Source organism: Protopterus annectens, chromosome 5.part0 (genome assembly GCF_019279795.1).
Source record: "Protopterus annectens isolate FY-2018-M chromosome 5.part0, PAN1.0, whole genome shotgun sequence".
NCBI classification, from domain to species: Eukaryota; Metazoa; Chordata; order Ceratodontiformes; family Protopteridae; genus Protopterus; species Protopterus annectens.
In genome coordinates, this window is record NC_056735.1 from 4,493,163 (window position 1) to 5,069,878 (window position 576,716).

Here is a 576,716-nt window from a genome sequence, read left to right on the forward strand (position 1 = left end):
TCCTCAAGTCTTGGTGAATACCTTCACAAGGTGGACCCTGTTTTTTCACAAAATCTCACCAAGACAACACTGATATGTAGACTATATTTATATAGCATATATCATGGACAGAAGTAGGTCAAACATTAAAAAAGATAGCTGGGTGCACAAGACTCACGATAAAAAAGTGCCCAATCCTGGTAGGTGCACTGGTGTCAGGACTGGAAAAAAATGACAGTGTACAGTCCTCAAAATACGGAAACATTCCTACAATGGGGCCAGGCCAAGCCCAGGGGGAGGATGGCCCCCTGTTGTAGAAGGAAGTAGCAGTCCAAAAAAATCACAAAAATGTATAGGCCATAGAAGAGCCATAAATATGATAGAGTGGACTATTAAGGATAAAAAGAAATTATGTATTGTTTCTATTATTCAAAAAGCCCAAGATATACAAAAGATTAAGAGAGAAAATAGAGGAAAGAAAAATACTTCCACAAGAAAAACTGTCCGAAGCTTCAAATAAAAATGTGTGTTCATTATTACAACAGATTTGTGAAAAACAGTATATAGGTCAAGAAACTTTGATCTTTTGGAAAAAGAAGCATCTGAGGAAGTGCAAAAATATAAACGAAAAAACCTAGAGATTTTTTAAAAGTATAAAAAAGAAATATGGACATTGGAAGGAAAGAGAGACTTGATATGGTGCAATATTTATGCAAATATGAAAGACAAATTAATCAACTGAAAGGAGGCAGCCCCAAAGATATTTGAAGAGAAATACACACAAAGGCATCCGGATATAGAAAATTTCACAATTAAAAAAATATCACAAAGAGGAACTGTAGAAAAGACTAATTAATAAAGTAGAATTTTAAAATAAAATAGACATTGAAGTTATGGAGTTCCTGTGAAGTGAAGGATGTGGTATAGAAGGTCTAACACAGGTTATATTACAGCGTGATAAAACAAGTTCCCAAAGTAAGTAGAAACATGAAGATAAGGAGACATCTGAAGGAGAAATATGGATATGGGAAAGAAAAAGAGACTTAATATGGTGTAATATATGTGCAAAGGTGAAAGCAAAACTAATCAATGCAAAAGAGCAGCAGGCAAAGGAATCCAGACATGGAAACCTTTACAATACAAAAATAAGAAGACAGAGGAAAAGTAGAAAAGGAGATTAGTAATGGAGAAGTTAATGGAATAAAAACTGAGGTTATGGAATACCTGCAAAGTGAAGAATTTCATGTAGAAAATATTATTCAGAAAGCACCACAACAGGATATAGCAATCAACATCCAAATTAAGGGGAAACCAGTGGAATGGGAAGCAATTGGTCAGGTGTCATATGAAGATATTTTGGAGCCTTCCACAAGAAACCAGTATAAACATTCACTTGAAGCTGGACAGCAAGGGAAGGAACAGGAAGCTGTGGAAACTCTGAAGCAGTCAGTGTTGAGGAGTGATAGGCCAGTGAGTTCCCATATGACAGAGCAATGGATGGCACAGGATGAAATTGAAGAGAATGTGCCATAGGACGAAGCTATAGAACCTTCTGTAGAATGCCTGCAGGAAATGAAGAACAAAAAATGTGCCCTCATTTATGAGAAAATGAGCTAAGGGTAGAGTAGCTTGATTTAATAGAGACAGACATATTAAGATCAATGAAAGCAATAGATTGCAAAAGGTTAATAAAACCCCAAAAGTCTGAAGTTTGATAAAACAAATGTACACAGTAATTAGGACTATCCATAGAGATCCATGCGATATAACAGAAGTAAACATGATATATTATTGTGCGGCTAAATTAATAACAGATAAAATTCTACCACAAGAACATAGGGTAGTAAGGGAAAAGAAGGGGAGAAATTGAATACCATCAGGGAAGTATCGAATAGAGAAAACTATAAAGCAGTTAAGACAAAAAGTGTTACTGTTAGAGGAGTACAGAAGAGGGAAGAGATCAGCAAAAATACTCAGAAAGGTAGACCTGATAAAAGCAGTGTGCAGTATTATAACGGATCAGGATCTATCATGCACTATTGCAAACAATAAACTAAAAATATCAGCACAGGCAGAAAAACGTAGAAGATGCACAGGTAAACATAAAGAAAAAGTACAAAATAAGCAATTTGATGATGGCAGTAAAAAGTTTTATAGAGAATTGCGAAACAAGATAAAAGGAATTGAAAGACCACCCAAAAAAGAAGAAATAGTTACATTTTGGAGAAGTATTTATGAAGATCCTCTGGAACATAACAAAGAAGCTAAATGGAGAGAAGAAGTAAAAGAAAGTATAAGAAGTTCAAAGGTACAGGATATGAAATGGGATGAAGTAACAGCTAGAGAGATTGAAACAAAGTTAAGAAAAGCCACTAGTTGGAAAACTCCAGGCCCATATGCAGTAACTTAACTTCTGTTTAAAATTATTAATATCTCTGCATGAAGATTTAACTATGACTAAGAACCATTTATATGCACACCCTGAACAGACACCAACCTGGCTATCAACAGAGAAAACAGTACTCCTACTTAAGAGTGAACCTGCAAGCTACCCAAAAAATTGTAGACCAATAACTTGCCTTCCAAGGACATATAAACTATGCACCGGAATTGAAGTTGACAGTTTATAGTTATTTAGAAGAAAACTCAATCATGGCAATAGAACAAAAGGGCAGTACAAGAAAGTCATATGGAACAAAGGATTATTTGTTGCTAAATAAAGTTGTAATGGAGAACTGTAAAAAGGGGAAGAACCTAAGTATGGCATGGATTGAATACAAAAAGCATTTGATAGTATCCCACATTCAAGGATAAAAGAGTACTTAAAAATGTATGACATACATTTTTTACTTGGCTAACCAACTGACTCATACTAAACCAGGCCAACTAACTGACTTTGTCCCTATCTAATTACTGTGAGCAGGTCTACATTGCAAGCTCGAAAGCCCTAATAACCGAATACAAAAACACCTACACATATTCCGCAAACCGCCAAAACACTGAATGCCCTAAACCGTGAAATTCAAAACCTCGAACCGTCATACTTGTCCCACACCACCACCTGTTACATACTACCTACCCAAACAAACTAAACAAACACATACATATACCTTCCAAAACCCTACTTCTAACCCTACACTACATCTTGCATATACCATCATCTATGCACTTACCTTAACCTGCACCCTAATCCTAAGGCCCGTAACTATCACACATTTACCTTAACAAGTTATACCCAAACAAAATAAATAATCCACACACATACACGTAACAAAACCCTACATCTAACCCTACACTAAATCTCACATATATTACCATCTATGCACTTACCTTAACCCGCACCCTAACCCTGTGGTCCGTAACTATCACACACTTACCTTACGGAGCTATATTACGGAAGGGCCAACCATGACGATTCGACATTTCAGATTTCACGCTTCAGGACGATTGATGTTTACATGGTTCGATGGAGACGTGTCGGTGTTTATGTATTAGGGTAAGTGCGTCTTCGAGAATGTAATAGGGAATCACTGTGAGCTCACTCTGTGGCAGATTAACTAACTGACTTCTATCGCTAACAATCTGCTAACTCTTACTACACTCTCAATAACCAGTTTCCATAGCATATCTTTCAGTCCAAACCTGTAAATATTGTATATAGAGCTATACGAACAATCTGTATGTCTTGGAAATTCCAATTTCAATAATTGTTTATTAATTTATTTTAATCTCGTAATAATTTGTAATTTTAAGAAATGCTTTGTATACTCTGTATGTCTTGGAGCTTTTCTGCATGGGCCTCTGCTGAAAATGGAGTTGTTGTCCAGTCAGACTTTCCCGGTAAACAAATGTAAAATAAAAATAATACATCCTACACTGATCAGCTACATTACAGTGACCATGAAACAGTGGCAGACCACTTTGCAATTAAGCCATGATAAAGGGCAAACTATTATTCCAGGGATAAAAATCCAAAGGGGGATATTCCAAGGTGACTCCCTATCACCTCTGCTTTTCTGTCTTGCCCTTAACCCATTAAGCTGTCTGCTTAACAGATTAGGCCATGACTATACTTTGGTTCCCAGAAAACAACAAAATGTAAAGACTACTCATCTTCTCTTTTTTGATGATTTCAAACTGTATAGCTCATCAGACGAGGAGCTGAAAGCACAACTGCAAGTTGTCAAAACTTTTTAAGATGGTAATGGCATTTGGTCTTGATACGTGTGTAAAAGCAACCTTTAAAGTAGGAAAACTCCAGCACCAAGAAAACATCAGTTTGGGACAAGAATGTGGCATAAAAGAACTTAAAAGAGGGAATGCATAAATATTTGGGAATTGATGAAGGATCAACAATAAATCATGAACAAATGCAAATAAAACTTAGTAAGGAATATTTTAGAAGGCTTAAATTAATCCTGAAAACAGCATTGACATCTAGGAACAAAATTCAAGCTATAAACCAATTTGCTCTTCCTGTTCTAACTTACAGTTTTGGAGTGATTGACTGGCCCTGAAACATGTTGAATAGATTAGATAGGAAAACAAGAAGGATGCTTCATGCTCACCAAATGATTTATAAAAATCAGTGCATACCAAGATTATATATTCCCCATTCTGAATGAGGTATGGGCCTCCTTGAAATTGATTACATCTACAGATCGGCAATTGTGCGACTGCACACGTATCTGTTGACCTCACAAGACCCAAACATAGTGAAAGTTTTGAAACATGAGGAGAATAAATTTAAGATGATGACTTCCCTGCTTAGTCTAGCAGAAGCATATCAACATCAAGCAGGAATGGAAATCAAACCAGAAGTAGATAACAGTCAGGTGGCAACTGAATGTGCCAAAATACAAAAAAGAAGAATATAAGGTAAAGGATCAGATGAGAAGGCAGGAAATGTGGAAAATGCATAAATATAGTTGCAAGTATAGAAAACTTCTGGAAGAACCTCATTTTGATCAGGATTGAACTCAGGAATGGTTAAGAAGAGGTGAATTCAAACCAAAAGATAAAAGGTTAATATTAGTGGCCCAAGATAGTGGACTAAGCACACATTTGTTTACAAAGTCCATTGAACATGTGGGAGAAATAGCTAAATGTAGTTTTTGTAAAACAGAATTGAAACAGTCGCACATCTCATTGCTGGTTGTGACATACTAATGGCAGAAGGACTGTATACTGAAAGGCATAATAATGTGACAAGACTGTTGCACTGGGGATTATATAAACATTATGGTATTGAAGTAGATGAAAACTCTGGAAACACGAGCCACAAGGCATCAGAAAATGATGAAGTCTACATCATATGGGATCACCCATTACCAACAGTTCTAAAGATAAATGCGAGAAAACAAGATATAGTGGTCAATAAAAAGAAGACAAAAGTAGCATTGATCATTGAAATTGCTACACTCAGTGACTACATTGTCTTGCATACACAGAGAGACACAAATTCATAAAATATCAGTGTAGATCAGAGCATGTGTATGTACCTTTAAGAAGCATTTCCAGATGTAACCACGTGCATATAAATAGTGAGCACGTGCAGCCAGCAGTGCCATTTTGAGAGAACAGCCATCTTGTAACATGTATGAGTGTGGTAGTCAGTCTGTTTGTAAGTTTATTTGTTTGTTACAAAGCTGCATTTCTGATGTGTTTGTGTGTAATAAAGCTGCTTGAACTGAACCCACAAATGTTCTTCTGTATTATCCTGACCAGACGAGTGACATGGTGTCAGAACTGGGGTTAAGAGAACAACTTCTTCAAGCCATGACATGTAGAGTTGAAGGTGAAGGCAGATCAAGCTGGTTAAGTTAAATGGAGCTCAGACAAATGAAAAAGGCCAGAAATGAACTTAAGGTAACGAAAAACTACACAAATTATTTATCTGGCAAAGAAAATGAAACAGAGCATTTGTTAGGTGCAAAACACATTATTAATCAAACGAGTAGCACAAAACATATTATTAATCAAAAGAAAGGCACAAACCACATTATTAATGAAATGAAATGTTCGAAACTATGATATTTGATAAAACCAGCAGAGATATTCATATGGGGCTCAGAATTACATTTGGCTTGCATAACAAGCATGTTTAAAGTAAAATGGGCACAAGAAAAGTATAATGAGCATGATAAGAGATTAAAAAGGTATAACAAGTGCAATAAAAGGGCAAATTAAGCTTAAAGAGCTAGGTGACTGCATGTTTTTTAGTAAAAGACTATGTTTGGGCACAAACTACTATTTTGCATTGTCCAAAGCCATTCAAAGCATAACTAGACTTGTTCGAAGTATCTCAGAGTGTGCAAAGTGTTTGCAGGGTGTGTGCTTTATTAAGCTAGAATTATTTCAAAGAGTTTGCTGGGTGCAAAATACAGTTATATTGCAAAGTGCAGTCAAAAGTACAGCCATTTTGAAAATGTTTCTTGTGCTGTGTGCATTTATTTGCAGAGTGCTGCCATTTCAAAGTGTTTCTTGCACAGTACAGAGTTATTTCACAAAGTACAGCCATTTTGAAAGGTTTTTGTGCTGTGTACAGTTTATTTGCAAAGTGCATTCATTTCAAAGTGTTTCTTATTCTGAGCTTATTCTATTGTGTACACTTTATTCGCAAAGTACAGTCATTTTGAAGTATTTCTTACACTGATAAGGAGTGGTTTCACAAAGTATAGTGATTTTAATGTGTTCTTGTGCTACAGAGATTTATTTGGCAAAGTGCAGTTATTTCAAGGAGTTTGTTGCGCTATTGGGCATAATTGCAAGTACTGGCATAAAATTCTGGCATATATATATATATATATATATATATATATATAAAATATATATATATATATATATATATATCTATATATAAAATGTGCCTGTTCATACATAATTTCAAGCAGCTTCACTACTGTGTGTTGATATAGCAGAGGCATTTCACAGACCCAGTCCACTTGAGTTTGATCGTAATTTAGCAGAATTGGAGAGTATTTAGCAAGAATACAATATTTTCATACAAGCAGCTTTTTCTGACAAAGGTGCACATACAGGGGCATTTATTTTGCTTAAATTAGCTGGGTCAGAGACTATTCAAAGAGAGCGTTCATTTGTGTATGCACCAGATGTATATGCAGGAGAGGGGGGAAACTGCCATATTGTGGTACCAGATGAATCAAAGGAGGACCCTGAGTGCTTGAAACATAAATTTAGAGAAATGTACAACCCCCAGACAAATGTTACATTAGGGAGGCACTTATTTTGTACAAGAGACCAAAAGCCGGGTGAAACTTTTGCAGCTTGTCACTGACTTGAGAAACAAAGTCAAAATGTACAGATTTAGTGACTTAAAAGATGAGTTGATAAAGGACAGGCTTGTGAGTGGTGTTAATAGTGCTGCAGTGAGAAATATTTTGCTTCGTGACAGTGATTTAACATTAAGCAAAGCCACAGAGATTTGTCAAATCCAGGAGCTCACAGAAAGGCAGACATGTATGCTTGCAAGTAATAAGAGCATGGTTTCAGTAGCCTCTAGGGCAAACATAGACAGCAAGCAACACATGGCAGCAGCAACCCCTGTGGATTTGTGAGGGAGGTCACATAGCTTTCTAGCAAGTTCCAAGGCTAGGTCAGTAAAAGGGGCATTTTCAGTGCAGTATAAGAGTGAGTCAGCAAAACCCAAGTCAAGTCTTATTGTTAACTGTCCTAACTGTGGATTAGCATTTGGTCAGCAATGCCACAAGTGTAAAAAAATTGAATAATTTTCAAAAGTTTTATTAATCAAGCAAGCTTCATTCAGTTATTGGGAAAGGTCAGCTCAAAAAAGCAAGATGGTCATGTAGAGAGCTGCAACCCTACTTTCTATGTAGATGGTGTATCAAAAGGTTAATGTAGTAGATTTGTTGGCAAATAATGAAGTATTTTGTACTGTCCTGATCAATGGTAAACCCACAAAGCTCAAAGTAGATACTGGTAATGTGTAATGTAATGTCAGCAGAAACATTTGCTAAAGTGAGGGCTGGTGAGCAACTTAATTTGGCCAATTGTGTGAAGCATGTTGCTTATGGAGGTGAAGATATTCAAACCAAAGGCTGAGTAGTGCTTTCATGCTATTTGGCTGGGAATATTTACAGCTTGCAATTTTATGTAGTCAAACGACCTGGCCAGTCATTATTAGGTCTCAGAGACAGTTTGGGAATGATACTGCTTTCTTTTACGAAAGAAGTACATCATGTAAGCACATGTCCCAGTTCCACGTTTACTGATGCTATTTCCTCAGAATATGCTGATGTGTTTGACGACAAACTAGGCAAGCATCCAGTTGTGTACTCCATGAAAGTAGACCCAGAAGTCAGTCCAGTGGTCAGACCAGCAAGAAGAGTTCTAATAGCTATGCAGGGCAAAGTCAAGGTCCAGTTAGACAAAATGGTGTAGAAAGGTGTGATTTGTCCAGTCACAGAACCAACTGAGTGAGTGTTTTCCATGGAAGTTGCTTATAAGAAACATTCAGATGAAATCAGAATATGCATTGATCCAAGAGATTTGAACAAGGCATTAAAAAGACCTCATCATCCTGTGCGTACAGTCAAGGAGATTGCAACCCTCATGCTGAATACCACTATTTTTTTCTATTTTAGATGCAGAGAGTTCATTTTGGCAAGTAATGCTTGATTGCAAATGTTTGTTACTGACTACATTCAATACCCCATTTGGTAGTTACAGATTCCTCATGAAACCTTTTGGAATAAATTCTGCCAGTGAAGTCTTTCATTGTGCAATAGAGCAAATTTTTTCAGGTTGTTCGTGTGCTATTATAGTTGATGATTTACTAGTTTGAGGTAAGGGTGAAGCAGAGCATAACAGAAACCTCAGGAAAGCTCTGGACAGAGCACATGAAGTGAATTTAAAGCTCAGTCTTCTGAAATGCAAATTCAGACTACCAGAAATTACTTATGTAGGTCATTTATTTACCACTACAGGCTTATGACCAGACCCTTCCAAGCAAGCAGCCAATATTGACATGCCAGCTCCAGACAATGTTCAAACCCTACAGCATTTTCTTGGTATGGTTAATTATTTGGGCAAATGTATCCCTGAATTTAGTGAGTTGTCATGGCTTTAAGAGAGTTGACACACAAACATTTTGCCTGGTCATGGTTAGAACAACACCAGAGAGCATTTGATAACCTCAAACAGCAAATTGTTAACCTGTCTACATTAAGATACTATGATGTCCACAAACTAGTAGTTCTTTCCTACGGTCTTGGTGCAATTATTCTTCAAGAGGGCAGACTTGGTGCCTATGCATCTAGAAATCTTACACAAACTGAGGTGCAGTATGTTCAAATTGAGAAGGAATTTTTGGCAATTGTGTTTGCATGTTCGAAGTTCCATGATTATATTTATGGCCGAGCTATCCAAATAGAAACTGACCATCAACCTCTAGTCACTATTTTAAAGAAGCCTATGCATTCAGCTCCAGCAAGACTACAAAGAATGATGCTCAAATTACAAAAGTACAATTTCAAAATGGTCTATACAAAAGGTAAACTTCTTTATCCAGCTGATACCTTATCCAGATTGCCTAGAAATATCATGGAACAGCTTGATGCAGAGAATTTTGACTTTGATGTCCTGGAAGTGCATAATTTTTCTACCACGAGACTTGATGAACTAAGAGATTATACAAAGACTGGTCTAATTTTGCAAAAGCTCAACCACTTCATCAATGTAGGATGGCCGTCAAAGCAACCCTGTGTACTGCTAGAAGTACAACCATATTTTCCATACAGAGATGAGATGCTGATGGAAGATGGTATTATTTTCAAAGGTCCAAAAGTTATTGTTCCTACTTCTTACAACATGAATACATTCAGATTTTGCATTGAAGCCACCCAGGTTCCGATTCTACTAAAAGAAGGGCGAGAGGACTAATATTTTGGCCTTCTCTATCGAAAGGCATTGATAAAGTGCTTTCTTCTTCTTCAGTGTGCAGCAGTACTAAGCCGCATTTGCAAAAAGAGCCACTTCAGCGAAGCCAAATTCCTGAGCTACCTTGGTCAACAGTAGCAACTGACATATTTGAGTGGAACAATCAAGATTACTTAGTGTTGGTAGACTCTTATTCAAAGTGATTTGAGAATGCTTTGCTGCCTAACCTAATGCCCAGTGCTGTCATTTCTCAGTCCATGGTAGTCCACACAAAATTATTTCTGACAACAGTTCTCAGTTTACCAGTCAATTGTTTCAGAGATTTGCAGAAGAGTGGGACTTTATCCATGTTACTAGTAGTTATGAATACCCACAGTCAAACGGCCTTGCTGAACATGCAGTACAGAGTGCAAAGCAATTACTGGAGATGTCAAAATGTGACAATACCGATGTCTTCTTGAATTTACTTAATCTCAGAAATATACCCAGTGACAACCTACTTGGCTTGCCTGCTCAGAGACTTCTATCTAGGCAAACCAGAACAACCTTGCTTATCAGTTCTAGTTTGTTGATGCCTAATGCTAAAAATAACAGAGCAATCAAATCCCACCTTTTTAAGAAGTGTTCTTTTCAGAAGTCAATCTGTGATAAAACAAGCAGATTTTTTCGTCCCTTAAAAGGAGAGACAGCGGGGATGCAAACAGCTAAAGGCTTTGATTGAATTGGTCAAGTGAGAGGTATATTTACCAAGTCATGGTCCTACTTAGTTGAATATGAGAATATAGAATACAAGAGAAACCACAGACATCTTCCTGTATCAGAAATGATATCGCAGCATAGTACTTGTGATACAGACCCTAGATCTCAGCACAACCCTGACAATATTCATACCGAAGAACATGTCTCAGTATCCATACCCATTCCTGATGATGTCCCAGTTGTCCCCAAAGTTGAACATTCCTTGAAGACAACCCCCGTTGCTAGATCCAATTCTGACTTTTATGTTACACAATCCGGTCGTATTTCCAGACTTAGCATTTCAAAATGGGGATCGCTTCTGCCTATCAGATGAAGCACTTCCATATATTTAAAGTAATCACGTATCTTACAGAACTAGCCACTCAGCAAGGTAAACATTGGCTTGAAAGGTGATTTGGTCACATTGACTAATTTTAACCTGGTAACCTGACCCTTGTCAAAATGGGAAAAGAGAGGTAAAATACATAGCAAACTGGACATGATTGTTTTATATGTGTCTAATTTTGTATGACTGCACATCAAATAATTAGTTCTGTCTAACTGCATGTCAAAAGTTCATTCTTGTAAATTGCATATCATTGAATACTGTCATTTTGTATAGGGACTGTTCTTCAAAGAGGGAGGATGTAGATCAGAGCACGTGTATGTACCTTTAAGAAGCATTTCCAGATGTAAGCATGTGCATAGAAATACTGAGCATGTGCAGGCAGCAGTGTTATTTTGGGAGAACAGCCAGAGTGTTAACATGTATGATTGTGGTAGTCTGTGAGTTTATTTAAGTTTAAGTTAAAAAGCCTCACTTCTGATGTGTTTGTGTGTCGTAAAGCTGCTTGAACTGAACCCATGAATGTTTGTCTGTTTTATCCTGACCAGATGAGTGACAGTCAGAATTTGTAGGCAGAAATGACAGCAATGTGGAGGACAGATACCCAGACAGTTCCAATAGTAGTAGGCACAACGGGTCTTATAAATAAGAACCTACAGTCGTATTTAGATATGTTACCAATACATGTAACTCCATATAAATTGCAGAAGGAGTCATTACTGGGCACATTACAGGTGCTGTGAAGGGCAGTTCTGGCTGACAAAGATTGAAACAGTGCTAATTTCATGATCTTTAATTGTACTTTGACTTGGGAATGGAGTCCATTCCTATCATGGTAATAGAAACCCAAAAAACTTGGAGAAATTAAAAAATGCATAAACCATGTAATCCGCTGTTGTTATTGTCATCAACCTCTCTTTTCCCATTTTGACAAGGGTCAGGTTACCAGGTTAAAATTAGTCAATGTGACCAAATCACCTTTCAAGCCAATGTTTACCTTGCTGAGTGGCTAGTTCTGTAAGATACGTGATTACTTTAAATATATGCAAGTGCTTCATCTGATAGGCAGAAGTGATCCCCATTTTGAAATGCTAAATTATGTCCACTTTCAAAAATTAATCTTGAACTCATTGCAATTTACATGACTTTGTTTAAATATTGTGTATTCTGTAGCATTTATGTGCAAATCAGACTATTTTATAGATAAAATGCTTTCATGTGATACTACTGGAGCAGCCCTCTACATTACTGAGTTATGCTATTACATATCTTCAAAGTACAGAAATAATTCTGCAAAGTACATCATTTTTAGGCATTGTATATTGTGTTTACGGTTTCATTTTTACGAAACATAATATGAGACTTGTTTCTGCTTTAAATATTATACATTTAGTTATCATATTTATGTTTAATATATTTTTTGCTTGTTTACCCTGTTCTGAAGTTCTGATAGCCATTATCCTACACATGCATGTTTGGTGTTACATGTAATATTGTAGCTTAGTGACTGCTGAGCCAGGGAAATGCACAGCTGATGTCAGAAGAAGGTGTGCCAGAACGTCTGAAGCAGGCACACGACCATTTGAGTAGCAATTAATAGGCAACAGCTGCCTTTAGAAGGCCTATACCCCTTGAAAAAGGAGATTTCCTCATTTCTAAGTCTAGAGAGGATTAGTTGGAGTACCAATGAAGTTTTGTGTAAAGGAATATTGCCGAGAGTTGCCAGACAGAAAAAGGCCCAAGACTGGAAAATTCTGAAGTGGAAGAGATGTTTTCACAGATCTACTTTATTAACTGAAACAACAACTGCTTGAGTTACACTTGCTTGCTGTTAGTTGCTCAATTCATGCTATATTTGTGATCAGCAGTAAGTTGTTTTTTTTTTAAGTGGGGGGGGCAAATCCACAGCAACTCCAGTGAATAGGATGAATAGGCTGTGCCCCATACCCACCATCTTTAAATATACTACCCAAGATGTTGCACAAACTCAAAGTAAATTTACAAAAATAGTCTGAATAATCAAGTCACTCACTATGTTTTACACAATTTAACAGTCATATTTGAGCAGATATGGTGTGATCAGCTGAATTTATGAAAGATAACCAATCCTCATTATGCAACAGTTTTGAAGTGAAGAAGAGTTCCCCAGTGTGATTGAGTAATTGAAATATGCAAAATGTTTCTGGGACTTACAGTATAGGGACAGATAGTGAGAGAGAAAATGTTATCAACCCATATATCCTTGTGAACTACCTAATGAATAGCATATTATTTTGAATTACCATCTGTTTTCTCCTTGAGCTAAAGACTTAAGCCAAGGTTTGCCTTATTTCAGTGTGACCAGTGTTGTTCTTCAAACTGTATTTTGTGTTGGCTGAATGAATCACACTTTTTTAGTTCATTTTATTCAGCAAACATAAATGCATATGCATTGATGCAACCAGAAGCCCGAGTCTCATGCTCATAAGATACTTTGTTGAGCTAATCCTTCTTGAAATGCTATATTGGTGGAGTGTAGCTCCCAGACCTACTTTTTTTTTTCAAATAAACTAGCTTTTCAAGATACTTGTTCTGCCCAAACCCCCAGCCCCCAGAAAGGCAATACTCCAGAGTGAATGTTGCCTCTTAATGGGGTAAGGAATCTGTAGTGAAATGCATGAGAAGCTTCCTGGGTGCTGACTTGATAAAACTGGGGAACTGTTAAACCCTTGTGCTCATACAGAGATTTGTTGTTTGTGACAGTAAAAGGGATTATTTTGAGGAACTGTTAAAAACTCTTGTTTTTGAAAAGGAACACATATCAGTAAGAAGTGTTGCCTTAAAAACACATAGCTGTTTTTCTGTTGGTTAACATTTTCTTTTATTTGTGCTAATCTATAAATGTTGAGTTCTGTGTAAAATGGAAAAAAATCAATGGTACCTTAATGAACTCTAATAAAGCTTTAGTGAGCTTGGCTATGGCTCTTCAGGTGAGATGTTCAGCAACTGACCAACACATGCTTAGTCTCCTACAATAGCTATCTATAATAGTGAACCAACCATCCACTCCACTAGGAATCCCAAAATGCAGTGCATCCCGAGGAAAACTCAGAGCAGAAGATGATGTGGACTTTTTTTCAGTGGCTTTTGAGAGGTATTCAAATAAAGAAAACTAGTCCCAAGACAGATGGGCCAGTTTTCAAATATAACCAGGTACTCACTGAAAGCTTAAGTGGATTTTAAGGATTCTGATGCACACAACTACCAGAAACTGAAACTAAAGATGTTGGCTAGGGCTGGAACATTGTGTGTGACACAGTCCCTTAAATTTCACAAATGGACATTTATTATAGGCAAACTCTAAGGTCACACATGGCTGATTTAATGTATGCACATTGTAACTGGCTAGAACCTTAAGTAAATAGTGTAAGTACAGTTTCAGAAATCTTAGCTCTGTATACATTTAAAAGGGCATTTCTATCATCTTAAGAAAATGGGTATTCTGGAGTGATCCTAAGTCTTCTGAACAACAGAATATTTGTTAACTGAACTTGCAAACCCTAAATCAGACTTGCTTGAACCAGGGATTAATAATAAGTCTTAATGCAAGTATGGTATTTTGCCAGCAACCAAAAAAGTTCCCATCAGACTTGGTTTGTTTTAAATGTTCCAGAAAATGGCACAGAATGATAAAACTAATGCAGTTAATGACAGCAGTACTATACCTGTAAAACAGTTAATACTAGACAACAAACTCTACTTGAAAGCATAGCTATGGAATGCAATAATACTGAGCCTTTAACTACTAGAAGTGGAGAATCTGCCTGTTGTCACTCTGCTGTAACTAAACTTATTAAATGTAATAATGTGATAGAGTTAAAATAAATGCAATGGTTGGATTCAGGGAGTATGATTACATTAGCTAGATCACTGTATGTATGTATGTATGTAAATATAAACCAACCATACCTCTCAACCTATTAGCACAAGAAATCTGGACAAAGCCTAAAATAATGGGGGGGGGGGGCAAAATAGGGACAAATTTTAATTATTGAATAGTTGTTGTGTTAGCATGCATTTTCTGAAGGATATGAAGTCTGAAATTCAAATGTATGTCATTATTTAGTGACTTCATTCCTCAGTGATTTGCCACAAAACCACACATTTTAGGAGGAACAGACCAATTATATGAGGTAAAAATCTGTACATTTTGCAAAAATCTGTATGAAACCAATTAGTAAACAGAAAACTGATGTAGTGTGTGTACATAAAAACAAAAGGGAGTACAGAATAACACTGTTGGAAATACAGACTCTTAGGCAAAGTGTTAGAACCAGGATCTCTAGTGAATAACATACCATGTAATGTGATAATTGGCTAATACTTTTCCCAGTTCAAGGAGCTACAGAAGATAAGGGGAGAACATTTTCAACCAGATATATTGCTAGAAAGCCAAAGCCCAAGTAAAGAAAAAAGGTGTAACACTACAATACAGAAAATGAATTAAGATTTGTCATTGAGTGGAAGGGCTAAGGTATTATTAAGAAACTCCAGTAGGTAAAGTAAGAAAAGAAGTCCATATAGAAACTGACAGAAAGTGAGTCTTACCCAATGATTCCAGCAGTTACGCTAATAAAATAAGTCCATGTGGAGAATGTGGAAACTGACAAAGAAGGGCTTATATTAAATAATACAATAAGGTAAGTAGATATAGAACCCAAGAAAGAGATACATGAATCTCATACTGAAAAAAAGGAAAGGGTAACTTGAATATAGTGTTCTGCTTTTCCTGCTATACCAAAGCAAAATTAGGACTCAAAAACTAAAATAATTGCTGAAGATGAGAAAAAAAAAACTACCAGTATCCCAGGTAGAATAAAATTATTTTTGAGTTGCCTTTCTTAGAGAATTAACAAGTTTAAGGGTATGTATAGAAAGAGAGGCTGTGGCCTTCCCTTCATGTCAGAATGCTGATGAAAGTAATGATGACTAGGCTGATCTCCAAGTAAGCTATGCCAGTTTCTAGAAGGTTCAGTGGGAAGTCAGTGCACTGAGCAGGGATAAAGGAACAGCACAGCCCCACTTCATACTCATACTTTGAGCTAAGAAACAGCCTACTGAGGGGGACTTCCAGGACGGCTGCAACAGATTGTTTTGAAACTGAGAAACAACAATCAGTGTTATTGGCAGCTTGAATAAAATTCCAGTACTGGCTATGGCAATCTTTCTAAACTCTGGCATATTATCAAGACACTCTCCTTATTTTCTCTTTAGCACTTTGCATTTGCACCTCATCTTGTTCTGTGAAATTCCCCTTATTCTGCAGTAATTTAATCTTTGTCAGCCCCTCTAAAAATTCCTGTTCCTTCTTAATCATATTTATTTTTTATTTATTTCCACTCTATTTTTCTCCAACTTTATTTTATCCAACTAACTAGCTATAGCTTATGAAGAAATTTCTGTCTTCCTTAATAACTCTCGAATAACAGGTTGGTGGCACAGCACGAAGCATCAGAGACTATCCATGTGCAACTAATAGTGGGTAAAACTGCCTTCCAGTTTATAGGCTGCTACAGACCACCCTCCCAAACCCAGGAACCCCACTCGGCCTTCCTGAGAACACTGGAAAATATGAAGGTCTCTCCAAACACCATTATATTGGGCGACTTCAACTACCCAAACATAGACTGGGAGCATTACTCTAGCTCCAACACCCTAGCCCAAAGGTTCCTAGAATTTATAAACTCAAATGCTATGGAACAACTTGTTACCACTCCCACAAGAGGGGAAAACATACTGGACCTGATCATCACCAACATGGGGACTCTATGCTCCAGACCAGAAGTGTATCCCTCACTGGTAAGATCAGACCATAAACTAATCTCACTGGATATTCACATCCTGACCCCACCCCCTGCCCAGAAAAACTACAGTGAAAAACTTCTCTAAAGCAAATTTCACACTCCTCAAAACCGAGGTGGAATCCTTCAAAGCCCCCGGGCCTGTGGATAATATGGCCCAGACCGCAGAATCCTTTATAAACGCATTCTATGAACACCTTCAGGAATGCATGGATCATGCAATCCCAAATAAAACCAAGACCCAATCCTCCAAAGGCAGATGTCCTGTCTGGTGGACCCCAGCCATAAACAAACTATACAATAGAAGGAAGAAGCTACTACATGATAGAGCAAAATCCCAAAAAGGGAAGGCATCTCTGATCAGTATTAGCAAAAAACTACGGGCAATCATAAGATCGTCTAAGGCTTTCTTTAGTTATGTCAGGAACCTGGGTGGGAATTCCCAGATATGCTCAGAATTAGTCCAAAATGACAAAAAATACACTGAACCCACAGACATTGCCAACATCCTAGCTGACAGGTTCAGCGCAAACTCCCCCCCCCTCCCCACCAAAAGGGCAAATATCTATCACAGCAGTGTGCTGCCCCCCTGACATCTCAGATGCTCAGGTAAGAGCCGCCCTCTCCAAAGCAAAAAACACAGCATCAGTGGGACCAGACGGTGTCCTGGGCTGCGTCCTACATGAACTCCAAGAAGAGCTAAACCCAAACATAAAACTACTGTTCAATCTCAGCCTTACTACAGGATATGTACCCAAAGAGTGGCGTATAGCAATAGTGGTCCCTCTCCACAAAGGTGGTGCCTCAACAGATCCTGGAAACTATCGCCCCATAAGCCTGACTAGCTTGGTCTGCAAAGCTATGGAAAGGATCATCATGGACCTCATAAATAAAGATATTGGGGACCTACAGACACTGGATCCTACCCAGTTCGGCTTTGTTAAGGGCAGATCCTGCTTCTTAAACCTGGTTGATTTCTTTGAAACAGTCACCAAGGCCATTGATGAGGGGAAGGTGGTCCCCACAGCCTACCTGGACCTTGCAAAAGCCTTTGATACAATACCCCACTTGGGCATTATAGATAAGCTCACCAACTTAAATATAAACCCCTATGTCACTAGATGGGTTGCAAACTGGCTCAAAGACAGAATCCACATGGTTAGAATTGCTGGAGCCTTGTCAGACTCCAAACCAGTTACAAGTGGTGTCCCACAAGACTCAGTCCTGGGACCTCTCTTGCTCAGTATATATTTCTCGGAGGTACAGGCCAACACGAAAGGACTGTGGCTAACCAAGTTCGCAGATGACTCACCAGCTGACACAAGCATCCTCCAAAAGGGCCTAATAGAAACAGACAACTGGTGCCAGAGCCATGGCCTCAAGCTAAATGCCAAAAAGTGTATAGTCATCCCCTTTGGCAAAAACAAAGTGCCCACAAATTACCACATAGGTGGTAATCCATTAAGTATGGAAGAAGTAATTAGGGACCTGGGGACCCAAGTTGATAGCAATCTCCCATTTGACAACCCCGTGGCCAAAGTGGTTAGAAAAACATTTTATATAGCCCACCTAATCATGAAGGGATTCACATCTAGATCAGGGGAGGTCATCGTGCCTCTTTACTCATCCATCATCAGGCCCATAATTGAGTACAATGCCCCTTTTGGGATGTACCTTACCAGACACCTGCAGCAACTGGAAAGACCCCAAAAGTTCCTCACCAAGAGGATCAAAGGGCTCAAACAGATGCCATATGCTGCCCGGCTAAAGAAACTCCAGCTCTACTCAGTGGCATACCGCCTGCTCAGAGGCGATCTGTGCCTGATGTATAAAGCCATGTCCAACCCGGAATTAATGGACATGCTGCACCTCAGAAAATCCAAATCCCATCGAGCTATGTGCTCGAGAGACTTGAACCTCAGAACTGAAATAAATAGGACATGCTGGAGGGACAGATTCATAACCCAGAGGCTCCCTTCACTCTGGAATAAAATCCTAGTCCAGGTTAGGCAGAATCCCTCATTGACCCTCTGCAAGAGGAATCTTGATGAGTGGATGGGAGATCGTAGGTTTACCCCGGGTATCACTTTTGTGTCACTGTTAGACAGAGGCACAGTATACTAACCTCAAAAAAGGGCATAGCAAAATTAATTTAAAATGGGTGGCAAAAGCCAAACACACTCTGGCTAGGCTTATAAATTCCCTAGGGCAGATAGCCTAGTATGAACCTATGAACCTATAATTTCCACTACCCTGCATTTTTATCTTGGTTTTTATTGATGCATGATCTGAAATTATTATTAGATGTGTGTCAAAATTTTAAATTAAATGCACATATTCCTATGAAATATAATTTCTGTGTAGTCTAGCCCAGTTATTGTACCTTGGGGAATAATATGTACATTCTTCTCACAGAGTTCCTACTAATGAATTCATGTATTCCATACCTAATATATCATAAATTTTTTTCAGAAATCTACCATATTTTGTTAAATTGTCCCTTCTAGGTCCCCAGATACATTCTTGTAGTTGCAAATCAAGTTATAGTCCCCACCTGTAAATAATATTCCCTGCTGAAAGCAAAATTTCTTAAGCTCTATTATATGAGTTTTAAGTGGAATATAAATACATGCCAGCAGAATCCTTCTTTCTTGCCAGTAGTCCCTTACTGTCACAAATGTACCACTGTTATCTTTTTTCCTCTTATTTCACTATTGGAGCTCTCCTAGTAACTAGTATAATTACTCTCCTTTTCCTTTGTTTCTCATATTCTGCTGAATATCCCTCCTAAAAGCCTTTCTTTATCAAAGTTACATGCTCATTTCTTTCCAAGTGTGTCTCCTACAGCATTGTCATTTTCACTTTGCATTTCTTAATATAATTCAGTGCACTTCCCTGCCTGTGAGGCCATTTACATTCCAAAATAATATGGATAGTGTAGCCATTTTTATAATAAGTTATCATTCCCACCTATTATACACAACTTTTTTAAATGTCTATTTCTAATTTTTGTGTTACAGCATCCAGTAATGTCTGGCAGGTTAATCTTTGTACTGTTTTTTCTTGTCTCCTTTTGAACCTATGTCACATTTTTCAAGATATTTTGTTTAAATGAAAACCCTCAAAAAACACACCTAGAATACCCCCATAACCTAATAACTTAAAACAAACACACATTTTGTACATCTTCAAATAATGAAGTTTAACTCCCCTGATAGGAGTAACTGATCAACAACTGTACCCACAGGCATTACCTAACCTAAAATTAAGGTCATCAGTGCTAAAGCGCATGTTGCACTCTGTGCTCCCACATACACTAATTGCTGTCCATTCTTTTCTTATCTCTGTTCCCTTTCCAGATATGAAAATCATCTTCTATGCTTTCAGAAGACATTAACATTTAGCTTTAACTCATTACAGGTGAGTGACGTTTTCAGGTTTTTCTATAGTTACATCCTACTGATGCCTCTAGGTGTCAAATATTGCTTGTTCATATTTGCATTAATAATTCCAAAACCATGTCAAATACAAAGGACTAAAATAGTTCATCTTAAAACTGTTATACAATGGCAAACACAACTATATTGATATTTGACCTTTGTGTAGTGCAGGTAAAAAGATATTGTTGTTCATATAAAATGTATTTATATTGTCATAAATTGTCATAAATTGCATATTTTTCTAAATATTAATGACATGAAGTGGGGTATATGCTTTTCAGTCCACTCATAAGTTTAACAAAGTCAACAAAAGTCCAATGTTTTTCACTCACTTTTTCTCATAAAGCCATGTTTCACAAATGTGATTGATGCTATATAACTTCACATTTATTGACTAGTGTCAATGTTGCTGGACTTCTTCCTATTCATCTCAGTCTCCCAACACTGGACTCTAGTTCAAGTCCAAACTAATCCTGATTCTCCAATTCATCTCCTCTTTTTTTTTTTTCTTTTATTTCTCACAAGCTTTTTTCTTTAGGACATTGGAAATGGTTTCACTAGCAAAGTCTATCAATGAGTTTGACCAACAAAAGAATGAGAAGGAGAGTCCCCACTCCCCTTCTGTCTGATGACTCACTTTTTGTTGAACAAAGTTTTGTATTTCCTCCGTAGCCTGTTCTGCATCAAAAATGTCTTTGATAAATCTGGAAAAATATTCTGAACACAGCTGGATACAGTAACTTGAATCTCACACTGGCCTCTCAACATTCCCTGTTTGCTGGGATAAATTTGCTTTTCTGCCTGGTGTATAGTGGACAATAATTTTCCACAAACAGTCTACTGTCTCCAATGTTTAGTACTTTGCTCTTCTGCCACAGTTCTGTCAGGATCAACTCTTTCTGCTGGTATTATCACAGCTTTAGTAATACAGATCTTGGCTGCTTTCTAATGGCCAGGTTTGGAGCATATAATTGATGTGCCCTTTTAATTAACAAATTCTGCTGTGGAATACCAGTCCAGTTTCTTATTTGTGCTTTCATAAAATTAATACAGTCTACTCCTTCCAGTTTCTCTGGTATAGCAGAAAATCTTATGTTTTCTTTGTGTGGTCTGTCTTTTAACTCTACCAACTTTTAAACAGCTCTGCTTGAGAAGTATCATACTCAGCAAGCCTTTTCTTCATTTCGACCTCTGATTTTTGCAGTTTTATCTGCTCATCTGAATAGCTGCTTAAAACCTTTTCTGTTTTCCCAGGCTTTTGTTACTTGAGTTTATATACTCCTTTATTTCATTTATTTTAATTAGCTCTGAGTATATTTGATTTATTTTTTCCTCTGAATGACTAGAAGCCATCTCTTGTATGAAAGCTGGAGTTTAAACTGTGTTTTGCTGAACAGATGCAGTGTTCTTCTATTCAGTGTTTTCTTACCTTTTCTACTTGTTTTTCTTTCAGACTGTCTTAAGTTTCTTCTTATATCTTTTATTTGATATATCAAACTGAAGTATTGGCAAGGTGCTTGATAGCTGATTTACAGGCATACAGGAGCTCTGGTCTTAATGGAATGGTGCCTTTCAAACCTATATTGAAAAGCAGGAAACTCAGGTAGTGACTTGACTTGATTAGATTAGCAACAGTATATAAAATGGGAGGTGTTTTAGTGTGTGAACAGCATCTGAAGAAGCTTAGCTGAAAGCACTCATCTTGTTGTTTGAAGGATTTTATCTGTACTTTATTAAATTGTGCTAGTTTTATTTTGATTTTATCTACTGAACACTCATTCTATTCTCTCTTCGTGGTGATATTGCAGTGCTTGTGTTTAATTTTCAGTCATTGTTTTAACACTGCAGTCTTCAGTGGTTAGTGTTTTTTGTTTGTTTATAATCTGAAAATAGGTATGTAACTCCAAAGCAGGTGCATTAGAAAAGTCTGATGCAACCATGGTTCCTAGGTTTGTAGATATGTACTAGGCTAACAAGCACTAGGGCCTTTTTTAAGACTAGCCATGCATCCCAAATTTCTGACAAGTTATGGTACCCTTGATAAGTGTAAGCAGAGGCTTGGGAGATGAAACATTTCCAGACAGGGGCCTGGGAGATGAAAACTTCCTGTGTTCATTAGAGACATAGGTGCCAAACCAGAGGAATTTCCTGTTCCCCATACAGTTGTCCACATTACACTTGAACTGAATTAGGGAGGAACTTTGCTTCACATAGATGAGGAGCCTGTTCCAGAGAAGGGGTAGTCTCTGAGACAAATACAAGTCTCTCTAGTAGGTTCTATTTATATCACAGGCAAGGTTTAAGACTTTAAAATGGGTAATTCTGGTGCTGTTTGATTTGCAGATGTGCAGGAGATCCATTATGGTGGGGACCGGCAATTTTTTTTATGCCAGGCATAGATCTCCCCTCAACAGCCTGTAGGAGACAGAGTACAGGGATAGGACTCTGAGGCAGTCTGCACAGCATGTTTCAGTTGTTGGATGTGCCTAGTTAGGTTTATACCAAAGGGGCATTGTACTCAGTGATAGCTCTGATGAATGCTGAATACCGTGGAACAATGACCTCCTTGGACCTAGATGCCATACCTTTCTTTATAAGTTGCACAGCATAGAATGATTTTCCCAGTACTGTAGACACATGATGGTCAAAGGCTAGATTACTGCCTGTGTCCCCAAGTTCCTGGCTTCTTCATCAACTCTTAGATGTGTGTTGTCAATATGATAGTAACCAGGGGTGGATGACTTCCCAAAGATGCTATTACACATTTCTTGGCATTCAGGTTCAGTCCATGACTCTGACACAAGTTATTTGTCTGTGTCAGCCCTTGCAGGAAAATATTAGTGCCAGTGTGTGATTCTATGACTGCGCCTAATTTATAGTCTTCTGCAAATCTGGTTAGCCAGAGATCCTTGACTTTGGCCTTGACTTCAGAGAAGTAAATGTTAAAAAAGGAGCAGTCCCAGGACCAGTACCTGAGGGACTCTGCTTGTGGCTGTCCTCTTTGCAGAGGTGGACTCCATAGTTTTAACTTGCTGGGTCCTGTCTGTGAGCCAACTAGCTAACCAGCAGGTGACATAAAGAAAGGTACCTAATCTCTTGAATTTGTCAGCAATGCCTGAGTGGGGTATTGTGTCAAGTGCCTTAGCCAGGTCAAGGTAGGCAGTGTAAACCATTTTGCCCTCATCCATTGCTTTGGTGACCTTCTCAAAGAAGTTTTTCAGGCTTGGTAGGCATGACCTCCCCTTGACAAAACCAAATTGGGTTGGATTCAGTGTATGGAGGTTTCCTGTAACATTATTGGTTATTTCCATGGGAATTCTTTCCATGGCTTTGCATATGAGACTTGTGAGACTTATGGGTCTGTAGTTTTCAGGGTCTGCAGATTGTACACCTTTCTGCAGAGGGAAGGCTGTTACTGTTCTCCATTCATTGTGTGACGCCTGTTTGGAGGCTATGGTTAAACAGCAATTCCACAGGGTCTGATAGGTCATGTTTCATGCTATTTAGAAAGCATTCTGGGATATCATCAGGACGAATCGATGCAGTGTTCTCGGCCTTAGAAAGAGCATTGAGGACCTGTTCCCTAGTGATAGCAGGGAGAGTTATATTTGATGGTATTTCCTGAGGGGATAGTGGGGTAAAGTTAGAGATGAATTTGTCTGCTAGTAGGTTTGCCATATCTTCTAGTTCAGTATGGGTGGCTCCAATAACAATGAGCTCGACACACAGTTGTGGATTGCCTTTGAGGTTGGGGACATAGCTAAAGAATGCCTTATGGTTGTCCTTGGCCTGGGAGACCAAATTTGTCTCAAATTTGGCTTTGCTAGACTTTATTTGTACTCTGAGTTATTTTTTTAGTTTGATGAGAGTGCTTTTCTGCTAGGTACTATTCTAATTTTTGCCATGATGTTCTTCCTTCTTTTATAGTCTATTAATGCTGTGATTCCACCAGGGTGTTTTTTTTTTCACTGTGTTCTTTATTTATTCCTGGTGGGTACAGTTGCCTCTATGCAGCGATTAACATGCATGTATAGGGTTTCTGTGAACAGGTCTGTGTAGGCAGCAGTGTTCTCAGGGTTTATGAGGGCTTGTAATTTTGCCAGATTATCCCTTAATAGTAGGAAGTGTGAAGGCTGCCAGCCCAGCTAGCTAGAATTTTGTAAATAATTCTTTGTCATTTGTGAATATGTAATATGATTTGTATGCTTGTCCTACAAATGTAAAAAAAAAAAACTGTACGTTATATGCTGAGCTTCAATAATGTAACTACAGTGTACCCTACTGGAAAAGAACAGTTTACCATGATAGGGAGGCTCTTGTGCTGAGTATTTGCAGTGGATTGCAGGAGGAGTCTGAGGGAGATCTGGTGACTGATCTTCTCAGTGAGGCTTGGACTTGACACCTCAGTGGAAGGGGTAGCAATGTCCCAGCAGCTGTCTCCTACCCAGGTTTGAGAAATCCAAGCAGTGTTACAGGAGTTTGGGGACGTGTTCACTGGGAAACCAGGGTGCACCCACCTGGTGCAGCACCATGGGGATACAGGACCCCAAAGGCCTGTTAAGCAGGGCCCCTTATGGGGTGCCTGAGAGAGTCAAAGAAACTCTGAGGGAGGAGATACAGGAAATGTTGGAACTAGGGGTAATTCATGAGTCCAGCAGTCCCTGGGCCTCCCCATTGGTGCTGGTAAGAAAGAAAGATGGCAGCACCAGGTTCTGTGTGGACTACAGGAAATTAAATAGTCACACAGAGCCAGATGCTTACCCCATGCCTAGGACAGATGAAGCCCTAGAGCAGCTGGGTGGGGCTAAGTATTCAGGCATGGCCTGCACCTGTTACCAAAACGCAGGTGAGGGCATTTTTAGGGACAGCAGGATACTACAGAAAGTTTTTCCCCAATTATAGTACCATAGCTGCTCCCCTCACAGACCTGACAAGAAAAACAAGCCAGGTAAGGAAATTCTTTCTGTTGCCTGTAATTGGAAGTTGTAAAACAGTTACATACTTTTACCTTTGAAACCTGTAATTATTTCTGTTTCCAGACAATAGAAAGAATATCTTGCTACAGACATTCTGTCTTCTGGTTGTGGTAAACACAATCGTAAAACTCTTTACTTGTCAACTTATTTTTTTAGAGTTTTGCAAGTTAACTTTGTTCTTTTCCAGTAGGGTACACTGTGGTTACATTCTTGAAGCTCAGCACATAACATACATTTTTCTTACATTTGTAGGGCAAGCATACAAATCATATTACTATTCACAAATGACATAGAATTATTTACAAAACTCTAGCTAGCTGGGCTGGCAGCCTTCACAGGGAGTTAGCCTTATAGTAGTTTCTCAACATTCCAGGGTTAGTTGGGTTCCAGGTTTTATTTGTACTTTAAAGGAGACTGCGTTGTGGTCTGACCTTACCAGAGAGAATATTACAGAAGGGATTGTACAGCACTCTCCCATATTAGTGAGGACTGGATCCAGTATATTTGCACCCCTGGTTGGCATATTGACATCTGGTCCAGGGAGTTTATGTTTACAAAATCCAGGAATCTCTGAGCTTGCACATTTGATGTTGTATATGGTTCCCAGTTAATAGTGGGGTAATTAAAGTTGTCCATGAATATGGTACTGGGTTGGATGGTGAGTGTTTCCAGTTAGCTTAACTACATGTTATGGGTTTTCTGGGTCATACAGAGGGATCTATAGACGGCAAGAAAGTGGTATTGGATTTTGCCTATGGTGATTTGAACATGGAGAGTCTCAAGTGCATAATCCTGTCTGACCAGCCCTGAGGTTTATTTATTTATTTTTGTAAATCAAGACACCAACAGCTTTAGTCCATGTCTGTGAAGTAGCTGGTCTAAATGTGTGGAAGGCATTATAGCCTTGCACTCCTGGTTTGCTCTTTGTGGCTTTAAACCATGTTCAGTGATGGCATAGACATCTGCATTTTCTAGGAAGAGGAGAACTTGCAGGGAGTGGAATTTCTTGTTTAGACTGATAGCATTATGCAGTAACATCTTCAGATTTCCTTGGTTTTGATTTGTTATGTCAGAAGTACTTTGTTTGTCATTGTATAAAAAAAATCACTATGGGTGAAGACAGTGTTGGTGTTTACACATGTAAATATAGAACTATAGAGACTGTGTGAGGAAGATCCAGAGGGGTTCTTTGTAACGAATGCATCTGGAACTTAGAACACTTTTGTCCTGAGAATCAGTTGTGATTCAGGAATCGTTTCACAGTCATTGATGTCTCAATCAGTACTTCTGATATCTCAGATCTGAAACACACTTCCATATAATACTCGAAACTAGAATGTATCAGCAAACACTTCTGAAATCAGATATATCCTGTGGAATTAAAAACATCCGACATCTTACTTTTTCCTTCACTTGTCCAGTATCATCTTGCTGAAATATGTGTTACATGCTGATAATATAGCCAGCTAATATGTCAACCATCTCTACTCTAACTTTCATCAACTTATTAATTAACCCTCCCAGGGTAATACAATTTACTTTTATAACCACTCTGTTCTTTAATTGCTATATTATACAGTTAAATCTCTCTTTCTCTCTCTCTCTCTCTCTCTCTCTCTCTCTGTTGCTCTTTCTCTTTCAATCTGTCTCCATCTATAAACCCCAAAATTTTCTCGGAAGCTGCCAATTCTACACTATAGCAAAAAATTTGAACTCCATACCTATACCCATGAGGTCCATCCCAAACCTATATGCCTTCAAACATTTTCTATAGGAATTTTTAAATAAGTTTTGGCTCTCATTTTGTTCTATTTCTAGCTTAACTCTCACTTACCTCAGTTTTCTTCCCTTTTACTTTCCATATTTAGCTCTACTTCCACTTCCAGTCTACATTCTCATAAATTCATTTGTTCTTCATTTTCTAGTTTTACACTATATTTACAAACCCTGTATGTATTAATTTCTTATCAAAATTATACTCCTGTGTTCCTTCGAACTTTGCATTTGCTTTCAACCTGCAGCTTCATTGTATCTGCATTCCACGTTGTATGTATAAATATCATCACCCTAACTTAATGCACTTCCATTATACCAAGCATGCATTTGTTATTACTGCCCTTTTTAAATTATATTGCATTTTTAAATATGCAGAAAATTTTAAATATGTTGTATTTTAATGCAAGTGGAGCTCTTCTCCCAGGGCCACTGCTGAAAATAAGTTCTTATTGCCAGTCGGGCTTCCCAGGTAGACAAGTAAGAAATCAGTAATACATGTTCTGTTATGTAAGAAAAGTCATTTAATATTGAACTACTGAACACTAAACCCAGTGGATTCAAATACTTTAGTGAACTGGAAGCATTTTCTTAATTAATTATTTTTATTTAGTAAGTTGATTTTTAACTTAATTTTAGCATTTCATGTAATTCTCTTTCTATGCAGTTATACTCTTTGAAGGCTGTTGCCAAAGTGCTGGGAGTTTTGTATATTTGAATAAGGTGCTGCTGGCGGATACATTTGTTGTTTATATTTTTACAGTTGAATATCATGATGGTAACAATAGTCGTTAAAACTTTCTGTCACAATTAGCTGTTTATGTTATGCACCACGGCATGTGGTGCCCCCAGTCATCCTGCATTTTACTTCAATCAATGCCTATTTTCTGGCACAAAGTTTAAAATTTGAAGCTTCATGAAGTACTGATTTACCCATCATGGTATCACTGAAAAGTTAATTAAACCTTGCCCCCTTGCTAATATCAGTGAAGGGGTACAGATGTGTCCCCATCCACAAAAGCCTATAGGCACACCACATGCTGTTCCTGAAGTGATATCAGTGTGGGCTAGATTAGGACTGTGTGACTGGTTTCTTAATAAAAATGTTTACAAAGCTTTTTATTAAGAAAACAGTGACATCATTTTGTTTAGATTGGGTGGGTGGAAACTACATTGGGGCACATAAGTTACAAAGTGCAAAAATGTATATATATATATATATATATATATATATATATATATATATATATATATATATATATATATATATATATATATATATAAACCATGATAAAACACTTTAAAATTCCTTTTTGAAATTGTTTCATACAATGAATAAATTCTACGATGAGCAATAAAGGGTTGAAGACTGAGGCCCATGGTACTCTGTAACATACAGTGTAACTCCTTGAAGAACTCACACTGGAGATAACTCACTGTGTCGGTGAGAAGACTATGAAAGTAAGACCTTGGTGGAATTACAAGTGCTCAAGCAGGAAACTGTGGCCCATGGTATCACATACAGATGACCAGTCAGGGAGAACCAAGACTCAGCAAGTCACTGATTCTTCTCCATTAGGAAGTTATCAACATTTAGGAGGGTGGATTCGGTACTATATCTTGATCTAAAACAAGACTGACATTGCTCTAAAAGATTGGTTGAGGATAAGTATGACATCATCGGAACTTAAACTGCTTTCCTCAGTTACCCTAATGATAAAAGGAAGGTTGCAGACAAACCAGATGATAACTTAACTGACAGAGGATATTGGATATTATATCATGACCCCCCCAAAATGTGCACGCTGATTGGCCAGCGTGCCCGTTTTAAATCGAGTTATACTAATGGAAAAAGGTCCGGTCACCCGGACTTTTTTCCATTAGTATAACTCGTTTTTTTAAAACACTGTCCCGCTATGTTAAATGGGTTTAACATAGCGAGACAGCTTTAAAATAAGCAACGGAGATCTCCGTTTTTATTTTAAAGTTGTCTCGCTATGTTAAACCCATTTAACATAGCGAGACAGTGTTTTAAAAAAAAGCAACAGAGAAAGCAAGATCTCCGTTGCTTTTTTTAGTGTCTCGCTATGTTAAATGAGTTTAACATAGTGAGACAGTTTTAAAATAAGCAACGGAGATGTCCGTTGCTTATTTTAAAACTGTCTCGCTATGTTAAACTCATTTAACATAGCGAGACACTAAAAAAAAGCAACGGAGGTCTTGCTTTCTCCGTTTTTGCTCACAACTCTGATGTACTGCGCAGGCGCGCAGTACATCAGAACTGCCGCGGATGCCAGACATCTGCGGAAGGGCAGCAAACAGGCATTATACTATGCCATTATTTAAGAAAAGTAATAGTTTCTTTTCTTAAATAATGTCATGGTATAATAGCAATAACCCACTTCTGGGTGTGGGTAATGCTAAATTTACCCACGGTTGGCTTTGTTTCCCAAACCACGCCAACCGTGGGTAAATTTAGCATTACCCACACCCAGGCGTGGGTTATTGCTATAATAAAAAACAATGGCAACAGCCAAGTGAGCACAAAGCTTCTCATTGAGTCAGGTTACTCTAATGAATGCCAGCGTGACCTCTGCAGCAGGCTGTGAAACTAGGTCAGGTCTGAAGCATGTCACCTGCCATTTATCACTGATCAGTAGTGCAGTTCTGTTCACATGCACCAGAAGATGATGCCTTAACTCACTTAGCACAGATGGAAAAAAAATCTCTAGAAATGATCCACATTTTCTTGAGAAGAGCTGTGTTGCGGGACTCCCAAGCAAGGTATTTTCAAACAAGAAGGTCTTGGTCCAGCCCACACTAGGTAGAATGAACTGCTGAAAACACTCAGCAAGTCCCTTTGTAGTTAATGTATCTAATCTTAAACCAGCAACAATCCAGGGGTATCTCACTGAGCCCAAAATCATGTTCAAATGATACAGATGAGAAAATTCTTATAATATAGCCAACTAAATCTGCAAAAAAAATGTAAGTCGCTTCACATTCTGAAAATAGCAAAGCCTTCCAGGTCATAACACAGGCCAGACTATATAGTCTGTCTGCAATCTAGGCTAGCTGTGCAAAATGGCGTGATGTATCAGAGATCTCAGAAGACAGAAATTTAGCCTTCTTTTACATTTTCTGTGATTGTCAGACTGTATAGTCATGCAGCAGCTGTTAACCTGAAGGGATGTGTTCCATGTGTGTTCTAACCTTCAACCCTGCCACTGGATCCAGTGAAGCTTTTAATTATACTAGTATTATTAAGGCATGGTTGGCTCAAACAATACAAAAAGTGTCCTGACCTGCTGTAGGGCACAAAACATGGCCCGATCATAGACTCACATATGTAGCTCTTTCTTCAGACAAGAGTAATTCCAAAAAAGGATTGAGGTCATGGCTGGAAAAATTCCTTAAGTGCTAAACTGTGTCAGTTCATCGCCAAAGACACCTTATTGGAGGTGGCCCTGGAATGAAATAGACTAAATATTAATCAGCACAAACAAACCAATGATTAGGTCAAATGTTCCAAAAGGAAGACCAAAGAAACAGAAAAGAAACATTCCACAAGAACTGCTTAAAAAATTAAAGATTTAGCACTTTTGTTCCTATTACAAGAACTTCATCAGAATAAAAGAATGATGTAAGACCATAGATAACATGGTCAAAAATTCCGGTCCTGGGGTTATTGGGTAATAATTTTCTCAAGATGGGTGCATGATGATCCACTCTACTTGACTGGATGCAGTCAATAACTCCATCTAATAAAATGATGTGTAGGCATGATCAAGAAACATATTTTTAAGTAAAATGCATTCCTTAATAAAATTTTTATTCTCAGATATAAAATCTGGAAAAATGGATGAATCATCCCTTCACAATACCCTTTTTTGTTTGAAAAAATGAACACTATGAAAATGTAAGTAGTTGTTCGAAAAAGTGCCCTTTCTATATGTGGTAGAGTCATAATATCTGTTAGCCAAGTTCTTGTATAAATATACATTATGGAGAGAAATACCCACATGTTGAATGTTAAAAGAGAATTCCAGAAAGGAAGTAGTAGAACCAAAGTGTTGAAAAAATTATTAGAGTGCATCCAACATGCCACTCCAAACAAATCATCCAAGAATCGAATGTATAATCGAATGAAAGGCTAAAACTCAGTTCTCATTAGAAATAAGTGCTTCCAGTGGCATAGAACTAGATTAGCAAAAGTTGGAGTGCAGACTGCCCATGTTGCCACCCCAGAGTATTGATATTCTAACTATTCATTCTCAGATGTAAAAAAGTTGTTAGAACCAAGTCCATTGTAATACAAATAACGTTGATGTTCTGTAGAGACATTGGCATGTTGGTTAAAACAATGTCACAAAACCATTCAGGTCCAGATGATTGTGGAATAATCATGAACAAGTCATTGACATCCGCCATGACCAAAATATCACTTGTTTCATATTGTGAATCCCTGATTTTACTAAGGCAGTCCCAGGAGTCTTTTAGGCTAGTGGAAATATATGTTGTGAAGGGTTTTAGTCTTTGGTCAACAAAAATAGCTAGTGGTTCTGTTTTGGAACCACCAGCAGATATAATGGATCTCTGTGGAGGATTAACTCTGTCCTTATGAATCTTGGGTATACCAAAAGTTATAGGAATACGTGATTTCTTCTTGGTCAGAAAAATTGCATTCCTCCATTGAGATGTCACCATCCAAGAATAAATCATAAAGGAACATACTTGATAAAAATTGTCATTCAGAATGAGATTTTGCATCCTCCCAATGTAATCAGTTTTATCTATTAAAACAATCTCTCCCACCCTGCTGTTAGGTTTCATGATCCTGATTTCAGGGTTAAGTGACAATTCACAGAAAGCTTGCTGTTATGTTAAATTGTGATATTTATGTTACAGTGGGCTGGATTCCAGTGCTCGAATATAATTTATACAAAATCTTTCCAGAGCAGCCAAAGGTAGTTATAAAGGTGGGTTCCACTGAGATAGGTTTTATTTATTTATTGTACATTTGTTTACCGGGTAGTGTCAGACTGGGCCATGAGCCCATTTTCAACAGAGACCCAGGGAGAAAAGCTCCAAAAATACATTACGAATGATTTACAAGATGAAAAACAAAAGTATTACATTGGAAGTTAAGGATACACACTAAGTATTATAAAGGATGTTACATAATGATTTACAAAGACTTGATGAAAAAACTAAGCATTACTTACATAGTTTAAGATACACTCTAAGCAATACTCATATTGCAGAAGATAAATCAGTATATAGTAATCAAATTTCGGGTTTAACAATTATAAATTTCTTGTTATAAGAAAGTTATGGGCAGAATAGAGGTCAGTAATCTAATAGGATAGAGTTTATGTTAGTTATTTAGTATGAAAGGTAGCCTATTGAGAGAAGAGAAGAGGTGAGTGTAGAGAGAAGTAAGATTAGCCTGGAGATGTACAGGAACATAGGCATTGTTTAGAGAAATATTCTTTTAGTAGTTGTTTGAAATTGTGAATATCGGGATTAGTTAGAAAATGCTGTGGAAGGGAGTTTCAGGTTTTGGCTGTTTTAAAGGAATATAAGGAGTCTCCATGATAGTTGAGAGATTTGGTTACATTGAGCATTCATTTGTCAGATGATCCGAGGGACCTAAGGTTTGTGTATGGTTGTACAAGGTCAGAGAGAGAGTGGGGCAGTTGTCAGGTTTGTGTACAACTATATGAGTGATAATTAGCTGGTTGAGAGCTAGTAAGTTGGGTAGTTTGATCCACTTAAGATGGTGTAGAGTGAAGCAGTGGTGTGAATTATGAGGTAAGTCTGAGGCGAATCTGGCTGTTTTTTATTGTAGCAAGTTTGGGGTTGTGCAAATCTGATTTATGTAGGTTGGTAAAGATTTGGGATCTGGCTGTTGATATTCTGGCATAGTTATTTAGTTAGGTTTCTGCCCTGTAGAGTGTACCAAGTTTTATGTGAACTTTTTTGATTATTAGTGCTATATGTTTATTGAATCTGAGACAGTTGTCCATTGTGACACCTAGAAGTTTAGTTTGCTCAGCTGGCTCGATTTTTGTTCCATTAGAGGAATAGATGGCGAGAGGGGATGGAGTGTTTTTTGCAGTATTGCAATTTAAGAATATAGGCTTAGTTTTGTTGGGGTTTAATATGAGTTGATGATCAGATAGGTAGTTTTCTATATCTTGGAGGCCATTTTGAGTTTTATGTTGTAGTTCCTTAATGGAGGGTGCAGAGCAGATGAGAGTGGCATCATCAGAATATTGAATGATAGTACCTCCATTAAACTGGCTTCTAAGGTTATTGGTAAATATGATAAAAAGAAGTGGCCGAGGATTGGAGCCTTGGGAACTCCAACAGTAACAGATATAAGGAGAGAGAGTTTGTTCTCCCATTTGGTGGCTTGTTGACAGAGAGATAGCTATGAAACCAGATTAAGGTTGTTATGCTGAGATTATAAGAGGTGAGCTTATTAAGGAGCATTTGATGAGACACAGTGTTGAAAGCTTTGGACATATCAAGAAAGGTAGCAGAGACAAGTTGGCCATTATTTTTGAGGAGAGTAACAGTGTTTGTGAAGCTTATAAAAGCAGTATTAGTACTATGTTGAGATTTGAAACCATGCTGAGTAATAGATAAAAGGTTGTTCTTAAGGAAATGATCAAGGATTTGTTGATGAATGCATTTTTCTAAGATTATGGATAATGGAGAAAGAATAACGATTGGTCGATAATTAAAAAGGTCAGGGGAAGGGCCGCCTTTATGGAGGAATATGATATGGGATATTTTCCAGAGGAGAGGTACATACTGTTCAGAGACAGAGCAGTTAATTAGAGTAGATATGGGGTAGGAGATAGTTGCAGTAGCAAGTTTCAGAAATTTGTTGGTCAGCTGCAAGAGAGCAGGGTTTTAATTTACTTAGGAGATTTCTTATGTTACTAGTTTGGATTAGCGTAAGAGTGAAAGAGTTAGGATTATGTTCAGAGGGGTTGGGAATAGATAGGGGAGAGTTTGCACTGTTATTTAGCAAGGAAGTTATAGAGTTGATAAAGTGAGTATTAAATTGAGTAGCTATACACTCAGTTGTGCTGCTGGTTGATGATGCCAGGGTAATATGTTTTCCTTGGTTTAGAGATGGTTAATGGCTTGCCAAAATTTCTGAGGGTTGTTTTGATGTTTTTGCTGACGTGTTTGGAAGTATGTTTTTTTTTTGTCTTTTTTGATTTTTCTTTTTTTGGCTTGATTTCTTAGTTGTTGGTAGGAGGTTAGGTTGTCATTGTTTCTGTTGTTGTGGTAAAGAGTCCAGGCTGCATCCCTTTGTTTGAGGTGTAGTTTAGTCTCTTTAGATAACCATGGTAGTTGTTTGGACTTAGCACAATTTTTTCTAATGGGAGCTAAGCTATTAAGTATATCAACGAATGCCTTATTAAAATACTGTACAGCAAGCTCTAACTGAAGGAAGTGTAATGGAGACCAGTCATATTGCTGTAGTTGTATATTGAAAATAGTGGAGGAGAAGGTTTTTTTTGGCGCATGTGTTTGTAAGTGATGTTGTTAGTTGAATGTAACTGTTTACTAAGAAGAAACCTTGGGGAGTGATTGTTCAGGATATCTGGAAGGCAGCCAGCTTCATAACCTATATTGGGGTTATTTATCAAAATCCAGTCTAGTATAGATTGCTTATTGGAATGTTTATATATGTGTGTGGGATAGTTAATGGTTTGACAGAAGTTGTATAAGTTTGTAAAGCTGGTGAGATTATTGGAAGAGCAGGTAAGCCAGTCTAGGTTGAAGTCTCCGAAAATTATTGTTTCTTGAGAAAAATTTGTGATGGCCCAGCAGAGAATATTTTCTATGGTAGGGAGGGTGCTAGTGGGGAAAGGTAGATAGCAATGAGAATTATAGACTTATGGGAGTTGATTTCTAGTGATGTAGTTTAATATTTAACAGTTGGGGAGGTCTGGAGGGGTGGAGTTTAATTGCATAAGTTTGAGCGAGACTTTAAACATGATGGTAATACCACCGCCCCATTTGGCTAACCTGTCCAATCTGATTATGCTGTACCCACTGGGAAGTATTTCCTCATTTTTTATATGGGGCCTTAGCCAGGTTTTAGTTATCATGACTATGTCAGTGGAGTACAGGGCAAGGATAGCATGAAATTCATGAACTGTTTTATTATGCATCTAAGGTTGAAATTGGTTATGAGTAGATGAGAATGGCGTCTTTTTGGAGGTGGATAATGGAGCAAGGAATAGGAAGGGGGTTAGATTAGTCAGGTGAGGTGTGGAAGAGGGGGAGGCTTGGATGGGTGGGGGTGTGGTAAGTGTGGGGCCTGGGTTAGAGTGAATGCCATCTTGGAGTTTTTTTCTGGGTGAGGGAGTGGAGGAGAAGGAGCCTTAGTTTAGATAGCAGTTTGTTATATTTGTGTAGGCTGCAAACTGAGGTGTGGGTGTGGGTGTGAAAATGCCTAAATGCTAAGAGTAGTGCTTTGGAAGTATTTAAGAGCTGAGGGGAGATGTGGAAAGTTAAGTTACACTGATCAAGTTTAAGCGTGTAAGATGGAGTTGGAGAAGAGAAGTTTGTAATCTGGTATGAATGATAGGAGGAGGTATGGTAAGATAGAGAAAGAAAACATAGAAAAGGGATTATCATTCTGATAGCTTTTATGTACAACATATTAAGGTAATTATGCTTGGTGTTATAGACAGTATGTGAAGGAGCTGGTGGGAAGAGTAGACTTTGTATTGAGAAGCAGTAGGTAGTTGAATAGAAGAGAAAGAGATAGGGTAGGTCAGTTTAAGAGGCTGGAGTGTTAAGAGGTAAAGAATTGTGATTGACAGAAGGAGAGAGGTGAGGCGAGCAAAGGGTGTGGTTAGGGTAGCTGTAAATGTAAGGAGGGTGGGGTGGGTGGGAATGAGGGTAGCGTAGGGGAGTGGAGTGAGCCTTTGCACAGTGAGGGTGAACAGAACGGGGTGAACAGAGCGGGCTGAACAATCAGTTGAGGTAAGGAAGGCAGGGCAGTACAAAAGAAAGCTCCAGGAGAGTTTCTCTGGAAGAAGCTTAGAAATGAGAAGAACTTTTAGCAGGGAAGATTAGAGGGTACCAAGGGTAGAGAAGACTGTGGAAGCTGGACTAAAAAGAGGCAATACAGTCTAATTTTCCGTCCAATTCCGAAAGCAGGGGGGTAAGGAATGTTCAGCTTTGGTTTAAAACAGAGGTTGCACTAATTTAAAAAGTGGTTACAGTGAATGTATCAGTACTAGGATAGAGGTGAACAGTCACTAAAGGGGGGAGGTGAAGGGGGACCCAGTAGTGTGCATTGTGTGAGATCTAGTTGGAATCTAGTTGTGCATAAAATAACAGTTGTAGACCTACATTAATCACTTTTCATTAACAAAAACTGATGCCCATTCAGGTTGAACTGAATTAATAGTATCATCCATTAACAAAGCAATATAAAGTCTGCGCACAAAGAATTTCAGTTCAATTATAGTATCAGCCACATTAAGGCACCATGCAGGAATGAAAGTAAAACTTTTTTTTGAATAACTATTCATGAACCCACCCTAGTAGTGGTAATACTACTGAAGTTAAATATATGGAAGTCCGAATTTAAATCTAGGTTGTGAAAATGCAAAAGAACATTAGCAGGTGATGTGCAGAAAAAAATTGCTAATTCCTGGGACACCTTTTCCTGCATGCTTGTCTCATATTCTGTTTCAAGAGTTGCTGTTTCAGTGGGCCATACTGCCCCTCCTGCTGGCAAGCCTCTCTGAACGCCTTAGAGGTGGGTCCACTAAAAAACATAAAGGTCGTAAGAAACCTGATAGCACTAGTTTCATAGGGATCTTTTGTAAATATTAATCAGACCATAAGAGAGGTTCCAACAACCTATGAGGGGTCCCGTTCAAAGGATCGAAATTTCACAACATTGAATCACTGATCTGTGAAGGCCAGATTATTGAAGTTGTGAAATATTGAACCTTGTGAATGGAGATCAGCATACAGTGCGGAACAGGATATATACCATTCTCTTCACTGTAGTGTGATCTCTGAGTTGGTATATTTAAGTAGCAGGGGGTGTGGGGGCTGCAGGGGGGCTTGCCTCCCTACAAAAACCATGAAATAAGGAGTTTTCACGTTTCAGATTTTTTTTTTAGGTTCAATATTTCACAACTTCGATCCTCTGGTCTTCGATGATCAGAGGTTCAATGTTGTGAAATTTTGATCTTTTGAAGGGGACCCCTATGAGATGTAATCACACCAGGTTGGAAGACCAAGTTGTCCTTAAAGTGGGCTGCAGGTGAAATAACATAAGCAAAGTTAAGAGATTCCATTATTTGGAAGAACTGAGTGGTGAGTTCAATCTCTTCCCAATCAAGTCATACAATGAAGTCACTCAAATCAAGTCAATTTTGATGATAGAAAATAACAGAATGACAGTAAAACCATTGAATTCTTGCAAGAATGTTCTCAAATTACTGGTGATGATAAGTAGGAAGATGCTGGTAGTTCTGGTCCTATAACATAAAGTTTTTCAAAGAAAATGATAATTGCATTCAGAATCTGACACTCTAAACCCCATTCTAAAACAGACGGTCAAACCTTCAGTGATAATACCTGGCCTATGATACTGAATAATAGAAACAGAATGGCAACAGTAAAGTGAGAACAAAACTTCTCATCTAGCCAAGCAAACTCACCCTAATAAATGGCAGCTTTACCTCTGCAGCTGGCTGTGAAACTACGTCCAACCTGTAGTGTCACCTAGCATTTATCAGCTGTACCATGTGCTGGGCTATCAGAACGAGTTGTGCCCAGCAGATAGTGATGGAAATGTGACTTTTTTTATACTTCAGCGAGAACTTCATTTCATGATGAATTTCACTGCACACTAATGACTTGTAAGCCTTACTTGGATTTGTTGGCCTAGATCTGAGCAGCTCACAATTTGCCCCATCAGCCCATCTGTGCTTCCTCTGGATATCTAACTGTCTGCAGAAAAAAACAACTGAAGAGAGGGATCCCAAGATCAATAAATGGATGGTAGGTAATAAAGAGATCACGGTCATACAATGGGCCCATATCAGAGAAAGACAGTAATAACATATCAAGTCCACTGAAGTCAGTTTGTTAAATGAAAAATGGTCATATAATGAACTATAGTAGTCTAGCTGTATGAGTAAGATGGTAGCCAGAAAATTACACTAAAACAGAATATCATGGAAAACAAATAGAACAACAAAGGCAATAATAAAACAAATATTAACTAAACAGTGTGAAATTATCAATGTATACTAACTTCCAAGGCAGAGAAATATCAAATAAGGTACACACTAAATAAACGGAGGCCATCACCCAAGGGCTAATTCAAACAAATAGGTATTTTGTCCTTTCTTAAAACAAGCCAAGGTAGGAGAATCTTACAATCAGCCTGGAAGCAGACAGCAAATATAAGATTATTGATGACTAAAAGATTAATAACCAGAATATTCTAAATTATAGCATGAGACCAATAAGTGACCTTATGATGCAGACCATAACGATCAGGCAGGCCTGTACCAAGACAGAAAGTTTTCAAGATAAGGTGGACCTAGACCAGAAGGGACTAAATAAACCAAGACAAGGACCTATTAAATTATCTACTGCTTGACTGGTGGCAAGTGCAGACTCTGCAATATTGAAGAAATATGATGGACTTTAGAAACACTAGCTAACAACTGGGCTGTGGAATTTTGAGCTAGCTATAATAAGGGAAATTCTGAGTCTGCCAGCCCTTGATATAAGACATTTCAATAGTCAAAACAAGATTGTACCACATTGGGAAGATCTTTTTTTCTCTTATGTTTCCATAGAGACAAGCTGGAAGATTTATTGCTAAAGGAAAACCTTTCATTATATTTGGTGTTCTCATGTGTACTTGCTTCATCTTACATTTATTAGTACATTAAGCCAAGGGCCTTAATCCAGATATTCACCTATGCAAAAGTAAGAAAAAAACGGTATCAGCTCTACATATTTTAAGACTGGTGTACTTTTGCACTCCATCCCCCAACCTCTACAACTCAAAGAGTCCAGCCTATTAACTTAAACATGCTTTTGTTTAGCTTTTCTTCTCTTTTTGCTCTGTAACGCCTACATATCATAACACCAAAAAAGAATTAAAACTGGGCCTGTTTACTTTAGTAACACACAAGAATAACTATAAATACTTTACTATAAAATATGCAATTTATATTGTGAATAGTTTCATAAGAACAGATATAATTTTACTTACATTTACCTTTTTCTTTCTTCCTCTGCTTCATCATCTTCCACTTACACTTTGAATTAGTTTTCTGCTTGTGTTATGTACCCGAGCCTTAACTATATAGCTCTAAAATATACCTTCAAATCAGGTAATTCTAACCCGCCTTGTACTATTGGAAGGATCACCCTATCCCACTTGAGGTTTATCCATTTCCCTCCCAAATTAAATCCTTCAACTCTTTATTAATTACTGTCCACAGCTTTTGTGGTTGATAAAAATATGCCTGACCTGTATATAAAACTAAAGGGACTAAAAACATTTTCACTGCATGTAGCTTGCTACCCATATCCATAAACAACAGCTTCCAGTTTCTCATTTTTTTCATTATTTTTTGTTTAGTCTTTTCCCACGTATCTTTAGCCGCTGTAACATAATTCTTTTTAATCCACACTCCAAAATGCTTCATTTTGTTGTGTCCCCATAAATATGGATATTGAAGGACCACTTCATATGTGGTACATAGTTTACAGCTATAACCTTTGTTTTCTCTTCATTACTTTTATATCCTAAAAAGATTTGAAACTTTATCAAGATGCTCCACAACACTCTGATGCGCTTTACTAGTTTTGTCATGTATAAAAAATGTCGTCTGCAAATAAATTCACCTCTTCTTGATTACCGTACCAATTATATCCTTGAATTTCTGAGTTCCTTATTTTCTTTCTCATTGTCTCTAAATATAAAGCAAGTAACAAAGGGGAAAGAGGACAATCCTGCCTGGGTTCCTGTGTTCAGACAAAAGTTGTCAGAAAGGAACCCTCTCACTTAAATGTTTGCCTCTAATCTATCACATATCTCCCTATTATCCTTATTATTGTACAAGGAAGTGCAATTGCTTCCATTGTCCTACTCATAAAATCCCAGCTTTCTCTATTGTAAGCTTTCTCGGCATCAAGACCCACCATCAAGGGGCGGCTCATGGCATCGGACTGCCGGACTGCAGCCCCCTCAGCTAAAAAGAATAAAGTGTGAGAAAATGTAAAAAAAAAAAAAAAACCTTTTTTTTTGTTTAAAACAAAATTCGAGTCTGCGACTCGGAAGTACGCGCATGCGCACTTTAACCACCTCGGGCAGCGGCGGTTTTAAACAGCTTTTTTTTTTGTTTTGATTGCAGCCCGGAGGAGTAATGAAGGCATCATTGTGATGCCCAGAAGTCTATGCGGTTCCAAACCGCATAGAATTGGAAGGGGCTCGGATTGCGACATCCGCAGGCACGTCATGACGTGCTTGCTGGGCTAAATGCTGCTGATTGGTTGTCGCTCTCTTCCCGGGCTTTATGTGCTGGGAAAAGAGCGAGAATCAATCAGTCAGTTGTCGGCTTCCCTTGTGGATTGTTTCGTGACCTTTTTTAAAATTTTTATTAATAATTTTTATTTGTTTTGGCATTGGAATCGGATTTTACTTTTTTTTTTTATTTGGGTGGATTTTTGTCAGCTGTGCTGCAGCCTGTGCTAGAGAAGGAAGAACAGAAGAACAAGAAGAAAGAAAAGAAGAAAAGAACAGAGTGAAGGTGCAGAATTAAAGTAAGTATTGTAATTTATAGCTCATGATTCACTTTTCCAGCTGCAATACTACCTTCTCAGCTGATAATTTACATTGTTTACAAACTATGTCCCACTGAATACGCAGCAGGATGGAAACACAAGACTATTTAGATAGGCAAGCTCTTTGTAGCCTTTAAATTCATGGTGTAACATAGCTCAGGACTGATGCAGCCCAATTCACACGGCAAGTGCAGGTCTCACAGTACATCTACAGTACCTAAAACCAAGGGTTCAAGTGGGGGATGGAGGGATGTCATTCTATCATAGTGTAGTGGTTTCAGCCAAAATGTTGTTTCAAAATGGTGTAAAATAATTTAAGCATTGTGTTAGTAGTGCAAATATAACTGTTAACTTTAAAACTGAAGAAAAATGAATGCATAAAACTATCCATAGGACTGTTGTTTTAAATTGATCACTTCTTGAGTCAGGAAGAGAGGATTTCTGCGTAGACTAGTTGTTATAGCTAATTATGTCATTAAATGTTGTATAAAAAAGAGGGTTATAGCTCTATGAAACCAAAGAAGCTCGTCCCTCATACTCAGAGTGGAAATGGCTGCCAGTAACATTGGTTCTAGGCATTACAGTGCAGTAAGGAAGAATTGTCGTTAACTTTTCGGTGGTGACTTAGGCATCTTCCTTTTAAATGGATTAAAGTGGGCAGACTCTACAAGATATCAGCTGAATGTTACGGACTTTGATTCTTTATTTTTGCCAATGCAGGAATGAATTATTGAATTTTTTTGGAAGTAACTGTTGCCTAGTTTATGGAAAAAAGGTAATGTATATCTCCTTTTTATCCAGAAAGCTATTTTGGTGTGCTATATTGAGTATGGGAGTCTATGCCACTGCCTTTTGTATCATCGAAAAAAAATGAAAATTGTTAGGAATCCTTGGACTTTGATGTGTTATGGGTACAGTACATTTTTGTCAAAGTTACCAATCCTCAAAGAATTTTCCAGTGTCAGAACTGATCAAGTACATTTTGTCATGTATAGGAGAAGTGAAAGTGGGCCACATCAAATATTAAGTGTGACTGGGTAATAATGCTAAAATGTTTGCTTGTAGTAAACATTTCATGACTGGGTTGAGTATGTGCTTTTACTAATGGTTTCTGTTTAAAGTAAGAGCTAGAGAAAGAGTGTGTGTGTGTGAAATTCCCCAGTTGCTATATACTGGTGGCTAGAGAGAACATGTACCTTGAACCTTTGTTGTAGTTGGCAAGGGCCTGAATTCCCAACCCACCACCATTTTTTAAAGCTTTCAGATTTTTGCCTCATATTTGTTCTGTTTGGTTCCTCATAAAATCTGTGGTTTCTGTATTATTGCTTCCTTATATAGTCAGTAGTGCAGTGGTGCACTGCTAGCATTGTTGCTTGACAGCTACAGGTTCTCTGGTTTGATTCTTGGCTGGGGTGCTTTCTGTGTGGAGTCTGCATGTCCTCCCATCTTACTAAAGCATGTGTCTGGAGTGTTTCTGTCTGGGCCTCTGTTTGGCTTTTGTTCCAAGTCAGACTTTCCTGGTTAACAATTGTTAAATAAATAAAAATAACAGGCATTTGAATTTCAGACTTCAGAAAGTACATGGTAACACAAAACCTTTTTATTCTAGCAATTTTCTAAGTTTATAACATGAATATTTTTAAATTTGTCCCTATTTTTGGGACTGTATTCCCCCATTATTGGCTTCATCCAGGTTTTTTGTGCTAAGATTGAGAGCTGTGGTGAGAACTGAATTCACTGAATATGTTTGGGGGCTGTATTCCCCCATTACTGGCTTTGTTCATGTGTTTTTTGCTAACAGGTTGAGAGCTATGGTGAGAACTGAATTCACTGAATATGTTTGGGGGCTGTATTTCCCCCATTATTGGCTTTGCTCAGGTGTTTTTTGCTAAGAGGTTGACAGCTATGGTGAGAGCTGAATTCACTAAATGCTAGCCATTTAAGTTTAATTTTATTCTAACAACTTTCCAACATTATACAAACAATGTTTAAAATGCGTCCCTGGTTTTTGGGCTTTTGCCCCCCCCCCCCCCAGTAAATCTTGGCTTTTTCCAGATTTCTTGTGCTGCAAAGTTCAGAGATACAGCTGAGTGTCGAGTGAATTTTACAAGGAGCTGAGAGCTGCAGGGGAACAAAAGTTTAGTGCTGCTTATGCTCATTCTACTTGCATTGTTAATAGCACAACAGGTAATGTACTTGCTTTTGATGTAGAAGGCTGTGGGTTCTACTCCCACAGGAGGTAGATGTATTACTGATGCTGTACTGTGTTGTAAAAGGGGGGGGTGGATGCTGCAGTCCTTTTTGGTGAAGATACCTAGTAACTATGAACCTGTTATCAGTTTGCCATCCATTCCCTATTGCAATATTACTAGCTTATCATTTTTTTAATGCAACATAGGCAATTTATTCCTCAAGGGCAACAGGCACTGTATTTGTAGATGAAACAATGAAATATAAAGTTGTTTGCTAGCAGCAACCTCTTCATTAGTTACAGATTTCTTTAATGTTGAATTATTTAGATGACATTTACCTCTTCAGTGATTGTGCATATTTACTGATACTGGTGGACTGTAGAAGTTTGAGTAGACTTTTATGATGGAAATGTTCTGAATTGGGCAGTTTTGTCATTATTGGTGCATGCATTTTGTTTCATTGTTTACTGGAAAATTTTTCAAAACAATAAATTTAAAACACCCTTTAACAACTGTACTATATTGTACAAGGAATACAATTTAATACAATCCGGAAGGCGAATACATGTATGTTTCGTGTGCAAGGGGCCTATGATTTGAAAACAGCCCAAAGTCAATCTTTATCTGCTACCAGCAAAATGTATTTTCTTTGAGTGTGGGTTTTAGTGCTTTTTCAACGAATGTGAGTTTCAAGGACAGAGACGTTTTAATGCTAAGTCTATTTTCATTGTGAGACTGCATTGCTTTGTTCAGAAGATATCTATTAGTATTTGTGCTGTAAAATGCAAAATAAAACTTTTAAATGCAATCAAAATCATCGCAGAAGTAAAGCAGTATGCACATTACAGTGTTTATGGTAAATGGGGCGAAATAACCAAGGAATGGGACATTGGAATGACTGCAGGGGGGAGGCTCCATTTGACCATGATTTTGTGAGGGGAGGGGGAGGGCAGCTCCCCAGCTGAACTATACCTCTCAACTGTCCAGATTTTTGCAGAATTAATAGATTTTTGCTTCTTATTTTTGGTTGGTTCCTCATAAAATTTGTGGTTTTCTGGCAAATCATTTAGGGATGAAGTGACTAAATAATGACAGACATTGAGTTTCAGACGTCATAACCTTCAGAAAAATGCATGCTAAAGCAAGACCTGTTATTCTATCAACTGTCTTAAGTTTATACAAGAGCAATTTTTAATACTGTTTGTATGTTCCCCTAATATATTTGGCCTTGCCCAGATTTCCTGTATTACGAGGTTGAGAGGTACATGCGAATAAATCACTTTATAGAATTAGGAATATCCAAACCTCTCAACTGTCCTCAATTTTGGCTCAAAATGTTGCTCTCCCCCTAATAATCCCTCCACAAAATGGCAATTTTGAAAGAAAACATGCAGGGTTTACAATTATAAATAACTGTAATGATTAGAGTCATAGATTACTTTTATTTCATAAATGTATGTAGATTCTCTTATTTTGTCAGCTGCTCAAGTTAACAGTACTAATATTAAAAAGGTGTCCCTTCTTTGACAGGTTCCCAGCTGCATTGTGTGGCAATTTTATATTTTTGCATCACATTTTTGGTCCATTTTCCATAAAACTGTGGTTTTCTGGCAAGTTAGTGGCTAATCATTAAAGATTGAAGTTAGAAAATAATGGCAGACATTTGAGTTTCAGATTTCATACCCTTCAAAAAATTCATACTAATGCAAGACCTACTACTATTCTATTATCTTTCTAATTTTATAAGAGAAATATTTAAAAACTGTCCTTATTTTTGGGCCTGCGTCCCACTTCTTTGTATGACTTTGCCCATATTTCTGGCTTTGAGGTTGAGAGGTATGAGTGTCAGAGCCATCACCATCAGCCAGAGACATTTCAAATTGTGACATACTTGTTGCACCCTACTCCCCCATGTAGTGACTCTGGATGTGTCCAAGCAAGGCAAGGAGCAGTTATGCAGTGTAAGTGTGCAGAGTATTCCCCCATACAAGGTAGACACAAGTACGACAGTGGCTTTTCATCTCTCCTTGATTCTGCAGAATGTTCTGGTTTTCTGTCATATTTTTATATTGCTGTTTTATGCTTCTTATTATTCAGAAAATACATGCTGTCGCAGTGCCCTTTTGCTCTGTGTTTAAGTAGCAATGCTTTAATGACCATCAGGTAAGCTTGTCTGAGATTGTAAGATGCAAGTAAGCTTTAATAAGAATACTTTTAAAGAATTACCAACATTGAAAGCCTTTTTGTTGTTGCCATGCAGAGAATATTTACATAACTAGATAGCGTATAAGCCTTGGGTACTGAATTGCATATGACAGTATTTGTAATAAAGGACAGGATTACAGTATTTTCAGAAGCTCATTACATTTGTTGGAGACTTGCAATCATCTTGCAGGCTGTACCCATAAACTAAACAATGCCAGTCTATCATGTGTGGTCCATAACTTGTGCAGGAATCCTTTAAGCAATTTATCTTGTGCTTGTTTCTTGTTTGCTGTTCATTTTTTACTTTGATCATGTCTTCCCCATGAAACAAGTAGATAGTTGTGTCAGGCAGCAGGTCTTTTTTGGATAAACATTTTTACAAGTGGGGGTATCGCAGAGATTGCTACTTTCAGCATGTTACTTGGTACTTTAATAAAGCTGAATATAAATTATAATTAGAACTGCAGTGCAAGGAGAAGTGGTTTGAGTTGAGTGCTGGTTTGAGTTGAGTGCTGCTTGTTTTTTTTTATACTTGATTTTGACTGGCATTCCAGTAATGTATTTAAAAAGTAATTTATTTTTTTCATGCCTCACAACCTTTGTGTTTCCATCTAGATATTAAGTAAGCTGTTATGTAGCCAATGCATTAAAATACTTTTTTCTTCTCCACTTCATTTTGTTTTGATTGGACTCTCAGCCCCCCCTTTAATTTGAAGTCACCAGCCGCCACTGCGCATCAACAGTGGTATTTTCTTATACTGTGCTTCTCTCTGGATCATAATTGTTCTATTAATGTTGTCAAATGTTTGCCTCCCATTCACAAAACCATACTGATTCATATCTATCAATTTTGGCAACATCTTTGCCATTCATTTAGCTATTATAGGCATAAACACTTTATAATCATAGTTTAGAATTGAAATGGGCCTAAATGTAGCTGGGTCTGATAGGTCTTTTCCATCTTTAGGGATTACAGCCACCACAGCTTTCTTCCAGGTTGCTGGTACTTCCCTTCCTTTTCTAACACTGTTAAATCCTTCCAAGATCGTTATCATATCCTTTCCTCCTAACTTCCAACATTTCACAGGAATGCCTTCTGTTCCTGGAGACTTTGTTTCGGATTGATTATATTCCACTGTTTTTTATCTCATCTCCTCCTTTCTTAACTGTTAATTGTTGAGCCTCATCTACCTCTAACCTTGTCATATTTAATTCCTCCATAAGCATTTCCATTTGTACCTTTTCTTGATTTCCATATTTCTCTGCTTTATACAGAGATCTGAAATATTTATAGTAACTCTACAGAATCTCTAGTTATAGGATCATAGGAGATTACTAGGCTAATGGCTGTGGGGCCCTTACAAGCCTAACCAACAGTTTATCCCCAAAAGAGAAACTTCAGTCAGCACCTGTCACCCCTGTCAATGCAGTACACAGGTGGAACTCCTGGGACAAATTTGTGGTTGCCCAACCAGTCATCATGGTTGTGCTTGAAGAGGGTTAGTGAAATACTTTGTTTGACATGTATGGGGAGTCTATTCCAGAGATGGGGTAGCCCTTGGGAGACAAACCTGTCCCTCCAGCAGGTTTTGTTAATGTCACATATTAGATTTAAGCCTTTCAATCGGGTACTACTCGAGGAGTTAGACTTATAGATCTGGAACGTCTCTAGTAGAGCAGGGTCTGAGATTGCCTTGTTGGCGAGACACAGATCACCTCTGAGCAATCTGAATGATACAGAGTAGAGTGATAGTGATTTGAGCTTGTCCACATAGGACAGGTATTGGAGGCTGTGGATTCTCTTTGTAAGGTATTTCTGTGGCCTTTCCATATGGTGCAGGTGTTTGGAGAGGTACATACCAAATGGGGCACTGTACTCAATTACTGGCCTAATGATGGAGGAGTACAGAGAGGTAATAACCTCCTTTTTTCTGGATACAATCCCTTTACTTATGAGATGAACCAAGTAAAAAGCTTTTCTGACCACTGTCGCTAAATGATAGTCAAATGTGAGATTGTTGCCAACTTGTGTACCCATGTCTCTCACCACAGGTTGTGTGCTTAGGGGGTTGCCACTAATGTGGTAATCAATAGGGGTGGTGTTTTTGCCGAATGGTATGATAATACATTATTTTGCATTTAACTTAAGGCCATGACTTTGGCACCAGTCAGACTTTACCTTGATGACAGTCTCAAAAAAGTCAACCAGGTTCAACAGGCAAGACCTGCATTTGACAAATCAAAACTGGGTGGTGTCAACTGCTTGGAAATTGCCTATGTCTTTGTTTATGAGGTCCATAATAATATGCTCCATGGCCTTACAGATCAGACTTGTCAAGCTAATGGGGCAATAGTTTCCTGGGTCAGTAGTGGCACCACTTTTGTGCAAAAGGATGACAATAGCAGTTCTCCACTCTGCTAGAATGAAGCCTGCACTTAGGCTATGGTTGAATAGGGTGCTCAATGGCAAGGCTAGTTCTTGCTGGAGATGTTGCAGAATACAGCCTGGGATACTATCAGGTCCCATGGAAGCTGTGTTCTTTGCCTTGGATAGGGCCTTTAACACTTGATCTATGGAGATGTGAGGTGCGGGGCAAGTATCAGGGATGTCAAATGGGCCTGTGGGGGGACGGGGGGGGGGGTGAGGTTTGCACTGAACCTGTCTGCTAGCAGGTTGGCTAAGTCAACAGGATCAGTGTAAGTGGTACCATTAAGAACTAATTCAGAACAAACCTGGGCTTTGTCATGGAGGTTTCTGATGTAACTGAAAAAGGCTTTGTGGTTAGCCTTTGTTTCGGAGGCTAGTTTTGATTCATAATTGGCTTTGGAGGTTTTCACTAGTGATCTAATTTGCTTGTTGAGGCTAAGGAGGGAATTTTTCCAATTAGGAATTTGTGCCTTTTTTCCCTTGGACAACAGTTTCTTCCTTTTGTTGTAGAGCCTGTTGATAGAGGATGTCCACCACATAGGTTTGTGTTTCCTTGAGGAGCTGGTTTTAGTTATGTTGGGTATGACTGAGTCCATGCAGTTGTATAGGTGCTTGTATACTGCACTGGCATACTATTCAGCATATTTGTCTGCATCCTCTGAGGGGGGTGGTGGTGTGAAGCTACTGATACCTTCACTTAGAAGGTCGTAGTCAGTTTTTGGGAAGTTCTTTTGCCTGGTTATGGCTGGGGGGTGGTTTGGATGGGATAGACAATTCGAATGAGACAGACTGATGGTCTGATTTCACCAGGGAAGAACTTACTATGGGGGTGGTGCAGTGGTCACCCATGTTGGTGAGAACCAAGTCTAGAATTCTATCTCCACTTGTGGGGGATGAGACAAGCTGGTCTAGTGCGTTAGAACTGATAAAGTCAAGGAATCATTGGGTGAGTGCATTAGAGCAGGGATAGCTCACCCAGTTTATAGTGGAGTAGTTGAAGTCACCAAGGATCAGGGTGTTAGGGGTACCTTGATGGACTCAAGTAAGTCTAGGTTGGGTGTACTGAGTCATGGAGGGGGGCCTATAGCTGGCTATGACTTGGAAGGGTGTCTTGCCAATTGTCAGTTGCACCTGGAGAAGTTCTAGTGCATCATGCTGGCAAATCAGTCTGGAGGTGTGCTTGTGTTTAATGAAAATAGAAACTCCACCACCTTTAGTCTTCCTGACCTCATTTTGGGGTTGGAATGTGTGGAGTGAGGTATAGCCTGGTAAAGCAGACGTGCTCTCTGCAGCCTTGAACCAAGTTTCCATGACTGCACAGATGTCAGCATCTTCTAGTGCTAGGACAGCCTCCAGTGAGTGTATTTCAGGTTAAGGCTGCTAGCGTTAAGCAGCATGACCCTCAAGTTGCTTTTTGACAGATCTTTTATGTTGAAGATTTGTCTGTGGGACATTGCCTAAAAAGGCACAATGAGGGAGGTAAGAGCCTTGGCCAGAATCCTGCATCCCAAGGGTGACAAGTGGAGGCCATCTCTGGCAAAGCATCAAAGCCTGTCAGCCATGTCATCCCAGGCTAACAGATACTGGATCCCCTTGGAATGACACCAGAAACTAAGTCAATTGTTGAAGTTAATTATTTTTGGATGGTATTATGGTATCATTCTTGGTGAAGGTAGGATGCTGCTTAGGGCTAGGGTCATACCTGCCTGGGACACATACTTTGGCAGCTCAATCATGTCTCTCTTCATATAGTTCAGGAAGGTATGTCTCAATTCATTCACACCAACATGAACAATGACAGAGTCATACTTGTACGTGTTGTGGAGAGACTTAAGTGCATGCATAATGTGGCGGGTTCTTCCACCTGACGGACAACTGACTGTGATCTTCTCCTTGTCAGGCATGGTGAGGGGGACATCAGTGTGTCTCACAATTGAGTTGTCAGTGGCTAGTATGTTTGGTTTAATGTTGTGCCTTATGGGCTGTATGAGTTTATTGTGATGTCTTATGGGCCGTGTTTGTGAGTCACTGGTGTGTTGTCTGCTGTCTGTGATGTGTTTGGTGTTGTGTGTGGAATGTCTGTGAGTGTGTTTTGGAGGTCTCTGCTGTTTAGGTAAGTTTTTATTGAGGACCTTTGTATATGTGCGTGTGTGCTGTGCTTTACTATGTGATGTGGGTGGTGTGGTTTTTCTGCTGGCAATATCCTCTTTGTCAGGGGTATTGACTGAGGCCATTTTACTGATAGAGATGCATTTCTCGCAAGTAGAAGATTTATGTGCTATGAGAAGAGGGTTGTCCGTGAACATGAGGCAGTTGCTACACTGTCTCAGTATGCCCATGTCAACCAGACTGGCAGGAGCAGCTGATGGGAATTGTCCAGACATAGTGTTTTGAAACTTGGATGGACTTGGGGAGAGAGGGTTTTGATAAGGATTTGTCCACAACAGTGTAGACCATGAAAACATTCTTAAATGTAAAATAACTGGCCTGAAGCCCAAGTGCTAAAACCAAGACTAAAAGGGTTAGAATAACAGACAAATTTAGTCAGGCTACTAACAATCAGTAATAAATACAGCAGAATAAAACCACTTCAACACTTAAGAGTAAGGAGGAAGAATAAAATAAATAAATGAAAAAGTGTACATTTTTTTGTTGTTGTTTTGGTTTTATGGAGAGGGAAGGAACAGAAGATAATTCAAGATTAAGATACTAAGTGGGTTGGCCTTCCCAAATACGCTGTCTGTGTACACAGTAGACTGAGCTGATGAGATGGGACTGGGAGGAGTGTCCAAAATCAAAGAAGCAAGGATGTAGTCATACCCAACTGATCACCCTGTACTCAGTACAGTAGAAAATGAGATGGACTGTGAGGACTGTCCAAAATCAAATTAACAGCAGGGGTGGGCAATTCCACAGCCACCAGATTTAATAAGAACAGAACAACAGTAGAGTGGGAGGGTGGGAAAAACAAAATGCAGACACAGAGAAAAGCAATCTCAAGCAAATCAATTAATGCACCACAATTTTGTTGACTATCACTGATAATAGATTAAGTGCCAAAAATATACTTATAGGCTTTCTGTATCAAAATGGCTATTGAATCAGTCACAGCTAGGCCAGAAGGAGCAGCTAAGATACTGATACTGTTTCACAGAATTGTAACTCATCTTCCCTGTTATTCGCTCCCTAAGCTTTGTAACAACCCTTTCTGCATTATCTTGCCTGAGTCGTTGTGCTAACGGTTTTTGTGCTCTGTAGTTATTATCAAAAAACAGTTGCTTAATGGCAGTCTTTCTAAACTAATGCATATTATTGAGGCAATCCCTTATTTTCTGTTTAGCATTCTGCAATTGCTCCTTTTCTTGTTCTATGAGATTTCCCCCTATTCTGCAATACTTTAACCTTTGTTAGTCCCTCTAAATAATTCTTATTACTTCTTAACCATATAACTGTCTCTTTTGTTTCCACCCTATTTTTAACTCCTCTTTAAGTTTTATCCCACTCCCTTGTTATATTTTCAGAAGAAATTTCTATCTTCCCTAATAATTCCTAAATAATTTCCACTACCCACTCCTTAAATTCCTCTCTTTTTAACAGATAGGTGGGAAAGCACAAGTATCTCATTTTATTACAACACCCTGCATGTTTTAGTTTAGCTATTATTGGCTCATGATCAGAATTAGTTATTGGCTATATGTCAAAACGTTCAATTAATTTTCATAAAATGTTCAAAATATCTTTAATATCTCTACAGGATTTCTAGTTATATATCTATTTGTCTTGTATATCTACTTCAATTTGTATTGTGTAAAAACTTTCTTGACTTTCATAGTTAAGCTGATGTTATGTAAAAATTTGACTATATGGAGCTTTTCTCCCTGGGCCTCCTCTGAAAATGGGTCATTGGCACAGTGGCCTTTCCTGATTAACAAATGTCAATAAATAAATAATAAATAAATAAATATATATTGTTCTGGACTCCCTTTCCACTTTCTGTTACCTAAGTAATTGTGCTAAAAGTTGTTGTGCTCTGACGTTATTATCAAAAAACAGTTGCTTAACAACAGTCTTTCTAAACTCATGTATATTATCCAGATACTCCCTAATTTTCTCTTTAGTACTCTGCAGTTGTGCATCTTGTTCTGTGAGACTCTCCTCATTCTGCAATAATTTAACCTTTGTCATCCCTCTAAATAATTAATGTTATTACTTAATATTTCTTTTTTTATGTCTGCTGTCTCTTAAACTCCACTTTCATGTAATCCCACTTGCTAGCTATAACCTTTGAAGAAATGTCTGTCTTCCCTAATAACTCCCGAATAATTTCCACTACTCATTCCTTAAATACCTGTCTTTTTAATAGGTAAATGGGGAAGCACTAGTGTCTCATTTTTACTTCATTACTCTGCATTTTTGTCTTAGCTGGTGCATGACCTGATATAGTTATTGGATGTGTGTTGAAGCTTTCTATTAAATGCATGTGTTTTTTTTCACTGTGAAATGAAATTTCCATCTAGTCTAGACCAGTTATTGTACCTTGGGAAATAATATGCAAAATTTTCTCTCCCAGTTCCTACTACTGCATTCACATCTTCCTTACCAAATATTTTTCATAAATTTCTTCAGAAACCTACCCTCTTTTGTTATATTTTCCCTTTTAGGTTTCCCAGATCCATACTCACTGTTGCAAGTCAAATTCCAGTCCCCACCTATAAATAATATATCCTGCTGAAAGCTGATTATGCCTTCTAAAATTTTCTTAAACTCCATAATAGCAGTTTTAGGTGGAATATAAATACATGCTAGCATAAACATATTCCCTTACCAGTAGCCCTTTACTACCATAAATCTACCGTTATTATCTTTTTTTACTCTTCTATCACTATTGGAGCTCCTCTAGCAATTAGTATAAGTACTACCCCTTTTCTTTCTCTCAGTACTCTGCTGACTATCCCTCCCGAAGTCCTTTCTTTATCAAATTCACACGCTCATTTCTTTGCAAGTGTGTCTCCTATAGTATTGCTATTTACACACTAGATTTCTTAATATAATTCAGTATTCTTACCTTTTGGCCTATTCCTGTGAGGCAATTTACATTCCAAAATAATATGGATATTGTAGTCATTATGATAAGAAGTTATTATTCCCATCCATTATACATGAAAACTTCTTTAAATGTGTATTTCCAACTTTTGTATTGCATGCACCCACTAATGTTTCATAGGTTGATCACTTATACAGTCTTCTTTTCATCTGTCACATTTTACAAGACTTTTTGTTTTAAAGAAAACCCTCAAACAAAATACCAAGCACCTGCCCAGGACCCCCCCCCCATTGTCTATTAACTTAAAACAAACACACAAAAATATGTACATCTTCAAATAATGAAGTTTAACCCTGCTGATGAGAACAATTGTCCCAAATTGACAGCTTTACACACAGATATAAATTATAGCCTGTGCTCTTGCTTACACTAGTTGGTGTCTGATCTTGTCTTATCTTTATTTCCTTCCAAGATATGAAAAACATCTTGTATGTTTTCAGAAAACATTAACATTTACCTTCTGGCTTTTATTGCATACCAGTCAGCCTGTCTCCCAAGAATAAAATGTATATATGTCCTCAGCTACAGACTTCTCAAACTGAAAATTTATTCGTTAAAAGAAAACTTTTAATTACATTCAGTGTTCTCTTACTTACTTGCTTATCCAAAAAATGTTAATAGATTAAGCTAAGGATCTTCATCCAGACATTCACCTTTGCATAGATAAGAGAAAACATATCAACTCTACATATTTTGTAATCACTGCACTTTTTCAGATTTTTTTCAGAGCTTTACTGGAAAGGCTCACCCAGATTCTGCCACAGCTTGCTGTGAGGGAAAGGTTAGTTTGTTTTTTATTTCTTGTATTTTGTATTACTTTATTCCTTTTTTTCTGTTTTCTATACTGTGATTTGTTTCTTTACATTGTGTTTTTGCTTGTATTCTGTTTTTAAATGCATATTAAAACTTGAAAAAAGACCACAGCGCTGTCTCTTGTGAGTCTGACAGAATTTTTCTCAGCCTCCCACCCTGTTAGTGTTGTGTTATTAAATACCACTGTCTTTCTAGTTGCCTGCCCCTTATGTTAATTTGACCATATATCTTGTTCCCTCTCTTCTTTCACTGGCTGGTGTGAGTGAGCACAAAATTATCATTTTGTGAAATCACTTCCCAAATTTATTGGCCATCCTACTGTATTCCATAGTACCAGAAAATAAAAGCACCCACCCCCTTTCAATCTGTCTGGCTCTTTTAAAAATAGTGGCTCTCCACTAAAACTTAACTTTATAGACAGCTAAAACTTAAGTTACCCACTTTCATATCTAACTCTTTAGTACAGACTGCAGTGTTTAGGATAAACCTTTTTTCCCATATTACGTTTAAGCATCTATTGCAAGATCACCAGTTACTGCAGAGTCCACATTCTGCCTCTCAGTAGTCATCTTGGGATTAATGATTTTGTTTTCTCCTGGTGAGAGAAGGAGTAAAGGGATTTTTTTTCCTGGAGACTGCTGATCACCAGAAAGCCTAATAACTGCTTTATAGGTGACTGCTTGGAATCTGTGCTTATATTCTGATCCTGCTGAGAGAAGGAGCAGAGTGAATTGATTCCTGACTGTTTCTGGTTGGACAGTGCATATCTGTACTTAACGTACCTGACTGGTCTGGTTGCATTTTTAGGCATCTACCAGAAAAAGGCTACAAGTCTACAGACCCTTGCATCATCCAGGACAAGAATGTGGATCACCAAACAGGCTGTGGCCTGCTTCTCTTCTTGGGATTGGTGCTAACATTTTGCTTCTGGTGAGATAAGAAACAAAAGAACATTGTATCCCAACAGAGTGAAGCTGTGGTGAGACGAGCATTAGTAGTAGCCAAGCAGTAGTCATTCATGCAACTCCTCTCTTTTCATCATTGACAAGGTAATTCTTTGTTTTCAGTAATTACTGCTTGATTTGTTTCTAACTTCAGAATATCTATCTAAATACTTCATTCTTAATTTTTCTGGGTCTACGTATTAGTTTCCCCTTGAGTGTTTGGCATTGCTCTGCACAGACTCAGACACCTTGAGTGACATTTTTCCCGTAAAAGCACAACTGAAATTTCTCTAATACCTGGTTGCACACAGGACAACTAGTTTGCAGTGACAAGCACTGTCCACATAGTTGCAAACCGGTTACTCAGAGCAGTGATTGACATTCTCACTCCAACTGTCTAATCAATAAAAAAGGGTCTGTTGCCATGGATATGAACTTTCCTACTGTCTCTGTTACTGGCTTGGTGGATATGGGCATCCTGAGGCAATGTAGAAATCACCTCATATTTACTGGCAACCAGTTAATTTTCAAACAAACTGATATGGTATGTGAGAGATGTATTTACACAATGTCACTGGAGGCAAAACTCTTAAATAAAAGTACTCCTAATGTCAATAAAGTTGTCAGTAGTATACATGCTGCACCCATCATGCACAATTCAAAGCAGACATATAGACCCACATAGGCTGAGGCACTTACATGTAACCTTCCTAATCCACACAGAACTCCCAGATGAAGTACACATAGCAAATGCCCTCAGCAGCCCCAAATGCGTTTTTTCAAAACAACACCCACGTCAACACATAGAGCTACATCTCATGAAGCCTCTACCTCTAAGCCCATAAGGCAAGTCACCACAAAATCCAACATTCTAGTTATTGGAGACTCCATCATGAGACACACCGATGTCCCTCTCACCAGGCTGAGTAAAGAGAAAGTTACAGTCATTTGCTTATCAGGGGCTAGGATCTGCCATTTTACACATGCACTCAGGTCATTAGACCACTATTACCACTATTACCAATATGACTCAGTCATAGTCCATGTGGGAGTAAATGGCCTGAGACATGACATCAGAATCTGTGTCTTAGGCTGGTATGAGCCTAGCATTGAGCAGCATTTTACCTTCTCCAAGGATGATGCCACGATATGAAAAAAAATGTTTGACTTTAATAATTGGCTTAGTTTCTGGTGTCATTCTAAGGGGGTGGAATATTTGTCAGCATGGAAAGAGATGGTCAACAGTCCACACTGCTTTGCCAGGGATGGTCTGCCCCTCTCCCCTCTAGGCTTTTGAATATTAGCTAAAACATTGTTTTCCGCCATAGTGCCTTTTTTAGGCAACGCCAAACTGAAAGTACTTCCAACATAGCAAATCAAAACCAAGAAGATCTAAAGGTATTACTGCTCAATGCTAGGAGTCTAAACAAAAAACTCCACTCCTTGGGAGCTCTGTTTACCCTAGAGAATGCTGATGTCTGTGCAGTCAACGAGACATGGTTTAAAGCTGCGGAGAGCACACCAACAGTGCAAGGTTATAATGCCTTCCACACATTTAGGCCAGCTACTACACAGGCAGGGACTAAAGGTGGAGGTATCTCTGTTTACATCAAAATATACTTCAACGCTGGTCAAACAGGACAATGCACTTGAGCTGCTCCATGTTCAAATCACCATAGGTAAAATCCAATAGCACTTCCTTGCAAAGCTATAGGTCCCCCTCTATGACCCAGGAAACCCATACCATGTATTTAAACTTATTAGAAATACTAACCATCCAGCCCAACACCATGTTCATGGGTGACTGTAATTACCCCACTATTAACTGGGAATCCTATCACCTAATTTACATGCACAGAGATTCCTGGATTTTGTAAACACAAACTCCCTGGGCTAGATAGTCAATACACCAACCAGGGGTGTAACCATACTGGATCTGGTCCTCATTAATATGGGAGACTGCTGCAAATCCCCTATTGTAATGCCTTCCTGGTAAGGTCAGATCACAAAATGGTTTCCTTTGAAGTAAAAATGAAACCTGGACCCCCAGCTAAACCTGGAATATTCAGGAACTATTCTAAGGCTAGCCTCCTGCTATTAAGTGAGAACATGGCAAAATTTCAAGTTCCCCATAAACCCTGACAACACTTCTGCATATGCAGAACTGTTCACAGAAACACTGTACAAGCATGTTAATAGCTGCATAGAGGCAGCTGTACCCACCAGGAAGAAGTACAGAACTAACTCAAAAAACAAGCCACCTTGGTGGAATCACAAAATTAATCGTCTGTATAACAGGAGGAAGAGAATCATGGCAAAAATTAGGAGGTGCAGCACCCAGCAGGATAAAAGCACTCTCATCAAACTAAACAAACAACTCAGAGGACAAATACAGTCTACCAAAGCCACATTTGAGGTAAGTTTGGCGTCTCAGGCCAAGTACAACCACTAAGCATTCTTTAGCCATGTCCGCAACCTCAAAGGCAATATACAATTGTGTGCAGAGCTCATTGTACATGAAGTCACCTATACTGAGCCAGAAGATATAGCAATCCTCCTGGCTGATAAATTCAGCTCCAGCTTTACTCCTCTCTCCCCCTCAACCTTCCCTCAGGAAATATCATTAAATATAACTCCCCCACACTATCACTAGGGAACAGATCCTTAATGGTCTCTGTAAGACCAAGAACACTGCATCAATGGGCCCAGACAATATCCTAGCATGCCTTCTAAATAGCATGAAACATGACGTATCAGGTCCTCTGGAATTACTATTTAACTGTAGCCTCCAAACAGGTTTCATGCCTCATGAATGGAGAAAGGCAACAGTCATTCCTCTGCATAAAGGTGGCCCATCTACAGACCCTGGAAACTACAGACCCATAAGTCTCACCAGTCTTATATGTAAAGCCATGGAAAGAATTATCATGGAGATGATCAATAGAGATATAGTAAACCTCCAGACACTGGACCCACCCCAGGTTGGTTTTGTCAAGGGCAGATCAGCAATACTCAACCTGGTGGACTTCTTTGAGAAGGTCACCAAAGCAATGGATGAGGGCAAAATCGTTCACACAGCCTACCTTGACCTGGCCAAGGCATTTGACACAATACCCCACTCGGGAATTGTTGACAAACTCAAGAGGTTAGACACAGACCCGTACGTCACCCAGTGGATAGCCAACTGGCTCACAGACAGGACCCAGGAAGTTAGAATTGAGGAGTCCACCTCTACAAAGAGGCCAGTCACAAGTGGAGTCCCTCAGGGATCAGTCCTTGGACTGCTCCTTTTTGGCATTTTCTTCTCAGAAATCAAGGCCAATGTCAGTGGTCTCTGGCTGTCTAAATTTGCAGATGATTGCAAATTAGGAGTTGTGATTGCATCTCACACTGACACAAATGTTCTACAGGAGGGGCTGTCACAGACAAACAACTGATGTCAGCGCCATGGACTAAAACTTAATGCCAAGAAATGCATAATAGTATCCTTTGGGATGTCATCTATCCCTGGTAACTATCATATTGACAACACACCCAGACTTGACCCAGTAGTTAGGGACTTAGGAACACAGATAGTAATATTGCCTTTGATCATCGGTTGTCTACAGTGGTGAGGAAATCATTCTATGTTGTGCAACTTATAAACAAAGGTATGGCATTTAAGTCCAAGGAAGTCATTGTTCCACTGTTTTCGACATTCATCAGACATATCATTGAGTACAGTGCCCCCTTTGGTATGTACCTAACCAGGCATATCCAACAATTAGAACTTCCACAGAGGTTCCTCACTAAAAGAATACAGGGCATAAGTAATATGTCCTGTGCAGACCGCCTCAAGGCCCTATCCCTGTATTATGTCTCCTACAGGCTTTTGAGGGGAGATCTATGCCTGGCATACAGGGCATTGTCAGACCCCACTCTGAGGAACCTTCTGCATATCCACAAAACAAACAGCACTAGAATTACCCATTCTAAAGATGTAAACCTTGCCTGTGATATAAATAGGACCTGCTGGAAAGATAGGTATGTATACCAGAGACTACCCCGTCTATGGAACAGGCTCCCCATCCATATGAAGCAGAGTTCATCCCTAACCCAGTTCAAGTGCAACTTGGACAATTGGATGGGAAAACGGAAATTCATCCCTGGTTTGGCACCTTTGTCTCTAATGGGTACAGGTAACCTGTACATGGTTCATCTCCCAGGCCCATGCTTACACTTATCAAGGGTAGCAGGACTTGTCAGAGATTTGGGATGAATGGTTAGGCTTAAAAAGGCCCTTGTGGTCATTAGCCTAGTAAACCCCTAGAAACCTATTTACACCCCATCCCCCACCTCAACAATCCAAGATTACAGCATATTAAGTTAAACATGCATTTGTACAAAATTTCTTCTCTTTGTACATTGTAATACTTATATTTCTAAAAACTAAAAAAAGAAAAAAAGCACTTGCTTACTTTACTATTTTTATCATATATAGTAATAACTGAAAATGCTTTACTGTATAACTTGCAAATTATATTGTGATATCTTATACAAATGCTGTTAAGAACAAAAACTGTTTTACATACAGTAACTTCTGCACAGCTCGAACAGAGTATAGCACACGTATAGCCAACTCTAGTGTTCCACCCAAATTTCAGGCTAAATCCACTCATAATGATAAAAACAAATCTTTTATTGAAAATAAGGTTTAGCGCTTTCATCTGTTAAAAATCAGACTTCCTCAGAGCCAAAATGGAGTACTTCCAGTTCACATTTAAATAACCTTTTTGGCGCCAAAAATTCAAAAGGAAATGGAGCTCTTAAAGAGACATAGTCATAAAAACTCCATATACACATAATACTATGCTAAAAACAGCTAAACATTTCAACAGATCCAGTGTGCTGATATAAAAATAAAATGACAATATAAATAATAATTGTGGTAAATAAAATACACTCTGCACATACTAATTTCATCTTAAAACATACTCTAAATATATGTAATAGTGAAATAATAAAACTTGCATGACTAATGCTCATAAATTATAAGTCAACAAGAATCAAAATACAATGGCAACATCCATAATATATCTATGCCATGATTAAAAATGGTTTAATACTTATATTTTCATTTATGCCAGGTGACCGAATGGCATCTGTCAAAATTTGCCACTTACTTTCTTTCATGGCTAAAAGTGCTTTCCAATTTCCCCCATAAGTAAATACTTCTACGTGATCTATAATGGCAAATTTAAAACCATGTGATTCACCATGTATGGATATGTGTTTATAAAGTGCATTGTTATTGTCTTTAATCTTTATCTTATAGATATGTTCATATACTCGTTTCCCAAGGGCTCTCTCTGTTTTGCCTATATAGAATGCGCTGCAGGCATAACATGTAGCAATATATATGACTTGTTTGGTGCTACAATTTCCTGCTTTGCATTTGATGTTAGCCTTGTTGATATCTCCTAACTTATTATATCACGTAGAAGTATTTACTTATGGGGAAAATTGGAAAGCACTTTTAGCCATGAAAGAAAGTAAGTGTCAAATTTTGACAGATGCCATTAGGTCACCTGGCATAAAAGAAAATATAAGTATTAAACCATTTTTAATCATGGCATAGATATATCATGGATGTTGCCATTGTATTTTGATTCTTGTTGACTTGTTATAATTTATGAGCATTAGTCATGCAAGTTTTATTATTTCACTATTACATATATTTAGAGTATGTTTTAAGATGAAATTAGTATGTGCAGAGTGTATTTTATTTACCACAATTATTATTTATATTGTCATTTTATTTTTATATCAGCACACTGGATCTGTTGAAATGTTTAGCTGTTTTTAGCATAGTAGTATGTGTATATGGAGTTATTATGACTATGTCTCTTTAAGAGCTCCATTTCCTTTTGAATTTTTGGTGCCAAAAAGGTTATTTAAATGTGAACTGGAAGCACTCCATTTTGGTTCTGAGGAAGTCTTATTTTTAACAGATGAAAGCGCTAAACCTTATTTTCAATAAAAGATTAGTTTTTATCATTACGAGTGAATTTAGCCTGAAATTTGGGTGGAACACTAGAGTTGGCTATACGTGTGTTATACTCTGTTTGAGCTGTGCAGAAGTTACTATATTTTCCCAGCTAGCATTTTTCCTTCTACAGTCGGTTTTTGGCATTGTTTGGTTTTGTTTTACATACAGTTAACATTTTTCTTTTCTTCTTAGTGTCCTTCTAAACATTAATGACATGAAGTGGGTATGCCCTTTTCAGTCCACCAGTGGTTTAACAAAGTCAACAAAAATACAATATTTCCACTTTTTCTTCCAAAGCCATATTTCACAAATGCAGTTAATGCTTTATAATCTCACATTTATTCACTAATTTCATTGTTGCTGGTCTTCCTGTTCATTTCCATCTCCCAACCCCAGACTCTGGTTCAGTTCCAAAGAACTCCTGATTATTCTAGAAAACTCCTGTGCTTTTTCTCTCTCTCAAGCATTTTCCTTTGGAACATTGTAAGAGGTTTCACTGGTTAAGTCTTTCTATGAGCTTTATTATCAGAATGAGAAACAGCTTCCCATTCTTGCTGGCTCATTTTTTGCTGGATAAACATTTCTATTTCCTCCTTAGCCTGTTCTACATCAAAAACTGACACTGATCCTGTAGAAAGGAAATGTTCTGAAGACAGATGGATATAACAGCTTGAATCACACACCTGCCTCTTGACATTCCCCGATTGCTGGGATAAATTTGCTTCTCTTCTGCTTGGTATACAGTGAATAATCATTTTTACAAATATATTGTTTGCAGTTTTTAATACTTGCCCTTCTGCCACAGTTTTGTCAACATCATCTCTTTCTGCTGCTATGATTACATCACTGCTAAAACAGGTCTTGGCTGATTTCTTTTGGCCAGGTTTGGAGCATACACATGATGTGCCCATTCAGTTAACAAATCCTGCTGTGGAGTACCAGTTCAGTTGCTTATTTCTACTTTCATAAAATTAATACAGTCTGCTCTTTTCAATTTCTCTGGTACAGCAGAAAATCTCAGGATGTCCCTGTGTGCTGTGTCCTCTAACTCTACAATTTTTTTAAACAGCTCTTCTTGAGTTGTTTCATAATCAGCAAGCCTTTATTTCATTTTGATTTCTGATTTTTTTTCAGGCTTATCAGTTCATCTAAATAGCTGTTTAAAGTTTCTTCCATTTCCAGCCTTTTCCTATTTGAGTTGATATATTCCTTCAATGTTTTTTTTTTATTTTAATCATCTCTGACCACATTTGATTTATTTTTCCTCTGGGTTACTGGAAGCCATGTCTTGCATCAAAGCCGGAGCTTGAACTGCTTTTTGCTGAACAGTTGCAGGATTCTTCCCAGTCAGTGTTTCTAGCTGATTTTCTTTCAGGCTCTCTAAGTTTTTTTATTCTTTGCTGGCATCCAGATAGTATACTTACAAGCCAGTAAATGAATTTACTAAATCTGGGAGAGTTACTAGCTCCTATCTCTAGGTTTCTTTTTTCATAGTAGGAGACTTGAAATTAAGTTGTTGATCAATGTGCAGTCATGTAGGAAGTCCCTTGGATGCAGGTCCTTAAGGAAAATAACAACAGTCATACAGCACATTATATTTACAAAGTAGCAAAAAGTATTTTAAGAGGTAACCAATACAAAAATGGAGAAAGGAGAATAACAACAGCTATACAGCACATTATATTTACAAAGTAGCAAAAAATATTTTAAGAGGTAACACAAAAATGGAGAAAGGAGAATAACAACAGCCATACAGCACATTATATTTACAAAGTAGCAAAAAGTATTTTAAGAGGTAAGTAACACAAGAAATGGAGAAAGGAGAGTTTACTGATAGGGATTACTGTAATTAGGGAATAGGTAAGAGAGGACTGAAATTTACTGGAGAAAAACTGGCAAAGAAACCAAGAATTAGGTGCAAATAACTAGATAGAGGGAATGGTAATAGTATGGGATAAGGCCAAGAAGTCATTTGGACTGCAGGCTAGAGACTGCCTTCCCTATCAGGAATTGATATCAGAGTATAGCTAAAGAGAAAGGGACAGAGAATCTTAAGGGGAAAGTCCTGCTCTGGTAGAGTTTTTAGTTGAATCTAGAACAGAAACTGCTGTTAAAAAGGGATAATTAGTAGGGAATATAAAATATTGCAAGATAACTATAGGAACCAATCAGAGGAGGTTAGACGTCCAAATGGAGAGATGATAAATTAGCAAGCAAAGGAGAGTAGTATTGCTGAAATTGAATTCATACTCAAGTCTTGGTGAGTACATTAATGAGGTGGACCCTGTTTTTCACAAAATCATACCAAGATGACACTGATATATAGACTGTATTTATATAGCATATATATCATGGACAGAAGTAGGTCAAAATATACAAATGATAGCTTGGGTGCACAACAACCAGAATAAAAAAGTGCCCAATCCTGGTAGGCGCACTGGTGCCAGGACTGAAAAAAAATGACAGTGTAGAATCCTCAAAATATGGAAACATTCCTACAGTGGGGCCAGGCCCAGGGGGAAGATGTAGAAGGAAGTAGTATTCCACAAAAATTACGAAAACTGAAAGGCTAAAGAAGAGCCATAAAAACAATAGCGTGAACTGTTGAGGATAAGAAAGAAATTATGTATTGTTACTATTATGCAAAAAGCACAGAATGTCTAGACACAAGATATACAAAAAGATTGAGAGGTAAATTGGAGGAAAGAAAAATACTTCCACAAGAAAAACTGTCCGGAGCCTCAAATAAAAATTTGTGTTCATTAATACAACAGATCTGTGAAAAATAGTATATAGACCAATAAACTTTGATCTATTTGGAAAAAGAAGCATCTGAGGAAGTGCAAAAATATAAATGACAAAACCTAGAGATTTTTGAAAAGTATAAAAAAGAAATATGGACATGGGAAAGAAAGAGAGATTTGATATGGTACAATATTTATGCAAAGGCAAAAGCCGAATTAATCAATATAAAGAAGGCAGCCCCACAGATATCTGAAGAGAAATACAGGCAAAGGCATCCAGATATGGAAAATTTTTGCAATAATAAAAATAATATCCACAAAGAGAGAATGTAGAAAAGAAGATTAGTAAAGTAGAAGTTAAAAAAATAGAAGTTGAAGTTATGGAGTGCCTGCCAAGTGAAGGATTTGGTGTAGGTCTAATACAGGTTACATCACAGCATGATGGAACGAGTCCCCAAAGTAAGGAAAAACAGGAAGATCAGGAGACATCTGAAGAAGAAATATAGACATGGGAAAGAAAAAGAGATTTAATATGATGTAATATTTATGCAAAGGATAAACCAAAACTAATCAATACAAAAAGAGCAGCACTGAAGATATTTGAAGAGAAATACAGACAAAGGAATCCAGACATAGAAAACTTTACAATGCAAAAAATAAGAAGACAAAGAGGAAAAGGCGATTAGTAATGGTGAAGTTAAAGAAATAGAAAGTGAGGTTATGGAGTACCTGCAAAGTGAAGGGTTTAGTGTAGAAAATCTAATTCAGAAAGCACCACAACAGGATAGAGCAATTGACAGCCAAATTAATGGGAAATCAGTGGAATGGGAAGCAAATGGTCAGGTGCCATATGAAGATATTTTGGAGCCTTCCACAGGAAACCAGTATGAACATTCACTTGAAGCTGGACAGCAAGAGAAGGAACAGGAAACTGTGGGAACTAACACAGTCAATGTTGAGGAGTGATAGGCCTGTGAGTTCCCATATGACAGAGCAGCGGATGGCACAGGATGAAACTGAAGAGAATGTGCCGCAGAAAGATGCTGTAGAACTTTCTATAGAATACCTGCAAGAAATAGGTTCATAGGTTGGTACTGGGCTATCTGCCCGAAGGCATATATTAGCCCAGCCACGTTGTGCGGTATTCACCGCCCCTTTAGTAGTTCCCTAGACCCTTGTACTAGCAGCTAGTACCCTTGGCCCCTATCTAGTAGTGTTGTAGGTGTGATCCCTGGTGTGAACTTTCTGTTACCCATCCACTCATCAAGGTTCCTCTTGAAGAGTGATAGTGAGGGGCTCTGTCTTATGTAGATCGGGACCCTGTTCCATAGTAAGGGAAGTCTCTGAAGGAATCTATCCCTCCAGCATGTTCTATTCATTGTTGTGTTGAGGTTTATATCCCTAGAGCATGTAGCTCGAGTAGATTTGGTTTTGCTAAGATGGAGCATGTTCAACAATTCTGGGTTGGACATGGCTCTGTACATTAGACAGAGATCACCTCTGAGAAAGCGGTATGCAACAGAGAACAGTCTTAGCTTTTTCAATCGTGCTGCATAGGGCAACTGTTTGAGGCCAGTAATCCTCTTGGTTAGGTACCTTTGTGGTCTCTCCAGCTGCTGGAGATGTCTAGCCAGGTACATTCCAATTGGTGCATTGTACTCAATAATGGGTCTGATGAGGGAAGAGTAGGGGCACCATTACATCCTTAGATCTTGATGCGAACCCTTTCGTGATCAGATGGGTCACATAGAAGGATTTTCTAACCACTTTGGCAACATGGTTATCAAAGGAAAGCTGACTATCTACTTGGGTCCCTAGATCCCTTATTTCTTCTTCAGATTTCAGGGGATTACCTCCTATGTTGTAGTTTGCAGGTACTCTGTTTTTTCCAAAGGGGATTACTACGCATTTTTTTGCATTTAGCTTGAGACCATGGTTTTGACACCATGCATCAGTCTCATTTAGGCCCTTCTGGAGGATCTCCATGCCGGCCGGAGACTCTATTATAGCACTCAGTTTGCAGTCGTCTGCAAACTTAGTCAGCCACATCCCTTCCGTGCTTGCCTGTACTTCTGAGAAGTATATGCTAAACAGGAGGGGCCCCAGGACAGAGCCCTGAGGCACCACTCGTTACTGGCCTGGATTCAGACATAGATCCCGCTACTCTTACTTTATGGGATCTGTCTGAGAGCCACTTTGCGATCCATCTTGTGACATAAGGGTTTATGCCCAGGCTGGTGAGCTTTTCAATAATACCTGAATGGGGAATGGTGTCAAATGCTTTAGCAAGGTCAAGGTAAGCCGTGTGTACCTCCTTTCCCTTATCTATAGCCTGAGTAACTGTCTCAAAGAAATCCACCAGGTTCAGGAGGCATGATCTGCCCTTGACAAAGCCGAACTGTGTGGGGTCCAGCGACTGGAGGTTCCCAATCTCTCCATTTATGAGTTCCATAATGATTCGCTCCATAGCCTTACAGATCAGACTGGTCAGGCTTATTGGTCAGTAGTTCCCAGGGTCAGTTGTGGCCCCACCCTTGTGTAGTGGGACCACCATTGCCGTGCGCCATTCTATGGGCACATATCCTGTGGAGAGGCTGAGACTGAACAGGGTATTAAGATGCGGGGTTAATTCCTTTTGGAGCTCGCGTATGACACAGCCTTGGACACCATCTGGTCCCATGGAGGCAGTCTTTTTAGCTTTAGATAGAGCCTTGTTAACCAACGTACCAGTAATAATTGGACTGACACAATCCCCTAGAATGGTAATAGGCCCTGTAGGTGGTGAGGGGGGGTGGATTTGCACTGAACCTGTCAGCTAAGATGTTGGCAATGTCAGAAGGGTCAGTGTATTTTGTTCCATTTTGTACTAACTCAGAACAGACCTGAGCATTGCCATTTAGGTTTCTGACGTAGCCATAGAAGGCCTTATGGTTATCCTTGGCATCCTTGGCAACTTTTTTTCAAAATTAGCTTTAGTTAACTTGATGAGGGCCCTTAATTTCTTACTAATGCTGATCAGGGATGATTTTTCTACTTGAGATTTGGCCTTTTTTTTGTATAAGTCTCCTCCTTTTATTGTAAAGTTTGCTTATGGCCGGGGTTCACCAGACTGGTTTCTTCTTGCTTGAGGAAGGAGTCTTGGTTTTATTTGGGATAGCATGGTCCATGCAATCCTGAAGATGCATATAGAGTGCCTTGGTGTAGGATTCCACATCCTGGATATCATTATCCTTCTGCAAGGGAATAGTGAAGCTTTCCACTTTGGATGCAAGTAGTTTGAAGTTTGCCTTGGAAAGGGTTTTGACTATGGTTTCTTTGATTGGGGGAGGTGGAGGAGTGAGGATGTCCAGGGTTATCAGTTTGTGGTCGGATCTGACCAAGGAGGGGGTGATAACGGGTGTGGTACAATGGGCACCCATATTTGTGATGATTAAATCCAATATGTTGTCCCCTGTAGTGGGGGAACATACTAGTTGTTCAAGGGCATTTGAATTTATAAATTCTATGAATCTCTGAGCATAGGAGTTAGAACATTGGTAGTTCGCCCAGTCTATACCAGGGTAGTTGAAATCACCCAAGATTATGGTGTTGGGTAGGACCTTTATATTTTCCAATGTCTCAAGGAATGCAGAGTGAGCATCTTGGGACATGGTGGGCGATCTATAACCGGCTACGACTTGAAATGTGGTTTTGCCTGCTGATAGTTGCGCATGGATGATCTCTGGGGCATCATACTGCACTACTAACCTGGAGATATTGGTATCCTTGATGAATATGAAATAGAAAACAAAAAAATGTGCCCTCAGTTTAGAAGAAAATGAGGTAAGAGAAGTTGCTTGATTTAATACAGATAGATAGACATATTAAGATCAATGAAAGACATAGACTGCAGAAGGTTAATAAAACCCCAAAAGTCAGAAGTTTGATAAAACAAATGAATGCAGTAATTAGGACTATCCATAGAGATCCATGCTATATAACGGAGGTAAACAGGATATATTACTGTGCAGCTAAATTAATAGATAAAATTCTACCACAAAAACACAGGGTAGTAAGGGAAAGGAAGGGGAGAAATCGAATACCATCACGGAAGTATCGAATAGAGAAAACTATAAAGTAGTTAAGACGAGAAGTGTCACTGTTAGAGGAGTATAGAAGAGAGATCAGATCAACAAAAATACTCAGAAAGACAGATGGGATAAAAGCAACGTGCAATATTATAACGGATTAGGATCTATCATGTACTATGGCAAATAATAAACTGTAAATATCAGCACAGGCAGAAATGTATTTATTTATTTATTTATTTATTTTATTTTATTTTACATTTGTTAACCGGGCTAGTCCAACTGGATGAATATCCATTTTCAGTAGAGGCCCGGGGAGATAAGCTCCAATTTGTACAATTTGTTAATACTAACTTAAACATCTAAGCATAACATTGACAAAAAATAAGAGAAATCTTTTTTAACATTTTTCAAAACTTGAATAGGTAGAAAGCAAGGAAAAGAAAAAGAAAGAGAAAAAAAAAGCAGAACTAGGAGTAGTAGAATTATAAAAAAGACCCTTGTTCATATATTGTGAGGAAAAAAAATATCAGCGAGAGTAGACTTTGTGAAATCTAATTATCTACTAAAATTCGAAAGACTGAGTTTATTAAGGATTTCACTGACATAGAGTCTGAAGTTGAAGGATAAAAGAAAAAAGTGGGTATAACATAAATTGCTTAAGGCAGAAGTTAGTCAGGATTACAACTAGGGCAAAGCCAGTGTTTTTTAGGTATATTTTAAGTTTTGGTTTGAAATTAGTTAGAGAGGAATTAGAGGTAAGATCAGGAGGAAGAAGGTTCCATTTTTTCCCAACTACATTAGAGAAGAGAGCATCGCCTGCTCTGTTGTTGGATTTGCTGGAGGAGATAAGTAGTTTATTTGAGGAGCACAGGGAGTTAAGATTCAGGTAGGGAGTAATATGGGTAGATAGACTTGGGGTCTTCTTTGGTTGGTAAAGTATTTTGTGGGCCAATGTAATTTGGTTAAACTCAAGTAGATTTTGAAATTCAAGCCAGCCTAGTTGAGATAGATTATGGCAATGGTGTGTTCTAAATGGTCGTCCAGTGGCAAATCTAGCAATGCTATTATAAGATTTAACCAGTTTAGAGAGATTGCTTTTTGAAAGGTGAGTATAGATAGTAGAAGCATATAGAAGTGAGGAGATAAGGTGGGAGTGGGCGATACTTGTTTTAGCTAAAGGAGTGAGGAATGGCTTAATTCTGTATAGGGCACCCATTTTTTTGTTGACTATGTTTACAGTATTGTTGATATGCTCATTGAAAGTAAGGTGGTTATCAATAGTAACCCCTAATAGTTTTGTTGTTAAGTCAGGTTGTATGCGAGTACCATTTTTTGATAGGACAGTGAAATCAGTAAGGGTGTGCTTTTGGGTTGGTGAAAATAGTAGGAGCTTTGTTTTTTGGGGCTAAGTAGAAGACAGCGTTGAAGAAACCAAGACTCGACTTTATTAAATGCTTCTTGTGTTTTTAGTAAAAGATCAGATGAGGTCTTAGCTGAGCATAAAATTGTCGAGTCATCAGCATATTGTAAACATGTAGTTTGCGGAATAGCTAAGTATAAGTCATTAATGAAAATTGAGAAGAGGAGTGGACCTAAAATAGAGCCCTGAGGGACTCCTAGGGTGACAGGCAGTAGGGAGGATAGTTGATTATCCCATAGGACTGCTTGCTGTCGATTAGTAAGATAGGCTCTGAACCAGTTTATAGCCTGAGTATCGAATGAGAGGTGTGTAAGAATGTTTATTAATAGCTGGTGATTAACCATATCGAAAGCTTTAGACAGGTCTATAAAGAGAGCTGATGTGAGGATGTTGTTATTTCTGTTTTGGTTAATGGAGTTGCAGAAAGACAGTAGGGCGGTTGTAGTACTGTGGTGTGGCCTGAAGCCATGCTGGCAATCAGATAGCAAATTGTATTGAGTTAGACGGTTAAGTAATTGGTTTTGAATGCATTTTTCCATTATTTTTGCCAATGGGGATAATAGAGCTATCGGGCGATAGTTAGAGTGGTCATTAGAGTTCCCTCCTTTATGGAGTGGAATGATGTGAGAGATTTTCCAGATGGTAGGGATTTCTCCCTCGGCAATAGTTCTGTTAATGAGGATGGAAATTCGGTAGGCTATAGCTTTGGCAGCTGTCTGCAAGTATTCTGCTGGTAACTGGTCTGCTGATGGAGTGCAAGGTTTAAGTTTTTGGATAAGTCTACAGATATCTTGAGTGGGGACAGGTTGTAATTGAAATATAGGGGCTAAGGTCTTGTTTGTGTTTGGAGGGAATGTAATATTAGGTGAAAGTTGGTTAGCTAGTGCTTGTATAGTTTCTGTGAAGTAGGTATTAAAGGCATTTGCTGTTTGTCTAGGATTTTCTCTTTGACTGCCTGTAGGGTTTGGAGTTTTGGTTTGACCTGGGTGAAGTAGTCTATTGATACTTGCCCAAAATTTTTGTGGGTTATTTTGGTATTTGGTTTGAGTGTTCATGTAAAATTGTTTCTTGTCTAAGAGAATAGCTAGTTTTGTTTTATTTCTCAACTGTTTATAGGTGAGGTGATCTGAAATACATTTAGTAGTTCTCCATTTGGCCCAAGCTTTGTTTCTGAGTAGCATGTTTTGTCTGGTGTTTTTGGACAGCCAAGGGGCGGGTTTGGCTCTAATTCTTATGTTCCACTTTGGAGCGTGGTGGTCAAGGATTGCTAGAAATTTGGAGTTAAAGTAGTTAACTGCCTCAGTGAGAAATACTTAGAAGATACACAGATAAATATAAAGGAAAAGTACAAAATAAACAATTTATTGATGACCCCCAAATGTTTTATAGAGAATTGGGAAACAAGGTAAAAGGAATTGGAAAAAACACCCAAAAAGAAGAAATAGATACATTTTGGAGAAGTATTTTTAACGATCCTGTGGAACATAACAAAGATGCTAAATGGATAGAAGAAGTAAAAAAAAGTATAAGAAGTTCAAAGATACAGGATATGAAACGGAATGAATTAACAGCCAGAGAAATTGAAACAAAGTTGAGAAAAGCCTCTAATTGTAAAATGCCAGGCCCAGATGCAGTACCTAACTTCTAGTTAAAAGTATTAACATGTTTGCATGAAGATTTAGCTATGAGTAAGAACTATTTATATGTGCACCCTGAACAGACACCAACCTGACTAACAACAGGGAAAACAATGCTCCTACTTAAGAGTGAACCTGCAAGCTACCCTAAAAATTATAGACCAATAACTTGCCTTCCAACTATGTATAAACAATACACTGGAATTGATGCCGACAGAGTTTATAGTCATTTAGAAGAAAACTCAATCATGGCAATAGAATAAGAGGGAAATAAAGGAAAGTCATATGGAACAAAGGAACATATGTTGCTAAATAAAGTCTTAATGGAGAACTGTAAAAAGGGGAAGAATCTAAGTATGGCATGGATTGACTACAATAAAGCATTTCATACTATCCCACATTCATGGATAAAAGAGTGTTTAAAAATGTATAAAATACATCCTACACTGCTCAACTACATTACAGTGACCATGAAACAGTGGTAGACCACTATACAATTAAGGCATGATAAAGGACAAATTATTATTCCAGGGATAAAAATCCAAAGGGGGAGGGTTTTCCAGGGTGGCTCCCTGTCACCTCTGTTATTCTGTCTTGCCCTTAACCTGGTAAGCTGCCTACTTAACAGATTAAGCCATGGCTATAATTTGGCTCCTAGAAAACAACAAAGTGTAAAGACTTCTCATCTTATGTTTGTTGATTTAAACCTGTATAGCTCATCAGATGAAGAACTAAAAGCACAACTCCAAGTAGTCGAAACTTTTTTCAGATGATATAAGAATGTCATTTGGTCTTGATAAGTGTGCAAAAGCAACATTTAAAGGAGGAAAACTGCAACACCAAGAAAACATCAGTTTGGGACAAGAATGTGATATAAAAGAACTTGAGCAAGAGGGAGTGTATAAATATTTGGGAATTGATGAATGGATCAACAATAAAACATGAACGAATATGAATAAAACTTAGTAAGGAATATTTTAGAAGACTTAAATTAATCCTGAAAACAGTGTTGACATCTAGGAACAAAATTCAAGCTATAAAGCAATTTGCTGTTCCTGTCTTAACTTACAGTTTTGGAGAGATTGACTGGCCCCCAAAACATGTTGGATAGATTAGCTACGAAAACAAGAAGGATGCTTCATGCCCACCAAATGATTTATAAAAATCAGTGCATAGCAAGATTATATAGTCTTCGTTCTGAAGGAGGTATGGGCCTCCTTGAAATTGATTACATGTATAGATCTGCAATTGTGGGACTGCACACATATATGCTGACCTCACAAGACCCAAACATAGTGAAAGTTTTGAAACATGAGGAGAATAAATCTAAGATGATTTCCCTGCTTAGTCTAGCAGAAGCATATCTACGTCAAGTAGGAATGGAAATCAAACAGAAGTAGATAAAAATCAGGTGGAAACTGAATGAGCCAAAAAACAAAAGAAAGAATATAAGTTGAAGGATCAGATGAGAAGGCAAAAAATATAGAAAATGCATAAATATAGTTGCAAGTTTAGAAAACTTCTGGAAAAACCTCATGTTGATCAGAAATGAATGCAGGAATGGTTAAGGAGAGGCAAATTCAAACCAAAGGATTGGCGGCCCAAGATAGTGGGCTACGCGCACATTGGTTTACAAAGTCCATTGAACATGTGGGAGAAAAAGACAAATGCAGTTTTTATAAAACAGAACTGGAAACAGTCATACACCTTGTTGCTGGGTGTGACATACTAATGGCAGAAGGACTGTATACTGAAAGGCATAGTAATATGGCAAGACTGTTGCACTGGGGATTGTGCAAACATTATGATACTGAAGTAGCTGAAAAACTCTAGAAACATGATCCACAAAGCATGATAGAAAATGATGAAGTCTACTTCACATGGGATCACCCATTATCAACAGTTCAAAAGATAGATGCTAGAAAAATGGATATAGTGGTCCATGAAAAGAAGACAAAAGCAGAATTGATCATTGAAATCGCCACATCCAGTGACTACAGTGTCTTGCGTACAGAGAGACACAAAGTCATAAAATATCAGGATTTGCAGGCAGAAATGAGAGCAATGTGGAAGAAAGATACCCAGACAGTTCTAATAGTAGTAGGAGCAATGGATCTTTTAAAAAGAATCTACAATTATATTTAGATATGTTACCAGTACATGTAACTCCATACAAATTGCAGAAGGAGTCATTACTGGGCACATTGCGGGTGCTGCGAAGAGCACTTCTGGCTGACATCAAAGACTGAAACAATACTACTTTCATGAACTTTAATCGTTCTTTGACTTAGGAATGGGGTCCATTCCTGTCATGGTAATAGAAACCCAAAAGACTTGGAGAAATTACAAAAGGAGGTTAGAAAAGACTGGGAAAAGAGACTGGCTAAGCAATTCACTAAGAAACAATGAAGGCATATGTAGTCTCTTAAATATGCAACAAAATCTAAAAGATTTAGCATTTTTTTCTTGGAACTGCTTGCATGGAGTATTTTTATACCTCTAAGCAGACTCCAAATAATTTTTCCTCAGGTAGATGACAAATGTTGGCGGTATAATGAGGAAGAAAGAAATAACTGGGAACATATGTTTTGGGAGTGTAAAGAGTTGCAGACTAAAAATTCCCTACAGGGTACTCTGTCAGAAATATTGGGTGACTAAATGGGTGTAACTAATGAAATTATTTTTTTGAGCTGGGATACAGGATCTGAATTGCCTAGACTTGTAATGTTTAATTTGTTGTTTACCAAAAAAGCATTTACTGGAAAACGGAAATCAAAGTCTAAACCGAATGTATTTAACATACTCAATATTATGACATTAGTGGTTAATTTCCTGGAGGTTAAATACGCCATTCTGGGAGTTCGTTCATTTAAATTTTTGGTGATGTCATCTTACTGTTATGGGACTTGATGTTACGGTAATTCATTGTTTTGACATAGATCCATAAGGGGATACTTCCACAGATGTGTACAAGCCAAAATTGAATGCGCTGAAGCTATTGAAAGGCTATATGAAATGGCTGAAAATTGTGGGTTTAATGAAAAAAAGATAAGAAAATCAGAGAAAGAATTGCGATTGGGCTGGCTGATGTTAAAGTGGAACCAAAGTTACAGCTTGAATTAAATTTAACTTTAGAAAAGGCAATACAAATTTGTCAGGTGTAATGAGTAAATAAAATGCTAACTTACATATGACAAATGACGTGTATGAGGTAAAATGTAGAGAAAATGGCAAGTTTCAAAATTCATATAGTACTAGTTAAAGTAAATGTGTGCATGAGAAACAAGTGTGACTGAGTGAATGTAAGTTATGCAAATGCATGAGAAGTAACTGTTATTGTGTTGTGCAGCATTCAACTGAAGCTGTAATAGATGTAAAAGGTTGATAAATGTTGTTGCTATTTGTAAGATAAAGCTAATGAAGAGGTTGCTTCTGAAAATAAACATGAAACGAATGTTAAAAAAGCATTTTTCTTGGGTTCAGTAACTGCTAAGCATAATGCTGAATCAGAATGGCAAGTGGAACTCCCTAATCCAAACCTCAAGTGAGTTTCGAGATTGATACCGACAGTGCTGTTAACTGTGATATCATGTGCTGCTTATAGAAATATACTGAAGTATTTACAATTGCATGAAGCAGAGACTGAGATTTCTATCCCTGCAGGCAAACCCAAGTACACTGGTAGATTTCTAGCCATGTCTGAGTAGAAGGAGCATAAGCTTGAGTTCTTGTTTTATGTGCTGGATTGTCTGTATATAAATAATATGCTCGACAGAGCTGCAGCATACAAAATGGGGCTGACGCCAATTAAATTCAATGTAGATGTGCTTGTTAAAGCTAGTCTGCTTAATTGTAAATCAGTAAAGATTAAATTAAAATTAAATGCTGTTCCACATGCATTGAGCACACCCAGAAGAGTGCCTTTCCTAGCGCTCTCGAAAGAAGAGACAGAACTCAAAAGAATTGAAATACTTGGCTAACAGAAAATGTAAATTAATTGAATGAGTGGTGTGCACCATTTATTCCAGTTATAAAGAAAATGGCAGTGTACAAATATGTATTAATTTAAATATGTTTAATGATGCAGTTGTGCAAGAAAAGTTCATTCTACCTATGCTAGAAGACAGAGCACCTAAGGTGTTTACCATTTTCAATGTTTCCAGTGGGTTTTGGCAGCTACCTCCTAGATGAAGATAGCCAAAAGCTGGCAATATTCATTACTTCAACGGGAAGGTTATTTTTCAATAGGCTTCCATTTGGTATAGTGTCAGAACCTGAGATCTTTCAACATTAAGTGACTGTCTTGCAAAAAGAAATTAAGGTGTTGTTCTTGTTATGGAAGATGTGCTGGTGTTTGGCCCACACGATTTGAGGTTGGTGGCAATGCTTCAGACCATCAAAGATTTCAGGAGTCCAAGACAAATGCTGCTTTAGAAACAGTAGGAATTAGTATTTCTGGTCAGCATAAGTAAGTGTAATCAGACCAGCTGGAAGCAAGGTCAGAGCAATAGCCAAGTTATAGAATCCATGCCCATCTTGTGTGGATTGAGTTAAGACAAGGCCTTGCAATGATTCATTTCTTGGACAAGTTTGTGACATGTCTGCCTACTATGCTATACCCACTGGAATACTTGCTAAAGAAAGATGTACCCTGGTCATGGGGAGATGCTCAAGCACAAGCTTTCAGGAGAGTAAAAGAAACACTAACAGCAGCTCCAGTGAATGCAGATTCTGGTAGCTATGACCCAGGTGCAGCATTACTCCAAACAGATGAGCAGGTGTTATGTCCTCTTGCCTGTTGTACCAGAATGCTAAATGATGCTTAGAGATATCAACAGATTGAGAAAGTGTACTGTGCAAATGGGTGGGCATGTGAGAGATACCTACTAAGGTCAGAGAGTTTCCATCTCTAGACTGACCTCAAGCCACGGGTTCCACTAATCAATCCCTATGACTTAAAGTACCACCTAGATGTAAAATAAATACTCATGAGACTAAGATGGTCCAATACCAGACCAATCCATAGACCTGAAAAACAGTTGAATGTGGCTGACATACTGCCCAGAAATCCTATATGTGAAAATTGCAGTCAGATACCAAAGAAGGTGTTGACACCTATGTGCACAGCATAATGGCAACAAGACCAGTGAGTACCAAGTGACCAGAAAAGTTAAAAGAATCTACCAAAGGTGACCATAAATTACAAACTGTTATTCAATATGTCTGAGATGACTGAATCATAGGACATAGACAACACATATTATATATAGGCACTAAACAGTCAGAGCTCATCTGTCAGAACATGATGATTTACTGCTCTACCAAGGTAGAATATTAAGTATTTGCATCACAATGTGCTAAAATGCTAAAACTAATACACGAAGAACACCAAGGTATTATGAAATATCATGAAAGAGCCAAAATGTCCATATGCTGGCCAAACATTAATCCAGATATTGCAAAGCTTGTGTTAAATCTCTATTGTGCGTAAATCATCTCAAAAAAGAGAGCCATTAATACTACGACTTTCCTAGTAAACAAATGTCAATAAATAAATAAAATGCCAATATCCTTTCCACAAGGTCTTTGGCAAAAGATGTGTGAGTTTGAAGGCAAAGGCTACTGTACAGTAATGTTCTATTATTCTCATGATATTGCCATATTACATGCACTGAGTATGACTAGTTAACAAATAATAGCAAGGTTCAAGACCAGTTTCAGAAGATATGGAGCACCCAATGAACTGGTTACAGACAATGGTAAATAGTTTGTTAAATTCCAACAGTTTGCTGATAATTATGTTTTTACTTGTTCTATTTCAAGTCCTCACTATCCTCAGTTGGACAGAGCTGCAGAATGAGCTGTCCAAACAGCCAAAAAGATCTTAGTCCTCACAGAGGTCTCTTTTTGAGCTAGTCTATGCAGTGGAATGCTTGCAAGACAAAGAAGGACAAACATGTTAATGTTAGAAGCTAAACTGGAGCCAAAATATAGCCATATAAACCACATTTTTAGTTGAAGTGGTGTGTGACTCTGCTGTCATCTCACTGTATTCTTTTTAATTATTTTTGTTTTATATTGTAATTTGTTTTAATTTTAATTTTGTTTTTCCTCAAAGTTTTTTTCTTCTTGGAGTTTTAAAAGTTCTTGGCTAGGGTTAGTTAAAAAAGAATTCCTTTTCCATTCATTGATTGAAAAAGAATCCAGTCCAGTAATTAGCGGGAGGAACTGAGAAGTAGGATTTCTTATTTAGCTGCAAGTATTTAACCTTACTATTATTTAGGTGAAGTCCGCGGCAGTGGTGCTGCGGTAGGGTTGTTGCCTCACAGCAAGACGATGTCCCGTTCGATTCTCAGCTAGAGCGTCTTCTGTGTGGAGGCATACGTGAATGGGCGTGCCTTCGTTGAAGGTTGTGCGTCAGGGCTGGTAACTCGGCACGTAAAAATCCACTACCAAACATTAGTGGACCGGAGTTCCGCTGTGGCGACCCATAACCGGGATAAGCCGAAAGACACAACAACATTATTTAGGTGAAGTGCTGTGTGACTCTTCTGCTGTCTGACTGCATTTAATTTTTCCTTCCCACTTGTCCTATCCCTTTTGTGCTTTTAAACTTCCTGGGGTCCAGAGGTGCACGGTTTGATTCTGTCAGCCTCTATTGCCTAACTGTGTGATCTCAGCAAGTCACTTAGCCAGACACCTGTCCTGGGCTGAGTTTGAAAAAGGCCTATGGAGATCAGTGCTCTACCTGGGAAAACAAATACAAAATACAATAAATAAAATGAACTTGGTCTCTACTTTGGACAACACTTCCAGTCTCATTTCATCTGCTTATTCTACTTGACACTGAGAAATCAACTGGGAAGGTTCTATCCTTAGACTGTTAAAGTTTGAATTATCTTCTTTTTTTTTTAATTACACACCTTGATTGAATTAACACTTGTGATGTAGGCAAATTTACATTTATATAAAAATACTCAAACTGCATTAACAAGTTCACATTTACAAACATTATACTTCAAATGTATTGCTATATATCATATAACCTAAGCAACATTACATAAATTATTTTAGTCCTGCCCCTTTTTAAACAAAAAAAATCTTTATTACACTATCACTTATGACACAGGCAATCATACATTTATATAAATGAAAACAAACCACTCCAACACAATCCTAGTTGCAAGCATTTTACATCAGAAACCACTTTGACACACTCCCAGCTGAAAACATTATACATCACTTATAATCTACCCAATCATTTTCAGTCAAACATTACATAGCTCATTTAAGTTCTGCCTTCTTTTAAACTTCATTCCTCCCCTGTGTATATTATTCCCACAATTCACATTTTTTTCCTGTGTAGTTTTCTCCTACCGTTTTGTAAAGATCTCAGTTCCAGTTGTTTTATCTCTGTTACTATATTCACTATTTCTAGTATAGTTGGTTTACATTTTGTTTTCCATTTTCTATTAATTGCTTTTTTGGCAGCCACCATAATTAGACACAGCGAGGCCTTACCATGTCTAGGCAATTCCAATTCTGCACCACAGCTCAGAGAAATCATCTCCCTCATCACACAAATTTGCCCATCCAGCATCTCCGACAGTGCATCCCACAGGGAATCCTTAAAGTCCACCAACTCACCACACTCCCAAAAGTATGTTCCCAATTACCTCTTTCTTCCCCTTCACACCTCCAACATTTGCTGTCTACCTGAGGAAACATTCACTGGAGTACTTGAGGTATAAAAATATCTATGTAAACACTTCCGAGCATGAATCCTAAATCTTCTAGAATTTGTTGCATATTTGGGAGACATACATATATCCTCCCATTGATTCTTTGTGAATTGCTTATCCAATCTCTCTTCCCAAGCCTTTCTAACATCCTCTGATTGATTCTTATAGTTATCATGCAATATTTTATTATATGCTCTACTAATTATTCCTTTTTTAATGTCAGCTTCTGTTCTAGATTCTACTAAAAACTCTACCAGTGCTGGCCTTTCATTTAGGGACCCTCCCCCTATTTCTTTCTCTTTGCCTATGCTCTTATATCAGTCCTTGACAGGGAAGGCAATCTCTAACCTGCAGTCCAAATAAATACTTAGCATCTTCCCATTTATCATATTTCCCTTTCTATTTATTTGCTCCCAATACTTTGATTCATTTGCCAGTTTTCTCCAGTAAATTCCAGCCCCCTCTTGCCTATTCTCTATATCCCTAATTGCAGTCATCCCTATTGGCAAAATCTCCTTTCTCCATTCTTCTTACTTTTTTCTTCATTCATACTTTCTGCTGCTTTATAGATATAATATTCTGTATGATTATTGCTATATCCCTATATTGTCTATATCGCTCATTGCAGTCATCCATATCGGCAGAATCTCTTTTCTCCATTTCCATGTTGGCTTAGTTCTTAGATACTTTCTGCTGCTTTATAGATATAATATTCTGTATGATTATTGCTATATCCCTATATTGTCTATATCGCTCATTGCAGTCATCCGTATCGGCAGAATCTCTTTTCTCCATTTCCATGTTGGCTTAGTTCTTAGATACTTTCTGCTGCTTTATAGATATAATATTCTGTATGATTATTGCTATATCCCTATATTGTCTATATCGCTCATTGCAGTCATCCGTATCGGCAGAATCTCCTTTCTCTATTTCCATGTTGGCTTAGTTCTTAGATACTTTCTGCTGCTTTATAGATATAATATTCTGTATGATTATTGCTATATCCCTATATTGTCTATATCACTCATTGCAGTCATCCGTATCGGCAGAATCTCTTTTCTCCATTTCCATGTTGGCTTAGTTCTTAGATACTTTCTGCTGCTTTATAGATATAATATTCTGTATGATTATTGCTATATCCCTATATTGTCTATATCGCTCATTGCAGTCATCCATATCGGCAGAATCTCCTTTCTCCATTTCCATGCTGGCTTAGTTCTTAGATACTTTCTGCTGCTTTATAGATATAATATTCTGTATGATTATTGCTATATCCCTATATTGTCTATATCGCTCATTGCAGTCATCCATATCAGCAGAATCTCCTTTCTCCATTTCCATGTTGGCTTAGTTCTTAGATACTTTCTGCTGCTTTATAGATATAATATTCTGTATGATTATTGCTATATCCCTATATTGTCTATATCGCTCATTGCAGTCATCCTTATCGGCAGAATCTCCTTTCTCCATTTCCATGTTGGCTTAGTTCTTAGATACTTTCTGCTGCTTTATAGATATAATATTCTGTATGATTATTGCTATATCCCTATATTGTCTATATCACTCATTGCAGTCATCCGTATCGGCAGAATCTCCTTTCTCCATTTCCATGTTGGCTTAGTTCTTAGATACTTTCTGCTGCTTTACAGATATAATAATCTGTATGATTATTGCTATATCCCTATATTGTCTATATCGCTCATTGCAGTCATCCGTATCGGCAGAATCTCCTTTCTCCATTTCCATGTTGGCTTAGTTCTTAGATACTTTCTGCTGCTTTATAGATATAATATTCTGTATGATTATTGCTATACCCCTATATTGTCTATATCGCTCATTGCAGTCATCCGTATCGGCAGAATCTCCTTTCTCCATTTCCATGTTGGCTTAGTTCTTAGATACTTTCTGCTGCTTTATAGATATAATATTCTGTATGATTATTGCTATATCTCTATATTGTCTATATCGCTCATTGCAGTCATCCGTATCGGCAGAATCTCCTTTCTCCATTTCCATGTTGGCTTAGTTCTTAGATACTTTCTGCTGCTTTATAGATATAATATTCTGTATGATTATTGCTATATCCCTATATTGTCTATATCGCTCATTGCAGTCATCCGTATCGGCAGAATCTCCTTTCTCCATTTCCATGTTGGCTTAGTTCTTAGATACTTTCTGCTGCTTTATAGATATAATATTCTGTATGATTATTGCTATATCCCTATATTGTCTATATCGCTCATTGCAGTCATCCGTATCGGCAGAATCTCCTTTCTCCATTTCCATTTTGGCTTAGTTCTTAGATACTTTCTGCTGCTTTATAGATATAATATTCTGTATGATTATTGCTATATCCCTATATTGTCTATATCGCTCATTGCAGTCATCCGTATCGGCAGAATCTCCTTTCTCCATTTCCATGTTGGCTTAGTTCTTAGATACTTTCTGCTGCTTTATAGATATAATATTCTGTATGATTATTGCTATATCCCTATATTGTCTATATCGCTCATTGCAGTCATCCGTATCGGCAGAATCTCCCTTCTCCATTTCCATGTTGGCTTAGTTCTTAGATACTTTCTGCTGCTTTATAGATATAATATTCGGTATGATTATTGCTATATGCCTATATTGTCTATATCCGTAATTGCAGTCATCCCTATCGGCAGAATCTCCTTTCTCCATTCCCATGTTGGCTTAGTTCTTAGATACTTTCTGCTGCTTTATAGATATAATATTCGGTATGATTATTGCTATTTTCTTTAATAGGCCTGCATCTAAAACCTCAGTCTCTCCTTGTTTCATGAGCTTCCCCCATTTCATCATCATCCCTTTCCACTTTGAATTATAGTTTTCTGCTTGTAATATGTATAAGAGCCTTAACTGTGTAGCTCTGAAATACTCCTCCAAATCGGGTAATCCCAATCCGCCCTGTTCCACTGGAAGAATACGCTTATCCCATTTGACTATTGCAGTCTTCCCCTACCAGATAAAGTCCTTCAGCTCTTTATTTACTTCTATCCACAACTTCTTCTCTGATTGATAAAAATATGCCTGACCTGTGTAAAAGACTAATTGGACTAAAAACATTTTAACCTGTATTTTACTATATAGCAAAGTTTCCATTTTTTCAGTTTTTGTATTATCTTTTGTTTAGTCTCTTCCCACATATCCTTAGCTGCCACACTGGTATCATTTTTAATCCATACTCCTAAATACTTCATTTTATCATGTCCCCATAAATATGGATATTTCTGAACCAATTTGTATGTGGGTAGGTACATCATTTACCGCTATTGCTTTTGTTTTGGCTTCATTAATTTTGTATCCCGCAAAAGTCTGAAACTGTCTCAGTATGTTCCACAGCACTGTAATATCCCTTTCTGGTTTTGTCAAATACAAAATAATGTCATCTGCAAATAGATCTAGCTTTTCTTGACTACCATATCAATTATATCATTGAATTTTAGAGTCCCTTATTTTCTTTTCTAGTGGTTCTAAATATAATGCAAATAACAAAGAGGAGAAATGGACACCCTTCTGTATTTTGTTCGTTTTTTTTTTTTTTTTTGTACTTTCTCATATTTATCTTATATATTTCCTTACAGTCCCTCCATAAATGCCGTTTGTTTATATTTTACATTTCATTTCACATTTTTTTGCTTCATGCCCCATTTTACCACAAATAAAGCATTTTTTTGTCAGCATTACTAATTAAATGATCATTCTTGCCCCAAAAGAAGTTGCTCCCAATATTTCACAGTACCTATATTTCCTTCTACAGTTATCATACTCTGAATATGTATAATTTTTCCATTCTCTATTTACAGTATAATACCACATTCCCAACCAAAGGTCTGTAAACCACCATTATCATGCATAATCATATCATATCATGTACACTTATTTTTCAACTTCAGTTTGAAACTGCACATAAATATTTTTTTTTCTCTCTCGCTCTCTATTAAATGCTTGTATAACATAATATGAGTTTCATGGACTGCAATTTCTCTTTGCTTCATACTGTTCTAAAAATTTCTCCATGTACTGGTCTGAGTCAAAAAGAATGTCACAAAATGTATCTTTATTAATCTGTATAAATGTTCTTACCCCCTTAGGTGATATGCCCAAAGGTGAAATTATATTATTGCAGATGTCAAACCTCCTAAGTTCTTTGTCTTCCTTACTGCTTATTCTAACTAAAAATTTCTTCCTTCCTAAATCTCTCTTCTCTTCTCGTCTCATCTCTTCTCTTCTTTTTCCTTCTTTCACTATCTGTGCATCTACCTTCTTCTATATTCTAGCCATGATCTCCGCCATGATATGGCTTTTTCACTTTCTGGTTCGCTTTGATTTATTAAGTCATTAAAAATACATACCACAACCCTCCCGATGGGAGGGTTGTAATAATACATCCTGACTACGACTCTCTTTCTTCTTTGAATAACTCCTCCTGAAACAAGATCTATGAATCTTGTAAAGGCTCAACCCCTTTTAGCATTATCTTCATTTATTTCACTGTTCTCAAACTGTCTCTCTGCTCCTTCACACACCTCTGTGGCTGCTACAAGCTACAATGTCTTTCTGAGAAGGATCAACTTCCTTTGCATTCGCACATAATTCTGCCATTTCTTGCTGGACTAGTTTTCCAGCCACCTCCTCCACACTCTCAACACTTACAATACTCCTTCTCACTTCTCTGAGCCACCTCCACACCCAGACCAGAAGCAGGAAGTCCAACAACAAACAAAATCCCCACTGGCAAAAGTGTAGGGGAAGTTCCTCAATGCCCTGACCAAAATTCCCCTAGTAGTATAAATACCACCTCGGGTCTCACCTAAAAAGAAGTTACTAACCTAATGGGACTAACCCGGTCAACAAAGTATAAATAAATAAATAAACAATAGTGGTGTTTCCTACAGTCTGTTTCCCAGTGGATAATGATTGCTCTGTTAAGGTTGTCAAATGTTTGCCTTCCCTCCACAAAACAACATTGATCCATATCTATCACCTTTGGCAATGTCTTAGTGATTCTTTTCCCTACTACAGACATAAACATCTTACAATCATTGTTAAACATTTAATTTGATTTATATACAGCTGAGTCTGAAAGGGTCTTAGTATAGCCACTGCATTTTTCTTCCATGATGATGGCACTGACCCTCTTTTTTAAGTATTTTTAAACAAAACCTTCCAGATCTTTATCACTTTCTTCACAACTAACTTCCATACTTCCACAGGAATGCCATTTGCTTCTGGAGACTTCCCTGCTGACTGATTATACATCGTCTACATACCTAAATGATTACCTTTCCTAGTACTACACACCCACATGATTAATGAGGCACCACAACAAAGAAATACAATATTACAAACTGAAAAGTAGAAACAAGAAGCTGCAAAGTAACATTGCTGTTCTTACCTGTGCATTGGCTGATTATTTTCCCTATAAAGGTTGCCCACAAATCTCTGTGCATAATGTTTGTAAAGCAAACATTTGTTGCATTATTTGGTATTAAACACGTACTGTGTTGTACTTTTGTGGATGCTCTGTGTAGTGCTCTAAACACTGAATGTTACCACACTGCTTTTAGCAGTTACGTCAGTGCTGGTAGGATAAATCTACCTAGCCATTTCTTACTACCGGTGGATAAACTGGCTATGGATGTTATTTGTGTCACCATTTCAGTTTTCAGTGAAAGCATATTAAATAAGCCTGATTCACTGAATATTACAAGAATTTTAATTTACTACAAGGTTGTACTATCTTGGATTATATTGCATTAGTTAAGAGGTAGAAGAATTGAGGGGGGGCATGAGGAGTGAGGGGGGACCTTGTTACCCATTTCACATTTGGTTCTATTTTTGAAGCTGTTTGATGTAACATGGTGGCTCAGTTAGCCTTCACTTCTAGTGTACAAATTTGCAGGCTTGGAACTGAGCTGATCAGCACTGCTTTTTCCCAACTTGTATTCGGTAACAACCTGAATCTTTGTGTTCACACTTCTAAATGACTGTATCTAGTAGGATGCAATATATACTTACAAGTCCAGGTAGCCAACCTTCTTCATTCATACTTCATCGTTTTACCATAGTCTTTATACATTCCTCCAAGCTGACATTACAGCATTTGAAAAGGAATGCCTGTGCATAAAACTGACCACCATTCATTTTCCTCTTGGATTTACACTGGTAGCATTATTAACAGCCATGATATAAAATTAGCTGCTAATATGATTGGAGAATTGCTCCCCAGAACTTTGCATGCCTTGTTTACTTGATTCTTCACAGCCTACCCAGCAGGGCAGTTTGCATTATTCCTGCACCACCTAAACTTGACTATGAATTTTCAGCTGGTTGCTTAAAGTGAAGTATCACTGTGCAGGTACCACTTTTTGTTGAACACTCCAAGCAAATACAAAAAAAAGAAAAGTAGCTGACATTTGGAAATTACTTTGATTTTTTTGCTGGCATGCACATAAGCAGATACAACTTTAGTAACTGAAAGTTTTATTAATAGGGTTTATTTTATGAGACATGGTGCTTTAAAAGTGTGTTGCTTTGAAATAATGTTTAGAAAATTTTTGTCAGTTCATTTGACTTGCTTTAGACAATATATTCATTTATATAACAAAATGTGTGAACTCTGCTGTACTCACTACCCCACTGGTATGTAGCAGCTCATGGCATAATTAATATAATTTCTTTCTTTCCTAGATAACACAACAACTCTTACAATATTTTCTTACTATACTTACAATGGCCAGAGGCACTGCTCTTAGTATTTAGTTATAGTTACTACAATTAAAAGCACAATGATGTTGTACAGTCTATGCTCACCTTCTGTGTGCCATTATTTACATTCACATATTTCATATTACAGCTGTATCACTTTTGCCCACTCATTTTTTGTATCACCAAAACAGCATGCTATTAGCTAGCTTATGTGCATCACAGAGAGAATAAATATTCCCTCTTTGTTTCACATTTCAGCACTTTACATGGTTCAACAAGTAGCCTATATGTATTTCACAAAGTGATTACTGTTGTTTCGGCACAATATTTTGCTTTCTAATGGCACTGTCGGTATTTCCATGCAATGATGCCATATATGCTCTCATATATATCTGTTTCACATTCCTATGCAGATACTTACCTAAAAGACTCAATCACTCCTTCATGTGTATATTTCAGGTCACTTCTGCACAGCTCTCAATTGTTCTTTATTTTCACAGTAGTAATCTGTTCTCCTTGACAACCTCTACAATTGGAGCTGTTATGGCCTCCACACTGATGTCCTCATTTCTTTGTCTGTCTCACATTATGCATCCTACTACCCATTTTAAGTACTTCATCTCCATTACCTTAAGTTTCCTCAGTTGCTGTGCCTTCAGTGCTCAGGTTTCTATGCCATACACAAGTACAAGGCTCGCACCACTGTTTTGTACACCTTACACTCATACTGTGAACCCCTCTCTGAGTCTGAACTCTATTCATACTTGAGTCATCGGGTCCTTATATGTAGTCTGCATTAATTCTACTAATGTTTCTGGGACATTGAACAAGCACAAAACTGCCCAAATCAGTTTTCTTGTGACCTTATCATATGCTTTCTACAAGTCTAGGACTGTTCAGTTGGATTACTTCCTCATTTACAACGTTTTCAGTACTATCTGTCTGTCTGTCTTATTGTAAACATGTAGTCAGTTGTACTGCGTCGTGATCTGAATCTAAACTGCTCATCTCTCTCATTACTTTCCATGACTCTTAGTCATTTATCAATCACCCTCTCCAGCACTTGCATGCAGTATGATGGAAGTTTGAAGTCTCTGTGCTGTCTGTGGTTGTAAATATTCCCTGTGATCTTGGAAACTGGCACTAGGATACTTTTGCTCTGATTATCCAAGATATGCGTCTCTCCATGGTATGTGGAAAATATTGAATAATAAATGCTGGTTAATAAAACTTGTAATCTGCTGGTGAGTTGTACCTGATCTTATCCCTATTTAATTCACTCACACACCTATTTCCCTTCTTATCACACACCTACTTCCCCTCCCACCTCTTTTCTCTCCCTCATGAGGCTACATTCCATCCCTCATATTCACGTTCCCATTGTAAAATATGTACCTAGCACTGCATAAACATTATGTCTAGCTGGCATATATCTGTATACAGTTGCTATCCATAGTGACCACATACTCAACGTTCTTTCGACTTGAAATTTTAATAAAATTCTAGTGTGTTGCACTCTTTTTTTTTCTTTGCTATGATGTGACATGTCGCTGTACAGTCTATATTCTGTTGTAATTTACTGTCAGATAATTTTGCTTTTAATTGGTGATATTTATACAGTGTATAATGACTATTGTCTTTGTCAGTTTTGCTGTTTTCTAACCCAAGTTAACATAAATAGCTACTCTGGTTGTTATGACACTAATTTATGGAGCACTTTTTATGGGGATGGAAAGAAAGAGAGAGAGTAAAGTACAGTACTGTAATAATTATGCTACACTGTACACTACTGTTAGACAAGTAAAGATTATAACGCATTTACTGTAGGTCTAACTGCTTCTTTTTGGGAAAAGTCATGATGTAAGTTATATGAATGCCATATGAATACTATTTATCCTGCCCGTGTGCATCAGGGAACTAAAGTCTAACCTCAGGGACATACCATTGTCTTATCAATACCGATCTTATTAACATCAATTTAAAAGATCTAATAGGTTGATACTGCATGTCAGCAGATCAGTGAGCACCAGTGATACAGTGGAGTGGAAGGGATTCAAGTGCAGGGTAGCTAAGTACTTGCAGCTTCTGTGAGCAGTGTCTTCTGGGCTAGTGACCACTGGAGTAGGGCTTAAACAGAAATGATAAAAACTTGCTCCTGGTCAGGCAGAAGAAGGGAGGAACTTTGTACATATTGCTGATGAGAGGGATTAATTGCAGCTTGACATGTGGCATTTTATGTATTGGTTCTGAATCAGGACCGTAGGGTTTTACTCTCTATTTATACAGCAGTCTTCATCACTGTCCCCCCTGTCCCCCCACCCTATGCTGCTTCTGGGAACTAGTGCTGATGTTAGGATCTACTGCAGTGAAATTGGAATTTGTTATGACCTGGGTGTGCATCAGGACCGTACTCCTTCATTCTTTATTTAGATAGCAGCTTGTATCCCCTCTAGCCGTGCCTTACTCCTAAGACTGATTTGGTGCTGATGATAACAGCCAGTGATACGTGACCTGGACCTTTCAGCAGATGGTTGTGATTCAGGACAACAAATCTTTAGTCCCTAGTCAGATTGTGAGCCATGTCCATTGTATTCCTAGACTGTTTCTGAAGACTGATCTGCTGGGTAATATAGGTTTATAGGTTCATAGGTGGTTACTGGGCTATTGACCTGAAGATCTTTATAAGCTGAGCCATGTATACAAAATACAATACTAGAGAAACCCAATATAAAGGATCTTGCCTAAACTCGAGATCTTAGCAACGACTTTCCACATCTAGGAGGATTATAGGTGAAACCCCCGACAAAAATGTATGGTTTCCTATCCAGTCATCCAGGCTACGCTTAAACAGGGTCATAGAGGGCTTTGTTTGATGTGAACTGGTAGCCTATTTGAGAGGAGTGGCAACCTCTGAGAGATATATCTGTTTCTCCAGCAGGTCCTATTTATGTCTCAGGCCAGGTAAGGTTCCTGGAGTGGGTGACCCTTGTCTCATTTGACTTGCAAATATGCAGCATTCCCATTAGGTTTGGATCTGAGATTGCTCAGCAGGCCAGGCACAAGTGTCTGCTAAGTAGACTGCATGCTACTGAGTACAGTGACAGTGACATCATTCTGTTAATGTAGGACATGTGCTGGAGACCCTGAATTTTCTTGTTTAGAAATCTCTGTAGTCTCTCAACTTGCTGCAGCTGCATGCTAAGGTACATACCAAAGGGAGCATTGTACTCAATTACTGGCCTGTTGAGGGTCAAGTACAGGGTTTTATGACCTCTTTCAATCTTGAGACAATAAGCAATGCCTTTGCTAATGAGGTGTAAGACGTAGAATATCTTACTTACCACAGTGGACACATGGTGGCCAAAGTTTAGGCTACAGTCAACTTGCATTCCCAAGTCTCTCACTACTGAGTTGTTACTTAGGGTATTATTATTTATATGATAATATGCAGGGATATCATTTTTACTGAAGGAGATAATAATGCATTTTTTAGCATTGAGTTTGAGTCTATGCCTTTGGCACCAGTCATTGGTTTGTGTAAGTCCCTCTTGAAGTATATTGACATAATTTGGGGATTCAATAATTGCACCTAATTTGTAGTCATCAGCAAACTTAATCAGCCACAGCCCCTCTGTTTTGGCCTGAACTTCTGTGAAGTATATTCCAAACAATAGGGGGCCCAGCACTGACCCCTGTGGAACTTCACTGGTGACAGGTCTGCTGGTTGAAGTAAAATTCCCAACTTTGACTGAGTGTGATCTGTCAGTGAGCCAGTTAGCAACCCACCTGATGACATAAGGGTTGATATTCAGTCTTGTTAATTTCTCCAAATCTTTTGGGATTCTAATACCATGATGGGAATGGACCCCATTCCTAAGTCAAAATACAATTAAAGTTCATGAAATTAGTATTGTTTCAATCTTTGATGTCAGCCAAAAGTGCCTTTCGCAGCACCCACAATGTGCCCAGTAATGACTCCTTCTGCAATTCGTACAGAGTTACATGTATTGGTAACATATCTAAATATGATTGTAGATTCTTTTTTATAAGACCTGTTGCTCCTACTACTACTGGAACTGTCTGGGTATTTTTCTTCCACATTGTTCTCATTTCTGCCTGCAGATCCTGATATTTTATGACTTTGCATCTCTCTCTACACAACACACTATAGTCACTGGGTGTGGTGATATCAATGATCAATGCACTTTTGTCTTCTTTTCATAGACCACTATATCTGGTTTTCTAGCATCTATCATTTGAACTGTTGGTAATGGGTGATCCCATGTGATATAAACTTCATTTTTCTATGATGCTTTGTGGCTCATATTTCCAGTGTTTTTCAGCCACTTCAATACCATAATGTTTTCACAATCCCCAGTGCAACAGTCTTGCCACATTATTATGCCTTTCAGTATACAGCCCTTCTGTCATTAGTATGTCATTACCAGCAGCAAGGTGTGCGACTGTTTCCAATTTTTTACAAAACCTACATTTGTTTCTCCCACATGTTCAGTGGACTTTGTAAACCAGTGTGTACATAGCCCACTATCTTGGGCTGCCAATATTAACCTTTCATCTCTTGGTTTGAATTTGCCTCCCCTTAACCATTCCTACATTCATTCCTGATTAACACGACACGAGGTTCTTCCAGACGTTTTCTATACTTGCAACTATATTTATGCATTTTCCACATTTCTTGCCTTCTCATCTGGTCCTTCACCTTATATTATTTCTTTTGGGGTTTTTTTTGGCACATTCAGTTGCTGCCTGATTTTTTTATCTACTTCTGGTTTGATTTCCATTCCTGCTTGATGCTGATTAGATTTATTCTCCTCATGTCTTTCACTACATTGGGTCTTGTGAGGTCAGCAGATATGTGTGGAGTCCCACGATTGCAGAGCTATAGATGTAATCAATTTCAAGGAGGCCCATCCCTCCTTTAGATAATCTTGCTATACACTGATTTTTATAAATCATTTGGTGAATGAAGCATCCTTCTTGTTTTCCTATCTAATCTATCCAACACGTTTTGGGGGGAGTCAGTCACTCCAAAGCTGTTAAGTTAGGACAGAAAGAGCAAATTTGTTTATAGCTTAGATTTTGTTCCTAGATGTCAGCGCTGTTTTCAAGATTAATTTGTCTTCTAAAATATTCCTTACTAAGTTTTATTCACATTTGTTTATGTTTTTTTTGTTGATCCTTCATCAATTCCCAAATATTTATACACTCCCTTTTGCTCAAGTTCTTTTATATCACATTCTTGTCCCAAACTGATGTTTTCCTGGTGCTGCAGTTTTCCTGGTTTAAAGGTTGCTTTTGCACATTTATCAAGACCAAATTACATTTTTATATCATCTGAAAAAAGTTTTGGCAACCTGTAGTTGCGCTTTCAGTTCCTCATCTGATGAGCTATACAGTTTTAAATCATTGACAAAGAGAAGATGAGAACTTTTTACACTTTGTTGTTTTCTAGGACCCAAATTATAGTCGTGGCCTAAGCTGGTAAGTAAACAGATGAATGGGTTAAGGGCAGGGCAAAATAGCAACGGTGACAAAGAGTTCCTGGAATATCGTCCTTTGAATTTTTATCCATGGGATAATAATTTGTCCTTTACCATAGCTTAATTGCAAAGTGGTCTGCCACTGTGTCATGGTCACTGTAATCTAGTCGATTAGTACAGGGTGTATCTTATACATTTTTAAGCACTCTTTTATCCATGAATGTGGGATAATATCAAGTGCTTTTGATATTCAACTGAGAGAGTTTATCAATGATGCCTGAATGTGGGATTGTGTTGAAGACTTTGGCTAAATCAATGTAAGCTCTATACACAGATTTGTCTTCATCTATGGTTCTGGTGATGTTTTTCGAAGAAGTCCACCAGGTTTAACAGGCATGACCTACCTTTGACAAAAACAAACTGTGCTGGATCCAGGGTTTGGAGATTACTTATATCCCTATTTATAAGGTCCATGATGATTTGTTCCATGGGCTTACAGATAGGGCTGGTTAAGCTTATGGGTCTATAGTTCCAAAGGTCTGTTGCTGTACCCCCTTTATGAAGGGGGATGATGGTTGCTGTTTTCCATTCAGCAAGGATAAAACCAGTACTCAAGCTGTGGCTGAAGAGAGTACCTAATATGGAGTTGCTAGCACATGTTTTAGACTATTTAAAATGCAACCTAGGATGCCACCTGGTTCCATAGAGGCTGTGTTTTTGGCCTTGGAGAGAGCATTAATGACTTGCTCTTTGGAGATGGAAGGTGGCGGAGATGTACAGGGAAAACTTTGTGGAATGTTTGGAGGGGACAGGGGGGTGAAAATTTCACCAAACTTGCCGGCTAATAGGTTTGTTATTTTTGCAGGATCAGTGTGTGTGATGCCATCCACAGCTAGTTCAGCACACATCTGGGTCCTACCTTTTAGGTTACAGATATAACAGAACAATGCCTTATGGTTATCCTTAGCTATAGTTGCTAAATTTTTTTGAAGTTGTCTTATTTGTTTGTTCAAGCAGAGGAGGGTGTTCTTCCAGCAGTGAGACCTCTCTTTTCTATTCTTAGACAGCAACTTCTTCCTCTTGTTGTATAACTTACTAATGTCAGATGTCCACCAGGGGGGCTTGTTTTTCTTGAGGATCTTGTTTTGATCCTATCAGGTACAGCCGTGTCAATACATTTGTGTAAGTCTTTCTACAGGGCATTTGTATATATCTTAGTATAGTTGTCAATGCCATCTGTGGGAACAGGACCTTGGAAATTATCTATGCCGTCCCTTAGGAGGGTATAATTAGCTTTGACAAATTTTTTTTACCCTGAATTCACCTAAGAGGGGTTCAGGTGTTATAGCTACTTCAAATGTGACTGATTTGTGATCAGATTTAACCAGTGAGAGTCCTATACCTGCGATGGTGCAATGGTCACCCATGTTGGTGAGGATCAGGTTGAGAATATTTGAGCCCCTTGTGGGGTTACATACTGTTTGTTCCAGGGCATTAGTTTTAACAAAGTTCAGGAACCTTTATACAAGTATATTGGTACTCGTATAAGTTTCCCAGTCAATGGAGGGATAGTTAAAATCGCCCATGACTAGAGTGTTTGGTTGTAATTTGATTGACTCAAGTAGGTCCAAATAAGCAGCGTGGGTATCTTGGTTCATTGAAGGGGGCTTATAGGCAATGATGACTTGAAGGGGGGTCTTACTCACAGTTAGCTGAACTTGGAGTAACTCCATGGAGTTTGTCTGTCTAACCAGTCTAGAGGTGTATTTATCTTTGATGAGGATAGATACTCCTCCTGCTTTGGTTCTCACATGTTCATTTTGCCATCTGAAAGTGTGGAAGGCACTGCAGCTTTTTAAGGCTGAGGTACTCTCTGCAGCCATGAACCAAGTTTCTGTGACTCAACAGATGTCAACATGCTCCAGGGAGAGGACTGCTTCCAGAGAGTGCAGTTTCTGATTTAAACTCCTAACATTTAGCAGCATAGCCTTTAATTTATTTGTGAGTGATATTTTCACTTTGGAAATTTTGTTCTTGAGACCTTGCCTAAAAAAGGCACTATGGGGGAGGCAAGCACCTTAGCCAGTAACCGAAGGCCTAGAGGTGACAGGTGAAAACTATCTCTGGCAAAGCAGCGTGATCTATCACCCTTGTCATCCCAGGCTGTCAGGAACTGGATCCCCTTAGAATGACGTCAGAAACCAAGCCAATTGTTGAAGTCAATCTTTTTTTGTTTACATTGTGGTGTCATCCAAGGTGAGGGTAGAATGCTGGTCAAGGCTAAGGACATACCTACCTGGGACATATAGTCATAGTGCTCAATCATGTCTCTCTTCATACACTCCAGTGAAGTACGTCTCAAGTCATTCACACCACCATGAACTGTGACGGAGTCATAATGGTACTTGTTATTGAGAGACCTGAGTGCGTGCGTGATCTGATGGGTTCTGACACCCGATAGACTCTGAATGTAACCTACTACTTGTCCAACCTGGAAAGCGGGACATTTGTTTGTCTCACAATGGAGTCACCTATGACTAAAATATTTGGTTTAGATGTGCTTTGCCTTAGGGGCTTATTAGGTGAGACACTGGTGCTTGTGTATTGAGTGCATAGGTGCAGTATTAAGTGCAGCATATTTGTGTTTGGAAGGTCTCTGGTGTTTAGGTAGGTTTCTGGTGAGTACCTCTGTGTATGATGGTTTATGTTTTGAGTGCCTGGTTTGCATAGGAGGTGTAGTATGTGTGACAACCTATTCAGTGCATGAGAGAGCAAGGATTTCAGATTCTTAGTGTAGCTGCATCTCTCACAAATTGTACTTAGGTGATTTAGGAGTATAGGGTTGTCAGTGTACGTGAGACAGTTGCTACACTGCCTCAGGATACCCATGTCAATTAGGCTGTTAGGAAAAATGGAGGGAAACAGACCATCTATAAAGCTAGGTTAAATCCTGTTTTCACAGTGGGGAGAGAAAATGGAAGGTGTGGTGTAACTGGGTGCTGTAAACAGGGTATATACTAATGGGGTGCTCTATAAATGGTCTATACTAGCAGGGGTTCTCTAAATGGTATGAGACTGTTGTAGATTTGGTGGTTATTTGGACTGTTTAAGGGGCAAAAACACAGCTGAGGTGCTCTCTAACCAGCTAAGCACAATTTTAGGACTTCTCAGCTGGATCACAGGTAGCTACTAAGGGAAATTTATCTAGTGAAGTTTTTGAGTCTATAATCACTAGTGGTTGCCCCCAGTACGTGGTACTGCACGATGGTGCACAGAGGTGCGCGATGCATAAACAGATGAATACAGCAGAGTAGTGGCTAGTCGCCTTACTCTGTGGAGCTAAGTTAAAACAAGCACAAACCCATGCAAATGCAGGGCTTATATAGCAATAGTGAGCAAACTGAATTAAACTATTGAACCAATAAAAAAAGCTCAAAACTGAGCCCTGTTTCAGCAACCTTTAATCGGATGAGTCCTAACTGCACTCTCCTGCTACAAGGTTGCAGGGGTGGCCCTCTTCAACAAAAGATAGCTTGGTTTACTGCTCAATTTAACAAACAGAACCAGATTCAGCAGGTCTGAATCCATGAAAGTCCATGCTGCAGCAGACAAAAAGTGCAACAAATCAGCAAGAACAGTTTTAAAAAATCATCAATATACAATTAAGAAAGGAACTGCATATCACTCCACTGTCCAGATTTTCACAGAATGTCCAGAGTCTCGTATTTTTGTGTTGTTCCACATAAAATTTGAGGTTTTCCAATGAACTGTTGAGGAATGAAGTCACTAAATAATGGCATACATTTGAGTTTCAATCTTCATACCCTTCAGAAAATGCATTTTAATGTAAAACTTGTTACTCTAGCAATTTTCTAAGTTTGAAAAAGTTTTAATTTTCTAAGTTTATAAGAATAAAAATTAAAATATATCACTATTTTTGGGCCTTTGCTACCCCACCCCCATTATTTCTGGCTTTGTCTAGATTTCTCATGCTAATTGGTTGAGTAGTATGAGGAACAGCACTCGTTCTGTCAAGGGCTTAATAGAATGATTATACATACATCAGTTACAATGATTACATTTTTCATGCTATGAATACATATTTATTATACAGCATTTATCATTTTGTTGTGCTGTCAATAATTACAATTGTTTTGCCTAAGTCTATACTTTTATAAGATAACATATATTTAAAAAAGGTTGAAGATTTCGATTTCTGGTTAGACATCCTTAGGATACCTCTATGTGCTGTCATATTTTAAATGTCAGATGTATCCCACAGATTTAGTAAGCATGCATATGTGTCTAAAACTTTCATGAGGAAGAAGACAGTTGAGTATAGCTGTAAGGGTTATGTTGAAGTAATGATGGTTATGAGATTTAGTAGTGTTCCATCAGCTCTGTGGCTAGAAAGCTCATATACTTTAAGTATAAATTACTTGTAGTTTCTGGCTTGAGTATCACTTGGAATGTGGGACAGTGTGCTAGATTTCTGTGTGTCATATATTGGCATGTGGTCAGTAATATAGCCTGACATGGTACCAACCAACAACTATTGAATAACTGCTTACAAATGTTAGGCTCTAATGTTAGGTAGAGTTTCTATCTATGGCTGTAGCAGTCAGTACAATGATTTGAACAAGACCATACAGAGTTCCATATTAAGAGTCTAAATTATTCTGTGGGACTTCCAGGATGATTGCATACTGAGTAACAGCTTAATTTCATCTCTCCCAGTGTGAAAACATAAACTCAGACAAGAGAGCCAGTGAACTTGTATTTCTGGGTAGATTTTAGTAACTGGCTAGAAAGTGCACTGGCTGGATGTCAGCAAAAAAATAAATTCAGAGAACCTGAAAGAAAATTAATCAGAAAAGTTGGGGAGAAATCACTGATTGGGAAGAATTCTGCAGCTGTTTGGCAAAAAGCAGTGCAAACTCCAGCTTTGTTGTAAGACATGATTTCCAGTAACCTTCATGAAAAAGTAATTCAAATGTGTTCAGAGCTGATTAAAATAAATGAAACACTGATGATCTCAACTCAAATAATAAAAGGCTAGATAAAATGGACAAAGCTTTAAAACAGATATCAAGACAAGGTGATACAACTGCAAATGTCAGAGGGTGAAATGAAGAAAAAAGATGAGAATGCTCAAGAAGAGATGTTTCAAAAAAACAATAGAATTAGAGGACAGAGCAGGTTGGGAAAACCTTAGATTTTCTGCTGTACCAGAGAAGTTGGAAGAACAGAGTGGATTAATTTTATGACAGCACACATAAGTAACTGGACTGGTATTCCACAGCAGGAGTTGTTAATTGAAAGGGCACATCATATGTATGCTCCAAACCTAGCCATGAGAAAGCAACCTAGACCTTTAGTAGTAAAGATGTAATCCTACAAGCAGAAAGAGTTAATTCTGACAAAACTGTGGCAGAAAGACAAAGTAATAAAAGTAGGAGACTATAGAGTGTTTGCACACCAGGTAGAAGAGAGTAAATTTATTCCACTAATCAGAGCACATTGAGAAGTAGACATGAGATTCAAGCTGCTGTATCCATCTATTTTCAGAATATTCTTTCCTGGAAGGTCAAAATAATTGTTTGATGCAGAACATGCTAAGGAGGAAATACAAAAGTTTTTCCAATAAAAAGTGAGCTGTCAAACTGCTTCTTGTTCCTCTGGTAATATTGCCCATAGAGAGACTATACCAGTGAAACATTTTCCAGTGTTTGAAAGGGAAAATGTTTGAGAGACAGAAAAAAGCACAATACTTGACTAGAAAAAAAAAACAGGAGTGCATTGGAAATGAAACAGAAATTGAATTTGGGAGATGGAGATCAACAGGAAGAAAACCAGCAACTCAGAAATTGGCAAATAAATGTGGGATTACAAAGCATTAATTATATTTGTGAAACAGGACAAAACAAGAAAACTTGGAAATACTAGACTTTTTTGACTTTATTAAACTTGTAGGGGACTCCAGAACAAATGCCCTGTTTCATGCATTAATGCTTAAAGGAAAATTTAGGAGAGGGGAAGAGGAAGTAAAGAGTAACTGTAAGTGAAACAAAAATTTGTAATTAACAGTAGTATTTTTATAATGTATGACATAACGTGCATGCTATAAAGTAAAGCTTTCTCAGTTATTTTTGAGTGTAATAGGGATAATAAAGTAAACAGGTACCCCTGCTTTTTTATCCTTGTTCAGTTTTCAGAAACATAGGCACTGCAACGTAAAAAAAGAAGAAAAGTCTGGTCAAAATAGCATGATACAAGAAATATTGATGAGCTTTTTCTTAATCTTGCATAGGGGAATGTCTGTATTAAGGCCCTTGGCTTGATCTAGTAACAAATTTTAAGGAGAAGCAAAAAAAAAAAAAAAAAATCCACTGAATATAATAACAAGTTTTCCTCTAGCAAATAAATGAGTGCATGAAGAAGCAACTGTGTAACTGTTTCTCATATCTCTATTGAGAAAATCTGATAAGGACAATAAAAACAGAATACTTCTTTTTTCAATGGCTAGGAAATAATGTTTCCTGAAAACATTCAATTTTTTTTCTAATGTGGGAGGGGAATAAGGATAAGACAGAAACAGACCGCACTTAGTAGAAGCACAAGTTGTAACATGCATCTTAGCATGGTTAACCTTCCTTACAGGTTAATCAAAGACTATGAGTGTGGCTATCAGTCTGGGACAGTTGTTCCTTTTAGGAGGGTTAAACTCCAATATTTGAAGATATACATTGTCTTATGTGCAAGTATTAATAGGTTTTAGGGGGTTCTGAGGGTGTGTGGTTTTTTTAGTTTGTTTGAGGGTTTTCACTAAAACAAAAAGTTTTGTAAGCTGTGACACAGTTTCAAATAGATATGACAAGAAATAACTGTATAAAAGATCAACCTGCCAAACATTAGGGTACACATAACACAAAAGCTGGAACTAGATGTTAAAAAAAAGCTGCTACACATTACAGGAGGCAATACAAACTTAACATAATGACAATAATTTCTATATTATCTTTAAATGTAAATGGTTTCACAGATATATATAAAAAAAGAGTAGTGAACTGTATTAAAAATGTAGAGTGCAAAGAGAGATACTACAGGAGACACATTTGGAAAGAATTTAGCATGTGAATTTGATAAAGAAAGGATTTCCGGATGATTATTCAGCAAAATATCAGCAAAATATTTGGGACAAAGGAAAAGGTGTGCACTTATATTAATTGCAAGAGGAGCTTCAACAGTGATAGAAGAGGGAAAAAGTTAATATGGTAGATTTGTAGTACTAAGGGGTAAGGGGCTACTGGCAAGGGATAAGTATTACACTGGCATGTATTTATATTCCATCTAAAACTGCTCTAACAGAGCTTAAGAAAATTCTTGGAGAAATAATCAACTTTCAGGAAATATTACTTATAGGTGGGGGTTAAAATTTGATTTGCAGCAGGGAGGATGTATCTGGGGCACCCAGAAGGAAAATATAACAAAAAAGGTATATTTTTGAAGTAGTAGGAGTTCGGTGAATTTATATATTATTCTCCAAGGTACAAAAAATGGGATAGGCTAGATAGAACTTATATTTCACAGGAACATGTGCATTTAATTGAACATTTTGATATGTATCCAATAAATATTTCAGATCATGCACTAATAAAAGCTAAAATAAAAAATGCAGAATCATGAAATAAAAATGAGACACTGGTGCTTTTTCACCTGTCTGTTAAAAAGAAAGGAATTTAAAGAATGGGTAATGGAATTTTTTTGAGAGTTATTAGGGAAGATAGAAATTTCTTCTGAAAATATAGCTAAGGAGTAGGATAAAATTGAAGTGGAGTTTAAAAATAGGGTAGAAATTAAAGAAAGAGAGATATGGTTAAGAAGTAACAAGAATCATTTAGAAGGACTGACAATGGTTAAAATACTGCAGAATAGGGGGAATCTCACAGAATAAGAAGAGGTGCAATTACATAATGCTAAACAGAAAATAAGGGTTTACCTCGATAATATGCATGAGTTTAGAAAGACTGCTGTTAAGCAACTCTTTTTTTGATAATAACTCCAGAGCACAAAAACTTTTAGCACAATGACTCAGGCAACAGAAAGTAGAAAGAGTTGTTGTCAAGCTTAGGGAGCATATAACAAGGAAGATAACCAGAGATCATTCAGAGGTACTAGAAATATTTTGGAAATTTTACGAAAATCTGTATAAAGCAGAAAACTACGGAAATCAAAAAAGGTACAAATGGAAATTTTTATGAAAGAAATATGCCAATGTTAGGGGTAGATGTGGCTCAATTTCTAACACTTAGGACAGGAGGAGATGAGATAAAAATGGTGAGGTATAACCAATCTACAGGAAAGTCCCCAGGAATAGATGGTATTCCAATATAAGTTTGGAAGCTAGGAGAGGAAAAATTATAAAGATCTGGAAGGAGGTTTTGTTTAACAGTATTTTAAAAGGAGGAGAAGCAACAGCATCCTGGAAGAAAGTGGTGGTGGCTGTAATACCTAAATATGGTAAAGACCCATCAGATTCAGCTTCATATAGGCTCATTTCAATTCTAAACCATGATTATAAAGTGCTTATGTCTATAATGTCTAAAAGAATGGCAAAGGTGATGCCAAAACTGATAGATATGGATTAATGTGATTTTGTGGAGGGTGGCAAACATATGACAACATTAAATGAACAATGGTGATCCAGAAGGAAGCAGAATGTAAGAAAATAGCAGTGTTGTTGATGGGTGTTGATGCAGAGAAAGCATTTAACAGAGTAAACTGGGATTTTATGATCAGAGTGATGGAAGCATTTGTGTTTCCTGATAAAAATGATATGTTCGATTGACTGTGTCATAAGTGATAATTTAATAAAGATGTTTCTTGTTTAAAAAAATAATCTGAGTTGTTTGCCTAATCAATATTAATATTACAAAAAATAAATAAAATAAAAAATAAGCAATTCAAGAAAAAAATTAGAAAACAGTCACTATAGTTTTTTTTCTACTTGAGAAGGTGTACATTTTGGAGAAAGATAAAGGTGTGTACTGTTGGATGATACTGTTTTACAGACATTATTATTTGTTTTTATTTATTCATTTCAATTTGTTATAATTATCTTCTAGCAAAGGCCACTGAAGGGTGTGCATATTATAGTTCAGGCTGACTTTACAAAATATTTCTGTTCTACTCGCCCATTTATGAGGCCTTTCCTAATGGAAAATGGTATAGTCTCCTGAGGTAATTTCTTGATTTATAGTATGTAGTTTCAGCCAAGCTTATTTTAGAGCTAAGATGTTTATATCTATCTATCTATCTATCTATCTATCTATCTATCTATCTATCTAACTATCTATCTATATTATTTCATTTATTAAACAAGGTTCTTAGGTAAGAACTAGGCTATCTGCCCTTGTGGGACATTTTAAACCTCTCCAATTTTCCTTTTGGTGCTTGAATGAACCTACCCCATTTGTTGTTAGTCTGGCCTTACCCATCCCATGGTTGATTATTCTAAATAAATATTAACCCTATTAAGAATAACTGGGATCATACCATAGATGATCTGAGGGAACCCATGCATGAGATAAAACATTTAGGTGCTGCCTCTGTCCATTATTGCTACAGGGATCAGTCCTGGGGTACATTTTGTGTTTCCCATCCACAGATCCATGCTGCACTTGAATAAGGACAGGTATGAGCTTTGTTCTACATAGATGGGGGAGTTTGTTCCAGAGTAGAGGTATCCTGTGTGAGATATACCTCTCCCTCCAAACTGTTCTGCTGATGTTGCAGAAGAGGTCTAGATTTCTAGACTGAGTATTTTTGATGCCATCTGACTTGCTGATGTGCAATAAATCCATCAGTAGTGGGTTGGAAGGTGCCTTGTATGCCAGACACGGGTCACGTCTTAGCAGTGTGCAGGATACTGAGTATAGTGACTAGGCTTTGATTTGGTCCATGTAGGACATATAGATAGTGCACTGATCCATGAAGGACCCATTTTAGACACAACCTGGGAGACAACAAAGAACAAAAGAAAAACTAAAACTTCAAGCCACAACCTGGGAGACAACAAAGAACAAAAGAAAAACTAAAACTTCAAGCCACAACCTGGGAGACAGCAAAGAACAAAAGAAAAACTAAAACTTCAAGCCACAACCTGGGAGACAACAAAGAACAAAAGAAAAACTAAAACTTCAAGCCAGATATACAGTCAACAGATTTCAGAAAGGTCGTAGACCTGAAGTAATTACAAGCAACAGATTAACTGAAAAGTATATACAATGTGGATATGCAAATGGTTAAACAGTGGCATCCAGTATGACACAGTATGTACATTTCTGGTATTAATGCATTCCTTATAAAACAAAGCAGTCATTAGGCAGGTTGCAGGAGGCACAAAACAAGAAATAGTGTAAAGTTGGAGAAGTAACTTTTGATGAAGTTCAGAAAATACTGAACAAAAGCACTAAACTAAAATATTAAATCACTTTTTGCTGTTTCATCTTGTGTGCCTCAAGCATTTTTTTGAGGTTTGAAGTAACAGGTTTAACTGTTTATTATAGATGGGTAGTTGAGGCAGATGTAAGTAGCACTTCTTGTCAAGCAGTCTAACACTTTTTTCTCTAAACTTGATGACTGCAAAGATTCTGCAGATTTAATTTGGCAAGAAGCCCTTGGGGGAGTCCAGGGACTGTGAATCCATGGTTGACAGCAAATGATTTGAACTGGATTCAGTTTTTTTCTTGGCCCAAACCCTCTGCTGACCATCTAGCTGATCCCACCCATTCATTCTCTAGATGAAAGTACTAAGGCCCATTTCTTCTTTGGGTGAGAGTCAGGTAAATCAGGATTGAGAGCTGTCATCCACATGGTAGAAATCAGATTTTTTTGTATATGCCCTACTGTCCACAGACAGGCTCGTAGCTTCTAAAGGGTAGCACACAATAGGCTTATCAAGGTCTCCACAAGTGTCATAACCAAAGCCCTGCCCCCATATTGAAAGCAACTCTGCATGACCCAGGCCACCACCAGTAGTTCTACCTCAGAGTATGTACCCACACATGCTATCCCAACCCTCTCCGCTGAGGAAAGATAAGCAGGCCTTCCCTTTTCATTCCTCTCCTCCCTCATGGCAGCTGCAATAGACATCTATGGTGCCAGACTAACTCAGGTCATCTGGGTAATAGTGAGGGTTTTATCCCTCTGTGCCAAGGGTGCGGGTCTAGAACGGGATTCAGATGTACAGTTCAGTTATCATACTGAGTATGCTTTGGCAGTTAAAGTCAGCTAATTTTAGGGAAGATATGCCAAACCATGATGTTGAGGTAGATTAGGTAACAGGGGTTCACTTGGCTAGGGACTGGGTGTATGTTACACATTCCACATTTTGCTGATGGTGGTGTGCTTGATGACAAATGAGGATGTGAGATAATTTCTTCTTTAGTTTATAGAGGTGAGCTACATTTGGCTAACAGTGCACGTATGGAGTTTGTGACATGGGTATCTCTAAAGTAGCAGTGCAATTTTGGGAGGGCAGATGATGGTCGGTAATGTAATCTATGAGGGTATAGTTATAAGTGTTAGTCATGTGTATAGTTTCTAGGTAGCATATCATATTGTGAAAAAACAGTGGGATGATTAACTAGGAAACAGGACAGTAATGGTCAACAGCTGTGCGAGAGGGATCTGTGGCAGTGACCTCTATTGTGATTGACTGGAGATGTTTAGGGGTAATAGTTTAATATTTTGGGGTGGTGCCAGGTTGTTGAAAGATGTAGACATTACAGTTTTGGTTAAATTATTTTACTTTTGACTGTTTTTTTTTTTGCTATTTTGCTGTCATTAGTTTATGGTTTGTATGGGGTATGATCTCGGGTGGGTTGTCATTTAGGATGGCAGGGTGAAAATTTGTACTACACAAGAAATTCTTCCCTGTGAGGATTTTTCATTTTTTTGGTCTCACAGAGGCCACACAGTGAATAATAGGGTCATAGGAGCAATGGAAAGATACTGTGCTACAAGTTGTTCCAGGTTACTGCAGAATGTCTAGCAGTTAACAGAGAAGGTTAAATCTGTGAGCTATTAATGAGATTCATCTTTCAGTTCAGGGTTTGATTCCCCTCGACTCCATTTGCCTACTGTATTACTCTGAGCAAGACTCTTAACCAGGCAGTGCTGTTCTGCTGTGTATGGAAAAAACTGAGTAGTGATCAGTGTTCTACCCAGGCGAACAAATGCTAATAGTAACAGTACTAACTGGTCTGGCACAAGTAAACAATTTAATATTACTTTTTTCAATAAAATGCAGCATAACTACTGACCTAAAATGTCAAAATGGCATTATTTTTTAAAATGTTAGTATCACACATGGATCTAAATGAAATGGCTGCCCCATTCACCTTGAAATTTAACCAGCACATAAAAAGTCAGTATCAGTCCACCCTACATATAATGGTAAATTCAGTAATAAACTTCTCTGGTGGAACCCATGTATTAATGAAGTATAAAATAAAAGAAGGAAAATAATGCAAAGTTGTGAGACATCTCCATCCCCTTCTCACATGACACACTGAAACATGCCAGCAAGGAACTTACAGCACAGTTTGATAATATGAGGTGGACTGTTAGCGGAAGGTCACTACATACACCCAAGGAAACTGCATGTCAGATTCAGTTGTGCCAGGAAGTTAAGGAGTAATGAACACCAATTCAAGGAACTTACAGCACTGTCTGATAATATGAGGTGGACTGTTAGCGGAAGGTCACTACATACACCCAAGGAAACTGCATGTCAGTATTCAGTTGTGCCAGGAAGTTAAGGAGTAATGAACACCAATTCAAGGAACTTACAGCACTGTCTGATAATATGAGGTGGACTGTTAGCGGAAGGTCACTACATACACCCAAGGAAACTGCATGTCAGTATTCAGTTGTGCCAGGAAGTTAAGGAGTAATGAACACTAGTGCACTCAGCTCATCCCTGATATCACAGTTTCCAATCGTATATATTAGCAGACAAATGAGGTGCTGATCTTACTACATTTACTCACATTGTTGCCCCCGTATCAATGAAAATTAAGAACAAGTCTTAGAATCCATGTGAAAGGTCAAAATAGTACTTCCATGGGGCCCGACAATGTATCAGACTACATTCTCATCAGTGCCATGTATGCACTATCCAAGCCTCTACATAAACTGTTCAACTTCAGTCAGTCTACAAGGTTTGTGCCTGATGCCTGTAGGACAGTCACTGTGATTCCCCTACATAAGGGTGGCCCCACTACAGACTTGGGTAACTATGGGCCCATTAGCCTTGACAGCTATATATGCAAAGCCATGGAACATATCATTGCAGAACTTATTTCTACAGACATAGGCAACTTTAACTTATCTAGGCCCAAATCAGTTAGATTCTGTTAAGGGGAGGCCCTTTGAAAAGGTTACAGAGGCTATGGATAGTGATCACTCAGTGCAAGATGCATAAACTGTCAATGTGGCCAAGCCTTTTGACACTAGTTCTCTTCTTCTTCTTCTTTCAGCTTTTCCCAGTTAGGGATCACCACAGCAGATTGCCTTGTCCGCTCATGATTGGCAGTTGAATTTTACAGTGTCGAGTTGCCAGCTCGGTACCCAACCTTCCACAGAAGGCACACACACTCACGCATAGGGCCAATTTAGAGTGTCCAATCCACCTACATCTTTGGGATGTGGGAGGAAACCGGAGCACCTGGAGGAAACCGACGGGACCACAGGGAGGACATGCAGACTCCACACAGAAGGCACCCCAGCCTAGGATCGAACCGGAGAACCTCTTACTGTAAGGCGGCAATGCTAACCACTGCACCACGGCGGCCGCCCTCTTTTGACACTAGTTCTCTATGGTGGTGGTACTGAAAAAAATAGATAAACTTAATGTAAACCGTTATATTGTCCACTGGATTGCAAACTGGATATCTGACAGATCCCAGGTTGTGAAAGTTGTTGGTACCCTTTCTGAATGTAAAATTGTTACTAGTGGGGTATCACAGGGATTGGTGTTGGGATCTTTCTTATTTAACATTTATTTTGCAGACATCCAAACCAATATTCGAAAAGTGTGGCTAATCAAGTTTGCTGATGACTGCAAGGTGGGCACTGTTATAAGCTCATTCATTGCAACAACTGGGATATGAACTTAGGTTCATAGACATGTATTAGGCTAGCTGTCCCTCTGGGCCATTTTAAGCCTAGCCAATGCAAACCCTGTACCTTATATCTGTGATGTAAACACCTTAACCATATACTGGTCCCAATCCCCACAAACGTGATGTATCAAAAAAGGTATCAAACTAAATGCAAAAGGAACAGCCCAGTAGCATTTGGCAAAAAAAAAAAAATGCTCCCACCTCATATGTCGTAAATAGATTCATAGGTTCATAGCAGGTTACTAGGCTAATGGCCCCAGGGTCATTACAAGCCTAGCCAAGTTCAACTTTTGTTCCCTTAAGGGTCTAAAGATATGATCTATGTTATAAGCAGAGCTAAATCAGCACTGACTGCACCTATCCAAGAGGGACACAGGTGAAATCCCTGGGGTGAATTTGCGGTTTCCCATCCAATCATCCAAGTTGCACTTAAAAAGGGTTAATGAGGGGCTCTGTTTAACCTGTATTGGAAGTTTATTCCAGAGGAGAGGCAACTGCTGGGAGACATATCTGTCTCTCCAGCAAGTCCTGTTGATGCCACGAGCTAGGTTAAGGTCCCTAGAGTGAGTAAATTGTGTACCATTTGACTTACGCATGTGCAGCATTTCCATTACGGCAGGATCAGAGGTTGCTCTGTATGAAAGGCACAGGTCACCTCTGAATAGTCTATACAATACAGAGTATAGTGACAGTGATTTCAGTCTGTCCATGTAAAATATGTGCTGTAGACCATGAATTTTCTTTGTGAGGAACCTTTGAGGTCTCCCCATTTGCTGCAGGTGCCGTTTTAGGTACATACCAAAGAGAGCATTATACTCTATTATTAGCCTGATGAGGGAAGAGTACAGGGAGGTTATAACCTCCTTTGTTCTGGAAGCTGTGCCCTTGCTTATGAGGTGAGCAATGTAGAAGGCCTTCCTTAGCACTGTAGAGACATGGTGATCAAAAGTAAGGTTGCTGTCAACCCGTGTGCCCAAATCTCTCACCATTGATTTAGAGCTTAGGGAGTTGTTATCGATATGGTAATCTGCAGGTACATCACCTTTGACAAAGGGGACAATAATGCATTTTTGCACTGAGTTTAAGACCATGAATTTGGTACCAGTCATTAGTTAGTCTTTCAGAATGTTGACATCATTTGGGGACTCAGTGACTTCTCCCAGTTTGCAGTCATCAACAAACTTTGTCAGCCACAGACCTTTTGGTATTCCTCTTTAGACAGATCCAGCCGTAAGAGTCCTAGGTACTATCAAGTTGGAAAATCCTTCTGTCTGGCTCAGTTCACTTCCAAGGAAATATATTCAAGATCCAAAGAAGTTATCCTACCACTGTACTCTTCCCCTATTAGACCCATCTTTGAATACAATGTCCCTTTTTCATATGTGTAAATCCACGCATTTAACTCAACTGGAAAGGTCCCAAAGATTTCTAACCAAGAAAAGCAAAAAAGTTGCAGAAAGTATTCTATGAACTAAGCGAACATGAGACTGGATAAAGGAGATTTTGCCAATAGGGATGACTGCAAGTAGGGGAACAGAAAATAGACAAGAGCAGGCTGGAATTTACTGGAGAAAACTGGCAGAGGAACCAATTATTGGGTGTAAATAACTAGAGAGGGAAATGTAATAGAGTGGGATGAGGCCAAGAAAACATTTGGACTGCAGGCTAGACTGCCTTCCCTGCTGGGGATTGATTTCAGAGTATAGGCACATAGATAGAAATATGGGAATCTTAATTGATAGACTTGCTCTGGCGGACATTTTAGCTGACTCCAGATCAGAAGCTGTTGATAAAAAGGGATAATTAGTAGGGTGTATAAAATACTGCATGATAATTATAAGAATCAGTCAGAGGAAGTTAGAAAAAATTGGGAAGAGAGACTGTAAAAGCAATTTACAAGAGAACAATGGGAGGACGTATGTATGGCTCAAGTATGCAACAAAGTCCAGAAAATTTAGAATGTTTGCTTGGAAGTGTTTACATAGATATTTTTATATCCCGAGTAAACTTCAAAGATTTTTTTTCCTCAGGTAGATAGAAAATATTGGAGGTGTGACAGGGAAGAAATGCTAACTGGGACCATATGTTTTGGTAATGTAATGAGCTAGCAGATTTTAAAAAGTCTCTACTCTATCAGAAATAATGGGTGAGCAAATGGCTGTAACTAAAGAAATGATTCTTTTGAGCTAGAATATAGGATCGGAATTGCCTAGACATAGTAAAGCCTTATAATTCTGTTGGCTGCAAAAATAAACAATTACTAGAAAATGGAAATTGGTCTAAATCAACTGTATTTGAAATATTGAATATTATAAAAGAGATAAAAGAACTGGAAGAGGGTTTTAGAAAATGGAAGGAGCAAATGACATAGAAATAAATAGAAACTGGAATCAATACGTGCAGAATAATGTTCAGGAGGAGGAGGAGGAATGAGGTTTAAGGGAAAGCAGTAATTCAGCATTTTATATAATATTGGACTGGTGATAGTTACAAAGAAAAGAAAATATATGTGATATATAATGTATGTAAATGGGAAAAAAGTTAATATGTTGTCTTTTCTGTTAATGTATGGCTATCTGTATCTTAAGTGATAATTTAATAAAGGTGTTTGAAAAAAAAAAGAAAATTAAAGACCTTAATTCCTTTAAGTATGCCAACAGATTATCATGACTCTTTACAATGAATAGTCTGCAGGCTGTTCTAAGGTGACCTATGTCTCACTTTTCGAGCCATGAAAGACAAAGTACTGCTTTGTCTACCTTTAAGGCTAGTCTTGATGACTGGGTAGATAGACACAATTTTACACCGGGGTTATAATAAACAGCCCCGCTTGATTTGGAGGTTGAGCACTATTAAGTACTTGTAAAGGATGGCAAGAAGTTTAAGTGTGCCTGCTTAAAGGTGCACATGGGTAGACATCTTATGCATTGTTCATTTATATACGCCTCCTTATCTCTTGCCATTATTCTCTGAGACTTTGCATTCAGTGTTAACAGTTTCCTTATTTACATTGTCTTTTGTTCTCCTTCTTTCCTTAGTCGTTTTTAAAGCTCCCACAGACACTCATTTTGCCTCCTTAATCCTATGTGTATTTAGAATATCTTTATTTTCATCTCTTGGACAAGGTCATGAAAGTCTATCCACAGTTCGGCAGGCACTCTGTCCGTCCATCAGGTCTAATCTCTCGAATATGTTTTCATGTCCACTACATATTCAAGTAGGATATCGTTGAACTTGTATCTTTGATCATCTTATATTGCATGTAAATCCAATGCTTTAGTATATCCGATGAGATGTTCAGTTGTGGAGCTTTTCTACCCGGGCCTCAGCTGAAAATGGGTTTTGAACCCAGTTGGATTTTCCCAGTTACTAAATGTTAAATACATAAAATAAATAAAATCTTGTTGTCCTGGAGGCTTTCCCTCTTTCTTTAATTTGCTTCTGAAGTTAGCAATAAGAAGTTGATGGCCTAAGTCACAGTCAGCTCCAAGTATACAGTAAGTTTGATTTCATCATTGACCATGTGATGATATTTAAGTTTAACACCATCCCTTAGGCTGTTAAAAGAAAGTGTTTGCTATGACCAATTAATTATTTTTTATTTTGGTCTCCAAAGGGACCTCACCTGATGGCTTTGTTATCTATACTCAAACAGCCCTTTCATTCTTGGGGGGCTAGGTGGGAGCCCTACAACCCATTCATTCCTGCCCATTTAGTCCCATCCTCCCATCAAATCTCTAGTGACAGAAGATGGCTGCTAGGGAGGAGCCAGCTTGCTGGCCCTATAGAGCAGCTTTTCGAACCTCAGTGGAGCCTGCCCCCTACAGTAGCTGTCTGAGCTCCACTGCCTGCTGCAAGGAGTGTGCTACTACACCCTGAATCCCCATCTTATGTGCATGTGCACTGTGGCAATGCATGTTCACAAAATTATCCCTCATGGGTACAATGTTCAATATCTACTTCATCTGATTCACTTTCTCAGAGAGGGAGAGCCTGAACTTGCAAGTAACAGCTCTAAGGAAGAAAACCGTTTATGGACTGGATGCCAGTTCATCACACTGCATATGCACATTCACATACACACAGCACAGATATCAATAGTTGTACCATAAAGTGTTATCACTGTAATGTTGAATATTTTGCAATAGATTCTGACTGAGATCATTCTGTCATTTTTTGGGCTGTAACTGAGCTCTGATGCACTGATTTGGGCACTATTTTTATCAACTATAAGGGTATTCCATTTCTTCTGTAAGATTATTGTCCACAATAGATGATCTAATGTAAAATGACTATTCCAGTCCATTTTAGTTTACTAATTCCCAATATGCTGATGTTTATTCTTGCCACGTCACCTTTAATCACAATAAGTTTACCTTACTTCATAGTTCTTACATTACAAGTTTTCATGTTATGTAGTTCATGTAGCACTAGATGTTCCTTTGATTCTGAACATCTCAGCAAGTGGACATCCTCTTGACTTTCATCTATCTATGTCATAAATTCTAACAGTATTCTTACCCAGTGGTATGCTGAACACCTTAAGATGTGAGCATCTCATCTGTTAGTGTCATTTTGACATGTCTTTGTTTTTTTTTTTTTTTTTTTTTTGTCACAGAGGTTTCTTAGCAGAAATACTGGACTGGATTTCCATTAACTTCTCCAGTGTGTATTTCCTTAAACTATGAATTACTTTCTGGAGGTCAGAATTAATTTGACTTTTACAGGTAACGTTTTTCTAGGTGCTTTTTGCCCCTACACCTACAAACCACTAGGCCTTCCTCAAGAGGACTCTACCCATTCTTTCCTGTGTACTGGGAAATTACTGCAGTATAAAGTATGAGGTGAGCGAGCCATGCAGAAGAATTGCTATACAGGCAGCCATGACACTTGTAGGTGCCCTCGCCTACCTCTTAGCAATTAGGATAACCCCCACCCCCAGGTTGGGAACAAGCTGCATGCGCCACTGTGGGTACCCACAATGTTTTCCCCCGAAAATCCAAGCTCATGTATAGTAGTTAATGAAAGCTACCCCTTGGTGGTGGCTTAATGAGCAGACATCCCAGAACTCACACTTAACAAAATCCCTCCTCTGAGGGACTGTCTGTAGGTGTCCTGCTCCATTCTCACCTCCATTCAGGATGGGCATGCTCATCACCCCTTTCCCATTCTGTCAAGCGCCCATGCCACTACTCAAACATTAGTTGTTTGGGCCATAGTCAGGGCTTTATCCCTCTACATCTCTGGAGCTGGTGATTTTTGCAGGGAACTTTTCCACTTGCAACTCCCATGCATTATAAAACAAACTTCTGGGGTTTCTGAATTTTTTTTTTTTTGCTGACGGGAATTTCAAATGCATGTTTGAGTCCCATATATTGTGTGTGTGTGTGTGTGTGTGTGTGTGTGTGTGTGTGTGTGTGTGTGTGTGTGTGTGTGTAAATAAATATTTATATTTTAATTATATAGGTGTGAGTGTGTGTATATGTATATGTCAACATGCACACATTCATATATATATATATATATATATATATATATATATATATATATATATATATATATATATATATGGGTTCACCACATATGACCGAAGGTTCATATGACCGAAGCCCATTTGGCTGAGACCAAATGACCAAAAGTTCATTTGACTGAAAACCCATATGACCGAGAACTCATATGACCGAAAAACAGCACTGGCAGGTATATGTCTTATTCCCCACTGTAGTGCGACCCTGGAGTGAGAATCCAAAGTTAGGGAGGGTATGGGGGGTGTGGGGGGTGTAGCCCCCCACATTTTGCAACCATTTTTTACTGATGTATGTTTTAATGCATTTTTAATGGATACACATGTATATAATAGTGCATAAACTGCAATTATGTCAGGGGGCTACGCCTCCCACACCCCACCCCCCCCTGACAATATATTCTAACTCCAGGGTCGCACTACAGTGGGGAACAGGGCATATACCTGCCAGTGTTGTTTTTTTGGTCGAATGAGTTCTCGATCATATGGATTTTTGGTCAAATGAACGTTCGGTCATTTGGTCTCAGTCAAATGGGCTTCGGTCATATGAACTTTCGGTCATATGTAGTGAACCCATATATATATATATATATATATATATATATATATATATATATATATATGTGCACCCATAATGATTACTTTTTTTAAGATAACAAAGGTGTTCGTTTATTATTTAAGATCCAGACGTGATCTATAGTTTTTTTTTTTTCACTTTCTCAGCTCCACTGTTCATTTGCTATGTTCAGTATCCACTTTATCACTTTATACAATTCACAATATTAGAAAGACAAGCAACATCTCTAAGGAAAGGTAGAAGACTCGTTCTGGATTGGATGCCAGCCCATCACAGTGCTCATGTGCATTCTCATATGCACAACACAGATACCAAGAGGCAGTCTGGAAAATTGTCAGCCTACTCATTCCCCAGAGAAAACTCGCACAGATGGGGGGAAATAGAGAAAGCATATCAGCTGGGAAATGAACTAAAGAGTCAGGAAATGTATAGAAATAGTGCTTCCCTCTGCAGCATTCTGCTGCACACCTTATATATCATGTTTCATTTGTCCTAACCCTACAAATGAAAGATCTTGCAAGTGTTTTAATTAAAACATCTTAGAAATGGTGCAATTTTAGATGTTCATGAGTAATTACTCTTGTGTTCTGAGTTATTTCTAGCTATAAGGCCTTAGATTCTGTCATTTAATAGTTGTCCTCTGCATCTCAATTGCAAAGCATTTCAAATTTCATCTTTGTTTTTGATATTTTTCTGCAGCTAGAAATGTTATCAATACTGGTACTGAGGCTGACTAACTCTGGACATGCTGTTAACACTGAAATTCGAGTCCTTTCTGAAGTCAGGTTAATTCTAACACCTTCTGCTGTTTCAATTCTGTACAGTAGCTGATCTTTAAATTCCTCTGTTACAGGACAAGACCGACAGTGTGGCCTTGGCTTTGCAATATCTGTACTGCATTGCCTCCAGCATTTCCCAGATTCCTGCAGCCTACACTTGGCAACTGTGTCTAGTATTGTAAAACAAATCTGCATTTCAATGCAAAGCCCTTCACTGAAACGATATGTTATTATTAAACCTTGGACAGCATAATGTCCTCAGTGCTCACACATAGCATTGCTATCTAAATCTTTGTTCCATTTGCGTAGGAATGCTTTTTGTAGAGGTTATGTTTTCTTTGCTGGAGACATGTAAATATATACTTAAGCTTCATGTCAAAGATGTACAGTATCACAGCTAAGTATTTTCTAGTTGCATCACACTGATTAAAATATTTATTGATATTGTTTACAAAGACGCTTTCAAAACCTTAGACCTCATACTGCTTCCAGGTTTTAGAAAATATAATTTCTGTTCCATTTTGTGTGGTGGTGGTGCTGCGGTAGCGTTGTCACCTCACAGTTAGACGTTGCCCGTTCGATTCTCAGAGCGTCTTCTGTGTGGTAACATGCGTGAACGGGCGTTCCTTCGTTGAAGGTTGTGCATTAGGCCTGGCAAGCCAGCACGTAAAACTCTACTGCCAATCATTAGCGGACCAGAGTTCCACTGTGGCGACCCCTAACCGGGAAAAGCCTAAAGACACAAATGTATAGTTGTAGTATGTAGTTTAATTCAGATCTCCTTTTCAAATGAAACAAATACCGATTACTGGTGTTACCATAAAAATGTGCTTATTCACATTCTTTGATTAGTATTGCATCTTTCTTGTATATTAAAACATTGCAGACTCGAAACCATCATTTGATTTGCTATGTGAGCACAACTAATTTCACTGCAAATGGTTGCATTATTTGTGGTGTTCCTGGTGTTTAAAAGGAATACAGTACAGAAGTACTTGAAGGATTAAGATGCAAAGAGTTGGAGGAAATCTGGGTCACAAGCTAGAAATGAACACATACATGCACACGCATCTATATATATATATATATATATATATATATATATATATATATGTGTGTGTGTGTGTGTGTGTGTGTGTGTTTGTATAAAAATGGATATTTCTTCAGCTGTTCAGTCATTGAACACAGATGAAATGTAGGACAGATATCTTGTCTCCAGCGTGTGTACTTTTTTATTTACGTAATATGTATGGTTTATTTATTTGCATTTATTAATTGAAAACTCTGTTTGGGCACAAATCCCCTTCTCAGTAGATGCCCTGCTCCACATCCGCTTAAACACTAAGACACTACATATTCAAAAAATAATTATTAAAAATGACAGCATATGTTTTACAAAGATTGGTTAATACAAAGAGAACAAATTCAGGATATTAATGGCAAATTCTAAGCAATTGTGTACATGAAACCAGTTAGGTGATTGAGAAAAGGATAAAAAATAGAAGAGTGTAAGGAATGACAACAGACTGAATAAAATCAATCCTTCGGATGAAATGTTAAACCAAGGCCACATCTGAATTGCAGGTAGCTCAGATTGATGAAAAGATCCCATGGCACTTATTGAAAAGAGTAGGGGTTCTTTATTTAACGACAACAACAGCACAAAAAAAAACATTATGCACAGTACTATTTACAAACGTAAATATTTACAGATCTATACAGTGTAGAGATTTTCATTCCTTTCCATTATTGTCATGCAATCATAGATATCTTACTTTTCATTATTATGTTAAACTTCTATCTTCATTATCTTATTTGACTCCCTCTCCATTTTCCATGACTACCATCTATTTTTTCTTAAAATTACTGCTAGTCTCCATTTACCATTAAACATGATTTCATTTAGCCTTTTATTCCAAATGGTCCACACAACACAAAAATATTTTCTCTTTTTTGGTAACATATGCCATATTTTTATGGCTATAATGTCCATACATAATCATACACATATTTATTTCATGTACCTCCTTTATGTTTTCAAAGAAATTTTCTTCACACAATTTTCCCCACAATTTTGCAACCTTTATACATTTTAAGAAAACATTTTCTGTATTATTTCTTTAATGTAAATATGCAGATTATTTCACTGATTTTTTTTATATGGCATATTTCCCTTTACTGGTAATTTATTAATCATTAATCTCCATAAAAAATCTTGACATTCTACTTGCTTGTTACACCATACTTTTCATATGTTTATAGCTTTAACTTTTTCATTCACTAACTCAGACCAAAGATTAACATAATAATATTGTATCATGATATTTTTATACAACACATTCCTCTTATTTTCTATTTCCATTTTTATTTTCTATAAAATATTTTTTCTTGATAATATCTCATTACTTTGTTTAAACATACTATTAACACATACACATATACATATTAATCATAAACCTCCATCTTCCTTATTCATGTATAAGACTCCCCTCTTCACTGAATTCAATACTGAACCCCATATATAAAAACTACTTGCAGTATTTCTTCTTCATAGGTTATTGGCAACATATAGACACTAGCTAAATATGCAGTATTTCCCAGTATAAATGAATTAATCAAATAAACCTTTTTATTAAATGATAGTTTGCATGTTTTCCAAAAACAACAAAGCTCCTTTATGTCATCTAGTATCCTATTTAATTGTTCCTCACTTAAATATTTACCCTCAGTCTTATTCTTAACACATACATTTATTTCACTGAGAAAGATACCTCTCCTATCTTTACTTTATCACCCAGTCCTTTACTTTTTCTTAATTTAAAGTCATATCTATTATATTTAAACACTGATGTATATAACATACAACTTCTTTCATCTAGACTTTGTTTATTCATAATCAATATATCATCTGCATAAGTAAACATGACTGGATTTTTTATCCCTTTGTTAATAATATAAGTAACACCTCTCATGTGCAAATTTACATCTCTAATACATTTATAATAATGTGAATAATATACTATTCATAGGACATACCTGATATAAGCTATTCTTTATATATATTTCTTTGCTTAACCATCAATTGACTGCAATTCTTACTTTATTTTTATTATATACAGAGCAACATAGATTCTTAATATTCTTACTAATGTTATACCCTTTCATAATTGTCCACAAAAGTTCACGTTGTACTGTATCAGAAGCTTTATTCATATCTCCTATCATGATCTGGGTCTCATCAGTCCTGTTTATAATCTCAATCACAATTTCCCTTACTTGTTGTTGTTGTTGTCTTTTGACTTTTCCCAGTTAGGGATCACCACAGCGGAACTCCGGTCCGCTAATGATTGGCAGTAGATTTTTACGAACATCGAGGTGCCAGCTCAACGTTCAACCTTCCACGAAGGCACACCCATTTACGCATGTCTTTCGAACGCCCATCCAACCACGGGGAGGACATGCAGACTCCACACAGAAGGCACTCCCCGCACTCCAGCCAAGAATCGAACAGGAGAACCTCTTGCTGTGAGGCAACAATGCTACTGCTGCACCACCGCGGCTGCTCACAATTTCCCTTACTACAAATAATAATTCCTGACATCCTTTTCCCTTTAAACTATGTATGTTTCCTTCAATAATAATTTTCATTTTACTTTCCATTCTCTTCTGAATTATTTTCATAAAAATATAATTTATATTGTTCAGTACTATAGGTCCACAATTTTCAATTTTATTTTTATCTCACTTTTTTCCATATGAATTTAAGTATATCACTGCATAACTCTTTATACATAAAACCTCCATTACTGACTCATTCATAACTTTTAGGAAGTATTTTTCTGCCAATCTGTAAAATTCTTATAAAATTGGTATCCTATTCCATCTGATCCTAAGATTGACTGTAAATTAACTTGTCTAAGTACATTATCTAATTCATATAAAGAAATGAAATCTTATTTTCCAATTCCTTATTTTCTTGTTCTATCAATTTTTAATATGCCATTCTTTGTGTTATACTTTGTATCTTGAAACATTTTCTTTACATAATTTATTATGATATTCATAATTTGTTTGTGAGATCTCTCCTCGATTATCTTTCATTTCTCTCATTATACTATTTTCTTTAACTATGCAACTCAAATAAACTGATGTCTCTTATTTTTACCTTGTAAATAATATATTTGCTTAAATAATAATTCTTTAATTTTGTCCTGATTCTTTTCACAAATTCTCCAGTCTATTACATATTATTCTCTATCATTATTTTCCACATCCTTTAAGGCATCCATACACATTGCTTTATATTTTTTCCACTTTTCTTACATCTGACTGCCATTCTAAAAGCATTTTTATATTTTGCTTTCAAGCCTAGCCAATACTCAGGCCAGTTTTATAATACACTCTAGTGGAAATATAATCTTTCCATGAATGCATACTTATTTTCCCCCCATTTTCATCCCATAATTTCTCATGTATTTTTTTATTCCTTTTCCCAATCTGATATACTCCATATTTTTGTATTTCTACCTATATGGTTGAGTGATCTGAAAACCTGTTATAAGTGTCTGTCCCTTAGCTAAATTTAAATCTTGTGATCTAACAAAATAATCCATTTCTGACTTATATATACCTTGACTATATGTCCACAAATTATTATTACAAATCTTTAAATTGCCATCTTTTATAACTTCAAAAATTTTCTTAACATCATTTCGTCTCTTCTTCTTTCTTCTCAAATCACAATTGAACCCCCCAATTAATATTATATTCATAATTAGTACATAATCTAAAATTGTATGAAATAAATTTTCCATTTCTTTATGTGTAACATAGGCATACAATGCTATAATTCTATATACCTGAGTATGCCATCTGTCATCTACAATAGTTAGTCTTTACATCATTGTCAATGTTATATTCAATATTTTCACTGACTTTCTACAAAGTACAACTATGCCTGAACATAGTTCCTTTCCTAGGCTCCATATTGTATCTCCTTCCCAAAGTTTCTTTGAAGCATCTCTTCTTTTGTCAAAAATCTTACATCTTTCAATATTATTACATCACTATCACACTTACTACACTAATTCAAGATGCCTATTTTTCTGCTTATATTTTTGATACTGTTTACATTTACTGAAAGCACTCTAAAGTTGTCATTATGTATATCTTGTAGCTTACCAGAAATTGTGTATATTTGAAGTATATATTTCATTTGCATTATCCAATTCCTTTTTTTTTCTTTTTTACACTTATCCCTTTAAAATTCATGTTTCTGTCTCTTACTCTTTTGCCACTAGAATTATTTATTTATTTTACATTTGTTGACCGGTAGAGTCCAACTGGATTACAAGTCCATTTTCAGTGGAGGCCCGGGGAGAAAAGCTCCAAGAGAACAATTTTTTTTTACAAAACATAGTTTTAAGGACAGACTTTTGACATACAATTTCCATAGAAGAGACTTTGACATACATATTAACTAACAGATAGGATACATTTGTTCTCTACAATATAATATTACATTTTAGAAGATATTCCTAAGTTTAGGATTTCTGTGATAGATTTACTATCAGAGTAAAAGCAGAGAGACTTAGAATACGGCTCCAAGAGAGCAGAAGATGCTCGCTATAGTTGAGAAGGATAACAAATTGATTCACTATATGTCTTTACCTGATTTTAGTTGAGAAGGATAACAAATTGATTTACAATATGTCTTCTCCTGGTTTTAGTTGCTTATGGAGAGCTCAACATTGCTGGGGTAGTTTTCCCTAACTCCTGGAGAGATGGGATGAGCAGTAGATTAACAGTCCTAAGTGGGTACAGTACTATGATTGGTTGGCTTTGCAGAGTTACTTAGCTTAGGTGAAGTGTTCTAATGAGACATTAGCCAGGGGGGATACAGGAGCACAGCTGATTATTCAAAAAGTGAGTTTTAACAAGTTTCTTGAACTGTGATGGGGATTTGTTGTCAGTTATGTAGGCAGGAAGGGAGTTCCAGGTTTTGTTGTACAGTGGCTGTAGACAGACTTACCAGCTTCATTGTTATATTTGATTACTTTGAGGAGGTTTTATGTGCTAGACCTCAAGGGCCTGGTGGTTGTATAGGGTTGCAAAAGATTTTGTAGGGCTGGGGTGTTTTCAGAGTTATGTATTACTATGTGGGCTAGTGATAGTTGATTGAGTTGAAGTAGTAGTGGTAGTTCTAGCCAATTGAGAATTTTTAGGCATTCACAGTAATGTGTTCTGATGGGAGAGGTTATAGTGAATTTGGCTATCTTATTATAACAACTATCAAGTTTGTTTAGGTTGAATTTGCAGAGATTTGTAAGCACTGGGGAGTCATAAAAGTAGGATGGATAGTAGGTGAGTCCTCGCTGTTGTAGTTTTGGAGTGGTCAGTGAGGAAATTTTTATTGCTATACAGTAGGCCAAGTTTTTTATGTACTTTTTTATGGTTATAGAAATATGTAGGTCAAATCTAAGGTGATTATCTATTTCAACCCCTAAGAGTTTGGTATGATTTGTCGGGGTGATTATGGTCTTATTAAAGGAAGAGATGAAAAAAGAATCAGTGGGGGGTGTGGCTCTGCCGGAGCTAATGGCTGCTCACAATTTCCCTTACTACAAATAATAATTCCTGACATCCTTTTCCCTTTAAACTATGTATGTTTCCTTCAATAATAATTTTCATTTTACTTTCCATTCTCTTCTGAATTATTTTCATAAAAATATAATTTATATTGTTCAGTACTATAGGTCCACAATTTTCAATTTTATTTTTATCTCACTTTTTTCCATATGAATTTAAGTATATCACTGCATAACTCTTTATACATAAAACCTCCATTACTGACTCATTCATAACTTTTAGGAAGTATTTTTCTGCCAATCTGTAAAATTCTTATAAAATTGGTATCCTATTCCATCTGATCCTAAGATTGACTGTAAATTAACTTGTCTAAGTACATTATCTAATTCATATAAAGAAATGAAATCTTATTTTCCAATTCCTTATTTTCTTGTTCTATCAATTTTTAATATGCCATTCTTTGTGTTATACTTTGTATCTTGAAACATTTTCTTTACATAATTTATTATGATATTCATAATTTGTTTGTGAGATCTCTCCTCGATTATCTTTCATTTCTCTCATTATACTATTTTCTTTAACTATGCAACTCAAATAAACTGATGTCTCTTATTTTTACCTTGTAAATAATATATTTGCTTAAATAATAATTCTTTAATTTTGTCCTGATTCTTTTCACAAATTCTCCAGTCTATTACATATTATTCTCTATCATTATTTTCCACATCCTTTAAGGCATCCATACACATTGCTTTATATTTTTTCCACTTTTCTTACATCTGACTGCCATTCTAAAAAGCATTTTTATATTTTGCTTTCAAGCCTAGCCAATACTCAGGCCAGTTTTATAATACACTCTAGTGGAAATATAATCTTTCCATGAATGCATACTTATTTTCCCCCCATTTTCATCCCATAATTTCTCATGTATTTTTTTATTCCTTTTCCCAATCTGATATACTCCATATTTTTGTATTTCTACCTATATGGTTGAGTGATCTGAAAACCTGTTATAAGTGTCTGTCCCTTAGCTAAATTTAAATCTTGTGATCTAACAAAATAATCCATTTCTGACTTATATATACCTTGACTATATGTCCACAAATTATTATTACAAATCTTTAAATTGCCATCTTTTATAACTTCAAAAATTTTCTTAACATCATTTCGTCTCTTCTTCTTTCTTCTCAAATCACAATTGAACCCCCCAATTAATATTATATTCATAATTAGTACATAATCTAAAATTGTATGAAATAAATTTTCCATTTCTTTATGTGTAACATAGGCATACAATGCTATAATTCTATATACCTGAGTATGCCATCTGTCATCTACAATAGTTAGTCTTTACATCATTGTCAATGTTATATTCAATATTTTCACTGACTTTCTACAAAGTACAACTATGCCTGAACATAGTTCCTTTCCTAGGCTCCATATTGTATCTCCTTCCCAAAGTTTCTTTGAAGCATCTCTTCTTTTGTCAAAAATCTTACATCTTTCAATATTATTACATCACTATCACACTTACTACACTAATTCAAGATGCCTATTTTTCTGCTTATATTTTTGATACTGTTTACATTTACTGAAAGCACTCTAAAGTTGTCATTATGTATATCTTGTAGCTTACCAGAAATTGTGTATATTTGAAGTATATATTTCATTTGCATTATCCAATTCCTTTTTTTTTCTTTTTTACACTTATCCCTTTAAAATTCATGTTTCTGTCTCTTACTCTTTTGCCACTAGAATTATTTATTTATTTTACATTTGTTGACCGGTAGAGTCCAACTGGATTACAAGTCCATTTTCAGTGGAGGCCCGGGGAGAAAAGCTCCAAGAGAACAATTTTTTACAAAACATAGTTTTAAGGACAGACTTTTGACATACAATTTCCATAGAAGAGACTTTGACATACATATTAACTAACAGATAGGATACATTTGTTCTCTACAATATAATATTACATTTTAGAAGATATTCCTAAGTTTAGGATTTCTGTGATAGATTTACTATCAGAGTAAAAGCAGAGAGACTTAGAATACGGCTCCAAGAGAGCAGAAGATGCTCGCTATAGTTGAGAAGGATAACAAATTGATTCACTATATGTCTTTACCTGATTTTAGTTGAGAAGGATAACAAATTGATTTACAATATGTCTTCTCCTGGTTTTAGTTGCTTATGGAGAGCTCAACATTGCTGGGGTAGTTTTCCCTAACTCCTGGAGAGATGGGATGAGCAGTAGATTAACAGTCCTAAGTGGGTACAGTACTATGATTGGTTGGCTTTGCAGAGTTACTTAGCTTAGGTGAAGTGTTCTAATGAGACATTAGCCAGGGGGGATACAGGAGCACAGCTGATTATTCAAAAAGTGAGTTTTAACAAGTTTCTTGAACTGTGATGGGGATTTGTTGTCAGTTATGTAGGCAGGAAGGGAGTTCCAGGTTTTTGTTGTACAGTGGCTGTAGACAGACTTACCAGCTTCATTGTTATATTTGGTTACTTTGAGGAGGTTTTGTGTGCTAGACCTCAAGGGCCTGGTGGTTGTATAGGGTTGCAAAAGATTTTGTAGGGCTGGGGTGTTTTCAGAATTGTGTATTATTTTGTGGGCTAGTGATAGTTGATTCAATTGAAGTAGTAGTGGTAGTTCTAGCCAATTGAGTTTTTTTAGGCATTCACAGTAATGTGTTCTGATGGGAGAGGTTGTAGCGAATTTGGCTATCTTATTATAACAACTATCAAGTTTGTTTAGGTTGAATTTGCAGAGATTTGTAAGCACTGGGGAGTCATAAAAGTAGGATGGATAGTAGGTGAGTCCTCGCTGTTGTAGTTTTGGAGTGGTCAGTGAGGAAATTTTTATTGCTATACAGTAGGCCAAGTTTTTTATGTACTTTTTTATGGTTATAGAAATATGTAGGTCAAATCTAAGGTGATTATCTATTTCAACCCCTAAGAGTTTGGTATGATTTGTCGGGGTGATTATGGTCTTATTAAAGGAAGAGATGAAAAAAGAATCAGTGGGGGGTGTGGCTCTGCCGGAGCTAAGGAGTACTAGCTTTGTTTTACTTGGGTTCAGAATAAGCCTTTGGTTTGTAATCCAAGTTTCTGCTAGGGAAAAGCATTCTTGTGTTAGGGTGTGAAGGATGTCAGTTGATTTGGCTGCACATATTATGGTGGTATCATCTGCATATTGCACTATTGAGGCTTTAGGAATACTGTTTGGGAGTTGATTGGTGAAGAGGGTATAAAGAAGTGGCCCCAGGATAGAGCCTGGGGTACTCCTAGGGAGACTGGTAGGGAGGGGGAGAGTTGGTTTTGCCACATAACAGCTTGTTTCCTTCCCTCTAGGTAGTTTTTGAACCAGGAGATGGCAGGGGTGGTAAGGTTTAGAGTTGCTAGTGAAAGAAGGAGTTTATTGTGGTTAACCATATTGAATGCTTTGGACAAGTCAAGGAAGGTGGCAGATACAAGGAGTCCGTTGTTTCTGTGAGTTTTAACAATGTTGGTGAATTCTGTTAGTGCAGTGAAGGTGCTCTGGAAGGGTCTAAAGCCATGTTGTGTTGCTATTAGATTATTTTCTAGGAGATATTTCATTAGTTGCTTGTGTATTACCGTCTCTAAAATTTTAGATACAGGGGGTAGTATGGCTATAGGGCAGTAGTTATTGAGTTCCAGGGAGATTCCCCCTTTATGTAGAGGGATGATATGTGATATTTTCCATAGCTTCGGTACTATACACTTGGAGATGGATCTGTTAATTAGGATGGAGACAGGATATGATATGACTTCTGCAGCCAGGTGGAGGTATTCAGCGGGTAATTTATCTGTGGCTAGAGACATTGGTTTGAGCTTGCAGAGTAGTTTTTCAATGGATTTGGTTGGTTCTGGGTGGAAGCTGAACTTGGGGCAATTGTTGGGGGTGGTGGGGTGGATTTGCAGGGGTGGGGATGTTGTCATAGGGTTGGTTGTTTGCAAGGATCTGGATGGTTTCTGTAAAATATTTATTAAATTGAGTGGGGATATCTTCTTGGTTGTTATCTATTTTTGGGGTTGGGGTAGTTGTTTTACCTGGTTGTAGAATAGAGTTAATTACTGCCCAAAATTTTTGTGGGTTGTTCCTGTGCTTATCCTGTAACTTTTGGTAGTAAGATGTTTTGTCTGTTTTGATGAGTTTTTTGGCTTTGTTACGTAGCTCAACGTATATTTGTTGTTCAGTTGGGATTTACTGTTGAGGTAGTTGGTCCAGGCCTTGTTTCTATTTTTGAGGAGGGATGTTGTGTCTGGGGTTAACCAGGGGGCATATTTAGTTTTAATTCTTGTTGTTCTGGAGGGGGCATAATGGTTAAGGGTGTTTAAGAAGGTAGTATTGAAATATAGTACAGCTTCATCAATAGGTAGGTTTTTTAGGAAGGTCCAGTTGCACATTTTTAGGTCGTTTATAAAGTTGGAGCGGTTAAAGTGTTTTTTTGTTTCTAATTAGGCATGTAGATATTTGGGTCAGTTGTGGTGATTTTGATCTGAGTAAGAATGTGGCTTGGTGGTCGCACAGGGTGTCTGGTAGACACCCTGCTAGGGATATTTGTGATGGGTGGGATACGAGTATCCAATTTAGAGTGCATTGGTGTTTGGTTCTCTTATCTGTTCTTGTGGGGGAAGTGATGAGTTGGGTTAGGCCATGTAGGTTAATATGGGAGAGTGGGTTATGACTGGAACAGTTTTGCCAGTCAGTATTAAGGTCTCCTAATACTATGCTTTCTTGGGGGAGGGAGTTAGATATCCATTTTAGGAGTTTTTCTGTAATGGGGTATTGTTGCCTGGAGGGATGTAGCATCTTATGATGTTGATGTGTTTACTATCATTAAGTTTTAGTTTTGTTAGAGTGAGTTCAGCTTTATCAAGGTCTGGGATTGTTATGTCTACTTTCAAAAATATGAGGTGAGATTTATACACTATAGCAACACCCCCCCTTTTTTTAACCTATTCTATCACTATGAATTATATTGTAACCTGGTGCAGTGATTTCATTGTGGCAGTTGCCTGGTTTAAGCCAAGTCTCTGTTAGTATTACTATGTCAGGTTGATAAAAGGAGAGTAGTGCATGAAGGTCGGGTCGTGGACTTTGTTTAGTATACTTCTGACATTTAAATTTAAAATGAGGAGCGTGGATTTGTCTCGGTGGAGTAGGGTATCATTCAGCTTGAGGGTTGGGGCTCCTAGATTTTGTGGGCCTGGGTTTGGGTGTATATCAATGCAGCTAATGAGTTGGGTTCTGAGGTAAAAATAGAGTTTGAGTAGTTTGTTTAGGGTCTTAAAGTTCTTTATAGTTGTTTGGGACTGGTAGTGTGATGGCTGTAATCTGGGTGCATAGTGGTGAATAAAGAAGGTTTGGTAGTGATATGGGACTAGTTGAGTAAAAGGGTGTGTTGTAATAATGTTAGTGGAAGTACTTTTTCTTGGTATGTGGATAAAATTAAGTTGTTTTTGGTGATTGGTGATAGAAGTTGGCAGTGAAAGGGTGGATACACCTCGGAGCAATAGTAAGAGATGTATGTATGTGGGTTTGGGTAGTTTGGGCATGGTTTGGTTGTTTTTGGCCATGAGTGAGAGATCTGCTTGGGATGGGGTGGGTGTGGTGGATGATGAGAGGTGTTGTTTGTGATTGTAAGGTAGTTAGATGGAAGACTGTGCTTTACAGGATGTGGAATAGTGGAAGAGAAGGAAATGGGTACAGGGGTGGGGCAGATTTATTGATTGGTGGTTAGCATGAGGGGAGTGGCTAAGTTTAGTTGAAATGTAGCACTAGTAGGGGTGGGTGAGAATAGGGGGCAGGGAGGGGAGCGGAGTGAGCCTGAGCGCAGCGGGGCTAACACTAACTCCAATTATATCCTTGGACTTACTTGTTACTTTTCTTTGTACACCAAATGTATCTTTTCACTTGTTTCTGTTTACACCAAATGTGTATGTTTGGCTGTATTGTACTAATTTAATTTACTTATACTTATGCAGTCACACTGAAAAGGGTCTGGGGAATCTTCCTCACCACAAGTAGGCCAAAAGATAACTTTCAAAATGGCGCTGGTCAAGGAGACCCACTAATATAGACAAGTTAATGTGCATGGGGAGAGGAGGGAGTGAGAGAAGGAGATACAAAATGGGGGAAGGTATAACTAGAAAAAGCAGGTAGAGATCTTGCCTGCCCCCTCACAGAAGACTGCAAAGAAAAGCAATCAGCATAAGAAGTGGAAGCCTTGGAGCTGTAATGTAAGTGTAAGGAAGGAAGAGGTAGATGCAGGACATTAGGAGTGTAACAAGGAAGAGGTAGAAGCAGGACATTAGGAGTGTAACAAGGAAGAGGTAGAAGCAGAACATTAGGAGTGTAAGAAGGAAAAGGTAGAAGCAGGACATTAGGAGTGTAAGAAGGAAGAGGTAGAAGCAGGACATTAGGAGTGTAACAAGGAAGAGGTAGAAGCAGGACATTAGGAATGTAACAAGGAAGAGGTAGAAGCAGGACATTATGAGTGTAACAAGGAAGAGGTAGAAGCAGGACATTAGGAGTGTAACAAGGAAGAGGTAGAAGCAGGACATTAGGAGTGTAACAAGGAAGAGGTAGAAGCAGGACATTAGGAGTGTAACAAGGAAGAAGTAGAAGAAGGACATTAGGAGTGTAACAAGGGAGAGGTAAAAGCAGGACATTAGGAGTGTAAGAAGGAAGAGGTAGAAGCAGGACATTAGGAATGTAACAAGGAAGAGGTAGAAGCAGGACATTAGGAGTGTAACAAGGAAGAGGTAGAAGCAGAACATTAGGAGTGTAACAAGAGGTAGAAGCAGGACATTAGGAGTGTAACAAGGAAGAGGTAGAAGCAGGACATTAGGAGTGTAACAAGGAAGAGGTAGAAGCAGAACGTTAGGAGTGTAAGAAGGAAGAGGTAGAAGCAGGACATTAGGAGTGTAAGAAGGAAGAGGTAGAAGAAGGACATTAGGAGTGTAAGAAGGAAGAGGTAGAAGCAGAACATTAGGAGTGTAAGAAGGAAGAGGTAGAAGCAGGACATTAGGAGTGTAAGAAGGAAGAGGTAGAAGCAGGACATTAGGAGTGTAACAAGGAAGAGGTAGAAGCAGAACATTAGGAGTGTAAGAAGGAAGAGGTAGAAGCAGGACATTAGGAGTGTAAGAAGGAAGAGGTAGAAGCAGGACATTAGGAGTGTAACAAGGAAGAAGTAGAAGAAGGACATTAGGAGTGTAACAAGGGAGAGGTAAAAGCAGGACATTAGGAGTGTAAGAAGGAAGAGGTAGAAGCAGGACGTTAGGAGTGTAACAAGGAAGAGGTAGAAGCAGGACATTAGGAGTGTAACAAGGAAGAGGTAGAAGCAGAACATTAGGAGTGTAAGAAGGAAGAGGTAGAAGCAGGACATTAGGAGTGTAAGAAGGAAGAGGTAGAAGCGGGACATTAGGAGTGTAACAAGGAAGAGGTAGAAGCAGGACATTAGGAATGTAACAAGGAAGAGGTAGAAGCAGGACAGTATGAGTGTAACAAGAAAGAGGTAGAAGCAGGACATTAGGAGTGTAACAAGGAAGAGGTAGAAGCAGGACATTAGGAGTGTAACAAGGAAGAGGTAGAAGCAGGACATTAGGAGTGTAACAAGGAAGAAGTAGAAGAAGGACATTAGGAGTGTAACAAGGGAGAGGTAAAAGCAGGACATTAGGAGTGTAAGAAGGAAGAGGTAGAAGCAGGACATTAGGAATGTAACAAGGAAGAGGTAGAAGCAGGACATTAGGAGTGTAACAAGGAAGAGGTAGAAGCAGAACATTAGGAGTGTAACAAGAGGTAGAAGCAGGACATTAGGAGTGTAACAAGGAAGAGGTAGAAGCAGGACATTAGGAGTGTAAGAAGGAAGAGGTAGAAGCAGGACATTAGGAGTGTAAGAAGGAAGAGGTAGAAGCAGGACATTAGGAGTGTAACAAGGAAGAGGTAGAAGCAGGACATTAGGAGTGTAACAAAGAAGAGGTAGAAGCAGGACATTAGGAGTGTAACAAGGGAGAGGTAGAAGCAGGACATTAGGAGTGTAACAAGGAAGAGGTAGAAGCAGGACATTAGGAGTGTAACAAGGAAGAGGTAGAAGCAGGACATTAGGACTATAACAAGGATGAGGTAGAAGCAGGACATTAGGAGTGTAACCAGGAAGAGGTAGAAGCAGGACATTAGGAGTGTAACAAGGACGAGGTAAAAGCAGGACATTAGGAGTGTAACAAAGAAGATGTAGAAGCAGGAAATTAGGAGTGTAACAAGGAAGAGGTAGAAGCAGGACATTAGGAGTGTAACAAAGAAGAGGTAGAAGCAGAACATTAGGAGTGGAACAAGAGGTAGAAGCAGGACATTAGGAGTGTAACAAAGAAGAGGTAGAAGCAGGAAATTAGGAGTGTAACAAGGAAGAGGTAGAAGCAGGACATTAGGTGTGTAACAAGGAAGAGGTAGAAGCAGGACATTAGGAGTGTAACAAGGAAGAGGTAGAAGCAGGACATTAGGAGTGTAACAAGGAAGAGGTAGAAGCAGGACATTAGGAGTGTAACAAGGAAGAGGTAGAAGCAGGACATTAGGAGTGTAACAAGGAAGAAGTAGAAGCAGGACATTAGGAGTGTAACAAGGGAGAGGTAAAAGCAGGACATTAGGAGTGTAAGAAGGAAGAGGTAGAAGCAGGACATTAGGAATGTAACAAGGAAGAGGTAGAAGCAGGACATTAGGAGTCTAACAAGGAAGAGGTAGAAGCAGAACATTAGGAGTGTAAGAAGGAAGAGGCAGAAGCAGGACATTAGGAGTGTAAGAAGGAAGAGGTAGAAGCAGGACATTAGGAGTGTAACAAGGAAGAGGTAGAAGCAGGACATTAGGAGTGTAACCAGGAAGAGGTAGAAGCAGGACATTAGGAGTGTAACAAAGAAGAGGTAGAAGCAGGACATTAGGAGTGTAACAAGGGAGAGGTAGAAGCAGGACATTAGGAGTGTAACAAGGAAGAGGTAGAAGCAGGACATTAGGAGTGTAACAAGGAAGAGGTAGAAGCAGGACATTAGGACTATAACAAGGACAAGGTAGAAGCAGGACATTAGGAGTGTAACCAGGAAGAGGTAGAAGCAGGACATTAGGAGTGTAACAAGGACGAGGTAGAAGCAGGACATTAGGAGTGTAACAAAGAAGATGTAGAAGCAGGAAATTAGGAGTGTAACAAGGAAGAGGTAGAAGCAGGACATTAGGAGTGTAACAAAGAAGAGGTAGAAGCAGAACATTAGGAGTGTAACAAGAGGTAGAAGCAGGACATTAGGAGTGTAACAAGGAAGAGGTAGAAGCAGGAAATTAGGAGTGTAACAAGGAAGAGGTAGAAGCAGGACATTAGGAGTGTAACAAGGAAGAGGTAGAAGCAGGACATTAGGAGTGTAACAAGGGAGAGGTAGAAGCAGGACATTAGGAGTGAAACAAGGAAGAGGTAGAAGCAGGACATTAGGAGTGTAACAAGGAAGAGGTAGAAGCAGGACATTAGGAGTATAACAAGGGAGAGGTAGAAGCAGGACATTAGGAGTGTAACAAGGGAGAGGTAGAAGCAGGACATTAGGAGTGTAAGCAGTTAGTTGCAGAAACACTACTTTATGGCCTTGGTGTGCAAGTAATACAAAGGAAGTAAATCTATCTGGGGGAAAAAATACACCAAGTAAATGGTACTTGCCTTACTTTACAAGTATTCACTGTGGAGGCAGATCTATTTGGGATAAGATACAGCAAGTATATTGTTAAGTTATGCCACCCAGTGGCAACAGACAAAGCTATAGTTGCCTGGGGGGGGAGCCCTTGCAGGTGTGCATGCCGGCCAAAACAATGATTAAAAAATAACTAGTAAAAGTAACAAATGTGCTGTAAAAGGAAATGTAGATAACCAGTCACAATGTTTAAAACATAACTGTTAAGGACCACATCTGCTAATAACAAGAACTGTAAATATCCAGTCACCTATGCAGACTTGTTTGGTAGGTATCCTTATTAAAAAGTGTTATTCTTGGCTTGCAATAACTGTAGGGAGACACCGGACCATAGCAGTGGTTTTATCTGGCAATGTTGCAGTTGCTGGGGGGGGGGGCGAGCTGCGATGATGCAGGTAGGCCAAGTGTGCTATGAAGACTTGTCTGGTATATATCCTTATCAAAAAGGGTTATTCTTGGCTTGCAATAACTGTAAGGAGAAACCAGACCATAGCAGTGGTTTTATCTGTCAATGTTGCAGTTGCAGTGGGGGGGGGGGACCCGAGCTGCGATGATGCAGATAGACCAAGTGTGCTATGCAGACTTGTCTGGTAGGTATCCTTATTGAAAAGTGTTATTCTTTTTACCTTTCACTATTTTCCAGTCTACTGGCCAGATTCAGTAAAGCCTACACAGTCCATTTACACCATGTGTGCATTATGGCACAATGCACACAGAGTAGTGCATTGTTTTGGATTCAGTAAGTGGCTTTGCACAATGTGTAGAGCCGCACACAGTTGCGCAAACAAGATAAACACTGTGGCATGTAAATTACAGCATAAGCAGCTGAATTGTATGCTCATCAACCAATCCAAGATGGAGGAGCTATTCAACAAGCTATAAAACAATCATGTAGACTCAGTGCTGGTTTTTCCATGTGAATTCCAAAACCTATTGGAATACAGTCACAGAAAGGAGTCTACACATAAACAATGTTAGGGGCTGCTGTTGCTTTAATTCATGTGTATGGGTAACTGAAGTCTATGGTACTGCTAATAAACCAAGGCCAAGAAGGAGACGAGTTTTCAGACCCCAGGTAACTTATCACAGTCTACATGATGTGGAAATTGTAGAGGGTGGGAGGATGACATAATGGTTAAGGTGTTTACCTTAAAGACACAAGGTGCAGGGTTTGATTCTCACATGGGGTAACTGGCTTGGCTTTAAATGGCCCAAAAGGGCAGTTAGCCTAGTACTAATCTATGAACCTATGAACCTATGAGCACTACAGGATGGATACAGACACACTACAGAAACTGTGCAACTTCTGTCATCCTCAATTCAGAGCTAGGGCAAACCAAGGGGAAACCATCCCAGTGGAGACAAAGGTATGTGTAGCACTTAGAATGTTAGCTACAGGTACCTTTCAGAGGTCAACAGGGGACATGCTGGGGGTGTCACAGGCATCAACATCCAGGAACCTCCATCAGTTCCTGAATGCTATGCTCCAACATGCTAGTGACCACATATATTTTCCCATACTCCTGAAGAAAGGCCAGAAATATGCAGGAGTTCTACCCTATAGCACACTACTCTGAAGTATTGGGTGTCATAGATTGCACACATGTAGAAATTAAAGCACAACCTGGGGAACAGGGAAGGCACTACATTAATAGAAAGGGCTTCCACTCTATAAACTGCCAAGTCATGTGTAATACCAAGAGAATCATCTTGAAAGTGTGTGCTGGCAACCCAGGTAGTTACCATCACTCTCATATCTGGCACACCTCACAACTATATCACAGATTCACTAGGGGAGATATCCCACAGGGTCATTTACTGGTGGATGCAGGTTATGCACTGGAAATGTGGCTGATGACACCCATCAGAAATGCACATACACCTGCTGAAAAACACCATAATGAGGCACACGCTCAAACTAGAAATATCATAGAGTGTGTGTTTGGGCTGCTGAAGCCACGGTTCCGGTGCCTAGATACATCTGGTGGAGCCCTGCAGTACAGTCACATTCCACGTACATGTACTAAAATATATACAGCATGTGCCATGCTATACAACATCATCCTGAGAAAACAGCTTCAACAGGATCAACAAGGGGAAGGGGCACACATCCCATCACCAATGGCTAGGTCACCACAGCCACACTCAGGGTAGGGGTCAGAGGGGGAACCAGCAGCTTATTTTGAACAAGCTTATACTGTTTTTTTAACCGTTTGCTGCATTATATAGTATCTGCACTTAAAATTTTACCTGGTAGAAAATTGGTCGAAAATCTGTTGTTTGTTTAATTTAACTGTTGAGGCTGCCCACTAAAGTGTGCTAGCCTGTGTAACTGATTTATTACTGCCTTCTGCATTTCTGTGTGCTTTCTATCTGAAAAACAAAAAAAAACAAAAAAAAATAATCCTTGTTTTCCCGCCTCTCCTCGACTAGTTTAGACCAGTTTACAGGCTCTGCTGTATTCTGGGCTGTGGTGTAGTTCCTGTGTTGTCCATTACCTTACTTGGATAGAAGGAAGTTTCTTTGCTCACCAATGGGAGCGGGGAGCCTTGAGCAGCCTATCTGCCCCTGAAGGAGTGACCTCAGCACAAGAGCTGTAGTAATTGGTTGTTTTAGACCATTTCTAGCTCTTTTGAAGTTCCCTGTTTAAAATCCACATTTGCGCGATTGTGCACATAGCGCAGCGCCGGTTAAACAGGGTTAAACTTTTTCTGGCTCCGCCAAGTCTGCTCTTCAAATTTTCCCTTAGAAAGCTCTACTCTTAGAATAACCAGTCTACTCGTTATATTATAAGCCTAGCACTTGTTCTCAAAGCTTCTCTTCTAAGTAAGCACTCTCAAACTTAAGTAGAACTACATCCACCTACCACCCCAACCACTTCCCTTAAAGGCACAGCACTCTCTTATAATATTCTAGCATGTCGAGTGGTAGATTGCTAGCATCTTCTCCTGTTCAGCTGGTTAATCTGGGAATCTTGAGACAATGCTATAATTGTCTCATGTACACAGACAACCCTCTCCTCCTCCCAACAAACACAAATACATGTGAGAGATGCAACTATACAGCCAAACTGGAGGCTGAACTCTCTCAACTCAGGACTGGCAAGACCAGACAGGAAGAGAAGGTAACCACACACACAACAAACCCAGTCACACATAGACCTACCCCAACTGCAAATCAAACACATAATAACACAGAAACATACTCGGAGTCTCTATTAAAAAACTTACCAAAACAACAGAGGCTCCCAAAGCAGACACCCAAAAATCCACCACCTCAAAACATAACACATGCAACACATACTTCAATAAATCAGTGTGTCAACAAATCACAGCCCTTAAGGCCAAACACTATGCCTGATACACTAGGGATAGGTGACTCTATAGTCAGACACACTGACATCTCACTTACCAGGCTGAGCAAGGAGAGGGTAATGGTAAGCTGCCTATCGGGGGCTAGGATCCGCCATATAACACACGTACTTAGGTCATTCAAAAGCACGTACAAATATGACTCCATCATTGTCCATGCTGGCATGAATGACCTGAGACATACCTCCTTGGACTACATAAAAAGAGACATAGAGGAGCTCTCTGATTATGTAGCCCAGGCTGGTATGACCCTCACCCTGAGCAGCATCTTGCCCTCACCAAGAATGATGCCACAATACAAAGACGAGATGATTAGCTTTAATAATTGGCTCAGTTACTGGTGTCATTCTAGGGGGATCCAATGTCTGTTTGCTTGGGATGACATGCTGGACAAGCCACACTGCTTCGCAAGGGACGGCTTGCATCTGTCACCACTGGGCTTCCAGATATTGGCTAAGGCTCTTGCCACCCCCATAGTGCCTTTTTTAGGCAAGGCTCAAAAGACGAACCCACCTCCTTAGAAAACAAAAATGGAAAAAAATTAAGGGTAATGCTGCTCAACGCCAGAAGTCTAAATCTCAGGATGCAGGCTCTCGAAGCACTCCTCAGTATGGAGAACATCGATGTCTATGCAGTAACTGAGACCTGGTTCAAGGCTCTGAGAGCACCTCAGCGCTACCAGGCTTTACCTCGTATCATGCTTTTCGGCCCCAAAACCCGGGCCGAACCACAAAGGGAGGGGAAGTGTCCATATTCATCAAGGATACCCACACCTCCAAGTTAGTGGCAACTCATTAAGCATCGGAGACCATCCAGGTGCAGCTAACCGTAGGCAAAACTGCTATACAACTGGTTGCATGTTAAAGACCACCCTCCCAATCTCAAGAACCCCACTCAGCCTTCCTAAAGACATTGGAAGATATGAATGTCTCACCAAATATCATCATATTGGGAGACTTCAAGTACCCTAACATAGACTGGGTGTACTATTCTAGCCCTAACACCCTAGCCCAAAGGTTCCTGGAATTCATAAACTCAAATGCAATGGAACAGCTAGTCACCTCTCCCACAAGGGGGGATAATATACTAGACCTGATCATCACAAACATGGGGACAAAATGCTCCACACCGGAAGTATTCCCCTCACTGGTGAGATCTGACCACAAACTAATCACCCTGGATATACATTTACCACCTCCACCCCCAGCACAAAGGACTACAGTGAGAAACTTCTCAAAAGCCGACTTTACACTTCTTAAGACTGAGATGGTATCATTTAAGCCCACAGGGCCAATGGAAACCACATCCCACAATGCTGAATCCTACACAAATGCTTTCTATGGACATCTCCAAGAATGCATGGATCGTGCAATCCCAAATAAAACCAAGACCCTCTCCACCAAAGGAAAGCATCCTGTCTGGTGGACCCCAGCCATAGACAAATTGTATAACAAAAGAAGAAAGCTACTGCAAGACAGAGCAAAATCCCATAAAGGGAAGGCATCTCTGATCAGCACTAGTAGAAAGCTACGTTCTCTCATAAAAACATCCAAGGCCAACTTTGAGAGAAAAATCGCCAAGGACACTAAAGATAACCACAAGGCATTCTTCAGTTATGTTAGAAACCTGGGCGGAAACCCTCAGATATGCTCAGAGTTAGTACACAACGACAAAAAATTTACCGAACCCACAGATATTGCCAACATTCTGGCAGACAGGTTCAGTGCAAATTTCTCCCCTCCCTCACCTCCAAAAGAAGAAATACTTATCCCAGCTGAATGTAACCTCCCTATCATCTCTGATGTCCAGGTGAGAACCGCCCTCAGCAAAGTAAAAAACACAGCATGAATGGGACCTGATGGTATCCCTGGCTGCGTGATATGTGAACTCCAAGAGGAGCTAAACCCACATATAAAAATGCTATTTAACCTTAGCCTTACTACAGGATATGTACCTGAACACTGGCGTACAGTAACAGTGGTCCCACTCCACAAGGGAGGCTCCACTACAGACCCTGGGAACTACCGCCCCATAAGCTTAACCAGCCTGGTCTGCAAAGCTATGGAAAGAATTATTATGGAACTCATAAACAACGACATTGGGGACCTACAGACACTCGATCCCACCCAGTTCGGCTTTGTAAAGGGCAGATCCTGCCTTTTGAACCTGGTTGACTTTTTCGAAACAGTCACTAGAGCCATTGATGAGGGCAAGGCAGTCCATACAGCCTACCTGGACTTGGCTAAAGCCTTCAACACAATACCCCACTCAGGCATCATAGACAAGCTAAACAGCTTAAATGTAAATCCATATGTCACAAGATGGGTTGCAAACTGGCTAAAGAACAGAACCCATAAAGTCAAAATTGCGGGAGCCATGTCAGACTCAAAGCCAGTCACAAGTGGTGTCCCACAGGGCTCTATCCTGGGACCCCTCTTGTTCGGCATTTATTTCTCAGATGTGAAAGCAAACATGGGAGGGTTGTGGCTGACAAAGTTCGCAGATGACTGCAAACTAGGCGCCATAGTCGATACACCAGCTGACACATACATCCTACAGAAAGGCCTCACCGAAACGGACAACTGGTGCCGGAATCATGGCCTTAAACTGAATGCCAAGAAATGTATAGTCATCCCCTTTGGGAAAAACAAAGTACCCACAAATTATCACATAGACAGTAACCCACTGAGTACGGAAAAAGTAATCAGAGACCTGGGGACCCAAGTTGATAGTGACCTCTCATTTGACACCCATGTTGCCAAAGTGGTTAGAAAGACTTTCTACCTTGCCCACCTTATCATGAAGGGGTTCACATCCAGATCAAAGGAGGTCATCGTACCCCTATACTCCTCCTTTATCAGGCCCATGATTGAGTACAATGCCCCATTTGGTATGTACCTCACCCGGCACTTACAACAGCTGGAGAGACCCCAGAAGTACCTCACCAAGAGGATCAAGGGTCTCCAACATATGTCATATGCTACCAGGCTAAAGAAACTCCAGCTCTATTCAGTAGCATACCGCCTGCTCAGAGGTGATCTGTGCCTGACATACAAGGCCATGTCCAACCAGGAACTGATGGACATGCTCCACCTCAAAAAATCCAAATCCATTAGAACCACGAGAGCCAAAGATTTAAACCTCAGTACAAATATGAATAGAACATGCTGGAGGGACAGATTCATAACTCAGATGCTTCCCATACTCTGGAACAGGATCCCAGTTCATGTTAGGCAGAGCCCTTCACTGACTCTCTTCAAGAGAAATCTTGACGAGTGGATGGGAGATCGTAGGTTTACCCCGGGGGTCACCCCTGTGTCGCTACTTGACAGAGGCACAGTAAACTAATTTTAATAAGTAAGGGGGTCTTCAATGTGTCACTACTAGACAAAGGCACAGTATTCTAAATTTATTCTGTACACCTTAGTACCACTACATGGGGTGGCAAAAGCCACATCTCTAGGGCTAGGCTTACAAATGCCCCAGGGCAGATAGCCTAGTACTAAACTATGAAACTATGAAACTATGAAATATACTCTTGCACTCGCTAAGAGACAATGCATAGCACACTAACTCACCTCCTGAGGGCCTAAAACCTTCCTCCTATGCACATACATATAGTAACATTGATGTCAGGCAATGCTCACAACCTTTACCTACCCATGTAATGGCAGTATTCTCTTGCATCAGACAGAGTCAGCCCTGAACTAAAACGGTTGCAGCTGCTGGATTTACAAGGTAAATGCTGAACCTGGAGTGTACTGTGTAATTATATGGATTACTGGCATATCCTTGCATGTTGTTACTTGGTAGTATAAACAAGTAAAAGATGGAAGATTTGTACAGAAATAACCTTAACATGTGACAGCAGAGACTGGCTTATATGTGTCCATTATTTAGTAGTAGGCCTCAGATGTCAAAGATTCACACAGTCATTCCTCTCAAAAGTAGTGATGGTCACAGCATGCCGTCAGTTTACCACCATAAGTTTGTACTGGAAAAGCATTAAAGAGAGAAGTTAGAAAGTAATGCTACACATTTCAGTTTCAGACTTCACAGCCCTCACAAGATCATTAACAATAAAGATGGAAAAATGTTGATGTTATCAACTGTTAACTTTCTAAGACCAATTTATGTCAAAGGAACAATTACCAATTTAACATCACAAATGCAGATATACTAAGGACTAAGTCAACTATGCACCCTGACTGTCAGATACAAATTTTATGTATCCCTGTATCCAAAAGATAGAAAACAGGGATATGACAAAATCATCATCACTATCACAGGGTGTTATGTTGGGGGGTGGGTAGAAAGTCTAGGCTGACACAAAAGGTTGGTGAGTTTGTGTGAGTAAGAAAGAGAAGCAGGCAGACATTCAGATAAAGTAACAAATGGCCAGTGAGACAAAATGAGTTTTAAACTTCACAGCTGAACCATGTAACTGTTGCATGTGTGTCTGTATGGGTCCTCCAGGTGAAACTGGTGTGTGAGTGTCTTCATGAACACAGTCAAGCTCTGTGCTAGCTCTACATCTTGGTATGTCTGACAAGTGTGAGCTGTGCATGATTGAGGTGGCAGTTCACCATTGTTGTACCTGACCATGAGAAATGGCTCTGCCTGGAGTTGCACTGGTATGTCCACACCCACAGTCAGATGCAGTGCTGCTACCCAAACATGACTGATGTCTGCTGGATGAGCTCTCCTCACAAGGATGCCCAGGACCACAACCCATGGCCTGCCATATCTGGATGTAGATAGCCCAACCACTCATGGAGCAGTGGAAGTACTGCCACTATGGGAGCGTGATCAGGCACGGCCACGTTGGCTGACAGCAGATGATGTGGCTGACCTACGCCCATGAGGATGTCGTCCCCCTTCCAGCAGATATTCCATCATGGACACTGCCTGTTCCAATGTGTCATTCATCTGATCCAGTCAACAGACAACATGGTGGAGGCAGTCACACATGTCAGCCTGTGCCACATCTACAACCCTAAGCATTTCTCTGGAGGACCTATTGGAATATGCCTGTGCCTCCATGACAGCCTTAAACATGCATTGAGTGGCATGGAAAGAGACACCTGTATCAGGTGAGGATGGACAGCAGGCCTCCTCTGAGCACCCCTAACAACCTTCCTGTGTGGCATCTTACCCACACATTGGCTACCGCCAGAGTCAACAGGCACTGAAGCTGCAGTAACCACACTTTCCTAATCAATTATCTCACCCTCCACCTGTCCAATATCTGAGGGCTTACTGGAATGGGAAGGTATAGGCCTACTGGCTGTTTCCAATGGAATTTCAGGGGTTGGCTCTATGTCAACATCAGTGTTAGATTCAATCTCTGCACCCTGACTGTGCCTCTGTTTGGCCACCATCATCATCAGAGTCTGCTGATACTCTGACATCAGGTGGTAGAAGTCCCACACTTCCACTGTCAGGATCACCTGTGAAGCAAAAAACATAGGAAAAAATTAATACCTACACTACTATAGTGTAATATATGCTAGCAAACTAGCAGTGGTGCCACTATTACAGACAGTACAGCAATACACACAATGATCCTGACATCAACATCACACACTAAAATATTTCTTTGAACTGCTCATTAGTACTGACAAAAATGTTTGGCTTACCATGTGCAGATGATGGTATGAGCCCTATGCTAGATGGTCTTAGAAGAAGTTAAACAAAAGGTAAGGCCAACATCATCACAATTAACAGTAACACAGGGGATACAATGTTTTGCCCTTTATATGTCCATTAACTACACCTTCAACAAGAACTCAGATATCAAGCCCTAAGCCCCATGTATAATCAATCAGAATGTGATGTTAACTGTAGCAATCTTCAATTCCCCCTAGCCAATTTCTTGTTAAACAGACTAACATACTGATGTAAGTTTTTTACTATACAACCGTATTTAACAATTGAGATACAAAAGCCTATCAGGAAGCTCCTCCTGAGACATACTTGCTGCCCCTGAAACAGTAGCACCAATGTCAAGGACATGCTGTTCTGCACTTTCCTGGGAGCTGTATGGAACCCTTACAGTGGACAGGAACTCTTCATTTGCTGTTAGTGGTGGCTGTGTAGCAGCCCCCACATATCCATCTTATCACGGGCCACTGCAGCGGCTTGCCTCCATGCAGATGAGATCATGTCAATGGCCCTATGGCACACCTGATCATATGTCCTGCTGTGGTTGCCTACTGCACTGAAATCTGCAACTATCTGCTCTCAAATTTGCATTCTGATTCACATATCTCCATGTCCCCTGTCAAGCAGAAATGCACCACATCACCTAAAAGCATCCACAATGACCTGATTCTTAGGGTCACTGATGGGTGGTTTTCAGGGATTGAGACACATGGGTGCCATAGTCCTAGGTGTCCTAAAAGTCAACAGAAGGATAATACACATAAGTATAACATAACTACAAAATAAATGTCCACAGATAAAACAAAAAAGGTAGCATTTCAGTATTACCCCCTGGAGAAACATAACAACAGTTTAGAGATCTGAAATATGAACAACAGGCTGGATGCAAAAAAGGGAGAGTAACAATAGCAACATATCATTGTACCTTAACAGAAATGCAGCTTTGCTCCCCCAACCCCGAAAGAACAAGCAAATGACACGTTTTGCTAACAAACCATCATTGAAATGCTAAAAGTGCTATCAAATGAAATTCCCAGCAACATGTCTACAGATTTAACACAGAACATTCCATTTTAAGGTAGTGTCAGTCATGTATACCTGTGAAATGCCCTGACAAACATGCTCATGCCATGAGTACACTTCTAACTAATGCATACATATAAAAGTGTAGCATTTGCTAATCTACTGTATATATATATATATATACATATATATATATATATATATATATACATATATATATATATATATATATATATATATATATATATATATATATATATATATATATATATATATACATATACATATATATATATATATATATATATATATATATATATATACATATATATATATATGTAAACAGATTGTAATGACATTTCAGCATATGGTAGTATATAGCTAAAAATGTAAGCATACCTTCTGAAGTTCAGTAATCTTCTGTGCAGATATATTCCAAAGTAATAGCCTTTTTTCTGTGTTCTCCACATAAACAAATATCCTCACCTTCAGGTTACTTAGCTACACTGTTTCCTTTTCATGGTGTAGATTCAGGGCTGTCAGCACAGTGAAGATGCAGATGAGGTGTGAACTCATTAGTTACTGAATCTCCATGTATCAGATGTAAACATAGTGCAGGCACTCCCTCTGTGTTTGTCTTTAATGAATTGCAACTGTGTCTGATTACTGGTTGAGAGAAGGAAAACACAACAGCAATGCAGACTGCCCTGCATCCAGTGGGTGTGTCGTGTTAAACTTATAAAATGTTAGAAGTCATTTTGTCAAGGTTGGAAAGGTAAGTTAGCAGCACACAATTCACATGTTCTGTTCATTAACATCCAACCTTCCCTTGATTTTCTGGAAATTGTATATTGTATTATTCCCATTTTATATCCTCACATATTTTAAGGACAATGATGTAGAATGACTTACAGGCTGCACATCTGAGATTACAGGTCAAATAAGACACGAACGAGCAACAAACACAGAGGTAAAACAGAGCTGCATATTTGCAAGCAGTACTCATAAGTGGTTGTGTAACCACTCAGTGCACTACATCCAAAATTAATACATGTACAAATAACTGTTATATGGTTTCATAAAACTGTAGATGAAGTTGTAGTTCATTGTATGCAGAATGATTTCAGTCCCCTGATGCAAAGGTGTTTGTTGTGGCAAAGAGGGATAAGGCACCTTTACTGTGTTTTGAAGGTTCATTTTAGTGAGAGTTCAAATCCAGACCTATGTACAAATATTTCATGTGTACTAACAATTTGTAGTGTCTGTGTCATAGATTGCTTTTCTTCAGTTTCCTTTTTTTTGGCCAGTGTTTGCATGGTGCATGGTTTAGTGCAAACTAGGGCAATGGAGAAAAATGAATGTCAAGTTTGGCTGTGCTCATTTCATTTGCGCGAAGCTTAGCAGTGCGCAAACCTGGACTAGTGGTTCACCCAGGAAGCAGGCAGAACACCTGCAGACAGGCTGTCTGTAAAACGCAAAGGTCAAAAATAATTCATTGTTGCAATGTTTACTTTCCTTCGCACAACTATGCTTAGTGGCATTGTGCGGTGTTGTGTGGCAGCTAGCAAGGTTCCCCAAAACCTGCCGACAAGACTTGGACAGACAATAATTGAAAATGGAGACATTCAGTTAATTCTGTTGGGCACCGCACAAACACACTAAGCAGTGTTGCGTGGCAGTTAACACAGAGAACTTAAGAATGAATAGGAAATTATGGAAATATCATGTAAGTAGTCGTGTAGCAGCAGGTTTAAGTGTAGGCTGGAGTACAGATGGTCCTGGGTTCTAGTACAGGGTGTGCAAGTTATTTTTACTGTTGTGACAGTAAAGTTTATAGCAATGAGCTAAAAAACAGACAAGTGTTATTTCAATATTCTTGTGATTGTCACAACAGGTGTAAGTGTAATACTGCCCATACACATAGTCCTGGGTTCTAATACAGGATATTCCATACATTTTTACTGTTGTTCCACTTCCCCATTATAGTCAATCTCACTTATAACACTTTAGATAGTGGAGCTGATATGAATTTTATGTATGAGGGTTAAGACACCCTTACTGTGTTTTTAAATGTATGACTGAGGGTATAATGTCTACTATACCTCTGTGAGTATAATTCTGCTATCTTGACTTGCATGCCTTCACAATTACATAACACATATACACAACTGGATCTATATACTAGAACCTTGTCAGGTCACACACATACATGTGTAACACCTCAAAATGTCACCAGTATTTATGAATGATTCCTGACTATGTCTGAGCAGCACTTCTGTGCAAAGATTGAAGATCAACGCTGCGGAAGAAAATGTTTTGTCCAGTTTATTATCAAAATATTGAAACTGGTAACAATTTCTTACAAAATTACTGAATTGTTTATCTGACTTTGGTAACACTGAATTAACAAAAATGTCGGAAATGGTAACCATGGCAATCTACATTTGAATATCAGAAGTTCCGATGTCGAAAATCTGTGTTACTGTTAACATTTTTGCAGGGGGACAAGCCCCTCCTTGCACTCCCACACCCCCCTGCATATTACATATACCAATTCTGAGATTGCACTACAGTGAGGAAAAGGGAAAATTTCCAGATCCGCAATCTCACTTCAAAATGTTGACTTCATATTAACAAATGTGTACTCATGTTCGCTAATATGAATTCATATGTTTTCAGTTCAAGATGGGCATTGGTAGAACACACATTCGAACAAACCATATTTGTCGAACTGTGTTTCCACATTTTGATGGTAAACCTTTTTTTCCGTTATTCCTAGATTTGAATCCCACACTTTAAAACTCATTTTTATCAGTGTATAAAGCCAAAAACAAATGTGTCAGGTCATGACATTTATGCCCTCGGTGCATGTCTGCAAACTTCACTCACCCAACAGTTACCTCCCAATTTCCAATATATATTTCATCACCAGACACCCCTCAAACTAAGGTCAAGTGTAAGACTAACCTTCCAGTTTCAAGTGTTTATGTCCTCCCTGCTTGGAAGTGCTGCACTCCGCTTAACATTGTGCAAACACAGTTGGCATCATTGCTGGGGTTTGTGCATTACTAGTAAACGTGGTAACTGGAATTGGTGGGGAAACATCTTTTTGGACTTATTATTATTTATTGGACTCCTGGTAAAGCACCACAGCCAAAGACTTCTGCAGGGGGACTATTCCGGCTCCCAGCAAAAGTCTGATGCATGAACTAGTTTAGCTCAGGCTGTATCCAGTGCTTTTGGCTTCCTGCCCAGTGGAGAACAGTGTAGGCATCATTTTAATGATCAAGGTAGGTGCAAAAGGGATACCCTCAACCGTTGCTTGAATGAATTTGAGACTGTGGACAGCCCACAGTTGTGTAAGTATGATAATAACATACTGGCTGACAGGTTCAGTGCAAACTTCTCCCCCCCCTCCCCCCCAAAAGGAGAGATATCTATGCCAGAGGATTGTAGCCCCCCAAACATCTCCAACGCCCAGGTGAGAACTGCCCTCACTAAGGCAAAAAACACAGCATCCATGGGACCGGATGGTGTCCCCGGCTGTGTGCTTCATGAACTCAATGAGGAATTAAACCCACAGTTAGGACAGCTGTTTAATCTTAGCCTCACCTCAGGATACGTACCCAAGGAGTGGCGACGGCGACTGTGGTCCCACTTCATAAGGGCGGTGCCTCTACAGACCCTGGAAATTACCGCCCATTAGCTTGACAAGCCTTATCTGCAAAGCCATGGAGAGGATCATAATGGAACTCATAAATAAAGACATAGGGAACTTGCAGACTTTGGATCCAACTCAGTTTGGCTTTGTCAAAGGCAGATCCTGCCTCTTAAACTTGGTTGACTTTTTCGAGACAGTCACCAAGGCCATTGATGAGGGAAAGGCAGTCCATACAGCCTACCTCGACCTGGCAAAGGCCTTCACACAATACCCCACTCAGGTATCATCGAAAAACTCATCAGCTTGAATGTAAACCCATACATCACAAGATGGGTTGCAAACTGGCTAAGTGACAGAACCCACAGGGTCAGAGTTGCTGGAGCCATGTCAGACTCAAAGCCTGTCACAAGTGGTGTCCCACAGGGCTCAGTCCTGGGTCCACTCTTGTTCGGCATCTACTTTTCTGAAGTACAAGCAAACACAGGAGGGTTATGGCTGACAAAGTTTGCAGATGACTGCAAACTGGGCGCCATAGTCGAAAACACATCTGACACAGATATCCTCCAGAAGGGCCTCACAGAAATGGATAACTGGTGCCAGAGCCATGGCCTGAAGTTAAACGCCAAAAATGCATAGTCATACCCTTTGGGAAAAACAAGGCTACCCCTAGCTACCATATAGGTGGCAATCCACTGAGCACAGAAAAAGTCATCAGAGATCTGGGGACCCAGGTTGACAGTAGCCTTTCGTTTGACACTCATGTTGCTAAAGTAGTTAGGAAAACCTTCTATATCACCCACCTGATCATGAAGGGATTCACATCTAGATCAAGGGAGGTCATCGTCCCCTGTACTCATCACTTATTAGACCTATGATTGAGTACAATGCCCGTCGAATGTATCTGCCCAGACACCTGCTGCAGCTTGAAAGGCCCCAAAAGTTCCTCACCAAAAGGATAAAGGGTCTCAAAAATATGTCTTATGCTGCCCGACTGAAAGAACTCCAGCTCTATTCAGTCTCATACCGCTTGCTCAGAGGTGACCTGTGCCTGACATATAAGGCCATGTCAAACCCAGATTTGATGAATATGCTTCACCTCAAAAATCTAGATCCCTCAGAACCACAAGGGCGGAGACTTAAACCTTGACACGGTTATAAATAGAACGTGCTGGAGGGACAGATTCATCACCCAGAGACTCCCTATGCTGTGGAACAAAATCCCGGTACATGTGAGGCAGAGCACCTCTCTGGTCTTGTTCAAGAGGAATCTTGACCAATGGATGGGAGATTGCAGATATACCCCAGGGATTACTTCAGCGTCACTGCTTGACAGAGGCACAGCAAAATGATAGGCATAGTTTTTATTCAAACTAAAGGGGTGGCGAAAGCCACATAACTATGGGCTAGGCTTATAAATGCCCTTGGGCAGATAGCCTAGTATGAACCTATGAACCTATGAACCTATAAGAGTATTTGTAATACTTAGAAAGTTAAATGTAGGCAATACTGGCATGCATACTGCTTTTCCTGTTCTTTCCCCAACTAACACCGACATAGAGTTCAACAGACAGGCCTGTGTTGCTCAATTGGAGAGACTGAGGGAAGCAAGTGGTATGTATACAGCACAAGAGAAGCATTATTGTAGCTTTAAAAGTCAATGTCAGATTTTTGGGGTTTTATACAGTTGTAGCAAACTGAACATGCACATCCTAACTGTAACGGCAATTATGCATGCATTAGTCTGTAGCACAAACCAACTTTAGGAATCAAATATAAGACTGTAGTCACAGATTCTGGGTTCAAATACCACGAGTAACAAATATACAGTCCTGCATTTCTTTAATAAATATTTACATTAAATTAAACTCTATACAAGTGGCATAAATGCCCTGCTGTTAACTGTAATCTGTATAAATGGAACATACATATATGCAATATATGCCATTTCAAACATTACTTTCAACAGTTTGTAGTTAAAGTGTATGCATTTGTTAGGACGTATACTTAAATGTAATACTTCAGATAAATAGTTCATAGGTTCATGGGATGATACTAGGCTATTGGCCCAGAGGCCATTATAAGCCTAACCAGGAATTTCACCCATGTTACCACAAAGTCAACACCTGTTTCCCCTGTTCAGCAGGGACACATGTAGGATCCCAGGTGTGTATTTTCTGTTTCCCATTCAGTCATCCAGGTTCCTCTTAAAGAGGGCTAGTTAGGTACTCTGCTTGACATGGAGAGGGAGTCTATTCCACAGATGGGAGAGTCTTTGGGACAGAACTTTAGCCCGCCAATAAAATTCTATTAATGTCACAGACCAGGTTGAGGCCTTGCATGCAGTTGCGAGAGTGGAGTTTGACTTACGGATATGCAGCAACTCCATCAAGGCTGGGTCTGAGATGGCCTTGTATGCCAGACACAGGTCACCTCTGAGGAGTCTGTATGAGACTGAGTAGCCTATCTGTATACAACAGGTGTTTGAGACCATGGATTTTCCTTGTCAGGAACCTCTATGGTCTCCCCATCTGCTGCATGTGCTTGGCAAGGTACATGCTGAAGGGACCATTGTACTTGATAATGGGTCTGATAAGGGAGGAGTACAGGGATGTTATGACCTCCTTGTTCCTGGATGAAGTACCCTTATTTATGAGGTGGGCCATGTAGAAAGCCTTCTGTATAATGGAGGCAACATGGTGGTCAAAAGTCAGGTTGCTATCAACCTGGTTGCCCAAGTCTCTCATGACTGATTGTGTATTTAGTGCATTGTTATTAATGTGATAATTAGTGGGGGCATCATTTTCCCCAAAGGGGATAATGATGAATTTCTTGGCATTCAATTTGAGGCCATGCTTCTGGTACCAGTCATTAGTGTGGGCAAGGCTGTCTTGTAGGATGTTCTCATCACAAGGGGAATTTAAGACAGTACCCAACTTGCAGTCATCTGCAGACTTGGTCGGCCACAGACCACTGGTTTTGGCTTGCACCTCAGAAAGGTATATCCCAAACAGTAGTGGCTCCAAGACCAATCCTTGGGGTACGCCACTCATTATGAGTCTACTACTAGAGGTAACTTCCCCAATTTTGACTGACTGGGTTCTATTAGTGACCCAGTTAGTTACCCATCTGGTAACATATGGATTGATGCCTAGCTGGGAGAATTTATCTATTATGCCCAAGTGGGGAATAGTGTCTAAGGCTTTGGCTAGGTCAAGGTAGGTGGTGTGCACTGTCTTACCCTTGTCTATGGCTTTGGTGACTGTTTCAAAGAAGTCGACCAAGTTTAACAGGCATGATCTCCCTTTGATAAAACCAAACTGTGTGAGGTCAAGTGTTTGCAGGTCACCAATGTCCTTGTTTAAAAGGTCTATGATAATGCTTTCCATGGCCTTGCAGATCGGGCTAGTTAGGCTGATGGGCCTATAATTGCCTGGGTTGGTGGACACTCCACCTTTGTGCAGAGGGATGACAGTCAGCTGGGACAAAGCCAGTGCTCAGTCTTTCATTGAATAGGGTGCCTAATCGTGCTGAGAGCTTATGCCTGAATTCATGTAGGGCGCAGCTAGGAATGTTGTCAGGTCCCATGGAGGCTGTATTTTTTGCCTTTGAGAGGGCATTAAAGACGTGGTCCCTGGTGATGAGGGGAGGGGGCCAGGTGCTGGGGATGTCCTGGTTTACTGATGAAGGGGATGAAGTTTTCACTAAACCTGTCTGCGAGCAGGTTGGCTATATCTATGGCATTTGTGTATGTGGTGTTCTTGACCACCAGTTCACAGCAGATTTGGTATACTATTGTTAATGCATTGTTCATAGGTTCAAAGGTGTGTACTAGGTTAATGGCCCTGGAGCCTTTACAAGCCTAGCCCATAGGATTACCCTGGCATCGTGCCACACAACCTTAGTTCCCAATGCCTCTGTCGAGTAGAATCACTGGAGTGATCCTGGGGTGAATTTTCTATTTCCTATCCACTCATCAAGATTTCTCTTGAAGAAGGCCAGTGAGGTGCTCTGTTTGACATGTATGGAAAGTCCATTCCATAGCATGGGCAGTCTCTGGGTTATGAACCTGTCCCTCCAGCTTGTTCTGCTGATTGTGATAATGAGGTTGAGATCTCTGGAGTGTGTGGTGTGGAGGGATAGAGATTTCTTTAGATGTAGCATTTCTAACAGAGCTGAGTCAGACATGGCTTTGTAAGTCGAGCAGAGATCGCCTCTTAGTAGATGATATGAGACAGAGATTAGCTGGAGTTTTTTGAGTCTGTCCATGTAGGACATGTGTTTAAGGCCTAGGATCCACTTTGTGAGGTACTTTTGTGGCTCCTCCAGTTGTTGCAGGTATCTAGTGAGGTACATGCTAAATGGGGCATTGTACTCGATGATTGGCCTAATGAGGGAAGAGTAGAGGGAGACAATGACCTCTTTCTTCCTGGATGCAAAACCCTTAGTAATGAGATGTGTCACATAGAAGGACTTTCTGACCACAGTGGCAATGTGGTGGTCAAAAGAGAGGTTGCTGTCAACCTGTGTTCCCAGATCTCTTATAACAGCTTCTGTGTTCAGTGGACTACCATCAATGTGGTAATTCAGGAGAACCAGGTTTTTCCCAAAGGGGATGATCACAAATGTTTTGGCATTGAGCTTAAGGCAATGGTTCTGACACTAATAATTGGTCTCGGTGAGGCCTTTCTAAAGGATGTCAACATCACTCGGGGAGTTAATAATATCTCCCAACTTGCAATCGTCTGTGAACTTTGTCAGCCAGAGTCCCTTTGTGTTGGCCTGGTCTTCAGAGAAGTAGATACCAAACAGGAGAGGACCCAGGACCAAACCCTGTGGGACTCCACTCATGCTGGTCGGCAGTCTAGCTTGGAGTCAGCTACTTTCACACTGTGGGTTCTATCTGTGAGCCAGTGCGCAACCCACCTAGTGATATAGGGGTTGATGCCTAGCTTAGTGAGTTTTTCTCTGATTTCTGTGTGGGAAATGGTATCAAAGGCTTTGGCCAGATCAAGGTAGGCTGTATGAACCACCTTGCCTTGATCCACAGCTCTGGTGACTGACTCAAAGAAGTTGACCAGGTTGAGCAGGCATGATCTACCCTTCACAAAACCAAATTGTGTGGGATCCAGAGTTTGGAGATTCCTTATATCCTTGTCTATTAGGTCCATGATGATGCATTCCATAGATTTGCATATCAGACTCATCAGGCTAATGGAGCAATAGTTCCCAGGGTCTGTAGTTACCCCTCCTTTGTGGAGAGGGATAACTATAGCAGTGCACCATTCAGTAGGGACAAAGCCTGAAGTGAGACTGTGATTGAACAGGGCACACAGGTGAGGTACCACTTCATTCTGTAGTTCATGTAGAACACAGATGGGGATATTGCCAGGTCCCATAGAAGCTATATTCTTGGCCTTGGACAGTGCTGTTTTAACCCTTGCAGCAGTAATACTGGGTGCCGGGCAATCTACTGGTATTGTGATTGGTCTTTTGGTGGGGGAGAGAGTGGTAAAGTTGGCACTGAATCTGTTGGCCAGTATATTAGCAATATAATGGAGGTACCATTGTACAGTAGCTCAGAGCAAATCTGGGTATTGCCGTGGAGATACTTTACATAACTATAGAAGGCCTTATGGTTGCCTTTACTATCTGCTGCAATTCTTTTTTCATAGCTAGCTTTAGAGGATTTGATGAGGGATCTCAACTTTTTGTTGAGGCTGATAAGGGAGTTTTTCCAGTCTTGGGACTTCATCTTATTCTGCATCAGTTTCCTCCTTCTGTTGTAGAGTTTGTTTATGGAAGGGGACCACCAGATTGGCTACCTTTTTTTGGAGGAGAGTGTCTTGGTTCTATTGGGTATGGTGAGGTCCTTGCATTTGTGTACGTGTTCATACAGTGCATTTGGTGTATGATTTGGCGGTCATGCAACTATTCACCATTTGCATGGGTGCCGTGAAGTTAGCCACCTCTGTTTTAGGAGCCCAAAGAAGCTTTGGAGAAGTTTTTCATGGTGGTTAACTTTGCAGAGTGGGTGGGAGGGATGTGGAGTTCCAAGGTAATTAGTTTGTGGTCAGATCTAACCAGGGAGGAGTTGACTATTGGTGCAGAGCAACAGTCACCCATGTTAATAATGACCAGATCAAAGATGTTGCTACCTCTAGTGGGGGTAAGAATGAGCTGGTCCAGGGCATTGAAATTAATGCATTCCAGGAAACGTTGGGAAAGTGTATTGGTACACGAGTAGTTTTCCCAGTTAATGGAGGGGTAGTTGAAGTCACCCAGTATAAGAGTGTTAGGTTGGACCCTAATATTCTCCAGGGTGCTTGGGAATGTGGAGTGTGAGTCTTGGGACATGGTTGGGGATTTATAGTGGGCTACGACCTGAATCGCTGTCTTACCCAATGTTAGCTGCACCTGAAGTATCTCTGATCCATTATGCTGGGCTACCAGTCTGGAGGTGTGCGCATCCTTTATGAATATGGAAACACCACTGCCTTTGGAGCTTCGGTCCAAGTTCTGAGGCCAAAAGGTGTGGAATGAGTTATAGCCTGGTACTGCAGGGGTGCTTTCTGCTGCCTTGAACCAGGTCTTTGTTACAGCACAAATGTCGATGTTCTCCATTTTAAGGAGTGCTTTGAGTGGGTGCATTTTGAGATTTAGACTTCTAGCATTGAGCAGCATGACCCTCAGACTACATTTGTTTGTAGCTGTTATGGTGGTAATTTGGTCTTTGGAACGCCACCTAAAAAAGGCACTATAGGGGTGGCAAGAGCCTTGTTCAGTATCCAGAAGCCCATGGGTGATAGATGCAGGCAATCTCTAGCAAAGCATTGAGGTCTGTCAATCATGTCATCCCAGGCAGACAGATACTGTATCTCCTTAGAATGACACCAGAAACTTAGCCAATTGTTGAAATCGATCATTTTCTGATTGTACTGTGGTATCATTCTGGGTGATAGTAGGAGACTGCTGAGGGCTAGGGTCATACCTGCCTGGGCTACATAATCTGAGACCTCCTCCATGTCTCTTTTCATGTAGTCCAGGGAGGTACGTCTCAGGTCATTCACACCCACATGCACAATGACAGAGTCATATTTGTACCTGTTATTGAGGGACCTGAGTGCATGCGTTATGTGGTGGATCCTGGCACCTGGCAGGCAGCTGAGTGTTACTTTCTCCTTATTCAACCTAGTGAGTGAAACATCAGTGTGCCTCACTATTGAGTCACCTATGACTAGTGTGTTGGGCATGCTGCTTTGCCTTAGGGGCTTTGGTTGAGTGGCACACTGTTTAGCAGAGTTATGTGTCTCAGGATTAGTGTTGTGTTTGGTGGTTGAGTTCATTTCTGTCTTGGAGGTCTCTGCTGTTTGGGTAGATTTTAATGAGAGCCTCCATGAAGGTGGGTGTGTGGTTTGTGTTTTTATGTGAAGGCAGTGCTGGTGTGTGTTCTGGAGGGCTATGTGTTCCATGTGGTGTGGTGCAAGTGTTGACCTTCTCCTCTTGACTAGCTATTCTGGTCTTGGCTGGAGAGAGAGAGTGGCTTCCAGTTTGGTTATATAAGAACATCTCTCGCAAGTCTGAGTGTTGGGAGGTAAGAGGAGAGGGTTGTCAGTGTACATGAGGCAGTTGCTACATTGCCTCAGGCTACCCAAGTTCACCAGGTTAATAGGAGAATGCACAGGAAACTGACCTTTAGACATGCCTGGAGGGATGGGCATTAATAATAAGTACTGAAGCTGTTTCCTTGTAGAACGTTTAGTGCTGGTAGCACTTTTGTGTGCTACAGTAATTGCTACAAGAGGTCTTAATAAGTGCTAGACTAATAAGCTAGTAAAAGGGCAGGAGAGGAGAGAACTAGCAGATCTAAGGGACAAATTGAAGAGCAGACTTTTTGGCACTGCTCAGAAGCTTACAAACAGTCCTAGATACAGCAAATCTGTATCTGGACTAGACTAGTTACAGGAAAGGTGGGAAACAAGAGTAAACATGGGCTTTTAAATTAGAAAGTTGAAAGAGATGGAAAAAACCTCCCAAACAGCCAATAAACAATTTCTGGACCAGAAACCACTCCACTTGTGGTAGATAGGCTACCTAGTGCTTACCACTCCCACTGATAAGCTAGAAGGCTTCCTCCAACACAAGAAGGCTTGGGGGCTCAGAATCTTACAAACAGTCCTAGATACAGCAAGCATGTATCTGGACAAGACTAGTTACAGGAAAGGCAGAAAAACAAGCTTGGAATTTTTAAGTGGAAAGGGAGAAAGGAGGAACAGAAGATAATTCAAGGTTAAGAGCTTAAGTGGGTTGGCTTTCTCAAAAGTTCTCTCTGTATTAGATAGAATGAGCTAATGACAGTAGCAAAAACACTTTAAATGCAGTACAAGCTAGCACATTTGAGTGTGTAGCAATATTAAGGCAAATACAGTTTAAATAAATGCAGATAAGTTAAAAATGACAAAAACAAGTGCAGAGAGCAGTAAGTTATGAAAAATCAAAATGGAGGCACCAAGTACAGAATACGAGCACTCGAACACTTAAAAGCACACAGAACAGAAAATTAAGGTAATAAGGTAGAAGACAGTTATGTAAGAGCAGCTCAAGAAAGTATAAATATTGTTGGTTTTTTTTTTTTTTTTGTTGTTGTTTTTTTTTTTTGTGGAGAGGGAGGGAACAGAGCAGATTAAAATAATAAAATGCTATAGGGGATGTCCTTCCCAAGTGCTCTCTCTGTACACAGCAGAGGAGATGGGACTGGTAGGACTGTATGAAATCAAAATATGATCTCACTGTACTCAGTTGAATGAGCAAATGAGATGGGCCCAGGAGGAGTGTCCAAAAACATATTTACAGCAGGGGCGGGCAATTCCAAAGCCACCAAGATTAACACCACAACAGGAACAGGGAAGGGGGTGGGATACTAACTGCAGATAGACAGAGAGCACAATATTCAATGAAACAAATAACTACAAATATCTAATCTTAAATAAGTGTAGAGAAAAGCATACTTAAATCAGCTTGTGTCACATATGGTGGTACTAATTTTATCTCTTTTTTGTCTCACCCCAACCCTTATCTCTCTTATTTTTCTATGTGTCATCACATCAGCATGTCTTCCATCTGTGTCACATCACTAAATGCTCCACAGCACAGTGAGGTGGGACAACCCCAGTAGATCACCCAACTCGCACTCCACAGACTCCAGCACTGAAGCCCAGCATGTCTGGGACCCAACCTCTGAGTACTGCCTCTGCTGCCCCTGCACTACCTGCACCCTCAGGTAGTACTTCCCCATCAGCTGGAACAATGGTACCCTCTGAGAGGAGGGGCAGAGGTGGTAATTTCATTATCTGCCAGGAGATACCAGGGTTGGTAAGTAGGGTCGTGCACCACACCATTGGTGTATGCCTGCTCTCACTCATGGTCCATAGGTGGAGAAGATGTGAAGCAGTCCAGCCACCAGCAGAGAAAGGGGACAGTGATGACAGTCCAGTGGGTGAGTACTAGATTCTCACTGTCTCCAAGTTTGATGGGCATGAGCCTGGGTTGTCCTCTCCCTCACCCCAATCATGGTGTCCCCCAACCTTTCATGTCTCTCACCGTCCCTGTATCTTGTTTGTATTTGCTTTGCTTCCTCATCTACCCAACTTATCTGACCCAGACATACCTATATCCCTTACCCAGCATTCCTTTCTTACTGAATTAAAAAATAAATTGGGCACCTAGCACACTAAAAAAAAAAAAAAAAAAAAAAAAAAAAATCATCTCATACATAGCTCCCCATTTCACACACATGTTCTAGACACACTTGATTCAGTCCAACTTGCTATACAACTTGATTATGTTCATAAGTTCATAGGTGTGTACTAGGCTAATGGCCTGCAGCCTTTACAAGCCTAGCCCATAAAAGTGTCCTGGCATCATGCTGCCCGATGTTAGTTCCCAGTGCCTCTATCAAGTACAGCCACTGCAGTGATCCCCGGGTGAACTTTCTATTTCCCATCCACTCATCAAGATTTCTCTTTAAGAGGGCCAGTGAGGTGCTCTGCTTGACATGCATGTGAAGTCTATTCCAGGGCATGAGCAGTCTCTGGGTTATGAACCTGTCCCTCCAGCATGTTCTGTTGATTGTGGTAATGATGTGGTTTGGAGGGATTTGGATTTCTTTAGATGTACAATTTCTAACAGGGCTGGGTCAGACATGGCTTTGTAAGTCATGCAGATATTGCCTCTTAGTAGACAATATGAGACAGAGATTAGCTGGAGTTTTTTGAGTCTGTCCATGTAGGACATGTGTTTAAGGCCTAGGATCCTCTTCAAGAGGTACTTTTGTGGCCTTTCCAGCTGTTGCATGTGTCTAATGAGGTACATGCCAAATAGGGCATTATACTCGATGATTGGCCTAATGAAAGAAGAGTATAGAGAGAGATGATGACCTCTTTCTTCCTGGATGCAAAACCCTTGGTAATGAGATGTGCTGAATAGAAGGGCTTTCTGACCACAGTGGCAATGTGGTGGTCGAAGGAGAGGTTGCTGTCAACCTTTGTCCCCAGATCTCTTATAACGCCTTCATGTTCAGTGGGCTCCCATCGATGTGGTAATAAGTGGGAACAGAGTTTTTTGCAAAGGGGATGACGACAGTTTTTGGCATTAAGCTTAAGGCCATGGTTATGGCACCAGTCATTGGTCTCAGTGAGGCCTTTCTCTAGGATGTCTACATCACTTGGGGAGTTAATAATGGTTCCCAGCTTGCAGTTGTCTGTGAACTTGGTCAGCCAGAGTCCCTCCGTGTTGGCCTGGACTTTTGAGAAGTAGATGCCAAACAGGAAAAGACCCGTGACTGATCCCTGTGGGACTCCACTTATGACTGGTCGGCAGTCTGACTTGGAGTCTGCTACTTTCACACTGTGGGTTCTATGAACCTATTTGCAACCCACCTAGTGATATAGGGATTGATGCCTAGTTTGGTGAACTTATCAATAATTCCTGAGTGGGAAATGGTATCAAAGGCCTTGGCCAGATTGAGGTAGGCTGTATGAACTGCCTTGCCCTCATCCACAGCCCTGGTGACTGACTCAAAGAAGTCAACCAGTTTGAGCAGGTATGATCCACATGTTGTCACCCCTCTATCTCTCTGGAGGTGACAGTCAAAATTCAGCTAATATTCTGCATAAATTATGTATAGCTATGGTTGTTTAATACCTCCCTCCTGCACATTCCTATATTGATTTCTCTTTGTTCTTCTCCCTGTTTTCTCCCCATTTCACCACTTTCCTATCTACCTCATTTTAATATCTATAATCTGGTCAAAAAATAGAATCACACACAACACACATAAGTAGGAGAAAAAGTAATGGATACCTTCACTTTTTGGCCTCTATGTTTGCGCAGAGTTTGGCATCATGCACCAATGCCAAGAGATGGTGAGCAGATCTACAGCGCTGTGATTACCTCCGCACAATGCCACTTAAACCTGCTATGCTATGCCAACACACAGCAACACATATTATATAGAGCACTGATGCATTTGCATTATCACTGTTTATTTAAAAGTATTAGATACACCTGGATTTGAACCCAGTATCATCTGGGCTAAAAAAAGAAATGTATCAATGCATTTACACATGCTGCCACAGAGACAGCTAAGCAGCAGGTGTGTTTCATATACTCAATACTAACTGTTAGACTTTTAGCAATGTGGCTTGTGTTTGTGCACTGCTTAACTATGTGCAAACAGCAAAAATAATGGAAATGGGTATTTTGCATGTGGAAACTCTTTGACAACCATCGTGCAAACCTGCTACTCACTGCTGTGCTATACAAAGCCAAATTTAGCATGTATTACTGCTGTCCATTTACTCTTTATGCCATGAAAATACATGTGGAAACTTAACAAACTGAACAGTGTAACTACAAACAAAGCTTTGAGAGGTAACAGCAAACATGGACACCACTTATTAGCACTTCCGTTCACTTTATTACAATGAACTTCCTCAGAAAACTCTGACACACCCACTTAAGAAACATTTAAAGACCATTTGAAAAAGTCACTTTACTTATGCTACAAATAAAAAGCAACTTCAAATTAAAGTTCTAAAAATGTATATAAACATATACTATTATAAATGTAAAAATACATCTTATGAAAATTTCTTAAACTGTCATAAAACAAACATTTAAATCATTTCATTTGTAAAAAGCACTTAATATTGATGTTTTCATTTAAACTTGGTGCATGATCGGCAACCAAGTATATTTCCAAAGAGATTCTTTACATTCCAGCAAAGATTTGTAATCACCAGAAAAATCATTATTCAGCACACTATCTAAAACAAAAAAAGAAAACTTTTTGAATTCTGCACATACAGTGGCATGCCTAGATAAAGCATTAGTAAAATCTTTCTTTTTTACTGCCAAACAATGCTCATAAATCCTTCGTTTGAGGCATCTAGTAGTCTTTAGCTAGGCATGCCATTGTATGTGCAGAATTCAAAAAGTTTTCTTTTTTGTTTTAGATAGTGTGCTGAATAATGATTTTTCTGGTGATTACAAATCTTTGCTGGAATGTAAAAAATCTTTTTGGCAAATATACTTGGTTGCCGATCATGCACCAAGTCCATTCCCTCCAGTAAAGCTCTTTTGAGTGTGTAGCTTTAACTCCTAGTGGGCGTGGTTTCAGCATTTAAAAATTGAAGTTATCACCATATATTTTTAACAAATACCCATTGACAGAGGTCATATATCAATACAATTGTGTTTGCTATCATGTATGCTTCAAGATAAAATTTTCCGATACCTTGTATGTTACACGGTTTTGGAATTATTAATGCAAATATGAACAGGCAATATTTGACGCCTAGAGGAGCAGTAGGGTGTAACTGCAGAAACGCCTGGAGACGTCACTCGGCTGTAATGAGTTAAGAATTTACATACACCTTCCTGACATGGTTGAATATACATTTCCTGTAGAAGGGTGTACATCAACATGCACTTGTCTGAGTTGGGAGGGGACAGCACCCGATGCACATATGTATAGAGACATCCTGACTCTCCTCATCTGTGAGGTAGACCAACATGTCATCATGAACCTTTCCTAAATGGACACTAGTAATATCCCAGCTGTGTTAGATGTCATCAGAGAGGTTATTGAGGGCATGCATGACAATACTATTATCCTTTTGAACTTGACAAGCCCAAGGCGTTTGACACAAATCCACACTGAAGTATTCACTCAACACTGCCAGATGTGGCCATAGACACCTCTATTACCAAGTGGGTAGACCACTGTTATCGCATACATGGCATATGCATATGTTGAAATGCATGATATGACCTATATCTCAGGTAAAGTGATCGGGTCTGCACATCAGGGCTGTCTGATACACCCTTTTCTGTCCATTATTTAAGTGACAGACATCATAGTTAACATGCACATCCTGTGTCTAAAAAGTGTTCTGAAGAAGGACTACAGATTGTGGGCAATCACTGACTCCAACTGTGATATTAGTATAATACAGACAGTATCAACACACACCAAAGATTGCTGCCACAGACATGACAACACCTGCAATGACACAAAAACATGGGGGGATTTGTTACGTCAGGGAAAATAAACACACATCCCAAGTATAATGTACACATCACACCCTATAATCAGATGATTAGGTATGTGACCTGTGCCCAGGAGTAGATGGTAAGTGGAACTTCCACCAGCATGTGGTCACAGTGCTGACTAAGTCCTTGTATGTAACACAACTACTGAGTATGTTACATGAGATGCACATATACTACCTGTTCTGGTGATGCACACGGTACATACATAGCTGTTTAACAACACTAATGACATGGCTAACATTCATGACAGTGTGGATTGTGCCATATATATCTGCCATGCACACCATTCAACTAGCCTGTATTGATCATAATGTCACATACAGGTATAGCAGTGTCCCTCCTAACACCTCCAGCAGATATTATAGTGCCCAGACAGCATGCATGATTACCCTCATAGAGTGTGGACATGTCATAGTAGTTGTATAAATGTGTTTGTGCAAAATCATCTCTGATCACTCTAAATCACATATGTTATGCTAGAGACATAAGATTGCTGGTGGTATTATTCTGATATTGGCCATGATTGTGGTTGATTATTTTCATGTTTTCCATGAGCCTTTACCTTTGTCCCACTTGCTGGAGACCTCTGCTGAAATTATACTTGTATTCAGGCAAATCAGTTTGCACAGGTTCACACTATGCACTCTACCCCAATTGTATATCACATCCTTGATAGATGACTTCTGCACTGTTCATGTAAAGGTGATTATCTCACACAGACATCTTCCCTATTGTTATGTCACCTTGTATGACACTCAAAAAATACACATTTTCACTGTGCAGTCCCTAGTGTACCATACTGATATGTGATTGGTGTTGTTGCTACAACTGTCTTCCATTGACATGTCCTTATCTGCTGCACATTAGGTTGTTTCACCTGTCTTCTTTCCTTGTGTTCATTCCTACAATTCATCTCTGCTTCCTTATTCAATACACACACCTCCTCTGAGTGTTTATTTTACATGACAGTCCATGTTCTCTTACAGAACATTTACATAACTTCCTTGCAGAATGCCAGGCAGAATTTCCAGATTTTTGCCTTGTATATCTTTTGGTATGTTCCGTAATAAACCTGTGTTTTTCTGCCATATCACTGGGATAATCTTAGGACTGATGTCACAAAATAATTACATACGTTTGAGTTTCAGACTTGAAATCCTTCAGAAAAAATGTATCTTCACACAAACCCCTTGTTATTCTAGCACATTTCGAAGTTTAAAAGAGCAAATATGTAAAATCTGTCCCTATTTCTGTCCCCCCATTATTTTGTGCTTTGTTCAGATTTCTTGCACCAAGAGATTGAGAGCTATGAAAACCATTATCTGTTAAGCCTGGTGATCACTGTGGCATTCAATGCAAAACCGTGAACCTTCTGTGCTCTGACTTAAACAGGATTGCTATGCATGTTGGCTTACATGGTTTCCCAGCTGACAATGCTGTTGCCGGCCACAAAACCGTGCTTATTTACGTTTAAATGCAGTGTGCAGCATGAATATGCAATGAGCACTGCTGCTCACTGCGCATCACCGCACACACATGTAAACTCCGTGTAAGCTTTGCATGAAGCACACACGGAGTTTACTGAATTCCAGGATACATCCTCCGCATCACTTATATCAGAGCTTTCTTCTATATTATCTTCTGTTTCATTTTCCTCTTTGTCCTTATCTTTATTTTTACCCCGATCTTGCTTTTCTACTTCCTCTTAATCTTTTACTGGGACCGTTTCTTCTGTTCGTACAGTGTCCTCACTTTTGTTTTCTTCTTCTTCTTCATCCTTTTTCTGTAGATTACAATCCATCCATAAATGTCCGACTTTGTTAAGTTTATAACCTTTCAATTCACACTTTTTTTGCATCATGACCTGTTTCCCCAGAATATAACATTTCCTATTATCACAGTTACTTTATCAAATGATCATCTTTTCCACTGAAAAAAAAGTTTACAGTTATCCCCAATATTTTACAACACCTCTGTTGCCCTCTACTTTCATCATACTGGGGATATCAACAATTTTTCTTTCTTTATTTTCAGTACAATAAGACACTCCCATAGCCCTGTCCATAATCTTCTGTTATCACAGACTTTGCTAATGCCCCTAACTTCTTTAAAAAGTTTGGTTAAATGTCTCTTTAAAGTATATTTTTCAACTTCAGTTCGAAATTGAAAATGTATTTTCTTTTTTGTTTCTCTTTGAAATGCTTTAACCACATAAGAGTTCCATATATTACAGTTTCTTTCTTCTCATATTCACCAAAAAACTTTCTAAAACAGAACCAGTCTCAAAAGTAATGTTACAAAATGTTTCTTTATTAATAAGAATAAAAGCTATTACCTCCAGAGCCTTCATTCCCAATAGGACCATTAAATTATCCCAGATGTCATACCTGTCCATTTCTTTTTCTTCTTTGTTCTGAATTCTCACCATAAATTTCCTTTGAATTTTGATATTTTATTTCCTCTGTTCATCACTCATTACTTTCCCTGGAGTTTTTTTAACAGTCACGGAACATGATTTCTGTGTCAGTCAATCTTCTTTCAAAATAGCTTCTGATTCCTCAATTGACTTTTGTCCATAATTTCACCCCATGAAACATCTTTTCCACTCTCCAGCTCACTCAACAACATTTTACCTTGAATATCATCCCGCAGTCCCTCTGACTGGTGGGTTATAATAACACGTCCATCATTGTTTTAAACATTTGCTTCAGATGAAACAAATTCTACTGAAACAGCTCCTCAGAATTTTGTAGAGCTTTATATACTGCACAAGCATTTGCCTCTGTGCTATCCGCTGTCTTGGACCTCCTTGAATACTGTTCTCCCAGTTGCCACTGTACTTGGAATGGAACTAGCACTTTCTAAAGAAGTAGGGAAGTTCCCCAGTGCCCTGGCCAAAGTTCCTGTAATCAGTATATATGCTTCCTGGCCTAGTGGGACCAACCTGGTCAAAAAGGTATAAATAAAAAAAAAACTTTGAGATGTATTAATAGAGAGTGTAAGGGGACAGGAGTGAATAAAAACAATGGTGGTTTGAAGGCAGAAAAAAGCAGCGAGGGTGAGGAAATACAGGAGCGAGAGGAAAGGGAGTGGCCAAAGAGAATTGGATCATAAAAAAAAACAAAAAAACTAAAGGTTATCTAGCAGGTTACACTTTAGTTAACAGCAATGAGTGAACAAGAAGGTGGAAGAAGATAAATGGTGCTGTCTGTTTGGAAAGGTACATGTGTGGGTCCTTGTAAGAGTTAGGTGTTTCTTGAGTAGGCTCTGGAATTATTTTTCGTAGAATAGATATCTAAACATGTAAAGAGTAAACCTTTATGACAGATATAAAACTTGGCAGCTTAACTAATAAACCTGTGAACTATGCCCCTATAGACACATTTTTTTCAGAATGTACTTTACTCTGTACAAAATGATTCCCACATTGCCACATGTAAAGAACATGACACAACTATTCTTCCTGTTCAGCAGCATTCAGCTCCCTCGGTGCTAGGTTTGGATGAAATCACGTTTTCTTTAGGAGTTTGTCTCTCTGACTTATTACCTAATTACATTTTAAGTTTTTGGCCAAGAAAAGCACACATAGTCTGGTGTTTGCAGACCTTTATTCTTTGCACTCCCTCTGGAGTCACAAACATGGTGAGTTTCCAGGTATTCTCTCAACTGTGATTTGCCATTAACAGCTGCATTCTTTCCCCTCTCTCTGGGTCATAAAATTGTTGAGTCTTTGGGAATTCATAGCTGTTTAACTGTTTAGTATCAGAGTGAATAAATCTGATACCAATGACATACACAGAGACTTAATTAGGAGTCCTTGCAGCTAAGTGCTTCCTAACATTCAGAAAAATAATTTAAGCAATGTTTTGCAACTAATGAAGAAAAAACTTATTACACTGTGTTTGAAAAGCATGATAAAAGACGTAAGCTATAATGTGTTACTGGAAGAAAGTTACAGATATTCTCTCCAGAGATGCTAAGAGGAAGCGACAACTTGAGTACTTCTAAGTAAATGCAAAAATCATATACGTGGGAAGGTTGGGTATCTGAACACAGTTAATGCAATGTGCTAAAGTTTATTAAAAAGAAAGAAAACATTTCATCAGTATGTCTACTCCAGTGAGGTCATCTTGAGTAGAAAATTAGTAATAACTTACTGCAAGTGTTGCAGGGAAATTAGTCGATTCAGCACAATTATAAAATAAAGGATCATTATTATCCAAAAATGTGCAAGCTGATAGGACACCCCAACTAGCATGCCTGTTGTAATTTGAATATATATCAAAAGAAAAAAGTCTGGCCACTGAAATACCATTGTGTGGCCAGACTTTCTATTGGCATATGCTTGATAACAGCCAAGGACAGAGTAAAATATGATAAAAATTAAGCACATTCTGTAAAACTAAAGAAACAGAAACATACCTGATTTTCTTTGTATTTTTGCACTATTCCCAGTAAAATTTTAGATTTTTTTAAACCGCAAAAAAAAAAAAACAGCACTAGAGATGATTTTTTCTCCATCGTTTCTCTTGCACTGCACTGATGCACTGGGCAAGTGCGGGAACGTTAAGCCCCATACACATGCACAAGTACGTCATCAAACAGAACACAATGCAGAAGAAGACTAAAGGGCTGTTATACAAAGATGTTATTTAGGAACGGTAAGCTATTTCTTTTTTAAATAATGTCATTGTATAATAGTGATAACCCACTCCTTCGCCATCATGATTAAACCAAGCCAAGTATGGGTAAATCCTGTGATACCCACACCCAATTATGGGTTATAGATAAAATATACAACAAAATGTAAGTATTTTACATTTATGACAATAATGGTCCCTTAACAATATTACTTATGCAGTATGTTTAGGAAGCCCCACAAAAGGAAAGTTCACTGTGAGGAAAAATCTGATATATATATATATATGTGTGTGTGTGTGTGTGTGTGAATATATATATATATATGTGTGTGTGTGTGTGTGTGTGTGTGTGTGTGTGTGTGTGTGTGTGTGTGTGTGTGTGAATATATATGTGTGTGTGTGTGTGTGTGTGTGTGTGTGTGTATATATATATATATATATATATATATATATATATATATATATAAAATATATCTGTAGGTATATGTGTATATATATATATATATATATGTGTGTGTGTGTGTGTGTGTGTGAATATATATATAGATAGATATAGATATATAAAATCATATGCCATTAGATTGAATGGTCATTTAATGAAAAATAAATCAGTCATCACAAATTACTGAAAACCCATTTGGCTGAATTGCAGTTGATTGAAAACATTCTATATGGCAATTGGCAAATATATGGTAAAAAGCTTTTTTGTTGGGGTCACACCCTCACACACACTTACCTATATATAACCCTAAGGATACACAACCACTGAGAACAGAAAAATGTCACACACACTGAATCAGTGTGTTGGAGTATGAAAGCAAACTTCTACAGATCTGGGGGTGGGGGAGCATGGTGGTGGCCATTGCTGATTATATATATATATATATATATATATATATATATATATATATATATATATATATATTTATATATGGGTCTACTACGGTTGATTGAAAACTCACTTGACTGAAACCTCATTTTGTTGAAAGTTATAAATGGCCTTTTCCCCACTATAGTGTGACCCTAGAGTTAGTATATAAAGTAAGGGGGGTGTGGGGGGCATGGCCCCCCACATTGGGGGGTGTGGGGGGGCAAAGCCCCCCCACATATCTTGGTTATATATTCTCTTTTGGAAACAGTTATTTATTGCACTTGTAAATATCACTGTGTATAGTTTAAAATGTCCCTCCACACCCCCCTTTACTTTATATACTAACTCCAGGGCCGCACTACAGTGGGGAAAAGGCCATTTATAACTTTCAACGAAATGAGTTTCAAAGAAATGAGTTTTCATTGAAGTGAGCTTTCAGTGAAGTGGTCCTAGTAATTTCATTTTCAGTTAAGAGAGTTTTCAATCAACCGTAGTAGACCCATATATATATATATATATATATATATATATATATATATATATATATATATGGGAACGCTTTATAATCTCGAAATACTGAAATATCGAATTTCAGTATCTCACGACTATAAAGCCGAATGTTAAAAATAGCGAAAGTTCATAATCTCAACTTCGAATATCTCAAATTCACAGTTATGGACTTACGCTACATTGTTTCCCAGTTTGTGTGTTTATGCTGCATGGTGCCGTGTGTGTGGATCTAGGTGTTGTGTCAGGTAAGTGAGTGTTTTGTAAAGGTTTTGAGTGGGAAGTAGAATGTATGTGAGTGTGCTGATATGTTTGATGTGTGTGTGAGGGACTGGAGAATGTGCGTGTGTTTGTTTGCTTTTGTTTCTTGTATGTGCAATCTCGAATTTAGTATATATAAGTAGGGGGTGTGGGGGTGAAGGGGGGGCTTGCCCCCTGCTTATGTGCATATGAGTTGTGTATGTGTGTAGTTTTGTATTTTAAATTGTGATGTGGGGTGTTTTGGTGTATGTGTGGTGTGGTGTGGCGGTTTGTTTGGGTTTTTGAATTTCGCGGTTTTGGGCTCGGGGTTTTGTAGTTTCGGTGTTTTGTGGATTCAGTTTCATGGTCTCGAGATAATGAAATTCGATGTTTCGGTATTTCGAGATTATGAAGTGAATCCAATTCAAATGAGCATTCAATCAAATGACATGTAACTTTATAAATATATATATATATATATATATATATATATATATATATATATATATATATATATATATGTTGTTGTTGTCTACCGGCTTTTCCTGGTTAGGGGTCGCCACAGCGGAACTCCGGTCCGCTAATGATTGGCAGTAGATTTTGACGAACGCTGAGGTGCCAGCTCAACGTTCAACCTTCAACGAAGGCACACCCATTTATGCATGTCTTTCGAACGCCACTCAACCGCGGGGAGGACATGCAGACTCCACACAGAAGGCACTCCCCGCACTCCAGCCAAGAATCGAACGGGAGAACCTCTTGCTGTGAGGCAACAATGCTACTGCTGCACCATCGCGGCATAATTTCTAACGATATATATATATATATATATATATATAGTGAGAGAGAAAGAGAGAGGGAGAGATGGGTTTAGGGTAACTGATGGAAAGGGAAACACGTTGCCACTCCTGATTAATGCATTCATATCAAAATGCACAGTTACTAAATACACTATACTAAAATACAAAAAGATAGCAAAAGGAGAATGTGTTACAGAAAAAAACTACTATCACATTCAGATCAAAATTGTCTGAATAGTGACAGTTTTATGCAAAGGGTTTTTCTAAATTAAGGTGCAGGGTTAGGCTAATACATACTAATTCTAACCCTGCCTCTGCCTCTAACTGCAACTCTATAGCATACCATAGAAAAACCCTTTCTGAAACACTATCACAACACAAGACAGGCTCATATGCATAACACATGCACCAACAATACTCTAAATCTAAATCCTTAGCCAGCTCTTACTGTAATCATAACCTGCATATGATCACACAAACACTAACTCTGTTCCCTTACCTAACTCACACCTGCATATGATTGCACAGAGACTCCTAACTCCAAACCCTTAATGCCCAAACTTTCAATACATCTGCATACATAACCCACCTCCACTCAACAAAAACACACCTTGACAAACAGTACATTTGTGTAAACACACATTTAATATATTCCACATCCCTGGCACACTTTCAACAAAACACACATTCAACCACAACACACACCCACACACACACACACACACACACACACACACACACACACACACACACACACACACACACGCACACACACACCTCAGTCATTATGTTCCATCAGAACATGTCATTATTATATCATAGGCTTTTACACAAAGAAAGGTTAAAACAATTTATATACATTCTGGCCTCTTTCAGAAAGATATTATAATGTGTCTCTAGGAATGTTAAAACAATAATGACAGGTACGTTTACAGCTGCAAACAGTAAGGTTTGAAGGAGACTGATATATTCCTTTTAATACTGTAATGTAACCCAGACAGGGAGTGAGAGTTGATGTACAAAACTTAATTTACTTCATAGCTGTATTTGATATAAGGTATCAGAACCGTTTCAAAATTATTTCCTTTTTTTCTAAAATGATGCATTGGACATTAGCTCTTGTGAATGAATGCTTAAGCTATAGACATGTAAACTGTCAGTCTAGTTAGTGAAGTTTTTTTTTTTAGCTTTATATGACAATTATTGTGTTGTATTAAAGGTGTATACTGATTGACTGACTGATGTTCAGAGCTCACTGCAGACCAGACAGGAGAAGGAAAACTCAGGCCTGTAGGATAAACTACTGGTCACTTTTCATCTCGGGGTTTTTTCTGTTTTATACATACATTACACTCACATATGTTTTAAACACTGTGGTTTATAAATAACAAGAGACTGTACAGGCCACTTTCATGCTTCCATTTTCAAGTTCCATAGTAGAAGTCTGCATTCAATGTGAATATCACCAGTTTAATTCTTCCCAATAGGTGCTAATTTGTAATTACCTGAGATAACATGAAATCACCACTAAACTGTTCAAATAATTGTCACTAAGAATCTTTGGAGATCAGACTACTGTACCTGAATATTTCTGAGCTTAGCAGCATGTGTTTTAAGACTGCAAGCTCGAAGCGACTACCTGCCTATCCTCCATTAGAATGGGCTGCTACTTTTTACCTCACTGAACTAAAATTCCTCTTTACAAGTTATACAGTATGCCCACCAGATGGTAGCAGAGGCAAATGCAGCCCTGCTTTAGCCAATGTGCACATTCTCCTTTTGGCAGTTGACTTATCTACTTAAATAAATTCATAGTTCTGAAGGTTTTATTTATTTAATAATTCATTATTTTGGTTTTGTATAATGGGTTTGTTTGACTGGGTTTAGTAAAAAAAAAAAGCCCTTCTCAGCTGAGTCTTGGGTTGAAAAGCTCCAACATATTACAAGCATTTTTAAACATACATTTAGTAATATACATGAGCAGACATTAAATAATACACATTAACAATTACAAATACATTTGCCGATTAGATTGCAATCACATGAAAGAAGAGGTTGCTATTACAGTATAAAAGATACTTATGCAGTAGCAGATACTGAATATTGGACATTTGAAAAGGTATATTAGGGGGTTTGTCAGATTGATAATAGAGCATATGATTAGTGCTTAGAAATTCAAAGAAATTGAGAGGAGGGAAAGAACTGGACTGTACATAAAATGCTGATATTGTAGTTAAGAGGTGGTGTGTAAAACAGGCTCATAGACAATTATATACATAGCTATAATACGGCTTATATTACAAGTATAGAGGTGGGGATGAGCTGCCTCACAAAATAATGAACATAGTCAGGAGACAGGTGAAGGCTGGTCGTAGGGTATAGCAGTCAGGAGACAGGTGAAGACTGGTCGTAGGGTATAGCAGTCAGGAGACAGGTGAAGGCTGGTCGTAGGGTATAGCAGTCAGGAGACAGGTGAAGGCTGGTCGTAGGGTATAGTAGTCAGGAGACAGGTGAAGGCTGGTCGTAGGGTATAGCAGTCAGGAGACAGGTGAAGGCTGGTCGTAGGGTATAGCAGTCAGGAGACAGGTGAAGGCTGGTCATAGAATATAGTAGTCAGGAGACAGGTGAAGGCTGGTCGTAGGGTATAGCAGTCAGGAGACAGGTGAAGGCTGGTCGTAGGGTATAGCAGTCAGGAGACAGGTGAAGGCTGGTCGTAGGGTATAGCAGTCAGGAGACAGGTGAAGGCTGGTCGTAGGGTATAGCAGTCAGGAGACAGGTGAAGGCTGGTCGAGGGTATAGCAGTCAGGAGACAGGTGAAGGCTGGTCGTAGGGTATAGCAGTCAGGAGACAGGTGAAGGCTGGTCGTAGGGTATAGCAGTCAGGAGACAGGTGAAGGCTGGTCGTAGGGTATAGCAGTCAGGAGACAGGTGAAGGCTGGTCGTAGGGTATAGCAGTCAGGAGACAGGTGAAGGCTGGTTGTAGGGTATAGCAGTCAGGAGACAGGTGAAGGCTGGTCGAGGGTATAGCAGTCAGGAGACAGGTGAAGGCTGGTCGTAGGGTATAGCAGTCAGGAGACAGGTGAAGGCTGGTCATAGGGTATAGCAGTCAGGAGACAGGTGAAGGCTGGTCGTAGGGTATAGCAGTCAGGAGACAGGTGAAGGCTGGTCAGAGGGTATAGCAGTCAGGAGACAGGTGAAGGCTGGTCGAGGGGTATAGCAGTCAGGAGACAGGTGAAGGCTGGTCTGAGGGTATAGCAGTCAGGAGACAGGTGAAGGCTGGTCGTAGGGTATAGCAGTCAGGAGACAGGTGAAGGCTGGTCATAGGGTATAGCAGTCAGGAGACAGGTGAAGGCTGGTCGTAGGGTATAGCAGTCAGGAGACAGGTGAAGGCTGGTCGTAGGGTATAGCAGTCAGGAGACAGGTGAAGGCTGGTCAGGGTATAGCAGTCAGGAGACAGGTGAAGGCTGGTCGTAGGGTATAGCAGTCAGGAGACAGGTGAAGGCTGGTCATAGGGTATAGCAGTCAGGAGACAGGTGAAGGCTGGTCGTAGGGTATAGCAGTCAGGAGACAGGTGAAGGCTGGTCATAGGGTATAGCAGTCAGGAGACAGGTGAAGGCTGGTCGTAGGGTATAGCAGTCAGGAGACAGGTGAAGGCTGGTCATAGGGTATAGCAGTCAGGAGACAGGTGAAGGCTGGTCGTAGGGTATAGCAGTCAGGAGACAGGTGAAGGCTGGTCGTAGGGTATAGCAGTCAGGAGACAGGTGAAGGCTGGTCGTAGGGTATAGCAGTCAGGAGACAGGTGAAGGCTGGTCATAGGGTATAGCAGTCAGGAGACATGTGAAGGCTGGTTGTAGGGTATAGCAGTCAGGAGACAGGTGAAAGCTGGTTGTAGGGTATAGCAGTCAGGAGACAGGTGAAGGCTGGTCGTAGGGTATAGCAGTCAGGAGACAGGTGAAGGCTGGACATAGGGTATAGCAGTCAGGAGACAGGTGAAGGCTGGTCATAGGGTATAGCAGTCAGGAGACAGGTGAAGGCTGGTCATAGAGTATAGCAGTCAGGAGACATGTGAAGGCTGGTTGTAGGGTATAGCAGTCAGGAGACAGGTGAAGGCTGGTCGTAGGGTATAGCAGTCAGGAGACAGGTGAAGGCTGGTCGTAGGGTATAGCAGTCAGGAGACAGGTGAAGGCTGGTCATAGGGTATAGCAGTCAGGAGACAGGTGAAGGCTGGTCGAGGGTATAGCAGTCAGGAGACAGGTGAAGGCTGGTCATAGGGTATAGCAGTCAGGAGACAGGTGAAGGCTGGTCGTAGGGTATAGCAGTCAGGAGACAGGTGAAGGCTGGTCATAGGGTATAGCAGTCAGGAGACAGGTGAAGGCTGGTCGTAGGGTATAGCAGTCAGGAGACAGGTGAAGGCTGGTCATAGGGTATAGCAGTCAGGAGACAGGTGAAGGCTGGTCGTAGGGTATAGCAGTCAGGAGACAGGTGAAGGCTGGTCGTAGGGTATAGCACTCAGGAGACAGGTGAAGGCTGGTCATAAGGTATAGCAGTCAGGAGACAGGTGAAGGCTGGTCGTAGGGTATAGCAGTCAGAAGACAGGTGAAGGCTGGTCGTAGGGTATAGCAGTCAGGAGACAGGTGAAGGCTGGTCATAGAGTATAGCAGTCAGGAGACAGGTGAAGGCTGATCGTAGGGTATAGCAGTCAGGAGACAAGTGAAGGCTGGTTGTAGGGTATAGCAGTCAGGAGACAGGTGAAGGCTGGTCGTAGGGTATAGCAGTCTGATCGAAGACAAATGGTTTGACGCTATGGCAAGCTGGAGATATAACAGTGACATTTGTCCAGGTGTTTAGCTTGTGATCTAAAGGCCTTCATTAAGCTTTATTACAATAATCTCATGTTGATATTTTTTACTTTCTTTAAATACATATATATATATATATGTATGTATATATATATATATATATATATATATATATATATATATGAATATATGTTTGAAAGAAATTAATAACTGACTTCTTATTTTAAGCGGAAGTATTGCATAACATTGGCAGCCATCATACAACATTTTTGTCACATAGTAGTGTTTATTTATTTATTTATTTGTTTGTTTGTTTATTTATTTATTTATTTATGTATTATGTTTCTTAATCTAGCATTAGCTCCCATAAAAGTACATTTCAAGCCCAGACATTCAAAGAGAACCAGGTCAGACACCCTCCTTATAAACTAGGCAGAGGTCACCTCTTAAATATCTTGTAAGAAATAGAATATAATGACAGTTCCTTAGGCCTTTCTGTATAGTTTTTATTTTTCCAGCCTTGTGGTTTGTTAGTAAGGAATCATTGTTCCTTTTAAGTTCTTTCAGGTGGCTTGTGAAAGGTTACAAAATGCAGCACAATACACAATAATTAGACAAGTCAGTGATGTATAACATGGTACACTGATCTTTCTGGAGTGATTAAACATGCCCTTTAGAATGCGATGGGCTACAGGATATGTTTTTCTGACTTTGGTACATACAGTCTGGTCAAAGTTTAAAATATTTTCTATCACTATCTTTAGGTCTTTAATGAAGGTGTTATTTTTATGATGTGACAGATAATTTTGTAGTCATAATTTACATTCTTTCCTGCAAGATGGTGATGTTACATTTACTGACATTAAAGATGAGGCCAATCCTACTTCAACAGGTATGTATATTTCATATTTCATAGACCATCTTGGAGAACGTCTGCATCTTTTATTGAAGAAATTGTTACTCCAATCTACAGTCATCAACATAAATAGTTATCCATACCTTATTTTCCACTTTTATGCCTGAGAAGAATATTTTAAAATGTGGCGTCTGCACAGAGCCCTCTTAGATACCTCTGGTCACCTCCTTTGGGATATACAGATACCCCCCTGACTTGGTCCTGTTTCTTACCCACTGACTAATATATGGATTGATATTTACATTGCCAGTTATATCATTACATGGAAATGCAAATGCCTTAACAAGGTAAAGATATACAGTATACAACTGTCAGCCCTTCATAAAACACTACTGTTACCTCTTGAAAGAAAGACACAGGATTCAAAAGGCAAGATCTCCCATTTAGAAACCACTACTGTCACATATCAAACAGAAGAAAGTTCCCTGTGCCATTTTGTACAATTTTTTTTTTATTGTTTCCATGGTTATTACCAGAATTATTAATCATTTTAATGGGCCTAAATTTGTTTGGTCCAATTACCATAAGTCAGGGTTCCATTCACATGCTAACATTTGGTTTAACGAGAATGATTGTGATTTAGTTAGGATTTATTGATTTTGTGTAGGAATCCACAGTTAGGCTGTCTGCTCCCATGACATGTGAACTTTTAATTGTACTTATAGCAGCAGTTATCATTTCTGTAGTTATATGAGAGATGTTTCCCCTTGTTTGTATAGCCTTCTGATATATTTCTTAGCTTATGGTGAAGTTTGTACATTTTTATCAACAACCAAATTTGATGTGTTCTGTGGTTGTTTGTTTAGTACATTGCTTATTGATAATATATTGTAGTCATAATTTTTCCCTTTCAATTTTCAGATGTCATTAAATAATGCCTTATTATTGAGTTCAGACTCTATGATTAAGGTGATGTCTTAGTTAAAGCTTGAGGATTTGATAACAGGATATTTTACTAAAGTGCTACTCCTTTTTATGTGGCTATGATAACATTTAAAAGCTAATTAGTACATGTTTTCTGTTATATATCACATTAATTTTGTGATTCTACTAAAGCTTTTTACTTATATATGCTTTTTTTACCAGTACATGTTCATTAATGGACAGTGCTGGGGGATTTCAGATGAAAGGTAATTTTTGTATTTTATTTAAATTTTTTTTACTAGGCTATGTTTTGAAAGAAAATTAGTACATCTTTTTTTGTTCTCTATCCTACTAACTTTATAATTTAACTAAAGCTTTTTATTGAATTGACCTGTATATTTGTGTCTTACCAGTGCATGTTAATTAGTACACAATTAGCAGTATAAAACTCATTGATAGTAGCCCAAACAAACTCATTTGGGTCATTAGGGAATAGTCTGTTTTCATAAGGTTACGGTCATAACTATAAGGTTAAAATTATGATATCCTTATCTGTGTTAGTTACAGAGTGTGTACCAATGGATGTGGAGCAAACATATCCCGTTTTTGCGAGTGTGATATTTAAGTTGGTTTTGTAATATTTACTTCAAATTCTTTTGATTAACAAGGTCAATTAATATCTAGGCATATTTATTTGGAACTGAGTAGCTTAGTTAGCAAAATAATTGCATTGAAAGATGGAGGTATGTCAATAAGTTACATAACTCTTACGATTCTGACATAGAACTACATCCCGTTTTACCATCACATCACTTCAGTTTATCATTTATACCCAAGTCATGTAGTAAGTGGATCGAGACGCCCATATGGGGACATAACATTGGTCAAAGCTGCCACCAGTGCAGCATGTCTGTGCACTTTAGGTATTCACACTGATCACATGATGAGATGACATGGAGAATGGCTCTTCCTTTTAATGATAAATAGTATGAGATTCACATTCATAGATGCGGTCACCTACTGTCATCATCATTATCATCATCTTCTTCCTCAGCTCTGATAATGTCCACGCAGATTAATGTCATCAAACACTAAGAAACCGGCATTGTCATAAATTCTTCCATGTTTACTTTCAACTCTTCTCTGTCACCTTGTCTCAGTAAATCGTTAGAGCTACAGATTAAATATGAGCTTTCGTAGTATCTTGGGATACAATGTTATCAGCTTTCTCACTGGAACACACAGCGTAACCCCAAGCATCTGCCTTGCAGAAATATTGTTGTTTGTGATAACAGAATTGCCAGAGGGTTCAGATGGGTTTATCCCATCTGAGCTCTTTCATGTCAGGTACCGCAGAGGTCTGTCTGATATTGCTAAAAAGGCTTGGAAAGAAGAGTCGACATCATGTAAAGGTGTGATAGAATACTTTGTTAGCCTAGAGGATAGGTTACGGTGGGCATGTCTACAGTAAAGGAGCAAATGCAGAAAGCCCAGGCATGACAGTGAGTTTATAATAAGAATGAATGCCAAGCTTAGAGAATGTAACCCAGGAGGTCAGATATTTGTAGAACTAGCGTTCTCCACAGAGAACAAAATATTAGCTAAATGGCAAGGTTCCTTTAAGGTAATTGAAAGAATAAATATAGTTAACCACAGAATTAGAAAATTAGGAAGTAGAAAGACCATATCATGTTAATGTATCAAAGCCATGGCAAGAAACAAGACATTATGTTGCTAGCTTACAAACTAAAAGTTATAAAGGAGATATCGGGGAAGCTCTACCAAACATATGGTGAAGGAATTTGTGTCAAAAGTATAAAAGCAAGAGATAAAATAATTGTGTTAAAAACTAAATGAATGTTCTCAGACATGATGTTTGGGAGAACTAAATTGCTTGAATAACATAAGAGACAGCACCTAGAGTGAGTGTAGAGTGAAGCGTAGACCAAGACCTTACAGAGTGCCAGAGTTACAGAAACAATTAGTGAGAGATGAATTTCAAAAAGATATTCAAACTAGGAGAGTTAAGAGAATCACAGAATGACTATACCTGATGGGCGTATCATATTCTGTGATGAATTTAGGAAACTAAATAGCATTTCACAGTTTGACAGCTACTCCATGCTTAGAATTATTGCATTGATAAAGATCCTAGTAAAAGCCAGATATTTGATAACACTAGGCTTGACAGATACCACTTTGTTGTATTAAAGAATATACAATTTTGGAACCCCCTAAAGGTGTTTTTCAGTACACAGTGCTACCATTTGGCCTACATGGAGCTCCAGACACATTTCAGATACTAATGTTTAAAATGAAGACCCACTATCAACATGCTGCATGGTGCCTTGATGACATGGTCATCCATCCAGAGGATTGGGAGTCCTAATTACCAAAAGTGCAGGCCATGCCAGAATCTATAAGACAGGTGGGCTTGACTGTGAATGCTAAAAAGGATAAGTTTGGCATGGTGGAAGTCAAATATCTGGGAAACATTAATGGAAGGGTGGTGATAAACCACAACTAAAAAAAGTGTTATAAAAACTGGCCTATATCCCTTACTAAAAGACATATGAAGGCTTTCCTTGTATTAGTAGAGTATTGCAGAAAATTCATGGGTGGTTTTGTGATTACTGCTTGTCCTTTGACAAATTTCCTAAAAAGAAAAGGGTCTATATTACATTATCGAAGTTTCAAAACTTCGAATCTGATATGGTCGACACCATATAATTGAAGTCTTGGAACACTGAAAATGTAATAAAACACAACAACATACAAAAACAAACAATTTAAACGCTGTAAGCAGGGGGGCTTGCCCCCCAATACTTAAATATACCAAATCCGAGATCGCACTACAGTGCAGAAAGGGGAAATAGTCCCTTTCTGCACTGTACGGAGATCTCCGTTAAAAGATTTGAAGTTTCAAGACTTCGATCATATGGTGTCAACCATATCAGATTCAAAGTTTTGAAACTTTGATCTTCTGATATAGATCCAAAGAAAAGCCTCTATTAAGGTACAATGGTCTCTTAATGTAGATAGGGCAGATTAGCTTATTTAATGAGGTAAAAAGAATATTACGTTCTGAAACAGTGTTAGTGTGTCCTGAATTAACTAAAGCATTTATCCCATATATGGATACATCAGATGTAGGTTTGGCAGCAGTATTTTCCCAATATCTTCAAGGTGAGAGCACACTGCATGTTTTATCAGTCAAAAATTAAATAATGCTAAAATAAGATATTCAGCTGTGGGGGGAAGGGTTGGATATAATTCAGTGAAGTATTACCTGCTAGGTAGTCTTCAACTTAGTGACCAATCATACCCCACAGCAATGGCTGAAACAAACAAGAGAACAACACAAAAATTGTACTGCTGGGAATTATCAATCCGCACATTCCAATTCATTGTTACCCACAGGCTTGGGCTAGCTAACTGAAATGCTGTTAAGTTGTTGACATCTTACAGTCCATTGCTATGAGTTCAAAAGTGATGGTTTTCTGGTGGTAAAAGGTTATTGTAACATCTTGCCCTGCGGAAATGGAATATGTTCCTTTAAGTAAACGTGAAGTGATTCATGTTTGTAACATTCCCCACACATTTAGTCAGGAAATTGTATTTGTTAATGAGAAGTTATCTCAGTTTAGTGATGTATAAAAGAGGATTGCCTGTCGAATGCGAATCAGGAAGCTGTTTCCTCAGAGGTTCAAGTTCATCTTGGGTCAGAACAGGGGTTCTGACCAAAGATTCTTGAAGATATATTGCTAAGTTGGGGTCATTGTGGATTCAGCCAGAAGGAAGTTTAGGTAAAGTCCTTTTTCTGGAGCTGGACAGCCACACTCAATCTCATTAATAGTTACTGTTTACTGAGCCCTATTTGTGTTCATCTGTAGTAAAGTCTCTGAGTTTCTGTATTTTCTTTGAGAAATTGTAAACCTTCTCTCATAAAATTAACATCAGGTTTCTTTCTCTTTTCAGCTATGGTAATTATTTTAAAATATTTTACACTTGCAGGCTGTGATGCAAATATAAAAAAAATGAAATCTGGTATATATTGAGCAAAATGTGCCCACATTCTTTACCAGTGTATCAAGTGCAATACTCTGGAGATGGTTTCTTTAGTTCAATTGTAGTTTGTTAGTAAAAAAGTCAAACTAAAGTTCATTTCCAACTGGAAAGAAAACAAGAATAATTCTGCTAGTACTTAAACTTCTGGTTACTTACAGATCCATATTTGAAGTCTATCAGTGATGAGACAAAATTTCTTAACAATTTATGGACTTAGTATTGTAGCCCTGATTAAGTTGCCTTGCAATCCGCAAATGCAAAGACATTTATACTCCTGGTACTCTTTCTCATCAGTAAATCACAATTAGGCTCCAGGTACTTCTAAAGAAGATCTACTGGTATTTTTTCATTTTTTTCTTATCAGGGTCCACCAATATGTCCACATTTGACCTAAAAAGCATCTGTGTGAGAGACAAATGTCTTCCATTATGGTCTTCCAGCCCTTCTTTGTGATGGCATGTATTTCAGGTAATTCATATTATACTGTGCTATTACAGTTTTTACTACTATTATATGTTGTTTAAACACACCATCATTGTTTTTTTCCATGATATATGGTGTACAGACAGCACATTAAAACAATATTTCTGACACAGCAAATATCCAGTATGCCACAGTATGTTTGTATATGGATTCCATTCACTCAACTGAGAGAACAGTTAATTGAACAGTTTGAGTTGTTACCTGATCAAATACTTTACTCATTGAAAATGTGCTTTTTTTCTGTGGATGTGAAGCACATACCCAATCAAAATGTGCCATTTCTTTTTAGTGTGAGATTGCAGTACAATGGAGATTGTAAATATGCCCTTTCTCACTGCTGTATGACCTTTTAGTTGTTATATATAAAGTAGTGGGGATGTAGGGGGCATAATGGGACTTGTACCCTACAAAAACAACTGTAGTTAATGTTCGTGCCTTTGTCGGTGTATATGGTATTGGTGTGTGTGTGTGTGTGTGTGTGTGCGTGCGCGCACATGTTTTTGCATGTTTGTGTGTGTGTGTGTGTGTGTGTGTGTGTGTGTGTGTGTGTGTGTGTGTGTGTGCATGTTTTTGCATGTTTGTGTGTTTGTGTATGGTATTTGTAAATGCTTTTGCATTTTTTTTGTTGGTCTAGAGAAAAAGTGAGTTTGTATTTTGACTGAATACAGAGAGTATAAGCCTGCATTGTGGTTTGCTATGTAGTATGCATTCAGTTGTTTTTTTTTTATCCACTTGTGTTGCAATCATTGTGTGTGTTGTGAGTGTGTGTACAGATATGTATGCATGCATATGTATGCATGGGTCTACTTTCAAAAGTCAAACTACTAAAAGACTAACTTTCAAGGCGGAAATAACGAACACACACTACAATGAAAAATTAAAAAAACAAATGTCACTATACTGAAAGTTCATAATACCGAATTTTCAGCTAGCGATGTTCAGTTTTTTAATATACCCTCCACCATAAAATCACAAGCAACACCTCCCTGCCTAGACCGTAACAAAGCAACAAAACACACACACTAATAAAACCCACATAACATATGTATAAGCAGGGGGCAAGCCCCCTACACCCCCCACACCCCCGCTACTTATATATACTAACTCCAAGGTCGCACTACCATGAAAAACACAAAAAACTACTGTTATGCGCCCTACACTTACTTTGCACACTGTCAAACATACATGTGAAAAACACACATACTACACATTTACAAAACTCACCACCTTCAACACTAATACACACACACACTCTCACCTATCTACCCCAACCTACTCCCAAAACTTCCCAAACAAGTAAAAAATAATAAATCCCTACCCAAAACCCGTAAACCGTTAAAACCTACCTGAATATCCATACACAACCACACATCTTCCTCCATGTCTAAATCCCAGACCACACTGCACCTTAAAGACAAGCACACCACATCACAACAACCACATATTCAGTAAACTAACATTCATTAAAGTGCAGTTTCGAATAACTGTAGTTTCATTATTTTTGTCTCGAGATACTGAAAGTCAATTTTTCAGTATTTTGAGATTTCAAAGGGGACTCGTATGTATACATACACACACACACACACACACACACACACACACATACACATATATACGTACATATGTACATGCGCAATGCGTGTGTGCATATTGTAACATTGTGTAGTGTTATTACTAGAATGGTGTCTCATAATAATGTAAAGTAGTGTAAATAATGTGATAACATGAACAAATATCATAAATGGATCTGTGTCAGTACTGCGTATAAAGGTCATAACTAGTAGTAGTCAAGTACCATTACGTGTTACGCAGGGATGATTTCTGCATGGGCCAGTTAACTGAACAAGTTATGAAATTAAGCGGCATATCAGAAGAGGGCTATAGCCCTACCAGTTCAGAGTGAACTCAGCCACTTGTAGTGGGAAATTGTGTGCATGGAACATTGGAACACTGAAACATTAGAACATTGATTCTGGGTAGTATGCTGCAGTAAGGAAAAGGGCTGTGGATCATGCTTGAGGAAACCTGGACATCTTCTGCAAAAGGAATTCAGAAAGAACATTCCTACCTGGAAGCACCTATGTTTTGTGGACATTAACTCCTGCCCAGAAAGGAATTAGTGGACTTTGTATGAGAGACTGTGCTCTTTTGTTTATGGGACCATGCAACTTTGAAATAAAGAAAGTACTTTGTATTTTTTTCATTGGTTCCCATTATGGAAAGTTATTTTGTTTGGTCACTTGTTTACATGAGGAGTCTGCTCCACTGAGTTTTGTGTGAGTTCTAATAAAACTTTTTTTATTTTATGAACATGTGGCCTTTAGTGCATCATTGTACCAGAACACACGCGCGCGCACACACACACACACACACACACACACACACACACACACACACACACACACACACACACACACACACACACAAATATAACTATGTGCCTGTGGGTCTGGCTTGTCATGCATGAAAATACGGTACACCATAGGCTTGGTAATGAGTTTCTTGATAAGCACCAAGGCTGCAATTTATCTACATGTACAGTACAAGATGTTTCCTTTATCAGACAAAAGAACCCCCCTGTTTATTTACAGTATTTTTTAATGTTACAATAGTGATTTCCATTGATTTCAATGGGCTACATAAATTACATGAACTCCTATTTGGTAATGACCATATAAAGAGGAAAGGTGGTGGTATTGCTCTAATATTTCACAACTACCACATTTCCCCCTACAGCAACCAATACCAAAATTCAGTTCAGCACAGCCTCTTACTACTTTCCTGAAATTAAACAACTATAAATAAATATGTATTACTGCCCTGGTGGTGCTGCGGTAGTGTTGTCGCCTCACAGTAAGACGTTGTCCTGTTCGGTTCTCAGCTAGAGCGTCTTCTGTGTGGAGACATGCATGAATGGGCGTACCATCGTTGAAGGTTGTGCATCAGGGCCGGCAACTCAGCATGTAAAAATCGACTGCCAATCATTAGCGGACTGGAGTTCCACTGCGGCGACCCCTAACTGGGAAAAGCCGAAAGATACAACAACAACAACAACAACATAAATAAATATGTATTACTGTTCTTTACAACCCTTCTAGTGCTAGTGACAATAAAACTATACTGGAAGATATCCTACATTGGATATCCATAACAGTTCTACAAGAAAACTACTATTAGCTAATGTGAATGTCAATTGGTTGGACAGAAATTTTTAACTCCCCTAAATCTACTGCGACCTCTTGAAAACTTCAAAATGCTTCACAGTTGTACTAAAAAGCAAATTAATGAAGACAAAAAAACTATACTATAATAACTTCTAGTTCTCATAATAAACACCCTATTCCCAATCGAAAATAGCAACAGTACCAAAAATAAAACACAGCACCACGGATCTATAAAGGCTGTCTTCTTGCTTCTAAAACTCCACCAATAATTCCAGGAACCATCGAAAAACAAGAGTAGCAAAATATGAACTTTATTCCATAACAAAAATAAAATAGGATTGAGCGCTTTCGTTTCTGTACCGGAGACCTCTTCAGAATCAAAAAAAGCAGTCAATGGCATTCTTTTATATCATAGCCAATAACAATGATTAATGTGCTTTGCATAATTGATTGATAATTAATTAATTAACTATCCACCATTCCTTTAAAGTGCTATAACAACCTGTATTGAATTTTGGTATAAATCTCTTCATACATAGGTATATTCCTAGAATAAAATGTACAATACATAAATATAAACATATATAAAAATATGGATATATATAATACAAGAACTAGAACTAATCTAATATATATATATATATATATATATATATATATATATATATGAACATATATTCTGATGAAAAATGTATATAATAGGATGTAAAAAATGTGTATAAATATATAAAGTCTAAATATAAAAAATATATATAAATATATACATGTAAAATAAATTGGTATACATATAAAAGGAATATATACAACCCTAACTATATAGTAACAGTCTGCTAGTAGATGTACGTGCAATAAGATTATGTATGTGTGTATGGTTTCCTAGGGTCCTGGGATAACAATTTTAATGCTGGTAATATAGAAATATTGTCATTAAGGCCCTTTCCACTACATGCATCTAGTTTTAATTGCCACATCATTTCCCTATATGTCAATCTAGTTTCCCAGTCACCTCCTCTTTCTAAAGGTTCCACTATCTCTAATACCCAGAATTTAAAATTCGCTTCCATACAGACTAATGAATGCCTATATAGTGCATTATGTTCATTTTTGCGATTGATGTCCCTGATGTGTTCATAAATTCGTTTCCTTAGGTGTCTTTCGGTCTTCCCAATGTAATAACACCAACAGGATTTGCAGTAGGCCAGGTATACAACTCCTTTTGTGTAACAGCTACTGTATTTTGTAGCTTTCAGGGTTGTTCTAACACTGGGTAACTTCACTATCTTTTCATCAGCTATAAAGGAACACTGGGGACATCTCCCACATCTAAAAGTACCTTTTTTGTTATTAGTAGCATAACCGTAACTATTATTCAAATACTGTTCCTTCCCTTTTTCTAAGATATTTTCAAATTGAAATTCCTTCTGTAACTATAAGTCAGAGTATTCTGAAATACTGTCACTCTTGTGGGCATAGATCTAAACATATCCCAAGTGTCATTTATACACTTTTTAAGCCATCCAATATTTTGGTGGTATGTTAAAGTCAAATATGGGATTGTTTTAGTGTCATTTAGTTTGTTTCCAACATTTGTAATACCCACAGTTTCCCTCAGATGGTAATCAAACCCAAGTAAAGGTGGGTAGTTAGTTTCTCTTCTTTCTATTACACATTTTTTAATGGTCTGTGTTAAAGCTACTGGGTATCCCCTTTCGTGGAACATATTTTCTAAAATGTCTATTTCCTTTAAAAAAACTTCATGTTCTGTTGTCATCCTAGACACATGAATCATTTGCCCTTTGACGATGTTCTTTTTCAAATGAATAGGATGGTCACTCTCATAGTGTAAATAAGCATTGGAAAAGTTCTTTTTCCTATAAACACCCTATTCCCACTCTAAAGCCTGGCACTTGCTCACTAAAGCAATTATATAAGTCAGCACTAAAAAATTAAAAGCACTACGCCCTCACAAACTCCCTTTGAGTACTTTGTTCCCCATTGGCCCTTTTTTTCAATTATAAAGGAATTCCCAATACTATTCTAGCATGTCCAAAGGTCAGTTGTCAATCTCCTCTCCGGTCCAGCTGGTGAATATGGGAATCTTGAGGCAATATTACAACTGCCTCATGTACACAGACAACCCTCTCCTCCTCCCAACAAATTCCAGCACATGTGAGAGATGCAACCATATAGCCAAACTGGAGGCTAAGCTCTCTCAACTCAGTACTGGTGTAACCAGTCAGGAGGAGAAGGAAACCACACTCACTACAATTCCAGTCTCACATACACCTACCATGACAGCAAACCAAACACATAAACACACAAAAACATACTTGGAGACTCTAAATAAAAATCTGCCTAAGCAGCAGAGACCTCCAAAGCAGACACCCAAGCAACCGCTACACCAATACAAAACACGTGCAACACATAGCTCACAAAGCCAGTGTGCTGAACAGTCACAGCCCTTAAGGCTAAACAACACACCTGATACACTTGTAATAGGTGACTCTATTGTCAGGCACACTGATGTCCCGCTCACCAGGCTGAACAAGGAGAAGGTCACGGTGAGCTGCCTGTCAGGCGCTAGGATCCGCCACATAACCCAAGCACTCAGGTCACTCCAAGGCAAGTACAAATATGACTCAGTCATTGTCCATGCTGGTGTGAATGACCTGAGACTTACCTCCCTGGACTACATGAAAAGAGACATAGAGGAGCTCTCTGAGCATGTAGCCCAGGCCGGTATGACCCTGACCTTGAGTAGCATCTTACCCTCACCAAGAATGATGCCACAATATGAAGACAAGATGATCAATTTCAACAATTGGCTTAAGTATTGGTGTCATTCAAAGGGGATCCAATGCCTGTCTGCCTGGGATGACATGCTCAACAAGCCACGATGCTTTGCTAGGGACGGCTTGCACCTGTCACCCCTGGGCTTTCAGATATTAGCAAAGGCTCTTGCCACCCCCATAGTGCCTTTTTTAGGCAAGGCTCAGAAGACAAACCCACCTCCATAGGTATCACAAGGGATAAGAAACTAAGAGTAATGCTACTCAACGCCAGAAGTTTAAACCTCAAGATGCACGCACTCGAAACTCTCCTTAGCATGGAGAACATCGATATCTGTGCAGTAACAGAAACCTGGTTCAAGGCTCCCGAGAGCACCCCAGCACTACCAGGTTATACCTCATACCATGTTTTTCGGCCCCAAAACTTGGACCGAACCACAAAAGGAGGGGGAGTATCAATATTCGTCAAAGATACCCACACCTCCAGGTTGGCGGCACAGCACGAAGCATCAGAGACTATCCATGTGCAACTAACAGTGGGTAAAACTGCCTTGCAGTTTATAGCCTGCTACAGACCACCCTCCCAAACCCAGGAACCCCACTCGGCCTTCCTGAGAACACTGGAAAATATGAAGGTCTCTCCAAACACCATTATATTGGGCAACATCAACTACCCTAATATAGACTGGGAGCATTACTCTAGCTCCAACACCCTAGCCCAAAGGTTCCTAGAATTTATAAACTCAAATGCTATGGAACAACTTGTTGCCACTCCCACAAGAGGGGAAAACATACTGGACCTGATCATCACCAGCATGGGGACTCTGTGCTCCAGACCAGAAGTGTATCCCTCACTGGTAAGATCAGACCATAAACTAATCTCACTAGATATTCACATCCCGACCCCAGGCCCTGCCCAGAAAACCACAGTGAAAAACTTCTCTAAAGCAAATTTCACACTCCTCAAAACCGAGGTGGAATCCTTCAAAGCCCCCGGGCCTGTGGAAAATATGGCCCAGACCGCAGAATCCTTTATAAACGCATTCTATGAACACCTTCAGGAATGCATGGATCATGCAATCCCAAATAAAACCAAGACCCAGTCCTCCAAAGTTAGGCGTCCTGTCTGGTGGACCCCAGCCATAAACAAACTATACAATAGAAGGAGGAAGCTACTACATGACAGAGCAAAATCCCAAAAAGGGAAGGCATCTCTGATCAGTATTAGCAAAAAACTACGGGCACTTATAAAATCATCTAAGGCCAGATTCGAGAGAAAAATTGCACAGGACACTAAGGATAATCACAAGGCTTTCTTTAGTTATGTTAGGAACCTGGGTGAGAATTCCCAGATATGCTCAGAATTAGTCCAAAATGACAAAAAATACACCGAACCCACAGACATTGCCAATATCCTAGCTGATAGGTTCAGCGCAAACTCCCCCCCCTTCCCCACCAAAAGGGCAAATATCTATCCCAGCAGAGTGCTGCCCCCCTGACATCTCAGATGCTCAGGTAAGAGCCACCCTCTCCAAAGCAAAAAACACAGCATCAATGGGACCAGATGGTGTCCTGGGCTGCATCCTACATGAACTCCAAGAAGAGCTAAACCCAAACATAAAACTACTGTTCAATCTCAGCCTTACTACAGGATATGTACCCAAAGAGTGGCATACAGCAACAGTGGTCCCTCTCCACAAAGGTGGTGCCTCAACGGATCCTGGAAACTATCGCCCCATAAGCTTGACTAGCTTGGTCTGCAAAGCTATTGAAAGGATCATCATGGACCTCATAAATAAAGATATTGGGGACCTACAGACACTGGATCCTACCAAGTTTGGCTTTGTTAAGGGCAGATCCTGCCTCTTAAACCTGGTTGATTTCTTTGAAACAGTCACCAAGGCCATTGACGAGGTGAAGGTGGTCCACACAGCCTACCTGGACCTTGCAAAAGTCTTCGATACAATACCCCACTCGGGCATTATAGATAAGCTCACCAGCTTAAATATAAACCCCTGTGTCACTAGATGGGTTGCAAACTGGCTCAAAGACAGAACCCACATGGTTAGAATTGCTGGAGCCATGTCAGACTCCAAACCAGTTACAAGTGGCATCCCACAAGGCTCAGTCCTGGGACCTCTCTTGTTCGGTATATATTTCTCGGAGGTACAGGCTAACACGGAAGGACTGTGGCTGACCAAGTTCGCAGATGACTGCAAACTGGGTGCCATAATAGACTCTCCAGCCGACACAAGCATCCTACAAAAGGGCCTCATTGAAACAGACAACTGGAGCCAGAGCCATGGCCTCAAGCTAAACGCCAAAAAGTGTATAGTCATCCCCTTTGGCAAAAACAAAGTGCCCACAAATTACCACATAGGTGGTAATCCATTAAGTACGGAAGAAGTAATTAGGGACCTGGGGACCCAAGTTGATAGCAATCTCTCATTTGACAACCACTTGGCCAAAGTGGTTAGAAAAACATTTTATATAGCCCACCTAACCATGAAGGGATTCACATCTAGATCAGGGGAGGTCATCGTGCCTCTTTACTCATCCCTCATCAGGCCCATAATTAAGTACAATGCCCCTTTTGGGATGTACCTTACCAGACACCTGCAGCAACTGGAAAGACCCCAAAAGTACCTCACCAAGAGGATCAAAGGGCTCAAACAGATGCCATATGCTGCCCGGTTAAAGAAACTCCAGCTCTACTCAGTGGCATACCACCTGCTCAGAGGTGATCTGTGCCTGACGTATAAAGCCATGTCCAACCCGGAATTAATGGACATGCTGCACCTCAGAAAATCCAAATCCCATCAAGTTATCCGCTCGAGAGACTTGAACTTCAGCACTGAAATAAATAGGACATGCTGGAGGGACAGATTCATAACCCAGAGGCTCCCTTCACTCTGGAATAAAATCCCAGTCCAGGTTAGGCAGAGTCCCTCATTGACTCTCTTCAAGAGGAATCTTGATGAGTGGATAGGAGATCGTAGGTTTACCCCGGGTATCACTTCTGTGTCACTGTTAGACAGAGGCACAGTATACTAACCTTGAAAAAGGGCATAGCAAAATTAATTTAAAATGGGTGGCGAAAGCCAAACACACTCTGGCTAGGCTTATAAATGCCCTAGGGCAGATAGCCTAGTATGAACCTATGAACCTATGAACTTTCAGAATAATAGTAAACACAGCCCTAAAACATTCTGAACAGCCATTAAAGAAATCTTCAATCCCACCCATACATTCAGCCCTTACCCCTCTCCCAATAACTCATCACTCAAAACCATAATACAATTCAACTCTTATTTCATAGACAGTACAGCATCTGTAACCAAGGATTCCCCAACATGTAATCCTAACCCTGCCCAACAGCCACGTATCATCACCATATCCACTTTCACCTTCAAACCTGTGCCCACATCCTATATAAAATTACTCTTAAACAAACTCCTATATAAAATTACTCTTAAACAAGCTCAAACAATGCTCTGCTTCAGCTGATGACCTTCCAAGTGAATATCTTAAAATAGCAGAAGACAGCATTGCCTACCCTGTCTCAATCCTTATTAATAGGACAATCAAGGAATCTCACATTCCCTCTCTCTGGAACTCTCTGGAAAAAGTCAGAAATTATCCCTATGCACAAAGGAGGAAATTCAACAGACATTACTAACTTTAGAACTATAGCAATATATCTGCCCTGTGCAAAATACTTGAAAAATATATTCAAAAACAATTGCTAAACTATCTCCTGCAGGATGAACTCCTATCCCCCATACAACATGGCATCCATCCTACCTATAGTACTAACAATGCACTTCTAACCTATATAGATACTGTCAATAAAGCTAGAGATAAGAGAAAACTAGTCTCCTCCTTATTTCTAGACTTGTCTAAAGCCTTTGACACAGTTTGTCACAACAACCTTCTACTCTAAATGTCCTCATTAGGTCTCTCACAGCCCACCCTTCTATGGTTCAAAAGTTACCTATCCAATAGGTATGCCAGTAAAATGGCACTCCATCCTCTCTCCATACCTACCAGTCAACACTGGGGTACCTCTGAGCTTTATCCTTGGTCCCCTCCTCTTTAACATTCTTACCATAACTCTCCACACATGCACACAGCAGGCCTTCCTAATACAGTACACAGATAACTCCACACTCATTTGCTCATCTGACATGGCATACCTCCAAAATATTTCTCAGGAAAGCATTAACAGCAACTGAAACATGGCTTTGTAACTCACAATTCATGGTCAGCCTTAAAAAAACTAGTACTTTCTCCCCAAAATCCCTCTCTCATGAAAAAACTAAATTTAATGCCTCTCTCTACACAATACAATCATTGCAGTCACTTCTCTTAGCAAATTATTAGGCATGAAAGTGGGTGATTATCTTAAATTTAACATGCACATACAAGATTGCATAAGAAAAAAATCATCAAAAAATAGGGATGCTTTATAGAGCCAAAAACTTTCTAAATGATGCAACTAAAGCTACATTTGTCACTACTTATCTCCTCCTCACACTTCTTTATGGTGTTCCTTACTAACCATAGTGCATCACAAAAATAAAACCTTGAACAATGTTTTAACAAAGTTGCTAAATTTGCAGCAAATACCCCTTTCAGAACCCACCACCGTCTAGCAGTAAAAAGCCTAAATTGGTTAGAACTATCCCATCAGCTAACATATATACAACTTCTTAACCCCTATACAATTATCTAGAATCCAGCTGCTTGTCCAGCACTAAATAACATTCTACGCAACTATGTTCCAAGTCAGTCATTACGATCCAGTGCCCAAAAACTCCTGTCTGTCCACAAACCTATCAAATCTGCTGGGGATTGTGTGTACTCGTACCATGTTGCTAAGGCCTGGAACTCCTTATCTATATCCATCAGGTCAACACCCTTCCACCCATCCTTCAAGACCATCCTAAAAGACTTCCTAGCCGAAAGCTGGCTCTGTTCTTGCTCGACACCAGGATCTCTAAATGTGAACAAATACGTAGTCATACCTTTCATCCCCTTAATCTCCCTTCTTCATTTGCTTTCTTACGTCTATCAATTTCTCTCCCCCTGGCTTTCTCTCTAAATATATCATTAGCCTGTTTTTTTCTCACTTTGTATTGTAATTTCTGTTTGTTTTAAACTAACTTACATTTAATTACTCTATAAGTTGGCAAAAATTTCTCTAACTATTAAATAATTATCATGTAACGTTTATCTATTTTGAACCAATGTTTCCATATTATGCCTAATTTGGTATAATTATTTAAACTGTAATTGTTTATTGTATTATTTTAAAGACTGTGAATTTTATTGTTCTTAAAATAAAATGTTTTGTAATACTTAAAGATTTCCTGCCTGGTCCTTTTTCTCCCTTGTCCTTCTTGGAAAATGGACTCAGACTTTCCTGGTAATCAAATATCAATGAAACAGCAAACAAACAAATAAATACATAAATATTGAATGTGGCTTTAGATACGTTGCATGGGGTTTTATGAAAGAAATCCCTTTATACTCTAATTCTAAGGTACAATTTCAATTCTTTCTTTCTTTTTATTTGTTTTTACTTATTTTTTATAAAACCAAGTATAGATTTAGGTTTACATTGCTATTTTTGGTAGGCTACAATGTTTTGGGTGTGTCAATGTCTGTGCAGTGTGTATCCAATGTGTAAACTTTCTCTTAAGCTTTTAATGAGTATTATAAATATAACGGGATTATGTGAATTGTACAAGCTTTGATGACATGCCAAAGGTGTAGTTAAAGTGTTAGTGATGTGGCAAGAGTAAAAGTGAATTTTGATGACGTCAGTAATATAGACAAACATTTATCTACACAAATTTATCATATATGTGCTTTTATCTGACACTTTATGTGGGATCTGTTATTAGGATAAATATGTATATATTACATATATCTTCATTCACATATCCATTTGTTAACTGGATTGCTGCGCTGGTCCATAGCCCTTTTTCAGACATGGTCCAGACCATAAGGCACTATCTAAACATGCCACAGTAAATATAAAATCAAAATCTTTTTTCTAATATAGTTCTACAATACATACAGAGAAGAGAAGTGTCAATAGGTCAGCATTACCTACATACTATGCTACACAAGCCAGAGTAACACAGCTTCAATGTAGTATGTACTAGGTAATATAATGTAGTATTCACAAAAACTGGGGTGGTGGTGCTGCAGTAGCGTTGTCGCCTCACAGTAAGACGCTGTCCTGTTTGATTCTCAGCTAAAGCGTCTTCTGTGTGGAGATTTGTGTGAATGGGTGTACCTTCGTTGAAGGCTGTGCATCAGAGCTGGTAACTCGGTACGTAAAAATCTACTGCCAATCATTAGCAGACCAGAGTGCCGCTGTGGCAACGCCTAACCGGGAAAAGCCGAAAGATCCAACAAAAAATTCACATAGTGTATAGTGGAAGCCCAATAATTTTACTATGTTTGATTGCGATTGTACAGTTGTCCATGTTAGCAATTATTTATGCATATGTACAAAAGAAATAATCACCTTAGTGAGTAATTTGGGCATAGTTTGCTAACAAAAGAACTTAACATAAGAGCTCACATATACAAGGATATGCTTTTCTTTCATATTTACATGCCAAACGCGGCAGTACAGGCTGGATGAAGACGAGAGATATTTAGGGTGTGGGGTAAGTGCTTGATAAAGTGAGTGTGTCATGACAGGATGTGGGGTCTACAAACAAATGAGGAAAGCTTCACTGGTATGGGAGATAGAGATGGTTGTGGGTTTGCTAGTCAAGAGGGAAAGAGGAAGTCGGACTATAGAAGGAAGCAACAAGCAGACAGGAAATGACAAAACACAGGCAAAAAAATAATAATAATAAAAAGGTAAGAGTGCAGAGGTAGAGGGGAGATAACCATAAGCAGGAGTCAGGGGTTGGAAAACATAAGAAGGAGACGTCTAGAGGAGAACAGATGAAGATGTCGGAGAATAGTGACAACAATGCTAGCAGATACTAAGGTGATGGTTTAATGTGGGGTGGTAAGCAGGAAGGAGCATTTGTCTCACCCTTTATTTGTTTTTCTTTCTTTCTTTCTTTCTTTCAGGATGAATACAGACATTACTGAGGTATGATAAAGAGGAACCAGAGTAATCCAACATCACCAAGGGAACAAAAGGGAAGTGGGCATACAGGGGCACATAACCAAATGTGAGGACTAGTGAACAAATGGAACAGGAAGTTGGTACATACTATGGGGGAAGATGAAGCATCAATAAGAGGTGGTGAAGAAGTAAGGAGGGGAAGAGCCGTGAGATGAAGAGAAGTTGACTGAGAGTAAGATGAAAGGGAGACAGGCATGAAAAATGATGGGCAGAGTCCATAGAAAGATTACACAAAGACAATGAAATGGATTCATTGTAGCACAGAAATTGCACAAAGACAATGAAATGGATTCATTGTAGCACAGAGATTGCACAAAGACAATGAAATGGATTCATTGTAGCGCAGAGATTGCACAAAGACAATGAAATGGATTCATTGTAGAACAGAGATTACACAAAGACAATGAAATGGATTCATTGTAGCACAGAGATTGCACAAAGACAATGAAGTGGATTCATTGTAGCACAGAGATTGCACAAAGACAATGAAATGGATTCATTGTAGCACAGAGATTGCACAAAGACAATGAAGTGGATTCATTGTAGCACAGAGATTGCACAAAGACAATGAAGTGGATTCATTGTAGCACAGAGATTACATAAAGACAATGAAGTGGATTCATTGTAGAACAGAGATTACACAAAGACAATGAAATGGATTCATTGTAGAACAGAGATTACACAAAGACAATGAAATGGATTCATTGTACCACAGAGATTGCACAAAGACAATGAAGTGGATTCATTGTAGCACAGAGATTGCACAAAGACAATGAAGTGGATTCATTGTAGCACAGGAAGAAGATAATGAGCTTGGATAATAAGGAGAGCTGGGGTGCTACAGCCTAATAGCAAAAGACTGCAGATAGGAAGGGTAGTTGACATTGACCAGGGCCTAGATGACAGAAGGGCCAATACGGGGTTAGAGAACAGGGTTTTGGTCACTTGGAGACTACATCACCAAAAACATATTCAGTCTTGGCAAGACAAAAGCAACCAGGTTGCTGTGACTCCAGTTTCAGGTGCTACACTTAGTAAGACATGAGACGATAATGAGTGGATGTTTGCTGTTTTATACACAGGTACAATCAGCCATCAGAGGATATTGCTGAGATGGTAGAAAGAGAGGTTAGTAAAGTGTCAATGAAATGCCAGGATAGGAGGCTGAAAGTAGCATTCCCAGGAAATATGACCTATACCAGCAATCAGTGCATTGAAAAAGAAGGTGGTTACAGAGAACACTGACTTGCAGTGGTGGGGGGCATAGGACAGGGCCTAAGAAACTCAGGAAGCATAGAGAACCTCTCAACGGGACCAGCTGTGTCTCAGGGATAGGCTCTACCAAAGCCAAGCAAGAGCAATGATTGGAAATGATATTACCAAACTATGTAGGTATTTGTTGAAAATGTGAAAAGGTGTGAAGGGGTCCTGGGAGCATATATTTTGGGATTGTGAAGACCTCAGTTTATAAAATCAGTGGATGACAGAGCTGACAAAATAGGAGAAGACAAAGTTCAAATGAACAAAGTGTTTTCCTGCTGGGATGGAAGAAGAGAGATCCTTACATCTCTGGGCTCTGCTTTCACTTTTGAGTTCAGTGGCAAAAAGAGTATAACTAAAAGGTGAAGGTCAAAAGAAAAGCCCGTGGTAGCTGAAATTAGGAAAAACATGCATGAAATGTAGTTACTGAACTTCAAAGGGAGGGAATAAGACATCAAGGATTGAGACCCAAGGATATAGTAAACTCAAATAAGAGTGTAGATAAGAATGGGTCAGATAAGAGCAAAATGTCTCTGGTTGCACCATGATGAATGTAAATAATTAAAATGTGCAAGGGGGGTAAGGGGAAATAGAAATGTTTACCTACTTTAAAGAGATAATTTAGATGGAAATAAAGGAAGTATAGGAAGATGATAACACTATTATACTAAATGTACACCTTAGGCCACAGACAAGAAGAAGGAATGCATTTTCAAATCCTGTAATAGAAAAAATTTTGTAATAAAGGCCATTGCTGTTTGAATGCACACCATGCATGAGGATAGCACTTATTGTACAATCTGCCATTATAGATACAACTTGTATCTATTTTTTCCTGTTACAGATTGTCACTCTTTCCTTTAGAGAAAAGGAATGCCTATGATATAAATGTCAGTTTTAGCATTGTTTAAATGTATTATCTAAAGTGGAGTGTATTTTAGCAGGATGCTAAATGGGCATGCCACTGGTGTAAGAAAAATGCACCATGCATGAAACTGCAAGAACTGATGCTATGAGAAAAGTTAATAAAGGAATCTGAGGAGTGTAAAAAAAAATACCCCTCGGCAATGCTTGGTGTAACAGGAAGCCATAGTCCATATGCTATGCACCCCCATAATCTATCTCTACCCAAATTTCTTTCTCAACCAAAACATTACTAGCCCACTTACCTTTACCCACTTCTGGCTCTTCCTAAAACCATCTGTACATCTTCCACTGTCTCTTGTCCATCCCCTGCTCCTGTTCTACCAGAAGTTTTCCTTGATGGGTCATCTCTGCATACAGAGAGAAGATCCTTAAAAAACATTATCTCCCCTTTTCACAAAGAAGGATTTGCAAATGATGCTCAAAGTCATCCTCATTTCCTACAAGCGATAAAAAACAGAGCCAATTCTGCAGCTCAAAAGCCCATTATTACTCTGTCATTGTTACATAGGTTCATAGGTTCATACTAGGCTATCTGCCCTAGGGCATTTATAAGCCTAGCCAGTGTGTGTTTGGCTTTCGCCACCCATTTTAAATTAATTTTGCTATGCCCTTTTTCGAGGTTAGTATACTGTGCCTGTGTCTAATAGTGACACAGAAGTGATACCCGAGGTAAACCTACGATCTCCCATCCACTCATCAAGATTCCTCTTGAAGAGAGTCAATGAGGGACTCTGCCTAACCTGGACTGGGATTTTATTCCAGAGTGAAGGGAGCCTCTGGGTTATGAATCTGTCCCTCCAGTTATGAATCTGTCCCTCCATAATTATCACTTCCCTCTGACAGCCCCTACAGTACCTAGAATAAACTGAAAATGAGCTGGGGGTTGTTGCCCCCACCTTCTTTGTTAGGCACTCTCTTCTTTTTTCCCCCTTTTCTTCTCATCTTTATAAATTCCACTATTAACCAGTGCTCTTTGCTATTTTAAACCATGTCTCAGTCACTACACAAATGTCAATGTCTTCCAGGGTGAGAAGGGCATGTAGGGAGTGGCATATCTTCCTCAGGCTCCCAGCATTTATCAGTAACACCCTCATATTTTCCTTTGCTCGTTTCATTATGTAAGTAGGCTTATCAGGTTGCCATTGCCTAAAAAAGGCACTGTGGGGTGGACAATGTTTTTGCCAGTGATCAAAACCATAGAGGGGACAGATGCAGGCCTTCCCTGGTGAAGCAGCATGGTTTGTTAATCATATCCTCCCAGGCTGACAAATATTGGACCCCCTTTGAATGGCACCAAAAACTAAGCCAATTACTGAAGTCAGTTATTTTTTGCTCATATTGCAGCATCATCCTTGGAGAAGGTAGAATGCTGCTCAATGCTATGCTCACACCTGCCTTGGACACTTAGTCTGAGAGCTCCATCATGTCTCTCTTCATATAATCCTGGAAGGTACACTTCACATCATTGACACCGGCATAAACTATGCCAGAGTCATACTGGTGCTTGTTGTTCGAGGACTTGACTACATGCATGATCTGACTGATCCTGGCACCAGACAAGCAACTAACCATCAGTCTTTCCTTGATCAGCTTGGTAAGAAGCATATCTGTTACAGTACTAATACATATATGTGTTACAGTGAAGTCACCTATAACAAGAATGTTTCACTGGATTGATGCCTGCTTTATGGGCTCAACATCTGTGATTTCGGGACTCCTTGTGTTATGTGAGGGAATAGGCTTAATATGCTGAGTGTGTGTTGTGCCTGTGTTGTGTTTTGGAGGTCTTTGAGGTTTAAGTAAGCTAATCTTTAAAACCTCAATATATAGCTGCACTGCATTTTTGCTGTTTTAAGTGGTATAACTATTGTTAAGACCTTGGGCAGGTGTGATGTGTGGTGTACTGCTGACAATCTTTGTGTCTGAGTTTACTGTGTGAGAGATTTTTGCCACCACAGATATTTTATATATATATATATATATATATATATATATATATATATATATATACATCTCTTACACACTGTGTTATGCTGTTTGAGTAATAGATAGAATTAGTATCTAAGCTCTTGAAAAAAGCACCAGAGGAAACCACAGTGCTAGTAGAATGAGCCTTTACAGAAGAAGGAAGAATATTGCCATGAAAAGTGTGACAAAAAGAAATAGCCTTTGAAATCCAAGAAGAAATAATTTGCTTGGATGCAGATAACCCAAAAGACCTAGAATGAAAAGAAACAAACAACCAATAAAATTTTCTAATAGCCTTCATCTTATCCAAATAAAATCTGAGTTGTCTATGCATGTCCAAAGTATGCAGCACCCTCTCACTGTCAGATTGCAGACGGGAAAAGAGTAGGCAAATTAATAGACTGATTAAGTGAGAACTCATTAACCACCTTAGGCATAAAAGAAGGATTAGTACACAAGGACACCCTGTCCTCAAGAAATACCAAAAAAGGAGGACAAGCCATAAGGGCTTGCAACTCAGACACCCATCTGGCAGAAGTAAGAGCTAACAAAGGAACAGTCTTCCAAGAACAATTTTGCAAATAATTTGAAGCAACAGACTCAAAAGGAGCCTGAGTGAACTTCTCCAAAACAAAATTCAGATCCCAGGGAGGAGGAACAGGCTTCCTGGGAGGTCTAATATTAAGGATGCCTTTAAGAAATTGTTTAGCCTCAAACCTAGAAGCTAAAGGAGAAGTTAAAGGCATATAAGCAGTGATAGCTGATATGTGGGCCTTAATAGAAGAATAGGCCAAACCAGCATTGAGCAACTCACACAAATAAGAGAGAACCAGAGGAACATCCACAGTAAGGGGTTCCAGGTTATGAGAGAGACACCAAATAGAAAACTTATTCCATTTGGATATGTTAGGATTCCTAGTAGGAGGTTTCCTGGCCTCCTGCAGGACCTTCAGCATATCCTCAGAAAAGAGGTGTTTATGAGGAATCAAAATCCTATCACCCACAGTGTCAGTTGAAGCGTGGGCAGGTGGGGATAAGTGAGAGATCCTTTCTCTTGTGTGAGTAGATCCACCGTGTGAGGTAACTTGTGATGAAATTGCCCTTGGCTAGATGCAGAAGTAGAGGGAACCAGTGCTATCATGGCCAAAAGGGAGTCACTAACAAGATTTTGGGAGCATCCTGTTGAATCTTGAACAGGACTTTTGAAATGAGAGGAAAGGGAGGGAATGCATAAAGAAACATCCCCTTCCAAGAAAATGACAGGGCATCCACCTACTACACCAGAGGACCTGAGACTCTGAAATAAAACAGAGGAAGTTGTCTGTTCAGATGAGAGGCAAACAGATCTACTTGAGGAGTACCCCACTGGTGGACAATGTCTAGAAACACATCCCTTTGAAGCATCCATTCTTGGAATTGAGTTATGGACCTGCTCAGAATGTCTGCCATAATGTTCTGATTGGAAGGGATATAAAATGCCTGAAGAGACACTTGATACTTGACAGCAAGATCCCATATCAGAAGTACCAACAGGCAAATAAGCTAAGATCTTGTTCATCCCTGTTTGTTGATATACCACATCACTGTGGTATTGTCTGTGAATACCTTGAGAGGCCCCAGAGAGAAGAGAGGATAAAAGTCCTGAAGAGCCAGCATAAGAGCTCTCATCTCTTTGACACTGATGTGCTCCTTCTGCTAACAAGGCAACCAGACCCCCTGTACCTTTAGGGAGCTAAATGTTGCTTCCCATCACACATCTGAAGTGTCTCTGAACAGTTCCTGAGAGGGAAGAGGGGGATGAAAAGGGTGCCCTGGATTCAAAGACAACTGCTAAATCCACCAGTGAAGTTCCTATTTGAGACAAGGAAGACAAGGAACTACAAAGTCTAGAGGATGTGCATGTTGAAGCCACACTGACTTCAGAAACCACTGAAACTTTCTCATGTGAAGTTTGGCCAGAAGGAGAGCAGAATGGTGGATGCCATGAAGCCCAAAGCTCTAAGAAACTCCCTGGCTGTAATGGAGGCCAGAGGATTTGAAATTAAGAAATGAGAGTTAAGGTTTTTGGAGGAGGCAGGGATGCTAGCATTGATGCCATCTGAATCCTGCAACCCAGAAAGACATGATCCTGAGAAGGAGTCAGATAAGACTTCTTGAAATTTATTGTGAACACAGGCTTTGAAGGATGGAAATGGCAAAATGGATATTTTGCAAAAGGATCTCTGAAGAGGATGCCTGAATCAAGAGGTCATCCAAGTAAGGAAATATTTGGATCCCCTGATGCTGCAAAAAGCAATCACAGGAGTGAGGCATTTAGTGAACACCCTTGGGGCAGTAGAAAGGCCAAAGGGCAAAGCAGAAAACTGAAAATGCCAGGAATCAAAAGAGAAATGCAAAAACTTTCTGAAAAGAGGATGAAACGGAATATGGAGATAAGCCTCCTTGAGATCCAGAGACACCATATAGGCCTGAAGGAGCAAGAAAGAAATAGAGTCTGAAGGAACAACATCCAAAAAAAGGCACCTTTAAAAAAATGTTTAGATGACAGAGGTCTAGATTTGGTCTGCAAGTGCCCTCTTTCTGGTCACTAGAAACATTCTTGAGTAAAACCCTTCCCCCTTTGGGACACAGGCACCTCTTGAATAGTACCCTAAGACAAGAGATCTTGAAGAACCTCTGGGAAAAAAAGGAAGTTGTTCCTGAGGAGGCTGAGGAATGCCCACAAAAGGAGGATGGGATTTCCACACCATGAAGTACCCCTGATGAATGACTAATAGAACCCAAGAATCCTGAGTGATCTGAAGCCAAATAGAAAGAGAAAGGTGAAGAGAAAGTGGAATGTAGCTGAGAAGAGATGAATAGTCATACAGCACCTGGTTTGTCAGTAAAGGAAGGCTTCTAAATCCCTGAAGTCTGAGTGGGCTTAGCAGGAGGAGCCTGTTTGCACTCTTTTTTACCTTTAGTAGAAGGGAGAGGTTGCCTACGAACAAAGCCTGGCTTATTAGGGTAGTTTCTCTGAAATTTAGGTACAGGAGAAACAAATACATGTTTAAGCTGCTCTAAGGCCTCCCCCTTATCCTGAAGGAACTTAAATCAGCAGCTGCTTCCCCAAACAAAAGTTTATTATCCAGAGAAGCATCCATCAACTTAGCCTTAATATTATCAGGTAAAGATTGAAGCTTAAGCCAAGCATACCTCCTCGTTACTGAACCAAAAGAAGCAGCCCTAGAAGAAGCATCTGTTGCATCATAACTACATTTGATAGAATGACAAACCACTTAAGAGGAAGTCCCTAGCAAGGAAAGAGCAGAAGTTTTACACTCAGAGTCTGGAAGATTAGAAATAAGCTGACAGGCCTGAGAAAGAAGAGCCAACACATACTTAGACATATGGGTCTTATACTTAATAGTCCTAAAAGTTAGGGTAGCAGAAGTGAAAACATTCTTACCCAGCCTTTCCATGGTTCTGCTGTCCTTGTCAGAAGGCAGTAACTTGGGTGAGGTAAGCAATTGAGATGGCTTATCAGAGGCTACAGACGCCACAGAGGGGTCAGCAGTGGACATTTGTACAAAAAGATACATTCCTCAGGTACCATATAAAACCTATTGGGCTTCTTGGGAACAGTGGGCAGAGAATTGGGTGCTTTAGAGGCATTGGAAAAAAATCCAGCATAGCAGCCAAAACAGGAGGAATAACCGCACTTTTGGGAGATTCCATCTGTAGTAACTCATAGTGCCTCTTATGGATATCAAAGACCTGAACAAAATCCTACTTAAAAAATGTCTTCATTCTAGAGATTGTGTCCCCAAAGGAAATTTCATCAAAAGGGGTATCAGGACTATTAGATTCCTCCTCCTCCTCTAACCCATAGTCCAAAGGAGAAGAAATTTCAATAGTATAAATCAGGGATTCTTCATTAGATTCTGACTCTTCCTCAGAAGAATCCTGTTCTCTATGCCTTTTAAGGGGAGTAGAGGACCATGGAAGAGCAGGAACAGAAATACCTGGAAGAGGCTTTAATGACATTAAAGCATTAAATAACGTCTGAGTAAAGGCTTGCCACTCACTTTGTGGATCCCTAGGACAAGAAGAAACATGTTTAGGTTTTTTTGTTTCTTCTTTGAGGGAATATCCTCCCTATAAAACAGAGAATGCTCTGACCCAGGACGGCATTCAATAACCATGGTAGGAACTTCTTCCCTAACTAGAACCTATGTAACCCCCTGCCCAGACCCCAAGAAAATAATCAACCATGGTTTCCCCTGAATGCCAAAAACAGATGCCTGCAAAGCCTCGTTGGACGTGTTGCCACCAGATCCTCGCCGGCCTCCAACCTGGTCATGGCAGAGAAATCCAACAACACAGCTGGGTGGACCTCTGGGTTTGTAACAACCTAGAGAGAAACACCCAGCAGAGGATGGACAGCAGAAGATTATGGTCTTACCTTTTTCACCTTCTTCAGCCATAACAGCTGACCATCAGGGCAGGAAGTTACTTCCATTGTATATTTAGCAAGAAGCTTAAGATGCTGGTTCTCAAGATACAAGGAGAGGGGAAGAAAGCCTAATGCGAACACCTGACAAATCAAACAAGATGTATGGTCATGAGAAGCCCCTAGGCAAAAAAAGACACATTGTGTTGGTCTTTATGGGAAAACTGTCTCCTGCATTGGCATTTACCCTTCCTGTATTACATTAACCCCTAACACAAAAAAGCCAGGAAAAAACAAAACCCCAACAGGGTACTTATCTACAATGTCTTAGACTTCAGCAAACAGGTGCAGGTGTTCACCTGAGAATGAAAATGCATTCAAAACTGGTAGAAAATGGATAGAGGCAAACAGACCAATGGTTAGAAACCTTTGGACTGGCAGTAAAGAAGTTATGAGGATGGTACACCTGAACATCACCTTTAAGCCCTATGCTACTTGGAGAGTGTTTGGGTAACATTTGGCATACTTTAAAGCAACAGTAGGCTTTAGTAGACTGGCCTAACTTCAGGCTTCCACGGCAGGGAATCCCATATGTTATGAATACTGCAGTCGTAAATGTAAGGACATCAATGGTTAAACTACATAAAACAGTAAAAATGCAGTGCAATCATATACTGGCATCACTAATATAAGCTTAAATATCTTAGCTAAAGCAGATACAGACTGTTAAAATTAATTTAAAACCAGATCAAGAAATGAAAACACTTAGCTGTCTTTCTCTGTGTAGCAGAACTATTACAACACATTTTTTTCAGAAAATGCATGGCAATTCACATTCTGCTTTTCTGTGAACTCAAGATAACAGAGCTAATATTTTAAGAAGTGTCCTTGGTTGTCCTGTATTAGTCCTGGATTTGTCCCTGATTCGGAGTTAAGAGCTCTGTCCTTGACTACAGAACCTTCCAAGTACTGATTTCTTGAACTGAAAGGTTGATTGGACTTAAAACTTTGTTTACAAAACTCTATTGAATGGACATATTCTAATTGTGAATTAAAAACAATCACCCATGAGTGAGTGGTTTAAAATATCATGGGACAGTTTTTCAATGTGATGACACCACTGAACAGCTTATTTCTCATAATCCTGTATTTACATATAGAAGGAAACACAATATTAAGAGCAAATTGCAAAACTGCCAACAACATTGAACGGTCTTTTCCTTTGACTGGACCGTGTGGCAGATACAATCAATGTGCATACATCAACAGTAATTACACTGGTGATTTATATGACAAGATTGGAAAACATTCCAAGGGTGGAAAGTTTTATTGTGGTTCTGAATGGGTGGTTTACCTGGCATACTGTACATAATGTCATGCATTCTATATTGGTAAGATGAAGCATTAAATAAGAGAACATACCAACACCTATATAGTCTGCAAAAATCTGATAACAAAAGCACCCTGGCATGTCATGCAACTCAATGTAGTGATCTTAAAAAAATTCCAGTTACTAGTTCTGAAACAGATTTGGTCAGACCTGGGGACTGGAAAAACTTTTTACTACATCGAGAGATGCTTTGGCAACTAAGGTTTGATGCCACAGCCTTCCCAGGGTTAAACAGCAATTACATTTTTTCCCTTTGCTTTTGCAGGGGCAAGCCCCCTGCACCCCCTAGTGTTGGGCAATGGGCCCCCCACATCCCCCGCCACTTGGATATACCAACTCCGGCTTACGCGCAACCCAGTGCTTTCCAGTATCACCAGCAAGACTAGTGTACTGCTACATGAAACAATAATTCTTCCCTAAAAGGAAGGGTATATTTTGAAACTGGCATGCTATGCATATTAGCCACTGGCATTATGCATACAATGAATGTAGATGAGCAGCTGAGTTAAGAAGCTCTTACTACGGAATAGGGTTGCCACCTTTTCAAATGCCCAAAGTGGGACATTGTTGGTAGAAACGTCAGATTTTGCAGTGCAAAACATATCCACAGCCAGTACAAAGGACAGAACTTCACTTTTTTCCCTAAATAAAAACGTATTATTGTAGCATTTTAGTTGCTTATTCTGTTTATTATAACATTTAGGTGTTTCAGATATAGGGTAACTGTTTTATGCAGCTGTTACATAAAATATAGGAAATATATTTGTCCTAAAATCTCAGGAGATTTGCCATTTTTACGATTTCTTTGCAGGACACAACTTCGCAAAGTGGGACAGGTGGTAACCCTACGTACTACGGAACGTTCCGATGAACTTGTTTTAATAATCTGTTAGCAAACCTGTTGCAAATGCTGATCCTCTACAATCATTGTTTGCATGCCAGTGGCTAATATTATATGCATGGCATGCCAATCATGCTTTATTTCATATTCAGGTTCGCGCGTCAATCGTCCGGACCACGCCCCACTCCTGCGCGAAACTGAAGGTGAGCCAGTAGGTACACTACAATTTCGCTGGATCACCCTGCTCTGGATAGTTACACTGTATTACATTGTATCAGAGTTCAGCTCGCGGACTTTAACACAGTACTTGGAAATCGCACACAGGCCCGAGACGGCGCGTTTCTGAATCCTCATGCCGGCGATGTAGCCTAATTTCTTAACTTAGTTGGAGAGTAAACCTGAGCCCAGTGAGTCTGTTTTATTTTCGAGAAGCATTATGCAGGAAATCTAAGCTCGATAGACATTTATTTTTGGTGCAGCGATCTTCCCTTTTTTCCGTTACTTATTGCTAGTTTGCTGTTTTTCCTGGCTGCAGCGGGGTTAGAAGGCTATGACGGCTGCTGCTGGGGAAGGCAGTGACAGTGTCACTATGCCTGAGTCGGCTTTGCTTGGGCTGACCGTTGCTGTATTGTCGAGTTTTATAAATGGGTCTACGTTTGTATTTCAAAGAAAGGGAATTTTGCGGGCCAAAGCGAAAGGTGAGTGACGGGGGGCTTTTATGTTGCCAGTTTAAAATTATGGCATTCTTGTGTAAAGAATCAGATGGTAGGACAACAGCATATCTGGCCTTTTGTTCCTCCATAATTTATGTCTTTGTTCAGATTTCTTGTTCAAAGAAGTTAAGAGGCATGATAACGGATTATGTTTAAGGCAGTTTAATAGTCTGAAGCATTATAAAGCCGAGAAGTCACTTTTATACAACAGTAACATAACTCGAAGGATTTTTAAATTGATTCATGAATAACGTTAACTCAACAGACAGATAGATGTACTTCTTATATAGACCTAATTAACTCTTCAGGTCCTTGACCCATTGTCCAGATATATGTAACTGAAACTCAAACAGTTATACCTCTCAATTATTCAGATTTCTTCTGTTTATCACAAAATTTGTTTTTTTCTGGGACACATTGAGGACTGAAATCATTTTATGGAGACAAAGCTCTTCCCTGGATGTGCAGTAGCAAACCCTGCCCAAGCCCCACCGTCGTCATCCAATGACGCACCCCTATTTGTCATCATCATCTTCTTTCGGCTGTTCCCGTTAGCGGTCGCCACAGCGGATCATCTGTTTCCATTTCTTCCTGTCCTCTGCATCATGCTCTTTCACACCAACCACCTGCATGTCCTCTCTTAGGGCTTCCTCTTTTCCTCTTACCTGGCAGCTCCATCCTTATCATCCTTTTCCCAATATACCCAGCATCCCTCTTCAGCACATGTCCAAACCAACGCAATCTCGCCTCTCTTGCTTTGTCTCCAAACTGTCCAACCTGAGCTGACCCTCTAATATACTGATTCCTAATCCTGACCATCCTAGTCACACCCAGTGCAAATCTTAACATTTTTAACTCTGCCACATCCAGCTCTGACTCCTGCCTTTTTGTCAATGCCACCGTCTCCAACCCATATGACATAGCTGGTCTCACTACCCTCTTGTAGACCTTCACTCTTACTGGTACCCGTCTGTCACAAATCACTCCTGACACACTTCTCCACCCATTCCACCCTGCCTGTACTCTCTTCTTCACCTCCCTTCCACACTCACCATTACTCTGAACTGTTGATCCCAAGTACTTAAACTCATCCACCTTTACCAACTCTACTCCCTGCATCCTCACCATTCCTCTACCCTCCCTCACATTTACACACATATATTCTGTTTTAGCCCTGCTGACCTTCATTCCTCTCCTCTCTAAAGCATATCTCCACCTCTCCAGGGTCTCCTCAACCTGGTCCCTACTCTCACTACATATCACAATGTCATCTGCAAACATCATAGTCCACGGGGCCTCCTGTCTGATCTCATCTGTCAACCTGTCCATCACTACTGCAAATAAGAAAGGGCTCAGAGCTGATCCTTGATGTAATCCCACTTCCACCTTAAACATATCTGTCACTCCCACCGCAGTCCTCACCAATGTCACACTACCCTCGTACATATCCTGTTACCACTCTTACGTACTTCTCTGTCACTCCCGACTTCCTCATACAATACCACAACTCCTCTCTAGGCACCCTGTCATATGCTTTCTCTAAGTCCACAAAGGCACAATGCAACTCCTTCTGACATTCTCTGTATTTCTCTCAGAGCAAATATTGCATCTGTAGTGCTATTTCCTGGCATGAAACCATACTGCTGATCACTAATCATCACCTCCCTTCCACTACTCTTTCCCATAACTTCAAGCTGTGACTGATCAGTTTTATCCCTCTGTAGTTACTGCAGCTCTGCACATCACCCTTATGGGTACCAAAACACTTTTTCTCCACTCCTCAGGCATCCTCTGACTTTCCAAAATTTCATTAAACAATCTGGTTAAAAATTCCACTGCCATTTCACCTAAGCACCTCCATGCTTCCACTGGTATGTCATTTGGGCCAACAGCCTTTCCATTCTTCATCCTCTTCATAGCTGACCTTACTTCCTCCTTGCTAATCTGTTTCACTTTCTGATTCACTATCCCCACATCATCCAACCTTCTTTCTCTCTCATTCTCTTCATTCATCAGCCCTTCAAAGTACTCTTCCCATCTACTCAACACACTCACCTCACTTGTGAGTACGTTTCCCTCACTATCCTTTATCACCCTTACCTGCTGCACATCTTTCCCAGCTCTGTCCCTCTGTCTAGCCAATCAGTACAGGTCCTTTTCTCCCTCTTTAGTGTCCAATCTCTCATACAACTCTCCATATGCCTTGTCCTTAGCCTTCACCACCTCTCTCTTTGCCATGCGTCTCATCTCCTTATACTCATGTCTTTTCGTCATCTCTTTGGCAATCCCACTTCTTCTTCGCCAGCCTCTTCCTCTGTATACTCTCCTGTACTTCCTCATTCCACCACCAGGTCTCCTTGTATTCCTTCCTCTGTCCAGATGTCACACCAACCACCTTTCTAGCAGTCTCCCTTGCTAGCTCTGCCCTATTTGTACCATATGAATATTCAAAGCATCACGGCACTGTGCGCTTTGAATATTCATAAACTGTGATGCTTTGGAATATTCATAAACTGTTTGCTCCAAGAAAATAATTGTGCTAGCTTACTTTTTCTGAAGTACGGTATTGATTGTCTGAAACTCAAATGTATGTTATAATTTGGTAACTTCATTCCTCAGTGAGTCATCAGAAAATCACACATTTTTTTTATGGCGAGTAGACCAAAAATAATAAAATAATCTGGACAATTTTGGGAGGTATGCCTGCAACTTTCTAAGTGTATGGGACTGATATTTAAACATATCTCTGTGAATTTGATCACTGTTTTTCACTGTTTTGTGTTTCCCCAGAACTGTGAAAAGTAGTTAGGATCATGCCTCTCATCTATTTCAACTGTCCCTGATTTTGACTGGGATTATAGTTCTGTCCCTCTTAATTCCTCCTAAAATCGGTGACCTTTGGAGAAAATGTGATTAATTATAGTTAATAATTAATGACTATAATTAGCGTTTTAGACTTCTTTTACTTCAAAAACGGTGTATTAATTCACATTCTCTTGTTTTGTCATAGTAGGTTACTAGCCTAATAGCCCCAGGACCTTTACAAGCGTAGCCAAGTTCAACCTATGTTCCCAAGGGTGTCTTGTTCAAGCAGACACTAAAATCATCACCTATTGCCCCAGTCCAAGAGGGACACAGGTGGAACCCCAGGGTAAGTTTTCACTTACCCATACAATCATCCAAATTATGCTTAAGTAGGGCAGTATTTCCATTAAAGCTTACCATTGCGGAGACATGGTGATCAAAGTTAAGGTCACTATCGACCTGTGTGCCCAGATCTCTTGACACTGACTGTGTGCTTAGGGTATTGCTATTGATGTAGTAATTTTCAGGAACATCAGAAGGGATGATAATGCATTTTTTCATTACATTTAAGGCCATGACTTTGGCACCAGTCATTAGTTTGCGTAAGACCACCTTGTAGGATGTTGACACCGGGGTTTCAGTGATTGCTCTGTTTGCAGTTATCGGAAAGCTTTGTCAGCCACAGTCCTTTAGTTTTAGCCTATACTTTGAAGAAGTAGATTCCAAACAGTAGGGGTCCCAGAACTTATCCCTGTGGAACACCACTGGTTATGGGTCTGCTGGAGGAGGTGGAGTCCCTTATTCTGACCAAATGAGTTCTGTCAGTGAGCCAGTTTGCAAACCACCTGACAATATATGGATTGATATCTAGCTAAGTGAGTTTATCAATGATGCCTGAGTGGGGGATTGTGTCAAAGGCCTTAGTTAAGTCTAGGTAAGATGTATGCATAGATTTGACCTTGTCTAGGGCTTTGGTGACTGCGTCGAAGAAGTCCACCAAGTTTAACAGGCATGAACTCCCCTTGACAAAGCCAAACCGGATGGGCTTAAGCATTTGGAGATTTTCTATATATTTGTTAATGAGGTGAGGTTCATGATGATTCATTCCATGGCCTTGCAGATAAGGCTGGTCAGGCTAATTGGTCTATAGTTCCTGGGGCCATGGATGCACCCCTTTTGTCCAAAGGGAGCTGTTTTCTATTCCGCTGGGATGAAGCTAATGCTTAGGCTGTGATTGAAAAGCATGCTGAATGGTGATGCTAATTCCTGTTTTAACCCATGTAGAACACAGCCCAGGATCCCATAGAGGCTGTATTTTTGGCCTTGGAGAGGGCATTTAAGACCTGCTCCTTGGAGATGCTAGGTGGGAGACAGGTGTTAGGGATTCATTGGGATATACGTGGCAGGGACATGTCTTAAATTAATAGTGCTAAGATTTTAAAAGTGTCATTGATTGTCCCTGATTATTTCTGTTGAGATTTGTCCCTGGTTGGTTGAGAGCTATGGGTATGATTATGGGTGTGTATTTAAGCCATAAATTGGTTTAGCACAACACTGAAAGTTAAGGGCTTTTTCTGTACTTGTAACTGAGCTCAGGAGAAAACTTTTTATTGATTTTTTTTTTTTTTTTTTTTTGGTGGGGGTTAATAATTAATAATTAAAAGGTGCATCCATAGCCTTTCATGCACATTCAGAAGTTGTAAGTTTATTTTTCTGCATGTCCTATACGAGAAAGCATAACAGGATTTACAGGAGTATACTAGTGTTAAAAAGATGAAATGTGTAGCACAAGGAACAAGTGCAGCTCTTAAAACATGTGGAGTTGCAGTTGTGGATGTTACCAGCTTCCCCTTGGTACTGATTATGTGAAACAGCACTGCAACAGTACAGTCATCTATATGATTGTTGTTTGTTTCGGCTTTTCCCGGTTAGGGGTCGCCACAGCGGAACTCCAGTTTGCTAATGATTGGCAGTAGATTTTTACGTGCCGAGTTGCCAGCCCTGACGCACAACCTTCAACGAAGGTACGCTCATTCACGCATGTCTCTACACAGAAGACGCTGTAGCTGAGAATCGAACAGGGCAACATCTATCTGTGAGGTGACAATGCTACCGCAGCACTACCACCGCAGTACAGTCATCTATATAGTAATGGAAGTATATTACTAAAATTATTTGTTTACTGATTTCATATTAATTTGCTACAGATTATCTACTTTTACTTGCACTACATGCAGAAGTGCAGTGTACTGACAGTAAAATGTTGACATAACTTTCTTTTTCTTCCGAGTACATTTACGGTACCATTTACTTATGTAATTTACTCTGTTGTAAAAAATATAAATTTATTTGAATTTATGTAACTTTATCTTTGCAAATTTAAAAGTAAATTCTGCAAAACATATTAGTAGGAAAGGGGGAGAAGGAAGCATTTCCTGCTAATACATTCATGATATCTGTGAAGATTGGATGAAGCTAGATGAAGGCTGCCAGCCTAGCCAGATAGTATTTTTTATATAATTCTGTCATTTGTAAATATGAATGTTGAATTACAGACTTGTTTTCTTTAATGTGAAATATGAACTACAAGCTTGTTTTCTTAAATGAAAGGATATGCTGTGAAATATTGAACTTAAAACAATGTAGCAACATTGCCCTCTGCTGTAAAGAAAGCCAAGTCCAGCATTTCTTGTCTGTTCTTTGAAGTTAAAATTATTTCATGTCCCTTTGAAGTTAGAATTTGGAGTCAATGAGTTTGGAGTGAAGCATCTTGCCTATTGTTTTAACTTAAGGAATAATTACTAGAGTTTACATGTGGAATGTTTTTATGGCTATAGTTTCCTGCAGGTGCAAGATAACAAGAATGTAGTATCTGTTAGCTTGGGAACACCAGGAAAGTGTAACAAATGATGTAATGGGAATCAGGACTGAAGATAGCAATTTAAATAGAGAGAATCAGAAGGCATTAAGTATTTTTGTCTTGACCATCCAACTCATCAGCACTCTGCCTGTTTTCTTATGTAAGTTATCTTAGACTTGTGTTTTTTAGAAATAGCTAAAAACTAGAAAGATTAGAATAAGTGTTTTTCTGTGATGTCAGACCTGTACTACTGAATTATTTTAAGTATTTCCCTGTGATCTCTGAACTCTTGACTAGCACTGTGTAGTAAGAAGTATTATTTTGTGTTTTTATTATTTATTATTGAATATTTTAAAACCTTTGAACTGTGGCTGTTTTGTGTAGAGTTAATTTAAGCTCTTTAGAGTACTTGTAGGCCTTTGGTAAAATTGTACAAAGCCACTCCTATAGCTTTAGCCCTGGGCTATACTACCAATTGGATAATAATATTGCACAATAATAACTGGACACCCTTTTAAGGGCCTTTTGAGTAGCTGATAATTATTAGTAGGTGGTGGCAAGTGGTACTACCGTATAGTCTGGGTAAAAGGGGAACAGCTGGAAAACCTGTGGCAGCCTTCCCCAGAGTGTCTGTGTGGTTGTATAAATTTTATATCAAAGTGTGTGTGTGTGTGTGTGTGTGTGTGTGTGTGTGTGTGTGTGTGAGCTACTTGGGCAGGGACACGAAGCACTGGTTGGACAGAGAGGGTGCTGGAGGTTTTAGCTTGCCCACTAGACTGAGATCTGGACCCCTATAGCTGTGCAAGTGGGGGGTCTTATTTGGGGACCTGGAGAGCCAGGGCATGACCAGCCCCAAACTGACTGTGATCTCTGTGTGCTCTTAAGGGAAATTGCACTTTACTGTGTGTATTTTGTTATCCTTTCCTCATATATGAGATGCCCTGCCCTCTCTGGTGTTAGTGGTGAGGATTGAGGCTCCTTGATTGCTGAGCCAGGGCACAGGCATCACAATATCATTGCCACTTTAATATAATTGAAGACTCCTGAGTAATGTAATGTATTAATGTGGGCATGACTGCTTCCCCTTCGGGTGTCGGTCAAGGCAGAAATGGCCCTACTTGTGCAGTCCTCTAAATTTATAAGAGCATTATTTAAGATCTGTGCCTAATTTTGGGCCTTGCACCCCCATTATTTTTGGCTTTGTCCTCTTTTCTTGCATCAAGAAGTTGAGAGGTATAGCATGGATAACCTTTATTTTAGGTTAACTCAATTGAGTGTGGCTGTCAGTTTGAAACATTTGTTCCTATTAGGAAGGTAAAACTTTAATATTTGAAGATGTAAATAGTTTTGTATGTTATTATTAAGTTAATAGGTTTTAGGGGGGTATTGGGGAAGTGTTAGTTTTTTTTTTGTTTGTGGGCTTTCAATAACACAAAACGTTTTGTAAGATGTGACATAGGCTCAAATCGATATGACAAGAAACAACCATATAAAAGATCAACCTGCCAAACAGTATATGCATGTAATGCAAAAACTGGAATTAGACATTTAACAAAAAAACTGTTCTAAATAAAAGGTGGGAATAGCAATGTTTTAAGCCAATCATGCTTTCTGTAATGTCTTTAAATGTCAGTGGTCTCACAGATAAATTAAAAGAAAAAAGAGTAGTGAACTATATGAAGAATGTAGAGTGCAAATTCTGTGCTACAGGAGACATACTTGGAAAGAACTGAACGTGTGAATTTGATAAACAAAGGTTTTCAGGATAGTTATTCAGCAGAATACCTGGGGCAAAGGAAAAAAGGGGTACTTATATTAATTGCAAGAGAAGCTCCAAAAGTGATAGAAGAGGATAAAAAAAGTTAATAATGATATATTTGTAGTACTAAGGGGCTACTGGCAAAGGATAAGGATTACACTGGCATATATTTATATTCCACCAAAAACTGCTATACTGGAGTTAAAGAAAATTCTGGGAGAAATAATCAGCTTTCAGCAAGGAATACTACTTATAGGTGGGGACTGGAATTTGATTTGCAACACTGTAGATGTGTTTGGGGGGCCCAGAATGGAAAATATAACAAAGAAGGGTAGACTTTTTTTAAGAAATGTATGAAAATATTTAGCATGGAAGATGTAAATTGGGTACTAGGAATTCAGAGTGAATTTACATACTACTCCCCAAGATACAAAAACAGGTCTAGTCTACACAGAATTTACATTTTGCAGGAACATGTGCATTTAATTGAAGGTCCTGATACACACACAAGAGCTGTTTCAGATCATGCTCCAATAATAACTAAAATAAAAACACAGGGTAATGAAATAAAAACGAGACACTGGCCACCTGTCTGTTGAAAAAAGAGCAATTTAAGAAAAGGCTAATAGAGAAGATAGAATGTCTTCTGAAAATATAGCTAGGGAGTGGGATAAAATTAAAGTGGAGTTTAAAAATAGGGTGAAAATAAAAGAAAGGGAGATATAGTTAAGAAATATCAAGAATTATTTATAAGGACTGACAAATATTGCAGAAGGAATCTTACAGAACAAGAAGAACAACTGCAGAATGCTTAACGGAAAGAAAGGCATCACCTCAATAATGTGCATGAGTTTAGAAAGATTGCTGTTAAGCAACTGTTTTTTGATAATGACTCTAGAGCACAAAAACTTTTAGCACAATGACTCATGCAACAGAAAGAAGGAAGGGCTGTGTCACCATGCTTAGGGAGCCTATAACAATGAAGATAACAAGATATCCTGTAGAAGTATTAGAAATATTTCAGAAATTCTATGAAAATGTGTATAAAGCAGAGAAATATGGAAACCAAGAAAAGATACACAAATGTTTATGGAAAATTTAAATATGCCAAGGTTAGAGGTAGTTGAGGCTCAATTACTATCGGTTAGGATAGAAGGAGATAAGAGAAAAAATTTGATGTGTAACAAATCTACAGGAAATTCCCCAGGAATAGATGGTATTACTGTGGCAATTTGGGAGGTAGAAGGGAAAAAACGATAAAGATCTGGAAGGTTTTGTTTAGCGGTATTTTTAGAGAACTACCAACATCCTAGAAGAAAGCAGTGGTAGCTGTAATACCTAAAGAGGGTAAAGATCCATCAGATTCAGCACCGTACAGGCCCATTTCAGTACTAAACCATGGTTATACAGCGTTCATGTCTATGATGACCAAAAGAATGGCAAAAGTAATGCCAAAACTGATAGGTATGGATCAGTGTGGTTTTGTGGAGGGCAGGCAAACATTTGACCACATTAACAGAACACTGAGGATCCAGAGGAAAGCAGAATGAAAGAAAATACCATTGTTGGTGGTGGATCTTGATGCAGAGAAAGCATATGACAGAGTAAGCTGTAGGGTTGCTATCATTTCTAATGCCCAAAGTGGGATAGTTTTTGTAGAGACATGAGATTTTGCAGAACAAAACATACTCATGGCCAGTGCACAGGACATAACTTCATTTTTTTGCCAAAAATAAAAGCGTATTCTTGTAGCATTTGAGTTGTTTATGCAATTTCATATAGTATTAGGTGTTTCAGATGCTGCTTTATGCAACTATTAAAGAAAACTTGGGAAATACTTTTTGTCATAAAATCTCAGGACATTTGCCATTTTTTAGTTTTTTTTCACAGGATACAACCACTGGAAGAGGGACTCTCTCCCCCAAAGTGAGACAGGCGGTAACCCTAGTAAGCTAGAGATTTATGAGCAGGGCAATGGAAGCATTTGCATTCCCTGATAAAATTATAAAGTTGATTAGGAAGATATCTGAGGCGAAAATTAGCATAGGTGTGTTCTATCTGATAATGTCTGCGTGAACATTATATTTAGAAGCATTGGCAAACAAAATAAGTCCCTCAGAAATTCAGGGATATAGTTGATATGTGTTGTCACCTCACAGTAAGACGTTGTCCTGTTCGATTCTCAGCTAGAGCGTCTTCTGTGTGGAGACATGTGTGAATGGGCGTACCCTTGTTGAAGGTTGTGCGTCAGGGCCGGCAACTCGGCACATAAAAATCTACTGCCAATCCTTAGCGGACCAGAGTTCTGCTGTGGCGACCCCTAACTGCACTGTTATAACTTGTTGATACTTGTGAACCTCTGCTATCTCTGAAAAAAAAAAAAAAAACAAAACAAATCTTGCTTTTTTCCCACTTTTCTGAGATTTAAAAAAGTTCAGTTACAGGCTTGCTGTTCTTGAACTGTTTGTAAGTTTCTGTGAGGCCATTTTTTGCTTGGGCTAAAGGGAAGTCTCTCTGTTGATCAGTGGCAGTGAAAAACATTGAGCAGCCTGCCTGCCCCTGTGGGAGTAGTTACTGACTTGAAACTGTAGTTTTATTGGCCATTTTGGGTCAATTCCAAAACTCTGTCATCTTCCTCTCTTAAAACCTGGTTGCCTCGTGGTTTTGGCATCTTTTCAGGCTTGTTGGCTGTTGGTGAAGCACCCACCAAGAGGAGAAAATGCTGAGAGAAGAAAGGAGCCACTTTTGAGATTTTAAGTATTTTTCCTCTGTTTATTTGCTAAGTTTTTCTGCATAGCCGCCTATTTTGAGCATTTCTGGCTTGTTAAATTTGATTTCTGCATTATTAACTGTATTTAGAGCACAACCTAGAGCTGTTTACTGAATTTCCTGTTTGCACTTATTTTTAAAATCGTTTTTTTTCTCAAAACTTGCATTTTATCTGTCTTTGGCCTAGCACTCTTGTGTGGGGTCATTTACTGCACTGTTATAACTTGTTGATACTTGTGAACCTCTGCTATCTCTGAAAAAACAAAAAAAAAAAAAAAAAAATCTTGCTTTTTTCCCACTTTTCAGAGATTTAAAATAAGTTCAGTTACAGGCTTGCTGTTCTTGAACTGTTTGTAAGTTTCTGTGAGGCCATTTTTTGCTTGGGCTAAAGGGAAGTCTCTCTGTTGATCAGTGGCAGTGAAAACATTGAGCAGCCTGCCTGCCCCTGTGGGAGTGGTTACTGACTTGAAACTGTAGTTTTATTGGCCATTTTGGGTCAATTCCAAAACTCCTTCATCTTCCTCTCTTAAAACCCTCTTTTGCGCGGTTTTGCGTTTTGTGCATAAGCGCAACAGCAGCGCCGCCTAATTGGGTTTAAACTATTCCTGGCTCCACAAAGTCTGCTCTTCACTTTTTCCCTTAGAACTGCTCTGTCTCTCAATTTAAACACCATATTCTCATTCTAAGGCCCTTCACTGGTCCAATTAAGTAATCCTACAAGTTAGCACCATTAAACCATAAGCACTAATTACTCTTATACTCTCTACGATTACCCTGTCCTCTATTGGTCCGTCTTAAATTGAGTTTCCCTATTACTCTAGCATGTCCAAAGGTCAGTCAATGGTTTCCTCTCCAGTCCAGCTGGTGAATCTGGGAATTTTGAGGCAATGTTACAACTGTCTCATGTACACGGACAACCCTCTCCTCCTCCAAACAGGTTCAGATATATGTGAGAGATGCAACTATTTAGCCAAACTGGAGGCTGAGCTCTCTCATCTCAAAACTGGTGTAACCAGTCAGGAGGAGAAGGTAACCTCACACAACACAATTCCAGTATCACATAGTCCCACCACATCAGCGAACCAAACACATAAATACACAAAAACATACTTGGAGGCTCTAAATAAAAATCTACCTAAGCAACAGAGACCTCCAAAGCAGACATCCAAGCAAACGCTACCTCAAAACAAAACACACACAACACATAACCCACAAAGTCAGTGTGTCAAGCAGCCACAGCCCTTAAGGCTGAATAACACACCTGATACTCTTGTTATAGGTGACTCTATTGTCAGACACACTGACGTCCCACTCACCAGGCTGAATAAAGAGAAGGTCACGGTGAGCTGCCTGTCGGGTGCTAGGATCCAACATATAACGCAAGCACTCAGGTCACTCCAAAGCAAATACAAATATGACTCAGTTATTGTACATGCTGGTGTGAATGACCTGAGACGTACCTCCCTGGACTACATGAAAAGAGACATAGAGGAGCTCTCTGATCATGTAGCCCAGGCTGGTATGACCCTGACCTTGAGCAGCATCTTACCCTCACCTAGAATGATGCCACAGTACAAAGACAAAATGATCGATTTTAACAATTGGCTAAAATGTTGGTGTCATTCAAAGGGGATCCAGTGTCTGTCAGCCTGGGATGACATGCTCGACAAGCCACGTTGCTTTGCTAGGGACGGCTTGCACCTGTCACCACTGGGCTTATATTGGCAAAGGCTCTTGCCACCCCATAGTGCCTTTTTAGGCAAGGCTCAAAAGTCAAACCCACCCCATAGACAGCACAAGGAACAAGAAACTAAGGGTAATGCTGCTAAACGCCAGAAGTCTTAACCTCAAGATGCACGCACTCGAAGCTCTCCTCAGTATGGAGAACATCGATATCTGTGCAGTGACAGAAACCTGGTTCAAGGCTCCAGAGAGCACCCCAGCACTACCAGGCTATACCTCATATCATGCTTTTCGGCCCCAAAACCCGGACCGAACCACAAAAGAAGTGGGAGTTTCCATATTTATCAAGGATATCCACACCTCCAGGTTAGTGGCATTGCACGAAATATCGGAGACCATCCATGTGCAACTAACAGTGGGCAAGACTGCTTTTCAGTTTATAGCATCCTACAGACCACCCTCTCAAAGTCAGGAATCCCACTCGGCTTTCCTGAAAACATTGGAGAACATGAAGATCTCTCCGAATACCATTATATTGGGCGACTTCAACTACCCAAACATTGACTGGGAGCACTACTCAAGCCCCAGCACCTTAGCCCAAAGATTCCTGGAAATTATAAACTCAAATGCTATGGAACAACTAGTCACTACTCCCACAAGAGGGGACAACATACTAGACCTGATCATTACCAACATGGGGACTCTGTGCTCCACACCAGAAGTATATCCCTCATTGGTAAGATCAGACCATAAATTAATTTCACTGGATGTCCACATCCCGACCCCACCCCCAGCCCAGAAAACCACAGTGAAAAACTTCTCAAAAGCGAACTTCTCACGTCTCAAAACCTAAGTGGAATCCTTCAAGGCCCCAAGGCCAGTGGAAACTACGGCCCAAACTGCAGAATCCTATATAAATGCATTCTACGGACATCCCCAGGAATGCATGGATCATGCTATCCCAAACAAAACCAAGACCCAATCATCCAAAGGCAGGCGTCCAGTCTGGTGGACCCCTGCCATAAATAAACTGTACAACAGAAGGAGGAAGCTACTACATGATAGAGCAAAATCCCTAATAGGGAAGGCATCTCTGATCAGTACTAGCAAAAAATTACGATCTCTCATAAAATCCTCCAAGGCCAGCTTCGAGAGAAAAATTGCACAGGACACCAAAGACAATCGTAAGGCTTTTTTCAGTTATGTTAGAAACCTGGGATGCAACTACCAGACTTGTTCTGAGTTGATTCTAAACTACAAAAAATACACTGAACCCACAGACATCGCCAATATCCTGGCAGACAGGTTCAGTGCAAACTCCCCCCCAAAAGAGCAAGTATCTATCCCGGCAGAGGGCTGCCTCCCAAACACCTCACATGCTCAGGTGAAGGCTGCCCTCTCCAAAGCAAAAAACACTGCTTCCATGGGACCAGATGGCGTCCCAGGTTGCGCCCTACATGAACTCCAAGAGGAACTAATCCCTCAAATAAAACAGCTATACAATCTCAGCCTCACTACAGGATATGTGCCCACAGAATGGCGTACAGCAACAGTGGTCCCACTCCACAAAGGTGGAGCCTCTACGGACCCTGGAAACTATCGCCCCATAAGCCTGACTAGCTTAGTCTGCAAGGCTATGGAGAGGATCATCATGGAGCTCATAAACAAAGACATTGGGGACCTACAGACACTAGATCCTACCCAGTTCGGCTTTGTCAAGGGCAGATCCTGCCTTTTGAACCTGGTTGACTTCTTTGAAACAGTCACCAAAGCCATAGATGAAGGGAAGGTAGTCCACACAGCCTATCTGGACCTTGCAAAGGCATTTGACACAATATCTCACTCGGGCATCATAGATAAGCTATCCAGCTTAAATATAAACCCCTATGTCACAAACTGGCTCAAAGACAGAACCCACAGAGTGAGAGTTGCTGGAGCCATGTCAGACTCGAAACCGGTCACAAGTGGCGTCCCACAGGGTTCTGTCCTGGGACCACTCTTGTTCGGTATATACTTTTCCGAGGTACAGGCAAACGTGGGAGGACTATGGCTCAACAAGTTTGCAGACGACTGCAAACTGGGTGCCATAATCAACTCTCCAGCTGACACAAACATCCTTCAAAAAGGTCTCACAGAGACAGATAACTGGTGCCAGCACCATGGTTTAAAGCTAAATGCCAAAAAATGTATAGTCATACCCTTTGGCAAAAACAATGTGCCCACAAATTACCACATAGGTGGAAACCCATTAAGTACAGAGAAAGTTATTAGGGACCTGGGAACCCAAGTTGATAGCAATCTCTCCTTTGAAAACCACATTGCCAAAGTGGTTAGAAAGACCTTCTACATAGCCCACCTCATCACAAAGGGTTTCGCATCTAGATCAAGAGAGGTAATCGTGCCCCTTTATTCATCCCTCATCAGGCCCATCATAGAATAGAATGCCCCTTTTGGGATGTACCTTACCCGACACCTGCAGCAATTAGAAAGACCCCAAAAGTATCTCACCAAGAGGATCAAGGGTCTCAAACAGATGCCATATGCTGCTTGGTTAAAAAAACTCCAGCTCTACTCAGTTGCATACCGCCTACTTCGAGGCGATCTATGCCTGACATACGAAGCTATGTCAAATCCAGAATTAATGGACATGCTCCACCTCAGTAAATCTAAATCCCTTAGAACCACACACTTGAGTGACTTGAACCTCAGCACAGAAATAAATAGAACTTGCTGGAGGGACAGGTTCATAACCCAGAGGCTCCCTTCGCTCTGGAATAGAATTCCAGTTCATGTGAGGCAGAGCACCTCACTGAATCTCTTCAAGAAGAATCTCGATAAGTGGATGGGGGATCGTAGGTTTGTCCCAGTGATTACTCCCGTGTCACTATTAGACAGAGGCACAGTAAACTAAACCTTAAAAAGGGCACAGTATACTCAAATCAAGGGGTGGCGTAAGCCATACAGAATCGGGCTAGGCTTATAATTGCCCCAGGGCAGATAGCCTAGTATGAACCTATGAACCAGGAAAAGCCGAAAGACACAACTATGGATTAAAATGATTCTGGTGTGGTCGCTAGGGATATGTGGGAAGAGACTAAAACGATAATACAAAAACTGACAAACTGGAAGCCCTATTAAATGGATAGTAAGATACAAGCAGTTAAACTGTTTTTAGTCCCTTTAGCCTTATACACAGGACAGGCATATTTTAATCAACCAGAGAAGTTGTGGGTAGCAATTACTAAAGAGTTGAAGGATTTTATTTGGGTGGGGAAAACAGCAAGAGTCAAATGGGATACATTGATTCTTTCAACAGGACAAGGTGGATTGGGATTGCCTGATTTGAAGGGGTATTTCAGAACTACATAGTTAAGCCTCCTATACATAGCACAAGCATAAACCTATAATTCAGAGTGGAAAGGGATGATGATGAAACAGGGGGGAAGCTCAAGAAACAAGGAGAGACTGAGGCTTTGGATGTAAACCTTTTAAGGAGAATAACAATCCTACAGAATATTGTGTTCCTAAAGTAGCAGAAAGTGTTTTAAGAACGAAGCCAACCTGGGGAGTGGAGAAGGGATATTCTGCTGAGAGGGATGACTGCAATTAGGAATACAGACAACAGGCAAGAGGGACTGGAATTTATTGGAGAAAACTGGCAAAGAAACCAAGGCACTGCAAACATATAACTAGACAGGAAAAGGTAACAGAATGGGAAGAGGCCAAGAATTTATTTGGACTGCAGGTTAGAGATAGTCTTCCCTATCAAGGCATGATATTAGAGTATAGGCAAAAAGAAAGAAATGTGAGGGGGTCCTAAATGGAAGACCGGGACTGGTAGAGTTTTTAGTAGAATTTAGATTAGAAGCTGAATAATTAGTACAGCATACAAAATATAGCATGTTAACTATAAGAATTATTCAGAGGAGGTTCGAAAGGATTGGGAAGAAAGATTGGATAAGCAATTCACAAAAAAAAATGGGGATATATGTTTGTCTCTTAGATATGCAACAAAATGTAGAAGATTTAGGATTTTTGCTAAGATATTTTTACATCGATATTTTTTTATACCCCAAGTAGACTCCAGAGAATATTTCCGCCGATAGACAGCAAATTTTGGAAGTATGACTGGGAAGAAAGAGGTAATTGGGAACATATTTTTTATGAGTGTAATGAGTTGGCAGACTTTAAAAAGTCCCTGCAGACTACTGTGTTAGAGATGCTGACTGAGCAAATTGGAGTGACTTTTGGAAGTGATTTTTCTTAGCTGTGATACAGAATTGGAATTGCCTAGGAATAGTAAGGCCTTGCTAAGACTAATTATGGTGGCTGCCAAAAAAGCAATTACTAGAAAATGGAAATCAAAGTCTAAACCAGCTGTACTAGAAGTAGTGGATATAGTATAGAGATGAAACAATTTGAATTGGGATCTTTAGAAAAGGGTAGGAGCAAATTACATAGGAACAATTGGTACTGTGAGAGCAATATATGCATGGGAGGAAAGTGGTTTAAAAGAAGGCAAGATATGATTGAGCCAAATGTTTGACAATGTTTGGGTAGATTATAAGTGATGTATAATGTTTGCAACTAAAATTATGTCAATACAGTCTGTTTTCATGTTTATGTCATAAGTGATAATTTAATTAATAAAGATGCTTCTTGTTAAGGAAAAAAAGGTTGATAGTTATGTAGGCAGGTGTTCATTTTTAAAATATCAAGGAAAAGGGTACAATCCATAAAGACAGGTGTAAATGCTGGAAAGCAATATTATAATAAGAATTACTTTCTTAGCTGTAAAACACAGACACTGAACATGGACATTATGTAAAAAGTTTTATTGGACCAACATATTTTTTTACAATTACTCCAGCTTTTGAGCTGGCATGAACCCTTCATCAGAAGTTAAGTTACTGATGTTAAATACAGTCCTTATCCACTTGTACATAGAAAGAGAAGAACATAATTTATTTCCATTTGCTTAAGAAAAAATATTGAAAAAATGATAGGGTGGAAACTATGTAGCTCATGTCACACTTCAGAGGCAGACTGTGTGTGTGTGTGAGAGAGACTGAAGGCGTAAAACAGGGTTTGAGGTATAGCATAAGCTGCATGTTTTCCCCGTAGCATTCTTCAAAATTTCTTTTTGTAGTCATTTGGAAATAAATCATGTATTTCCCTTTCTAGACATAGGTAGATAGTTAAGGACTGTATTTAACAAAAGTAACTTAACTCCTGATGAAGGGTTCATGCCAGCTCAAAAGCTTGAGAAATTGCAAAGTCTGTGTTGGTCCAATAAAAGGTATTACATCATGTGTGTGCTCCAGTGTCTTTGTGTTTTCTGCTAGTGGGCCAACATGGCATTTCTTTAATTTCTTTCTCATGTTTAGATAGTATGCTTAAAGGGCTTATAGCAAAGAGTGATCAGAAGATAATGGCTAACTCCCCCTCCCCTGTATGTTCAAGGTATGGCTGGAATAAAGCTGAAGATGCAGGAATTCATCCCATGAAAATATTCCATTAATTGGTTGTCACGTTCATTTTTTTTCTCTGGAATATAATCTTATCTGAGAAGTTTTGAAAGCTTCAGGGGTTATTGGGTGATCTCAGGATCACTCAGCCTGGAGTTTTCTTCATGTTTTCCCCTGATTTTCAACAGCTACTGTCACTTATCCTGCTTACAAAAAAAAAAAAAAAAAACACAGAAGTGTCAAGACGGAAAAAAAAAAGAAACTGACATTTGCCTGTTCACCTTTTCCCAGGAGCCTCGGACAGATTTTATTGCTTTTGAATATTGTATTGCTTAGCTTCTATCTGCCATAGGATGGCATATAGTTTAATCTTCAGCTCAAGTAAGAGATGAGGCTGGTTTATGCCACCATTAGTTGCATGTAGTTTGGAATTCACTTTTGATGATGTTGGTGATCTGAGAATGATCCCTCAGGGCAGGTTGATGTTCAAGGACCAACCCTAGGCTGTTATCAAGGTTTCCTATTTTCCAACTGAAAAATATTGCCTGCATCAGGACCCTGATTTTTATCATCACGTTTAGTGACAGTGATTCATGGCATAGTATCTTCCCATCTTGATTTATTGTAATTCCCTTTACCTTGGATTAATGGACTTGACCTGGCTCAAGTGCAATGAGTGGAGAATTCCATGGCATGGCTTTCGGTCTATTCTTCTTGCTCCACCAGTGTAACTTGCTGTGTTTGCTGGTTCCTGACAGGACTTTTCCTGTAGGAGTGTTTTATTGACCTTCTGAGCCTTGCACAGTCTGGATCGACTTTACTTGAAAGAGCACCTTGTGTCTATTGCTTGGGGCCATCCCTTAAGATAGAAGGGGCTACCAGATGTTGTCAGAGCCTGTGCTGAAACAACAGAGAGACTTTCGTTTGTGTATTTTGCTCCAGTCCTGTGGCATCATCTACCTTCCTTGATGCAGGTGTGCAGTATTGAAGCCTGCTTCTGTGGATCACTTACTACCTTTTTAAGAGTTTATCTTAGCCTAGTGAGGCAACCTGTTGTAAATTGTCATACTTTGAATAACTTTTTATTTCACCTTGTTAATATTGTATAATGTTTTTTATTGTTGCTTTTAGTTTGTTTTTATGCTTAGGTACACCAGATTGGGTGTACTTTTCTATGTAGCTTAAGCAGCAGTGAACACCAAGAGACTTCTCTTTGTGGTCTGTCTAGATTTTATTCAGCATTGTGTTGCACCAGCTCAGCCTAAAGGTAGAACAGGCATATCAACTATGGAGATTACCTATACAGGTAGTTAAATTTGAGCAACTCCAGGAAGAAAACTCAGCAGGAACGAAATGAGATGAAGCAGAAGTGGCTCATCTAGGGTCACTAATACATTTTGCTGACAAATATGGAAACAATCGGCTCAAGGGCCTACGTAAGCCTAGCCAACAAGGTTCCCTGGCTTACGCCACCCAAGAAAGTTATTTTCCTGTGCCACTGTCGAGCAGAGACACAGAAGTGATCCCCGGGGTGTATTTCCTATTTCCCACCCACTCATCAAGATTTTTCTTGAAGAGTGCTAATGAAGAACTTTGCTTGACATAGATGGGTAGCCTGTTCCAGAGTATGGGAAGTCTCTGGGATAGGAATCTATCCCTCCAGCATGTCCTGTTTATTGTGGTGACAAGGTTTAGGTCCCTAGAGCGTGTAGCTCGGAGGGATTGGGATTTCTTTAGGTGTAGCATGTCCAACAGCTCTGGGTTTGACATAGCTTTATATGTTAGGCAGAGATCACCTCTGAGTAGGCGATATGCTACAGAGTAAAGCTGGAGATTTTTGAGGCAGTCAGTGTAGGGCATTTGTTTGAGTCCAGTAATCCTCTTTGTGAGGTACTTCTGTGGCCTTTCCAGCTGCTGCAGATGTCTTGTGAGGTATATTCCAAAAGGGGCGTTGTACTCTATAGTGGGTCTGATGAGTGTCGAGTAGAGGGGAAAGATGACCTCTTTTTTTCCTGGATGAGAACCCTTTTATGATGAGGTGTGCCATGTAGAAGGACTTCCTGACTACTGTGGCAATGTGACTATCAAAGGAGAGACTACTGTCCACCTGGGTCCCAAGGTCTCTTATCAAGCATTCGGTGTTAAGTAGATTGCTGCCTATGTGGTAGTTCATGGGTACAGAGTTTTTACCAAAGGGGATGACACTGCACTTTTTGTCATTGAGCTTGAGGCCATGGCTCTGACACCAGCCATCTGTCTCAGAGAGGCCCTTCTGTAGGATGTTCACATCATTTGGGGACTTGACTATGGCTCCTAGTTTGCAGTCATCTGCAAACTTCGTTAGCCAGAGGCATTCTGTGTTAGCCTGTACTTCAGAGAAGTAGATACCAAACAGGAGCGGTCCCAGGACGGAACCCTGTGGTGCTCCACTTGTCACTGGTTTGAGGTCAGATTTGGAGTCTGCAACTTTTACAGTGTGGATTCTGTCAGTGAGCCAGTTGGCAACCCATCTTGTGATGTAGGGATTTATGCCTAGTTTATTGAGTTTAGCTATAATTCTAGAATGGGGGATGGTGTTGAAAGCCTTGGCGAGGTCAAGATAGGCTGTGTGAACCACCTTACCCTCATCTACGGCTTTGGTGACTGTCTCAAAGAAGTCGATCAGGTTCAGGAGGCATGATCTGCCTTTCACAAACCCGAACTGGGTGGGATCCAGAGTTTGGAGGTTACCAATGTCTTTGTTTATGAGTTCCATGATGATGCGTTCCATGGCTTTGCAGACCAGGCTCGTCAGGCTAATAGGTCTATAGTTCCCGGGATCAGTGGTGGCTCCCCCTTTGTGGAGTGGGATAACTGTTGCTGTTTACCATTCAGTGGGCCCAAAGCCTGATGCGAGGCTATTATTGAACATGGTGCTTAAGTGGGGAGCCAGTTCATTCTGAAGTTCGTGTAAAATGCAGCCTGGGATGTTGTCCGGTCCCATTGATGCTGTGTTTTTGGCTTTAGAGAGTGCAGCTTTCACCTGCGTAGTTGTGATTACAGGGACTCTGCATTCTTCCTGTATAGATATGGGCCCTTTAGGGGGTGAGGGGGGGGGTAAAGTTGATATGGGCCCTTTAGGGGGTGAGGGGGGGGGGGTAAAGTTAGCACTGAACCTATCTGCCAGGATGATGGCAATATCAGTTGGTTCTGTAATTTTCGTGCCTTTGTGCTGTAACTCAGAGCAGATCTAGGTGTTGCCATTGAGATTCTTGACATAGATATAGAATACTTTGTGGTTGTCCTTGGAATTAGTGGCGATTTTATTTTCATAGCTAGTTATGGAGGATCTTATAAGGGATCTCGGTTTCTTACTGAGGCTGACTAGGGAGCTCCTCCACTCATGGGATTTTACTCTCTTTTGCAACAGTTTCTTCCTTCTGTTGTACAGTTTGTTTATGGCAGGGAACCACCAGATTGGCTTCCTTTTTTTGGAGGATAGCTTCTTGGTTCTGTTTGGGATAGCATGATCCATGCACTCATGTAAGTGCTTATAGAGTGCATTTGTGTAGGATTCAGCAGTTATAACTGTATTGTCCATCTGCATGGGTGTCATGAAGTTCACTACTTCTGTCTTAAGAAGCATGAAGTTGGCTTTGGAGAAATTTTTTACTGTGGTTTCCTTAATGGGGGATGGGGTGGGGGCGGGATGTGGATATCAAGGGTGATTAACTTATGGTCGGATCGGACCAACGAGGAGTTGACTTCAGGTGTGGAATGCCTGTCACTCATGTTGGTAATGACTAGGTCTAGGATATTGTTGCCCCTGGTGGGGGTGTGGATAAGTTGATCTAGGGCATTGGAGTTTATGAATTCCAGAAAGCGTTGCGCTAAGGAGTTGGTACATGAGTAGTTTTCCCAGTTAATAGTGGGGTAGTTGAAGTCGCCCATTATTAGGGTGTTTGGTTGAACCCTAATATTTTCCAGTGCATCAAGAAAAGAGGAGTGGGAATCCTGGGGCATGGTGGGGGATCTGTAGCAAGCTACAATTTGGATTACAGTTTTGCCAAGAGTTAGTTGCACTTGGATAACCTCGGATGCATTATACTGAGCAACTATCCTGGAGGTGTGGATATCCTTAATGAATATGGACACACCCCCACCTTTGGTGTTTCGGTCCAGGTTACATTGCCGAAAAGTGTGGTATGAGTTTTATAGCCTGGTAGTGCAGGGGTGCTCTCTGGAGCCTTGAACCAGGTCTCAGTCACTGCACAGATATCTATGTTCTCCATTTTAAGGAGTGCCAAGAGTGAGTGCATTTTGAAATTTAGACTTCTAGCATTGAGTAGCATTCCCCTCAGTTTTTGCCTGCCTGTTCCTGTTATGGTGGTGAATTTGTTACTTGAACCCTGCCTAAAAAAGGCACTATAGGGGCAGCAAGAGCCTTAGCCAGTATCCGGAATCCCAGGGGCGACAGGTGCAGGCCATCTGTGGCAAAGCATCGTGGTCTGTCAACCAGGTCATCCCAAGCAGACAGATACTGGATCCCCTTAGAATGACACCAGAAGCTTAGCCAGTTGAAGTCAATCATTTTGTCCTTGTACTGCGGTATCATTCTGGGGGATGGCAGAATGCTACTCGGGGCTAGGGTCATACCTGACTGGGCTACAAGATCGCAGAGATCTTCCATGTCTCTCTTCATGTAGTCCAGGGAGGTACGTCTCAGGTCATTCACACCAACATGGACAATGGCCGAGTCATATTTGTACTTGTTGTGGAGTGACCTGAGTGCGTGGGTTATGTGGTGGATCCTGGCATCTGACAGGCAGCTGACAGTAACCTTCTCCTTGTTTAGCCTGGTGAGTGGGACATCAGTGTGCCTGACTATAGAGTCACCTATGACTAGTGTGTTGGGTATGTTGTTTTGCCTTATTGGCTGTGTTTGAGTGGCACACTGAGTCTATGTGCTATGTGTCATTTGGGTTGTGTTGGGGAATGGATGTTGCTTGTGTTTCTGCTTTGGAGGTCTCTGTTGCTTAGGTAGATTATTATTGAGAGCCTCCGCGAATGTTTTTGAGTTTCTATGTGTGGATTTTGGTGGTGTAGACGTAGTGAGACTATGTGATGAGTGTGGTGTGGTGCAAATGTTTACCTTCTCCTCATGACTGTCAGGTTCAGTCTTGGTTGGAGAGAGCTTTACCTCCAGTTTGGCTAGATAAGTGCATTTCTCACAGGTTGTAGTGTTGGGTGGTAGGAGGAGAGGGTTGTCTGTGTACATGAGGCAATTTCTACATTGCCTCAAGATGCCCAGATTCATCAGATAGACAGGGGAGAACACTGGGAGCTGACCCTTGGACATGCCTGAATAAAAAACTATTTTCCTCTAGATAAGTGAGGAAAGTGAGTACAAGAGCTGTTTTTCTCAACACCAGTGAGAAAAGTAAGTACAAAAACTGTTTTCCTCTAGGTAATGAGAAAGATTGAGTGCTATAGTAATTAGTAGCTTATCTAATGGTGTGGATACTGTTTAAAAATCCTAAGAAATAAGACATTGATGTGCAAAAGGTAGCCTAGTAACTCTACTGGAAGAAATGAACTATGTAAACATATTTTGCATTTCATCGAGTTCTCTGAATTCCCACATTCTAGAAACATACTGATGTTTGATTTGTTGCTTTTTGAAATTATCATTTGATGTAAAAGCTTAACACTGCGGTGGTGGTGCTGCGGTAGCGTTGTCGCCTCACAGTAAGACGTTGTCCTATTCGATTCTCAGCTAGAGCATCATCTGTGTGGAGACATGCGTGAATGGGCGTACCTTCGTTGAAGGTTGTGCGTCAGGGCTGGCAACTCGGCACGTAAAACTCTACTGCCAATCATTAGCGGACCGGAGTTCCACTGTGGCGACCCCTAACCAGGAAAAGCCAAAAGAGATAACAATTTGATGTAAAAGCTTAAGAGTCTTTTGCCAGACTGACATCCCCTCCAGTACTGTTGCTTTGATTTAAATCCATTGCTTGTTAGAATAGGCTTTTGCCTCTTCCCATAGCCACAAATAGAACAAAATAGATACCTGTGAAATTCATGTGTGCGTGAATTTGAAGCAGAAACAAATTATTATAAGACAACATGATTGTGGTTGGGTTGGGAGAGTGCACTGGATGAATGTTATACTTAGGTTGTCATATGTAATGAGTCTGTCCATATATACAAATCATTCAAGTAGCACTTTCTGTAGTAAAAGACTGTGTTGTTAAAAACATATTATGGAGGCTATACATGTGAACCGGGTGCACATCTAATACAAATGTTCTTTTCCACAGCAAAACAGAAATTGTTGACTATATCAACATGAAATCATTTTTCTCAAATAATAATACCCAAGTTAATACGTTCAGTTGTAAATTAACAAAAGAGGTTTCCCATGCATGCTAGCTTTAGGGCTCCTGATCTGACTGATAGCTGCCAATATGTTAGGAAGGCAACAGGCGTGGCCCTTGTTGAAGTGAAGGTCTGAGTATGGGAGGTGTTTGGTGGTGCTGTGAAGAATGGATTTGAGCAGCCTCAAAAAATTTTCCGGTAAACCATCCAGCACCTCTGAAGGGGGAGGCATGATATTGTCCAAGCTGTTCTTTAAGTGTGGGCCTCAGCTGAGGTCATTGTTAAGAAGTGGAAAGAGCACTTTAAGGAATGTTTGAATCCTGGTGATCATGTACTTTTCTGAGGATGCAGTACCAGAGGCAGATGATAGCACTAGATTCATCTCAGTAGTTGAGGTCACTGTGGCAGTGTAAGCAGTTCTCTTAGATGAGATCAATCTGACCACGCTAAGGGTGGTTGGCTTGGATGTTGTAGCTAAAATGTCTTGTTAGACTGTACAGTACATCTTGATTTGCAAAGTAGGAAAGGAAATAGATTTGGATGTGTATTGGGACTTTCTGTAACAAGATAAAATGTTTAACTCCTTTTTTTTTTTGTTCAGGCTAGCAGCAGGAGAGAAAAGCCATGTGATGAGCACTGGGAGCTTGGGGAGAAAAAACATTGTATACAAGTATGGGCTATGCTAGTATAGACAGAGTTTATGCTGTTTTATTTATGGTGGACCCATGTGGGTACTAGTTATTAATTTATGTAACTTATGACAGTTAGGGAACAGTGTTTTGTAACATATAATTAGGGAAGTTGGGTATCTGAAGTTTAGGTTTTTCTGTATGCATCCTGTTTGTTTTTATTTCATTTTATGTGTCTGTGTGTGCTGGCATGTTTGTTTTTTATTCTGTATTTGGACTATTGTTTTTAGGGTTTATATTAGAAGCACGAAAAGACTAAACTGCGAACGCTCACATGAGCGAAAATGCCGGTAATCTGACTTGCTATTGTGGGGGGGCCGCGCCTCCCCCACACCCACCGCTAACTATATATTCTAACTCCGAGGTCGCAATACAGTGAGGAAAGGTCAAATACCCCACTCCTCACTATAACACGACCCCACAATTGCACTTTCGATTCCCGGCATTTTCGCTCATGTGAGAGTTCGTGGTTTAGTCTTTTTTCGTGCTTATAATATAGACCCTGTTTTTATTAGGTGTGAAAAGTGCATTTACTCATATTAAAGCTGCCATTTATATTTTTTTATCATGTGTACATACGTATATATTAATGCACAGTTGTTTATCTGAGAAGAGGATAAGCAGTATTTACACTGTTGGTTAATAAGCTGTGGGGCACATCTCTTATTAAACTTCTAGGGTCTGCTACCATTGAAGAATATTAATGTGTATGATTATACTGGGTAGATTAAAGGGATACAAGTGATTGGGTCTCTGTGGACCTAACCGAGTGAGGTGGCAGTACTACCTTGCCTATAAGAAAGCTGTAGGGAATTGCGGAATTCTGCCAGAGTTGCCTAGGAATTGCCTGTGTGAAAATATTACCCTTGTATGAAAGGCAAGTATCCTGGATAAAGGGGCATTGGAAGTCTGTTCACAGAGAAAGTATCGATGAAGGAACCTGGGTGGTGGTGGGGTGCTTGGCTTAAGACTCAGTTCTGTAAGTGATCTGTGTGCAGTTCAGTCTGGGTATGCATTTTATAAACTTATACACAGGAGATCAATGCATATTCTCTTTATGTTCTTGGGGCCAGATTGTAGTTTATGCATTTAATTATTGTGCACTTTCTTTTACTTCACCCTTGTTGACAGTGGTGGGAATCAAACCCCGACTGTACCAGCCATTTAACATCACAGTGGGTAGCAGCCTGCCATCTGAAAGTGGTAGCAGTAGAGTCCTTTCCCTTATAGCACTGATGCTATTGTTACTACTGCCTCATTGCATTTTATGGCCCGTAGTGAGGATACTGTAATTTTAGTTATTTATTGTAAAATAGCTTTGTTACCAAAAGTGTGTGTGTGTGTGTGTGTTAACCCTTATAGCCACAGGTTAAAATATGAAGAAGTTTAGTTGTGAACAAAAGTTACTTTATTTTTTTAGTCAACTTAGTTCAGGAATAGACCAGTTAGTATAATGGTTGAGGTCTTCACATCCCATGCACAAGGTACAAGGTTTGATCTTGACCTTGGGCCAGTGCCTGTATGCAGTTTGCATGTGCTGTCTGTGTCTTTGTGGGGATCCTCCCACTTCCCAAAAAACATGCTGTTTCCATCTCAAATTCACACGTGAATGCAGTTGTGGGCAGCACCACAGACTCTTCATGGTGTCCTATAAGGGGAAGAGCTTTATAGACCAACTGCTTTGGGGCTATAACTGTGGTGCACAGTATCCTCATGATAGGAGACCATGTAGCTCAAACTGCACGCCATGTTGGGGCTAGCCACTTGATGGTGTAAAATATGTCTCTGTGATTCAGTATTTGCCGGTGATAAGTGGGTTGAGGACCTGGCTTACTATGACCTGTGCCTGGGACCCATGCTAACAGTAGGAGGGGTCTATTTGCCCCATTGCTGGCCAGGGTGTGCCTACCATAAAACCCAGCAGCTCTGTGTCAGTAGTTTCCCAGGCTGGTTTACCTGAGCTAGTTCTGTCATGCGAAAGCTAGGCATAAAACCAATCAACCTGCCAAACATGAACTAAAAATTGCTGCACTCAGTGTAGATTCACTGACAAGATACAGCTTGGAAGTTGTTGACATGATGGTGAGGAAAAGGCTGTACATCCTATGTATCCAAGAGATGCATGTTCTGATCCTGTATTTTAGCACTTGGTAGGAGAGAAGCCTAAGTTTGCTTTTGAGATTGAAAGGAATTTGAAACATATTTTATGTTATAAAGGCTCTGCATTTAATACTACAATAGACAGTTGTGTGACCAGTAAAAAAAATCTACAACTCTACCTTATAATTGTATATATTGTAGCTACGTAAATATTGATAATGAATTTGTTCACCCAGTTACAAAAAAGTGTGGTACACCTAGCAAATTGAAAGTCATGTACTTGTTTTTACATAGGCAAGATGAACCAAAAGTTAAAGGAGAGAATTGGCTCTCACCTCTCTGAAATTCGTAGAAATATTGAGACTAATGCTCTTAGTAAGCATATAATTGAGTCTGGTTCAGAACATTCATTTACATTTAGGGTATTACAAAAAATAACGACGTTAAAAAGAGTGGGAGATATTGTCAATAAAATGGAACTATGTGAATACAAGTGGATCAATTATTTTAGAGCTGATAGGTTTCCTGGTTTAAATAATATAAATAGTCTTAAACCTGTTTTAAAAGAAAAGCAGAGTTATTTTTAATCATATTAGTTTTATTATATTTATTTTTAATTTATGTTCTTGTTCAATTATAGAACTGCTGTGTAATATGTTTAACTGTGTTTGTGTATTTTATTGTATAATTAGGCATGTTACCTTGTGAGTGTTTCTGCCATTTCACACAGAGGAAGGGTACTGAGCAAAACTCTGATCTGTGATATATATAACATTAAGTATCCTGTTTTTTTGCTTATTATAGATTTTTATAGCACTAAGTCTGCTGCATACTTTTTACTGTATTTTATAGCTATAAACTGATCTGCACGGTTGTACTAAAACTGTCTGCCTCACAGGGCCTGATAAGTTTGTGGAGTCTGCATGTCCTCCCAGCGGTCGAGTGGGCATTCGAAACACATGCGTTGAATGGGTGTGCCTTCGTTGAAGGCTGGGCGTCGGGCTGGCAACTCGACACCATAAAAATCCAACTGCCTATCATTAGCAGACCGGAGTTCCGCTGTGGCAACCCCTAACTCGGAAAAGCCGAAAGACAAACAACAACACTGTTTGCAAATCTTTTCTAACTAGTTTCACTGTGTGTGAAGTATTAACTGGAAATTTTCTCCATTTGTTAAACACCTGTTTGTGTTTGTTCTGATTTCCTGCCAAAGAGTCTATCATATAACTGATAGTTTCCCACTCTCGCTCCCTATTGGTGTATCCTGTTCTTATACTTGGTGGCTTTGCAGTTGGCTGCCCCTACTGTAAATTTGATCTGGGACAGTCCTCCCAGTCTAGTATCATTGGCTCATTCTACCCAATAGAGAGAGAGAACATTTGAGAAGGCCAACCCACTTAGTTTCTTAACCTTGAATTATCTTCTGCTCCTCCTTTTTCCCTTTCCACTTTACTATTAAAAAAAAAAAAAGCTTTGCTAGAATCTCCCTGTGTTCTGACCGAGTGTGCTTCTCAGCTGATAAGTATATTTTTTGGCACTTTGTTCAGAGCTGAATAAAACAATAACTGAATTCAGTTCAGAATACATTTTGAATAAATTGCATTTATTTAAACTTTCTTTGCTTTAATACTGCTACTGAAGTGTGCTAGCTTGCACTGCACTTGAATTGTTTTTAGTGCTGTTTTATGTGCTTTTCTGTAAAAACAAATTCTAAGCTTGTTTCCTGCCTTTCCTGTAACTTGTCTAGTCCAGATACAGATTTGCTGTATCCAGGGCTGTTTGTAAGTTTCTGAGCAGTGCCAAAGTCTGCTCTTCAATTTTTCAGTTAGATCTACTAGTTCTCTCCTCTCCTGCACATTTACTAGCTTATTAGTCTAGCACTTTACCAGACTTCTTGTAGCAGTTATTGTAGCACACAAAAGTGCTAACAGCACTAAACTTTCTACAAGGAAACCGCTCCAGTACTTATTAATGCCCACCCCTCCAGTCATGTCTAAAGGTCAGTTCCCTGTGATTTCTCCTATTAACCTGGTGAACTTGGGCATCCTGAGGCAATGTAGCAACTGCCTTGTGTACACTGACAACCCTCTCCTCTTGCCTCCCAGCACTCAGACTTGCAAGAGATGCACTTATATAGCCAAAATGTAAGCCATGTACTCTGTAGCCAAGACCGGAATAGCTGGTCAGGAGGAGAAGGTCAACACTTGCACTGCACCACATGGAACATATAGCCCTCCAGAACACACACCAGCACTGCCTTCACATAAAAACACAAACTGCACACCCACCTTCATGGAGGCCCTAGGTAAAAATCTACCCAAACAGCAGACCTCCAAGGCAGAAACACACTCGACCACTACAACACTAATCACGAGACACACAACTCTCCTAAACAGTGTGCCACTCAACCAAAGCCCCTAAGGCAAAACAGCATGCCCAACACACTAGTCATAGGTGACTCGATAGTGAGGCTCACTGATGTCCCACTCACTAGGTTGAATAAGGAGAAAGTTAGCTGCCTGTCAAGCGACAGGATCCGCCACATAACGCACGTACTCGGGTCCCTCAACAACAGGTACAAATATGACACTGTCCATTGTACATGTGGGTGTGAATGACCTGAGAAGTACCTCCCTGGACTACATGAAAAGAGACACGGAGGAGCTCTCAGATTATGTAGCCCAGGCGGGTATGACCCTAGCCCTGAGCAGCAATCTATCATCACCCAGAATGATACTACAGTACAAGCAGAAAATGATTGATTTCAACAATTGGCTAAATTTATGGTGTCATTTTTAGGGGCTCCAGTATCTGTCTGCCTGGGATGACATGATTGACAGACCTCGATGCTTTGCCAGAGATGGCCTGCATCTGTCACCCCTGGGCTTCCGGATACTGGCCAACCATGTTCCAAGACTCCCACTCCATGTTCCTAAACACCCTGAAGAATATTAGGGTCCAACCTGACACACTCATACTGGGCAACTTCAACTACCCTTCCATTAACTGGGAAAAGTACTCCTGTACCAATGTTTCCTGGAATTCATTAATTCCAGTGCCCTAGACAAGCTCGTTCTTAGCCCCACTACAGGTAGCAACATCCTTGACCTGGTCATTACTAACATGGGCGACTGTTGCTAATCAACTCCTCCCTGGTTAGATACGACCACAAACTAATCACCTTGGAAATCCAAATCCCTCCCACCCACAAAGGTAACCACCATGAAAAACTCCTCCAAAGCTAACTTTGGGTTCCTAAAAACAGAGATTGCTAACTTCATGGCACCCATGCAAATGGAGATCAGTTGCATGACTGCCAAATCATACACCAATGCACTGTATGAACACGTAGACAAGTGCATAGATCTCACCATACCCAATAGAACCAAGACGCTCTCCTCCAAAAAAGGAAGCCAGTCTGGTGGTCCACTGCCATAAACAAACTCTACAACAGAAGGAGGAAACTGATGTGGAATAAGGTGAAGTCCCAAGACTGGAAAAACTCCCTTATCAGCCTCAACAAAAAGTTGAGATCCCTCATCAAATCCTCTAAAGCTAGCTATGAAAACAGAAGTGCAGCAGATAATAAAGACAACCACAAGGCCTTCTATAGCTATGTAAAGAATCTCCACGGCAATAACCAGATTTGCTCTGAGCTACTGCACAATGGTACTTCCTATACCGAGGCAACAGATATTGCCAATATACTGGCCGCCAGATTCAGTGCCAACTTTACCCCCCACCCAGGAACAGTCACAATACCAGTAGTTTGCCAGGCACCCAGTATTAGTGCTGCACAGATTAAAGCAGCACTGGCCAATGCCCAAGAATGCAGCTTCTATGGGGCCTGACAATATCCTTGGCTGTGTTCTACATGAACTACAGAGTGAACTGGCATCTCACCTGTTTGCCCTGTTCAATCACAGACTCACCTCAGGCTTTGTCCCTATCTAATGGTGCGCTGCTACAGTCATCCCTCTTCACAAAGGAGGAGTGACTACAGACCCCAGGAACTATCGCCCCATTAGCCTGATGAGTCTGATATGCAAAGCTATGAAATGCATCATTTACCTAATAAACAAGGATATAGGGAATCTCTCTTGCAAGTTGGGAGCTATTAACAACTCCCCGAGTGATGTTGACAACCTACAGAAAGGCCTTACTGAGACCAATGACTGGTGTCCGAACCATGGCCTACAGCTCAATGCCAAAAAATGATGTGTTGTGATCCCCTTTGGTAAAAGCCCAGTTTCCATGAATTACCACATCGATGGTAGTCCACTGAACACAGAAGGTGTTATAAGAGATCTGGGAACACAGGTTGACAGCAGCCTCTCTTGACCACCACATTGCCACTGTGGTCAGAAAGTCCTTCTATGTGGCACATCTCATTACTAAGGGTTTTGCATCCAGGAAGAAAGAGGTCATTGTCTCCCTGTACTCTTCCCTCATTAGGCCAGTCATTGAATACAATGCCCCATTTGGCATGTACCTCACTAAACACCTGCAATAACTGGAGAGGCCTCAAAAGTACCTCACAAAGAGGATCCTAGGCCTTAAATATTTGTCCTCTATGGACAGACTAAAAAAAACTCCAACTATTCTGTGTCTCGTATCGCCTACTTGGAAGCGATCTCTGCTTGAATTACAAAGCCATGTCTGACCCAGCTCTCTTAGAAATGCTACATCTAAATAAATCCCTATCCCTCCGCACCACACACTCCATAGACCTGGACCTCATTACCACAATAAACAGAACATGCTGGAGGGACAGGCTGTGATAACACAGAGACTGCCCATGCTATGTAGTAGACTTCCCATACATGTCAAGCAGAGCACCTCACTGGCCCTCTTCAAGAGAAATCTTGATGAGTGGATGGGAACTAAGGTCGGGTGGCACGATGCCAGGGTAATCCTATGGGCTAAGCTTGTAAAGGCTCCAGGGCCATTAGCCTAGTACACACCTATGAACCTATGTGAGAAGAGGTTCCCTATTATGCCATCACAGATGCAGGTTGTCAAATGCATCTTTGTCGAACAGTAAGGTGCGAAGCGGCATTTCAGCAAATTCTTTCCCTGGGAAAGAATTTGTTTGGCCACTTAAGCTACTTTGCCTTTTCGGCACTGTAGTGCGATCTTGGAGTTGGTATAATTAAGTAGGGTGGGTGTGGGTGGCACAACCCCCCCCCCCACACATCAGGGTGTGTGTGGGGCAAAGCCCCTCACGTTAAGTAATGTTTTACTTTTTGTTTTTACTTTGGAACAGCGATTGCTTTCCATTGGAAAATAATCACTGTTCTGAAGTTTCGACGTTGTAAGCTTTCGCTTACATGGGGTATGTCTTCTGAGCTTGCGATATGATTATATAGACCCGTGAGAAGATGGGCTGTATTGAGTGGATGGTATTTTATTTATAAATGGTTGTTTTTTTTAGCCTAATTGTGTGTGCATTGAAAAAGGACTATTTGGTTTGAATGTTTTGTTTGTCTTTTTATTAAAGGTATTTCTTGTGGTTTGGATCCTTGGTTATTATTTTTTCTTTTTTATCCAAGAGACAAGATGGAAGGACATTGCAGCAAGGCCACTTGGCTTGGGATACAGAGTCTACTACTCAGAAGGAGGGTGTTCTGAAAAGATTTTTAAAGATAAGAAAAGAACAAGTAGAAATGGTGCGGAAATTGTAGTGAGGGAGAGGCCTCAGAAGACAGTGAAGGATGGTATCGGAATTAGTGACAGATTCATGGCAGTCACATTCCAGTGTAATGATAGCTGAGATTATGAATACTGCCCTATGCCCCACACCAGGGGTGTGATAGTGAAGAAAAGAGTCCATTCAGAGAGAAGTTGCAGCACCTATTAGATAAAGCAGGACAACACGAGGTGGTGTTGATAATGGGTGACCTGAATGCACATATCAGGACAGACAGAGCAGGACATGTGGACTACCTGGTTCCATATGGGTGTGGCAACAGGAATAAAGGAGAGGCCATTCTAGACTTCTGTCTGGTAAATAGCTTGATGGTGACTGGCTCATGATCCAGCAAGAGAGATGATCACAAGATCACACTCGAGTGTCCAACATGCAACTCTGGTAGACTTCCTTCTAATGAGACAATTGCAAAATTTAAAGGTACAGTGATAAGAAGTTCAGTGAAAAAATATTTGAAATTATGGGAAGTGAATGAGAGATAATAACCTACCTGGCAGCTTTAATATTTTAATGCATCTAACAGAATAGTGCATAATTTAGTTTTGTTTGAAGGTAGCCTCACATTTTCTTGGGGCTAAAAAATAATGTTTTCTGACAGTATGCAAGCCATTTTTCATATCTGGTAGGGGAACAGAGATAATAATAAGATTAGAAAGGAACAAACAGGAATTTCTTAAGTGGGAATGCAGGCTGTAGCATGTGCTTTAACATGGGTAACCTTAACTTTAGATGAGATGATATCTGTGGGTGCAGCTATAAATTTGGGGCAGTTGCTTCTCTCTGGATGGTTAATCTTCATTTGGTGAGTGTATATATTTTTGTGTTTTTTCAAAGTGGGGATGGTGGTGTTCTGAAAGCTTATTTAGTTTTTGTTTTGAAGGTTTTCTTCAAAGCAAAAAGCCTTGAGAAATGTGACATGGGTTCAAATGGAGAAGGGAAGAAGCACCTGTATAAAAGATCAGCCTGCCAAACGTGTGTGTGTGTGTGTGTGTGTGTGTGTGTGTGTGTGTGTGTGTGTGTGTGTGTGTGTGTGTGTGTGTGTGTGTGTGTGTAAGGCGAAAGCTGAAAATAGAAGACAGTTTTGTTGAATGTGTAACTGGAAACAGTAGTTTTTTTGTCATAATGGTTACTCTATCCATAGTAGCTTGGGATGTAAATTGCCTTACAGGTAAAGAAAAAAAGGAGAGTATTGAATTACATTAAGAAATGCAGAGTGCAAATAGCAATGCTGCAGGAGAGACATTTGGAAAGAAGTGAGCCTGTGAATTTGACAAAGGATTTCATGATGGATATTCAGCAGAGTATCAGGGAAGGAGGAAAAGGAGAGTAAAATACTGATTACTTGAGGGACTCCAGCAACAGTAGAAGAGGAAAAAATACAGTAATGGTAGATTTTTGGTAGTAAGGGGCTATTGGCAAGGTAGTTGGGTTACACTGAAATGTATTTTCATTCCACAAAAAAGGCTGCTATAGACCTTAAAAAATTTTTTTCACACCTTTATTGAATTGTCACTTGTGACATAGGCAACTTTGTTTATACAGAAATAATCAAACTGTATTAACATTAACAAACATTATACGTCACATATATTGCTATATATCATATAACCTAAGCAACATTACATATATTATTCAATTCCTGCCTCATTTTTAAACAAGAAACATCTGTATTAAACCACCAGTTACGACGCAAGTAATCAATCATACATTTATATAAATGAAAAAACATACCAACACAGACCTAGTTGCAAGCATTTTACATCACAAACCATACTGACACACTCCCATTTGCAAACATTGTACATCACTTGTAATCTACCCAATCATTTTCAGTCAAACATTATATAGCTCAGTTCCTGCTTTCTTTAAAACCTTATTCCTCCCTTGTATGTATTGTTCCTACAATTCCCATTTTTTCTATGTAGTTTGCTCCTACCCTTTTCTAAAGCTCTCATTCCCAGTTATTTTATCTCTGTTACTATATTCACTACTTCTATTCTAGTTAGTTTAGATTTTTATTTCCATTTTCTGGTAATTGCTTTTTTTGGCAGCCACCATAATTAGATACAGCAATACCTTACCATGTCTAGGCAATTCTGATTCTGTATCATAGCTCAAAAAAATAATCTCCGTCATCACGCCAATCCACCCACCCAGCATCTCCGACAGTGCATCCCTCAGGGAATCCTTAAAGTCCGCCAACCCACTGCACTCCCAGAAAATATGTTTCCACGTACCTCCTCCTTCCCTGTCACACCTCCAACATTTGCTGTCTACCTGAGGAAAGTTTCTCTGGAGTCTGCTTGGGGTATAAAATATCTATGTCAACATTTCCAAGCAAAAATCCTACATCTTTTAGGTTTTGTTGTATATTTGGGAGACATACATATATCCGCCCATTGTTTCTTTGTAAATTGCTTTTCCAGTTTCTCTTCCCAATCCTCTGATTCTTGTAGTTATCATGGAATATTTTATATGCTCTACTAATTATTCCTTTTTAATAGCTGCTTCTGTTCTAACTTCTACTAAAACTCTACCAGCACTGGTCTTTCGTTTAGGACCCCCCCCCATTTCTTTTTTTGCCTATACTCTGATCAATTCTTGATAGGGAAGGCAGTCTGTAACCTGCACTCCAAATACATTCTTGGCCTCTTCCCATTCTATTACCTTTCCATCCTCTCATTATTTGCTCCCAGTATTTTGGTTCCTTTGCCAGTTTTCTCCAATAAATTCCAGCCCCTCTTGGCTATTGTATATCCCTCATTGCAGTCTTCCCTATCAGCACAATCTTCTTTCTCCATTCCCTTGTTGGCTTGGTTCTTAAAATACTTTCTGCTGCTTTATGGATATAATCTTCTGTATGATTGTTATTCTCCTTAAATGCCTGCATCCAAATTTCCAGTCTCTTCTTGTTTCTTGAGCTTCTCCCCTGTTTCAACACCATCCCTTTCCACTTTGAATTATAGTTTTTTGCTTGTGCTATGTATAGGAGCCTTAACTGTGTAGCTCTGAAATACTCCTTCAGGTCTTTATTAATTGCTATCCACAACTTCTCCTCTGGTTGATAAAAATATGCCTGACCTGTGTACAACACTAAAGGGACTAAAGCTTTTTGACTGCTGCTATCTTACTATGCATATAACAAAGCATCCATTTTATCAATTTTTGTATTCTCTTTTCTGTAGTCTCTTGATATGCAATTGTGAGGATGCATCAGAGGGACCTAGAAGGGGAAATGTAACAAAATAGTGTAGATTTCTAAAGAAATTCATGAAAATAGTTGGTATGGAAGATGTGAATTCAGTAGTAGAGACTTTGACAGAATTTACATATTCCCCAAGGTACAATAACTAGGTTACACTGATTTTTTCACAGGAGCATGTGCATATAATTGAAAACATTGGTACACACCCAATAACTGTTTTAGTTCATGCATCAATAAAGACTAAGATAAAAAATTCAGGTTAATGAAGTAAAAATGAGGCACTGGTGTTTTCCCACCTACCTGTTAAAAAATGTATTTAAATATTGACATTTAATTAATGGGAAAGTCTGACTTGGTATGTGCCCATTTTCAGTGGAGGCACGGGGAAAAAAGCTACAGAATATTCCAAAAACATTTTAAGAACCACATTTTTACAAGTTTCAAAAATAATACAAAACATCCACACATGTTTACAAGTTTCAAAAGTAATACAAAACATCCACAGTTTAATTGTATCAAATTATACATAATGTGAAAATATCAGTTAAATGTAGAAACACCTTGTATGACAATTTAATATTTAGAGAAAGTTTAGCTAGTTTACAGAAATTGAAGGTAAGTTTAGTATAATATGAATAGAAATTGCAATGTGAGGTTGGGGGGGGGGGGGCAGGGTCATGGCCTAGTTAAAGAAAGTGGAGAAAGTGAAGTTAGGAAGTGAGTAAAGAATGTGGAGTACGGAAGTGTTTGATATGAATAGGTACAAAAACTGGGATGGGGAGAGGAATTTAAGGAATGGGTAGTGGAAATTATTTGAGAAGATAGAAATTTCTTCAGAAGGAATAGCTAGCGATAGTGAGTGGATAAAATGGAGTTTAAAAACGGTAGAAATAAGAGAAAGATGAATTATTGAGTGTGGGTGACAAAAATTACAGTATTGTAAAATAATTGGAATCTTACAGAACCAGAATAGGCACATAGAATAGGCACATGTGTAGAGTGCTAAAGAGAAAATAAGGGAGCACCTGGATAATATACATGAGTTTTTAGAAAGATTGCTGTTAAGCAACTATTTTTTATAGGAACTCCAGAACACATACAGTTTTAGTACAGTGACTTGGACAAGTGAAAGAAGAAAGTATTGTCGCCAGACTTCAGAAGCCTAAGACAAGAAAAATAACCAGAGATCTTATAGAGGTATTAGTGATGTTTTGGACATTTTATGAACATTTGTATAAAGCAGAGGAATGTTGAAACCAAGAAAGAGCACTAATGGAAATATTTATGGAAGACGTAATTATGCCAAGATTAAAGGAAGATGAGGCTCAACAACTAACAGTTACAATAGGAATACATGAAAACTGATTTATATCAATCTACAGGGAAATCTTCAGGAACAGGTACTATTCCTGTGGAAGTTAGAAGAGGAAAAAGTGGTAAAGATCTGGAAGATTTTGTTTAATACTATTTTAAAAGGAGGAGAAGCACCAGCATCTTGAGAAAGCTGTGGTGGCTGCATTATCTAAAGAGGGTAAAGACCTGCCAGGCCTCATATGGATGTATTTCAGTTTTAAACCATGATTGTAAAGTGTTTGTACTAACTAAAGAAATGGCAAAGGTGTTGTCTAAATTGATTAGAATCAGTGTAGTTTTGTGGAGGAGAGAGAAACATTTAACAACTAATAGAACAATTATGATCCAATGTGAATCGGAATGTAAGAAAATACTACTGTTTCTGGTGGGTCTTGATGTAGAGAAAGTATTCAACAGAGTAAGCTGGGATTTTTTTGTGTGTGGCAGTTAAAGCATTTGCCTTCTCTGATACAATAAAAAGGTTAATTAGGGGTTATATGAAGAATCAAATGCAAAAATTAAAGTGGGAGGGTTCTCTCCAATAAGCTGTTTGATCCAAGGAACCAGGCAGTGGGGTCCAGTTCCTTTTGTTGTTTGCTTGTATATTTAGAGCCACTGACAAGTAAAATAAAGGACTCCGAATTTAAGGATGTAGTTAGTATGGTAGTCTTGTGAAAGTTTCATATGTTTTCATGATTTAAAATGAATGAAGATAAAACAAAGGCTATAGGTATACATCATGTACCCATTCATGACTTGGTTCAACCATCCCCGTGTTTATGGGGACATAAGATGAAGTATGTAGGAGTGTGGGTTAAAAAGGATTCTATTATGGCAACTAAGGAAGAGAAGAAACAAAAAAAAATATAAAAACTCAAACTGGAAACTCTTGTGTATGGATATAGTTAGTAGGATACAAGCAATGGAAATGTTTTTAGTCCATTTAGTTTTATGTATAGAGCGGGCATATTTTTATCAACCAGATGAGAAGTTGTGGACAGTATTTAAAAAAAAAAAAAAGATTTGAATGGATTTTTTGGGAGGGAAAGAGGGCAAGAGTAACATGGGTGTTGACCCTCCCAATAGAACAAGGTGGTTCAGGATTAGCTGATTTGAATGGATAATTTAAAGCTATAAACTATGGATCATATACATAACACAAGTGGAAGGTTGTACTTTAAAGTGGAAAGGGCTGATCATGATTAAGTGGGAGTGGGGGGAGTTCAAGAAAAAAAGGAGATAGTGGGATTTTCAAAGCTGATCCGTAAGGGGAGTTATAACTACCACATCTAAAAACTAAGCCAACATATGAATGGGGAAAGGAGATTTTCCCAATCTAGTGATTGCGGTTCCTATCAGAATATAGACAGAAAGGGAGAGGGGAATCCTAAATGAAAGACCAGCATTGGTTGAGTTTTACTTGAATCTAGAACAGAAGCTGCTGTTAAAAAGGGATAATTAGTAGAGGATATAACATATTGCACTGTAAATATAGGAATCAATTAGAAGAGGTCAGAAAATATTGGGAAGAGAGATTAGATATGCAAATCACAAAGAAACAATGGAAGGACATGTGTATGACTCCCAGGTATACATCAAAGTCTAGGAGATTTAGGATTTTTGCCTGGAAATGTTTGCATAGATATTTTTATACCGCAAGCAAACTCCAAATAATTTTTTCCAAAGGTAGATGACAAATGTTGGAGGTGTTATGGGGAAGAAAGAGATAACTTGGAACACGTATTTTGGGAGTGTAATGAATTGTCAGGATCTGAATTGCCTGGTCATTGTAAGTCCTTGTTAAGTTTAATCTGGCGGCTACCAAAAAAGCAGTTACTAGAAAATTTAAATCAAAGTCTAAACCAACTATACTAGAAACAGTGAATATTGTAACAGAGATAAAAGGACAGGAAGTATGATCTTTTGAAAAGGGTAGGAGTAAACTACATAGAAAAAATGGAAATTGTGAGAACAATTTGTGCAGAAAAATGTTTTGGAGGAGTGACATTTAAGAGAATGCAAGAATTTAATAATTTATGTACTATTGTTTGGATTGTTTATCACATATATTGTTGTATATCCTATAATGTTTGTAAATGTGAACTTAATATGATTTGATTACTTTTATATAAATGTAAGTCTGCCTGTGTTACAAATAATAATTCAATAAAGGTGCTAAAAATAAAGGTAAAAGCATAAATGAAGTTTTGCCAACCTTCTTGCTCTGCTCGTAGGTCCTACAGTACCCTGTTAAATCCTTTAGAATCCCCAAAACAATAAACATTCTGCATACGTCGTCTTTTAGAATGCTTTATGTCCATATAGACTGCAAAAGGAATATTATAGGCTATGGCCAGAAATGCCATTTGGAAGACCCTGGCTTCTACAATCTGCTGTATAACTCTCCCTGTAGCCCACCTACAGGAATCCAAACCCTGCACAACAATCCTTTGTCCCATTATGTGGATTGCCTCTGCCCTAGAGTATCTGGAGCCTCCTTTGTTACCCCCCCCCCCCAAATCCTGTAAAGTAGGTTCTGAGAGAGGAGCCTGAAGTCCTCCCTGGTGACTTTCCTCAGATCCCCTTCCAAAAAGTCTTGTACCATCTGCCAGGGGTGCCTCATGTTCTAGCTGACCAGTAACACTTGCCTCTTTCCTAAAAGTGTCGCCGTCCAAGGGAAACCCAGTACCATTCAGCTGCTGTGGCTCATGTCCCACTTTGCTGCAACTGCAAAGACCCCTTCCCCCGAAGCAGCCCAGTATGGAGGTTTGTCCTCCCCCCAGTACCTTCTCCAGGAGAGTACATCCATGCATAGCTGCACGTAACAGTATGCACACAAGGTACCTTACTGTCAGTCATTCCCGATTAGGACATTACCAAGAATGTCTTCAAATACAGCCACATGCTTGCTACCTTCCTCCTCTTCCCAGTCCAGATAAACTCTGGTCAATGTTACCCTAAAAGGCTTCCCACCTATTGCCTGAAGTGGAGTGGACTGCCTAAGCAAGTAGCTTTTATGTCTGATCACTGCAGGTTTGACTCTGGTTATGTCAGAGGCTCTGTCCCTCTTGGGAACAGCCTCCTTCCCTTCTCCTTTCTATGAGGGTAAGATACAGACTTTGTTGAAGTTAGGTAGAGCTGTTACCTCTGCACAACTCGCACTGTCATAGTACTAGTCTTGACTAATGCTTCTTGAGACACCCCCCCAAGTCATCTGAGTGGACATTACATGCCCTATTTGGTTAACTTGGAAACATCTAACCCCTATACCCCTTGGCTTCTCCCTTTCCCATGTAACTGTTTTCCATTAATACCTTTATTAAAATATCACTTTTAAGACACAGCACATTATCAGAAAAGAAAACAAACCACATTAACATTTTTTTCTATTTACACACATTATACGTTACGTTTGCTTTCTTTATAACAATGGTTGTTTAGTCCAATATTGCACAAATCACTCATTTTCTGCCTTCACTTAAATCTCACTCCTCCTTAATATTATTATGCATGCATTGTTCCCACAGTTTTCATTTACTTCTAAGTAATTTGCTTCTTCCCTTTCTAAAGTTCCCTCTTCCAGTTCTTTTTTTTCTATTCTACAATATTCAATTTTCAAATATATTTGTTTTAAATTTTGGTTTCCATTTTCTAGTAATTGCTTTCTTGGCAGACAATATAATTAAGGCCTTTCTAAGTCAAGGCAATTCAGATCTTGTGTTCCAGCTGTAAAGAATCAATTCCTTAGTTACAGCCATTTGGTCACCACTATTTCATCCATAGTATTCAGTAAGGAATTTGCCATGTTCTTACACTCTTGAAAAACATGTTCCTAGTTGCCTATTTCTTTCCCATCACACCTCCAACATTTGCTGTCTGTCTAAGGAAAAATTCTTTGCAGTCTGCTCGGAATATAACAATACCTACATAAACCCTTCCAGCCTCCAGGCAAAGAGCCTAAACCTTCTGGACTTTGTTGCATACTTGAGAGCCATACATATGTTCTTCATTATTCCCTTCTAAATTGCTTTTTCCAGTCTCTCTTCCCAATCTTTTCTAATCTCCTGTGATTAATTCTTATAGTAATCATGCAATATTTTATATCCCCTACTAATTATCCCCTTTTAACAGCAGATGTTATTGATTCAACTAAAAACTCTAGCAGAGTAGATATTTCACTTAAGAATCGCCTATCCCTTTCTCTTTGCCTATACTCTTACCTCACCTTTCCTTTTCTAATTATTTGCTCGCAGTACTTTGGTTCCTTTGCCGCTTCCTCCAGTACCATCTTGTCTCGTTTCTGTACCCCTAATTGCAGTTATCCCTATTGGCAGAAGTTCCTTTCTCCATTCCCATGTCAACTCAGTTTTTCTTGTACTTTCTGCTACTTTATGAATATAATATTCGGTATGACTTGTTCTTATTCTTCAGGATCTGTGCCCAAAATGCCATTCTTTCCTTATTTCTTGAATTACCCCCCCCCCCAACTTCATCATCATCCCTTTCCACTTTCAGTTGTAGATTTTTGCTTGTGTTCTATATAACAGGCTTAACTGCATGGCTCTAAAATATCTCTTCCAATCATGTAATCCTAAACCACTTTGTTCTGTTGGGAGGATCAGCTTATCCCACTTGACTCTTGTCCTCTTCCACCTCCCAAGTGAAATCCTTTAATTCTTTTACTGTCTACAACTTCTCTGATGGTTGATAAAAAAATGCCTGAAGATTGTATAAAACTGAAGGGACTAAAGAAAATGTTTCACTGCTTGTATCTTGCTATCCACATTGATAAACAAGAGTTTCTAGTTTCTCATTTTTTTGTAGTATCTTTTCTTTAATTTTTTCCTACATATCCTTGGCTGCCATAACCAAATCCTTTTTAATCCATGTTCCTAAATACTTAACTATATCATGTGCCCATAAATATGGGTATTGTTGAACCAATTCATGTGTGGGTACATAGCTTATAGCTATAACCTTTGTTTAATCTTCGCTAAGTTTATATACAGAAAAAAAAAAAACAGAACTGTCTCAGAATATTCTACAGCACTGAGATGGCCTTTTCTGGTTCCATCAGGTAGAAAATATCATCTGCAAATAAAACCAACTTTGCTTTAACACTGTACCAATTATATCCTTTAATTTCTGAGTTCCTTATTTTCTTTGCCAGTGGTTCTAAATATAACACAAATAACAAAGGAGAAAGAGGACACCCCTGCCTGGTTCCTCTTTTAAGATACAACTTATCAGGGAGGAACTCTCATGCCTTGATTTTTGCCTCCGATGTTCATAGGTTCATAGATAAGTACTAGGCTATCTGCCCATGGGCATTTATAAGCCTAGCCACAGAGCGATGGCTTTCGCCTCCCCATTAGATTAGTAACCTGGGCATCTGTCAACAGGGCTCCTGAAGTGATCCCAGGGTAGAACTTACGATTACCCATCCACTCATCAAGATGTGTCATATATCCTTCTAATTAACTTTCTTTTTGTATTGGGAAATTCTAATGCTTCCATTAATATGCTCATAAAATCCAGGCTTACTCTGTTAAATGCTTTCTCTGCATCAAGACCCAACAGTAACAGCAGTATTTTTTTACATTATGCTTTCCTGTGGATCATCATTGTTCTATTAATGCTGTCAAATGTTTGTTTTCCCTCCACAAAACCACAGTGGTCTATATCTGTCACCTTTGCCATTCTTTTAGCCATTGTAGACATATGCATAATCATGGTTTACAATTTAAATGGGAATATATGAAGCTGGATCAAATGGGTCTTTATCATCTTTCGGTATTACAGCCACCACAGCTTTCTTCCATGATGTTGGTGCCTCCTGGCCTTTTAAATATCGTTAAACAAAACCTTCCAGACTTTTATCACTTTGCCTTTACCTGTTATTGAGAAAGTGTTTCACTGGAAAATTATGGATATTGTGGGATCTCAGAGTACCCCAAATTCCATAGGGTAAGAAATATATTTATATGTAATATGTTATGTGATTTATTACTGTCATTTCTGTGATTGTTTCACTATTGTTTAAAATACTGACTTATGTTGTTATGTGTAGCTTTTCTCCCTGGGCCTCCGCTGAAAATGGGCAATTTTGCCCAGTCAGACTTCCCTGGTAAACAAATGTTAAGTAAATAAATAAGTATTCTGGGGTTGGTGGATTATATCACTAGCTAACCAGTAGAGGGGACTCTCTTTTGCTGAAGCAGAAAAGGTAGAAAATACTTTGCTAGACATTTTCAGCAGGGTAGGTTTTCCTACGGAAATACTGACTGATGTTTGTTGTTGTTTTGGCTTTTCCCAGTTAGGGGTCGCCACAATGGAACTCCGGTCCGCTAATGATTGGCAGTAGATTTTTACAGTGCCGAGGTGCCAGCCTGATGCCCAACCTTCAATGAAGGCACCCCCATTTACGCATGTCTTTCGAGTGCCACTCGATCGCGGGGAGGACATGTAGACTCCCCACAGAAGGAGCTCCAGCTGAGAATCAAATGTGAGAACCTCTTGCTGTGAGGCGACAACGCTACCGCTGCACCACCGTGGCTTATACTGACTGATAGATGTGCCAGATTTGTCAGACTTGCTGACATGTTTGTGGAAGTACTGTGGGATTCATACCAGATCATCATCATCATCATCAGCCCCCTTTTTCCCATTTTTCTACATGGGGTTGGGATATTGTGTTAACTGTGACCAACTCTCTTGATTCAGTGCCACACTCCTGCCTTCTTCAGCACTCATGTCTGACTGTCACAGATCTTCTTTCACACAATCCATCCACCTCTTTGCTGGACATCATAGCTTCCTCTTTCCTTCTTCTTGTCTGTCCCAAATCTTCCTCACCAGATTGTCTTCTGCTTTTCTATACAAGTGTCCAAACCACTGTAATCTGTTCTCTCTGATCTTTTCTGCAATTGGAGCTACTTTGGTTTCTGCTCTTGTGTCCTCATTTCATCATCCGCTCAGGCACTTCATTTCCATCACCTCTAGGTTCTTCAACTGTTCTGCCTATACTACCCAGGTTTCTGTACCATACAGTAGTACTGGTCGCACCACTGTCTTGTACACCTTACTTTTCAGCTTCTTTGGCATTCTTCTGTCATAGACTACACCTGATACTCTATGCCAGTTGGCTGCAGCCCCTCTGATTCAAGCTTTGACCTCTTCATTCAGACTACCCTTCTTCTCGACTACTCCTCCCAGATACTTGAAGGTGTTTACCTGTTCCACTATCTTCCCTTCTAGCTCTATTCTCAGCTTCTTCTGATTTCCCCAATTTGCTGCCATTACCACTGTCTTATCTGTACTTAGTTTCATCCCATGTGCCTTCAGATTTGCATTCCATTCTCCTATCCTTTGCTGAAGTTCTAGCTCAGAGTCTGCCTGTACTGCCACATTGTCTGCATACAGCAGCTTTGTTGATTTGTCCCCTCCAGCCTGTTTGCTAATATAGTCCATCACAGTATGAACAGCAGTAGACTGCGGTGGTGGTGCTGCGGTAGCGTTGTCGCCTCACTGTAAGACGTTGTCCTGTTCAATTCTCAGCAAAAGTGTCTTCTGTGTGGAGACGTGCGTAAATGGGCTTACCTTCGTTGAAGGTTGTGCGTCAGAGCCGGCAACTCGGTACGTAAAAATCTACTGCCAATCATTAGCGGACCGGAGTTCCGCTGTGGCGACCCCTAACCGGGAAAAGCCGAAAGACACAACAGTAACAACCAGTATGAACAGCAGTGGGTTCAGAGCTGAACCCTGATGTACACCCACAGCCACTGGGAACCCCTCTGTGAGGCCGAACAGTGTTCATACTTGAGTCATTGGGTCCTTGTACATAGCCTGCACTAATTCTACCAGTGTTTCTGGGACTTCAAACCACTGCAGTACTGCCCATATCAGCTTTCTTGGGACCTTGTCATATGCTTTTTCCAAGTCTAGGAATGACCAGTTAGATACTCTCTTCATCTCTAGCTTCTTCTCAAGTATCTGTCTCAATGCGAACATTGGGTCAATTGTGCTGCATCCTGATTTGAATTCAAAGTGCTCATCTCCCATCTTACATTCTACTATTCTGTGTATCCGTTTATCAATCACCCTCTCCAGAACTTTCATGCAGTGTGATAGGAGTTTGATACCTCTGTACTGCCCACAGTTGTGGATGTCCCCTTTGTTCTTGTACACTGGCACAAGTATGCTTTTTCTGCAGTCATCTCATATACGCCTTTCTCTCCACATTGCTATTAGTACCCCCAGGAGCAATTTCTTCACTATCTCACCCAGCATCTTTATCATAGGTTCATAGGTTCATACTAGGCTATCTGCCCTAGGGCATTTATAAGCCTAGCCAGAGTGTGTATGGCTTTCGCCACCCATTTTAAATTAATTTTGCTATGCTCTTTTTTGAGGTTAGTATACTGTGCCTCTGTCTAACAGTAACACAGAAGTGATACCCGGGGTAAACCTACGATCTCCCATCCACTCATCAAGATTCCTCTTGAAGAGAGTCAATGAGGGACTCTGCCTAACCTGGACTGGGATTTTATTCCAGAGTGAAGGGAGCCTCTGGGTTATGAATCTGTCCCTCCAGCATGTCCTATTTATTTCAGTGCTGAGGTTTAAGTCCTTCGAGCGCGTAGCTCAATGGGATTTGGATTTTCTGAGGTGCAGCATGTCGATTAATTCCGGGTTGGACATGGCTTTATACGTCAGGCACAGATCGCCTCTGAGCAGGCGGTATGCCACTGAGTACAGCTGGAGTTTCTTTAACCGGGCAGCATACGGCATCTGTTTGAGCCCCTTGATCCTCTTGGTGAGGTACTTTTGGGGTCTTTCCAGTTGTTGCAGGTGTCTGGTAAGGTACATCCCAAAAGGGGCATTGTACTCAATTATGGGCCTGATGAGGGATGACTAAAGAGGCACGATGACCTCCCCTGATCTAGATGTGAATCCCTTCATGATTAGGTGGGCTATATAAAATGTTTTTCTAACCACTTTGGCCACGTGGTTGTCAAATGAGAGATTGCTATCAACTTGGGTCCCCAGGTCCCTAATTACTTCTTCTGTACTTAATGGATTACCACCTATGTGGTAATTTGTGGGCACTTTGTTTTTGCCAAAGGGGATGACTATACACTTTTTGGCATTTAGCTTGAGGCCATGGCTCTAGCATCAGTTGTCTGTTTCTATGAGGCCCTTTTGGAGGATGCTTGTGTCAGCTGGAGAGTCTATTATGGCGCCCAGTTTGCAGTCATCTGCGAACTTGGTCAGCCACAGTCCTTCCATGTTGGCCTGTACCTCCGAGAAATATATACCGAACAAGAGAGGTCCCAAGACTGAGCCTTGTGGGACGCCACTTGTAACTGGTTTGGAGTCTGACATGGCTCCAGCTATTCTAACCATGTGGGTTCTGTCCTTGAGCCAGTTTGCAACCCATCTAGTGACATAGGGGTTTATATTTAAGCTGGTGAGCTTATCTATAATGCCCGAGTGGGGTATTGTATCGAAGGCTTTTGCGAGGTCCAGGTAGGCTGTGTGGACCACCTTCCCCTTGTCAATGGCCTTGGTGACGGTTTCAAAGAAATCGACCAGGTTTAAGAGGCAGGATCTGCCCTTAACAAAGCCGAACTGGGTAGGATCCAGTGTCTGTAGGTCCCCAATATCTTTATTTATAAGGTCCATGATGATCCTTTCCATAGCTTTGCAGACCAAGCTAGTGAGACTTATGGGGCGATAGTTTCCAGGATCCGTTGAGGCACCGCCGTTGTGGAGAGGGACCACTGTTGCTGTACGCCACTCTTTGGGTACATATCCTGTAGTAAGGCTGAGATTGAACAGTAGTTTTATGTTTGGGTTTAGCTCTTCTTGGAGTTCATGTAGGACGCAGCCTGGGACACCGTCTGGTCCCATTGATGCTGTGTTTCTTGCTTTGGAGAGGGCAGCTCTTACCTGAGCATCTGAGATGTCAGGGGGGCAGCACTCTGCTGGGATAGATATTAGCCCTTTTGGTGGGGAGGGGGGGGAGAAGTTTGCGCTGAACCTGCCAGCTAGGATGTTGGCAATGTCTGTGGGTTCGGTGTATTTTTTGTCATTTTGGACTAATTCTGAGCATATCTGGGAATTCCCACCCAGGTTCCTAACGTAACTAAAGAAAGCCTTGTGATTATCCTTGGTGTCCTGTGCAATTTGTCTCTCGAAGCTGGCCTTAGATGATTTTATGAGTGCCCATAGTTTTTTGCTAATACTGATCAGAGATGCCTTCCCTTTTTGGGATTTTGCTCTGTCATGTAGTAGCTTCCTCCTCCTATTGTATAGTTTGTTTATGGCTGGGGTCCACCAGACAGGATGTCTGCCTTTGGAGGATTGGGTCTTGGTTTTGTTTGAGATTGCATGATCCATGCATTCCTGAAGGTGTTCATAGAATGCATTTATAAAGGATTTAGTGGTCTGGGCCGTATTATCCACAGGCCCGGGGGCTTTGAAGGATTCCACCTCAGTTTTGAGGAGTGTGAAATTTGCTTTAGAGAAGTTTTTCACTGTGGTTTTCTGGGCATGGGGTGGGGTCGGGATGTGAATATCCAGTGAGATTAGTTTATGGTCTAATCTTACCAGTGAGGGATACACTTTTGGTCTGGAGCATAGAGTCCCCATGTTGGTGATGATCAGGTCCAGTATGTTTTCCCCTCTTGTGGGAGTGGTAACAAGTTGTTCCATAGCATTTGAGTTTATAAATTCTAGGAACCTTTGGGCTAGGGTGTTGGAGCTAGAGTAATGCTCCCAGTCTATGGCTGGGTAGTTGAAGTCACCCATTATAATGGTGTTTGGAGAGATCTTCATATTTTCCAGTGTTCTCAGGAAGGCCGAGTGGGGTTCCTGGGTTTGGGAGGGTGGTCTGTAGCAGGCTATAAACTGGAAGGCAGTTTTACCCACTGTTAGTTGCACATGGATAGTCTCTGATGCTTCGTGCTGTGCCACCAACCTGGAGGTTGTGGGTATCTTTGACGAATATTGATACTCCCCCTCCTTTTGTGGTTCGGTCCAAGTTTTGGGGCCGAAAAGCATGGTATGAGGTATAACCTGGTAGTGCTGGGGTGCTCTCGAGAGCCTTGAACCAGGTTTCTGTTACTGCACAGATATCGATGTTCTCCATGCTAAGGAGAGTTTAGAGTGCGTGCATCTTGAGGTTTAGACTTCTGGCGTTGAGTAGCATTACTCTTAGTTTCTTATCCCTTGTGATACCTATGGAGGTGGGTTTGTCTTTTGAGCCTTGCCTAAAAAAGGCACTATGGAGGTAGCAAGAGCCTTTGCCAATATCCGAAAGCCCAGGGGTGACAGGTGAAAGCCGTCCCTAGCGAAGCATCGTGGCTTGTCGAGCATGTCATCCCAGGCTGACAGGCATTGGATCCCCTTTGAATGACACCAATACTTAAGCCAATTGTTGAAATTGATAATCTTGTCTTCATACTGTGGCATCATTCTTGGTGAGGGTAAGATGCTACTCAAGGTCAGGGTCATACCGGCCTGGGCTACATGCTCAGAGAGCTCCTCTATGTCTCTTTTCATGTAGTCCAGGGAGGTACGTCTCAGGTCATTCACACCAGCATGGACAATGACTGAGTCATATTTGTACTTGCCTTGGAGTGACCTGAGTGCTTGTGTTATGTGGCGGATCCTAGCGCCCGGCAGGCAGCTCACCATGACCTTCTCCTTGTTCAGCCTGGTGAACGGGACGTCAGTGTGCCTGATGATAGTCACCTATTACAAGTGTATCAGGTGTGTTGTTTAGCCTTAAGGGCTGTGACTGTTTGGCACACTGGCTTTGTGAGCTATGTGTTGCACGTGTTTTGTTTTGGGGTAGCGGTTGCTCTTGGGTGTCTGCTTTGGAGGTCTCTGCTGCTTAGGCAGATTTTTATTTAGAGCCTCCAAGTATGTTTTTGTGTGTTTATGTGTTTGGTTTGCTGTCGTGGTAGGTCTATGTGAGACTGGAATTGTAGTGAGTGTGGTTTCCTTCTCCTCCTGACTGGTTACTCCAGTACTGAGTTGAGAGAGCTTAGCCTCCAGTTTGGCTATATGGTTGCATCTCTCACATGTGTTGGAATTTGTTGGGAGGAGGAGAGGGTTTTCTGTGTACATTAGGCAGTTGTAACATTGCCTCAATATTCCCAGGTTCACCAGCTGGACCGGAGAGGAGATTGACAACTGACCTTTGGACATGCTAGAATAGTATTGGGAATTCCTTTATAATTGAAAAAAAGGGCCAATTGGGAACAAGTTACTCAAGGGGAGTTTGTGAGGGTGTAGTGCTTTTAATTTTTTAGTGCTGACTTTTATAATTGCTTTAGTGAGCAAGTGCTAGGCTTTAGCGTAGGAATAGGGTGCTTATTATGAGAACTAGATCAGTTCCAAGGCTCAAACCCAAATAAGCGGCACTGCTCAATGCCGCGCTATGCACAAAATCACGCAAAGCCGCGCTACAGCGGGTTTTATACTGGCGGACTTGAAAGAGCTAGAAATTGGCCCAAAACAGCCAACAGACTACCAGATTCCTGCGCTGGGAACACTCCACCAAGGACAGATAGGCTGCTCCAAGCTCCCCACTGCCACTGGGGAACAAAGAAGCCTCCCTCTATTCAAGAAAGGAAATGGCAACACAGAAACTTTCCAAAAGTCCAGAATACAGCAAAGCATGTATTTGGACTACTCTAGGTCAGGAAAGACGGGAAACAAGGATAACTTTTTTTTTTTTTTTTTTTTTTTGCAACAAACAGCAGGAAATTGCAATAAATATGTAACACAGGCTAGCGCACTTGAGTGTGTAGCCTCAACAAGTAATGCAACAAACAGGGCAAACTTTAAAAGTGCAGGTGTAAAAACAACTTTAGACAGTTTAAAACAATTCAAGAAGCAGAAATATTTGCAGTTTAGCTAGATCGGACAGTCGCCCAGGTAGTAGCAGGAAAAAACACTTTTATCAGGTTAGCAGTTGCTCTTTTAGCCTCTCTGCTGCTAGCACCACTCTGCAGGACCACGAGGAGCTTGGCTGAGTAGTAATAAGCACAAAAACCTTGCCAAAGCAGGTTTTATACAGGGGGATTTGAAAGAGCTAGAAATTGGCCCAAAATGGCCAATAGACTACCAGATTCTTGTGCTGGGAACACTCCTCCAGGGATAGATAGGCTGCTCTAAGCTCCCCACTGCCACTGGTGAACAAAGAAGCCTCCCTTAATCCAAGAAAGGAAATGGCAACACAGGAACTTTCCAAAAGTCCAGAATACAGCAAAGCCTGTATTTGGACTACTCCAGGTTAGGAAAGACGGGGAAACGAGGATAATTTATTTGTTTGTTTTTTTGCAACAAACAGCAGGAAAATGCAATAAATATTTAACACAGGCTAGTGCCCTTGAGTGTGTAGCCTCAACAGGTAAATGCAACAAACAGGACAAACTTTAAAAGTGCAGGTGCAAAAACAACTTTAAACAGTTTAAAACAGTTCAAGAAGCAGAAATACTTGCAGTTTAACTAGATCGAGATAGTAGCAGGAAAAAACACTTTTATCAGGTTAGCAGTCGCTCTTTTGGCCTCTCTGCTGCTAGCACCACTCTGCCGGACCAAAAGGAGCTTGGCTGAGTAGTAACAAGCGCAAAAACCTCGCCAAAGCGGGTTTTATACAGGGGAACTTGAAAGAACTAGAAATTGGCCCAAAACGGCCAATAGACTACCAGATTCTTGTGCTGGGAACACTCCTCCAGGGATAGATAGGCTGCTCTAAGTTCCCCACTGCCACTGGTGAACAAAGAAACTTCCCTCTATCCAAGAAAGGAAATGGGCAACACATGAACTTTCCAAAAGTCCAGAATGCAGCAAAGCCTGTATTTGGACTACTCTAGGTCAGGAAAGACGGGAAACGAGGATAATTTTTTTTTGTTTTTCTTTTTTTCAACAAATAGCAGGAAAATGCAGTAAATATGTAACACAGGCTAGCTCACTTGAGTGTGTAGCCTCAACAGGTAAATGCAAAAAACAGGACAAACTTTAAATTACAAGCGCAAAAGTGCGCTAAAGCTGGCTTTTAAAGCAGGGGGTTAGAAAGAGATAGGAAATGGTCCAAAATGGCCCATAAGCTACAGGTCACTGGGCTGGAACCGGGACAAATAGGCTGCTCAGAGCTCCCCACTCTCACTGGTGAACAAAGAAGCTTCCTCCTATCCAAATAAGGATATGGGCAACACAGGAACTGACACAAAACGGCCCATAAGCTACAGGTCACTGGGCTGGAACCACTCCTCAAGGGACAGATAGGCTGCTCAGAGCTCCCCACTCTCACTGGTGAACAAAGAAGCTTCCTCCTATCCAAATAAGGATATGGGCAACACAGGAACTATGACACAGCCCAGAGATCAGCAATACCTGAAGACTGGACTATTCTAGTTCAGTAAAGGCGGGAAACAAGGATTTTTTTTTTATCTGCTGTGACCTCATCTGCACCTGCTGCTTTATCATATCTGCTGTGACCTCATCTGCACCTGCTGCTTTATCATATCTGCTGTGACCTCATCTGCACCTGCTACTTTCCCTGACTTCATCTTCCTTAGTGCTGTTCTTACTTCTTCTAGGGTGGGCTCCTCTTCTGTTATTGTAGGCTGTTTCTGGGGCAGTACAGCTTCTGTGGGGTTTTCTTCACTCAGAAGCTACTGGAAATACTCCTTCCATCTGTCTTTGATGTCCTCTGGACTGATGAGCAGGTTGTTGCTGGCATCCCTTATGAAGGGTGTCTGACTTGTCTTCTTTATCTTTCTGTCTTTGCCCTGCAACCTGATATAGTTTCTTTGTGCCCCTTACTGAGTCACTTTCCAGAAGTTGGTACAGTGCCTCCAATGCCCTATTCTTTGCTGTTGCCACTTCTTTCTTAGCTTCTTTGTTAGCCAACCAGTAGTCCTTCCTAGCCTGGTCAGTTTTTTTCTGTCTCACACTTCTTCCTGCACTCCTTCTTTCTTTTGGTGACTTCCTGGACTTCTGCATTCCACCACCAGCATTCCTTATTTACCTTATTTCCATACCTGGCTCAGCCACATATCTTTTCTGTAGTCCTAACGCATGCTGTTTTTAGGCGCTGCCATTCTTCTTCAACTCCACCTATTTCTTCCTCCTCTTAGGGTGCTAGAGCCCTGAGTAATTCCTTGAACTGCTGTACTTTCTCTCCAGTCAACTTTCAGGTCTTCAGAGCCTTCTCTGATCACTGCTTACAGATGATTGTGGCAGTTAGTGGTTTATGCTGTGGGCTGACTGTTTCACTGGGGATGACTTTGCAATCATGGATTCTGCCCCAGTGCCTTTTCCTTACTAGGAGGAAGTCTGCCTGAGTTGCATGTTGGCTACTCTTGTATGTGACCTTGTGACACTCTCTTTCTGAACCATGTGTTGGCTACTGTCAAGCCATTTGCCAGAAGTCTAGAATGGCTTCTCCTTTATTCCTGTTGCCCCACCCATGTGGACCCAGGCAGTCCTCATATCCTTTTCTGTCTGTCCCGCTATGTGCATTCAAATCACCCATTACCAACACCAATTCATGTTGTCCTGCTTTATCTAGTAGGTTCTGCAACTGCTGTCTGAATGCACTCTTTTCCTCACTATCACAACCCTGCTGTGGGGCATAGGCTGAGATTATGATTACTGCCCTATCATTACACTGGAGTCTGACTGCCATGAGTCTGGCATTAATTCTGATGATATCCCTTACTGCTTTCTGAAACCTCTCTCTTACCACAATTTCTACACCATTTCTAGCCTGCCCTCCATCTGAGTAGTAGACTCTGGATCCTAAGCCAAGAGGGTTTGCTACACTTCCCTTCCATCTTGTCCCCTGGATACATAGGATGTCCAGCCTCCTCCGTATCATCATGTCATCCCCTTCCAAGCTGCATCCTGTCAGTGAACCTACATTAAGTATAGCAATTCTCAGTTCATGTTTGGCAGGTTGGTTGGTTTTACATCCAGCTTTCGCTCAACAGAGCTATCCCAGGTAACCCAGGCTGGGCAACTAGACACCGGCCAGCCAGTAGCTTATTCACCCAGGACTGCTGGGCTTTATGGCAGGTGCACACTGGGCAATAGGGGCACATATACCCCTCCCACCATTAGCACAGGTCCCTGACCTGGGACAGAGTAGGCCGGGTCCTCAACCCACTTTCACCGGTAAACACCCATGCCCATTTATGGTGACATTGGTCAGCATGACCAAATCACCTAAAGCCATATTTTACACCATTGAGTGGATAGCCCTGCCACAGCGCGCAGCAGTGATCTGTGTTCTATCTTGAGGATACTGCGCACCACAGTAGATGCCCAGAGCAGTTGATCTGTGCAACTCTTCCCCCTGTAGGGCACCATGTGGAGTCTGTGCTGCTGCCCACAGCTCCATTCATTGGTGAGTCTGAGAGGGAAACACTCAGCATGCTTTTCGGACATGGGAGAAACCCCATGGCGACACAAGGAGAACATGCAAACTCCAAACAGGCATTGGTCAGAGGTCAAGATCAAACCTTGTACTGTGGGATGAGGCACCTAAAAAATGCTCCCCTACTATCCACTCACTAGTGGTCTAGTTGAGAGATTTAACTCTACACTGAATACCATGTTGTAGGTATTTACAGAGCAGTACATGAGGGAGTTGGACAAGTATCTGTCACATCTTCTGTTTGCATACAGGGAAGTATCCCAGAATTCCATGGTGTTTCACCCTTTGACTTACTGTATGGTCACAGGGTAAGAGAGCCCCTGGATTTAATTTGTGATGAGTGGGAGGGTGAGTATGATTATCACAGGAAAGCTGGGTTTCTGGAACTCATGGGTGTGGTCCAGGAGCGGCTATCATAAGCATAACAACAGCAAGAGGAGTGGTATGATGGGACAGCAGGAAAGTGTTCTGTTGGGCAACAAACAGTGGCATTTCTGTGAGACGTAACCAGCTGCAGCAGATTGGGAGAACCCATTTAGCGTTGTGGAAAAGGTAAGTGATACAAGTTGCATGATACAGTTGCCAGGCAGGAGGCAGAAACATAAAAACCCTACCATATTAACATGATAAAGCCTTATCATGACTGACACTAAGTACCAGGGCCTGCCTGCAGTACGTTTCATGAGGAGACAGAGTGGGCAGATGTAGTTAGTGATGCTCAATCTGACATCTTGATGGAGAGGGTAGTCGCTCCCCACAAGTAACCAAGAAAAGCCTATCTCAAATGTCTTTTAAGGCATTGTGCTTATTTGACAGAATTATTTGAAACCAAAGTTGTCTGTAATTGCTGAATAGTTTAGATTCAATAAAAGGAAATTAAAGAAAAAAACTGAGAAAGTGTATCCTGGTACATAGAGTATGCTTTGCCAATTCATGTATCTCTTCTGTTTCAAGGGTGGCTGATTTGAGCATTTGAGAGGCAGACCAGTGTCTGATATATGATGATGTCCCATCTTCTATTATATTTGTTAACCAGGATACAGCACTAATCTACAAGGGCCATCTTCAGCCCAGCCTGGGATACAAAACATAAAAGTAGTAGTAAGGTAACAGTTTGAACTTAACACCATATATACAGTATTATTTAACTCTGCAAATTAATGTTCTAATTCAGTAAACTAAAGTTAATGTCTGGATGTGATTTTGAGTTAAATATGGCAAAAAGATCCAATATGAGTAATATTTCAAAGTTTAATGTCTAAATTTGAAGTTAGGAGTTAGAGGAGATGAACAGTAGTAAAGTGGTTAAGATGACATGAAGGAGGGATTAAAAAGGGGTATGTGACTAGTTAGATTTTATCAGTGATGCAGCAACAGTTCTAATTTACTGAGACAGAGAGGCCTTCTTTCTTTTTTTTTTCCAGTTAGGAAAGGTTTGAATGTCTGCTTAGCGAGGAGTGCAGGTTTCCCAAAGTTTGGGTTTCGTGACTGAAAAGGAGCAATCTGCAGTGAAGCTTATTCTCAGACAGGAGAAGGATATTTCCTGAAGAAAGGAGGGAGGCAAAATCACAGATTGTAACTGGAGTATCCATCTGTGAGATGACCAACGAGCACAGAGAATGATTGTTGGGTGCACAGCTTGAACAGAAAAGGCCTTAGAAGTAACTATGATCTTTGTTTAATAGGAAGTAATTTTGTCTTTGCGAGTGCTGCCTTATTTTAGGGGAAAGGGTACTGAATCTACAAATTTGATCTGATGATATTGTCGAGGACTGATAAGGAGGCAGCTGAAAAGAACTATGCTTGTAAATACAATTACCTTTTGAATTTTTTTTTCCTTATGGAGAGTAAGTGGGAAAAGGTTTACAGATTTTTTTTCTTTAGTTAATGTAGAAATGACAATGCAAGTCTGAGCACTTAGCCAGATCCCAAGGTAGTGAAAGTGGTTTGCACATTGGAGGATGGTTGTTGTGGAAAATTTGTTTATTTGGGGCATGTGCTTTTATTTTTTTTTTTTCTGAAGCCTGCGTGTTCCCCAAAGGTGCATATCATTCACTGGATCCACTAGGGTGAGACTTGCTGCTGGGGGGGGGGGGTCATCATTCAGGTACTTGTGAGGGTTGCTTCTGTCCCCACAGCATCCTTGCTATGAGGTAATTTTTTCCTGTAGCTTAACTTCCTGTTCCTTCTATAGGGTAGGATAATAAACAACCCACATCACATAAGGGACCACCACAATACCTTCCCCTTCTGCAAGAGCATGCTGTTGTGCTCTTGCTCAACAACCCAGTTTGTGGATGGGTGTGTTATGTACCCCCACCCCTCTTCTAAAGGATAGCTGGAGTGTACAGCTAGCTCCACCCCTTCACTCCTAAGATAGACACACCCATCCTCCCTGCCAGCTCTGTCAAGTGCTTGAACCACTAACTGAATTCTGTTCATCTGGATTTTAGACAGAGGTTTATCCCTTTACACCACCAGGCTGGATATCTTCTTCTTAAGATTTGATAGTAGAAGGAGATGTGTTATATCTATAGATGGGCATATAGCGTATGATGGGGCAGTGAGGGAGCAGAATAAGGGGAATAAGACAGACCCCTGGGGTACTACTCTGCGTAATATGGCAGAGGAGGAAGTAGAGAAGCCTATTTTAGACTTTGTGATGGGAAGTCTTGGAGTTAATTCCAGTGGCAGAAAGTCTAGGAGAAGATTATTTTCAAAGACTTAATATCTATAAAGGAGTGCATGTTAGGTCACCAAAAGTATTTTCAGCGAATGCAAATAAAATAAAAATCAGTTCACCAAAACTGCTTTCGCAGACAGTGGAGATTCCCTTTTATTCTACTGTTGTGGAACCTCTTTTAATGTTTGCTGAAGGTGGTTTCAGCAAACTTTAGTTTTTTTTTTTTTGCATTTGTTGAAGCCGTCTTCGGGGAATTAACATGTATCCCTAGTAATGGTTGGATTAGGTGTTCATGGCACAGTCTGATGGACCAAGGCTGAAGCCCATCAGGGGCTGGAGGGCCACTATTTGGAATGGAAGTTCAGATGTTTGCTTTCTCTCTCTCTCTCTCTCTCTTCCCCTTTTTATTAAAAGAAGTAAAAAGGAAACGTGTACAGTGGATGGCTTGAGGAATTGAGGAATGGGATAGTGAAAAGGTGGGGAAAGATAGATGCCTGTTTAGTTTCTATTTTGCTTCTTGTCTTTAAGTATGTAAAAGGTGGTCATGGTACTACAACTGGACCAAGAATGGACTGGTTTCTGAACAGCAGGGAGCATTTTGCAAGTACGGTTATTTTTATCGTAAACTAATTTTTTGAGGAGTTTTCTTAGTATGGGAACCTTGGCAATAGAGCCAAGATCCTGCAGTGAGAACATTTTGGGAGTTTTCGGAAGGGGGTATCATCTCCTTGTTTCCAGACCTGCAGCATCATGTTATTACAGAAACTGAGATCATAGATGTATCTAATGGTTGGATTAGGTATTCATGGCACAGTCTGATGGACCAAGGCTGAAGTCTATCAGGGCCTGGAGGGACACTGTTTGGAATGGAAGTTCAGAGGTTTGCTCTCTTTCTCTTTCTTTTATATAAGAGAAGTAAAAATGAAATGTGCACAGTGGAGGGTTTGAGGAGTGAGCTATTGTAAAGGTGGGGAAAGGTTAGTAAATTGTAGATGGTCATTGGAGTGGAGGTTATCAGAGCATATATTTAGCGGTACTGTCCACCATGTTTGAGTTAGAAAACCTGTCAACGGTAGTGTTAGCTAGCATCCAGAAATGCTTTGGTTTATGCAAATTTAAAGCTTGTTGATTTTGTAGATAATTTTTGTGGAATATTACTGATTTCATGGTTACACTTCAGACACTTAATTAGTTTTTTGGATAGGGTCAGCTTTACATTTGTCCAAACTATGTCTCTGTTTTTTTTTTTTTTTTATTTAGAACCAGTGTTTTTAGTTTGTTTCATACAGTCTGGCAATTGTTGAAAGGTATTTTTGTTGTAGGCAATATTTTTTTCTGGATGAAGAGCAGATAACTATAAAGGGGCCCTAAAATGTCAGCCAGTTGAACTGAAGTCTTAAGTATGACAACAATCTGCAGAGATTTAGCATGGAGTGTGACATCTCCTGGTGGGAACTTTGTAGGGGAATGGTGAAAGTAAACGTTTTTTGCTGAGTGAACATTTAGTGATGGAGGGCGTACCCAATTTATATTTTGTTAATGCTGTTAGTATTGGCAAGCTGTAGTAATGTGTTATTTTTGAAGTAAGGTCTGCTGGAACTTGTAGTAGTTTGCATGATCTTGAGGATAAAGGAGTTAATATCACTATGAGCAGGCATTTGTATGGTTATACTGAAGTTTCCTTGAATAAGCAAATTTTTATATGGCTGTGTGGTCTGGAACAGCTCTATGATAAGAGTTTTAATTTTTGGCAGGAGAGGAGGGTGGTGGTTGGTAGGCAGCTACTAGGACACAAAGTGGGGGGGGGGTTGTATGGGAATCTGTACAATTATCCAATGGGAACATGGTCATTAGGATAGTTTTGCTTTTGAAATAGTTTGCCTTTGTTTGTTATTTTTATGTAATATGAAGGTGTTGCCACTGCTGCTTTTACCCGGATGAACCTTAAATGTGTAAGGGTGTCCTGGGTAATGGTGACTAAAGTGTAGTGTGTCTTCTTTAAAACATGATTCGGTAATAGCAATGATGTCAGGAGGATGAATAACCATGAAAGCATGTATTTGCTCTAGTTTATTTTTGAGGCTGTCAACATTAAGTAGGGGAAAGTGTAGTTCAGCTGATGGCAGCAGGGTAGGTCTTATGATATAGTTGCTAGTAACTATGACCCAGGTTGGCTTTGACATTGAATTTTCGCTGTAGGATGAACAGTACAGGAGTTTGCTTAATAAGGAACTTTGGAAATGTATTATATAGGCATGAAGGGTGCTTTTATGGGGTTTGGGATGGTGGCAAGGGATACTCTGCAGCATAGGAAGTTGTGGGGAGTGTAGGGTTCAAGGTTATGGAGAGATGGGTTGGATAAGAATTGCAGAGTAGTGTGTTTGTGTGTGTGTGAGAAGTTATGTAGTGTGTTTGAGGGGGTGCATGGCTGTGTGGGTAGCATATTTAGTAGCATTGTCACTTCACAACAACAGGGTCTCTGGTTTGGTTCTTGAGTGAGGTTCCTTTTGTGGAATCTACATGCCCTCCAATGTGCCAAAGACATGGTAGATGGATTGGCAACTCTATAATCTATCCATTGAGTGGGTGGGTATGTCTGTGGGTCTGTGTCTTTGGGTCTGTGCGTGTTTGTCTGTGCTTCCCTGTGTACATCTGTCTGCGTGTCTCTGAGGTGAGGAAGAAAGCCCTCACAATCCACTTTATTCTCTGCTTCTTAGGAAACTGTGTGGATGACAAGATTATGGGACTTATTTGATTATTTTAGAGAAGAGCGATAATAGAGGGTGAAGAGGTAGGAAATGAGGGGAGCGATAATAGAGGGTGAAGAGGTAGGAAATGAGGGGAGCGATAATAGAGGGTGAAGAGGTAGGAAATGAGGGGAGCGATAATAGAGGGTGAAGCGGTAGGAAATGAGGGGAAAAGTTAAGATGGAGTGCATGATGCAGCGGAGGAATGTAAATATTTTTTGTATGTGTGTGTTTTATCAGTAAAGGATTTATTTTGTTGTGGACTATAGTATGTGAGTGAGTATAGAATATCGGGGCACATTAGCTCTGTATAACAATACAGAGTTTGAACTGGGTTGTGGGAAATTATTCTAAAAGTATAGAAAAGTAAGTATTCAGTTTAAGGCAATATAGTTACTATAGAATATTACAGAAATGAAATTAGTATATAGGAAGGCCTTACTTTGTGAGTGTTTTAGTTAAGAAAAGTATGGCACACTTGTTAAGGAAGAAAGTGAGGGGGAGGAATCAAATATTTGCATCAAAGCGAGGGCAAAGGGTACCAGTTATGGCAATGTTGCCTCTGCCACCAGGCTAAAGAAATAAAGTACAACGACTGGATGCACCAGTGGACAAGAGAGAAGAAGGGCTTGGAAAACGTAGAATGATGAGGGGAGGCTGGTATAGAGACTAACTGCACATCAGGGGCAAAATTCGCCTCCGTCCACAAAGGGCAGTGGAGATCAAATTTGGGTTGGAAAAATCCTTGTTCATAATTGTAACTTTAAATTACTGTGAAAAGGGATGTCAAAGAAACTGAAGATGGAGAATAGGTATTTGGGCATAAGGGTGAGCAGTATTCCTATGCAATGCAAGGAGTCTAGAACATGGAATAGGTATTTGGGCATAAGGATGGGTAGCATTACTATGCAATGCAAGGAGTCTAGAACATGGAATAGGTATTTGGGCATAAGAGTGAGCAGCATTACTATGCAATGCAAGTAGTCTAGAACATAAAAGTAGAAACTGCAAACACTGCTGTGGAGGTGAGGGATGGTCATTGCTGGTACTGCAGAAACATGGTCCAATTTTCAAAGATGGGTGGAATGGGGAGATCACAGTGTATAGGTGGATAAGGAATGACAGAGGGTTAAGGATGGAAGGTGAATAGTAATCTGTATTGGGGTAGCATAAAATAGCAAGGTCAGAGTGGGGAGACAACATCTCTTGAAGGGAATGAGGGAGTTACTAAAGTGGGTGATTACTATGGTAATGAAGGCAAAAGAACGGGGCAGTGCTAGTAAAACACAGTACTGTGTGACAGCCTCCTTTCGTATAAGGAGAGGATGAGTAACTGGGGAATAAATAAGGGGTGGGACAAGGGGATGTGGGTTTTATGTATGGCGATTTGAATCTTCCAGATACAAATGGGAAGACGCACAACTCCAGAAAAAATATGAATGGAAGGTGTTTGGGTTGTGGGTCTGATGAAAATGGAAAAGGTCACAGATATTCAGGGCAAGGCATCATTTGCTGATGGTGATCATGCAAATTTGCAGCTTAGACATGGAGAAGGTTAGAAACTGACGTTGATAAGGGACTGAGAGGTTAGACAGTCTGAGAATAGTTTAGGGATGAAGTACAACAGTCGTAGACTTGAGTGTGACAAAGATGAAAAGACAGAAAGTGGAGCAGTTTGTGTAGAAGTGTAAGGCCAACAGGGCAAAAGTGACCATACAGGAAGTGGAAAAGCTGGAGAGATGGGAGGCACAACACACAGAAGGAAGCAGAAAGGCAGTAAAGGAGATGAGGTAGCAAAGGCTCAAATTAAAAGGGAGTGCACCTTTTTTGGCCACAGCCTGATAACATAAAAATACATGTGTCATAGAAGTAAAATGCATTGCAATGCAGTAGACTCTCTCTTATCCAGGCTTGCTGGGACTGGACCAGAGACTGGATAAACGAATGGCTGGTTAATCAGAAAAAGCATACAAAATACCATTTATAGGTCATAAATCAGCTAGAACAGCTAGATTTGTGTTAGTATGCATTTTTCTAATGAATATGAAGTCTAAAACTCCAATGTCTGTCATTAATTAGCCCAGAGGAGGGAGAAGTGGTGTTCTTTGTTGCGTTTTGCTAGGGCTGTGGCAGAAATTTGATGGCTGGTTAAAGAGGTGGTCAGATAAGAGGGAGTCTACTGTACATGAGTCAAGAAGAGGAACAATGACTGTTTTAGGTATTTAGCAGAAAAGGCTAGACCTGGCCAGACTGTGTAGAGACAGGACGGAGATTGTAGGAGGCAGGGATAAAACAAGAAATACGGAATGACTACCTTGTCAGTGTTTTCATTAAGGAAAAGTTGGGTGGGTATATGCTGAAAAGCGGGTAGAGCAGAATGAGGGAGAACAGGTGGATGGATACTAGGATAAATAGATATGTGTTGTGGAAGGCACTGGCTGCCATAACAGAAAATGAGGCATGGGTCCATATCAGCCACCATCCATGGTCCTCAGAGATCTGCCAAGTTTGCCTGTGGATATTTATTTTTATTTGTCGTCTGGGGTAGAGCACTGATCTCCATGGTCCTTCTCCAGACTCAGCCCAGAAGCAGTCTCTAGTTAAGTGACTTGCTCAGCATCACAAAGCTAAGTAGTAGAAGCTGAGGGAATCAAACCGTGCACCACTTGACCACAGGAAACAGCTTGTTATCAGCTTCTTAATCCTGTAAGCCAACTGCCAGAAAAAGATATCCTAATAGAAATATTGAACAGGTCATTCAAAAGTACAGGGGTACTTCAGGGCTTTAGTAAAGCATGAGTGAAACTTTATAAAAGGTAGGGAGACCAGGAGTTGATAATCCTGAGGAATTAAAAGCCTGTTAACATTACAGAACTGCAGGGGAATACATGATAGGAACTCTCAAGAGAAAGGTTGGTTACATTCCTAGAGGACAACAATCTCAGACAGCCTTGGCATTTGAATCTGCTACAGTATTTTGAGTGAGTCACAGGAAAACTTGAGAGAAGAGTGTTGTAGATGAATTCTGCTTGGGCTTTACCAAGGCCTTTGACTTTCTCACATGGGCAGATGCTAGTAAAACTTGAGGGGTTGTGGGTAGGGCTGAGACTGAAGAACTTATGAGTGGGTGTGAATGAAGGGTAGGAAACGGTCATGGTGAGATGGTGGAGAGTGTCTGGTTAGAGTACACAGAAGTTGGCCCTGGATCCACTACTGTTCAGTTAATTGAGTTCGGACATATTTGAAGGAAAGGAAAGCCAACCTTTTTGCAGACATCACAAAGATCGGGACAACAGGCAAGGATGAGGAGGAAGCTTTTTTCCTGTATTTATGCAATTGAATGGACTGGACTGCTTGGGCCCCTTTTCAGTCACACCCTAATAATGTAAAAATGTATAAGTCATAAAAATAAAATACAGCACGAGAATTACATCATGATGAAAAGAGGGACAGAAAGCTAGTAGTTGAAGTTCTTAGTATGAGCTGGAAGGTGTAGGGCTGATAAGAGTGAGAAAGGGATCCAGGGCTTTTTGCGTACATCTGGATTTGGATCACCAGGAACACAGTGAGAGGCTGCAAACAAAATTTTAGGATTTGTCTTGCCAGAGATTAGACTCCAAAAACAGAGGTAGTGATTTTGCCATTGCATAAAAATGAACAGGTGTGGAAGATTGTGGGAGCGTTAACTCTGAATTTGCAGTGTACTGTTTCTGTATGCTAGAATAATGAGCAATATTCTCTTGTGGCCTGTGGGTTTGTTGAACAATGCAGCACAGATGTTCTTCATGTTTCACTGTTGCAGTCATTACATTTGGGTTATCTGCCTGCAAGTAGACCTCAGCCAGCCAGAATATCAAAGTCTTGGATTCCTGCATCGGATGCGGTCTCTTCTTCCATGACGTCAGGTCGTCAGAGGTATAAAACATGCAGCCGACGCCATTACATCAGTCTTTCTTGCCGCGCAGTGCCCGAAGAAGAAGCAGTTTGCAAGTGCTGGTCGGCCGACTCCTGAAATTTTCGTTTTCGAGTTTCAGAATCAAAGTCTTCAAAAAAAGCTAAGTACCCTGTTGGGGATCCTTTTCCTTGCTCTGAACCGATGTCAGTAAAAGTTAACAATTGTCTTACCTGTGGAAAGCAAATACCTCAAAGATTTTCATTCGTACTGCATTCCTGGCTTAGGCCCAGACCATGACTTCCCTCGCTGTTGGTTTTGTGCCTTATTCAACCCCCGAACTATTCGTCATCGGTGTATTTTCGCAGCAAATTATTTTGGTACTCGATTTAACTATCCAGAAATGGCTTTGGTAAGCCATCTGACTACCGATATTCCGAAAAAACATAAGGATAAAGACAGAGACAGACCTCATAGGTCCAAAACTGCCGACGACACTTCCGTTAAGCTAGTCGCCAGTTCGCCGGTACTCAGGGAGGAGGTGCTTTCACAGCCCCTGATACCCACTACTTCAGATTTGCAGGCCTCTGCTGAGACCCATTCAGAGTCAGGTATGCCAAGAGATGCTTCTTTGACTATGGAACCAGCGGATGTCTTTACCTTGGATGGGTCTGGAGCCACTGTGCAGGCACCGGCTTCTGAGAGGTGTATTCAGGCCTACAGATTTGCATTTTAAACCAACGCCATCTTCTTCATCAAGGCCTAAAACTCGATCTACGCCTAGAAAACCGACGTCCAAACCTGCATTGTCAGGCCCATATGCCTAAAAAACAAATGCTTAGAGTGGCTGAAGACCTTATTACTTTAATTAGGGGAAGCCAGCCTCCCCCCTCTAAGAGACCTAGAACTGATTTTCCTTCTGATTCTTCTGATCAGGATTCTGAAATTTCTGTTTCTTTTGACTACCAGGATTTGCCCTTATCTACCTATGAGGATTCTGATGCAGAAGATTCCATTCCCTCTGCTTCCCCTCCAGAAGATTTTTCTTTTGGTGAAAACTTGGACACTCTTTGGGAGCAGTTCCGCTGGGAAAGCCAGGATTACTCTGACTCCAAAAAGAGTAGGGAATTCTTACTCCTCCCTCAGCACAGGCCTTTAGCTATCCCTCCTGTTCTGGACATTGTAGATGATGCCTGCTTGGAATCTAGCCTTGCCCCAGACATTTTACCTCCATCCCCCATAAATCCTGACCGGTATTACAGAGTACCTGACTCTCACAAGTTCCTCTTCAAGAATCCTACTGTGGATCCAGAGACCATTTCCCAAGGACCAAAGGGCATTAAGGCTACTGCTGCCAAAAACCCTACCCCCTCTGATAGAGATTCCAAGGCCATGGACAGATGGGGTAAGAAGGTATACACCTCTGTTACTTTGGTCATTAGGGCTTTAAATTGCCAGTTTCATATGTTAAAGTATCAGCAGCATATTTTGGGACTACTTAAACAGAAAGGTATGTTGATTCCTGACTGTGCTGAACATAAAGAATTGCAGGATTTAATGCATTCTACTGAACAAGTTGGTAAACATACTTTGCAATGTGGTTTTGACTCTTTGGAAGCATCTTGCAGGGCTGCTGTGACTGGGTCTGTATTCAGAAGGCATGCTTGTCTTATGGAGCAAAACTTGCCAGATCATGTTAAAGCTAAGTTACTGGATGCCCCCTTAAACCAAGACCGCCTGTTTGGCAGCAGAGCAGAAGTCCTTAAAAAAGATGGAGGAAAAAGCTAAATCTATGCAAACTCTTTAAGATTTCCTGCAGGTACAGCCTCCCAGTTTTAGTAGGCATTGGCCTTTTAAGAACTGGTCCTTTCCAGTCTCTTCCAGGCCTTCTCAGTTCAAACTCAGGAACAGCAGACCACCTAGGTTACAGTCTCAGGCTACACACAGGCCTAAGTAGAGGGGGGGGGGCTCCCACTTCCAAAGCTGGAAGTAGTAAGACAACCCCCATGGATAAATGTCACAATGACTTAACCTTAACCCTTCCAAGCCCTGCTGAACTGCCTACTCCCTTAGGAGTAAAGCTCGCCCTGCATGCAAAAAAGTGGGAACTTATTACCCAGGACAAATGGGTTTTAAATATAGTTTTCCAAGGATACAGATTCCACTTCCACACCTTACCAAACCCAAACGGTTGGCCAGACCTACCCCAAATTAGTGGGCAGAGGCTCAACAGCATGTTCTGTCTCTCTTCTAAGTATCAGAGCTATTCAACCTATCCCAGCAGAAGAAAGGGGACAAGGTTTTTACTCAAGACTTTTCCTGGTACCCAGAAAAGACAGCTCCTGGCGTCCTGTCCTGGACCTCTCTATTCTAAACACCTTTTTGGCAATCCCAAAATTCAAAATGCTAACACTTCAACAGCTGCTCCCTATGCTGGGCAAAGATGCCTGGTTGGCAACTTTAGACTTGAAGGAAGCTTACCTACACATTCCAATAAGGGAATCTTGCAGGAAATACCTACGCTTCAGAGCAGGCTCCATGCACTATCAGTTCTCTGCACTTCCCTTTGGCTTATCTACTGTGCCCAGGGTATTCACAAAGTGTCTAGCTCCAGCCATTGCATTTTGTAGGCAGAGAAATATTCAAATATACCCATACCTGGACTATTGTCTGATTCAGGCAGAAAGCCAGGGCTTGCTATTAAAACATCTGGCATTTGTAAAGAAACTTCTAACCTCGCTGGGGTACACCATAAACGAAAAGAAATCTCACCTAGTACCCTTCCAACATATTGTATTCCTGGGAGCAAGCTTGAACACAACTTCCCAGATGGCTTTCCTCACGCCAGAGAATCAAGTTTATTTTGACAGCCTACTACAAACTACTGGCCACAAAGACCCAGCTATCTGCAAGGAAAATTCTGCAAGCCCTGGGGTTCATGGCCTCTTGCATTCTAATTATTCCATATGCAAGACTGCATAGGAGGAAACTACAATGGTATCTAAAAAGCCTATGGTGCCAACATTCTCAGGACCTGGAAACAATGATTCCTATTATTCCTTGTATAAAGACAGAGTTCCTTTGGTGGGCAGAGGCCTACCACCTCAACAAGGGGATCCCTTTCAATCTACCCCCTGCCACCCAAACCCTAACAGAAGCATCAGACTATGCATGGGGGGCTCACTTGGCAGGGCAGTGCATTCAGGGCAAATGGAACCCGAGTCAGGTGCACCTGCATATCAACCAAAAAGAAATGTTAGCTGTACAGAATTCCTAAACAGCCTTCAAGGACCACATCCTTCCAGGACAATTATTGGTAAAGACAGACAACACCACAGTTATGTGGTACATAAGCAGGGGGGAACCCACTCGTACCCTCTCTGCAGACTAGCCATGGCTCTGTGGAACACAGGCTTGAGCTACCAAGTGCACCTACAAGCTCAATTCCTGCCAGGCAAGCTAAATTCACTGGCAGATGACCTAAGCAGAAATCTCATGGACCTACACGAATGGAAACTGGAACCAAAAATATTCAACCTCTTGAGGAACAAATGGGGGTCTTCAGAAATAGACCTGTTTGCCTCCCCCCAGAACTACCAATTGGACAAATTCTGCACAAGGACTCCCCACAGTCAAGCTTGGAAAGTGGATGGTCCTGTCCTTTACCTGGGAAAGCCTCTCGGTTTATGCCTTTCCTCCTCTGCCTCTCCTCTCGAAGGTTCTGCTAAAGATCAAACAGGGCAAACCAAGGACAATACTGATTGCACCAGACTGGCCACGCCAGCATTGGTACCCCCTTTTGCACAGTATGATACTGCTGGAGCCATGGCACCTACCTCAGACCCCTTCCCAGCTGTCCCAGCAGGCGGGCCAGATTCTGCACCCTCAGCTTCAAACCCTGAACCTTGCAGCCTGGCTTATCCCTTGAGCTCTCCAATAGCATCCCTCAGTAAGCAGGTGTTAGATGTTATTCTGGAAGCAAGGAGGCCTAGTACTAGAAAATCTTATGCTGAAAAGTGGAAAAGATACTGTTCCTGGAGCCAAACTCAGGGATGGGCACAACAGTGCCCAGCTTACCTCATATTCTTCAGTACTTAACAGAAATGCTCCACAAGGGCCTATCCTTCTCGTCAAATAGAATTTATGCCTCTGCCATTTCAGCACATTATAATACTGAACCACCCCTCTTCTCTCAACCCCTGCTAAATCAGTTCCTCAGAGGGGCCAAAAATTTAAGACCCCCCCCCAGGCAAGCCTCTACTCCAGCCTGGGACCTTAACTTTGTATTGGAAAAACTCACTCTCCCTCCATTTGAGCTAGCTGCAACTGCAGAGTTGAAATTCCTTTCTTGGAAAACAGCCTTCCTTCACGCCATCATTTTAGTAAGAAGAGTGTCTGAATTACAGGCCTTTATGGTAGTGGAGCCCTTCCTTATCTTCCATGCAGACAGGGTTTCCCTCAGAACCAATCCTTCCTTTATGCCCAAGGTGGTATCTGTTGTGGCTTTAAATCAGTCCATTCATTTGCCTACTTTTTTCCCGAACCCCCAAAACAAAGGTGAATGAATACTGCACTCTTTGGACGTGCACAGACAACTTAGATTCTATTTGGACAGGACCAAGCCTCTCAGAAAATCTGAACAGCTGCTAGTTGGCTTTGCTGCAGGGGCAGAGGGGAAGGCCATTTCAAAGCAAACCATTTCTAAATGGATAGCCCATTGCATTCATTTCTGCTATAAGCACCATGGAAAAACTACCCCACAGGGGATAAGATCACATTCCACCAGGGCTGCATCTACCTCTACAGCCTTCCTCAGAGGAGTCCCTATCAGGGACATCTTAGAAGCTGCTACCTGGAGCTCTGTACATACCTTCACCATGCATTATCACATGCCTATTGTTTCTAAATCCAGAGCTGGTTTTGCCACTGCAGTCTTGCAGGGCTTAATAGCTGGTCCTAATGCTCTCTAAATTCCTCCTCCCTTCCTTAGCTTTGGGAATCAACACAAATGTAATGACTGCAACAGTGAAACACAAAGAACATAGTACAGTTGTGTACACTTAACATAAATGTAGATGTTCGAGTATATTCACTGTTGCAGTCCTGGTTACCTTCCCCTCCAGCCCCCTGACTTCTCTTGGCTCTACCTTCCTTCTTTTTTCGTGTATTTAAGCTTTCTGGTGTATTTGCTTTTTGTTGGAAGTGTAACCTAGCATATAATTGCTTCCCATTATGGGGGCACCTGACATCTGGGGCAAGAAAAACTGATGTAATGGCGTTGGCTGCATGTTTTATACCCCTGATGTCATGGAAGAAGAGGGAGCATCCGACGCATAAGTCCAAGGCTTTGATATTCAGGCTGGCTGAGAGTTTGCAGGCAGATAACCCAGATGTAATGACTGCAACAGTGAATATACTCGAACATCTACATTTAAGTGTACACAACTGTACTTTTTCCATTCTGTATTCTCATCTTTCCTTTGTTCTGCCTGTATAAACACAGCTGTAATGTATCAGCAGATGAAAACCTCCCTGACTCCTCACTTCTCAGTAAGTCATTGACATTTCTTCCTTCTGTTCTCACTATCCAATGTATGACTCGCTGCACTTTCTTAGCCATGTCTGTGTTTTCTGTTGCCTTCCATCTTTTGGTGTCACTGCTTTTATAGTGAACTGTATAAAGATTTATATTTGGAGTCAACTGTCCCTACACTTACTCCTTTTTGGACCTAGAGAGATGGCTTGCATCATGTGAAATCCAAAAAAAAAAAAAAAAAAACAAGAAACCAAGTGATTGTTTTTGAATTTGTTTGCTTTTACAGTCGGCAGTTCTAAGACGCTTTGAATCAAAATGCTTCAAATATTCATGACTCCAAGTGTTTGATTAGTAGTGTCTTGGAACTGCTCAATGTTTTTTTTTTTTAATTTGGTTTGCATCATTGCGTTGTCCGTGTTTCTGTTGTACCGAATATCTTTGATTTGTCAGCACCTGTACCGTTTGCCATTTCATCTTATTTAATGTATTAATGGAAACTGCTAGTCTCTGTCCTGCTAACTCACCATTTCATTGTGGTATATTACTTATAGTAACATGTAAGACAATAATCAAACCATTATGATGTTTTTGTAATTAAATTTATCTGGATAGTTCCTGTGTTATGGTCTGAACTTAGAATGTATTTTGCTTGTAGCCTTTGCTTCTTTTAAGATTCCCAGTTGAATTGTAAGAAGTTTAACCTGTGTTTTTACTGCTGAATGCCTGAGTATTAGTATGTATTACCAGTGAATATTAGCATTAATTAACCCTGTAGTTTGTCTACGAATTTGGTAAAACAGTGAAGGCAGTACAAATTCTGTGAGGCATGAACAAGTGTCTTGCTGTATGCACTAATAGCTGGATATCATACAAGCCAACAGACAGTGAACTGCTCAAGTAATAGCACTTGGCAAAAATGTATATTTGTGGTAAAAGATCAATTTGTGTGAGCTTTGCCCCTTACCCTGAGGTACAATAAACTTGGAACTGATTGCCCCCTGCATCACAGACCTAATACAAAAGACCATGTTTGGCGGCAGGGGGAATAAGGAAAGACCTTCAAAAATAAACAAAGTAAAACAAAGCCATTTTGAAAAACAAGTAATTTGTTTTTAATGAATTACCTATCTTACATCTGACCTACTCTGTTCCAGCTGATTTCTGTAATTTTTATTTCCTTTTTATTTTGTTGTATAGAGTTTTTGTTTAAAATACGTTTTAGTACTATAACTTCTTATTAAAAGAAAGAACTGCATAACCTCAATGAACTTATCCTTGTAAAGATTATTTATTATGCATCTTGATCAAAGTAAGTGAATTAATTTGATACATTTCCTGATATGCGATGAAAAGAAATAGCTTTATGTCATGTGAGGTCATTACCACATTATCATATTGTAAAGCATGAAGTGTCCTGATAATGTTTTACTTGCTGCATTTCTTCGTGTCACGTCCTGACATAATCATAACCTTGTGATAATCCTGCAGACTGGACTGCAGTTTTTAACGCATCACATGCTCATTTATTGGTGTGTGTCCATTCAGCATTATGTTTTTGTCCAACCTGCTTCGTTCTATAACACTCCTGCCTCAGTGCCCCCTAGTCTATCACCCAGTTTACCAGCCTCTCCCAACACCCCTGAACATGCTGCAATGAATTGGGACTGGCGCTGATCTTAAGGGAGTTTTGGGGGTACTTGGCTGTCCATCATCTGATGGGGGATATTTTTTTTTTTTTTTTGTGAGTTATGACCTACCCAGTTCTCCCCTCCCTGCAGTCCCTTAATTTAGTCGTGAGGACCAGAGTGCTGGAATAGCTCAGTCAGTATCCCCACCTTAATTCCTCTTTGGACTACATCATGGCTTCTCCCAGAGATCATTGTGTGAGGGACGCCCATCCTGCCCTATGTCAGTTGTCCAGCCTTTTAGTTGAACCCAAATCAGCTAGGCCATAGTCATTGCTTTATCCCTGTATGCCACCAGAGTGGCACATTTTTGTATTTTTAATTCAGGATAAGACGAATGAGAAAAATTTATTCTGGCAATATTAAAGACTGAGACTCACATTTTGTGTTGGAGGATCCTGCTACTTAGGACTGCCCCTGTTGTCACCAGAACTGCAGTGATGTTTCTGATTTAATTAAAGGGTCGCTACTAACTTTTGTAATGCATACAAGCAATTGTCCTGGTCTTGAATATCACCATTATTATATCAGAAGACAAGGCAATTTCTGATCAGCTGCCTTAGTGGCGCTTCAGTCTGTTTACTAAGTTTGAGAGAATATGAGTGAGTGATCAATCCAAGTAAATAGGTCAGATTTGCTGCTTACTTCTGTTTTGCTTTAAACATTATTTTTCTGTTATTAAAAAAGTGAAACTTTTACTACCACTCACAGTTGTTTTGAAATTACCTTTCCCCGAAAATGTTGTGGTCATGTTTTATTAGTGCTCGCAGTCTCTAATATATCCCAAAATGTACACCTCAAATAGCAACACGCAACATTCTCAGCCCATACATACCCCAAAATATTCAAACTGAATTATTCTGGAAGCTTCACCATTAACTACATATGCACACATAGTAGCATTTGATTATGCTTGAGATGGATGAAATTTCAAACATGAGTGTGACCTTTTACATCTGTCACAATTTTATTTTCAGTTTTTTTATAGGGGCATTTGACTTGGACACACAGATTTGGGCAAGCTGGACTCGTGTTAAGGGGAATAAACAAAGGATTACAAACATTATTTTGCAATGACCTAGGTTCACGTACTGCAAAAGGTACCAAAGTAAACATTTCCAAAATTCAGATTTAAGAATTGAAATACAAAGAATATTGTTTTAGTAATATACTACAAAAATATTGCTTATGATTTAAATAAAGCATTAAACATTTTACTTTGCATAACATTATCTGCTGTTACCTGGCACTAAATGTGTGAGACTACACAGCTTGTGTCTTGCTAAGTATTTGGGTCACTAAATTATTTTTGCTTTGCTTTAGAACATTGTTTATAATTGTAATGGGCTTGTACTGTTTTGTCACATTTGTGTAAAGGGTTAACTGACAGCCGTAGTTAGAATAGTTACTGCAGCATCAAACCCCTCAATTGTGCCTGTCCACTGCTAATAAGAGCCTTGGACAGGTGAGTTCCAGTCTTGAATATTGCCATTATTTCAAATGTTATGGACTAAAGGAAAAAATATTCGCTGTAACAGATTATGGACTTGTTTCTTAAGTCAGATCTTAGTTGGCTTTCCTTCCTTTGGTAGACGCTTCCTTTGTATAGCTTTAGTCTACACCTGTTTGCTTTACTGTATTCATTATCAGTTTAACTGCTCCAAATACATGTTTGTACTGATGTGGCAACTCAGACTTGTGCTTTTGTTGGGCCACAGTTTCCTCCTTGCAGCAGTGCTGTTTTGTGGCTCATGAGGGGGTTGATTGGATGGGGGTTGTCTTCTCTGGATTTAGGCACACTAGATTACTTTTGATAGCAGTAACAGTGGGTTGATCTGATGGGAGTCTATTTGCATTTTGATTGTCTGTTAATGACATGTCATATGGTGACATAAGATATTAAAAAGCTGCTGTTACATTGTCTTTTTTTTTCTTTCTGTGTCCATATATTTGTACTGGTTTGCAGCTTTGCATAGAATATTACTGGTGGATATATATTTTTTATTTTTCCCATCCAGGAAACCAGGCAACACCCCCAAAGTCATCTGTGTATTCCATTGCAGGCAGCTGTCTATTTGACCTTTGTTTATTTCTGAATTCAGGATGACTATCTGCAGCTCAAATTCGACTTATTTCTCAGGCCATTTAACATTGTTTTAACCACTACAAGTTACATTCTTCTTATAACACACCCAGATTTAACTGAGGGGTATACCATTACATCCTGAAGAACCTTGCTAGGGTAATGTGCTGTGGCATTTGTTAACATTGAAATGGATTAACTTTACTGTTGAATGAATAAAAAATCATTCAACATTATCATTTCCAACAATGCAAATCTTGATTTTGTGACATGTAAATTTATCTTGTTTTTTATTTCCAGTTTACACCCTACCTTTGATATAGCTTTAGATTTTTTATACAGAGTAGATGTTTGGTGACTTGTATCATTACTACTAGCTCTGTTTTAGATGTGTTATAAAGGGTAATTTGACTGGAGAAGGTAATTGGCAGATTAACCAAAACTTGGTCAAAGTAAATGTTTTATAGGACTATAGGGATTTAATAGCTATGAAGTCCAAGAAACTAATGAGGAATCTAGCCAGTTTATTACTTGCCTGCAAATGGTTGTTGCAGGACTCAAACCTTGGAACACAGGAAACATCTCACTAACAGCCCATAGCCTTAATCTTCTACATTAACTGCCAGACCTTTCTAAGTGTGAGTCTATGAAAATTAGATGTTTCATAGGTTCATACTAGGCTATCTGCCCTAGGGCATGTATAAGCCTAGCCAGAGTGTGTGTGGCTTTCACCACCCCTTAGGATGAGAATACTATACCCATTAGTTTGCTGTGCCTCTGTCCAGCAGTGATACAGAGATGATTCCCAGGGTAAACCTACGATCTCCCATCCACTTGTCAAGATTTCTCTTGAACAGAGTCGGTGAGGGGCTCTGCCTCACATGGACTGGGATTCTGTTCCATAGTGTAGGGAGTCTCTGGGTGATGAATCTGTCCCTCCAGCACGTCCTATTTATATCCGTGTTGAGGTTTAAGTCTCTTGCTCTCGTGGCTCTGGTGGATTTGGATTTTTTGAGGTGGAGCATGTCCATTAATTCCGGGTTGGACATGGCCTTGTATGTCAGGCACAGATCACCTCTGAGCAGACGGTATGCGACTGAATAGAGCTGGAGTTTCTTCAGTCTGGCATCGTATGACATATGTTTGAGCCCCTTTATCCTTTTGGTGAGGAACTTTTGGGGTCTTTCCAACTGCTGCAGGTGTCGGGTAAGGTACATTCGAATGGGGCGTTGTACTCAATCATTGGTCTGATAAGTGAAGAGTACAGGGGTACAATGACCTCTCCTGATCTGGATGTGAATCCCTTCATGATCAGGTGGGCAATGTAGAAGGTCTTCCTAACCACTTTGGCAATGTGAGTGTCAAAAGAGAGGTTACTGTCAACTTGGGTCCCCAGGTCCCTGATAACTTGCGTGTTTAATGGATTACCACCTATGTGGTAATTAGGGGTTACCTTGTTTTTCCCAAAGGGTATGACTATACATTTTTGGCATTTAGCTTAAGGCCATGGCTCTGGCACCAGTTATCCATTTCTATGAGACCTTTCTGGAGGATGTCTGTGTCTGATGGAGTGTCAATTATGGTGCCCAGTTTGCAGTCATCTGCAAATTTTGTCAGCCACAATCCCCTATGTTTGCCTGCACTTCAGAAAAATAAATGCCGAACAAGAGGGGCCCAGGACTGAGCCCTGTGGGACACCGCCGTGACCAGCTTAGAGTCTGACATGGCACCAGCAACTCTAACCCTGTGTGTTCTGTCCTTGAGCCAGTTTGCAACCCATCTTGTGACATATGGGTTTACATCTAAGCTGGTGAGCTTTTCTATGATGCCCGAGTGGGGTATTGTGTCGAATGCTTTTGCTAGGTCAAGGTAGGCTGTGTGAACTGCCTTACCCTCATCAATGGCCTTAGTGACTGTTTCGAAAAAGTCGACCAAGTTCAAGAGGCAGGATCTGCCCTTGACAAAGCCAAATTGGGTAGGATCCAGTGTCTGTAGGTCCCCAATGTCTTTATTTATGAGTTCCATTATGATCCTCTCCATAGCTTCGCAGACCAGGCTTGTCAAGCTTATGGGGTGGTAATTTCCAGGGTCCGTAGAAGCACCGCCTTTGTGGAGTGGGACCACAGTTGCCGTACGCCATTCTTTGGGTACGTATCCTGTAGTAAGGCTAAGATTAAACAGTAGCCTTATGTGTGGGTTTAGTTCCTCATTGAGTTCGTGTAGCACACAGCCGGGGACACCGTCTGGTCCCATTGATGCTGTGTTTTTTGCTTTAGAGAGAGCAGCTCTCACCTGGGCATCTGAGATGTTTGGGAGGCTAGACTCTGGTGGGATAGATATTTCTCCTTTTGGGGGGGAGGGAGGGGAGAAATTTGCACTGAACCTGTCTGCCAGTATGTTGGCAATGTCTGTGGGTTCAGTGATTTTTATCATTTTGGACTAATTCTGAGCATATCTGGGAGTTTCCACCCAGGTTTCTAACATAGCTAAAGAAGGCTTTATGATTGTCTTTTGTGTCATTAGCGATTTTTCTCTCAAAGTTGGTCTTGGATGATTTTATGAGTGATCGTAGTTTTTTGCTAGTATTGATCAGAGATGCCTTCCCATTTAGGGATTTTGCTCTGTCATGTAGTAGCTTTCTCCTCTTGTTGTAGAGTTTGTTTATGGCTGGAGTCCACCAGACCGGGCGCCTGCATTTGGTGGAAAAGGTCTTGATTTTATTAGGGATTGCTTGATCCATACATTCCTGGAGGTGTTCGTAGAAGGCATTTGTAAGGGTTTCAGCAGCGTGGGTTGTGGTTTCCACTGGCTCGGGGGCCTTGAAGGATACCACTCCAGTCTTAAGAAGTGTGAAGTTTGCTTTTGAGAAGTTCTTCACTGTGGTCTTTTTTGCTGGGGGTGGGGGCGGGATGTGGATCTCCAGTGAGATTAATTTATGGTCTGATCTCACCAATGAGGGATATACTTCCGGTGTGGAGCATTTTGTCCCCATGTTTGTGATGATCAGGTCTAGTATATTTTCTCCTCTTGTGGGAATGGTGACTAGTTGTTCCATAGCATTTGAGTTTATGAACTCAAGGAACCTTTGGGCTAGGGTGTTGGGGCTTGAGTAATGTTCCCAGTCTATGTTTGGGTAGTTGAAGTCACCCAATATGATGGTGTTTGGAGAGACATTTATACTCTCCAGTGTCTTCAGGAAGGCTGTGTGGGTTTCCTGAGTTTGAGAAGGTGGTCTGTAGCATGTTACAAACTGTAGGGCAGTTTTTCCTATGGTTAATTGCACCTGGATGGTCTCCGATGCTTCGTGCGTTGCCACTAACCTGGAGGTGTGGGTATCCTTTATGAATATGGATACTCCCCCTCCTTTTGTAGTTCGGTCCGGATTTTGGGGCCGGAACGCATGATATGAGGTATAACCTGATAGTGCTGGGGTGCTCTCAGGAGCCTTGAACCAGGTTTCAGTCACAGCACGAACATCGATGTTCTCCATACTGAGGAGGGCTTCGAGGGCGTGCATCTTGAGGTTTAGACTTCTGGCATTGAGCAGTATTACCCTTAATTTTTCTCCATTTTTGTTTTCTAGGGCAGTAGGTTTATCATTTGAGCCTTGCCTAAAAAAGGCACTATGGGGGTGGCAAGAGCCTTTGCCAATATCCGGAAGCCCAGGGGTGACAGGTGCAAGCCGTTCCTTGCGAAACAGCGTGGCTTGTCAAGCATGTCATCCCAGGCAGACAGACATTGGATCCCCTTAGAATGACACCAGTAATTAAGCCAATTATTAAAGCTGATCATTTTGTCTCTGTATTGTGGCATCATTCTTGGTGAGGGTAGGATACTGCTCGGGGTCAGGGTCATACCGGCCTGGGCTACATAATCTGAGAGTTCCTCTGTCTCTTTTCATGTAGTCCAGGGAGGTACGTCTCAGGTCGTTCACACCGGCATGGACAATGACTGAGTCATACTTGTACTTGCTGTGGCATGACCTGAGTGCTTGTGTTATGTGGCGGATTCTAGTGCCTGACAGGCAGCTAACTGTGATCTTTTCCTTGTTCAGTCTGGTGAGTGGGACGTCAGTGTGTCTGACTATGGAGTCACCTATAACAAGTGTGTCTGGCATTGTGTTTGGCCTTAAGGGCTGTGACTGTTTAGCACACTGACTTTGAGAACTATGTGTTGCATGTCTTATGTCTTGAGGTGGCAGTTGCTTGGGTGTCTGCTTTGGAGGCCTCTGTAGTTTTGGTAGATTTTTGATCAGTGCCTCTGAGTATGTCTTTGTGTGTTTATGTGTTTGTTTTGCAGTTGTGATAGTTCTATGTGAAAATGGGTTTGTGGTGTGCGTGGATGTTCTTCGTCTCCCATTGCTGCAGTCCTTACATATGGGTATTCCGCTGTCCACAATCGGCCCGAATACCAAAGGGCTAGAACCGGCGTCGGTCATCGGCGCCCAAGACTGACGTCAGTATGTGCCAGTACAAATGCGCATGACCGACGCCATAACCTCAGTCTTTCTTGCCGCGTGGTCCTTAGCAGAAGCAGCATTTGCAAGTGCCGTTCGGCGTTCTGGAATTGTCGGTTTTCGAGTTTCAGACCGGAAACCAAGTTGGGCTAAGTACCCCGTTGGGGACACTTTTTTGTCTTTTTCTTGCCTCAGTATTGACGGATGTCAGAAAAAGTTAATAACTGTATTTCTTGTGGGAAACAGATTCCTCATAGGGATTACCATTCACTCTGCATTCCTTGTTTGGGGCCTGAGCACGATGTTGTTGGGTGTCGCTTTTGTGCTACTTTTAACAAGCGTACTATTAAACGTCGGTTGGACTGTGCTAGGCTGGTGTTTGGTAAACATTGTAATTACAACATGCCGTCGGATTCTCCGACGCCTGGTTCTTCTAAGAAACGCAAAGAGAAGTCTTTGCGGTCCAAACAGGATGAGTCGTCCACTCCGGACGCCGGTTCTGTAGAACCACTGACTACTTCAGTGGCTCCTTCTGAAAGTTTACCTGAGTCTCAAGGGGAGCCTTTGTTACTACAGGAAGTGGCTTCTCCTGTGTTAGGCCAGGCTGAGGGTGCTTCTCTGATGTCAGTGGTTCCCTCCCCTCATAGGGTAGTTAGGCCTCCTCCTTCTCAAAGCAAAGCCCTTTCTAAGTCTAAGTCTGCCCCTGCTGGTGCTAGTCCCCAGGGTCCAGCTCCTAGGAAGCACATGTTAAAGATGGCTGAAGATTTGATTACTTTAATTAGGGGTTCTATGCCCCCCCCCCCCTGCGAAGAGGCCCAGGGTAGAGACAGAGTTGGAGGGTTTGGTTCAGTCTTCCAATGAGTCAGATTCCTCTGTAGAAGAACCTCAGAATTTCCCTCCCTATTCTGATTCGGAGGCTGAGGACACTACTCCCTCTGCGTCCCCTCCAGAAGATTTTTCTTTCTCTGAGACTTTGCATTCCATGAGGGAACATTTCAAATGGGAGGGCCAGGATTATTCTGATTCTCGTAAAAGGCTAAGAGAATTCTTGTTTTTGCCTCAGCATAGGCCCTTGGCTATTCCCCCTGTACTGGATGTTGTTCAGGATGTATTTTCTGAGGCTGCCCTTAACCCAGATTCTCTGCCTCCTGGCCGCGTTAAGCCAGATAGATACTACAGGGTTCGGAAGCTCACAAGTACTTATATAAGAGTCCTAGGGCTGATCCAGAAACTATTACTCAAGGCCCCAAAGGTGTTAGGGCTTCTGTGGTTAGGAATCCAGTTCCTCTGGACAAGGATGCTAGGGCCCTGGATAGGTGGGGTAAAAACTGTATACCTCTTCTACTTTGGCTATGAGAGCTTTAAATTGTCAGTTTCATATGCTCAGGTATCAAAATTATTTGCTGGGCCAATTGAAATGTAAAGTAGATGCTTTAGCTGAAGGTATTGAATGTAAGGAGCTTCAGGATTTAGTGCATGCTTCAGACCAAGTTGGTAAGCATTCTTTGCAGTGTGGTTTTGATGCTTTACAGGCTTCTTCCAGGGTGGCTGCTACTAGTTCAGTTGTGCGCAGGCATGCCTGGCTTAAAGATCAGACCTTGTCAGAGCATGTTAAGGCTCGAATTATGGATGCTCCTCTGCAATCTGATGTTCTATTTGGCCCTCCAGTAGAATCAGTTTTGAAAAAATGGAGGAAAAGCTAAGTCTATGCAGACAGTTAAGGACTTTTACAGGTTCAGCCCCTAAGTTCAGTAGGAATTGGCCTGCTAAGGGATGGTCTTTCCCCTCTTCGGATTATCAATCTAGGGGCAGGTCGAGGCGAGGTAGAGGTAGGGCTTCCTCTCAGGGCCCTGTTACTTCTAGGTCTTTGAGTTCTTCTTCCCCTTCTGCTGGGGAGGGCAGGGGTCAGTCCTTTCGGAAACAGACCCAATGACCTGTGTCTTCAGCTGCCGGACTCTGCCTTGCTGGCAACTCCTCTAGGAGGAAAACTGGGACTTTTCAAAAGGAATTGGCATTTGGTTACCCAAGACAAATGGGTATTGGACATAATAAATCGAGGCTACAAATTTTATTTTCACACATTCCCTCCTTTCAAAGGTATGCCGGATGTGCCTCATCAGCAAAGACTGGAAGCACAGGCACAAATTTCTTCTCTGCTTCAGTTGGGAGCAATACAGGAAGTACCTTCTGCAGAAAGAGGCACAGGGTTTTATTCCCATCTTTTCTTAGTGCCAAAGAAAGGAAATACTTGGAGACCAATTCTGGATTTGTCCATTCTAAACACCTTTCTGGAAATTCCAAAATTCAAGATGTTAACACTGCAACAGCTGTTACCTATGCTGGGCAAAGATCACTGGATGGTGACTCTGGATCTCAAAGAGGCCTATCTTCACATTCCTATCGGGCCCAGTTGCAGAAAATTCCTGAGATTTCGGAATGGGAATTTGCATTATCAGTTCTCTGCATTGCCCTTTGGCTTGTCTACTGCGCCCAGGGTATTCACAAAAGTCCTGGCTCCAGTAATAGCTTTTCTCAGACTAACAGGAATTCAAATTTATCCTTATCTGGACGACTGTTTGATTCTGGCTCAAGGCAAGCACGAACTTCAACATCTACAGTATGTAATGACAGTTTTAAGATGCCTAGGGTATTCTGTGAACGAAATAAAGTCCAGTCTAGTACCCTCACAAGAGATGTGTTTTCTGGGTGTAAGACTGAATACAGCTGCTCAGATGGCATTTCTTACCCCGGACAAACAAAGAAATCTTCACCTATACTTCCAACGGCTATCAGTAATGTCCAGGCTGACTGCAAGGACAGTCCTTCAAGCCTTGGGGTTCATGGCATCTTGCATTCTAGTACTTCCCAATGCCAAACTGCATATGAGGAAGCTACAGTGGTATCTCAAAAGCGTTTGGACTCAACACAGCCACGATTTGGAAACTGTCATTTGGATTCTACCTTGCATTCAGAAAGAATTTCTGTGGTGGGCTCAGGAATGTCACCTAAACAAGGGGCTCTCTGTGACCCAACCAGAGGCAAGTCAGATATTGATGACAGATGCCTCTGAGTCAGCCTGGGGAGCTCATTTCAGAGGAAAATGGATTCAAGACCTTTGGCCCCCAGAGCTACTTCACTTGCATATCAACATGAAAGAGATGCTGGCAGTTCAATTTGCTTTGGAAGGATTCAAGAGCCTACTTCAACCAGGACTGGTGTTGATTCGAACAGACAACACAACTGTCATGTGGTACATCAACAAGCAGGGGGGAACTCATTCTTACCCTCTTTGCAGACAAGCAATGCTGTTATGGGAAACTGCTTTGAATCTGCACATCACTCTTCGAGCACAGTTTCTGCCAGGAGCACAAAATTCTTTAGCAGATGTTCTGAGCAGACAGATTGTGGATCCTCACGAATGGAAATTGGACCCTCAGGTGTTTCTTCAGTTGACCATGGCTTGGGGAACTCCAGACATAGATCTGTTCGCTTCTCCTCTGAATTTCCAACTGCCACTGTTTTGCACAAGGCTGTTTCATCCAAAAGCCTGGAAAATAGATGCACTATCCTTCAGTTGGAGCAACCTTCACGTGTATGCTTTTCCTCCTTTGCCTCTTCTTCCAAAGGTGCTGTTGAAAGTCAGGAGGGACAAACCTTGCATGATCCTTATAGCACCGGATTGGCCTCATCAGCATTGGTACCCTCTGTTGAGGAGCCTAATTCATGGAACACCTTGGCCATTACCACAGATTCCTCACTTATTGTCTCAGGAAAACAATCATTTTCTCAATGTCAGGGTGCAATCCCTACACCTGACAGCCTGGCGCATTCTGTTTTAGAGAAGGAGGGCCTTCAGCTCCCTCAACAAGTTTTGGATGTTATTTTGGAAGCCAGGCTTCCTAGTACTCGAAAAGTTTATGCTGATAAATGGAAGAGATTTTTTCTTTGGAGTTCAGCTAAAGGCTTTGATGTCAAATTGCCTAATTTGAGTTGTACATTGCAATATTTGACTATTTTATTGGACAAGGGTTTGTCCTTCTCTTCTGTAAAAGTGCATGCTGCAGCTATTTCTGCTCACTATGATTGTGACCCTCCTTTATTTTCACATCCATTGGTTAAACAGTTTCTTAGAGGGGCAAAGAATATAAGACCCCCGCGGAGGGCTCCTACTCCTACCTGGGATCTTAATTTTGTTTTGGAAAAGCTGACTCTGCCTCCTTTTGAACCTGCAGCTACAGCTGAATTGAAGTTGTTGTCTTGGAAGACTGCTTTCTTATTGGCTGTTACTTCTGCTAGAAGGGTATCTGAATTACAGGCCCTCATGGCAGTGGAACCTTTTCTGATTTTTCACAAGGACAGAGTTTCCTTACGTACTAATCCTACTTTTCTGCCTAAAGTGATTTCTAATGTGGCATTGAACCAATCTATACATTTGCCTACTTTTTATGCTAACCCCCAAAATGAAGGGGAAAAAGTTTTGCATTCTTTGGATGTACATAGGCAGTTAAGGTATTATTTGAGCAGAACCAAAGAGTTCAGAAGATCTCAACAATTATTTGTTTCGTTTGCTTTGACTTCACGAGGGAAAGCTGTCTCGAAACAAACTATTTCCAAGTGGATTGGCCATTGTATTGCTTTTTGTTACTCTCATCATGGAAAGGATGTTCCAGTTGGGATCAGGCCTCATTCTACTAGGGCTACGGCCACCTCTACTGCTTTTTTGAGAGGGGTAGCTACTAAAGACATTCTAGAGGCAGCTACTTGGAGTTCTGTATATACCTTTACAAAGCATTATCATTTACCTCTTTAGTCTAAGTCTAGGGCTGGGTTTGCCACTGCAATCTTACAGGGCATGTTAGCAGCTCCTAATGCTATTTAGTTGGCCAGCCTCCCTTTTTTCCGTTGCTCTGGGATTCTACCCATATGTAAGGACTGCAGCAATGGGAGACGAAGAACATAGTACAGTTTTGTACCTACCATAAATGTAGATGTTCGAGGATCTCCATTGCTGCAGTCCAATTTTCCCTCCCTCCTTCCCCCCTTTTTCTTTTTAGGTTGGGGTTTGGGTGGTGTTTTTTGCTTTCTGACGTCTGAGGCAAGAAAGACTGAGGTTATGGCGTCGGTCATGCGCATTTGTACTGGCACGTACTGACGTCAGTCTCGGGCGCCGATGACCGACGCCGGTTCTAGCCCTTTGGTATTCGGGCCGATTGTGGACAGCGGAATACCCATATGTAAGGACTGCAGCAATGGAGATCCTCGAACATCTACATTTATGGTAGGTACAAAACTGTACTTTTCCTTCTCCTCCTGTCTGGTCTTGCCAGTCCTGAGTTGAGAGAGCTCAGCCTCCAGTTTGGCTATATAGTTGCATCTCTCACATGTATTTGTGTTTTGTGGGAGAAGGAGTGGGTTGTCTGTGTACATGAGGCAATTGTAACATTGCCTCAAGATGCCCAGATTCACCAGCTGAACAGGAGAGGACGCTAGCAACTGACCCTTCGACATGCTAGAAAGTGAAAAAGTTTGCTGTGTAACTGAGTCAGAAGGGACCTATAGGGAAATGGGTACTCAAGGGGATTCTAGGCTATTGTAGTACTTTGTTTAGTATAAAAGTACTTTACCTATATAAAAATGCTTTAGGAGCAAGTGCTGAGCTATTGAGATAGAGAGAATAGACTGTTTAGATTGCAAGTAGAGAAGTTCTAAGGGAAAAATTGAAGAGCAGACTTTACGGAGCCAGAAATAGTTTAACCTTGTTTAACCGGCGCTGCCCGATGGTGCTCTATGGGCAACTCCGCGCTAAATCACGCTAAAGCGGGCTTTATAGCAGGGGGTTGAAAAGACCTAGGAATTGACCCAAAATGGCCAATAGACTACAAGTTTCTGGCTGGAACCACTGCTCTAGGGACAAATAGGCTGCTCAGTGCTCCCCACTCCCACTGGTGAACAAAGAAGCTTCCCTTTATCCAAATAAGGATATGGAATAGCACAGGAACCAAGCCAATGCCCAGAGATCAGCAAACTCTGAAGACTGGACTATTCTAGTTCAGTAAGGTGGGAAAACAAGATTTTTTTTTTTTTTTTTTTTTTATACAGAAAACAGAGGAAAAACAGACAATAAATGCTTTTAAACGGCTAGCGCACTTGAGTGTGTTAGCCTACAGGTAAAATTAAGCAACAAATAACTTTTTTAAAAGTGCAAAACAGTTAATCAACACAAAAACAGTTTAAATAGAATGCAGAGCTGTATAAACAGGCGAAAATGCAGTCGCTAAGCAGTAAATAATCAAAAGCCAGAAAAAAATACTTAAATCAGGAAAAAGTCACTCTTTTGCTCTCTGCTGCTTGTAGAACTCTGCAGGACACCACGAGGAGCTGTGCTGAGTTGAATACAAGCTAAAAAGCACGCTAAAGCGGGCTTTATTACAGGGGGCTGAAAAGAGCTAGGAATTGACCCAAAATGGCCAATAGACTACAAGTTTCTGGCTGGAACCACTCCTCTAGGGACAAACAGGCCGCTCAGTGATCCCCACTCCCACTGGTGAACAAAGACGCTTCCTTTTATCCAAATAAGGATATGGAATAGCACAGGAACCAAGACAAAGCCCAGAGGTCAGCAAACTCTGAAGACTGGACTATTGTAGTTCAGTAAGGCGGGAAAACAAGATTTTTTTTTTTGTTTTTTGTTTTGCAGAAAACAGAAGAAAAACAGACAGTAAATGCTATAAATGCTTTTAAACGGCTAGCGCACTTGAGTGTGTTAGCCTACAAGTAAAATTAAGCAACAAATAACTTTTTTAAAAGTGCAAAACAGTTAATCAACACAAAAACAGTTTAAATAGAATGCAGAGCTGTATAAACAGGCGAAAAAGCAGTAGCTAAGCAGTAAATAATCAAAAAGCCAGAAAAAAATACTTAAATCAGAAAAAAGTCACTCTTTTGCTCTCTGCTGCTTGTAGAACTCTGCAGTACACCACGAGGAGCTGTGCTGAGTTGAATACAAGCAAAAAAGCGTGCTAAAGCGGGCTTTATTACAGGGGGCTGAAAAGAGCTAGGAATTGACCCAAAATGGCCAATAGACTACAAGTTTCTGGCTGGAAACCACTCCTCTAGGGACAAATAGGCCGCTCAGTGCTCCCCACTCCCACTGGTGAGCAAAGACGCTTCCTTTTATCCAAATAAGGATATGGAATAGCACAGGAACAGAGACAAAGCCCAGAGATCAGCAAACTCTGAAGACTGGACTATTCTAGTTCAGTAAGGCGGGAAAACAAGATTTTTTTTTTTCAGAGGAAAAACAGACAGTAAATGCTATAAATGCTTTTAAGTGGCTAGCGCACTTGAGTGTGTTAGCCTACAGGTAAAATTAAGCAACAACTAACTTTTTAAAAGTGCAAAACAGTTAATCAACACAAAAACAGTTTAAATAGAATGCAGAGCTGTATAAACAGGCTAAAATGCAGTCGCTAAGCAGTAAATCAAAAAAACCAGAAGAAAATACTTAAATCAGTTATAGCAAATACAGTTATAACAAATGCTCTGAAATATACTGTATATTTCCAAAATGTTTGAGAAGGACAGTCAGAACACAAGAAGGTTCAGGCGAAAGAGAAAAAAAAAAGTTTTGTTTTACTTTTTGAAAGGGAAAAAGGAGGAACAGAAGGCCTTATCAAATGTTCTCTCTGTATTCAGCAGAATGAGCTAATGACACTAGACTGGGAGGTGTGTCACAGTAGGGGCAGGCAACTGCAAAGCCACCAAGTATAACAGCAAGACACCAACAGGGAGGGAGGGTGGGACAAAATAGCCTACCAGACAGCAAGCACTAGAGACAAATGAAAGTTTTTAAACAGATAAGGATTTGTGAAGATACTGAATAGACAAAGTGCTTTATATATATTAAATTGTAAAAACAGTAATCTGTAAAAATAATCAAAAAAAAATCAAGATGACACTTATATTTTGTAGCTCAGCTGCAGTCACAACTTCTCTAGTCTGCACTGTGTGCAAAAGACAGAAACTTTTTTTTTTTTTTTTTTTTTTTTACAAGAACACAAAAGAACCAGCCCCCTACACAGAGGAGATGTTTCAGTTTACACAATAGCCTACCAGACAGCAAGCACTAGAGACAAATGAAAGTTTTTAAACAGATAAGGATTTGTGAAGATACTGAATAGACAAAGCGCTTTATATATATTAAATTGTAAAAACAGTAATCTGTAAAAATAATCAAAAAAAAATCAAGATGATACTTGTATTTTGTAGCTCAGCTGCAGTCACAACTTCTCTAGTCTGCACTGTGTGCAAAAGACAGAAACTTTTTTTTTTTTTTTACAAGAACACAAAAGAACCAGCCCCCACTAGCCAAGAGATACACTATAGATATGTATTGTGTGGGCAGTATGGTAATGTTCTGTGCTGATATCTATTTTTATATCTGTCAGTATTAATGTTGGATATTTCTGTTTTGTAGGTACAACATATTTAACAGACTGTGTGTGGTGGACTGGCACCATTGCAAGTAAGTACATAAGGATGCTGTCTGAAATGGTTGGCGGGAGCCATGATTATAGAACTTTTTTTTCTTAGTATATATAGGTATAATAAGTCTGTATAGTGAAGTGTGATATATTAAATTGCACTTCTATTTATCAAGTAACTATACAACATTTTGCCATACATGAAATTTGGCAGGCTGTAAATTCTAAGTTATTTTTAAATTTTTAACATGCATTATTAAATTCCCTATGTGCTTTGGTTAGACAAGGTTAATCATGAAACTTGAATATTTTTCTTGAGAGTTCTAAGTAATTTAAGTGACCTATAACCTTAACTGAAAAAGTTTATTTTATATTTTGTCTTTAACTTTTCAGAACCCATATTAGGAAGGAAAGATATGTTTGCCTTAAGCCAAGTATTCAATGATAGATATGGAGTTGTTGTGTATAAAAACTTTACATCTGTAATGAGATTTTTAGGGAATGGTGCATTTATAACTGTATTATTTTTATAGCTAAGACTAAATTGAATTGAGTGCAACACCATTTTAGGAAGTCAAAGTGAAGGATGAGTGAAGTGAGCTAGAAAACAGCAGCTTAGGAAGGTGATCTGTGCACTCTGTGTCCATGGATGCCTGGTGAAATGACTGCAGAGTTGGGCATTTCTACTACCTGAGCTTCTTAGTGGCCTATTGAAGTCTGAAGTAATGTTAGAGTAATAATTCTTTAATGTGTTCTGAAGTCTAAAGTAAAGTTAGAGTAGTAATTCTGTAATGTGTGCTGAAGTTAAAGACCTAACAAAGTGTCCTGATATGACAAGACATAGGAAAGGCATGGGATAACCTTCCTTTTTCAACCTCATTTGTAGGCTTTTCTCGAAAATGTGGTTAGATGGTGGACTGAAGGACTGCATTCAGCTTATTTTGCATTTGAGAGGAGGGTACGAGATGAATGATTACCATCCTCCTTTTAATCCAGTAAGATGCTAGACAAAGATTTGTTGTACTTCCGTACATCTTTGGCAAGACCTTTGATTTTGCACCAGAATCCTCTTAACTGTCCCTGATTTTGAGGGACATCCTTGTTTTTGACTCAAATTTTAGCTCTGTCCCTATTAATCCCTCCTAAAACTGGTGACTTTTAAAGAAAAGGTAATTAATTACACTTGGTAAATAATGACAATAATTAGAGTTATAGACTTATTTAACTTCAGAAATGCATATTAATTTACAACCGCTTATTCTGTCAATGTCTCTAGTCAAAAAGTATCAATATTTTAAAAAGTGTCCGTGATTATGTTGAGATTTGGTAGTTTGGTAGAAAGTGTGCACAACTTCACAGCAGTGTGGACTGTGGTTTATTACAGTGGACTGGAAGCTAGAATATATATATATATATATATATATATATATATATATATATATATATATGAGTGTATACATATATGTGGGTCTGCTTCATTTGATCTAAATTTCATTTGACTGACACCTATTTGACCTAAATTTCATTTGATCTAAAACTCATTTGACTGTCTCCCATTTCACTGACTGCTTACAATGCTGAATTTCAACATACTAAATTTTAAACCATAGACAAGCACACTTAGAACACCAATAACCAACTCTTTCCAGAACTTAAAAACTACTTACTAACCCTCTTAACAGAAACGGGACAATGTGCAACCAAAGTAGATTGGGGGGGGCTTCACCCCCACAATTATATATATATATATATATATATATATATATATATATATATATATATATACTAACTCCAGGATCACACTACAGTGGGGAAAAGGGTGTATACCTTTAACTTGCCTTACAGTACTCTACACGCTGCCACTACTGCTGGGAACGCACAAAACATTTGCCAAATTACTGTAGATACTTCCCTTAAAAACGTAAATAGAAAAACACACATTTAAAAACACTACAACAGTAGTTTCTACATGACATCCGAATTCTAACAGGCAGTACTGTAAGTTACAGTAATTCTTTTTATCACAAACAAGTCACAGGTGAAGGAAAAACCACAAGTCTATGTCTTACATGTCGGTGAAATGGAAGTCAGTCAAATGAGTTTTAGGTCAAATGAAATTTAGGTCAAGTGAAGTAGACCCATATATATAATATAAAGCAAAAAGACAAAACAAGGCAAATCAGCAAGATAATTATTGTGACGCCTCTGCACAGACCCAGTAATCAAGGAGCCTCAATCCTCACCACTGGCAACAGTGAGGGACATACACAATGGGAGGATGACAATTATACACACAGTAAAATCCAATTTTCCTTAAGAGAACACAGACATCACAGTCAGTTTGGGGCTGGTTTCACCCTCAATCTCCAGATCCCCAATAAGATTCCCCACTGGCACAGCTATAGGTTAAAATCTTTGCCAAGTGGCCAAGCTAAGACTTCCAGCACCCTCTCTCTCTAACCAGTGCTTTGTGTCCCTGCCCAGGTAGCTGATACACACACACACACACACACACACACACACACACACACACACACACACACACACACACACACACACACACACATTTACTAGCTCTGCCCCCTTCTGCCCAGTCTATAAGGTAGTACCAGTTGCCACCAACCATACTTACTTCGCTACTGTAAAGCCCTTACAACAGGTGTCCCAATCCTACTGTGTCATGTTACTGTTAATCCAAATCGTAGGTTTGACCAAGACTTGCAAGGCTATTTAGGAGTGACCTGTACATTGTCACCAAATACATATTAAGAAATTACAAATATCAGCCACAAAGATAGGTGTAAATATATTTAATAATAAAAAATAAAAGAACAAGACAATACTCAGAAAACAAACAGTTATTTTAGAGTTCAGAATCACAGGAAATATTTTAAAACAGCATTGCAGGACAGTCTCAAATAAATACAAAAAAAAAAAACATTTAAACTAATCTTTACTATATTCCTATCTATATCTGAGAGAGATACTGTGCTGAAAGTCTTTCAGACAGCACGCAGGCAGAAGTGTTGAGTGGATGTTTCTAGGTCCAAGACAAGATACAAAATGCCTAGTCTCTCTCTCTCAAAGAATTCCCAAACTATTAATAAACATCACTGCTGGGTTAGCGTGGATGGCATCACTTCCTGTCACCTGATTTCAATTCCCAGGCCAAACAGTCACCAACAGAATTTCAACAGCTCTGTGTGAGAAGCACACATCTCCCAGAAGTTTGTAGAACCCGGAAGCCGCAAAACAACAAAACCCTTCCACATTTGAAACCTAGCAGCCATTTCTGTTTCAAGCTAATACAAAAACTTCTAGCTCTAGACATTGTGTCTGATGCTGAACTGAAACTGAGAGATAACACAATTGTAAAACACTTTAATTTCAACTTATTTTCTTGAAGTTTTGCAATCCAACTCTGTATGTTCCAGCTTCTACTATTAAAACATGCATTTGCACCGGTATATAGTTTATATACATTTCTGTTCTTTTCCAGTAGGGTACACTGTGGATACATCCTTGAAGCTCAGCACTGCGCAAACCCTGTTCAACACACACTTCTGCACCAGTAGCTCAATAAGGACATAACATGTAGTTCTCTTACATTCGTAAAACAAGCATATGAATCATGTTGATATTCACAAATGACATATGATTATTTACAAAATTCTAGATAGCTGGGCTGGCAGTATTTCCTTCTGTCACATTTCTGTAAAAATCATATTAATATTCACAAATTACATAGAATTATTTACAAAATTCAGCTAGCCGGGCTGGCGGCATTTTGGTTTGTCACCCCCCCCCCCCCCCACAGAAAACTCAAGCTAGTTTTTCAAATGACTCTTGAGGAACTTTGCTTGAGAGGACTGAGTATCTGGAGAGACGTTACCCCATTCCCTGTCTTGAGATTCCAGCTGCTTTGGCATTGCAGACCCCAGTACAGTGCTGCACTGTCCCATCATATGCCTGCACTCCTCGGCTCCACCATAATAATTTGGGATTTGGCTGGCTGGCTCTCCTCCCACCATAGACCTCCCCCAGACTCCTCCTGCTTTGTACTGCAAATACTCAGCACAAGGGCCTCCCTGTCATGGTAAGGTTTCATCATGTTAACATGATACAGTTTATGCTCCTGCCTAGCAGGTCTACCATGTAGTTAACATAACTGACCTTCCTTACCACTTTGTAAGGTCCCTCCCAAGCTGCCTGCAGCATGTTGTGTCTGACAGGAATGAGAACCATTACCTGCTTCCCTACAGTGTACTCTCTAGCTTGAGCATTCCTGTCATACCAGACCTTTTTTTCCAGTTGGGCTTCTGCCAGGTTCACCTGGGCCTTACCCATGATTTCCCTGAGCCTTGTCCTGAGGCTTAGGACATATGCCATAACAGACTCCTTGTGGAATTCACACACTCACCCTCTTGCTCGTCTCAAATCAAATCTAGAGTTCCCTTCCCCTTATGCCCATACAGCAAGTCAAAGGGTGAAAAACCTGTGGATTCCTAGGGAATCTCTTTCTAAGCAAACAGATGGGGCAAATATTTGTCCCATTCCCTCTTGAACTGGTCTGCAAATGCCCATTGCATCGTCTTGAGTGGAGAGTTTAACCTCTCAACAAGACCATTAGTCTGGGCATGGTAGGGGGTGGTCTTTAGGTGTTTCACCCCACAGTACTTCCATAGACAAGCCAGCAGGTCTGAGAAGAAATTGGCATCTCTGTCAATCTGTATTTCTTTTGGAAAACCTACCCTGCTGAAAATTTCTAATAAAGCATTTGCCACCTTTTCTTTCTCAATAGAGGACAAAACCACAGCCTCAGGGTATCTTGTAGCATAATCTACTACTATTAGGATATACTTTTTCTCTGTGGAACTTGGGGTACTCAGGGGTCCCACAATATCTATAGCTACCCTCTGAAATGGCTTCTCAGTCGCAGGCACAAGGCATCAAAGGAGCTTTCACTTTGTCTCCTGCCTTGCCTACCTTTTGGCACTGCTCACAAGTTCTGCAGTACCCTGCTACATCTCTGGAAATCCCAGGCCAATAAAAGTTCTGCATAATACGTCTCTTTATATGTTTTATGCCCATATAACCTGCAAAGGGAATATCATGGGCTATGGCTAGAAGTGCCAGATAGTAGGCTCTAGGCACTACCAACTGCTGTATTCTATCACCCTCTAGCCATCCCTCAGGGGTCCACTGTCTGTAGAGTAACCCTTTATCCCGTTATACAGATTCACCCTTCCCTTGAGAGTCAGGTGCCTCACTAGCTACCTTCCTCAGGCCTTGTAATGTAGGGTCTGAGAGCTGAGCCTGTCTCAACACTCCCTTAGTAACCCTTCCCAACTCCCATTCCACAGGAAGTCTGGCATCCTCTGACAGAGGTGCTTCACTGTCAGCCTGGGTACTACTACTCACCTTTGGCCTTGTAGTCACTCCGTCCAAGGGGAACGTCAGTACCCACAAGCAGCTGTGGCTCACCTTCAGTCTTGCTACTACAGGGTAGCTCCCTTACTGAAGTAACCACCTCACCAGTCCTGGCTGCAAGTGTGTGGTCTGTCTGGGCCCCCCCCAGGCTACCAGACCCACATGCTTGTCTCCATGTCTGACTGCACGTAATTCCATGCACAAATGGTACTGCATTATCAAAATCATTCCCTATCAGGACATCTGCAGGGGTATCCTCAAACACACTCACTTGCTGGCTTTCCTTTTTCACCCTCCCAGTCACGGTGAACCTTGGCCAAAGGTATTTGGAATGGAGTCCCTCCTAACGCTCTGACTGGGTAGACTGCCCAAGCAAGTAGTGCTCCTCTTTAACCATTGCAGGCTTCACAATGGTTAAGTCAGAGGCTGTGTTGCTCTTAGCAATAGCCTCTTTCCATCCTCTAAGATAGGATATAACCTCTTGTGGTAGTTTGGTACCCTTGTTGTCTCAAGACAACCTACTATTGGCATTGTGTCACTCCCACTTACTGGCTCTCCTACCTTTTGTTCCCCTCCTTGCCTCTGTGGACATCTATATGCCACATGGCCCCACTGGTTGCATTTAAAACATTTAACCCTTGTTCCTGGATGTGTACCTTGACTAGTGGGTTACCCTGCTACTGGCGGACTCTGTTGGGGCAGTCTTGGCTGCCCACCATGGGTTCTCTTAGACCCATGAGCAGCACGGGGTATCCCTTTCCTGTGCATTGATGCCCTGCTTACTAGGTATAGGTCTCCCTTCTTCCCCATCTACAGTAGTGCATTGTCTATCAGTTAATCATATTCTCATATCCTCAGGCAAAGTACTAAGGGCTCATTCCCTTGCCAAAAGGTCTGCCAGCCCTTCAAAAGTGGTGACCTGACATCTACTCACCCACCTATGAAAATAAGTGCTTAGTTCAGCAGTATAGTCACACACACACACTTTCGTCTGCCTTGTGTCTATGCTCATGAAACTTCTTACTATAAGCTTCAGGTGTTAACTTAAAACATTCCAGCAAATGGTTTTTAACAATATTATAATTTAAACAATCAGTAAATGACAGTTTAGAAATAACAGTTACAGCTTTGCCATGGAGTAAGGGGGTCAGGAACCATAGCCAGACCCCTTGGTCAACATTATACTGTTTACATACCCTCTCAAACATATGAATGAAACTATCAATATTATCCACTTCTGTAAATTGTGGAAGAAATCTACTGACCTTTGTTGCTTCTGGGGTTCATTTACTCCCTTCCCCATTACCTCCATGACTCTGGCGAAGAGTCAGCCTCTCCTTTTCATGTTACCATTGCCTCTCCATCTCCTCAGCCTCCAGCCATCACAGTTTCTCATTTTCCTCAGCCTCAAGATGTCTCAAGTTTCTCTGCTGCTTCTATTTCCAAACGCTTGGCCTCCAGCTCAAGTCTCTTTAACTCCAGATGGATTTTTAAGTCTTCTGTGGAAAGATTGAGCTGTCCATTTTATGAGAGTTGTACATCTCCACAACCAGTCTGATTGTCCTGGTTGCTATTCTGCAATGTAGCTGTGACTAAAGCTTCAATCATTTCTGCCTTAGTCAGGCTGGCATGCACCAGTCCTTTAGCCTGGCACATTTCAGCCAAGTGGCTCCATGTCAGCTTGCCATACTCCTCTGCTGACATGCTTGCCTGCTGTCCCTGACTAAGCTAACAAAAAAAATAAAACAATTGTGATATGAACTCTGAATGTTCACTGCATGGCTGATTGAGAGTACAAGCACCTTCATTGCCACTGTACACAAGCTACAAGAATTCAGTATCCACACCACTACAAGCCAATTAATATGTGACGTGGCTGTCTCACTGCTGTCAACCAATCAATATGTGACGTGGATATCCCACCACTGTCACCAATTTATTTATTTATTTTACATTTGTTGACCAGGAATGTCTGACTGAGCCAAAACCCTTTTTCAGCAGAGGCCTGGGGATAAAAGCTCCAGTACATACAAAACATTTAGTTATTGATTACAGATATTATACAAGTGGCATTTTTGAGAGTTTACAGATTACCTTTAGACATCATACAAATATTATTTTACGAAGAAAAAAATGTTAAAAGTTTGAGTACAGCCATAACAGTTTTTTTTAAAAAGTAGTACTTAGTATAAAACGGCAACATAGGAATAAAAAAAATTTTATTTTGTAATTTATCAAACAGGATACAGTACAAGTATAATGAAGAGGAAGACTCCGATTAGGGAAGGTGAAGTTGAGAGTTTTCAAAGAGGGTTGAGCATTGGCAAATCCATTTCCTGTTGAAATATTCTTTTAAGAGTTAGTTTAAATTGTTTGGGATGCATGTGAGTTTCGAGGGGAAGTTTGTTCCATTCAATAGAGGGATGGTAGCTGTATAAGTTACATCCAGATTTAGATGCTGGCTTATAGATTTTTAAGAGGTCTTGAGAAGAACTTCAGAGGTTTCTTGCTGGAGCATAGTGGGAAATGATTGAGTGTAAGGCTGGACAGAAGGAAGGCTGGTAAAGAATTGAGTGTATGGTTTGGAGCTGAGATAGGAGGAGGAGGTGGGGCAGTTCTAGCCAGTTTAAGTTTCTGAGGGAGAGGCAGTGGAGTGATCTAAAAGATTGTTGGGTTTCAAATCTAGCTACTTTGTGGTATGTAGTCTCAAGTCTAGTAAGCAGAGAGGAGTTTAAGTTAGTAAGGATTTGTGAACAGTAAGTTAAGCAGGGAAGAAGGTAGGCATGGGTGAGGGCTATTCTTGCTTCCTGAGTAAGAAGTTTGTTATTTCTATAAAGTAGACCTAGTTTAAGGTGAGTTTTCCTGATGCAGTTATTTATGTGGAGGTCGAATTTTAGTTGGTCATCCCTTATGATACCAAGGTGTTTTGAGCTAGGTTCAACTACAGTAGGAGTCTTGTTGAGTGACAGGGTAGTAAAAGAAGTCTTTATGTGGTTGGCTGTTTTAGGGAGGAAGAACAGAAGTTTTGTTTTTTTAGGGTTGAGGATGAGTTGGTTGTTTGAGAGCCATGTTTCTACTGAGTTAAAGGAGGACTGGGTAGCTGTTAAGAGTTCACAGTGTGGGAGTTAGCTATTGGTATGGCTGCGGAGGCATTGGCGTATTGTATAATAGAGGAGTGTGGGCAGGAGGTATAGAGCAGGTTTGTGAAGATGTTGAAAAGTAGTGGCCTTAGAATGGATCCTTGAGGGACATCCATTTGTATTGGAAGGGGAGTAGATAAAGCAGTAACCCATTTTACAGACTGGAGTCTGTCTTTTAGATAGATTTCAAACCATGCCACTGTTTCAGGGGAGAATTTGAGATTAGACAGTTTGTTTAATAGTTGAGAGTGACAGACAGTATCAAGAGCTTTTGAGAGATCAAGAAAGAGAAAGGAGATAAGATTTTGGTCATCTCTAGCCAGGGAAATAGTATTGAGAAAGGATAGAAGTGCAGTATAGGTGCTATGTTTTGGTCGAAAACCATGTTGTTTAGGAGTAAGTAGGTTTTCTTGAGAGAGGTGATCCATGACCTGAGTATATATGCATTTTTCAAGAACTTTCGACAGAGGGCAGAGGATGGCAATAGGTCTAAAGTTGGAGATTTCAGTGGAGTTACCTCCTTTATGGATAGGTAGGGTATAGAACTGTTTCCTCATTACCACAATCAACAGAACATGCTGGAGGGACAAGTTCTTAACCCAGAGACATCCCATGCTATGGAATAGACTTCCCCATACATGTCAAACAGAGCACCTCACTTGGCCCTCTTCAAAAGAAATCTTGATGAGTGGATGGGAAATGGAAAATGCACCCCTGGGATCACTCCAGTGGCTCTACTTGACAGAGGCACTGGGAACTAAGGTCTGGTAGCACTATGCCAGGGTAATCCTATGGGCTAGGCTTGTAAAGGCTCCAGGACCATTAGGCTAGTACACACCTATGAACCTTTGAACCTATGAACACACACTTCTGCACCAGTAGTTTAATATACACATAACATATAGTTCTCTTACATTTGTAAGACGAGCATATGAATCGTGTTGGTATTAACAAATGACGTGATTATGTACAAAATTCCAGCTAGCTGGGCTGGCAGCATTTCAGTTTGTCACAACTGTCATAAAACTCTTCTCTAATAAAAAGTGAAAAATAAATTAAAGTGGCAGGATAATCAATTTCGTGTTAAGCCCTTCAGATCTACAATTAGAAAGTAAAATGAAGCATTTATAGTTGAGACTAAGAAATCAAAGTTGCTTCTTTCAGACACTGCCTTTTAGTTCTCCAGTCAGTGTCTTCTACACAAATCTACACCTCTTCAGTGTGGATAGGTTCACACTCAAATCAAATATCCAAGAAGATTGTGATTCTGTTATCCAGCTGTTTGATTTTTTCAGTCTACTAGAACATTATGCAAATAGCTCCTTTCAGACACTGCCTTTTAGTTGACCAATCAGTGTCTTCCGAATTAATCTACACCTCTTCAGTACGGATAGGTCGACACTAAAGTCAGATATCCAATAAAGTTGTAGTTCTCTTATTCAACTAATCACACAGTGTTGTAACAGAATTTATTTTAATTAGACATAAGGTCATGAGTGGAAATGGTAAAACTAATAAAAATAAAATAATCAAAATAAGTAGCCCAAACTTTTTAAAATGTTCACAGTATATTTTCAGTTCTTCTTCCAAAGTATCTTAGTATAGAACATCCCACCATATCGATTATCAGTGGTGTCCCCAAGATATGTAAGGATCAAAATAATCCTCTGATGCGTTGCATCATTTCAGGGAATGCATGGACAGCAGAACCCTTGTTGATACATGTTGAATACCAGCTGAAGAAAACTGTTGAACAGACGCCTGCGATCATCAAGGATAGTTAAGTTTACAAAAGCAAGTACACTTCTTGAGGGATGATACATTATTAGTCTCATACATGGGGTGTATGCTATTGCACAACACAGTCCTTCATGAGATAAGCAGGTAGATAATTGCATCAGAAATACATGAAGATTGGCTTATTCACACTGTTTGGTTTATGAAAATATTATCTAGAAAATATGCCATTGTGTAATCTGCTAGTAAAAGTATTTTGTAAAAAATCATTGATTAAGTAGGAACTTGCCTCATGTTACCAAATCATGTGAAGTTTGTATCACTATCTGTACATAGCTTTTTAAAATGTTTTCCATTAATAAACTATTCTAAAATCTTACCTACCGTGCATATAACATTATTGTATTGTATTTTCTCTCCTAAAGTCGGATACCATTTTTGTCAGAAAGTTACTACAATCTGTTGATGTAATAAATTGTTTGTTGTTTCAAATGTAGCATTGTTATTGTGAGAAATTGTTCAAAAGTGGTGAGAGAGACATTCTACCTTGCCCACCTTATCATGAAGGGATTCACATCCAGATCAAAGGAGGTCATTGTATCCCTATACTCCTCCCTTATCAGACCCATGATTAAGTACAATGCCCCATTTGGTATGTACCTCACCCGGCACCTGCAGCAGCTAGAGAGACCACAAAAGTACCTCACCAAGAGGATCAAGAGTCTCCAACATATGTCTTATTCTGCCAGACTAAAGAAACTCCAGCTCTATTCAGTAGCATACCGCCTGCTCAGAGGTGATCTGTGCCTGACGTACAAGGCCATGTCCAATCAGGATCTGATGGACATGCTACACCTCAAAAGATCCAAATCCATCAGAACCACAAGAGCCAAAGACTTAAACCTCAGCACAAGTATGAATAGAACATGCTGGAGGGATAGATTCATAACCCAGAGGCTTCCCATGCTCTGGAACAGAATCCCAGTTCATGTTAGGCAGAGCCCCTCACTGACACTCTTCAAGAGAAACCTTGATGAGTGGATGGGAGATCGTAGGTTTACCCCGGGGGTCACCTCTGTGTCACTACTAGACAGGGGCACAGTAAACTAATTCATTTATGTAAGGGGATTTTCACTGTGTCACTACTAGACAGAGGGACAGTATTCTAAATCTATTCTGTACCACTACAGGGGGTGGCGAAAGCCATATCACTATGGCTAGGCTTACAAATGCCCCAGGGCAGATAGCCTAGTACTTAACTATGAAACTATGAAACTATAAAAACTAAGTAGTATGCCATCTGGCCCTAATGTTATATTTCCATAGTCATTCATTCTCTGATTATACATTTAATCCATTTAGGGTCATGGAGGAAGCTGAGCCTATCCCTGGACTCAATGAGCACATGGCAACAAATCAAATTCTTGATGGGGTGCCAGCCCATCGAAGGATGTATACATTAACTGTTCTGCAGTGCACACACCTAATCACAGTTCTGAAAATTGTTCTTTGTCCTGTGATATGTCATTTGGGTGTGGTAGAAAACCAGAGTACACTGAAAAACAGCCCAAAGCATGTCAACAGAGGGGAAATGCATAGACTCCACAAAGAAGGCACCACAAACAAGAACTTAGCTGGAGAACAAAGTACTGTGACTCAATAACCCCTGTGCCACTGTGTTGCCATATTCCCGATATAAATTCCTTTACAACCATTTTGTACCCATAGTAACACTTTTACATTACCGCATTTACATACATACAGATATATGTATATGTATATATATATATATATATATATATATATATATATATATATATATATATATATATATATATTCTCTCCAGTGTGAGCATGTTGTTAGAGCTGTTGCATAGCACTGGGTGATGAAGCAGCTTTCAAGGAGCTTTTAAATTCTGCCCAACATTGAGGAACCCTGTTGCTTCTTCTGAGATGCACTTCTTGACGTATGGACTTAGTCACCCATTTCAACCCATTGGTGCAGCAACTTTGAATTTTTCTCTTAAACACTTTTCTTGGTAGTCATTACACACAGGTCAGGGATATTCTGAACTCCAGGCCCTGATGTTTAAGGAATAATGCCCTGTCTTTCACAAAGACTAGGTGTCTCTTAAGGCTGCTCTACATTTCCTTAAACAGTTTTCAGATTTGTTTTTAATCCATTCCACTCTTCTCCGTCTTTCCTTTCTGTTGGCAGAAACCGGAGTGTAAAAAAAGAAAGACCTTTACACCAGGAATATGTACTACCAGCTCAGGCTCTTTTTGAAGTTGTATGAGTGCAGGAGGGTAGAAAAGCATTTTTTTTCCCTTTCATTGAGGAGGAAGTTTGCCCTAGCAAGAAAAACCCTTTTGAATTAGATTTGCTAAGTACATTGCGTTTCTCAAACAGGTGATGATTTGCTTTTTGGAAAATATTCTGCTGTCAGAGGCCACTCCACCAAGGGCATGGCTACTTTTATTACTGACTTCAAGGATATCTCCATTACAGACATTTATTCCATGCCACTGGATTACCAACTCATGCTTCCAACATTATTTTAGAGGACAGACTTTCCCTAGAATGTTGGAATCACTTTTTGGCCATTTTGTGGTTCCAGGTTCCTGGGAAATTTGATTACTTACTACAGAAGGCCCCTGAAGTTGAATGTTCGAAATATGTGCTCACCATGTTATATATATTTTTCTCTGAATGGGCTTCTTTATCTTACTGTCTTCTTTGTCTTGAGTCCTTCATTTAAGTAGCTGTAGATGTAATCCATTCTAAGTCAGACAGGTATATGTATATCCTTGTATTTTGTCTTTACTTCCTATCTGGCATACTGTGTTTGTTTACTGTGTGGAGTGAACTTAGCAGGACAAGGATTATGCACATGCTTATAAACTGGAATATGAAGCTGTGATGTGTGAAAGCAGATGGCATGCGTTTTCCCTGTTCTCCAAGTGTGAGAAGTGCAAAAAAAAAAAAAAATTGCCAAGCCCATTATAGCTGAGGAGACAATTTCTAACAATTACTCACTGCGATATGTTGAATACATATTCTGTAGGGCTCTTAGCTCATCTGACATAGTAAATGCATGCCTGTTGTGGATTGTTGGTGGGATGATTTTGTATTCCGGCTGTTAACTGGAACAGTTTGTCTTAAGCTATATTTTAGAGAAGGAGCATTTTGATGCCAAATTAAGAGGTATGTCCTTGGCAGCTAGTTCAAAAATTTAATCAGGAGACCAGTTTTAGATTCATCTCTCTTAAATGCAGAGTGGAAACAAGATGTCATATCCCAGAAATGGGTAGCTTTTTGGGAACAAGTGATCACTGACCAGTTGATTAATTAGGCTTAGCAAAGAGGTGAGGGTTGTAGATTTCAGAAGCGCAAACTGAGAAATTTAGAGCATACCTCTGGAAACTGTAGTAAAGGTAAATAAAAGTAATGTGGATGAATGGAGGATCATGTTCTTTAATGAAGCCATATTCTGTTAAACCATGGGGAGCAAAGTTCTGCAAAAGAAAGAACTTGAGTTAAGTGCTACTATACTGGAGCATAGCACGGCAGTTGTTAGTAAATATTAACTGTGCTGTTAGAGAACAGCACAGTCTGTGAAGTTATTTTATATCTGTTTGTTCACAGGGATTATTTGACAAGACTAAAGCCCTTTTCAAATTATGTCTGGGGAGAAAAGCTCCAACAAAAAAGGTTAAGAATTTACAACATAGTATCAGCTGTCACACCAGTAATCATTTACAGAGAAAAAAAAATCAAATACTGTATCTCTACCGGCATGTTTTCTGTCTCCTTTGACTGAAACAATTACAGTGTTGGTATGTTTTAAAATATTTACAGTTTATGAAGTGAATTTTTTAATGTTTCAAGTATGATAATACTGTGTTTTGATAGTTTTGTTATGCAGGTGGAACAACAAAATATATTTAGGTAATAGGATGAAGTTAAAGATGTCAGAGAAGGATGTAAATGAGGAAGCAAGTATACCGAGGCATAAAGTATGATCGTATCGAGGAACATGAGATAGTAGAATAGTGTTTAATCATACAGAGAGAGACAAATTGATGTAAGAGTAGTAGAAATTAACAGAGGGTAGTACCCTTTTGGATTATGTGATATATTTAGGTAAGTATTATAGAAATGTGAGGGGGTGTAGGGGAGAATACCCCCTTACAAAAATACTGTATTACTTTTTCCTCATTTTTTTTATAATCAGATTTCTTTTTTTTTTTTTTTTGTATATTTCATCATTTGCTATATTTCAGCATGAATGATTTCTGGTTGTAGTAGGTATTATTTTTCCTGTATGTTGTTTTATTTGTTTTGTATCTATTTTCAACTTAAATCTGATGTACAGTAGGGGTTGAAAAGCAAATGCTGTCACAGAAGCAACATATATTTGTATGAAACAGATATGATCTTTAAATTGGGTGTCAAAAGAGTTTAGGAGAAAAGTGTTAACTCAGTAGGGAAGTGCAAAGAAGCATGCAAGGCAGTGACACTGTTTTAAGCAAGGAAGAAGCAGGATAAGTCTGCTCGATCTAAAGAGGAGTTTAAACGTAGATAAATAAGACAATAAAGAGAAAGGTTCGGTATAGTGAATCTTGAGATAAACTGGGGTTGAGCAAAAAGGATGCTGAAAAGGCGGTTCTTTTAAATGAATAGTTCTCATTGTAAACAGGAGAAGGGAGAGTTATCATCACCAGTCAGACATGGTCATTAGAATAGGGCTAATCACAGTCTTTTTATTATATTAGCTGGTCATAAAGGAACTTCAGCTCTAAAGGCAGATGAGGCAATGGTGATTTATAGCATTTACACTCAAATTAGACAATTGAGGAAAGAAGTAATGGTACTTAACTCAGCCAGTCACTTGGTTATTTGTGACCGGAAGAGAGCATATTTGATTCCTTTTCTCAAGAATGGAAAGGTGAAAGAGAGGCTAAAATGTTTGCTCTAGGTAAAATCACGGAACTATGAAATGAAGGAATAATAATAAATAATAATTATTAATATTGCCAATTCATGGAATTTGCCCAGTGACTTCCCTTCTTGCACCCCATCTGCTCATTCATTCCTCCTGTACGGAGAAGTAGGTGTTGCTGGACAGGGCAGAAACCCTGTAGCCCATTTTTTCTCCTTGTTTGGACAACCTTAGCAGCCCATTTTTTCTCTGGGAGGTGAGGGTCAGGCAGACGGGATTAGGCCAGCCTGCCAGTCCCATTGCTTTCACAAATTCCCATCTCTGTGGACAGCTCTAAGGCTCTTCAACTGCTGACATTTAGTTTAGGGCATATTATGCTACTGCACATGCCTGTAAATCACTGCACAGCCTTTGCAGAATGGGCAATGCTCATGTTGGATTCCACCTGCAGGTGATCACCCACCTTCTGGTTAGTGTTGTCAGTGCTGTGAGCCAACCTGCTCTTCCTCAAACCAGGATGGGTGAACCAGTCTCAGCTGCTTTTCTACCAAAGAGTGCCTTATTTGGTCTATTAGTCTTAATTACTAACTGCAGTGGTGGTGCTGCGGTAGCGTTGACGCCTCACAGCAAGACGTTGTCCTGTTCAATTCTCACCTAAAGCGTCTTCTTTTTGGAGACATGCATGAATGGGCGTACCTTTGTTGAAGGTTGTGCGTCAGAGCTGGCATCTCGGCATGTAAAAATCTAGGGCCAATCATTAGCGGACTGGAGTTCCGCTGTGGCGACCCCTAACTGGGAAAAGCCGAAAGACACAACAACAAAGTCTTAATTACTAACTCCAAACCTCCTCACCCAACAACAACAAAGTCTTAATTACTAACTCCAAACCTCCTCACCCAACCCTTCCAGCCATTATTCACTAGTCAAACACTGCTTGACTCTGTCATTATCAAGGCTTCATTCCTCTGTACCATGTGGCACGGTATACTAAATGAGAATTTTTTACATTTGGGTCTTTGAGCACAAGACCTGAAGCAGTTTATAGCTTTGCCAGGGGAATGTCATGACAAATAAATTAGACTGAGTAATTTGATTGCCTAACCCAATTGAATCAGAAAGTGGCTTGAAATGTGCCTTGCTGAAATTTCAGCAACACATTCGATACAGCCTTAAGCAATAAGTTATTGTTATGTTATGTTAAGTTATTGTACATATAATGCATTATGCACCTGCTGAGTGCATCATAGCGTGGTTACTTGGATGCAACAACAACAAGACAAAGGACACAGAAAATGTATAATATATGGGTGCACATAGATAATAGGACAGTTACCAGTAGGGTGCAACAAGATTTTGTGCGGAGTTCTTTTTGTTATCTGTAAGTGATATTGAAGGTCTGGACGGAAGACTGCCTTTTGTTGACTGAATGAAAGATATGCAGAATATCTGATATATTAAGACCTAGAAACTGTGTAAAGAGACTTATTACTTAAGGAATATTCCAGATAACTACAGCTTAAATTTAGTGCACATACATGCAACATATAATGCATCTGGAAACAGTAACCTGTGAAAGAGGTATACAGTTTGAGGGGAAGCAGTAGCAAAAGATGTTTCATCTCGCTCTGAGGGAGTTGAATTGGCATGCAACTCCTAGATATCTTCCCCCTCAGCTATGAAATGAGCACCGAGGACATCCTTTCCTCTGCTTCTTCATCAAAAGGTGTCTTATTTGTAATACAATCAGTAGGATGAAGTGGTAGTCTAAAGGCATTCTCTGATGTGTAGTAAAGAAAGAGAGGCTTCTGACTTGGGATAGAACTGAGACATTTAGCCATACCCCCAGTCACAGCAGCCTTCAAGGAGCATTTACTAGAATATCCCTGGTAACTGACTCCTAACCCTCTGCTCCCAGGAAGCCTGACTGTTTTTATAGGGTTTTGGATTTCTTTTAAGTAGCTGCACAAAGCTTCTATGCCTGATCCAGCTGTGGTGTCTCTAGATGCCAAAAAGCACTTCCAGATGACAGGAAAAGTAAGGAACTGAAACTTTGGGAAGAAAGTCTCTGCTACCCTAGCCTCCGGGGCTTTAAACTGCCAAACATGTATGTTAAAATACCAATAGCAAGTCCTTCCTCAGTCTGAGACATCATCATCAATCCCTTTTTTGGGTCAGGTTGTTGTCAGTTGTTGCAATCTCTTTCTATTCAGTGCCACTCTCTTACCTTCATCGATACTCATGCCTGACTGTAACAGGTCTTCTCTCATACAATCCACCCACCTATTTACTGGATGATCTAGTTTCCTCTTGCCTTCTTCCTGTCTGTCCCAAATCATCTTCATCTGATTGTCTTCTGCTTTTCTACACATGTGCCCGAACCAGCATAACCTGTTTTCTTTTACCTTTTTCTGCAATTGGAGCTACTTTGGCTTCTGCTGTGATGTTTTCATTTCTTCTTCTGTCCCACAGTGTGCATTCTACCACCCATCTCCGGCACTTCATCTCCATCACCTCTAACTTCCTCAGCTGCTCTGCCTTTATTGACCCAGGTTTCTGTTCCATGCAGTAGTACTGGTTGTATCACTGTTTTGTACACCTTACCTTTTAGCCTCTTAGGCATTCTGCTGTCATACACTACCCCTGACGCACAGTGCCAGTTGGCTGCAGCCCCTCTGATTCTAGCCTTGACCCCCTTATTCAGACTTCCTTTCTCCTCAGCCACCACTCCCAGATACTTGAAGCTGTTAACCTGTTCCACTGTCTTCCCTTCTATCTCAATTCTTGGGTCTGTATCAGAACATCGAAGTTTCAAAACTTTGAATCTGATATGGCTGACACCATATGATCGAAGTCTTGAAACTTCTAATCTTTTAACGGAGATCTCCGTACAGTGCAGAAAGGGAAGATTTCCCTTTTCTGCACTGTAGTGTGATCTCGGAGTTGGTATATTTAAGTAGCAAAGGGTGTTGGGGGTGCAGCCCCCCACTTGGGGGGTGCAGGGGGGCTTGCCCCCTGCTTAAGAGCATTTAAATGGCTTATTTGTGTAGGTTGTTGTTTTTATTACATTTTTGAAGTTTCAAGACTTTGATCATATGGTGTCGACCATATCAAATTCGAAGGTTTGAAACTTTGATCATGTAATATAGACCCCAATTCTCACCTTCTGATTTCCCCATTTGCTGCCATTACAACTGTCTTATCTGTACTCCATTTCATCCCATGTGCCTTCAATTTTGTATTCCATTCCCCTAGCCTTTCCTGAAGTTGTTGCCCAGTCTGCCTGCAATGCCACTCATCTGCATATAGCAATTTTGTTGATCTGTCCTCTCCCACCTGTTTGGTAATGTAGTCCATCATCTGTATGAGCAATAGTGGACTCAAACTTTTACCCCGATGCACCCACCACTCCCGCTGTGAATCCCTCTGTGAAACTGAATATTGTTCATAACTGAGTCACTGGGTTCTTGTACATAGCCTAGTAATCTTCTATGAACTTAACGGCTCAAGAGCCCTTACAAGCCTAGCCATTTTTACCTGAAGTTTACCTGATGTTTGATCCTTAAGTGCTAGAGGATGGCTTAGGTTTGTGCCCATACCTATGATTATTTTACACACTTATCCTGCCCATAAAGGGTATTGGTGCCACCCCAGGAGTGAATTTATGATTCCTCATCCTTTAATCCAGACGGCGTTTGAAGAGGGTCAGGGAATGACACTGCTTCACATTAAAAAAAAGCCTGTTTCAGAGAAGAGGAAATCTCAGACATGCATGTCTCTCCAGTATGTTTTGTTCATGTCACAGCCCAGGTTTACAAACTTCAATTGGGTGGTCCTTGTGCAGTTTCTTGTGAATGTGTAACGTTTCCATCAGGGCTGGATGTGTGACTGCCTTGTAGGTTAGGCATAGATCGCCCCTTAATAGTCAGTAGTATACAGAGAAAAGGGATAGGGTTTGTTTGCACCTTCTAATTTTTTTTTTTTTTTTTTTGTAAGGAACCAGTGAGGCTGTTACAGCTGTTGCAAGAGCATGGTCAAGTATATGCCGAAAGGTGCATTGTATTAGATTATTGGCCTGATGAGGTCTGAGTACAGTGTGACTGTGACTTTGTGGATCTGGATGCTATTTCTTTACTTATAAGCTGTGTCACATAGGACTTCATCACCACTGTGGACACATGGTTGAAGTTCAGGCTACTGTCTTATCTATGTACCTAGATCTCTCACCTGTCCACTGTCAGGGGTATGCTATTAATGTTGTAATTTGCAGGGCTGTGTTTGACTTCCCAAAGGGCATGATTATGCATTTTTTTACATTTAGGTTTGGGCCATAGCTTTGGGACCAGTCATCTGTCTGATTCAGACCCTTCTGAAGGAAATCTAAATCATTGAAGGATTCACTGATTACCCTCAAACTGCAGTTGTCAACAAACTTGGTCAGCCAAAGTGCTCCTACATTACCTTTGACGTCGGAGTAGTATATTCTGAACAGGAGAGGTCCCAGCACGAAGCCCTGTGGCACACCAATAGTAAATGGCCTCTTGCTGGTTCTGGATTCTCTCACTCTAACAACGTGTTCTGTCCGTGAGCCATTTGGCTATCCATCTGGTGACACAGGAATTCATGCCCAGGTTTTATGAGTTTATCTATAATACCCAAGTGAGGAATTGTATCAAATACCTTAGCCAGGTCAAGGTAGACAGTATGCACTGTTTTGCTCTCATCCATGACCCCAGTGACTTTCTCAAAGAAGTCCACTCGACTGAGCAGGCATGACCTGGCCTTGACAAGGCCAAACTGGGTTAGGAACAGCGTTTGGAGGTTTCTATGTTATTTATCAGGTCCATGATGATTCTTTCCATGGCCTTGTATGTAAGACTGGTCAAACTTTTTTATGGATCTGTAATTTTCTGGGTCTGTTGATGGTCCCCCTTTATGCAGAGGCGTAATTGTTGCTGTCCTCCAGTCCACAGAGACAAAACCAGTCTGGAGGCTGTGGTTAGAGATCCTAGTGGGCCTGATAGGTCCTGTTTGAAGCTGTCTAAGAGACATCCTGGGGTATTGTTGGCACCCATCAAAGCTGTGTTTTTTATCTTTAGACAGCGCAGAGACAACCTGTTCTTTGTGTAAACTGGTAGAGGAATGGTGGAAGGTATTTCTTTGGGGTGTAAGGTGATGGGAAGGTGAAATTTGAGCTGAATTTATCTGCCATCATATTTGCTGTTTCTTCTGGTTGGGTATAGGTGATGCTGTCTACAACTAATTCCGCACATTGGTGGGTGCTGCCCTTAAGACTGAGGACATAACTGAAAAATGCCTTATGATTATCCTTAACTTGGGAGGCTACGTTTGCCTCAAAATCTGCTTTTCAAGACTGGACTAGTCCCCTGATTTGCTTGTTTAGACTAATAAGGGAGTTTTTGCTGTGTTGGGTAGACTCTCTCCTACTTCTAGGCAGGATTTACTTTCGTGCTAGTCTTATGTCTGGTTCTGCCATGTCTATGCAGTTAACCAAAAAGGTGTGCAATTCAAACAACACTGGTAGAAAACTGTTAATCCCAAAAGTGTCGTAGTTAGAAAAGTGGGCAGCAAAGCCAGTGGAAAGAATTTGTATTAAAAAAGAGCACAGAAATAGTTAAGCACTTCGACCATCCCTGGACTTCATCAGAACCAAAAACTGTTTTAGAAATCCTGTTTAAATAGAACTTCAGTGTGGTGTTAATTCCAGTTAGGTTAAGACAATTAGATGAAACTAATTGAATAACACTGGTTAATAAACCTAATTCCAAGAGTACATGTGTAGACCACTTATAAAATGTGCATTGTTACTTAGAACCAATCCAAAACTTTTTTTTCAAAGTTTCACAAAAGATGAAACCAAACTCAAGTTTTTAAAACATGTAAAAACATCCAAGAAAACACATACATTAAAAAGTCACAACAAATCAATGCAGCATTATTTAAACAACAATGATACTGAAAGTCTCTGTTCATTATATATTCTTTGCTCGAATTATGTTGCTCTGTGTTATCTGCTTTGCTTCAGATATATGTTAGTTAAAAATTATTACAATAACAAATCTAGGTCTAGCCTTCTATACATTCCTACTACTTCTAACAGTGTAAATAGAGCTGCAGTTTAAAATGCAAGCAAGTTACCCATGCCATGTGTTCAAACTCCATTTTAAAAGTCAAAGTCTTCTCATCAGTAGTCCACAATGTGATGGGAAGAATTTGAGTTTTAAAATGGAGTTTGAACACATGGCATGGGTAACTTGCTTGCATTTTAAACTGCATCTCTATTTACACTGTTAGAAGTAGTAGGAATGTATAGAAGGCTAGACCTAGATTTGTTATTGTAATAATTTTTAAGTAACAACATATATCTGAAGTAAAGCAGATAACATAGAGCAACATAATTCTAGCAAAGAATATATAATGAACAGAGACTTTCAGTATCGTTGTTTAAATAATGATGCTTAGCATAATATATTGACATGCTGCTGACAGAAGCAATGTTCTGAAATGTTTCCAAATATTAAATGCGTGCAGGTGCCTATGAATGCTTTGACTGCTGAAATAGACTTTTAATGTGCTATAAGATCTGTATTTTAAAAGTAATACTATACAATGTACTTGTATGTACTAATGCTTTTAAAAGAGGGTGTGTCTATAGTAGATTGATTGACTGGGAGTGGTCTTTCAGGTTAATGAGGTATACAGGGACAGTGGTGAAAGCGCTTACCGAATATTAAAGTTCTTGGTTTATTTTATGTGGTCTGGAGCTATACTTCGTACAACTGCTATCATATATATATATTTTCTTTGCTGATACATTAAAAAATGTCACAACAAATCAATACAGCTGTATTCTTTCTAAACCAAGCTAGATTATAAAAAGTGCAAAATTCATATTACAAACATCAACCTTAAAACAATACTAATGAAGTTTTTTTCTGTTTGGTAGCTCTTAGTCTGAGAACAGGCTATGAGGAAACAAACTCAGTTGTTAGTTCTGATGGAAGTCCAGGGATGGACGAAAGTGCTTAACTATTTCTGTGCTCTGTTTTAATAAAAATTTCAACTGGTTTTGCTGCCCACTTTGCTGACTGACACTTTTGAGATTCATACATTTCTAAGCAGTTGTTTATATTTTATTTTTATTTATTTTACATTTGTTTACTGGGAAAGTCTGACTGGGATAAGACCCATTTTCAGCAGAGGCCCGGGGAGAAACGCTCCTTGTATAGAGATTTTACAAAACTTAAACAAAAAATATACAGAAAATACACAAGACATGCAGTAAACCAGAAATTACATTCTATGCTATTATAGGTGACATTTGTATTATACAATCATCTGCTATAATTCCTTGTTGTAGTGTAGACATTGTAGTTTCTCAAAGTAAGCTGAGGAAGGGTTTGTTGTTGGAAACTGGATGGAAAAAAATAAAGTTAGAGATTATGTAGACATGAGAGAGCACAGATTATGAGATGGTCAGGGAAGAAGAAAAATTATGACCAGAAACTATTAAAACTAGTTAGCCTGGAGTAGTACAGGAATTTTTTATATTTATATGGAATTGTTTGTGTCTTTCGGCTTTTTCCCGGTTAGGGGTCGCCACAGCAGAACTCCGGTCCGCTAATGATTGGCAGTAGAGTTTTACGTGCTGGCTTGCCAGGCCTAACGCACAACCTTCAACAAAGGAATGCCTGTTCACGCATGTCGCCACACAGAAGACACTCTAACTGAAGATTGAATGGGCAACGTCTTAACTGTGAGGCGACAACACTACCATATTTATATGGAATATATATATATATATATATATATATATATATATATATATATATATATATATATATATAATATGGTCCCATAGGGCTTTTCTGTATGCCTCCACATAGCCTTCTGTGTTTGGGGGAGCTTGGAAGTTAGCTATGCTATCACTTAATAAGAGGTGGTTTGCCTTAGAAAAGTTCTTAAAGGTTTTGGAGTTATGTGGGGGTTCTAGTTTTATAACCATTTCAGGGGAGACCGCTATGTGATCTGATCTAACAAGTGAGGATCTCACACTTTTCTCTCCCATATTTGTGAGTACCACATCTAGGATATTTGTACCACTAGTGGGAGTGCAGACTAGCTGCTTCAGGGTATTTGCATTGACAAAGTCTAGAAATCTTTGAGTCCATATGCTGGTGATCATGTATGCGTCCCAGTTAATGGATGGGCAGTTAAAATCACCTGTGAGTATGGTATTGGGCTGAATGGTAAGTGATTCTAGTAAATTCAGGCATGATGTATGGTTTTCCTGGTTCATGGTGGGAGACCTGTAGATAGCAAGATATGGTAAGGGATTTTTTGCTGTGGTTAGTTGGACATGGAGTAGATTAAGTATGTCCTATTGCTTGACCAGTCTTGAGGTGTGCTTATCCTTCACCTTTTGCCCTTTCATGGTCAGTGAGTGGTCGGAACATGTGAAAGGCATAACCTTGTACTGCCAGGGTGCTTTTCGTGGCTTGGAACCATGTTTCAGAAACTGCACAGATGTCGGCATTCTAACGAGTACTTCCAGGGAGTACAGTTTCTTGTTGAGACTTTTGAGCAATAATGCCTTTAGATTTCCCTGAGTAGATTTTGCTAAGTTGGAAGGTTTGTCTGTTTGACATTGCCTAAAAGGCACTATAGGAGTGGATAATGTTTTGACCAGTACCCAAAAGCATAGTAGCAACAGGTGAAGACCATCCCTGGCAAAGCAGTGTGGCCTGTCAATCATGTTCTCCCAGGCCAACAAATATTGGACCCCTTTGGAATGATACCAGTAGCTAAGCCAATTAAGGTCAGTCATTTTCTGTTGATATTGTGGCCTCCTTCTTGGAGATAGTAGAATGTTGCTCAGTGTTAGGCTCATACCGTCTGTGATACGTATTCTGAAAGCTCAATCATGTCTCTGTTGATATAGTCCATGGAGGTACGTCTCTGGTCATTTACGCCCACATGGACTATGACTAAGTCATACTAGTAGTTGCAGTTTAGTAACCCGAGTGCTTGTGTGATCTGGTGAATTCTGGCCCGTGACAGGCAGCTAACTGTAGCCTTCTCCTTATCCAGCCTGGTGGGAGGGACATAGGTGTGTCTCACAATGATGTCTCCTATGATCATAGTATTTGGTTGTGTGATGTTATACCTCTTGGGCTTGGTAGTTGAGATACTATGAGATGTAGTTTTGTGTGTTGTGGTGGGAGTTGTCTTGTTTTTGTCCATGCAGTGTTTCAAAGGACTGCGTTTGAGAGAACTTTGAGGTTTGGGCAAGTTAAATGTGAGCACCTCCCCATATGTAGGTCTATGTGTCTGGTCCTTTGTAAGTCTGTGTGTGTGTGTGTGTGTGTGTGTGTGTGTGTGTGTGTGTGTGTGTGTGTGTGTGTGTGTGTGTGTGTGTGTGTGCGCGCGCTCCTGACAAACCGATTAGCATGTTTTGTGTCTATATGTGAGAGTCTTGCCCCAGTGACAATGTGTAACTACATCTCTCACATACTGTATTCGTCTGTTTCAGAATTAAGTGGTTGTCAGTGTACATGAGGCTATTGATACATTGCCTCAGGATGCCTATGGCCTCCAGGTTTGCTGCAGAGATAGCAGGAAAGTGCCTGTCCATGGTTACAGGTCCTTTTAATGTGTGTTTTACAAAGGAGTAGAACTGGGGGCATTTCCAAACCGACGCCGAATGGGTGCTTACTTGGTGTAATCCACAGCTAGCCTGTGTTGTTTGAGCAGTAATAGTTCTAAGTGCTGTAGTAATGTAATCTTGAGCTAACTAAATGCATTAATGCTGCTCAGTGGACAAACTAGCTGTTGCTTGAGTAGCATGGGACTGTGGAAAATTCCAAGGTAGTTATTTTAGGGAAAAGTACATCTAGTGACTGCATATATAAAAGGCACCACTTACCACGACTGCGTGAAGAGCAGCATTGGGCAAAGCCGAGGCTTGTATACAAGCAGAAAAAAGCAAGTTTTACAGTAGGAGTCAACATGGGTCAATAAGTTATGTACACAATAAGCTTTTGACCCTCTTAATGTAAACTGACTGGTTTTGGAATCCAGGTGTTAGGGAACCACAAAAATAGATGCCTAAAATCACTGAAAACAGCAGATACAATGTCTTGGAGTACTACAGTTGCAGAAGAGCAGCAGAAAAATGCACCTTAAAACTCCTAAGCAAGAGCAGGAAAACAATAAATAGCACAGAAATCTGTGAGAAATGCATGAAAACAAGCTATACAAGTGCAAAATAATACACAATTTCATTTTTTTTTTTTTTTTTGCCAACGATGGCTTCAGATGCAAGCACAATCTCTCAAAATCTGGCAATGTCACCAACGGATTAGCCAGCACTAATTCTATCAGTGTTTTTGGGACTTTGAACTACTGCAGGACTGTGCACATTTGCCTTCTTGGGGCATTGTTATGCTTTCCCCAAGTCTGTGAAACTGTGGCTAAATCCCTGAAAAGGTAGAATGCTAGACATTGTCTCTATGTATGCCTGGCTGAGCACTCCGCTTATGCCAAATCATATCAAGACGCAGCTCCTCAATCTGTCATTGGAGTGGAGGCTGATCTTTGGACCCCAATGGAAAAAGTATTTGAGACTGGAGGAAAAGGCTAAGACCATGTGGTCTTTGAAACATTTGTTTCACTCCCCTGTTCTAAGCACAGCTTTTATGACCCTGTCAAGATTTGGCATTAAAACTGGACGCAGGAAAAACAAAATCAGGCAAAAGTTAAGAAAGGCTAATATAAACAGAAATGGCAAGCTGATCAGAAAAGAAAAACCTGCGGATCCACAGACCTGATATCCAGAGAGGAAGCAGCTGTGGCTTGCCATTGCTTCTGTCTTTCCCTACCCCAAAATTCCAAGTGCATGTTCCCTCTGTGCCCCCCTTTTCCTTCCACCATATTAATAAGAGTAAGGAAGCACCTAGCCCTATTTGTAGATGAGTGGGTAAACATTACACAAGATAAAAAGGTCCTGAAAATCTTGTCTTGGATGGAGATTATATTTTCTGTAAAAAAAGACAAAATTATCTGGTATTTTACCAGTTTACAAGGAATAGAAACACTTACTCATCCTGCTACCAGATTTTTCGCTACCAGATGCCATAGAAAAAGGTACCACAAACAGGAAGTCATACACTTCTACTCAAGACTGTTTCTAGCACTACGTAAAGACAAACCATGAAGGCCCATCATAGACCTGTCAGTGTTAAACAAGTTTATAAAAGTGCAAAGTTTCATACTGCTGGCTTTGAAAGGCCATTTGCTTCTCATTTTTCCTCAAGCCTCCATGATAACCATTGGGAGGGCAGTCATTTCCGCAGATTTAAAACGGGTTCCTTCTTCCAATTCATTCTCTTGGTGTTTGGTTTATACATTGTGTCCTGGGTATTTACAAAGTGCCTGGTTCTTGGAATTGCATTTTGTAAGATCAAGGACATCCACATTTAACATATAGCTGAATGAATACTTGGTTCAGGCACCAACCCTGGGAAATATGTAGAGGGGTATTTCCATTTCCCCTGGCATACTTCCAAATCTTAGGACTCTCTCCTACCCTACCAAAATCACACATCCTACCCTTGAGACAACTCTTATTCCTAGGAGAGCATCTGGGCATCATAGTTTCATAGGTTCTAAGGTTTGTAATAGGTTAATGGCCCTGGAGCCTTTACAAGCCTAGCCCATAGGATTACCCTGGCATAGTGCCACCCGACCTTAGTTCCCAGTACCTCTGGCGTGTAGAGCCACTGGAGTGACCCCCCAGGGTGAATTTTCTATTTCCCATCCACTCATCAAGATTTTTCTTGAAGAGGGCCAGTGAGGTGCTTTGCTTGACATGTATGGAAAGTCTATTCCATAGCATGGGCAGTCTCTGGGTTATGAACCTGTCCTAACAGCATGTTCTGTTGATTGTGGTACTGAGGTTGAGGTCTTTGGAGCATGTGGTGCAAAGGGATTGGATTTCTTTAGATGTAGCATTTCTAAGAGAGCTGGGTCAGACATGACTCTAAGTCAAGCAGAGATTGCCTCTAAGTAGGCGATACGAGACCGAGAATAGTTGGAGTTTTTTGAGTTCCATATAGGACAAGTGTGCAAGGTCTAGGATCCTCTTTGTGAGGTACTTTTGTGGCCTCTCCAGTTGTTGCAGGTGTCTAGTGAGGTACATTCCAAATGGGGCATTGTACTCGAAGATTGGCCTAATGAGGGAAGAGTAGAGGGAGACAATGACCTCCTTCTTCCTCGATGCAAAGCCCTTAGTAATGAGATGTGCCACATAGAAGGCCTTTCTGACCACAGTGGCAATGTGGTGGTCAGAAGAGAGGTTGTTGTCAACCTGTATTCCCAGATATCTTATAACGCCTTCTGTGTACAGTGGACTACCATCAATGTGGTAATTCAAGGAAACCGGGTTTTTCCCAAGGGGGATGACAACACATTTTTTGGCATTGAGCTTAAGGCCATGGTTCTGACACCAGTCGTTGGTCTCAGTGAGGCCTTTCTGTAGGATGTCAACATCACTTGGGGATTTAATAATAGCTCCCAACTTGCATTCATCTGCAAACTTTGTCAGCCAGAGTCCCTGTGTCTTGGCCTGGACGTCAGAGAAGTAGATACCAAACAGGAGAGGACCCAGGACCAAACCCTGTGGGACTCCACTCATGACTGGTCTGCAGTCTGACTTGGAGTCAGCTACTTTCACACTGTAGGTTCTATCTGTGAGCCAGTTTGCAACCCACCTAGTGATGTAGGTGTTGATCCTAGCTTAGTGAGTTTTTCTATGATTCCTGAGTGGGGAATGGTATCAAGGCTTTGGGCAGATCAAGGTAGGCTGATTGGACAACCTTACCTTCATCCACAGCTCTGATGACTGACTCAAAAAAGTTGACCAAGTTGAGCAGGCATGATCTACCCTTCACAAAACCAAATTGTGTAGGATCCAGAGTTTGGAGATTCCCTATATCCTTGTTTATTAGGTCCATGATGCGTTCTATAGCTTTACATATCAGATTTGTCAGGCTAATGAGGGGATAGTTCCCAGGGTCTGCAGTTGCTCCTCTTTTGTGGAGAGGGATAACTGTAGCAATGTACCATTTGGTAGGGACAAAGCCTGAGGTGCGGCTGTGATTGAACAGGGCACACAGGTGAGGTGTCAGTTTACTCTGTAGTTCATGTAGAACACAGCCAGGGATATTGTCAGCTCCCATAGAAGCTGTATTCTTGGCCTTGGACAGTGGTGTTTTAACCTGTGCAGCAGTAGTACTTGGTGCCTGGCAATCTACTGGTATTGTGATTGATCCTTTGGGGGGGGGGGGTGAAGTTGGCACTGAATCTGTCTGCCAGTATATTGGCAATATCTGTTGGCTCGGTATAGGAGGTACCATTGTGCAGTAGCTCAGAGTAAATCTGGGTATTGCCATGGACATTATTTACATAACTATACAAGGCCTTGTGGTTGTCTTTACTATTTGCTGCAATTCTGTTTTCATAGCTAGCTTTAGTGGATTTGAAGAGGGATCTCAACTTTTTGTTGAGGCTGATAAGGGAGTTTTTCCAGTCTTGGGGACTTTACCTTATTCTGCATCAGTTTCCTCCTTCTGTTGTAGTTTGTTTATGGCAGGGGACCACCAGATTGGCTTTCTTTTTTTTGGAGGCGAGTGTCTTGGTTTTATTGGGTAGGGCGAGATCCATGCATACGTGTTTGTACAGTGCATTGGTGTAGGATTCGGTATTCATGCAACTATTTTCCATTTGCATGGGTGCCGTGAAATTGGCCACCTCTGTTTTTAGGAGCCCAAAGATAGCTTTAGAGAAGTTTTTCATGGTGGTTACCTTTGCAGGGGGGTGGAAGGGATGTGGCTTTCCAAGGTGATTAGATTGTGGTCGGATCTAACCAGGGAGAAGTTGACTTTTGGTGTAGAGCAATGGTCGCCCATGTTGGTAATGACCAGGTCAAGGATGTTGCTAGCTCTAGTGGGGGTAAGAACGAGCTGGTCCAGGGCATTGAAATTAATGAATTCCAGGAAACTTTGGGCAAGTGTATTGGTACATGAGTAGTTTTCCCAGTTAATGGAGGGGTAGTTGAAGTCGCCCAGTGTGAGAGTGTTAGATTGGACCCCAATATTTTCCAGGGTGCTTAGGAATGGGGAGTGTGAGTCTTGGGACATGGTTGGGGACCTATAGCAGGCTATGACCTGAATCGCTGTCTTACTCAATGTTAGCTGGACCTGAAGCATCTCAGATGCGTTATGTTGGGCTACCAGTCTAGTGGTGTGTGCATCCCTTATGAATATGGAAACACCACCACCTGTGGAGCTTCAATCCAAGTTTTGGGGCCGAAAGGTGTGGAATAAGTTATAGCCTGGTAGTGCAGGGGTGCTTTTGGCTGACTTGAACCAGAACTCTGTTACAGCACAAATGTCGATGTTCTCCATTTTAAGGAGTGCTTTGAGTGGGTGCATTTTGAGATTTAGACTTCTAGCATTGAGTAGCATGACCCTCAGATTGCATTTGTTTGTAGCTGTTATGGTGGTAATTTGGTCTTTGGAACACTGCCTAAAAAAGGCACTATAGGGGTGACAAGAGCCTTGGCCAGTATCCAGAAGCCCAGGGGTGACAGATGCAGGCCATCTATGGAAAAGCATCGAGGTCTGTCACTCATGTCATCCCAGGCTGACAGATACTGGATCTCTTTAGAATGACAGCAGAAACTTGGCCACTTGTTGAAATCGATCATTTTCTGCTTGTACTGTGGTATCATTCTGGGTGATGGTAGGATGCTGCTCAGGGCTAGGGTCATACCCAGCTGGGCTACATAATATGAGAGCTTCTCCATGTCTCTCCATGTAGTCCAGGGAGGTACGTCTTAGATCATTCACACCCACATGTACAATGACAGTCATATCTGTACCTGTTGTTGAGGGATCTGAGTGCTTACATTATGTGGTGGATCCTGGCACCTGACAGGCAGCTGACACTTACTTTCTCTCTATTCAGCCTAGTGAGTGGGACATCAGTGTGCCTCACTATCGAGTCACCTATGACTAGTGTGTTGGGCATGCTGTTTTGCCTTAGGGGCTTTGGTTGAGTGGCACACTGTTTAGGAGAGTTGTGTCTCAGGATTAGTGTTGTGTTGTGGTGGTTGAATGTGTTTCTGCCTTGGAGGTCTCTGCTGTTTGGGTAGATTTTTATTGAGAGCCTCCACGAAGGTGGGTGTGTGGTTTGTGTTTTTATGTGAAGGCAGTGCTGGTGTGTGTGCTGAAGGGCTATGTGTTCCATGTGGTGTGGTGCAAGTGTTGACCTTCTCCTCTTGACCAGCTGTTCCAGTATTGACTGGAGAGAGCGTGGCTGCCAATTTGGATATACAAGTGCATTTCTCGCAAGTCAGAGTGTTGGGAGGTAAGAGGAGAGGGCTGTCAGTGTACATGAGGAAGTTGCTACATTGCCTCAGGATGCCCAATTTCACCAGGTTAATAGGAGAAAGCACAGGGAACTGACCTTTAGACATGCCTGGAGGGGTGGGCATTAATAATAAGTACTGGAGCTATTTCCATGTAGAACGTTTAGTACTGGTAGCACTTTTGTGTGCTACAATAATTGTTACAAGAAGTCTGGTAAAGTGCTAAACTAATAAGCTAGTAAAAGGTGTAGGAGAGGAAAAAACTAGCAGATCAAAGTGAAAAATTGAAGAGCCGACTTTGGCACTGCTCAGAAGCTTACAAACAGTCCTGGATACAGCAAATCTGTATCTGGACTAGACTAGTTACAGGAAAGGCGGGAAAAGTGCAAATGCGGCTTTTAAACCAGAAAGTTGAAAGAGTTGGAAAAAGCTGCCCAAACAGCCAATAAACTACAATTTCTGGGCCAGAAACCAATCCTCTTGTGGTAGTTAGGCTACCTAGTGCTTACCACTCCCACTGATAAGCTAGAAGGCTTCCCTCCAACACAGAAAGGCCTGGAGGCTCAGAAGCTTACAAACAATCCTGAATACAGCAGATCTGTACCTGGGCTAGACTAGTTACAGGAAAGGCAGGAAACGAGCTTAGAATTGTTTTTTTTTTTTTTTCAGTCAGAACACAAGGAGATTCTAAATGGTATGCAGGAATTTACAAACTGGGACTATTTTTAAATCAGCAAGCCTTGGAACAGTCCGATAACACAAAAGCTATTAGACTAGTTTTACCATCTTTAAGAACACCACAGGAATAGGGGAAACCAGTTTCAGAACAGATCAGAAAATAAAAAACAATGCCAGCAAATATATATAATTAAGTCAAGCAAAAATTAAGACAGTGCAGAACTCTGAAAATTTAAAGGGCCAAAAAATATACTCATTTGTTTGAGAAGCACTCTCCAGTCAGAACAAGGAGATTCTAAATGGTAGCTATACAGCAGAAGGCCTCCTTGCCCAAGAAAAAGTCATGTTCTTGACCAATTATTTCACAGCTGTATTGCAGCAGAATTTTTCAGGAAACTAGGTTAAATGGACTTCTCAATCTTAATGCCCCCCACCCCAGCAAGACTATACACGAGTTAGCTTCAGTGGACTTGTGAAATAGTTGGTGCCAGTATGTCCAGTATCCAGGAGCCGCGGTGGTGCAGCGGTTAGCATTGTCGCCTCACAGCAAGAGGTTCTCCCGTTCGATTCTCAGCTGGAGCGCCTTCTGTGTGGAGTCTGCATGTCCTCCTCGCGGTCGAGTGATGTTTAAAGACATGCAGGTAGGTGCGTGTGTGAATGGGTGTGCCTTCTTTGAAGGTTGGGTGTCGGGCTGGCAACTCGGCACTATAAAAAAAAAAAAATCCACTACCAATCATTACCGGACCGGAGTTCCACTGTGGCGACCCCTAAAAGCCAAAAGACATTAGTTTTAGTATGTCTAGTATCCCATCCCTGTCCTACCTTTATAAAAGAAGAGCTGTGTGGATTCAGCAGGTGAACCTCACTCTCTGGGTACCTTTTTAGATAGGCCCAGAGGCCCAGCTGCTCACAACAGACAACTCTGACTCCATCTGGTGGGTCTAAAGCTTTAGGGGGGGCTTTAGAACAAAGAGCAGATTAGAAAACAGGATGATGGTAGTAATGTTAACCATCAGGACCTTGAAGCTCATTTGGAAACCATGTTCTAATGGACACCACCACAGTGATGTGGTACATAAAGAGAGGAACATTTGATTATACCTTCCGTGCGGGCTTGCTGTGAAGGCATGCATTAAGGTATCCAATAACTTTTACACGACACAGTTTCCTTTATTGCAAAGAGAAACACATATGTGGGAGACTAGGAAGTCAAGGTCCTGTCTGGTTGATGAACACATTCATAGATTTTTATACTTTGATTAAAAGCAACATTATTCTAACAATCTTAGAACAACCACTGATCAATTAAATATGAACAACTACAGCATTAATTCTGCTAAGATCTCCTGGCTACTTGTTTATGACTTTCCATATTAGGCATGAGTTCTGAATTCCACAATTGAACTTTCTACAAAGAGTAGACCTTTCTACATTTCTGCTCTGTTAGCAGTTTCTAATATTAAGCAAGGAGAAAATCATTAAATACACACTGAAAAGCAGTCAGGAATCCATCTTGTAATGAAAACATATTGGAAATTAAATACACGCACTAATGTTTTTCCTTCTCTGTACACCTCATTCTTCACAACTCCCCGTCTGAGGCTGTAAAGCATCATTCACATCATAGTGACTTATTATGACTGGGCAATAATTACAAAACTTTAGATGAACAGACTTTTTTTCACTTGCTATCAAACATTCTTCGTATGCTGTTTCCTTCTGTCCCTGACTTGAACAATTTTATGCAATTGTTTCAACTAGTCTTGTTAGCAATGAAAGCATGTCTAGGTCTTGATGGAACAAAAATACTGTCTGAATACTAAGTAAAAATAACTGCCAGTATATGACTGGAAACACGGAAAAAAGCCAGAAGTCAGTGTTTACGCGTTTCATCCACTTTTAATTGTCATGAACTTCTTCAGAATAACCACTTCAACTTCTTAAGCCATTTAAATACCATTCAAAAATAAACGTGATCTAAAATGACCAATACTAATGTTAAAAGCTTAATTCAAAAAAATCACTGTAAAAGGACCTTCCCCTTTCTTACATAAAAATTTATCGGATATCTTTGTTTTTATATTTTTGTGCATAAATTATAACCTTTGTGCTTGTAAAAAACACTTAATATTTATAACATCATTTAACCCAGGAAGCTGGTCTGCATTGAGCAATATCTGCCACAAGGTTTCTTTACACTCTAATTTAACAATCAAAAGTGGATGAAATGCGTAAACACTGACTTCTGGCTTTTTTCCATGTTTCCAGTCATATACTGGCAGTTATTTTTACTTAGTTTTGTTGTGTGTGTTTGAACAGTCTGGATACTGCAAATAATCTTTAGTAATACAATCCCCAGGATTCACGAAGCCTCCGTGTAAGAGTTATAACTCTTACACAGAGGCTGCAGTTAAACTGAGTGATGTCAGCATGCTCTGCATATTCATGAGAGCATGCTGAATCACACCTAAGTCGAACACGGCCGTGTAAGACAGTAGGGGGCGTGTCCGTAGGCTGAGCCCTGCAAGCGGACACGCCCCCAGAAGTTTAAAAGTGCCCAAAGTAGACACCCACAACAGACTCCATGGAAGTGTGAATAAACACAACACAACACATGCCCCTACAGACTATTAAACATAAAAGAAATATAAATGAACATATATTTTTTTTAAATTGTAAAGATGTTTAACCGTGAGTGCGCTCGTTTGCGCGGGCGTGCCCGTAGCGCATCTACAGTCAGCAGTCAGTGGGAAAGCATATAAGAACTAAATATGCAAAATAAGCCAGGAAGCAATAGCGAAGCGGTAGAGATGCCGGCTGCAGAGCAGGCATTCATGGTTCGAGCCACCACAACACAAATTTTTTTTTTCTCAAAATAAGCAGGAAACAAGTCCCTGACACATATATGTACACACAAAACCAGAATATATGTAAAATGCAATGTAATAGCCTATTTATATTGAATAAATGTGAGCTAAGAAATGAATATAAACTGCCAGATGTGCCCATAGCTGAGCTACAGTTCAACAGAGTGAGGTTATGTGCCCGTAGATAAGCATAGGTTTAACTGGTGCAAAATGAGTGCCTGTAGCCGAGCAGTGGTTTACCACGCTAAATATATGTGCCCCTAATTGCGCTAAGCGGCATATGCGTGCCAACAGCCAAATGAGTGTTAAACCGGCGTACCCCGTTTGCGCGGAGCTGCGCACCGTGCAAACGAGCTAACCGACGGGCAACGGTGAGCAAGCCGTATCCAAAATGCCTTTACACAGACACACCCCTCAACATGTCTAGACAGTCATGAAAAATAAAAAGCAGTGGCCAGGTTCGAACCCAGGATACTATACACCATAGTCAAGGTACAGAACCACTAAGCCATGACAGCAGTTCCTAGAAATGCAATATTAGCTCATATATAGGAATGAATACAAACTACAGCATGACAATGCAGGTTTACTGAAGTTGATACAATTCCAAACTGGCCAATCACAGATATGTGGGAAAACGGACTATATAAGCCCCATAGGCGGGAATACACAGCATAAACGATTGTAGAACAGACCTGCAGTTAGAATGTCAGGTGTAGGTGAGGGTAGTCGCTTTCGAGCGCAGAGGTGGGGTGTTGAGGAGTCCAGGTACATGACCTGGCTCCTATTCCACAACCATGAGGCCCAACTCATGCAGGGCCAGGTCCTTTGGGGAGCGTACAAGCCTGAGGCGTGGGACCAGTTGGCTCATGAACTCACCAGTGCCACAGGAATTCCTAGGACAGGTGAGCAGGTCCGTCACCACCATGCGGACCTGAAGAGACGTAAGCAGGACCAACTGAACCGTTGGATCCAGGAGGCCCGGCAATCACCCAACGCCCCACCACTGAGTAAGTATCAATTAATTATGTTTGTAGAAAGTTAAACTACCTGAAATCATGGAGATGTGTATTCCAATATTACTTCATTTATATTACAGCTGCAGGTGTCCGTTCTGCGAACCGCAGAGCCTATGCCGATAGGCTGGTGCGGTTGCGCCACCAGGCAGGCCAGTAATCCACTACTAGTAACTGTAAAGATATATAAATGTATGACAGTCAGCATAAGAGTGCAGTGTAGCCAGGAAGGAATTAAATCTGCAAGTCACAGAGTGTGAAAGTGTATGCAAGTATTGCCTGATTACAACAGTTCCCAGCCTGTAAGTTGAAACTAATCATGAGACTGTCCAACACATATTTTGAAATAAAACTGCCCTGCCTGTAAGAAAATAGTACACAACCTGCAGCAGCAGGTAAAGTATAGCTGCAGAAGAGGATGAAATCACATGTGTGGAATATATTCCTGTGGAAATACTGAAACATGACAGAAGTGAGAGTGCTGGAAAGAACTGTAATAACTACTGTTAAAACATGTCAATAAAGCCTAGAAGTACCAGTCTGAATAGTAACATGAAAGCAAGTGAGAGAGTGTGAGAAAGTGTCAGGAATACAGCACTACAGTAGTAATAACCCCTGAATAAACTATACTGCAGTCAGGACATAATTAAATGCATGCGAGACCCAGAACCAAACAGAAGCATCTGTTCAAAGTGTTGCTGCATGTGGAATGTGTACACCAAAATCTGGATATGTTGCTCCCAGTCTGAAATATGCAGATAGGATGACTGTCTGATATACCAAACATCCACACCTGTCTACAAGTATAGAAAGCACAGTTAACAGGATGATGTATCTGCACAAAGTTCGATATGAATCGTGTATGAACAGCAATAAAATGTAGAGTTATGTTGCAGTAACAGTCCCATCTGCAAGGTTAAGTAGTTAACATATAGGACACTGTAGTTAGAACAGTAGTGTGTATATAACTGTAGCTATTAGAAATGTACAGCATATGTGGTTGTATTGAAGGTGTTAATAATATGTTTGATTTACCCCACCCTCTAACCATCTATAACCCATTCCACGGGAAAATGGTATGTGCAATCACAATTACCACCCCTGGACATCTGTCCTGTTGGGTCATATATATTTGCATGTCTGTTGATGCATCCGCCCGTTCATACATCCACACCTGATGGCCTGTTGCCATCAATCAACCCTGCATGTTGTTGGACTGTGTATTACTGTTCAAATTATGCATGTGCTATGCACGCTGTTCAATGGTGTGAATAACTGGGTGTTTGGTTAATGGGAATACTAATGCATGCTGTTACAACTAACTGTGAATGGTATTTATATGTCACTAACCCAAACTGTCATGACATAATGCAAAACATAGAACGACAGGGAAGGCGGGTTCCGGCGGACCCACCTCTCCCACCTCAGCTGGCGAGTGCACCTGGCACTAGTGCCCAGTCCGGACCCTCCTCCGGTGGCCCTGTGCCACCTTCGGGTGGAAGCGCTGCAGGGGATGGGGCTCGCCCCCCCTCTGCAAGTGTGGCCGGAGGAGATCCACCACTCACCCTCCTTAGCGTCCGGACTGTGGTGCGTAGGGAGATTCAGGACTCTGTCCTTGAGCCCCTACGCCAGCTCGAGGCATGGGTGGTGCAACTAACGGGCATGCCCGTTGCCCCGCCTACACAGCCCCCAGCACAGCCCCGTCCTGGGCAGTGAAGGAACAGTGGCAACTGCCTATGGGTGGGGATATCAGTTCCACTGTTGCCATCTGTGGGCTCATGGGCTCTGGACATCCCAACCTCCGTCCCGTCAATTGTGTAACCCCCACACGTGTCATACACCGCCCCTGTATGCGTCTTGTTTGTCTTGTCTGTTAACCTACCCAACCTACCTCCCCAGCTGTACCGACTACCTTCACCTGACATACCACTCTCACCTGAAAAAAAAAAAAAACAGGGCACTCTGTACCCACAAAAAAATTACGCCCCATACATAGCTGCCCATTCCGCACACATGTCTACTGGACATGGAACCCATCAATTCCAATTGGCTGTACAACAGGTATTATTGTTGTCCCGACACCTCTCTCAGGGGTGGAAGGTTTCAAATGTCACACCAAATTACATACATATGTACAGCTGTTGCTGCTGAAGAAATGGGCAGCTATGGGCCTTACCTACATCCCTCCTGCACATCCCAAGCTTGTTTCCCTACTGTCTTACCCTCTTTGTGACCCCTTTTTCACCACTTTCCTGTCTCCCTGTTTTCTTTTCTTTCAAAGAAAATAGCGCGGGTGTGCGCAAGAGTAAGCACGTTTAAGCGGTTGTAAGTGGGTGTGCGCGGAGCTAACCGCCAGTGTGCATGCGTGAGCTCCGTGCAAACCAGCGCTAACCCGGTTACAACTGCTTAAAAGTGCCTTAGTCACTTTGATTGACAGGTCCTGTACTCAGTTCCAAAGAAAAATAAAATCGCACTGTGAGTCCCGAACCCAGGACCTTGGCAACTATAGTCTGCATGACTTACCACTAAGCCATGACTCTGATACAGAAACACTGTGCTAAAGTAAATATATCATTTAACAGTAGGAATGAATGTAAAGGGAATATAGATGTGTAGTACACAAAGCATGACATTTAGAATCACAAACAAAACTGGTGGATTTCCATAATAGTAGTGTGTGAACAGAAACAGCCATGCTAGTTGGAAGCTAGTAGGTAATAATGTCACCATAGCACCTTGCAAGACACACACATACTCATAGCAGGATAAGCACTGCCCATACCCCACAACCTCCTACAGGAACACATCCGGACCAAGTAATAAAATATGTGGAGCAAAGGCCCAAAACCAGGGACACATTACAAATAAAGTTACAACAAATGCAGACAGTTCAGAAAGTAACAGGGTCTACACCTTGTGGGATGTTTGGAAGGGTATGCAGTCTGGAACTTGAATGTTTGTCACCATATTCTGACTTGAGCCCAGACTGACTTGCCAGATAAAGGTGTGCATGAGATAATGACTAAATTATGAGGCAGAAATGTGGACAGCCTGCAAATATCTGTACACATGACGGGTCCAACACCACCATATTTGAATAGTTAAGAACCCAGACATAGCAACAGTGAATGTCTTACAGGGATGCCCCACAGACCCCATGTGAAATGTACAAACAGTAGGCAGAAAGGTGTAACCCATGCAATGGTAACTATGGAGTCCGGAAGGTATTCACCACTCGCATGGCAGAAAAAGTGTAGTAATACATATGCTCATGCTAACCCACAGTCACAACTGCAGCATACCAGACATTTTAATGGGTGTACCCCACTGATATGTACCATTCCATGAGGCACATAATTGATGAACCTGAAAGCCTCTGGGGCCTGCTCAGCAGCATACTCACATACCCTAATAGATGTCAAGGCCCACACCATGGACAGACCACACTGCATGCTGTAACACCCTAGCAGATATAGCAAGCATTCCAGGGTGTGAATGTACATGGAAAATAGGAAAGCTACAGCAGCACACTACAGTCAAGACACCTAGCAGGCACACCAGTACTGACAGTAAAGGGCAACTATTGAAGCCTTAGCAACAGAGTGCAAGCAAAGGTGAAAGGAAAGCACACACACACACACACACATTAACAATAGTAGTAGTTGTAGTTGTTAGTGTACATACACAGTCAGTACAGGAAACTGGAGAAATGAATGGAGGAATGTTAATCCACAACCCACCGAGAAAAATGAGAGATACCAACCTTTACACTCACAGAATGTTGTCCACAGCATAACAGCATGGTCCCTGCCCTTAACATCTGAAAGGGCTACGCCTATTTCACACACCCTTTTATAGCACAGTTCTGAAATCACAGTGAGAACTGCAATCAGTACACAACAGGCTGCATGCAATTAGCAAATGCTGGCTAACAATTGGTGCAGAGGCCATCACATGGGCATATGCAGATACCTACAAAAGTATGCTGTACTCCATGTCCACACATGCAATACTTTCATTGCACCCTGAGAGAAGAGAGACAGAGAGAGAGAGATACAGAGATATAGAGAGGACTACACTGCAACTAAGCAGACGGAAAGGAATCCCTCAGCAACAGCTACCTAGAAGCTGACAACTGTGAAGTGGAGCAGCAGGAAAGAGAGCCAGACAGTAGCAGAAGCAGCTGGGACAAACACAGGTACTGTAAAGTAATACTATAAAGGTGTACATACTGTGAACCCTCCATATTTGCCATTGGTCTGTATCCATATGTATATGAAGATGTGTAAAGGGCAGGAGATATACAGCACCTATCAGTGAAGGCTGTACATACATTTGTATGTGTGAGCATCTATGTGCACATATAAATGTTGTTTGATTGTAGGTTGTACTGCCATGTACAAATTAGGTTACACAGCTATGTATGTTTAGCAGTATGTTAGTGTGTGTATACAGTAAGGTAGACAAATATGCTGATATACCTGTCTAACATATGGCTATGTATGTATGTCAACATATGTATGTGTGTGTGTGTGTGTATATATATATATATATATATATATATATATATATATATATATATATATATATATATATATATATATATATATATATATATGTATATATACATATGATATGCATATATGTATACATACATAGAGAGAGAGATGTAGGACTACATAGACAGATGTCGATAGAATATTGTAGCAACATATCTATGTAATGCACACATGCAGAGATAGATATATGTAGATACATATACATAGACAGACTGATCTGACCACCTAGAGGTATGATTGTATATGATGACCTGCAACACAGCCTGTCCCCGTCGGCCACACCCCTCTGCGCCCCTCCACATCTACAGCAGAATATGTACATCAATATATATATATGTGCAAATGTATACAGACATATTTACACATATATATATATATCTATATACATATAGACATATCTTAATACATATATATATCTATAGAGAGAGAGAGATGTATATAGAGTCTGAGTGAGGCACATGTGTACAGATGTATTGCAACAGGTGCCTGGTGACAAAGGCACGGAGTGAACACCAGTGTCAAATCCGGAGTAACATACCACATTCCAGATCACCTACACCAGTAACCACCATATATGTGAGTGTCCGCCCACCACTGCATGTGTCAGGGGTGGGCAGGGTCAGACATGTGTACAATAGTGGCCCCAATGATAGTCACAGTGGCACACCATCCCTGGAATAGCTGCACATGGTATGTGTCCGCAGACATGGTGAGTCAGGCATGGGACATGTAGGTCGGTGTACCCCCCACAGCACATAATGGATGCCATGGTATGGACCTCACATGACAGCAACAGATATGGAGAAGGACACAGTGACATGTACAACACTGTGACAATGCACCCAAACACAGTACCAATGCACAGTGACTGACAACACCACAGAGTACACATATGCTACCCACGTAGAGGTTACCACCCCCAGATGCACATATGGAGGTCACACCCATGACAGATGTCCAACAACCATTGTAACACCACCCACCATCCACAACCTAAATGTCTGCTGTGTGTCGTCTGTGCCACTGCAATAGTGTGCACATGTGTAGGTACGGGTTCCAACTCACAGATAGGACACACCCTGCAACAAACCACACAGTGTTAAGAAGCGAGACTCCCCATGTGTACATGTCACACATACCCCTGCTGAATGTTAGTCAGATAGGTAATATGCCATATGAGTCACCCTGTGTGACTGTGTGACGGCAGCAGGTACCATCACACCACATGTGTCACAATGGTCAGGTTAGCAGAACAGTACGCTGCTGTAGACACAGGGGCCTTAGCATATTGTATAGTATTGTATTACAGTGTCATGTATTGTGTTGTATTGTATTGGTATGGTAAGGTGCCCCCTTCATGGAGTGGAACCACTGGTGCTGTGCGCCAGTGTACGGGTACATACCCTGTAGTCAAGGTAGTGTAACATAGCACTTCTATATGTGTGTTTAGCTCCTGTCAGAGGTTATGTAGCATGCAACTTGGGGATACCAGCAGGTCCCATCCATGTCGTGTATTCTGCTGACCTGCGGGTGTCTCTCACCTGGACATCTGTGATGACTTGTAGGTTAGGGTCAGCTGGGATAACTATGCCTTATTACAGGGGAGAGGGCGGGGTGACACCTGCACTGAACCTGTCCGCCACAATGTTGTCTAGCTGTGGTGTCAGTGAAATATGTGTTGTGTGCTACCTATGGGCATAGAGGATGGCTCCTGACCAGGTCGCTAACATAACTCAGGTAGGCCTCCTGGTCATCTGTAGTGTCACGCTTGACGTCTCACTCAACATTGCCCATGTAGTCAGTATGATGGGAAATAGATCCTTACCAGTGCTGCTCAGACATGCCCTCCCTTCAGTGACTGATGCTCTGTCTTGCAGTAGCTTACATCGTCTGTAATACAATCTGTCTATGGCTGGGGTCCACCAGACAGGATGCTGTCCCTTTGTGGATAGTGTCTTGGCCATATATGTGAATGCATGAGCCATGCATTCTTGGAGATGTCTGTAGAAAGCAATTGTGTAGGGGTCAGCATTGTGGGTTGTCTCTGCCACTGGCCCAGTGGGCTGTAAGGATACCATATCACTGTTACAAAGTGTAATGTCTGTATCTGTAATGTTGTGCACTGTAGCCATCTGTGCTGGTGGTGGAGGTGGGATATGTATATCCAGGGCAAGCAGGGTGTGGTCAGCCCACAGTACTCGCCCGATGTCGCCATACAGTACCTAGATACAACCCCCAGAGTGAGGAGGTGCTCCTGACCTGGATTGGTGTTCTGACTGCTGGTGTTTGGTAGTATGTCGTACGGAGCCTGGCAGGTACTGTTGCACAGTTGCTGGCTGAGCACTGATACCTGGCCATCTACATGTGTATCCACCAATAGACAGACAGATGCTACATATGTGAGATATGTGGTATCATAACAGTCAAGTAGCATGTGTAGTATGTGTGCCAAAGTCTGCTGACATATATTGCTGATACCAGGTTATCTTCTTTCTCAGGTACATGGCCCACCCAAGGCATCCCACCTACTCTGCGGCTGAGGATGAGGAGATACACCAGAGCCTGGTGCGGGACTATGTAGCACTCTTTTCCCGCACCAGCCAGAATCAGCAGGTGAGGGCTGCACTGTGGCAGGACCTTGTCCGTCGGGTAAATGATATAGGCATGCATAATAGGACATATGAGCAGGTACGACATCACTGCAGTGATTTGATTAGACATGTCCGTCAGCGTGCGTCAGATATCCACAGGCAACAGGTCGCCACAGGTGGTGGGGTGGCTACACATCCCCCACTCACCAGACTGGAGGGACTACTCCTGAGTGTAGTGGCTCCAGTCCACCTGCAACAACAGCAGCAGCAGATATGCATCATGATGGAGGCTGGAGCCACACAGCAGCAGGACAGTGAACGTGCAGGTAATATGTCATATGTGTAGTTGACTGTTGTGTATACTGGTAGTTAATGCATGTGTGTGGTGTGTCCTTGGTTCGTAGCTGCCACCATAGTATTTAATGTGCAAGCGTGATATCCTCAATATTAGCTGCAGACCTGTGAAAGGCGACTGTTGTACTCCTGACCTGTATCATACTCAGTAACATTGGCACAGTTGTGCCCACTAACATTAGTTTCCTCATGTCTGCAGGACCGTCTGGTATCACTGCATTGCAGCCTATCCATGCTGGTGAGTGTCTATTTACAATACCTGTAAAAGTGTTGATAGTAATAGTACTATTTGGCACACTTAGTAGTGCTCTTTGTATGCATGTAGGTGTGTCTGTGTCTGTGTGTCGATATCACGCATACTGAGTACTGTACAATTGTGTGAAACTGTGTGCACCTGTGCATGTGTGCACCTGTGCATGTGTGCATGTGTGCACCTGTGCATGTGTGCACCTGTGCATGTGTGCATCGCTGGTAATGTGTAGACATTGTAAACTGTGTTTCCTGTTTCCTTCCCACAGGTTCTGTTGCTGCTCTGGTGTCATCTAGCAGGGAACCTGAGTCAGGTGCCGTGGGTACTGATAATGATGACATTGGTGTAATGGCACAGGAAGGTATGCCAGGGTCCGCCATTGGTCAGCCAATTGACAGTACACAGCTGTCGACCCCATCAATGCGCACAGTTATCCTGCCAATACACCCCTTGTCACCACTGTCCCTAGGTGATGGACAGCATACAGTGGGCATTGACCAGGGTAATGTGGTATCTGCGGCACATGCTTCCCCACACAGCAGCCATGGGCATGGCCCAGAGATGGTACCCCACAGACAGATGTCCAGGGGTTCTCGTGGGAGCATCCATGGGCGTACTGCCCCTGGCAGACGTGCCCACAGAGGTCTTACAACCTCAGCTATGTTTCGGACTGTCATGCAGGCACAGTCACGTATGGAACGGTACACCAGACAGGGTCTGAGGGAGCTGGCAGCATGTCGCACAGCCATGACTGACAGTATGCGTGACATTGCAGCCGCCATCCGTGATTTCACCGATGTCGTAGACAGACGTTGTGGGGACATATTACACCGGATCCACAACTACATGTCCATGAGCCAGGGTGATGGTGGGCGGTTGAGGCGTCGACGTGGCCGTATACCAGCAACAGCAGCAGCTGGCAGTCGGCGCGGACGACAACAGGGCCGCGGCCGCCCCCGTAGTGCCAGCAGCAGCCCCAGCAATGCTAGGTCTGTGCTGTCATCAGACCGCCCCAGGAGACCACGTGCACGTGGCTCTGGCCAGGCCCGACAGGGATCTGTGTCCAATCAACGAACACCTGCTTCTGATGACAGTACCCAGTCTGGGTTGGTACCGGATACGGTCCATAGCACCCCTGCAAGGCACAGGTACTGTGTCTGTGGCCAGAGACACTGATCTGTATGACCTGGCAGGTACAGTCTGTGGCTGTCCACAAACACCAGTATATGGCAGCCATGAGGTGGAACTGTGTGCATCCATACACACATGCAAAATAACAACACCTAGGGCTACCGCATACACGCACACACTGCATCAACATTGCCCCACCTTCTACTGCTGCCCCTCACCAACACACATACACATACATGTCAATTGGTGGTATGGGTGGCTGACCCAGGCATACCAGGTTCACACCCTGTGCATATGATGAAACTGTGCCACCTCTTGCATTCTGTAACAACTGTGCAGGTACAGGTTAACATGTTGCTGATGCACAGGGTGACCACATAGATGTGTAGTAATAGTATCATGTTGTTAACAGTACTGTGTGCTGAATTAATTGTGGGTATATCACAGCATGCCTGATGCAGTATTTGTGTGATTGTCATGTCCTGTTGTCTACACCCATGGTAAGTACCATAGTGTATCATCTGCACATGTTGGCATACTGGTGGTAATGATGTCAACAGCAGGCTACATACATAGGTAGCACAGGGGATGGGTAATGAATGTAGTAATACACAATGATGGACATGTAAATTGCAAGTGGCATGTTGCCCACACTAGACTCTGCAATGCAGATGTGTGAGGATGTTGATATGTGTGCAGAACTACACAACTGGTACAGGACACACAGGAGCACACTAGCACTGCATGCACACATCTCATACCATGCTAGACAGCACCAACACACATAACTAACTGTCACAGGAGGGAGAGTCCCCATATATGTCAGGGATACTGTGGTGGCAGGCCAGGGAGCATACATCCTACTAAGTATGGCACCACTGAGAGAAGGCTCGGTGTCTGTTATTTGACATGTGTATTACTGCAGGTATGGGCACATGGGTTTCTATCCAGTTATTGTACATCCTGACAGTACATGCATGTTCCGTACACTTGTGTGCACTGAGACTGGACCCTAGACATCTGACCAGTGTATTTCCATGTACATGTGCATAGCGCCTGCATATTTGCAGTGTTACCTTATGGAACTGGTACAGCTTGTTTGTTGTACAATGGACTACATGGAGCCCTGTTCACTGTATCTTTGTTTGCATGCATGTTTGCTTGCAATTACCCTAGAATACCGATCACACCTGCAATGCATAGTTATAGAGCTTCTGTGGACTCCTAGTGCCATCTGCATAGCCTACTATATGTATGGCCATGTCCCACTTGACAGGTTGCCACTGTTTGACCTGTTCACATGTACATTGCCTGTGACACAGTGCATATGACCTGCCTGGCATGTGTCCACGTGAGCAGTCATATATGCTACTGCTAAGTAGTCACAGGCACTACACCTTCACACATTCATCTCCTGTTGAACTACCTGCTTTGCTAGGGACAGCCTGCACCTGTCACCCCTGGCCTATCAGATATTGGCAAAGACTCTTGCTACCCCCATAGTGCCTATGTTAGGCAGGGCTCACATGACAAGCCCACCTTCATAAGTATCACAACGGATAAGACACTAAGAGCAATGCTACCCAACGCCAGATGTCTAAACCTCCAGATGCATGCACCCAAAACACTCCTTGGCATGTGAAACATCGATATCTGTGCAGTAACAGATGCCTGGTTCAGGGCTACTGAGAGCACACCAGCACTACCGGGTGTAACCCGGTTGATTTCTTTGCTACAGTCACCAAGGCCATTGCCGAGGGGAAGGTGGTTCACACAGCCTACCTGGACCTTGCAAACGCATTCGCAACAATACCCCACTTGGGCATTCTAGGGAAGCTCACCAGCTGAAATATAAGCCCCTATGTCACTAGATGGATTGCACAGTGGCTCAAGAACAGAACCCACATGGTTAGCATTGCTGGAGCCATGCCAGACCCCGTAACAGTTACAGGTTGTGTCCCAGAAGGCTCAGTCCTGGGACCCTCTTGTTTGGTACATATTTATTGGAGGTACAGGCCAACACGGATGAACTGTGGCTGTCCAAATATGCAGATGACTGCAAACTGGACACCATAATCGACTCCCCAGCTGACACAAGCATCTTCCAAAGGGGCATCATAGCAACAGACTTGTGCCAGAGCCATGGCCGTCTGCTGAACAGTGTGTAGAAGGGGAATGTGCATCCTGTAGTCTGTCCACCTAGTTGCCAAAAGGGACATTGTCCTCACACACACTAACCCCCCTCAGCCAAAAACACACACTTGCCAATTGCAGGATTCAAACCCCTATCAGACTGTTATGACACGTGAGACGGGCGCATTAGCAGCACACGCTATTTGCATTACTGGGGGTTTTCTCTTCCCCTGCTATACTTATAGAGTGCTGACATCATCAGTGTTTAGAAAAGGGAATGGGCATCCTGTAGTGTCTTATCCTATTTGCCAAAAGGGACACTTCCCTCACACACTAATCCCCCTCAGACAAACACACACACTTGCCATTCACAGGATTCAAACCCCTACCTAACTATGTTATGACACTTGAGACGGACGCATTAGCAGAGCGCGCTATTTGCATTACTGGGAGGTTTCCTTTCTCCTGCTCTACTTGTAGGGTGCTGACATCATCGCTGTTTAGAAAAGGGGATGGGCATCCTGTAGTCTGTTCACCTAGTTTCCAAAAGGGACATTTCCCTCACACACTAACCCCCCTCAGACCAACACACACACTTGCCATTCACAGGAATCAAACCCCTACCTAGCTATGTTATGACACTTGAGACGGACGCATTAGCAGAGTGCGCTATTCAGATTACTGGGAGGTTTCCTTTCTCCTGCTCTACTTATAGGGTGCTGACATCATCAGTGTGTAGAAAAGGGGATGGGCATCCTGTAGTCTGTTCACCTAGTTTCCAAAAGGGACATTTCCCTCACACACTAATCCCCTCAGACAAACACACACACTTGCCATTCACAGGATTCAAACCCCTACCTAACTATGTTATGACACTTGAGACGGACGCATTAGCAGAGCGCGCTATTCGCATTACTGGGAGGTTTCCTTTCTCCTGCTCTACTTATAGGGTACTGACATCATCGCTGTTTAGAAAAGGGGATGGGCATCCTGTAGTCTGTTCACCTAGTTTCCAAAAGGGACATTTCCCTCACACACTAACCCCCCTCAGACAAACACACACACTTGCCATTCACAGGAATCAAACCCCTACCTAGCTATGTTATGACACTTGAGACGGACGCATTAGCAGAGTGCGCTATTCGCATTACTGGGAGGTTTCCTTTCTCCTGCTCTACTTATAGGGTGCTGACATCATCGGTGTTTAGAAAGGGAATGTGCATCCTGTAGTGTCTTTTCCTATTTGCCAAAAGGGACATTTCCCCCACACAGACTTACACACACACCAACCTCACACACACACACACACACACACACACACACACACACACACACACACTGAGCACTTGCAGGATTTGAAACCCCTACCTAACTATGTAATGACACTTGAGACGGACGCATTAGCAGAGCGCTATTCGGATTACTGGGAAGTTTCATTTCTCCTGTTGTACTTGTAGGGTGCTGACATCATCTGTGTTTGGAAAGGGGAACGTGCATCCTGTGGGGAGGCAAACACCAAGCACACTATGGCTAAGCTGTCATTCCCTAGGGCAAACAGCCTAGTGTTGACCTCTACACCATTATGTTTAATTGTCAAATGCACATTATTTGTTGCTGATAGACTGTTTGCATATCTTTATTGCCATAGCATTCCCTGTTGGTATGAACAACTTCTGCATCTGTGGAAACTGTTTGCATATGGGAGGGATCCACTATATCACGTATGTCTCTGTAGTCATTTAACTGTGTGCACTGGGCAGACTGCTGTAATGTGGTTGGTTCCTGGCATAGCACATAATACCAGATATGTGTGTCCCACTGCTAAACCAAGATTTGGACTAAGTGTGTGAGCATGCCCAGTTCAGCCTTCCCATGGCATGTTGTCAGTGTGTGAGCATGCCCAGTGTGATTATTCCATATGTTGGACTCTGCAGCCCACCACATTTGTGGATGTGTGTGAACTTCACAAACTATCACCCGTTCATGTTGTGGGTTGTGTCTCATGTTGTGTAGTTACTGTACAACTGCTTTGTGTGTGAACACAACAGTATTATACTGTGCCTGCAGTGTTTGCATGGGATACTTTGCATACAGTTGTCAACATCCTTTCACATTGACCTAACACTGTAGTACTGTATAGTGTACTGGTAGTACTTTGACTGTGGTGGACAGTAACCTGGGCTTTACTGCTATCACTGCTTTACATTTCGATAGTGGGCACAACAGCCTGGTTGGGGCCAGTTGTGTACATCTGACCATGTTGCATTCTGTTCAGATATGAACTACTTACACCAGGCTTGTCCAACATTGTTAGTGTATTCCACAACATAGGTGTACAATTGCAAACACTAGCGATGTGCCCTAGTCCATGTCTAATGCAAGTTGGAGAGTGTGTTTGTCCTTCAACACACATTGTAAGAGGAGTTTGCCATGACATATGTCATGGTTAGTATACTGTGCCTCTGTCTACCTGTGACATGACAGTGATACCCAGGATAAACCTACCATCTCCCGTCCGCCCATCAGGATTCCTATTGAGTAAGGTTGATAAGTGACTCTATGGGTAGCCTGTGCTGAGGGTTCACTCATGGGTGGGAGTGGCTTCTGTGTTATGGATCACACAGTACAGCTTGTCCTATGTAAGGCAGTGCTGGGGTTCAGGTCTGTCATGTGCATAGCTCACTGCCATTCAGATTGTACTATGTGCAGCATGTTTATTGATGCCAGCAACACAGGCAACACATGGCATCTGTGTAGGCTGTTTGATACTCCTGATGAGGTACTGTTGGGGACCTTACAGTTGATGGAGGTGTCTGCTGAGGTACATCCCACAGGGGCTATTGTAGTCGATTGTACCACTGATGCAGGACGACTGCAGAGCCACAATGACCTCTCCTTATGTAGATCTGACAGCCTTCATGATTAGGTGGGTATATGGTATGTTTCTGTAAACACTACAGCACATGTTTGTCCAATGCAGGATATCTATCACCCTGTGTCCCCAGGTCTCTCATTACATGTTAACTACATAATGGGTTAACACCTATGTGGTGATTGGTGGGCACTTACTGTATATCCACGGGGGTTCAGTATACACGTTTCTGCACTTAGCTTGCTGACATAGCTATGGCACCAGTTGTCTGTTTCTATGTGGCCCTTTTGTGGGATGCATGTGTCAGCTGGTGTATCATATGTGGTGAGCGGTTTGTAGTCCTCTGCAAACATGTTAGGACACAGTCCTTCCATGTTTGCCTGTACCTATGGGACATATATACCAGACGAGGGAGATACCAGGACAAAGCCTTGTGGGATGCCAGTTATATCTGGTTTGTAGTCTGACATGGCTGAAGCATGTCTGACCATGTCTGTTCTGTCCTTGGTCTGGTTTGCAACCCTCTACTGACATGTGGGTTCATATTTACGCTGGTGAGCCTATCTATACTGAACATGTAGGGTATTGTATAGAAGCCTTTGCAAGGTCCAGATACACTGTGTGGAGCACATTGCCCTCATCAATGACCTTGATGACTGTTTCAGTTGAGTCCAACATGGTTAGGGGCAGGATCTGCACTTGAGAAGGCCACACTGGGTTGGGTCCGGTGTCAGTAGGTCCCCAACATCCTTATGTCTGTGGTACATGCTGATCCTTTCCATAGCTGTGCAATCTGGGCTTCTCAGGATTCTGAGGTAGTACTGTTCAGTATCCATTCAGGCAACACCTTTGTTGAGAAGGACCACTGTTGTTGTACACTGCTCTTTGGGTACATATTCTGTGGTACGGCTGACATTGAGCAGTAGTGTGGTTTGGCATTCCATTCATCTTCGACTCCATGTTGCACTAAGCCCAGGTCACCATCTCATACCATTGCTGCTGTGTGTTTTGCTTTGGAGATGTTGTCTGTTACCTCAGCATCTGCTATGTCAGGGGGGCCAGCAGTCTGCTGGGATAGATATTCTGCATTCATGGGGGTGGGGGGTTTGCACTGCACCTGTCGGGATGTATGTTGGCAATATGTGTGTGTGTTTGTGGTATTTGTGTGATTCAGGGCATATCTGTGAATTCCCAACATGGCTCCTACCATCAGTTGTGTAAGCCTTGGGATTATCCTTCGTGTCCTTTACAATTTGTATCTACATAGGTTCATAGGTTCATACTAGGCTATCCACCCTGGTCATTTGTTAGCCTAGCCAGAGTGTGTGTGGCTTTTGAGACCCCTTGCTATGTGGATATTATGGCCATGTATTATTTGCTTTGCTGTGCCTCTGTCTGGACATGACACAGTGAAGACCCCCACTGTAACTCTACAATCATCCATCCACTTGGCAAGATTCCTGTTGAACAGTGTCAGTGAGGGGCTCTGCCTAACATGGGGTGGGATTCTGGTCCAGGGTGTGTGGAGCCTCTGGATTATGTATCTGTCCCACCGGCACATCCTATTTCATTATTTGTTGAGGTTGACATCTCTCACTCTCGCAGCTCCAATGGATATGTGTTGTCTGGGGTGGAGCATGTCCATTACTCCTGTGTTGGGCATGGCCTCCTACAACAGGCATGCAATGCCTCTGTGTGGGCAGTCTGTGACTGGAGTCAGCTGGGGTGTCTACAGCCAGGCAGCATATGACATATATGTGTGTCACTTTATCCTCTTGGTGAGGTACCTTTGCCGTCTTTCTAACTGCTGCAGGTGTCAGGTAAGGTAGATCCCATATGAGGCATTGTACTGGATTATGGGTGTGATTGGGATAAAGTATGGGGGCACAGTGACCTCTGTTGCCATAGATGTGACTCCTTTCCTGATACAGTGTCACATGTAGACAGTCTTCCTAGCCACATTGGCAATGTGGGTGTCACATAACAGGTTACTGTTCACTTGTGTCCCTAGGTCCCTGGTTACTCCTTCCATACATAATGGTTTACCACCTATGTGGTATTTCGTGGTACCTTGTTTGGTATTTGGTGGGACATTCATACTGTCCAGTGTCTTCAGGACAGTTGGGGGGGGGGGGGTTATTGTGTGTGAGAGTGCGGTCTGTAGCATGCTACAGACTGCACAGCAGTCTTGCCTACAGTTAGTTGCACATGGGTGAACTACACTGCCTTGTGCATTGTCAGTTACCTGGACGTATGGGTGTCTGTGCTGCCTATGGTTACTCACCTCCTTTTATGTAGTGTTCCAGGTTTTGGGGCCATGACACATGGTACGTGGTATAACCTGGTAGTGCTGGTGTGCTGTCAGGAGCCTTGCAGCAGGTTTCTGTCACTGCACAGACATCGATGTTCTCTATTCTGGGGATGGCCTCGGGAGCATGCATATTGGGGTGTACACATCTGGCATCGGTCAGCATTTCCCTTATGTTTCTTCCCACTTATGTTTTCTCGGGTGGTGGGTCAGTCTTTTCAGCCTTGCCTACAAAAGGCTGTATGGAGGTGGCCAAGGCCTTATCCACTATTCAGACGCCCAGGGGTAACAGGTGCAGGCCATCCCAAGGGCAGCTGCATGGCCTGTCAAGCATGACATCCCAAGCAGACAGACATTGGATCCCCTAGGAATGACACCAGTAAGTGTGATACTTGCTATGACTGATCATTCCGTGTTTGTACTGTGGCATTATTCTTGGTAAGGGTAGGTTGCTGCAAATGGTGAGTGTCATACCGGCCTGGACTACATAATCGGATAGCTCATCTGTGTCTCTTTACATGTAGTCTAGGGCAGTACATCTCAGGTCATTCACACCAGCATGGACTATGACTGCATCATATTTCTATTTGCTTTGGAGTGACCTACATATTTCTGTTATGTGGCATATTGTGGCGGCCTACAGGCAGCTTACTGTACCCTTTCCTTTGTTCAGTCTGCTGTGCGGGACAGCAGTGTGTCTGACTATGGAGTCACCTATTACAACTGTATCGGGCATGTTGTTTCTCCTTCTGGCCTGTGACTGTTTGGCACACCAGCTTTGTGTGCTATGTGTTGCATGTGCTATGTTTGGAGGCTGTTTCATTGGGTGTCTGCTTTAGTGGCCTCTGTTGGTGTGCTGTGTGTGTGATTTCTGCCTCCGGGAATGTATTTCTGTGTTTATGTGTTTGGTTTGCAGTTGTGATAGGTCTATGTGGGTATGTGTTTGTGGTGTGTGTTGTTACCTTCTCCTACTGACTTGTTTTGGGTGTACTGAGTTGGGGGAGCTCTGCCTCCGGTTTGGCTGGATGGTTGCATCTCTCACATATATTTGTATTTCTTGGGTGGAGTTGGTGGTTGTCTGTGTACTTGGGGCAGGTGTAACATTGCCTCAGGATTCACAGATTCCACTTGTTGTGCCTGGCCTTACTGGATTGCATGTGTGGACAGATTATATTGCCATACTACTGATCAGTAATTACGTCATTGTTCATGCTTGCTCTATCATGTAGTAGCTTCCTCATTCTCTTGCATGTTTTGGTTATGGCTGGTGTCCACCATGCCAGATTTAGGCACTGTGTCTTGTTTTAATTTGGGACTGCATAATCCAAGCATTCCTGGCAGTGTTCATGGAATGGCTGTCTTACAGGTTCTGAGGCATGGCCCATATTTTGCACCTGCACAGGACCTTTCATGGATTCCACAGCAGTTTGGAGGTGTGCAAATAATGCTTAGCACATGTTTTCCACTGTGATTTTCCAGACAGGGACTGTGGTCAGGATTTGTATATCCAGTGTGATTACTATATGGTCTGGTTTTACCAGTGAGCAATACACTTCTCATCTTGACATCCCGTACCCATGTTGCTGATTATCACATCCAGTATGCTTGCCCCTCTTGTGGGGGTGGTACATTGTTCCTGGGCCTTTTGGTTTGTGGATTCGATGACCTTTTGTCCTACACTGTTGCAGCTGGTATAATGCTCCCAGTCTATATGTCTGGGTATTTGCAGTCGCCCAATATAATGTGGTTTGGAGGACTTGATATATTCATGTATTCCAGCATGGGCCCGATGCAGTTCCTGGTGTTGGGCCAGTACTCTGTAGCAGGCTATACACTGGGGGGCAGTTTTAGCCACTGTTACTTGAGCATGGCTAGTCCATGCTGCTTTTTGTGGTGGTACCAACATGGGGGTGTGGTTATCCTTGACAATTCTTGCTGGTCACCCTCCTTTTGTAGCTTGTTCCAAGTGTTGAGGATGTACAGCACAGTATGAGGTGTAACCTGGTAGTGTTAGGGTGCTGTTGTGAGCCTTGACTCAGATTTCTGTTACAGCACAGTTATCAACATTCTCCATACTGGGTGGGCTTAGACTGCATGCATCTTGCTGTTTGAACTTATCCCTTATCTTATTCTTATCCCTTCTGGTACCTATGGAGATAGGTTTGTGTTTTGAGCCTTACCTATTCAGGGCACACTGTGCGTGACAACAGCCTTTGCCAGTATCCATACGGCCTGCACTGATAGGTGCACGCCAGTCCTAGCAGGTGGTGCATCATGTCATGCTCAGCATGTCATCCCAGACTGGCACACAGTGGGTCCCCTTTGCCTAACTGCATTACTTCAGCAATTGTTGCACTTCATCATCTTGTTGTCCTGTTGTGGCATGCTGCTTGTTGAGGGTAGGATGTTAGTCGGGGTCCTCAGGTGTGCATATGGTACTTGGTGTTACATTACTTAACACATAGCATTCATGCCTCAGGTGGTGCTGCAGGGCTGCCTCTGTCGGATGCACATATTACACTTCCCTGTACATGTTTGTGAGCAGGTTGTGTCACGTTAGGCATCCCTGTTACTATATGAGTGAGTCAGAGAGGGGTATCATTCCCAAGGTTCCTACTGAGCCAATGTATGTGCTATGCATTGCCTCTTTGCCAAGGCCAGGGCATACTGGGCACGCCTCCTTCTGCCTACTGGGGCAGGCTCAGGTTGTTCCTCCTCCGAGTCACGCTGTGCCTGTGGTGGCCTTGGCGATGGTGGGGGGCTGTTTGGCCCAGCCCTATGCTGGTCCTGCTGCAGCTGTTTTCGCAAGATCATATTATGTAGCATAGCACATACCATGACAATTTGGGTACATGTAGTTGGTGTGTACTGCAAGGCTCCACCAGATGTGTCCAGACACCGGAACCGTGACTTGAGCAGCCCAAACACACGCTCTATTACATTACGTGTTTGTGCGTGTGCCTCATTATGGCGTTCCTGTTCAGGTGTGTGTGCGTTTCTGATGGGTGTCATCAGCCACGGCTCCAGTGCATATCCTGCATCCCCCACTAGGTGTCCATGCGGGATGACCCCATTGGCAAATGTCTGGTACAGCTGCGTCAAATGCCAGATGTGGGAATCGTGGTAGCTCCCAGGACAGCCAGCACACACATTCATTATTATGCCCTGGGCATCACACATGACCTGGCAGTTGATGGAGGGGAAGCCCTTGCGGTTTATGTAGGCCCTACCCCGCTCTCCTGCTGGTGCTTTGATGCGTATGTGCGTGCAGTCTATAGCACCCAGTACCTCAGGGTATTCCGCTATTTGCTGGAAGAGACGATGTTGCTGGCCAATACCTCACGGGCATTGGGGAAGTATACATGATCACCGACATGTGCTGACATTGCATCCAGGAACTGGTGCAGTACCCTGGAGGCTGATGCCTGTGATATCCCCATCATATCGCCAGTTGGTCTCTGGAAGGTACCTGTTGCTAGTATTCTTAGGCCAACACATACCTTGGTTTCCACTGGGATGGGTTCCCCTCTGTTGGTTCTGTGTGTGAGGCGTGGCCTGCACAGCTCCACTATTTGCTGCAGGAGGTCTCTGTCCACTCTATAGCGCTCTACTATCTCCAGCTCATGTAACCCGTGGTAGGTGACCCTGGGCCTGTACACTCTTCTCCGTCTCCTCACTACGGGTTGTCTGGCACCATCTGCATTGTCACCACCCTCAGCAAGTCGCCTATGTCTCATTATGACAGCTATGGCAGCCCCTAACATTTCTGCTCTGAGTTCAGCTTTTTCAGTTTTCACTTCTGATAACTTAACTCCTGTCTTGCAGTGTCTCTTGAGAGAAACATTCTGCACTGCTGTTTGCAGAGTTTTAAGTGCTGGGCTGGCCTAGTATTCTGCCTGTGTAATTGCCTGCATCTAATTGTTTTCACCTGCCAGCTCCAGCAGTATTCCCTGCTAACTTCCTACTACATCTGTTGCTTCCTTTTTCCTCTCTGTTTCCTCAGGGTGGAGCCGTGTGCAAACCAGCAGAAACACGCTCACAGTGGCTTACACGCGCGCACACATACTTACACAGTTCAGACTCTGCTTATTCGGTTTTAAACGCGTGCACGCCCGCGCAAACGGTGTTAAACATCTCCCAACACGCTCCCACATGCTTAGTCTGTCTTACACGCGCGCACACTGTCTTACACGCGCGCACACCGCCTTACTCGCGCTTCATGGCGCGCACATGTGCGCATACATGTCCAGCAAGAAACTTTGGTGTAGGCAACAGTGTACACCTTCCATTTCTTGACTTTCTCATGTTTACTTAGTGGCACACCTCCTTCCTTGATATCTCTCTGACATCTGTCATGTAACTCTACCTTCCAATGAATTCCATCCCTTTCTACCATTCCCCCCTGTGATGTCACCTATCTCCTACTCTGTTTCTCCCCCTTCTGCAACTCTTACACTACTCAGAATGTGCTCATTTGCTATGTGACAGTGGAATTCAGTATCCTTACCCTCATTTGCATCAGATTGCCTACTAATGCTTAGTTACATCTCTTAGACTTGGCTTCCCCCCTTGGCAACCACTACACGGTGGCCATGTTGGTTTTCCTATGCTGGTCCCTCCATTGACATTCCATGTATTGCATAAAACCTACATTTGTAGGTTTAAAACCTTCGTTTTCATGTTTTATGCAGCGCAGCCCGTTTGCGTGGGGCTGCGCTGGGTTTACACATCGGCAATTGCCGAAAAAAAAAATATATAATTTTAATATTTTTGCATGGGGTTGCATTGCCAATGGCCACGTATTTGGCCATTGGCATGCTGCCTATAACATATGCACCCTTTATTTGGAGCTGACATGGCTCCATTGCGTGTTGCAGAAACGTACTCAGTTGTCAACTGAGTACATTTCTGCAGCTAACACGGCTCTTACACGGGCTGTTCTTGGCTTCCTGGATCGCTAATCAGCCTCATTTGCATGCTATTCGGCTGCAAGTGGGCTGATTAGCTTAGCCACGCCCACTCCGTGTAAGAGCCGTTTTAGACTGACTCTTACACGGACTTTGGGCTGTTCCTGGATCGCGAAGGCTACATGGAGTCTTACACTACTCTTAGACTCCGTGTAAGCCTTCGTGAATCCGGCCCAATATCTTTTTCAACTGCATTTTCTGTTCACATTTCCCTGATCCCTTGTATATATCATTATGTATGTATGTATGTATATATATATATATATATATATATATATATATATATATATATATATACATATATATATATATATATATATATATATATATATATATACATACACATATATATATATATATATATATATATACACACATATGTGTGTGTGTGTGTGTGTATATATATATATATATATATATATATATATATATATATATATATATATATATATATAAAATTAGTAAAATGTTGTCATACTTTATTTCATCTTTTACTGTACTGTGATTCTTATCAGCTGTGGTCAATGTCGATGTTGACTGATGAAGCATTCCCTTTGAATGTGAAAGCGCTTACTGAATTTTACGTCTTTGGACTTGTTGGATTTTTTCATTTTATTTCTAATAAATAGTCTGCTTCTTATTGTCGTGTTTTGGCTGCCTCTTTCAGTTTTGTTTTTTGGGATTTTATGGACATTTGCTGCAGCTGAGGAGCCTCTTCCTTGTCTTGGAAATTCTTTTTCAGCAATGTCGATGTTCATTTTTTTGTAGTTGTAAGTTAACATTTTGTCTGGATTCTAATAATTTTAAAATGCAGGCTTTTACCTTAAAAAGAATAAGGCCAAACAAAATTATAATAGCTATAAGCATGAAGAACTTTAAAATACCTCCTTCCCATCCAAAGAAGAGGTTGGTTAACCATGTCCATTTTGAACCATCAGATTCTTTGGCCTGTGAAAGTGACTATGGATTGCACCAGTGTTATCAGGAATAAATGAACAGTACTCTGTTTTGATGAGTGTGCACATACCCCTGTAGAGTCAAGAGTGAAATCAAGTGACATGCGGTTTTGTAGTACTATCTGCACATTGCAGTCATTTCTTGGGTAATCACATTAATGAACTCAAAGGTGGAATTGCTCAAAATCTCTAAGATCTTAAACAACTCCCTAAATTCCCAGATAGACTTCACCTCCTCATAAGCAGGTATAGTACCTGGTCCAGAAATGACCCCATCACCAATGATCCAAGTGAGGAAGCCCTTCAAAAGCTGTCTTTTGTAGAGCATTATGATATACCCTGAAGGCATCTGTCTTACCATTTGGGTTAGAAATGTCCTTGGTGTCTCTCTTGCAATGAGCATTATGAATCTTTCATTCAGGGAAAATCACTTTTACATACCTGGAATAACACTACCTACATAACAATAACCAGACCAGTCTGTAGGTTACCAGGGATAAGCTTGATTTCCACAAGTGTAGTAACATAATGCTGCCACGACCTACCCTACAGCCCAATCATAAATTGTCCAGGTGAAATGGCAAGCACTATTTTCCAAAAAAAAAAAAAAAGTTTCATTTTTACAATAGCAAGCATGCCCTTTAACTGTCATTGATAGTTGAAGCAGCATTACTGTAAAGGGGGTAGAAACATGTTTATTCTTTCGATTTTTAGCAAGAAAAAAATGCAGTTTGAAGCTCTGAACCTATCGCTGGTAAAGGAATCAAGGGATTGCCCCCATCATGTGATGCAAGTATATGCAAACAAACCCAGCAGTTGCAAATGTTGAGGATCTGTGCAGAAGTATGCAAGGCAGCAAAAAAGTATTAATTCTAGGATGCTATTCTGGCACTCTCAATTCATTTCCAACCGAATGTCTCTCTCTGTGTTAGCAATGCTCATCTCTCTGTTAAGAAATGATTCATTACTTACAGTTCCAATGGTGGTAGATGATGATGTACTTAAGGTTTTGGATGGCAAACAGTTCCAGTGGTGGTAGATGATGATGTACTTAAGGTTTTGGATGGCAAACCATTCCAATGGTGGTAGATGATGATGTACTTAAGGTTTTGGATGGCAAACCGTTCCAATGGCGGTAGATGATGATGTACTTAAGGTTTTGGATGGCAGAAGCAAGCAAAGTAAGATGATGAGTAAAAGTGACAGTAGCTCTTGCGCATCACAAGGGATGATGGGTCTGTAGGAAAAGTGAACAGGTTAAGGTTGGAGAGGGTTTTGAAGAAACTACAAACAAGGTTAAGTTGTTTGTTCATGATTCATACGAAATCAGATTACCAAATAATCTCAAACCAAACACTTCAGATGCAGTGGACTTGGAAAGGAATTTCATTTAGACAGACCAATGTCTATCCGTATCTAATTGGCATGATGAATCTTTGATGTTGGAATCAGAAGCAAGAAAAAATATTGATGAATCATCACTGGAATTTACTTCAAACCAGGATGAAGAAGTAGAGTCACCATGACGACTTAGTCTGGTAAAAAGGGTAAATTAACTGCATTCAGTTATGGATTCAGTCTGGATGGCAGATGTGGAATTAAGTTGAATGGCACACTGTGCACAGTTCTTTCCAGATTTCGTTTGAATGATAACATGTCACTGGCTGTCATTTCCGGGTGTAGTGATGTCTCTGGTTTTTCATGTGATTCTACTGGCAAAAGGTTCTTCTGGTTCATGTGACATGATGTCATTTAAATCTCAGCTGTACTCATTACAGGGGATGGTGTTCTTGACATGAGACACATGGAGCAAGGTGGGGAGGCCGTGGATAGCAGTGAGTATGGTCTATTCTATTTTGGGGGGGGGGGGGGGCTGAATTTCTTCTGCAATGTACTTTAAAGCTGACAAAGTCTCTGGGTTGCAGGTCCTGATGGTCATGCTCTGTGGGTTATTGGACTGCATGCAAAACAGCACTGTGATATTTCTGCAAAATAGCGCAAAGAGATTTGCAGTGCAAAACTATGGATTCATCAACATCTTGAAATTCTATATTTTTGAATAGCAGGATTTCATGAGGGAAGAATTTTCTTGTAGCACTAATTGTAGTTCTCATACTGAATAAAACTAAAGGCAAAGCTTCTGTACACTCAAGACTAATTTCCTCACAAACTTTAGCTAACCTTGTCTTTAGGGTCTGATTGGCCCTTTCCACTATCCATGAAGCTTATGGTCTATAAGAACAATGATACTGCGGTTTTACATTCAGGGTTTTGCAGATATGCTGTATTACTTGGCCAGCAAAATTAGTACCCTGGTCTGATTGGATACAACCGGGAACACCAAATCTTGGAATTAACTTGGTCAAAAATGCCTTTGCTATGTTTTTTTTTCTTTTCATCAGTCGTCGCACAAGGATATACTTTTACCCATCCAGAAAAAAAATGTCAACCTCCGCTAATACATAGCTAAATTTTTGTACTTGATAAAGATTAGTGAAATCCCACTGTAAATAACAAAATGATCCCCAAGGCCTTTTCAGTGGTCGACTAGGTGCAGGTGCTGATTTAGGGACATTGTGCTCTTAACAATTTACACGAGTAATTACAAAATGTTGAACGACTTCTGAGAGATGAGGGGCATAGCAGTCACTGGAAGTTTATTTTATGAATGCATTTTTGCCCAAATGAAAAGGTAAACGAAAGGCTTTTACCAATTCATTTAAGAAGTTTTGTGGGGCAGCTAGACATCTGTCCAGATGGTGGCACAAGAGGTCTGGAGATTGACTGCGGCCATTGCTTATCCACCTCGTATGCTCAGACTTCTGTCTGATCTTGAAACGACAATAACTCTTGTAAAGAAGAATGGTTCATTTAATGCAGTCTCTGGTAGCATGTGAAAGCGCTTATTTTATTGTCATGAAATAAACTTTTGCTACATGTTTTATTTCGTGGTGGTCCTATCCTGTTTATTCTACAAAGAAGAATGGTTGGTAGAGTCATTAAATTGCTGCAAAAATATAACCTGAACAGGATAAAATGATGCAGCCTGTCTTGCCACCATGTCTGCAAAAATATTACACTTTGTAACAAATAAACCATCAGTGTTATGTGCAGCACACTTTACCATGGTTACCTCCCTTGGCAACAATCAAGCAAATAAAAAATCATTAACAAAAACAGCATTTTGGTGACAGATACTGCTGAAGTTCTATAACTTTGCTCTTTCCAAAGTGCCCCCAAATCATGGACTACTGTAAAGCCTTAACGAGAATCTATAAAAATTGTTACTGACTGATCTTTGCTAGTCTTGCAGGCTTCAGTAATAGCTACAAGCTCAGCTACTTGAGCAGATAAATTTCCATTTAATTGTCCAGTTAATAAAATCCTGCCTTGTGTAGAACTGGAAAAGGCTGCTCCGAGTTCACCATCATCTTTTTGAACACAAAAGCTATACATGAAAAGAATTAAATTTGGATTCTGTAAATGAGCCTTCTTTCAAGTCTAATCTAGGAGGTAGCACAGTGTTAGTAACAACTACACAGTCATGAGGTTCTCTGACGTCCGCTATAGGAATTATAGAAGCAGGGTTAAGTGGTGGACATCAAACAATCTGTAAAGAGAGGTTATTAAGTAGAGACCATTAATATTTAGACAACCATGCTGTAGATAGAAATTGTGTTTTTGTCTTTTGTAACAAAGCTTCTACAGAATGCAGAGCTGCCACATAAGTCTCGTGCCCAAGAGTCGGAGCAGCCCCCATTTCTATTACGCATGCATACCTCGACTGTCCAGATTTTGCTTCTTATTTTACTGTTCCTCATAAAGCTTATGGTTTTCTGGCAAATCACTTGAGGACTGAAATTACTAAATAATGACACACCTTTGAGTTTCAGATTTCATATCCTTCAGAAAATGAATGCCAACACAAAACCTATTTTCTATCAACTTTCTAAGTTTTCTAAGAGCAATATTTAAACTCTGTCCTTATTTTTGGGGGCTTTGTCCTCCCTCCATTATTTTAGGCTTTCTCCAGATGTCTTGCACTGTGAGATTGAGATGTATGTTTAAAGCCCACCTTCACGGCTACTGCCTTAAGGTAGTGGGAGAGGATACAGCTACAGGATCAAGATTTCTAAAGAAATAAGCATCAGCTCTGTAACCATCATTTCTATGTTGTGCTAATAACCCTAACCCTTTATTTCTTTCACTATAAAACAAGAAAAATCTCTCAGAATAATCTGGTAACCCAAATGCAGGAGTATTTAAAAGCAGTGTCTTCGGTCGTACAAAAGCTTGTGTGATAATCCTGCCAGGATAAAGGTTCAGATGTATCTGTCTTTTATTATTCTAACAGAGGTTTCACTACTTCTGCATAATTGTAAATCCATTGTTGACGGTAAGTAACCTGTTAATTACAGAAAAGCTTGTGACTGTTTTAATGTAGTAGGGCATGGTGCAGTTTGTATCGCAGCCGTAAGTGACTTCAAAAATCAGTCTATGACCTTCTGAAATAAGACATCCCAAGTGCTGAACATGCAATTTGTCTTTAACTTTGAATTCAGATTCTGTTAACTGAGCCAACAGAAAGATAGTATCCCGTTTACAACCATGCAGGGTTTTTGAAGCTAGAAGCAAATCATCTTCATACTGAATCATTGTAGATCCACAAGGAAATTCAATCTTGTCTAACTGCTATTTCATTTCTCTAAAGAAAATGATGGGAGAGTCTACATACCCTCGTGGCACTCTAGTCCATGTGTACTGTTGTCTTGTATAAGTAAATGCAAACCGGTATTGGCTGTCTGAACATATAGCAATAGAACAGAAAGCAGATGAAATATTTATCATCAAGAAGGTTGTGGTGTCTGATGGTATAGAACTCAGTATTGTTGCAAGATTGGGAACAGCTGGAAATGTTTGTACTACCACCACATTCACTGTGCATAAATGTTGTACAAATCTATATGCATCGTTTCCTGGTTTAACTGGTAAAATTGGAGTAGCACCAGGACTGCGAGTCGGGACAATGATACCTTGTAACAAGGCAGAAATAACCAGTTTGATTCTTTTTTTTCTGGTTTTACCGGCAAATGATATTGAAATACCTCAGGCAGGAGCTCACAAGGTTTTAGTGTTACATGCACAGGTTCTGCATCTTTTATCATCACTGCCTCATTTGCATGGGTAGTCCAGAGCTGCAGAGGGATTATAATTCCTCCATACCAGCATTTTCTTCATTTTGCTCCAATGTTAAAATGGCAAAAGGGTATCTTTATCTGTAGAGGTGATATTTGAGTATACTCATATGTATTCATTGGGAATGTCCAGAGATATACCACCCAGTGTGCAACAGATGCTACATCTCATTGTATACGATAAATCTCTACCTAATAGGTTTAAAGGGGCAGAATTTCATACAATAAAAGTATGCTGATCTTTTAGCAGATCAGTCTAAATTGTAACATGTTTTGTTTCAGGGTAGTCTAAAGGAACTCTGGACACACCCATGCCCTGAATCGTGCGCTTGGAAAACAGAAGGTGTTCAGCATTTGCTGATGTAATCCTAGATCTAGTAGCACATGTATCGATGAGAAGTGGCATAGATGAATGTTGTACTGTAACACGGACAAAAGGACTGTCCCGGTTAATTGGCACCAAGGGAAGTAACTGTGGTTCCTGCTCGTGGCTGTCCTAATGAGTTTGCTGCCACCCACACAGGAGGGTTTCTTTCAATCTGCTGGGGTGCTTAAACATTTGGCAAACTTGCTTGCTGTCCAGATAATGGACATTCATTTTGCCAATGCCCAGTTTAATGACCATTAAAAAAATAATCTAAACGTCGTGCATTTTGTGGCGATAGTCGTCAGGTGCAGGGATAATAATTTTGCTGATATTGCCTTGGGGATTCCGAATCTACCTCCTCCCCCACAATTTCTTCTTCCCCTTCCCTGCCCGCGGGAATCTGCATTGAAGTGTTGGCACGGGGTGTTTACTAACTTTTTCTTTCACTCTTTTTCTTCTCTGTGTATGTTAGTGGCTGCATATTGTGCTTGATTAAAAATCCCATAAATACCTAAAATTGGCCATTTTAAACGCACCTTTTTAATCTCTTCTTGTATAGGTGGTAACGAGCCCTCTGCAAAAGCCGCTGACAACCCTCTGATTGCTGTACCTTCTGTAGGCTTTGGATGTTCAGGGAAGGCTTCAGACACATTTATCATGCATTATAAATATGTATGAAAGGGTTGGGGGCATGTTTTAGTAATTGCTTTTAATAAGTTATCTAACAGCTAGAAATCCATTATCTCTATGCTTTGGAATGTTATTGCCTATATAAGATTTGTCCCACAGCTTTCTAAAAATATCAGAAGGTGTGGAGGCTTTTAATACTACTCTCAGGTCTTCGATAGTAGGGTTTTGTAACTGTACATGTCCTAAGATTTATGAATATTTTGCTGAATGCATTCAAATAGGAGGGAGAGAATCTACAATGGTTGGGAAATCCACTGCTGTTCACGGTTGCACTACTGTTTTATAGTAGGTTCAGACTCCCTGTGTCTAGCTGCTGCTGGATTTGGTACTTCTCCTAGCGGGGTGAGTATGTAGGAGTTATATCAGGATTGGTAGAAGAGTCAGAATCTGTCACTTTTCCTACGTTTTGCTTTGCAAGGGATGTCCACTGATATTTTTCCCTATCTGTAGCGATCAGAAATCTGGTAATAATGTGCTTAATCTTACTCTTAGTTTTTGATGACCAAATTTATTTGAAAAATGTCCTATGTTCCCACATGTTTAGTATCATCTCCACATTAATTCTTGTTTTGTGATCCATTTGTTTCCCTTCATTAACTGTACACAATAATATTTGATCTAATGGTGTTACTGTGGGTACTGAATATTGTTGCTGTCAGATTCTAGTGTTATAAGCTGACCCAGAGGGACGATTGGAAGTAACTTGGTAGATACCTGGAGAAGTGGTACTTGTTTCTGCAAAATTCACCTCCAACTACCCTCTCGGGGAGGGAGAACTATCAGCTTCTTGAGGTATGGGTGGGTCATAAGGTGAAGGGGGCACAGATAGTAATTGATACCAGTTGTCATCTGATGTTTCTGGTTGTGCGACATATAACTTTTCTAAATGTCTTAATGGATACATACCCCAGGAATGGGATTTCTTATCTGCACGTTTTTGTAACATGTTTACTGTTCTATTAGCTACCTGCAGCTGTGACTTTAATCTGAGTCATATTTTCAACGTCTGCCTACAGATTCCTTTTTCATTTTTTTTTTTTTTTATTCTTCTTGACAGTCATTAAAATCTGACCAACAAGAGGCCAGTACCTTATTACCCTTTTGTTTCAATTTATTTTCTTAGATTAGATTTCTTAGATTTTGTAAAATGTTCTTATCAAAAGTATCTTTTTCTGGCAGCGTTAAAGCGGTATCATTTTTAGTGAGCTCAGACCATTCTACCAAATAACTATCACTGTCTCTACCTTCCTGTGTTGTACTGCCTGCCAACCCTATTATATATGCTCATTATGTGATTACAAAAAGTGCCTAAAGAGGGCAATATAATATTGTTACTTCCATCTGTATCCTCATGTCTCATCCTATTAGGGATTTTCGGAATACTGAGTTGCCTAGATAAAGCAAGCTGTTGTTTCATGCTAAAGCGCAGAATGTTGACATTTACACTCCATGAACTGTTATTCATTCTTTGAACTGTATTTGTTGAGCAGAATTTAAATGTAGATAATATATAAATTAAATATACAGTTGTATTTCTTGGTTTTTGAGAGTTTGTGGTAGATTCTATAAATGCAGGACCGCCAAAATTGAAAATAGAAATGTATTACTGAGCCCTCTCTAACTGTATGTTACGTGTCTTAGTTACAGGTATTTCCTTTGTTACTTTGTGTTTGGCAGACATGCATGCAATGCTTCACTATTTTGACTTCTGATAAATTATCCTGAAATATATTTCAGATGTCTGCCACCTTTTTCTAGAAGAAACATTTCCTCACACTTCTTTTTAATCTAGACACTCCTCCATAATTTACTTTATGTATTTATGTATAACTTATTTACCTGTATGTATTTAAACATCTGTTGACTGGATTAGTCTCGCTGAGTTGTTTTCAGCAGACACCCAAGGTGGTACTCATGTAAACTAGGGGCTAGCCACCCAGTAGTGTGAACCTTGGCTCTGAATGATTGTCACTGTTTAAGTGACACCCCGACCTCATGTCAAAAATGGGAAAAGGAGTTATGGATGGAAAGGGGAAATTTTGTCAACTCACTGATGAAATTACCCACTCTTCATTTTTCTGGTAAGTTCTATGAGATCTTTTATATTCCCCTGAACTATCACCATCTCTGGCAGATGGGATTTTAGTGTAGCATCTCCAACAGATGGGATTTCAGTTTGTCTTATCCAAAGGCACATTCATTACTACACTACAACTACAATAGTGGAAAATCATCAGACAAGTGCTCAGTATGAGAAGACTACAGCTTTCTGACCACCCCCTACGTGTTGAGTCACTGGCACTACTAAATGGAAATTCCCTGCTTGAATAGTTCTCATCTTTTTATCTAAAAGTAATTGTATTAATTTTATGGTGCACATGTAGATTTCTTTTGTATTTTCCTGGCTATTTTTTAGGGTACAAGCCAGTAAATTTCTCTGTGATTCTAGAAAGTAAATGTATTGATGACTCCTAGAATTCTGTATGCACCACTAATAAACAGTGCTGATTGGTGGTCCCTTAACTGCATTCTGTAGCTAGAATATCTTCTTTGAAAGTGCTATCAGCTTTTAGCTTTTTTTGTATGATTGGTCAGGCGCACAGCTGTGTTTAAGCTAGGTTAATTAAGATAAACATTGTTTATCCATTGCTGATGTGATATTGAATGCAATATTTGTTAATAGAAACAAACTTACCTTTAGAAATGGCATCCTAGCACAGTTGTGTATGTTTGGTGTTGTCTTGAGTGCTTTGTACTTCTCTTCTTTTCAAGCAGTACATGTTGAGATGCAACGGATGCTTAGGAGTATCAGCACTCCAGTACTTCGACCCATTAAGTTCCAGTCACATTAGACAAGTTTGAGGGCTTCATCATTTCCTGATGCCTGGTCAACATGGAAGTTTATTGGTGACTAATAGCCTTAGGGCTTATCCAAGATCTCCAATACCCAAAAGATGTAAGGTATGTCGCTCAGTGCCTAGATCTAATGCTTTTCGTCCTGCCTGCCACTCATAGTCCACATTCTGACAGTGGTCTGGACTTTCTCCTTGGCTGAGTCATGATTATCTAATGAGACATTGTAATGCAGGGCCTTGTCCTTGCATGGCTAAGAGGTTGAGTATGGAAGAATCTCCTTGGGAATGAAACCTAGAGGTCAGTTATCAAATGCTTTCGCTGCAGCACAGGACTTAAGTGGTCAGTGTTCAGACTGCATAGTGTGTATAATTTTACCAGGCAGTGGAGCCCTACCTTCTGGGTCATTGCTAACCCAGAATAAAAAACTGTGCCAACTGACAGTGAAAATCCCACACAACATTGTCAAACGTACTAGTTTGGCATCCACACAAGGGGACCAGTTTCACCATTGCTTCATCATTCTGGAGATACAAACATTGAGTGAATATCACAATAAATACAAAACTGCCAGATCATGTAGTGGAAAACATCCAATGAACTCCTAATAAAAACACAATATACCAAGATTAAAAAAGCATCATTTAACCGAGGGAGAAAGAAGGGCAACTAAGTCAGTGGTACATTCTTTCTTTGTGTGCTGGCTTTTTGCCAACCAGTAGTTAAAACCGTTATCAATGCCAGTAAGTGAAAATACAGCACTTTTATGATTCAGGCAAGTGACATTAGATGTTGTCATTCATACAGTGCTTAAACTGTAAAAGTGCCATATCTTCATTTATTTATTCATTAGGAGTTTGGTTTTGTATCTCCACTAGTACTGTGGACTATGCTGTGCCGGATTTTAATTTGTTTGCTTTGTCTTCCTTGCACTCATGGGTCCTTTAGTTGTGTGTATTGTTCTTTGGTTTGATTCTGTCTTGCATATGGCAGGCAACAGACTTTTTTTACTGCAGCAATATTTAATTGTCAGCATTCATTATTTATAATCATACTTAAATGAGAAAAAGTTAAAAATGATGCAGAAAACAGCAGTACCAGTGCAGTCATAAATGGCTGGCTTAATTACATTCCAGAAACATCTTTTACACAGCGGTAGAGCAACAGATTAGCACAACTGAGGTATTGCAGTAGTGCGGCCCTAATATAATTTTCAACATAATAGGAGACAATTTGCAGGATGGAGATTAACTGGTTAAGGGATCTGTGTGTGAATACTGCATGGAATCCATAAAAAGGATATACTGTGATGACTGTTATGACCATAGATCTCAGAAATGTGCATGCAGTATACCCATGACTACACATGTCTAAAATGCACATCAAGCCATATGAGAACTGTTAAGAACTATAATAAGGGCCTCCTAGCAAAACCCCTAATGATGTATTGGTATTGGTATTTGTATTAGTATTAGTAGTGAGGCAATAGGTGTGTTGGACAATCAGAAAGGAGGCAGAGCAAGCAAAGACACACTAGGATAGTGGTAGGGAAGTAAGGGTATATATTTTTTGTTTGTGGGACAGGTGCCCTTTTTATTTAAGAAGTGGAGGGGGGAAGAAAGTCATGGAGAGGTACGTGTGCAGGAAAGAGGGTATAAAGTAGTAGCAGAGGCAGATGAACAAACACCAGAACACAAATAAGAGGAAGACCAGCAAACACAAGATAGGGGAACATCATTTATTTATTTATCCTTTATTGACTGGATTTGTTCGACTAGACTAGTGACCTCTCTTTCAGGGGAGACCAGCGGTGGTATTTCTACTACTAGGTGAAATTTGGCCAGAGCATCTGAGAACTTCCCTTGCACTTTGCAGTAGGGGGAAGATATTGGGTGTTACACATCCTTACTTCCTGTTTCCTGTCCAGGTGCAGAGGCAGCCAGAAGGAACAGGGAGAAAATATGGCTGCTGAGAGCCAAGTCAATTTGGAGGATAAATGTGATGAAAATGAAGAAAAAGTGGTAGAATTGCTACCATAAATGTTTTCAGGTCATGTGGGAGCAGAAAAACCCTTGTCTGCTGAAGGTGAAGAGACTGGGAAGGAGATGGAGCTAAATGCAGTGGTGGAGATGGATTTAGAAGAAAAATTTCAAAAAAATGTGTTTGAAACAGCAGAAACGTGTTATTTCAACCCTCCAGTCGGGAGGGTTGCAGGATGAGTATCTGGAAGAGTTAATTAACCAGAGTGAAAAAGAAAGTGGAACTGCTGTATCCTAGAGTGACATTATGGAAAAAATAGAAGGTGAAAAATAAAAGGAAAAACAGCCAAAGAAGGTTCCAGAAAAAAAGTCCTATGCTCAAACGGTGAAAGAAGGAGCTAAAGAGAAGATTGAGGTGAAGGAAGTAAAGAAAAAATATGTTTGGGTGAGCAGTAAAATAGTAAAAGGCCTAGACAGAGATGAGGTATGGGATAATGTTGTTGCACCTCTGAGTGTAAAAGCTGAACAAGTAAGAGCTTTAATTTTAATTAACAAAGAATTGTTTGTTTGGTTTTTTTGTGACTTGTTTTTTGAAACTGGCCAGGCTATGGAAAACTTTTGGGGCCTATGAAAAAACAGAAAGTAGACTTTCCTTGGTCAGAATATGTTGTGCAAGTCTTCTTTAGTTTAAAAAAAATCTTGATTCAATTTAGAACTAAAGCGGGAGCAAAAGAACTGAGAAAATATTTGTTGACAATATGTAAAGAAGTGGTAGACACTACTAAAATCTATGATGAAAGAGGATTATGGACTGGAGGTTGGGAATGTGGAATAATTAAAAAAATGGAAAATTACAATGTGATACACATACCTAGTATTATTAATGTGCATATTAATAGATGTTTTGTGAGGTACAGAGGGCAACTGAAGACTTGTTTTTGTGGAAAAAGTGATCATTTCATTAATGAATGTGACAACAAGATGTTATTTATAGAAATACAAGAAAATGAAAAAGAAAATGAAATTATACAAGAAAAAGAGCTAGAAAAGAATGCTATACAGGAATGCAACACAACAAGAAAAACAGAAATTGTATCTACATTTAAAGGGAAAGGCAGAGAAAGAAAAAATAGAGACAGATGAAATGAGTGAAGAAGAGTGGCTTATAGTAGTAAAAGGCAAGAAAATTTCAATAGGAAAGAGAGTTAGGGAAAGAAAAAAGAAAATTTAAAAGTATAATGGTAAGAGAGAATAAGAAGGGTAAGGGGTAAGAAGTATATTCTAATAAGTGTTCTGTAAAGCTGAAAATATTGGCTTTGGATGTGAACAGTATGAAGAATATTAAGATAATTAATATTTTACAATGGTGTGCTGCAATAAATTCTTAAGTAATGGTATGAGAAGACTTTTGAATGCTAACAGAAGAAAGGGTGCAAACAGAAAAACTTTAGAACAGTATTGTTTTTTGGAATATAGGCAAAGAAACATATTCGTGTGTGTGTGTGTGTGTGTGTGTGTATATATATATATATATATATATATATATATATATATATATATATATAAAATATCTACCATGCCAAGAAAATATTAAAATATTAATGTTACAATAGTAGAACTGGGACGAATAACAGTAGTGGATGTAACATGGAAAAATACGTATATAGACTAATAGCTTTATATGCACATATGACAAAAAAGAAAGAGAAACAATGTTTTAAAAGTATACCTGTTATGCCTGTGTTAACATGGATATAATAGTGACAGGTGACGTTAATTGTAATTTGAAAAATAGAATAGCTGTGATAAAATGGTTACTGAAATTATGAAAAATGGAAAATTAAAAATATGGGAAAATAAACACTGGACTTACAAAAGAAATTAAATTAAGACAGAAACTGGTTATTTTTTGATATCAGAAGGCCTAAAAATTATACAAAAAGAAATTAAATATAATGGACTTTCTGATCATGTGGTGATTTGGGTAAGAATTCATGAAACTCAGGAATATATTAAAATAGGAAAAGGCATAAAAAGAGTAAATGAAAAGATTCAGGAGAAAGAAAAGAAATTATGAAATTATGGCAGCAACATATCAGTATGAGAGATTTTTGTGAAAATTAGACAATATGGTGAATTCAATTAAAAAAGAAATACAAAAAAGTATTTTTAGAATGTATAGAAAAGGGAAAAAAAAGAAAAAAATGGAATACAAAATATTAAGTCAAGAAATAATTAGAGTTGATATAAAAGAAACAATTTTATGAAAAGGAAAAAGAATTGTATAGAAGAAATCAGGATAAGGTTAATAAATTGTTGTATAAGCAAAAATATTGCTTACAAGGAAAACGTAGTAGTAGCACCATACTTATGCAAGATAGTAAAACAAGGTAAGATAATAAGAGAATTATAAAATAAAGATAAATAAGTTAAAAAAACAAGGATAAATATATGAAATAATTAAAGAATCTGTATTAGATTTATATAGTAAAAAAGAAGTTAACAGAACAAATTTATAAAGATGAAAAATTAAATAAGGAAAGTAATATTTAGAGAGAAAAATAAATATAAATGAGTTGAATGAGATCATGAAATAGATTAACATTAATTCAGCTACAGGTTTGGATGGAATTGAATTTAGTATGTATAAAGAAATGTATGGTAATTGGGAAAACTACTTTGGTACCAACTCCTTTTCCCAACGGTTCTTGGAATTCATAAATTCCAATGCCCTGGATCAACTATAATCCATTGTCCCACCAGGGGCTCCAATATCCTAGACCTGGTCATTACCACCATGGGAGATAGATGCTCAACACCAGTGGTCACCCCCTCATTGGTCAGGTCTGACCATAAGCAAATCACCCTTGACATCCACATCCCACCCCCACCCCCCAGTAAGGAAACCTCCTTAAAAAAACTTCTCCAAAGCCAACTTCATGCTACTGAAGTCAGAAATGATAAACTTCACAACACCCACGCAGACGGGATCTGGAAGTTCGACTGCAGAATCCTACACTAAGGCACTGTACGAGCACATCCACTCATGCATGAATCGTACCATCCCAAATAGAACCAAGATGCTCTTCTCCAAAAAAAGGAAGCCAATCTGGTGGTCCCCTGCTATAAACAAACTATACAACAGAAGGAAGAAACTGATGCAGAAAAGAGGAAAATCCCAGGATGCAAAAAACTCCCTCACCAGCCTCAGTAAGAAGCTGAGATCCCTCATAAATCCTCAAAAGCCAGTTACGAAAATAAAATTGCCAAAGATTCCAAAGACAACCACAAGGCATTCTATAGTTATGTCAAGAATCTAAATGGCAATGCCCAGATCTGCTCTGAGCTACAACAGAATGGCATTAAATATACTGATCCCAAGGATATTGCCAATATCCTGGCAGATCGATTTAGTGCCAACTTCACTTCCCTCTCACCCCCTAAAGAGCCCATCTCAATACCAAAAGTTTGCCAAATTCCAATAATCACAGCCACACAGGTAGAAACAGCACTGTCCAAAGCTAAGAATACAGCATCCATGGGACCAGATGACATCCCAGGGTGTGTACTACATGAACTACAAAATGAACTGGCACCCCACCTAAGTGTCATGTTTAATCATAGCCTCACCTCAGGCTTCATGCCCACTGAGTGGCGCACAGCAACAGTTATCCCGCTCCACAAGGGAGGATCCACATTGGATCCTGGGAACTACCATCCCATCAGTCTGACAAGCCTGATCTGCAAGGGCATGGAACACATTATCATAGAACTTATAAACAAAGACATTGGCAACCTCCAGACACTGGACCCCACCCAGTTTGGGTTTGTGAAGGGCCGGTCTTGTCTCCTGAATCTGATTGACTTCTTCGAATCGGTCTCCAGAGCTGTGGATGAGGGTAAGGCGGTCCACACAGCCTATCTGGACCTCACCAAGGCCTTCGACACCATCCCCCACTCTGGAATCATGGATAAACTTACTAAGCTGGGCATAAATCCTTATGTCACTTGATGGGTTGCCAACTGGCTTACTGACAGAAACCAGACTGTAAAAGTAGCCGACTCCAAATCCAGCTCCAGACAAGTGACAAGTGGAGTACCTCAGGGTTCAGTCCTGGGACCACTCTTGTTTGGCATCTACTTCTCTGAAGTACAGGCCAACACTAAAGGACTCTGGCTAACAAAGTTTGCAGATGACTGCAAACTGGGAGCCATTATTGAATCCCCAAATGATGTGGATATTCTACAAAAGGGCCTTACAGAAACAGATGCCTGGTGCCAGAGCCATGGGCTCAAGCTTAATGCCAAGAAATGTATAGTTATCCCCTTTGGAAAAAAACATGTACCCATGAACTACCACAAAGGTGGCAGGACACTAAACATTGAAAGTGTGATGAGAGACATAGGGACACAAGTGGACAGTGGTCTCACTTTCGATAACCACATCACCACAACAGTCGGGAAATCCTTCTACGTGGCATACCTCATCACTAAGGGCTTTTCATCCAGAAAAAAGGAGGTCATTGTCCCACTGTACTCATCCCTCATTAGACCTGTTATAGAGTATAATGCCCCATTTGGTATGTACCTCATAAGACATCTGCAACAGCTGGAAAGGCCACAGAAATACCTCACTAAAAGAATCACAGGCCTAAAGCAGATGAGCAGATGCCATATGCTGACCGTCTAAAAAAAACTCCAGCTATACTCTGTGGCATATCTACTCAGAGGTGATCTCTGCTTAACATACAAGGACATGTCAAACCCTGAGCTGTTGGACATGCTCCACTTAAAGAAATCCCAATCCCTCATAGCCACATGTTTCAGGGATCTAAACCTTATCACAATGAACAAAACATGCTGGAGGGATAGGTTCCTGACCCAGAGACTCCCCATACTCTGGTATAGACTGCCCATACATGTCAAGCAGAGTGCCTCATTGGCCCTCTTCAGAAGGAACCTTGATGATTGGATGGGAGATAGGAAATTCACCCTGTGGATCATGTCAGTCTCCCTGCTAGACAGAGGCCCAGAGAAGTAAATATTGTGGGAAAAAAATTCTAGGGAATTGTTATGGCTAGGCTTGCATAGGCCTTAGGGCCGATAGCCTAGTACCAACCTATGACTGGCAAAAAAATGACGTTTATAGAAGTAATGAATGAATGGCTCAAATGAGGAATTAAATATAAAGAACTTTGGACAGGTGTGATAAAATTATATTAAAGAAAGAAGATAAAGTTGAAATAAAAAATTGGAGACCAATTACACTGAATAACAGACTAACATTTTCATGAGAATAGTTACTAAAAGACTCAATGTAAAATAGAAAGATTATATGATCAGAATTTGTTTGGGAGAAAAGGAAAGGGGAGTTGAGACCTACTGTGGATAATAAGGGAAGTAATTGATGATATTAATAAAAAGTGGAAACAAAAATTATGATAGGTGATGTCAGTAAGGCTTATGATCAGTATAAAGCATTATGGGAATTTTACAAGCATACAATATAAATAAAAATATTGCAAGTAATTAAATCAGTATATAAAAAGAATTATGTGAAATTGAACGTAAATGGTTTTATTGGGCAACATTGGAAAATAGAGGGTGGCATAAAACAAGGATGTCCTGCAAGCAGTATGATTTTTGTTATGATTTGCTATGATCATGAACAAAGTAGTAATGGAAATTAATAAAATGTTAAGTAAGGGAGGATATAGAAAGATACAGTTACCAATAATGTATACTTAACGCTAATGATGTTGTAGTAATAGCAAAAAAATAAAGTCTAGATGGAAAAAAAATAATTAAAAATTGAGTACACGGTTGAAGAAAATTGGTTTAAGCATAAATAGAGAAAAACAAGGGATTTGGGTATGAAGGTGCTATAGGAGGTGTGAAATATAATGAAAAGAGTATAGATATTTTAGGAATAGTATTTGGAAGGAGTGAATACAGACATGAACAATGGGATAAAGTTAAAAGAATCAGACATGATTACATTCTAGAAGACATATACATTTTTATATAGAAAGAAGGCATATTTAATAAATGCCATAATAATAGGTAAAATAGGTTATACTGCAAATGTTTATATGATGCCAATGAAGAATGAAAAAGAAATCATGCAGACAATTTTTTCATTTATTTTAGGGGTCAAGATTAAACCTGGTTAAAAGGAGAATTTTGTATATGAAAGATGAACAAGGAGGATTGGGTCTGATAAATCCGATTGTGCATGCAGCCTCTTTAAGTATGTGTATAGTACTAAAAGGCATAATGAAAAACAAAGATTTGACAGAAACAATAATGTGCTGTAAATGTAGAAAAATGTGGGAAGAAATGGAAATGAAAAAAGAAGTAAGTGTTATTAATGAAATGAAAAATATTTACAGTAAAATTGTATTGATTGTATTGTGGAAATTAAAAAAGAATGTGATAGAAAAGAACATAAAAGAATGTTGTGTTAACATTATGATATCCTTTTATTTGGTGGATCCATGGAAAGAGAAATGGATAAGAAAATGCAATAATGAATAGATACAGAAACTATTAAAAAAAAAAAAAAATTAAAGAATGCAATGATATTTTGTGGAGGTTGTCCATAGGAAAATGACCAGTGGGGGCAAATATGCCATACACGAGAGAGCAGGAAAGAATATGTAATAAATGTAAAGAATTAAAAACTACAGAACATGTTTTTTTTTAAATGTGAGAGAAGTCAAAAACTGTGGAAATAATTATGTAAACGTGATTTCGTTAAAAGTTATTTAAATTGTGTAATGTTAAACATGGACATGATAGAGTATGGGTTTTATGGGAAAAGATCCCAGAATGAAGCTAAAAAAATAGGCAGAATCACATTCTATGTAACATGGACTATATAGAATGAAAGACGTAATGACATTAGATACAATGGAACATGGACGTTGACAAAACTACTGGGAAACTGTGGTTTTGGTTGTAGGTAAAAGAGTGGGGGGATACTTAAAATGGAAATAATTTATTGAATGATGTTAAGTTATGTAAATATTAATATGTAAATATGTAAAAATATGAATTGTATATATGTATACAATTAAAATAAATACACTTTTTGATCTTTTATATCCAGCTTCCCTACCACCAATTCAAGCAGATGGTAACTGAGTTTCAAATCTCATCCAAACGGTGACATAGGAGTACAGATCCCCCATGCTACACTGCATTGTCTGCCATCCATTCATTTGGTGTGAGAACAGAACCCACAACCTTTGGTGCCACACCTCTTAACTGCCCAGATTTTTGCCTCATATTTTTGGTCTGTATCTCATAAAATTTTGGTTTTCTGGCAAATCATTGACAAATCATTAAGGACTGACGTCAGAAAATAATGATGGACATTTTAGTTTAAACATCATACTTTCCAGAAATTCATTGTTAATGTAAAACATTTTATTTCATCAATGTTCTAAGTTTGTAAGAGCAATATTTAAAAACTGTCTCTATTTTTGAGCCTTTGTCCCCTCGTTATTTATGGCTTTGTCCAGATTTCTTGCTTTAGGAGGTTGAGAGGTATAGTCTACACCAAAGGCAGGTGTATGCTGTCTGTTGCGCCACTGATGCCATGATATGCTTAGGGTGGGATGGCAGCTGCCTTTTATGCTGCCCGGGGTTGCAGCAAGCCAGATGTCAGTTACCACCATGGCCATCTTCCCTACTGGACCCAGCCATTGGTGGCTTGATTGGCTGGGCCAGGCAGTGGCATTACTTTGCCATTTGCAAAACATATGCTTCATGTAGCCAGCCTCATCTGTTGACATGTTATGACAGGTGAAGGCATGCAGCCACCATCAGCTCTGGTGTTTGTTCTTTCTCATTCATTCTGTCCACATTACTGAGTTTCTGCTTCCCATGGCCTCTGTGTATTGGCTGAACTGTTATATTGTTGCCATTGTTGTATAGTCTGTTTTACAGTGGGGTGTACTGTACTACCTGAGTACAGTAAACTTGCAATTAGAAGCAATTTGCATATCTGCTGTTTGAATCTTTGTCTTGTGTAGCCTTTGGCAAAATGTCTTTATTGCAATACTGTCATTGTACTAGAGCTGTCTTCCACTGGTGTCTTCCACTGGTGTATGATCCTCACTGGGTGATGCAGTGCACAATGTAGTGTACTGTTTAACAGTAATACTTAACAAAGGGTGTAGCTGCTCAGTTGTGCCGGTGTTCACGACCTAGCTAATAAATGATTTCTTATACTGCAATGCTAAACATAGTGTGCAGTGCAAGTAGAAATATATCTTATTGGTAACGTTAAAGTGTGGTGCAGTAGGTATCCTACAGTATGGTGGTGTTTGTGCCTGCGGCCACTCATGGAAGTTTAGTAGTAATAGGGGGCACTATTATAGGCAAACAGTGCTGTTGTCATCAGGCTAGGCAACTGAACAAGGATAGGATGACAGCTGTCTCTCTGCATGCAAGATTTGTGATGCAACACAGACCACTCCTCCCAGTATGCACTGGAAGTCCTAAGTCCTTGTGGTTGCCCATGCCAGAGTGAATGACCTTAGAGGCTCTAACCTAAGGGAGATGGCAGTGAGATGTGGTCAAGCTGTCTATGCATCTATCTGGGGCAGTAAAGGCCATTGTTGTAAGTAGTATCTTGCCATCTCTGAGAGTGATGGCACAGTTCAAAGGTAAAATAATTGACTTTAACAATCAGTTTATTAACTGCTATCATTCCAGGCTAATTCAGCTTTTGTCAGCATGTTAGATGATGGTAGACAGTCCATCTTGCTTTCCTGGGATAGTGTTTACTCTCTTCATGGCTTCCATATATTGTCTAGAACACTTGCTGTCCCCGTAGTGCCGTTTTTAGGGAAGAGTCCATCTTCTGGACATGTTGGCACAACAGGTTCTACTCCAGTTTACTTTAAGGTAGCTCTTATTGGTGCTAGGAATATAAACAAATTCCTGAGTCTGAGGCCTTCCTGAACTTTCATCAGCTATATACATGTGTAATTACTGAAGCATGGTTTCATTGTGTAGTTACTGAAGCATGGTTTCATTGTGTAATTACTGAAGCCTAGTTTCATTGTGTTGATTTTGCTCCCCCTTTTCCTGGGTTTAGCAACCATCATTCTTTCAGACCTTGTGGGAAATGCAGGAGCGATTTCATATATAGCTGTATTCTTTTTATCTCTCATCAGATTCAGTATGATAGCAATCTAGAACACCTGGAAATCCTGATGAAATTAAATGAGCCTAACTGTCATATTACTGTTGATTAGAGGTCCCCATCTGTGTCTCTTTCTGATTGTGATATGTACTTAAATTGGCTGGACACTATACTTATTAAATCAAGTGCTATAATCTTAAGACATTTCAATTGCTCATCTATCAACTGGCAAACCAGAGCAGCCAGAACCAAGTATGCTGAGTGGTTCCTAAACATTAATGTCAGCTCCTTCTATCAAATTATCTTTTGGCCCATTAGAGGCACAAATCTTTATCTTCTTGACCTCATCCTTACAAATATTACTCAGGCTTGTACACCACCATGTGCCACATAGTCCTGATGAAGTCTGATCACTAGGGTATTTTCTCCCTTAGATCTAGTTTCACCATAGCAACAAACCCTACTGCAGGACCAACTTCTCAATGTTTAGTACAACTTGGAGAAGTTCAAAATTGCTAACCCCACCGAGACAGGGGGGAGGGGCATCAGTATTACCTAGTCTTAACCAAAGCAGCTACATTTTACTCTGAAATCTCTTTGCATCAAAACTGCTGTTATGTTAAGGCGTTATTCCCTATCACAGGTATAATAGGAAATGCAAAAATAAAATGCTCTTTGGACTTATAACGCTAACATTCATAGACTACTAGTTATACATAATAAATCCTCTTCCACTCTCCATAATAAATATTTGAAACTAGACCAATAAATATTTCAAATGTAGCATTAGAAAGTGTAAGGAAAACTATGTACTAAAAATTGCTACTTCTTCCAAGGACAGTCATTAGGCCTTTTTTCAGCTATGTCAGCAAACTCCAGAAACGATACTCAGGGCTGCACTGAATTGCTGTCCACAGGCACCACTTAATGTAATTTGGAAATTATCACCAATGTCTTAGCATATCAGCTGTAATTTCACTCCACCAAAACACCCCTGCCTCTTCAGACTACTTATCGTTTGTAAATCACTTTAGAACAAGTCCTGGCTGCACTCTGCAAAACTAAGAACACCAGCTCTGTGGGCCTCAACAGCATACGTGGTTGTCTTTTTGTCAGAATCAGACACAGTTTTGCTGTTTTCCTCCTGAATCTGTTTACCCTCAGTTTCTTCACTGGTGGTGTACCAATGTCTGGAGAACTGCCCCAGTAGGGTCACTACAGAAGATTGGCCCCACCTCAGACCTTGAGAGCTGTAAACCAATCTGTGTTACTAGTGTCATTTGTAAGGTTATGGAGTGTTGCATTTCGGAGGTAATAAATAGTGAAATAGGTAACCTACAATCCCTTCACCCTAATCAGTTTAGTTTTGCAAAGGGTAGATTGAGTTACTGAAGCCAGGGCACAGTCTATTCACATTGCCTTCCTGGCCCTGGCATAACATTTGATGCAGTTTCCCATGGTGGTGTTGACAAGCTCACCTGTTTAAATATTAACCACTAGAAAGCGAGCTGATTCGCCGATGGAAAATGCACAGTGAGAGTGGGAGGGTACTACTTCCACACAATGAAATGTCACTAGTGGTACCCAAAAGGGCTTGGTTCTCAGCCACCAACTCTTTTGCCTTTATGCTAAAGTAGATACTAATGTCTGAACTCTGTTGTTAACCAGGTTTGTTGATGTTTGTAAACTAGATGCCACTATTAGCTGCTTTTGGACCTTCTCCATCCAAGAAGGGCTTAACCATACCAAAACCTGGTGGTACTGATCATGGACATAAGCTCATTGAGAAAAAAGTAAAAAATATAGGATAGTTTAATCTTGGAAACATGACCATCTAAACGCAAACTACATAAATGGGACTTCTTAAAATCAACACTTATTAGAGATATAAGCACATTCATTGACAACAGGATATTTCTTGTATTCATTGTATTGATCATTGTTAGGAAATCATTCTATGTTGTTCTGCTAATTGAATGTCATTGCCCTCTAAAGATTGTCGCCTTCAAACCATTATAGAATACAGTGCTTCTTTTAGCATACATCTCTCCTAACACCTTTGCCAATCTGAAAGGCCTATTGATTCTTAACTAAAAAGGCTACAGGATTAAACACCTTATGCTACCCAGAGATTTAAAGCCTTATCACTTCACTCTGTCAAATACATGTTGTGCATGGTGACTTATGCTTGGCGTTCCGTGGCATGAAAGATCCTGTCCTATTTTACCGTCAGAAGGGTAATAATGTTACAAATAGCCACGCTAACGATCTGCATATTCACTGTAACATTAGCATGGCCTGTAGACATGATGGGTATCTGATCCAACTTCTGGCCTACTTGTAGAATAGTCTACACTTAACCTGTCAAACAATGCAGTGTGTTAGCCACTTTTAAAAGCAGCCTCGATGACTGGATGGGTATTTGGATTTCCATCCCTGGGGTATGGAGCACGTCTCTCCTTGATTTGGGTAGCTGTTTATTTACTAGATTATTGGGTTGCACTGACTAGGGGTCACTGTGGTCTGCTAGATTGCCTAACTAATAACATATGAACAAAGAACAGATTGACAAACGGTGAATATAATCTATAGTATGTAGAAAAAATAACATGTACTTACTACAGTCAGTCTTAAGAGCATTAGTACTTTTACATTACAAATAGTAACATAACCATAGCAGTTAACAAGCTAAGGGTAAACTGCAGTGCTGCATAATTTTATTTTTAAGTTTTCATTTATGGTGGAAAGTTTCTTTTTGAGTTTAAGGATTCAACAGAAAGGAGTTTAATTAAGTATGTGTATTTAAAATGTGAGTCACGGTTGCATGTATTATATTAGGGAGTGAATTCAAGTTTATGGTGTAGAAGGCTCTGGCTCAAAGGGATAAAGCCCTGACTATGACCCAGCAGACCTGAGGTTGATCAGCAGTTTGCAAAGCTGGAAGAGCTGAGGGTAGGTGGGTAGGTAAGAGAGGCATGGTGTATGTTGGGGGGTGCTTGACGGGGGGGGGGGAGAAGATTCTGGTGATTCTTCCTCCTCTGGTGATCTGGCACAATATGGGAGTGGTGTAGGCTGCTCACATAAAAACAGGCTGGGGGGGGTGTCTCTGAATCCAGTTATGTAGCCCCTTGTAGAGGCATGCCAGAGGAAAGAGCATGCCTCTAATTAAGGGGCATAGGCAATCCCACCGAGGAGATGCAAAGATTACGTCACTACCAAGGGAGGATTGAGGCAGCAGATAAAAACAAATATACCCTAATGGCTGTCAGAATGATTGCTCCGTGATCTGCCCATCCCTCACTGGGATTAAATGGTCTGGGAATAGATCTTCCTCCCATGAAGAATGAATGGACTCAGTCACAGAGAGCAATTTAAAAATGTTTATGCTGCAAAAGAAAATAAAATCACTGCAAATAAAAGTGGGGAAATACAACAAAAAATTTTTTTTTGTGAGAACTGGTCTAGCGAGCTACAGATACTTAATTTCATTATTCAAGGAGATTGCATCATAATGGGGGGGGGTGATCAGTTTATCTTGCAATTAATTATTTCCTTCTTTGCCATATCAAATGTTTTGTAGCAGGGAGGTAGTTCAGTAGTCTAGAGATGAGTGATTTAAGGTAGATTTGGATAGTAATCAGTTTAATAATTTCAAATAATTTATTTGTGAACCATGAACAAGCAATAGGGACTCCCATCTTCTTTTTTCTCCTTTACCACCAGGCTGTAGAAGGACTAAATTCTGATTTAAGAGACTGATTTTGTGTTATTTCATTGTTTGCCATCCAAATTGCATTTTTTAATGGAGTTGCTTACTTGACCTGTGAAGCCGACATCTGTAAAGGTGAGAGAAGTTCAGATTAAATGTTTTGTCGTCTTATCTGCTGTATAGCACCAGTTTGTCAGATTGAGAAACATTCAGGGAAATAGTAATGTTATTTGGGGCTTGGCTGGATTTTTTTCATATTACCTTTTGGTTTCCATTGCAGTGGCTGTTGGTCAGATTGGAAATTTTGTGGCATACAATGCAGCCCCAGCTGTGCTAGTCACACCTTTAGGTGCCCTCGGAATTCCATTTGGGTAAGAGACTGCGCATTTTGTTTTTTTTTTGTATCAGTGTAGGAATTCGCCTCCAAAAGTGGTGAGCTAAATTTGCATAAATATGAATATGACTTACAGCTGTGTATTGATTTAATTCTGAATTTATTTTTTTCTTAAGGAGAGATCAGGAGGCTTCAGTACTCCTGTAACCAGAATATTATTTAACTAATGAGAAAATTCTATCTGAAATGTGCTTTTGTTAGATCTTCATCCAGAGGGTGTGAAAATGTCAGCTTTTTGGGTGGATGACAGAAAAAAAAAAAACACTGGACTCTTAACAGTCACTGTTGAGAATTGCACAACATTGGGAAATGGAGAGACACCATTCCTTGAGTGTGTGTGTGCCGTAATAGTTAGAATAATGGTGATAATTCAGTGTGTACTTTTATGCATAATGTTTTTTAGTATAAACTGATCACAAATATGAGTTGTGCTTCAATGGTTTCTCACTTGAGAGCCAAATTCTTCCTTGTGGTGGCTTTTACTGTATATTTAACTAAAACTGTTGTTATGAAACTGAAATGCACTCCTTTTAACATCTATATTCCAGCAGGTGAAAACACATTATTTTAACAAGTAAAGAATATCAGTGCTACTTTACTTCTTTTAAACCGTTTTGTCCATTTTATAACAAATAGCCTAATCTCTGTAGTTGCACTGTACCTTCTATTTTACTTCATTCACTGCAAAAAACTATACAAAAGTTGATATAGACCATTAGACAATACAGACACTAGCAGGCACATATGTCACTGCCAGGAAGGAGCTTTTCGAAACATATGCTTTCACATGTATTTGTTATCCAAATGGGTAGCCAGTGACAGAGTAACGTAAATGAGAAGCTTGCTGTGGTGTAAACATGTGAATGTTTACACTTCAAGAAAATAGTTGTATACTAAGACATAACCTGTGCTCATGCTGTTTTCGTTGTTTATGCATGTAAGCTATGAAATCGGCCCGAACTTTCATAGTCATGTGGTGCAGATGCATACAAGCATCTCTTGCACACTCTGTCTTGTATGTGAGCACTCATAAGCATAGGTATTGGGTTCCAGTGTACAGTGTCCATTCCATTATTAGGAATTATGCACAAGAACACTTACTACACCACAGCGTACTGGTCATTCCTATGCTTGGGTTCATAGGTTAAGTACTAGGCTAGCTGCCCTTGTGGGCCATTTTAAGCCTAGCCAGTTTCCCTTTTTTGTACTCAAACTAACCTGTCCCACTTGGTGAGAGTTTGACCTTACCCTTACCATGATCAATAACTACATATTACCCCAAACAAGAGTAACTGGAGTCATACTGCAGAAAATATGAGGGGGACCTATATATGGAATAAAGCATTTAGGAGCTGTCTCTGACCACTAGAAGCACAGGGAGCAGTCCTGGAGTAAATTTTCTCTTTCCCAGTCATAGATCCAAGTTGCACTTAATGCAAAGTCTGTTCCAGTGCAATATTATCCTCTGCAAGATATACCTGTCCCTCCAAACGGTTCTGTTGTTCTTGCAGAAGAGGTTTAGATCCCTTGACCAAGTATTTTTGATGCCATTTTACTTGTTGATGTGCAGTAAATCCATGAGTATTTGGTTGGAGAATGCCTTGTATGCCAGACACATGTCACTTCTTAGCAATCTGTAGGATACCAAGTATAGTAACAGGACTTTGAGATGATCCATGTAGGATATGTTGATGTCCTCCTATTCTGATGTTGCAGTGTTCATAATAGTAGGGAGTTGCTGCTTGCAGTGCCACTGTCTTGCCAGTATACCAAAATCTTAGTGTTGGAGGGAATGTGTGACGTCGGATACGAGGGCCATAAACCGACATTAGGTATAAAAGTGACATCTGCACGTACCCTCACCAGAATTTTTCTGCTGCAGTGATCATCGGACACCCATTTGCCAGTTCCACTTGTGCATCGCGTTTTTTTCAGATGACCGCATTTCAGATCATTAAAGACCAGATGACCATTACAGATAAGTGCCCAGTGGGGTTTTCTTACTCATTTTGCTTACTGTTAGACTTGCATGTCAGCTAGGAAAGGGAAGTGTGCTTGTGGGAGACAATTTCCTCACTAGGGCACACACGATAAGTGTGTTTATTTTTTTGTCTAGGCGAGGCTCACAACCATACATCCTTTTCAATCTGTAAGTCGTTCATCCCCAAGACCCCACGTAGCCGATTAGCGGCTTTGAAACTTTATCTTGAGAACCAAAGACTCTGATGCTTGGCGTTAGGCATGGAGGGAGGAGTAGGGCCTTCCGATGCACAGCTTCGGAAGAAGGCAAAAAAAAGCTAAGCCCAAATCCCAGGCTATGCCTCAGGTGTCCGAACAGGCTCTAGAGGTGTTTGAAGTCCCGGAGTCCATTCAGATGACGGTTAACAAAGCAGGCCCAGGAACCTTAATGGAAGCTGGGGTGCGGGATACCGAAGGTACGTCCTCCTGAGGTAATTCGACCATCAGAGTCTGAAGGCAAAGGGGAACCATGGGTTATGTCCTCAGAAGCCCCTGTTCCTCCTATTCATGCTAGGCCGATGTTGGAGTCTCTTCTGACTGCTACTACAACCCCCTTGAAGAGAAAACAGAAATCCAAGCACTCTGAACCCCCACAGATGCCTGGCTGGGAATCTTTCCATCAAAGTCTGTTTAAGGCCTTTCAGGTATTACAATCACAGCAACTTCCTCCTACTTTCATTCCTCAACCAATCCATGTAGCTGAGGAAGATTACTTATCTTCTGAGGAGTCCTTCTCCTATGAAACACAAATTGAATCCCCAAGGAATGCATTACTCCAGAAGAGGAAGATTCCATTTCTCCTCAATCCCCAGGAGAAGAATTCAACTTTGGGGATACTATCTCCCTCATGAGGGAACATTTTAAGTGGCAGGCCTCTGAGGTTTCAGAATCTAAGAAAAGGTAGTTTGACCTTTTGCAAATGGAACGACCATCTCCCTCAGCTGTGCCTCCCTTACTCAGGCTTTTCAGGATGCCTTCCTAGCTGCTTCACAGTCTCCTGACTCCCAAGCCCCAGCAGATAAATGACCTGATCATTTTTATAGGGTCCCCCAAGACACACAGTTCCTTCACAAAAACCCTCCTGCAGACCCAGCTGTTGTAGCTGTTTCTGCAGATAGGACATCCAGACAACTACCTTCTACTGCTCTTTATCCAACTGATAAAGACAGTAAATTTATGGATAAGACAGGTAAAAAGGTTTATACATTCTCCACTCTGGCCATTAGGGCCCTGAACTACCAAACCCACATGGCAATGTATGTACTTGACACCATTTCTAAAGCCTTCACCTTTCTGTCTGAGGTTCAGGATTCCCCTATCAGAGCACAACTAAATTCACTTCTCTCCCCAACATCCCAAGTGACCAGGCACTCTATTAAGTGCAGCTATGAGCTATGATGCTGTGGAAGCTGCATCCAAAGCTGCTGCTTGTGGATCAGTGCTTCATCGTTACTCCTGGGTACGGCTTCAGCCCCTCCCCATGGATGTTCAAACTAAACTTCTGGATGCACTCTTAGACAATAAGGTCCTTTTCAGATAAGCTTCTTCTGAGCTTCTCAAATTCCTCCAAAAGAAGGGTAAGGAGTTACAGTACCTCAAACACCTTCTGGTGTCCCCTATTCCTAGATGTCATAGGAATTATCCTCAGAAACCCTCCTTTGTTAGAAGCAATCCTTTCATTTAGCACTACAATCTAAGGGATGTAGACAGCTGAGAAAGACTTCTACTCCCAGATTTCCCCTCCAGATCCTCTACTACACCCTTTCGGAGCTAGCCTGACCAATCCAGGCCTCCTCCACTGTGACTCCCCCCATCTGCATCCAGCAACACCCTTATCCCTTCGACTCACCCTCTCCCTTCCCTCCTGGCGGAGGTTAACAGCAAAACAATGGGTCCTCTCCATCATCCAGCGAGGATATTACATGACTTGGTGGATGCTTGTACCTTTCCAAGGGATTCCTCAACACCAAAAAACCAAATCCACCTGTTCCCACCCATCATTCATCTACTTCTAAATCAAGGCACCATAGAACCAGTGCCCATCCCTCAAAGGAACACACATTTTTATTCCAGAATGTTCCTGGTACCAAGGAAAGAAGGTCCTTGGAGACCTATCCTGGCTGTATCCTTTCTCAACCTCTTCCTCCATGTACCGGTTTCAAAATGATCACTTCACCTCTTCTGTTACCTCTAATCCCCTCCCAGGCATTCATGGTAGCTCTAGCTCTCAAGGATGCCTACCGCCACATCCCCATTCATCCGGATTACAGGAAATTCCTCAGATTTTCAGTAGGCTCCTGTCATTTTCAATTCTCTGCATTGCCTTTTGGTTTTCCACTGCCCCACGAGTGTTTTCAAAGTGTCTAGCCCCCTTCATTGCCCATTGCAGGACACAGGACATAAAAATATACCCATACCTGGATGACCTACTCATCCTGCATAAAGACCACCAACTCCTACTCCATCTACAACAGGTGTCGAACACCCTCTCTCTTCTGGGGTTCATGATAAACCTGAAAAAATGTCACCCGATTCCCTCACAGGACATGATTTTCTTGGGGTGCATACTACGCACAGGCTGCATGAAGGCCTTCATCCCAGACCAAAGGATTCAGGAACTCTGTCTGTACTTCAATCAGATCCTTACCCAAACCACCCTGACAGCTCAGGAATTCCTGAGACTGTTAGGCCACATGGCATTCCCTTATACCCATGCTGCCTTTGGTAAGACTCCACATGCACAAAATTCAGTGCGAGTTAAAAAAACCTATGGACCCAACATTCCCAACCCTTGGACTCCCCCCTTCCACTTCTCCTGTGCTTAAAAAAGGAGATCCACTGGTGGATATCTGCAATGCAAACCAACCTGGGGACCCACCTTCAGATCCCAGCACCACTACAACAGCTGTCCACAGATGCTTTGGACCTGGGCTGGGGTGCAGTGTTACAAACAAGTCAACAACACCTCTCAGTACAAGGAAAATGGTCTAGTCTAAGGGTAAAAGACCACATCAACATCAAGGTAATGAGAGCCCTGCTGTTAGCCCTTCTAACATTCAAGCCCTCTATCTTGCCAGGAATCCTAAAAGTAATCACAGACAAATACGACTGTCCTGTGGTACACAAGCAAGGGGGGACCAGGTCCTACCCACTATGCAGCCTGGCTATCCAGATTTGGAATCTAGCCTCTTCCCTCAGGGTCCACTTATTAGCCATGTATATCCCCCTCAGAACAAAATGTTATGGCAGACGCACTCAGCAGAACCTCAGCCCCCTCTCACGAATGGATGCTTCAGAGAGAGGTTTTCCTAGATGTGTTACACAGGTGGGGTATTCCACAAGTAGACCTATTTGCCTCCCCAGTCAACAGGCAGATGACCAAACTCTGCACAAGGAACTCACATCCACAAGCTTGGAAAGTGGACGCCTTCTCCTTTTCGGGGGGGGGGTGTACCTGTATGCCTTCCCCCCTTCACTGACATCCAGAAAGTCCTCCTAAAAATTCAGAAGGACAAACCAAAAATCCTACTGGTAACCCCCTTTTGGCCAAGACCGCATTGGATTCCCCTCCTCTTTTCTCTAGCCAAGGGCAATCACCACAGGTTACCCCACCATCTAGACATACTCACACAGAACAAGGGATCCTTGCTACACCCACAGGTAAACAACCTAAAACTCACCTTATGGGTGATAGAATTCTGATCCCTTACAGACACCTTTATTCAGAGGATGTACTCAATGTTCTGCAGGAGGCCAGAAAACCTAGCACTAGGAGAAACTATGTAGCTAAGTGGCTCACATTCTCCAATTGGTTCATAGGTAGATACTAGGCTATCGGCCCTAGGGCCTATACAAGCCGAGCCAAAAAGGTACCCTGGCTTTTGTCACCCAAGAAAATTATTGGTGTCATAGGAACAATCAGGACCTCCATACTACCCCCATTCCAAGGGTCCTATCCTACTTGTGTGAGCTACTCCAAACAGGACTAACATATTCTTCAATCAAAGTCCATTTGTCTGCCATTTCTGCCTGTCTGCCCATTTCACCACCTCTGGCATCCAGACTGGAAGTCAAACTCTTTTCAAAAGGAATACTCCACATCAAACCCCCACAGAAACCCATCACCCCTCCTTGGGACCTAAACTTATAATTAGAAAAGCTAACCTTGCCCCCCTTTGAACCAGCACATTCTGATTTCTTGAAACAGTGCACATTGAAAACAGTCCTGCTAGTTGCCCTCATCTCCACCAGGAGGGTTTCAGAGATCTAAGCCCTGATGTCCACATCTCCCTACCTTGTTTTCCACAAGGACAGAGTTGTCCTCAGGATTAACCTTTCATTCATGCCCAAGGTAGTTAATGAACTCTCGTTGAATCAACCTATTAACCTACCAGTGTTTTATCCTCATTCGCAAAATGCCTCAGAAAGGACACTACATTCCGTGGATGTACACAGACAAATTTGATCCTACGTAGACAAAACCAAAGATATCAGGAAGTCGGATCAATTATTTATTTCCTTCCACCCCAGAGCCCTAGGGAAAGCTGTATCTAAGCAAAACATTGCCTCATGGATCTCTAAGTCCATTTCCTTGTGATACTCTCACCATGGGAAGTCCTTACAAGGTAATATTAAACCTTGTTCTACCAGAGCAGCTGCTTCCTCTACTGCCTTTTTCAAAGGCACAGACTCCTCTTCTATTTTAGAAGCAGCTACTTGGACCTTAGTACACACCTTCACCAAACACTACAAGCTGGACATGGCATCCCGTGCTAGAGCAGGATTTGCCAGGACTATCCTACAGGGTCTCCTTGACAACAGGAAACCTTTCTCCTCCCAGGTTCATACTTAAAGCTCTGGCACTCTCCCTACTGTTATGAATACTGCAACATCAGAATAGAAGGACATAGAATAGTTGTATAAGAACTTACCATGACCTTAGCTGTCCTTCTCTTCTATATTGCAGTATTCAGTCCCACCCACCTACCCCTTGTCTCTTTCCAACTACTATCCCAGGTATCTCCTGAGGGCTCATTGCCATCATTCCCCCTGGTCTCTACCTACACAGCCATCCTACTGCCCTGGGACTGACCCACATGTAAGTCTAAGGGTCTCAGATTAGGACCCTCCTGGTCAAACTTCACAGGCACTACTGCATGAGACAAAACAATTCTGATGAGGGTACATGCAGACAACACTTTTATACCTAACATCGGTTTATGGCCCTGGTATCTGACGTCACACGTACCCTCCAACACTAAGACTTTGGTATACTGGTCGGACGGTGGTGCTGCAAGCAGCAACTCCCTACTGTTATGCATACTGCAACACAGAAGAGAAGGACATCTAAGGTTATGGTAAGTTCTTACACAACTATTCTTTCAGGCCTTGTATCCTTTTAGTAAGGTATCTTTGTTGACGTTTTAGTTGTTGGCAAGTGTCTGAACAGATGCATGCCAAAGAGTGTCTTGTATTCAAAGACTGGTTTAATGAGGTCTGAGAAAATAATGACATCCTTAGATCTAGACACAATCCCTTTGTTTATAAGCTGTCCAATATAGAAGGGCTTTCTTACAACACTGGACATGTGTTGGTCTAAAGTTAAGTTACTGTCCACATAAGTTCCCAAATCCCATTTGACTGGGTCAACTCCTAGGGGCATATTGCGAATGTGGTAGTTCCCTGGGTTAGATGACTTCCCAAAGGATACAGTAATGCATTTTTTGGCATTTAGTTTCAGTCAGTGATTTTGGCACCAGTTATTTATTTGAGACAAACCTTCCTGCAAGATGGCCAAGTCATTTGGGGATTCAAGTAACTGGTCATAACTTGCATTCACCTGCAAACAATGGTCATCCAGAGCCCTTTATTATTTGGCTTTTACTTCAGAAAAGTAGATGCCAAACAGGAGAAGTCTCAGCACAGAACCCTGGGGGACTCCACTGGAGACTGCTCTCTTTCTGGAGGTAGCTTCCCCTAGTTGATTTCCTGCATCCTATCTGTGAGCCAGTTGGCAATCCAGCAGGTGACACTGTGGTTTATTCCCACTTTATTTAGCTTTTTTACTATGCCTGAGTGGGGAATTGTCAACAGTTTGGTCAGGAAGAAGTATGTAGTGAGTACTATTTTGCCTCCATCCATTGCTTTGGTGACCTTTTCAAGAAATTCACCAGGATGAGTAAGCATGACTTGCCCTTGATAATTCCATACTGAGACCAGTCCAGTGTTTGGATGTTCCCTTGTCCTGATTGATTAGATGTTCGTGTTTCACTGTTGCAGTCATTACATTTGGGTACTCTGTTGGCAGGTTGCCCTCAGTCAGCCTGATTAACAAAGTCTTGGGTCCTGCGTCGGTTGCTGTCCCTTCTTCCATGACGTCAGGTTGTCGGGGGTATAAAACATGCAGTCGATGCCATTACATCAGTCTTTCTTGCCACGCGGTGCCCGAAGCAGAAGCAGTTCGCAAGTGCCGGTTGGCCGACTCCTGAAATTTTCATTTTCGAGTTTCAGAACCGAAGTCTTCAACTAAAATTCAAGTACCCCTTTTATGAAACTTTTTCTTGTTCCTTACAGATGTCAGTAAAAGTTAATAATTGTATTACTTGTGGGAAGCAAATACTTCATAAGGATTTCCATTTGTACTGCATTCCTTGCCTAGGCCCTGACCATGACGTACCTTGCTGTCGGTTTTGTGCTTTATTTAATCAGCACACTATCCGTCGTTGGTACATTTTTGCTTCAAAATATTTCAGTTCTCGGTTTAATTATCCAGAAATGACGTTGGTTAGCCATCCGACTACCGGAATACTGAAAAAATGCAAAGAAAAAGACAGACAGGCCGTTGAGGTCCAAAACTGCTGATGACGCTTCTCCTAAGCCAGTCGCCATTTCGCCGGTACTCAGTGAGGTGCTTTCGCAGCCCCTGATACCTGCTACTTCTGATTCGCAGGCCTCTACTGAGACCCATTTGGAGTCTGGTATGCCGTGAGATACTTCACATTTGGAACCCATGGATGTCTCTACCTTTGATGGGTCCAGAGCCGCTGAGCAGGCACCGGCTTCTGAGGGTGTATTCAGGCCTGCAGACTTGTATATTAAACAGACTCCAACTTCAGTGCTAAGGCCTAAATCTCGATCTATGTCTAAAAAAATGACGCCCATGCCACATGTTCAGGACCCTATGCCTAAAAACAAATGATCAAAATGGCTGAAGATTTAATTACTCTAATCAGGGGTAGTCAACCCCCCCCCCCTTCCGAGAGGCCTAGGTTTGAATGTGACTATGAATCTTCTGAACAGGACTCTGTTTCTTCTAACTCTTCTAATGATCTGGATTTGTCCATACCTACTTATGAGGACTCTGATGCAGAGGATTCCATTCCCTCTGCTTCTCCGCCTGAGGATTTCTCTTTTGGGGAAACTTTACAAAGCATTTCCACTGGTAAAGTCAGGATTTCTCTGAATCCAAAAAGAGGCTTAGGGATTTCCTCCTTCTTCAGCATAGGCTTTTGGCTATACCTCCTGTACTAGATATTGCTGATTATGTGTTTTTGGAATCCAGTATGGCCCCTGATTCCTTACTTCCAGCCCCTAGCAAACCAGACAAGTACTACAGAGTTCCTGAGTCCCACAAATTTCTTTTCAAAAGTCCTGTTGCGGACCCTGAAACCATTTCTCTGGGGCCCAAGGGCATTAAGGCTTCTACTGCAAAAAATCCTACCCCTTCTGATAGAGACTCCAGGGCGCTGGATAGATGGGGTAAAAAGGTTTATACTTCTGCAACCTTAGCAATCAGGGCTTTAAACTGTCAATTTCATATGCTAAAATATCAACAGTATATCATGGGACTGCTTAGTCTGTGGTGGTGGTGTTGCAGTAGCGTTGTCGCCTCACAGTAAGACGTTGTCCTGTTCAATTCTCAGCTAGAGCGTCTTCTGTGTGGAGACATGCGTGAATGGGCATACTTTCATTGAAGGTTGTGTGTCAGGGCCGGCAACTCGGCACGTAAAAAATCGACTGCCAATCATTAGCGGATTGGAGTTCCGCTGTGGCGACCCCTAACCGGGAAAAGCCAAAAGACGCAACAAAAAAATCATGGGACTGCTTAAACAGAAAATTATGCTGATTTCTGACTGTGTGGAGAATAAAGATTTGCAAGATTTATTGCATTCAGCTGAACAAGTTGGCAAACATACTTTGCAATGTGGTTTTGATTCTTTAGAGGCCTCTTGTAGGCTGCTGTTACTGGGTCTGTACTTAGAAGGCATGCTTGGCTTGAGGAGCAATCTCTGCCTGATCATGTTAAAGCAAAACTTTTGGATGCACCTTTACAACAGGACCACCTTTTTGGCAATAAAGCTGAAGAAGTTCTAAAAAAGATTGGAAGATGAAGCTAAATCTGTGCAAACTGTGAAATATTTCTTACCAAGTGCAACCTCCTAGATTTAGTAGACATTGGCCTACTAAGAACTGGTCCTTTCCAGCTCTCTCCAGAGCCACTATAGTCAAACCCAGACATTCCAAAAGCACCAGGATTCAGTCCCAAAGGGCTTTCAGAACTTAGCAATGGGGTGCTTCCACTTCCAAATCTGGAAACAACAAGGCACCACCCTATGGTAAACAGTCTCAATGACTTCCCTTTGAAATTACCAAGCACTTATCTCTTAGCCACCCCTTTGGGGGGAAAACTGGCTCTTCATTCAAAAAACTGGCAACTTATAAACCAGGACAAATGGGTTTTAAATAGTGTCCCAGGGATACAGATTTCATTTCCACACACTGCCAACTCCAAACGGGTGGCCAGACCTGCCCCCAAATCAGTGGGCAGAGGCTCAGAAACAAGTACTTTCCCTCCTAAACATGGGGGCTATTCAACTAGTACCAGAAGTGGAAAAGGGACAAGGTTTCTGTTTCAGGCTTTTCCTGGTACCCAGAAAAGGCAAATCATGGCATCCAATTCTGGACCTGTCTACTCTAAACACCTTCCTGGACATTCCAAAATTCAAGATTCTGACTCTTTACCAGTTACTTCCTGTGCTAGGCAAGGATGCCTGGTTGGCAACTCTTGACTTAAAAGAGGCTTACCTGCATATCCCAATCAGGGAATCTTGCAGAAGATTTCTACGCTTCAAAGCAGGCTGCATGCATTATCAGTTCTCTGCACTGCCCTTTGGCTTGTCTACTGCACCTGGGGTATTCACAAAGTGCCTGGCTCCAGTAATTGCATTTTGCAGGCAAAGAAATATTCAAATATATCCTTACCTGGACGATTGTCTAATTCAGGCAGAAAACCAGGCCATTATTCTAAAACATCAGGCATTTGTTAAGAGTTCTAACCTGTCTAGGGTACATCATAAACGAAAAGAAATCTCAACTAGTACCCTCTCAAAAGATTACATTCCTGGGTGCAAGCTTGAATACAACTGCCCAGATGGCTTTCTTTATGCCAGAAAAACAAATTCATTTGGTGACCCTGCTATCTGCAAGGCAAATACTGCAAGCCTTGGGGTTCATGACCTCCTGCATTCTTCTAATTCCATATGCAAGACTGCATATGAAGAAACTTCAGTGGTACTTAAACAGTTTATGGAGTCAACTTTGTCACAGCCTGGAAATGACGATTCCTATCATACCTTTCCTGCTCCTAGAGTTCCTATAGTGGGCAGAGGCCTGCCACCAAAACAAGGGACTGCCATTCACTCCACCCCCTGCTGCCCAAACCCTAACTACAGATGCATCAGGCTATGCATGGGGGGCTCATCTGGCAGGGATGTGCATTCAGGGCAAATGGAGCCCAAAACAAATGAACCTTCATATCAATCAAAAAGAAATACTAGCTGTACAGAATGCACTGACTGCCTTCAAGGACTACCTTCATCCAGGACAATTACTGATAAAGACGGACAACACCACGGTTATGTGGTACATAAGCAAGCAGGGGGGTACACATTCCTACCCTCTCTGCAGACTAGCCATGGCAGTGTGGAACATGGCCTTGAGCTACCAAGTGCAACTACAAGCTCAATTCCTGCCAGGAAAGCAGAATGTTCTGGCAGACGAACTAAGCAGAAATCTCATGGACCCTCATGAATGGAAACTGGAACCATGGATTTTCAACATGTTGACATGCAAATGGGGGAGCCCAGACATAGATCTTTTTGCCTCACCTCAGAACTACCAGTTGGACAAATTTTGCACAAGAACTCATCACAAAAATGCCTGGAAAGTGGATAACTCTGTCCTTCAGCTGGAAAAACCTATCAGTCTATGCCTTTCCCCCTTTGCCTTTGCTCTCAAAAGTTCTACTAAAAGTCAAACAGGACAAACCAAAAATGATTTTGATTGCTCCGGACTGGCCTTGCCAACACTGGTACCCACTCCTGCGCAGTGCATCACACATTTCTCCATGGCACCTGCCTCAGACACCTTCCTTACTGTCTCAGCAGGAGAACCAAATTCTGCACCCTCAGCTCCAAATCTTGCAGCTTGGCTAATCATTTAAATTCCCCCTTAGCATCCCTCAGCAAACCTGTGATGGATGTCATTCTGGAGGCGAGAAGACCTAGTACTAGAAAATCTTATGCCGACAAATGGAAAAGATTCTGTGCCTGGAGTCAATCTCAAGGGATGAGCACAGCAGTGCCCAATTTACCTCATATTTTGCAATACTTAACTGAGATGCTTCACAAGGGCCTGTATTTTTCTTCCATAAAAATCCATGCCTCAGCCATTTCAGCTCATTACAACACAGACCCCCCCCCTTCTCTCATCCTCTTCTAAAACAGTATCTCAGAGGGGCCAAAAACTTGAGACCACACAGGAAAGCTCCAACCCCTGCCTGGGACCTTAACTTTGTATTGGAGAAACTCACTCTACCTCCTTTCGAGCCAGCTGCAACTGCAGACTTAAAATTTCTTTCCTGGAAAACAGCCTTCCTTTTAGCAATCACTTCAGCTAGAAGGATATCTGGATTGCAGGCCCTTATGGCAGTGGAGCCTTTCATCATCTTTCATGCAGACAGGGTGTCACTCAGGACCAATCCATCATTCATGCCCAAGATGGTATCCAGTGTGACTCTTAATCAGTCCATTCATTTGCCATCTTTCTTTCCCAATCCACAGAACAAGGGAGAGCGGATTCTGCATTCATTGGATGTACACAGACAATTTAGATTCTACTTGGACAGGACTAAATCTCAAAGAAAATCTGAACAACTGCTGGTAGCATTTGCTGCAGGGGCAGAGGGGAAGGTTATTTCAAAGCAAACTATTTCTAAATGTGTAAGCCGTTGTATTCATTTCTGTTATTAGCACAATGGAAAACCTATCCCCCAGGGGATCAGATCTCATTCTACAAGGGCTGCATCTTCTTCAGCAGCCTTTCTCAGAGGTGTTCCCTACCAGGGATATTCTAGAAGCTGCTACCTGGAGTTCAGTTCATACTTTCATCAAGCATTATCACTTAACCAATTTTCTCTAAATCCAGAGCTGGCTTTGCCACTGCTGTTTTGCAGGGCCTTATAGCTGTTCCTAATCCTGTATAGATCCATCCTCCCAACCTTAGCTTTGGGAATCTACCCAAATGTAATGACTGCAACAGTGAAACACAATGAACATAGTACAGTTGTGTACACTTACCATAAATGTAGATGTTCGAGTGTATTCACTGTTGCAGTCCTGGTTACCCTCCCTCCAGCTCCCTGTTTTTCTTTTACTGTACCTTTTCTTTCTTTTACTATGCTTAAAATCCTTTTTGGTGTATTTGCTTTTGTTTGGAGGTATATTTTTGTGTTTATAATATATATATGTATATGTATTTTGCTCCCCCATTTGTGGGGCACCTACATCTGGGGCAAGACAAACTGATGTAATGGTGTCGGCTGCATGTTTTATACCCCTGACAACCTGACGTCATGGAAGAAGGGACAGCAACTGATGCAGGACCCAAGACTTTGTTAATCAGGCCGACTGAGGGCAACCTGCCAGCAGATTACCCAAATGTAATGACTGCAACAGTGAATACATTCGAACATCTACATTTATGGTAAGTGTACACAACTGTACTTTCCGTGATAAATCTTTCCACAGTTTTGCATATGAGGTTGGTCAGGCTTCTGGATCTTTATAGCCGGGTACATTATGCTTTACTGAGCTGACTGGTACTGCTGGGATGTGGTTTGTCGTCTTGTTTATGACTGATTCCTAAACGTTTTTTAATCTTTAGACAAGAGTGCATACTAAAAAAAAAAAAAAAATAATAATAAATTACAGACTAAGGGTCTTTAGCATATTGCGTAGTGCAAGCTCCCATTGAAGGGAGATCACCAGCATCATTGAAAATTTGTAGGACAAGTTTATTTGTGATAGTAAGTTCACCTACATCGCAAGGGACACTATTGCATGTAGGGATTTTTCTTCCCATGTAATGAACTTTTATTTTATTTTTCTAATATGTTGCTCAGGTGTGTCAACTGGTCAACATATCAGGGGAGGGGGATTGCTGTGCTGCCAAGGTGTGCACTACTGGATAGTATGTATATATGTATGTATTTTCATTTGATAACTAGGTAGGTGGATTTGTCCAAAGACCCTCTTCTACCACAACCTGGACCCAAGTGGGCAAATAGACTAGTATAGTAAAATACAGTGATACTGATGTACACAATCATACTACATAACTGTATGTAATTCAAGTATGTTTTTGTATCTTTCGGCTTTTTCCCGGTTAGGGGTCGCCTCAGCGGAACTCCGGTCTGCTAATGATTGGCAGTAGATTTTTACATACTGAGTTGCCAGCTCTGATGCACAACCTTCAACGAAGGTACGCCCATTCACACACGTCTCCACACAGAAGACGCTTTAGCTGAGAATCGAACCGGAAAACATCTTACTGTGAGGCGACAATGCTACCGCAGCACCACCACCGCAGTATGTAATTCAAATATACAGTAAGTAATACCTTGTCTGCTTTTTCACTCTCTCTCTCTATATATATATATATATATATATATATATATATATATATATATATATATATATATAGATATATATATATATATATATATATATATATATATATATAGGTAATTAAGCTACAGTGTATATACAAGTAGCACATAGTCTTGGAGATAAAGCTGTAATGGCAGAATTGTTAGTCTTTATCAGTGCAGCGTGAACATTCAGAGTAATTCTGAAGGTGTTCAATAAGAGCTTTCTTTAGCTCGACCAACACATCTTTTGCCCCTTAAATCCAGTGGAAGATTGTTCCAGAGGACAGATCCAAGTGTCAGAAAAGCTCTTTCACCTGTAACTGCTCTAAAGGGTGTTATGTGCAGTGAAATATACCTGTTGATACCACATTGGTGTACATTCAGGGAATGGGGGTACTTTGACTTTAATGACTCAAAACAGGCTTTGGTACACCATTGTATATAATAATAAGCTGCCCCATACTGCACAATGTTTACAAACATCATCCTGAAGTTTTCAGCTAGGGTGAACTGCTTGAATTAAGAAGAATGTTTCTGGGTTTACTTCTGTTGACGTGCAAGTCTCGAGAATGTTAACTGCAAGGGGACAGGTTAAATGGGCAAGGGAAGGTTTCATAATTGTAATATGAATGCACTGGTATTTAAATTAAACTGAAATAGTGTTAGTAGTTTTACATTTGGTTGGTCCTTCCTATGACTTCTGATAGTTTTTGAAGATTAAGGCAGTGCTGTAATGTACGGACTCATAACTTTTGTACACATGTTGTATATTTAACAAATTAAAAGATTTTCATAAGAAGTGCTGTGTAAAAATGTAAGGGTCTGAAATGCAGAAAGCATTATATCATTATCAGAATAGGTACAGGATAGGATGCCTTCCACCTGAAAAGTGCAGGTTGTCCCCAGAAAAAAACAGTGGTTTGGTGTATTTTTCCTTTTTGTTGATTTTCTGATGTTTTTTTGTTTTTGTTCATTCAAAATGTGTTTTTTTTTTTTTTTTTCTTTTTTCAAAACAGGTTTATTGTTTTAACATATAAGAGAAATATCATAACAATTTTATACAAGTAATTAAAAATAGGTATTATTATAATATTCAACAAAACAACTAAAGTATTTACAAAGACATCCACTACAATCAGATCAATTAAACTAAAATACCATGCTATTGAAATTAAAATTTTTTTAACAAATTTTGTAAATTATCCCATACAATAAAATAAGATGTTTTTCTATTTGTTCTAGTCCTAATTGTGTTTATTTCCATATGGCACACTATATTCATAACATTTTTAAATTCATTGAACGAAGGAGGTGTATCTGAAATCCAATCAAAATGTGTTTTATTGTTATTTATGTTATCTCATTTCAGAATCTGATGTTGCATAGTCAATTGTATTGTCAGTCCTGCTGTTACTGATTCTTGTGTCTGTTGTCTGTGTTAAATTTCCTATCATTTTAAAATGTCTAATGTGTATAAGATGCTGAACTGTTTTCTTGATTTCATGCAAAATTAACAAATTATGCTTTTATATTTGTGGGCTGCCTACTGTCAGTCTGTTTTAAGTTATTAGCTGAGCTAAGGACCCTTTTTAGTTAAGTCCCAAGATGAAATGACAGACAGGTAGTTAACTGGTATTATCTACAGTGTAGTAAAGAAAACCTCCTTTACAATAGTGTCAGTAAAAATTAGTGCAGATATACGCAGTAGTAGCAGTAATACAAGATTTTTATATGCATCGTCACTTGTGTAAAGAAGTACAGTAAAGAATCCCCTACTCCCCCAATTACCTCTAAAGATCATTTACTGAAAGTGCTAACTAGGACCAAACATGCTTTCTCCATCTCCACCTGGTGGACGTCAAGGGCAGATCATGCCTACCCAACCTGGTGGACTTCTTTGAGAAGGTCACCAAAGCAATGGATGAGGGCAAAATCGTTCACACTGCCTACCTTGACCTGGCCAAGGCATTTGACACAATACCCCACTCAGGCATTGTTACAAACTCAAGAGGTTAGTTACAAACCCGTATGTCACCCAGTGGAAAGCCAACTGGTTCACAGACAGGACCCAAGAATTTAGAATTAGGGAGTCCACCTCTACAGAGAGGCCAGTCACAAGTGGATTCCCTCAGGGATCACTCCTTGGACCGCTCCATTTTGGCATTTACTTCTCAGAAGTCGCGGCCAATGTCAGTGGTCGCTGGCTGACTAAATTTGTAGATGATTACAAATTAGGAGCTGTCTTTCAATCTCACACTGACACAAATGTTCTCCAGAAGGGGCTAACACAGACAAACAACTGGTGTCTAAGCTGAGGACTAAATGCCATGAAATGCATAATAGTATCCTTTGGGAAATCATCCATCCCTGACATCTATCATATTGACAACACACCCCTTAAAGTTGACCCAGTAGTCAGGGACGTAAGGACACACACACACAGTAATCTAGCCTTTGATCATCACGTGTCTACAGTGGTGAGGAAACCATTCTATGTTGCACAACTTACAAAGGTATGGGATCTAGTCCATGGAAGTCATTGTTCCACTGTATTCTGCATTCATCAGACCTATCATTGAGTACAATGCCCACTTTGGTTTGTACCTAACCAGGCATGTCCAACAATTGGAGCATCCACAGGGGTTCCTCACTAAAAGAATACAGGGCTTAAGTAATATGTCCTCTGCAGAGTGCCTCAAGGCCCTATCGCTGTATTCTGTCTCCTACAGGCTTTTTTTTTCCCTCAAAATTTTTTTTTTTTATTTTTCAAATACATTTGAATGAATTCCATAGTATTTATACATAACATGTTAAATAACTATGTACACTATTTACATAGCCTGACACTATAACAGATCTTAATGTATACTGTTACTTGATAAGTATGTCCAATCCATTCTCTGAGTGTCTGATCAATTATTGTATAGTGTCAATCAGCGATAAGACTTTTCCCCAAGGGTTGTTGATAAATGGCTTTGGATAAATTCTTAGTTCTTTAATTTTAATTTCCAATAATGCTGTGGTCTTCAGTAGGCTGTAGAAGTCTTACAAAGTTGGTATTGTGTTTGTATCCCATCTTCTTGTTATACACTTCCTTGAAATTGCAAGTATAGTGCATACTAGATACATGTTTGACCTATTCAAATGAGGACCTTTGTTCACATTTAATAATACAAGAGCTTTAGTTAAATAAAATGATTCATTAAATAAAGCTTGTAGAAAGTTATTAATACCATTCCAAAATGGCTTCATTTTAACACAATCAAAGAAAATGTGGTTCCAATCTGGATTGTGTACTTGTGCACATCTCCAACATACTCCTTTTATGGAAGAACTAATTTTACTGATTCTGTCTGGGGTTAAGAATGCTCTGTGCAAGCATTTTCAATTAAAAACTTTCCAGTATTGTGTAAAGGATGTATATTTTATCGATGATGAGATATTTGTTTTAATATCTTCAGTTAACTGCATTGAGTGTCCTTTTGTTATATATTTCCAATATGAGGTTTTGGGTGTTTTATAGTTTATCGATATTTTGTAAAATTTTGAAATACTGTTTCCCATGTCAAAGTCATCATATATGATTTCATATATGTATTTCGTAAATGTAGGTATTTCTTTAAATGAAGAATTGTTAATTATTCTACTTAAATCTTGTGAATATGACAGAATACTCTGTAAAGTTAGCCAGTCCTGTTGTGGAATTTTGTATGATGTTTTTATTACTTGCATATCTAAAACTTCCAGTTCTTTGATACATTGGGGCCAACAAATAAATCACTTCTATTCCCAGGAATTAATGATTTCTCTCTCTATTTTATGTGGAAAGTTCTTTGTGACTATAAATGGTGTTAAAAGATCAAACCAGATTTTTAAATCTATATTTGCATTAATAATTTTCCTAAATGAGTCAATGTAATAATTAATCATATGAGTTTTAGTGGGTTTAGTTATGGTATATTGTATACTAATGCATACTATGTGCCATGGCAAATTGTTTTTATCTGTTATTTGACATTTTTTTGTAAATCAAATTAATTTATTGATATTACAGTTAGTAATTCTTTCTAATTTGCAGAGTAATTTGGACTTATCCAATCTGAGATTGTTTTAGATATTGATGCTTTTATATATTTTTCTATATCAGGAAAGTTTAATCCTCCCTGTTTCCATGGTCTGTTATGATGTATTAAAGCTATTCTGTTTTTTTTTTGGGAAACATAACAATTTTATTAGGCATGAATTTATTTCTTTAAGTATATTCCTTTCTGGTAACTGTTGTATTCCTACAGGCTTTTGAGGGGAGATATATGCCTGGCATACAGCGCATTGTCAGACCCCACTCTGATGGACTTCCTGCATATCCACAAAACAAACCGCACCAGAATTACCCGTTCTAAAGACTTAACCTTGCCTGTGATATAAATAGGACCTGATGGAGAGATAGGTATGTATCCCAGTGACTATCCCATCTATGGAACAGACTCCACATCCATGTGAAGTAGAGCTCCTCCCTAACCTAATTCAAGTGCAAATTGAACAATTGGATGGGAAACCAGAAATGCATCCCTGGTTTGGCACTTATGTCTCTAATGGACACAGGTAACCTGAAAATGGTTCAACTCCCAAGCCTATGCTTACAATTATCAAGGGTATCAGAACTTGTCAGAGATTTGGGATGCATGGCTAGGCTTAAAAAAGATACCCAAAAAATAAATGGAGCCAGCACAAATCCTATGTGAAAAACAGTATATTATAAAATACACACAAAAAATATAGTATTCAAATTCACTTCAGACCGGTTTCGGCTATGTAGCCTTCCTCAGTGAACAGAAAAAACATAAGATTTCCCTCCAGCAATATATATATACATACATTAGCCAATAGGCACATCATACATCAGTTCAAACAACTTAATTGCCTTGATTAGATAGCTTGACAATCCATTTTTTTTCTTTTAGGTTTAATATTTCATGTAAACCAGCCCTGTCATTTGTTTTCCTTGTGATACAATCAATGATAGTGAATCTAAAAATATCAGTCGTATGGGAGCAAATGTGTTTATACAATGCACTGGATTGTTTGTGATTCCTGATATCACTCATATGTTCACTAATTCCCATTCTCAGGGGCCTAGATCTGTGTCCCACATAAAAAGCATGGCATGAGCAACTAGCCAAATAGATCACCCAGTTTGTACTGCAATTGCCAAAGAAAGAGAGGTCACTTTTGGAGTATTTTTACTGCTAAAACTCGTAGTTTTAAAGACCCTTGGACAATGTGAGCAATGGCCACAGGGACTGCAACCAACCAGTTTACCCCCTGTAATGGTTCTCTGAACCAGCATCTTATCCTGATCCTGCCACCTTATAGTGGCTGAATTATGACCCCAAGAATTGGCCCTTTCTGAAAGAATAGGAACAATTTTCTCCCAACAAATCCGCAAGCAAACCCTCACCCTGTAGAATATTCCAATGCCAGGAGATAATATTCATAAAGGATTGTGTATTCTTACCATAAGTGGTTATCAATCTTATTTGATTCCTGTTGTCAATCTTATGTCCCCTGTAATGTAATAAAATCAGATCTCTCCTGTTGATTAGTAAACTGGCACGCCCTACATATGTCACCAACCCTATACACCCTGTGCCTAAATCTGGCAGACAGGTCTACCTTAACGCGATCGTAGGAGGAGGAACTAGAACAAATTCTCTTGACCCTAAGAAATTGAGATTTGGGGATATTCCTGATGACATGTTGGGGGTGGAAGCTGGATGCATGCAATAAGGTGTTATACTGAGGAAATTTGCGAAATACTTCAGTCTCCAAAGATGGGGTACGTTGTACTAAAACATCTAAAAATGTGATCTCATGTTTATGCTATGTCACTTTAAACTCAATACCCCACTTGTTTTGATTCAAATATTCCACAAATTCTTGCAAGTATCCTACATCCGCTTTCCACACCACCCAACAGTAATCAAGATATCTCCTCCAAATATCAATTTCATCAATATATATATATTGAGACCTGTCATAAGAGTTCCTCCTTCACGTACGCCATAAACATCTCGGCATATATGGGAGCAAAAGATGCCATGCTCTTTATGTGGGACAAACATCTAGGCCCCTGAGAATGGGAATTAGTGAACATATGAGTGATATCGGGAATCACAAACAATCCAGTGCATTGTATAAACACATTTGCTCCCATATGACTGGTATTTTTAGATTCACTATCATTGATTGTATCACAAGGAAAACAAATGACAGGGCTGGTTTACATGAAATATTAAACCTAAAAGAAAAAAAGTGGATTGTCAAGCTAGGGGCACTATTTCCACCTGGCCTTAACGAGCACTTCTAATTAAGACAATTAAGTTTTTTGAACTGATGTATGATGTGCCTATTGGCTAATGTATGTATATATATTGCTGGAGGGAAATCTCATGTTTTTTCTGCTCACTGAGGAAGGCTACATAGCCGAAACCGGTCTGAAGTGAATTTGGATATTTTGTTTTTTGTGTATTTTATAATGCACTGTTTTTCACACAGGATTTGTGCTGGCTCCATTTATTTTTTGGGTATATTGTTTGGGCCATTGCACTAGCCATACTGGCAGGTTGGTTTGCTGTTCGATAGGCTTACAAAGGCCCTTGCGGTAGTTAGCCTAGTAAACACCTATGAACCATGGAACCTGACAATATAACTAAGAGTGGTAAACATGCCTTTACAGACGTACTCCTTAAATGATACAACCTAAGTGTAGCTACTGGTTTTGTCCCTTATGAGTGGTGCACTACAGAGATGATAGCCCTACATAGAGGGTGGTCTTACATCTGACCTAGGTCGTTACAGACCTGTCAGTCTTGCAAGCCTCATCTGCAGAATCTTGGAACATACTGTAACTGACCTCATAAACTATGGTATCAAGAATATTATTAGACCTGACCCCCAAGAGTTTGGCTTTGTGAAAGGTAGATCATGTCTACTGAATCTGGTAGACTTCTTTGAAAGGATTATTGAGACTGTTGATGGTTGTAGATGGTGTATCTTGACCTGGCCAAGCCTTAAATACCATTCCCCAGGATGGTGTCATACAGAAGCTAAATGCTTTAAAAAAACAAACCATATGTGGTAAGATGACCAGCAGTGCCCCTCAAGGGCTCAGTGTTAGGACTGTTCCTTTTTGGCCCTAACTTCTCAGATCTCCAAGAAGAGAGCCAAGACCTCTGGCTAGCAAAGTTTGCAGATGACTGTAAACTGGGGGTCATTAAGCCACCTTCTTACACCCAAGCCCTCCAGAATGTACTCTTCGTAGTAAAGTCTTGTATTAGTAAAAATGGACTTTAAGTAAATGCTTAAAAGTATACTGTTGTCACTTTTGGTAGACAACCCCTCCTGTTATACTATATAGACAACACCGCCACAAAACAAAAATTTAGTCTGGGACCACGGAACTTGAGTTGATAACCCCCTCTTTTTTGGTAATCATTTGATGACAATCTCAGAAAACCATTTCTTAGCACAAATAATTGCTAAAGGACCATCATCAGTGTCTAAAGAGGTGATCATATTGACAACACACCCCTTAGAGTTGACCCAGTAGTCTGGGACCTAGGGACACACATAGATAGTAATCTAGCCTTAGATCATCTCATGTCTACGGTGGTGAGGAAATCATTCTATGTTGCGCAACTTATAAACAAAGGTAAGTCATCTAAGTCCAAGGAAGTCATTGTTCCACTGTATTCGACATTCATCAGACCTATCATTGAGTACAATGCCCCCTTTGGTATGTACCTAACCAGGCATATCCAACAACTGTAACGTCCACAGAGGTTCCTCACTAAAGGAATACAGGGCATAAGTAATATGTTCTGTGCAGACTGCCTTAAGGCCCTATCCCTGTATTCCTTCTCCTACAGGCTTTTGAGGGGAGATCTATGCCTGGCATACAGGGCATTGTCAGACCCCACTGATGGACCTCCTGCATATCCACAAAACAAACAGTAGCAGAATTACCCATTCTAAAGACTTAAACCTTACCTGTGATACAAATAGGACCTGCTGGACAGATAGGTATCTATCCCAGAGTCTACCCCGTCTATGGAACAGGCTCCCTATCCATGTGAAGCAGAGTTCCTCCCTAATCCAATTCAAGTGCAACTTGGATGGGAAACTGGAAATTCATCCCTGGTTTGGCACCTATGTCTCTGATGCAAACAGGTAACCTGTAAATGGTTCATCTCCTCCCAGGCCCATGCTTACACTTATCAAGGGTATCAGAACTCGTCAGAGATTTGGGATGCATGGCTAGCCTTATAAAGACCCTTGTGGTCATTAACCCTAGTAAACACCTATGAACCTAATCACTCCTTTATACGCAGCATTGAGCTGACGAATTGAGTACAGTGCCGCATTTGGAATGTATCTCACTAAACTTATTGAACAAATTTTCACCAACAGATACATAAAACATGGTAAATGTAAAACCTGGAATTTATAAGCTTGTACCTCCCTAACTTCTTGAGTAAGCTTCCCTTGCATGAACTGCAGAGTGATCCTTTAGGAATAACCTAAATGACTGGATGGGTATCCACAAATTTACTCTGGGATTGATTGCTATGGCCTTACTAGAGAAAATAGATGTAATTTGAGGGAGGGTACTGGTAAGGCATGAATGGTCATAAGACTCGTTATCCTTGGAATATGTAGAAATAGTTAACTCTCAAATGTAATTAGAAAGCAGCACAGTTTTTAGACACTCATTTGTTAGCAATTTATTACAACATTGTGTCCTCAAGTACAGTATACCAGTATATGACTTTAACCGTCTAGACTGCTTCTCTTAATGACTTCTTTAAGAACTGCAGTAGAATCAAATGCTTTAAGTGATTTGACTGTTAAAAGGCTTAAGTCAACATTTCTATATTGCAAGAACAGGGTGCTTGCAAGAAGCAGTAGCATAAATTATTTATAACAAAGCAAAATAAATATTGACACGAATATTGACATTTTGATGTTGTTAATGCTACATAAAGTAATTGCCTATAAAACTGAAAGTAAAATGTACAGTATCATCTTTCATTTGTACTTCAGATATTTTAGCAGACGTTTTACCTTTTTTGTAGCAAAGTCTTCGTGTGAGCATATCATTATCACAGTAGTGAGAAATACCCTGTAAACTTTGCTATTCACATTATCCTGAAAAATGTGGTTGGCAGTACTGTATATCAGTAACAGTAAACTGGCTACCATCACAGGTAAGCATTTCCTCCTGTGTTATAAGAGTTTAAAAAAGTCTTAGAAAATGGACTTGGGGCCTAACAAGGTATGCCAGTGATGTCAGTTACTGGCTGCCAGTGAGATAGCCTCAGATGTCCTTCATGGATGCATCTGCAGTCATAACAACTGGGTTGTCCTGTCGTCAGGCAGCCCTTCAGTCGGCCGGATTCCAAAGTCCGGGTCCGGCTTCGGCTGATGTCGCACTTCACCCGACGTCATCTCTGTTGGTCTTCGGGTATAAAAGCATCAGCCGACGCCATTTTCCTCAGTCTTTCTTGCCGCGTGGCGCCCAAAGCAGAAGCTGTTCGCAAGTGCCGGTCAGTCGGATCCAGAGATTACTTCTACCGAATACTACTTCGAAGACTTCTAAAGCTAAGTACCCCGTTGAGGACTCTTTCTTGTCTCAGCCGATGTCAGAAAAAGTTAATAATTGTTTAACCTGTGGGAAACAAATACCTCATAAAGATTTCCACTCTTACTGTCTGCCTTGTTTAGGCCCAGCCCACGACGTAGCAGCCTGTTCGGCCTGTGCTTCTTTCAACCGACGAACGCTTAGGCGTCGTTCGGAGTTTGCAGAACAGTTTTTCGGTTCTGATTTTGCGTACATTATGCCGTCGGATCCTCCGACTACCCAATCCACCAAAAAATGCAAAGATAAAGACCGACACTCGCGGTCCGCGGTTTCGGCCGAAACCATGGTTAAGCAAACCGCGAGTGTCTCGGTTTCGGCCGAAACCGAGAAAACTGATCAAAGTACAGCTGAACCTATCTCTACAACTGAGGCCCCTGCTACCACTCTTGAATCGGCCTCAGAAATTTTATCCACTACGGTGGTTGCCACTGACTTATCAGACACCATTCCCTTGGATGTCTCTACCCCAGCACGTGGTGCTGCTAGGCCTCCAGCAGCCATGTCCATTAAGGCCTTCGCCAGGGCTAAAGCAGCCAAGACTACTAAAACAGTGCCTGTTAAACCCCCCACAACCAGGCCCTCTTCTAGTTCACAAATGCTTACTTTGGCAGAAGATTTAATTTCATTAATTAGAGGATCTCAATCTCACCCAGACAGGGCCTCTCAGCCCCCAGAGAAGAGACCTAGGGCGAGCCCCTGAGCCAGTGTCCTCTGATGATTCTGCTGACGAATCAGACATAACTGACCAGCCAGAGGCTCCTTTCTCCAATTTTGAAGATTCTGATGCTGAAGAATCCATTCCAGCTGCTTCCCACCAGAAGAATTCTCCTTTGGGGAAACCTTACATGCCATGAGAGCAGTTCCAATGGCAGCAACAGGATTTTTCAGATTCCAGAAAAGACTTAGGACCTTTCTGCACCTCCCACAGCACAGGCCCTTAGCTATACCTCCTGTTCTCTCTGTGGTGGATGATGCTTTCAATGATGTCTGCTCCGCTCCAGACTCTTTACCCCAGCCCCTGCCAAACCAGACAGATTTTACAGGGTGCCAGATACTCATCACCACCTTTACAAGGCCCCACTTGCAGACCCAAACTATATCCCAGGGTCCCAAGGCAGTAGCCGACCATAGCTAAAACCCTATTCCTTCTGAAAGGGAAGCAAGGTCATTAGACAGATGGGGTAAAAAGGTCTACACTTCAGCTACTCTCTCAGCTAGAGCTTTAAACTGTCAGTTTCACATGATACAATACCAAGAGTTTATGCTTGATCAGTTAACTAAAAAACTAACCACTGATGAATCTCTTGATAAGAAACATGTATTAGAAATGGTAAATAACATACAACAGGTTAGCAACCATTCCTTAAAATGTGGCTATGATGCACTGGAGGCTTCATTTAGATCAGCCATGACTGGCACAGTGATAAGAAGGCATGCATGGCTAAAGGAGCAAGCTTTACCGGATCATGTTAAAGCTAAGTTGCTAGATGCTCCTATGGATAAGACAAGTTTGTTTGGTACACCTGCCCAGCAGGTTATGAAGAAAATGGAAGAAAAGGCAAAATCTGTTCAAACTGTTAAAGATTTCTTGCAGGTTCAACCACCAAGGTTTAGCAGGAACTGGCCTGCCAAAATTGGTCCTTTCCTGACTCCACAAAATTTCAAAGGGGCAGGAATAGACGTTCCAGAGGCAGAAACCAATCCAGAGGAGGTGCCTACAGAGGACGACAGTGGCAAGGTAACAACAGAGGCACAGACACAACCACTGCCACTACATCAGCACAACCACAGTGACTTAACCCTAAATCCGCCTACCAGGGAACAAATAGCAGCTCCTCTAGGCGGAAAGTTAACCTTATTCTCAAAGAACTGGCACTACATAACAAAAGACAAGTGGATTTTACAAACCATAGATCAAGGTTACCGGTTTCACTTCCACACTTTACCAGTCAAAAGAGGAATGCGAAATCTACCTCCAAATCAAAAAACAGAGGCTCTACAACAGATAATGGAGTTAGCAAACATGAGAGCTGTGGAAAGAGTGCCGACAGCAGAGCAAGGAAAGGGGTTCTACTCCAGACTATTCCTAGTTCCAAGAAAGGAAAAAAGTTGGAGACCAATTCTCGACCTGTCCACCTTAAATACATACATCATTGTCCCAAAATTCAAAATGCTGACCCTACAGCAACTTCTTCCCATGCTGGGCAAGGAGTCTTGGCTGGTAACTCTAGATCTCAAGGAGGCATACCTGCACGTCCCCATTCGACCAATCTGCAGAAGATACCTCAGATTTCTTGCAGGATCAGAGCACTGTCAATTCTCAGCATTGCCCTTTGGCTTATCTACTGCCCAGAGTATTCACAAAATGCCTGGCATCAGTAATCGCCCATTGCAGACTACAGGGAATTCAAATTTACCCATACCTGGACGACTGCCTGCTACAAGGGGACAACAAAAGCAAGCTGACAACAGATTTACAAAGGGTCATTTACTTGCTACAAGCACTGGGATACACAGTCAATTTACAAAAGTCAAGGCTGATACCATCCCAAACAAGGACATTCTTGGGCTGAATTGGACACAGTAAAACAAATGGCATTCCTGACTACAGAAAAACAAAGAGCTCCCTCTTTACTTCTTGGCACTAACAAAACTGAACAAGTTAACAGCAAGAAAAGTACTGCAGGCCTTGGGCTTCATGGCATCATGCATAATCTTGGTCCCATTTGCCAGACTACATATGAGAAAACTACAGTGGTACCTAAAGAATTTATGGTCCCAACACAGACACAGCCTAGAAACAGAAATCCCACTAATTCCATGCTTAAAACAGGAGTTCCTATGGTGGGCTCAGGCATGCCAGTCAAACCCAGGCCTTCCCTTTCGCAGATGTCAAGCAAGCCAGACCATCACAACAGATGCTTCAGACCTAGGATGGGGGGCCCACATGCTGGACAAATGCGTGCAAGGATTGTGGACACAGGATCAACTTCACCTGCACATCAACCTAAAAGAAATGCTGGCAGTAAAACTGGCAATCCAAAAGTTCAAACCATTTCTCAAAGAGGGCCAGTTGATGATAAGGACAGACAACACCACAGTCATGTGGTACATCAACAAACAGGGAGGCACTCATTCATACCCCCTATGCAGAATGACTTTGGAGCTGTGGACCCTGGCACTCAGCTACAACATCCAGTTACAGGCAATATTTGTACCGGGAAAAGAAAATACTCTAGCAGACATATTAAGCAGAACCACATCGGATGCCCACGAATGGAAGCTGCACCCGGACATCTTCAAGACCATCTCAAAGAAATGGGGAATGCCTCAGATAGATCTATTCGCATCACCTCTCAATCACCAGCTCAAAAAATTCTGCACAAGGACTTTCCACCCACTAGCATGGAAGGTGGATTCGCTCTCCTTCAGCTGGAAAGGCCTAACAGCATATGCATTCCCACCTCTTCCTTTGATACACAAAGTATTACTAAAAATCAAGGAAGAACGTCCAAGGATAATCCTGATAGCTCCAAACTGGCCAAGACAACACTGGTACCCACTGTTGAGGAGCATGTCTCGGAACAATATGTGGCCAATACCCCTGATGCCTTTGATGTTAACTCAGAACAAGTACAGCATCATACATCCAAACCTAAAAACGTTGCAACTGACTGCATGGAACATCACATAGCAGCAGCTAATCCAGAACTTTCCCAAAGAGTTAAGGACATTATTCTTGAAGCACGCAGACCTTCAACAAGAAGGAACTATGCTGGAAAATGGAAAAGGTTTGTCATCTGAGTGCGGAAAGAGGAAAAGATGTGTCAAACATAGATATGCCTAACATTCTGGAGTATCTGGCGAACTTCTTCATTCAGGCCTGTCCTACTCCTCCATCAAGATACATGCATCAGCTATTTCAGCAGAATACAGCTTTGATCCACCTGTTTTTTCACCCTTTGCTCAGGCAGTTCCTCAGAGGAATCAAGAATGTAAAACCTCCAAGGAAACCACCATTACCAGCTTGGGACTTAAACTTTGTGCTAGAAAAGTTGACACTATCACCCTTTGAACCAGCAGCAACAGCAGACCTACAACACCTGTCATGGAAAACTGCTTTCCTACTGGCAATTACTTCAGCAAGGAGGGTTTCAGAACTACAGGCCTTAATGGCAGTGCAACCCTTCCTAATCTTCCACCAAGATAGTGTCCATGAGGACTAATCCTTATAAGGCCTTGGTCATACAAACTATGAACCAATCTTAGATAGTCATAAGCTGTACACCTTGAACCTAATTCCTATGATGAGTGTGAGTACAGTGCAGCATTTGGAATGTATCTCACTAAACTTATTGAACAAATTTTCACCAACAGATACATAAAACATGGTAAATGTAAAACCTGGAATTTATAAGCTTGTACCTCCCTAACTTCTTGAGTAAGCTTCCCTTGCATGAACTGCAGAGTGATCCTTTAGGAATAACCTAAATGACTGGATGGGTATCCACAAATTTACTCTGGGATTGATTGCTATGGCCTTACTAGAAGAAAATAGATGTAATTTGAGGAGGGTACTGGTAAGGCATGAATGGTCATAAGACTCGTTATCCTTGGAATATGTAGAAATAGTTAACTCTCAAATGTAATTAGAAAGCAGCACAGTTTTTAGACACTCATTTGTTAGCAGTTTATTACAACATTGTGTCCTCAAGTACAGTATACCAGTATATGACTTTAACCGTCTAGACTGCTTCTCTTAATGACTTCTTTAAGAACTGCAGTAGAATCAAATGCTTTAAGTGATTTGACTGTTAAAAGGCTTAAGTCAACATTTCTATATTGCAAGAACAGGGTGCTTGCAAGAAGCAGTAGCATAAATTATAACAAAGCAAAATAAATATTGACACGAATATTGACATTTTGATGTTGTTAATGCTACATAAAGTAATTGCCTATAAAACTGAAAGTAAAATGTACAGTATCATCTTTTTGTACTTCAGATATTTTAGCAGGCGTTTTTACCTTTTTGTAGCAAAGTCTTCCGATAATGAGCATATCATTATCACAGTAGTGAGAAATACCCTGTAAACTTTGCTATTCACATTATCCTGAAAAATGTGGTTGGCAGTACTGTATATCAGTAACAGTAAACTGGCTACCATCACAGGTAAGCATTTCCTCCTGTGTTATAAGAGTTTTAAAAAGTCTTAGAAAATGGACTTGGGGCCTAACAAGGTATGCCAGTGATGTCAGTTACCGGCTGCCAGTGAGATAGCCTCAGTTATTCATACTTCTGTAGAAAGAAAAGGCAAATTATGGTTGGTGCTATATTCCTTTATCTCGGTATTGTTTTGGAAGTCCAGAGTTCAGTGTTTCCCTGTATCACCACCAGTCTGATATTATTAGACATAAAAGTATTAGATTACTTGCAAATATTACTGTTTTTATGTTATTATTATTACTGTTATTATTTACTTTAAACTATATTTTTCATGTTAAACTGCTGGAAGTGCTATCAAGGTGCAATATGTTGTCAGAGTTGAGTTTCAAAGCTTAAACTAAACTGTAACAGAAAATGTTATGTTTGTGTGTTTTTTGGTGCCCTCTGTATACTGAGCATGATACCACGAAGTTAGTAATCCTTTTCAGCCACTACAGTTTAAGGATCAAGTGCAAAAGCTTCTCGTTAAACTTTTTTGTTCCAACAAAAGCATGTTCACATACATTAAGAATGCATGGCCAAAGCATTTGACACCACAACACGTGATGGAATCATAAATAAACTTATGGCATTAAACATTGATCTCTACATGGTAAGAATGGGAGCAAACTGTCTCATGGACAGAATGCACATTGGTGACACCTTTCGAGTCCTCAGTCAGAGAGAAGGTGTTCAGTGGTGACCCCTCCAGGGCTCTAGTTTGCCTGTTTGGCATTTATTTCTCTGATTTCTGGTTATCCAGATTTGCTCATTTCTGCAAGCTAGTTGTAGTTGTCATGTAATTTCAAGGTATTACACCCTTCAAAATGAATTAACACAGTTCAGTTACAGATGCACCAAAAAGGCTTAAACTAAACAGCAAGAAATATGGTAACATCACTCTTGACAAACATTAAATTATTTTGATTACATTATTTTTATTGTTTTTTTTTTTTTTTTATTAATTGCATTAGTAACACACTGGTATCAAGCAAGTCAATGAAAATAAACCAAGGTACATGAGTTGATAGCTCTATTTCCCTGTGGAGACTGTGATTAGGAAATCTATTTTATATCTCACAACTAATTGCCAAAAGCATCTCTTGTAAATCTGTGGAGGTTATTATTTCCATGTACTCTTTCTGGGTCAGACCCATTATTGAATACAGTGCAGCCTTTGGCATATATCTTACTAGATACATAAAAAAAAACTTGAAAAAAATGCAGAGGCTCCTTACAAAAGTGATATGTGGCCTCAAGAATATTAACTACCAGGAGAGACTGGGATCTTTGTTCCTAAACTCAGTGTGTTATACAGGCTCCTAAGGGGGGAGCTGCGTCAAATTTACCATGCCCCCAGGGATCCTACTATTCCTGGTGATATTTTCATCAGTAGGTCAAACTGTGCAACCAATTCTAGAACAACAGATCTCAATCTACACCAGGAAATAAAACTAGATGTAGGGATAGAGTCATTACCCAAGCACCTCCCTCTGCTTTGGAATAGGTTCCCCTTATAGGTCAAGCAATGCAATTCCTTGTCATCCCTCATACATAGCTTGGACAATTGGATAGGTACCTTTAAATTTACTTCAGGACTTACAGGCCTTGCCCTCTTTGAAAGGGCAGGTAGAGCTTGATGCTTTTTATTGACAAGGTGCATATGGCCTCTGGTCAAATTGCCTTGTATATTGTATGATCCCTAAAAAAAAATTCCCTTTTATACAACTTTGTGCAATGTTTGGAGGTAGAGCCCCCCCCCCCCACCCCCAATGGGAGTTGACCTCCATGTAAAAACTATTGCCTTTTATCATTTTGGCATCATTATGTATTTTTTATGTAATGTGTTTGTTACGTAGACATTTTAAATAAAATGTTTTGTATAAGGATAACATAATTATTTATTGCAGATCCTTTTCATACCGTATGACTGCAGTTTCACCTTGGGTTTTATTTGAAAGAGGAATACTAATTTAGGAAGATTGAACAGCTGTTCATTATCTGTTTCAGAGAGACAGACTAGTAGTCTTCAAGCAAACCCTTTTCATGTGGTTTACTAACTGCATTATCTTTGCCATCAGTTGGTTAGGTGCCTTTTGGGTAATGCTGTGGTCAGAGACCAGTCCAGCAGAAGAGTGGCTTCTACCAGTGCTTACCGTGAGAACTTGTCTATTGCAAACTTTGGTGTCACAGCTGTTTTGCCCTGAGGTTACTCCTTTACCAGGGGTTATTGTCTCAACTGAGCATGTCTCCTTTAGTGCATCCATATGCTAGTACTCTGTTCTGTGACTTTCTAGCCTTTGATCTCTCCTCCAGTTCTTACCATTTTGGTAGATATACTGCTTTGGATTGAATCCTGCTTTAGGACCCACCAAGGAGGTTCTTGGATGTTAGTATCAGATATGTTCTTACTATATAATTTTATCTAAAGTGCCCTTCTTTTGTAGGTTCCACATACTGTCCTGCTGTCCCATGTACTTAGCTGACTCCCCATCTAGAAGCTGATGTTGGAGTCCCCTGTAAGTCAGGCAAATATATGCTTTATGTTACTTGATAAGGATGATTTAGAAATTACAGTGCTATTTTTTTCTTGATTTGAAAGAATGGTACATACTTAGGGGTTGAAGGAGAATTGGCTATCTCATGGAATAGGCATGGTCCTTAACGATGGCTTATTTATTTCACTCTATGTAGCAGATGGGGCACATGCTTCTCAGTGAGTGGAATCTTAAGAGAAAAAAATACTCAGCTGTGATAGCTGGAAGGGATTCACACAGTCATAAGACCCCACCTCCTAAGAGAATCCTCTCCTAGTTCATCTGATATGATAAGACTGTATTAGTTTATCTTCTTTGTGGAGGGTCATTGTAATAATAAATCATAACATTTGGGTTTACCTCCTCCTTTTTTGAAATTCTTCTTCCAAATAGGGGTATATCTCCTCTGAGGAATGAGGCAGTTCATGCTCCCTGTTTAGGTCCTGATGTAGATGGCACAAGACATTGTTATATTTTCTTTGTTGATGCATATTCTGTTCAGTTGTTCTTATTGCTTCTGAGTATTGTCCACTCCTCAGTCATGCTGGAAGTGTTTTTTTAACTACATAATAGCTTATATTAGTTTATTGACTTTGATCTTTTAAGAAGTGGTCCATATTCAAATACATGTAGGACTATATGCTACAGCTGTTAGGACTGCTCACTCAGCATTCATAGCTTTCATGCTGCTTGCTCCACCCACTGATACCATCATGCTTCTCTTCCATAGGTCTCAACCTCTTAAGTGGCCAATGTGGAACACAAACCCTAACAATGTGTGAAAAATGGTCAAAATGTGGAACACCCTATTTTCGCACTGCGCAAAACATGCCATTGCCATGGAGCATGGCAGAACTGTAAAATTCAATAACACACATTTCTCAGATCCAAAAACCTTTATTTGATAATCTGCAGTACCATAACCACATCATAAGTAAATGAAACGGCACTTTACAAAAATAAAAAACACATTTACTACATTTTCTAAACAGACATATTGCAATTCACACAAGTTAAACAACATCCTATCATACGTCAGACCATTTAAGGCAAAGAATTCAAGATCAAGTTACACAAAGTTCTACCAAAAACAAAACTGGATATGTTACAGCATCTCATTACTATAACTCACTTTTGACATCCATCTGGACATAGTGCAAGAAAACTGGACAAAGCCCAACATAGGAGGGACAAGCAGCCCAGAGACTTTAAACATTGCTCTTATAACCTTAGAAATATTGCTCTTATAACCTTAGAAATATTGCTCTTATAACCTTGGAAATATTGCTCTTATAAGCTTAGAAGTATTGCTAGAATATTCCTCTTATAACCTTAGAAATATTGATCTTATAAACCTAGAAAGTTGCTAGAAGAGGACCTGATTTGGCATACAGTTTCTCAAAAAAAAGGCAATTACTTTCAGAGACGTACTAGGGGGACAAGCAGCAGAAACATACAAACACTTTAAATATTGCTCTTATAAACCTAGAAAGTTGCTAGAACAGGACCTGTCTTGGCATAGTTTCTCAAAAAAAAAAGGCAATTCCTTTCAGAGACGTACTAGTGGACAAGCAGAGGAAACATATAAACACTTTAAAAACTGCTCTTATAAACCTAGAAAGTTGCTAGAACGAGGACCTGCCTTGGCATACAGTTTCTCCCAAAAAAAAAAAAATAGACATACTAGGGGGACAAGCAGTAGAAACAGACACTTTAAATATTGCGGTTTTACACTTAGAAAGATGCTAGAATAACAGGATCTGTGTTGGCATACGAAATTACTATCTATCACTGCAGAGACACACTAGGGACAAGCAACACAAAAATAGTGAGAATAAATATTACTTACACACTTAGAAAGTTGCTAAAATAACAGGATATGTGCTAGCATACCACTTATAAAGGGAAATATTTTCAACCATTACAGCTAAAAGCCTAAAACACTTACCTCTGCTCTGCCTATACACACGGTACCACTTCAGCAGTACAATCCAAGCACAAATAATTCAATTCCACCACGGCACAAAGTTGATATTCCTCCCAGTTGTCGAGCAGCATAGCAGAAAGGTAAACCTCAGCCCTTCTGTTCTGACACAGCAAACAGACTCCTCTCGCCGAGTCGCCTCTCCTGGCAGGCAGGCTAACGTCCACTTCCGTCTTCTCCCCCAATGTCTTCGTCTGCAACCAGCAGCTCCTTCCTTCCTTCTTTCTTCCAGCCAAGTGTTTTCATCTAGTCAGTTGAACCTAAAAAGTAAAATCCCTGATTCCTGGAAGCCTTTTTCACGCCATTATTTTGGCTCAAAAAGGCTTCCAGGAACACGATTGACCTGTATTTGGGAGCTCTCATTGGCTCCCATCCTCCTCAAACTCTCTACTTGATTGGCTCGTAGACAGAGTTCACGATTGGCTGTAAATGCAGTCTACGAGCCAGTCAAAAACTGCAGAGCACAGCCAACGTGGAAGGGTAAAAGAGCTATGCATTGGTTTGTATACCGCAATGCCGATTGGCAGTAATTGCGCTATACAAACCAATCAAAAGCTTTGCAGCGGAGCCACAGCTGTTCAATGCAGAACAGTGGCTTCGCTCTTCATTAAATGCAGAGCGTTCCACATAATCCGGAGCACTTGGATGCTCAGTTCTCTTCTCATGTGTTTCCAGATCTGACTTGAGCAGGTGCTTCTTTTTTGCCTGACAGGACTAATGTTGAAATGACTTTGGGAACTCTGCATCAGAAACTTTCCCAGGCTGCAAACTCCTCCTCCTTCCCCTCTGTCTACAGTGCTGTGCATGTCAACTTTCTTTTCATCTCTCTTTTGCTATAACTGGTTTGCGTATCTGAGAGATCAACAAGCTGCATTTTTCCCCTAGGTGTTTTTTTGCCCCCCTCCCCCCATGCTTGCCAGCTGCCACCCCTCCCTATCTAACTTGAGCCCTTTATTTCCTTCATGGTGAGGAGTTTCCATGACTATGTTAGTAAGAGCCAGCAAGGGTGAGGAGCTGTTACCCAGACAGCCATAACCATGTTTTTCTCATCTATGAGGACATCAGTGATGGCCCTAACTCCACCTGTTGGACAGCAAAATGAGTAAAGTGCCTAACCTCTGGGCTCTGAGTATTTTCCGCACTCGGGTGCATACTGCAGCCCACCCACTATGAAAACTAATACCCAATCACTGACTTGATAAGTCTGATGCTTGCCCTGTGGCCACAGCTTTTGCAACCTCCCCTCTGAGGGGACTGATGCATCCCATGTGTGGCTGTGCACCACCTCCATCTGCAAGGATAAACAGTATCATCCTCCCCTGCCAGTTAAGAATCAACTGGTTATTGACCACTTAAGTTTGGTTCATTTTTAAATGTTTATCTTAATTCTTTTTTTTGTTACTATTCCTTCCCCCTCTCATCCACTGGATTTTTCCCAGTGGCTTCCTTTCCTGTGCCCCATTGACCTATTCATTCTTATCTTGTGGTGAGAACCAGACACTTTTGAAAAGGGCAAGAGCTTGAAATCTCAGATGAGTCTGGTGATGGAGAGTATGCCAGTCTGACTGATCTGGCAGACTCTCTGTTTATGCCCTGGAAGTCCTATCCACCCTGGAAGCTCTCCTTTGAAATACACAGTTGCTGCACACCCTCAGAGACATGGATGAAACAGCAAATGATTTCATGGCTTCAGCATGTTCTCAACAGGCTCATTCAGTGCGAGTGCGACACCCAGTGCTTTCCTCTTGGTGTCACCCAAATGACAAGTCCAGAGATAGCTCCAATCCCCACCCCATGGGCAGACGGGTGTTAGCTGCTGTCTCCCATCCTTCCAGCCCAATCCCTTCAGCACCAGTGGCATTATGTGAACACGAGTCATCTGCATTGTAGTGAATGCTTCGTCTCTCTGTATCATGAGAGTGGGTTTGAAATTTTTCTTTTGCTCCTCCTCCCCTCATTCTTGATGCACAGAAAGTACTGCAGACATGAGGGCCTTTCTTTGCTTGGCTTAGTTGACAACCAACTTGTTTTCCAACTGCATTTTTAGCTCAAAGTATTAAGTCTGACTGTAGGGCTGCTTTTTGGGGATGGTGCTGGTTGTAGTGAGTTGTAACAAGCAGTTATTTGTATGTTGCTTGCTCTTTTTGGTGATTTGTCTGTTGTTGCTGCAGATATGGCATATTGATGTTTTGTGGTTTTTGATCATTTCAGGCAGTTTTTCAGATCTGCTATTGAAAAAATGGTCAAATCTTTCAAAAAGTGTAAGTTAGATCATAAAATGTGTTCCCAGGACAATTGGTCATTGTGTGGTCTGTCCCAGTAAAAACAGTCTTCAGTGTTTATTGCAACATAACTTCAATATCAGAAGAGTCAGGGACAGGAAGAATATATTCTGTTGAGTGACAGTCAGGCTTGTGCCCTTATGTGCTGCCTCAGGGTCTGTTGCTTTAGGCCTGATGGCGAGCATTCCTTGGGAAAGTTAAGATCGACACTGCAAACACCCAGAAATGAATTTATTTCTGACCGAGACAGACACACTGGTAAGGTTATGGAGCATAAAAGAAAGCCCAGACCAGATAATACTTTAAAGTGAACAGCAGGCTAGTATTTGGCGTACTCTGGATTGAAAACTAACAAGAGCTGAAGTTAAAATGTCTCAGGGTAGGGACATCTTTTTCTATGAGAGCCCTCTCCAGTGAAGCAGAGGAAGACAGTGTAGTGTATGTCTTGCTGTCCTTGTTGGATGTGGAAATCTGGGTCCACTTTGTAATTTCGAAATACTGAAATCCCAAATTTCAGTATTTCAAAATTACAAAGCCGAAAACTCAAGCACAACACACAATTCCCAAAATGCACAATTGCAAAATTCAAAACGCCAAAACTACACTGCACATACAGTACACATGTAAACAAACACACAAACCTCCCCGACACAATCAAATAAATGCATCTACACTATAGTGTGCCCCCACATCCCCCTACTTATATATTCTAACTCAAAGATCGCACAGACAGAAACACAAATGAAACTTACACACACACACCTTACAGTCACACACACACACACACACACACACACACACACACACACACACACACTAAAGCCCCTAACCAACACATTTACACACACAAACTTACCTAAATTCAACCATCCATACAGCGCACCAGCGGAAATGGAAGTTCAACACCTCTGCATCGGGATTTTGAATTTCGCACTTCTGCCAGTTTTGGAACTTTGAGTTTTCGGCTTTATAATTTCAAAATACTGAAATTTGGGATTTCAGTATTTCGAAATTACAAAGTGGACCCAGAAATCCATAACCATTTTCTTCTTTTGTACCATCCTACTCCAAACCATTTGGGTCACAACACAATGTTCTAATCTAGACAATTAATTGCAATAAGGTGGTGGAGGCAATTGTGCAGGTTATCCATGTGGCTGTTTGGAAAATTCTGTCCAAAGGCCTCCCCCATTGTTTTTGTTTTTGAGGTGGATAGAGGCTCCTTGGTTTTACCTACCTTCCCTGTGGCTTCACTTTCCTCACTTTATCCTTTACTGTCTCCAGTCCCCTTAAGGCCAGGTGTACACCTACAGATGTCAGTTCCTATCTCAGTGGATTCATCAGATTCAGCAGACTGCCTGTGGGGGTCAGCACCATGAACATCGACCTGTCCATCTGTGATGGAAAAGATGTCAATGCTTTTGACATCTAGGACTGTAGGGTTGAAGGTTTCTTGCTAGGAATTGGTGTTGGAGCTGATTTTTTTGCCCTGGTAACAGAGTTGACAATGTCAGCCTTCCATTATTTGTGGTCTGGACCAAGTTGGACTCGTTGAACTGGACTTCAATCCCGATGGCTAGGATTAGGGCTTCAGACCTGAGGTACGGGCAGGTGGTATTAGCCTCGGCTTCTTTTTTGATAATCTTTGACCTTTGTTGGTGCTGTCCATAGTCCTGTCAGTTATCCCTTTGCATGTTTTTCCCCTCAAACCATTCCCAAAACATAGCCTTAGCCACACATTTGAGTTAGGTGACAGATGTGCTCACCAGTCTCCTTTCTGATTAGGCCAATAGAGATTAATGGTATCTTTCAGGATGTCTCATGTCTGTTTAGAGTTGAGAAAGAAAGCACAAGTCATCTGATGTGAGCAATGCGTTACATAAGAACGTAATGTTTTTGTGCAGAGAGGCAATGATTCTGCAAACAGCCTCTTTCCAAAACAAAGTAATTTGATTTTAGAGGTGTTCAAATACAGACACAGCAATATTTGTAAGTATATGGTATGATAATTATGATGTTTTTTCACCTTGGACTTCATTTAGAGGAATTTCTGGTGCCTCGAGATAAGTTCATATTTTGTACAACCTTCTGGTCCTTGCAGGGATGGGGACCATCCCCATTAAGCATGAACTGGATTTTGTTTCAGTCCCTCAACTTGGCTGTGACTAAATGCATGGAAGATGCACACTTCTGATGCCTTCACTGAGGAACACATCATGAGGTGCATTCATTGTTTTCCCATATTACATAGGCATCACTAGATCCATTCAGCATGATTTTGTGGACCAACAGCCCTGAGTCCCACATTCACTGACTGAGTCTCATTTTATTGAATGAGATCACACATGACTGAGGATTTGTCTTGGTGGACTTTACCCTATCCCCAGCAAGATTGATCAGTCCTTCTTGAGGAGGAGCCATTGGTTGAGCCTTCACCAGGAGTCATGGCCTAAACATGATAAATCAGACATTTGTTTGATTTTTTTTTGGTAGAAGCTTGAGTCATATTTTACCCTCAGGGAGTTTGGTGTGGTGCAAGTGCCAGAAATGGCAGAGGCCTGCCCTTGTCAAGCTTTGCCTGCAGTGTGCACGGTTATTCATGGGCCTTATTCTGCTACGCACTTAGTACAAACTTATTGCAGTCCTAGGCAATCCCTTGTATGATCTTTGGCTTGAAACTGCTGGAGGACAGCAAGCTGCCTGCCACTTAGCTACCATGGGGGAGGAAGTCTTTTGGCACTGAGGGGCTTGTCATTGGTATTGTAAGGTATTGGATATCCTTGGTAGTTCAACCTCTGTTTTGGTGGTCTGCTCTATGATGAATCCTTGCATCTCATGAGGTCTTGCTTGTTTTGGTTTCCTGCCCTAAGATGCATCTTGGTTATCCCCCGGAGCCATTCTTTGCACTTATTATCTTAGAAGCTTAAAGTCATCTTCACTCTGTTTCTGCAGCCCTTAGAAGGTAGATTCCAAATCAGCTCTTGGCTGATTGGACTGAATTATTACCAAAGTGTCACAAGGCTGACTTATCTGTCATGTCAGTGAGGCACTGATGTTCCCAGAAAGACCACTGTCTGGTTCTGTCATTCCATCTGATGTAGAGTCTAGAGCTTGAAACAAGTGTGATAAGAAGTTGTATTGCTGTGCCATACGTGAACTTATTGCTTACAAGTGTACAAGTGTACATCACATATATACAAATTTCAGCTCTCTTTGGTGGCTCTAGTTGGAAAAGTTTAAAGACCTCCTGTAGTGTGGGCTCAGAGAAGATCTGTCCTAGCTCCTACCTACATCTTTTCAGCTGCTTTATTTGGGATGCTTCTTTCATAGAGGGAGTGCTGTTTGGTCAGTGTCTTCCTTGTGAGGTGGCAAACTCTCTTTTCTTAGAGTAGAATGCTATCTTGCCCTCTGCTGTTTGTGCTTCCTAAAAAGAGAAGCCTCATTATTCCCTAGTTGCAAGGGAAAGTATCTGTTGCAAGTCACCTCCTCTTTGCTGGCTAGAACTCCTGGAGGTACTTTCTGTTGGTCTTCTTGCTTGCTTGGTGTCTAATCTAGTCTGAATTGGCTTGGCATTGGTGGGGGCTGTCTTGGTTCACCATACTGAGAGGGCCATCTGGTAAGGATCAGCAGAATTAGGGCTTGGAACTTTTTGGATACCTCTCATCTGATGGCCCTATTTCTCCTCTATCACTTTCTCTACGGGTTCCAGCATTGTGGTAGAACTGTTGGAGCAGGTCCAGATTCGACTGCCTCTGGACTAGTCGAGGCTGCCCAATGTAGTGCACTCCTTCCTCACTGTGGTCAGATGGGTTTGGTTCTGTGCTTTAGTGTCCTTCCTCTTTTTAAGGATCCTTCTGAGTCCCATTCATCCAAGAGAAAGCCGGAATGTGATTCTCCCTGAAATGTATTTACACCATCTTTTCAGGTGGTGGTTGCTGCATTTCATTCCAGTTTACTTTGGCTGTGCATCTTCCCACATATGATGGGTTGCCTTTTAAGGTCCTTCAGTCTTCAGAGTTTAAGATTCTGGCACTGGTGACTGCAACCTGGAAAGAGTGTAACTCTGTACACCTTATGGGAGGACTAGAAATAGCTTGTCTTGCATGAACCTCCTGGAGGGAGGGGGGGGATTCGGTTACACAAGGAAGAACTATCCTCTTTTTCAGTCCTTTAAGGCTGCTGTATTTTGAAGGTCCCTTTCTGTCTCTTGCTCAGTGGTTGCCCTTTTTTAGCCTGAAGCTTGTAATCTCCCCTTGCTGTTTATTCATTTCATTTCATTGCAAAGCACCCGGGGGACTTAGGAGGTCTAGACTTGAGCAAAGTTCGGCCCCCATTTAGATCTGACTACTACTTCTGGGTGTGATTAGCTGCCACATCTTTCAGGGTGTCTTGGCACATTTGTAACCTCGGGTGTTGTACTGTCTTGTTTCTTGGCACATTTGTAACCTCGGGTGTTGTACTGTCTTGTTTCTTGGCACATTTGTAACCTCGGGTGTTGTACTGTCTTGTTTCTTGGCACATTTGTAACCTCGGGTGTTGTACTGTCTTATTTTTTGCGGAATCTTTCTTGTCCTCTCTAAGTTACAGACCTTGTATGTTATCGCTTTGAGGTTTTGTTGTCTTGGACAGGTCTATATTCGTCTTTAGACCCAGGTAGAGTCTTCTTTTTTCAGTAGTTGTCTTATCGCTATCAAAAGAGAATCATGGTTGGGGGGGGGGCCTGCTTAAGTTCAGTATGGCATGTAGCTTACAGGATTATCCTATTTGGATCCAGTAAGGAGGCGACTTGCAACGGTATTCTGGTGCTTTATTGGGCAGGATGCACAAGGCAGCTCTTGCACATTTTTGTGGTAGTCCAGAGCCTTAGCATACTGTTGGGTTGTACTGTCTTAAGTCTCATCTCTGTAAGTGAAACATGTTTGAGGTTATTCAGAAATGCTCCACTAACCATTCTGAAGTTGTCACTTTTAGAGTATATCTGGTGTAAAGATGAGGTACTCTGGAAATCATCCCTTTTATCCCATAGGGATTATGGTCCTCTAGTTCTAATACTGGCTGTCCTGGTAGGGGGTTTGGGAGTGGACGTTTTCTGGAGTTCTGGGAAGAGGTTCCTTTTCAGTTCTTTGTCTTGCTAATTGCACATTTCAGAGTTTGGGGACGTGGACAAAATTTATTCTTGGCATCATTAAGAAGCTGTTATGAATGATTGAAGTTTTTGTTTCCTATGTTTGGCAACATTTTTATCAGTTTTATTGTATCAATAAGCATTGCTATTTGCAAACAAGTATGCGAGTTTCTTTGTTCATGGTAGAAATAGATTTTTAACCTGTTCAATCAAAGCTACACTGATGGCCTGGCATCCATCCACCAGGGTAAAATGGCTGAATGATTATCTAGAAATGTTATAAAGCTTATAATGGTTGGTTTGATTCAATTTTACATTGCGTTTTATTTATTTTTTTTTGTTTACTGGGAAAGTCAAACTGGCCAGAACAACCCCTTTTCAGCAAAGGCCCATGAGAAAAGCCCCATGCTGACAATATAATATAATAATACAATCATAATTAAAGTAAAACAAGAAAAAAGTACAAATAAAATGTAACAGGCGAGAAATGTTACACAAATCAGTAAATAACTATGTGAAAGGACATACACAGAACACAATCAGTTGTGCATAGGATGTGAGTCAGTTGGGTAGAGAAAAGAAAGATAGAGGGAAAACAGGGAGTGAATAAGGGGAAAATGACAGTACCTGTCTAGCCAAATGACTTGGTTTGGGGAAAGGGGAACAATAAGCTAAAATATGGTAGTTATATCACGTGGATGAAAGTCTTGGGCATAACCAAGTTTTTTTAGGAACTGCTTTAGGTTATTTTTGAAACTGTGCATGTTATCAATCTGAGTTAAGGTGGAAGGCATTCCAGAGACATAATCTGAGTAAAGGCATTTCCAGCTGAGTTTTGTGATTGTGAGTAGTCTGTTATTTTTAGAGCAGACTAGGCTTGTATCATGTCTTGGAGAGAGGTATCTGTCAAGGTAGTGTAGAATATTATACACTGTTAGGCTGTAAGTATTGTAGTTGATGGCAGAGTTCCAGCCACTGTATTTGTTGCAAGGCTTTATAATGATAGTTTTGATAGATCATTGTGGAGTTGGCATATTAGATTAAATTAGCATGTTAGGCAGCAGAGTGCAGGTCATTTATAAAAATAATAAACGGAGATCTGAGTGTAATGCTTTGTGATACCCTTGTGTTAATGGGTCTGAAAGATGAATAAACATTTTGTCATTTTACTGGTATCTGTCAGTAAGACAACTACTGAGCCAGGAGAGGGAGAGAGTTATATGACAGCCCCAGAGGAGACAACTTTCATGGTAGTTTAGCAAGAAGGGATGATGGTGTCAAATGCTTTTGACAAGTCAAAGAAGACGGTGGATGCTAGTTTCCTTTATTTCTGTTTTTGTTCACTTTATCTGAAATTTTGAATAGAGCTGTGGTAAGGACAAAAACCGTGTTGTGAATTGGAGAGTAGATTGTTAGTGGTCATATAGTTTAGTAGCTGTGTGTAAATACACCTTTCAAGGTTTTTAGATATAGGAGAAACTATGGTGATACGCCCTTAACTGAAATAGTTGTGTGTTTGTCCCCCTTTATGTAGACAAAGTATAAATGCCTTTTTCCACATGGTAGGGACTTGACATTCCTGTATGGATCTGTTCATGAATATAGATACTGGAAAGGAAATGGCGCCAGCTGTCATCTTTAGATATTCTGGCAGGAGGTTGTCCACAGCCAGAGTTGTGGATTTTAGTTTCAGAAGAATAGCTCTTTATAGTAGAGTTTGGAACTGTTTTAAAGGAGAACAGATTTTAGAAGAGTTTTGATCCCTGTAAGGGTTGTAGGTGGTGTTTTGGCTAATTAATGTAGTTACGGCTTGAGGAAATTGGTAGTGACATTGTTGGCTGTTGCAGATGAGGACAGGTCAGGAAAGGGTTTTGGTTGAGAGCTGCTACAGCTTGGGTTTAACAGTGTTTGCTCAGTAAAGGTATTCATATCTGACATAGTAGCCTGACTTAGAATGACAGCGACATTCATATCCTGCATGTTTATCTAATCTGTTTAAAATGGCAGGTTAGTTCCTTTACTACAGTAATTTTTGTTCCTGTTATATGCCATGTGGTTGGCTTTGTTTGCACCCCTGATGCTTATTTTTTAGCTTCTCTGGATAGTGTGTGTTTTGGGGGGGGGTAGCTTTTCAGTGTTGCATTTAAAGGCTAATTAATTGATTCAGGGAATTGTCCTTCACGAGTAAGGAGTGCGTGGCAGGAACAGGCTTGTCATGTTATTGTCATCAGGATGGGAGTTAGTTTGCTCCCTCAGACTTTATAGCCTGCATTTTCAGGTTTTCTCTCAAAACAGGCCACTAGCCGAGCAGGACTAACCCATTCACCAGAGAATAAATAAATAAAAATATTCAGCCCTTGCTTTCTGTCTCCTAAACTCTCTTGTTTCAGCTTAGCATCTCATCCATTAGTCATTTTTCTTTGCCACTAATGCTTTAAATTATTCCCTAAAATTGAGTGTGGTGTAGGTACTAGAATTAACTTCACATATTATATTTATTTATTTGCTTTTGTTTATTGGGAAAGTCCAACTGTGACTGGTAGCCCATTTTCAGCAGAGGCCTGGGGAGAAAAGCTCTATTAACATAAACAATTGATGCAGTACAAAACATAAATGCATTACAATTTGCATAATTCAAAAGAATATAAAATATTTATACAGTGAAACAAGATTTAAGCATTTATAATGGGAATGCAGATTATTTTTACAGTGTAACAATTTTCAGACATCTTACAGGGAGAGGACTAGTTACTTGCATGCACCTTTATTGTATTAAGCATGAATATGTTATAGGATCTGTGTCTGTGGTTAATGAGCATTTAATGTGTAGTAGGAAATATTAAAATATTAATGATTCATAGATTCATACATTTAGTATTAAGCTAACTGCCCTTGCGAGCCATTTTAAGCCTAGCCAATTATCCCCTGTGAGGCTCAAACCCTGCACCTTGTGTTTGTAAGGCAAACACCTTAACCATTAGGCCTGGTGGAGAAAGAAAAGGAAGGCAAGAGGAAGTGTATATAAGACAGCAGTGAAGGGATACAAAGGGTGAGTGTTGGTAGGGAGAGCAGAAGCAGATAGAAAACAGTCAACCTGGAGTTACAATGCAATTGCATATAGCTTATGCTGAGGTAAACTTTCAATTCAGTTTTGAATTGCTCCAGATTGCTGAAAAGTCCGATGGTTCCATGCTTTAGAGATGCTAATTGAGAATAGTGTCCCTCTGTACTAGTCTTTAGATTTGCTGGCTTCAGCTATGTTTATTGCCTTGTAGTATATGTTTCGGTTATTCACATGCCAGTTGATAGGGCTGTCCAGAGAGGGGATATTTAGCCGGTGATTTAATATCTTGTGTGCCCTGAGTAATTGGGTAAGAGAGATGTAAACTAAAAGTTCAAGCAAGTTACAGATGCTTATGACTGAGCAGTGATGTGTGCAGTCTGGGAAACTGCATGCGCATTTACTAATTTTATTGTAACACTGTTCTAGTTCATTTGGTGGAGAAGTGAACATTTGCAAATATTGCTGAGACATATCTGAGGGTGAGGAAGGGGAAGGGACACGGCTTCTAGTTTCTTACTATGATAGTTTAAGTGTTTTGCTCTGTATGGTGAACCTAGCTTACTGTGAGTTTTTTGACTACAGAGTCTATGTGGAGATCAGACTTTAACTTGTTGTCGATGGCAATGTCTAGTAATTTAAAGTTGGTTACTTGTTTAGTTTTAGTGCTTGAGGTGAGAATATTGAGATTATTATTATTTTTCCCCAAAAATAAAAGTAATTTGCTTTTCTTTGGGTTTAGATGCATTCGGGATTTTCTTATCCAGTTCTCAGCAGAAATGAAAGCTTCCTCTGTGAGGGTTGTAGGGTGGATATATTAGGGGCTGCATAGACTAGGGTAGAGTCTTCTGCATATTGTATGATTTTTAGCAAGTTTTGATTCTTTGTGTATGCCAGTTGATGAAGATGCTGAAAAGAATTGGTCTATGTCTGGTGTATTGGGGGACCCCTGTAGGTACTGGAAAGAATGTGGAGTGGAGTAAGAATCCCTTCATTTTACAGTCTAGGTGCAGTTGCTTAGGTAGCTAGTAAACCAACTAATTAGTGGGATGTGCTAGGCCAATATGATGGAGCCTATACAGAAGAAGTTAGTGTGACACTGTATTGAAGGCTTTTGACTTATCAAGAAAAAGAGTGGAGACAATGTGGCCTGAGTTTCTGCTTTCATTAATGGTATCAGGGTAATGTAATAGGGCTGTTTCAGTACTGCGTTGGAGTTGAAATCCATGTTGAGTAGGTAAGAGTATCTTGTTTTCAAGTAGAAAGGTTTGAAGTTGTTGATGAATACATTTTAAGTATTTTGGAGAATGGAGGAGGATTGCTATGGGGTGATTGACAGCTCATTGGATAATGCCACCTTTGTAGAGAGGAATTAAGGAGGCTTCCCATATGGCAGGAATGTGTTTTTGTTCAGGATTTATTGAGGGTAGACACTGGTCAGGTTATACTGTTGCAGCTGTGCTATAATAGTCAACTGGCAAGTTGTGTGGTGCTAAAGAGGTATGTTTAAGATTTTGAATTTTTTTTTATGGCAGTGGTTGGAATGTTTTTTGGTGAGTTGAGTTGTGGAGTTTGGTTACTGGTTTGTGAAGGGAGCAAGTTTGGATTAGTGTTAGGGGAGCTGAGGGAGGCGCAATGAAGTGGCTGTTAAATTTATCTGCTGTTAATTTGTTAGGTTCAGATGGAAAGCAGTTCAGAGTGAGTTTTATTCAGGATTTATGAGGGGGGTTGTTTTGCCAGAGCTGCTTAATTTTGTGTGTGTGTGTCTGTTAGAGGAGAAAACATTTTATCATTGACAACATGTCTCTTGGTATGGTTTGTAAGACACACACTTGTTTCAAGATTTGCTTTGTTTCTGTTTTGTGTTGTTATTTCCAGGTTTTGTCCCTTTCTTTTATAAGTGTTTTGGTCTGACAAGTTAACCAGTGGACAGTATTTAATTTTACTCTTTTATGTCTTGGCAAGGCTTGTTGATTTAGGATGGTTAAAGTTTTCTAAATAGGAAATGGCTACTTCTCAACATAGGTATTTGAGAGGCTCCCAGTTACATTGCTTGAGAGTGGTGTTAAATGTATCTATAGAATTACCTGTACATACTGTAGACAACTTTTAGTCCATTTTTATTGGTAACTGTTGCATTGTCTATATTATTTTGCCATATGCATTTATTTATGCCCTTTGGGTCTTGGTTATGGATGAAAACAGTCAACTAGTTCACTTACCTAGCATGGAAATAAATAAAAAAAAAAGTGCATTTGTCAGCGACACATAAAATATGATATGCCAACCTCCCTTGAGACTTCCTCATAAAGCTTTCAGACATTTCTCAACAGGACGTATAGCTGCAAAAATGCAAGCAAAAGTGATATTCTACCCTTAAAGACTTTATTACATCTCAGCACTGCATTTGGTATCAGTTTGGTTGCTTCAGGCAAAGGAATTTTAACCAAGACATGTTACAACTAAATTCTAGAGGAATATCTCGTATTATCAGACAAAGATATGTTTTGGACCAGTGCTGTATTCTACATTCAAGCAGAAGTTAAAGATTCTCAGTGAAAACTGAACATAATGCAAAATACCAGACTGTGACCGTAAAGGACCAATGCAAACCCCTGCATTTGGTACCTCTGTATAAAAAAGCCATAGGACTCTTCCTCTTTTTAAAGCTCATAGCAATTTTACAGGATGTAAGATATTAAAAAAGACACACCTATACAAAATGTAACAAAGGCTTTTATTCTCTCCTTAAGGATTTCATTGCTGTTTGACACCAAATATGACCAGATGATTAAAATAAATAAAACACTGAAGGAGTATATCAGCTCAAATAAAAAACAGAAAAAAATAGAAGAAGCTTTAACTAGCTATTCAGATGAACTGATAAAATTGCAAAAATCAGAGAATGACTTTAAGAAAAGGCTGGATGAGTATGAAACTTCTCAAGATGAGCGGTTTCAAAAATTGGCACAGTTGAGAGATCTGGGATTTTCTGCTGTATCAGAGAAACTGTAAGAACAGACTATTTATTATTGGCCTTAAAAAACTCCAGCTATACTCTGTCGCATATCGTCTACTCAGAGGCGATCTCTGCTCAACATACAAGGCCATGTCAAACCCAGAGCTGTTGGACATGCTACAGTTAAAGAAATCCCAATCCCTCAGAGCTACACGCTCCAGGGATCTAAACCTTGTCATCACAATAAACAAAACATGTTGGAGGGATAGGTTCCTGACCCAGAGACTCCCCAGACTCTGGAATAGATTGCCCATACATGTCAAGCAGAGTGCCTCTTTGGACCTCTTCAAGAGGAACCTTGACGATTGGATGGGAGAAAGGAAATTCACCCCAGGGATCACGTCAGTCGCCCTGCTAGACAGGGGTCCAGGAAAGTAAATAATATGGGAAGAAATAGCCAGGGAATTGTTATGGCTAGGCTTGTATAGGCCCTAGGGCTGATAGCCTAGTACCAACCTATGAACCTTTGAAAGCATAAATAAGCAATGAACTGGTATGTCACAGCAGGATTTGTTAACTGAAAGGGCACACTAAGTGTATGATCCAAACCTAGCCACGAGAAAGCAGCCATGACCTGTATTAGTAAAGATGCGATTATAACGGCAAAAAGAGTTGATGCTGATAAAACTGTGGCAGAAGGGAAAAGTATTATAGGTTCATATGTTGTTACTAGTCTAATAACCACTAGGGCCTTTACAAGCCTAGCTGTGCCCTCCAAATTTAGGTCCAGAGTATCATAGCTGTCTACATGGAATGGAAGGCAGGTTCTTTTATACAGGGACATGTCAATAGGGAGGTAACTAAAGATCTGTAGAGGAGGGGGTGTTGGGATAATACTTTTCTTACTAATGGCTTCTGTCCATAATGGAAATGGGGGGGGGGCAGACTGGGGGTAAATTTACAATTTCCCATCTAATTGTCAAGGTTTGATTTGAATAGGGCTGGGGTTGAACTCTCTCTTTTTTTTACACATGGATGGAGAAGCTTGTTCCTTAGTGTGTGTGGTCCTTTGGAACATACATTGGTCTCTCCAGCATGTTCTGTTTGTCACAAGTGACGTTCATATCCCTTGATCTAGTGTTTCTGGTGCTGTTTTTGTTGCTTATGTGCAACAGATCCATCAGGACTGGGTATGAGGAAGCCCTGTAAGCCAGGCAAAGACACTCTCTCAGCAGCCTGTGAGAGGCTGAATATAAACACAGAACCTTTATGTGATCAGTGTAGGACAGGGTATTTATGCCTTTTATGTATTTATGCCCGTTGAGAAACCTTTGTTGATGTTGCAACTGTTGCAAGTGTCTGGTAAGATACTTGCCAAAAGGGGCATGTACCAAGAAAGTTATTTTCCTGTGCCACCGTCGAGCAGCGACACAGAAGTGATCCCGGGGTGTATTTCCTATTTCCCATCCATTCATCAAGATTTTTCTTGAAGAGTGCTAATGAACTTTGCTTGACATAGATGGGTAGCCTGTTCCAGAGTTTGGGAAGTCTCTGGGACAGGAATCTATCCCTCCAGCATGTCCTGTTTATTGTGGTGACAAAGTTTAGGTCCTACAGCATGTAGCTCTGAGGGATTGGGATTTCTTTAGTTGTAGCATGTCCAACAGCTCTGGGTTTGACATAGCTTTATATGTTGGGCAGAGATCACCCTGGAGTAGGTGATATGCTACGGAGTAAAGCTGGAGTTTTTTGAGACTGCCAATGTAGGGCATTTGTTTGAGGCCAGTAATCCTTTTTGTGAGGTACGTCTGTGGCCTTTCCAGCTGCTGCAGATGTCTTGTGAGGTACATTCCATAAGGGGCGTTGTACTCTATAATGGGTCTGAGTGTCGAGTAGAGGGGAACAATGACCTCTTTTTTCCTGGATGAGAACCCTTTTATGATGTGTGCCACGTAGGACTTCCTGACTACTGTGGCAATGTGACTATCAAAGGAGAGACTACTGTCCACCTGGGTCCCAAGGTCTCTTATCACACATTCGATGTTAAGTAGGTTGCTGCCTATGTGGTAGTTCATGGGTACAGAGTTTTTACCAAAGGGGATGACACTGCACTTTTTGGCATTTAGCTTGAGGCCATGGCTCTGACACCAGGCATTTGTCTTAGCGAGGTCCTTCTGTAGGATGTCCACATCATTTGGGGACTTTACTATGGCTCCTAGTTTTCAGTCATCTGCAAACTTCATTAGCCAGAGGCCTTCTGTACTTCAGAGAAGTAGATACCAAACAGGAGAGGTCCCAGAACTGAACCCTGTGGTACTCCACTTGTCACTGGTTTGAGGTCAGATTTGGAGTCTGCAACTTTTACAGTGTGGGTTCTGTCAGTAAGCCAGTTGGCAACCCATCTTGTGATGTAGGGATTTATACCTAGTTTAGTGAGTTTAGCTATAACTCCAGAATGGGGGATGGTGTCAAAAGCCTTGGCGAGGTCAAGATAGGCTGTGTGAACCACCTTACACTCATCTATGGCTTTGGTGACTGCCTCAAAGAAGTTGATCAGGTTCAGGAGGCATGGTTTGCCTTTCACAAACCCAAACTGGGTGGGATCCAGAGTTTTGAGGTTACCAATGTCTTTGTTTGAGTTCCATGATGATACGTTCCATGGCCTTGCAGACCAGGCTTGTCAGGCTAATAGGTCAATAGTTCCCGGGATCAGTGGTGGCTCCCCCTTTGTGGAGTGGGATAACTGTTGCTGTGCGCCATTCAGTGGGCACAAAGCCTGATGCAAGGCTATTATTGAACATGGTGCTTAAGTGGGGAGCCAGTTCATTCTGAAGTTCATGTAAAACGCAGTCTGGGATGTTGTCCGGTCCCATGGATGCTGTGTTTTTGGCTTTAGAGAGTGCAGCTTTTACCTGCGTAGTTGTGATTACAGGGACTCTGCATTCTTCCTGTATAGATATGGGCCCTTTAGGGGGTGAGGGAGGTAAAGTTAGCACTGAACCTATCTGCCAGGATGTTGGCAGTATCAGTTGGTTCTGTAATTTTTGTGCCGTTGTGCTGTAACTCAGAGCAGATCTGGGTGTTGCCATCGAAATTCTTGACATAGCTATAGAATGCTTTTTGGTTGTCCTTTAGTGGCGATTTTGTTTTCGTAGCTAGCTTTGGGGGATCTTATAAGGGATCTCAGCTTCTTACTGAGGCTGACCAGGGAGCTCCTCCACTAATGGGATTGTAGTCTCTTTTGCAACATTTTCTTCAATCTGTTGTACAGTTTGTTTATGGCAGGGGACCACCAGATTGGCTTCCTTTTTTGAAGGATAGTGTCTTGGTTCTGTTTGGGATAGCATGATCCATGCACTCGTGTAAGTGCTTATAGAGTGCATTTGTGTAGGATTCAGCAGTTTTAACTGTATTATCCATCTGCATGGGTGTCATGAGGTTCACCACTTCTGTCTTAAGAAGCAAGAAGTTGGCTTTGGAGAAATTTTTTGCCATGGTTTCCTTAATGGGGGTGGGAGCGGGATGTGGATATCAAGGGTGATTAGCTTATGGTTGGATCAGACCAACAAGGAGTTGACTTCAGGTGTGGAACACCAATCACTCATGTTGGTAATGACTAGGTCTAGGATATTGGTGCACCTGGTGGGGGTGTGGATAAGTTGATCCAGGACATTGGAGTTTATGAATTCCAGAAAGCGTTGAGCTAAGTAGTTGGTACATGAGTAGTTTTCCCAGTTAATGGTGGGTAGTTGAAGTCACCCATTATTAGCGTGTTTGGTTGAACCCTAATATTTTCCAGTACATCAAGAAAAGAGGAGTGGGAATCCTAGGGGCATGGTGGGGGATCTGTAGCAAGCTACAATTTGGATTGCAGTTTTGCCCAGAGTTAGTTGCACTTGGATAACCTCGGATGCATTATGCTGAGCAATTAGCCTGGAGGTGTGGATATCCTTATTGAATATGGACACACCTCTGCCTTTGGCTTTTCGGTCCAGGTTACATGGCCGAAAAGTGTGGTACGAGTTAAAGCCTGGTAGTGCAGGGGTGCTCTCTGGAGCCTTGAACCAGGTCGCAGTCACTGCACAGATAACGTCGTTTTCCATTTTAAGGAGTGCCTCGAGTGAGTGCATTTTGAGATTTAGACTTCTAGCATTGAATAGCATTACCCTCAGTTTTTGCTTGCCTGTTCCTGTTATGGTGGTGAATTTGTCTTTTGAACCTTGCCTAAAAAAGGCACTATAGGGGTGGCAAGAGCCTTAGCCAGTATCTGGAATCCCAGGGGTGACAGGTGCAGGCCATCTGTGGCAAAGCATCGTGGTCTGTCTACCATGTCATCCCAAGCAGACCGATACTGGATCCCCTTAGAATGACACCAGAAACTTGGCTAATTTTTGAAGTCAGTCATTTTGTCCTTGTACTGCGGTATCATTCTGGGTGATGGCAGAATGCTACTCTGGGCTAGGGTCATACCTGCCTGGGCTACAAGATCAGGGAGCTCTTCCATGTCTCTTTTCATGTAGTCCAGGGAGGTATGTCTCAGGTCATTCACACCAACATGGACAATGACAGAGTCATATTTGTAGTTGTTGTGGAGTGACCTGAGTGCGTGGGTTATGTGGCGGATCCTGGCACCCGACAGGCAGCTGACAGTAACCTTCTCCTTGTTTAGACTGGTGAGTGGGACATCAGTGTGCCTGACTACAGAGTCACCTATGACTAGTGTGTTGGGTACGTTGTTTTGCCTTATTGGCTGTGGTTGAGTGGCACACTGAGTCTGTGGGCTATGTGTCATTTGGGTTATGTTGGGGGATGGAGGTTGCTTGCGTTTCTGCTTTGGAGGTCTCTTGCCTAGACAGATTATTATTGAGAGCCTCCGTGAATGTTTTTGTGTGTTACTATGTGTGGATTTTGGTGGTGTAGATTTAGTGAGACTATGTGATGAGTGTGGTGTGATGCAAATGTTTACCTTCTCCTCTTGACTGTCAAGTCCAGTCTTAGTTGGAGAGAGCTTTACCTCCAGTTTGGCTAGATAAGTGCATCTCTCACAGGTTGTAGTGTTGAGTGGTAGAAGGAGAGGGCTGTCTGTGTACATGAAGCAATTTCTACATTGCCTCAAGATGCCCGGATTCGTCAGATAGACAGGAGAGAACACTGGGAGCTGACCCTTGGACATGCCTGAATAAAAAACTATTTCCTCTAGGTAAGTGAGGAAAGTGAGTACAAGAGCTGTTTTTGTCTAAGCAAGTGAGAAAAGTAAGTACAAAAACTGTTTTCCTCTAGGTAATGAGGAAGGTTGAGTGCTATAGTAATTAGTAGCTTATTTAGTGCTTACAAGTTCTGAACAAGTGCTGAGCACGAATAAGCAAATTTAAGTGCTAAAACTAAGAATCTGTATCTGCACTAGAGTTACAGGACAGAAACAAGTGCAAATGCAGGCTTTCAAATCGGAAAGTTGAAAGAGATGGAAAAGATTGCCCAAACGGCCAGTAACTACAATTTCTGGGCCAGAACCACTCATTGTATGTAGACAGGTTGCCTAGTGCTTACCACTCCCACTGATAAGCTAGAAGGCTTCCCTCCAACACAGAAAGGCTTGGGGGGGCTCAGAAGCTTACATACAGTCCTGGATACAGCAAATGTGTATCTGGAACACTAGTTATAGGAAAGGTAGGAACAGGCTTACAGTATTTTTTTTTTTTTTTTTACAGAAAAGTAGCTAAAACAGCAGTAAAAACAATTCACATGCAGTGCAAACAAGCACACTTGAGTGTGTAGCAATATTAGACCAAACAGTTTAAAAAATGCAATTGAATTAAAAAGGACTAAAAGCAAGTGCAGAAAGAGTTTATTAGGTAGAATGTGGTAAAGGGATGGGCCTGGGGGGAGTGTCCCAGATCAAATCTACAGTGGGGTGGGCAACTGCAAAAGCCACCAAATTTAAACTACAAGCCAGAAATAGGGAGGGTGGGTGGGACCAAACCGTTTTAGCAGAGATCTGAAAAACTATAAGCAACAAGTGCAAACTCTAAAACCAAAAAAATTATACTCAGCTCTGTATATTTGCAGATAGATTGAAAAGCAGTGTCTCAGAACACAGGTTCCAGCAATGAAATGCAGGCTGTTACTAACAGGTCTAATTTTATGCAAGTGATCCTTGAGGTAGATAACACACAAGCTGTAAAAAAACTGAAGAGACGGCGGAAAATCGGGGGAGGTGGGGAAAGCAGTTTCAGCAGAGATCTGAGAAACTATAAGCAACAAGTACAAACTCTATTTCAATGATGATTTGTTCCAGGGCTTTACATATTAGGCTTGTGTGATGGATGGAGCTGTAGTTTCCTGGTTTGGTTGATAGTCTGCCCTTGTGGAGGGGAAATTACTGTTGTGGTCCTCCATTCTCTTGGAATGTAGCATATTTCAAGGCTGTAGTTAGTGTGTGCCTCAAGTGATCATGATAAGTTGTATTTTAGACTATTGAGGAGGCAACTGGTGGTGATGGGACCCAAGAAAGCACTCTCCTATGTTGAGGAGTACCAGATCAGTATGTTTGATCTGCTGCTTCGAGCATAAACTGTGTGTTCCAGAGTCTTTGTGTTGTTAAAAGCCCAGGAAGCATTGTATCACAAGGCATTCTTTAGCTTTGTCAAGAATCTAAATGGCAATTCTCAGATCTGCTCTGAGCTACAATAGAACTGCATGAAATGTACTAATCCCAAGGACATTGCCAGTATCCTGGCAGATCGATTCAGTGCCAACTTCACCCCCCTCTCAACCCCTAAAGGGCCTATCTCAATACCAAAAGATTGCCAAATTCCAGTAATTATGGCCACACAGGTAAAAAATGCACTCTCCAAAGCTAAGACTACAGCATCCATGGGACCAGACAACATCCTGGGCTGTGTACTACATGAACTACAAAATTAACTGGCACCTCACCTAAGTGTCTTGTTTAATCATAGCCTCACCTCAGTCTTCATGCCCACTGAGTGATGCACAACTACAGTTATCCCACTCCACAAGGGGGGATCCAACTTGGATCCTGGGATCTACCGTCCCATCAGTCTGACAAGCCTGGTCTTACAAGCCCATGGAATGTGCTATCATGGAACTTATAAACAAAGACATTGGCAACCTTCAAACACTGGACCCCACCCAGTTTGGGTTCATGAATGGCCGATCGTGTCTCCTGAACCTGACTGACTGACTTCTAATCCATCTCCAGAGCCATGGACGAGGGTAGGGCAGTCCACACAGAATATCTGGACCTCGCCAAGACCTTCGACACAATCTCTGGAATCATAGATAAACTTACTAAGCTGCGCATAAATCCCTATGTCACCCAGGTTGCCAACTGGCTTGCTGACAGAACCCACACTGTAAAAGTAGCCGACTCCAAATCCAGCTCCAGACAAGTGGAGTACCTCAGGGTTCAGTCCTGGGACTGCTCTTGTTTGGCATCTACTTCTCTGAAGTACAGGCCAACACTAAGGGACTCTGGCTAACAAAGTTCGCAGATGACTGCAAACTGAGAGCCATAATTGAATCCCAAATTGATGTGAATATTCTACAAAAGGGTCTTACAGAAACAGATGCTTGGTGCCAGAGTCAAGGGCTCAAGCTCAGTGCCAAGAAGTGTATAGTTATCACCTTTGGGAAAAACCATGTACCCATGAATTGCCACATAGGTGGCAGTACACTAAACACCGAAAGTGTGATAAGAGACTTAGGAACACAGGTGGACAGTGGTTTCACCTTCGATAACCACATCACCACAACAGTCAGGAAACTTTTCATCCAGAAAAAAGGAGGTCATTGTCCTACTGTACTCATCCCTCATTAGACCCATCATAGAGTATAACGCCCCATTTGATATGTACCTCACAAGACATCTGCAACAACTGGAAAGGCTGCAGAAACACCTCACTAAAAGAATCACAGGCCTAAAGCAGATGCCCTATGTTGACCAACTAAAAAAAACTCCAGCTGTACTCTGTCACATATCGTCTACTCAGAGGTGATCTCTGCTTAACATACAAGGGCATGTCAAACCCAGAGCTGTTGGACTTGCTACACTTAAAGAAATCCCAATCCATCAGAGCCACACACTCCAGGGACCTAAACCTTGTCATCACAAAGAATAAAACATGCTGGAGGGATAAGTTTATGACCCAGAGACTCCCCATACTCTGGAATACACTGCCCATACATGTCAAGCAGAGCACCTCTTTGGCCCTCTGAAAAGGAATCTTGATGACTGGATGGGAGATAGGAAATTTATCCTGGGGATGGGGTCCAGGGAAGTAAATATTGTGGGAAGAAATAGTCAAGGAATTGTTATGGCTAGGCTTGTACAGGCCCTGGGGCCGATAGCCTAGTGTCAACCTATGAACCTAAGTCTGAGGCAGTGTACATTTCCCAGTCAGTAGAGGAGTAGTTAAAAATCCACCATGAAGAGGGTATTTGGAAGGTGAGCACCTCTAGTAGGTTTAGGTGAGAATTGAGACTCTAGGAGCATAGATGATGACCTGTATCTACTCATGATATGGTGAGGGACCTAATCTATGGTGACTTTCACATAGATGACCTCCAAGGTATCATGCTAGTTAATCAATCTGGAGGTATGCTTGTTGCTAATGTAGGTTGAGAGACTTCCACCTTTGGTCCCAGTCTGTGCTGTTGTTGGTCTAAATGTATGAAGTTAAATGCATTAACGTATATTACATGAAAATGTATTAAAAACTGGAGACAGCAGTGACATGTTTGTGTAAAATTATTATTCACTGTACACGAGACAGAAGGGAAGCAAATTTCTTCCAGCAATCTGGGAATATCAAGAGGCTGTTGTGAGATTCAAGCTTCTTTATCCAGCTGCCTTCAGAATATTTTTTCCTGAAGGATCAAATACATTTTTGGATGCAGAACAGGCTAAGGAGGAAATAGAAAAGTTTTATCCAACAAAAAGTGAGCCAAGGAACAGAAGGGGACTCTGCTTTTCATTCTATTGATGTTAAAGCTCATAGAGAGACTTTACCACTGGAACCTTTTCTAATGTTCCAAAGGAAAATATTGGGAAGGAGAGATAAAACACAGGAGTTAACTAGAAGAATGAGTACCCTGGAATTGAACCAGAATCTGATGGAGAAAGATGTAGATGAACAGGAAGAAGACTAGCAACACTGAAATTAGTGAATAAATTGGAGACTGTAAAGCATCAGTCGCATCAGTGAAATATGGCATTACAAGAAAAAGTGTTTGAAAAAGACTTGTTAATTTTGTTAAACTTGCGGATGGACTGTAAAGTATATACCCCACTTTGTCGTTGATGTTTAGAATGACACTAAAAGGAGAAAAAGTGTAAGTAAAACAAATGTTGTTTTTAGTATTTGTATAGAGCATTTCATGATATAAACTGCATGTTGTGTATAGTAAAGCAGTTTTGTGTAGTGTGTAATCAAGGACATTTTAAATGTGAGGGAGTCTTTTCAGTGCTGTTGTATGTATTAAAGTAAACAAATACTTTTTTTAGTTGTATTAAGTACAAGTGTTACAGTATAACGAGAAGAAAGGCTGGAAAAAAGCAGGTTTAGTATTAATATGCTGCGATCTTGAGCTGCTTGGGTGAAGGTGGGGGGGGTGTAAAAGTTCATGGATTATATTATAGGTAGAATTGAGATATTTTGTCTTAGTTTTACAAGAGTGAATGTGAATGTGAAGATAAATGCCACTGGCTTAAGTTATTAGTAGGTGTTTTTGTAAGCAAGTAGGATTGAAAAATAAGACAAAATGATGAAAGCCAAGAAAAATGCTCACTTTCTTATATCAGCAAAGATGTTAGCTTGTCTTTTTCCATTAGCAAATGTTCTGCGAGAGTCGAGAAGTCTGCAACTGAAGGCAGTTGTATATTCTCTTCTGAGTGAAATTTACAAAGATTTATTGCTGACCACTAGTAGATGTAAGCAAGCTGTAGTGCATGCAATTAATCTTGAGAGATCTGAGCATTCTTTGCTGAGGGAAATGCAAAGTGGCAAGCAGTTCATTAAAAAATAAAGTTTGAAATTGTGGGAAGTAAATGGGAGATGCTCCCTAGTAGTCTTAATACATTATTACATTTAATAAAACAATGTCCAGTCTAATGTATTTAATGATAGCCAGTTTACTTTTTCTTAGGGCTAAAACTGTTTTCTGAATGCATGCAATCTGCTTTTCACATCTGGGAGGGGAATAGAGATAAGAAGAGAACAGACAGCAAGTGGGAGCATAGGGTGCATCATGGGATTTAGTATTGGTAACTTCAATTTTGGGTAAGGTGATGCCTGTGGGTGCAGCTGTTGATTTAGGGCAGTTCATATCTGGAGGGTTACACTTCATTTTTTGAAGATATGCATAGTTTTATGTGTTTGTTCTAAGCTAGTAGGGGATAGAGATGTTCTGAAAATGTACTTTGTTTTTTTTTGACGGTTTTCAGTAAAATAAAAAATCTTGAAAAATGTGATACAGGTTCAAATGGAGAAGAAAAACAACTGTATACATGACTGGCCTGCCAAACAGTGTGTGCATGACAGTCAAAAATTGGATATTTACATAAAAAATTGTCATGTGTATAATAGGTGCAAGCAATAGGTTTTTCTCATAATGGCTACATATCCATATTATCTTGGAATATAAATTGCCGTACAGATAAAAAGGAAAGAGTATTGAATTATTATTAAGAAATGCAGAGTGCAGATAGCAATGCTGGAGGAGACACGTTTGGAAAGAAATAATGTGAATTTGACAAAGAAATGATTTCAGGATGGATACTTAGCAGAATATTGGGGACAATGTAAAAGGTGAGTAATTTTACTAACTGTTAGAGGGGCTCCAATAGTGATAGAAGAAGGAAAAAACATTGGTTATGGTAGATTTATTGTAGTAGTGGGCTATTGGCAAGGGAGGAGTATTATGCCATCATGTATTTATACTCAACCAAAAATCAATATTGTGGAGTTTAAGAAATTTTTGGGAGAGATATTCAGCTTTCAGCAGGGAATATTACTTATAGTTGGGGACTGGAACTTGATTTCCAACAGTAAGGATTTATCAGAAGGACCTAGAAGGGAAAATTAACTAAAGAGGGCAGATTTCTTAAGGCATTTATGAAAATATTTGGTATGGAAGATGAGTTCAGTAGTAGGAACTTGGATAGAATTTATATATTATTCTCCAAGTTACAGTAACTGGGTTAGACTATACAGAAATTTTGTTTCACAGGAACATGTGCATTTAATTAGAAGCTTTGACACACGTCCACTAGTTCAAATCATCCACCAGTAAAAACTAAGATAAAAATGCAGGGTAATGAAGTAAAAATGAGACACTGATGCATTCCCACCTACCTGTTAAGAAGAGAGGTATTTAAGGAATGGGTAGTGGAAATTATTCAAGCGTTATTAGGGAAGATAGAAATATCTTCAGAGGTTATATACCTAGTGAGTAGGATAAAACAAAAGTGGAGTTTAAAGTAGAGTAGAAATAAAAAAGAAATATATGGCTAAATAAGTAGTATGAATTTCTAATGACAAAGGTTAAACTATTGCAGAATAAGGGGAAACTCGTAGAACAGGAAGAGGCACAAATGCAATGTTAAAGAGAAAATAAGGGAGTATCAGCATAATATGCACAAGTTTAGAATGTTTGCTGTTAAGCAACTTATTTTATGATAATTCCAGAGCACAAAACTTTTAGCACAACTACTTAGGCAACAGAAAGTAGAAATGGTTGTTGCCAAACTTTGGGAGCCTATAATAAGAAAAATAAGCAGAAATCCTGTAGAGGTACTAGAGATATTTTTAAAATTTTGTGAACATTTGTATAAAGCAGAGAAATGTGCAAGTCAAGAAAGAGCACAAATAGAAATATTTATGAAATAATTATTCTAAGGTCAGAGATAGATGAGGTTCAACAAATAACAGTTAAGATGAGATAAAAATAGTGATGTATAATCAATCTTCAGGAAAGCCAACAGGAACAGAAGATATTCCTGGGAAAGTTTGGAAGTTAGGAAAAAAGAGAAAGTGATAACAATACAGAATATTTTGTTTAACAATATTTTTTTTTTAAAAACGGAGGAAGCACTGACATTTTGGAAGAAAACTGTCATGGCTGTATTACCAGAGAATAGTAAAGACTTATCAAACCCAGATTAATATACATCCATTTCAATTTTAAATCATGATTGCAAAGTGTTTGTCTATATTAACTAAAAAATGACAAAGGCGTTGCTGAAATTGATAGATATGGATCAGCATGGTTTTATGGAGGGGAGGCAAACATTTAACTATTAATAGCACAATTACAATCCAGAGGGAAGTAGTATGTTAAAAAAAATACTGCTGCTGTTGTAAGGTCTTGATGCAGGGGCAACATTCATCACAGTAAGCTGGGATTTTATAAGTAGGGCAATGCATTATCTGATACAGTAACACTGTTAATTAGGAAGATGTATGAAGTATAGTAAGCAAGAATTAAAGTGGGAGGGTTCCTCTCTGATAATTTGTGTTTGAACATGGGACCCAGGCAGGGGTGTCCTCTTCCCCATTTGTTATTTGCTTTATATTTAGAGCCATTGGCAAAGAAAATAAGGGAATCAGAAATTCAAGGATATAATTGGTATGGTAATCGAGAAAAGTTGGTCTTATTTGCAGATGGTATTATTTTGTACCTGATAAATCCAGAGAAGGGCATTTCAGTGTTGTGGAACATTTTGAGACAGTTTAAAGTCTTTTCAGGATATAAAATGAATGAGGGTAAAACGCAGGCTATAGCCATAAATTATGTACCCACATATAAATTGGTTCAGCAATGCCACTATTTATGGGGGCACAATACAATGAAGCATTTAGGAGTATGGATTAAAGAGGCTTCTGTTATGGCTACTAAGGATGTGGTAAAAGAAACTAAAAAAAAAATACAAAAACTGGGAAACTGGAAGATCTTATTTATGGATATGGATAGTAAAATACAAATAGTGAAATTATTTTAGTTCCTTTAGTTTGATATATGGGTTAGGCATATTTTTATTAACCAGAGGAGAAGTTGTAGACAATAGAGTAGAAGGGATATATCTGGGAGGGGAAGAGGGCAAGAGTTAAGTGGGATAAGCTGATCCTTTCAGTAGAACAAGGTGGTTTAGGATTACTTTATTTGAAGGGATATTGTAGCGCTACATAGTTAGGCTCATATACATAAATGTATTAGGTTATGCAACATGGAAAAGGATGATGGTGAATCAGTGGGGGAGTTAAAGAAATAGAGAATGGTATTCTGGATGCAGATCCTTGAGGAGAACAATATCAGTTATTCCAAATACTATATTAATACAGTAGCAGTAGGTATTATAAGAACTAAGCAACACAAGAACTGAGGAGGGAGATTTTCAGTAGGGATGACTGCAAGTAGTGGTACAGAAAATAGGCAAGAGGGGGATGAAATTCACTGGAGAGAACTGGCAAAAGAACCAAGGTATTGGGATTTTTACTTCTGATAAAGTAACACAATATGTATATTTTGTACATGTCCTAAATTATGCTGTGTTATGCAAAAGTTACACATTCACACCTAATGGAAGCAGAGTATAATGCAACTTGGCAGCCTAACATTTTCTAGTAACCATATAAGACTATTGGTTAAGACCATCAATGCATGATGATATTTCTGAAAATGCTGACATTTTCTGATAAAATGTTTTGGAAAGTAAAACAGTAGCTAGGTTGTTGTTTTAGTTGCTAAGGTAATAGAACAGTTGCGTGTTGGGAGCTGTTTTGAGTAGTTGTTACCTTTTTCTTTTTCTGAGTTATTTCAGTTGTATTGAGGTTTTATTTCTTTGGTTATAAAAAAGAAAAATATAGTCATGAATTTTATGTATCACATGCTATCATCTGTGTGGCAAAAAGTAAAGATGTACATGTATGGTTTGAAATTAATTTTAACACATTTATTTAGGGATGTTGTAGAAATGTGGTAATACAGTGATAACCTGAAAACCAAAAATTGGATTGTATCTTATAGGTTCTTAGAAAAGTACTAGGCTTGCTGCCTTTGTGGGCCATTAAAGTCAATTTTTCCTTCCAAAGTTGAGAATCAAACCCTGTGTCTGTGAGGGTAACACATTAACCATTATACCAACCCCCAACTCTTAATCGAGTTTCTAAAATACAACAAAAAAATTTGTTTCATCCGCTTTCACATATGTACTGTGCACAAGGATGTGACCCTTCTGATAATTTTCTTTGATTGTTGAAAATGTCATGTAAATGTAATAGTGACATTGATGTGCTTCACTATACTGCTCTCAGTTGCACAGACCCCCAGTAAACCACATCTGTGATAATTTAGCAGTGATCCTGTAATTGTACTTTGCTTTCACACACAGCCCATCTCCCACCGAAAAAGACACTTTTGTGCAGACTTTGTCTGATTATGAAGTAAATGGAAAGCAGAATGGCCATAGTAACATATTTCAAGTCGTTGCTCTCAGACATAGTCTGCATCCCTCAGAAACCTTTATCAGTAATTTAATGGTGATGATATGATTACCATTGGGTTTTATACACAGCCTCTAATCCCCATTACAAAGAAAGTTAGTCGTTCTGTGCGCACCTCTTATGTTTGATTGTGATGAATGTAAAATACTTAATAGCAATAGTAAAATATATTTGTAAACTTATTACTCTCAAGACACACACACACACACACACACACACTGTCCCCCATAAACCATATCACTTTTAACAGTGATCATGTAACTGCCCTTTGCTTTCAGTCCCAGATAAAGATGGACATTTTTGGGGAGAACTGCCAATTTGTGATCACAAAGACAGTGAAAAAAGTAATAGTTACAGTATTCTATTTTTATATTTGTTATTCACATGTTTCCCTTCAACCAACCCTGAAGGGAAAAAAAATTATTAGAAAACTGCTGTAAGCAGTATGTGCTATTACCATTGCCCGCAGATAAATGTCCTGTTCATATTTATTAAAAAAATATTTGCAAGAGAAAAGCTGTCCCCAAAGATCACATTGCCTGCTCCATATTTGTTTGTAGGTAGATGATTAGGGATTGAGAGGTAATCAGTGAAATCAGTCACTCAAGCAGTTGATCTCAAGTGCTTATGTCACTTAGTAACAGGACGTGTTACTGTATGAGGTAAGGAAAGTTACATGCTGATGATTAGCATGATGCCAAATTTTTAGGCTCTAATTTATAGTCATTTTAATGGGAAGCTGTATGCTAATTATTATATCAGTATAATTAATATGCTGTGGAAATAATCACCCTATAATTGTTCTTAAGGTGGGAAGGTGTTGATTTAATCATAGGCCTACCAATTTTAAAATAATAAACGTGCGAAAAAAAATAAAAATGTGTAAAAACTGAGTTCCTGTCATCCTTGTTTCTGGTTATTGCTGAGTTCACAGGATAACTTGTCAACTGTAGGAATAAGATGCATTGTGACATAACATTGATAAAGTAAATAAAAAAAAAAAGTAATTGATCCAAGGCTAATTCACAGTTTAGACAAAATTATTTAAGCAAGGGGTTGAGGGCTGGCATAATGGTTAAGGTATTTATATGAAAGAGACAAAGTACAGGGCCTGATTCTCACCTTTGAAAGGGAAATTGGTTTGGCTTAAAATACTTCACAAGGGTAGTCCGCTTAGTATTTACTTATGAACTTATAAAAACAATACGTCTGCATTCAGCTGTTGTGATTCACCTGACTGAAGTAAAATAATAACTTAACTGCTGTGCTGAATACAGTAAGTAATATTCAGAACTTAGGATCATATAAAGTTATGCTGCAACAAAAAAGGAGAAATAAGTAATTGGGGAATAAAAGCTTTAGCACAGAGTAGTTTAAATAACTGTAAGAAAATGCATTAAAGGCAGACACTGAGGTAAAAGGTCGTACAGCATTTTAGGCCGTACTACATGTTGTTCCATTGGTTAGAGAAATGTTCCATTATAGAACATTTAAATGCTCATTTCCCTGATACAAACCTTGACGTGAAGGGAAGTTTGTGCCATAAAGTACCTGTGTAGTTAGGGTAGCACGTATCCCCAAATCTGTTCTAAAATTCAAGGGACTGGCTTAAGCTGTGGAGCTCAGATAGAGGCTTTTGACAAGTTAGAATGTGAGCGATTGTCAGACCTTTAGACACATAAAGTAACTTTTGAGCAATTTTTCCTGTTTTGAAGACCGCTTCTGGTTAAATGTGTTTGGGGCTATGCTGTACTGTACTCTTCCATGGTGCTCTGTAGAACCTGGATATCCTATGGTATTCTTGTTTGTATTCATGTAGTGAAAGCGATTATAAGTCTTGAATAACTACACCAAGTTTAAAGTCGCAGTAAAAATGAACAAACTGCACAGAATTCTCTAGCACTAGGAAGAAAAATGTTATACCGTTATAAAGGTGGCCTAGTTTCTGACTGATTTTAATTAAGGCAGATATTATACATATGTCAAGCCTTAGTTCATAACCTATTGTTACACCCTGTAATTTAGCGGGCTTAATCTTTTGCATAAATGATTGGTGGCAGTGGCTCAGAAGGTAATACCGCCCTTTATTCCAGAAAGAAATCACAGTCTTCTGATCTATCTCCACAGCAGGTTCTGGTACTAACTCTGCAATGCAGTATTAAGGGGGCTGTCTTCATTGCTGAGGTACCATCCTTCAGATGAGATATTAAACTAAGAAACCATTTCCCTGAATAATGAGTAAAAAAGCAGCATATATATGTACAGTACATTCGCTGTTATCCTTTTTAAGGCCTAAGTTGTGTGTGCTCCATTGGGTGACCAGAGTATGAATAAAACTGTGTGCAGTTATTTTCTTCTGTGTCTAAATAATCTCTTCTAGAAAATCGACACAATTTAGTAATGTTTCTATCTGTACAGTATTTTGCAGAGGGAAAATTTAAAAGTTTTTGTATTTTCAATATGACATCACCAGAGCTATGCTGGCCTCATATGTTTTGAAGGAAAGACTTAACCTTTTGGGAAAGATGGGCTGCTTGCTGAGCTGTGCAGGTTCGGTCATCCTCATTATTCATGCCCCAAAGTCGGACAGTGTGACATCACAGACTGAGCTGGAGGAGAAACTTGTTCATCCAGGTATTGTTACCTTAAACCCTGACTGTAACTTGACTTTTCTGAAACACATTTTAGGTGGTTTATTCAATAATTCCTTATTTTATTCTCTTAGCCTTGAAAACTGAAGGAGTATCTGATGATGTAACACAGAAGTCATGTAAATGCATAGTTTGTGTTTTTACATCTAAACTTGTTTTTTTTTTTTTTAAATAGGTATAGTACAAAGTAAATGTGTATTTGCATAGTATCAAAATATTAAATATTGTAGTCCGTGCACATGTGCAAACCAGTCAAACAGAATGGAAGGTTAAGGTAAAACGGGTCTATATTAGATGAACGAAAGTTCATCTTAGCGAACACTCACATGAGCGAATATTGTGGAACGAGAAACTGCAATTGTGAGATCGCAGTACAGTGAAGATGGGAATATTTGCCCTTTCCTCACTGTAGTGCGATCTCGGAGTTGGAATATATAATTGGGGGGGGTGTGAGGGCACAGCCCACCACAATTGCAGTTTCAAGTACCTGGATATTCACTCATGTAAGCGTTTGCTAAGATGAACTTTCGTTCATCTAATATAGACCCAGATAAAACAACCATTACATTAACATCTGATTACTATAGCATATCTCACTTCAACATTTGAACTGGTAAGAACATATTTATAGCAAATGTGCAGTCAGTAAAACAGAAAAACACACTATCCATCAGCACTACAAATTCTTGCAGCATGTAAAGACGGTTAGAGCCTCTTTTTAAACTATGGTTTAAATAAAAATCAAAAAAAGAAAATGTTGGTCATTAATCTGAATTAGTAACTTCTTCACCACAGAATCATAGACTACAGGCCAGGTTCATTGGTATATTTAACACTGTGTAGGCCAGTTCAGAATAAAATATAAAAGTGTTATTGTATACTAAAGCAACAGCTGGTACACAGTATAGGTGCATGTGAGCAATACAGTATGTATAAAAGCATTACTACGACTCAGAAATAGCCTCACACACATGGCACACTGGAGAATTTCACCTCGCTTAAGAGGGGTTTTATGCTTACCAGTCATTTAGACCAGATGCAAATTGTGGTGGTGTATCCATATTTGTTAGAAACCACATTACCTCGAGATAGATACTTAGATCCACCAGCAGAGCTTATACAGATTCATATCATACTGTTATGTTAAAAAAATCAAATTAAAAACGCCACTCAATGAAACAGGCACTTTGTGGATGACAGTATATGACTGTTATTAAACCACAACTATCAGTCTCACCAGTGTTAATGTTGTGGCATCACAGACCATGTTTTGGGGTATTAACTTGATTCACACTCTTCCTGCTGGGGTTCTAAAGGCACTACTCAAACAGTCGTACATTATAACTAAAATGTCTATTATAGCATAGAATTGCATCTTTCTTTAAAACAGGAATTTAATAAAATAGTTACTTTCACTCAGCAAAAAGAAAACATAAAAGGTACTTAAATAATTGAATCATTTTTATTTGCAACTATTTCTTACAGCTGTTGCTATATTTTCTTTACCTAATTTTTCTTCAAATGGAATTTGGTTAAATCTTTAGACAATTTATTTGCTCATGTAAAGCATGGTCTCTCTGCATCATGGAAGTAAGGGTTTACCATGTTTACTATTATATAGTGAGCTATATTTGAACTTGGGTTATGTTAAGTTTAGAATACATGGAATACTGACGAGGGATTCTATGTTGTTTTTTTAAAGGCTGGCTGAAAGAAGCCTGAATCTGCCAGCTAGGTACTGGAAACTTGCGTTACACAGATTTAATTTTTCTGTGTGGAGAAGCAAAACAAAGCTCTGACGTCTTTGGATCTTGAGGAAATAGATGCAGCAACTTTGGCTTTTACTTCTGGTCCTGCTAAAATGGGATTCACTGATTGTTTTTCAAGATGGCTGCACACTGATCACTGCTTAACTTCAGCTCTCCCATTGTGAAAACAGAAACTCAGGACAGAAAGCCGGTGGACACATATTTCTGGGTAAATTTCAGTAACTAGGTAGTAAGTGCACTGCCTGGATGCCAGGAAAAAAGAGAGAGGATGTGAAAGAAATTCAGATACAAAAGGTGAGGAAAAAACATTGACTAGGAAAAGTACAGCAGCTCTTCAGCAAAAATCAGTGCAGACTCCAGATTTGACTTCCAGTAACCTAGAGGAAAATATAAAACAATTGCACACAGACCTGATTAAAATAATAAACTAAAATAAAATAAACTAAGCATTGATGGAGTATTTCAACTCAAAAAGCAAAAGGCCAGAAAAATGGAAGAAGCATTAAACAGATATTCAGATGAGGTGATAAAACTGCAAATATCAGAGGTCGTAATGAAGAAAAAGCTGGCCAAACACGAGACTGCTCAAGAAGAATGTTTCAAAAATGGTAGAATTAGAGGACAGAGCATGCAGGGAAAACATGAGGTTTTCTGTTGTATCAGAGAAGCTGGAAGGAACAGACTATTCATTTTATTAAAGCAAAAATAAGGAGCTGGACTGGTATTCTACAGCAGGAGTTGTTAATTGAAAGGGTGCATCATGTGCATACTCCAGACATGGTCATGAAAAAGTAACCTAGACTTTTAATAGTGAAGATGCAATCCTACCAGCAAAAGGAGTTGATTCTGACAAAACTATAGCAGAAGGAAAAAGTATTAAAAGTGAGAGACAGCAGAGTGCTTTTGTGGAGAATGATTACTCACTGTACACTAGGCAGAAGAGGACTATATTTCACTATTCAGGGAATGTTACAAAGTAGGCATGAGATTCAAACTGCTATACCCAGCTATCTTCAAAATATTCTTTCCTGGAGGAACAAAATCATTTTTGATGCAGTACATGCTAAGGAGGAAACAAAAAAGTCTGCCCAACAAAAAGTGAGTTGTGAAACTAAAGGAGATTCTGCTTCTTGTTCTTCTGGTAATAAAGACCACAGAGAGACTTTGCCAGTGAAACCTTTTCCAATGTTCCATTGGAAAATGCTTGAGATGAGGAAGAAAAGCACAAAAATTGACTAGAAGAATTGAGAGTGCACTGGAAATGAAGCAGATACAGGATTTGGGCAATTTAGATGAACAGGAATAAAACCAGTAACTTGGAAATTGACAAATGTGGGATTACAAAGTATTAATTATATTTGTGAAATATGAAAGAACAAGAAAATCTGGAAACATTGGACTTTTTGACTTTGTTAAACTTGTAGGGGGCTCTAAAGCTTATGCCCTACATTATGTCTTTACTGTTAGGAGAGGGGAAGAGAAGGAAGAAAGTCAACTGTTAGTAAAATATTTTTTTCTTAAAAGTAACATTTTTATAGTACGTGATTTGCTGTAAAGTAACATTTTGTCAGTTATTTTAAGCATAATGGAGATACTAGTGTAAACAGGTGCTCCTGTTTTTTTTTCCTTCTCTCTTCTGTCTTTCTCCTTGTTCAGTTTTATGAAATATAGACACTATAATGTAAAAAAGAAGAAAAGTCTGGTCACAACAGCATGACCAAAGAAAAACAGAACAAATACAAAGAGTGAAAATGAAGGTGGGTTTATTAGAACAAAAGGGACCAATGCCTGTAATAGTTGCAGGCAATGCAGGTACATTGGCACTTGTTCCTCTGTTTACTTTAAGCATAAGAAAAAGACCTATTGGTGCAAGAGTTATTTCACATGTAACAGTGAGATGGTGGTATATGTTGCCCAGTGTCTATCATGTCCAAGTTATTATAGTGGAATGACGACAGGAAATCTAAGAAAAAGGATTAGTGAACACTTATTAGCAATAAAGAAAAAAGAACAAGTTAATGCTTTAGCAATGCATTCTTTAATTTGACTTACTTTTAAGAAATATGTTTTTTTCTGTAATAGATAATGTTAGGCAACCATATGCAGAGGATCTTAAAACCTTATTGGAATGTAAAGAATCTTTGTGGCAACTTCATTTTGGGGCAGATACTAAGCCCGGTTTGAATGAAGCCATTAATATCAAACGTTTGTTGACTATGAAATACTGATTTCATTAATTTTGCAAAAAAATATTTATGTGTGTGTGTGTGTGTGTGTGTATATATCTATATCTATATCTATATCTATATCTATATATATATATATATATATATTTTTTTTTTTTTTTTTTTTTTTTAATGACATTTATATATTTATTTTGGTAGGTACATGTGTACATTTATATAATGTTTTTAAAGCATATGTTTTTTTTAAAAAACAAAGTGATTTATGAAGTAATCAATCATGCGATTAATTGGAGTAGAAATTAAGTGAAAGGGTGGAGTTTGTTGTTTCTGAGGAAGTTCACCATTAATAAAAGTGAATGAAAGTGCTAGTTGTTATGTCTGTGTTTCCTAGCACTATTGGAGAGGATCACAGCTTGTTCTTAGATATTCAGATGAGGTGATGAAACTGCAAAAATCAGAGGTCGTAATGAAGAAAAAGGGAATGTTACAAAGCAGGCATGAGATTCAAACTGCTCTACCCAGTTATCTTCAAAATATTCTTTCCCAGAGGGACAAAATCATTTTGATGCAGTGCATGCTAAGGAGGAAACACAAAAGTTTGCCCAACAAAAAGTGAGCTGTGAAACTAAAGGAGATTCTGCTTCTTGTTCTTCTGGTAATAAAGACCACAGAGAGACCTTGCCAGTGAAACCCTTTCCAATGTTCCACTGGAAAATGCTTGAGATAGGGAAGAAAAGTACAAGAATTGACTAGAAGAATTGAGAGTGCATTGGAAATGAAGCAGAGACAAGATTTGGGCAATGGAGATGAACAGGAATAAAACCAGTAACTTGGAAACTGACAAATATGGGATTACAAAACATTAATTATATTTGTGAAAATCTGGAAATATTGGACTTTTTGACTTTGTTAAACTTGTAGGGGACTTAAAGCTTATGCCCTACATTATGTCTTTACTGTTAGGAAAAATATTTAGGAGAGGGGAAGAGAAGGGAGAAAGTCAACTGTTAGTAAAATATTTTTTTCTTAAAAGTAACATTTTTATATTACATGATTTTTTTTGCTTGCTGTAAAGTAACATTTTGTCAGCTATTTTAAGCATAATGGAGATAGTAATGTAAACAGGTGCTCCTGTTTTTTTTTTTCTTCTTTATCTCCCTTCTCCTGTTTTTCTCCTTGTTCAGTTTTATGAAATATAGACACTGTAATGTATAAAAGAAGAAAAGTCTGGTCAAAACAGCATGACAAAAGAAAAACAGATGTACTTTTTTCCTCATTTTTGCACAGCGGAATGACTGGAATAAGGCCCTTTGCTTGATCTAGTAACAACTTTTAAGAGAAAGCAAGTAAGTGAAAAAAATGTACAATATTATAAAGAATAAATGTATGCTTTTAGTAGCAACTTAGTATCTGGTCCTCATGTCTCCATGGAGACAATTTGATAAAGAGAAATGGCTAGGAGATAATGGTTTTCTGAAAGCATTCAAGTGTTTTCCTGTCTGGAAGAGCTATAAAGATTAAAAAAAAAACAGCACATAGATGCAGAGGCTGTACCATGTGTCTTAGCATAGCTAACCTTTCTTTAGGTTAACCCAACTTTGTGAGTATGGCTGTCAGTCTGGGACAGCTGTTCCTATTAGGAGGGTAAAACTTCAATATTTGAAGATGGACATAGTTTTGTTTGTTAGTATTAAGATAATAGGTTTTAGGGGGCATTGGGGTGAGTCTAATTTTTTGTTTGAATGTTTTCAATAAAACAAAGTTTTGTAATATGTGACATAGGCTCAAATTGATATGACAGGAAACAACTATATAAAAGATCAACCACCCAACAGTGTATACATGTAACACAAAAGGTGGAACTAGACACTTAAAGTTGGAGCTAGGCACTTAAAAATTCTGTACACACAAAAGGTGGGTATAATAACTTTTTTAACACAGTGATGCTTTCTGTAATGTCTTTAAATGTCAATGGTCTCACAGATAAATACAAAAAAAGATACTGAACCATTAGACTGCAAATCGCTATGTTATAGGAGAAACACTTGAAAAGAACTGATCATGTGAATTTGATAAAGAAAGGTTTTTGGGATGGTTATTCAGCGGAATATCTGGGACAAAGGAAAAGAGGAGTACTTGTATTTGCAAGAGGAGCACTCCAATAGTAATAGAAGAGGAAAAGAGACAATAATGGCAGATTTGTAGTACTAAGGGGCTACTGGCAACGAAGGAGTATTACACTGGCATGTATTTATATTCCACCTAAAACTGCTGTAATAGAACTTAAGAAAATTCTGGGAAAAATAATCTGCTTTCAGCAAGGAACATTACTTGTAGGTGGGGACTAGAATTTGATTTGCAGCAGTGAATGTGTGTCTGGGGTGCCCAGAAGAGAAAATGTAACAAATGAGGGTAGGTTTTGAAGAAATTTATGAAGACATTTGGCAAAGAAGATGAGAATTCAGTACTAGGAGTTTGGACTTAATTTACATATTATTCACCAAGGTACAAAAACTGGACTAGGCTAGACAGAATTTACCTTTTACAGGAACATGTACATTTAATTGAAAATCTTGATTCACACCCAATAACTATTTCAGATCATGTGCCAATAATAACTAAAATAAAAACACAGGGTAGGGAAATAAAAATGAGACACTGGTGCTTTCCTACCTGTCTGCTGAAAAGAGAGGAATTTAAGGAGTGGGTGGAAATTATTCAGGAGCTGTTGGAGAAGATAGAAATTTCTTCTAAAAATATAGTTAGGGAGTGGGGTAAAATTAAAGTAGAGTTTAAACATAGGGTGGAAATAAGAGAGAGATTTTTAAGAAGTAAAAATAATTATTTAGAGGGACTTACAATTGTTAAAGTATTGCAAAATAGGGGGAATCTCACAGAACAAGGAGAAGAGCAAAAGCAGAATGCTAAACAGAAAATAAGGGATTACCGTGATAATATGCATGAGTTTAAAAAAATTGCTGTTAAGCAACTCTTTTTTTGATAATAAAGGCTTTCAGCACAACAACTCGGGCAACAGAAAGTAGAAAGGGCTGTCATCAAGTATAAGGAGCCTATAACAAGGAAGGTAACAAGAGGTCCTGCAGAGAAATATTTAGGAAGTTCTGTGAAAGTCTGTATAAAGCAGAGACATATGGAAATCAACAAAGGTACAAATAGAAATGTTTATGAAAGAATTAAACATCCCAAGATTACTGGAAGATGAGGCTCAATTACTAACAGGAGGAGATGGGATAAAACTGGTGATGTATAACCAATCTACAAGAAAGTCCACAGGAATAGACTGTATTCCTGGGGAAGTTTGGAAGCTAGGAGGGGAAAAAACTGATAAAGATCTGGAAGGTTTTGTTTGAAAGTATTTTAATAGCAGGAGAAGTACCAACATCCTGGAAGAAAGCTATGGTGGCTGTAAAACCTAAAGAGGGTAAAGACCCATCAGATCCAGCGTCATACAGGCTCATTTAAAAACTAAACCATTATTATAAATTGTTTGTCTATAATGGCTAAAAGAATGTCAAAAGTGTTGCCAAAATTGATAGATATGGATCAATGTAGAATTTGTGGAGGGGGGGAAAATATTCAACACTAACAAAACATTGATGATCCAGAGGGAAGGAGAATGTAAGAAAACACCACTGTTGCTGGTGGGTCTTCATGCAGAGAGAGCATTTCACAGAGTAAGCTGGGACTTTATGAGCAGGGCAATGGAAGCATTTGCATTTCCTGAAAAAATAAGGTTGATTAGGAGGATATATGAGGCATTGGAGCCACAAATTAAAGTGGGTGGGTTCCTTTCTGATAATTTCTGCTTGAGCAGAGGAACCAGGCAGGGGTGTACTTTTCCCCTTTATTTGCATTCTATTTAGAACCATTGGCAAAGAAAATAAGGGACTCAGAAAATCAAATATACAATTGGTATGGTTATCAAGAGAATCTGGCTCTGTTAGCAGATATTATTTTATACCGGACAAAACCAGAAAAGGACATTTCAGTGTCGTGGAATGTTTTGAGACGGTTTCAGATCTTTTTGTGATACAAAATTAATGAAGCTAAAACAAAGGCAATAGCTCTAAATTATTTACCCACACACGAATTGGTTCAATATCCATATTTATGGGGACATGATAAAATTAAGTACTTAGGAGTATGGATTAAAAATGGATTCTGGTGTGGCAGCTAAAGATATGTGGGAAGAAACTAAACAAAAGATAATACAAAAACTGAGAAATTGTAAGCTATTTTACATGGATATAGATAGTAAGATACAGGCAGTTAAAATGTTTTTAGTCCCTTTAGTCTTATATACACGTCAGACATTTTTATCAACCACAGGAGAAGTTGTGGATAGGAATTAATAAAACAGCTGAAGGATTTTATCTGGAAGGGGAAGATGACAAGAGTCAAGTGTGATAAGTTGCTTCTTCCAATAGAACAAGGCAATTGGGATCACCTGATTTGAAGAGGTATTTCAGAGCTACACAGTTAAGGCTTTTGTACATAACACAAGCAGAAATCTATAATTCAACGTGGAAAGGGATGATGATGAAAGGGGGGATGCTCAAACAAGGGGAAACATGGATTTAGGATGCAGACCTTTAAGGAGAATAACAATAATCACACAGAATATTATATTCATAAAGTAGCATAAAGTGTTCTAAGAACTAAGCCAACAAGGGTTGGAGAAAGGAGATTCTACTGACCGAGATGACTGCAGTTAAGGATACAGACAATAGGCAAGAGTCGGCCGGAATTTATTGGAAAAAACTGGCCAAGGAACCATGATATTGTGCGCAAACAATTAGAGGGAGAAAGGTAATAGAATGGGAAGACACCAAGAATTTATTTGGGCTGCAAGTCAGAGACTGCCTTCTCTATCAAGGACTAATATCAGAGTATATAGGCAAAGAGAAAGAAATAGGGGGTCCTAAATGACAGACCAGCACTGGTAGAGTTTTTAGTAGAATATAGAAGAGGAACTGCTGTTAAAAAAGGAATAATTAGTTGAGCATATAATATATAGCATGGTAACCATAAAAATCAGTCAGAGGAGTTTAGAAAGGATTGGGAAGAGAGACTGGATAAGCAGTTCACAAAGAAATGATGGAGAGATACAGTGGATATAAAAAGTTTACACACCCCTATTAAAATGCCAGGTTTTTGTGATATAAAAAAATTAGACCACAATAAATCATTTCAAAACTTTTCCCACCTTTAATGTGACCTCTAATCTGTACAATTCAATTGAAAAACAAATCTGTTGGGGAAAAATATAAAACATAAAAACTGCACAATATGCTGGTTGCATAGTCTCATGCCTCTTCCTTGACCGATCTAAAGCCTTCAGCACAATTTCCCATACTCTACTTTTGTCAAAACTTTCTTCCCTGAACCTCTTCTCATCTGCTATACTGTGGTTCTCCAGTTACCTCTCCAACAGATTCCAGTCTGTTAAATGGCTTTCCGCCTCTTCCCCCTAATCCAAACAGGTGTCCCCAAGGGTCAATCCTTGGACCTCTCCTTTTTAATATCTTTACAAATAACCTACACACTTCCTGTCCAAACCCCTCACTAATTCAACATGCAGATGCCTCCACTATTATCTTATTCTCTAATCACCCCCACCTCCTTGCTGTTACTCAAGATTCCTACCTTTCAGTTTAAAAATGGCTGACCAGTAATCAACTACTACTCAATCCTAAAAAAACAAAACTTCTACTCTTCCTCCCCAAATCGCTACAACACAAACATATCTTTAGAGAATCTTCTCTTAATAATGCACTTACCTGTGTTGAACCACATACTAAACTTCTACATGCAATCATAGATGACCAACTAAAGTTTGATATACATATTCAGCAAGCAAAAACCCACCAAAAACTTGGTCTCTTATACAGACATAAAAAATACCTCACTATTTATGCTAAACGTTCTGTAGCACAGACTTTCCTTCTCCAAGCCTTACTTTATGCAGCCCCTATTCTCACCAATATTCAATACAATCTATTAGCTAAACTTGAAACTACTTACAGCAAGGTAGCCGGATTCGCTCCCTATTGCTCTCACCACTGCATAGCTTGAAAAAACCTACAATGGTTTCAACTCCATAACCATCTCCTTACCCAACTCCACCTCATACATACCATCTTAAATCAATCCTCCCACTGTCCTGCCATCACGGATGTCATCAATCCCTACTCTAAGTATAACTTACGCAGCACAGACCTACGCCTCTTCGACATCTGCAAACCCAGTAAAAATATTGGCAAACTTTTATACAGACACTCCATCTCCACTGTCTGAAACAAACTTCCCCTTTTACTAAGAACAAACACCAACTTCCTCAACTTCAAAACAATTTCTAAGGATCTATTTACTAATTCCTGGACCTGTCCTTGTTCCCACTTAAACTACTGCATTTCCTCTTCCTGTTCCCCTCTTAGCTCACACACTTTATCACAACTACTCATTTAAGGTCTTTATGATATTCTACCAACCTTGAATTTCTCACTGATGATAATTGTTAGCTAGACTCTAACTTTTTATATTATATTTTGTATACTTAATATCTACCATGTCTGTTTAAACCCTCAGTATTACTCTTGTATTCTATCATGTTCATTTATAAGTTGTATTCTGTTTCTCCTGTGTATATACACTTGTATGTTAATATTGTATGATGTTTTGTTTTTGTATTTGCTTATCTGTGGAGCTTTTCTCCTCTGGTATCTGCTAAAAAAAAAAGGGTCTGCAGCCCAGTCAGACTAACCCGATTAACAAATGTCAAATAAGTAAATAAACAAGTAAATAAAATTACATTAATATGGCTTGTTTTCATTTATGTAAATGTATGATTGCCTGTGTCATAAGTGATAATTTAGTAAAGATGGTTGTTTAAAAAAATGTGATTCACTCTGTCTTTAACCAGCTTTACCAGTCTTTGAATTGGCAGAAGATGATAGGCCTTTTCTACGCATACAGAGAGTGGCTTGGTGGAAGAGGGATTTCAGTCTGTACAGTAGAGGAGTGTAGTACAAGGGAGATTGTTAATTTAGACTGAGGTATGAAGTCACGATGGAAAATTATACATTCATTAGCATTAATATGCACAGGGAAAAGTGGCCTTTACATTATGTAGAGACCAACTGGAAAACACTATTAGCTATGTGTTCTGCTGTTGTTTTTTTTTTTTTGGAGCCTTTAGATGAGATTCAGTTAGAATAAGGTTTTCAAACCGTAAAACCCTAAAGGCTATTCTTGGAGTAATTAAGAGAGTATTCATTTGTGATGAATTTATGACTGAAATGTACTGTCTAGTTCTCCTGCCAGAGCCCAGAAATTGTAGTTTATTGGCCGTTTGGGCAGTTTTTCCATCTCTTTTAACTTTCTGGTTTAAAAGCCCACGTTTGCACTTTTCCCCCCTTTCCTGTAACTAGTCTCGTCCAGATACACATTTGCTTTATCCAGGAGTGTATGTAAGCTTCTGAGCCCCCCCCCCCAAGACTTTCTGTGTTGGAGAAAAGCCTTCTAGCTTATCAGTGGGAGTGGCAAGCACTAGGTAGCCTATCTATCACAAGAGGAGTGGTTTCTGGCCCAGAAATTGTAGTTTATTGACCATTTGGGCAGTTTTTCCATCTCTTTCAACTTTCTGGTTTAAAAGCTTGCATTTGTGCTTGTTTCCTGCCTTTCTGTAACTAGTCTAGTCCAGATACAGATTTGCTGTATCCAGGACTGTTTGTAACTTATGAGCAGTGCCAAAGTCTGCTCTTCAATTTTTCCCTTAGATTTGCTAGTTTTCACCTCTCCTGCACTTTTACTAGCTTATTAGTCTAGCACTTTACCAGACTTCTTGTAGCAATTATTGTAGCACACAAAAGTGCTACCAGCACTAAATGTTCTACAAGGAAACAGTTCCAGTACTTATTAATGTCCATCCCTCCAGGCATATCTAAAGGTCAGTTCCCTGTACTTTCTCCTATTAAGCTGGTGAACTTGGGCATCCTGAGGCAATATAGCAGCTGCCTCATGTACACTGACAACCCTCTCTTCTTACCTCCCAACACTCAGACTTGCGAGAGATGCACTTGTATCCAAATTGGACTCTCCAAGCAAGACTGGAATAGCTAATCAAGAGGGGAAGGTCAACATTTGCACCACATCACATGGAACACATAGCCCTCCAGAACACACACCAGCACTGCCTTCACATAAAAACACAAATCACACACCCACCTTTGTGGAGGGACTCTCGATAAAAATCTACCCAAACAGCAGAGACCCACAAGGCAGAAATGCACTCGACCAACACAACACTAATTATGAGACGCATCACTATCCTTAACAGTGCGCCACTCAACCAAAGCCCTAAAGGCAAAACAGCATGCCCAACGCACTAGTCATAGGTGACTTGATAGTGAGGCACACTGATTTCCCACTCACTATGTTGAGTATGGAGAAAGTAACATTCAGCTGCCTGTCAGGTGCCAGGATCCACCACATAACGCATGCAGTCAGGTCCCTCAACAACAGGTACAAATATGGCTCTGTTGTTGTACATGTGGGTGTGAATGACCTTAGACGTACCTCCTTGGACTACATGAAAAGAGACATGGAGGAGCTCTCGGATTATGTAGCCCAGGCGGGTATGACCCTAGCCTTGAGCAGCATCCTACCATCACTCAGAATGATACTACAGTATCAGCAGAAAATGATTGATTTCAACAATTGGCTAAGTTTTTGGTGTCATTCTAAGGGTATCCAGTATCTGTCTGGCTGGGATGACATGGTTGACAGACCTCAATGCTTTGCCAGATATGACCTGCATCTGTCACCCCTTGGGCTTCCGGATACTGGTCAGGGCTCTTGTCACCTCTATAGTGCCTTTTTAGGTGGTGTTCCAAAGACCAAATTACCACCATAACAGATACAAACAAATGCAATCTGAGGGTCATGCTGCTCAATGCTACAAGTCTAAATCTCAAAATGCACTTGCTCGAAGCACTCCTTAAAATGCTGAACATCAACATTTATGCTGTAACAGACACCTGGTTCAAGGCAGCAGAAAGCACCCTGCACTACCAGGCTATAACTCATTCCACATGTTTTGGCCCCAGAACTTGGACCGAAACTGCAAAGGCGGTGGTGTTTTCATATTCATAAAGGATGCACACACCTCCAGACTGGTAGGCCAACATAACGCATCGGAGATACTTCAGGTGCAGCTAACATTGGGTAAGACAGCGATTCAGGTTGTAGCCTGCTATAGGTCCCCAACCATGTCCCAAGACTCACACTCCATGCTCCTAAGAACCCTGGAGAATATTGGAGTTCAGCCCAACACTCTCATACTGGGCGACTTCAACTACCCTCCATTCACTGGGAAAACTACTCCTGTACCAATACCCTTGCCCAGCGTTTCCTGGAATTCATTAATTCCAATGCCCTGGACCAGCTCATTCTTACCCCCACTAGAGGTAGCAACATCCTTGACCTGGTCATTACTAACATAGGCGACCGTTGCTCTGCACCAATAGTCAACTCCTCCCTGGTTAGATCTGACCACAAACTAATCACCTTGGAAATCCACATCTCTTCCACCCACCCCTGCAAAGGTAACCACCATGAAAAACTTCTCCAAAGCTAACTTTATGCTCCTAAAAATCGGAGGTGATTAACTTCTTGGCAACCATGCAAATGGAGAATAGTTGCATGACCACCGAATCATACACCAGTGCACTGTACAAACACGTACACAAATGCTTGGATCTCACCATACCCAATAGAACCAAGACGCTCTCCTCCAAAAAAAAGAAGCCAATCTGGTGGTCCCTTGCCATAAGCAAACTCTACAACAGAAGGAAAAAACTGATGCGGAATAAGGTGAAGTCCCAAGACTGGAAAAACTCCCTTATCAGCCTCAACAAAAAGTTGAGATCACTCATCAAATTCTCTAAAGCTAGCTATGAAAACAGAATTGCAGCAGATAGTAAAGACAACCACAAGGCCTTTTATAGTTATGTAAAGAATATCCACGGCAATACATAGATTTGCTGTGAGCTACTGCACAGTGGTACCTCCTATACCGAGCCAACAGACATTGCCAATATACTGGCTGACAGATTCAGTGCCAAAGGACCAATCACAATACCAGTAGATTGCGGGACACCCAGTATCACTGCTGCACAGGTTAAAACAGCATTGTCCAAGGCCAAGAATACAGCTTCTATGGGACCTGACAATATCCCTGGCTGTGTTCTACATGAGCTACAGAGTGAACTGGCACTTCACCTCTGTGCCCTGTTCAGTGACAGCCTCACCTCAGGCTTTGTACCTACTGAATGGCGCACTGCTACAGTCATCCCTCTCCACAAAGAAGGAGCGACTACAGACCTTGGGAACTATTGCCCCATTAGACTGATGAGTCTGATATGCAAAGCTGTGGAACACATCATCATGGACCTACTAAACAAGAATATAGGGAATCTCCAAACTCTGGATCCCACACAATTTGTTTTTTTGTGAAGAGTAGATCATGCCTGCTCAACTTGGTCGATGACTCTGAGTCAGTCAACAGAAGTGTGGATGAAGGCAAGGTGGTTCATACAGCCTACCTTGATCTGGTCAAGGCCTTTGATACCATTACCCACTCAGGAATCATAGAAAAACTCACTAAGCTAGGTATCAACCCTTATATCACTAGGTGGGTTGCAAAATGGCTCACAGATAGAACCCACAGTGTGAAAGTTGCTGACTCCAAATCAGACTGCTGACCAGTCATGAGTGGAGTCCCACAGGGTTCAGTCCTGGGTCCTCTCCTGTTTGGTATCTACTTCTGTTTGGTATCTACTTCTCTGAAGTCCAGACCAACATGAAGGGACTCTGGCTGATAAAGTTCGTAGACAATTACAAGTTGGGAGCTATTAACTCCCCAAGTGATGTTGATATCCTACAGAAAGGCCTCACCTGAGACCAACAACTGGTGTCAGAACCATGGCCTTAAGCTCAATTCCAAAAAAATGTGTCATCATCTCCTTTGAGAAAAACCTGTTTCCCATGAATTACCACATTGATGGTAGTCCACTGAACACAGAAGATGTTATAAGAGATCTCGGAACACAGGTTGACAGCAAACTCTCTTTTGACCACCACATTGCCACTGTGGTCAGAAAGTCCTATGTGGCACATCTCATTACTAAGGGAATTGCATACAGGAAGAAAGAGGTCATTGTCTCCCTCTACTCTTCCCTCATTAGGCCAGTCATCAAGTACAATGCCCCATTTGGCATGTACCTCACTAGACACCTCCAACAACTGGAGAGGCTGCAAAAGTACCTCACAAAGAGGATCCATCCTAGGCCTTAAACACTTGTTCTATATGGACAGACTAAAAAAAAAAAACTCCAACTATTCTCTCTCACATTGCCTACTTAGAGGCGATCTCTGCTTGACTTACAAAGCCATGTCTGACACAGCTCTGTTAGAAATGCTGCATCTAAAGAAATCCCAATCCCTGTGAACCACACGCTCCAGAGACCTCAACCTCATTACCACAATTAACAGAACGTGCTGGAGGGACAGGTTCATAACCCAGAGACTGCCCATGCTATGGAATAGACTTCTCATACATGTCAAACAGAGCACCTCACTTGTCCTCTTCAGGACAAATCTTGATGAGTGGATGGGAAATAGAAGTCACCCCAGGGATCACTCCAGTGGCTCTACTTGACAGGCACTGGGAACTAAAGTCGGGTGGCACAATGTCAGAGTAATCCTATGGGCTAGGCTTGTAAAGGCTCCAGGGCCATTAGCCTAGTACACACCTATGAACCTGTAAGAGTATATGCCTTTTGCGACTTATTACTTATTCTGTTATATATTTTTCATTCATCACTGTATAACATGCATATTAGGAACACTTTTCTAGTCTGTATATAAAATATGGTCAGCTTTATTGCCTGCCTTATATTTTCTTTTATTGTATTTGCATATTGTACTACTTTGTTATTGTCTTAATACTTGTAATCATTGTTCAGCATTTTAATTCTGTTTAATTTGTACTGTGTAGCCTTTCTCCCTGGGCCTCCGCCGAAAATGGGCTCATGTCCAGTCGGACTTTCCTGATAAACAAATGTCAAATAAACAAATAATTAAATAAAATTTGTTGGGGGGGGGCTGATATCTAATATGAATGTCAGAACCACGTAAGAAAAAAGGAACAAATAATGCTTGGTACAATTTATCTGTCTAAGTTACTAATAGAGCTTTAGTATTCCTAGATTAAATGTATTGAATGAAAAAAAAAAAAAAACGAAAAGAAAACAGGAGTATAGCATTGTACATGTATACACAAAAAATTCATTGAAGGAAGGAATATAGTACTATGCCAGAACAATATTATAGTACCATTTACAAGAAGGATAACATGCAAGTTGCAGAATATATGCAGGCTTTCAAAAATTAGATCAAAGTTGGTGCATAAGCAGAAATACAGTTTTCAGCCTAAAGCCCTACTGGTGTCAATGTTTTGGTAGAGGGCATCCGAAAACAAGAATAATGCAGAGAGTTGTATGATTATTCACAGCAGGTGGTCTGAAAGGTTCGGAACAGACTTAGGATTATAAAGCACTGTTAACCAGGCATTTTAGTTATTAGCATATCATGGGAAAAATAATACAATTGCAAGAATATGGGAGTTAGATAAGGAACTGTTAAATAAAATTACCATATAGGAGGAAATAGGAGTCACAATAGTGTGGCAGAAGTAGATGGATTGGGGAAGACTTTTATAAGACGTTAAATACATAGCAAATGTAATTGCTTACATAAGAGTACAGGAACTGTTTTAAAAAGGGAACCGCTAGAAGGAATTTGTCTACAGGGATGATTAAATTCCTGTGCAAGAAAAATGACAAGTGAGATCTAAGGAAATGAAAATCCAGAGCCCTTTTGAAACTGTTTTGTGGACCATAGTAAAGCTTCTGCAGCAGAGGATTCTGAAAGGGTTGGAAGATGGATAAAGAGTAGAAGGGGTATATAGTATAAGAAAAAGATTGGGTGTGAGAGGTATGTTATGTGTCCAAAGGGTGTTTGTAGATGTGTTGGATGTTCCTGGTGTGTGGTGAGGTTATATGTGGATCTTAAGATGGCATTTTATCAAGTCATGATGGTTTGAACCAACTTTTAGAAGTTTGTGACCTGGAAGGGAGGGTGCATACATGGTTTGAAGATGATTATCCTAATTCCAGAGTAAGAACTGAGGATTTCCTCAGATCATCTTTTTTTCCCTTTATTTATTATCTCAGATAAAAACAAGAACAATTTTTATGGATCTGTCATTGCCAATCATTAAAGGAGTACTGCTACTTAAATTATGCCAACAGCTTTCCTGAGTCAAACATTTGTAGCCTATTTGCAACATTCCCTATAAATCAAGTGGTAGCTAGTTATTTTGAGAGACTCTTGCCCACTGTCTCTTTAGTGTGATGCACAGAATTCAGTGGAGGCTACTCCACTGCCAATTACCATCTCCTTAAGTCATACTTAGGTTAAACTGGTAAAGGGATTCAAGAGTAAAGTGTCTCATAGGGAGAGTGGGACCTTCACTCCTGCACACATATACAGAAACACTTACTCTCTAATTCCACTGCAGAATGTTGTATCACCTCCCTTACAAAAATATAATGCTAGTCTGTCTCTTGTCAGGCAGCCAAATGAAGGAAAAACATATTGTCATTTGTCAGTGAAGTGTCTGATTTTTATTTTTCTTTAAATGCATTGCTTAGTTATGCTCTAGTGAAAGAGAACAGAAAAGGATTTTTTTTCACTAGTACCAAATTAGGTGTGTGTGTGTGTGTGTGTGTGTGTGTGTGTGTGTGTTTGTATATGTACTTGACCCTTTTTATATGAAAAGGGATTGCCGTACTGCATGTTGAGTGTCAAACACTGTCACTATAGAGAAGACTAGAATTAACTGAATGGTGTAAGTCAGGACAGATGCTGAACATAAATGTATAGGTCAGAATGCAGTCATTAAAAAAAAATGTCATGTTCTTCCTTCAGTAATATACCTCTGTTAGATCTTGATGTCAATAAAAACCGTAGCTTAAAAGTAGTAATAGGAGTTGCTACATTTATTTTTTTATCGGTTCATATGCTTCTAAGTATATTCTAGGCTAATGGCCACTAGGTTCATTTAAAAACTTAGCTGTACAACCCAGATGTGACCCACAAATTTGATTTTTATTTGATTTATAGGGGGTGATTTACTGATTGCCTCTGTCCATCAGAGACATAGGAGCCAAACCAGGGGTAAATTTCCAATTACCCATCCATTGGTCCACGTTTCACTAAAATAGGGAGAGGGAGAAACTCTGCTTTACATGGATGGAGCGCCTGTTGCAAAAAATGTGAATTCTTTGAGAAACATCTCTCTCTGTCCATCATTTCCTGTTTATGTTGCAAGCAAAATTGAGGTCTTTTAATCCAGTAGTTCTGATGCTGTTTGTTTTGTAGATGTGCAAAAGGTTCATCAAAACAAGATCCAGAGATGTGTTGTATGGCAGGCAAAGATCACATCTCAGAAGTCTGTTTGATACTGAGTAAACAGGGCTTTCAGACAATCCGCATAGGACATTGTGTTTGCTCCCTGTGTTCGTGTAAGAAACCTTTGTGGATGTTCCAGTTGCTGAATGTGTCTGGTCAAGTACATACCGAAGGGTGCATTATACTCTATGATGGGCCTAATGAGGGCCGAGTACAGTGTTATGATGACCTCTCTGGACCTAGGTGCCATGCCCTTGCTTATACATTCAGCAACATAGAAGGATATTCACACTACCTTGGACACATGCTGGTCAAAGTCTAGGTTACTATCTACATGAGTTCCCAGCTCTCTGACTAGTGAATCAACTTTTAAGGGTGTTTTATTGATGAGGTACTTACCTGGGTGGCAGATTTCCCAAAAGGTACTGTATAGCATTTCTTGGTACAGAGTTTTAAACCATGCCTTTGGCATGTAGTGCATGTCTGTATTAGACCTTCCTGAAGGATGTTCTCATCTTGGAAGGATTCAGTGACTTCTCCCAGTTTGAAAATAATCTGTAAAAGACGCACAAAAATTCAGCTTCGCCACATGGACCTGTATTATAACTTTATTCTCTTTCTCTCCCAGGATGCATTGCCATCCGTTCCAAATGGTGCATGAAAACAATGATAATGTCCAGCGCCTTTGCTCTTCTGAAATTCCACATGATGCATGTAATCAGGAGCTGCCCAGGAAGATGCCTTTTTGGGGTCTTCAATGGCAGGTGCATTTCTTTAACCAAGCAGGATCCTCATCCTTTCCATCGCTTCCAGATAATGTCGGTTCTGGTCTTTTGTCTTCAAAACTAAGCAGACCTTTATGACCTCTCTGTTTAGCAAGCTTAACATAATCAGAATCAGTCTCTTGAATCCATTTTCAATTTCTACCAAATCTTTCCTCATTAGTAGGGCTGGAAAAATCTCCTAGCCCAGGAATATTTGAAGTGTGATGCATAGCTAGATCTGTAATGTCCATTATTTTGCCTCCTGTCGGATTTAACCAAAACGTCTGCCCCAATCCTGTTTCTCATTTTCTCCTTCAGGTAAGGCTCTATGGTATTAAAAACTAATAAAAAAATAATTCTGATTATGTTAAATTATGTTAAATTAAAGCCTACTTAGTTTTGAACACAAACGAATAGAGACAACATTATCTGGAAGTAGGTTTGCCAATTTGGCATTCTCTTTATAAACAAAAAAAACAAAAGCAGCATGGGATTGGGCAAAGCCTTAGCCACTATTCAAAAATACAGAGGGGAAGGTGCAGGCCATCCTTGATGAAGCAATGTGGTCTGTTAACCATGTCTTCCCAAGCTGACAATTACTGGATCCCCTTCAAATGACACCAGAAAGACAGCAATAATGTCTCTCTTCATATAGTCCAGGAAGGTATATCTTGGGTCATTTACACCTACAATAGTCTGTGATGGAGTCATACTGGTACCTGTGGTGTAATGACTTGAGTGCATGTGTGATTTGGTGGCTCCTGGTTCCAGATAAGCAACTTAGCCTGTCTAAGGATATCAAAGTATGCTCCTGGCACAGTGTAGTAAGGCAACCTAGGATCTGGAAGCACCAGCAGGGAGACTGGTAATTGCTGGCTATTGCTAGCTTGTCCACCTTAGTGGGAGGGAATGGCAGCTTTATCCCCTGCATTAGTGTCAATGGGAAGAGCTCTGATGCAATGGGAGAATATGTGAGGGTGTACATGTTTCTCTGGGTCAGACCTAGTGGAACAAGCATGTTGACCCTACTGCAGGATATTGGGTTTGGCTTGGTATAGGGTGTGATGCTAACCATGCTGTCTGGCTGCCTGGATGATGACTTCCTGCTTGACTGTTTCGTCAAGCTTCTGTTTGATCACGGATTTAGGTACTACAAGCCGAATTTCCTGTGAATACTCTGTATCCCCCACTACAGAGTGATGTGTTAAACAGTAATCCAAGGTAGAAAAGGTGCGGAGATGACAGCAATAGAAGAGGGCTGAGGGTGTGCAGGTATACTTTGGTGCTATACATAACGGATATAAATATGCTTTGGAAAAAAAATTGTGCTACTCAATTAAGCAAGTTAAGGATTTAGGTACAATTGTGGACTCATCTGTCTCTCTTATATGAGTTGTATTGTTACGAAATAAAGCATATTCTTAGGACCTTTACATCTAGGGACAGGATTGTTATGGTGAGGTTAAATTATGCCAAATATTTGCTCTATGATAGAATATTGTGGTTTGTTTCATGTGTTGGATGTTTCTCATTTGGCTGAGCATGAGCATATTCAAAGAAGATTTATAAAATGTATAGTTGTACAGAAACCCTTAGCATATGTTAAGTGACTTTAAAATAAAATGCTTAGAGGCTGCTATGGGCTGATTTAATCTTGGTATAGACATGTACTAAGCTTGAAGCATTTTCTGCAATGTTGGGTGTGGTTTTTATTAACCATAGTTTAAATACTAGGAATAATAACTTACTAGTTAATTTATTTAGTGTTAATTCTAAACTGCGGTCTGTTTTTTTTTTTTTCATTTTGGGGCTGGTAGATTGTACAACACTCTACCTATTGATATTAGGTGTGCAAATAGTTTACTAATGTTTAAATTGTTATTATATTCATGGTTTAAAATGTTATATTCAACAGGGTCTAAATTAAAGCAAGCCTTTAATTGGCCTTCATAGGCTCTGGCTTTAAAATGCATTTCATTGAATTCACTGAATGTTGGGAGCATATAGGAAAAAAAGAATATACCTGGAAGATGCAATGGTCATCTGGGCCTACCTTAGGTGAAGCCTTTGATCGTGTGAATAATACACTTGGCCACTTTTGTTGTCTTTAGGAAAATTAGTGTATGAGCAGAGGACATCCTTCCTCCTAGTGGAAGAGGCTGCCTACTAATTTATTACCCCTTCCTAATTGCTAACTGTCATGGTTCACATAAGCAATGAAAGTTAGTCTCTGCGTTATTGTTACTGTGACCTTACAGAGAACATTGCTGACTGGATGGCACTTCTTCACAAGTTCATCTCAGAAATATGCAAGCACAGTAAATACTCATATTAGCACTCTGTCATCATTAGGATATTTGTGTAGGTTACTTTTGATTTGACAGAGAAAACAGAACACTTTACTAATCACCATTCATTGTTTCCTTTAAAAAGATCAGGAGTATGTTTTTTTTAACTTGTTTTTCATAGAAAACACTGCCCACATGTCTCTTCATGCATACAAATACTTTTTGTTGAAAAAAAAAGTTTTCTTTTACTAGTAGTACTACTGTAAGAAATTAGCTTTAACCCCATCCAAATGGGGAAGCTATGTTGGCATGCCTCCCAATGCCCTGAATTAATTACAACATGTTAGCACAAAATTACATTTTTAATCAGGGAAGTGCTAATTAGGGGTAGTTGTAATGCCTAAACAATTGTGAAGTAATTTGACATTTGCCATCCTGTTAAACACTTTAGTTGGAAAAAATAGAAAAGGGCAATATAACATTCAGGAGGACAAAAAAAAACTAATTTTATCAACCAAGAATAATGCAACATGTTAGCTTTCAAAAAATCCTTCTTCGATTTGGTTAACATCACAAAAATATGTGCCTGAAATTACTAGATGTACAGCTTGCATGTCATTAACAGCCAATAAAAAAATTGATGATGCCACCATAATTATTTAGATCTTAACCTTTACCCTTTAATAGTGTTTACAAGGTCTGTGATGTAATTACAAGGTGCCTGCATGCTGTAATTAATGCAGGGCATTGGGAAACATGCTTCCATGTGTGAGGATACTTTTTGAAGCTCTCCTTCATATGTCTGTCTAAACATTTATGTCTGTCTTGTGTATAAAATACACAGAGTAACTATTTAAAAAATCTCTTTTAAGAGAAAATGTAGACATGATCCTGAAGCTGTATATGAGCACTCTTGTTGAAAAACAGATTAAAAAAAAATTGCCTATGGTCTTCAAGTGTGCTAGCAGAACTTAGCCTCAAATGTGTGGTATGTTGCACCCATATAGAAGGTGTTGATCTTAACTCTCCAGCTGCATATTACTGTATTCCAGCCTGGTGTTGGCTCATATTTTGGGTAAGATGTAGAACTTCTGGGCTCCGATTTGCAATTTGTGTTGACATATAGTACTCATTTGCACACTAGCATATCATATGTTTCTGTTAAGCTGTTCAATGTTCAGTAGCTTTGTGTTTTTACTTGGCTTTGCATATTTGCTTTTCATCTTCTCTGATGGTGCCACAGTAAGATTTTTTTTCATTTTGTTCTTCAGTATTCGTGGGCTACCTCTGCATCGTACTTCTGCTGCTAATTCTGCTCATGTTCTGGATTGCACCAGCGTATGGACCAGCGAACATCATGGTTTACATCAGCATTTGTTCCTTGCTGGGCAGCTTCACTGTGCCTAGCAGTAAGGGTATTGGACTGGCAGCTCAGAACGCATTTAGTGGCAGCGAATCTAGTGAAAGAGCATGGTACCTTTTCCTGGCGCTCCTGACAGTACTAACGTGCAGTATTCTCATTCAATTCAAATATATCAACAAGGCTCTCCAGCACTTTGACTCCTCTGTCTTTGCTGCTACATACTACGTTGTTTTCACCATATTGGTGTTACTAGCCTCAGCCATTCTTTTCCGTGAATGGAATAAAGTGGGAATCATTGACTGTTTGGGAATGCTTTGTGGATTCACCACAGTGTCTGTGGGGATTATTCTCATACAGGTTTTCAAAAACTTCAGCTGTAGTTTAAAAAACATTAATACTAGCAAAATGGACTAAAATCAACCTAGCGCTTGTTTTTAATTAAACAGTTTCCTTGGAGAAGCTGAATTTAGAATCTTGTGGATATTTATATTAATATATTTAAGCATTTCGTATCTATCACTAAATTTGGAAAATGTATCTATGTTTGTAAGGAAAGAGGTTTTAACTAGTGTTATAAAAGTTACTGTACTTTCAGGTCTAATAAGAGACTGAGCTCAGACTTATAAAAGTAACTATGCTTTCAGGTCTGATAATGACCAGGGTCACGTATTTTTTTTTTGTGGATGAAATAACACCATTTGTATTACTTTATTACAACTAACATTGGTGATTCATTTTCTTTCACAAATGTAAGTTTAAATGTGTTCTATTTCATGTTTCAGTGAATATTTTTTGTATGATGAGTACAGGTCAGGCCATTAATTTTAGTATTGCCTATGTGGTGCTATTTGCCAGAGTAATATTTTATTAGGTGTTTGTCCTGATATTTTTCTGCAAAGCCCATGCAGCCAACACCGGCAGAATGAATAGGAAATTTGCAAAAAATGATTATAACTTGCCCCAAGTTATGCAACATTGGAGTAAGTTGTACTAGTTGTAATGATGCAGGTAATAAAATTGCCAAAGGAACTACAGGACAAGGTTACCTGTGCTTTAAAAAAAATGCTTTTTTATGGAAGAGTGATTTGATTAGTTGTACTCTACTCATTCTGTTATTTCTGTCAATTCTTGATGTTTAGTTTGAAGAAAGCATACTAAATAACCTCTCATAGTCACTAAATATAACAGATCAAGAACCAGTGAGGAACTGAATGAGTAGTAATCCTGCTGTGAATACTGTTAAACTAACTGACGCATGAACTGCATTCAGAAATATAGGGCCTTCCTTTAAGCAATAGGCCTTCTGGGCACATACAGCACCTTATAGGTTCTTAGGTTCATATTAGCTAACTGTCCTGAAGGGCAATTTTAAGCCTAGCCAATAACCCAAAGTCTGAATTAAAGCCTGTACCTTGTGTCTATAAGGTGAAAACCTTAATAATTATGCCACACCCACCCACCTTGGGGGTAATCGTTATGGCTTTCAGTTTATCCAGACAGTGTAGTGGATCACATGGAAATGGTTCATTGCTTTGGGAGTGAGGGCTTACATTGGGCTGGACCTTAACTCAATGTCCTGTATCTGTAGACATGTCTTCTGTGTTGTATTTTTAGAGTTTATTTTCTGTTAGATTTATACTTTAGCTAGAAGATCTCAAAGAATGAAAGGATGGCGTAACACTGCTTCCATATCATGCATCAGTGCTACTGTTTAGTCAGGATCAGCAAAGTGAAAAAATCTGTTTTTTACACCCATATGATATATTTGGAGAACTTCTGAGCATGCAGGCATATGCATTCTGTCATCGGCAAGTTCAGAAAAGTACCTTTTCTGTTATTTGCAACCTGATGCTGTCTAGAAAAGTTATGTTTAAACATGATCTAAAAAAATCAGTCAGAAACAAGTTTGGAGTATCTGTGAATTAGCTGAGAATCAATCACGTAATCAGCATTCCAAACCTAATTTAAACTGTGTCAGCTGTAACAGGGCCAACCTAATGAAACCTGTGGATGCGCAAATAAATGCAAATGTTCGACAAAGTTCTATAACTGACATAAAGTAAAGAAAACACCAGTTCTCCTTTAAACCTTAATGAAGTAATTACTTCTGTAAAAAGCATTTGTGAAACTCTTGTTAATTAAGAGTCGAGGTTGCAGTATCAAGACATTGTCTTCATTACTAGAAACTATTAACAAAATTAAGCAACTTGAAGAAAATATTAGTTTCATTTAGATAACTTTCTTGCCTTGAGGAACAAGTTAATATATTATAAGGATAGAGCTTGATGAAACAATATAATATTTGTCTTTCTGAATGTGAAGAAAATGGTAATCTGACTGCTTTTTAACATAATGGTGTGAAAGTACCTTTGGTAGTGACTGTAACATGTCCTGTAAAATCTTAAGAGCACTGGGATGTTCAACTGAAAAATCATTGGAACCAGGTGCCAGACCTTGAGCAAGAATCTTAAGATTCAGTAACTTAGTAGACTGTTACATTTTCTGTAAGGTATCCTACAAGGCTAAGACTGTCTCCAAGGAATAAAATATTGGTAGTAACATCTTTTTTCTGAGGCAGTCACTTTCTGAAAAATGGAATTAAATTGCAAGTTGTAAGATGTTACACAGGCAGAATCACAGATTCCATAAAGTGACAGCAACCCAAATCAAGCTAAAGCAGACCAGGGAAATCCAGAGGCCACTGCCAAGATGAACAAAAAAAAAAAAAAGCCAAAGGGATTGGCTCACAAGCAGTGCTGGGTTTCTGTTGAAAATTAATACTTGCTATATGTTCGACATAAAAAGATTTTGATCCCTTAAAAAGTTCTTAAACCAGTAGAGGTTTTAACAAATTTTGAAAAAAAAAAAATGCCTTTAAAGAGAGCTTATTTGGGTTAGTGCTTTTCTCTTCTAGATGTCATCAGATTAAAAAAGTTTATAAAAGTAGCATAATAGTTGCTCTTATATACAGACTGATCTAGTAACTGTTGAAAACGGATGTAGTTCAATTCATCATGCTTTAGAGATACTCCACAACAGTGAACTTGTGTGGAAATAAGTTAATCTGTAACTAGATCTGTTCGCTTCTCCAATAAACCACCACTAGCTACAAAGTTTCACACAGCTTGGGGATTTCATCACAGCTCTCAAAGTTGGAAAAATCTTCATGTGTGCTTTTTCAACCTCTGCGTGTATCTCTTTCCAGGTGCTTCTAAGGTCAGACAAGTGCTTTTAAAGTGATGCCTCAGACAGCCCAGAAGGATGCGGCAACACTGGTACCCATGATTGAGGAGTCTGAGGTGAGGAAGCCTCCATGGAGTCTTTACAGGAAGCCTCCATGGCCTTGTCTCCATGAGGACGCACCTGTGTCTCAGAGAGACGGTCACCTCTTCTCACAGAGTGCTATGGCATTCTTCACTCAGCCTCACAGCATCATTCACATATTTTGACATATCTCAAATCATCATGGAACAACCAAATTGAGTACATGTTGAAAAGGAGACCAGAAGACCAAGAACAACGAAAAAACTGAAAGAGAGATTTTTATTTTTGCTTTGTCTCTAATTCAATGTGGCTCTTCAATCTCTTATTGTTTTGGACAAAGGTTATCTCTTTCTTGACTTTCTCAATTCTTGCTCCATTAATTTTCATTCCATTACAGATTCATGCCATTGCAATTTCAGCTCACCATTGTTTCACACCATTTGTCTGCAAGCAACCCCCGTGGGACCAGAGATTTAAGAAGGGAAATCTTAGATTACCAATGGGAAACTTACTCTACAGGCTTGAATGAGCCTTGTTACTACTGCTGAACTGAAATACTGCTCAACTGAAACTGCCTTCTTGAGTTGTACTTCTGCTACTTGTGAAGACTGACTTTGTTTGTTGCCCTTTTTGCCTTGCATGTTTTTTCTTTTTTTGTTTTTCCTTTTTAGGTATTTTTATATTACTAGCCTTTTCCTTCCTGCCTAAGGTGGTTTCTAGTGTGTTGCCAAATTTTTGTATTCATTTTGTGGCTTTTTCACCAAACTTTTTAATAAAGGGGGAAACCCTTGAACACTAGAAAAGTACAGGGAAAACATTTGCGTATTATTAGAATGCAGCGTTATTATTTTAGCAGTCATTTTGTTAGCTTTTTTCTTTTTTGAGTTGTTTTTGTTTTTTTGTTTTGAAACAAACCATTTCTGTGTGGAAAAACAAAATTAATTCATTTTGGTTTGGTTGCATTGCATTTTGTTATTCCCCTGTTGGGAAGCATCCTCATTCCACTATAGCTCATTCCACTTCAAGGGGCTGCTGGGGCTGGCACTACAACAGATTTGGGGGGTGGGCAGCTACTTGAGCTCAGTGCATACTTTCTCTACATATACTTTAAGTCTAGTAGCACTCTTCCTGTCTAGTCTACTCTAAGTCTAGGTTTTGCATGTTACAGCTATTTTGCAAGGCATGTTATCAGCTCCTTATGAGCCTCCCTTGCTCTTGCCTTGGGATTGGGATTCTACTGACTGCAGCAATGTGAAATGACATACAGAACATCTTTAGTAACCATGTACAAAATGTAGATGTTCGAGGATCCACATTGCTGCAGTCCACCAATTTCCCTCCCCTCCTGTGTTTGTTTAGTGGTGTGTAGTGTGTGATATATTTATTCTGGTTTGTATATATTGTATATATATATTTTGGGTATGGTTGGTGTTTTTGTTTTTTTTTTTGTCTTTTTTTTTTCTTCTGACATCTGGGGCAAGAAAGACTGAGGAGAGATGTCGGGTCAGGTCATGCAGTATTAGTACCCACTGCTGGCGTCAGTCAATCGCGCCCGCGTCGGCGACGCCAGCCATATGGTATTCGGACGACTGACACTGGACTACCCAATAGTTAGGACTGGAGCACTGCAGCAATGATCTCGAACATCTACATTTATGGTAGGTACAAAACTGTACTTTATGGACAAATTCAGGCCAATAAAGCTAAACCCCACTAGCTGTGGACAACCCTGTGTTTCCAAAGGTTAGCCAAACAGTCAATTTATGCTATGCTGACAAGGCCATAAGAAGGCTGAAACATGCATGGCCACGGCTAGAGGGGTTTGGCTTTATTGGCCTGAATATGTCCATAACAGACTTAAGAAGGAAAAAAAAAAGTCATGGACATTCAGAACTGTCATATAGCTGAAACTCCTGATGTCCTTAAGGAGTCATTTGCATATATCCCATGTACCTCTAATAAAAAAGGTTTTAAGGAATCTGTCAAAGGAAAAAACTTCAAAGACCAATACACGTAAGGTTCAGTTAAGGCACTTTAATTTACTTGCAGCAAGGAGACAAAAACATGCAAATACAAGGATTTGTCTAACTACTAACAGGAAGTATGTTCATTCTTATACTGTTTTACAAGACATGGCCTTCTAAGCTGACATAATCAAACACAACTTTAAGCATTGTACTACAGCAGGTTTTACTTCAGATTTTCTGCTGACATGACTAGATTTGTGAGAAACTTTTCAGAAAAACAACCTGGCCTTGGTGACCAGTACATCATTTACAAGCGTCTATTGTACACTGTTACTTTGCAAGGTACTTTTTTAATAGAGATACAAGCAAATGCTGATTGCAGTTCATATTTTCAAGCAGGCTTTGTCCTAATTATTTGTTATTTCTACAGCTGTGTATGTTCTTATAGCACAGAGGAACTTCTTGTCTAAGTTTCATATAAGCAGTATTGTTCTATTCATTATTTTCCTAACACAAGCAGAAATCATCTGCTTCTCAGTAAATTTCCAAGGCACAAGCAAGATTTAGCTGACAGTACAAGGTCAAAAAGCAACTGCAGTTTGTACAGATTTATGCAGTATGAAATAGAATAAATGTGTTTAACTTTTTTAGGCTCTGAATGCACTAAGCATATTACTAATACACACATTAATACATATTTTTCTAACATTTCCCCCCATTAATACTTTTATTCTACTTTCAAAATAAGCATAAACAGTTTGTTTTCTTTTCCTAACCTCTTCCACTCAGGATTTGCAGTTAAGAGAGTCATTCAGTTTAAACTTATGAAAGCATTTTCAGTCTTTTAACAGTTCTTCAGACTCAGTACTTTGATATAAGGTCTCAGAAAGTGACATGTCTATAAGGTCTTTAATCAGCCTTTTCATGCAGGGGATACCACAACAAACATATACTCCCAGTAGGAGCATACCTACACAAATGGCAATCAGGATGTTCATTAGGATGGTACCCCCCCCAAAACCATTTCTGGAAAAAGTCCGTCAGTGGGTTTGGGCCTGGTTTGGTCATGGCTGACACTTGCTGAATCACCTCAAGATGATTGTCTATCTCATGTTTATGGTCAGGAATATACGAACAGCACTCTTCTTGGATTAAAGCGCACGTACCACCTCTCGCCACTAGGGTGAAGTCGAGTGCCATGCAGTTTTGGAGCACTACAGTTCTCATAGCATTCAGTTCATCAGTCACCAACTCGAGAGCAGAAAAAGTTGCATTGCTCATTACTTCGAGAAGTTTTGACAGTTTTCTCAGCTCCTAAATCGATTTCACTGCTCCATATGCTGGTAATATGCCTGCCCGTGATATAACGCTATCACTCAAGTCCATGTGTGTCAGTCCTTTGCCTAGAGAGTGATGGTCTTTCCAACGCGCATCGATTTGTCCCACTGGCTTTACAGGTTTCTTGACGACTTATCGAACATTTCGAATTTTCCCATGAGGCAAAACTGCAGTGTGTCGTATGGCCAGAACCAGGTAACCCAAAAAACAACTGCCGGACCAATTCTCAGGTAACCATTTGTATGCCTTTCTGCCACACACAAAATAACAATCCTCTTCTTTAGTATTAACCTTGCTATGAATGTACACTCGCCCTGCATGAAACATTTTACTATCAATTAGAGACAGCTGTTCATAAAGAACAGAATTGTTTTACTTCAAGTGTTTTATGCATCAATCCAAGAAATGAATCATAGTTTGTATTACAATAAAGATCTACTTTGTTTCCTTTAGTATAACATCTATAAGGAACAGTCACATTGCAATTGCTCCAACCCACCTGAACAGTATCATTTTTATAAAAACACACAGTTCCCTTTTGTGGAACAGTCAAGTACAATGCTATTTTATCTTGTGCTGTAATGATTGAGGTATCATAAATCAAGTTCTCCCAGGTCTCATTGACCCCTAGGGGGACTGTAGTCATTAATAACCCCCCGTATGCTGTCGGCAAAGCTGTGCAAATCCAGCAATTCGAAACATTAAAAGTCTCAGCATACACATATTTAATTGCCTGATAAGTGTTAAAGTTTGGATGCCAGTTTGAGTAACTCTTCACATTTATTCAGTTCAGTCTGTGTGACTTGGAAAAGTAAAGGCCACAACAAAAAGATTATTGTCACAAATACAGTTAACAGGATGATTATGCAATACTTCTGAGGAAAGGGTTGTTCTGCATTCCTGTTTCTTCTGGACTCTATCATTTTTGCTCTTGGCATGTGACAAGATTTTTGTCTAGTTCAAAGTCTTTAACTAATTTACAGTGCAGCAGGTGGATCCAAGAGGCACGCTCCGCGATCTTGACTGCAGTGGGCGTTGACAAAAGCACTTGATATGGACCTTCCCACTTTGAAGATGCCCAATTTTTCTTTTTGACCACCTTCAGCCAGATTCAAGTTCCAGGGGGCACTGCCACTTCTGACAGTCTGGTTCGTTCTTTATCTGAAACAGAATTTAACTGCAACAAATGTTTAGAATTTAATAACTTACACATATACTCTGCTAATGTACCATCAGCTTCCTGGTCTGCGGGCATGAGAGATTTCCACTGAGGTAAATAGTAAGCCCTTCCAAAGAGCTTTTCAACAGGAGTCAATCCTTTTGCATTTGGAATAGTTCTCATGCTCAACAGTGCCAGGGGCAGACAGTACACCCAATTTCTCTGTGTTTCTGATATTAACTTTCCTAGCTTACTCTTAAATCCCATTATGCCTCTCTACTAGCCCTGCTGTTTGAGGGTGATACGCACAATGATTCTTTAAAGAAATTCCAAAATATTTACTTAGCTGTTGTATGGTCTGATTCACGAAGTGCGTGCCATTGTCACTGTAGATCCTTTCCAGAATTCCGAATCTAGGGATGATTTCTTTGACAAGGACTTTGGCTACTGTTGTAGCATCTGGATTTTTAGTTGGAAAGGCTTCCACCCATCTGGAAAACATATCTACAATGACAAGACAATACTTCTTATTTTCACATTTATTCAATTCTATGAAATCCATACAGATAGTATGAAACGGATACGGTGGGGTAGGGAAACTCTCTTGCTTGGGCTTTAACGCCCCTTGTGCATGATGTTTATTACAGGTGTGACATAACGAACAGAGTTTTTTAGAATAATTTGTGAAGCCATATGTCATGAACACTTGGTTCACCAGCTGTACCATCCCCCCTGTTGAGACATGGCTCTGCCCATGGCTCAACAAAGCTGCATATCTAAACAAATTAGATGGCAATATCGGTTTCCTTTCTTTAGAGATGTACAGCCCCTTTTCAAGAATTGCTCCTCGTTTTACCCATCTTTGTTTTTCAGCTTTTGTAGTAAGTGTCTGCATTGTTTTTAACATTTCTAAGTCTAAAATCTCAGAGGGTTGTAATTCCTCATTCAAAAGAAATACTTCTGAAGCTGCCTGCTTTGCAGCTCTCGCATTACCTTTTGAAATCCTATCCTGTTGCTTGGTATGAGCTGTGCATTTACAAATAGCTACTTTCTGAGGTAACTGGATAGATTCTAAAAGATCTAAAATAAACTGTGCATAATTAATCGGTTTGCCAGTAGATGTCATCATTCCTCGATTTTTCCACTGTTGCGCAAAAACATGTACAGTAGAAAAAGCGTACTGGCTGTCAGTAAAAATGTTCACACATTTACCCTTTGCTAAGGTACATGCCCGTGTCAAGGCAATCAATTCTGCTGCCTGTGCAGATAAGTTGTGTGGTAAAGATTTCATTTCTATAATGTCTGTGTCAGAAACTACTGCATATCCTACTAGGTTCTGTCTTGCAGGACTGCAGGACCCCTTTTGCATGAGCCGTCCACGTAGTATGTCACCTCGGCATTATCCAAGGGAACATCCATAAGATCTTTTCTAGGTAGTGTCTTTTGCTCAATCACCTGCAGGCAGCTGTGTGGTGTGCCATCCGCAGGGGTTGGGAGCAAGGTAGAAGGGTTCAAAGTCATACATCGTGCAATTGTCATATGAGGTTGGCTCAACAATATAGTCATACTGGAAAGATGCCTAGCAGGGGAAAGATATGCTACCTTCTCTTGCAGTAAAATAATCACGACTGCATGAGGCACTCTCAATGTGAGAGGGTGGAACAACACTACTGAGGCCGAAGCCTGTACTGCCATTGCAACTGCAACTACTGCTTGTACACAGTGAGCTAAAGACCATGCCACTGGGTCCAGTTGTGATGAATAATAAGCAATAGGGCGTTGCTTGTCCCCATGCTGCTGTGTTAACACTGATGTCATATAACCTTGCTTACAATATACAGTTTGGAAAAAATGCTTATGATAGTTTGGTAATCCCAAAACTAGTGAGGATGCCATTAACTGTTTCAGTTTGCAGAAAACAGATTCTGCTTCTGGTGTCCATTGTAACAAATCCTGTGCTGCCATAGGCTTTTTATAAATCAGGTTAGTCAGTGGTGCAGATTCCAAGGCATAGTTTGGAATCCAACTCCGATAAAAATTAGTTGTACCCAGGAAGGACATCATTTCCTTCTTGGTAATGGGTTTTGGTGCTTGTAAAATAGCTATTTTTCTGTCCTCATCTAATGTCCTACCCTCCTTGGATATTACAAATACTAGGTATTTAACTTGTCTTTTCCAAAGCTGCAGTTTATTTTTGTTTACTTTATGTCCTTCAGTGGCTAAAAATTGTAATAGTGCTATAGTGTCTTCTTTACAATCTTGCTGGGTGGAGGATGCCAGCAGGATATCATCAACATAAAGCAAAATCTGACTACCTCTCGGTGGGGTAAACCCTGCCAAGTTGCTTGCCATTTCTTGTGAGAATATTGTTGGACTTTCACAATACCCCTGTGGTAGTCACGTATATGTATACCTTTTCCCCTGAAATGTGAATGCAAACCAATACTGGCTGTCAGGGTGTATCGGTATTGAGAAGAATGCATTGCTGATGTCTACCACAGAAAAATATTTCTGTTGAGGTTTTAAATCATTCAACAGGGTGTGTGGGTCTGGCACCGTAGGTGCCCTTGGTATTACTGCGTCATTTACAGCTTGTAAATCTTGGACCATACGCCACTCCTCATTCGCTTTCTTAACAGGAAATAAGGGTGTGTTACATGGTGAATCAGGAGATTCCACCAGCACCCCTTCCTTAAGTAAAGCTGCTATAATAGGTTGATTCCTACCTCTGCATCTTTTCTTAAGGGATACTGTCTTTTTTGTGGTCTAAATGCTGACTTTGGCATAATAGTAACTGGTCCGGCTGTATGAATAAGTCCACATCTGATTTTCCTGTTGACCAGAGATTTTCTGGTATATTCTGTAAGGCATTCTCTTCCTCCTTCAATAGGAGTGCTGATCAGCTGTCCTCACTAGACTGCAAGTGTACAGCTGGGGTGGATCTGGGTTATCCAATTCAGCTTCTGCACTTGTATTCCTTGTTCTGACAGTTCTAACTCTGTCTGTTTTTCCCATCTCGTGATTTTTTCTCCTAAGTCTACCCATTTCACAGTGTTGTTCTTAGTTAAGCTAACATGTGGTAATCTATTAGATTTGTAGAGTGCAAAGAACTCCTGTGGCAGTGAACAGCTGGCTACACTGTTCCCTTCTGTGTCCCAGTACAGATTACGTAATACCAATCTGTTTGCACGATTTCTAAACAATTCTTGCTCATATTCCTTTTCAGGTCCTGGTGTATTACAATAATACAGAGTACAGTGCAACAAATGCTGTTTATCATTGTCAAGGGAGGGGAACTTGCTGATGGCTACGTTCATCAACTCCTCGGTCACTGCCTCTCGACCAGTCGTAACCAAGTCCTGGCTGTACCAATAAAACATTGCACCCTCCGGTTGCACTGCAAAGGTATCAATTTGTCACTGTGCTTCCATACCCTGCATAGTCGGAACTACTGCTATACCAAATAGCTGCATAAGGTCTCTGCCGAAGAGGTTTACTGGGCATTTTGCAGATACAACAATTTTGCTTTTCTGGGTCAATCCTGAAACAGGATCAGTTATCACAATGTTATGGGAGAGGGACTCCCGATACAGCTGTCCATTAGCTGCTTTCACTAATATGTAATCAGGTGACTCTGAATTCTCTGGCAGTTTGGAGGGATGTACCAAGGTCCATGAGGCCCCTGAGTCGCACAAAAATGTGACTTCCCCCCCTTCTACCAGGAGTGTGAGTTCTGGTTTTGTGTCTGCTAAATAGAGCTCTAAGCTCAATAAAGCCAAATCCAATATTTCATTTTCTTCACTATCCATGACTTCTTGCACTTCCTCTATTTCTTCTGTCACATTCTCTACTCCCTCTATCACATTCTCATTTGTCCCTTCTCTGCTATCCCCTTCTAGTGATTCCTAACTACCATATAGTCACTCCTCACCCTCCGTGATTGCTTTCTTATTTTTCTTGCAATCCCTTGCCAAGTGTCCTTTCTTACCGCATTTAAAACATTAACCCCTTTTCTTTCGCCCTTCAAAGTCCTCTGATCGTTGATCAGATTGTTTGTTTCCCTGGGCATTTTTCTTGCCCTTTTTCCCAGACTGTACTACATATACTTCTGCTCTATCTTCTACAGAAAATACTTGGGCTTTCTTTTTCTTTTTGCTATTAAAATGCCTTTCGGCGTGTCTAGCGTATTCAAGCAATGACTGTAATCTGCTTGTTCGATGATCTACCTTGTGTTTTGTAATAAAACTGCTTATGGGTGCAATGGCCCCACAATTTGTCTGACAACTTTTTCTACCTCTTCTCCGTTTAAATTATAACTCAGCCTCATTCCTTGCAAATCTTCTAAAAACTTTCTAAAATTAACTTTTGGATGGGGAATTCCCTCAGTGGCTTTCTGGATGTCTTCTGGAGTCCAGGGTCTATACACTAGAATAGTTGGGTCCTGACCTTCTTGCCCTGCCTGAGGATTAGGTACTTCTATAAGTGGGCATATTTCTTCTTCACTCATATATTGTGAATTTCTACCCATTTGATATAACTCAATGTCCCCTTTTGAGTTTCCTGCCCGTGTTCAAGACCTGGTCTCGACGGGATCTCTAACAAACGGTTTCGCTTTTGTAGTGACAGCAGAATATCGCAGGGTGGACTAACTTGTTCACTTGCCTCATATTCTGGTAAGGGAGGCGGAGGTGCTGATGCTATTACTAAGTTAATATCATTCTTAATTAAAAACATTGCTTTTGAATTATTATTCTTTTGTTCCCTTCGGTTCACTTCCTCAATCCACCTGTGTGCCTGAGGAATTCCTAATTGACGTTGCTTTTTTACCCGACCTTTAGAATCGGTTTTAAGCTGTTTGACAAGTTTGACAAGTGGGGATTTTTCTAGTTTACCATCAAATTCATATTTATTAACCCATTTTGAGTAACATTTAATATTATCAGCACATTGTGACTGCATGTATTTCGCGTCTTTGGTTAACGGCGGATTTTGGGACCTTTTTGTACAATTATTACCCATTTTTTTCTACCCTTTGGATCGTTACGTAACACCTTATTTTTACATGGTACCACGGATATTTATATACTCTCTTCAGAATGACTGCCTACCTGCTCTGTTTCCCTGATCTATGACAAGACCGTAATCATTCTGTCCCTGACTTATAAACAAAGTCTCTAACAGAGTAAATACAGATATAGTCCCTGATCTTAAAACAGAAGTATATCCCTCATCGGTGAGATCTGATCATAAACTAATCTCACTGGAAATCCACATCCCGCCCCCACCCCAAACAAAAAAGACCACAGTGAAGAACTTCTCTAAAGCAAACTTCACACTACTCAAGACTGGTGTGGTATCCAAGGCCCCTGAGCCAGTGGAAACCACAACCCAAGATGCGGAAGCCATTACAAATGCCTTCTATGAACACCTCCAGGACTGCATGGATCAGGCAATCCCAAATAAAACCAAGACTCTTTCCACAAAGGGCAAACGTCCAGTCTGGTGGACCCCAGCCATTAACAAACTGTACAATAAGAGGAGAAAGCTATTACATGATAGAACAAAATCCATAAAAGGGAAGTCACCCCTGATCATTATTAGTAAAAAAATACGAGCACTCATAAAATCAACTAAGGCCAATTTTGAGAGAAAAATTGCCATGGATTCAAAGGACAATCATAAGGCCTTTTTCAGCTATGTTAGGAACCTGGGTGGAAACTCCCAGATATGCTCAGAATTAGTCCAAAATGATACAAAAATCACTGAACCCACAGACATTGCCAACATACTGGCAGACCGGTTCAGTGAAAACTTCACCCCCCTCTCCCCCCCCTAAAGGAGAGATAACTATCCCAGCGGAGTGTAACCTCCCAGACATCTCAAATGTGCAGGTGAAAGCTGCTCTCTCTAAAGCTAAAAACACAGCATCAATGGGACCGGATGGTGTCCCCGGCTGTGTGCTGCACGAGCTAAATGAGGAATTAAACCCGCACATAAGGCAGCTGTTTAATCTCAGCCTTACCACAGGATACGTGCCCAAGGAGTGGCGTACGGCAACTGTGGTCCCACTCCACAAAGGCGGTGCCTCTACGGACCCTGGTAATTACCGCCCCATAAGCTTAACAAGTCTAGTCTGCAAAGCTATGGAGAGGATCATAATGGATCTCATAAACAAAGATATAGGGGACTTGCACACATTGGACCTGACCCAGTTTGGCTTCATCAAGGGCAGATCATGCCTTTTGAACTTGGTCGACTTCTTCAAGACAGTCACCAAGGCCATTGATGAGGGAAAGGCAGTCCATACAGCCTACCTTGACCTTGCAAAGGCTTTCGACACAATACCCCACTCGGGTATTGTAGAAAAACTTACCGGCTTAAATGTAAACCCATATGTCACAAGATGGGTTGCAAACTGGCTTAAGGACAGAACCCACAGGGTTAGAGTTGCTGGCGCTATGTCAGACTCCAAGCCGGTCACAAGTGGTGTCCCACAGGGCTCGGTCCTTGGCTCCCTATTGTTCGGCATCTACTTCTCAGAAGTACAGGCCAACATGGGAGGACTTTGGCTGACAAAGTTTGCAGACGACTGCAAACTGGGTGCCATAGTGGAAAGTGCATCGGACACGGATATCCTTCAGAAGGGACTCACAGAAACAGATAGCTGGTGCCAGAGCCATGGCCTGAAGTTAAATGCCAAAAAATGTATAGTCATACCCTTCGGGAAAAACAAGGTAACCCCAAGCTACCATATAGGTGGCAATCCACTAAGCACAGAAGAGGTTATCAGGGACCTGGGGACCCAGGTTGACAGTGGCCTTTCTTTTGACACTCACGGTGCTAAAGTGGTTAGACCTTCTACATTGCCCACCTGATCATGAAGGGATTCACATCCAGATCTAGTGAGGTCATTGTTCCCCTGTACTCTTCACTTATCAGACCAATGATCGAGTACAATGCCCCATTCGGGATGTATCTCACCCGACATCTGCAGCAATTGGAGAGACCCCAAAAGTTCCTCACCAAAAGGATAAAGGGACTCCAAAATCTGTCATATGCTGCCAGATTGAAGAAACTCCAGCTCTATTCAGTCGCATACTGTCTGCTCAGAGGTGACATGTGCCTGACATACAAGGCCATGTCCAACCCGGAATTAATGGACATGCTCCACCTCAAAAAATCCAAATCCACCAAAACCACTAGAGCAAGTGACTTAAACCTTAGCACGGATATAAATAGGACATGCTGGAGAGATAGATTTATCACTCGGAGACTCCCTATGCTGTGGAATAAAATCCCGGTCCATGTGAGGCAGAGCACCTCGCTGGCTCTGTTCAAGAAAAATCTTGACCTGTGGATGGGAGATCGTAGGTTTACCCCGGGAATCATCTCTGTGTCACTGCTGGACAGAGGCACAACAAACTAATGGGCACAGTATTTTTTCATATAAGGGGTGGCGTAAGCCACAAAACTTTGGGCTAGGCTTATAAATGCCTTAGGGCAGATAGCCTAGTATAAACCTATGAACCTGTGAACCTAAAAGAAGGTAGATTCACCTTACCTGAGCCTTCGTGATTGATCACCTGGTTCGAGTAAACCCGTCCTTCAGTCGCAGATCAGAAAGTGGCTGGCCTCTTTTGTACAACAATTCAGTCGGAGGACTTTTCAAATAAGAAGAACCGATGTGGTTTCTTCCCCGTACAGTTTCAAGTCTGTCTGATCCGAGGCGAAGTGAAGGTTTCCAGTCCGAAGGACCAATTTGTCAAAGGAAAAAACTTCAAAGACCAATACACATAAGGTTCAGTTAAGGCACTTTAATTTACTTGCAGTAAGGAGACAAAAACATGTAAATACAAGGATTTGTCTAACTACTAATAGGAAGTATCTTCATTCTTATACTGTTTTACAAGACATGGCCTTCTAAGCTGACGTAATCAAACACAACTTTAAGCATTGTACTACAGCAGGTGTTACTTCAGATTTTCTGCTGACATGACTAGATTTGTGAGAAACTTTTCAGAAAAACAACCTGGCCTTGGTGACCAGTACTTCATTTACAAGCGTCTATTGTACACTGTTACTTTTCAAGGTACTTTTCTGATACAGATACAAGCAAATGCTGATTGCATTTCATATTTTCAAGCAGACTTTGTCCTAATTATCTGTTATTTCTACAACTGTGTATGTTCTCATAGCACAGCAGAACTTCTTGTCTAAGTTTCATATAAGCAGTATTGTTCTATTCATTATTTTCCTAACGCAAGCAGAAATCATCTGCTTCTCAGTAAATTTCCAAGGCACAAGCAAGATTTAGCTGACAGTACAAGGTCAAAAAGCAACTGCAGTTTGTACAGATTTATGCAGTATGAAATAGAATAAATGTGTTAACTCTTTTAGGCTCTGAATGCACTAAGCATATTACTAATACACACACATTAATACATATTTTTCTAACAGAATCACACAATGGAAAACGTAGCTTGGCTAGATTTTTCTTGCAGATTTACCGATTGGTTTGTCTGTGTGACCTTGTTACTCACTGTTAAGTCTTCTCCGGTACATCACTGGTGATCATAGGAAGTTCAGTGACTGTATATGATATGTAACAATGTTGCTATTTCAGAAACTTAAGTATGGGAAAAATGTTTCTTCCTTACAGGCTTTAAGACTAGCAAATCAGCTTTAACAGAGTTATCAGAAAAAATACAGTGTACTTTTGTTTTTTTGCAGACATTCTTGAAATAACTTTTTTGTAGAACTGACAAGGATGCAGTGTATTATACTGCTTTTGTAGTGGCTGAAGTCCAACTTACAAAGGTAATTGAAGTGTAAGAAAATGGATTTAATTCATAACATTAGTTATAAGTGTACATGTAGTTCATGATACACTGGTAAAAGTCAGTCACAGTGTAGTAAGCTGGGAGTTCTGTTTAAAAGGAAATGTGTAAATGCCATTCATTTTTTTTCTTTGGTGAATATGCATTCCCTTTTCATACCTTTTCAAAACATTCTAATTAAATAATTTTGGCAGAGTTCAAAGGCACAGTGCTGGGAGTTAACTAACAGTTTTATTTACAGACATTCGTAAATGCTTTCTTTCAGAGCTATGAAGTATAGGGTGTGTTACACTACTTTAGTGGTTATGCAATTATATGTGACTGCAATTCGCAATCTAACCTGAAATAAGAACATGGATTAACTGATGAATATGAATTGGTTATATGTGTAAATGTATTCATGGTGCATTGATAAAATTGTTCACAATATATAGAAACAAGGAAATGTATTTTAAAATGAAGAAATGCCATTCTCATTTCATTTTTGAAGTGAACTTTTGTGCTGTAATACTGGTAATATATGATGCATAAGTGTTGGAGTTTCTTATGAGTATTATGTAGCTATTTTTTCTGAAATATTTTATTCTTGTTTCTTCTTATTTAGGCTATCAAAGGTAAAATACTAGAGAGTCATTCTGCAGAACATTTCAAGCCTCTCCAAAAATCCTTATTAAAATGTACATTTAGCCTAAAGGAGAGCAAGACAAGATAGACCAGGAGAGAATTTGAGGCTGCCCATCCAATTATCTAGGTTTACCTTGAAGGTGGCAAGGGTGCTACCCTGTTTGACATGAAATGAAAGCTTATTCCAGAGGTGAGAGATATGTTTGGTAAGAATCTATCAGAACAAAGTGTCTTATCTGCTGATGAAGGTGTAGTTTTTTTTTTTTAACAAGAGTATCTTCTGTACCATTAGTTCTGTGAATGAATAGGAGATTGTATGGTGTTGGTTCATTTATAGGTTCATGGTTAAACAGGCTAAATGTCCTGAAGGACCATTTTAAGCACAGCCAATAATGCACAGTCAGAATCAAACCATGTACCTTGTGTCTATAATGCGAAGAATTTGAAAATTAAGCCAACCCCAAAGTTTACAGGTTCATAGATGTTTACTAGGCTAATGACCCCAAGGGCCTTTTTAAGCCTAGTCATTCATCCCAAGTCTCTGATAAGTTCTGGTACCCTTGATAAGTGTAAGCAGGGGCTTGGTAGGTGAAACATTTACAAGCGGGGGCTTGGGAGATGAAGCATTCACAGGCTGCCTGTGTCCATTAGAGACATAGATGCCAAACCAGGTTTGAATTTCCTGTTCTCCATCCAGTCATCCGAGTTTCCACTTGAATTGGGTTAGGGAGGAACTGTGCCCATGGGTAGCCCATTCCAGAGAAGGGGTAGTCTCTGGGATATCCAGAATGACATCTAACCAAACACAAATACAGATGTGCCCAAGTTGACTGCAGTGAGATTAGAACCCCTACCTAGCTATCAACTCTAACTACAGTACAAACTACTTAACATTAGTGCCATGGCATCATTCATGGCAAGAAAGGGTAGACCTAGACCAGCACAGAGGATTTTGTAAGAGACTGAGTACAGCGCTGTGATAGCTGGTGACTTCAAAGTTGGGGGTGGCTGCAGGAAGCAACTGAATGGGTTGAGCCAAATACATTGGGGCAAGGCTGTACTACAGCAGGTCACTAACCATTACCTATGATCAAACAGATATGGTCATTCACTGTCATCCATGGGCTGTTTCAGTAAAAAGCCACTCATTATAGCCACTTTACTGATGATTAAGGGTAGATATCTAAGGTGTATATAAGCACTTCATGGATCCCCTGTTACCCACGAGTCTAACCTGCACCCCCAGTGCCCTCCTCAGATGTTTTTCGTGTTTCACTGTTGCAGTTGTTACATTTGGGTAATCTGCTGGCAGGTTGCCCTCAGTCAGCCTGATTAACAAAGTCTTGGGTCCTGCGTCTGTTGCTGTCCCTTCTTCCATGACGTCAGGGGTATAAAACATGCAGCCGACGCAATTATATCAGTCTTTCTTGCCGTGCGGTGCCCGAAGCAGAAGCAGTTCACAAGTGCCGGTTGGCCGACTCCTGAAATTTTCATTTTCAGGTTTCAGAATCGAAGTCTTCAACTAAAAGCTAAATACCCCATTGGGGAAACTTTTTTTTGCTCCTTACTGATGTCAGTAAAAGTTAATAATTGTATTACTTGTGGGAAGCAAATACCTCATAAGGATTTTCATTTGTACTGCATTCCTTGCCTGGGCCCTGACCACAGTGTGCCTTGCTGTCGCTTTTGTGCTAAATTTAATCAACGCACTATTAAACATTGGTATAGATTTGCTTCTAAATATTTTGGCTCAAGATTTAACTATCCAGAAATGTCATTGGTTAGCAATCCGACTACCGGAATACCTAAAAAATGCAAAGAACAAGTCAGAGACAGATTGCCGGGTCACCAGTACTCAGTGAGGCGCTTTTGCAGCTCCTGATACCCGCTACTTTTGATTCGCAGGCCTCTACTGAGACCCATTTGGAGTCCTGTATGCCGCAAGATACTTTAAGTATCGAACCCGCGGATGTCTCTACCTTAGATGGGTTCAGAGCCGCTGAGTAGGCACCGGCTTCTGAGGGTGTTTTCAGGCCTAAAGATTTGTATATTAAACCGACGCCATCTTTCAAATTAAGGCCAAAATCTACTTCTATGTCTGAAAAACTGATGCATGGGCCACGTGTACAGGCCTCAATGCCTAAAAAACAAATGATCAAAATGGCTGAGGATTTAATTACCTTGATCAGTGGTACCCATCCCCCTCCTGCTAAGAGGCCTAGGCAAGGCACTGACTATGAATTTTCAGATCAGGTTTCTATTTCTTCTGATTCCTCTTCTGATCAGGAATTATCTATACCCATTTATGAGGACTCTGATGCAGAAGACTCCATCTCTTCTGCTTCTCCTCCTGAGGATTTTTCTTTTGGAGAAACTTTGCATACCTTAAGGGAACACTTTCACAGAGAGTCAGGATTTCTCAGAATCTAAAAAGAGACTTGGGGATTTTCTTCTTCCTCAGCATATGCCTTTGGCTATACCTCCTGTTCTAGACATTGTTGATGATGTTTTCTCAGAATTCAGTATGACTCCTGATTCCCTGCCTCCGGCTCCAAGTAAGCCAGACAGATACTACAGGATTCCTGACTCCCACAAATTTCTTTTTAAAAACACTACTGCTGACCCTGAAACCATTTCTCAAGGTCCCAAGGGTGTGAAGGCCTCTTCTGCTAAAAATCCTACCCCTTCTGATAGAGATTCCAGGGTGCACTGGATAGATGGGGTAAGAAGGTTTACACATCTGCAGCCTTGGCAATCAGGGCTTCAAACTGTCAATTTCATATGCTTAAATATCAACAGCATGTCATGGGTTTACTTAAACAGAAAATTATGTTGATTTCTGACTGTGTGGAAAATAGAGTTGCAGGACTTATTGCATTCAGCTGAACAAGTTGGAAAACATACTTTACAATGTGGTTTTGATTCCTTGGAGGCCTCTTGCAGGGCTGCTGTAACTGGATCTGTGATAAGAAGGCATGCTTGGCTCAATGATCAAAGTCTGCCTGACCATGTTAAAGCAAAATTGTTGGATCCTCCTTTACAACAGGACAGACTATTTAGCAATAAGGCTGAAGAAGTTTTGAAAAAGATGGAAGATAAAGCTAAATCTATGCAAACTGTGAAAGATTTTCTACAAGTGCAGCTACCCAGGTTTAGCAGGCACTGGCCTACTAAGAACCGGTCCTTTCCAGTACCCACTAGAGCCACTCGGGTCAAACCCAGGCATTCCAAAGGCTCCAGGTTTCAGTCGCAAGGGACTTTTAGAACAATGCAATGGGGTGCCTCCACCTCCAAATCTGGAAGCAACAAGGCACCTTCCTATGGTAAATAGGCTCAATGACTTTCCACTGCAATCACCAAGCACTTATGTTTTGGCTGCCTCTTTGGGCGGAAAACTGGCACTTCATACACAAAACTGGCAACTGATTACCCAGGACAAATAGGTTTTAAATATAGTACCCCAGGGATACAGATTTCATTCCCACATGTTGCCAACCCCAAACGGATTGCCAGATCTGCCTCCAAATCAGTGGGCAGAGGTCCCAGAAACAAGTTATGTCCCTCATTTATATGGGGGCTATTCAACCAGTACCAGAAAAGGAAAAGGGACAAGGTTTTTATTCAAAGTTTTTCCTGGTACCCAGAAAAGACAAAACATGGCATCCAATTCTGGACTTATCCATTCTAAATGCATTTCTGGACATTCCAAAATTCAACATGCTGCCTCTACAGTTACTGCCTATGCTAGGCAAGGATGTCTGGTTAGTAACTCGAGACTTAAAAGAGGCATACCTGCATATCCTAATCAGGGAATCTTGCAGAAGATACCTCCGCTTCAAAGCAGGCTATTTGCATTACCAGTTCTCTGCACTGCCCTTTTGTCTTATCTACTGCGCCCAAGGTCTTCACAAAGTGCCTGGCACCGGTAATTGCTTTTTGCAGGCAAAAAAATATTCAAATTTATCCATACCTGGATGATTGTCTAATTCAGGCAGAAAACAAGGACTCTCTTCTAAAACATCTGGCGTTTGTAAAAAGGCTTCAAACTTGTCTAGGGTACACCATAAACGAAAATAAATCACAACTGATACCCTCTTAAATAATTACATTCCTGGATGCAAGCTTGAATACAACTGCCCAGATGACTTACCTTATGCCAGAAAAACAAATTCAATTGATGAATTACTTCAAACAAGTGGCCACAAAAACCCAGCTATCTGCAAAACAAATTCTGCAGGCCTTGGGGTTCATGGCCTCCTGCATTCTTCTAATTCCATATGCAAGACTGCATATAAGGAAACTTCAAAGGTACCTAAAAAGCTTATGGCGTCAACATTGTCACAGCCTGGAAACAGGATTCCCATCATTCCTTGCCTGCAACTAGAGTTCTTATGGTGGGCAGAGGCCTGCCACCAAAACAAGGGACTGTCATTCATTCCACCCCCTGCTGCCCAAACCCTGACTACAGACGCATCAGACTATGCTTGGGGGGGCGCATCTGGCAGGGAGATGCATTCATGGCCAATGGAGCCCAAATCAAATGCACTTACATATCAATCAGAAAGAGATGCTAGCTGTACAGAATGCAGTGACAGCCTTCAAGGACTATCTTCGTCCAGGACAACTACTGATAAAGACAGACAACACCACACTCATGTGGTACATAAATAAGCAGGGGGGTACACATTCCCTACCCCCTTTGCAGACTAGCCATGGCATTGTGGAACACGGCCCTGACTTATCAAATACATCTACAAGCTCAATTTCTGCCAGGAAAGCAAAATACTCTGGCAGACGAACTAAGCAGAAATCTTATGGACCCACACAAATGGAAACTGGATCCACAAATCTTCAGCATTGTTGACAAACAAATGGGGGAATCCAGACATAGATCTTTTTACCTCACCCCAAAACTATCAGTTGGACGCATTCTGCACAAGAATTCGTCACAAAAAAGCTTGGAAAGTGGATGCTCTATCCTTCAGCTGGAAAAACCTATCAGTCTATGCCTTTCCCCCTCTGCCTCTGCTCTCCAAGGTCTTACTAAAAGTCAGGAAAAAACAAAAATGATTCTGATTGCTCCAGACTGGCCTCATCAACACTGGTACCCGCTGCTGCGCAATATGTCACACCTTCCTCCGTGGTACCTGCCTCCGACACCTTACCTACTGTCTCAGCAGAACTGTCAAATTCTGCACACTCGACTCCAAACTTTGAATCTTGCAGTGTGGCTAATCAACTAATTTCACCCTTGACATCCCTCAGCAAGCCAGTGATGGATGTCATTTTGGAGGCTAGAAGGCCTAGTACTAGAAAATCTTATGCTGACAAATGGAAAATATTCTGTGCCTGGAGCCAAGCACAAGGAATAAGCAGAGCAATGCCCAATATCCCTCAGATTCTGCAATACTTAACTGAGATTCTTCACAAGGGCCTATCCTTTTCTTCCATAAAACTCCATGCCTCTGCCATTTCAGCTCATTACAACACAGAGCCCACCCCTCTTTTCTCATCCTCTGCTAAAGCAGTACATCAGAGGGGCCAAAAATTTAAGACCTCCCAGGAGAGCACCAACTCCTGCATGGGACCTCAATTTTGTTTTGGAAAAACTCACTTTACCTCCTCCAGCTGCTACTGCGGACCTAAATTTCTCTCATGGAAAACAGCTTTTCTTTTAGCATTCACTTCAGCTAGAAGGATTTCAGAATTACAGGCTCTTATGGCAGTGGAGCCTTTCATTATTTTTTACCTGGACAAGGTGGCCCTCAGGACCAATCCATCCTTTATGCCTAAAGTGGTATCTAGTGTGGCCCTTAATCAGACCATTCATTTGCCAACTTTCTTCCCAAGTCCACAGAACAAGGGTGAGCGGATTCTGCATTCATTGGATGTAAACAGACAACCATGATTCTACTTAAACAGGACAAAATCTCTAAGAAAATCTGAACAATTGCTGGTGGCATTTGCTGCAGGGGCAGAGGGAAAGGCTATTTCAAAGCGGACTATTTCAAAATGGATAAGCCATTGTATTTGTTTCTGCTGTATGCACCATGGTAAACCAGTCCCCAAGGGGATCAGATCTCATTCCTCCAGGGCTGCATCTACTTCTGCAGCCTTTCTCAGAGGGGTTCCTACCAGAGACATTCTAGAAGCTGCTACCTGGAGCTCAGTTCATACGTTCACCAAACATTACCATTTACCTCTCTTCTCTAAATCCAGAGCTGGCTTTGCCACTGCTGTCCTGCAGGGCCTTATAGCTGCTCCTAATGCTATATAAATCCATCCTCCCAACCATAGCTTTGGGATTCTACCCAAATGTAATGATTGCAACAGTGAAACATGAAGAACATAGTACAGTTGTGTACATTTACCATAAATATAGATGTGCGAGTGTATTCACTGTTGCAGTCCTGGTTACCCACCCTCCAGCCCCCTGTTTTTCTCTTGCTATACCTCTTCTTTCTTTTATTATGCTTAAAAGCCTTTTGGGTGTATTTGCTTTTGTTGGGAGGTATATTTTCTGTGTTTTAGATTTTATATATATATATATATATATATATATATATATATATATATATATATATATATTGTTCCCCATTTGGGGGGCACCTGACATCTGGGGCAAGATAAACTGATGTAATGGCGTCGACTGCAAGTTTTATACCCCTGGTGACCTGATGTCATGGAAGAAGGTACAGCAACCGATGCAGGACCCAAGACTTTGTTAATCAGGCCGACTGAGGGCAACATGCCAGCAGATAACCCAAATGTAATGACTGCAACAGTGAATACACTCTAACATCTACATTTATGCTAAGTGTACACAACTGTACTTTTTCCACTCATCTCAGCCCCACATCATCCAGATTACTTCTTTCTTGCTTTAATCCCCCCATACTTTTTACCTCCCCCCATGTTTTTAACATTCTGACTGTCCAAGACTCCACTGTAATTTGTCTGGAGGAAATAACTAAATTAAAATGGGGGTCTGCTAGGACCCCATAAGTTCTAAAGGTGTAGATGCATTGAGGGGCATCTTAGATTATGTTTCTAACTAACATTTGACTTGATGATGATGGTCTGAACAAAAATTAGTAAGGAAATACATGCAGTCTTTCTGGAAAAAGTGCCTGGCTTCCTACCCCTTTTAAAAGACCGTTATCTTCAGTGTCCCATACTGGTGTTAGATTGGAATAAAAAGTAAAAGAACAAATGGCCAGAGGCATATGTCATAGTGTGGAGTGTGTGGGAGAAGAGACCAAAGCACTTGGATAAAATCCACAAAGACAAGAACATTCCAAGATGACTGCACACTTAACAGCTTAACTTCAGCTCTCCCAGTGTGAAAAAAAAAAGAAACTGAAAGAGAAGGGCCAGAAGCTCTGTCACTTTTAATTCAGTTACTGGCTAGTAATTACACTGCCTTGGATGCCAGCAAAGAAGACCTAAGAGCCTAAAAGAAAATCATCTAGAAAAGGTGAAGAGAAAACACTGACTGGGAAGAGTTCTACAGCTGTTCAGCAAATAGCAGTTCAAGCTCCAGCTTTGGTGCAAGACATGGCTTCCAGTAATCTAAGGAAAAAAGTAAAATGTGCTCAGAGCTGATTAAAATAAATGAAACACTGATCAAGTACATCAACTTAAATAACAAAAGGCTGGAAATGGAAGGAGCTTTCAACAGATATTCAGAAGAGCTGATAAAACTGCAAAAAACAGAGGTCTGAATGAAGAAAAGGCTGGCAAATATGAGACTGTTGAAGAGATGTTTCAAAAATGCTAGAATTAGAGGACAGAGCACATAGGGGAAATCAGAGATTTTCTGCTGTACCAGAGAAACTTAAAAGTAACAGACTGTACTAATTTTATAAAGGCACAAATAAGCAACTGGACTGGTATGCCACAGCAGGAACTAATAATTTGAAAGAGCACACAATGTGTGTGCTCCAAATCAGGCCATGGGAAAATAACAAAGACCTGTATTAGTGCAGATGCAATCATACCAGCAAAAAGAGTTGATCCTGAAAAAACAGTGGCAGAAGAGACACTAGGGTTTTTGTTGAAAATGATTACTCACTGTACATCATGCAGAAGAGAAACATTTATTCCAGCAATCAGAGAATGTTGTAAGGTGGGTGTGAGATTCTAGCTGCTGTATCCAACTGTCTTCAAAATATTTTTTTCTTGGAGGAACAAGCTAAGCAGGGATTACAAAACAGCAACAAAAAGTAAAATATCAAGCAGAAGGGGACTCTGGTTTGTATTTTTCTCAAATTAAAGCACATGGACAGACTTTGCCAATGAAAACTTGTCCACTATTCCAAATGATAATGCTTGAGAGACAGAGAAAAGCACATAAGTTGACTAAAAGAATCAGGAGTCCCTTGAAATTGAACTGGAATCTGGAGTTGGGAGATGAAGATGAACAGGAAGACCACAAGCAACACAGAAATTATTGAATACATTTGAGACTGCAAAGCCTCAGTCACATTTGTGAAATACAGAAAGACTGTACCTTTTCTTAAACTTGTGGGGAGCAAAAAGGCATTTGCCTCACTTCACATCATTAATCTTTGGAGGGACACTGAGGTGAGGGGATGAGAAAGGAAAAAGGTAACTAAATAAAGCAATTTCTGTTCTTAACAGGATTTCTATGGAACTTTTCACAACATAAATTGTATGTTTATAGTAAAGCATTCTTAGTTGATCTTGTATGCGATAAAGATACTAAAGTAGACAGATACCTTTTGTCCCTGTTCTCTCTCTTCTTTTCCAGTATTAAGAAATGTAGGCATTACAATGCAAAAAAAGAGGAAAAAATGCTAGAAAAGTTTATTTGAGTTAACAGGCTGTAATCTTGGGTTGTTGAGGTGGGGTGTAAATATACACAGATCATAAAATATGTAGAGCTGATATGTTTTCTCCTAATTTTGCACAGGTGTATTCCTGGATTAAGAACATTGACTTAATCTAATAAGTTTTAAGTAGAAACAAATAAATAAGAGAACACTGAATATAATAAAATATTTTCTTTTAGCAGTAAATGTTCCAGATTGTCTTTAGAGGCCTGTGACTGAGGACTTTTTTTTTTATCTTGTACTTCCATGGAAACAAGCTGATAATATGGCACTAAAAGCCAGAACACTGGTTTCTTCAAACCTAAAAGTTAATGTTTTCTGAAAGCATGCAAGTTCACATCTGTGATAGGGATAATGATAAAAAAGAACAGACTCCAATTAGTGAGTGGAAGTCCAGGCAATAACATGTACCTTAACATGGATAACTTCAATTTTAGGTTAATTAAGGCCTGTGTTTTCAGCTGTTTGAGACAATTGTTCCTAGCAGGAGGTTCAAACTTCATTATTTAAAGATTTATATAGTTTTGTGTGCATATATAAAGTTAACAGGTTATGGGGGGGGGGTGTTTAGGGTTTTCATTAAAACAAAGTCTTTTAAAAGTCTTATAAAATGTGACATTGGTTTCAATGTTAATGATAAGGGAAAAAACTGTATAAAGGATCAAACTGTCAAACATTAGTTGACGCATGTATCACCAAAGCTGGAAGTAGGCATTTAAAAATGCTGTCATGTAATGGGTGGGAATAATGACTTTTTATCGTAATGGCTATACTTTCCATGTTATCTTAGAATGTGAATGGTCTCATCAGTATTGACAAAAAGAAAATAATTATATTAGGAAATGCAGAGTGAACATAGTAGTGCTACAAGAGACACATTTGTAAAGAACTGAGCATGTGAATTTGATAAAGAAAGGATTTCAGGATGGATATTCAGCAGAATATCAGGACAAAGGAAAAGAGGAGTACTTGTATAAAGTTCTGGAGGAGCTCCAATAGTAATAGTAGATGAGACAAAAGATAATGGTAGATTTGTGGTAGTAAGGGGCTATTGGCAATTGATAAGGATTATTCTGGCATGTATTTATATTCCACCTAAAAACTGCTACTGTGGAGCTGTGGGGAGAAATTATCAGCTTTCAGCAGGGAATATTATTTATAAATGGGGACTGGAATTTGATTTGCAACAATGAGGATGTATCTGGGGGACTAAGAGGGAAAATATAACAAATGAAGGCAGATTTCTGAAGACATTTATGAAAATATTTGGCATGGAAGATGTGGCTTCAACAGTCAGAACTTGGAGAAAATGTTCATATTATTCCTCAAGGTACTATAACTGGGCTAGACTAGACAGAAATTATATTTCACAGCAACATGCATATTTAAATTTAAGACTGACACACATCCAATAGCCATTTCAGATCTTGTGCCAATTACTTTTTTATGAAAAACATCTTTACTGAATTATCACTTATGATATAGGCAATCATACATTTTTATAAATGAAAACAAACCATACTGACATATTTTCAGTTGCAGACATTTAACATCACATACAGTCTTCTATACAATCATTGTCAGTAGAAAATTACATACCTCATTCAGTTTCTACCTTCCCTTAAACCATATTCCTCCTCCAAAACATTATTCTATGTAGTGTTCCCAGAATTCCCATTTTCTATGTAATTTGCTCATACCCTTTCTAATGATCCTACTTGCAGTTCTTTTAGCTGTCTTACTATATTTACTGCTTCTAATGTGGATGATTTAGAGTTTGATTTTGATTTTCTAGTAGCTGCATTTTTTTTCAGCCACCAGAATTTAACTCAGCAAGGCCTTACTATGTCTAGGCAAATCAGAACCTGTATCGCAGCTCAAAAAAAAAAATAGTTACATCAGTTTGCTCACCCAGTATTTGTGACATAGAAAACCACTACAAGAGCCAGGAAAGCTCTAAAGCATAAAAATGGGACATTGACACCTGATGGATTGGATGTAGAATGCAATTGGAAAATGTTATAATAATATCATTAGGTGAATGTAATTATTGGTTTGAATGCCTAATTGTTTAATTATTTTAATGATGATATTTAAGGGTGAGTTTTCTGTACATTTTTAAACTCTTGAAAGGCCGTTTGGCTGAGGTACTAGACAGTTTTTATTCATGCTTCAATAAATTTTGGGAAGTTTCCTGGCTCTTGTAGTTGTGGACTTTGGATTTTTGTATTCAGTTGGTGATTATTTCTGACGTAGTAGTCTGCAGGGAATTTTTAAAATCTGCCAACTCATTATGCTCTTAAAAAATGTACCTAATTACCTCTTTTTTTTCTCCATCACACCAACATTTGCAATATACCTGAGGAAAAGTTATTTGAAGTCTTATTGGGGTATAGAAATACCTATACAAATGTTTCCAATCAAAAATCCTAAATCTTGTAGACTTTGCATATTTGGGAGCCATACATATATCCTCCATTCCTTCCTTGCAAATTGCTTATCCAGTTTCTCTTACAAACCTTTCCAACCTTGTGATTGATTCGTACAGTTATGCAATATTTTAGAGGCCCTACTTATTAACCATTTTTAATGGCAGCTTCTGTTATAGATTAATCTAAAAACTCTACCAGTACCTGACTCTTGCTTGTACTCCAGGCATTCCCCCTTTCTTTTTGTTTACCCTTCCAGTAAACCTTTTTCATTTCTGGCTTTTTTCCACAAGGCTTTAATAAGCCATCGCTGTATATAGTGTAAGTAGATGTGCATTTTGTTTTGTTTAAAATATAATTCATTCATTCATTCATTCATTCATTCCACATAGTAATATTTCTTCAGTCTTTATATACATTGCAAGTATTTAAAATAAGTTATGTAGTTTTTATTATTATAGTTATGATCCAGATTTCTCAAGCATTTTTGTATCATGAAGGCTGACTGACCATATTACAATAAACACATCTGTCTAATGCTGAATATAATACGTCACTAAAAATAGCTATAACTTACTAATCCCTTCTTTCAGATATAGTATATAAAGAGGTGCTGCTATTTTATTAAGATTTCCTTGAAAAGCTACCCTTTAGTTGACGCCTCTTCAGTTGAAGATGGTCCATGTTTATAAATAATTCTATATATAATTTTGCTTCAATATATGTTTTGTTATAATGTCAGCTTCACATTAAGTGGCTTATTTAGATGTAATTTATAATACAAAAAGATGTTGATTTTTAGCAGGAATTTTCAGTAGTATAATGTCCACTTTAAATGGTAATCACCAACACACCATACATTTGTATGCATTAGTAAATGGTGTAATTAACTTCTCTGAATGGACAGGGCTAGTAGATATAGGTTTCCCACTTTTCACTGATATACTTCAGTATATACACTTTATTCTGTAAAATCTGTAAGATTTAACTCCTGAAGTAGTGTAGATCTAAAATTAAGCTGATATCACTTTTAATTTGGAAGCATGCTTGCTACCATTTTCTGCCCACTGTTAGTTAAATTTGTCATCTAATACAGAAACTAATGGTCTTGTTAATGCCCCATTTATTTTATTTATTTGTTGACTTGGGAGTGTCTGACTGGACGTAGGTCCATTTTCAGCGGAGGCCCGGGGAGAAAAGCTCCATAGTTAAAATAAACGGACAATAGTTACATTGGTTACATAGCGATTAACAATTTAACATAGCAATTAATTACAAACATATTTACAGATGAAGAACATAGTACATCAGTAGACAACTAGAATCTTTATCTGCGAAGTACATAACAGACATTAACAAATGTTACAATAAGAAGTTCCTGCTGTATAATAAGTACTAGGCTTATAAGCATCTGAGCTTGCTATAATCAAGGTAGTTAGTGGGGTGAAAAGAAAGGTAGTGGTTGTATGGGGTGTTCGATATTAGAGTGGGAGTTGCAAGGGCATAGCCAGCATGTTTTTAGGTGCTCTTTTAGTACAGTTTTGAAGTGGGTGCATGATGGTACGGAGGTAATTGTGGGTGGGAGGGAGTTCCATAATTTGGCTATGGCCCATGGAGAGTAACTTCTTTTTATACAAAACCATCTGAATTTTTAACAAAGATCAGTATAATTTTGAGACATGCACATTTCAGGTAATTCATTAAACTTCTTGGCCATACAGCTCATGCTAGGAACTGCCCTTCCAGAATGACATGCCCATTTGCAGTTCAGAATCATGCTATCCATGATGAGGTAAGACCGCATTATTGGCTAATATGAATATTTTCTGAATCTCAGTTACTACTGCAATGTGAAGATCAAGGCTGAGCTGCATGTTGTGATATTAACCTGCTGTGCATTTAGGCAGTGGCATCCCCCCCACCCATCAGTCATTCATGCACACAATTGCACAAACACCCACCACAATCCCTGTACCTTTCCCTGCTACCCTCCTGTGGTTCCACCCACCCCTCACAATACGTTATTGCCATTACAGTACATATGTATGAGGCCTTGGTTTAGTGTATCCCTCCACTATGTGATCCTTGTACTACTGTTGGTATCATTATGGCATTTTTAGTATGTGTCTGGGATCCCCCATCCCCTTTGTTTTTCAGTGCCATAGGTCCCTTTATGGCGATTTTCCTGGGTATGTAGTATATGCCCCAACACCATCGCATTTCCAGTAGTAATGCTGGTGCCAGAACAGCACTTTAGTGTGTATCCCCCGATATCCATGGTTACAATGGTGCTGGTACAGTATTTTAAACATTGATCCTTAGTGTCCAATGGTTCCTCAGATCCCTGTTTTTTTATGTCAGTGCCATTGTGGCATCTTTAAAGTAAGCTCTAGCATGTAGTGATTCCCAACCATGTTCCTGTTCAATCGACGAATAATGGCCATGCTGATCTACACAGCTGAGCAATTTCTTGAATTGCTCAGCCATATAGATTACTTTCTACAGGTGGTTCTGGAGGGAGTGTATATGGCTAACTATCATATGCCTGTCTTGGAATGCGTTATTTAGTGCTCAGCATGGCCATGAGGCCAGACTCTTTATGCTGGAGGACCATGCAGCACCATGTAAGAGGGCTTGCTGAATAGCAAAAAAAACTACTGCAATGTGTATACCTGTTGTACAAATCATGGTACCTTAATGAATGCAGCCCACTGTGACTACATTTTAATAAATTATTGTTTAGACATTTATCTTACAAAAAATGGAATTTAGAATACAGAACTAGTATAGGTTTACATCCCCTTTAGCTAATAACAAAGAACAAGCAGGCTTCATATCAAAGACTTCCTAGACTATAAGGTCAAAGTTTCTGAAGAAAAAATTAAACTTAGTAGAGCAACATATTCTCAAACCCGAATTTTGAGCAAAGAAGACTAAGATAGAATGGGCAACATGGCAGCTAAATTAGGTAATTTCAAAAAGAGACATGTTACATAAGCAATTTCAAGAAATGAATAGTACACTAAGTAAATATCAGAGGATGAACACCGTCACTTCCTAATACGATTATAATGAAAGAAATGTGTGCAGATGAACAAGCTTGAATAACATTTTTACTTTAAAAGACTTTGGAGAGGGTATAAAAAGCAAAGTTTGTGGAATACCAATACTTGTTTTAATTTGCTACCTTTTTGGAAAGAAGCATTAATATCTGTTTTGTCTTAACCAGACAAATGTGCACATTATCTTTACATTTGTTCTGTTTTACTATTGAACAGTAATTATAAATAATATATGACATTATGAGCTCAGAAAGTACAAAACTTCTATAATGCCCTAGTCTATTCTAACCAGTTTTATATAAAAACAAGCAGTCTAGAGATTGTGTAATAAAATTATTATAAATAATTCACATTTCTCCAAGTTACTATTAACAGTTTTTCACTTGACACAGAAAAGGTTTTTGATAAGCTACCACAATTCTATTTATTTGATTACTAAAACTAATTATCTTTCCTGTTTCCAGTTATAAGTTTTCTTAAAATTAAATGAACATTGCTATAAAACTGGGTCACAAAAAGTAGTATTAAAATGTGGCAGAAGACATGGATGCCCTCTGTCACCATATCTAGTCATCAAATCAATGGAACTGCTAGTGTATGTACTTAATAATCCAATTGCCTCAATTTTTATGGAAGCACATTTTAAATATGCAACGCATATATAAGTACTTAATGATGAAGTACATATTTCTATACCAAATTTAACTCATACCACCCCACTGAAAGTTTTCTTTCCATGACGTTATCTAATCTGTATGTAAATACTAATACTGCACTTTTAAACAATAATGGGATGGGCTTTAATTTTTAATAGCAAGTGGTCTTTGGAATTCATTACTGTTTGTGTCAATATCTATTCAAAAATGTCTTTAATCAAGGAAAAAAACTTTATAAAATAAACACTTTAGTGAAACAATGTAAGCATATGTAGATAACTGGAATGCAAAATAATTTGAGCAAGACCACAGACTTATAATTAAAATTACTCATCTATCTAAATTACTACATCAGATCTCAAGACAGCCTGTTATTACCTTTTGATACAAGTTGTATGTTCTATCAAAGAAAATCATATTTAGGTGGCATTCATCTGCAGCAAAACTGAACTGCAAACAATTATATATGTATTAAAGTTGGTGAAATACATGTCTCTAGTCCTTTATACTGCTGTGTATCTTATCTTAACATGTTTCATTATAGCTAACAAAAGCTTGTTTCAACATGGAAATTATTCAAATTGAAATTACATATACAAAAATGGCACTGAACTGAAAAGTAGCCTGTTTCTCATAGGCCGTTTAATATCCCCAAATATCTAATGTATTTAAACTGCATTTACTTATTAAAATATTTCCGTGTTCTAAATAACTAGCATTAGTTAAATTCTGGCAGTTAGTACAGATGACTATAGCTCTGAATTGTTAATGAGTTGCTCCCTTGGCCCAGGACACAATCTTCATTTGCCTAATGTGCAACTCTGAATAAGGGACTTAACCAAGCAGTGCTCTTTGAGTCTCTCTGAAAAGGAATTGTTGTGTCTAGTGGGCTTAGGTCAATGAATAACTAAAATAAATAAAACTAGTGTTTTCATACTGGATAAAATCTGACATCAAGCAGCAATCACATATGGCAAACCTCGTGATATATCCCACTTGACTCCTTGCATACTTCTAAATTGTATAGATTTCATTTTTCATTGCCATGGAAAGATGCTATTGTTGCTAATCTGTAAGAACAATTGTTATTTATTTATTGGTAATTCTTGAAAGTTGTTACTGGGAAAGTCCAGCTAGGCACATGTGCCCTTTTTCAGCAGAGGTCCAGGAGAAAAGCTACAAGTTATCATATTTAATGCAATCAGTATTTACAATAACAACTTTTATAATGCAGTTTCAGTGAATATAGAGCATAATAGTCAGTATAATAAAATTTGTATTGATATTCACAAACATTAAATTTACAAGCCTTGTACTGAGACTTTACTGACAAAAGAGTGGTGTATATAAGATGGGTAAGAGTAATTTAAGAAGTGTGAGGTATTGGAGGCAATAAGCAAATCTGAGTGTGAATAGAGAGCTAGTGATGAAATAATAATTTGGTTGTGCTAATTGGAAGTAAGTCTAGTAGTTTAAGAAGTACGTGAAAGTCAGGTATTCTGTCATTTACTTCAGTACCCATTGATAGCTATTATGTTTTGTCTGCATATTTCTACTAGTATGCACTACCATACAAGTGTAACTCTGTTGAAATTTATAATTGCCTCACTGGCCTGGATCATGGCTGAAATGGTCTATACACCAGCCCACCAATGCAGATAAATTAAATAAAGAAATAAAACTACTAAGATAAGTTTCCTTTAGAGAAACATGAGCTACAAACTCTGAGGAAACTAAAAACTAATAAAGATACTCATTTAAGAGTAATTGTATCTCATCTAAACTTAATATATTCTTAGAACCTTGAAAGTTTTTACTTATTTAATGGTAAATCAATTATCGCTTATATGGAAGAAGTTCTTTATTTTATCTAGTAATACTTTTATGGAGAAGCACTAAATGTATTCCATTACTCATTACATTTTTCAGCTGTAAGTACACCTCTAGTGGACTAATGTAAAATAGTATATAAAGAAATAAATGACTAATATATCATGTTGGTGTAAGTCCCTACAGACACAGTATACACATTGTCTGCATCCAGCTGGGAGCTGTGTTATCAGACTATAGAAATGTAATGGACGATAAAATAAAACATCATATCCTTTTAGTGCCCACCTTATTTTATTCTTATAGTACAAATGCATATTTGGAAAACTATGTACATCATCTACTCAGCAGAAAAACTTCACAGATTCTATGAAGATATTCCAAACTGTTGTAGAAGATGATTAAAACATTATAGAAGGTGGGGTGCATGCTACAGCTGTATATATACTTATTTAACATATGGGCAACATTACATAAATGTTGCGTGTGTGTGTGAGGACGCTATAATTCATAAATGTCATAGAGTTCCACTTCAAATCCTATTCCAAAATCACTTGCCCTCATGTTTCAGAACATTTTAATTATCTCATGGAAATGCCTCATCAGAAATGGGAAGTAAACAGAACCATCAACATTATCTTATAGGATCCAGTACCTAAATTAACTGTATTCCCAAAAGAGGAAATATGCAAGTTCAAGTTCAAAGAAGAAACTCAGCTTGGGGACAAAATTCAATAAAGCTTTAAAATAATGTAGAAACTTGTAATAAGTCTTAAAATGTGTGTGCATACTTTTTTTTTCTTTTAATGATTTACTTTGAAAATAAAAGTAAAGTAATATCCCTGACTAGGCAAAAGTAAAGTAATATCCCTGACTAGGCGGTCTCAGTCCTTCTTTTTCTTTGCAAAACCTTACATCTGTTCTTGTCTCTTATTTTTTATTTAAAATTGAATAAAAACAGAAGTTAACTCAGAAGGCATATTTGTTTTCAGTGTTGAGTGTCAGGCATTATGTGCAGGTTTTGCTGGAAGAAGATTTTGGCTTTCTCCTTGGCAAAAGGACTTTCCAGTTACTCTTACAACAAGACAGTACTCTGTCGACATTTTGTTACTTTCAGACTCTAAATAAAGCACCACTGTTAAGGAATAGATAGTAAGTGAACTGCACCACTGTTATAACTGCATATGTGTTAAATGAAAGATTATTAGGAAAAGGATCACTAAAATGGAATTAATTTTCACATTGTTGTATGCAGATGGAACCTAAAAGGTAGATGAGTAAGAAGGACATTGAGCATATCCTTCAAGTATCAAGAAAGGATTTGTAGGCTCCTGTACATAGGACAAGCAGAAAACTATAATTCAAACTGGAAAGGGGATTATGGCAAAACAGGGAGAAGCTCAAGAAACAAGGAGAGACTGGGATTTTGGATGCAGATCCTTAAGGAGAATAACAATAACTATACAAAATGTCATATTCAGAAAGTATTCTAAGAACTAAACCAACACAGGGATTACAAAAGGATGTTCTGCCAATAGGGGTGACTGTAATCAGAGGTACAGAGAATAGGCATGAGGGAGCTAGAATTTACTGGAGAAAATTGACAAAGAAACCAAGGTACTAGGAGTAAATAATTAGAGAGAAAGGTAACAGAATGGGAAGAGGCTGAGAATTTGTTTGGACTGTAGACTAGAGATTGCCTTCCCTATCAAGGACTGATATCAGAGTATAGGCAAAGAGAAGGAAATAGGGTGATCCTAAGGGGAAAGACCATCACTGGTAGGGTTTTTAGTAGAATGTAGAACAGATGTTGCTAATAAAAAGGGATAATTAGTAGAGCATATAAAATATTGCACGAGAACTACAGGAATCAGTCTTTGGTGGTTAGAAAAGATTGTGAAGAGAGATTGGATAAGCAATATACCAAAAAACAATGGGGAGGACATATGTATGGTGCCAAATATGCACCAACATCTAGAAGATTTAGGGTCTTTGCCTGGAGGTATTTGTATATGTATTTTTATACACCAAGCAGATTCCAAAGATTTTTTCCTAAGGTAGATTGCAAATGCCGGAAGTGTGATGGTGAAGAAAGGGGTGATTGGGAACATATTTTTGGGAGAATGAGTTGTCAGTCTTTTAAAATTTCCTGCAGACTACTCTAACAGAAATACTAGGTGAGCAAATTGGTATAACTAAGGAAGTGATGTTTTTGAGCTATGATACAGAATCAGAATTGCCTAGACATAGCAAGGCCTTATTGAGTTTAATTTTGGTAGCTGCCAAAAAAGCAATTGCTAGAAAATGGAAATCAGTCTATGTAGAAGTAGTGAATATAGTAACAGAGGTAAAACAACTGGAAGTGGCATCTTTAAAAAAGGATAGGAGCAAATTACATGGAAACAAATGTGAACTGGGGAAACAATACATGCAGAATAATATTTTGGAGGAGGAATGAGGTTTAAGGAAAGGCAGGAATTGAATGAGCTTTGAAATGTTTGAGTGAGCTTTGAAATGTTTGACTAAAATGACTGAATAGTTTATAAGTGATGTATAACATTTGCAACTGAAAATGTGTCAATATAGTTTGTTTTAATTTATATAAATGTATGATTGCCTATGTCATAAGTAATAATTTTTATTTTACATTTATTTATTTTACATTTGTTTACCGGGAAAGTTCGACTTGGAACAAAGCCAATTTTCAGTGGTGTTCCGGGGAGAAACGCTCCAGACACATGTCTTTATAATATGGGTGGAGACCGGAGCACCCACAGGAAACACATACAAATGCAGGGAGGACGTGCAGACTTGGCACAGAAGGCACCCCAGCTGAGAATTGAACTGGAGAACCTCTTGCTGTGAGGTGACAACGCAACCGCTACACCACTACACCATCTGTAGTTTAATAAAGATGTTTCTCATTAAAAAAAGCAAGATTTACTGGAGCTTTGAATGTTTTGCTGAAGGAAGTAAATTATATATGCAGTCTGAGGGTTGCTCTCCTTCCAGAAGCCACAGGGTTTTAAATGCTCAGGGTGCATTTTTGGAGTTTTTTCCTCTGTCCTTGTGATCCACACATGTATCATGACCCTCAGCACTTGACATCTAATGAATATTTCAGTTTTATCATTATATTCTGGAGTATTTATATTCTATTTCAATGATGTGTAACTATATAAAAATAAGCCATTTTGCTTTTCCTGTAACAATATGTAACTGAAACAAATTGTGGATTCTGATGTGTAAAACCTAAAGCAGCTTGAGTTATAAATACTTACAAAATCAAACAATGCCTGCCTAACTTCACCTAGAGAATTGCAAGTGATTTGGAGGAAGTAATAAAAATTATACAGAGGTTCTTGGGGCAAGCCTCAGGTTTTCAATGCTTTTTTGGTGCAATTTATAGCATTTTGCAATGAATACTTATGAGAGGGGGGATCAGTCACATTCATTTACAGACTGTTTTCATACTCACCATCATAACCACTTTAATTACTGCATATGCAACAAAGGTTTTATTCTGAGCAATTTAAAAGAATTTCTGCAGTAGTGTATGTTATGTTGCACACGCACACACTAGATTTGCCACGCCAGATCAGTGACTTTTTAATTGTGATCACATAATAGCTGGGGTCAGGCTTCAGACTGTATGCATCTCCACCAAAAATAACCACTTTTCCTGACAGTACACTACTCAGATGTCTAACTGATAATGTTATCAAGTAAAAAAAAAATTGCCATGATAATGTATTTGAAGTCAATGCTGTTGGATGCATACATTGTAATCACTCTTATGGACAAACACATTTTTAACTACAAGCATATCAGGGGTCAGTCAGATTTCATCCATAGACCGTCTCCACCCTCACAATAAATAGCCATGTTTTTGCCTATGCAGACTAATGATTTCAGACTAAGAGAAAAGAATAACAGCCATGACAATGCATTTCAGCTAGTTTCATGTAAACACACAGGCAAAGCTGCTTGGTCCTGTTAGGGCACTTTGTTGGTAATTTGCTTTCATATACACCTTGACCCCAATCCCCAAAGATCTTTAGATATTATTTGTTCACAATACATTCCCCCCTTTGTATATTACACAGAAAAATCAAGCATGTATTCCTTGTATGAAGTTGTACAGTTAGTTTTATTAAAAAAAAGAAAAAAAAACTTGAAAACTGGAATGTATTGTCCATAAACCAGAATGGAATTGTATCAAAATGGTCAAGCTTGATGAATGCCCTTAAGTCTTAGACACTGCTGTAAACTTATTTTAAACAATATCCTTAGAATTCAGTGCTTTGTGATGTGAAGACAGTACTTACTGAAGTATTGCAGTGTAAAAATAATATTTTAAATAAGGATCACTGCTTGAGATATTTTGCTCTATATCCCTTATGTTGCCATTCATTTTCTTGACTGCACACCTATAGATGTGACTGGTTGTTAGTTTATTGATGCCTGTTCCTGGACTTTAAATGCCAGTCTAAATTAATTTTCATTCTTCAGTTGCATTACTCTTTGTGGCTAGTGGATTTTTAAACTCCTAGTTGACATGCCTGCATGGTAATCTCTGAGAAAGTGCCAACTATGCCAGATACCTGCTTTTATACTTGTGTAGTACTACATATTCCACATAACATCAGCACAGTTGCCAATGTAGGGCAGCAGGCTTGCTCTGACACCAGGATGCTAATTTGGGCATCGTTCTTTTATATTCAGATTATTCTTTATCCAAAAAATAATATTTACTTTAGAAAGCAAGAGAAGTCTTAGTTTTTGTGAGGTTTATTCAAGCTTATGAGTGGGAGGAAATTTGATTTAAAAGCTGGAAACTCACAACATATTGGAGATTAGGGAACTGTATATGTGTGCAATGGCACAATACTGATATAGTTCATTTAGCTTACATTGCAAGTCAGAATACACCATTAAAACATTAAAAGACTACACCAGAACAAACATCACTTAAGAATTCCCTAGTCCTCTACCATGAACCACAAAATCCTGAAACTAAAAATGCTTAAGTACAGTATCTAAGCCTGAAAAATTAGTTCTAGATAATGGTCTGTCTAACTATGTATGATATGCAAGTTCTCCTGCACCGTTATGTTGGAGATGCATGTCCAAACCCAGACTCTGAAATTATCATTGCAAAGTTCAACAATGTTAGAGATGAGCTCAGTGCTTGCATTTTGTAAAACCAGATAATGCACTAATCTATGAGGTCATGAAACCCTGGCTATGAGAATAATGAAGTAACGGGTATGGAACTACAGTCCTTCAAATGGGGATGCAGGGGAACTTCTCCCTCTCCCTGCATAAAGTGAAAGGCTTCAGAAACAGTATTGCTCATGGTATTTCTTGGATTATTATTGTAGTCCTTACACTTGGCATGATACAGAGAGGCAGAAGATGAGGGCAAGGCTTAAGGCATTAATGCTAGTCTCCCTGAACTCTGCTGATGCTTTGGATTTTGTCTCTTGGATAGCCTTGTACTCTTCAATGAGAAGTCATGTTCTGAATGTGCATCCTGTGTCACCTGTTCTACAGCATGTGCATCCTTTTGGTCACCTATTTCACAGAGTATATGGTGGAGTGCAAACTCCTTCCAAGATTCCTCAATGGAAACAGACTTCAACAGTAGTAGTAGTAGTAATAGCCAGTCCAGATCCCCACTTCTTGCCCTTGGGTGCATCATAAATTGTAGTCATAGGTACAGGTTTTGCTTCTCCTGCCATAATGGTCAGGTCTGAAACTAGTCCCTGGCTGTTCTATCCAGACCCCTTCTCTCTGAGTACTGCTTTTGTGCTCATCCTTAATTACCAGAACACATATCACAATGGCTCCTAGTAACACCCCCCATCACAGTTGCACTGATGGCAGAGTTTGAAAACTGGATCACAGTTTGGAGGAAAGAATGTTAGGGACAGTAATCTTGCAGCAGGTTACTAAGAAAATGGTACTCCAACCCTCCCCAGATACCATCTTAACCAGTCATTCCCACCCTGCAAACATAGGTAGAGTTATAACTAAGCTGAGGCAAAGGGGTGACTGGTCTGGGCACATTTTGCCCTATAGTATTCAGATAGCAATCTTCACATTGACCACTCAAATATGGGGAAAGGTCTATTAACTGCAGTTATTTTTCTTTATTTAGATATATGGAGAGATGGATTGTGTGTCTCAAAGATTTCCCCTTCTTTGCAACAGGCTTTCTATTCACAAGCTTAGCCCTTCCCTGGCCTTCTTTAAATGCAATTTGGATCAGTGGATGGGGAATTGCAAATTCACACCTGGGATTGCCCCTGTCCATAAAGGACATACTATCTGTAAGATACTCAAGGCATGGGCACAGATCCATGCCATCCTCTTGCCCCTAGGGGGCCATATACTGGGTAAAGTTGGGTTATATTGGCTAAGAACTCCTAAGCAATTAGTCTAGTAACCTCATGTGAACCTATGAGCCTTTGAAACAGTAAACTATAATATTTTACCATGCAAACTAACTCCTTATAGATTCTCTTCAGAAATGATTACATGGTTCAGAAATTACTTATTTGATGGATCTTTTTGCTATTTATGGGCACAATTCCTATATATAACTGGCTCCATCTACAAAGACTGACCTCAGGGCTCTGACTTAATGTCACTTCTCTTCTCACTTTACATGAACAGTCCCCAACAGGTCTTACAGCACTTGAGCATTACTACGTGCCAGATTGTACTAATGACTGGTCACAATTCTTTTCAGCAATGATATAAAACTGAAATCTCCTACCAGACAAAGACAGCTTAGAAATCTGTTCAAGAAAGTTTTAACATTTTTTTCACCCAACTCCAAAATAATCTTTCTAACCGAAAGGGCTATTGAGTAGCCATTAACAAAATCCTGGAAAAAATACACAGCTAAATCTCCTACTACATGAAACAAAATATTACCCAACAACTCAGCTTCCACTTCATTCAAGTAACATCTGCATCACTAAAGACTCTAGCAGGTGACACATTAGATACCTTTCAGTTTATTCAGAATAGGATCTCAGCATTTTCTCTTCAACCAATCCAAACTGAGATAAAACAAAAGCTGCTAACACAACTGAAACTTAAGAGTATTAGCAACTAGATAACTTCCTACTGAATACTAATCTACCATAGCCTAACCCATATCAATACTAATCAACAGTTCCATATCAGAATTGTACTTACCCAAACTATGGAAAAATACATGTATTATCCCACTGTATAAAATTGGAAAATCCATGGAATTGTCCAACTATCAACCAATAGCCATATTATCTCCCTTGCTAGTAATTATGGAAAGCTGTATACTTTCCGAGCTACTAAAGTTTCTCCTCAATTATGACCTACTCTCTCCCACCCATCATAGCTTTCACCCTTCACATAGCACTATTACAGCTCTTGTCTTCTTCCACAACTCAATAAATCAACTTATGGATGAAGGTAAACTAGTTTATTCCATATTCCTGGATCTATCAAAAGCATTTGATAAGCCTCTCATACTAAACCACTACAAACTCTTCTCCCTTTGTCTGTCCACTTCCATCCTTAAGATAGTTTAAAACCAATCTGTTGGGATACAATGTATCAAATGGCAAACATGCTACTCATTTTATCTAGCCATAGCCGTTGGTGTCCCTCATTTCTCAATCCTAGGTCCTTTCCTCTTTGATATTTTTATAAACAGCCTTCATACTGCAGTGGGACACCCTGGTTCTGTACACAGATGATTCCGCTTTAATCTTCTCAGCTCCAAGCATGCCATTGCAACAAATTATTACATAATTCTACTCCTCCAACAAATCTTTTTGAACCAGTTTAATCTTCTCCTGAACCCAAAGAAAACAGAAATTCTACTTTTCATTCCCAAAACAATATTCTGATCACAAAAATACCTTTACTATATTATCTGCACAAAACATTAGACTTGAGGTTGTCACATATACTAAATATCTTGAGGTCACTGTAGATGATCTAAAATTTACTTACACATCCAAAATGCTATCAAAAAACCCCATATAAAACAAGGTGTCCTCTGCAGTGTAGAAAAATGACTACCCTCTCATCTAGATTGCCAACTCTATCCTGTGACTGTCCCCAACTAACAAGTGTCAACTCCTCCATTTTAACAAATCTGGAACACTTTTATAAGAAAATAGTAAAATTTGCAACCTACCTTCCAAGTAAAACTCCTCATTGCCTAGCATTTAACCAACAAAACTAGCTGGAGTTCCCCAACTATAAAACATGTACTAATCTTAGACTGGTCTAAAGTATACTTCATCCCCCAAGCAAATGTCCAACACTGAAGACAGTAATTCTGTGGTACTCCCCATCTAGATCACTCAGGTCTAAGAAAACATATGTTGGCCAGGTTTGTTGACCAAACAGTAAATATGGAGAAGCAATTTCTTCCTTATATGTTTCCAACTGTTCGAATATTTCCCCCACAAGACCTAAAGCAGATCATAAATCCAAAATAATTTAAAGCAAACCTTAGGATGCACTTATTGGTTTCCAAACTATTCTGGCTAAACATTGTTATAAATGTACCCCCTCTGTCTTCTGTCTGTAGTGTCCTTTTGGTCTTCTTACATAATCTAAGTTTCTGGGCTTTCATTGGAAGACTGAATATCTTAGCCACACTTACAAATCCTTACAAAACAATCTGCTCTCAATTAGTAATGACCTGCACATTCTGTTGCACCTATTTATTAACCTAATGGAAGTTCTTAGCGTTATTATTGCCACAATAAAACTAAGTAACTCAGTAAAATGTAATGATTTTCAGAATTGATTTCTGTGTGTGTGTGTGTATATATATATATATATATATATATATATATATATATATATATATGCACACACACACACACACACATCTATACATTGCATTTTGTATGTGACAGTTAACATTTTCTGTTTTGCCTTATACTGTATTATATGACATCCTGAAAGATTTCTTAACTGTAGATATTTTCTCCTTATGCCTCTGTGATTAAAGGAGATACTGCCAGCTTAGCTAGCTGGAACTTTATAAATAATTGTATGTCATTGGTGAACATCAGAATGATTTATACAATATACTTGTGTTACAAATGTATTAGAACTGTATGTCATGTGTATATTGAACTGCTGTACAGCTGTGTGTGTTGAAAATGTATTTGTATAGTGCTGGGTTTAAAATGTAACCACAGTGTGCCCTCCTGGAAGAGAACAGAAATGTACATGCACTATTGTAACTGTTTAAATATATATATTTTAAGAGCGGAAACTGGAATACAGGAGATTAACTTCAGTCCAGCAAACTTTGTCCCACTCCCTCTTAAACTGGTCTGCAAATGCCCCTAGTATTGTCTTTAGTGTAAAGTTTAACCTCTCCACCAGACCATTAGTCTGTGGTTGGTAGAAGGTGGTCTTTAGGTGCTTCCACAGACAAAACTGGCACCTCTGTCAGTCAGTATTTCTTTTCTGCTGCTGAAAATCTCTAACAAAGCATTTGCCACCTTTTCTGCCTCAATGGAGGGCAGAGCCACTGCCTCGAGGTATCTAGTAGCATAATCTACTACCACTAGAATATACTTCTTCCTTGTGGAACTTGGGATACTCAGAGGCCCCACAATATCCATAGCTACCCTCTGAAATGGCTCCTCAATCACAGGCAAAGGCATCAAAGGAGCTATGACCTTGTCTCCTGCCTTGCCTACTTTTTGGCACTGCTTACAGGTCCTGCAGTACCCTGTTACATCTCTGAAAATCCCAGGCCGATAAAAGTTCTGCATAATACATTTGTTTGTGTACTTTATGCCCATATGATCTGCGAAGGGAATGTCATGGGCTATGGCTAGAAGTGCCAGAAAGTAGGTTCTGGGTACTACCAACTGCTGTATTCTCTCACCCTCTAACTCTCCCTCAGGGGTCCACTCTCTGTAAAGTAACCCTTTGTCCAAGTATACAGATCCCCCTTTCCTTGAGAATCAGGCACCTCCTTGGCTACCTCCCTCAAACCTTGTAATGTAGGGTCTGAGACCTGAGCCTGTCTCAATTCTCTCTTTATAACCCTTCCCATCTCCCCTTCCACATAAGTCTAGTATCCTCTGACAACTGTTGCGCACTGTCAGCCTGGGTACTACTTACCTCTGCCCTTGCAGTCACTCTGTCCAAGGGAACATCAGTACCCAACAGCAGCTGTGGCTCACCTTCAGTCTCACTGCTACAGGTTAGCTCCCTCTCTGAAGTAAACACCTCACCAGTCCTGGCTTCAAGTGTGTGGTCTTTCTGGTTCCACCCTGGGCTACTAGACCCACATGCTTGTCTCCAAGCCTGACTGTGTGTAACTGCATGCACACAAGGTACTGCATTATCAAAATTATTCACTATCAGGACATCTTCAGGGATATCCTCAAACACACCTACTTGCTTACTTCCTTTTCCACCCTCCCCATCAAGGTGAACCCTAGCTAAAAGTATTTGGAATGGGGTTGGGGTCCATCCTACAGCTCTAACTGGAGTAGACTGCCCAAGCAAGTAGTGCTCCTCTTTACCTGTTGCAGGCTTCACAATGGTTAGGTCAGGTCAGGCTGTCTCTCTCTCTCTCAGCAGTGGCCTGTTTCCCATATACTAAGATAGGATATAACCTCTTGTGGTAGTTTAGTATCCTTGTTCTCTCCAGACAACTTAATATTGGCATTCTGTCATTCCCACTTACTGGCTCCCCCACCTTACCTCTGTGGACATCTATATGCTACATGGGCCCACTGGTTATATTTAAAACATTTAACCCTTGATCCTGGCCGTGTACCTGAACTAATGGCCCCCCTGTTACTGGTGGCCTCTGTTAGGGTGGTTTAGGTTGCCCACTATGGGTGCCTTTAGACACGTGTAGCATTGGGATTCCCTTTCCTATGCAGTAATGTCCTGCTTGCTAGGTATAGGTCTCCCTTTTTCCCCAACTCATCTGCGGTATTGCATTCCCTATCTGCCAATCAGATTCTCATGTCCTCAGGCAAAGTGCTAAGGGCTTGTTCCCTCACCAAGAGGTCTGCCAGCCCTTCAAAAGCAGTGACCTGACACCCACTCTCCCACCTATGAAAATAAGTACTTAACACAGCAATATATTCACACACACTTTCATCTGCCTTGAGCCTATGCTCACAAACCTTTTTCTTATAAGCTTCAAGTGTTAACTTTAAACACTCTAATAATTTTAACTGTATTATAATTTAAGCAATCTGTATCAGACAATTTAGAAACAGCAGTTACAGCTTTACCATGGAGTAAGGGGGTCAGGAACCTACCCAGAGCCCTTGGTCAACATTATACTGTTTACATACCCTTTCAAACATATGAATAAAACTATCAAAATTATCACCTTCTGTAAACTGATGAAGAAATTTGCTGACCTTCATTGCTTCTGGGGTTCGGTTATTCCCTTCCCCATTACCTCCATAACCCTGATGAAGAGTCAACATTTCCTTTTCATGTTGCCTCTGCCTCTAATTTTCTTCAGCTTCCAGATGTATCAGTCTCTCTGCTGCTTTAAATTCCATTTGTTTCTCCTGCCGCAGTCTTTCTGCTGATTCTAGTTCCAAACATTTGGCCTCCAGTTCAAGTCTCTTTAACTCCAAATCAATTTTTATGCCCTCTGAGGCAAAATTTAACTGTTCATTTTCTGAGAGTTGTACATCCCCAAGGCCAGTCTGGTTGTCCTCCTGGTTGCTGGTCTGTGATGCAGCTGTGACTAAGGCTGCAATAATTTCTATTTTAGTCAGGTTGGCATGCACCAGTCCTTTGGCTTGGCACATCTCAGCCAAACGGCTCCTTGTCAGCTTGCCATAATCTTCTGCTCTCCCTGACTAAGCTAACAAAAAGTAAATAAAAATATTATGATATGAAATTCTGAATGTCCACCATGTGGCTGCTTGAAAGTACAAACACCTTCGTTAGTGACCACTGTTAGACTACAGGAGTTCAATATTTACACCACTGAATCCCAGTATGCGATGTGGTGATCCCACCGCTTCCAACCAAATGTGATGTGGATATCCCACCACTGCCACCAAATGTGATAACCTCCACTGGACCAGTAATCAAGGAGCTCAGTCCTCACCTCTGGCAACAGTGGGGGACATTCACTGGGAGGATAACAAGTACACACACACAGTATTCCCAGATGCAGCTCTCTGCATCAAGTGCAATTTCCCTTAAGAGCACACACAGACCACAGTCAGCCCAGGGCTGGTTTCTTTACCTTTCTCCAGATCCCCAGTAAGACTCCCCACTGGCACAGCTATAGAGTTGAGTCCTTAGCCAGGGTTCCAATCCAAGTCCTCCAACACACTCTGTGTTCAACCAGTGCTTTGTGTCCCTGCCCAAGTAGCTTGCTCACACACACACACACTGATATTTTTGATTTGCATGCACACATACACCTGAGAAAGGCTGTCACAGGTTTACTACCTATGCCTCCTTTTGCCCAGAATATAAGATAGTTTTCACTGCCACCAGAACCTTTTTGCCAGCTACCTTAAGGCCATTAACAAAGGGAGTCCAATTTTACTGTGTAGTATTAATACTAATACAAATTGTAGTTTGACCAGAAGCAAGGCTATTAGGAGTGGACCACACAATGTCACCAAATAAATATGCAAGTGCTCTCAAAACTTAGATATCTCTACACAGATCAGCCACAATGAAATGTTTAAATGTATTTAATAATAAATAATAAAATAATAAGACAATAGTAAGTATATATTCACAGTGACATCAGGGTTCAAAACCACAGGAAATATTTAAAACAACATTACAGGACAGTCTCATACAAAGAAAAATATTTAAATTAAGATTCACTACTTTCCTGACTTTATATAAAATAATTACTATACCTTAATAACTTACTTAGAGCAAGGCAGATGTGTGCTGAATGGTTCTTGTCAGGTCCAAGACTGAATACAGAGTGGTCTTTTCACTAAGAGACTTTTCAAAATAATATATAAAATATCACTGCTGGGATATGTTACAGAATTACATCAATTTTTGTCATCTGACCCTAGTTCCCAGGCAAAACAACCATTGATGGCCGCTGGTAGCATTTGGCATCTACCTGTAAAAATACATAGACAAGGGCTTCTTCTCAGATCTTTGGCAGATGCTGGAAGTCATAAAACAATTACATTCCTTCATGCTTTCAAGACTAGTAATTAGTTCACCCTAAAGACAATACAGAAAGTTTCCTAATACAGACATCGTGTCTCTTGCTGCAGTGAAAACTGAAAAATACCATATTTAATGGTCTAGCCATAAAGTAATTTAATTTCAGTTACTTTTTCTGAAGTTTGCTGGACTGAGGTTAACCTCCTGTATTCCAGTTTCCACTATTAAAATATATACATTTAAACAGCTACAATAGTGCATGCACATTTCTGTTTTCTTCCAGTAGGGCACACTGTGGTTACATTTTAAACACAGCACTCTACAAATACCATTTCAACACACACATCTGTACAAACAGTTTGATATACACATGACATACAGTTCTAATACATTTGTAACGCAAGCATCTTGTATAAATCATTTCAATATTCACCAATGACATATAATTATTTACAAAATTCCAGCTAGCTCTGCAGGCCCTTTCGTCACAGCCTCCACTGAAAGGGGGCCTGTCATGGCCCAATCAGACATCAGACTTTCCTGGCAATTAAATGCTAATAAATAAATTATCTGCAGCATTATAAAATGATTTCCTCATCTATTTGGAATTTGTTAGCTAAAATAAATTAACTGTCAGTACTAGCAAATCAACTATTGTTGGTTTTGCCACTGCAAGATTAGCTAAAATGTCAGCACCCTGTATTACCAGTCTGTTAGGCACTATACTCAGTAACTAAGCAACAAAAATATCTAGGTATACTAATGGATATCACACGTTGTCTGTGGTGGTGCAGCAGTTAGCATAGTTTCCTCACAGCAAGAGGTTCTCCAGTTCGATTCTCAGCTGAAGTTCCTTCTGTGCAGAGTCTGCATGTCCTCCCGGCAGTCAAGTGAGTTTTAAAAACATGCAGTAGGTGCATGTGTATTTGTGTGCCTTCTCTGAAGGATGGGCACTGGGCTGGCAACTCGACACCATACAAATTCCACTGCCAGGCAATCTGCAGACAAGTGATCCACTTTGGTGATCCCTAATGGCATAAGCAGAAAACTTTTTTTTTTACTAATGGAGAACACATTTTCTTTGCTTATCCATACAGAACTTATTACAGTTCTGTAACAACTTAGGGTGTCCTGCAGTATTTCACATTTCTTACTGCAGAGGCTCATTGGGCTATTGCCATTAATGTTCTAGTCCCTAGATTATAATGTGCTTTAGTTAACACAACTTCCATAGCAGCCCATAATACTGCCTTATTACAAGAAACTGAAAGCATGATTATCAGATTTATCCACCTTGCTATTTTACTGTAGTTCCATTCAGAAGGCTAAATGGCTACCTATTTTTACTAAATCCATCTACCTGTTGAAAACTTACATTTAAGCTACTTAAAATTGCTACTGTTTATTACTAACAAACAAATTCAATGGCACGAATCACTATGCGCTCTCAGAAGCAATTCTAACCTCATGAAGAACCCGAAAAGTGAAGACAACAGTTAAGTAAAAAAAGTAGTTTAGTTGCCAAGTGGTAAAAAATCCAAAGACAGTTGGTACAAACAAACAAAGCAGCAAAAAACCAAAAAAAAAAATCCAAAGTAGGTACAAAACAGCAAAATCAGACAGACAAAGCTCGCTTTTGAAAAATTCAAGCTTTTTTTCAAAAAAAAAAACCTTCTAACCTCATACTGAATTGAGTCCTTTTCTCTTTAGATCGCTATGAAAACTCATTTCATAGGCTCGTCCTGCTTCCTGGAGCAGTCTACCTAAAAAAATTATTGTACTAGGCAAGCTTTCCAACTTCAAGAAAGAAAATGAAACTCCACTTTATATTAACAAGATAAGAGTATACTTGTTTTATAGACACCGGATAGTGTGGTCTATTATTTATGAACAGTGTAACATCTTAGAAATCTAGTTTTATCTGATTGCATTTTCTGAAAATAAGCTTTTCTTTTGTGACTTTCTTATACCCTGAAATATGCTGTTCTTATAGTAACTCTGGCATCACTATCTATCTATCTATATATATATATATAAAGTGTCTAACTTATATTTATTTACTTTATATTGTAACATTGTATCTGCCTGTTACAATTGATGTCTGTGTATTTAAGGCTTGCATTAATATTGTAGCATTGTATTTATATCTGTATATTTAATGTGACTACCATGTGGCCTGAGAAGTGGGGAAAGGGTTCTTGTACCAGCCTACCTACCTGGTTAACTAATAGCAAATAAATAAGGATAAGGTGATTTACCTCATAGACTTCAATAATGGTTGGACATCTGGTACATAGGTCAGGGTGTCTCTAAGGAACTGAGGAGCCACTTGAGACATGCAATATTTTTTTAGTCTGCATTTGTGATGTGGAAATGAAAATTCTATGTTCATAGGTTGGTACTAGGCTATTGGCCCTAGGGCCTATACAAGCCTAACCATAACAATTCCCTGGATATTTCTTCCTAGAATATTTACTTCCCTGGATCCCTGTCTAGCAGGGCAACTGACGTGATCCCCGAGGTGAATTTCCTATCTCCCATCCAATTGTCAAGGTTAATTTTGTAGAGGGCCGAAGAGGCACTCTGCTTGACATGTATGGGCAGTCTATTCCAGAGTATGGGGAGTCTTTGGGTCAGGAACCTATCCCTCCAGCATGCTTTGTTCATTGTGATGACAAGATTTAGATCCCTGCAGCGTGTGGTTCTAAGGGATTGGGATTTCTTTAAGTGGAGCATGTCCAACAGCTCAGGGTTTGACATGGCCTTGTATGTTAAACAGAGATCACCTCTAAGTAGACGATATGCCACAGAGTATAGCTGGAGTTTTTTTAGACGGGCAGCATAGGGCATCTGCTTTAGGCCTGCAATTCTTTTAGTGAGGTATTTCTGTGGCCTTTCCAGCTGTTGTAGATGTCTTGTGAGGTACATACCAAACAGGGCGTTGTACTCTATAATGAGTCTAATGAGGGATGAGTACAGTGGGACAATTACCTCCTTTTTTCTGGATGAAAAGCCCTTAGTGATAAGTTGGGCCACATAGAAGGATTTCCTGACTGTTGTAGTGATGTGGTTATCAAAGGTGAGACCACTGTCCACCTGTGTCCCTAAGTCTCTCATCACATTTTCAGTGTTTAGTGTACTGCCACCTATGTGGTAATTCATGGGTACATGTTTTTCCCAAAGGGGATAACTATACATTCCTTGGCATTAAGCTTGAACCCATGGCTCTGGCACCAAGCATCTGTTTCTGTAAGGCCCTTTTGTAGAATATCCACATCATCTGAGGATTCACTAATGGCTCTCAGTTTGCAGTCATTTGCAAACTTTGTTAGCCAAAGTCCCTTAGTGTTGGCCTGTACTTCAGAGAAGTAGATGCTAAACAAGAGTGGTCCCAGGAATGAACCCTGAGGTACTCCACTTGTCACCTGTCTGGAGCTGGATTTGAATTCGGCTACTTTTACAGTCTGGGTTCTGTCAGTAAGCCAGTTGGCAACCCATCAAATGATGTAGGGATTTATGCCCAGCTTAGTAAGTTTATCTATGATTCCAGAGTGGGGGATGGTGGCAAAGGCCTTGGCGAGGTCCAGATAGGCTGTGTGAACCTCCTTACCCTTGTCCACAGATCTGGAGACTGATTTGAAGAAGTTAATCAGGTTCAGGAAACGAGATCAGCACTTTACGAACCCAAACTGGGTGGGGTCCAGTGTTTGAAGGTTGCCAATGTCTTTGTTTATAAGTTCCATGATAATACGTTCCATGCCCTTGCAGATCAGACTCAACAGAATGATGGGACAGTAGTTCCCAGGATCCAAGGTGAATTCCCCTTTGTGGAGTGGGATAACTGTAGCTGTGCACCACTCAGTGGGCACGAAGCCTGAGGTGAGGCTTTGATTAAACATGACATCTGGACAGGCTTATAAATGCCTTCGGGCAGATAGCCTAGTATCTACCTATGAACTTAGGTGAGGTGCCAGTTCATTTTGTAGTTCATGTAGTTCACAGCCTGGGATGTCATCTGGTCCCATGGATGTTGTATTCTTAGATTTGGAGAGTGCAGTTTCTACCTGTGTGGCTGTGATTACCGGAATTTGGCAATCTTTTGGTACTGAGATGGGCCCTTTAGGTGGTGAGAGGAGGGTGAAGTTGGCACTAAATCGATCTGCCAGGATATTGGCAATATCCTTGGGATCAGTATATTTAATGCCATTCTGTTGTAGCTCAGAGCAGATCCGAGCATTGCCATTTAGATTCTTGACATAGCTATAGAATGCCTTGTGGTTGTCTTTGGAATCTTTAGCAATTTTATTTTTGTAACTTGCTTTAGAGGATTTTATGAGGGATCTCAGCTTCTTTCTGAGGCTGGTAAGGGAGTTTTTTGCATCATGGGATTTTCCTCTTTTCTGCAACAGTTTCTTCCTTCTGTCATATAGTTTGTTTATGGCAGGGGACCACCAGATCGGCTTCCTTATTTTGGAGGAGAGCATCTTGGTACTTTTTGGGATGGCACGAATCATGCACAAGTGGATGTGCTCATACAGTGCCTTTGTGTAGGATTCAGCAGTCAAACTTTCTGCTCCCATCTGCATGGGTGTCATGAAGTTTGTCACTTCTGACTTGAGTAGCATGAAGTTGGCTTTGGAGAATTTTTTTACAGAGGTTTCCTTACTGGGGGTGGGGGGGATGGGATGTGGATGTCAAGGGTGATTAGCTTATGGTCACACCTGACCAATGAGGGGATGACCACTGGTGTGGAGCATCTATCTCCCATGTTGGTAATGACCAGGTCTAGGATATTGGAGCCCCTGGTGGGACAATGGATTAGTTGATCCAGGGCATTGGAATTTATGAATTCCAAGAACCATTTGGAAAAGGTGTTGGTACCTGAGTAGTTTTCCCAGTTAATGGCAGGGTAGCTGAAATCACCCAGTATTAGGGTGTTTGGTTGTATCTTAATATTTTCCAGTATATTTAGAAAGGTGTAGTGAGAATCTTGGGGCATAGTGGGGGATCTGTAGCAAGCTACAATTTGGATTGTAGTCTTATCCAGTGTTAGTTGCACCTGGAGAATTTCAGATGCATTGTATTGGGCAACTAGCTTGGAGGTGTGAATATCCTTGGTGAATATGGACACTCCTCCACCTTTAGCGTTTCGGTCTTGGTTTGGTGGCCGAAAAGTGTGGTAAGAGTTGTAGCCTGGTATTGCAGGAGTGCTCTCTGGAGCCTTGAACCAGGTCTCAGTTACTGCACAGATATCAATGTTCTCCATTTTTAGCAGTGCCTCGAGTGAGTGCATTTTGAGGTTTAGACTTCTAGCATTGAGTAGCATTACCTTCAGACTTTGCATGCTTGCATCTGTTATGGTGGTGGTTTTGTCCTTTGAACCTTGCCTAAAAAAGGCACTGTAGAGGTGGCAAGAGCTTTAGCCAGTAACCTGAATCCCAGGGGTGACAGGTGCAGACCATCTCTGGCAAAGCATTGTGGTTTGTCAATCATGTCGTCCCAGGCAGACAGATACTGGATCCCCTTTGAATGACATCAGAAGCTTAGCCAGTTGTTGAAGTCAATCATTTTGTCCTTATACTGTGGTATCATTCTGGGTGAAGGCAGGATGCTACTCAGGGATAGGGTCATACCTGCCTGGGCCACATGATCCGAGAGCTCTTCCATGTCTCTTTTCATGTAGTCCAAGGAGGTACATCTCAATTCATTCACTCCAACATGGACAATGACAAAGTCATATTTGTACTTGTGGAGTGACTTGAGTGCATGCATTATGTGGTGGATCCTGGCACCCGACAGGCATCTGACTGCAATTTTCTCCTTGTTTAGCCTGGTGAGTGGGACATCAGTGTGCCTGACTACAGAGTCGCCTATGACTAAAGTGCTGGGTACATTTTCTTGCCTTAGGGCCTGTTGTTGGGTGGCACACTGGTGTTGTGAGCTATGTGTCACTTTGGTTTTGACTGGTGTTTGCATTTCAGCTTCGGAGGTCCTGGTTGCTTGGGCAGGTTAATGTTAAGGGCCTCTGCATATGTGGGTTTAGTGTTGCTATGTGTGGGTGTTGATGGTATGGGTTTTGAAGGGCTATGTGTTGCTTGACGTGTAGTGTAGGTGTTAACTTTCTCCTCTTGACTGTCTAGCACATCTTGACTGGAGAGACCTTTGCTTCCAGTTTGGCTATGTAAGTGCATCTCTCGCAGGTTGTAGTGTTGGGTGGTAGGAGGAGGAGAGGGTTGTCTGTGTACATGAGGCAGTTGCAGTATTGCCCCAGTATGCCCAGATTCACCAGGTGGACAGGCGAAATCACTGGAAGCTGACCCTTGAACATGCCTGTTTAGGTGCTTTTTTTGTAAAGCACAAGAGCTGTTTTCCCTTGCCTTTACGAGGTACTTTGCAATTATAGGCTGTTTAGTGCCTACGATTAATTGAATCAGTTTAAGGTTTCCTAGTGCTTTCCAGCAGGTTCTAGAGCCAAGTGGTAGTCACAGGGGTTCGGACTTTAATGCTACTACTGAGAAACCAGCTAGTTCTAAGGGAAAATTTGAAGAGCAGACTTTCTCGCACCTGGAATAGTTTAACCGTAGCCTCGTGGTGTTGCAAGATGCGAAAAACACACGTGTTTTTAAGCCAGAAAGTTGAAAGGGATAGAAATCAGCCCAAAATGGCTAATAAAATTATAATTTCAGAGCTGGAAACCACTCCTCTAGTGTTCGATAGGCAGTATAATGCTCACCACTCCCATTGGTAAGCAGTAGGACTTCCCTCTACCACAACAAGGTCTGTATAGCTCTGAACACAGAAAATAAAGTCCTGAAACCAGCAAAGCCTGGGATCTGGACTATACTAGCTAGGAAAGGCAGGAAACACGCAAACAAGATAGTATTTTTTTGTTCATTAAAACAAGCTAAACAATGCAATAATACAGTAAATAAATACAGCAAAGGCTAAAGCACTTGAGTGTGTAGCCCTAAACAGTAAATGCAATTAAAACTCTACAAAATTAGCAATTTAAAACTTTTTAAATGAAGTAAGGCAAGTGCACAACTGAAAACCAATTTAAGAGGCAGTAATACAGTAGAATAAGTAGCTAGTTTACATGTACAGTAAAGTCTATATATACAGAAAAGCAGCTAAAACAACACTAAAACAATTCAGATACAGTGCAACCTAGAGCACTTGAGTTGTGGCAATATTAAGGCAAATACAGTTTTAATAAATGCACTAAAATATACTCTTGTTTGTGTCTTTCGGCTTTTCCCGGTTAGGGGTTGCCACAGCGGAACTCCGGTCTGCTAATGATTGGCAGTTGATTTTTACCTACTGAGTTGCCAGCCTTGATGCACAGCCTTCATTGAAGGTACGCCCATTCACGCATGTCTCCACGCAGAAGACGCTCTAGCTGAGAATCGAACCGGACAGCGTCTTACTGTGAGGCGACAATGCTACCGCAGCACCACCACCGCAGATCACTAAAATATACTCTATATTTCCAAAATGTTTGAGAAGCACAGTCAAAACACCAGGACTATACTAGCTAGGAAAGGAAGGAAATGAGCAAACAAGATAGTTTTTTTTTTTAGAAAGGAGGAACAGAAAAAACCTAACTGGGTTGGCCTTCTCAGATGTTCTTTCTGTATTAGGTAGAATGAGCTAATGACACTAGACTGGGAGGAGTGTCCAAGATCAAATTTAGAGTAGGGGAGGGCAACTGTAAGGCCAGCAGGTATAAAGGCAAGATACCAATAGGGAGGAAGGGTGGGGAGCTCTCTAGTCAGAACACACTACAGAAATCACTTCAGGCAGAAAACACTACAGGCAGTGAGCCAATAACTATAAAATACAGTAATAAAGTATGCAGCAGACAATAAAAGTGCTATAAATATCTAGAATAACCAATAATTAGTAAAAATAAGCAAAATAAAAAAGTCTACTTATTGTTATATATCACAGATCAGAGTTTTAGTCAGTGCTCCTTCTCCAATAGCTCTGTATGGAATGGCAGAAAACACTCAAGTTAACTTTTTAAGTAACACAAAGTTGAAACCTGAAACAACTTTAAAAAAATCTCAAAAGAACCAATGAGGTGCTTTCTCCAAGCTGTAGACCTGGCAACCCCCAACCAGCAATGACCACAAACACTACACTCTCACTGTAGTGGGGGATGGTTTTAGCTAACTAAGATGGCCTTGAAAATAAGCTGAGAACACAGCCTCTAACAAACAGCTAGGCCCATAAACACAATCTTAAATATGGAAACTTTTCAGGCAGAAAACACTACAGGCAGTGAGCCAATACCTATAAAATACAATAATAAAGTATGCAGCAGACAATAAAAGTGCTATAAATATGGGTTAGTACTTAATGTAAACTGCAATCACAGGAATATTATCACCATATCACTATGATTTTTTTGAGCTATGATGCAGAATCGGAATTGCCTAGATATAATAAGGCCTTGCTGAGTCTAATTATGGTGGCTGCAAAAAAAACAATTACTAGGAAATGGAAATCAAAGTCTAAACCAACTGTAATAGAAGTAGTGAATATAGTAATATTAATAAAACAACTGGAAGCAAGATCTTTAGAAAAGGGTAGGAGCAAATTACATAGAAAAAATGGGAATTGTGGGAACATTAAATCTGAACCTGAAATCTGAAGAAGAAATAAGGGATCTAGGGATCCAAGTAGATAGTCAGCTTTCCTTTGATAACCATGTTGCCAAAGTGATTAGAAAATCTTTCTATGTGACCCATCTGATCACGAAAGGGTTTGCATCAAGATCTAAGGATGTAATGGTGCCCCTCTACTCTTCCCTCATCAGACCCATTATTGAGTACAATGCACCAATTGGAATGTACCTGGCTAGATATCTCCGGCAGCTGGAGAGACCACAGAGGTACCTAACCAAGAGGATTACTGGCCTCAAACAGTTGCCCTATGCAGCACGATTGAAAAAGCTAAGACTGTTCTCTGTTGCATACCGCTTTCTCAGAGGCGATCTCTGTCTAACATACAGAGCCATGTCCAACCCAGAATTGTTGAACATGCTCCATCTTAGCAAAACCAAATCTATTCGAACTACACGCTCTAGGGATATAAACCTCAACACAACAATGAATAGACCATGCTGGAGGGATAGACTCCCTTCACAGGGACTTCCCTTACTATGGAACAGGGTCCCGATCTACATAAGACAGAGCCCCTCACTATCACTCTTCAAGAGGAACCTTGATGAGTGGATGGGTAACAGAAAGTTCACACCGGGGATCACACCAACAGCACTACTAGATAGGGGCCAAGGGTACTAGCTGCTAGTACAAGGGTCTATGGAACTACTAAAGGGGTGGTGAATACCGCACAACATGGCTGGGCTAATCTATGCCTTTGGGCAGATAGCCCAGTACCAACCTATGAACCTATTACATGCAGAATAATGTTTTGTGGGAGGAATGAGGTTTAAGGCAAGGCAGGACTCGAATGAGCTTTGTAATGTTAGAGTGACAACAACTGGATAAATTATAAGTGATGTACAATGTTTGCAACTAAGAATATATCAATATGGTTTGTTTTCATTTATCTAAATGTGTGATTGCCTATGTCATAACTGATAATTTAATAAAGATGTTTTTTTTTAAACAAGAATCACCATATCACTGGTCAGTGAGGAAAAAGGCAGAAGTCATATGTATATGGATGAAGCAGGCATTACAAAAGAAAAAGGGAAGATAATGGGTATTAGTGCCCATGGCTGAAATGGTCATCTGCCTTCATTAATTTTCATTGAAGAGCAATGCCATAATGTTGTGGCAGTAATAGAAACATGGTACAAGGAGGAAAGCACAACTGGAGTACAAATGGATTGAGGTACATAATCTGAAGTAGTGACAATGTGGATAAAATACGAGGATGTGCAGCCTTCTGTGGAAGGAAAGATAAAAGAAACAGAATTAAGTTGCAATGTAGACTAGAAATTACAGCTCAATGATCCTCAAAGGGTTACATAAAGAGAACCTTTTCAAGTCACAGAAGATATGGCAATAATAAAATGTTCCTTAGACTGAGATAGAAGGGTGGATATTATTGCTGAGGGGATGTAAATGTACCAGGTCCTGATTGAAGACCTAAGAGGTGGATCATTACTGATTATCTGCAGGTGTCACTTCTGAAACCCTTATTACTAGGGCCTACTTAGGAGAGCAGTCCTATGCCTGGTATAGACAAATCTATAACTGGTCATTTGTTTGGGAAATAATTGGTCACCAAAGATTGTGGTTTATTTAAGCAATAACCCTGGGTGTGGGTAATGCTGGATTTACCCATGGTTGGTGTGGTTTGGTTACGAGGGTGAAGCCCAAGTGGCCAAACAAGGACAACCGTGGGTAAATCCATCATTACCCACACCCAGAAGTGGGTTATTGCTATTATACAATGACATTATTTAAAAAAAAAAAATACTTACTTTTCTTAAATAATGGCATTGTATAATGCCACCATGCTGCGCTTCTGCAGCTGTCCAGTGTTCTGTGGCAGTCCTGATGTACTGCGCATGCATATGCTTACGCAGTACATCAGAGCTGTGTGTGTGAAAGCAATGGAGAAAGGAAGATCTCTGTTGCTTTTTTTTAAGCTATCTCACTATGTTAAACCCATTTAATATAGCGAGATTACAGCACTGGAGCTCTTCCATTCTCCGTTGCTGTCTATAAAAAAAAAAGACTTATACTAATGGAAAAAGTCCAGGAGACCGGACCTTTTTCCATTAGTATAAGTCTGATTAACAACAGGCACACTGACCAATCAGTGTGCACGTTTTGGAATATTGATGGGGATCATTGTATAATCATTTATGTACATTTGTTAATCAGAGTGAAGAACTGGTCCCAATGGAACAATTTCAGTCTCAGCTCAGGAGTTCAAAAACATGGTACAGCATATGCCAAAAAGAGTAAAAGCAACACATTGTATAAATAATGATACTATCAATTCTACAAACAATATTTATATAAACATGATATGAATTTACTTACAGAAGGCAATTCAGTAAGCAAATGTTCTTACTGATATATGAAAGACGGAGAGAGAGAGAGAGAGAGAGAGAGAGACTAAAAAGAAAGAGACAAGGTGGAGAGAATGAAGTTAGTGGCAACTAGGTTATTTACTCAAATAGCTGAAAACATCAAACATAAAAGGATTTTCTGATTTCGGTTTGTCAGACGTTTGACATAAATTAGGCTTTTGTTGATATTCTATAGGGAAACTGATAAACTATGAAGTGGAACACCACTGGCACACAACAGAACTATCATATAAGTAAAGTGTATTTGAAACAAATAAATACTAGAATTATTTTAATGTTACAGTTGCAAAAGTTTGGTATGACATACAGCATTTAAGACATATAAGGACACAGAAGTGGGAAATGTCCTGTCAACAGTGCAGAGTAATGCAGAAGGGAGTTTGTATGAACAGAAGCTGTCAATATATCTGACAAATGTAGTTTAACAGCTGTCAAACCATGGCATTTTAAAGTTTAAAAAAATTATGAACTCACAGTTTCAGCCTTGCCAGTCAATGCATAAATAAACTTTTTTATTTATATGTTCCTTCTCAGTTGCTGTAAAGTGGAGTGCAAAATATCACAGTTGTGATTGGACCCCTCTTATGCCCCTGCTTCACTTAAACACACACATAAAGCTAGGTTTAGCACAAGGCTCCCTAGGCACCTGCCCAGGGCTTTGTCCCACTAGGAAGTCTCAGTATTGACTCTGCCTGTCATTATTACTCTAGGTTGTCAGACAACAACACATTTACAGATAGTACACACAAGAATAAAAATGGATGGTACCTGTACAATCCATAAAAATCAGGCTTCAGTGAAAAAAGCAGAGTCAAATGCCAGAATCATGGTGGGACAAAGAGCAAAGGATTGTCAGCAGCTTTCAGTGTAAAGAGATGGATACAATCTATCACTGTGTTACTGTAATCTAGGATGCTCAACTCCAAGCACAGTTCCACCTATTCAAATGCAGTATTATTCCTACCTAGTTTCTGTGCTTCCCACAATCCCCTATATGATAATATGCTTTGTTTCTACCTTTATTTCCCTCTCGAATATTATTTGTCTTCCTTTTTTCACTAACTCAAAGCTCTTCCAATCTGACTCTGCCATATATCCATTATTTTTTGCTAACACTTCCACTCTTCCAACTTCTCATCTTATTCCTTCTCACTGTCAAATATCCCAATTACTTCAAGAAAAGCAATGCTTAAACACTAGAATTCCATTACTACCTCCTTTATACTTGTGTATCAAGTTTTTGCTACAAGCTGCACTCCTCTACTACTTTTATCTTAAATCATAGGTGAAATCGTCAAACAAAAACTAAAAAACAAACATCCTCCATATTACAAGGCTGTGTAAATAATTTAATAATTTGAGCACTTTTATTCTGCTACTTCATATGAACCTCATCAGAAAATACTGAAGACGCTTAACAGTGACTTAAATATTATTGATGCAATCATCACATACTTGTCCCATTACTTACAATCAAACTTGACATTAAAAAAGACAATCACAAACCTCTAGAAATTCCATAAAACATCAAATACTCTAAAAAAGTATTATTTTCATGTTTTAGTTGGAAGAAGCTTTAAATAACGAGTGTATATTAGATCACCGAGCGCTTAAAAAAGCGAATGGTGATTAATTGACCCTATGTAAGCAAAAGCTTACAATTTCGAACTGTCAGAACAGCGATTTTTTTTCTAGGGAAAAAAATTGCTGTTCCAACAACAACAACAAAAAAAACATACTTTAAACTTTACATTAAGTGGGGGGCTTCACCCCCCCCACACCCCCTACTTAAATATACCAACTCCAAGACCGCACTACAGTGCCGAAAATGGCAAAGTAATGAAACAGCCAAGCAAATTCTTTCCCAGGGAAAGAATTCGCTTAAAAGCCACTTCGATATTTTGCCATTTCAGGCTTTTGAGTTCGACCAAAATGCATTTGAAAGAATGCATTTTCGGTCTTCTAATAGGGAACCTAAATAACATTTTATGTTAACTCTTTGGTTTAAACCTGGAAAAATGTTAGAGTTTAAATGCAGTTGCCATTTCAACTCCTTTACTTCTGTTGCATTGTTCAAGTTCCTACCCATTAAGGTTTAGGGTACATGAGCCAAAACACTAAAAACAAATGTATTAAACTTTCTATACATCATACTATGGCTTGTGCATTTTTAAAATTCTTGTTTCTTTATATCAGTCACATGTTCTTTTATGCATTCCCAAAATTTTCTCTTGGTCTTGCCTGTGTAGAAACAGGAACAACTTCAACATTGTCAAAGTACATTTATAGTATATATAGCTCAATTAAAATACTTTTTCATATAAATTCTCTCGATTGTGTTGAATACAAATTTACTCTCATTAAGGTATTTATACAAGTTATACTGCATATAAGCTTGTACACCTTTCAGAAGTTTCTATGTGACTAGTGTTGTCACCCTGTTCAACTAAATTTTTAAAATGTATTTGTTTCTTTTAATTAAACTGAGGTATCTCCCCTACAATTTTCATAAAATCAACATTTCCCAATACAATCTTCGAATTATCGGTTAGTATATTTTTGATCATATTACTATCCACACTTAGGTGTACACTAAAACTTGTCCTACTGACTTGTTTGTTTTTAACTTTTCTTATAGTACCTACTATTAAACTTGGAAATAAATGCCTTTCCCTTTTTTAATTACGTCTGCTAAATTGTACACCAGATCATGTTTATAATTTCTGTCAATAAACAATTCAGTAAGAAAATACATTTAATTTATAAAATCATTGTATTTCAATGTTAATCTTGACACTCTTACTAACTGTCCTTTTATGATAAATCCAGGATGCAAACTACTTGCATGTAGAAGGTTATTAATGAAAATCAGTTTTCGATAAATCTTATTGTCAAACCTTAATGCACTGATGTCCAAAGTAACTGTGGTATCCAAATAATTAATGTTGTAACCACTCTTACCCACTGTAAATTTAAGGAATATGGTACTACTGTTTATTCCAAACACACATTCCTTAAATTATGTTTCATTTCTTTTTCAAATAGAAATTAAACTGCCAATAAAATGTTTGTAAAAAAATACAAATTTAAAGGGGTGTTTGTAAAAAAATATTTGTTCCCAATATGACATTGTCAGATTAGCAAACACCAGGGCAGCTGTCGCCCCCAAGGCAATACCACTCACTTACTGGTAAATCTTGTTATCAAACACAAAAAATATATTTTTCAATAACAGGTCCATTACAAGATAATATGTATTGATGTCTCTAATTGTAAAATTAGTGTCTTCACTTAAAAATTATTTAAAAAGCATTTATATTTTTAACATCATCTTGTTGATTCATTAAGATTAAGCTACTGCCTTTGTTTGCTTTTACTACACATACTTTGTGTTCATGGTAAAGCAAACAAAACCTCTTATTCAGTAGATGACAAATTAAAATATCCAACATCATTCTTGTTTACTAACAAAGTTCTTGAATCTTTTTCACAATATTCTACAAATATATTTAAAGTTGTTAAGACAGGGTTAAATGTACATTTTTATGAAATCCAGAATTGGTGTTAATGTTGACATCATTAATATAACTAAATGTAAAGTTCCAATGAAGTTTCCTGGCATAAATTCTTTGTTCCAGCAAGGTATCAACTAAATTTGCTCTTTTTGCCGGAATAAAGGATATAACTTTAGATAATTCAATCAATTATTCAGTATAAGGAAAGGAGCTTACATTAAAAACAGGAATTTTCATTTGGGCTTTCTTGTCCTTCAAACTTTACCTTTTCCTCTTTCTTGATTTCAAAACATGTTCAACTGATTTTGGTATGTTTCTCTGCTGTCCTCTGTTATTGTCATGAAATCCTGACTGTTTGAAAATACCTATTTACCAGTCTGGATGACCTCTGTAATGGGAGTTCACTACCTCTGTTTTAAAAACAAGGTGTCTTCAGTTCTGATTTCTATTGGATGAGATTTGGTTCTCTTAGTTGTTTTACGTTATAGAGTTGCTGTCATGTACACTTTCCAGTATTATATGCTTCTTCTCTTTTTAATTATTTTGTTCTTCTTGTTAATAATGTTTGCCTAACTTGGCATCCAAAGTGATCAGTTCTCCCTCGTGTACCTGGACCATTGAATTTTGTTTGATCTTCTATGTCTTCTATGTCTTTATCATCTATGTCTGCTGTATATTCTTCCAGTTTTTCGATGCCAGATAAGTTATGTTTTTGAATGATTCTAATTAACTGCAACCCAGTTTCATTAAGTCAACCAGGTCACAAAATGCTGTGATTGTACTTCAGATGCCATTCTTAGTCCTAATGGTACATGTTTTTCTTAGCACACTAGTCAAAATATAACTAGTGATAGGTTAGGATACATGCTTGAATTTGTTGTTTTGCATAATACCTAACCAAATCTGTAATGCTGTTTTCTTTCTTATTCTTACTTTACAAGTTTGTATTTTGTTCAGTTTGAAAAGGATTAACAGGTTTAATGAAAACATTTTGTATACCTGGGATGTTTTGAAAGTCACTCAATGAACTGTCCTGTCCCCTGTTTGCTTTCAGATTGGAAACGTGTGGTACATACAGCAGTCTTCGTTTGACAGTTTTGTCTTCTTCTAATTCACTGTTTGACATTATTCTTCCAAACATGTCCTGGGAATTCCTTGTCATAAAAGAAGATTGTCAAGGCATTTAACATTTTCTGAGTCTCATTTACTATTGTACTCACTTTAGCCAACAACTTCTTCACAGAATCTAGGACTACTTGCTGGGACACCTGTTTCAGCAACCAGTAGTCTTATTTTCCATAGTAAAGGTAGCAATACTACAAATACTAAAAATAATATCCAAAATAGGTACATTCATCAGACCAAAACTAAAAAACAAACTCCATCCGTACACAAAGGCTATGTAAATCATTTAATAATTTGAGCACTTTTGTTCTGTTCTGCTATTTCGTATGAACTTTATCAGGAAATACATAAGACGTTAACAACGATTTAAACACTAGTTTGCCTTATACGCAACCAGTTTATTTAAAAATACCTATTGTATTTTATAACCTTCATGCCTTGTACATAACCATTTTGTACAATGAATGTATACTGCATTATATAAGTTTTATCACAGAGCTTTTTCCTTGTGACATGTTGTGAAGAAACTCAAAACACCGTCATCTGTGTTAACATATCTGGCAGGAGATTTGTGCATATTGTCAGATTAACTTGTACTGTACACCAGTATGCCTAATTGTGAAAATGTAAACAATTTTTAAAATGTTGAGTATTTCCCTGTTTAAACTAAAAAGGGGAATTTAGTAAAGTCTACATGGATTCATTTGCTGTGTAGGCATAGTGGCATGGAGTGTACATGGAAGTAAGCAGCCGTGCGATCCAGTAAACAGAGCTGAGGGGCGTGCACGAGCCTGCCAACACAGAAGTGTCCGTGGCATGCAAATCACCTCATAAGCAGGTGAATTATATGCAAATGAGGGTGTAGAGTGAGCCAGCAAGCAGATAGGCAGTTGTGCAGATCCTGTGTAGGTGTCAGAAGAGTACACAAAAAAATTCTGTGTACATGAAATTAAAAAGTGAACAGGGGCTGTAAAAGTCCTGTTAGAAGGTCAGAAAGAGCAAAGCAGACACTGATGTGTGTAAAACTATGCCCTGTGTGTCCAAAACATAATGAAAAAATATTTTAAATAATTTTTTAATACCCATATTATGTTTGTGCAGCGCGCAGCAGTGCACAAACATGCCATTATGCAAAAAAAAAATTTAAAAGTGTAAAAAGGAAAAAAATAAAATATGTGAAAATAATGCATTGTAGGACCTTGCATGGAGTATGTACGATGGTAGATGTCTGTGGTTGCTAAAGAGGGAGGTTCTGGAATAGTGTAGTATCCTGGTTATGGGCATGGATCTGTATGCAAATGAGCTAGGGTTACTGAATGGCAAAAATGGGTGTCCGTGCCCACAGATCAAACCTGTATTGCCCCAGAACTGTGTTGATGTCCACAGAAGAGGTAGTTGACATCAAAAAGGGATGTGTCTCTATTTCTTTAAGCACATTGGAGCGCAGCAGTGCCTGTTTTTGCGCAGTGCCGCTGAGCAGGGGGTTTGTCCAGTGCTACTAAGCTTTGTTTAGCCTTGGGGTGCTTGTTTAAGCTGCTTTGAGCTATGCTGAATATGCTCATTCATGGGGGTGTGTCTATTGACTGCTAAGCATTGTTTATACCTGTGGCAGTGCTTCGCAAGGAAGGCTGTCAAAAAAAGAAAGGAAAAAAAAAAGACATTGGCTGAGAAAGCCAATCATATATAAATTACTGATTACTCCTGTTCCACCTAAATTGGGCCATTCCAACCCCTCAGTGATGTACTTGGCAGGTGGAATGCATCATAGTTAGCCAATCACACAGGCTGCATCTGCAGCAGAGCACTATAAGGTATGCATACACCCTACAATCTGATTTTCCCCTCCATACTCTGCACCATTGGAGTACAGACTTGGGAATTTTAACTGAGAGAATGCTAGGAGCTGCTGCAGCTCTACCACATCTGTATGTGCCGGATGCTGAGATCAGTGCTGATGCTGATGCTGACAGTAGACCTAGACTGAGAAGAAGAGTGTTCAGGCCCAGGGTAACCTTCCTGGAGCTACATGAGCTGGAGATTGTAGAGTGCTACAGGGTGGACAGGGACATACTACAAGACCTCACCGAGCTCTGCTACCCTCAACTCAGACCCGCAGCCAACAGAGGGGAAACCCATACCAGTGGAAACAAAGGCATGTGTATCCCTTAGAATACTAGCTACAGGTACTTTTCAAAGACCAACTGGGGACATGATGGAGGTCTCACAGGCATCAGCATCCAGGGTACATCAGTTCCTGGATGCCAGGCAAACACATGCCAGTAAGCACATTTATTTACCTCACACCTCTGAGGAGAAGGCCAGCAGTATGCATCTCTTCTACCATTAAGAAAAAATCCGGTGCAGATCAACACTATGTAAAATTACTTTAATAAAACATAGTTAAAACCATAAAACCTTAGAGTGTAAGACAATACATCCAATCCTGTGATAAGCGCTTTCGGGCTCCTGCCCTTCATCAGATAAATTAATGCATTTCTCATTTTTTTTTATCTTGATAGCAGCCAAACACATTTTAGTATTGCACCTGCCTATTCTTCAGGGTGGGTTTCATAGGAATAATCTCATTGAGTCCTGGATACCTATGGAGCTCTATTATCCACTTTGTTTCTTCTCTTTCAGTGTAATTTTTTAAGTCTCCCCCTCTAAAACTTTTATGCACATTCCATATTGCCCTAAACGTAAAATGATGTCCCTCTTTTTCATTTCTGTGTCTATACAGTGTGTTATGCTGGTTCTTAGTTCTAATTGAAGATAAATGTTGCAGGATCCGAACTTTAAACATATTATTTGTTTTTCCTACATAAAAGCATGGACACAGCTGACACTCAGCTAAGTAAACAATTTCTGTGGTCCTGCAAGTAGCCTTAGCCTTGAATTCAAACTTCCTTCCTGTGACCGGGTGTCTAAAGTTGGTTCCATTATTAATGAACCCACATGCTTTGCATGAACCACATGCTCTCATACCTTCCCTAATAATGAGTTGTTTCCCCCTATTCATTTTCTTGCTCCAAAATATCCGTAAGGTTCTTGTTCCTTCTAAAACCAAAACTAGGTTGTTCTGCTATTATTCCTGCTAATTTCTCATCCGTCTTTAGGATATTCCAATTCTTCCTGATTATATCACACCCCCCGTAAATGTTGTTACTATAGGTGAATATCATTCTGGTGGTTGGTACTCTACTCTCTATACTGTTATTACAAACTGTCTCATTGTACCTTTGATTACTTCTTAGTAGGGGGCCCATCTTACCTCTTCTATATTCTCCTTTATGGCTGGTCACATTACGAATTAACTTACGATTGTAACCCCTATTCAAAAAATGTTCCTCTAACCTTTCTATCAGCTTCAAATACTGTCTCTTCTGTGCAGATCCTAGATACTCTACTGACCTGCCCCTTCACTATGTTCCTAAAAGTGAATCTCGGATGCATACTGTTGTAGGTTACTAAACTATTTCTCCAGCAATCCTTTCTATATAATGCCGTCTTAAAACCTTCTCTATCCTGCTTTACCCTCACATCTAAAAAATCAACCTCTGTTCTGGAGTGTGTGATTGTGAACCGAAAAAATGTATTGGTCTCCTCTAAGTATATTACAAATTGCTGGAGCTCACTCTCATCACCCTGCCATAAAATAAAAATATCATCAACAAAACGTCTGTACAGAGAGATTTTACTTCTCCACACATTACTTTCATCTAACACAAATTGTCTTTCCCAAAAGGAGAGATCTAAATTAGCATATGTATTTGCACAGGGGGTGCCCATGACTACCCCCTGTGTTTGTTTATATACTTTATTTGAGCAAAGAAAAACATTATTTTTCAACACCAATTCTAACATTTTGGCTATTAAGTTTAATGTTCTCTCTTCTGTTATTCCTAGGCTCTTTAACAAAGTGCATACTGCCCCACCCCATATTCATTTCTAATCACCGTGAAAAGGTTATTAACATCCAATGTTACCATGACATACTCCCTTCTCTCTTCTTTTTGCTCAAAACCTCCCAGGGTCATTAAGAAATGACGGGTATCCTTCAATATTTCATCTGCTTTCCCTATCCATGGCCTTAAAGTGTATTCTAGCCATATAGAGATGTTTTCAGTAACCCACCCCCTTCCTGACACTATAGGTCTAGGGGGGTGGGTTTCTTAGGTCTTTATGTATCTTAGGCAGGGCTTTGAATATGGGCATAATCAGGTGCTCAATCCATAAAAAAATTAAATAAATCTTCATGTATTAGCCCTATTTCCTTAAGAAACTTCACACTATCCTTTACCTCGTTCTCTGTGTTATGTACTAACAATGCAGAAATGGGAGTGTAAGTATCGTTGTCGGACAACAGCTGTCCCAATTTTTCACAATATTTATCCTTATTCATAATTATCACCCCTCCTCCCTTGTCAGTCTGTTTTATTATCAAATCCGTGTTCTTTTGCAAATCATTTAAGGCCTCTCTGTGACAATGTCAAATTCTAAAACTTTTATTCTTGTCTTCTTTTAAATATGTCAGTACATCATTTTCACAACTTTTGAGAAATATTTGCAGCGTAGGGCTAAAAGGTGGTACAAAACTACTAGGTTGTCTCAGTACCTGTTGCTGTGGTTGGCTGTTACCATACATTTGTCTCAATGGGACTCGTGAATACCAACATTGGATACAGCTTTGAAGAGACTATGTGAGAGTTTAACCAAAAAGTTAACAAAATGAAATGACTACAATGGCAAAGGAACCATTTTGAAGCCTGTTTGAAGTTTGGTATAGTACCAAGGGGTATGAGGGTGTTTTGTATGCCCTCCCAAGGTGACCACTATCCTGAACTATTAGCCAAATGGCAAATGATCAACATAAATACTGTTTTTTTGTATATGAGATTGTTACTTGAGTTCTTTGCACCAGAGGAAGAACAGCTGAGCAGAGAGTTAGAAACATTACAACACAGGCTGGAGTCAGAATTTAAGGGAGAGAAGTTTGTAAAAAGATTGGATGATGCTTATTGCGCGTTTTCCATGACTGATCAAAAATTGCAACAACAAAAAGCTAGAAAGCTACAAAGAGATTATAAAGACTTTATAAATGGACATATTTTTATATGGCCTAAAGATAATCAAGGTGATGCACAGGATAGGACCACCTTAACGCAATCTTCAACTAGACAACCAGTTAGGGGGCGCCTCCATCAAGGACAGATTCATGCTGCCATGTATAATGACATCAACCGTGGAGAGGGAAGTTCGGAGAAGAATCCGCATGTTGAGAGAAGAGAACAACGATCAATAGACATAGCTGCAGGAACTCCAGTGACACAAATACATGAGATTTTCACTGAGAGAAATGGTGTTTCACTTGTCTCGGAGAACGGAGATAAAATAGAGAGCCAGAATAATGAAGCAATGCCTACATCGGGACCATCAAAGGCAGCCATTAATAGTGTCAGAGAGCAGAATCTGGGAGTGAGACCGAAAACACAGGCACTAGGCAATAACAGTGAACATTTTTTAGCTCAATTACCAGCCCCAGTCAAGAAAAAAGTGGAATGGAGGCACTCTCACAGCGAAGGGAGAGGAGCCAAGAAGAGGAGAACTACCAATTGACTGGTGATAATATTGTTTACAATTTATCTGATTATATACTCACTGCTGATGAGTTATATGTATTAAACAAAGGTATGACTTTTGTTCCCAGTAGGGATAGTAGTTTTAATGAAATAATCATGGATGTGATGTTTTTTGCTAGAAACATTATGTTGAGACAAATGTATGGTAATAGCCAACCACAGCAACAGGTACTTAGACATCCTAGTAGTTTTGTACCACCTTTTAGCCCTACGCTGCAAATATTTCTCAAAAGTTGTGAAAATGATGTACTGACATATTTAAAAGAAGACAAGAATAAAAAGTTTCATAACTGACATTGTCACAGAGACAGGTCTTAAATGATTTGCAAAAGAACATGCACTTTAAGGCCATGGATAGGGAAAGCAGATGAAATATTGAAGGATACCAGTCATTTCTTAATGACCCTGGGAGGTTTTGAGCAAAAAGAAGAGATGGTAACACTGGATGTTAATAACCTTTTCACGGTGATTAGAAATGAATATGGGGTGGGGCAGTATGCACTTTGTTAAAGAGCCTAGGAGTAACAGAAGAGAGAACATTAAACTTAATAGCCCAAATATTAGAATTGGTGTTGAAAAATAATGTTTTTCTTTGCTCAAATAAAGTATATAAACAAACACAGGGGGTAGTCATGGGCACCCCCTGTGCAAATACATATGCTAATTTAGATCTCTCCTTTTGGAAAATACAATTTGTGTTAGATGAAAGCAATGTGTGGAGAAGTAAAATCTCTCTATACAGACGTTTTGTTGATGATATTTTTATTTTGTGGCAGGGTGATGAGAGTGAGCACCAGCAATTTGTAATATACTTAGAGGAGACCAATACATTTTTTCGGTTCACAATCACACACTCCAGAACAGAGACTGATTTTTTAGATGTGAGGGTAAAGCAGGATAGAGAAGGTTTTAAGACGGCATTATATAGAAAGGATTGCTGGAGAAATAGTTTATTAACCTACAACAGTTTGCATCCGAGATTCACTTTTAGGAACATAGTGAAGGGGCAGGTCAGTAGAGTATCTAGGATCTGCACAGAAGAGACAGTATTTGAAGCTGATAGAAAGGTTAGAGGAACATTTTTTGAATAGGGGTTACAATCGTAAGTTAATTCGTAATGTGACCAGCCATAAAGGAGAATATAGAAGAGGTAAGATGGGCCCCCTACTAAGAAGTAATCAAAGGTACAATGAGACAGTTTGTAATAACAGTATAGAGAGTAGAGTACCAACCACCAGGATGATATTCACCTATAGTAACAACATTTACGGGGTGTGTGATATAATCAGGAAGAACTGGAATATCCTAAAGACGGAAGAGAAATTAGCAGGAATAATAGGAGAACAACCTAGTTTTGGTTTTAGAAGGAACAAGAACCTTAAGGATATTTTGGGGCAAGAAAAAATGAATAGGGGGAAACAATTCATTATTAAGGAAGGTACGAGAGCATGTGGTTCATGCAAAGCATGTGGGTTCATTAATAATGGAACCAACTTCAGACACCCAGTCACAGGAAGGAAGTTTGAATTCAAGGCTAAGGCTACTTACAGGACCACATACATTGTTTACCTAGCTGAGTGTCAGCTGTGTCCATGCTTTTATGTCGGAAAAACAAATAATATATTTAAAGTTGGGATCCTGCAACATTTATCTTCGATTAAAACTAAGAACCAGGATAACGCACTGTATAGACACATAAATGAAAAAGAGGGACATCATTTTATATTTAGGGCAATATGGAATGTGCATAAGAGTTTTAGAGGGGGAGACTTAAAAAATTACACTGAAAGAGAAGAAACAAAGTGGATAACAGAGCTCTAGGCACATAGGTATCCAGGGCTCATTGACATTATTCCTATGAAACCCGCCCTGAAGAATAGGCGGGTGCAATACTAAAATGTGGTTGGCTGCTATCAAGATAAAAACAAAATTGGGAAATGCATTCATTTATCTGATGAAGGATAGGAGCCCGAAAGCACTTTTCACAGGATTGAATGTATTTTCTTACACTCTAAGGTTTTATGGTTTTAACTACGTTTTATTAAAGTAATGTAACATAGTGTTGATCTCCACCGGATATTTTCTTACTGGATTGTACTGTGGTTGTTTGGAATGCAGATCTTCAGTGTGCTCTCCACATTTTCTTACTTGTTTGATATCTCTTCTACCGTGTAACACACTACCCTGAGGTACTGGGTGCCATAGACTGCACTCATGTCCTCATCAAAGCACTACCCATTGAGGAGGGTAGATTCTACATCAACTGCAAGGGGTATCACTCCATCAACTGCCAGGTCATGTGTAATGCCCAGGGCATTATCATGAATGTGTGTGCTGGCAGTTATTACAACTCCCATATCTGGCACCCATCACAGCTGTACAGATGTTTGTCAGGGAGGACATCCCATATGGCCATCTACTGAGGGATGCTGGCTACACACTGGAAACGTGGAGGATGACACCCATCAGAAATGCACACACACCTACCAAAGAATGCCATAGTGAGGCACACGCATAAACTAGGAACATCATAGACCATGTGTTTGGGCTGCTCAAGTCATGATTCCGGTGCTGCGATATATCTGGTGGAGCCCTTCAGTACTCTCCAGGTACATGTGCACAGATGTTCACAGTATGTGTCATGCTACACAATATGATTCTACAGAAACAGCTGTAGGAGGATCATCACAGGGAAGGCACACCCCCCACCCCCACCAGTGCCAAGGTCCTGACAGACACACCCACAGACATCTTGGAGGAGGAACCCCCTGTGGCTGTCCCTGTAGGCAGATGTAGGCATGCCTAGTATGCCCTGGCCTTGGCCAAGAGGCAATGCATAGCACATGCACTGACAACCTAGGGTTCAATGACTGACACCTTATTCCGACTTGCATATATAGTAAAAGAATACCAGCCACACCACACGACCTGTACCTAACCATGTATTAGCTGTGTACTGCATGCATCAGACAGAGTCAGCCCTGCAACACAGGTCTCTCAACCACTGCATTCATAAGGTAAGTCATTCTTCTCTTCAACAAATGTATGGGGTACTAGACTATGGTAGCATATGTATGGACCTGCTGCACGTATGCAAGGGAATAGAGTGGGCTACTGGGTAATCTGCAGAGATCTAACAGCCACTTGGGACAACAGGTACTCTGTCCAGTAGTGAGTGCCCCATAATATTCATTAGGCCACATGGCTGGAGACCCACCTGCATTATGCAAGGGAAATGCCAAAACAGTGGGGTCAAAGGACAGATGCATGACTGTCAATGCCAGAGTCCCCTACCTCCAACACATTTGTGTTCTCATACAACTGCAGTAACACAGTATGTTTGCAAGGATATATCAGCAGACCACACATTTCCAGGGCTGTGACATACAACCTGCTCACATATTTTACCCATAAAATGCAGGGGTCTGTGTATGTCTGTATGTTGTTGATAGTGTGAGGAATTAAACCTCTCCCTCTCTCTAGTGGCTGGTGTGGCTGACTGGGCTAAGGATATTAGCATGGGTGATGGTGTTGATATTTCAAAGCTGTCAGCATCTACAACTTTTGCATGTGAGTTACTGATATGGTAGGAGTCCCAGAGACTGTCTTAATGCCGCAATCTGTAACTTCAAGACAGCTGAACAAAGCCAGAGAAAATGGGGGGGGGGGGACAGAGGGCCTAACATACAGACAGACATTAGAAATGGTGTGAGTAACCTAGAAGGTGGCTAGTATAACAGCAGGTTGCACTAGGTCAGATTAGCTGCAGGATGTAAAGGCCATCACTTAAATGTCTCAGTAGTTACAACACTTCAGTGCCTGCATTTTACAGTATAGTACCAGACAACCACAACTGTATGAGAAACAGAGCAGGCATATGGGCAATAGTCATATAAAGGGAGAGGTATGCAAATTGTCACCTGTATGTGATGTTACAGCATGTACCCCAGCACATCAAACGTCTCAACCTCTTACAGCAACAAATATGGCCAAAGCCATGAATATATATTGCACTTAGAAATGTAAATCATTGATAGACTAACAGGTCTTGCATTACCATGAATCTCATGAAGTGTCTGTAGTCTGAATCTCAAATGTCTGTCATTATTTCCTAATATTAGTCTTTAATAATTTGCCACTAATGTGCCAGAAAAAACACAATGCTATGTAACACGGACCAAAGATATGAGGCAAATATCTGAACATTCTGTGCAAATTTGTACAGTTGATAGGTATGAGTCACATATTACATTCAGCAAACAGCCAGGGAATGCCTTGGACAAAATATCAGGGAGGTGCTTGAATGTGGAAACAGGTGCAGCAGCCAGTGGTCTGCAGCACACAAAATCCTGGACTGGAATACAGGTAGGTCTAGCCTGGAGTCACCTTGTAAGTACTGACAGACACAGTGGGCATGCTCCTACACTTTGCAAACTTGAGCCCATGTCTCTTGCCTCTTCTGCCCAAAGAACAGCTATGTGGAAATATGTCTGTGCATGCAGACAGCTATATATGTCTCGCCCTATCACCCTCACACATGATTACCCTATCAGTATGTGGCACACACACACACACACACACATATATATATATATATATATATATATATATATATGTTAACCAGACATATAGCTATACACACACACACACACACACATATATATATATATATATATATATATATATATATATATATATATATTGTTTGTCTTTCGGCTTTTTCCCGGTAAGGGGTCGCCACATCGGACATCTGGTCCGCTAATGATTGGCAGTAGATTTCTTTTTATGAAATGTCGAGGTGCCAGCTAGACACCCAACCTTCAATGAAGGCACGCCCATTTACGCATGCATGTCTTTCGAATGCTACCCAACTGCGGGGAGGACATGCAGACTCTACACAGAAGGCACTCCCAAGCCAAGCCGAGAATTGAACGGGAGAACCTCTTGCTGTGAGGTAACAACGCTACCGCTGTACCACCACGGAATACATATAGCTAAATAATGTATGGACTGTCATAGACTCTGCACACATATCTACATAACACATTTACATAACGTACACACACAGCAAGAATTAAGATGGCATCCCTGTTATACACACACACACACACATATATATATATATATATATATATATATATATATATATATAGTTTCACTTTATAATCTCGAAATCCTGAAATCTCGAATTTCAGCATTTTGAGACTATAAAGCCGAATTTTAAAATGTGGAAAGTGCATAATCGCGAATTTGAATATTTCAAATTCGCAGTTATGGCTTTATGTTACGTGGCTTGTGCTGTTTACGTTGGATGTAGTTTGATGTGGTGTATGGATTTGCGTGGAGTGTAAGGTAAGTGACTGTTTTTTAAGGGTTTTGGGTGGGAGGTTGAGTGTGTGTTAGATTGCTTTTAAGTTGTACGTGTGGGTTAAGGTAGGTAGGTTAACATATGAGTGTGTAACTGTTGGATGTGTTGGTGTTTGTGTATGTGTAATGTGTGTGTGTGATTGTGTGTGTGTGTGTGTGTGTGTGTGTGTGTGTGTGTGTGTGTGTGTGTGTGTGTGTGTGTGTGTGTGTGTGTGTGTGTGTGAGGGACTGTGGAATGTTTGGGTGTGAGTGTTCTGTCTGTTACTGTCTGTGCGATCTCGAAGTTAGTATATATAAGTAGGGTGTGGGGGGTGCAGGGGGGCTTGTCCTCCTGCTTTTGTGTAGTGTAGGTATTTGTGTGTTTGGTGTTTTGTTTTTTTGTGTTTATTTGTTTTGTGGTGTGGGTGTTGTGGTTTGTGTGTGGTGTATGCTGTGTGTTCGGGTTTATGCTTTCGGGTTTGTGAAGTTTCAGTTTTGTACGGTTTCGGCTTTATGGTCTCAAAATGCCGAAATTCGAGATTTCAGCATTTCAAGATTATGAAGTGAAACCATATATATATATATATATATATATATATATATATATATATATATATATATATGTGTGTGTGTGTGTGTGTGTGTGTGTGTGTAGGAATGTCCCCACTTACATGCAGAATGCTGTGCTGGGGTTATGTGCACCTACACATCACAACAGTTGTGTGATGGTAACAGACCAAGGCTGCAAAAGGACAGAAGTTACACACCCATAGAACCCTGTGCCTGTGGAATGTTACCCTGTAGACAGACAATAGTGAGCAGGTGGTGTAATGTGCAATGGTTGTAACGCAGGGCTTGGACAGTCCTTATTGTCCATGGCAAATTGTCCACCTACCAAACTGCAATCAGCCAGACATGGCCATACTGGGAACTGTACGCACACAGTAGGGGTATTAACAGGCATCCCACACCTATGACACTAGAGACAATAACAGTAGCATGCTGTAGCACTCTGCAGGCCACACATGCTGTGTAATACAAGGCCACTTTGCTTAGGCCACAAGTACTGTGGCTGCATCCACAAATACAACAGACGTAACCAATGATGCATGCAATAAGTACTGCGAGTGATAGTGTGTACAAATAGATAGGTAAGGGTTTTAATCTCACAACAGGTAACTCTCTGTGTGTCTGTATGTGTATACAGATATATCCCAGCAGCAGGAAAGACATGCCCATCTAGCCTATGTCTGTGCAATGGTGATTTATTTTATGGCTCTGTGACTAGTTGCTTTCCTCAACAGTGGCCTCATTAACAAAGCCTGCTGATGTCATCCACCTTAACAGCACTTTCTGAGAGTCTACTTTCAAGTAATCTCAGTGGGACATGCTATAAGTACTGCAAGCTGTAGTGTGTACTACTAAATAGGTAGGGGTTCTAATCTCACAACAGTCAACTGTGTGTGTATATGTGTGTGTGTGTGTGTGTCTCTGTGTGTAAATATCACCCCTTGCAGCAGTACATACATGCCTATCGATGAGCAATGGTTATACATTTTAAGGCCCTTTGACTACTTGATGACCTCTACATTGGTCTCCTTTACAAAGCCTGCTGATGTCATCCACCTTAACAGCACTGGCTGACAGTCTACTTTCAAGTAATCTCTATGATGCATGCGATAAGTACTGCAAGCTGTAGCTTGTACTACTAGATATCCATCAGCAGCACTATGGACAAGCCCATATGGGCAATCTCCATGCAATGGTTATGTATTTTATGGGCCTAAGACTAGCTGCTGGCCTCTAAATGCCCTCCCCTACAAGGCCTGCTAATGTCATCCACCTTAAGAGTACTAGCTGACAGTCCAAAATCAGATAAACTCCATGGTGCATGCGATAACTACTGCAAGCTATAGTGTGTAATAGTAAATAGGTAGGGGTTTTAGTCAACCACCAGCCAGGTGTGTGTGTGTGTGTGTGTGTGTGTGTGTGTGTGTGTGTGTGTGTGTGTGTGTGTGTGTGTGTGTGTGTGTGTGTGTGTGTGTGTGTGTGCATGTGTGTGGCTACAGATATATCCCATAGTATTTATTTTATTTATTTTACATTTGTTAACCGGGCTAGTCCAACTGGATACGTGTCCATTTTCAGTAGAGGCCCGGGGAGATAAGCTCCACATTAAGTAAATAATACAGATCAGCATAAAAGAAAAAGAATAATTTTCAAATAAGAACTTAATATTGAGAGAAGTGAGTACAGAGTTTATGACAGGAGTACAGTACTATAGAGAAAGAGAGTACAGAGTTTAGCACAGCAGTACAGTACTATCGATACAAAGTCTACCACAGAAATACAGTCCTATTTACATAGTAAAGGGTATGAAATTAGTGAATACAGAGTTTAATACAGCAATATAGTACTATTTACATGGTAAAAGGTATGATATTCAACATACTGTAATGTTAGGAATGAAGGCACAAATTTAAAAAGTGAATTCAGGTAGTCTTAAAGTATAACCTAATGCACAAGAGAGTTTGTGTGTATGGATTTAAAACAGAATGTTATACTCATAGTAAAAAGATAGTTAGTCTGTATATAGATGGTAGAGTTTTGCTAATAGCCGGATGAGTATACAAAGATCAAATACAGTGATATTTCCCTGGGAGTAGGAAAGTAAACAAAGGGGGGGGTTAAGTGAAAGATTACTCATTCCACACTATGAGTTTTGGGTGCAAGGTATACAGTGATGTTGTACTGGGGAGTATCAGTCAGGGTTAGTACAAGGGCATAGCCATTGTGCTTTTAGGAAGATTTTTAGTTGCTTTTTGAAGAGTGGTAATGATGTCTGAGATGCAAGTATGCTGGGAAGCCTGTTCCAAGTCTTCCCCACAGAGTTTGAGAAAAGAGAATCACCTGCTCTGTTGTGGGATTTCTGGAAGGTGACCAGTAGTTTATTTGCTGAGCGAAGAGTAGTAAGATTAGAGTATGGAGAGATGAGGCTACTGAGAATAGGAGTATTACTAGGATGGTACAGAATCTTATGCGTAATGGTGAGTTGCTGAAACTCTAGCTTATTTTGCATTTCTAGCCATCCTAGCTGTTTGAGATTTTGACAATGGCGAGTTCTGAATGGGAGCCAGTAGCAAATCTGGCAATATTGTTATAGGAAGTGGTTAGCTTATTAAGGTTACTTTTGGAAAGATTAGTATAAATGGGGGAGACATAGAGGAGAGTAGAGATCAGATGGGTCTGGGCAATGGTAGTTTTGGCTTCAGGGGTAAGGAAAGGTTTTATCCTATATAAGGAACCAAGTTTTCTGTTTACTGTTTTAATAGTAGAGTTGATGTGTGAATCAAAGTTAAGGTTGTGGTCGATTGTTATACCTAAGAGTTTGGTAGTAGGGACAGGAGCTATAATTGTACCATTATTGGATGTAATAGTGAAATGTAGTGGGGTGGATTTTAGAGTTGGAGTAAATAGCAATAGTTTGTTTTTTTTGGCATATCCAAAATCTCACTATGGATATGCCCATATGGGCTATTTCTGTGCAATGGTTTTGCATTTTACAGCCCTGTGACAAGCTCCAAGTCTTATAAAGGCATCAATGATATCTGCCAACATCTAGGTTTGTATGGACAGAAAACCCAGGCAACACGTATAAGGGGTAGCAGACCTTCTCACAAAGTATAAAGCATAATTATGCCAGCTGCCCCCATTCTCCCACACATGACCTTCTACACATATGCACCTAGGGAAACATGCACAAGTACTGCCATACCTTGCTCACGTCATATTTCTGTTGTGCTGCCATGCCATCCTGTGCCACTGTATTGCCATCATGTGTCCATTGAATAACCAGTCAAACCCATGTAACAGACACGTACACAGGTCCGTGATACACCTATCATTCTGTCATACTACCACCATTCTAACATCATGCACCTAAGATACACAAGGTTTGCTGAGTAGTCATGACACATGCCAGCACACAGTACCTGTCGTAGCCCACAACACCTGATATGGCATAACAATACTGCACTGCACAACTACATTGAAAGTAATATAGTTACCCTGTGCATCAAACACATATTTGCATGTCCCTGCATCGATGGCACAATTGGCAGGGAAAGGATGTAGCACAGGTATCATCACATGCACAGGGTGTGGTGTTGGTGTGCTAGAGGCCTAGGGTGTGCCATACAGTTGGCAGCATGTGTGAGTCAGGAAGGGGTGCTGGTCATATGTGCTGTGGAGAAGTGCCATGTGTATCTGTGGGTGACCTGCATGTGACAATGATGTTTGAGGGTGTGCATGTACACAGTCAAGCCTAGTGCTAGCCCTACACGTGTATGTTCATAGGTTCATACTAGGCTATCTGCCCTAGGGCATTTATAAGCCTAGCCAGATTGTGTTTGGCTTTTGCCACCCATTTTAAATGAATTTTGCTATGCCCTTTTTCGAGGTTAGTATACTGTGCCTCTGTCTAACAGTGACACAGAAGTGATACCCGGGGTAAACCTACTATCTCCCATCCACTCATCAAGATTCCTCTTGAAGAGAGTCAATGAGGGACTCTGCCTAACCTGGACTGGGATTTTATTCCAGAGTGAAGGGAGCCGCTGGGTTATGAATCTGTCCCTCCATCATGTCCTATTTATTTCAGTGCTGAGGTTCAAGTCTCGAGCACGTAGCTCAATGGGATTTGGATTTTCTGAGGTGCAGCATGTCCATTAATTCCAGGTTGGACATGGCTTTATACATCAGGCACAGATCGCCTCTGAGCAGGTGGTATGCCACTGAGTAGAGCTGGAGTTTCTTTAGCCTGGCAGCATATGGCATCTGTTTGAGCCCTTTGATCCTCTTGGTGAGGTACTTTTGGAGTTTTTCCAGTTGCTGCAGGTGTCTGGTAAGGTACATCCCAAAAGGGGCATTGTACTCAATTATGGGTCTGATGAGGGATGATTAACGAAGCATGACCTCCCTGATCTAGATGTGAATCCCTTCATGATTAGGTGGGCTATATAAAATGTTTTTCTAACCACTTTGGCCACGTGGTTGTCAAATGAGAGATTGCTATCAACTTGGGTCCCCAGGTCCCTAATTACTTCTTCCGTACTTAATGGATTACCACCTATGTGGTAATTTGTGGGCACTTTTTGCCAAAGGGGATGACTATACACGTTTTGGCGTTTAGCTTGAGGCCATGGCTCTGGCACCAGTTGTCTGTTTCTATGAGGCCCTTTTGTAGGATGCTTGTGTCGGCTGGAGAGTCAATTATGGCACCCAGTTTGCAGTCATCTGCGAACTTGGTCAGCCACAGTCCTTCCGTGTTAGCCTGTACCTCTGAGAAATATATACCGAACAAGAGAGGTCCCAGGACTGAGCCTTGTGGGACGCCACTTGTAACTGGTTTGGAGTCTGACATGGCTCCAGAAATTCTAACCATGTGGGTTCTGTCCTTGAGCCAGTTTGCAACCCATCTAGTGACATAGGGTTTATATTTAAGCTGGTGAGCTTATCTATAATGCCAGTGGGTATTGTATCGAAGGCTTTTGCAAGGTCCAGGTAGGCTGTGTGGACCAACTTCCCTCGTCAATGGCCTTGGTGACTGTTTCAAAGAAATCGACCAGGTTTAAGAGGCAGGATCTGCCCTTAACAAAGCCAAACTGGGTAGGATCCAGTGTCTGTAGGTCCCCAATATCTTTATTTATGAGGTCCATGATGATCCTTTCCATAGCTTTGCAGACCAAGCTAGTCAAGCTTATGGGCGATAGTTTCCAGGATCCGTTGAGGCACAACCTTTGTGGAGAGGGACCACTGTTGCTGTACGCCATTCTTTGGGTACATATCCTGTAGTAAGGCTGAGATTGAACAGTAGTTTTATGTTTGGGTTTAGTTCTTCTTGGAGTTCATGTAGGAAGCAGCCCGGGACACCGTCTGGTCCCATTGATGCTGTGTTTTTTGCTTTAGAGAGGGTGGCTCTTACTTGAGCATCTGAGATGTCAGGGGGGGCAGCACTCTGCTGGGATAGATATTTGCCCTTTTGGTGGGGAAGGGGGGGAGAAGTTTGCACTGAACCTGTCAGCTAGGATGTTGGCAATGTCTGTGGGTTCAGTGTATTTTTTGTCATTTTGGACTAATTCTGAGCATATCTGGGAATTCCCACCCAGGTTCCTAACATAACTAAGGGAAGCCTTGTGATTATCCTTAGTGTTCTGTGCAATTTTTCTCTCGAAGCTGGCCTTAGACGATTTTATGAATGCCCGTATTTTTTGCTAATACTGATCAGAAATGCCTTCCCTTTTTGGGATTTTGCTCTATCATGTAGTAGCTTCCTCCTTCTATTGTATAGTTTGTTTATGGCTGGGGTCCACCAGACAGGACGCCTAACTTTGGAGGATTGAGTCTTGGTTTTATTTGGGATTGCATGATCCATGCATTCCTGAAGGTGTTCATAGAATGCGTTTATAAAGGATACTGCGGTCTGGGGTTTTGGATTTTTCCCCAAAAGGGGGGGGGCCAGGGGTGTAGGAATGTCCCCACTTACATGCAGAATGCTGTGCTGGGGTTATGTGCACCTACACATCACAACAGTTGTGTGATGGTAACAGACCAAGGCTGCAAAAGGACAGAAGTTACACACCCATAGAACCCTGTGCCTGTGGAATGTTACCCTGTAGACAGACAATAGTGAGCAGGTGGTGTAATGTGCAATGGTTGTAATGCAGGGCTTGGACAGTCCTTATTGTCCATGGCCAATTGTCCACCTACCAAACTGCAGTCAGCCAGACATGGCCATACTGGGAACTGTACGCACACAGTAGGGGTATTAACAGGCATCCCACACCTATGACACTAGAGACAATAACAGTAGCACGCTGTAGCACTCTGCAGGCCACACATGCTGTGTAATACAAGGCCACTTTGCGTAGGCCACAAGTACTGTGGCTGCATCCACAAATACAACAGACGTAACCAGTGATGCATGCAATAAGTACTGCGAGTAATAGTGTGTACAAATAGATAGGTAAGGGTTTTAATCTCACAACAGGTAACTCTCTGTGTGTCTGTATGTGTATACAGACATATCCCAGCAGCAGGAAAGACATGCCCATCTAGCCTATGTTTGTGCAATGGTGATTTATTTTATGGCTCTGTGACTAGCTGCTTTCCTCAACAGTGGCCTCATTAACAAAGCCTGCTGATGTCATCCACCTTAACAGCACTTTCTGAGAGTCTACTTTCAAGTAATCTCAGTGGGACATGCTATAAGTACTGCAAGCTGTAGTGTGTACTACTAAATAGGTAGGGGTTCTAATCTCACAACAGTCAACTGTGTGTGTGTATGTGTGTGTGTGTCTCTGTGTGTAAATATCACCCCTTGCAGCAGTACATACATGCCTATCGATGAGCAATGGTTATACATTTTAAGGCCCTTTGACTACTTGATGACCTCTACATTGGTCTCCTTTACAAAGCCTGCTGATGTCATCCACCTTAACAGCACTGGCTGACAATCTACTTTCAAGTAATCTCTATGATGCATGCGATAAGTACTGCAAGCTGTAGCTTGTACTACTAGATATCCATCAGCAGCACTATGGACAAGCCCATATGGGCAATCTCCATGCAATGGTTATGTATTTTATGGGCCTAAGACTAGCTGCTGGCCTCTAAATGCCCTCCCCTACAAGGCCTGCTAATGTCATCCACCTTAAGAGTACTAGCTGACAGTCCAAAATCAGATAAACTCCATGGTGCATGCGATAACTACTGCAAGCTATAGTGTGTAATAGTAAATAGGTAGGGGTTTTAGTCAACCACCAGCCAGGTGTGTGTGTGTGTGTGTGTGTGTGTGTGTGTGTGTGTGTGTGTGTGTGTGTGTGTGTGTGTGTGTGTGTGTGTGTGTGCGTCCATGTGTGTGTGCGTGCATGTCCATGTGTGTGGCTACAGATATATCCCATAGTATTTATTTTATTTATTTTACATTTGTTAACCGGGCTAGTCCAACTAGATACATGTCCATTTTCAGTAGAGGCCCGGGGAGATAAGCTCCACATTAAGTAAATAATACAGATCAGCATAAAAGAAAAAGAAGAATTTTCAAATAAGAACTTAATATTGAGAGAAGTGAGTACAGAGTTTATGACATGAGTACAGTACTATAGAGAAAGAGAGTACAGAGTTTAGCACAGCAGTACAGTACTATCGATACAAAGTCTAACACAGAAATACAGTCCTATTTACATAGTAAAGGGTATGAAATTAGTGAATACAGAGTTTAATACAGCAATATAGTACTATTTACATGGTAAAAGGTATGATATTCAACATACTGTAATGTTAGGAATGAAGGCACAAATTTAAAAAGTGAATTCAGGTAGTCTTAAAGTATAACCTAATGCACAAGAGAGTTTGTGTGTATGGATTTAAAACAGAATGTTATACTCATAGTAAAAAGATAGTTAGTCTGTGTATAGATGGTAGAGTTTTGCTAATAGCTGGATGAGTATACAAAGATCAAATACAGTAATATTTCCCTGGGAGTAGGAAAGTAAACAAAGGGGGGGGTTAAGTGAAAGATTACTCATTCCACACTATGAGTTTTGGGTGCAAGGTATACAGTGATGTTGTACTGGGGAGTATCAGTCAGGGTTAGTACAAGGGCATAGCCATTGTGCTTTTAGGAAGATTTTTAGTTGCTTTTTGAAGAGTGGTAATGATGTCTGAGATGCAAGTATGCTGGGAAGCCTATTCCAAGTCTTCCCCACAGAGTTTGAGAAAAGAGAATCACCTGCTCTTTTGTGGGATTTCTGGATGGTGACCAGTAGTTTATTTGCTGAGCGAAGAGTAGTAAGATTAGAGTAGGGAGAGATGAGGCTACTGAGAATAGGAGTATTACTAGGATGGTACAGAATCTTATGTGTAATAGTGAGTTGTTGAAACTCTAGCTTATTTTGCATTTCTAGCCATCCTAGCTGTTTGATATTTTGACAATGGTGAGTTCTAAATGGGGAGCCAGTAGCAAATCTGGCAATATTGTTATAGGAAGTGGTTAGCTTATTAAGGTTACTTTTGGAAAGATTAGTATAAATGGGGGAGGCATAGAGGAGAGTAGAGATCAGATGGGTCTGGGCAATGGTAGTTTTGGCTTCAGGGGTAAGGAAAGGTTTTATCCTATACAAGGAACCAAGTTTTCTGTTTACTGTTTTAATAGTAGAGTTGATGTGTGAGTCAAAGTTAAGGTTGTGGTCGATTGTTATACCTAAGAGTTTGGTAGTAGGGACAGGAGCTATAATTGTACCATTATTGGTTGTAATAGTGAAATGTAGTGGGGTGGATTTTAGAGTTGGAGTAAATAGCAATAGTTTGTTTTTTTTGGCATATCCAAAATCTCACTATGGATATGCCCATATGGGCTATTTCTGTGCAATGGTTTTGCATTTTACAGCCCTGTGACAAGCTCCAAGTCTTATATAGGCATCAATGATATCTGCCAACATCTAGGTTTGTATGGACAGAAAACCCAGGCAACACGTATAAGGGGTAGCAGACCTTCTCACAAAGTATAAAGCATAATTATGCCAGCTGCCCCCATTCTCCCACACATGACCTTCTACACATATGCACCTAGGGAAACATGCACAAGTACTGCCGTACCTTGCTGACATCATATTTCTGTTGTGCTGCCATGCCATCCTGTGCCACTGTATTGCCATCATGTGTCCATTGAATAACCAGTCAAACCCATGTAACAGACACGTACACAGGTCCGTGATACACCTATCATTCTGTCATACTACCACCATTCTAACATCATGCACCTAAGATACACAAGGTTTGCTGAGTAGTCATGACACATGCCAGCACACAGTACCTGTCGTAGCCCACAACACCTGATATGGCATAACAATACTGCACTGCACAACTACATTGAAAGTAATATAGTTACCCTGTGCATCAAACACATATTTGCATGTCCCTGCATCGATGGCACAATTGGCAGGGAAAGGATGTAGCACAGGTATCATCACATGCACAGGGTGTGGTGTTGGTGTGCTAGAGGCCTAGGGTGTGCCATACAGTTGGCAGCATCTGTCAGTCACGAAGGGTGCTGGTCATATGTGCTGTGGAGAAGTGCCATGTGTATCTGTGGGTGACCTGCATGTGACAATGATGTTTGAGGGTGTACATGTACACAGTCAAGCCTAGTGCTAGCCCTACACATGTATGTTCATAGGTTCATACTAGGCTATCTGCCCTAGGGCATTTATAAGCCTAGCCAGATTGTGTTTGGCTTTTGCCACCCATTTTAAATGAATTTTGCTATGCCCTTTTTCGAGGTTAGTATACTGTGCCTCTGTCTAACAGTGACACAGAAGTGATACCCGGGGTAAACCTACTATCTCCCATCCACTCATCAAGATTCCTCTTGAAGAGAGTCAATGAGGGACTCTGCCTAACCTGGACTGGGATTTTATTCCAGAGTGAAGGGAGCCGCTGGGTTATGAATCTGTCCCTCCATCATGTCCTATTTATTTCAGTGCTGAGGTTCAAGTCTCTCGAGCACGTAGCTCAATGGGATTTGGATTTTCTGAGGTGCAGCATGTCCATTAATTCCAGGTTGGACATGGCTTTATACATCAGGCACAGATCGCCTCTGAGCAGGTGGTATGCCACTGAGTAGAGCTGGAGTTTCTTTAGCCTGGCAGCATATGGCATCTGTTTGAGCCCTTTGATCCTCTTGGTGAGGTACTTTTGGAGTTTTTCCAGTTGCTGCAGGTGTCTGGTAAGGTACATCCCAAAAGGGGCATTGTACTCAATTATGGGTCTGATGAGGGATGATTAACGAAGCACGATGACCTCCCCTGATCTAGATGTGAATCCCTTCATGATTAGGTGGGCTATATAAAATGTTTTTCTAACCACTTTGGCCACGTGGTTGTCAAATGAGAGATTGCTATCAACTTGGGTCCCCAGGTCCCTAATTACTTCTTCCGTGCCAATGGATTACAACCTATGTGGTAATTTGTGGGCACTGTTTTTGCCAAAGGGGATGACTATACACGTTTTGGCGTTTAGCTTGAGGCCATGGCTCTGGCACCAGTTGTCTGTTTCTATGAGGCCCTTTTGTAGGATGCTTGTGTCGGCTGGAGAGTCAATTATGGCACCCAGTTTGCAGTCATCTGCGAACTTGGTCAGCCACAGTCCTTCCGTGTTAGCCTGTACCTCTGAGAAATATATACCGAACAAGAGAGGTCCCAGGACTGAGCCTTGTGGGACGCCACTTGTAACTGGTTTGGAGTCTGACATGGCTCCAGAAATTCTAACCATGTGGGTTCTGTCCTTGAGCCAGTTTGCAACCCATCTAGTGACATAGGGGTTTATATTTAAGCTGGTGAGCTTATCTATAATGCCAGTGGGGTATTGTATCGAAGGCTTTTGCAAGGTCCAGGTAGGCTGTGTGGACCAACTTCCCCTCGTCAATGGCCTTGGTGACTGTTTCAAAGAAATCGACCAGGTTTAAGAGGCAGGATCTGCCCTTAACAAAGCCAAACTGGGTAGGATCCAGTGTCTGTAGGTCCCCAATATCTTTATTTATGAGGTCCATGATGATCCTTTCCATAGCTTTGCAGACCAAGCTAGTCAAGCTTATGGGGCGATAGTTTCCAGGATCCGTTGAGGCACAACCTTTGTGGAGAGGGACCACTGTTGCTGTACGCCATTCTTTGGGTACATATCCTGTAGTAAGGCTGAGATTGAACAGTAGTTTTATGTTTGGGTTTAGTTCTTCTTGGAGTTCATGTAGGAAGCAGCCCGGGACACCGTCTGGTCCCATTGATGCTGTGTTTTTTGCTTTAGAGAGGGTGGCTCTTACTTGAGCATCTGAGATGTCAGGGGGGGCAGCACTCTGCTGGGATAGATATTTGCCCTTTTGGTGGGGAAGGGGAGAAGTTTGCACTGAACCTGTCAGCTAGGATGTTGGCAATGTCTGTGGGTTCAGTGTATTTTTTGTCATTTTGGACTAATTCTGAGCATATCTGGGAATTCCCACCCAGGTTCCTAACATAACTAAGGGAAGCCTTGTGATTATCCTTAGTGTTCTGTGCAATTTTTCTCTCGAAGCTGGCCTTAGACGATTTTATGAGTGCCCGTAGTTTTTTGCTAATACTGATCAGAAATGCCTTCCCTTTTTGGGATTTTGCTCTATCATGTAGTAGCTTCCTCCTTCTATTGTATAGTTTGTTTATGGCTGGGGTCCACCAGACAGGACGCCTAACTTTGGAGATTGAGTCTTGGTTTTACTTGGGATTGCATAATTCATGCATTCCTAAAGGTGTTCATAGAATGCGTTTATAAAGGATACTGCGGTCTGGGCCGTATTTTCCACAGGCCCAGGGGCTTTGAAGGATTCCACCTTGGTTTTGAGGAGTGTGAAATTTGCTTTAGAGAAGTTTTTCACTGTGGTTTTCTGCGCAGGGGCTGGGGTCAGGATGTGAATATCTAGTGAGATTAGTTTATGGTCTGATCTTACCAGTGAGGGATACACTTCTGGTCTGGAGCATAGAGTCCCCATGTTGGTGATGATCAGGTCCAGTATGTTTTCCCCTCTTGTGGGAGTGGCAACAAGTTGTTCCACAGCATTTGAGTTTATAAATTCTAGGAACCTTTGGGCTAGGGTGTTGGAGCTAGAGTAATGCTCCCAGTCTATGTTAGGGTAGCTGAAGTCGCCCAATATAATGGTGTTTGGAGAGACCTTCATATTTTCCAGTGTTTTCAGGAAGGCCGAGTGGGGTTCCTGGGTTTGGGAGGGTGGTCTATAGCAGGCTATAAACTGGAAGGCAGTTTTACCCACTGTTAGTTGTACATGGATAGTCTCTGATGCTTCGTGCTGTGCCACCAACCTGGAGGTGTGGGTATCTTTGACGAATATTGATACTCCCCTTCCTTTTGTGGTTCGGTCCAAGTTTTGGGGCCGAAAAACATGGTATGAGGTAGTGCTGGGGTGCTCTCGGGAGCCTTGAACCAGGTTTCTGTTACTGCACAGATATCGATGTTCTCCATGCTAAGGAGAGTTTCGAGTGTGTGCATCTTGAGGTTTAGACTTCTGGTGTTCAGTAGCATTACTTAGTTTCTTATCCCTTGTGATACCTATGGAGGTGGGTTTGTCTTTTGAGCCTTGCCTAAAAAAGGCACTATGGGGGTGGCAAGAGGCTTTGCCAATATCCGAAAGCCCAGGGGTGACAGGAGCAAGCCATCCCTAGCGAAGCATCGTGGCTTGTCGAGCATGTCATCCCAGGCAGACAGGCATTGGATCCCCTTTGAATGACACCAATACTTAAGCCAATTGTTGAAATTGATCATCTTGTCTTCATATTGTGGCATCATTCTTGGTGAGGGTAAGATGCTACTCAAGGTCAGGGTCATACCGGCCTGGGCTACATGCTCAGAGAGCTCCTCTATGTCTCTTTCATGTAGTCCAGGGAGGTACGTTTCAGGTCATTCACACCAGCATGGACAATGACTGAGTCATATTTGTACTTGCCTTGGAGTGACCTGAGTGCTTGTGTTATGTGGCGGATCCTAGCGCCCGACAGGCAGCTCACTGTGACCTTCTCCTTGTTCAACCTGGTGAGCGGGACGTCAGTGTGCCTGACGATAGAGTCACCTATTACAAGTGTATCAGGTGTGTTGTTTAGCCTTAAGGGCTGTGACTGTTCGGCATACTGGCTTTGTGAGCTATGTGTTGCACGTGTTTTGTTTTGGGGTAGCGGTTGCTTGGGTGTCTGCTTTGAAGGTCTCTGCTGCTTAGGCAGATTTTTATTTAGAGCCTCCGAGTATGTTTTTGTGTGTTAATGTGTTTGGTTTGCTGTCATGGTAGGCCTATGTGAGACTGGAATTGTAGTGAGTGTGGTTTTCTTCTCCTCCTGACTGGTTACGCCAGTACTGAGTTGAGAGAGCTTAGCCTCCAGTTTGGCTATATGGTTGCATCTCTCACATGTGTTGGAATTTGTTGGGAGGAGGAGAGGGTTGTCTGTGTACATGAGGCAGTTGTAACATTGCCTCAAGATTCCCAGATTCACCAGCTGGACTGGAGAGGAGATTGACAACTGACCTTTGGACATGCTAGAATAGTATTGGGAATTCCTTAATAATTGAAAAAAAGGGCCAGTGGGGAACAAATGGACCATACATAGCAGAGTGGACAGTTCACCGTCTCTGGCCATGAACATAGGAACTTACTCTGTCAAGAGTGGCACTGGCACCACCACTCCCAAGGTCAGATAAAGTGCTAGTACCTGATAGTGACTGCTGACTGCTGGGCCCGTGTCCACCATGGGACCACCAAGGACCACATGCCCATAGCCTGCCACATTGTGGTGTGGACACATGTACTTTGCCATTTCTGCCTTAGTAGGTGTGTTTAAAGATGTTCGTGTTTAGTTAAATAAAAGGAAGTGACGTCTGTTAACTGTTGTTTTAAATGCATTAAAAGTGGTGTATTTGTCATTCGAAACTTTGTATTCTGAGGAAGGTGGAGCATTGTCTTCACCGAAAGCGTGTTTGTAAAAATATTCAAGTATTAACGCTAAATAAACCTGGTGGCTATCCTCTTATTGGGCTCGTTCGCATTTTTTCGTTTTACCTGGTCTGTTTTACTGTTGTGAGGTGCGTGTTTAAAGATGTTGTCGATAAAAGGGAACAATTACCTGCTATCATACCTCTCAACCTCTTAGAGCAAGAAATCTGGACAAAGCCATAAATAAAAGTGGGACAAAGACCCAAAAATAGGGACACTCTTTACATATTGCTCTTACAAACGTAGAATGTTCATAGAATAACAGGTGTTGCATTAGCATGTGTTTTCTGAAGGGTATGAAATGTGAAACTCAAATGTCTGTCATGATGTTCTAACTTCAATTTTTGATGACTTGCCAGTAGTTTTCCAGAAAAATATGATGTTACGAAACCGGGTCAAAAATAGGGGCAAAACTCTGGACATTCTGCAACAATCTGTACAGTTGATAGGTATGCTTGCTATCCCAGGCCTGATATACATTCATTATTATTTAGTTGGCTGTATACTAGTGTAGTGTTTGCATCACAGTCCCAGGAATACACCCATTTTTTCCCATTATATGTACTTGCAATCTGTCAGTGGCAGCCAGTATATTTTGCTGGAAAAACCTGTTTTAATTCAGAGCTGAGTGGCCTAGTGGGCTAATGCACTATGCTGTAGTTGACAGGGGCCTGGGTTCAAGATGTGGCCGGGGTGATGATTTTGCTGATCTGCCTAACACTGTGAGAAACACATAAGACCATTAAAGCACTTTTAAGCACTGTTAAGCAAGTTTGCATTGGTTTGCGTGACTTAGTTCCATGTAAACTTGCACTAAAATTATAAAAAGAAAAGAAAATGGGGATGATAGGACAGTGATGAAATGGGGGCAAGCAGGGAGGAAAACATACTGAAAGGCAGGTAGGGTTATGCAGTAAGGGTGTAGGAAAGGACCATAGCTTTCCATTTCTTGTACAGCAACAGCTGTGCAGGGATTATAGAATTTATACATGAATTTAAAGCCTCATACTGCAGAGAGATGGGGTGAGGACAACATAAATGTGTTAATTAATTTATAATTAGTTGTGTCCAATGGACACGTGTGAAATGGAGAACTATGTATGGGGCAATATGTGTTTGTGGGACAGGTGCCCACTTATTTTTTAAGGAGAGAGTGTAATGTTGGGGAAGAGATATAGGTACGTGTGGGGAGGTAAGTTGGGTAGGAGAGGTTGCATTTGAGGACAGACAAGACAGATAAGACAGCTGACAGGGGTGGTGTGTGACACATGAGGGGGGTAAATACCTTGGATGGGGAGGCTGTTGTAGCTCTGAAGTGCATGCCTCCAGATGGCAGACAGCGTGACTGAAATCCCCATCCATGTGCAGTTAGCACTGCTCCTTCACTGCCCCAAAGGTGGCTGTGTTGGAGGCTGGGTGCTGGGGCCACCAGGTCCCACCAGGTTGTCCAGTCTGCCCCTCAATCTGGTGTAGGCACTGTTCATAGCTCCTATGAATAATCCTGTGAACTATTGCTGGTAGCTGGGAGTGGGGGTGGGGGGGGGGTCCTCATCTCCTGAGGTGGTTCCACCTAGGTGGTGCAGGGACAGCAGAGAGGGCACCACTGGCTTGGGTCTAAGATGTGCTGGGACATAGCCAGCTGAGGTAGAGTAGGTGGATCACCATGAACCGGCCTACCCTGATGTGCTGTGGTTATGCAGGTAAATCAATACATATAGGTGAGTTATGAACAAAATCATTGTTACTAATAACAGCATGCCAGAACATTGGAAATAACACCATTACAGTTCAGTGCATATTATGTGAAACACAACAATAAATAACAAAACAGTCAGTATATTAATAACATGTCAGTAACAGTTACGGCATAAGGCCAACAGAATAGGCAATTCAACAAGATATGTTAATATGAACCATAGTAATGCATAACCTTAATAAAACACATGCTCCAAAATAAGGTTTATGGAACAACATATGTTGATAGTAAACCATAACCAATATATAACATTAATACATTTATGAAAATAAGGGGTGATGAGAGAGAGAAATACAGTACATTAGTACCATCATGGGCTATATAGTTGACAACAGTAAAGGTATTTACTTTAAAGGTCTGTCCTTTCTTTATGTGTAAATGTGCCCTATAGCTGCTGTAGCATGTACATACCTCTCAGGCTATCTGCATGGGACACTATGGTCCAAGCAGTAACACCTGCAGGTACACAACTACAAAGAACACTTGCACATCAGGTGGACCTATATAACTACCATGGTGTACTGTGGGCTGATATACTGTTACTTTGCTATTGACATATAACCATGTTGATGATACATCTATGACAGAGGGATTACGCAACAATAATTACATTCTGTGACAGTGTGACACTTGAGAGACATGCATGTGTACAGTAAAGAGAGTACATAACTGTCATGCCTTGCTTGGCAGGCATGGGCATAGAAACCAATATTAGTGACTGCAGGGGACATGTGCATCACATGTATTAATTGACTGCAGCAAACTTTACAAGACACACCAGGCATACAGCCATACCAAGATTACACATTTGATTTATTTTTCTATTTTTATTATATTTTATTATTTCACATATTTCCTTTATTTTATGCATTAATAGCACATGGTGGTAATGATTTCAACTGTCTGTGACATCTGAACAAACAATTGTTTACAAAGTAATACTAGCTATCTCACCCATTTACCTGCAGTTCCTGTGGAGAGAATGATATCTGTAATCAATACTTGACTGATACTATAATATTTCTGGCAGGCATGGGGATAGAATCCAATAGCAGTGCCGGTAGGGGACATGTGCTTCACATGTATTAATTGACTACAGCAACCTTTCCAAGACACACCAGGCATACAGCCATACCAAGATTACACATTTTGTTTCTTTTATGTTAATATAGTTTATTATTATTGCACATATTTCCTTTATTTTATGCATTAATAGCACATTTGTAGCAATGATTTTAACAGTCTGTAAAATCTGAATAAACAATTATTTACACATACCCAAAAAAATTCGCTTAGAAACTCCAATAAATTATTATATATATAAGTTATTAAATTGTTCTTCTTGGATCTGGGTGTTCACATTTGTTCATTTTCGAGTACTGCTGGCCCTTATTGGAGTTTCTAAGCAAATTTTTTTGGGTTTGAAGTGACATTTATTCGCTTTTCATCTCTATTTTTGTTTTATTCTGTTTAATTATTTACACATAATATAGGCTACCTCACCCATGTACCAGTAGTCCCTGTGGAAAGAATATCTGTCATGATAGCATATCTGAATCAGTAATATTTATTAGTACATAGCACTGGATTCAACCCCTGGTCTGTGTGTGGAAATTCATACACAACATTTAACAGACTGAGCTACTGAGTCACTGCTGAAATCTGACTGACTGATATTTACCTAGATCTCACCTGGAAGCAAAACATGACCTGGTACTAGTACTACAGTGTTATAGTACACTGAGGTGACAGTTGAACAAACGTGCATGTAACGCAGTCATGACAGAGATACTAGGTAACCTATTCATTACTAAATAAAATTTGGGTGTCCACAATATATTCTTACTGGGTTGAAATATCAGCTCTAATTCCACAAGTATTGCACAACAGTTTATTACAGATACCTTCATGTATTTACTGGAATAGTTTTGTGTTTTTCTTGCATAGCAGTTGGCATTATGCAGCTGTAATTCCAAAGTTATTGTACTACAAATGTTTTGTACATAAATGGTTCATGGTCTACTCTTTTTCTGTCTTATTTGACTATAGGTAGCATAATACAGCTGTACTCACCATACTCATGGCGCAACCTGGCCAGATGGCCTGCGTGCACCTCGACGTTGTAAGCTCTCACCTCTGTAGCTGTTGGGATAGAAGCACACCATTATGCCTTTCCAGTTTAGCGGACATTTAAGATTAAATATTGGTGAAACACAAGTAAACATATTTACACATATGTGGAACATTGCCCGCCCAGAATTCTTTGACCCAAATGTCCAAGAGAGCCCTCTTCCTTCTTTTCAGGTCATCATGGTGGTGATGACACTGATCACCTGTTTGGGGGATACCAGTTACACTGGTGATGTCCCTTGTCAGCCAGTCACAGGCCTCTGCTTTTAATTCTCTGTGCATCAGTAACCTCCCTGCATGAGCCGGTCTTCATGGTTTTTCACTAGGTGTCCGACCATGACCCTGGACTCCTCAATGCCCCACTGCTGCTGTGCCCAAAAGCATGAACCCTCTCCAACACCTGCCATTGTATCTTTCAGGTATAGAACTCCAACAGATTATGGTGTATTCCTGCCTATTGGGCTTAATATAGCCCCCTTTTCCCTCCCTTACACACTGTTGGGCAATATTTAAAAATGTGGCATCCTAACTTAGCAGCTTGAAAACCAGCTCAGTTCAACTGAGCAGTGTGTCAATTGCTGTGCACCATGCCACAGTGAGCAAACTTAAAAAATAAAATAAAATAAAATTTAAATACATTGCTATCATGCACTTGGAGAGTACAGGGGTGTGTTACTCATCTGCAGACACAATTAGTCACACACTCCATACACTGATTCAATAACCCTGTCCCATGTCTCTCCCTCAGCAAAGCGCCATCATTAATATGCAAGGCACACTACTGAGGGGGAACCGCATACATGGACACGGTAACTTCTGTATAGACTCTACACTATGCCTACATGTAATTTATTAAATCTGGGGACATGTTTAAAGAATCTGTCACTGCTTTGATACATTTCTAATTGCGCATGTTTGAGAGGAGAATTCTAAAGTACAAACTGTGGAGAATCAGCTGAACAGTGAGCGATGTCATAAGAATGTTCCTTGTTTCTAAGAGATTATTTAAACAGCTGATTGACAGAAAAATATTTTTTAAACAGCTGACTGTTATATTTTGAAATTAGACAGTTGAGACTGCAGTTGTCAAATACTGAGCAGCCAGTGGACACCAAGAAAAGAGAACTCACCAAGAAAACTGTAAGCTTGCCTTGGCCTTGCTATTATATCTTAAAGTAGATCAGGGGCAGTATTCTTTAATTAGATCAGGAAAGCTTAGTTCTTAAAATAGAGTTTTTTTCTAAAATAGTGGACTCCTATCCTGCAGTTTGATTTTGCATTTCGGGTGATTGAATTCTGGTGTTAATTGAGAGCTATTGATTTACAGTCTTGTAATCATTTTACTTATTATTAAATGTTTTTCATTACTTTACATTGTAGCTGGAAACCAGTGTTTTTCTTTAGAAATCTACATGTTGTAGATTCCCCAGGTCACCTTGAAGGCCTGGCTGTTCTGGTCATAGCTATCATTTTATTTTTGATAATTAATTTTCATAATTGGACACCACATGTGAACACTCTGATTGGTGGCAGTGTTACTGTGGTATTTTGGGAAAGAGACACAGCTGGAAATCGGGGTCAGGCTTTCCCATAAGTGTTTGGATGTGTGAGATTTAAATTTACTTTGAGTTTGAGTATATCAGAGATCTTAAACTGAAACACTTTGCTCTGAAGTGTGTAATAAGAAAATACATTTGGGTGCATAGAGGTATATAGTCCAGTCCCAAAAAATAGAGCATGTTCCTATTGTGCTCTTAGGGGAAATTATGAAATATTACTTCTGTTTAAGTGACAGTCTCATATTGGTGTCAGTAGTGAGGATTGAAGCTCCTTAGTTATTTACCCATAATAGTAAGGGACGTCATTTAATTGTTGGCAGTCTGGTGGGATATAGCCGGACGTCACACATGTATTGTATAATTTCCTTTACTGTGGAGATTTTTTCTCTCCAGGACTCTGTAAAAAGGGGCTACTTAGCACAGTCAGACCATTCCACTAATGAATTCAAATAACTAAACAAAAAAAATAAATATGTGCCAGGGAGATTTAGAATACTGAGAGACTAAAGCTATCCAGAATTATTATTATTATTATTATTACTGCGGTGGTGGTGCTGTGGTAGCGTTGTCACCTCACAGTTAGATGTTGTCCTGTTCAATTCTCAGCTAGAGCATCTTCTGTGTGGAGACATGCGTGAATGGGCGTACCTTCATTGAAGGTTGTGTGTCAGGGCTGGCAACTTGGCACGTAAAAATCTACTGCCAATCATTAGCAGACCGGAGTTCCGCTGTGGCGACCCCTAACTGGGAAAAGCCAAAAGACACATCAACAACAACATTATTATTATTATTATTATTATTATTATTATTATTATTACAGTTTACGGGGCATAACTGGTCAGACATACATGCTATTGTAGGTTTTGTTAGACTCAATGTGGTGACGTTTTTGTTGTGGATCATTTCCAGACTCTTTCCCCAGTGGTGGTGACACTGGGTGCTACTATCTGCTCACTGTCGCTAGGTGTTCCATGTTATTAATTGGAACTGATCAAAACCCAGCCCTTAAAAAAGGTTGAATAGCATGTTAATGTAATAATGGTAGCTGCTCTGTAAGTCTGAATTGTTTAATGAGGAAAGCAGCAAGGGTAATAAAATTCGTGGAAGGATTAGTCTCTAAGGAGATGCAGGTTGACCTGACACACTTTTTTTTTACTGGAGACTAGAAGGGTCAAATGGGATATTGCCTGGACTCAGAAGCCGATGAAGGTCTAGATATAAGAAAGTATTATTTCACAGTTAATGTGGGAGATACTGTGAATAGGCTGTATTGTTTGACTGCATGTTTATGGATGGATTAATTGAAACCTTCACGACAGCAAGGTACAAATCCAAGAAGGGAAGTCATAGGATCCTTTAGGAAGCAGAGCTAAGTTTAATATGTATGTAGATATGAATATGGATATCTGGGAGTGAACTTCCAATCTCATTGTAAACATAGTTGGAGAAGAGTGACAGCTTTTCAGAACATGGCATCACAGAAGAACTGTCATTATAAAACTGATAAGAATAAAGGATTAGAACTGCTCCACAGATTTGCACCCCACAAACACTGTTTATCTGGAATCTATTTATTCAGCTCTGGAAAAATAAATTTTAATGCTGACCAATCTGTGAATTTTAATGATGGGGAAGTACCATGCCTGTACATCAAAAGTGGCTGTTTTGGGGTGGCAGGTTGTATGTGAAAGCAAGGGCCAATTATATGATAACTGTTAAGTGAATATTGATATGAATTATTGGGGATGTCTATGTATCTCAGAAACACATTGAAATGCAGGATTGTGAATATTCATTTTCTCCATAATTAGACAATACATGTGAACACAAGATGTGGCTGTCTGTTTTGCAGACTGGCCTGTGAGTAAAAGCAAAGGACAATTACATGATCATTGTTAAACAATCTTTGATATTGCTCATCAGGGCACAGTATATGTGTTTGAGAGCAGCAAGCTGATATACATTACTGTTGCCTTTATTATTTCACTTTCCTCATGATCCTATAGCAGATGTATACACAAAATGTTGGTGTTTTGGGGGCACAGTCTGTGTATGAAAGCAAAGGACAAATATATAGTCATTGTTAAATTAATTTTATTTATTTATCCATCCTTTGTTAACCAATTTGGTCTCACTAGGCTAGTAGACTCTTTTTAGGGGAGACCAGAGGTGGCATTTATACTACTAGGGGAAATTTGATCAAGGCATTGAGGAACTTCCTCTACTCTTTTTGATAAGTGCCATGGGATCTTTTATATCCAACTAAACTACCATCAACTCAGTAGTTGCGACTAATTTTAACATCTCATTTGAAGGACAAAATGATCCTTGATATGGCTTGTTGAAGACAGTGCATTTTTTTTCTATTAGCAAGTTCAACTACACAAGAAAAGAAAGATCCCTACTCTTTCAGTAAAACACAGAAATATTTTAAATATTTATGATAACTGTTGCACTGTGATTGCTTCTCTTTATAATATAAAACAGTCTAACATTTCTACCCCTCAAGACAAAAGTTACATTATTAACTTTTTTATGGAATAATTTTCCTTTCTCTTCTATATGGAATCCAGTACCATGGATACAACATATATAAAGACTAATTTTAAAAGAATTTGGATCATTGTTCCTTTCTTGTCATAATAGCTCCTCTTACAAATTCTGCCTTGCTATCATCCATTTGTTCATGTACTTTCTTTCAAGTTTTTCTAGACTGATTTTTTTCCCCTCTTGTTTGGCTTGATCAGCTAGAAGTTCCTAAATTCTTCCAAATCCAGCTTACAGTCAGACTTTTATTTGTCTATTACTTTTGTCAGTATCATCGTTAATCCCAAAAGCAACCTATTCCTTGACAAACTCATTAATGGCAGATACCTTAAAAGAAATGATTATTTTGTTAGTTACATTTTTTCACCAAATAGTTTCTCAAGCATCTTATCTAGTCTGCTCCCTGTTCTGTAGTCATAGCAGGAAGGGATTTATAAAGGTTTTACTCTACATTACCATGACTGCAGACCAGGACACATTAGCATAATATGCTAATGCAGGGATACAGTGCAGCAGATGCTTCCATTGGCTGAAGTACTGCTGATGGCAGTGACTGTATGTGTTTGTAGAAGTGGTTTGTCTGTGTGGAGGTTTGCCTTATGGACTTTCAAGTTGAAAGTCTGTGAATTATAGATGCATGTTTTGCGTTGGATGCTGCTTGAGTTGTGTGTTTGTGAGGTTGCTGATAGTACTTGTTAGATTTAATCTGCTCAGAGGACTGTGTCTCTGGGATGGTTCTGCAGTGCATTCTCAAAATGATAAACCTTGAATAGTAAAACCTCAGGGGAAAAAGCCTTCAAAGACAGGGTTTTGCAAAAAAAAAAATTTCGAGATAACAAGCTGCCTGCACCCAAATTAGGAGTTTTAACCTCCATACTTCCTAAGCTTATATTTTCTAATTCTGAGGTTGCATGACTGTAGAGTAATGGACAAATTAAAAAAAAAACTTTCAAGAAAAAACTCACTCAGGCTTTTCAATATGAGATTTCACTGTTTTCAAATTTACATTGCCAGCCATACAGACCATTTCAGGATGAAGCTGGTAGTTTAGTTTAGTGAATAACACAGAGAATTTTGTCTCTTAACGTATCTTCCAGATTTGAATCGTATTCATAATTCACTCCATTAGTAAGGAAGGATAAAGTTCTCACTATTAACCAGGCAACCTGAGTGTGTTTTGTGGCCCAGATGCTTGTTGTAGCTGGCCACATGGAAGAGGAATGATGAAGCAATTGCCTTCTCACCTCTTCCCAGAGGGAAGATGTGTGGATCTGAAAATGGTACATCAGTTTATAAGCCCCTGTGATGAAACTAGCAGCATGATGGGAGCTGTTGCTGCTGTAGATAGATGTGCAAATGAAAGACATGTCACCAAATTGGGGGGGGGTCCCTGTGGGACCATTGCATAACAACCTAGATGACGTCAGTTGTGCACATTAGCATGAAGTGAGGCTTAGAGGAAGAATTCCTGACAGAGGGCAACATATAGGACATTGTATGTATCAAGCTCAACTTTACCTCCTCTACGTGGCCTTGCACTTCCCATTTCCATTCTGCCATTGACAGTTTCTGTGGTGTGGGTCATACTCGTTGTAATGCTGCTCTTCCATCCATCTTCCCTTCCATCAGTGGTGACCTCATCCAAGAGAACGTATTTGACAAGGGGGATCTATAATCATAGGAGGGGATGCCTAGGAGCTGATGGCCAGTTTAGGATGCTCACGGGCCAAAACATATTCACATGTCACTGTACACTGGCTCCATTAATCAGCTTACTGTGTCAACATTTTATTTACTTTCTGGTTGTAATAATTAAAGCAAAATCCTTATGTTGTTAACAACAGTTTGTGCTCAAAATGTCACTTTAATATTTTATTAATTTTCTTGTAACTTTTATTTTTGGTTTCATTGGCTGAACCAAGTTCCCAAGTAACACATACATAGAAGTGCCTTTAACACTGAATATTGCTGCTGCATGCTTATCCTTAAGCATATCATTCACCATGAAAAATTTTAAATGTTATTAATATATGCTAAGACTTCATAGTTGGCTTAGATTAGTCAGTTATTCCTCATTGAGTCATTCGCTGGCAGCACAAATGTTTCAAAAGAACACATAAGGAGACCATTTGTAATCCTTAGGCCCACTTCATTATCTGACCACTGCACTCTTGTACAGAAATCTTATACTGTGGTCCGGCTTGCTTTTAAAGATGTTCAGTACTCTCATAATGCTGAATAGTTTATCTCAATAACCACATTATTTATGACAATATCATGGCACCATGTACACTGTTCTGTGCTTTGTGTTTTATTTACAGCTGTATTTTTAACCCTTTAAAGATGGACGACAGGTTATCTTGGCACCCACAGTGCTGGCCAGAGCCAGAGGTTCTGAAATGAAGTATATATTCCCAGCTTAGGGGATAATATGCTATTTTCTTGGTACAATACTTAAACCAATTAAATAATTTATTTACAGCCCCTGAGAAGAATAAATGAAAAATAGAATCCTGAAGGGAGATCTCTCCCACCTGCCATGTTGCAACAGATCATGAATAGCCATTCCATGTCCTTTTATTCTGTAGGAGGTAAACCCTTGAGATTAATTGCTAATGATAACAAATAACCACCAAAAAACACAAATGGAAGGATGTCTCCAACTTTGGTTTAAGAGGTTTCTGTACTTAGACAACAACCATGTATATGTATTTATATATTTATAAGTAAACCAACATTTTATTGATTTGTTTTTGGTTTAATTAATATTAGAAGCAGTTTAAAACATCTTTTATACAGTTTTTTTTATTTTCACATGCTTCCTAAATAATGGTTTAATTCAGTGTTTTAAATTAAATGTTTTAATTGTTTAAATAAATATTTTTGATTGGTTAGTTTAAATTATTGTATAAAGATGTCATTGGTTTCTTTGTAATTGTCTGTGGGATAAAAGGAATTTGTGTAACTGTGATTTTACATCTGTTTTCTGCGTTTAATGTATGTGTGTTTTATGGTTGTTGTCTAAATACAGAAACCTCTTAAACCAAAGTTGGAGTCATCCTTTTATTTGTGATTTCTTTGGTGGTTATTAGTTTCTTTGGCACATTCTCCAATTTTGTGGAAATGATAACCAATCTCACTGCTGACTCAGTGACCTCTAGTCATCTGACAAGATTCACCAATGGGAGCTAACACATTGAATATTCAGGAATGGCTTTCTATTGCAGGTATGTTTGTAAATAAAAATACTGGTAGGACATTAGATATGTCTGTGGGTAGTGGTAAGATCATGAACTGCCAACAGCAATGATCCATTCATTTTTTTATTATAAAATTATTTCTCTCTCTAAACACAGTAGACATCTAATTGGGGCCTAAAAAGATAGTGGTAGATAACATAGAAGCAGACTGTTTGCAAGCAAAGGTACATTACTTTTTCACTGTTAGACAGACAATATGGGCTGCCAGGAAACGCAATAAATATCTAGCAGAACAGTAGTTTGAAATACATTAAGGTGGGTGTGATACCCGTACCATGGCCTAGCAATCAAGGAGCCTCAATCCTTACCACTAACACCAGAGAGGGCATCTCATATATGAGGAAAGGATAACAAATACACACAGTAAAGTACAATTTTCCCTTAAGAGCACACAGAGATCGCAGTCAGTCTGGGGCTGGTCGCTTCCTTGCTCCCCAGGTCCCCAATAAGACTCCTCTCTGGCACAGCTATAGGGTCCAGATTTCAGCCTAGCTGGGCAAGCGAAAATCTCCAGCACCTTCTCTGTCCAACCAGTGCTTTGTGTCCCTGCCCAAGTAGCTGATACACACACACTTTGAGATAAGAGTTTACACAACCACACAGACACTTCTGGGGAAGGCTGGCACAGGTTCTCCAGCTGTGCCCTTTTACCCAGACTATACGGTAGTAATCACTTGCCACCACCCAGCTAATATTATCAGCTATCCAAAGGCCCTTAAAAGTGTGTCCAATTATTACTGTGCAATATTATTATCCAGTTAGTAGTATGACTAGTCAGTCAAGGCTTATTTAGAGTGTCTTGGACAGTAAACTCTATAAGTATGCAATGCACTCTAGAGCTTAACTTATCTCTACACAAACCAGCCACAGTTAAAAGGTTTTAAAATATTTAATAATAAATAATTAAAACCACAAGCCAATACTGTCTACTACACAGTGCTAGTCAAAAGCGTTCAGAGATCACACAGAAATACTTAAAATAAATCAGTAGTACAGTTCTGATATCATAGAAAAACACTTAGTCTAATATTTATAGTCCTAGCTATTTCTACAAGAAAACACACTTCTAAGATAACTTACTTAAGACAACAGGCAAAGTGCTGTAGGTTGGATGATCAGACAAAAATGCTTAATAATCTCTGGTTCTCACTGTTTAAATTGCTATTGCAGTTCTGATAAACATTGCATCATCTTTTACACTTTCCTGGAGTTCCCAGGCTACACATTAACTGCATTTACATTCTTAACATCTCCCTTTTGTTATCTTGCAGCTGGTCAGGAACAGAGCAATAAAAATACATATGCATGTTTAAATTTAGCAATTTAACTCTTGGTTAAAACAATAGAAAGAATTTTTTCGTCTAGACTTTTCAGCACCACTGTTCACTTCAAATGATCACCACATGTTTTTACTGGCTCAGTAGAGAGCACTGTTGCCACATTTTTGAAATAGCGTTTCTTTAGATTTAAGACAACAAGCCTGTGGTTTTAGATTGATATTTACAAATGATAGAATTATCTGCACAATTCTAGCTGGCTAGGCTGGCAGCCTTCACCCATCTCTACCAGTATTCACACCCCCCCCCCCCGGAGAACTCAAGCTAGTTTTTCAAGTGACCTTTGAGAAACACTGTCTTGAGAGCCCATCTGCATTGGCATTGCTAATCCCACTGTGGTGCTGCACTGACATATATGCTTGCAACCCCAGGCTCCATCTTAGCAACTTGGCATTTTGCTGACTGGCTCTGTTTAACCATTTTAGAGGGTTATAATCTGTCATAACAGTGAATTTCCTTCCATACAGATAAGGCTGAAGTTTCTGGAGTGCCCACACTATGGCTAGACATTCCTTTTCTACAGCTGCATAACATTCCTCCCTGGGTTGGAGCATATGACTGAGATAAACCACTGGGTGCTCTTTTCCCTCTGAAGAAATCTGGCTAAGTACATCCCCCGCCCCATGATTTAAAGCATCCACCTGCACAACAAATTCTTTGCTGTAATCTGGACTGGCTAACACAGGGGGTCCTCCCATAGCTTCTTTAAACTTCTGGAATGTCTGCTCACATGCTGGGGTCCACATTACCTTATCTGGCCTGCTCTTCCTCATCAGGTCTGTGAGGGGAGCAGCTATGGTACTAAAACTGGGGACAAACTTTCTTTAGTACCCCACTGTCCCTAAAAATGCCCTCACCTGCTTTTTAGTAACAGGTGCAGGCCATGCCTGAGTAGCTTCCACTTTGGCAGGTTCTGGCCTTATCTTACCACTCCTCACTCTATCTCCTAGGTAGGAGACCTCTGCCATACCCACCTGACATTTGCTTGGCTTAATGGTTAACCCTGCCCTCTGTAATCTGCCCAGAATCTCCCTGACATGCTGAAGGTGCTCTGGCCAGGAATGGCTGTAGATGGCAATATCATCTAGGTAAGTAAGGACAAACCCTCCTGCTCCTGTGATGATATGATCTACCAGCCTCTGGAAAGGCACTGGGGCATTCTTCATCCCAAAGGGCATCTTTGTGAACTCATACAAGCCAAAAGAAGTCAGAAAGGCTGACTTCTCTCTAGCAATGGGAGTCAAGGGCACCTGCCAATAACCCTTGGTAAGATCAATGGCTGTAAGATACTTAGCCCCACCCAGCTGCTCTAGGGCCTCATCTGTCCTAGGCATGGGGTAAGCATCCAACTCTGTGTGACTATTTAATTTCCTTTAGTCCACACAGAACCTGGTGCTGCCATCCTTCTTTGGCACAAGCACCACTGGGGAGGCCAAGGGACTGTTACACTCTTGAATCACCCCTAGCTCCAACATCTCCTGTACCTCCTCCCTCAGGGTCTGTCTGACTCTCTCAGGCACCCCACAAGGGGCCTGCCTAATAGGCCTTTGGGGTCCTGTATCCACCTGTTGCTGCACCAGGTGGGTGCACTCTGGTTTCCCAGTGAACATGTCCCCATATTCCTGCAACACTGCTCAGATTTCTCGAACCTGGGTAGGAGATAGCTGCTAGGAAATTGCTACCCCTTTCACTGAGGTGTCAGCCTGAGCCTCACTGAGGAGATCAGTCCCCAGATCTCCCTCAGACTCCTCCTGCAATCTACTGAAATGCTAAGCACAAGGGCCTCCCTATAATGGTAAGGTTTCATCATGTTAACAAGGTACAGTTTGTGCCCCTGCCATTTGCCTAACAGTTCCACCATGTAGTTAACATCACTTACCATTCTTACCACCTTGTAGGGACCCTTCTAAGTTGCTTGCAGCTTGTTGTGTCTGACAGGAATGAAAACCATTACCTGCTGCCCCACAGCATACTCTCTAGCTAAAGCATTCCTGTCATACCACACCTTTTTCTGTTGTTGGGCGCCATGCCGTGCGGCCACCGCCATCCATCGGGCGCCTCGAGGTGGCCCTCCCCCCCCCGTCCCCCCTCCTCCCTCCCTCTGGGTGGTGGAGGGTGTGCCACCCCCACCCCTCGCGCCACCCCCCTCCCTCCCTCCCTCCCTTCTGCCAGGTTCTCCTAGGCCAAGCCCATGAGTTCCCTAAGCCCTGTCCTGAGGTTTAGGATGTATACCACAACAGACTTCTTCCCACTCATCTCAAATTAAATCTAGAGGTCCCCTCACCCTATGCCCATACAGCAACTCAAAGGGTGAAAAACCTGTGGATTCCTGGGGAAACTCTCTGTAAGCAAACAACAGATGGGGCAAATACTTGTCCCACTCCCTCTTAAACTGATCTGCAAATGCCCATAGCATGGACTTGATTGTAGAGTTTAACCTCTCAACAAGACCATTAGTCTGGGGATGGTAGGGGGTGGTCTGCATGTGCTTCACCCCACAGGACTTCCACAGACAAGCCAGCAGGTCTGACATGAAATTGGCACCTCCGTCAGTCAGTATTTCTTTTGGGAAACCTACCCTGCTGAAAATCTCTAACAAAGCATTTGCCACCTTCTCCGCCTCAATGGAGGGCAAAGCCACTGCCCCATGGTATTGTGTAGCATAATCCACTACCACTAGGATATACTTTTTCCCTGTGGAACTTGGGGTACTCAGAGAACCCACAATATCCATAGCTACCCTCTGAAATGACTCTTCAATCACAGGCAAAGGCATCAAAGGAGCTCTCACCTTGTCTCCTGCCTTGCCTACCTTTTGGCATTGCTCACAGGTCCTGCAGTACCCTGTTACATCTCTAGAAATTCCAGGCCAATAGAAGTTCTGCATAATACACCTCTTTATACATTTTATGCCCATATGACCTGCAAAGGGAATATCATGGGCTATGGCTAGAAGCACCAGGTAGGCTCTAGGCACTACCAACTGCTGTACTCTGTCTCACCTTCTAGCCCTCCCTCAGGGGTCCACTCTCTGTATAGTAACCCTTTGTACCAGTATACAGATTCTCCCTTTCCTTGAGAATCAGATGCCTCCCTAGCTACATGCCTTAGGCCTTGCAATGTAGGGTCTGAGAGCTGAGCCTGTCTCAACTCTCTCCTTGTAACCCTTCCCAACTCCCCTTCCACAGGAAGTCTGGCATCCTCTGACAGTGGTGCCTCACTGTCAGCCTGGGTACTACTACTCACCTCTACCTTTGTAGTCACTCTGTCCAAGGGACCATCAGTACCCCAAGCAGCTGTGGCACACCTTCAGCTTCACGGCTACAGGGTAGCTCACTCCCTGAAGTAACCACCTCACCAGTCCTGGCTGCAAGTATGCAGTCTGTCTGGGTCTCCCCCAGGCTAACAGACCCACATGCTTGTATCCTAGCCAGACTGTGTGTAACTGCATAATCACATGGTACTGCCTCATCCAAATCCTTCCCTCTCAGGACATCTGCAGGATGGTAGTTTGGTACCCCAGTTGTCTCAAGACAACCTACTATTGGCATTTTGTCTTTCCTACTTACTGACTCTCTCACCTTTTCTTCCCAACCTTGCCTCTGTGGACATCTCTATGCAACATGGCCCCACTGGTTGCATTCAAAACATTTAACCCTAACTCCTGGATGTGTACCTGGACTAGTGACTTCCCCTGCTACTGGCAGATTCTGTTGTGGCAGCTGTGCTGCCCACCATGGGTTCCTTTAGACCCATGAGCAGTATTGGGGGGTCCCCTTCCTGTGCAGGGCTGCCCTGTTTGCCAGATATAGGTCTCCCTTCTTCCCCAACTCATCTGAAGTAGCATATTGTCTATCAGCTAACCAGATCCTCATGTCCTCAGGCAAAGTGCTAAGGGCTTGTTACCTCAACAAAAGGTCTGCCAGCCCTTCAAAAGTGGTGACCTGACATCCACTCACCCACCTATGGAAACAAGTGCTCAATTCAGCAACATATTTACACACACTTTCATCTGCCTTGTGTCTATGCTCATGAAACTTTTTCCTGTACGTTTCAGGTGTTAGCATAAACAGTTCTAACAGACAATGTTTTACAGCAGTATAATCAAAACATGCAATGGTCGACATTTTATATAGTGCAGTTACAGCTTTACCATGGAGTAAGGGGGTCAGGAACAGTACACAGAGCCCTTGGTCAACTTCATACTGTTTACATACCCTCTCAAACATATGAATGAAACTATCAAAATGATCCTCCTCTTTAAACTGCAGAAGAAATGTACTGACCTTTTGTGCTTCTGGGGTCCAGTTATTCCCTTCCCCATTACCTCCATAACTCTGGCAAAGAGTCAGCATCACTTTCTCATGCTGCCTCTGTCTTTCCTTTTCCTCAGCTTCCAGACATAACAGTTTCTCATTCTGCTCAGCCTGTAGACACCTCAGTCTCACAGCTGCTTCTATTTCCAAATGCCTGGCCTCCAACTCAAGTCTCTTTAGCTCCAGCTGGATGTTTAAGTCCACTGCAGAAATGTTGAGCTGTCCATTCTCCAAGGGAATTATATCTCCACTGCCAGTCTGATTGTCCTCCTGGTTGCTGTTATCTGATGCAGCTGTAACCAAGGCTGCAATCAGGTCTGTCTTAGTCAGGTTTCCATGCACCAGTCCCCCTAGCCTGGCACTTCTCTGCCAGCTGGCTCCTTGTCAGCTTTCCATACTCATCTGCTGACATGCTGCCTGCTCACCCTGACTAGCTAAGCTAACAAAAGAAATAAAACAATTGTGATCTGAACTCTGAGTATTCACTGCATGGCTTATTTAGAGTACAAAACACCTTAAAAGCTCACTGTACACAAGCTACAGGATTCACTCTATCCACACCACTATAAGCCAATTAGTATTTGCCAACTAATTAATTTGTGATGTGACTATCCCACTGCTGCTAAACAATTAATATGTGAGGATATCCCAACCACTGCCACCAATTAATATGTGATGCCCGTGCCCTGACCCAGCAATCAATGAGCCTCAAACCTCACCACTAACACCAGAGAGGGCATCTCATATATGAGGAAAGGATAACAAATACAGACAGTAAAGTGCAATTTTCCCTTAAGAGCACACGGAGCTCACAGTCAGTCTGAGGCTGGTCACTCCCTTGCTCCCCAGGTCCCCAATAAGACTCCCCACTGCCCCACTGGCACAGCTATAGGGTGCAAATCTCAGCCTAGCTGGGCAAGCTAAAATCTCCAGCATGCTCATTGTCCAACCAGTGCTTTGTGTCCCTGCCCAAGTAGCTGACACACACACACACACACACACACACACACACACACACACACACACACACACATACTTTGAGATAAGAGTTTACACAACCACGCAGACACGTCTGGGGAGGGCTGGCACAGGTTCTCCAGCTGTACCCCTTTTACCCAGACTATACAGTAGTAATCACTTGCCACCACCCAGCTAATATTATCAGCTACCCAAAGGCCCTTAAAAGGGTGTCCAATTATTACTGTGCAATATTATTATCCAACTGGTAGTATGACTAATCAGTCAAGGCTTATTTAGAGTGTCTTGGACAGTAAACTCTATAAATATGCAATGTACTCTAGAGCTTAACTTATCTCTACACAAACTAGCCACAGTTAAAAGGTTTTAAACTATTTAATAAATAACTAAAACCACAAGACAATACTTTCTACTACACAGTGCTAGTCAAAAGAGTTCAGTGATCACACAGAAATACTTAAAATAAATCTGTAGTACAGTTCAGACATCACAGAAAAACACTTAGTCTAATCTTTATAGTCCTAGCTATTTCTACAAGAAAACACACTTCTAAGATAACTTACTTAAGACAACAGGCAGAGTGCTGTAGGTTGGATGACCAGACAAAAATGCTCAATAATCTCTGGTTCTCACTGTTTAAATTGCTATTGCAGTTCTGATAAACATTACATCATCTTTTACACTTTCCTGGAGTTCCCAGGCTACACATTAACTGCATTTACATTCTTAACATCTCCCTTTTATTATCTTGCAGCTGGTCAGGAACAGAACAATAAAAATGCATTTGCATGTTTAAATCTAGCAATTTAACTCTTGGTTAAAACAATAGAAAGAATTTCTTCATCTAGACTTTTCGGCACCACTGTTCACTTCAAAGGGTCACCACATGTTTTTACTGGATCAGTAGTGAGAACTGTTGCCACATTTTTGTAACAGCATTTCTTTACATTTAAGACAACAAGCCTGTAGTTTTACATTGATATTTACAAATGATTGAATTATCTGCATAATTCTATCTGGCTATGTTGGCAGCCTTCACCCATCTCTACCAGTCTTCACAGTGGGCATTATTTCTTTTACATTCATCATGATCTAACATCCAAGAAATAAACAGGGGTAGAAAGTGGAGAGTCAGACTATGAGATAAAATACAGCAAAGTACTGCTTTTCAGGAAGGGCAGTATATGTGAATGACACCAACAAGCTCAAATATAGTGTTATGACCATTATTTCTCAAGGCAGATTGTGTGAAAGAAATGGACACTGCTAGATATCTGTTAACCAATCATGGATATGGTTTGTGAGGGGTAGTTTATTATGTGACAGTAACAAGATGAAATATATTACTGTGGCCATTATTGCTTTCATCATCATTACAATGGAAAATCAGAGTTGACACAAAAAGTGTCTATCTTTGGGGGTGAGTTCTGTGTGAAAGTAAAGGGCAGTTATGTGATCACTGTTACTCATTGGTATGACTTTGTTGACGCAAGTATATGTGTTTGAGAGCATCAGAGTTGTACACAATATGTGTCTGTCGTTTGAGGTACAGTCTGTATGTGAAATCAGAGGACAATTACATGATTATTAACTGATCAGAGCTATGGTTTATCAAAGGCAGTGTGTGATTGTGAGGGCAGCAAGTTGAAATACATCACTGTAACAGTAATTTCTTTCAGTGTTATCACAATTAAACTTCAGAGGTATGCAGTGAGTAAGCTGAGTGTGAAAACAAAGAACATTCTCATGATTATATATGATTATCAGTGTGGGCTGCCAGCAAGGGGATTATGCATGTATGACAGCAGCAATCTGGAACACATTACTATGGCCATTAGTGCTTTTCAGCGATGTACAAAGAAGATTTGTATCTCTGATGAGCTACACGAGGAAGGCTGTGTCTGAATGTAAAGGGTTTTTGCATGATTACCACTTAATGAGAGTGATTGATAGGGCATGTTGAGGTGTAACGTATATACCTGGTGAAAACAAGATGAAATGCAATCCTGAAGACATTTCCTTTATTTTCAGTGCAATCAAATATTGGAGATATACACAAAAATAGCTATTTTTTGGTGTTACAGCTTTTTTGTGAAAATTTTATGTGATTTCATCAAAGTCAAAGAATGGGTAGCCTATAAGAATATATATATTTTACTGGGATAATATGTCTGCAAAAGGAGCTGAAACTAATGTTTGCATTTTTAAAATACAATGAAGACACAACCATCATTTTGGTTTTCAGGTTGTTACATTGTTATTATCATTACAACTTCATTGGATCCCTTTATTATTATTTAATGGAATCCCTAATTTAGATGTATTTAGATTCAGTTTACAACAAAGAAGTACATTTTCCTTTTTTTTACTCATAGGGACAACTGAACAATATTAAAATTGCTTTTATAACATAAGAACCTGATACTATTCTTTAGTTTTCCCTTGAAAATATTTCACAGCATGTGAAATGTTAACACCTTAAGAGAGAGAGTTCATGGGACCTGAGACTTGGCACTCACTAATTTTCTTCTTGATTTGAAACTCTGAAGCAACATTATTAACTATGAAAATAGTCAACAACAGAAATCATAAAACTAAACATTTTACAAATGAAGGTCAAGCTTCCTTGCACCTCCACTCCTTCTTAACTCTATATATACTAATGCTGAAATTGCTGAACCTCAGGGTTAAGGGAAATGTCTTTATCTATGAAGTTCGGTGATCTCAGAGTTAGTATATATACTATGAGTAGAGAAATGAGACTCACTGTTCTAAGTCTGACAAAACATGATTGAACAAGTTTTGACTGATGAAAGAAAGGGTTCATAATATTCTTAAAGTTGCAGATGAGTAAATGAAATTGGCAAGTGAGTACTTGACATATGGGTTAGAGGACAGAATATGTTCTCACATGGTGAGAGTATAGGGCAGTAACGAGATTGTGACATGGGAGTGTAGGGAAGTTAGGAGACTGTGATGTGGGGGTATGAGGAAGTAAAGAGACTGTGACAGGGGAGTGTATTGAAGTAAGGAGACTGTGACAGGTGGATGTAGGGAAGTAAGGAGAATGTGACAAGGGAGTGTAAAGAAGTAAGGAGACTTGTGACAAGAGGAGTGTAGGGAAGTAAGGAAACTTTGATAGCTGGGTATAGGGAAGTAAAGAGACTGTGACAGGGGAGTGTATTGAAGTAAGGAGACTGTGACAGGTGGATGTAGGGAAGTAAGGAGAATGTGACAAGGGAGTGTAAAGAAGTAAGGAGACTTGTGACAAGAGGAGTGTAGGGAAGTAAGGAGACTTTGATAGGTGGGTGTAGGGAAGTAAAGAGACTGTGACAGGTCGGTGTAGGGAAGTAAGGAGACTGTGACAGGTGGGTGTAGGGAAGTAAGGAGACTGAAAAGACGGTGTAGGGAAGTAAGAAGAATATGACAGGGGAGTGTAGGGAAGTAAGGAGACTGTGATGTGGGAGATTAGGGAAGTAAGGAGAATGTGACAGGTGGGTGTATGGAAGTAAGGAGACTGTGATAATGGAGTGTAGGGAAGTAAGGAGAATGTGACAATGGAGAGCAGGGAAGTAAGGAGAATGTGACAGATGGGTGTATGGAAGTAAGGAGACTGGGATAACAGAGTGTAGGGAATTAAGGATACTGTGACAGTGAAGTGTAGGGAAGCAAGGAGACTGTGACAGGGAAGTGTAGGGAAGTAAGGAGACTGTAAAAGATGGGAGTAAGGAAGTAAGGAAACTGTGATAGATGAGTGTAAGGAAGTAAAGAAACTGACAGGTGGGTGTAAGGAAGTAAGGAGACTGAAAATACAGTGTAAGGAAGTAAGGAGACTGTGACAGTGGAGTGTAGGGAAGTAAGGAGACTGTGACAGTGGAGTGTAGGGAAGTAAGGAGATTGTGACAGGGCGTGAAGAAAGGTAAGGAGACTGTGACAAGGGAGTATAGGGAAGCAAGGAGACTGTGACCGGGGAATGTAGGGGAGTAAGGAGAATGTGACAGGTGGGTACAGGGAAGCAAGGAGAATGTGACAAGGGAGTGTAGGAAAGTAAGGAGACTGTGACAAGGGGAGTATAGGGAAGTAAGAAAACTGACAGGAAGTTAATAAACTGTGACAAGGGAGTGTATGAAAGTTAGGACAGTGTGATGGAGTGTTGGGAAGTAAGGAGACTGTGACAGATGATGGTGGAGATCTGAGAGAGACTGCACTGAAGAAAGATGGAACACGTGGAAATTCTTTTTTCCATGACATAAAACTTGCCAAAGAGGACTACACTATTACTATCCATAGCTGGATTTTGTAATGTTTAAAGTTGCTTTGAGCAGCATAATCATTAAGCTCTGGGGTTATTTATTTGGTTTTTAGTAGTTTATCCAGTTAGTATTTGGGTAGTAAAGTATCCCATAAAAATTGTGCTATCATTGAACTTTACATCCTGGAATTGGATAATGCTGAAAAATAAAATTCCTGCATCTATATATTGATTTGTGCCTCTGGGACTTGTGCTCCATGAAATCTGTGAGAAACATCTCATGTGACAGATGAAGTATTCTACAAGCTTTACCAAGGATTGAATTACAAGTCAGTTTGTGGAAAAAAGGTGTCTCTTATTAATCATCAAAGAACTGAACATTTACATTTAGGAAACACTAATTAAACTATATAGATACTTTCACTGCACTCTGCTGCCTTGTTTTAAAGTTATTTTAAAGTTATTCAGGTTCTTGTATCTTTTGAAAACTGATTACACATAAACGCATTTGCTGTATTAAAATGTGTCATATGCAATTTTTTGTGTTAATAACACAGTGTTTATAGATTAAATACATCAACTTTAGTTCTATAGCATCTGATTCTGACGCTGAAGAGTGTTGCTTCTAACAGCAAATATTTATAAGAACACTTTCTGTGTTAATTTGTTAAATTATTGCCTTACTGAGTTAACTTCTGATTTTAGTTCTTTATGAAGTATACGTTGAGTTTTGTAAACTGGATGTTTTATTTTTTTAGAGTTTAATTGTGGCTTATGAGAAGTTTGTAGAACTTCTTTAGGTTACACTTCACTTATTCTTTGTGACTGTCTCAGTGAAATGCCTATTGCTTCAGTATTTACTTACGAAATAATGCTGGTAGTAACTGTGCATTCACAAGGGGAATGTTTTTGGCTCACTTTGAGGTTTTGTGGTGAGAATAGATCATTTGGAAAGCTACTTTACATCATATGGTAATACAGGAAATGTTTTTTGCCACTTTGTAATTTGGTTATAAAATGAGCATGTTGTAGACATAAATTGAGAAACCGAAACAGAATGACAACAGACCATATTTTAAACCTGTCATGCAATAAAACTAATATTAGTTGTACTGCAGGAAATTTATGATTTGAAAAATAAACTTTTTCTTATTATTCTTCTGTAACTTTATCATTTACCTCTGCTGTTAAAATCAGCACAGTAGCTTAAGCAGGGCAGAGGGTGAGGCTGCCCCGGGTACAAGCTGCTAAGTGGTTGCAGTTTGGCAATGTGGAAGTAAAGTACCTGCACATCTGACTGTGGGTATGATTCAATAGTAGTTTAAAATAAGGACTTTGGAACATAGGAGGAATTTATTTTTGCTCCTCAAGTCTGCCCTTGAGGAGTATTAGTGTAGGAAACTGCCCAGGGTGCAAATCTCCCTATATAGTATTCTACTTAAAATAGCTTACATTTAGTTATTCTACTTGCAAAGCAAATGGCTTCTTATCTTAAACCAAATGCTTAGAGTCCTGTGATGTCCTCCTAGTACAAAAAACATTGTAGCTTAGTAATAGTAGTCAGTTAACAGTGCATTCCACTTGAAATCTTTGCTGCTGCTGTAACATGGTGATAGGTTCATAGGTTAGTACTAAGCTAACTGCCCTTGCGAGCCATTTTAAGCCTAGCCAATTATCCCTTGTGAGATTTGAACCCTGCACCTGGTGTTTGTAAGGCAAACACCTTAACCATTAGGCCACCCAAACACTACCTTCAGGATCAGAGTTTTTGAAACTTTCTAAACAATAAGCATTGCATTTCTGACAGTAAGTATACATAAATGATACATTGCTGGAACCAAAATTTCAGTTTTGTTAGAGAAAGAGTCAGAATAATGACACAGAATGTTAAAATGTTTTGTTTGCTGCTCTGATGTCCTACTACCTAGCAGCTGACTTAGTCTGATGTGCCTTGTATAGACTGGTCCACATACTATATAGCAGCTCTAGCCATTAGCAGTGTGCTTTATAGATGTGTCCCTTTCTACAAATTGGAAAGTTAACAACTTCTGGTGCTAATAACATGCATATACATCAAGAATGATTGACTACAAGGCCTACTGCATCGCAGTAATGAACAATGGAAGTGAAATATAGAAGCAAAAATAGTGTAGCTTAATGGGAAACACTGCTAAAAATGGAATCTGGCACACTGACCACTGGTGAAACATCTATGCCCCAAATTTGCAGAATAGAATTTGGTTTCTTCTCAATCAAGTTAAACCAGATGGGAGTGGTGCCAAATAAATGCCCTTTTTGTTATTAGGATAGTGTATTGATACACTTTTAATAAGAGTGAGATGCTTGGTGTCTACTTAAATATTACTTATATCCCACTGAGCAGATATGGATTGGTACAGTTTTAATAAGAGTGAGATGCTTAATGGCTACTTAAATATTACTTGTATCCCACTGAGCAGATATGGATTGGTACAGTTTTAATAAGAGTGAGATGCTTGGTGTCTACTTAATATTACTTATATCCCACTGAGCAGATATGGATTGGTGCATGTTTAATAAGAGTGAGATGCTTGATGTCTACTTAAATATTACTTATATCCCACTGAGCAGATGTGGATTGGTACAGTTTTAATAAGAGTAAGATGCTTGATTTCTTCTTAAATATTACTTGTATCCCACTGAGCAGATATGGATTGGTACAGTTTTAATAAGAGTGAGATGCTTGGTGTCTACTTAATATTACTTATATCCCACTGAGCAGATATGGATTGGTGCATGTTTAATAAGAGTGAGATGCTTGATGTCTACTTAAATATTACTTGTATCCTACTGAGCATATATGGATTGGTACAGTTTTAATGAGTGAGATGATTGACGTCTACTTTAATATTACTTATATCCCACTGAGCAGATATGGATTGGTGCATGTTTAATAAGAGTGAGATGCTTGATGTCTACTTAAATATTACTTATATCCCACTGAGCAGATATGGATTGGTACAGTTTTAATAAGAGTGAGATGCTTGGTGTCTACTTAATATTACTTATATCCCACTGAGCAGATATGGATTGGTGCATGTTTAATAAGAGTGAGATGCTTGATGTCTACTTAAATATTACTTGTATCCCACTGAGCAGATATGGACTGGTGCAGTTTTAATAAGAGTGAGATGATTGACGGCTACTTAAATATTACTTATATCCCACTGAGCAGATATGGATTGGTGCATGTTTAATAAGAGTGAGATGCTTGATGTCTACTTAAATATTACTTATATCCCACTGAGCAGATATGGATTGGTACAGTTTTAATAAGAGTGAGATGCTTGATTTCTTCTTAAATATTACTTGTATCCCACTGAGCAGATATGGATTGGTGCACTTTTAATAAGAGTGAGATGCTTGGTGTCTACTTAAATATTACTTATAATATTCCACTGAGCAGATATGGATAAGGGATATCAGAATGGCAAGGTCTGGAATAATAGTCGGAGCAGTATGAATAGTAGCATGTCACAGAAGACAGTCTTCCCCTGCTGAAATACACAGAGGCAGTGGTGGAGACTGGTCCCCTTTAAGAAATTATCTGAAATCCCAGGTAACCAGAGGCAGGTGGAAACTAGTGCCTTTATAAGGATGGTAAACTGACAGTATGGCAGAAATAAGTGTTCAAGAGGGCAGAGAAATTGCATAGATCTTTCTGTAAGTGTGAGACATACCAAGGCCAGAGTGGTTGGCTCTAAGACAGATGATTTTATAGGTTCATAGGTAGGTACTAGGCTATCTGCCCAAAGGCATTTATAAGCCTAGCTGGAATGTTTTGGCTGTCACCGTCCCCTTAGATTAGTTCCCTGTGCCTCTGTCCAGCAGAGCCACTGAAGTGATCCCCAGGGTAAACTTCCTGTTTCCCATCCACTCGTCAAGGTTTCTCTTGAAGAGTGTTAGTGAGGAGCTCTGCCTAATGTAGATTGGAATCTTGTTCCAGAGCATGGTAAGTCTCTGGGACAGGAATCTATCCCTCCAGCACATCCTATTTGTTGTTGTGGTGAGGTGTAGATCCCTAGAGCGTGTGGCTCAAGGGGATATGGTTTTCTTTAGGTGGAGCATGTCCATCAATTCTGGGTTGGACATGGCCTTGTATGTAAGGCAGAGATCACCTCTGAGTAGGCGGTAGACAACCGAGTACAGCTGGAGTTTCTTCAGTCGAGCTGCATAGGGCATCTGTTTGAGGCCAGTGATCCTCTTGGTGAGGTACGTCTGTGGTCTTTCCAGTTGTTGCAGGTGTCTTGTAAGGTACATCCCAAATGGGGTGTTGTACTCTATAATGGGTCTGATGAGTGATGCGTAGAGGGGCACAATGACCTCTTTGATCTGGATGCAAACCCTTTTGTGATTAGGTGGGCCACAAAGAAGGATTTTCTAACCACTTTGGCAATGTGATTATCAAAGGAGAGATTACTATCTACTTGGGTCCCCAGATCCCTTATTTCGTCTTCCGTATTTAGGGGGCTACCACCTATGTGGTAGTTTGTGGGTACTTTGTTTTTTCCAAAGGGGATGACTATGCGCTTTTTGGCATTTAGCTTGAGGCCATGGTTTTGACACCAGTTATCTGTCTCAGTGAGACCCTTTTGGAGGATGTCTGTGTCAGCCAGAGAGTCAATTATAGCCCCTAGTTTGCAGTCGTTTGTGAACTTGGTCAGCTATAGTCCTCCTGTGCTTGCCTGTACCTCTGAGAAGTATATGCCAAACAGGAGGGGTCCTAGGACTGATCCCTGGGGAATGCCACTTGTAACCGGTTTAGAATCAGACCTAGCTCCTGCAACTTTTACCATGTGGGCTCTGTTCATGAGCCAGTTGGCAACCCATCTCGTGACGTAGGGGTTTATGTTCAGGATGGTGAGCTTGTCTATAATACCAGAATGGGGAAGACCTTTGCAAGGTCTAGGTAGGCTGTGTGGACCACCTTCCCCTCATCTATAGCCTTGGTAACTGTCTTAAAGAAGACCACCAGGTTTAGGAGGCATGATTCGCCCTTAACAAAGCCAAATGGGTAGGGTCCAGTGTTTGGAGGTTCCCAATGTCTCTGTTAATGAGATCCATGATGATGCGCTCCATAGCCTTGCAGACCAAGGTAGTCAGGCTTATAGGGCGATAATTCCCAGGGTCTGTTGTGGCTCCACCTTTGTGGAGTGGAATAACCTTTGCTGTGTGCCACTCTATGGGCACGTAGCCTGTGGAGGCTGAGTTTGAACAGTGTGTTTTGGTGAGGGGTTAGTTCATCTTTGAGCTCATGTAGGATGTAGCCTGGGACACCGTCTGGTCCCATTGATGCTGTATTTTTGGCTTTGGAGAGGGCTGTTTTAACCTGAGTGTCTGTGATTTCAGGGGCACTACATTCTTCTGATATGGTTATGGGCCCTTTTGAGGGTGAGAGGGGGGTAAGGTTTGCACTGAACCTGTCTGCCAGGATGTTGGCGATATCGGTTGGTTCAGTGTATTTTGTGCCATTCTGCACTAACTCCGAGCAGATCTGGGAATTGCTAGTTAGATTCTTGACATAGCTAAAGAATGCCTTGTGGTTATCTTTGGAGTCCTTGGCAATTTTTCTTTCAAAGCTAGCCTTGGATGATTTTATGAGGATTGTAGTTTCTTGCTGATACTGATCAGGGATGTCTTCCTCTCTTGGGATTTTACTCTTTTCTGTACTAGTTTCCTCCTTCTATTGTATAGCTTGTTTATGGCAGGGGTCCACCAGACTGGTTTCCTTTTCTTGGAGGAGTGAGTCTTGGTTATGCTTGGGATAGCACAATCCATGCATTCTTGTAGGTGCCCATAGAGTGCATTAGTAAAGGATTTTGCAGCTTGGGTAGCATTATCCTTAAGCATGGGGGATTTTAAATTTTCCACCTCGGTCTTAAGTAACGTGAAGTTTGCTTTTGAAAAGTTTTTCACGGTAGTTTCTTTGACAAAGGGTAGGATCGGAATGTGGATATCCATTTTGGAATTGCAGAGTTGCCTTGGAAGTCCTAGTGGTTGGTACCCAGATTCACCTTGATTACAAAGGACTGTTGAGCCAGAGGTACTCATTTTTTTTCAACCAGCAAGGTATTAACTTGACAGACTTTGTGTACCAGACTTTTTACTTGTGTGCCATAGACTTTAACTGAGTGCCAAAGATTTTTATTTGTATGCCGGAGGCTGTGGATTTGCTCATACAACAAGGCACTCTCAGCAGAGCCTTTTACCTGTTGCTCAGAAGGCATTGTTAAAAAAAGAACAGTTACCATGTGCCAATATAGGACCTGGTAAAAAAAGTTTTAGCTAACTATTGTGTTTCTGGTTTTGTAACTATTATCATTAACTTGCGTGAGACCTAGCAAGAAAGAATTTGTGTTAATTGTGTTTTAACTTTACCAAGGATTGTTAATTGAGCACTCTTTTCAAAAAGTGCATTTGGGATTATCAGTTCTGATTGAGAGAGAGCACCTTTTCATATAATTGCCACGAGAATGACTATTAGTCAAAGTATTTTCATAATAGCAGTTATTCTACTGAGTGAAACATTTTAATTTCCAAGTGTTGCTGAATTTTTAGTTCCTGTTATGGTTAAGGCTGCCTGTTTTATATGTTTTTATAAGTAAAATCACATTTCTAAAGTGAACTCTGGTGAGTTTGTTACCTGCACTAACTACAACTGGGTGAGCTGCAACTTTATGTTCCTAAATGAAGTTCTGAGTCCACCTGTCATTGCCACAGGAGTGAGCATAATTCCCCACAGTAAACAGAGTGTTCATATGTTGAATGCTAGTGTCCTATCTGAGGGGCCATGAAGTCAAAGGATGACCACCATGGAGCAGCTGACTCCAACAATTGCTACTGCTGCTGAAGGAATGGTTGCAGTAGCCAAGTCCATCACTCAGACAAATTCTGCACCTCCTCTCAAGTCTCTCAACTGTGATAATAACCTTGAAGCATACCTCATGACTTATGAAATGCTTGCCCACAGGAGAGCAGGGACTGATCAATGTGGGTGTGAATTTTAGGAGCACACCTCATGTGAGAACCTTACTGTATGTGGATATCATAAGTTCAGAGTGTGGTGACTTTAACAAAGTAAGAAAGAGTTTACTGGCAACCCAAATCATGCCAAGTCTATGAACAGTCCTTTTCCAGATGTAAAATAAGAGCACACTTGTGTGAGCTGAAACACATAGCAAAGTTTTGGTTAGACCCTGAAGGTCTTAATAGCAATGAATATGTCAGAAATCCTAGTAGTAGACATATTAAGAGAGCTTTACCAGCTACACTTAAAAGGACGGCATGTCAATCATACCTACTGGCTGCTGATAGATGTTCATCGTGCATACAGCTGCAGTCATAACAGATGGGTTATCCTGCCGTCAGGCGGGTCCTCAGTCGGCCGAATTCCAAAGTCTAGGTCCGGCGTCGGTTGTCGTCGCCTCCTCTCTGACGTCAGTGTGGCAGGGGTATAAAAGAACCAGCCAACGCCATTTTCTTCAGTCTTTCTTGCCGCGCGGTGCCAGAAGCAGAAGCAGTTCGCAAGTGCCGGTCGGCCGGCTCCTGAGATTTACGAAAATTTTTCTGCCGAAGTCTTCTTGAAAGCTAAGTACCCCATTGGGGAAACTTTTCTTGCCTCAGACCGATGTCAGACAAAGTTAATAATTGCATTTCATGTGGGAAGCAAATACCGCATAAGGATTTCCATTCCTTCTGCATTCCTTGCTTAGGCCCAGACCACGACGTCTCGGCCTGTCGTTTTTGGGCTAGATTCAACAAACGCACTATTAAGCGTTGGGCGGAGTTCGCCCAACACTATTTTAGTAAAAAATTTAATTACATTATGTCGTCGGATACTCCGACTCCAGTTTTGAGTAAAAGACGCAAAGATAAGGACCGACATATGAGGTCCGCGACTTCTACCGACACCACGCTAAAGCCGGCTACAGGTGTTCCGGTTCTCAGCAAGGTGCCTACACAGCCCCTGAGTACCGATGACGCTTCTTTAGCGGTGTCTTCTGTGCCCGAAGTCACAGGCTCCTCGGCCCTCACTCCGACTACAGATACCAATGCCACTCTTGGCGTGGAAACTCAGAGTTTAGACAGGCCTGCCACCTCTCAAGGTGTCTTCAGGCCTTCCTCTTTTTCCATTAAGGCTTTCACAAAATCTAAAGCAGCCATGAAAACTAAAAGACAAGCTCCACAGAGCCCCTCTCAAGGCCCCATGCCTAAAAAACAGATGCTCAAAATGGCTGAGGATTTGATTACTCTTATCAGGGGTTCTCAACCCCCCTCGGGCAAAAGGCCCAGATTGGAGGAAGACTCCTCTTCCTCAGACCAAGCCTCTATTACCTCAGAACATTCTGAGGACCAGGAATATTCATATTCCCCTTTTGAAGATTCTGATGCTGAGGAGTCCATTCCCTCGGTCTCCCCCCCTGAGGACTATTCTTTTGGAGAAACCTTACATACCTTGAGGGAACACTTTCACTGGGAAGGCCAAGATTACTCAGATTCCAAGAAAAGGCTCAGGGATTTTCTCTTGCTTCCTCAGCACAGGTCTCTGGCTATCCCTCCTGTCATGGATATTTTAGATGATGTGTACACAGAAGCCAGCCTCAACCCAGATTCTTTACCTCCAGCTCCTGTTAAGCCTGACAGGTACTACCGGGTTCCTGATTCACACCAATTCCTATACAAAAGCCATGCTGCTGACCCAGAAACTATTTCACAGGGTCCCAAGGGAATTAAGGCCTCTACTGCCAAAAACCCATTACCTTCAGAGAGAGATTCCAGAGCTTTAGAAAGGTGGGGGAAAAAGGTATACACCTCGGCCACTTTAACCATGAGGGCTTTAAACTGTCAGTTCCATATGTTAAAGTATCAACAGTTTTTGTTATCTCAGTTGAAAAGCAAAATGGCACAACCTGAACAACCAGACTTAAAGGAGTTGCAGGATTTGTTGCATAGTGCAGAGCAAGTGGGTAAACATACCTTACAATGTGGTTTTGATGCTTTAGAGGCCTCTTGTAGAGCTGCTGTTACAGGGTCTGTCATACGTAGACATGCTTGGCTCAAAGAGCAAACCTTACCAGATCATGTCAAAGCTAAATTACTAGATGCACCTCTTCAAAAGATGTATTGTTTGGTGTTAAAGCTGAGGAGGTACTAAAGAAAATGGAGGAAAAGGCAAGATCAATGCAAACAGTGAAAGATTTCCTACAGGTACAACCTCCACGTTTCAGCAGAAACTGGCCTTCAAAAAATGGTCCTTTCCAGCCACGGACAGACCTCAAAGAGGTAGATACAGGCACCCGAGGGGTAGAGGGCAATCTCAAGGATCATTTAGAGCCAGACAATGGCAAGCACCTACACCAAGAGGTGGAGAGGATAGATCACAGTCATTCAGAAAGCAGACACAATGACTTTCCCCTTTGCATGCCAAGCAAAGCTTTAATGGCAGTACCTTTTGGCAGAAAACTGGCATTATTTTCAAAAAATTGGTATATTGTCACAAAAGACAAATGGATCCTGGACATTATAGACAGAGGCTACAGATTCCACTTTCACACCCTTCCAAAAATGAGAGGCATGCCAAACCTGCCACAAAATCTAAGGGCAGAGGCACAAAAACAAATTTCAGCTCTCATGGACATGAAAGCTATTCAAGAGGTACCTGCAAAAGAACAAGGTCAATGTTTTTATTCCAGACTATTCCTGGTACTAAGGAAGGACAAAGATTGGAGACCTATTTTGGACCTATCCATCCTAAACACATATTTACTCGTACCAAAATTCAAGATGCTCACATTACAGCAGCTTCTTCCCATGCTGGGCAAGGAGCCTTGGCTGGTAACATTGGACCTCAAGGAGGCATACCTGCATGTCCCTATCAGACAAGATTGCAGAAGATACCTCAGATTTCTTGCAGGTTCAACCCATTATCAATTCTCTGCATTGCCCTTTGGCTTATCTACTGCATCCAGAGTGTTTATGAAATGCCTGGCATCAGTAATTGCCTTCTGCAGACTTCAAGGGATACAAATATACCCATATCTGGACGACTGCCTGATCCAAGCGGACAGCAAGCACATACTTCTGAAACACCTGGCGTTTGTAATAAAATTGTTGAACTTTCTGGGATACACAGTCAACAAAAAGAAATCAAAACTAATACCCTCTCAAGCAATAATTTTCCTGGGTGCCAACTTGAATACAAACACCCAGATGGCCTACCTCACGCCAGAGAAGGAGGGGCAACTATCTCAATACTTCAGAAAAATGGCAACCTTCACCAGGCTGACTGCAAGGAAAGTCCTGCAGGCTCTGGGATTCATGGCATCTTGCATCCTGCTGATCCCATGTGCAAAGCTGCATATGAGGAAACTTCAATGGTACCTAAAAAACTTATAGTCTCAACACAGCCACAGTTTGGAAACAATTATACCACTCATTCCATGTCTTCAAAAGGAATTTCTGTGGTAGGCTCAAGCATGCCAAAGAAACATAGATCTCCACTTCTGCATGCCTCAAGCAAATCAAATCATCACAACAGATGCCTCAGACTATGCCTGGGGGGGTGCACATGGCAGATCAGTGCATTCAGGGCAAATGGTCCCAAAAAGAGAAGCACCTACACATCAATCAAAAGGAAATGCTAGCAGTACAAAATGCTATTATGGCCTTCAAAGACCTACTGCATCCAGGCCAGCTATTGATAAGGACAGACAACACCACAGTGATGTGGTACATAAACAAACAGGGAGGAACACATTCATACCCCCTGTGCAGACTAGCCATGTCCCTTTGGAACATGGCTCTGGAATTGCAAATCCAACTTCAAGCACAATTCCTGCCAGGGAAGGAAAACACGCTGGCAGACAACCTAAGCAGAAATATGACAGATCCACACGAATGGAAGTTGCATCCTCAAGTTTTCGCAAAGATAATTCAGGCATGGGGACGGCCAGACATAGATCTTTTTGCTACCCACAGAAATTACCAACTGAAAAAATTTTGCTCAAGGACCTATCATCCACAGGCCTGGAAAGTGGACGCACTTTCTTTCAATTGGACAACATTGACAGTCTATGCCTTTCCACCTCTTCCTCTGCTGTCCAAAGTTCTATTAAAAGCCAGAGCAGAGAGGCCAAAGATGATTCTCATTGCTCCAGACTGGCCAAGACAACACTGGTATCCACTCCTGAGGAGCCTGACGCATTCCCCACCATGGATCCTGCCTCTAGTTCCTCTTCTGTTGACCCAGCACAACTTCAAAACTCTTCACAGTCAGCTGAAAACCCTCAATCTAGCCGCATGGAGGATTCCTTGATTTCCCAACAGACCCTCCTCTCCAAGGAGGTGCAGGATGTCATCTTGGAGGCCAGAAGACCTTCTACTAGAAAAGCCTACTCCGCCAAATGGAAACGTTTTTGTGCCTGGAATCAGCAAAAGGGCCAGAATCCTTGGGTACTAAATTTATCTCAAATATTACAGTACCTAGCTGAGATGTTAAACAGTGGACTTTCCTTCTCCTCCATCAAGATCCATGCTTCAGCCATTTCTGCACAATACAACACTGATCCTCCTTTATTCTCTCATCCTCTCTTAAGACAGTTCCTCAGAGGGGCTAAGAATATAAAACCCCCAAGGAATCCACCAGTACCTGCTTGGGACCTCAACTTCATTTTAGAAAAACTGACCCTGCCTCCATTTGAGCCAGCTGCTTCAACAGAACTGCAATATTTGTCATGGAAAACAGCCTTCCTTCTGGCAATCACTTCAGCACGCAGGGTTTCGGAACTACAAGCCCTCATGGCTGTGCAACCTTTCATCATTTTCCATCAGGACAGAGTTTCCTTACAAACCAATCCTTCCTTTATGCCAAAGGTAGTATCCAGTGTAGCCTTGAATCAGACTATCCACTTATCTACCTTTTATCCTAACCCACAAAACAAAGGGGAAAGACTACTGCATTCCTTGGACATTCACAGACAACTTCGTTATTATTTGGACAGGACAAGGCCATTCAGGAAATCAGAGCAACTCTTTGTGTCCTATGCTACAGGTGCTCAAGGAAAGGCTATTTCCAAACAGACAATCTCAAAATGGATAGCCCACTACATACGCTTTTGTTACTCATTTCATGGAAAAACTGTACCTACAAGCATCAGATCTCACTCCACAAGGGCCACAGCTACCTCTACAGCTTTCCTCAGGGGGGTTCCTACCAAGGATATTTTGGAAGCAGCCACTTGGAGTTCTGTGCACACTTTCTCCAAGCACTATCACCTTCCACTATACTCTAAATCTAGAGTGGGCTTTGCCACAGCAGTCTTGCAGGGCATCCTTGCTCCTCCTAGTTCCACTTAGTGCCTGCCACCCCTTTTTAGCTTTGGGATTCTACCCATCTGTTATGACTGCAGCTGTATGCACGATGAACATAGTACAGTTTTGTACCTGCCATAAATGTAGATGTTCGAGTGCTAATACAGCTGCAGTCCAGGTTTCCCTCCCTCCATCCCCTCTTGGGACAGGCCTTATGACAAACACCTCCTCATACAACCTGATTGGGGTATTCTTTTATGGTGTATTTGCTTGCAAACCACTGTTCTTTGATTATATTACATTGCATTATTGCATAAGTTTATGTTTTGCCTTCCTTCTGGGGGCACCTGACATCTGGGGCAAGAAAAACTGAAGAAAATGGCGTCGGCTGGTTCTTTTATACCCCTGCCGCACTGACATCAGGGAGGAGGCAACGACAACCGACGCCAGACCTAGACTTTGGAATTCAGCCGACCGAGGACCCGCCTGACGGCAGGATAACCCATCTGTTATGACTGCAGCTGTATTAGCACTCGAACATCTACATTTATGGTAGGTACAAAACTGTACTTTTTGTTACTTTAGTAGAAAGAATACTGTGTTATGAGAATGGGTTTAAAGAGTTATCTGACAAATTGACTAACAAAACTCTAAGCAAACTGAAAGGGACCACACCTATCCTACACTTAAAGTGTGGGAAGCTGGATTATATTGCTAAATACTGTAGGGAAGGTAAACTAGCCCCCCCCCCATTCAAACCACTAAGGGTGTGGGGTGACGATCTAGAGAATGCAACTGAACTGGCACCTCTGGGTTAGATGAAACCATGTTCTTTTATTGTGTTACTGCAAAACTAATGAGGTATCTAATGGATTTTTACAGACAAATGCTTCAGGGGCTTTTAGACCCTGGTAAAAGCCCAATACATTTGAAAGAGAAAGCCTTACTTTCTGAAGTGCATACAGATTATAGTCATTCACTGGGAGAGAAGGTGCTACCCAGTCACCCAAGTAAAAATAAAAATCCAGTTCAAGAAAGTCCTACACCTGGTAGTCACAGTGCCCTATCTCACCCACAGTGGAATCATACAGAAGGACTTTCCTTTCTTTAAAGACTTAGGGAGACAGTGGGAGTGGGAAAACTTTAGGGGACATGGTACAGACCCAGCCACAACAAAGGAACCAAAACTTTCCATTGGATTGTAAGAAAAGGCACCCCCACCATCACAGACGATAATATTGGCAGAAGCAATATGAAACACATTTTTACTGTGGAAGAACCTGA

General features: G+C 40.1%; 1 protein-coding gene across 4 annotated transcripts; it reads left to right on the forward strand.

The window, feature by feature from the left end:
• The first annotated feature begins 197,352 nt into the window (after window positions 1–197,352).
• On the forward strand, window positions 197,353–453,241 carry NIPA1 (NIPA magnesium transporter 1). 4 transcript variants are annotated; one of them, XM_044072058.1, is made up of 6 exons: window positions 197,353–197,703; window positions 252,181–252,332; window positions 282,785–282,832; window positions 364,402–364,492; window positions 429,369–429,529; window positions 452,381–453,241. In XM_044072058.1, coding segments are annotated over exons 3-6 (759 nt in total). In that variant the 5' UTR covers window positions 197,353–197,703; window positions 252,181–252,332; window positions 282,785–282,831; the 3' UTR covers window positions 452,887–453,241. The 4 variants fall into 4 exon arrangements, with proteins under 4 accessions (XP_043927993.1, XP_043927991.1, XP_043927994.1 ...); XM_044072057.1 differs by lacking the exon at window positions 197,353–197,703 and adding an exon at window positions 197,918–197,994; XM_044072056.1 differs by lacking the exon at window positions 252,181–252,332 and having other exon boundaries at window positions 197,353–197,994.
• Window positions 453,242–576,716: the final 123,475 nt, after the last annotated feature.

Coding starts and splice junctions, on each gene's coding strand:
- NIPA1 (XM_044072056.1), top strand. CDS start 197,847: ATGACGGCTGCTGCTGGGGAAGGCAGTGACAGTGTCACTATGCCTGAG. Junction 197,995..282,784: donor TTTGCGGGCCAAAGCGAAAG/GTGAGTGACGGG, acceptor TCTGTTTTGTAG/GTACAACATATTTAACAGAC. Junction 429,530..452,380: donor GGAGAAACTTGTTCATCCAG/GTATTGTTACCT, acceptor TTTGTTCTTCAG/TATTCGTGGGCTACCTCTGC.